The sequence below is a fragment of the Pan troglodytes genome, chromosome 5 (assembly GCF_028858775.2).
Source record: "Pan troglodytes isolate AG18354 chromosome 5, NHGRI_mPanTro3-v2.0_pri, whole genome shotgun sequence".
NCBI classification, from domain to species: Eukaryota; Metazoa; Chordata; class Mammalia; order Primates; family Hominidae; genus Pan; species Pan troglodytes.
In genome coordinates, this window is record NC_072403.2 from 134,264,310 (window position 1) to 134,841,025 (window position 576,716).

The 576,716-nt window shown below is 37.7% G+C and overlaps 5 protein-coding genes, 1 long non-coding RNA gene and 2 pseudogenes across 29 annotated transcripts; 4 read left to right on the forward strand and 4 right to left on the reverse strand.

The window, feature by feature from the left end:
• The first annotated feature begins 13,936 nt into the window (after positions 1-13,936).
• HSF2 (heat shock transcription factor 2) lies at positions 13,937-47,410 on the forward strand. 3 transcript variants are annotated; one of them, XM_016956240.3, is made up of 13 exons: positions 13,937-14,237; positions 26,839-26,947; positions 27,102-27,229; positions 27,994-28,118; positions 30,685-30,760; positions 33,634-33,695; positions 34,598-34,685; positions 36,608-36,756; positions 37,177-37,416; positions 38,044-38,149; positions 42,350-42,403; positions 45,880-45,964; positions 46,375-47,410. In XM_016956240.3, exons 1-13 carry the CDS (start codon positions 14,145-14,147, stop codon positions 46,668-46,670), a joined length of 1,611 nt encoding a protein of 536 aa, XP_016811729.1. In that variant the 5' UTR covers positions 13,937-14,144; the 3' UTR covers positions 46,671-47,410. The 3 variants fall into 3 exon arrangements, with proteins under 3 accessions (XP_016811729.1, XP_016811730.1, XP_016811731.1); XM_016956242.4 differs by having other exon boundaries at positions 13,971-14,237; positions 46,323-47,410; XM_016956241.3 differs by lacking the exon at positions 42,350-42,403 and having other exon boundaries at positions 13,946-14,237.
• A 12,925-nt stretch (positions 47,411-60,335) lies between these two features.
• SERINC1 (serine incorporator 1) lies at positions 60,336-88,905 on the reverse strand. The gene is made up of 10 exons (XM_518719.7): positions 88,717-88,905; positions 75,511-75,672; positions 73,472-73,641; positions 71,144-71,223; positions 70,757-70,894; positions 68,875-69,044; positions 68,655-68,745; positions 64,115-64,259; positions 63,769-63,999; positions 60,336-62,167 (listed from the first exon to the last, which is right to left on the reverse strand). Exons 1-10 carry the CDS (start codon positions 88,753-88,755, stop codon positions 62,032-62,034), a joined length of 1,362 nt encoding a protein of 453 aa, XP_518719.2. The 5' UTR covers positions 88,756-88,905; the 3' UTR covers positions 60,336-62,031.
• Positions 88,906-88,932: 27 nt separating this feature from the next.
• PKIB (cAMP-dependent protein kinase inhibitor beta) lies at positions 88,933-345,108 on the forward strand. Of its 19 annotated transcripts, XM_063813402.1 has the most exons (12): positions 88,933-89,059; positions 94,898-94,986; positions 99,201-99,320; positions 124,346-124,419; positions 201,950-202,010; positions 202,379-202,465; positions 249,724-249,808; positions 291,571-291,637; positions 317,712-317,816; positions 318,090-318,150; positions 337,024-337,200; positions 344,344-345,108. In XM_063813402.1, the coding sequence occupies exons 9-12, from the start codon at positions 317,748-317,750 to the stop codon at positions 344,409-344,411; spliced, it is 375 nt and encodes a 124-aa protein (XP_063669472.1). In that variant the 5' UTR covers positions 88,933-89,059; positions 94,898-94,986; positions 99,201-99,320; positions 124,346-124,419; positions 201,950-202,010; positions 202,379-202,465; positions 249,724-249,808; positions 291,571-291,637; positions 317,712-317,747; the 3' UTR covers positions 344,412-345,108. The 19 variants fall into 19 exon arrangements, with proteins under 19 accessions (XP_063669472.1, XP_063669473.1, XP_016811732.1 ...); XM_063813403.1 differs by lacking the exons at positions 124,346-124,419; positions 317,712-317,816 and adding an exon at positions 98,942-98,999; XM_016956243.4 differs by lacking the exons at positions 99,201-99,320; positions 124,346-124,419 and adding an exon at positions 98,942-98,999.
• Positions 211,052-215,630, reverse strand: LOC134810246 (uncharacterized; annotated as a pseudogene).
• A 53,635-nt stretch (positions 345,109-398,743) lies between the features above and the next one.
• Positions 398,744-403,244, forward strand: FABP7 (fatty acid binding protein 7). Of its 2 annotated transcripts, XM_527495.8 has the most exons (4): positions 398,767-399,049; positions 399,473-399,645; positions 400,266-400,367; positions 402,890-403,244. In XM_527495.8, the coding sequence occupies exons 1-4, from the start codon at positions 398,977-398,979 to the stop codon at positions 402,938-402,940; spliced, it is 399 nt and encodes a 132-aa protein (XP_527495.1). In that variant the 5' UTR covers positions 398,767-398,976; the 3' UTR covers positions 402,941-403,244. The 2 variants fall into 2 exon arrangements, with proteins under 2 accessions (XP_009450199.1, XP_527495.1); XM_009451924.4 differs by lacking the exon at positions 402,890-403,244 and having other exon boundaries at positions 398,744-399,049; positions 400,266-400,535.
• Positions 400,425-408,541, reverse strand: LOC107975287 (uncharacterized). Its single transcript, XR_010158168.1, has 4 exons — positions 408,442-408,541; positions 407,201-407,352; positions 406,133-406,293; positions 400,425-400,510 (listed from the first exon to the last, which is right to left on the reverse strand). It is a non-coding gene; the product is annotated as an uncharacterized LOC107975287 (long non-coding RNA).
• Positions 408,422-428,899, forward strand: SMPDL3A (sphingomyelin phosphodiesterase acid like 3A). Of its 3 annotated transcripts, XM_518720.9 has the most exons (8): positions 408,422-408,622; positions 414,838-415,051; positions 415,987-416,131; positions 420,452-420,548; positions 422,803-422,972; positions 424,046-424,226; positions 425,372-425,496; positions 428,267-428,899. In XM_518720.9, exons 1-8 carry the CDS (start codon positions 408,511-408,513, stop codon positions 428,582-428,584), a joined length of 1,362 nt encoding a protein of 453 aa, XP_518720.3. In that variant the 5' UTR covers positions 408,422-408,510; the 3' UTR covers positions 428,585-428,899. The 3 variants fall into 3 exon arrangements, with proteins under 3 accessions (XP_518720.3, XP_009450197.2, XP_009450198.2); XM_009451923.4 differs by lacking the exon at positions 414,838-415,051 and having other exon boundaries at positions 408,515-408,622; XM_009451922.5 differs by lacking the exons at positions 420,452-420,548; positions 422,803-422,972 and having other exon boundaries at positions 408,506-408,622.
• Positions 428,900-478,158: 49,259 nt separating this feature from the next.
• LOC745768 (ATP synthase subunit g, mitochondrial-like) lies at positions 478,159-478,607 on the reverse strand (annotated as a pseudogene).
• Between the last annotated feature and the right edge of the window lie 98,109 nt (positions 478,608-576,716).

Sequence of the window (576,716 nt, forward strand, 5' to 3'; positions counted from 1 at the left end):
GCTGGAAATTCTGTACATTATTTGTCTTACAGTAAGGATGGTTTCTCTGCAATATTCATAATAGAATCTGCCTTTTGGTAAACCTTTTCAGTCCTTCTATAGACTTGGTGGGAAAGACTGAAAATCACAATTACTAATCAGTACTTTTTCTTGGTTTATTTCTTCCTTTTAAATGGGAATAAAATAGTATCTAATTCCTGGGGGATTGTTCAGAACTAAATTAGTTAATAAATGTAAAGTAGTTATAACTGTTCTTGCAATGTATTAAGGAGTGTAAAGCCGTTTCTTATGCTGTTGTTGTGCTGAGGGTTAATTGGGGCCAATTCAAATGCTCCATATTCATTCCATGAAGATTTTCTAATCTCTTCAACCCACTCTGATCTTTAACTTTGCTGTACACCTAGTCAGTGTTACCTGGTTAATACTTAGTTATTTGCTAATGATTTTGTGTATTTTCATTTTGTGTTTTCGTTAGATCATAAATTCCTCTTGGCAGGGACCACAAGTATTGTACAATTGTCAGTGTAACTAATATGACCGAAGACACCTAATAGACACACAAAAAAAGTAGCTAAACTAATCAATAGCTTTCATATCTTAGAAGTTCAGGAGTAAATAGTATGAAATGTAAGGCTGCACATTCATTAATGGAAAATAAAAATTATAAATAACCTCAAAAGACATCTAAGAAGAACTGCTCAAATAAAGAGTATTTTAGCATTCAGAGTTATTCAACAGTATCAGGGAACATCTATTAGACACCTACTATTATGCGTCTATTTGTCCATAATAAATTCATTATTTAAATATGAGGTTTTGTAAATGAGTGAGGCTCAGAGAGGTCCACAGTCACACTATCATTAATAAGGACAAAGCTTGCCGGGCATGGTGATTCATGCCTGTAATCCCAGTGCTTTGGGAGGTTAAGACCAGAAGATTGCTTGATCCCAGGAGTTCAACACCAGCCTGGGCAACATAGTGAGACCCCATCTCTACATAAATACAAAAATTAGCTGGGCATGGTGGTACACACCTATAGTCCTAGCTATTCAGGAGGCTGAGGGTAGAAGATCACTTAAATCCAGGAGTTGAGGCTACTGTGAGGTATGATCATGTCACTGCACTCCAGCCAGGGTGAAAAAGGGAGATCTTGTCTCAATAATAATAATAATGGCAAAGCTATGTCTGCCAAACTTCTAACTGCTCTTTCTTCTGTAATACCTTCCATTGATATAAGTAAATTTGAGAAATAATTTCCATTTGGGGACTGAATAGACATTTTATATAATTAGCACAATTATAGAGACATAAAGTGAAAATAAGAAAAATCAAAATGTTTATTTCCAGAATTAGCTAAAGAAACAGAGCAGGAGTTATGAAATGTCAAAAACTGATTGATTTAAAAGGTTGAAATTCTGCAAATGTATTTTGAATTCCCAAAATACATTAATATTAACATTTTCCAGTAGTGAAACAAATGCTTTTTTACAGTTAGTATGGAAAATCTTGGACAAGTATTTATTATTGAGAGAATCAAGTTTCATAACAGCAATCAAATCCTTTGATTTTTATTTCATGTTTTTAAGAATCAGCCTACACCCTTTCTTGAACCCCAAGAAGTGGGCCATTTCTTTGCTAACTTGGAGTAGAGTAGAGCTAATGCATCATTAAATAAAGCTTGTCTCTATGCCAAGTCCTTTACTCAGCTCTGGTTATTAACTTAGTTGATAGCATTGCATAAAGATGCCCTCCTCTTATTTCTTCATTTTTCAATAAATATTTAATGAACACTCATAATGTGCCAGGCACACTTCTTGGAATACATCCATGGAAAGAAATGAAGATCCCTGGCCTTGTGGAAAAAATAAAAAGAAATTGGGGTTGTATAGGGGAGAGTAATCAAGAAGGTTACAATTTTAAACAGGCTGGTCAGGACAGGCCTCATAGAAAATATGACATTTGAGCAAAATCTTAGAAGCCAGGAGGAGAATATCTAGAGGAAAGAGCATTCCAGGCAGAGAAAGCTGTTAGTGCAAAGAACCTAAGACAAAGTGCTCCCAACATGTTTGAAGAATAAGGACTCCAATACATCTGTAAAGAAGTAAGAGTATTAAGAGAAGAAATATGTGATCAGTCTTCCCACAATCCCCACAACCCAGGTGCAAAGGTTTTACCAGGGGCCGGGGTTGGGTGAAGACAAATCACACAGGTGCTTGTAAGCATTGAAAGGACTTTGACTTTAATTGGAGTGGAGAGATGGAGATGGAGAGCCTTTGCAAAGTTTTGAGCAGAGGAGTGACATGTGCAGTTGAAAATAAATAGCACTTATTGGTGATGTGAATAACTCTTGGTAAAGTTCTGAACAAAACAAAACTGAATCTTCCCTTTTCTAGAAATTGGATCCCTAGAAAATTAAGTACTGTATATGATAAAATCTTAAAAAAAATACATAAATAAATAGTAAAAATCCATCCAATTACTTGTTCAAGGATAATTTTAAAGCATTAGGCTAGCCAAGGGAAAATGTCATTTGATAACACTTAAAATATACAGTCAATTTTTGCATTCTTAAGTATCAAGTATTGCATATTTATTAAACTTTTTATACTCAATGACAAATTTCACAATGATTATCTTAATTTTAATATGGAGAAATAATTCTCATTTCACCTAGGCTTAAAATAATGCCTTAATGTCTCATAATTAACTTTTTTGGTTATAAAAATAAAAAATATTAATAGCCATTAAAATGTGTTCATGAGTTTATCCAGCCACTATAAATCAGCAAGGTTAGTAAAATGTTTTTATCAAAGTTGTTTAATATCCAGAGTAGTTGGACTTTTTGGTTGTCACAAGGTTTTGGTAGAGTTGAAAGTCCTCCTATAGAGAGTACATTAGCAGTCTCAGTTGCTAAAACAATGGAAAATTATTTTCTCACTGTTCTGGAGGCTAGAAGACCAAGATCAAAGTGTTGGCAGATCTAGTTTCTTCCAAGACCTTTCTTCTTGGCTTGTCAATGGATTCCTTCTCCCTGTGTTCTCACATAATTACCCCTCAGTCTGTAGGTCTGTGTATTGTCTGCATTTGAATCTCCCCTTCTTATAAGGACACCAGTAATACTAGATCAGGCCTACCTGCATGGACTCATTTTATATCAATTATATCCATAAAGGCCCTATCTCAAAAAACAGTCACATTCTGAGGTACTGGGGGATTCAAATTTCAACAAATAAAGCTTGAGGGGACACAAGTCAGCCCATAACACATAGCATCAAGACCCAAATCATTTATCTGATGGAAACAAGACTCAGGATCAAAGCACACAATGACCTCACTAAGCACCAAAGCAGGAGAACCAAAACATGTTTTTGTTCAATTATGTTCATTTGTTTGTTTATTGCAGATTTTTATATCTTAAAAACATTAACATAGTTATCATAAAAAAGCAGAACTTTATTACACATTCTAATTCTTATTAGAATAGAGTCTTGTTAACTGGTGACTATAGGTCTTAGCCAGCCTGTGGAAGATCCTGAGTAAGGGCTAAGGGAGCAGCCCAGCCAAGTAGGTGGGTATTGGCGGCAGGGCTCTACCTCTTATATGGGAATTGGAGTGCAGCCTAGTTATAGGCTAAAGAGAGTCAAATTGGAAGCCTGCCACTTTGAACAGGGGATGTCAAGCACTCACTCTGGGAACATCAGATACAAGAGACTTGGGATACCAGATTTGGTTTGGATTCTTCTAGGGTCATCATAGGGTAAATCATAAAGTGATAGAAAGGCATAGGCTTCAAAGTGGAAAAGTCTGAATCAAAACACATGCACACACACACACACACACATATATATATATAAAACATGCTGATCGTGAACCTATTAGAATGTAATCAAACCTCTCTGGGTCTCAATTTCAATAAACATCTCTAAACACCAGAACACTAGCTCATTTTGTTTACTATCTTCATTCTTCACAGCTGGCTAGGACTAGAAGAGATAGTTACAGACAATTATGAATTAATTCAGTGGAAAATAAACCAGACCTAAATTGGTCCAAAAGCAATACAGAATATATCTTCAGCCACCAGTGCCCCCAAAAATCACATGTAATAAAGTGTATAGTTTCCTGGCTTTGCATTGTGTTATGAAAATAACAAAGAATAAAGGTATCTCCTTTTATTTCCATCCAAAGGTGAAATCACCCCTGAGAACTAAATATTAGATTATTCTCTGTCTTGCTTAAACATTTGCTATTGCCATAGAAGCATGATGTTGACATTTCTTGTTGCTAGGAGCGTCATAGTGTTGGATACGTATACAATAGCATTCTGTTAGCTCAAACGTGGGGCTTTTTAAACAGCAGCATGCTCTTTTTATATCCTGGTACAGTAATCTAAAGTATAGATTTACCATGCAAATTATACATGAAAATCTGAATTTACTACTACACAGAAATAAAAGCACCAATGCTTAATAATTTATGTTTAAGGAATATTTTTGCAGCATCTCAGAGTGGAAAAAAAATAAAAACCTTGAAACAAAGCAGATGCCCATCAGTAGCAGAATGGCTGAATCTATTGTGCTGCATACAAGCCACAGAATATCATGGAATCTTTAAAAGGAATAAATTATAGCTATGCCAATTGACATGAAAGAATTTCTACCATGCGTTATCAACTGAGAAAAGCAAAATGCATAAAATTGTTTATATACACCAATGTTCATAGCAGCATTATTCACAATAGTCAAAAGGTAGAAATAACTTGTGTCCATTGATGAATGAATTAAAAAAAGTGGTGTATGCATACAAACGAATATTATTTAGCTTTTAAAAAGACAGAAAATTATGACACATGTTTACAATATGGATGAACCTTGAAGACATGCTAAGTGAAATAAACCAGTTACAAAAAGACAAAGACTGTATGATCCCAAATATATGAGGTAATAGAGTAGTCAAATTTATAACCACAGAAAGTAAAATGGTGGTTGCCAGGGGCTGAGGGAAGGAGGAAAAGCATAAATGTTATTTAATGGGTATGGAGTTTCAGATTTGCAAGATGAAAGGCATACTAGAGATTGATTGCACAAGAAAGTGAATGTACTTAATGCTATTAAACTGTACACTTAAAAATTGTTAAGATGGTAAATTTTATATTGTGTATATTTTACTGCAATTAAAAGTAAATTTTAAAAATTGGGAAAATGTTTTATATAAAAATAATGCCAATAAACTCTCTTTATACATATAAATACATATATAGCCTACTGTAAATAGAGAAAATTTGGAAGGATGACACCAGGTTGTCAAATGTTACCCTGTATGAATGCAAACTAGAGGGAATAGTAGGTTGTTCAAATAAATCAAGAAAATAAATGATATAATTCCTACATTGGAGGCAATGGGAGTTCTCTACAGAGTGATACTCGGAGGCCTTTATTGGCTGTAGCACTTTTTAGTACGTCTTGAAATATATCTTTAGCCACTAATGCCTACAAAGTCATATCCAACAAAATCTATGACCCCCAGCACTGAAAATTAGCTTCCCAGCTAACTGAACTCATAGTTCAATGTAGGGATCTATTTTGTTGCATCAATTTAGAAAATTTTGCCAGATTTACACTTCTGAGAACTAATCTAAGCCAATTTGATTATCCACAATGACTGTTTTGGTAGCTTCAAAGAGTTAGAGCTAGGTGAAGTTGAGTTGACCAAAACCTTACCACCAGAAAGAAGTTTATATTTTAAAAATATTAAAATAATCGTCATGAAAAAAGCAGAAATTCTGCCACACATACAAAGATATATTAGCAAGAAGGCACAAAAAGTTATTCACCCTGCTATATAAACCTGATGAAGTATGTTGCATAGAATATGTTGCAGTATTCTAACAGTGGGATTCAGCTAACTTTCAAGAAAGTCAGGTGACAAAAATCTACTCTAAGTAGCAGTATTGCCTTTATAATCTAGAGGAGGAATCTCTTTTTGGAGCCCAGCACCTTAAAGAGCCCTGAATATCATAACACACACCAAAAAATTAATTTATTAAGGAACAAACGGTCACTTCTATCATTTGGAATCCAGCACTCCGTGTTGGCATAGTGTAACTCTAAACATCATTCCAGCAACTAAGAGCTCCAGAAAAATTCTTCTCCTACGCCCTTGAGACACAAGGTTTGCAGGTTGTACTACTTTATGCCCATGCCAGCTGCTTCTGAGTGAGAATAGTTTATTTTTTTGAAATGTTTAATACAATCTGATTATAGTTTCAAAATATTAAACTTAAAATGTCAAATTTATATGAATGATTTTGTTTTTAAATTAGAAATTTATTAATCATAATTTAATTTTTAATTTTATGATATTTCTAAATATTTTAAAACAAAATGTACAAAAACTTTAGTTTTCCTATTTTTAACATGTATTTGAAATACATTTTATAAAATATATTCAGATTTGGTTGTTAAATACAGTTGTACTTTGAATACAACTACATTTCAAATACTTTGATCCAATAGAACATAGGTTATGTGACAACCTTGATGGTGACAATCTAACTGAAATATAGGCAAGAAAAAATAATTTTATGGAATAAATATACAATGATCTACAAATTATATATCTCTATTTTATTAATCATCAAAAACATCATTCCTCCATCAACAGAACACCAAACAATAATTACATTTGATCTTCGCGGATCAAAGTTAATTTAAAAATATTTTGCCAACCTAGTGTCTTATGAAAACTATACATACATTGTTTGTTTGTTTGTTTGTTTTTTGAGACAGGGTCTCACTCTGTTACCCAGCCTGCACTGCACTGGTGCAATCACAGCTCACTGCAGCCTTAAACTCCTGGGCTCAGGCAATCCTGCCTTAGCCTCCTGGGTAGCTGGAACTACAGGCATGCACCACCATGCCCGGCTGAAAACTATGATTTGACACATATCTTTTAATTTTATTATTATGAAGATACATTTTTCAAGCTAGGAGACTAGAACATATTTTATTTAAGTTTGTTAGCTTGATTTGCAATCTTTAAAACTTCTGAAATATGGCATGTAAGCCTCTATTTTTACTCTTGCTTCAGGCCACCTAAATCCCCTGAACACTGGATCTATGAGGATCCTAAGGTTAGGGCACCTAGAGAATAGGCTACCAGTTCAAGATAACACCATTCTCAGGTTAGTCAAAAATGGGGAAAGACAATACACTATTTTTAGTCAGTACACATATCCTGAACTTCACTAATTTTACCAAGAAAGAAATCATTTCCACATCCATTGCCCTAGTTAACAAAACTTTGGTATTGATTAAAAAAATAAACATTAAGATTAAATCTTCATAGGAAAAGCATTAGATTAGTCTTTCATATGCTAACTAACCACCCCTGGAGAATGCCTTCCTAATTCGGGTTTTTCAACTGTTAACTTGACTGCCCCTAGGGTGCAGATTACAATTAACTACCACACTATATACTCCTCTTTAAATTGTAGTATTTTAAAGTAAATTATAGCAAATATAACAACTACCATATATAAGGGCTTTATAAATCAAGAGTTCTGCCATTAAGTAGCAAATTTTTTTTTTTTTTTTGAGTCAGAGTCTTGCTTTGTCATCCAGGCTGGAGTGCAGTGGCGCAGTCTCAGCTCACTGTAAACTCCGCCTCCTGGGTTCAAGCAATTCTCCTGCCTCAGCCTCCGGAGTAGCTGAGAGTACAGGCGTGTCCCACACGCCTGGCTAATTTTTTGTATTTTTAGTAGAGATGAGGTTTCACCGTGTTAGCCAGGACGGTCTTGATCTCCTGTCCTTGTGATCCGCCCGCCTTGGCCTCCCCAAAGTGTTAGGATTACAGGCATGAGCCACTGCGCCCGACCGCAAATCTTTAATAGGTCCTAGCAACTACTTGATTCAGACAATGGCAGACTTTTCTCTGAAAGATCAGAATTCATTCAGTTCTATCCTAGGATGCCTTCTCAAGAAAGCAGCAGGTTGAGCCTTTGTTTCATCTCTACTGTACTGCACCACACTGTGAGCACAGAATAGAAAAGTCATCTCTCTTTATGGCTGGTAGGTGGATGCTGCTCATAGTAGATGACTAAACTCTAAAGAGGTTAGAAATGTCCCAGTGGTTACCAACTCTTCACAGACACCTCTCAGATCATGACACACAGCTGTGACAGTGACTACCTCCTCACTGAACCCAATTTCTCCGGTTTAGTATTCAAAGCATGAGTATATTTCTGTATCCAATTCCTATAATTCAGCTCATTTCATCTTTGAGGTCCTCAAAGGTCTTAGTTATCAAATGATTTGAATAAAATGATGACTTAAACCACATTTTCCGAAAGATAAACTCCTAACACATTCCATCTATCTTGGATACCACCTCCTCTTGGAACAAGACAAGTCCCAGTGAAGTAGAAACTTAAACCCTAACATGGTTTTATTCTAGTAGAAATAATGGAAGGCTTATATTGCAGGCCATTTCTCTATTCCACTCCATTTTTCTAATGTTTCCAGTCCTTGACGGTTTTTAGCCTTGAATTTTCTTTCTTATCAACATCTCTCTGTGTGTGTCTGAGCCTTCACAGGGACCTTGAGTTGCAGGGGTACATCAATTCCTTCTATTTATCAGCTAGCTGTTGGAGTGCCTGTGAAAGAGAGCCTCCACACTGCTTCCAGAAAGGCCAAAGCTGCATTAGAGTTTGCAGATCCCGTATCTACATTGTCGCTATACAATATTTTGCTTTGCTTAAAGAGCCTCTGCTTCCTGTCCAACATAAATAACTGGAAGAGGCTGAGTTAGGGTGACCAAACAATCTGGTTTGCCTGGGGCTGAGGGATTTCCTGGGACATAGGACTTTCAGTATTAAAACTGGAAATGTATTGTGCTAACCTGAACTAGTTTGTCACCCTAGTTGGATGACTGATTGGATTCTAGCAAATCTGGCATAGATTGGAGTTTTAATGTAGAGCAGTTCCAGCCCGAGTCTGGTACAAGCAGTACTAACACATTTCCCATGTAAAAAGCTCCTCTGGCTAGTGTCTTTTGCACCCAGGTTGTAGCCTTAGAAGAAGAAAGCTTCTTGAAAAATTTTAAAAATTAAATTTCACAGTCTTCTAGCTCTTCACTTACTCAAAAGCCTATTCAAGAGTCCTTAAGCATTTTGCCACTGTCATTTGTTTTGAAGATATAAGTGACCTCAAACCTGGGCCTCTATAGCATTCTGTTAACATCTGGCATTTCCGGGATTCTAATATTTGTTCAGTTACTAACAGCTCCTCATTCGCATGCTTCTCAGTTGAGCTATCCTTAAGCTCTTCTCTTCATTTTCTTCTCTTGTAAACAAAAAGGTTTCTACTGACTGAGAATAAATTGTAAGGGGTTTCCTTATTATTAGGTAGAGCACATTTTATCCAAAGGATTTCAAAAGCTAAAATTATTAATTCAACAAATATTTATTGAGCAGTTCCTACGTTATTATTAGCACTGTATTGAGTGCTCAGGACACAAGAGTGAACAATGCAAGCACAATCTGCTAGTCTAGTAAGGGTTGCTGAGAAGTAAATGAGCAGCAATAGTGTGGTAAAAACTATGAAGGTCAAGTTCCAGAAGCTATAGGAGCACATGGGAGGAACAACTAACCCAGATTTGGGGGTCATGCAAGAATAAACGGATGATTAGCACTTACCTGTTCATGTATTCATTTATTAATTCAACAAATATGTATTGATATTTTAACATATATCATGCATTGTGAATGTCATTGTAAACAAGTGAATGTACATATGACATAGTATTTATGTTGAAGCAGTTTCATAGTCTAGAATGAAAAATACATGTAAATAAATAATTATAATATGATGTAGTAAGTGCTATAATAAATGTTACCAAGGAAGATTTCACAAAAGAACTTATGTTTGTACGGGATTGTACTTGACCTGGAAGGTTGAAGAAGAATTTAGGGGAAAATGGTGAAGAAGGGCTCTGCAGGCAGAGACAACAGCCTATGGAAATACATAGAGGTGTAAAAGAATATGACCAGTAAGGTAACTACAAGCAATTAGGTGTGGCTAAGGGAAAGGCGTTGTAAACAATGGTAGACAATAACTGAAATGGTAGGCGGCATCAGATCAGAGAAGGCCTTTTATGCCCCTTAAGGGGTTTGAATTTATTCTGGAAATTATGGGAAGTCACTGAATAGTTTTAAGTCAGGAAGTGACCTTTTCAGATTTGTGTTTTAGAAAGAGATCCATAAAGATCGTGAAAGTGGACTGGAGGAAGAGACAATTTCTTTGATCTTCAAAACCACCCTGTGGTTTTGAAAAAAAATAGCAGATATTTTTCACTCACATCTTATATATAAGGAACGAGGACTAGAAAATGTTAGGTGGTTTGCCTAAGGTCCCCTAAGTCATTCCAAAATGGAAGAAAATCAACACTTTGTCCAGATAGCAATATTAGGTGGAAACCTCTATGCAGTTCACCTTCGGATTTAATCATCCTATCCTTGAAAAAAAATCTTTAAAAGCTAATACTGGTTGCACCGTTGATTCTAATTAGTTTTGCAAAATCGATTGGATAGAATTTATGGCATCGTCTGATGATTTGAAGCATCAAATTGCTCCATAATATGCTTTTCTATTTCCTAGACAAAGGTCTGGATCATTCATATTTTTGAATGTTATTCTAAATCTAAGTCTTACATTCTAGGCTGCAAATGAACCATGAAAATAATCCAGCTTTTTAAACTGGAGTTAACAGGAGGCAACTCCTTTAAGAAAGTGACGTTTTTATCTTCTTGTGTTATAAACATGTCAAAATTGTCGACACTGGCGCAAATCTGTTTCTTCTGATATTTTAGGGATATTATAGGTGGCAAATAATTGTGAGATAAAGCTTGATTTTGTTTTCTTCCCCTCTCAGTTTTATAAATAAGTGCAAACAAGCCAACAAGTTATAATTTCCTTTTCCCCCAAAAAAGTCTGCATTCAATACTTAGTTTTTCAGAAAATGTACTAATTATAATAAATATTAACGATTATAAGTTCATAGAAAAACAAAACATAGTCGTTTAAGTTATTCCTGGAACATCTGGATTTTATTAAGAGATGAAGGGTGGCCAGGTGCAGTTGCTCACACCTGTAATCTTATTACTTTGGGAGGCCAAGGTGGCAGATCACTTGAGCTCAGGAGTTCAAGACCAGCCTGGCCAACATTGTGAAACCCCATCTCTTCTAAGAATACAAAAATTAGTGAGGTTTCGTGGTGCAGACCTGTAATCCCAGCTACTCAGGAGGCTGAAGCAGGAGAATTGCTTGAACCCGGGAGGCAGAGTTTGCAGTGAGCCAAGATCACACCACTGCACTCCAGCCTGCCAGCCTGGATGACAGAGTAAGTCTCTGTCAAAAAAAAAAAAAAAGACAGAAGTAAAGCATAACAATAAATCTGTACATCTTAGTAGTAAGGGAAGCTCAGTTTACTAATTTTTCCTCTATAACAGCAGTTCTCAAAATGCGGTCCCAGGGCCAGTAGCATCTGCATCATCTGGGACTTGTTAAAAATAAAAATTCTTAACCTGTACCCCAGACTTACTGAGAGCCATGGAAGCAAAAGCAGCAATTTGTTTTTTAAGGAGCTGTCCAGGTGATTCTGCGCTAAAGTTTGAGACACATTGGTGTAAATTTAAAAAGCATGCTTCAGACTACGAAAGACCTGGTTTCAATTCCAACCTTAACTAGATGATTTTGGATACATCATCTAAGTTTTCTGGTGCCAGGGTTTTCTTATCTGGTTAATAACTTATCCTTGTCACTGCCCTTATAAGTATTACAAATACTACCTGATAAGTGATATTGCTCATTTGCTTACTGGAAGGCTTCCCTCTCCAAGTGATTCAGACGCATGCTTAAGTTTGAGAACCATTTGTTTCAAACTTACGGTCTATAAGATGCCATACATTGGAAACAGAATCAGCTACACAATTTGCAAGATCCATTGCAAAATGAAAATGTACAGTCCCTTGTTCAAAAATTGAGAATTTCAAGAGGATGAGAACAGAGCATTAAACTAAGTATGGCACCCCACTAAGCCCAGCCCTATGAATGCCCAGCCTTTGAATGTCCAAAGACAAGTTTCTGCTTCTATCTAATCACACCTTCTTTTTTTAGAAGAAAATAATATAATGCCATGAAAGTAGGCCACATTTCCTCCTTAGACACTGCCATTCTTACCTCCTGAGCTGTTGCCCTCCATAGACAGACATGATCATTAGCTTCCTGGTTTTTGCTCATTCTGTTGTCTTCCTTTTAGCTATTCAAATATATTTGTACCTCAAGACCCAACTTAAGGTCCCTATCTGCCATGAAATCCTTCCTTACCACCTTAACCTACTAATCTGCCTTTTAAAACTTATCTAGTACTTATTTTATACAAAACATTTAGCTCTTTTTGTATATATTGAGTGCTGATCACTGTGGTCATATTGTTTCTTGAGTTTGAATATAAGCATCTTGAGCTTTGAAACAGTGTCATCATTGTACAATGGAAAGGGCACATACTTTTGAGCTCAATAAAGCTTGGGTGTAAATACTCTCCCATTTACTTGCTGTGACTGAAGAAATTAATCAACTTTTGAGTCTCAGAATCTTCTCTGGGAAAATGGGGTAATAAAACCTAGTTCATTGGGTTGTTGTGAGGATTCAATAATATATGTAAAGCCCTTGGCATATATAAGGGCTCATCAAATATTACTTCCTCTATCACATGTATGCCTCCATATATCTGATTTTGCTTCAGCCAACATCCCAGTGCTGAGCACAAAGGCAGCATTCACTAAATACTTGCTCATTGGAGGAGATATATATATATCTTCCATTAAATGATATATATATATTTAATGTACTATTTTACATTTACCCAAGAAGTAAACCAATCCTATGTTGAAGTTTTGTATGTTATCTCTGACTTGTTTGTAAGTTTTTGCCTTCACATGCTGACTTTTGTAAAAAAAAAAAAGTCGAATTTTGTAGACTTCATATTTTCAAAACATTTGCACAGCCATTATAGTATTAAAGACACTCTTAGTGGGTAAAAAGATAGATCTTATTCCCAGTCAAGAAATGGAAAAAACTGGCACTGGTGGCTAAGGAATTGTTCTAAATGACAGAACCAGTGTATTTTAATATACAGAAAAATGTCCGAGAGGCTTTATCTAAACTGAGATCTACTGACTCCTTTTCCATTGTTTTTTCCACTATACCAATCTCTCAGGCAAAAAAGAATATATCTGTAAAGTATACGCAGGAAAAACTATTTTAATTAACTAAAATAGTACAAATGAGTCTATTTCTTTTTATTCTGGGTACAGAGTAGGCACTTGATGACTGGATTAAAAACAGCACATGATGTATCAATTGCAGTTCCTGGTTTACAGTTTTAAGTAATCGAGAGTGAGTTATTTAAACTGCTCTTTTTGATAAACATATTTTAAAGAGGGCTTTTTCTCCCAATGAAAATGTAAGAACAAGGTTCATTATTTTTAAGACAATTTCGATTTGGGGCCTAGCACATCATGCTTGAGAGCTGGTTTTTTCCTTATGCAAATGGATCCTTTCTCTAAACTGGTGCAAACCACACTTTGCCTGCCAAACTTATGACTCAAAGGCCCTGAAGGGTTTTTGTAGCCTCCCAGCCACAGCCCAGAAACCATAAGCTGTTTCCACGTGAAACATCCAAACACGGTCTCCCAAGCCTAAGGTCTGCTACCATCAAGGCTTCTGTATAAAAGGCAAATGAGCAGGCAGCGCCCCCTTCTGCTCCCACCCCCTTCTGCTCCCACCCCCTTCATGTCAGCAGCAGCCAATCGCCTTTCTCTGTCGTGCAGTCGGCCCCTGGGATTGGCCAGGGACGAGACCGGCGCGGAACCACTGCGCGCACAGGCGGAGCGCGGAGACCTGTCCGTCACGTGCGGCCGCCCGGCCTCTCGGCCTTGCCGCGCGCCTGGCGGGGTTGCGGGGGGCGGGGACCAAGATCTGCTGCGCCTGCGTTGTGGGCGTTCTCGGGGAGCTGCTGCCGTAGCTGCCGCCGCCGCTACCACCGCGTTCGGGTGTAGAATTTGGAATCCCTGCGCCGCGTTAACAATGAAGCAGAGTTCGAACGTGCCGGCTTTCCTCAGCAAGCTGTGGACGCTTGTAGAGGAAACCCACACTAACGAGTTCATCACCTGGAGCCAGGTACGGTCAGGCCACGGCGGCCTCTGAACCCCCTGAATAACCGCCTCCTCACTCGCTCTCCTGCGGGGTGGTCTCTCGCGGCCTTGCGGCTCGACGCTGTCTGCGAGGCCCGCGGTGCGGGGCCTTGGCGTTCAGCCTCGCGGGGGACCCCCTGTATTGTTCGCTCGGGGAGCCGCGGGGGCCCGGCCGGCAGCGCCGCTCGCCTCAGGCCGCGGTGGGGGAGGGGCGGCCCGCGCGGGGCGTAGCGGCCCAGGCAGCCCCTTAACGGTCCGGTCCGCGTTCGGAACCGGCCCGGCGTCGCGAGGGGAATCGGCGAGCCGAGGGCGCGGGAGCCTCTTTACTGCACACTCATCCTCCGTCCTCCCGCCCGGCTCAGGGGTTACAAATCGCGGAGGGGACAGGGAGCCCAGGGCCAGGATCATCAACGTGGGGCTTTATAGGAGGCGATCTTTACCTCAGCGACCGATCACCCCCGGTTCTCCCAACATTGCTTTGCATCTGGCATCTTTATGTGGAGAGCAGTCAGGGCAATAGACATACGTTCAAACGCAGGTTACTGCTTATCAGTTGGTTTTAAAAATATATAGAAATTAACAAATTATTCTTTTGAGATTCTGTGCTATTTGTATAATGGGATTATTAGGATTGTTTTAATAAAGTACTAATAGGTGATAACTTAGTAGTTACTAAATTTCGCTGAACAGTTACCAGCAGAGGGGCATATCGATGTGTTGATTATTGGTTTGATCTCAACTCTGCTTCTAAACAAGGATGACATTAGTCCAGCCCTTTATCTTGTCTGGCCTAAGTTAAATCTTTCATAAGATGGATGGGTTGCCTAGGTGACCCAAGACCTATATCAGTCCCAAATACAAGATTTTAGGCAGAATGATTATTTACATCCACAGTGCATGTGCATTAGAATACACTCCTAGGCTGTTGGAATCATTTTTATGAAGGGAAGTGGTTAACTCTTATTGTAGATGATCTCCTATGGAGGCATATTTTCATATGTGTAGTTCTTGAGAAGAATAAGTGAAAACTACCTGCATAGTGCCTGGCACCTGTTAAGTGCTGAGTAAATGTTATCTCCCGTCCTCCTTTCTTTCCTGTTCTCCTCCTATTATAGGAACTCTCAGTTTTATTTACTTTTGTCTTAACAGGGAGTGAGCACCATATTAAGACCCTGAAGTTTGGACTTCTGTAATACCATAGTTTGCCTTGTGTTATTATTTGTTCTTTTTTCTGACTTCCTTCTAGGATTTAATTTTTGTGTGTTCTTTATGAGCAACTGAGTTATCCTTTTAGCCCCACTCCCTGCTTGGAGTTGAGTAGGGGGGCGTGAGTGTTTCTATTAAGCATTTAATGAATTCTGTACAATTGTACAAAGCTAGGTGAAAATAAGAAAGCCAGCCACTAGCATGTACTTAAAATAAACACATGTCTCATGCTTTTCATCAGTTAGAAGGATTAAAAGTTGACAAGAAGGATCAGTACAGACTGTTACTCAGACATGTATTCGTGTTAGAGATTGGACTGAGATTCTCTCCCCACGAAAGCTGACTTTATCATACCTTTTTGTCTTTTATGGGCCAGAAATAGGGGCTATATATATTGGCAGTAGCTTTTAATCAGAGTATCATGTCAGTGGTAGGCCTATTAAATTCTGATTAGCAACAGTGTTTTAATAACATTCTTATTTTCTGAGCACTGTCAAATGTGGAGAGTTTCGTACTGTTCCGTAAATGCATCATTCTATGCGTTCTAAGCCAAATAAACAAGCCACTTAACCATTTTTTAATCCCATTATTAACTTTAAGCTTATGTGTTAACCAATTTTCTAATATGCCAATGGGACAATCAAAATGTAAGCTCCGTGAGATCACTGTGCCAGAGACACACTAGGTGTTTAATAATTGTTTGATGAATAAATGAGATCCCTCGAAAATGTAATGGAGTGGTAGGAATGATGAAGATAAAATTATATTTGAAATGACTCTTAGAGATCATCTAGGTTAGCCTCATCATTGTATAGATGAGGATTTGAGGCTTGGACAGGTGAGATTATTTATCCGTAATTATACAGCTCGCCAAGATTGGAGATAAGACCCTAACATAAGCTTGTCCAACCCGAGGCTCACATGTGGCCAAGGATGGGTTTGAATGCGGCCCAGCACAAATTCATAAAGTTTCTTAAAGAAACATGAATATTTTTGCAATTTTGCTTTTAAGCTCATCAGCTATCATTAGTGTTAGTGTATTTTATGTGTGGCCCAAGACAATTCTTCTTCCAGTGTGGCCCAGGAAAACCAAAAGATTGGACACCCCTACCCTAATAGATTTCTGAGCTCCCAGATCAGTCTTCCACCAATAGAACTAGACTTAATGCAAGTTGACATCATATTTAGTTTTATACCAAAATGTTGCTTGCCACAAGTCAATGGACAATTCTGAATAAATGTTGTCTAGGGCTAAGCCTAGTTGCTTAGGCAGCTGTCTCATTTGTGCTCTCCATGGATTTTTCTAAAAGCAGTGCTAATACTGAAAAGTAAAACTTTAACAATAATGTTAGGTGGAAAAACCAAAATAAGTTACTTTCATCTTTCTCTTTTCTTTGATGAATAAATGAAACTCTAGAAAATGTAATGAGAGTGGTAGGAATGATGATATAATAGTCCTCAACAGGCTTTGAATTTCCAAGTGGCAGAGACTATATCACACTATATCATATTCGTTTTTTTTTTTTGTGGTAGAGTATCACTCTGTCACCCTGGAGTACGGTGGCACGATCTCGGCTCACTGCAGCCTCTGCCTCCTGGGCTCAAACGATTCTTCTGCCTCAGCGTCTCGAGTAGTTGTGATTACAGATGCGCACCAACATGCCTGGCTAATTTTTGTATTTTTAGTAGAGACAGTGTTTCACCATGTTGGCCAGGCAGTCTCAAACTCCTGACCTCAAGTGATCCACCCGTCTCGGCCTCCCAAAGTGTTGAGATTACAGGTGTGAGCCACCGGCACCCAGGTACTCTCATCTTTTGAAAGTTGCTATTTATGGTGGTTTCTGGTTTCCTTCAAACTTGTGTTGTATTTCTGTTGAGGTAATTTAGCATTTATACTATGAAAATCATTGAGAACTTTTAGAAGAAGCAGTTGTTTTGGGAACCAGACAAGCTTTTGTGCAGTTTTTTTTTTTTCAATGGTGGAAAATAATTTATTTCTCTATCTTGAGTGTAAGGCGAGGGAAAAAAAACTCTTACCAATTGCGTTTTGGAAAACGCAGTTGGTAATATCTCTAGATAATATCTCTGGAGACGTACATAACTTTAATTTTCCTTGAAATTTGCAATATGACAAAATTGAAAAGGGAAATACCTCTCACCATTAAATACAAGAATATAATAATCTGAACAATTGAAATTATACTTAAATATGTTATTGACTCTAAAATAATAGAAATGCCTTAATTCCAGACAGTCTTTTAGAAAGCATAATGTGGGTAGGTGTGGTGGCTCATGCCTGTAATCCCAGCACTTTGGGAGGCCAAGATGGGCAGGTTGCTCGAGCCCAGGAGTTTGAGACCAGCCTGGGCAACATGGTGAAACCCTGTCTCTACAAAAAAATACAGAAAGTAGCCAGGTATGGTGGCGTGCATCTTTAGTCCCAGCTACTCAGGAGGCTGAAGAGGGAAGATGGCTTGAGCCCTTGAGGCAGAGGTTGCAATGAGCTGAGATCACACTACTGCAAGCCAGCCTGAACAACAGAACGAAATCCTGTCTCAAAACAACAACAACAAAAAACAGAAAGAAAAGAAAGTATGTTTTACATATTTCCATTTTCTCCTTACTCTTCTGAAAAACAAAAATGAAAAGTTTTCATTTTTTTTAACATTTCCTTTAAATGTAAAATTTTATATAACTGTTCTTGGCTTTGGTAGTCTGTTGTCAGAATCAAGTACAGAGATTGTACTGTCAGACGACCTAAAACTGTTTTAAATCTTAAGTGTCCTAAAGAGAGGGCACATATTAGCTTGGAAGCAACTGGTGAAACTTGATATTCAGAGACAAGGCCGTAGAGGTTAAATGAAGTTATATAGTAAAAAACAGCCTTTACGAGTTAATGAAATGTTACAACCAACGTATGCTGAAGTGAAGCAGTATAAAAGAAGGAAAGAACTGGAAGGTCATCCTTTTGTCAGTGTTGTTACCTTTGTCTCTGTTCTTCAGATTGTTTGAGAAAATGAAGTGATTTCCACCAAAGACTTCATACCCAGCTTTCCCCCCTTTTTGTGCCCTTTGGCATTCTCTGCTTCTCTATCCCCCTCATGTCAGCAGAGATGAATTAGGAAATAGGTAGGAGGGAGAGAGAGCAAAAACAGAATTTTTCCATTGTTTTCTAGCTGTTTTGGATGAATTTGAGCAGTAGGCCCTTGGACTTCACAAAGTGCTAGTATTGTTTTGAACATCCCAGCAACCATTGCATTATATTAGTATTTCAAAGTGAAAATAAGAAAGACTACAAGTGTGGGAGGATGGGGGTAAAATCCAACTTAGATGGACCTGCAGAAAAGTTGAAAGATTGATTTTCAAGTATTTTTATTTGTATATATAAGAGAAAGAATGAGCTAAAGACTCTAAAAGAGTAGCTGGTGCATATTAAAAATTATAGATTGGCAAGCCACAAATTTCTGTTCCGAAAAATGTTTAAAAGTAATGTGGCTGAAGTATTAGATTATTAGGAATATTTTGAGTGTTCTAACAAGAGTGCCAAAAGGTTAATTTGGAGAGTAACGACTGTTTCTACTCTTTGGACTCTTGCCAACATTTGTGGGTAAGGTTTAAGGAGAAGGTGCCTATCTTTCCCACCTCACTCAGTAGTAGTTTTCTCATCCTTGTAAAATACTTAGGGAGATTCTGTGTTGTATTGCTTGAACCTCACAGGTTTAAAAGACAGGAAGGTGAATTTTTGCACTCAAAGAAGTTATTTACTAATTTTAGAATAGAGACTGAGGGAATACAATAAGCAGAGATAGAGTGATGTGAATGAATAAGGAGTGTATGTGAGAGAGAGTGAGCACAGGTATAGCAAGAGATTATTGTCATCTCCCTATTTTATATAATCAAATAGTTGAAATTCTAAAAATTCAGTTTATTTGGCCAAAGATTAATTTAGTCAGTAACAGGTATTTGTTATGAATCTGTTATGACCTAATATTGTGCTAGGTATTAGGAATTCATTCAGTAGTGAACCAAAGTGCCTACCTTTATGGAGCTTACATTGAGTGGTGGATATCAATAAATAGTAAGCAAATACAAGCTGGGTATGGTGGTGCATGTCGTAGTTCTGGGTACTGGGGAGGCTGAGTTGGGAGGATTGCTTGAGCCCAGGAGTTTGAGGCTAGCTTGGGCAACATACTGAGACCCCTGTCTCTTAAAAAAAAAAAAAAAAAAAAAAAAGTAAAAGCAAGCAAAACACAATCAATATAATTTCAGTTAGTGATAAATGCCTTTAAAAAAAACCAAGATAAACTGTGTGTCGGTTAAGATGCAATCATAAGTCAGAAGCCACAGGTATTTTCAAGAGGGTAAGTTTAATAGAGTTACTGACTATATCAGGGAAATTAAAGAAAATTAAAAGAATACAAGAATAGTTTTAAGAAGCAGCCACTACTGATAGGGCTGAGATAGAGTGCCCAAGTAGAACCCTTTTTGCCAAGGCTAAGATTCTTACCTTATTAGAAGGAATATGGCCATGACTCAGTAGCAGAGAAGTCATTGGTGTTGCTCTGGTGGAACTTACTGGAAATGCATCCTTCAAAACTTGGTGGGAAATATGCCCTCTAGGTCACGGGTTGGCAAACTGTAGTCCTTTTGCCAGCTGTTTTATAAAAAAAGTTTAAATAGAACACAGCTATGCCCAATCTATTTACATATTGTCTATATCTGCTTTCTCACTACAAAGGTAGAGTTATGATGTTATAATCTGCAAGCCTAATTTACTATTTGTCCCTTTAAGAAAAAGTTTATAAATCCCTGTTCTGGAGTACTCTAAAAAACTGTTTATGGGGAGATATCTTGTTAGAGATACTCTGCTTTGAAACCTCCCAAGGGAGAGGGAGCACCACTGAAAGCTGATGGTCTTTGAGTGTTGCTGACCACCATTAATATCAAGAGCTAGGCACTGGAGAACCTGCCTCCACTGCAGAAGCTTGCCAAGGATACATGAGTCAGGAACAAGAACTCCTTTTTCTTGTAATATCTCTCTTTTATCCCCTGCTGACAGAACTTAACATCATGGCACCTAGAAAAAGAAAGATATTTATTTAAGGAACCAAGCTCTATGCTTGTAGAGCAGACAATGAAGAATGAATTTGGAGCAATAAATTGATAACTGGCCCATAAACAGACTAGGATTTGTGGATATTTTAGGTAAGGTGATGAGGAAAGCCTCTCCAAGGAGATGATGTTTGAGGAGAGATCTAAATGATTAGAAAAGATGGGCCAAAGGGGAATGACAAAAGGTAAGGCCTTGAATGTGGCTGTTCAAGGAAGCAGGAAGGCCCATGTGATTAGAATATCTTTAGGGAATTAGGAGAGTGAGGGTAGGGAGGTAGGCAGGAGCAGATGGTATAGGGCCCTAGATCTATAGTAAGAAGATTGGAAATGAGGGGACCAGTTAGAAGACTATCACAGTTTTCCTATATGGTATTGAAAATATTGATGGCTGAGACTAAGGTAGCAGCAGTCAAGGTATTGAGATGTAGCTTTGAAATCTTTGAAGGCAAAGCTGCAGGATTTGCTGATAAATTGATAAATTGGCTATTGTTGGAGGAACGACAATTAAAAATGATTCATAAATTTGGTTTGAACTACAGGATAAATCCATTTGCTGAGGAAAGATGTTAGAGATTCTTTTTGGCATATTAACTTTAAGATTAAAAATGGATCTCTAGTAGTATTTGAAACAACTTGAAAATTGTTTAATTTTTCTTAAATTTGACCATGCCTAGTCATATGGCCACACCTAATTTCAAAAGGGATGAGGAAGTGCAGTGCTAGAAAAAAAAACAGGAGTATTTTTGAACAGCTTGACTGACTTCCACACTCCAAAATGTCCAAGTGGAAATGTTGAATAGGTGGTTGAGTATAAGACTTTGGCATTCAGGGTGGAGTTTGGACCTTGTAACTGGTAAAGCCAGGAGACTTAATGAAATCATCTTCTGTGAAGATAGAAGGAACCAAAAGATGTATTATTCCAACATTTAGAGAGTATGAAGACAAAAGCCAGCAAAGGAGGCTGAGACGGAACAGTGAAAAAGAAGGAAAATCAAGGGAGTGAACCCACAGAAGTTAATGAAAGAAAATGGCTCAGGAAAGAGATCAACTGTGTCACATGCTGTTAGGAATATTCTTGCATATCTCTCCTGGTGTATATAAGCAAGAGTTTCTCTAAGGTCTGTACACTCATATGAATTGCTGGGATATAGGATATGAAATGTCTAACCTCAAGATAGTGTGAATTATCTTCCAAAGAGATCACACCAGCTTATTCCGCTATTAGCCATGTATGAGATTTTCTGTTAATCTGCCTCTTCAAAACTGTGTATTAGTTATTGTTCTTACTTTTTACCAATCTAATTGATGTAAAGCATTGTCTCAATGAGGTTTTGATTTATATTTTCTTGATTATTAATGAGTTCTAAAACCTTTTCACGTTCGTTGGCCATTTGTGTTTCCTGTTCTGTGAAATGTTTGTTTTGCCATTTTTCTGTTTTTTTTTTTTTATTATTTGTGAGAATTCCTATATATTCTACATATTCGAGTTTATGTTTTGGCCATATCTTCCAGTTTGTGGCTTTTTCAATTTTAGTTGTCTAGCACCTTTACTGAGTAGTTCTGCCTTTTCCAATGATCTATATTGCTACTTCTATCTTACGTCACAAGTACGTGTAGATATTGTCTTAATCAGTTGGGCTGCTGTAGCAAGATATCATAGACCACGTGGCTTCAACAACAGGCGTTTATTTTTTACAGTTCTGGAGGCGGAGAAGTCCAAGATGAAGGCACTGGCCATTTCAGTTCCTGCGTTAGAGCTTTCTCTGCTTTGCAGACAGCTGCCTTCTCTCTGTGTCTTCCCAATGGCAGAGAGAGAGAGAGAGAGAGAGAGTGTGTGTGTGTGTGTGTGTGTGTTCTGGTCTCTCTTATCTTATAAGGACACTAACCTAACCTGGGGAGTCCTATCTTCATTACCTCCTCTGAACCTAATTACCTCCCAAAGGCCCTAACTCCAAATACCATCATATCAGGGGCAAGGGTTTCAACATAGAATTTTGGGGGACACAAACATTCAGTGGTTTTGTTTCTGGAGTCTTTATGCCATTCCATTGGACAATTTATCCTGTGCCTGTCTTCTGCTGTCTTAATTACTGTAGCTTCAGAAAAAGTCTTTTGGTAGGGTAATCTATCCTTCAGGAGTGCCTTAAGTATTTTTGGTCTTTAGCTCTTCCACATATGTTTTAAAATCAAGTTCCATAAAAAAAAAAAAAGCCTTTTGGATTTTTGCTGCAATTGGATCAAAACTATATAAATCAGATTAGGGAAAATCGATATCTCTGTGTTGTGTATTCTCATGACAAAGCATATTTCTAAATTCATTTTGTTGATTTATGTTTGCTATTAGGCCTTGTGGATCTTTGTTCATTTTCTTCCTGGATATCTTATATATGTTGTAAATGGTGTTCTTGACTTAAAAATAGATTTCTAGCTGTTGCTGGTAATTAGAAATACAAGTAATTTTTGTATATTGATAATAAATCAGTGAGCAAATCATTTTACTGATTTCAGTTTTCTGAGTACACCCATAGTATCTGTGATTGACATTTATTTTCTTCCTTTCAGACCTTTATGCCTTCCGTTTTTCTTTTGGCAGTAACTAAGAGTGAGTAGAAGCAATTATCATGGCATTCTGGCTTTGTTCTTAATTTTTAAAGGGAATGTTTTAATGTTTCCCCCTTACTAGCTGTTAGAATGAGAGTTTTTAACTTCATTTTTTTTTTTTTTTGACATCAAATGTAGTCGGGTGACTTAGTGAGGAAGGGACTTGGTAGAATGGAAGACACAAGAAAAGATTGACTTCGGGGGAAACAGGAAATGGGTTTAGAACATACTGAGTTAAAGAACATAGTGTAAAAAATGTTAACATTTTAAATTGACGTGTGTAATTTGAGATGATCAGGGACAGAGCTGTAGATGTGTTTATTATAAAATAAAGTCAATAATAAGATACCCTACTGTGGATGAATTCTAAGGAAAGAATATGAATGGTGCCACGATCAAGGATAAAAACCTGGAAAACACAGCTACCTCTTATTTGATAGGTGGAAGAAAATTGAAAGGAAATATGAGAGATAAGAGACTCAACAGTGTTTAGCATCAAAGCCCAGAGAGTCGAACATTTAAGGGGGAGATTGTTAGTTGTACCAAATGAAATGCCACAGAGAGGTGTAGGAAGATCAGGACTGAAAAGAGGGCATTGAATTTGATATTTGACATTTTAGAAATCTGGTTTCAGTCGAGTGAGGGAACCAAAAGCAGTTTTCAGTGAGAGTAAGTGGATGGTCCTGAATTGGAGAAGGGGGGTTTAAAATACCTGCTTGTTAAATTTTGCAGTTAAGGAAAAGACAGATGGGTAGTTTGAAAAAGAAGGTATAAGAGGGAAAGTTCTTTTAAGATAGGAAAAGACGTATGCATTTTAAGCATTTTAATTTTGATAATTACCTAGTTGCCAATACTGGTTATTGTCAAGGGTTGTAAATTTAATCTAATCAGGGAAAATCATTATTTGTTTTGCTCTACATTCTTCATTTATGAGTCTGGGTCTCTTCTAAATTTCACAATGTGTTTTTCATCAAAATTGTGTTTCTGTTAGGAAGAAAGTAGAGGAGAGTAGAGATAGAGTAGGAAGCTAGCAGTCTCCATGGATAAATTTATATTTTATCTATATGTCTTCTGGGTTTATTATGTCATGTCTCCAAAAGCTTGCTTGTAAAGAGTAAGATGACATCGAGCTCTTATTTTTCTTCCCAAATAGAAAATTTCTTAATCCTTTTCTTTCCTTATTATCCCCCCATTTGAATGCCATCTTGACTTACTACCTGGTAAATTCTCAGATAGATTTGCTGGTTCATCTATCCTCTCTAGTCAGTCCATTCATCTGTGTAATCACTTCTTCTTTTGTACTAAATTATTAACACTATAATTTTATAATCTATATTGGGTAGGGTTAAAATACTCCTCTCCATTGTTCTCAATATTTTCTTTCCTGTTGTTATGTAATTATTTTTACAAATGAACTTAAGTACCTAACATTTGGTTATGATAGCATCAATTCATCTTTACTCCACAAATCATTTTTTTAATTAAGAGAGAATTTAATGTATTGGTTAATTTAGAGAGAATTGACACCTTTACAATACTGCATTTGTCTTCCTTTTGTATTTCTATAGTTTTAATATTTTTAAAGTTCCTGTATATTTTTAAATTTTATTTTTAGATACTTAACATTTTTCTATTATTATTGGGATATTTTATTCCATTTTTGTTTCTAATTTTTTTAATTGTGGTAAAATATACATAACATAAAATTAACCATTTTAAGTGCATTAAGTTAGATTCACATTGTTAGGCAACCATTACCACCATCCATCTCCAGAACAATTTTTATCTTTCCACACTGAAACTTTATACCCATTTCACAATAACTTCTAACTCCTTCCTCCCCGCAGCCCCTGACAACCACCATTCTACTTTTTGTCTCTGAAATTGGCTATTATGGAAACTTCATATAAGGGGAATTGTACAGTGTTTGTTCTTTTGTGACTGGCCTATTTCACAGCATAATGTTTTCAAAGTTCTTTTCATGTTGTAGCTTGTGAGAATTTCCTTTTTTAGGTGAAATAATATTTCATTGCATGTATATACCATACTTTATCCATATATATTTCACCATGTGTTGGTGGATACTGAAGTTACTTCTACCTTTTGCCTGTTGTGAAAAATGCTACTGTGAACATGGGGTACAAATATCTGTTCAAGTCGTTGCTTTTATGGTTTTTTTTTTTTTTGGTTTTTTGTTGTTGTTTTTGGGTTTTTTTTTTGTTTTTTTTTTGAGTATATACCTAGGAATGGAATTGCTGGATTATATGTTCTTTGTTTAATTTTTAAAGGAACTATCATAGTGTTTTCCACAGCAACCACACTATTTTAACATTCCCACCAATAATGCACCAATATTCCAATTTCTCCACTTCCTTATGAACACTTGTTTTATGCGTTTTTGATAATAGCCATTCTAATGGGTGTGAAGTGGTATATTGTTTTAGTTTTGATTTTCATTTCCCTAATGATTTGTGTTACTGACCATCTTTTTATTTGCTTATTGGCAGTTTGTATATCTTCTTTGAAGAAATGTCTACTCACATCCTTGCTCGTTTTTTATCGGGTTGTTTGGGTTTTTTTTGTCTTTTGTTCTTTTTGAATTTTAAGAGTTACGTCTATGTTCTGGATATTAACTCCTTATGAGATACATGATTTGCACTTTCTTTTTTCCATTCTGAGGGTTGCCTTTTCAGTCTGTTGGTAGTCTTCTTTTCATAAAAGTTTTTAGATTTGATGTAGTTCCATTTGTCTATTTTTGCTTTTGTTGCCTGTACTTTTAGTGTTACATTTAATAAATCATTGCCAAGTCTAATGTCATGCTCTACTATTGTTAAAAGTTTCTTTAGCTCTTGTGTTTAGGTCTTTGATTGATTTGAAGTTAGTTTTTATATATGTTATCAGGTAAGGGTCTAACTTCATTTTTTTGTATGTAGATATCCAGTTTTCCCAGCACCATTTGTTGAAAAGACTGTCCTTTTTTTATTGAATGGTCTTGACACTGTTGTCAAAAATCCTTTGGCAGGGTTTATTTCTGGGCTGTCTATTTTATTTCATTGATCTATATGTTTGTCAGTATGCCAGTACCATGCTACTTTGATTACTTTATTTTTGTAGTGTTTCCAGGTGTTTGTTTTTTGTAGAGAAAAACACTAGTGACTTTTAATATTAATTTAGTAACCACGTATCTTACTGAATTCTTAAAGGGTTTTTAAATTGATTTTACAAAGATACAATTATGTCTACTATGTCTACTGCAAATAATTATAAAATGGTACTTCCTCTCAAAATCTTTTTTTTTTTTTTTGGTCTTAATTGCACTAGTTTTAAAACAATGTTAATTATGCTGTCTACATAATTGTATTTCATTTTCTCATTGCTGGTTTAATGGAAGTTCTAATATTTCACCATAGAGTGTGATGTGGCATTTGGTTTGAGATATGTTCCTAAACTTTTGAGGTTGACATCAAAAAGTTTAGTTGCAATTTGTTGCTTAATTGCAATTTTGTTTCTTGTTCCTGTTGTCAAGAATAGAATGTTGGTCTGAAGGCATCAAGGAGGGACTGGACTACTCAAGACAGTTGTGGGATGTATAAATATATCACCATGTGTCATAGGAACTTAACTAATTTACTTTTTCTTTTTTTTTTTTTTTTTTTTTCCCCTTGCAGAATGGCCAAAGTTTTCTCGTCTTGGATGAGCAACGATTTGCAAAAGAAATTCTTCCCAAATATTTCAAGCACAATAATATGGCAAGCTTTGTGAGGCAACTGAATATGTGTGAGTATGGACAGCAGTTTATTGGAGTACCATTATCAGCTACTGATGAAGCCATTTTTTTTCCCATTAGGGTGGTAAAGGAAAATTATTCCATACAAGCACCACCAAATTTTGACTTGTTTATTTTAGTCATTTGAATTTTGAATATTTTCAGATGGTTTCCGTAAAGTAGTACATATCGACTCTGGAATTGTAAAGCAAGAAAGAGATGGTCCTGTAGAATTTCAGCATCCTTACTTCAAACAAGGACAGGATGACTTGTTGGAGAACATTAAAAGGAAGGTGAGCTATTGTGAACTTGAGCTAATTAAGGTATTGACCTGGAGTGTGCTTGGCCAAAATTTTTATTTCAGCTGTTGAAAGTACAGAAATGCACAACTGTTCCTTGTTGGGATGAATTAGGATAATAAAGTTTTACTTGTTTCCCTGTATTTTTTTCCTAAGTTAGCTTAAAAAAAAAAAAAAAAAGTTTAAGTTCCTGCTACAATATGAGCTCCCTGGAAGACTTTTTCTATAGTTTGTAATTGTACATCCAGTACCTACAATAAGTCTCTTCTAATAATATAAATATGCCCACATAGTAGGCATTCAGAAATACATTCAGTAATATATTTTTAATGCATAATATCTTTTGGCAAAATAAGATATTTTACTAAATCTGTAAAAGGGGTGGACCATGAAAGAAAATGGCCTAGCATGAACCTTTTACTGCATAAATTTAATTAAATGTGGAATGTGGTAATAAAGAGGCTTGGGGGAAATTGCAAGGAGCTTGGCATAAGGGGAGAATAAAAGACTCTTAAGATATTCCTGCTTGCGGAAACTTTTTCACATTAAAAAAAAATTTTTTTTTAAGTAGATTATTCCTTGTGTTCTCTCCCATTGAGCTCTGAAGTTTATTCTTTCCCTAGCATTTCATCCCGGGCTTTTGGAACCAGATCTCACTTCCTGAACAGGCTACGAAAACCTCTTCTAATAGGGAAGCTTTGAATTACAATCATGGGTATTTACTGTTTCTTTGATTTTCTGAATTTACTTTTTCAAAGGTTTCATCTTCAAAACCAGAAGAAAATAAAATTCGTCAGGAAGATTTAACAAAAATTATAAGTAGTGCGCAGAAGGTTCAGATAAAACAGGAAACTATTGAGTCCAGGCTTTCTGAATTAAAAAGGTAAAGTGTTATTTCCAAATATAATTTTAATCTGGGAATTGGGTATGTGTCTGTGTGTGTTGAGTTTGGAGGTTGTCTGATGTTTTATTGTAAGTACTCAGATCACTTTGTTGAAGCCAAGATCAAAGGTCATTTTTCTGCAAGTATTGGTTCCCTTTACTTTGATTTGTGGCCACTGACTTTACTCTAATATTGTTTTAATTATGATAGTCAGAAGAAGATATAAACCTAAGCGTATCAAAACAGTTTGATGTATAAGTCTTAGCAATAAACAGTAGGTCTTTAAGGTGATGCAGGAAATATGATTCTATTTAGGTTAGCTCATATGGTGCTCATAGACAATGCGGGCATACGACATAAAAACCCTGTATGTTACCCATCCTTTGTTTAATGGCTGTCTCTTAAGATTTCTTTGTGTGGACTCTTAGGAAAAAGTAGGACACAAAAAAATCGGAAAACGATGCAGGAGAGTTGCCATGCTTGATACTTATTTCGTATAGACTTGGAAAAGTGTTATTCAGAGCTTTTATCTACAGAAAGATGCTTCGTTTTATTTTACTACATTTCTTGGTACCATTATTGTAACTTGCCATACTAATAACTTGTGTATAGAGTAGATGGTGTATTATTCTTCTTAGTAAGTAGCTGGAATTTTTCTGTATCCTAATAGGTGCCAAGGGCTTAAGAGTGGTTAGTTTACATATTCTCTCTTCCATATCAGATGTGAGACATTACTTTAGTTAATCATAACTCAAATATCTTCATTAAAAGAGGAACCTATAACTTTGATTTCTTTTTTAAATAAGCTTTAGGCTTTCTCTTCTTGTGTATTTAACAACTTGTTTACTGTATGTATCTCGTGTATACTAGCTGCTCTTTGACCCAGTTCCTTGGGACCACAGTTTCAGCCTTTAAAGAAAGTGATCCCCAAATCATTTTTTGTACCTTAGAGGGAACTTTCTTCTCCTTATCTTTTTGTTTGTTTGTTTTTGTTTTGAGACAGTCTCACTCTGTTACCCAGTCTGGAGTGCAGTGACTTGATCTTACCTCACTGCAATCTCCGCCTCCCGGTTCAAGCGATTCTTGTGCCTCAGCCTCCCTAGTCGCTGGGATTACAGGCATGTGCCAGCTAATTTTTGTATTTTTAGTAGAGATGGGGTTTCACTGTGTTGGCCAGGCTGTTCTCAAACTCCTGACCTCAAGTGATCCGCCCACATCGGCCTTTCAAAGTGCTGGAATTACAGGCACGAGCCACCGCACCCAGCCCTACTTATCTTTATTTAGTAAGCAGATAACAACATTTTTTAATTTGAATCAGAAAAATACAGTAGTTATTCAGTAAATATTAAAATCTCCTTTGGTATACCCTTATATGTAAATCTCCAGTTCCTTTTATATTAGTTTGGATTAAAGAAGATGACTTGTGGAGAATAACAAAAGATGGAAAATTAAAGCATTTAATAGGTATTCAGCATTATCCATGCTGCTAACATTTAACAACATAATGCACTTTCAATTAAAAAAGGTGAACGAAGAAGAAGCTATTCATATTTGGCAAGTTATTAGTTTATTATTGGATATGCTTTTTCAGAATAACATTTTAGTGGTTTACATATGCTGTTGAGATAGATCTTAAGATAGTTTTAGAATCTGACAGACTTTAGTTTGATTTCAACACTTACCAAATTATTCGTATGATCTTGAGCAGTTCCCCTCAATTCTCTGTACCGCAGTGTCCTCATCTATAAAATAGAGATGATGACTTATTTCTTGGTGGTTTTTAGAGAAGTTTTAAATAAGTAATACACATAAAATGTCTAGCATAGTGCTTATAGTATAGTAAGTACTGGGTATATATCACTACCCTTTATTTCCTAAGGTGATTAGGAAGGCCTGAATTCACTTGGTAACCACAGTCGAAAGATTAGCTTATTTTTTTTTAAGCAAAAAATAATGAGCCAGATTGTCAAAAGTAGTAAATTGCCAACTACTATATTGATGTAGGCATATGTCTTAAGTTTCTGTGTATCTATTGTCATGAGTAGCAGATAATACACTTAGGAAGGAATGATTCTGGTGCTGGGTGCGGTGGCTCATGCCTGTAATCGCAGCACTTTGGGAGGCCGAGGTGGGTGGATCACCTGAGGTCAGGAGTTTGAGATCAGCCTGGCCAACATGGCAAAACCCCATTTCTACTAAAAATACAAAAAAAATTAGCTGGTTGTGGTGGCACATGCCTGTAATCCCAGCTACTTAGGAAGCTGAGGCACGAGAATTGCTTGAACCCTGGAGGCGAAGGTTGCAATGAGCCGAGATCGTACCACTGCACTTCAGCCTGGGCGACAGAGCAAAGCTACACCTTTTTTTAAAAAAAAGGAATGATTCAGGAGTTGTGTCAAGGTAGTTGTCATTCCTATGTAATTGAACCAAAGTTTTCTTGGTCTCATAAATACATATAGTAAAAACAAGTGTAGTTAAGTTGTCTGGTATTCTTAATTAAAGATACTATGGTCTGGTTTTTTGATTGATTTTTTTTTGTTTTGTTGCTTAATAAATTATAACATAGTGAGAATGAGTCCCTTTGGAAGGAGGTGTCAGAATTACGAGCAAAGCATGCACAACAGCAACAAGTTATTCGAAAGGTAAGAAACTCTTTTCCCCAGGACCATAATTTGCATTTGTTTAATGAGTACTGTTTGTGACCCAAAAAGGTCTTTATTGAGTGTCTGTGATTGATCTTAGTTTCTTACATATTGGATGCACAGATAGAAGTAAAAAATGAAATGAAATTAAGCGAAGTGTTACACATTTTTAATAAAAAATTTCTCACTAGCTAAAGATGGTTATTCCATACTCGCAGATAATGTCTCAGTAGCTTTTAGTAAATGATCTTTTGCCTAATATAACAATTTTGAAATACTTTATTTTTATGAGCATAATTAATACACTACCAATTTCTTTTAAAATTAGAAAACACAGCCTTACTGGTTTTTTTTGTTGGTTTTTATTATAAAGGGCATACTTAAGGTCTCAGAAGATAAATGACAAATATTTTCAAATCAGTTGACCAAATTATGAGTTCAGAAAATGATTTCTCAATGTATGGTGTTATTAGTCTGTGCAGAAAAGCAGTTAACATAGTGTTGTAAAATGAATTTTAGATTTTAGTATCTGAGCTGAAAATTTAATAGAGGAGTTGGAATCCCTCCGTTTCATTGTGTCCTTGTGATTTAATCTTTGCATATCAGCTTTCATTTGCTAATAAGAGATGAAACATAGTAATTAAGGCAGCTATTTTTTGCTCATGAGTAAACTAGACTCTGAGTTTAAGCAACAGGTTTTTTGAGGGGGAGCTTCTGATTGCTCCTGCTTAGAAGGCCCTTGAACTAAAAATAGGGTTGTGACTGACAGGATCAGGGTCTAATGGAGAAGGCTTTAAAGCAGAGATGAGTAGCAGTTGCAGCCTGTAGCCTATAGTCAACATAGATTTACTGTGTTTTGTTTTTTTTTTTTTTAAAGTGTGCAAGTGAAGGTTGAATGTAGTAGAATTCAGTTCTAAGTGTTTAGTCCAAGTACATGTATTTTTAAAACTTTCATAGGCAACTCTAATGTGCAGCCTGGTTAAGAATAGTTGACTTAAAACAATAGATGTACCTTAACCTGTACTTTATGGAAACAGTCTGTTAATACTTTTCAGAAACAGTGTTTTGGTAATATATTAGCTTGCAACACTCTATAATGTGTAGATTTTTTTTTTCCTGAAAGCAAGAATAGTTGATAAAATAGCTATGTGACATTTCAGTTTTTCATGAATGCTAACATTCTGTCTGCTAAAATTTGAGTTTGAATCTCTGTGCTTTGGTGAGTGGTGTTTATATAATGCATGATGACAACCAATAATTTTTACTCTGCTCCTGGAATTTACTCTCAGCCATGGATTGAGAATAATATGTGTAATGGTCCAGTTATAGGACTTAACAGGTACAGAAGTTACATGCTGTAAGTGTTAGACGCCTTATCTTCTTCAGATAAAAATCCCTGTGTAATGTGATCCAGAAGTGTCAACAGAGAACTGAGATGTAGAATAAATTTAATTTAGCCAGTGATTGATGTTCTTATAAATTCAACCTGAAGTTTTTAGAATATTCCCATAACATTTATTAATTAAAAAAACTGAAGTCGAATTGTATCATAGATATCTTTAAGCTTACATATTGTCTTTTCACTAGCTGTTAACATTTTCTCTTGAATAAGCAATTTAGTGGCTATCCTCCTTTTCATAGACTCTAATACTATGAAACTCTTCAGTTAAAATGTCTATATTTTTGTCCATTGAAAAATTGATATTGATTATAAGGCAGACCATTTAGTAGCCTTTTTTGTAAGGAAATGCTCACTGTTAGAACCTGTACAATAGATATTTTTAATTGATAATACTCTATTTAATCATGTAACTTCACAAAGCTTATAAGCACACTTTCTGCACAGAGTCTAAATAGTGCTCCAATCAATTTTGGCTTTTATTCATAGCTTCTCAGTCATATACTACTTTTTATAGTTTACCATATGATCCTCACCTTTTATAGCACCTTTAGGAAGTTGGCAATGTAATTTCAAGACATACTCTAAGCCAGTAGTTCTTATACTCACATCAGTATCCAGTCTACACTAAAGGGTTTTCTAAACATACTGGATCCCATGATCCGAATTTCAGATTCAGCAGTTCTGTAGTAGGATTGAGAATTTAACATATCCAAAGTTCCTAAGCTAGTGTTCCTGGTATTATGGGCCACACTTTAAGAAACACTACTATAAGATATGAAAGCTTGTTTGTGTGTCTTCACAATTTTCTCTCTAAATTTAATTAAATATTAAAGATTAGCTTCCCTTGTCAGTAGGAAGTTTTGACAGATAGATCTCAACATTAATCTTTATAGAATCAGGCAATAAACTTTTATCTTTTTCTTTTTTTTCTTTGGTTGCAAGCAGAGTTTGTTTGTTTAGAAATGGAGCATCATGATGTTGCCCAGGCTGGTCTCCGACTCCTTGGCTGAAGCAATCCTCCTACCTAGGCTTCCCAAAGTGCTGGGATTACAGGCATGAGCCACCACGCCTGGCCCATCACCTTTTTCTAACTCGAAAATTTCATGATTATTCTGAAGGAACTGACAGTTTATTTTGCCTCTGTTACCTGGTATAAGAAAAATGTTGCCTATCAAACACCAGTTTTCTCTTTTGCACCGTAGTGTAATCTTCAAAGTACTTGAAGTAAAAAAGTTGAGATCTATAGCCAGGCAAGTTTGGTACTTATCACCAAAACAAATAAACTGCCTGGAAGCTGGTATGTTTCTTTAGACGGTGGTTCTAAGGTGCGTCTGGATTTCAAGTGTTAATATGTGAGAAATTATGAGACTTAGAGGACAAATTATTATATGAATTTGTTTTATAAGACTTGGTAATAGAGACAAAAGAATTAACAGTATAATGAAATAATTTTTGTTTATATTTTTTTCAGATTGTCCAGTTTATTGTTACATTGGTTCAAAATAACCAACTTGTGAGTTTAAAACGTAAAAGGTAAGTTTTTATGATAAAGTATTATGTCCTGTATATAGGCAGTCAGACTTTTTAGTGTTTAACCATGAGTAGCCTACACTTGCTGAGTATGTGCTTGTTGTCCAAAAAGAACAATTCTCCTTTGTTAAATTATACTCTTAAAATCTCTAGAGTAGTATTATTTTTTAGTTTTATCATTCTGCTGATGTTTGTGAGAGATAAGGATAGCCTAAATGGTCACTTTATAGACATACATACAGTTAATACAAAATGTTCACTTTTCATTCACATTATTAAAGTAGCATTAGAAGGCCTGAGTGAGGGAAATTTTTAAAAAGAGGCCATAAGTTCAAAAAAAAATGAAAATTTGTTTTACTTGACCTCTCTTAGTTTAAGCCACTCATAGTCTTTTTAAATCTGTATCTCAGCCATGGGTTGTGATACCTGTAAATGTCAGTAGCTACTATTGTCACAGCTAAAACATTAGAAGAATAATGGACAAAAGGAATAGTTGGAAGGAAAAAATGATCTGTAACACTAAGATTTGGGAAAAACTTGATTATGATCAGAGCTTTATGGCCTTAACTACTTCCACTAATTAGTTCTTATGATATTATCTATTTTTTTCTATATAAATACAGTTCATAGAGTTGTGTGGTTTGGTAAGCAATGAAGTATAACTGGAGAGAATAGCTTATTATAACAAAAAGAGTGTAGAAAAGTGGAGAACTGAAAGTCCTAGATATTCTCATCCAGCAGTTTCTGTTCCTAAGATGTAATCATTTTTAAGTTTATTGTTACTGAAATTTTTTATTCATTATTAAAGTGAGTGTGCATGTGTGTGTGTTTGGGTAAGTTAATAGAGGGATTTTAAATTCATTGTATGTTTGCTTCACTGAACTGCATATTCTTCTGGTTTTCAGGCCTCTACTTCTAAACACTAATGGAGCCCAAAAGAAGAACCTGTTTCAGCACATAGTCAAAGAACCAACTGATAATCATCATCATAAAGTAATTTTTTAGTTAGGGTCTATTTTATATTTATTGTCTCAGACTAAATTTTATTATGGCAGTGTTTCATGCATTCAAAGAAGTGTGGTGAATAACAATTCAAGTGTTCATCCCACAGCTTTGTTAAATTGTGACATTTTTTATTATTTGCTTTAGATTATTGTAAGAAATAAATCTTCACAAATCTAGTTGTTCCAGTTGCCTGTTTCCAAGTTTTTCTCTCTCCCCCTTTCTTGTCTCCCCGCTTTACTCTTCCTCGCTTACCCTAGAGGTAATCACTATCTTGAATTAGTATCTATCATTCTCATGGCCATTTTGTATATGTGAATCCAGGAGCAGTACTTGGTATTATTTTGCATATATCTAAACTTCATATAAATAATATCATTTTGTGCATATCATTTTATAGTGTGGCTTTTTTTTTAACTTGATGTTGCTTTTGAGATTTATTAAACATAGCGATTTAGTTTATTCATTTCTTTTTTTTTTTTTTTTTTTTTTTTGAGATGGGGTTTCACTCTGTCACCCAGCCTGGAGTGCAGTGGTATGATCTTGGCTCACTGCAGCCTCCACCTCCTGGGCCCAAGCAATTCTCCTGCCTCAGTCTCCTGAGTAGCTGGGACTACAGGTGTGTGCCACCACACTTGGATAATTTTTGTATTTTTTGTAGTGATGGATTTTCATCATGTCACCTTTGCTGGTCTCGAACTCCCAGACTCAAGCCATCTGCCTGCCTCAGCCTCCCAAAGTTTTGGGATTGCAGGCATGAGCCACTGCACCTGGCTTACTCATTTCAATATTATATATTAATTGAATATTTTGAAAATGTAATTATTATAATTTAATGTGATTATATATTCTTACATTGGTTATTTTATTTTCAACTTTTTTTTATTAATGTGCACCAACTAGAGTGCTTTTTACTCCAGCAATTTAAATTTTTACCTTCATTTTGTCACAGGCTTTCTGGATAATTTGTCAGATTTCTATCCAGTGGCAAATTAGTCCAGTTCAAAGTCCAGATCTTTTTTATTATCTTTTTGTTACTACTTTCAAACTTCAGAATTCAAAATAGTTCTTTAGATTTATTATTAAAGTAATAAGATTTTTGTTCTTGGACAATCAAACTTAACCTCACATCTGATTTCTTTTCCCTCTACTGTTAGAAAATAATCAAGCATACCTATTTTGTTTTTAGGATTGAAGGCTCATGTAAGTGGATGAAGATTTTTATATTTTTAACTGGGTTTATATATTTTAAAGTACTTCACATCCTTTGCCTCTTTATTATCTAGTATTGGAATTTATAGTTTTTTGCATTTTAATAATGACTTTAGTTTGCTTTACAGGATTGAACTTAGTTTGATTATACAGCTGTAGCCTGAATATATCTGTAGCTTAAGTTTAAAAAAAAATCATTGCTAAAAAGCCAAGCTAACATGTAACTGAGAGAGGTGAAGTGTGTTTTTTTCTCTTAGTGAAGGTATTTAATGAATAAGAATAAAACACATTTCAAAACAGAGCATCTTGAACTGAAACAATATCCCTATCAGCACGGTGGCTGTCTGGTTGTGCTTGAAATTTCTAGTGAAGTCCTAAGACTTTTTTACTCTTTAGGCATAAAAAATACTTTAAAATTTGAAGATCTTTCCATAGAAACATTTTTAGGGGTGTCATCTTCAGGGTCCCTTACAGTAAAAGAAGTAGTAAAGTGTAGAATGCAGTTAATATACCTCATACCTCTGTGAATTGGTGCTGCTAGTACCAATTAGTATGTAAGTTCCGTAAGAGCAGAGAACATACCTGTTTTGCATACCCCGAGATTCAGTAAATAGTAGTTGCCCAGTTATTTTGTAGATGATATCTTGTTTGGTAGTCAATGATTTTGATTTTTAGATATATTTTTCTCTCTGAATTTTTAGGTTCCACACAGTAGGACTGAAGGTTTAAAGCCAAGGGAGAGGATTTCAGATGACATCATTATTTATGATGTTACTGATGATAATGCAGATGAAGAAAATATCCCAGTTATTCCAGAAACTAATGAGGATGTTATATCTGATCCCTCCAAGTAAGGAGTTTGTGAGATAAAATGTATGAAAATATTGATTACTTTTCTTATTACAGAGCAAAATTCAAAACTACTTTGTTCTTTGAAAAACTAATAATCTTTCTCACATTTGGATTATTAAACTTGATAATTAAGCTAAATTATTCAACCAGATAAAACCTCACCTCCTCTTCCTCTCAAAGGAGGTATACTGAAAACTAATTGATTTTTAATTTTTATTTTGGAGTTAAGCACTTCTCATTCAATCTTTGTGGTCTTCTATACTATGAAGTACCAATATTGTGATTAAGCTGCTCGCTCAAGAAATTTAAGCCTTTCGGTGTGTGGTACGGGGAGAGAGTTTCCATTTAGAATGAATGGATAGTATGAACTTATTAAATTTGAAAATGTAATAGGTTCCTTCTTTTATTGCTGATTTAGCTGTAGCCAGTACCCTGATATTGTCATCGTTGAAGATGACAATGAAGATGAGTATGCACCTGTCATTCAGAGTGGAGAGCAGAATGAACCAGCCAGAGAATCCCTAAGTTCAGGCAGTGATGGCAGCAGCCCTCTCATGTCTAGTGCTGTCCAGCTAAATGGCTCATCCAGTCTGACCTCAGAAGATCCAGTGACCATGATGGATTCCATTTTGAATGATAACATCAATCTTTTGGGAAAGTGAGTGCTCATCTAGATGTTGTCTAAAATTATTTGCTTTCTTTGTTCACTTCACATGTTCTATTTCTCTTTGAGTAATCCTCCTTTCAGATGATGAACCCACATAGTCCACCTTTCTCTGTTTTGGTCAGTGTTGAGTTCTGTAATGAATGGGATTTAATCATCCCAAGAATAGTCTTGGTATTTTCCTGGTAGTTTCTCAGATTCCTTTGATGATATACTTCCTTTGAGTGTACATACAGTGTTTGTGATTATATATATTTGTGTATCCAAACTACAGAATAATGTAATTTCTAGTAAGGTACTTATAACAAAGAAAACTTAATAGTTAGTAATAATCAGTAATGAGATTAAACATTTTATATAGTATAGAGGAAAAAGGTAAATCAGACTGTTCTGCAGGGTGTGTTTTTCTGTAAATACTATAGTTTTCTGTAAAGACTATGAATTTTCAGTTAACCAGATTTTCAAGAATTCCTACTCTAGAATAAGATCTCTTAAGATTAAGAACCGGTAAGGATGCAGCAGCTGCTAGAAATATCTTGCCTAGCCAAGTTGTAATGGTGATTTTTAAACATAAAAACAAGGATATCTAATATTTGATTAAAAAAATTTTTTTTTCCTTAGGGTTGAGCTGTTGGATTATCTTGACAGTATTGACTGCAGTTTAGAGGACTTCCAGGCCATGCTATCAGGAAGACAATTTAGCATAGACCCAGATCTCCTGGTTGATGTAGGTACTTTGGGTAATCTTTGCTATACTGGTAGTTTGTGTGTTTATGTATATTATTTAAAAACCAGTACATCATTTTGTTTTGTATTCTACAGGTTGTTTTTGCATTTCTTTTTTAAATTAATAATTTTGTTTATCAGAAAGAATGAAAAAATAGGTTTGGGACATTGAAGGAGTGTGATTACCACCTGCCTTGGAGTAGCAATTGAACTAATTTCCCTGTGAGAACATATCAGATCTTTTCAGCAGTACTGTTAAGTTCATGTCTTGTCTGGACTTGTTGCTCTTTTTTGTTTTGCTCTAGAATGAATTGTCAGTAAATAGAAATTTGTGGAAATTAGTAATAGAGGTACTTAGCTAGGAAATAGCATGGAGACACCTTTTAATACTTTGGGGATTAACATTTTTTACTGAAATATGTTTTAATATATTTGCCTTATTTTTTACATTGTTATATTTTGAGTCACAAGGTTCCCCTGCTCCAGTCCCCACCACCATCCCTATGAAGTTGACTTCAGTATTGACTGGACTGAGAATTCTTATCTACCGTTTCTGCCACTAACCACCTTTCTTACTCTATTCTCTCTTGTTCCTGCTATTCCTCCCTTCTTTATCTAAAGCTTCCTACGTGGTCTGGTCGCGCTCAGATGAATCTTGTTCTGTCTCCTATTTCCATTTTCTGTTGTGAACAATTTTCTCTCTTTATCCTGGAAAATTTTGTTGTCTTTTTTCTGTGTTTCTTTCCTTACATTGCAGCTTCTCTTACCCTTTTAAAAGCTTCTCAGGCTAAACAAGAATTAGTTCTTTCTGCTCTTCAATCTTATTTCAAGTTCATTAATTTACTGCATTACTCCTCTGCTTCTCACCAGTCCTTGTCAGTGCCCCAAGGACTTGTTCTTACTAAATCGTTAGCACCTCACAGAGGGGATTTTACTTTCTTTGAAGATTTCTTTTCCATTTTGACCTGTGTTTCTATCTTATGAATATGTGTTAATTTGAATTTTGTATCCATGTTGATAACCTACTTCAACTTAGCGGTAACCTGACAGTGTTTTTTGATCCTATCAGCCTTTCTCCCTTCTTTAGATCCAGAGACCTTTCAAAATATTTTTCCTTTAGATCACCAAGAACGAAATAAAATTCTATAATTCTGGCCATGTTCAAATCCTTACAGTCTTCAGCTAGGTCATTTTAATTCAACTTTAAAACATTTGCCACATTTATTTGCCCTAAAGACCTTATCCAGTCAACAACCCCTTATTCACAGAGGATAATTAACTATACTCTCTCTTTCTCTCATAAGTAATGACTCTTTTTCCAATCTTGTATCCCTTCTTCTTAGAAGTAATTCCTTAAACCAATGTGTACCCCTATCCTTTGCCTCTGTATTTGTCTCCTCTATCCTTGATCTTTCCCGTAGTTAGAGATCTGCTCCATCTTAAAAAACAACCATTTTGACATCTTGCTTTGTTCATCTACCATTCTGCTTCTCTAACTCCTTTACTACAAAACTTTAGAAACGAGCGGCTGTATTTACCTCTTTTTTACTCTATTTTGTCTGAAGCTTTGTATTGTGTTGCTTATTAACTCAAACTCTGCACTGCCTGTGTTGTCTTTGTTTTTTCCATTGTAAGTACGCTGTGTGTGATTTTTCTTTTCTTTTTGCTGTATTAGTCCATTGGGCTAGTGGAAAGTTTGTTTTGAATCAGACAAATTTGGGTTCTGTTATAGGCTCATGTTACTTACTAGCTATGTTACTAACCTTTGAAAAGTTATTCTCTCTCGCCTAGTTTCTCCATTTGTTAAATGTTGCTAATGTCTAACATGAAGGGCTGTTGGCAAGAATTAGAAATAATTAACACTATTATTAACATTATTGGGCATTCTGTACGATAGAACTTTTATTGTTGATTTTAGAGGTGCTGTACTTTTTTGTTCTCTCCCTGTCTCCCTAATCTTCTCTGTTTTATCTAAGAGCTTTTCTTTTTTCTACTATCTTCTACTTAAGGGCATCCCCTAATGCACCCAATCTTTCAGCCTCTTTTACTTTTTCTATCTCTCTTCTTTTTCCGTTCTTACTCTGTGAAGAGATTTTGGCTTGTAAGATTGCTTTCAAATGTGTATATCCAGCTCTTAACATTTTTCTAAAGTAAACTGGACTTGAATTCTAATTCCGTGACTTTGGGATCATCAGTTAGCTCTTACCTCAGATTACTTGATTTAACAATAAACTTCTTTATTCTCTGTATTAGTTACATTTTACAGCTTTCTGATTTTCTGTAGTGGTATTACTTCTATTTACTTAGGAGGATAGTTATCATAGAATCACCTTGAATTCTCTTTCTCTCATCATTCACTAAATCCAGTTTTCTAAAATAGCATTCACAAGCCATCCCTATATTCTGTTTTCACTATTGCTTTTCTCATCCAAGACCCTCATTATTTTATCCTTGAATTATGCTGTATTGTCATAAATAAAAAGTCCACCTATGCTGCTTTGTTCTCTGAGATGACAAAAATGGTAAGAATGTGAATAAGTGTGCTGAAAAGTTTACAGCTTCTCTCTGAAGAGTTCAGTACCAGTACTGGTAACCCAGAATGGGGTCACAGCAGGAGAGGCCTGGCCTTAGAATTCAACCAGCTGTGTCAGCTTATATATGATCTACTTTTTCTACCATTTGTCTCCTGGGAATACATGTAGGATATCCCTGAGTTAGTGGGTAGGGGTTGCTGGGCAAAGAGGAGAATAGAGGAGCTTACAGTGCTGGTCCTCCTCAGATGCCACTCTCTGTAGGGACAAAATTTGGGTTAGGCTTCTTAGGCAGTGATAAGCTAAACTGGCAGAGATTGATTATCATGAGTCACTATCTACTCTCAAGGATCTGAGCTTTCTTCCTTTTCTGAGGTTAGTAGTTGGTAAGAAAGGAGAAGGAAATAAAAAGGCAAAGCCAGGGAATTTTATAGGACTACCATGAATATGGAACTTTAAAGAGAAGAATCAGTGTCTAGAGAGAATGGAGGAAGAATCTGCCTGTGGCTTTTTTGCACCTCATTCTATCCTGTGAACCATTTGGTGTGTTCATTCTCATAAAAGGCTGACTCAGTGAGTGCATTTCATCATTCAGGCCATTCCCAAGGCTCTTATTGCTGACAGGATGTGGCCTCTACTTTTCGAACCTATGTATATAACTTATTCAACTTAGAACTTCTGTGTTATTTCTATTTCTGGAACATATCCTACCTTCTTTGTTGATGCCGCTAGTATTATACCCGTGTGTTCTTCCCCTAGTCTTCTCCTTTCCAAGTTCTAACCTAATATTCTCCAGGTACTGATATATATCACATAGTTTTATCAGCCCTTTTATTTCATTATGTATGTTTCTGTGTGCGCTTTCATCCCTTCCCATTGTCTTAACTCCTTAGTGCTTTTGAGCGCCACCATCTTCTGTTAAAATACTGGATTATATCTGAACATGTGTTGCTATTCGATGTTGGTCTTACCTTGTCCTTTAGATTGTAAGCTCCTAGAGAGCAGGAATGATGTCTTTATGATGTCAGTTATTTGTTAAAGATACTCAGTAAATTTCTATGGAATGAATGACTTTAAAGCTTATGACTTATAGTTACATCTGTGAACTGGCTGGACTGAGGAGTGCAGTAAGCAGTGATCTTAGCACTTAAAATTTTCCTTGCGAGGTGTGGTGAAAAGAACCAACAAGTAGATATGCCATCTGTCAGAGGGCTTCACTTGAGGCATAGTTTAGGAGCCACTGTCATAGAGCAGATTCTGTAAATTTTTTACCTAACCAGGTATTCAGTGAAGGCTCAGTGTCAGGGCAGAGGTCTCAACCCTGCACACCACTTAAGGCCAAAGACATTTAGAGAAAAAAAATAAAGGAAATGAAATTGAATGATAAATAATGAAGAAGGGAGGAGGTGAAAACCACTATTTGTCTCAAGTGATTTACCCCAATGTTTTTTAGAGAAAAACATGAAATTTTATCTAATGCATGGGCTAGCTTGTTCTGCTTTTGTTTGTTTTTCTTTCTGCTTTTCTCTTTCAAACTTGTTTAACTGTGTAGAAGCTTCCTAGTGCAGGGGCTACATCTCTTCACCCAACATGGCTGTATAAAAATTTTGAACACACAATTATTTTAAATTATTTTTTAAACTTATCATCTTTCTTGTTTGGTCTTTCAGCTTTTCACTAGTTCTGTGCAGATGAATCCCACAGATTACATCAATAATACAAAAGTAAGTTTTAATTCATGTTGCTCAGGACCCATAGCTATAAAAATCTACAAAAATGTCCTAATAAGTAGAGAGCAATGTCACTCCCAGCCACAAAAAGCATTTTATATTCTTACCCAGTATGTGTGATCAAGATAATAAAATTCTAGTTGAAAAATTAGCTTTTGGTTATGTGGTGAACTATTACCCACTTTTGGCACTTGTGGGATTAACTACCAGTATGAAATTGACTTCTTTTGGTGCTGGGAGATCACCTGACTAAACTTGGTATATTGAAACCAATAACTAAAATATGATTTCTTCATGTTTTATGGGCAGCATTTTACATTCTTATTTTTCCTATTCTCAACTTTTTTATTAAAAAGTTATAGTACCCATATTTTTTGTGAGTTCTATCATTAGCATACAGTAAAAATTCGGGAATTCTTATTTATTGCAGAAAAGGGAAGTTGAAACGTATGGATATTTGACTTTTTTTAAGTAATAAGGATTTTTTTTTTGACATATAGGAACTGCACTTGGGCTTAGCAAGTGTTGACAAGAGATTCTGTGGAACTTGTTTTTAATGAGTAGTAAGGACAATTTGAAGTTATTAGAGCAGGTGTTTTATATCATTGTATTTTATATAACTTATTGTCATGAATAGGTATACACTCCCTTTATCTTTTATTTGTACCAAATTGTTTAGTAAGCCTTGTTAAAGGTAAATCAAGTCCAGATTCCAGATTAGTGAAGCCAGAATTTTATTTTGATTCTTTTTCTTTATAGTCCAAAAATGAGCACATCTCAAATAAATATAAGTGATTAGGGTGAGGGGTGGAATTTATACGATTATTGTCATGTGTAAGCCTGACCAGACTGTCTATATTTTCAAAGTTACATTGTGGATAACTTAGAGCTTAAAAAATTTGTGGGTTTGTGAACTAGGAAGTTGATTATACATTCAGTATTCAGATAATTTATATTGGAGGTTGGCATACTTTCTCCATAAAGGGGCAGCTAGTAAATACTTTTGATTTTTCAGGCCATATGTTCTCTGTCATAACTATGCAGTTCTGCAGTTGTAATGTGAAAGCAGATACAGACAATATGTAAAAGAATGTATGGTTGTGTTGCAAAAAAACTTCATTTACAGACAGGCAGCATGCTGAATTTGGCATATGGACCATAAGTTTACCTGGATTTATATTACAAGATTTTATGTAACATGCTCTGTGTTTCAGTAAATATATTACTGAATGTTATTCTCATGGACCGTTTAAGTTGAATGGACCCATATCATTTGTTCATGTAGTGAATGTGCTTTGTTGTTTATTTGCGACTGGACATTGAGTCCTTATTTGTGGATCATCATCTTATTCCTGAAACCAAGACCTTGATTATAGTTTTCAAAAACTATAAGCAGTTAAGCAACAAATTGCATTTTGCTCTACAATGCTGTAGAAAAATTACATTTGAGAGTGACTTTTCATTATAGTTCTGAATCTAGATTTTAATGTTTTCAAATAATTGGCACATCAGCTGTCCTTCCCTTGCTCATGACAGGTATTACATAACATGGATTACAACACTTTCCTAATAAATCAGATGCCTTATACTTCTCAGTACAGCAATCTTAATTGGCCACTATGAATGAATAAGAATTTGCATGGGAAATGAAATCTCATTCAGTATGATACTGGCTATGGGTTTGTCATAAATAGCTCTTACTGTTGTGAGATATGTTCCATCAATACCTAGTTTATTGGGTGTTTTTAGCATGAAAGAGTGTTGAGTTTTATTAAAGGCTTTTCTGCATCTGTTGAGATAATCATGTGGTTTTTGTCATTGGTTCTGTTTATGTGATGGATTACGTTTACTGATATGTGTATGTTGAACCAGCCTTACATCCCAGGGATGAAGCCGACTTGATGGTGATGGATAAGCTTTATGATGTGCTGCTGGATTCAGTTTGCCAGTATTTTATTGAGGATTTTCGCATTGATGTTTATCAGGGATATTGGCCTGAAATTTTCTTTTTTTGTTGTGTCTCTGCCAGGTTTTGGTATCAGGATGACGCTGGCCTCATAAAATGAGTTAGGGAGGAGTCCCTCTTTTTCTGTTGTTTGGAATAGTTTCAGAAGGAATGGTACCGCTCCTCTTTGTACCTCTGGTAGAATTCGGCTGTGAATCCGTCTGGTCCTGGCTTTTTTTGGTTGGTAGGCTATTAATTACTGCCTCAATTTCAGAACTTGTTATTGGTCTATTCAGAGATTTGACTTCTTCCTGGTTTAGTCTTGGGAGGGTGTATGTGTCCAGGAATTTATCCATTTCTTCTGGATTTTCTAGTTTATTTGTGTAGAGGTGTTTATAGTATTCTCTGATGGTAGTTTGTATTTCTGTGGGATCAGTGGTGATATCCTCTTTATCATTTTTTATTGTGTCTATTTGAAATCCGTTTGTTATCAGGTTCTCATGTTTTAGAATAACGGTGACATCTTTGGAAAATACCTATTTTAGGAAGCCTAAAAATAAAGATGGTATTATTTCATTAATGTTTATATATTTATTGTGAATGCTAAGTGATGAAATATTTTTATGTACACTTTTGGAAAGGTTTCGTAGTTTTTATTATATCTTGGAGCCCTTATTTTCTCTTAAATCCTAAAACTTACACAGCTTCGTTTTATGTTAAATATCAGGGGAATTACTGGAATTAGTTTACAGTTGGTTACACCATATATATTTAGCCAGCGTGTAGATCTGGGACTTGCAGATGTCTGGGACTTACAGGAAAAATTAAGAACCTCTGCACCTCAGAGTTTGAACATCATTGAAAGGAGCACTGAAGAAATTAACAACGGTAAAGATATAATTTCCCTACCACAGTCAGATGTGAGGAGAGAAGAAAGTGGTTCAAAGAAGCAATTTAAATGACAGAAAAGAACTGACAGAGCTACAGAAAGGACAAGAAGAAACACCACCTCAACTTTGAGGCTTCTAAATAGTGATAAATAGTTTTAAGGATGTCATTATGTCATCCTGAGCTACTCTAAATATGTTCACTTATGCTAAATATTCTGTTTATGAGTGAAATGTATAATACATTTTTTAAATCAAAACTACTTAAAATGAATATAATTGCTTAGTTAATTATCTCTCAATTAACATTTTGAAACCAGTCATCTTTGATTCGTTCTGATCTTTTACTCGTGACAAATTCTATCTGTTCTGCTGCTGAAATCCCCCTTCATTTCATACTTAATATAGAACATCTTAATTCAGGTTCTTTGTTTTATCCCCTCAGTGACAGCAATAGTTCCTTAACCAGTCTTGTTATCTCTGCTCAGATCTCTCTCGGTAGCCCATTTTTCCTGATGTTTCCCCATCTCATATATTTCAGATAATATACCAGTATTTACATATTGTATCAATTTTTCATTTTTTTCAGAAACATAAAATATGAAACAAGTACTTATATATATATTTTTTTCTTTTAGTCTGAGAATAAAGGATTAGAAACTACCAAGAACAATGTAGTTCAGCCAGTTTCGGAAGAGGGAAGAAAATCTAAATCCAAACCAGGTAGGTATAAATATAGTATTCAGTCTCTGTAGGTTTTTTTAATCCTATGCAGAAACAAGTGCAAGCCGAGGGTAGTCTTAATTGAATATGCTGGCTTTAGTTCTGTGAATAGTGTGTCGAGGTTCTAGTATATAGAGAAAGTTGAATTGGTGAGGTAACAATTCTTTAAGTTTTTTTTTTTTTTCCTATTTAACTTTAGGAAACTAAAGACCCCTCATTTCTTAATTGTTGAATAAGAGCTATCGACTTGCACATTTTAAAATTTATTGACATAGTGTATCATGTCATTTCTTGTTTGGCTATATGAGAGTAGTAATTGCCTATGTGTACATCTTTGTTTTCATTTTTTTCCCCTCAGCTTGAACTCAGTATAAGCTGGTGATAAAAGAGTGTTTTTCTGATCTTTATAGATAAGCAGCTTATCCAGTATACTGCCTTTCCACTTCTTGCATTCCTCGATGGGAACCCTGCTTCTTCTGTTGAACAGGCGAGTACAACAGCATCATCAGAAGTTTTGTCCTCTGTAGATAAACCCATAGAAGTTGATGAGCTTCTGGATAGCAGCCTAGACCCAGAACCAACCCAAAGTAAGCTTGTTCGCCTGGAGCCATTGACTGAAGCTGAAGCTAGTGAAGCTACACTGTTTTATTTATGTGAACTTGCTCCTGCACCTCTGGATAGTGATATGCCACTTTTAGATAGCTAAATCCCCAGGAAGTGGACTTTACATGTATATATTCATCAAAATGATGAACTATTTATTTTAAAGTATCATTTGGTACTTTTTTTGTAAATTGCTTTGTTTTGTTTAATCAGATACTGTGGAATAAAAGCACCTTTTGCTTTTCTCACTAACCACACACTCTTGCAGAGCTTTCAGATGTTACTCAGCTGCATAGTTACGCAGATGTAATGCACATTATTGGCGTATCTTTAAGTTGGATTCAAATGGCCATTTTTCTCCAATTTTGGTAAATTGGATATCTTTTTTTTACAAATACGACCATTAACCTCAGTTAAATTTTTGTTTGTTTTCCTGTTTGATGCTGTCTATTTGCATTGAGTGTAAGTCATTTGAACTAATGGTATAACTCCTAAAGCTTTCTCTGCTCCAGTTATTTTTATTAAATATTTTTCACTTGGCTTATTTTTAAAACTGGGAACATAAAGTGCCTGTATCTTGTAAAACTTCATTTGTTTCTTTTGGTTCAGAGAAGTTCATTTATGTTCAGAGACGTTTATTCATGTTCAACAGGAAAGACAAAGTGTACGTGAATGCTCACTGTCTGATAGGGTTCCAGCTCCATATATATAGAAAGATCGGGGGTGGGATGGGATGGAGTGAGCCCCATCCAGTTAGTTGGACTAGTTTTAAATAAAGGTTTTCCGGTTTGTGTTTTTTTGAACCATACTGTTTAGTAAAATAAATACAATGAATGTTGAGTACTAGTGACTGTTATGTGTCTTCTTTAGAGGTGACACTCACATGAAACAATTTTTTCTTCTCATAGGAAGCAGTAGCTTTAAACTGTCTGTGGTTCATTATTCTCAATATGAATCATACCAAGATATTTGTGCCTCATCTCGAAAATATATTGTATATTGCAACAGGGGAGAAATATAATCTCTAAATTTAATGTATTTTCAAGTTCTTTGTTTAAAAATTATACTGGGTTGCTTTCTATGTTTCTAATAAAAAAGTGAGAGAATTATGCCTCTCATTGTCCCAAATAGTGTAAGAATATTATCACTGGATGTCTGGAGAGAAGAAAAGAGAAATAGTCAAATCACCTCTTTCCTTTGAAACAGTTGCCCAAGAGAATTATGGAGACTTAATGCAAGGCCAGGGCACTTTATCATGTGAAGAATTTCACCTTTGGGCAAAGGGCTGGAAGCAGTACCATTAATATTGTATAGGGCTATTTAATGAGGAGTTTCAAGGCAGGTTTTCCTATTGGCCATATTCTGTCAGTGTCTTAGAATTTCTTTTATTATGATGTAAAGATTCAAAGTAAGGGCTAGCACAGAAGAATAGGAAAATTCCCTTAGGAGAGTTTTAGTTAGATCCTAAAATACTTGGCTCTGATGGTGGGATCTTGGTGAATTAATCCAAGACCCTACAACAGTACTCTGCGTGAGCTGAAGAGGTTATGTTTCTAAGGGTGATAAGAAGAGTTTAGAAACTGAGAGGAGAAAACCTTAAAAGACTTTTCTTCATTCCTTTCTCATTGTGAAATACAGTCAAGTTTCTTCTTCTTGGGGGCATTTTGGAACTCTAGAAGCACTTAAAAAATAATTTTGAAAAACTTGATTACGACCCTGGTACTTTTAAAGTTGACATTTAAGATTTTTCATCTTAAGTTTAAATAGTTGGAAGGAATTTAGGATATAGTTAATATTGCTGTTTTAAAACATAATTGTTATATGTTTCTTTAACATTTACCTAAAGGAATTTGAATGCCATAGTGATTTGATCTCTATCATCCACTCTACTTCCTCCAAACAATTTTTTTTTTGAGACAGACTTTCACTCTGTCGCCCAGGGTAGAGAGCAGTGGCGTGATCTTGGCTCACTGCAACCTCTGCCTCCCAGATTCAAGCGATTCTCTTGCCTCAGCCTCTTGAGCAGCTGGGACTACAGTCATGTGCCAACACACCTGGCTAATTTTTTATTTTTAGTAGAGATGGGGTTTCACCATGTTGGCCAGGCCGGTCTTGAACTCCTGACCTCAGGTGATCTGCCTGCCTCGGCCTCCCAAAGTGCCGGGATTACACGCATGAGCCACCGTGCCCAGCTTCCTCCAAAGAATTTTATCCTGCTTTTTTATGTTTGAAAGTTAGACAATGATGATCTTTCGTGACACCTCTTTACATCTAAATTTGAGATTGTTTTCTATAACTGTAAGATTCTAGGCATTAAAAAACTTTCCCTCCAATTTTATACTGTATAACTACACAGTGGATTATATGGTAGAGACTTAACTGATTGCCAAACCGTTTCCTTTTCCTATCATGTGGCTAGATTATTTCCACCACTGCAGATGGGGTAGCCATGTAACTGAGTTTTAATCAGTAAAACAGGAGAAGTGATGTGTAGCACTTCCAGTTCTGGTGGTGTAACTTCCCCCATGCATTCCTCCCATGCCATTTACCCCTCCACTGGCTTGATGCAGAGTTGTATGTAGCTTTCAAATATACAATCAAGAAGGAAAAAAATGGCTTCTTGAATTACTGCTTAGAGGAGGGCCACCTATCAGTCCTGGATAACCATTTTACACTTCAGGTGAGGGGAAACAAACCTTTTTTCTGAGTTTTTGGGGGTTGATCTGTTATAGCTTGTAATGTTTACTACAATTATAGTCTAATTTTGATGATCTGTTAAACAAAAAGTTTTACCAAAAATATATCTTATAGTGGAATAAACAGCTCTTCCTGAGTTTTCATAATAAAAGTTAGTACCAATTTTATTCCTATTTTTGTTTTCACTGATGTTAAAATCCTGAGAATCTTTGTTTATAGTACAAAATGACAAGTAGATGAAAAAGCAGTTTTGTATAGTACTGTTAATTTTTTAATACCTTTAGAATTATGTACCAGAATTCTATCAATTGATGACTCAGTTGGATCATCTTTCAATTTTGTTGAAAGCAAAATATTAGAAACCAGCTAAATCACAAAAAAAGTTTTTTAACTCAGTGTCATCTCTTTCTCACCAATATTTTTAAATGTCCCTTTACCAATTGTCTGGAGATTTTTTTCCAAAGTGCATTGGTAAGATTCAGAATGGATAAGAGATATATCTTTGTTTTGTCAAGTATGAAAAGAATAATTTTTGTTCTGTTTTGTTTGAGATAGAGTTTTGCTCTGTTGCCCAGACAGGGATTACAATGGCGCAATCTCAGCTCACTGCAACCTCTGCCTCCCGGGTTCAAGCGATTCTCCTGCCTCAGCCTCTGGAGTAGCTGGGATTACATGCGTGCACCACTACGCCTGGCTAATTTTTTGTATTTTTAGTAGAGACAGGGTTTCACCATGTTGGCCAGGCTGGTCTCAAACTCCTGACCTCAGGTGATCTGCCCTCCTCGGCCTCCCAAAGTGCGGGGATTACAAGCATGAGCCACCGCACCTGGCCAGAATAATTGTTAAAAAGGATGATGCCGGCCGGGTGCAGTGGCTGACGTCTGTAATCCCAGCACTTTGGGAGGCCGAGGTGGGTGGATCACGAGGTCAGGAGATCAAGACCATCCTGGCTAACACGGTGAAACCCCGTCTCTGCTAAAAAATACAAAAAATTAGCCGGGCATGGTGGCGAGCGCCTGTAGTCCCAGCTACTCCGGAGGCTGAGGCAGGAGAATGGCGTGAACCCGGGAGACGGAGCTTGCTTGCAGTGAGCTGAGATCGCGCCACTGCACTCCAGCCTGGGTGATAGAGCCAGACTCTGTCTCAAAAAAAAAAAAAAAAAAAAAAAGGATGATGCCTTGTCCTGAGGCCTGAGGCACCATTTCAGCCAGATCAGTTTTAGGAAAGAACACACATAGGAATGAAAGATGTGGTTTCTTTAAAAAACAATCTAGCTTGTGTGTACCAGAGGAAGTCTGCCTGTACTATCTGGGAAACTAGTACCACAGTGTGAAGACAGGGTAGGGGGTACCCCTCATTATCCCACTTCCAGCTTTTTTTTTTTTGTCTTAGGGAGATAGAACTAGGACCATAAAAGCTTGCGAATTACAGACAGCTAAATGTTCTTTTAGGTTGTGTCAGTATGTGTTTGATTACAGATGGCATAATCAGGAATCTAGAGCTTGAGATGTGAGAAGAATGGTCTGCAGACTGGAAAAATACCGAAATGACATTCACTATGACTTAACGTATATAAAAGGTCACGTTCAAGACTTAGAGCCTAAACCTTCATTTCAAGCACACATGAAGTATTTTTCGAGAATCAATATAGCATAGTAGGTCATAAAGTAAGTCAACAAACTTCTAAGAATTGGTATCAAACAGACTAACCACAATGCAAATAAGCTAGAAACCAGAAGAACCATTTTGAGCTTCTTTAACATTTCTGGAAATTGGAAAAGAACTGCTAAACTTTGGGGCCAAACAAAAAATGTTGGAAATACTGATGTTAATGATTAAAAAAAAAAAGAAAAGTACATGCCCAGATTTATGAGATGCAGTTTAAGTGATATCTAGAGGGGAAATCTATTCTTAAGTGCCTTTTTAAGAAAGGAATAAAAACAAAATGAGCTGGACAAAAACCAAGTAAAATAAGCCAGAACTTGTTTGTTGAAAAAGCACTAAAACAAAATCTTTTGGTAAGATTGAGCAAGAAGACACAAATAGAGAATGGAAAAATGAAAATTTTATAAATGCAGTTGAAATTTGAAAATGTGAGGAGATTATGAACAATTCATTTGAAAACTGACAAAATAGACAAATTACTACGAGTATTTTACTCAAACTAATTGAAGATAGACATGTAATCCCACAGCTCCTAAATAGTTTCAGTAATTAAAAATTTCCCCCAAAGAAAAGCCTTTTATAGTAAGTTCCACTAACCTGTTCCATATGGTACCAATTCTTAATCTAACAGTTAACAGTTCATTCAAAATAATGGCAACAATGTATTTGATTTTGTACACATATATTTGTGTGTGTGTGTGTGTGTGTGTGTGTGTGTGTGTATAGTCGTCATACTTAGGGGTGCTTATATATAAGTGGAATGACAGCAATGATACATGGGATAGGAAAGAGAAATTAGGATTATTTTGTTACTATAAGGTACACTGCCCAAGAAGCAGTGTATTATTATTTGAAAGAGGGGTTGCATTATTTGTAAATCTATACTGCAAACACAAGGGCAACCACAAGAAAACCACGCTAGAAGAGAGAGAATAATAAAATGCCAAATTAACACCATCAAAGGCACAAAACGAATGGAAGACAAAAATAGGAATAAAGAACAAGGTTAACAAATAGAAAACAGTAACATTATGGTAGATGTTTATCCAAATATATAAATACTTTGAATGTCAAGGGTGTAAATGTACCAATTAAAAGATAGATTATTATATGGAAAAACTGGGCCAGTTTAAAAAAAAATTGTCAAAGCAGGATCAAAGAACAAAACCCAATTATATGTTGGTTACAAGCAACCCACTTGAAATGTAAAGAGACATACAAATTAAAGGGAGAAAAATATGCCAGGCTAACACTAACCAAAATGAAGAAATAGGTATATTATAGAATAGCAGACTATACAGCAAGAATTACTATCAGGGATAATGATGAAAGGGGTCCATTCTCCAAGAAGACATGACTATCCTTAACATGTATGCACCCAAGAACAGAGGATCAGGATACATGAGGCAAAAACTGATAGAACTGCAGGGAGAATGATATAGTTTGGAAGTTGACCCCTCTAACCCTCTTGTTGAATTGTAATTTCCAGTGCTGGAGGTGGAACCTGGTAGGAGGTGACTGCATCATTGGTGCAGATTTCTCATGAATGGTTTAGCCCCATCCACTTGATGCTGTCCTTGTGATGGTGTGTGCTCATGAGGTTTGCCTGTTTACAAGTATATGGCTTCTTCCTTCACTCTGTCTTACTCTTGACTCTCACTATGTGAGGCATCGGGTTCCTTTGCCTTCCACCATGATTGTAAGCTTTCTGAGGCCTCACCAGAAGCTGAGCAGATGCCTGGGACTGTGCTGCTTGTACAGCCTATAGAACCATAAGCCAATTAAGCCTCTTTATATATTACCCAGCCTCAGGTATTTTTTGCAATATAAGGATGGCCTGCCACAGAAAATTGGTACTGAGGAGTGGAGCATTGCTATATAGCTACTTGAAAAGCCAGAGTCTCTTACTTCCTCCAAACCACCACCCTAGTGCCCCAGCAAGGGTTCTTAACCAGGCTGAAATGGCTGAAATGACAGAAGTAGAATTCAGAATATGGATAGGAACAAAAATCATCGAGATTCAGGAGAAAAGTCAAAACCCAATCCAAGAAATCTAAGGATTACAATAAAATGATACAGAAGCTGATAGATGAAATGGGCATTATAAGAAAGAACCAAACTGATCTGATAGAGCTGAAAAAGACGCTACAAGAATTTCATAATGCAATCACGAGTATTACCAGCAGAATAGACCAAGCTGAGAAAAGAATCTCAGAGCTCAAAGATTGGCTCACTGAACTAACTCAAACAAAAAGAATGAACAAAACCTCCAAGAAATAGGGGATTATGTAAAGGAAACCAAAGGGGAAGAAAGCAAGCAACATGGAAAACATATTTCAGGATATTGTTCATGAAATTTCCCCAACCTCACTAGAACGGCCAACATTCAAACTGAGGAAATGCCCTGGGAGATACTTCACAAGAAGACCATACCTGAGGCACATAGGCATAAGATTTTCCAAGGTTGAAATGCAAGAAAAAATGTAAAAGCAGCCATAGAGAAGGGGCTGCCCAGCCTTGGGACACTGCTCAGCTCTAAAGGGCCCAAGTAAGGCATGGGCTGCCACTTGTGCAGGGCACAAGCCATAAGCCTTGGTGGCTAACACGTGTTGTTAAGCCTGCAGGTGTGGAGAGTGCAAGGGTGAAGGAGGTTTGGCAACCTCCACCTAGATTTCAGAGGATGTATGAGAAAGCCTGAGTAACCAGGCAGAGAAGCCTGCTGCAGGGATGGAGCCCTTACAGAGAACCTCTACTAAGCCAGTATGGAGGGGAAATGTGGGGTTGGAGGCCCAACAGAGTCCCCACTGGGGTACTCCTCAGAGAGCTGTGGGAAGGGGGCCACTGTCTTCCAGACCCCAAAATGGTTGATCCTCCAATAGCTTGCACTCTGTGCCTGGAAAAGCTGCAAGCACTAAACTCCAACCCTTTACCCTGCAAAGTCACAGAGGCAGAGCTTCCCAAGGCTTTGGGAGCCCACCCCTTATACCAATGTGCTCTTGTGAGGCACAAGGTAAGACATGGAGTCAAAGAAGGTTATTTGGGATATTTAAAAAGAGACTGCACTGCTGTATTTCAGACTTGGATGGGGCCTGCAGCCTCTTTCTTTTGGCTAATTTCTCTTGTTTGGAATGGTAATATTTATCCAATATCTGCACCCCCATTGTATCTTGGGAGTAAATACCTTGTTTGGATTTTAAAGGCTTATAGGTGGAAGATACCTGCCTTGTCTCAGAAGGCCTTTGTACTTTTGAATGATGCTGGAATTAGTTAAGATTTTTGGGAGAATACTGGCAGAGGATGATTGTATTTTGCAATGTGAGAATATGAGATTTGAGATGCTGGAGCAGAATGATACAGTTTGCATGTGGTCTCCTCTAAAACTCATGTTGAATTATAATCCCCAGTGTTGGAGGTAGGACATGGTGGGAGATAACTGGATCATTGGGGCAGATTTCTCATGAATGTTTTAGTGCCATCCACTTGGTGCTGTCCTTGTGATAGTGAGTTCTCACAATATCTAGATGCTTAAGTGTAGCATCTTGCCCCTCATTCTCTTCTGCTCTTGCTATGTGAGATGCCAGGTCCCCCGTTGGCTTCTGCCATCATTGCAAGTTACCTGAGGCCTCACCAGAAGCTGAGCAGATGCCTTGCACCATGCTTCTTGTACAACTTGCAGAATTGTGAACCAATTAAACCTTTTTACCTTATAAATTATCCAGTCGCAGGTATTTCTTTATAGCAAATTAGAGAATAGGTTAACACAGAAAAAGTTGAATTCACTATTATAGTTGGAGACTTCAACACTCCTCTATCAGAATGAAGAGATCCATCAAGCAGAAAATCAGGAAGTCAACAGAGAAAATTGATGAAACCAAAAGCTGGTTTTTGAAAGATTGATAAAATCAGTAAACCTCTGTCAAGCCAGACTGAAAGAGACAAAAATTAATATCAGAGATGAAAGAGGGGATATCACTGTAAATCCCATGGACGTAACAAAGGTAATAAAGGAGTATCACAAACAATTGTATGCCTACAAATTTGATAACCTACATGACGAAGTCCTTGAAACACACAACCTGCCAAAACTCACACCAGAAGAAATAGATACTCCAAATAACACCTGTATCTATTTTAAAAATTGAATCTATTGCCTTCCCAAACAGAAAATGCTAGACTGAGGTGGGTTCACTGGTGAATTCTAAAAACGATACCAATTCTGTAGAAACTCTTTCAGAAGGTAGAAGCAGAGGGAATTCTTCCCAACTCATTCTATGAGGCCTAAAACCAAAACCAGACAAAAATATCACAAGAAAACTACAAACCAGTGTCTTTAATTAACATAGATGTAAAAATCCTCAATAAAGTATTAGCAAATCCAATTCAACAGTGTATAAGAATTATACACCAGGATCAAGAGGGATTCATCCCAGATACGCAAGGCTGGTTCAAATATTGAAAATGAACTAATAGAATCTATCACATAAAGAAATTCAAGAAAAATCGTATGATCACATCAATAGATCCAGAAAAATATGACAAAATCCAAAACCCATTCATGATAAAAATTTTCCATAAACTAGACCAGGCGCAGTGGCTCATGCTTGTAATCCTAGCACTTCAGGAGGCTGAAGCAAGCAGATCACTTGAGGTCAGGAGTTCAAGACCAGCCTGGCCAACATGGTGAAACCCTGTCTCTACTAAAAATACAAAAAATTAGCTGGGCTTGGTGGCAGGCGCCTATAATCCCAGCTACTCGGGGGGCTGTGGCAGAATTGCTTGAACCCAGGAGGCGGAGGTTGCAGCGAGCCGAGATTGCGCCACTGCACTCCAGCCTGGGTGACAGAGTGAGACCCTGTCTCAAAAAAAAAAAAAAAAAGGCACTCCAGCCTGGGTAACAGAGCCAGACCCTATCTCAAAAAAAACTTCCAAAAACAGAGAAAGACTGTGTGGTAGATAGAGCTCCCTCTCCCCTCTCCCCTCTCCCCTCTCCCCTCTCCCCTCCCCCCTCCCCCCTCCCCCCTCCCCCCTCCCCCCTCTCCCCTCTCCCCTCTCCCCTCTCCCCTCTCCCCTCTCCCCTCTTTCCACGGTCTCCCTCTGATGTCGAGCCGAAGCTGGACGGTACTGCTGCCATCTCAGCTCACTGCAACCTCCCTGCCCGATTCTCCTGCCTCAGCCTGCCGAGTGCCTGCGATTGCAGGCGTGCGCCACCACGCCTGACTGGTTTTCGTATTTTTTTGGTGGAGACGGGGTTTCGATGTGTCGGCTGGGCTGGTCTCCAGCTCCTAACCGCGAGTGATCCGCCAGCCTTGGCCTCCCGAGGTGCCGGGATTGCAGACGGAGTCTCGTTAACTCAGTGCTCAATGGCGCCCAGGCTGGAGTGCAGTGGCGTGATCTCGGCTCGCTACAACCACCTCCCAGCCGCCTGCCTTGGCCTCCCTAAGTGCCGAGATTGCAGCCTCTGCCTGGCAGCCACCCCGTCTGGGAAGTGAGGAGCGTCTCCGCCTGACCGCCCATCGTCTGGGATGTGAGGAGCCCCTCTGCCTGGCTGCCCAGTCTGGAAAGTGAGGAGCATCTCTGCCCGGCCGCCATCCCATCTAGGAAGTGAGGAGCGCCTCTTCCCGGCTGCCATCACATCTGGGAAGTGAGGAGCGTCTCTGCCCGGCCGCCCATCGTCTGAGATGTGGGGAGCACCTCTGCCCTGCCGCCCCGTCCGGGATGTGAGGAGTGTCTCTGCCCGGCCGCCCTGTCTGAGAAGTGAGGAGACCCTCTGCCTGGCAACCGCCCCATCTGAGAAGTGAGGAGCCCCTCCGCCCGGCAGCCACCCCGTCTGAGAAGTGAGGAGCGTCCTCCCTCCTCGTCTGGGAGGGAGGTGGGGGGGTCAGCCCCCCACCCGGCCAGCCGCCCCGTCCGGGAGGTGAGGGGCACCTCTGCCCGGCCGCCCCTACCGGGAAGTGAGGAGCCCCTCTGCCCGGCCAGCCGCCTCGTCCGGGAGGGAGGTGGGGGGGGTCAGCCCCCCGCCTGGCCAGCCGCCCCGTCCGGGAGGCGAGGGGTGCCTCTGCCCGGCCGCCCCTACTGGGAAGTGAGGAGCCCCTCTGCCCGGCCAGCCGCCCCGTCCGGGAGGGAGGTGGGGGGGTCAGCCCCCCTCCCGGCCAGCCGCCCCATCCGGGAGGGAGGTGGGGGGGTCAGCCCCCCGCCCGGCCAGCCGCCCCGTCCGGGAGGGAGGTGGGGGGATCAGCCCCCCGCCCGGCCAGCCGCCCTGTCCGGGAGGTGAGGGGCGCCTCTGCCCGGCCGCCCCTACCGGGAAGTGAGGAGCCCCTCTGCCCGGCCAGTCGCCCCCTCCGGGAGGGAGGTGGGGGGGTCAGCACCCCGCTGGGCCAGCCGCCCCGTCGGGGAAGTGAGGGGCGCCTCTGCCCGGCCACCCCTACCGGGAAGTGAGGAGCCCCTCTGCCCGGCCAGCCGCCCCGTCCGGGAGGGAGGTGGGGGGTCAGCCCCCCGCCCGGCCAGCCGCCCCGTCCGGGAGGGAGGTGGGGGGTCAGCCCCCCGCCCGGCCAGCCGCCCCGTCCGGGAGGGAGGTGGGGGGTCAGCCCCCCGCCCGGCCAGCCGCCCCGCCCGGGAGGGAGGTGGGGGGTCAGCCCCCCGCCCGGCCAGCCGCCCCGTCCGGGAGGGAGGTGGGGGGTCAGCCCCCCGCCCGGCCAGCCGCCCCGTCTGGGAGGGAGGTGGGGGGTCAGCCCCCCGCCTGGCCAGCCACCCCGTCCGGGAGGGAGGTGGGGGGTCAGCCCCCCGCCCGGCCAGCCGCCCCGTCCGGGAGGTGAGGGGCGCTTCTGCCCGGCCGCCCCTACTGGGAAGTGAGGAGCCCCTCTGCCCGGCCACCACCCCATCTGGGAGGTGTACTCAACAGCTCATTGAGAACGGGCCATGAAGACAATGGCGGTTTTGTGGAATAGAAAGGGGGGAAAGGTGGGGAAAAGATTGAGAAATCGGATGGTTGCTGTGTCTGTGTAGAAAGAGGTAGACATGGGAGACTTTTCATTTTGTTCTGTACTAAGAAAAATTCTTCTGCCTTGGGATCCTGTTGATCTGTGACCTTACCCCCAACCCTGTGCTCTCTGAAACATGTGCTGTATCCACTCAGGGTTGAATGGATTAAGGGCGGTGCAAGATGTGCTTTGTTAAACAGATGCTTGAAGGCAGCATGTTCGTTAAGAGTCATCACCACTCCTTAATCTCAAGTACCCAGGGACACAAACACTGCGGAAGGCCGCAGGGTCCTCTGCCTAGGAAAACCAGAGACCTTTGTTCACTTGTTTATCTGCTGACCTTCCCTCCACTATTGTCCTGTGACCCTGCCAAATCCCCCTCTGCGAGAAACACCCAAGAATGATCAATAAAAAAAAAAAAATCTCCAATTCTCCATAAAAAAGGAATGGAGGGTAACTTTCTCAACCTGGTAAGGAATATTTACCAAAGATCCCCAACCAGTAACATCATATTTAATAGTGAGAAATTTAGCAGTTTTCCTACTAAGGAGGAAGGCAAAGATGTTTCTTTTCACTATTTCTTTTCAACATCCTAATGGAAGTCCTGGTTAATGCAATAAAACAAGAAAAGGAAATAAAAAGTACACTACTTGGGAAAGGAGATATAACATTAACATTGTCTCTGCTAGCCGATGACATGATCATTCATGTAGAAAATCCAAAAGAATTGATTACAAATCTCCTGGAACCTATATGCAATTACAGCAAGGTTGCAGGATACAAGGTTATTATATGAAAGTAAACTGCTTTCTTATATAACAGTAATAACTCAAATTTGAAATTAAAACCCAATGCCATTTGTATTAGCACCCCAAAATGAAATATTTAGGTAAAAATTAAGAAAATATACATAAGATCTACATGAGAACTACAGACCTGATTAAAGAAATCAAAGACCCAAATAAATGGAGAGATATTTCATATTCATGGATAGGAAGACTCAATATTGTCAACATGTCAGTTCTTCCCAACCTGATCTATAGATTCAATGTAATCCCAATCATAATCCCAGCAATATTTTGTGGATATTTGATAAACTGATTTTAAAGTTTATATGCAGAGGCAAACAACCTGGAATAGCAAACACAATATTGAAGGAGAAAACCAACACTGAAGGAGGAATGATTGATAGTACTCATCCTCAAGATTTAATATAAAGCTATAATAAGATAGTGTGGTATTGGCAAAAGAATAGACAAATGATCAATGAAACAGAACAGAGTTTAGAAACAGACTCATATTTAGTCAACTGATACCTAGCAAAAGGACAAAGGCAATACAATGTAGTAAAAATAGTCTTTTTGACAAATGATGCTGGAACAACTGGACATCCACATGCAAACAAAAGAATCTAGACACAGACTTTCCACCCTTCACAAAAATTAACTCAAATGGATCACAGAACTGAATGTAAAAGTATACAACTCCTAAAAGAAAACATAGAAGGAAATTTAGATGGTCCTGTGTTTGACAGTGGCATTTTAGATACAACACCAAAGGCATAGTTCATGATCCACAAAGGTCTCTCTCCCCTCCCATCTCTGACCCCAAACAACCATTAATCTGTTCTCCATTTCTATAATTGTATCATTACATGAATGCTATATAAATGGAATTATATGTGATCTTTGGGGACTGGATTTCTTTAAAACCCAGCATTCATGTTGTTGCATGTACTAATGGTTCATTCCTTTTTTAAGTAGTATTCTATGGTATAGGTTTCCTGGTGTGTTTTTTCATTCATCTATTGAAGGACATCTGGGTTTCCAGTTTTGTCTGTTACAAATAAAGCTGTTATGAACATTTATGTACAGGTTTTTATGTGAACATAAGATTTTATCTGGGATAAACGGTCAATACTTTTATGGGCATTGTGCTGCTGATAATGTTGGAGAAAGACCACTTCACAAGAATTATGGAATAAAATATACTAAAGCTTAGTAACTAACATGAGTTGGAGTATTTTATCAGTAAAAGTACATTCTTTTTTAGTAAGGGAAATTTTTATACTATCTGAAGTATCTGTGAAAGAAGACAAGCATCAAAACTGGCAACCAGAAAAAAATAGCTGGAAGACATAGTAGATGTAGAATATCCACTGAAAATATATTAATATTCTCCAAACTAAACTGGTCCATATACTGAAGACTCTTTAGGGGAAGAATGCCTCTTTACCTTTGAGATCCTACTTCTGGGGTCACTTACAGACAACCAAAGGGCAACAATCTCCTTCTAAGCAATTTAATTATCATTACAGAAAACAGGCAGTTACTTTCTAGTGCCAGGTCCTTTTTCACATAGGAAGAAAGGTCTAAATGTTATTATGGCCACCTAAAGTTAAGCTGCTAAATAATCAGTACACTACACACTTTCTCTGAATTCATTTATTTAGAGGTAAAACACAGCCATTCAAAATTGTGGAATACAATGTCTACACACAGAATAAGGTTGGGGAATTAAGCTGAATTGTTATATTCCATTCACATTAATAAATATTTTTAAAGAAGAAATTGTAGATTTTAAAAGCTTCATTAGACACTAGTGACACATACAAATAACTAAACTGTCATACTGCTTGATTTTCAGGTTGAAAGGTTACAATAATCTGTATATTTCAATTACATGGCAGTAAATACAAAAGCATTTTAAACATCTTTTGAACTGTGTAGTATACTATAAGCAGGAGTTTATTCTAAAACATTCCATCATTCTTCTGACCTGTTTATGGGTCATGCTGGACACCAGCAATCCACATCACATAAATTATCCACCAGTAATGAGGTGTAAAATCAATTATGCATGTATTTTGAATAGAAATTATTTTTAAATGTCAGAGAGAATGCTATTATTGGCCAACTTGAAATTTCCTAATTAGCTATCTGAGCTATTTAAGTCTGTACTTCAGTGTCTTCATTTTTTTAAATGAGAGAACTGGACTAGATTTTATGTAAGTACCTACTAAAGCCTAGTGTTTTGCAGTTACTTCCTTCCCTGTCAAAATTTTGCCTCCTTTGATTTTCAATATACATATTTTTTTTGTCTCACTCTGTTGCCCAGGCTGGAGTGCAGTGGCGTGACCTTGGCTCACTGCAACCTCTGCCTCCTGGGCTCAAGCAATCCTCCCACCTCAGCCTCCTCAGTAGCTGGGACCACAGGCATATGCTACAAAGCCCAGATTATTTTTTATAGAAACAGGGTTTCACCATGTTGCCCAGGCTGGTCTTGAATTCCTGGGCTCAAGTAATCTACCCACCTCAGCCTCCCAAAGTGCTGGGATTACAAGGGTGAGCTACCGTGCTGGCCCAAAACTAACTTTCAAAGTGACTTTCAAACACTTCCTTCTAACCCATGATTATCCTTTTCAAAACCTTGTCTAAATCCTTCAGAGTTCCAAACATCTCCACTGAACCCATACTTCATGAGTTTAAAACAACCAAAACAGTTCACTTTGTTGGCAAAGACCATCTCTACCCAAGTAAGATTATTTACTCGTTATTCAATTTAGTACCCACACCTCCATCCATAACCTACACTATTGTCCACTGAACACTCCCTACCTGTGTAAATTCCATATCAAGGGTAAAACCTTATAAGATTTTTCAGACAACTGGCATTTAAGTGACTTGTTTATAAATTTTAAAATAAACCATGTTCTTTGCAGTATCCTGCCAGGCAACACATCAAATATTTCAAAAGGCAGCCATACATTTGCTTTAATGCTTCCTAAAACAGCTTAAGGTCTAATATAATTTTAAAATAGTCAAACAATTTTGTTTTTACTCTTCATTTCACAACTATAGAGCAGAGAATAAGCCCAATAATGGCCACTTTTACTAACTCATCACCATATTCATAAAACTTTCCTCTGCAATTCATTCTACTTCACATATCAATGCACTTGGTAAGAAAATAACAAATAAAATGACAAGCAGTAAAATCTAATTCATGCCAGAACACTGGAGAAGTTACATGGGAAGCAAAAACATACACAACTTTACAAAAGTTGGGAATACTGTTTTCAAATAAGCAATAATCAAAGTGGGACTTTCATGCTAGAAGTCTCACTCAGTCAAAATCACGATTTGTAAGAACAAGTGGTGCCACGAGTGTCCAAACATACAGCACGATGCCAATCCAACTGGAAGAGATTTTCACCCAGACAGCTGTCCATTGACTTTTCATCTCACGAGAGGGTTCATACCTAAAATTTCAGGTAAAATTATTAAAAAGGGGCAAGGGGGTTGAATTATCAGCCACCAAGCTATGAAGCTTCATTAATTCAGAAGCGTGCTTTGTATACAGTTTGTGATTTCAGATATATCATTGCTGCATCTAATCTACTCCCTTTCTTTCCACACTGCTAGTGTGAAGGTAAAAATCTGTTATTTCCTTTAATGGAGTAAAGTATACAGGCCTCTGAAATAGTTATTTTGCATAATCTCTGAAGCACTTTATGCATGTCTGCCATGTTATTAGACAGAAGAGGAACTGAATATGACCTCTGGATAAATGAGAGTCACTATTACATAAGATTGTTCAAGATGTATATGGAACTCCTCACCTGATTTCCACTCCCCCAACCCCCTCCCCCGCCCCTCCCTTCTCAGAATTAAGAGACTGGTATGACTCAGAGATATCTCCTTAAAAAAAGAAAGAATTAAGAGACTGGGAAGGAAATATATCTCAAGTTTAAGTGATTTTTGAGTTAATGAAATATACCAAAATCCTTCTGGTATAAAGCCTTAATATCTACTATTATGTGACAGCCAAGGATCTGAGTTAAGAACCAGCTGGTACTCGGGAGGCTGAGGCAGGAGAATGGCGTGAACCTGGGAGACAGAGCTTGCAGTGAGCTGAGATCAAGCCACTGCACTCCAGCCTGGGTGACAGAGCAAGACTCCATTTCAAAAAAAAAAAAAAAAAAAAAAAAGAACCAGCTGGATTCTTATAGCTTAATACGCTACAGTGTAAGAATTAAAAAATATATATTCTTTTCAATAATAAAAATCAGTAAAGGCTGCACTCAAAGACATACAACAAAGAATAATCTTTTTCCTCCATCTTTTGCTGATACTGAAAGCCGCCTTACAAATTGTTTATTAATATTATTCATTAAAAAGTTATTAAAAACAGAACTTCCCAAACCACATAGTTCAATTTGAATCTTTGACCAAATCTTTCAGTAATCATTTGGACAAAACCAGAACTTTCAAAAATGAAACACTATAAATCACTATCTTCCTCTTAACAGAAAAAGATTTATAGATTAAGTTTGAAGTGATTAAAAAAAAAAGTAGCTTGTAAGAATTCTAAGCTTGTAGAATTTGTAGAAATTGTTGCTTGTAGAAAGAATTCTAAGCTTGTAAAAATTGTGGCTTGTAAGAATTCTAAGAATCTATCTACCTTAATGTATTCATACTTAAATTTAAAAATTTTCAGAGCTTTTAATGACAGTTCAAACAAAAGAGAAAAAAGGATGTATCCTTTACTTCACTATCTTTACAGAATTGAAAAAAAAATGTTAGATCCACTATCAACATGGATTTTTGTAAAAAGTATTAGTTTCATGAAAATTTTTATTTTAATCTCTCCAAGATTTGGAACTATTTCAATGTTTGTGTTACTGTTAAAGCAAGGAAGTAAAGACTGCATTTCTCATGCTGATCTCACTATTCATTTAGCTGTACATTTTGAAACATATCAGAGGATAAAAAGTACTTCATATCACATCATGGTTTCACAAGAGAATCATAAAATGCCATCAGAATTCACACATCCAGAGTTTTCATGAAATATAAATACCTGTACCAGTTGGTAAGGGTCATCATGATATAAAGTGAAGCCAGGAAAAGCATGAAGTGAAAGAAGGAATAACTGTAAGTGACACCATCCCTTTCATTATCTACAGCTCGGTGAACATCGTCACCATCCTCCAGTGATCCATCACTTCTAGCTCCACCATCTTCTATTAATGTAGATTCATCACTTGTTAGAGTCAGTTTATTAACCTGACTATTGTTTGAAGTACGGATGCTGTATGAAAGAGAGTTTAGGAGGAGAGAAAAAAAGAACATTTTTAAAAGAAATGATTCATAAATAAACAGCTAGACTTCTTGTTTAAAGAAAAAAATTCCATAGTTTTTCCTACCTGGAATAAAATACACACAACAAAAAGAGAATTAGTCCTATAATTCCTTGAGCATGCCACCACTGGACTGACTGCCCTTCCTTTGGGACAGTGCTTGTTGTATTGTAGCCAATTATGCTTAGTAGACTTGGGTTGCAATTTGTTTCTGTAATATAAAGCCAAATTAAAATGTTAGAATATATTAAAAAGATGTTTTTCAGAGCAAACAAAAGTTATTTTTAACTCTCTATACCCCTGCAAATTGAGAAACAATTGCTGGAAAAGGCATCAGTATAACAAAAATAATTGAAGAAAACTTGCACTTATTAATAAGACCTTTGAAGTGTTAATAGTTCTGATTTTATAGAAGTACCTGGAAAAGTTAAATCATTTAATTTTCAACAACATGTGATAGCTGAGAGATAATTACCTCTACAATCAGGAAAGAGGTGAAATATAGATGAACTTTCTAAGGTTAGTATAATTCTAGTAGATTTAGAAAGAAAATTCAGAGATTATAAACCACAATGCACTGGCTTTTCTATTATATGTTGAAATTATGATACAGACTTTATGAAGCTTATCAATTTGATATAGCACATTGTTAAAAAAGCAAGACAGCTTACACAAAAACCAGTTATAAGGACTCCAGCAAATGCCTCATGGAAATTACCCAATAAAGTATAATGACCTACTGCTTACTCAAGTTTTATTCTTTTATAAAGAAGAAAGTAGGCCAGGTGCGGTGGCTCATGCCTGTAATCCCAGCACTTTGGGAGGCCGAGGCGGGCAGATCACAAGGTCAAGAGATCGAGATCATCCTGGCCAACATGGTGAAACCGCTTCTCTACTAAAAATACAAAAATCAGCTGGGCGTGGTGGCATGTGCCTGTAGTCCCAGCTACTCGGGAGGCTGAGGCAGAAAGATTCGAACCCAGGAGGCGGTTGCAGTGAGCCGAGATCATGCCACTGCATTCCAGCCTAACGACAGAGCGAGACTCTGTCTCAAAAAAAAAAAAGTAGGATTGCTAAAATATTCACTAAAGTGTCTAAAATACATATTTTTCTCCCGCAAAGCCAGATCTGTCAAACTCCATCTTACTAATGAAAATGATTCTTACCTTAAAGCCAATTAGGTAAGGCTATTTCCTTCTCTAAAGCAAACTACTAGTAATTTTTTTCTAACCACCTACCTGGAAAAAAACAGGAAATCTTTGTGTAATACATCAAAACAAAAAACAAAAAATAAATTGGTCTCCAAGTTATAAAGTACCTATGATAAAATACCTACAGTTTGTAAACTCAATAAGATTCATATAACATCAGATAAATTTTTTAGGAAAAGAGATCATTTTCTTCTTTTTAATAGGTAATAATTTTTGTCTATTCTAATTTGTCTCCTTTCAACATATGTTTCTATTCTCATGGTGTGCAATATAACTAGCCTATAATAAGATGCATTACAAAGCCCAATTATCAAATTCAATTGTAAGGTAGTCACAGGCTAAAAGAGTAATTTAATAATGTGAAAAAATTATACTGTTCACAATTGAATCAACAGGAATTTGAAGAGTTTTTCTTTCTATATACGACGATTATATGCTCTATGCAAATCAGATACCTTTCTTATAATTTCACCCAGTTTCTTACATAGACATACCTTGTTTTACTGTGCTTTGCCTATTTTTTTTTTTTTTTTTTTTTTTTTTTAGCATTTTACAGATAGTGTTCTTTTTACAAATTGAAGGTTTGTGGCAACCCTGCATTAAACAAGTCTATTGGTTCCATTTTTTCTAACAGTATGTACTCACTTTGTTTCACATTTTGGTAATTCTTGTAATATTTCACAATTTGTCATTATTATTAATTACATCTGTTATGGTGATCTCTCATCAGTGACCTATTATGTTACTATTGTAATTTCTTTCGGGCACCACAAATCACACCCATATAAGATGGTGAAATAATCGAAAAACATTGTGTGTGTTCTGACTGCTCCACCAACCACCCATTTCCTTGTCTCTATCCCTCTCCTTGGGCCTATTTCAAGACACAACCATATGGAAATTAGGCCAGTTAATAACCCTGCAATGGCCTCTAACTGTTCAAGTAAAAGAGTCCCCTTTCTCACTTAAATCAAATGCTAGAAATGATTAAGCTTAGTTAAGAAAGCATGCCAAAAGCTGAGACAGGTCAAAAGCTAGGCCTTCTGTTCCAGTTAGCTGAGTTGCGAATGCAAAGAAAAGAAAAAGTTCTTGAAGGATATTAAAAGTGCCACTCCAGTGAACACAAACACACAAATGGTAGATAAGAAAGCAAAGCAGTCTTATTGCTGATATGGAGGAGAAAGTTTTAGTGACCTGGATAGAAGATCAAACCAGCAGAGCATTCCCTTAAGCCAAAGCCTAATCCAGAGAAAGGCCCTCTCTCTCACTTCAAGTCTATTAAGATTGAGAGAGAGAAGGAAGCTGTAGAAGAAAAGTTTGAAACTAGATGGGGTTGGTTGTTGAGGTTTAAGGAAAGAAACTGTCTCCATAACATAAAAGTATAAGGTGAACCAGTAAGTGCTGATGCAGAAGCTACAGCAAGTCATCCTAAAAATCTAGCCAACAAAATTAATGAAAGTAGCTACACTGGTCAGGCATGGTTGCTCACGCCTGTAAGTTCAGCACTTTGGGAGGCTGAGGCGGGTGGATCACCTGAGGTCAGGAGTTCGAGAACAGCCTGGCTAACATGGTGAAACCCAATCTCTACTAAAAATACAAAATTAGCTGGGTGTGGTGGCGCAGGCCTGTAAATCCCAGCTATTCAGGAGGCTGAGGCAGGAGAATGGCTTACCAAGGAGACAGAAGTTGCAGTGAACAGGGATTGTGCCACTGCACTCCAGCCTGTGCAACAAGAGTGAAACTCCATCTCAAAAAAATAAAAATAAGAAAAAAGAAAGCAGCCAAACCAAACAGATTTTCAATAAAGACAACATAGACTTCTATTGTAAGAAGATATAATCTAGGACTTTCACAGCTATAGAGAAGTCAGTCAATGCCTGGCTTCAAAGCTTAAAAGGACAGGCTGATTCTCTTGTTAGGGACTAATGCAGACAATGATTTTAAGAGAAAGCCAATGTTCTTTCCCATTCCAAAAATCCTAGGGCCCTTAAGAATTATATTAAGTCTATTCAGCCTCTCTATGAATAGAAAAAAGCCTAGATGACAGCACATCTGTTGAAAGTATGGGTTACGGAATATTTTAAGCCCATTGTTGGGACTTACTGCTAAAAGATCCTTTCAAAATATTACTACTCAATGACGATGCACCTGGGTCACCCAAAAGCTCTGATAGAGATGTACAGGGAGATTAATATTTTCATGTCTGCTAACACAGTATTTATTCTGCAGCCCATGGAAAAAGGAGTAATTTCAACGTTTAAATCTTATTATTTAAGAAATATATTTTGTAAGGCTATAGCTGCCATAGAGTAATTCCTCTGATAGATCTGGGTGGACAAAGTAAACTGAAAACCTTCTGGAAAAGATTCACCATTCTAGATGCTATTAAGAACATTCATGATTCATGGGAAAAATGTCAAAATATCAACATTAACAGGAGTTTAAAAGAAGTTGATTCTAACCCTCATAGATGACTGAGGATTTCAAGACTTTAGTGGAGGAAGTAGCTACAGATATGGTGGAAAGAACAAGAGAACTAAAAAATGGAACCTGAAGATGTGACTGAATTGCTGCAATTTCATTATCAAGCCTGAATGATGAGGAGTTGCTTCTTATGGATGAACAAAGTAGTTTTTTGAGATGGAATTTACTCCTGATGAAGATGCTATGAATATTATTGAAATGACAGCAAAGGAGTTAGAATATTACATAAACTTACTTAATGAACCAGGAGCAGGTTTAAGAGGATTGACTCCAATTTGGAAGGAAATTCTACTCTGGGTCAAATGCTATCAAACAGCATCATATGCTACAGAGAAATATTTTGTGAAAGGAAGAGTCAATCAATGGGCAAACTTCATTGTGGTCTTAGTTTAAAGATACTAAAACAGCCACGCCAAACTGCAGCAACCAACACCCTGTTCGGTCAGCAGCCGTCAACATTGAGGCAAGACCTCCTACCAGCAAAAAGATTACAACTTGATGAAGGCTCAGATGACTGTTAGCATTTTTTGGAAATAAAGTACTTTCAAATTAAGGAATGTACATTGTTTTTCTAGACATAATGCTATGGCACACAACAGACTAGTGTAAGATAAACAAAAGTTGTATATGCACTGGGAAACCAAAAAATCATGCTTTACTGTGATGCTTGTTTCATTGTGGTGCTCTGAAACTGAACTCACAGTTTCTCTTAGGTATACATGTAACCTTCTTATAATTTTGTTAGTGATGGAAGAAACTAAGTGAAATAAATGATACATCAAAGATAAAAACTTCGTACTTTATTCCTCTAGAAGCCTAATTTTTAAGTAATTTAATCTCACAAAAAGACAATTTCTGGAAAAACAACAACTGCAGAACCTTTAGGAACATGTAATATAAATAAAACACACCTGGTTCATTGGTCATAGCTGACCATGTCAAATACATTGTGTAGACTGTAATTACTGAAGACTGTAACAAACCAGATCTTGGTTGTGATTCCTACAAAAAAAAAAAAAAAATATATATATATATATAGCAACACAGGTAAATAGTCTGACATCATTCTAGATTTTTGAAAACTTAAAAAGGTATAAGCTTCATAAAAAACTAATGCTTTAAAGGGCATACTTGGATTTTTGGCAGTATAGACATTACAGAAGCACCAACGCAGAGGAGCATGTTGACACTGATGAACGCCTTGTTTTCTGAACAACTGGCTGGATGAGTGTAGTAGACAAAGAACAGGACGATAGCAACTAAAGACAGCAGATAATTCAGAGCTGTAGCTGATAACAAAGCTGTGAAAGAAATATAATTGGATAATTAGCTTTTTATCAGAAATTATTAGCAATTAGAAATGGGACCTGTTTTATCAACAATCTGTCATTTTGTCAAAAAATATATTTTAAGCAACTAACATTGTCAGCATTATAAAGGCTATAAAAGCAGGAAAGAAAATTAATTCTGACCTTTATTGCTGAAGAATTCTAGTTTTTACACATAGCTATTATGTATTTGCAAGGATGGCAAGTTAGTAAGAAACTAATAGGATTTAATACTAATATCTATATTAGAGTTTACAAACTATGTTTACATGTTAGCCATTATTTTCAAAATAAAGAAAAATAACTATAAGAGGAATATTACTTAAGGTTTTTCAAGAACCATTATCACTCAGTTGTAAACAAGGGCATTAAGAAAATTATTTTCATTATTAATGTTAAGCCCTCAAAACAATGATGCTTTTCCTCATGAACTAAAATCTTAAAAGATACATATTATGCAAGGGTAAGTCATTATTTAATAAGTCAACCTATGCTTTTTCTATGTAAATTTCAACATACACAAGTTGTTTAGCCTTTATGCTAGTATGTGCCTAATATACAAGTATTTATGTAGATTTGCCTCGCTGACAGGGGATCCATCCAACAAATATTTATTGAATGCCTGCATTCCAGGCCCTGGGGATACAGCAGGGAACAAAAGACACAGAAACCCTTGCATTAGACTTTGCATTTAGAGAACAAGGTATTCAATGTAAGTGAAATTTCCAAATGACTAAAGCTTATTTCTTTGAGCACCAAATTATTTTAACTTGAACCACTGAGATAAAACACCACAAATTAGTTGTGTGAGAAGAATATTAGGCCAGCAGACACACTGGATTTGGCTTGCACTCCAATTTAAAATTTTTTTAGCTGAAACTCAGTCATTTAGCATGAAAATCCAGATTTATGACTTCTTTTGAAAAACATTAGAAAAATCAAGCAATACTAAGTTCACATTCCCACAAGGCAACTAATAAATGGAGCTGAGCAGTAGTAATGCACTTTAGATGGGGCATTCATACTCTCCAATTCATTGTAGTCTATTTGCACAAAGCTTATGCACTTAAACTCTGTCCTCCTGTTCCCTCATTTTTGTTACCTGGTTTGGCCCTGTAAGCATTTGAATTGTGATATCTGTTTTCAAGTATAACCCCAAAGGACTCAACATCATCATTATAAATAATCATTAATTACATTACTATAGGAATTCCTTTAGTTGTTATTGATGCACATAAAAGCATCCTTTGCACTTGAATAAAACGTCCGAGTTGCTTTTTATATTTTTTATTTGCTGCTGTTTATGAATTGTATCACTGTGTGTTTATCTATTCCTAGCAATCCTCTTCCCTTTAATATTTTGCTTTTAACCCATTGTAGGCTAGAAAATTAAGCTATAAAGTGCACATGATTTCAGTAATATGCTTTGGAACATTTATTTTAGCTATTCAGGTTCTTTTGGATTCTTTCCTGGTTCTTGGGTTATGTTCCCAGTTAATCTGCTAAAAGATATGCTCACCAAGTTGCTGATACAATGTGATATTTTGACACTCACAAAGTTTAAATTAAAAACCTCTTCATAGGAAAGTAGACCATAAAAATCCTAAGTGATTTACCTAGTCTACATATCTATTCTTGACTTCAAAGTTCAACTATACTGAAGTTGTTCTGCGACGAAAGCTTACCTGCATACCAACATCTCGAGTTCCCTTCTTCCATTTTTTCAACCCACGATTCATTCCATGAATGTGCGAAATCAATAAGTAAGACTAGTTGTATGAGGATGAAACAAAAGGCACCTGCCATGCCTACATAAAACCACACTGAAAGGGAAAGAAAGCATACATAAGTGATTGGTTAGTTTGATTTTTATCATTTCCTTTCAAAATCACAGTACACAAAAAGGAAAATAAAATTTTATATGAACATCTTGATTTTGCCAACTGGGGAAACACACACACACACCCCCCCAAACAAAAAGACAAACAATTAAAGTTATAGTTCCAGGTGACAATTATTTCAGATTCCTTTATAAAATATCAACGTCAAACAACTTAAAAAGGATTTCTTACCAGTTGTAAAAGTTCCTTCTGGAATGAAGAATGCCCCAATAATAATTGCAATTGCTGCAGCAAATTTAAAGAACCAAAATCTAAAACAAAAAGAAATATAATTTTTTATTAATAGACATTCATCAAATAATTTCATATATGAAATCATTTAACTGCATCTTAACAAATAGCTACACTTTATGTGAATGTTCTACTTCTTTCTGAGGATATTATGATCTGGAGTGTAGCCATATTTGTAACTACAAAACAAGGTTATCATCATATTTAGATAACGTAGTTTGGAGAGAGAGTGAAATTAACCATTACCATGAACCCAAGCTTATATTATAGATCTTTCCAATTGGAAAAAACAAAGCAAAAAAAAATCTGATAAGAAAGGCAAGTCAAAATGTGAAAGGAATGGATTAAAGCCCAGACCACGCTAGAGGAAGCATCAGAGCAAATGGCTGGAAAAGAAAGGGAAATGATAAGACATTTTGGGGACTACTGGACACTGGCTCTGAGCTGACATTGATTCCAGGGGACCCAAAACAACATTGTGGTCCCCCAGTTAAAGTAGGCGCTTATGGAGATCATTGGGTCACTCCACCAGGAAAAAAACCACGACCTGCTGAGTTGCTTGCTGAAGGCAAAGGGAATACACAATGGGTAGCAGAAGGCAGTCATCAATACCAGCTATGACCACATGTCCAGCTGCAGAAACGAGGGCTGTAATTGTTGTGAGTACTTCCTCCTTGTTTTGTCAAAAACATGTTCATGCATGCATATACTTGTACTAAGAAAATATCTTCATTTTATTTCCATTCTCCTTTATCATGTGACATAAGATTTACTGACTTCACATCAGCATTTAAGTATTGTTAACTTTATGTAATTAGTATTTTGGTTGGGGACTGGTGCGTTTTCAGTTGTAAGGTTAGTTATATGACCTTATTATTGTCTTTATTTGCAGATTATGATCTCAGGAGATGTATATGGGTTCAAGTTGACAATGGGTAGACTTCTGATAGTTAATACTGAGTGTCGATTGGATTCAAGGATGCAAAGTACTGACTTGTAATGGTTAATACTGAGTGTCAACTTGATTGGATTGAAGGGTGCAAAGTACTGATGCTGGGTGTGTCTGTGAGGGTGATGCCAAAGGAGATTAACATTTCAGTCAGCGGGCTGGGAAAGGCAGACACACCCTTAATCTGGGTGGGCACCATCTAATCAGCTGCCAGCAGGGCTAGAATATAAAGCAGGCAAAAAAAAAAAGTGAAAAGACTAGACTGGCCTAGCATCCCAGCCTACATCTTTCTCCCGTGCTGGATGCTCCCTGCCCTTGAACATCAGGCTCCAAGTTCTTCAGTTTTGGGACTAGGACTGGCTCTCCTTGCTCCTCAGCTTGCAGGTGGCCTATTGTGGGACCTTGAGATCATGTGAGATAATACTTAATAAACTCCCCTTTATATATATCTATCTATCCTATTAGTTCTGTCCCTCCAGAGAACCCTAATACACTTGATTATCAGAAAAAACAACAATTACATAAACTGCTTTTAAGACCATTTTGAGAAAGATGTATTTCTCACTAATTCATTATGGAAAAATGAGAATGTTAGTTCCATTTCACAGGCTTATTTCACATAAGTGGGATAATGTATCAAAGTATAAGGTGAACTGTATAAATGAATAGTTTTTATAAACACATGATAAATGCCTCCATCTAAAACTCTAATAATTTAATAAAATAATCAATGACCAAAGGAACAAAATAAAGGAAAAGCAACCCGTCACATATTTTCTCATTAATATTTATATTCTACTTGTTTATACCTTTTGTCTTTGGTAGCACATGTAACTAGATAAGCAACAGCAGATATTAAAACAGTCAAATAAGGGTACCAGAAGTAGTGCTCTATATGAAGGAAGATTGATAAAAGAAACCCTGAAGTTTCTTTCTGGGTTGTCCAATACAACCAACCTAGAAAAATCTGCTCTCTGGGTCTAGGGAACTGAGAGTTCTATGTAAGTGGACTGGTCCACCTAAAGTTAACAGTAGAAGGAGAAATAGCTATTCCCTTAGTAGTCACAAATATAATAGAGCCTCTTTTTTAGTATGAAAATACAAAACACTGTGGATCAGAGGTTATCACAGCTATTATTTAATATCCAAAGTCTGACATTCTCCAGTAAAAACAAGATTTTCTTATCCTGTCATTCATGAATAAAGTAATTCTGCAAATTGTATAAGTTTATTTTACCTTAAAGTTTCCTTAGATAAACTGGCAATTATCAAGAAGAGGCTACCCAGGCTTTTATATTGAAGCTTATTTAAAAACTTACCCATTGTGCACTGCAGCTCTAGGATCACTGCTACTCTTCACTTTGATCATTAGTAAAGAGAGAAGAAGATAGAACATAGCCAAACCAAAGCACAAACGATATACAGCTTTATAGCCAACCAAAATGTTACAAGGGACAACACCTTTCTCATTCTCACAAAATCCAGGAATCTAGAAAAACAAAAGAGTTTATGATCCATCATTTTTTTTCATTAAGTAAAAATAAAAATTATATGTAATCAAATAGTTTAAGTAAAGGTTTAGAAAACTGGCATTTGCTTTACAATTTATGATGAATATGTACTCAAGATGAGTCTGATACATTTTAATCACATACAGTGGGGAAAAAAGAGTTAAATCCCCATCTGCGCAAATCATAAACTACAATACCAACTCTATGCTGGTTGCTTATTTTGAGTTATAGATTTATCCTACATTTTAAAAACTTGCATTCTACTTGAATAGCATGATAGACTTGTTTTAGTAGTGTAAGTGCTATTTCTGAGACTACTGTTCAGAACTATTAATACATCTATTATTCATATATATAAGAATAAATTATTTCCTCCCACTCCTTCCAGTCCCAGCACTCTAAAAAAACTGCTTTTCCAGGACACTAGTCATGTACTGGTTTCCAAACCCAAAGGCTACTGCTTAATCACATTCCTTAATCTCATTTTTATATAGACACTATCCCTGTCATTCTTAAAACTTTCTTCCTAGAACCTGTACATTTTCTTTGTTCTTTTCTGTTATCCCTTCCCTCCCAGTTTTCTAGGATCAGAATCAGGTTTTCCTTTCTCCACTAACTCCCTTAAGTAAGAGATTTTGGCAGAGTTCTAGCTCTGCTCACTCTGAATGATCTTCAGCATACGCTGCCATGGTTTCAACATTCAATTTCTATCCTCAAGGCAGTCTCTAGCTCTGATTTCTCTTTTAAATTCCTTCATGTTTTCTACTTACTGCTGTATATTATTATGGACTTCGTGTTTGTGTCTACCCAAAATTAAATGCTGAAACTCTAACCCTCAATGGGAGGATAGTGGGAGATAGGGCCTTTATGTGGTAATTAAATCATGAGGGTAGAGCCCTCAGGATGGGATTAATGCCCTTATAAAAACAGACAGAAGAGAGCTGCTGCTTTCTTTCAAAAATGTAAGATGGCCATGTGTAAACCAGGAATAAGATCCTCACCAGAACTTGACCATGGTGGCACCCTGATCTCGGACTTTCAGCCTCCAAAACTGAGAAATAAATTTTTGTTGTCTTAAGCCACCCAGCCTATGATATTCTTGTTATAGCAGCCTGAACTGAGTAAGACATACATATATATATATATATACACATGTACACGATGCAATACCACCAAGTCAACATGTTAGAAACTAAATTTATTATGTGTTCCCAATCTCCTTCCACAACCTGACTCTCTCTAAAAATTTTCCTTTCTAGGTTAATAGCAATACTTTCCTCCCAGTTTTGTAGGATCAGAACCTGGTTGTTATTTATGATTCCATATCACTGCCAATATTTCAGTGCTAGGCTCAGTCAATTTTACATCCAGAAAATCTTATTTCAGGTCCGCTATTCTCTTCTTGATTATACCACTGCAACAGCCTCCATATTTAACTGCTTGACGTTTATACTTTATTAATTGTAAGATTAATCTTCCTAAAGTATAGATACTTTGCTTGAAAAGCTCTTTTATACTCATTATGCTTTCTATTTTTCAATCTCTGTATATGCAAGTTCTAATCATTCTTAGAACATCCTTTTTTCCATGACCCACTGAGATTCTGACACCTGGTTAGAATTATACTTCTTTCTGTGTATTACCATAGTACATTTCCTGTACCACCATCATAGAACTTAACAAACTAATGTATATTATCTTTTTCCTAAAAGATTATGAACTACAACTAGGATTACATACTGTCTTATTCTATATTATTCTGTTTACAATATCCCCGAATCAGTTTTATACATATACATATATACCCTATAGCCTCAGTTAATCAATAAATAAGAAACGAGACTAACCTTATTCAGTTGTTCTTCCATTCCTGGTATCAACATTACACAAGCTACACATACTCCAACAAGCAAGAAAAGTGCATAGATCAATCTAGTTACAGTGGAGTTGTTTCCACTAGGACAGCATCGGCATAGCAAACACGGGGCACTTCCACACAAACATGGTATCTGGGAAAAAGAATATTATTGAAAATATTATTAAGAATCAGTAAATCACTATATCTTAAAATGATACAATGAAAATTGACATTCTATCTGTTAAAAAAAAAAAGACTAAAAGTAATTACATCAAGGGACATACGGTATTTGGTTCATATAAATTATCTATATACCACAAAACTTAGCAACTTCTAAGAAGGAGTAAAGACAAAAAAAATCCTTGGACTCTATGCCAAGTAAAACGGACAAATCAGCTAAAACAAAAAGGGGAAAAAATCATCAGCAGTAACCAAAGTTTAAAGAGGAAAAGAAATGGAATATTCATGAGTAGCACAGCTGCTAAGCCCACCTCCAGCCCCTGACCTTTAGCCCCCAGATACTAGACTGATGAATACACAAAATTCTCAGGATTCTCAAATACATCCAGGGAGGGAAAAAAAAGTGAATTGATATATTTTCCTTCTTTTGACCTGGCGATAGTGATAATAATGAAAACTACAACTAGAGTGAGGCAAAAAGGATAATAATACAACTGGGGCTAGCTTTTCTCCAGTGACCACCACACTAAACTAGCAGTATGCCCCCAAGGGAACAGAATATCTTCCTGTCTAGGAGAGAGGAACACTGGTACAGAGTATTTAACAGTATCTAAGAAAGCCACAGAGTAAATATTCTCATAATATCATAACCTGGGCTGAGATGTCAGACTTCTAGAAGGTGGATGAACCAGATCTTCCAGCCCTAGAATTACAGCTCTAGGGGAAAAGAGTCTTAGATATCACAGTAAGGGAATGTTGTAGAAGCTAGACCACTACACCAACCAATATAAGGTAAGAATAAAGCTGCTTTATATTAAACGTCCACAAAACGGAAATACGTGTCATGGCAACTATGTAAATATACTTTAGCAAAAGTTAAACATAAACATCTCCCCTCAGAAAAAGGAATGAAGAAAATATAAGGCATATGAAGAATTCAGTCTGAAATAAATATAATCCAGTAAGAAAAGGAAATCCCCTACCAGTATTTCATTTGAGCTATAGAAAAATAAAAAAATTTTTTTTTAAAAAAGGAGACCTCAAAAATGAAGTAAGAACAGAACACAATGGAAAGTGGAAATCAAAGGGCTAAAGAAATGAGAAGGGAAAAAACGGACTTAACTAGTAACTATCAAGAAACAAAACAGACATAGGTAAACATAAAATTACTGATGAAAAAAGGCTTGGGATAATTACTATAAATTCAGGTCAAGATGGAGAAACCATGACCAGACTTATCCTCCTGACTTAAACAATGGAAAAAATAAGTTTTTCAGACAATGAACAACAGGCAATGTAAAGCCAGCAATTTCTAAGAGGAGACAATGTGAGCCCTGACTGGCCCTTATTTTATTGATTAATTGATTGATTTACACAGTCTCCTTCTGTCACCCAGGCTGGAGTGCAGTGGTGCGATCTCAGCTCACTGCAACCTTCCCCCACCCACTCCGGGTTCAAGGGATTCTCCTGCCTCAGCCTCCTGAGTAGCTGGGATTGCAGGCGTGCACCACCACACCCGGCTAATTTTTGTATTTTTTTGTAGTTTTAGTAGACAGGGTTTCACCATGTTGGCCAGGCTGGTCTCCTGACCTCAGGTGATCCGCCTACCTCGGCCTCCCAAAGTGCTGGGATTACAGGCGTGGCCCACCGCGCCCAGCCAACTGGCCCTTATTTCTGCCTAGGGAGAATGTTCACTGCAGGGAGGGTCTGAGAATTTTACCACCCAGAGGTGAAAAACTTTGTAATCCATGAGGCATTGGGTAAAGATATCAGAAGGCAATTAATACTGGAGAAAAATCAGCCATCAAACTAAAGGCTGCACTAGTTGCACTTAACGAAACCTAAAGGCAAATAAAAAGATCACACTGTCTCTAAGTAAAATCACCCAAGTCAAAGATAAAAGCCCAAGAATATTTTTTTGAAAATAAAAGTATATCCAGCGCTGATCAAGGAAAAATTTACACTGGAAAGCTAACAAAAAATTAGCAGGCATGCAAAAAACAGAAAAATACAACCTATAATGAGGATCAATCAGTCAATATCAACCTGGAAATGATATAGATAACTGAGTTCATTTATAAATAGGGCATTGTAGTATTACTGTTAAGTATATATCACATGCTCAAGGAGGCAGAGGAAAACTTGATAATGTTACGGACAGACATGGAAGATAATTTAAAATTAAGACCCATATCATACTTCTCCAGATGATAAAATAAGCCCCCTAAATATTGACAAGACAGAAGAAAAGATTAATAATGAACCTGAAGACATAAGAAAATAAATGATCCAAAATGAAAGAGAGATAAAAATAAGAAAAGGATCAGAACATTGTGAGACAACTTTAAATAGCCTAATATAAGTGAAATTAGAGTCCCTGAAATGAACTGCAATTGGAGAGAAGTGACACAAAGGTGCTTCTGAGGAAGTAATTGCCCAAATTTTTCCAAATTTATGAAAACGATAAACTCACAGATCCAGGAAACTCAACAAAGCCCTAGCAAAATAAACATGAAAACCACACCAAGTCACATCATAATCAAATTACTTAAAAAAGTAATAATCAGAAAAATCTTAAAAGTAGGCAGAAAAATAAAATGTACATTATAAACTGAGGAACAAAGAAATAAATCACACTTCTAGTAAGAAACGGTTCAAGCCTAAAATCAGTATCGAAAGAAAAAAATATGTAAACATAGAATTTTGTACGCATATTCTCACTCATAGGTGGGAATTGAACAGTGAGATCACATGGACACAGGAAGGGGAATATCATACTCTGGGGACTGTGGTGGGGTTGGGGGAGGGGGGAGGGATAGCATTGGGAGATATACCTAATGCTAGATGACGAGTTAGTGGGTGCAGCGCACCAGCATGGCACATGTATACATATGTAACTAACCTGCACAATGTGCACATGTACCCTAAAACTTAAAGTATAATAAAAAAAAAAAGAATTTTGTACTCAGTGAAAATATCTTCCAAAAATTAAGGCAAAATAAAGACATTTTCAGGAATAGAAAAGACAAAATAATCCAAACAAGCAGAATTAAACTACCAGAAATGTTGAAGGAAATCCTCCAAGAAAGAAAATTATACCAGAGAGAAATTTGGATTTGCATACAAAGGAATATGAAAGAGATATATTCTTCTTATTTAAAAAAAATGGGCCAGAATTACAGAGACTAAATCCAAAGACATCATAAGAAAATAATAGACTGATATCCCTCATAAACATACACAAAAAAATTCTTAATGATATTTTAGCAAGTCAAAAGCAGCAATATGAAAGTATATAAAAAGGATAATATATTGCCACCAGGTAGAGTTTAGCCTGGAAAAGCAAGGCTGGTTCCACTTTTAAAAATCAACCAATGACCTCTACTGTATAAACAGACTAAAGAAAAAAAACAAGGTCATCTCAATAGATACAGAAAAACCATTTGACAAAATTCAATACCTATTCATGATATAAACTGTCAGCAAAGAATAGAAGATAACATCCTTAACTTGATAAATGGCATTTACAAATACCTACAGCTCTCACCCATAATTAATGACGAAAGTCTGAATGCTTTCCCTGTAAGACATCAAACAAGGCAAAATACCTCTCTCACCATTTGAATTCAACTTCACACTGGAGGTCCCAGCCAATATAATGAGGCAAGAAAGAAAATAAAACATAAAAATTGGAATGGAAGACACGAAACTGCCCTCTTCACATATAACACAATTGTCTATATAGAAAATCCCAAAGAGGGCCATACACCATGGCTCACACCCGTAATCCCAGCAATTTGGGAAGCTGAGGCAGGAGGACCATTTGAGCCTAGGAGTTCAAGGATATAGTAAGCTATAATAGCGCCACTGCACTCGAGTCTGGATGACAACAAAACAAAACAAATAAAAACAATAAAAATACCCCACAAAGAACCTACAAAAATGCAACTAGAACTAACTCATCAGTTTAATAAGGTCACATGATAAAAAGTCAATATACACAATCATGTTTCTACGTATTAGTAACAACTGAAAACAAAAAGAAAATAGTTATAAATCTAACAAAACATAGACAAGATCTCAAATAATGAAAACTACAAAACATTGGTGAAAGAAATCAAAGACCTAAATGAATGGCAAAATATACAGAGTTCATAATTGGAAGACAATTATTTTCAAGATATCAGGTCTTGCCAAACTTATCTATAGATTCAGCCCAATTCCAATCACAATCCCAACATCAGATTTACAGAAATAAACTAGCTGAACAGGCAAAAAACACCAGAATAGCTCAAACAAGTCTGAAAAAAGAACAAAGTTAAAAGACACACTACCTGATTTCAAGACTAGCATTAAAGTGACAGTAATTAAAACAGAGTGATATAGGGAAAAGGGTGGACACGCTAAGTAGAACACAATAAAGTTCAGAAATAGATTCATGCAAATATAATCAAAGGATTTTTGACAAAGATACCAAAGCAATTCACTATGGAAAGGATAATCTTTTTAACAGATGTTGCTGAAATAACTGGATATTCATACATTTTTTAGAAAGTTAACCTTAAGCCATAATCAAACCATATATGAGAATTAAGATTTCCTAGATAGCATATAAAAAGCAGGACTCACAAAAGAAAAACAAATGAATTGGGCTTCATCAAAATTAAGAACTTTTGCTCTTTGAAACACACTGCTGAGAATGAAAAAGCAAGCCATAAACTTGAAAATACTTGCAAGTCAGGTACATGATAAATCATCGGCATCCAGAATATAAAAAGAACTCTAAAAACTCAGTGATAGGAAAACAAACAACTCAATTAAAAATGGGCAAAATATTTAAACAGATACTTTAATAAAAGGCATATAGACAGCAAATAAGCAAAGAAAAAGTGCTCAATATCATTATTAGGGAAATGTACATTAAAATCAGAGATACTACTGCATGCATATTAGAACGGCTAAAATGAAATAAACTGATGATACCAACTACTGACAAGAATGCAGAGCAACTAGAACTCTCTTACTTTGGTGGCGGGAATGAAAAATGGTACAACCATTTTGGAAACCAGTTTGACTGTTTCTTATTTTTAAATCAAACATGCACTTACTGTATGAATAAGCAAATCCACACTCAGATATTAATTCAAGTGAAATAAGAACTTATAATTACACAAAAAAACCTTGATGGGAATGCTTATAGCTACTTTATTTGTAATCATCAAAACCTAGAAAGGCTCCTCAAATGGTGAATGGATAAATTGTGGTACATCCAAACAAAAACAATATTCAACAATAAAAACATACGGAGAATGAAACTCATTATGTGCTAAGTAAAAGAAGCCAGACTCAAAGACTATATATTGTAGGATTCCATTAATATGACACTCTAGAAAGGCAAAATCCTAAAGACAGAAAATAGGGGTTGCCAAGGACAGGACAGTGCAATTTTTTAGGATGATCAATGTTCCAAAACGGTTACACGACTAGAGATGCATTTGTCAAAACTCATGGAACTGTATATTACAAAGAGTAAATTCTACTGTATGTAAATTATACCTTAACTAAAAAAAGTCCTTAAAATAGAGAATCCTCTAAATAAATGAATCAAAGGATATTCACAGATCTAATATAAGAAAAATTCCTTAGATGGAAAAATAATCTGTGCATCAAAAGAGCACACTACTTTTTGAGAAGGGGAAAAAAAGTGATAAAAGATTTAAACTCAGACTTATCTGGTTATTTAATTTCTAAGATAAACAAAAACTCTTCAGCTACTCAGGCAGAGGAAACAAACCACCTATGCATGTGCAGAGGGACGGTGTGGAAACCAGGCTGATATAAGACAGAATACGAAAGAGAAATAACTACAAAGTTCTGAAGGAAATTCGTATACTATATTATACTAGTCCAAAATGTCTCTCAAGAATTTAGCAGGCACTTTCAAAAACCAAAGAACTTAGAGATTCCGGCACCAATAAATCCTTTTTGAAAAATCTACTGATGACAAAATGTGGTCAATTAGGAGATGACATTAAAATAAAAAATTAGAGCAAAGCAATGGTAAGCCAAGGACTGGTAGAGAGCTTTGCATCCACTTAAGTTTAGAGCACTGGTTCTCAAACTGTAACAACTACCAGAATTACCTGGAGGGCTTATTAAAACATAGAATGCCCCCAGTCAATGTTTCTAGGGTATAAGATAATGGCAACATAAAAATAATAGTACAAAGTGCTTCTAGTTAAAGATGGCAGACTGAATATATTAATTTACCTATGTTCACTCTAGAAATCTCAATAAAATAAAAAATAAAGGTTTGGGTTTTTTTTTCTTTAAAAAAGAAAGAATAAAATGTAAAAGTCAAAAAGAACTAGATCTTTTGTTCTAGTTCTTTTGTTTTGTTCTTCCCAGAACAAATCTAGGAAGTAGAAACTACGAAGTAGTAACAGCCTTAACAGAGAAAGCTGAATTCTAAGTTATCAAAGGAAAAAGTTAATGAGCAACACAATTCATTTGGCAGAATCCCCAAATAGTTCAGGAACTGGTGGCACCAGGAGTCTCTGTAAGTGACACTAAAGGTATAGTAAAAATAGATGATTGGTTGAATGTCTTTCCAAAGAGCAGTTAAGACTCCCAGATTTCATTCCATTTCTTGCACTAGTCAACTGAAAAGAATAAAACATGAGGTTTGACAGGGAAACACCAAGTAGAGTTGACAGAAGGGGTTCCATACTAAAAACATAAAATTAAGTCAAATTTTATGTACTGAATGTGAAGAACCTCATCATTCTTTCCCTCACTTGCCTTCCAGAATGCAGGTATATTCCCCAGGTTGGAGACTGGAAGTGTACCCTGGATCTATCAATAGCCCTAGATAAATATCTGCATTAGGCTTCCACAATAAACTGGTTCAGCCAGATCACTTCACGGTAGTCACAGCTGACAAGTCCTACACCAAGCTCTTGAGTGTCCCACTCCTAAATACGAACAAATAGCTACTGACCACTGAATACTCCGGAAAACACTAAGATCAATGAAAGTGGGAGGAGTTGATAGGAGAAACTTGAAAAGAAATTATAGGCAGACATAAAAGCATAAAAAATTTAGTATTTTTAATATACTTACAGAGTATATTAATAAATTATATAGTACAGGGTATATCATAAAGATAAAAATAAAGATTTTTTTAAAAAGGGAGAAAGCTTGCTTCCATGAAACAAACACAGGATGCTATAAAAATGGAACAGAGGCCAGGAACGGTGGCTCACACCTGTAATCCCAGCACTTTGGGAGGCTGAGGCTGGCAGATCACTTGAGGTCAGGAGTTCAAGACCAGCCTGGCCAACATGGTGAAACAGTCTCTACTAAAAATACAAAAATTACCCAGGGATCGTGTTGTGCACCTATAGTCCCAGCTACTCAGAAGGCTGAGGCATTTGAACTTGGGAGGCGGAATTGCTCGAACTTGGGAGGCGGAATTGCTCGAACTTGGGAGGCAGAAGTTTCAGTGAGCCGAGATCACGCCACTACGCTCCATCCCGGGAAACAAAGCAAGACTAGGTGAAACAGAGAACAAAACAGACTCTTGGTAATTAAAAATGTTACAGCAGAGGTTTTTGTTGTTGTTTGTTTTTTGAGACAGAGTCTCACTCTGTCGTCCAGGCTGGAGTGCAGGCTTTACTAGAGTGCAGTGGCATGATTACAGCTCACTGAAGCCACAACCTCCCTGGGTTTAGGTGATCCCCCCACCTCAGCCTCTACAGAAGCTGAGATCACAGATACGCTGGGTGTAGCTGGGACCACAAGCACGCACCACCACGCCTGGCTAATTTTTTTGTATTTTTTTTATGGACAGTGTTTTGCCATGTTGCCAAGGCTGGTCTCCAACTCCTGAGCTCAAGTGATCTGCCTACCTTGGCCTCCCAAAGTGCTAAGATTATAGGTGTGAGCACACTGCCCCTATAGCAGAGGTTTAAAAATTCAACAGAAGTCCAATCAGTCAATAAAAAAATAAAAAAAAAAAAAATTCAACGGAAGTTCTGAAAACAATCAAGGAAATTTCTCAGAAAGCCGTGCAAAAAGCCAATGAGATGGAAAGCAGAAAGGAAGAAACCTAGAGTTTCAGTCCAGGAAGCATAATATGTGAATAACAGAAAGACAATGTAGAAAATACAGGTGAGAAAATTAAAGAATTCAAGAAATGTAATTAACTGGTGGAGAAGTGAAGGATGGAAAGGTCATACAGAAAAAGTTTCTAAAATGACTTCAGAATACCCAGCAGCAAGACTACAAGTCTACAAAGGAGCATCAAAATTCTGAGGGAAAATGACTTCCAATCTAGACTTCTATGACCAAAGTGTACCTCCTATGTGCTTCTGTCAAGGAGCATTATACCAAAACATGGTCGTCAACCAAATGAATACAAGCAATGAAGAAAAAAAGGGTTTCAACCTAAGAGAGAGGAAATGTATATCCTCATTAGAGGATAAAGTGAGATCCAGGATGAAAACAGTTGACTATAGACTAGAGCAGGTCAGAAGATTCTGGGAGAGATAACCTCCAAGGTTCAATCAATCATGACATGTATCTGAACTTAGAGATGCATACAGCTGGGGAAAAGTCTGAGGTTAAATAATTTAAATACACTGAAAATAGGCTGGGTGCGGTGGCTCACACCTATAATCCCAGCACTTCGGGAGGCCAAGGCAGGTGGATCACTTGAGGCTAGGAGTTCTGAGACCAGCCTGGCCAACATGACAAAACACCATCTCTACTAAAAATATAAAAATTAGCTGGGTGTGGTGGCACATGCCTGTAATCCCAGCTACTCAGGAGGCTGAGGCAAGCGAATCACTTGAACCCGGAAGGTTCAAAGTCGCAGTGAGCTGAGATCGCGCCACTGCACTCCAGCCTGGGCAATGCAGTGAGATTCTGTCAAAAAAAGAAAAGAAAGCAAACCAATGAACAAAAAATGTTGTGCATGAAAGTAAAAGTCATTGTATATTTAGTACAAGGCTGACCTATGAAGAGCATTGCACAAATAAAGAACTAACATGTAAGTGCTTGCTACAGCTTTACATATATAAACTTATTTAAATAGTCACAATAATGTTCATTTACCAAAATTATTTAGTATTATGGAAAGCTATGGGGACATCAATGTGTGTGTGTGATTTTGGTGGGGGTAGGGATGAGGGCCAGTTGAAATCAAGGGATGACTGCTAAATCTTCGTCTTCCATAGTTAGAAGACAATGTCTAAAACAAATAAACAAAATCAAGAATACACTATATGTATGTTAATTAGAAATACGGCAATAAATACCAAAAGAAATACTGTCTCCAAAGGGAGGAAATGGGAGTGGTATACTATTTTTCTTAAGCGCATAGAGAAGTATGTACATACAGAATTATGAATTAAAAAATTTAAAAATGATACAATTAATTAAACCTGGGAACTAGGGGAATGGGTGAATATTGATTTGTTCCACCTTTCAGAGAAGTGAATCTAAAATTAAAATGTCCTTAAAAAGTTACTCCAACTTCAATGTTTTATACAATGTTTTTCTTAAACTTAAACCAGACTTTCTTAACCATGTTGTTATTGCTATTTTGGGCTGAATAATTATTTGTTGTTGGGGGCTATCCTATACATTGTAGATTTAGCAGCATCCTTGTCCTCTACCAACTAACTAGATGCTAGTGGCACCCCTCACCCCAGGTTGTGACAATGAAAAATGTCTGCAGATATTGCCAAATGCCCACTGGGGAGCAAAACTCTGTCCAGTTGAAAATCACTGCTATGGAAACACCTCCTTAGAAGAATCTTTTTAAGAAACTCTCCTGACAAATGTTAACATTTAAGAATTACTTTTTTTTTTTTGTTAAATTCAAGAAACATTAAATTCAATGCTTTGCTTAAAAATATGTTTAAGATGCTGCCATTCCTAAGAATATATTTTTGTCTATTCATCCACCCATGTGTATACAAATACACAATGCACCCATGCATTGGGAGAGAAGGAAGATTTTGGGGGGACATTTTTATTTAATTTCTACTCTGCATTGCTTGACCATTCATAGCAACTATAAATCATTTCTATAAAACAAGTCACTGTATTAACAAAAATTTAGGAGGTTGGCAAAAAATACGCACTCAGTAATCACTAGTTCTTAACGACTTAACTAAACTAAATATCTTGATAGGTATTGTATATAAGGTTCACCCATTCAAAAAAAAAATCAATTCTGTCTACTCACTAATACCAATGTTGAGACTGGGATGGGGAAAAGCATGTAAGTAGGTATTAGTGATTGGTAATGTTATAGTTATAGGATTAGTTGGTATGATGTTTATAATGTTTAAAGTAATTAACAATCAAAAAAAGAGACAACCATGCATGAATAAAAAATTATACTGCCATGAACCAAGGATTATGATCAATCTAATTCTAGGTCTCTTAGCAGCAAACAAAAAGTGAACAATTTAACACTCCAATTTGTGCTCAGTGGTATTACACACAATTTGTCTCTTTATAGTTCAGATATTTTCTACAATTATTTTATAAATAAGGAAAAAACTTTTACTAAATTTGATTAAGCCTGCAGAAACTTGTACTAATTAAGAATGAGGTTGGTTTGTTTTTAATTCTGGCTTACCTGATCTAATTTAATGATTTGAATGTTACTTTTTTTTTGTTCTGTTTTTTGTTTTGTTTTTTTTTTTTGACACAGAGTCTCACTCTGTTGCCCAGGCTGGAGTGCAGTGGCGCCATCTTGGCTCACTGCAGCCTCCGCCTCCTGGGCTTAAGAGACTCTCCTGCCTCAGCCACCCGAGTGGGATTACAGGTGTGCGCCACCACATCCGGCTGATTTTTGTTTTTTTGTTTTGTTTTGTTTTCTTTTCTGAGACGGAGTCTTGTCTGTTGCCCAGGCTGGAGTGCAGTGGCATGATCTCAGCTCACTGCAACCTCCGTCTCCCAGTTCAAGCAATTCTCCTGCCTCAGCCTCCCGAGTAGCTGGGACTACAGGCATGTGCCACCATACCCAGCTATTTTTTTTTGTATTTTTAGTAGAGACGGGGTTTCACCATATTGACCAGGCGGTCTCCCACTCCTGACATCAAGTGATCCATCCACCTCATCCTCCCAAGTGCTGGGATTACAGGCGTGAGCCACTGCAGCAGGCTCTGAGTGTTACTTTTGAAAAGCTGAATAAATTTTAATTTCATCAAAACCTCTAAGTAAATGAGCACATTAACTGTTAAGAATGTGGAAGAGATGGTCCCCTTCAATGACTATTGGCCTGCAGTAAAATCAAACAATTAATGAATAGAGACAGAGGCACAAGGAAGAAAAGGGAAAAAGATTACTGAAACTGCAAACAATAAAATAAATTCCAAACTGGGCACGGTAGCACCTGCCTGTAGTACCAGCTACCTGGGAGGCTGAGGTTACACTTAAGCCCAGCAGTTCCAGGCTGCAGTTCACTACGACCATCCCCTGCACTTCAGCCCAGCCAATACACTTAGACCCCCATCTCTAAAAAACTGCCTCACTGCTTCTACCTTTTTAATGTACTTCGCTATTAACACAGAAACTAAAAGGCAGGGTCAATTTTATCATGGACATTCTTCTAATCAATAAAGGTGGCGATCTATGTTGTAAAAGGGAAAACATGTATCTCATCTTTTAAATCTATATTATATACAAAAAACTACAGCACGCCCACTTCATAACTGGACAAGATACGACATTACAAATTGAATTGCATAACATCTTCCAATAAAAAACCGATGAAAACAATCTTATATGATAATCAATTATCAGTTTTCAAAACTGTTTATCACACTAAATATGCCTCTTTTGTATAAAAGTCAATAATTAAACTCTCTAATATCTTGAGATAAAATATTCCAGGCTTCCGTGCAAGAAGAAATACCATATAATCAAAAGAACAGACTGGCTGGAGTAACAATCCCCACATATTTGATTAAAATTCAACATTTTTAGTTCAAGACATATCAAAACCTTTAAGAGTATATATAACGGAATCATTTGGGAAGTCAGAAAAGCAATTGTTAGAAACAGAATTAACAAATTCCAGACTAAAGAAAAGTGATTTGAGTCCAAATACCTCGCCTAAAATTACAAATATCTTTATTAACTGCACTGCCAATGTTTTGCCTACTGTTTTGGAGGGGGCAGAGATTATCTTAAATAAACTGAAATTTGTGCCACATGGACCAAAGTCTTGCCACTATACTGAAAATAGTTTAACAACTCTTTAATGAAAATGCAATGTACAGCTAATTAAGCACGAAATTTCAGATGACACACGCATGTTTTGTGCCTAAAGACAAAATTGTCATTAGGCACAAGGCATGCGTGTGTCATCTGAAATTTCAATTTTAAGTTGAAATTTGAAATTGACACTTCAAACAGTTATGGCAGAGCTATGACTATTTGTTTCAAAAACAATATTACTACATTAACATTACTGCCAGGCGGTTCCAAATGACGACAGGCACTTTTTAATCATAATCTGCGCCACTGAACAAAGAGGGCGACATGAATCCAGGAACGACAGTGCGGCAGTCTGAGGTCGCCAGGAAAGAGATGACAACAGAGTGGGTACCCCACCGAAGGAAAGGGGCAAAGACCTTTGTAGAGATGGCCTGCGCAGATACAAACAAAACCACGAAAAGGGACCTGAAAGAATGGGAGACAGCGTTCACGAAGCAGGGGTGGGGGAGGGGCCCTATTCTAGTTCTCTTCCTCAATTTGGGTCATCTTCCCATCGCCACTAAACCTTACGGCCAGTGATCAGTTCTTCGCAAGACCCAAAGCTCTGAAGCTGAGTCTGAGTGACGAGAGGAGACGGGAGGAAAACGGGGACACAGAGGGCACTCCCTGTTGGGTGGGGCACCACATTCCCGCCGGGCTCACCCAGCCCCGGCTCGGATAGCCTTCTCTTTGGTCTCTCACACTAGCACCCCAGAGGCCGCAAAAAGCACCTTACCCAGCTCGCCATGGAGCACAGCCCCAGGACGCTCCCCATCTCCACAACGTCACAAGAGCAGCGGATACAGACAAGATGGAGACAGCGTCTTTTTCGCCTTTCCGAGATTATTTACTATCTGCGAGACACTTCCGGACGCACAGCGCAACCCGCCCCTCAGCCTCGCGTCACTTCCTTCCAGGCCTGGGTGGGATAAAACACGGAGCGCGCAGCGCTGAGACTGCGCATGCGCGTCACTAGACGACACGGCTGTCTTCATTCCTGGAGAATTTCTCAAGGACTGCTGGCTGGAAACTTAACGGCTAATGTGGATCTGACCGTAGTTTGCCAAATTAAGAAAACGGTGTGAGCAAAACCCACCTTTACCTACCATTCACTTGCATTTGGGCATTAGTAGAGAACAGAGCTGAGGTGGTGGTTGACGTTTTGCCCTCCTTCATCTGAGGAACCTCTCTGCTTTTTAGGGGATTGCTTCCTCTTTCTCAGTCTTTGTCCGTCCTAACTCCACTTATTTCCCATTTTTCCCACGTTTGCATCCTGTTTTGCTCTTGCGTTTGCAACGTATTCCTGCAGCCCGCTGCCCGGAACAAGTTTTATTGGGATATTTATATTCATCTGTGTGCTTCAGTTTCTCTGTATCATTTCTGTTTGCTATTGACTTATATTTTAATTTCTTGTGCTATTAAGATGTTACAAGAAATTTGCACGTTAAAATTATTTTTAATTAGTTAGATAAGACATTATCATACTCAAACATTGATTTCGAATGTCATGAGCTGTTGAGGCATGTGGAACCCTTGCATATTAGGTGATGATGCACATCTGCAGGGAATGCATTCCTATAAAAGTTCCAGTTATTTTTTTAGAGTTATTTGTTCGTGAAAATATTCTGGGAAACAGCTCAAACTTGAAATAGTCATTCCCATAACTAATAATAAGAAAGTGTTGTAAAATCTACAAAAATTGCATGGGTTGAGGTGGGATAAACACCTAAGAATCTGGAAGAATGTCAGAATCCCTACTCCTAGTTATTGTAACCACTAAGGGGCAATCTTGCTTTATTCTTCTTTGCCTTATCTGTGGTTTTGTAGACCACTCTTAAAGCAAAGTATTATAATAGAGCATCCATAAGGTTTAAAGAATTGTGGAAATGCCTGTAATCCCAGAACTTTGGGAGGCTGAGGCAGGCGGGTCACAAGGCCAGGAGTTCAAGACCAGCCTGGCCAGCATGGTGAAACCCCATCTCTACTAAAAATACAAAAAATTAGCCGGGCATGGTGGCACGCGCATGTAATCCCAGCTACTCGGGAGGCGAGGCAGGAGAACTGCTTGAATCCGGGAGGCAGAGGTTGCAGTGAGCCGAGATTGGGCCACTGCACTCCAGCCTGGGCTGCAGAGCGAGACTCCGTCTCAAAAAAAAAAGAATAGTGGAAATGGAAATTACAAACCTAACAATATTTTTAATTATGCTAAACTTAATACTTTATTTATGGGAGAAGAGAATCCTAGTATCTCAAGTCCTTAAACTTTTCAAAGTACCAGAGAAGGAGACAAAAAACACTTATATGTGAGTAACTTTAAGGTCGTAAAGAATATGTTTATTAGCCAAATGGAGAATGGGTCTCTTAAAATTTAAATTTGCACAGATTCTTGTCTCTTGCTACATTTAAGAGGGTTTCTGAGATATTCATAAGTTCTTGCACTATTCAATAGAGTTTTTTCACCTGAGATATTCAGAGTTAAATACAAAAGTCATATTAATCTTTCTGGCATGTAACACTTGGCCTTGAAATACATTTAAAAAAATTTATTTAACCTGTAGGCTATGCGGAGTGGAATTTGCTCACTTAAGTTATTATATATACAACATTAATTGGACACGACAGTATATAAATTATAGACTATTTTATTCGTTAGAAGAGTCTTCGACACCAGTCTCATTTTTCTCTTTGCCAACTATGAAAGAAAATTGAAATGATGACTTTTTCAAATTTCAACCCAAACACAGCTCAAAGCATAGTTTTCTCAATATATACCAGCTATTAGTAGGAGCACCCATTTCTCCAGGTGACTTCCTGTAGCACACGTATAACTTACAATGCCAAAATACAAATTAGTCTAAGTAAGTACATTAGTAAAAAACATTCTATCTAGCTGAGCATGGTGGCTCACACCCATTATCTTAGCACGTTAGGTGGCTGAGGCGGGCAGATCACCTGAGGTCAGGAGTTCCAGACCAGCCTGGCCAACATGGCGAAAACCTGTCTCTACTAAAAATACAAAAATTAGCAGGGCATGGTGGCACACCTCTGTGATCCCAGCTACTCAGGAGGCTGAGGCTGGAGAATTGCTTGAACCCAGGAGGCAGAGGTTGCAGTGAGCTGGGATCGTGCCACTGCACTCCGGCCTAGGTGATAAGAGCAAAACTCTGTCTCAAAACAAACAAACAAACAAAAAAGCCATGCTATCTAATAACTCAGTTCTCTGACTTGATTAAGGGCTAGTATGCCAAAAAACAAAAAAATTGGAATATTGATTTTTTTGAGAATGTTACTAAGTGGCCATGCTGGAAAAAGTTTTCAGATAAGCTTGGATGGTACTGCCTGTTACATTCTTCTCTTGTGACTGATGTTGCATATTAGCATGTTCAATTCCTTCACTCCTAATGTTTTCTAAACTTGACCTTAAAAAATCTTTTTTTCTTATGAAATGTATTAATATGCACTGTAAGTGTTCCATGAAATATAGTTTAAGAAATACTGATGGAGGGAAGGATGGACTTCATAGCCTTCTGGCAGCCCTCCTAGAATATCTTTTCTCATAATGAAACTTTTGATCCATATGTGGCATCAGAGAGCTGAAGGTTATGTTTGTTGTCAAGAATCAGAGCATGAATGCTCTGTGTTGTCAATTAAGGACAAGACATAGACTTTAACATTCAAATAAATGGTATGTAAAATTAATAGTCTCTTAGGGAAATTCAGGGGAAAGACCAAAATACTTGTCAGAATAGACATGCAGAAATGGGCTGGGAGATCTGTCAAGTACTATAGACAGGCTTAAGGTTTTCCTTAGAAGATAGTCCAGGTTCATTCTCACATATAGGTAAATGAATTCTCCCAGATAAACTATAGTTGTGACTATTGTGCCCTGAGAAAAATGTAAAGCAGGATTACGAAGCTTATCCTAGTCATAGTAAAAATTTCAATAATGGATTCACAAAAATCAATATTAACCAATGTAATTTCAGAATGATTTAGGTACAAAATTTAGGTTTATGTAAGTCACTCTCAAATATAGATTTGTCAGTTATCAGTCATTTTGGTTTGTTGTTGTTCTTGTTATTGTTTTGAGACGTAGGCTTGCTCTGTTGCCCAGGCTGAAGTTCAGTGGCCTGATCTCGGCTCACTGCAAACTCCACCTCCCAAATTCCAGCGATTCTCCTGCAACCGCTGCCTGGAGTGCAGTGGCCTGATCTCAGCTCACTGCAACCTCAGCCTCCTGAGGAGCTGGGATTACAGGCGCGTGCCAAAACTCCTGGCCCATTCAATTTTTGAGAGAATACTAAAAATAATAATTTTATTTTCAGAAACCACATCTTCAGCATAAAGGAAAATAAATGTCTATAACCCTTCGCCACCTCTTGTAATTCCTGTTGAAATCCATAAGGTTATGCTGGGTGCAGTGACTCACATCTTATTTCCAACACTCCAGAGACTGAGGCAGGAGGATAGCTTGATCACAGGAGTTAGAGACCAACCTAGGCAACATAGTGAGACTTCGTCTCTATAAAAGTAAAAATAGGCCGGGTGTGGTGGCTCACGCCTGTAATCCCAGCACTTTGGGAGCCCAAGGTGGGTGGATCACCTGAGGTCAGGAGTTTGAGACCAGCCTGGCCAACATGGTGAAACCCTGTCTCTACTAAAAATACAAAAATTAGCTGGGTGTGGTGGCATGCGTCTGTAGTCCCAGCTACTCAAGAGGCCGAGGCAGGGGAATTGCTCGAACCTGGGAGGCAGAGGTTGCAGTGAGCCGAGATCACGCCACTGCACTCCAGCCTGGGTGACAGAGTGAGACTCTGTCTCAAAAAAAACAAGTAAAAATAAATAATCAATCCATAAGGATGTAAAAATAAATAATCAATCCATAAGGATATGGTTTAGAATCATGTATATCACATTAAAAATTCCCAGTGTAACCTAGAATCAGTGTGTCTCCATCAAGGTTGACTAAAATTAGACTCATCTTTGGTCCCATAATCCTTCCTGCCTTTACACAAATCTCTGTAAAAACTTTAATTTTTATCCTAATAAATGATCTGTATCTCTGAAATATTGTGAGAGTGGAACAGATTTTAAGGAAAATAATCAGGTCATATTTTTCTGGAAATTAGAAATTATACTGCTTAGTTCTCTTGTCCTTAGTACATCAACACTAAATATAATGAGGACTGAAACATCTTGGCCCCCCCACAGTAGTTAAAGGATGAATAAAATTTGTGCATAGTTTGTTATATAATCCAAGGAGAGCAAAAATATAAAAAGTATTTTATGGCTTTTATCCTAAATTAGTTATATCTTAAATGTAAACATGTTTAAGTATTTCACAGATATTCTGAAAGGATAAGCCAAAAATAGATTAGGACACAGTAACCCATAGGGGTCAGTATAAACTTAGAATTGGAAGAGACCATATTCTGATTAAAGACATGCTTTTATCTGTTAAGACAGACATTGATAGTTTTGGAAAATAATTCAAAACTAAGATATAGTGTCAAATGTACAAAAACTCTCTTCAATTATGGTCTTAATGTTAAAACAGCAAATGAACAATATTCTTTCCACACAGATTTTCTTATTTTGCTGAAATCTAAGCCTGTAATTCCATAACAAGCAGATATGTTTATACCAGTGAAATAGATGTCTACAAAAATATGTTTATTTCAGGTAGAACATACATAAATTCAGGAAAAAAGGAAATATTCACTGTGTAAATAATAAAGTGGATAGCAAATTCAAATATGTGTCTAATATTTAATGTACTATTTTATAATCATTGAGAAGGGAGTGACTTCTTGAAAAAGTGTAAATGACATTTCTAAAACATTTCACTTTTCAAGGGCAGATGTATTGACCTTGATAAAATATAATGAAATTATATACTGAAGAAATTCTTCACATTCATTCACCCAAAACGTTATTTATTTGTGCTACAGAAAGGAATCAACTAGTTCGATTTGGCACTCATCAGATTTTTGAATTCTTATTAAACATGTTATTAAGGCAACGTCTAAATCAGCACCTTCCAATAGAAATGAAATGTGAATCACATTTGTAATTTAAAATTTTTTGTAGATGTATTAAAAGAAATGGATGAAATTAATTTTAAAGATGCATTTAATTGAACTCTATATCCAAAATATTTCAATGACATTAATATAAAAATTCTTAATAGAATGTTTTACATTATTTTTCATATAAGTCTTCAGAATCTGGTTGTGTTATATAATTAAGAGCACATCTCCATTTGGACCAGCATATTTCAAATGTCCAGTAGTCCCTATATTGGACAATGCAGGTCTGTAAGCTGAAGGAGAAAGTCAAGGCAATTATCCAGGTGATACAAGCTAAACAAGGAAGCAATCATATTTTTCTTTGTATAAGTTATTTAGATATTTCAGATAAAGTGGTTTTAAGCCTGTGTATTTGCTTTAGGTATTGAACCTAAATTGATTTCTTATATAAAAATCAGATATGAGAGATTTGTAAGAAGGATAAATGTTATATTCTGATAATCATTTAGGCTATCAAAGTACTATACTATATGATACTATATGAAATTTGCCAGATTTGACTTTATTTTCCAGTAATCCATATATTCCATTATGTTATTTTAGCCAATTTATCCTGATTTCTTTTTTATTCACCTGAATTTCTATGGCCTTAGCTGCTTTCTTTCCTCCAGAATTAATTGTAAGAATAGAATGATATCCAGAGGCCCTGACATTTTAAGTGGCCTGATCTCAAGCGACTTCAGACAGTGATTTTTTATTCTTACCCAATTCTCTACACCTCACTCCACTGACTGTATTGTCCATTATTGCGTAAAACACTTTGGCAAATTCATACCTAAAGCTCTTTCTACTGAGTGATTAAGAACTTTGGGTACTTTTTCCTCACAGTTTTTACCCTGTTGAAGATTTGCTTTAACTTCAAAAGCGATGACAAGACAGTATGGACACCCCTTCAGGACCAACCTGATAAGTCACTGGTAAGGTCTTAATTTCTCCATAAAGCTTCCTAATATTTTCTAGTATTAAGGTCTTCATATCCCGTAACCCGCTTTGCATCACCTGCAGAAATCCTAGGCTTAGCTGTTTGGTAGCATCTGGCTGTGTCATTTGTTCTATTATTTTTCGCAGGCTCCCACCTAGAGTCCTGTTACAGTGAAGGCTGGCTTCCACTAGTTTCCATTATTGCTTATGGGTCTGTCCCTTTTCTCCAGAAAAGTCCTATCTTTTTAAAGATGTAATGTCAGATGAAGCTTATGAACCAACCACAGGGCATTTTTTTAATCGACATCTCCTGAAGGAAATTTTCTGCCTCAGCTGGCCTGACTTACTTGTATTTTGTGGCAGAATCCAGTCTTTCTAGGAATCATCCAGTTTTAAAAATCATCTCAGTGGTTGTAGAGCTGAGAGCAGAATTCTCTCTACCTATTTTCTCCGCCATGGAGAAAGCATTCCCAGCATCATTTATACAAATGCTATGCACATTTCCACTTCCCAGCAATACTCATCCAGCAGTTTAGATGCCATGGGAGGGTACTCCATAGTTCAGTTCTATGGTATGCTTTGATATGGGCATGGCTGGACACTGCACATTGTTCAGCAATTCCAAATGGTAGTCTTTAGTAAGAGAAAAAACATAATTAGAGTCACTTAACATATTATGTGGCGGCGGGGGGTGGGGAAATATGCTTTAAGAAGTAGCTTTCACATACAAATGGAGTCCAAAATAGTGAACTTTTCCCATTGGATATTTATATGAATACAACCATGGATTAAATGCCAATAGGAGAAAGTGTTTTAGAGACATGCTTAAAATCTGGAGAAAGAAAACAAAAAACAAAAAAAAACTCCTGCAGCCAGCTCAGTGTCTGCCCAAACAGCCACCCAGTTTTGTGCTTGAAACCCAGGGCCCTGGTGGCGTAGGCACTGGAGGGAATCTCCTGGTCAGTGGGTTGTGAAGACCGTGGGAAAAGCATAGTATCTGGGCTAGAATGCACCATTCTTCATGGCACAGTCCCTCACGGCTTCCCTTGGCTACCAGAGGGAGTTCCTCGACCCCTTGCACTTCCCGGGTGAGGTGATGCCCCACCCTGCTTCTGCTTGCCCTTCGTGGCTGCACCCACTGTCTAATCAGTCCCGATGAAATGAGCTGGGTACCTCAGTTGGAAATGGAGAAATCACCCACCTTCTACATTGAACTTGCTGAATGCTGCAGAGAGCTGTTCCTATTGGGCCATCTTGACTAATTTTAAGAATATTTTTAAGAGCCTTTCCAGGGCTTCTTGCTTTCTCTAGGCAGACTCTCAGAAGCTCTGTCCCAGACACATTAAAGCAGTAATAAGCAACTTAATGTCTTAATCCTGCCCTGAGAAAGGTACTTCATACTTTATAGAGTTTTGAGGCACTAAGAATCAACAAAGGGGAAAAATGTTCCTTATCCTAATTGAGTGGCCTAGGAAACAACATGTAGTATTATGACTATGTGTTTTAATTCTGTCAATTAGAACTCAAAATTTTCTTTTTAGTCAGATCAGTTCTATAGTTTTGATAAATATCACAAAACAGAAATGAGAGTACAATGCATTTACTCATGAGTGCTTAGACATCAGAAGTCTCATTATTTTCTTTGCCCTCTTTCCTAGCTGTTAATATAATGCTAAGATTAAGTTGACACATTGACTAGACTGTGATCTCTCTTTGCCCTCTGCTTTATTTAAAGATTTTCCTTTGGCGAGCAGTTATATATCAGGCACTCCCCAAACCCAACATCAGAGACACTCAAAATTGCCGTGAATATTCTAGTAGCAATCTCAAAAGTTTTAAGTTCTTTTGTATATAGATAGACTTGACACATTCTCTCAAAGCATATACTGTTTCTTGCTTTCCACTGTCTACAATGCCAGTGCCGGTATTGACTGTAAGAGCTTCCCATGGCATGAATAAACAGTGAAAAGGTCCAACAGAGCTTAAAGGTATATAGAAAAAATAATAGAAAGTTAAAAAAAGATTAAAGAAAACAATGAGTATATTTGTAGAAATAAGTGAGGTTAGTTCTATTTGATTTGTAGTGGCAACCATAGTCAATTTTTTTTTTTTTTCTTGAGATGGAGTCTCGCTCTGTCACCCAGGCTGGAGTACAGTGGTGCGATCTTGGCTCACCGCAAGCTCCGCCTCACAAGTTCATGTCATTCTCCTGCCTCAGCCTCCTGAGTAGCTGGGACTACAGGCGCCCGCCACCACGCCCGGCTAGTTTTTTGTATTTTTAGTAGAGACGGGGTTTCACCGTGTTAGCCGGGATGGTCTTGATCTCCTGACCTCATGATACACCCGCCTCGGCCTCCCAAAGTGCTGGGATTACAGGCTTGAGCCACCATGCCCGGCCTATAGTCAAATTTTTTAATAAAAATGCTAACCTACACTTAGTATATCTAATAACAAATGCACTATTTTGATTTTCAATTCTGATTTTATGCATGTTTGAGTAATCGATGCATACATATGTAATATTTTAATGTTAGTAATGATAAAGAACAACTACAATTTATTTAAATAATGTTTCAGGTACTTTTTTCTATTCAAGTTATTTAATCCAAAGGGAAGAAATTTTTTGAAAATGTAGTAATAGTGATCCTGGAAAAATGTCATGTTCTATTTATATGCCTACAGTATTTACTCCATTTCTATCTCTTTCCTTTGATCTGTTTGATGGCTATGCCTGCCTTATATTTCTAAGAATTTTTTTTCAAACAATTTTTAGTGGGTTGTGGTGTTCATCTCCGTTTCTTACTGTACAAATACTTTTCTGTTAAATTTAAAGGTTACTCTCTAAAGCTTAGTAGGTGTGCTTTCATTTTCACACTGATAACTAAAATCCACATCATTACTAATCATAGACATGCATATGTGTTGATTATAAAGTGATATTGTACATACCACAAAATCAGAGATACAAAAATAATCTTTTGTTGTTCTTTTTAAAAAAATGTAGAAATATCATAAAATGAAGTTAAATTGAGTAAATCTTAAGACATCACTTAGTCAAGCTCCTTGCATCAAATCAAGCCCATGATTATATAAGTGTATAGAAAAGCCCACAAAAAATTAAAAAGAAAGCTTTTCAGTGGAAAACCTGACAGACACCTTATCCAAAAGATCAAAGTTTTAACATCACCAGTAATAGAACAAATAGGTTTCATGTGTCTTCTGATGTAATGCACTAAGGAGTGAGCACTATCACTCCTGAGGCATTTTTGCCAAAAACATATAAACGGGAATAAATCATGAAGAAATATCAGACAAACCCAAATTAAGGGACATTATGCAACATAAATGGCCTGTACTCTTCAAAATGTCTAGGTCATGAAAGAAAAGGACTAAGAAACTGCCCAGATTAAAGGAAACCAGAGACTTGACAACTAAATGCCACATGTAATCATGGATTAGATACTGGAGCAGAAATAACAATACTAATAAATAATTACTGTTACTGCTGTAAAGAACATTATTGAGACAATTAGCAAAATTTGAATGGGGCTTGTGAATTACAAAGCAGTATCATATCAAAACTGATTTTCTGTTTTTGATTGTTATAATGTGGTTATGTAGAAAAGTATTATATTTTTGGAAATGTACATTGTAGTATATGGGAGTAAAAAGGATCATGTTGGAAATTTATTCTCAAACGGTTTACAAAACAGTATGTATGTGTGTGTGTGTTTGTGTGTGTATGTACACACACATTGTGTAAAGTAAACAAGATAAAATTTTAATATTTGGTGAATAGAGGTGAAAGATATATAGTAAATTTTGTACAGTGTTTGCAACTTTTCTGAAGTCAGAAATTAGTTCAAATTTTTTTTAAATATTGCTTTGGCTTCCTATTTTACCTGTAGTTAACTGTGTCAAAAATATGCTAATTATGTTATCAACACCCAGGGTTTTTGTAATCTCGCAATATTGAAATCAAGAGACATCACAGAACACAGCAGCAAAGGTAAGTTTTTTTTTTTTTTTTTTTTTTTTTTTTGAGACGGAGTCTCGCGGTAGCCCAGGCTGGAATGCAGTGGCGCGATCTCGGCTCACTGCAGGCTCCGCCCCTCTGGGGTTCACGCCATTCTTCTGCCTCAGCCTCGCGAGTAGCAGGGACTACAGGCGCCCGCCACCTCGCCTGGCTAATTTTTTGTATTTTTGGTAGAGACGGGGTTTCACCGTGTTAGCCAGGATGGTCTTGATCTCCTGACCTCGTGATCCGCCTGCCTCGGCCTCCCAAAGTGCTGGGATTACAGGCGTGAGCCACCGCGCCCCGGCAGCAAAGGTAAGTTTAATTTTATTCCAGCTTGTGCTCAAGGGAGCTAGCACTGAGAAAGGAAAAAGGAGTTGGCTGTTCCCTGAGGGTAGTGTGTGGGTTAATTTAATAGGCTCTTTTCATAGGGAAAGGTTATATTAGGGCATATATAGGACAGCTTTTTCTAGTGCTTGCACAGTAGCTCAACATGCTTCTCCATACATTACATGTAGCATTAGCATTTAAAATCTCCACCCTTGTGTGTGAATTTTAGCATTAAAATGAGGAAGAGATAACTTTAAGTTGGATTTTTTTTTTCTTTTTTCTTTTTTTTAGATGGAGTCTTGCTCTGTCACCCAGGCTGGAGTGCAGTGGTGCGATCTCAGCTCACTGCAGCCTCCGCCTCCCGGGTTCAAGTGATTCTCCTGCCTCATCCTCCTGAGTAGCTGGGATTATAGGCATGCGCCACCACACCCGGCTAATTTTTGTATTTTTATTAGAGACGGGGTTTCACCAAGTTGGTCAGGCTGTTCTCGAACTCCTGACTTCGTGATCTGCCTGCCTTGCTCTCCCAGCGTGCTGGGATTACAGGTGTGAGCCACTGTGCCCGGCCACTTTAGGTTGGATTTTAAGTCCAACTGCACGTGCAAGGCTCTGGGGAAATCCCTACCCCCCTGAAATAGGAGCTTGCTGTTAAGTTTCTTGGGTCTCTTGTCACTGATTGGCTGAAAGTTAAATAAGCTAGTGTTTGAGTGAGGGGCTTTATCGTTTCCTTTAGACCATCTTAAAATAGGGACTCAACCAGCCTGCTTGTCTTAATCATATAAATTTATTTAAAATTATCTTAATAAACCAGAACGTGGAGACTATTTTTTTAAAAGAATTATTTGTCGAAGTATTACATTTTTAGTAAGTTATCTCTTTTTCTTGTGTAGCTTCCTCATTTTTAAATTTAAACCAGACAAAAAGTTTCAATATACAGCATAAAGAACATTTGATGAAAATTTGATGGAAGTAATTTAAACAACTATAAATACATTAATTTATATCAATTTTTGATTATGGGAGAGTAATAATCCTTCATTACAAGTTGAAACATCCCCTGAATACATTAGAATGAATGCTACTGAAAACAGAAATAATTTTTACAATTATCTGCCACATATCATAATGCCTCAGACAAATTTTGTGTATGCATATAGAAGATGAAAAATTATTTCCTAATACACTCCTAGGTTTTCTGGTTAGAGTCCTCTAAATTAAATTGACAAAAGGCAGAAAAATAAGGGGAAAAAAAACCAAAAGTTTATTAACATATGCATTGTGCATGTAACATATACCCAGAGATGAGTAACTCAAAGGTTTGGTTAGAACTTGGACTTATATAGGATTTCAGCAAAGAAACAATTTTTAGAAAAATGACAAGAGTCTCTAGGAGTGGCAGATTGTGCGAAGGCAAATATATGGGAAACTAGGTAAATAAAGGCTAGTTTGCAAAGTTTGTTACATACAGTCCTCTGATTCTGTCTACAGGCTGTAAGGGTCTAAAGCTGTCTCTGGTAATTAAGTTTTGTCCTTCCTTGTAGAAAGCAGGGGACAACTTTGTAAATTTATGTCCTGCTTTTAGATGACAGAAGAACAGAGAGCTTTTCTTGTATCTTTTTCTTCTCAATTGCCTTCAGCACAAAGTAATCCTTGTGCCAAAGTGGAAAAGTTTGCTGTGGCATATTCTGCCACCCTACCATAGCTAGGATAGAATACATCTGTACGTGAAGGTCTTTGAGGGCAGAGGCCAGATTAATTTGTAGAGTTTTACTGCCATCGCCTAACCTAGTGCTTGACATGGAGAAGGGGCTTGGTAAACAATTGAATGAATTAATGCATTTGCTTGTGCCTTCCATATTTTCCGCACAACACTCTTGCAGTAAATAAAGAAAAAAAAAGGAAAAAAGAAAAAAAAAACACTCTTGCAGTAAATATACTCATATACTTTTAAATACTATTCTAAGGTCAAAAACAACACCTTTATCAAATATCTAAAAGCTAATGTGAAGAAAATTACATGAACACCAACCAAATTGTATAAAATAATTTCGTATGCTTGGTTTATGTACTTGTTTTGAAAAGTGGGATTTTGCCTTAGAAATCAGAGGCCACTTTACATCTTAACTGAGAATCATTTTCGTCAACTCTTGGAACAAGGACAATTGCAAGGAATAAATATGACTTAATTTTTGGAAGATGTATTCTGTGAAGAACTGTTATAGTAAGAGGAATTATTTATTCTTATAAAAAGAAGAATCTTGAAATAAAAAGGGGCAGTCCCAAAGTGAAGGGATCATTTTCAGTAGGTTTGCTATTTTCCTTATCAGAAATTCACAGCACATATTACTTTTTTAAGACTTTGACAAATACTGCCATAAATAAAATTATTTAATATTGTTTAATCCAATGTTTCTTAAATGTGTATGATCTCAAACCCTGAAACAAAACAACATATCATATCCCGTGGATCATCATTTAGGAAAACACTATTAAAATGTTAAAGCAAACTAAATATGGTCTGAGAAGGACTCCGTACTTCTATATTTGAGTCCTTGTGGATGAGCTGCAGCCTAACTTGATAGGTAGACAAGATTGAAAACCTAACTTAGGAGTATGCGCCAGAAACAATAGATGAGTTTTGGCCAATCCTAGCAGCAGAAGTTCAACCACTCTTACACTGCCTCGTGTTCAAACTGTGTTCAAATAAGGCAAATGCTGAGCTGTAATCAATCTAGTTGTTTCTGTACCTCACTTCCAATTTCTGTACTTCACTTCCCTTTTTTTGGCCTATAAATCTGCCACCATGTGGCTGCTCTGGAGTCTCTGAATATGCTGTGATTCTGGGGGCTGCCTGATTTGTGAATCGTGCCTTGCTCAATTAAACTCCTTTAAATTTAATTCAGCTGAAGTTTTTCTTTCAACAAAAATATTCTTTTTTTTTTTTCCTGGAATATGGTAGCTAGGTGGTCTGTATTTTTACTGAGAATAAAATGAGACAAAATGGAAAAACTGAATTAATCTATTACATGAGATATAAATAAGAGGCCTAAGTATTTATACATTGAAATTATTTCCCAAAGGAAAATTAGAATCTCACTGAAAATAGAAGAGCTAGTCATCTATAAAGTATTAATTTTGAAGGTTTAGGTTAAAATATTAGAACAAACTAATGTATCAAAGTGGCATCATTCTTTAGGTAAAAGATATGTCAGTGGTAAAAACAACATTAAATTTTCTGGAATAATTAGGCTTCAGGATAGCATCAGTCATGTGTTACTGGAATACAGAAATCAGGATCTAAGGGAAGCACACGTGGTAAAGAAAAATCACATTTAATAACAAAGGAGAGTGGTTAACACATTTCCAATTCAAAACTAGAAGAGAGTAGAATCTAGTAAGGATGGCTAATTTAATAGCAGAGCCATCAAAGGCAGTGTTAAAGCGGGAGGATGGTGGCAGAAATCATTAGCAGTCGAGTGCCTGAGGATTGAATGTTGCATCTGTTGAAGTCTTTATCATGAATTAGCAGTGACTGTGCTTTGGTAGCATGGTTGGATTCACTGTAACTTTTGGATTATTGCTGTATGTCTTGCCTTTTGTCTTTTTGCATGGAAGTAATTGTCACCAAAAATTGTCTCTCTTCTATTTTTTTGTCCCAAATTTACAACATATGTCTTTTCTTAGGAGAAATTTCTGGTGCCAGTTGATTGTTTCTTTCTAGAAATAACATATTCATAGACACATACACAAATGTGGCTAATTCATCACAAAATATACCCATGTAACCTCCACATTACCCCCCTGACTCTAAAATAAAAATAAAAACAAATGTAGCTGATAAATTGAATAGCCAAACTTAAAAATAAACTTTTTTTCTTTTAAATCCATCACTGTACCTATTAAACTTGTGAGCCAGCTGCTTTCTGCAGAAATTGAAAAAGTCTTGAGTCCAGTTTCATCATTTCTGGTTGTTTCAGATGATAAAAAGTCCTCCAGTCATTTTATTCCCCCTAAACCAGTCTCAATTCAATTATTGTTATCTTTCTTTCAGAATAATAAGTATGGCATTTAAAAATATTATGCAATTATTTGTTCTCTTGTTTTGGTTTCTTTTTTGAGGATTCCAACCATAGTTGCTTGATCCACCCTCGTCTTCTATATTTATTATTTCATGTTTAATGCATTTTAAGTTTATTTCTGTTATACATTTTCATTTATAAGTTTCATCCTCTATGTTCCAATAGTATCTAACTTCCATTATGTTCCTTCTAATTTCATTTCTCATATTAGTTTTTTGTGTGTATGATTTTTTTCTTTCTCTCTTGTTTCTTTCTAGTTTTTCTACTAATGTGTATCTCCTTTTATTGTCTTACCATTTCTTCCTCAAGTTCTAACATTTCTGCCTTATGGTATTCTAGTTAGAGCGAATTTTATTAATACATTTTTAATTTTATGGCAGAGTATTTGATCACAGTTTGAATCTGCACCATGACATTTTTCATGTAATTTTACTTTTGCTTTTTAAAAGTACTGTGTTATAAAACATCTTAGTTGAAATAACTCTAAATTTGCAGAAAAGTTATAATAGTATGAAGAATTCCATCTACCCTTTATCCCAATTCCCCAAATGTTAACCTTTTGCCACACTTGCTGTCTGTCTATCTATCTATCTAACTACTATTTTCTGAATCAATTAAAAATAAGTTGTAGACATGATGCTGTATTTCATGTAACTACATAAATATTTATTTCTTCAAATGTAAAAGCATTTTACTGCATAACCACAATGTACCAAAATCAGAAAATTAATAGGTAAAATGCTTCTTTCTACATCGAACATATTCACATTTTGCCAATTGTCCCAGTGATATATTTTATAACAAAAAATAAATAAATAGTTTATCTGGTCCAGGATCCAATAGAGGATTATGTGTTGCATTTAGTTGTCATGTCTCTTGATTATCTGACAATCCAGAACCCATATTCAGTCTTTTCTTTCATGACCTTGTTATTTTTTTGAAGAATGAAAGTTAGTTAAATTGTATCATACCTCTTATGTTTAGATTCATCTGATATTTCTTTGTGATTAGATTCAGCTTGTTATGTTCTGAATATTCATGTTTGTGTTCACCCCCCAAAATTCATACATTGAAACCTAATCACCAGTGTGATGGTATTAGAAGGTGGGGCCTTTTGGGAGGTGATGAGGTTGTTAGGGGACAGCCTTCATGATTGGGATTTATGCTCTTATAAAAGAGACTCCAGAGAGCTAACTAGTGCTTCTACCATGTGAAGACACAGCAAGAAGGTGCTGTTTTGTTGTGTTTTGAGACAGGCCCAACTGTAGCATCAGCTGACTCCATGGGGAAGCTCTGGATGACCCTTTAGTCTTGACTGGAAGCAGACTCTCACCAGACACCAAATCTATTAACACTTTGATCATAGACTTCCCAACCTCCAGAAATGTGAGAAACAAATTTCTGTTGTTTATACGCTACCCAATTTAAGGTTTTTAGTTATAGCAGCCTGAATGAACTAAGTCACAGCTTAGGCATTCAGGACAGGGATATGAGAGAAGCGATGCTGTGTTCTTCTCATTGTATTAATACTGCATCAGTAAACATATGGTGCTGATTTGTCCCATTACTGATGATAACACATTTATCACTCGTTTAAAGTGATATCTTCCAGGTTTCTCAATTGTAAAGTTTCTGTTTCTCTCTTTAGTAAGTATTTTGGAGGGATATGTTTTTAGACTGTAAATATGTTGTTCCTCAGTAATTATTTACCCATTCATTTCAGCATCCATCCAAGGTTCTTATCTCAGTATGTTCTTATTATGGCTACCAAATTGTAATTTTCTCATTTCATCATTCTTTCTACATTTAACTTGCATTTGGCTGGAAGTAATAGCTTTTTCTTTCATATATATATATTCATATATATACACACACACACGCATGTATGTACACACACAAACACATACATCTCCTTATAGATTTCTGTTTATTTAATGAGTTTATAGTCTATTGTTATAATTATTTATCTTGTTGCTCTATTTGCTACGTAGTTGGCAAACGGGGAAACCCCCCACCTAGAAGCTGAATCCTGTCTTTTACTTTTTCCCTTCATATTCTTTTGTTTGAGCTCTTCTTTTCTGGCACAAGATCTTCCAGGGTCTCACTGTGTTGCCCAGGCTGGAGTACAGTGGTACCATCATGGTTCACTGCAGCCACTCCCTCCCTGGACTCAGGTGATTCTCCTGCCTCAGCTTCCAGAGTAGTTGGGACAACAGGCACACCATTATGGCCAACTAATTTTTGTATTTTTTTTTTGTAGAAATGGGGTTTTGCCATGTTGCCCAGGCTGTTCTCAAACCAGTTTATATTATTCTTTCATTTCTCCAAGGAGCTCTTGTTCTACGTTAGAGAAGAATGATACTTAGAAACCAACATTGGAGCACTACGTCTGCTCACTGCTCTTGGGATTAATTGCTTCTAGGCTTTCCCACCAGGCAGAGGTAGAAAATGTCTGTCACTCACATACACAAACATTTGTATCTACTTCTGTATCTATCTGTCTATCTCTGTCTATCTAAGAAATTGTGTGTTCCCAGTGATAATTCCAATTGAAACATAATACCACAGGGATCATTCTGGCCATTGGCTTTTCATATTTGTAACTCATTTATCCAATAGTGAGAAACTTGGTTCTCATTATTCTCAATTTATTCACTTATTTGCTTTTTCCTCCTGTATATAATCAAACTCCTGACCCAGAAAGTTGCCTTCTAGGCCCTGCCCACCTCAATAGCCCCAATAGTTTCCTTGGTCCTAAAGTTTCTACTTGTGTTAGCTGCCTCAAAGGACAGGAAGTAAAAAGAATTAATAGATTTTTTTAAAGAAGGGGGAAAAAGAAGAGACTTTTAAAAATAGTATTTCATTTATTATTATTATTATTATTATTGTTATTATTATTATTTTTGAGAAAAGTCTTGCTCTGTTGCCCAGGCTGGAGTGCAGTGGTACAGTCTCAGCTCACTTCAACCTCTGCCTCCCAGGTTCAATTTATTCTCCTGCCTCAGCCTCCTGAGTAGCTGGGATTACAGGCACCTGCCACCACACCCAGCTAATTTTTGTATTTTTAATAGAAACGGGGTTTTGCCATGCTGGCAAGGCTGGTCTTGAACTCCTCACCTCAAGTAATTCAGCTGCCTCAGCCTCCCAAAGTGCTGTGATTACAGGCATGAGCCTGGCCAAAATAGTAATTTAAAAGTGGATTCTCTCCTTTTAAAATACTACTTATCATTGAATGAGTTAGGCTTTCCTGGACTGGCCATTTGTAAGAGGTTTCTTTTGGGATATGAAGGAAAGATAAAGTTTCTGGCTAAGTAATTTTCATAGAGCAAAAGCTTTCTCCTTTCCTGTTACAGAGTCATGTTACTTCTTATAAATATGATTTTTCTGTATAATTCTTTTTATAGCCCCAGGCCTTCTTAAGAAGAAAGACATGACAACTCAATCCATTCAGTCTTTGTACTAACGGTCACAAAAAAGGAATATTACTTTTTGGCTTCACAGTGTACCCACACTTTCAGGAAGTATATTTTGCTGGTGCTTTTTGAGATCTATTTTTCAGTGGGTCCCTGCTCTTGAGATTTATCACCAGGGATTCTTGTTTTCACTGCCCTTTCTGTGTATACAAAAAAAGTCATGTGCTTTTGATAGTGTTTGATATAAAATGGAGTCTGGGAGTTAAATATGCCTCCAAGTTCTTCAAAAATAGTTTGCAAACTTATGAAAGCTTCTTCTTGTAGCTTTTGAATAATTTCCAAGAAAAAGGGAAAATGCTGATTTATAGAGTCATTCAAATTGTGTCTAAGTCCTCCAAAAATGTTTTTCAAACTTATAAAAGCATCTTCTTGTAGCTTTTGAATAATTTCCAGGAGAAAGAAAAGGTGCTGCTTTATATAGTTATGTTTGTAGTTGTCACATGTTGGCTTCTTCAGGAAGGAGGCTCTGAGATGAAGTTTAGCGTGAGGATGTTTATTAAAGTGTGCCCTTACCAAAGAGATCAATACAACTGGCAGGGAGGGAAAGAAAACAGTAGTAGTATTATGGTTTGGATGTTTACCTCTTCCAAATCTTATGTTGAAATATGATTCCAAATGTTGGAGGTGGGGACTGGCGGGAGGTGATTGGATCGTGGAGAAAGGTCCCTCATGAGTAGTTTAGCACCATCCTCTCGGTGATGAGTGAGTTTCCTTTCAGTTCACACAGAGATCTGGTGGTTTTGAATCTGGGACCTCTCCCTTCTCTCTTTCTTGCTCTCATTCTCATCATGTGGCATATTGGCTACCCTTTGTCTTCCACCATGAGTGTAAGCTTCCTGAGTGCCTCAGCAGAAGATGACAGCACTATGCTTCGTGTACAGCCTGCAGAACCATAAGCCAATTCAACCTCTTTTATTTATAAATTCCTCAGTCTCAGCTATTTCTTTATAGCTAGCAAAAATGGCCTAATACAAGTAGGCAGAGGAAGAAGTTGTGCTGTGATACAGCCCAGCTTTAGCCTCAGCTGAATCCATAGGGAAGCTCTAGAACTAGAATGACCCTTTAGAATTGCCTGAATGGGGCTAAGATCATCCATCAGTGATTATGTTAGTGGCAGTGAATCTATACTGGTCTCCAGCAACCTCAATTCCTGCCTCCTCAGAAGAAAAAATTTGAGGGGCATAAAGGAGAAGAAGAGACTGAGACAAGTTTTAGAGCAGGAGTGAAAGTTTATTAAAAAGCTTTACAGCAGGAAGAAAAGTACACTAGGAAGAGGCCCAAGCAGGCCACTTGAAGGACAAGTGTGGGGTTTGACCTTTTGACTTGGGGTTTTATATCTTGACATACTTCCACGGTCTTGCATCCCTTATCTCTTTATTCTGCACTTGGAGCTGCCTGTTCTCATGCACAGTGTGTTACTGGAGTTATACGCATGCTCACTTGAGGCATTCTTCTCTTTACCAGTGGAATGCTTCTGGAAGGTCATATACCAGTTAAACTCCACCATTTTGCCTCTTAATGTGCATGCTTGAGCTCACTCACCCAATTCCTGAGATCTTTTTGGGAATCATCTATTATTATTTTAGAGAGGCAGTGTGACAACTGCCTGACCATCACCTGATGGTCACCTGACATTCCTGTTGGAGTTGGGGGAGCCCTCTCCTCCCCTGCTCATGCCTGGCTAGCTACCTACTGTAAAAATTAGTCATTAACGTAGGCCTCTAGAAGGGACATGTGGCCTTGGGCAAACCAAGTCTTCCTGAAGAAGTGAACAGCTGAAAGATGTCTGCAGATAGCACTCCTCACTACTGGTGCAACAAGTCATTTCTTGAAAATAGGTTGTGGAAGCACATTTCAGTGTCCTGGTGCATAGCCTTTGAATACACACTCCTCTGAGTTATAGTTTTGATCTGATTTCATAGCCATTTATGACTCAAAAATATCAAGAATCACTGCATTATTGGGAACATTCATTATTTCTGTACCTTGTTTTTATCTAGAAAACTAAGGTTAATCTAGAAAGATTTGAGCTGAATTTCTGAAGCTACTCGGTAAAAATAAATATGTTGTTTTTACAGTCGGCAAATTTTCTTTAGTTATATGTTAGAATTGTGAGTACTGAAAGCCCTTTGTAATTCCACTACATTACTAAAAGCTAAGACTCACCAACTGTGGATTAGTTACGCAGATATTTCAAAAACACTTGGAGGTTTTATTCAGAGGCTTAAGCCACACATCTCAGCGCTTGAGAGGGTAGCCTAGAACCAAGAGGGGGCAGCAGAGGGCCACCAGAACAGTGAGGGAGAGGTATGAGAACATGTCAGTTGAAAGGATACTGATTTTATAGAGAGAAATACATTTATCTATTCATGCTAAACACAGAAGGAGGAGTTATGGCTTAAGAAAAATTGATTGTAAGCATATTGAGAGAATCTCTGGTTGTTCGTGGGTAGTGTTCATGGGACAAAAACTGAGCAGAGGAAAAGCAAGTAGAATTCAGGTTATAGGGAAGTCATGAGCTTCTTAGGGAATGTGTGGCTTTTGGATCTACGACCTATGGTTACTTCGGGCTCTTTATCACTGATAACATTAAGCACTCAGGGAACAATATGGGACCAGCAATAGCCTCAGTAATGTTTCCAGATATATATTTATATTGCTTTTCCACTAATTCCTAGACCAGAGTAATGGACTTAAGAGACATTCTTTCAAAGAAAATTTTTCCCCAAAGAACCAGTTTTTGCTTTTAGTGATCAAACTACATTTTCCTCTCAGTTTCTAGTTTGACTTATTATTTTTATAACTCTAACATTTTATGTTTTATTTTATTGAAGCATTTGTTCTTTTTATATTTTTCTGTAAAGTAATTTAAGCATAAGAGGTTATGAGTTTGCCCCAGTATAGCTTTATCATATCTTATATATATTTTAAGAGAAAGAGTTTTTTTTTTTTTTAAATTTTCTCAATATTCTTTACTGGAAGCTTTGGTTTCCTTTTAACCCAATAATTATTTAAGACATGTTTTCTATTTTCCACAAAGGCAAGCCTTTTTGTTTAAGCCATTGTCATTAAATTACAGTTTTATTACATTTTAGTCAGAAGATATGACTTTTATTACTTCTACTCTGGCATGAGGTTTTGTGTCCCAGTAGATAATTAATTTCTCTTTCACGAATTATTGAAAAGGATATATTTTCTATTACAAGTTATCTATTGTCTATCTAAACTCAACTTCATTAATTAGGTTAATTTTAGACTTTCCAATATTTTCCGAATTTTTAAAAAGAAATCCCTTTGAACTGTCAAAGCATGATGCTATGGTCTGAATATCTGTGTCCCCCCTGCAAATCTACATGTTGAAACTTAATCACCAATGTTACTGTGTTAGGAGTTAGGACCTTTGGGAGGTGAATGAGATCAGTGCTCTTATAAATTGGCTCCAGAGAGCTCCTTCGTCCCTTTCACCATGTGAGGACACAGCTAGAAGACACCATCTGTGAACCAGAAAGTGAGTCCTTATCAGACACTGAATCTGCTGGCACCTTGACTTCTTAGCCTTCAGAAATGTGAGAATTAAATTTCTGTTGTTTATAAGATACACAATTTATGATATGTTGTTATAACAGCCCAAACATATATGATGTATTGAAATCTTCTATGAAAAATTGTGTGATTTTCCTCAATTTCTTCATGTTTCTAACAGATTTTATTTTATTATGCATATCTGAAGCTGTGCTTTTCAGCATATAAATGTTTATTGTTCTATAACTTTGATATAGGTAGTGCCTCATAAGTAGTACCTTTTGTCTGAGAGTCTATTTTGTTTTCTTCCATGACCCTGTGAACTCCAAGGAGTTTTCTAAAATATTTTCTGCTTTGGTAGTATGCAAAATTCCTAGGCCTGAAATTTCTTTAATTATCTTTACATGAGGGGTGGTCTAGCTAGTCCAGTCTTTGCCGACTTAACCTTGGTCTTCCTCTCTGTACCTTCACTCTAGGTATATTGAATTCTGGACCACAGCCAGGGACCACATTGTTCCCACTAATCCTGTTCTTGCAGTCATTTATCTACTGTGGCTCTTCTAGAAAGAAACGGGATCTTCTCCCATCCTCTCTGCTTGCTTTATTGCTTGCTTTAAATATTTAACTATTTTATTAAGTTGTCCTTAAGAGTCATGAGACATATATGCCCATGTTAATATCAAATAAAAATTTTGAAAAACCTATTAGTAATTTAAAATCAATTACTAAATCCCACTTTATATACGGCCAAGTTAATTCCACACAGACCTTGAACTTTCTTATTTGAGAACATGCTTGATTAATTCAAATTAAATCCAAACACCAAAAGTTCAGAAAACTTGAAAGGAATGCTATGGCATTAAAAAACTTTCATTTAATCTTTGGAATAGTAAGAAAAATCTGCTTGCTAGTTTGGAAGTTGCTAGCTCTGAGACCTTAATTGAGCCATCTAACTTTTCTGGACTTCTATTTACCCTCTTCTAAAACAATAGGCATTGGGCCAATGGTACAATATGGAACTTCTTCCTGGCAGGTGTTCAGAAGTATGTAGGGCTGTTTTTGTTGTCACAGTAACTGAAGAGTGCTATGGCACAAGGGTTTAAAACATGAGACAGTTTTATACTAAAGAGAATTGTCTCAACAAAATGCCAAAAATACCCCCTTGGGAAATACTGGAAGATGATCAGCAAGTTTTACTAATTTTGTGGTTCCAGAACAGGTGGTGAAAAATAATGGGAAAAAAAAAATTGCCTTTAAGAAAATCTTGAAGATGGCAGACTTAGCACTCTCACACAGAGAAACAGGGTAGAGAGTAAACACTTGCTCTTCAAGTGGGTCATCAAAGGGATCGTTTCTGGATTCACCAAAGAAGCGACAGGAACCAAAAAGAACAAACAGAAGTGAAGCCAGGCAGCCTCCTACTCAGAACTGGTGTGGAGCCAGCGGAAGCCTCCTAATGTGGAGAAATGATGAGGGAATGAGTGTCCCCAGAGGATCCACACTTCCTCCGTGAACCTTGCAATCCTGGGCATGGGAGAACCTCCCTGACACGTTCACTCCTCCAGGCCAATACAGAGCCACCTGGAGTCTTTGCACAGGCACTGTTTAAGCCCATGTGAAGCCCCAGAGGACTTGGATCCCTTGGTGTCAACAGTTATAGCCCTGCTAGAGGATGCAGCCACAGTGCTGAGGTGTGGCCAGACTGCCCTGCTATTTCCTGCCAGGCAGGATCTACAGCTTGGGCTCCCAGCACAGTGGCCCTGCCCCCAATCCAAACATTTTGGTTGGTGACAGCTCCTCATTCTTCTGAGCCAAAACTCTCAGAGGTAATAGACAAGGTTTAGCACCTCTGCATGCCACCAATAGCAAAGTCCACCCTCTTGGGTGGGAGGGAAGTGCAAGTGTATCACATGCCCTACAGTCTTTACTGCTGCAGCTGAGGGGGTCCTGCCTTCCTCGGTGGAAGGCCCATAGCACAGCTGCCCTGCCCCCACCTGAACATTTCACCTGTGGTCCAGAGCCCTTCTGAAAACCCAACCCCCACAGGCCTGTAATATCCCCTCAGATCCTCTACCACTTAAGTGTTCCATCTGCCCCTGCCTGAGAGTTTGGTTGGTGATCTGGGGACCAGGCCACCCCTCCCCATCACAGCCAGCACTTGACTTCTGGGCTAGCCCAACCCTAGTCCTGGCCCTTCAGGAGTCATATATGCTATCTAGTGGGCCACCTGGGGCCTCGGAACTGGGGAAACTACCTACCCCATTCCAACTCAGCTGGCATCTGGCCGATTCCCCCAGTGTCTGAGGTCAAGCTGACCAAATCAGCCAATACCACAACACAACTCACTTGCATGAGTCCAGATGTGGAGCCACCCCTTTATAAGAAGCGGAAGTACTCTCACATTGGAGAACAGGAGAGCCAGGAAGCTATATGTATCCGGTTGGGTGACAAGATTATACCCTGAAACCACTTCCACAGAGAGTGGTGAAACAGGCGTTTCCCATGGCTTTCAACCATATTGTGGTCCAGAGTGGTCCAGCTGCTGCAGCCTCTCCCCCACATGGAGACTCATTTCCCCAGATGATCCTCCTAGTCACCCTTGTCAGAGCTGGTGTTTACACTTGCCATCTCTGTATTCATAGGCAAGCTTGGGGCTCCAGCTCAACCCAGCTGTGTCCCCCAACCCCCATGAAAAGCTCAGGGCACCAGGTACTTCACTGTCCAGTCCTTCACCTAGGACTTTCAGATCGACCCCATGCTCAGCTATTTTTTAATAAATTTAAAAAATCAAAATAATACCAACCATACTTTTGGGCCACAGTGGAACAAAAATACAAATCACTACCAAGAAATTCTCTCAAAACCACCCAATTACATGGAAATGAAATAACTTGCTCCTGAATGCTGTATTCATCTGTTTTTATGCTGCTGGTAAAGACATAACTGAGACTAGGCAATTTACAAAAGAAAGGTGTATTGGACTTACAGTTCCACGTGGCTTGGGAGGCCTCACAATCATGGTAGAAGGTGTACAGCACACCTCATATGGTGGTGGACAAGGGAAGAGAGCTTGCGCAGGGAAAGTCCCATTTTTAAAACCAGTAGATCTCGTGAGACTCATTCACTATCAGGAGGACAGTGCAGGAAAGACCTGCCCCCATAATTCAATCACCACTCACCAGGTTCCTCCCATGACATGTGGGAATTGTGGGAGTTACCATTCAAGATGAGATCTGGGTGTGGACACAGCCAAACCATATCAAATGACTTTTGGGTAAACAACAAAAATAAGGCAAGAATAAAATACTTTTTTGAAATAAAACAGACACAACATACCAAAATCTCTGGGATGCAGCAAAAGCAATGTTAAGAGGAAAGTTTATAGCATTAAATGCCTACATCAAGACTTTAGAAGGATTTCAAAGTAATGAGCTAACATCACATCTAGACAAACTAGAAAAACAAGAACAAACTACAAAGCCAGTAGAAGAAAATAAATAACTAAAATCAGAGGAGAACTGAATGAAACGAAGAGGCAAAAATCCTTACAAGAGATCAATGAAATATAAAGTGAGTTCTTTAAACGAATAAACAAGATTGATGACCACTAGCTAGATTAACAGAGAAGTGAGAGAAGATTCAACTAAGCTTGATCAGAAATGCCAAAGGCAACATTAGAACTGATCTTATGGAAATACAAAAGATCCTCAGAGACTATTATAAACACCTCTATGTATACAAATTAGAAAATCTAGAGGAAATGAATAAATGCCTGGAAACACACAATCTCCCAAGACTGAATGAGGAACAAATTGAAAGCCTGAACTGACCAATATCAACTTCTAAAACTGAATCAGTAATTTAAAAACCTACCAACCAAAAAGAACCCTGGATCAGATGGATTCACAGCCTAATTCTACCAGACATACAAAGAAGAGTTGGTACCAATCCTACTAAAACTATTCCAAAAAATTGAGGAATAGGGACTCTTCTCTAACACATTGTACAAAGCCAGCATCACTCTGATATTGAAATCTGTCAAAGAAACAACCAAAAACAAACTTCATGTCAATATCCCTAATGAATATAGGCAGAAAAATTCCTAATAAAATACTAGTAAACCAAATCCAGCACCACATCAAAATGTATTCACCACATCAAGTAGGTTTTATTCCTAGCAGTCAGGGTTGGTTGAATGTATGCAAATTAATAAATCTGATTTGCCACATAAACAGAATTAAAAACAAAAACCATATGATTGTCTCAGTAGACACAGAAAAAATCTCTTGATAAAATCCAGCATCCCTTCATGAAAAGAACACTCAACAAACTAGTCATTGAAGAAACATATATCAAAATATTGAGAGCCATTTATGAGAAACCACAGCCAACATCATACTGAATGGACAAAAGCTGGAAGCATTTTCCTTAAGAAATGGAACAAGACAAGGATGCCCACTCTCACCACTCCTATTCAATGTAGTACTGGAAGTCCTAGCCAGAGATATGAGGGAAGAGAATGAAATAAAACGCATCCAAATAGGAAAAGAAGAAGCCAAATTTCATCTCTTTTTGCTGATGATCTAATTCTATACCTAGAAAACCCTAAAAACTTCACCAAAAGCCTCCTAGAACTGAAAAGTGACTTCAGTAAAGTTTCAGGATACAAAATTTATGTACAAAAATCAGTAGCAATAACATTTAAGTGGAGGTCCAACTCAAGAATGCAATTCCATTTACAATAGCCACATAAAAATAAAATAGCTAAGAATACATCTAACAAAGGAGGTGAATGATATCTACAAGGAAAACTATGAAACACTGCTGAAAGAAGTTATAAATGAGACAGACAAATGGAAAAATATTACATGCCCATGGATTGGAAGAATCATATTATTAAAATGGCCATACTTCCCAGAGAAATCTATGGATTCAATGCTATTTCTATGAAACTATTCAGCATAAAATCAGCATCTTTAATCTATTCAGCATTGATGTCATTGGCTAGCCAGTGAGATATTAAGAATAGTGGGAAAAAAAGTCCTCAACAGGGTTTGAATTTCTAAGTGGTAGAGATTATATCACATTCTTTTTTTTTATATTAAGTATCCAGTATATACTAAATGCTCAGTAGATATTAATAAAATAGAATTGTAACACTGAGGAAGGGAAGAGAAGATTGCTTCTACATTCTAACACTTTTCTGTAGATAAATTTTTGTTTGCATTACATTTACACAGTTAGTACAAAAAACAATTTCCTTTGAGTCATTTCCAATAATGCTAAATATAAACCTTTATGCTGTGCAGCTAGGAGTTTACACAAACAATGCTGTCCAAGATTGTCTTTAGAATTTTTCTGACTGCTCCAGAGGATTAAGAACTTACCCCTACTCACAAGCATAGAATCCTAGATATGGCCAATTCCTAGAAAACAAGTAGGCATTGCATTTTCTTAGATATGGAGAAATTTGTTTTGCATGAGTTATATGTTGTATTAGTTTGTTCTACACTGTGATAAGGGCATACCTGAGACTAGGTAATTCATGGAGAAAAGAGGCTTAATTAACTCACAGTTCTACAAGCCACACAGGAGGCATGGCTGGGGAAGACTCAGGAAATTTGCAATCATGGCAGAAGGTGAAGGGGAAGCAGGCACAGTCTTCATATAGTAGAGCAGGAGAGAGAGAGCAAAGGTGGAAGCACTACATACTTTTAAACAACCAGATTTTGTGAGAACTCATTCACTACCACAAGAACAGCAAGAGGAAGTCTGCCCCCATGATTCAATCACCCCCCACCAGGACCCTCTCCCAACACGTGGGGATTACAATTTGACATGAGATTTGAGTGGGGACCAAGAGTCAAACCATATCATTCTGCCCCCAGCTTCTCCCACATCTCATGTCCTTCTCACATTCCAGAACACAATCATGACTTCCCAACAGTCCCCTAAAGTCTTAACTCATTCCAACATTAACTTAAAAGTCCAACTCCAAAGTCTCATTTGAGACAAAGCAAGTCCTTTCTGCCTATGAACCTGTAATATCAAAATCAAGTTAGTTACTTCCAATATACAGTGGGGGTACAGGCATTGGGTAAATGCTCTCATTCCAAAAGGGAGAAATTGGCCACAACAAAGGGGCTACAGGCCCTAGTGGAGGTTCTCTGTGATGGCTCTGCCACTGCAGCGGACTTCTACCTGGACATCCAAGTGTTTCTATACATCCTCTGATATCTAGGAAGAGGCTTCCAAACCTCAACTCTTGCCTTCTGTGCACCCTCAGGCCAACACCACATGGAAACCACCAAGGCTTGCGGCTTACAGTGTTTGAAACAATGGCTCAAGCATTACTTTGGCCCCTTTTAGCGATGGCTGGAGCTGGAATGCCTGGGATGCAGGGTGCCACGTCCTGAGGCTGCATAGAGCAGTGGGGCCCTGAGTCTGGCCCATGAAACCATTTTTCCCTCCTAGACCTCCAGGCCTATGATGGAAGGGGCTACCAGGAACGTCTCTGAAATGCGCTGAAGGCAATTTCCTCATTGTCTTGGCTATTAACATTCAGCTCTTCTGCAGCCTTGAATTCTTCCTCAGAAAATGGATTTTTCTCCTCTACTGCGTAGTCATGCTGCAAATTTTCCAAACTTTTGTGATAAGTTCTAGTTTCAGTTCATTTCTTTGTTTATGCAAATAAGCATAGGCTTTTAGAAGCAGCCAGGCCACTTCTTTTTTTTTTTTTTTTAATCTAATTTTATTTTTTTCGAGATGGAGTTTTGCTCTTGTTTCCCAGGCTGGAGTGCAATGGCACAATCTTGGCTCATTGCAACCTCTGCCTCCCCAGTTCAAGTGATTCTCCTGCCTCAGCCTCCCAAGTAGCTGGGATTACAGGCCTGCACCACCACACCCAGCTAATTTACACCTGGAATGTCTATATCACTATCAGCATTTTGGTCCAAAAAAAATTAACAAGTCTCTAGGAAGTTCCAAACTTTCCCTCATCTTTCTGTCTTCTGAGCTCTCCATACTGTTCCAATTTCTGCCCATTACATAGTTCCAAAGTTGCTTCCACATTTTCAGGTATCTTTATAGCAATGCCTTACTTCTCTGGTACCAATTTTCTGTAGTAGTCTATTTTTATGCCACTATAAAGACATACCTGAGCCTGGGTAGTTTATGGAGAAAAGGGGTTTAATTGACTCACAGTTCTGCAGGCTGTACAGGAGGCATGGCTGGGGAGGACTCAGAAAATTTACAATCAGAAGAAGGCAAAGGGGAAACAGGCACAATCTTCGTTTGGCAGAACAGAAGAGAGAGAGAGTGAAGGGGGAAGTGCTACGCACTTTTAAATAATCAGATCTTGTGAGACTCATTCACTATCACAAGAGCAGAAAGGGGAAAGTCTGCCCCCATGATTCAATCACCTCCCACTAGACCCTTCCTCAACATGTGGGGATTACAATTCCACATGATGTTTGGTTGGGGACAAAGAGCTAAACCACATCATGTGTCAAACATATTTTCTTTATATACATACTGAATGTAGTAAATTCTAGATATTTTGGAGATGAATTCTACAGCTCATGAATTATGTAGATCCTGTTTTTTTTCTTTCAAATCTCAGTAATTTTTCATTGCTAATTACATATTTTCCTTGAAAGAGTCAGTCAAGAGTAGTGTCTTAGTTAGCTTAGGCTGCTATAACTATACACTGCAAACTGGGTGGTTTAAACAACAAGCATTTATTTCTCACAGTTCTGGAGCCTGGGAAGTCCAAGATCAAAGCATGGGCAGATTTAGTGTCTGGTGATGGCCTAATTCCTGCTTCATATGCGGTCTTCTCTCTGTGTCTTCATGTAGTGAAAGAGGGAAGTCTCTTTCAAGATTCTTTTAAGGACACTAATTCTATTCAGGAGGGCTCCACCTTAATGACCTCATCTAATTCTGATTACCCACAAAAGACCCCACTTCCAAATGCCATCACATTAGGAGGTAGGATTTCAGTATATAAATTTGCAGGGGACATGAACATTCAGTACATAACAGGTAGTGGGTCTCTGAAATGTTCATGTAGCAATTCTTGTAGAGATTCAAAAGTCACAGATGAAGTAGAAATTATGCCTAATAATTGGCTTATGGATTGCTTGTAAATTTATCGAAATGCTATTATTGTTATGGAGAGTTGTTATTCAATGTTAAAAATTTATGTAAATATTTCTGTTTATTAAAACTCAATTCAAACTGGCTTAAGAAATTAAGAAGAGTTTATTTTATATTTCAGGGTGACTGAGTCCAGGGATTTAAATGAGCTCTTCAGGATTATCTCTTTCTCTATCACTTATCTTTCTTCTTTTATGATTATAGTGTCATTTTCTTCCATGACCACAAGCTTCCTTCAGGAAGGATTTATCTCAGCCCAGTTAGTATCCCAAAAGAAAGAGAGGGCTAGTTTATTTTGGGGTATTACAAGGCAAAGTGAATACCCTAGCACTGGTCCTATTCATTCCTCTCCTGTTTCCCAGGACCAGAGCAATGGAGGATCCTGGCTGGTGAGACACAGTTGTTTTTAACACCTCACCCCCCAGGCTAGGGTGTAAAACAATTTTCCAAATAAACTGGGGACTCTGACACCAAATAAAATGTAGGAGAGAGGAAAATAATACAGGAGCACCAAAACAAATGAAACCCAAAGTGGTTTCTGTTATATTTAGTCAAACATGTTCAACTACATTCTAGTTTCTGGTAATGATAATGAATTGATTCCAATGCACTTCATGAAAGTTTCCCCAAGGATTTTCTAGGGATTAAAAACAGATAACAATACATATCCTTCAGAAATATGCTAATGAGAGATATATTCATATGCATTTTTTTCATTGCTGGCTCAGTGTTCTGGGCCTATGTTTGTTGCCTTTTGTGGTAGACTTTGCGGTAATGATAAATATTTCTTTTATGAGGCTTTACTACTGTTGTCAAGTCTTTTGATCTTAAGGATTATGGCTGAAAAACTCTAATAATCTGAATTATTTCCTTAAATAAAGTTTTTGCTTCTTTCTCTTTCTGGTTCTTCCTTATTTTAGAATCTTTATAATCAACTAAATGCATTTTCCTTCTGATAAAATAACTCATTTAACTATAAATTTCACCACATCTTAGGGACTATGGGCCTTGACTACTTGGGAAGAATATGCATTTAATGAGGCATGTTTTATTTACTGTGTTCCAAATGGTACTTATACCATTAGGTGATTAGTGTTCATCTGCTGAGTGCAGTTGCTCAGAAAATGCAACCCTTCATTTAAGATTCCTTGGAACTTGATGTCAGTCTCTCTGAATGCATATTTTCTCTGATTTTAGCATGTTTGTTAGAAATCCCTGGATGCTCAGAGATATTTTCCATAGCTTGAACAATGATTTAGCACAAATTGTGTTGCATTTTCTGGCTTTAAACAGTTATTTTAAAAATTAAAATTTTACCCTGTTATGTAATATTTTTCACATTTCTATTGTATTTTGTTATAGACATCCTTATATAGTTTATCTACTGAAGGATAATCATTTTGCATAACTATAGTACATAAAATGTGTTGGTTTAGAAATACATAAAGATTTCAATGCAGACACTTTTCAGGTCATGTCCTGTTGGGGGCCAGCCTCAACACCATCCGTAGGGTATCCGAAGTCCGGTGGTAACAAAGGAATGAGAAGAGACAGGTTAAGAGTTCTTAAAGGTGGGAGTCAGGGGGCCAGTTTTAAAATGGAGGCTGCAAAAGGCCCCGAGCTCTGGTTTCTACTTGATTTATTGAGTACAATCACTTAGATCTAAGAAGCAGATGTTTAGGGCAAAACAGTGACAGGGAGGCAGTACGTCATAGGTGTTATCTATAGTAATAGTGGTTTAAATGAATTTTCTTTGTGTTCAAACAGTGTATCTTTATTGGAGAGTAGTTAGTGGGAGTGGGCTTAACTAGGAGCCTGTACGTCTGTCCACATTTTAATGTTTTAAAGGAGTATCTTTTTTCTTGAACACAGTGTTTACAGATAAGAGAGCAGGTCTCGCTCTGAGCATGGGAACATGATGGCAATTAGGAGGCTTTCCTCCTCAGAGGCCTCTTGTGGCTTTCCACAACTTATTGTCCCATATTTTTATGGCCAGTTTATACAGGCACCCCACAAGCCTTTTCCCAACATGTCCCCCTTTTTTCTTTTTTAAAACTGTCATTGTTATTATGGTTTGTTTGTGGTGTCTGGTCTCTCTCCAGAGGTGTCTTTCGCATCTGTAGACTAAAAGTAAACAGCATAAATAGATACACATTAAAGTAAAATTTGTAATAGTTGATCCTCCAGTGGTCTTAATTTATTTAAGAGGGTTTTCGTTTGAAAGTCCATTAGTAGTTTTGGTGAGAATGTCAGTCTCAGGCAGGAGAGTTGAATGACCCTGAGTCCCTTTAAAAACCTGTTTTATTAATTTGGCTAAATTTAATATTAATTTTTTATCCCTTTTTTTAGATGATATTTAACTTTTTTAAAATGATGTTTAGTAGTATTATATGAATAGGGAGTTATGTAGAAATCAGAAGTATTTTAATCACATTGTATTTGTAATTGATGCTTTAAGCTTATTATATGATCTTTCATTTAAATAACAGTCTATATAAGATTATTTATTTGATTTGTTAATTGTTGGTCTGTTTAGGTCTAAGTTCCTCAATTTTTGAGGAATTTTTTTGTCAATTATTGACATATTTTGTAGTTTGAATAGAGGAGTGTAAAGTAATTCCAGCAGCCACAGCAGTAGCTGTGACTGCAATAAGGCCCATAATGACTGTTATAAGGCTAAAAATAAATCTTTTTGTTTTGGTAAACACTTTTTTTTTAACATTTTTGTGACCATATGAATGGAAGGAGAGGCTTTTTAAGGTCTATTGAGGAAAACTGGTATCCAAACTTTTTTTAAAATCTTTACCAGTAACACAGATGTTTTTTCACCAAATGTGAAATCAATACAGGTGAAAAGGTGACAGTTTTGACAAGTAATAGTTTGATAATTAGGTCGAATATTAATATTTTCAAACATTAACATAAAAGGAGGTTTGACAGAACTTTGGGCACTGTTCGGTGGGAAGAAAACTGATACACAAATTGAAGTCTCTCATCATTTTTTTAAAGATTATATATATTTTTAAACCCGAATATGAGTTTGGGCCATCATTAACTTCCATAATTTGGGAATTATGTTTAGGGCCTATTATTGGTTTAATTATTTTTGGATGTGGGCCAGCCATACTAAAATTGGCCCAAATTATGGGAAACTGGGCATGTTGTTTAGTGTAAGTAGTGTCATCTTTTTGATAGTATAGTTTTTGTTTCAGTCCTGTCATGTATTTATTATTTTGATTGGTACAATTAACTGTAAAGGTCCCCTTAGGAGACCAATTAATGACGATTTTTTAGGAATTATTTTGTAGTACCAGTGTGATTAGAGATGTAATTTTTTAAAATTAATATTTTTAAATTTTTTCACCATTGTTGAGGCTGTTAATCCCTCTTTTTGGGGGGTTTAAATTGTTTTAATTGAACCAAACTTTGTGAATGATCTGGGTTCTATTTAGAAAATAAATGATAGAGTACTGGTTTTTTATTATGACCTGGAATTTTAACAGTCAATGTTGTCAGTAGTCTTTTAGGCAACTGATAGTTGGCCCTATGTAAAGAGGGGGAACTGATAACTCATGGACACATTTATTAACATTTCTTTCTTCTCTGGGTGAGAGGGTTTATAAGTATCTGTAGGCTCAGGCATCTAAACACTATTATTAACATAAACCTCAACCAGGGGTTTTAACCATGTAACAGGCCTAATTAAAGGCAGAAATGGGACATATATCTAATAGGTATAATTTTGGTTTGTTGTAGTTACAGGGAGACTTACCGTCATAGTAATTACCGTAATTACAGTCACCATCAGGTTACTTGAAGTTAGTGGGTTTTGTTTTGTCTTTAGGTGTTTTTTTTGTAAGTTGGGTCCATCATTTGATTTGTTTTCAAGCTGGTGGGCTCATTTGATGGGTTTTGTTGGTCTTTATCTGGTTGGCTGAAATGTGTATTTGAGCCATCAGGCGTGTTGGGGGCGGGGGTGGAAATCTTGGCTTAAAAAATTTTTTTTTTTTTTTGGAATTTTGTTTATGGTAGAGTTTAAGATGTTTTGTAGGTACCCAAACTGGAAGTTGTTTTTTTTCTGGGGAAATACAAACAAACCCTCTTTCCCATGTAATAACTTTTCCTCTTTTTTAGGTCTTTGTTTTCGAGTTTTTTTTACCACACGGGTTTTTCTTTATGAACATTTACCTTTTGTCCTGTTAAGTGTTGTTTAGTTGTTGTAGTAACCTGATTTTGGGAGATGTTTAAAAAAATTTAAGGTAACAAGAGCCAATTGTAACTGTATATGAGGGGTGGAATATTTTTAATTTTTTTAATTTTTTGTTTATGTAATTGTATTTTTAAGATTTGATTGGCTTGTTTCACAATTGTTTGTCCTTGAGAATTATAGGGAATACTTGTGTTGTGTTTAATGTTTTATTGTTTTAAAAATGTTTGGAAAGATCTACTACAGTAGTCTGGTCCGTTGTCTGTTTTTAATTTTTGTGGAATTTCCATGACAGTAAAACAGGAAAGTAAGTGTCTTTTTATATGTGTTGTAGTCTTGCTGGTTTGGCAAGTAGTCCATATAAAATAAGAATATGTATTTATGGTTGCATGGACATAAGAAAGTTTGCCAAATGTAGGAACGTGGGTGACGTCTGTTTGTCAGATTATGTTAGGTGTCAACCCTCAAGGGTTAACACCAGTTTTTTGATGCGGTAGTTGTAGTACCTGGCACTGAGGACAATGTTGTACAATGTCCTTGGCCTGATTTTACATAATTTGATATTTGTTTTTAAGTCCTGTTGTGTTAAGGTGTAAGGTGTGTTATTGAGTGGAAACTTTGGGCATTAGTAAGTGTGGGGGAAACCAACAAGTCAGCTTGTTTATTAGTCTTAGTCAAGGGTCCTGGAAGATTGGTATGTGCTCAGATATGAGTTATATAGAAAGGAAAACCCTGAGTACGCACAGCTGTTTGTAAAGAGTTGAACAATTGATAAAGCTGTTTACCAATAATATATTTAATTAAGGCAGTTTTAATATGTTGAGTAGCTTGTACAACATAAGTTGAATTTGAAACAATATTAACTGGCTGATTAAAATTTTTTTTTTTTAGAGACGGAGTCTTGCTCTGTCGCCCAGGCTGGAATGCAGTGACACCATCTCGACTCACTGCAAGCTCCGCCTCCTGGGTTCACGCCATTCTCCTGCCTCAGCGTCCCGAGTAGCTGGGACTACAGGTGCCCGCCACCATGCCCAGCTAATTTTTGTATTTTTAGTAGAGACGGGGTTTCACCATGTTAGCCAGGATGGTCTTGATCTCCTGACATAGTGATCCGCCCACCTCAGCCTCCCAAAGTGCTGGGATTACAGGCGTGAGCCACCGCGCCCGGCCTAAAATTTTTTAATACTGTAATTACTGTTTGTAATTCAGCTCTTTGGGCTGAGGAAAAGTTAGTGTAGATAACTTTATCACATGGTCCCACATATGTCGCTTTTTCAGTACTAGAGCCATTAGTAAAAACAGTTACAGTTCCTTTTAAAGGGGCATTAGGAGTAATTTTTGGAAGAAACCATGTAGTTAATTTTAAGAACTGGAAAATTTTATTTAGGATAATGATTATTAATACATTTAACAAATTTTGTTAAATTAACTTGTCATGTAACTGAATTAATAAATGCTTGTTTAACCTGGTTTTTATTTATTGGAACTACAATCTTATTGGGCTTAGTGCCATAAAGTTTAACAATTTGTATATGAGCCTGTCCAATTAAAATTGTCTTTTTTTTTTTTAAGATGGAGTCTCACTCTGTTGCCCAGGCTGGAGTCCAGTGGTGCGATCTCGGCTCACTGCAAGCTCTGTCTCCCAGGTTTGCGCCATTCTCCTGCGTTAGCCTCCTGAGTAGCTGGGACCACAGATGCCCGCCACCATACCCAGCTAATTTTTTTGTATTTTTTGTAGAGACAGGGCTTCACCATGTTAGCCAGGATGGTGTCGATCTCCTGACCTCGTGATCTGCCCACCTCGGCCTCCCAAAGTGCTGGGATTACAGGTGTGAGCCACCACACCCAGCTTAAAATTGTCATTTGATCAAATATACTGTAAGCATTTTTATGGTATTATGTGGCAAAAAGGACCACTTAACTAAATCATCATTTTGAATAATAACCCCCATTGGGTAGTGGGAAGTAGGGAACACTGTGAATTGTAAAGGCAAGTCTGAGTCAATCCTACTGATCTGGGCTTGTTGAGTTTTTTTTTTTAATTACTTTTAATTCTTTTATGGCCTTGGGTGTTAGTTTTTTTTTACTGTGCAAGTTGAAATTTTTTTCTCAATATTGAGAAGAGATTAGATATAGTATAAGTAGGGATCTTTAAGTTGGGCTGAATTCAATTAGTATCTTCTAACAATTTTTGAAAATTATTTAAGGTTTTTAAAGAATTTTTTTTAATTTGAACCTTTTGAGGCTTAATGGCTCTATTCTGCACTTGTATTTTCAAATACTGAAAAGGAGTGGTTTTTTGAATTTTTTTCAGGTGTTCTAAGCAATCCAGTGTTTGTAATTGTCTTTTGTAAAGATGAATAACATTGAATAAGTTGGTTTTTATTTTTTGTTGTACACAGTATGTCATCCATATAATGAATGATGTAACAATCTGGAAATTGATTTTTAACAGTCTGGATAGCTCTGTCTTCAAAAGTTTGACAAATTGTGGGACTGTTTAACATACCCTGAGGCAAAACTTTTCAATGATATCTGGCTGTAGGTTTTTTGTTATTAACGGCAGGGATGATAATGGTACATTTTTCAAAACCTGTCTCTGTTAAAGGAATTGTAAAAAAGTAGTCTTTTAAATCTATAATAACAAGTGGCCAGTCTTTAGGGATCATGGTGGGAGATGGGAGCTCGGGTTGTAAGGCTCCCATTGATTGAATTACAGCATTGACTGCTTGCAAGTCAGTCAGCATGTGCCATCTACCAAACTTTTTAAATTACAAATACTGGGGAATTTCAAGGAGAGAAAGTGGGTGAAATATATCCTTTTTTTTAGTAGTTTAACTATTTTATGAAGTGTCCCCAATTTTTCCTTAGGGAGCAGCCACTGTTTGACCCAGATAAGGTGCTGGGTCGGGCCTGAATTGTTCCTTCACTGTAATGAATGGCAGGGTGAGCCTGAATGCCCCCTTTTCATAATGAACTGTGGGTTGGGCAATAATAGGCGCAGCAAGCCGAGTCATGGTGAGCCAAGTCTTGGGCTCCCTCTCCTAGAAGGTGGCCATTTCGGACATTTCTCTGAAGGAGCCATGGGCTGAACAATTTTTTGAGTAGGTTTAGGGAGACTGGGGGGATTGGCAGAAATCACCTCTGGAGTCTCCTTTTTGTTAGTACTTAGTAGAGGTGGTTCAGGGTCCTGATCATTAGACTCCTTTCTCTCCTCCTTTGACTCAACCTCATCATTTGTCTGAAAAGGCACCAGTGCTGCATGCACCAATGACCAAACTGACCAAACAGGCAAAGGAATTTCCTTTCCTTTTCTATTTGTTTTTTAAGGTCCTCTTCAACTCTTTCCCAATTTTTTAATTTCACAGTTCTCTGTTTTCGGAACCAAGCACAAAATTGTTCCACAGCATAAAACAAATCCATAAGATTTTCCGTATCAACTTTTACCCCACCACACTTCAAGAGCTGTCATGGCAAGCTCAAATATGTGGTGTACTTACTTTCAGTTTGTCCCATTTGTGTCCCTAGCTTTCTCCGAGTGCCCTGTTTACCTGCAGAGCTTAAAACTTTTTTGTCCTCAGGAGTCCTTTGTCCATCGGTCCTCCATTTCACACACTTGAGCGTTTCTTCAGTGGATTCTTTTGGGTCCCATGTTGGGTGACAAAATGTTGGGGGCACCACCCGTAGGGTACCCGAACTCTAGTGGTGACAAAGGAATGAGAAGAGACGGATCAAGAGTTCTTTAAAATGGGAGCCAGGGGGCCAGTTGTAAAATGGAGGCTGCAAAAGGCGCCGAGCTCTGGTTTCCACAGTATTTATTGAGTACAGTCACTTAGATCTAAGAAGCAGATGTTCAGGGCAAAACAGTGAAAGGGAGGCAGTACGTCATAGGCGTAATCTACGGTAATAGTGGTTTAAATGAATTTTCTTTGTGTTCAAACAATGTATCTTTAACTTATCAGAGAGTAGTTAGTGGGAGCGGGCTTAACTAGGAGCCTGTACATCTGTCCATATTTTAATGTTTTAAAGGAGTGTCTTTTTTTCTTGAACACTGTGTTTACAGATAAGAGAGCGGATCTCGCTCTGAGCATGGGAACATGATGGCAATTAGGAGGCTTTCCTCCTCAGAGGCCTCTTGTGGCTTTCCACAACTTATTGTCCCATATTTTTAGGGCAAGTTTATACAGGCACCCCACAGTCCTTTGTCCCAACAATGTCCTAACCTATTTAAAATTATAGTGGTATCCTAACACACCAGTACCTCAGAGGACTAAACTTTTAATTCAAGTAATATAAAATGCATTTTATTTTGCACATGTTTAAAAAATAAGAAAATGTCAATACTTAAAATAACTAGGTTAGTTTCTTCTTGAAATAGTCAAGAATATTCTTGGGATCTGTGGCTCCCATTCTCCTTAGTGAACTTCTCTTTCATTGCTCATTCCATAAATGTTCTCAACTTTCTCTCTTTTCCCTCTTCTCATTTTATATCAGATATTGGAAATTGGTGACTATACAGACCAAATCTGGTCTACAGATAGTGTATTATAATAGTAATTATTATTTTTTGGCTCTCGCAATACTTGGAAATAAATGGATTTAACATTTAACAATTTGGAGATTATATATGAGATCTGTTTTCAGCTTTTTTGAAAACCTGGACTCTCTGGACCATCTTGGCTGGCACTTCCACCTGTCCATAGTTAGCTTGAGCTGTGTGCCAGCTGCTCGTTTGGACAATACATGCTCTGTCCCTTCACCTACCACTCCCTTTGGTATCCTTCGAACACTGAGTCCAAGTCTCGGTTATCACTTATCACACTGAGACTGTTGTTTTTCTTATAGTAGAAAAGTATTCCTTGACATTTAAAATTAGAAAACGAAAGACCAAGACAGCTATGTGTTTAAAGGAAAATTAGACATGTCAATGTCCCAATTGCCCAAGAGGGCAAGTCAACCCTCTTCTCCCTGAAAGATTCATTCACTTCCTTAAGATTTAAACTACCATTTTTAATGTTTATAATTCTAAAATATATATCTCCCTTTCATAGTTTTCTCCTAAACTTCTTAGCCATATATTTGTATATATGTATAGGTGTGTATGTATATCCAATTTCTTAGTCAGCATCTCTGTTTGAATGTCTCACAGACACTTTAACCATGACATGCCTGATGTGGACACATCATCTTATTCCCTCGATTTACTCTTCCACCTCTGATCTTTCCTTGTGGTAGACCATATTATCATCCTCAATTGCTCATTCTTCCCTTCCCTGTAAGACCATTAATCTACATCCACTGCCATGTGCATACAGTACTAGCCTTAAGAGGAGCATACTTTCCCACACCATTTAGGCCAGGCTCAGCTACATGACTTGTTTTGACCAGTGAAATGTGAGCAGAATTGACAGTACACCAGTCTGAACAGAAGCTTTCCGTTGTGTAGTTTCACCAGCTCTCTTGCTTTTACTCTCTACCTTGAGAACTATAAATCACAGGTGAGTGATGCTTCTTCCAACTGGATCCTGGAGTGAAAGAACGACTAAATTGCTGGATAAAATATTTACATATATATATTTATATTCAATTTCAACTTTTACTTTAAATACAGGGGGTATATGTGCAGCTTTGCTACAAGAGTATTGTGAGTACATTGTGTGGTGTTGAGGTTTGGGTTGTAGATGTCATCACCCAGGTTGTAGTGAACATAGTACCCAAAGGGTAGTTTTTCACCCCGTGGGCTTCTCCTTCCCTCCCCTGTCTAGTAGTTCACAGTGTTTATTGTCCCGATCTTTAGTTCCATGTGGGCTCAATGTTTAGCTTCCAATTACAAGTGAGTTTGTGCAATATTTGGTTTTCTGTTCTTGTGTTAATTTCCTTGGGATTATGGCCTCCAGCTGTATCTATGTTGCTGCAAAGGACATGACTTCGTTCTTTTTAAATAGCTGCATAGTATTGCATAGTGTATATGCACCACATTTTCTTTATCCGTAGATAAAATATTTTTAAATGTATAATTATAAGGAAAGTGAGGGAACTTCACTAAGACCTGAAGCAATAAGAAACTGTGAATCTCTTTCTAGGTCAGTGCTGAAGTCAGCATTTGCACTAACAGCATCTGCTCATCCTTGGTGATTTAAAGTTTCATATTTTGGTGGACTGATAATCACAGATAGGAACACTTGGGCTCCTGTGCAAGGTGAGAGACTGGAGCAAGACTCAGAGGCAAATCCAGGAATTCTAAAAGGAACAGATTCCAGGGATGAATTCTTTTATTCAGGAAAATGGAGAGAATAAGAATGCTTGCCTTTTTTTGGCTTTGGCCATGAGTACACAGGGAAAAAAAAAAATTCTTTCTTTGAGAATTCTCAGTATGCCTTCCTTTTGGTTTGGGGTCACATTCCCTGTATGCCTGGAAAAAAACCCATGCCACAAATTTATGTAAAAGTGGTCCTGGGCTAGTAGTGTACACACAGGTTCCTGGCATTTTAGCAAACTCAAATTCTCTGTGGTGGTACATGCTTGAAACTCAGGCCACAAAGAAGTCATACTGATAAAGTTTAGAGAAACATGAGTTCACAAAAATATTTGAAAAGCACTTGGAAAAACAAGCTACCGCTGGCAAAATTTAGCAGAACAACAAAATGAAGAATCAGTTTCACAAAGTGGCATATATTTGAATGTTTAAAGACAATACAAAATCAGGGTTTAAAATATTTATCAGAATATAAGAGGCCTTGACCAGTCTCCTTTCCATAGATACCAAGATAGGAAATATTGCTTTAGAGAGTAGTGGGTTTTTTTGTTTTTGTTTTTGTTTCTCAAGTCCTTTTATTATTCATTTTTAACAACAGCCCAGGGATAGGGAACCAGGGGAAGTGGAAAGGGGAGAAGGGAGCCCCTACAACCCCTCCCAACTCACCCCTTCCCCTATTATGTATTTATAATCTATATGTAAGCCCCAGGGGTGAGAGGAAAAGGAAACTGCCTCACTGGAGTGGGGTAACCCATAGAGTGAAGTTATATTTAGGCTTTGAGTGACATTCATTCTATGCTTCTGTGCCTGAGGTCTTTGCAAGAGTAAATGGTACAGTTTGGGTGTGATTTTTTCTCTCTTGGTGTGCTTATAGCGATAAACTAACAGTAAAACTATTTTACTTTTACAGCTGGTATTAGTGTAGTTTCTTATAAATTCATATTTTTGGGGGGAAGAAAGAGTAACGCACTTAAGTGGACATTAACTCATAAAATATTCAACGCTATTATACAATACTAAATAATTTTCCATTTTCTGAACTATAATTTCATGATAAAACTCTGGATTTGAACCGTTTATTCCAGGTATAAATAAACAATAAAATACAAAAATGTCTTTTAAAATTATCTTTCTTCTGTTTCTGGCTTCTTCAAGCTCAATAAATATTAAACATTAAGAGTTGTCACTTGCAAAGAATGAAACATTTTAAATGACCAGCTTAATTTTAAAAAATACTTTATAATTTATAAAACAGAAGCTCATTTTCATTAGAAAAATTTTATTAGTTCAGATTCACACAAGTTTAAGTATAAATAAGAGAAAGTTAGGATTAAATAATACTTGAGAATAAAGGCAAAGTCTTCTCACATTTTTAAATACAACACAAACTTGAAGAACAAAGCATTTATTAAGAGATCCTTGAGAAATTACTTTAAGAACAGATAAGACAGATTAGCAGGTACCCCATGTACATGAGTGCCTCTATAGTTTGTTCATTTAGATAAGTCAAAAATTCTCACTTGAGATCTTGTTTATTAATTAAAATATTAGTAAACTATTTCTTCATGAGTTGTTTGTTTGTTTGTTTGTTTTTGAGATGGAGTCTTACTCTGTCACTAGGCTGGAGTACAGTGTCGCGATCTTGGTTCGCTGCAACCTGTGCCTCCTGGGTTCAAGCTATTCTCCTGCCTTAGCCTCCCGGGTAGCTGGGACTACAGGCTCGCACCACCACGCCCTGCTAATTTTTGTATTTTGGTAGAGACAGGGTTTCACCATGTTCACCAGGATGTTCTCCATCTCTTGACCTCGTGATCTGCCCTCCTCGGCCTCCCAGAATGTTGGGATTACAGGCGTGAACCACCACGCCCGGCCTCTTCATGAGTTTTTAATGATTCCTGGCTCATATTTGAAGTCAATGTCAGCTAAAAAAGCTATAATAACTAATGGGTTTCTCACAGAATCTACTATCATACAATTTAGTGTCCTGCAATAGAAAGTATAAATCTCAAAGAGCACACGCGTAACTACTTGAGCTGAGGAGTGAGCCAGTATCTGGCTTCCTGGAAGACTGTACTGTAAGTATGGAGCTGTCTTCTCTTTTGGTCGTCTGCTTCTCTCATCATTCAGGTGAATCCACTCATCCTCACCTTCAGGCTTCAGATCTGCTTCTTGGGGGACTGGTTTTTGCTTTAATATAACTCCATAGGAGACCTAAAGGTAAATCAAAGAGTTGGCTTTCAGTTCCCTGCGCCTCTTGCATGCTCCTCTTTTATGGTTGTGATCACTAATGCTCAGTCACTTGTTCGAGTTCTTGCCTTCAACTTCCAAGACCTTTGTTGCCTACTGTTAAGATGACTTCTTGGGTAATCAATATGTTCTCCTTGTCCTTGTCAATATTTACTAGGTGACTAATCCTATAGACCTTGCCTGTGTTCCCAGTTCTGATTACTCTGCTGGAGACTTCCAAGTTGGCCTGCTTAGCTGTATCATCTCTCATTCAGATCTGACGTATAGCAGGAGCCAGATTGACTGAAACTGAGGGGTTACATAAAATTCAGCATTAAGTAGGACAGATGAGTATTAGAAAGCAGAAGAGGTCCCACCACATAAGGCAATACTAAAACAAGTATTGAGATTGGGAGCATTCAAGGAATAAATTAGGGAGAAGAGACACGGAGCAATGGAAAAGTGAGAGATTTTGGTTAAATATGGACATATTGGAAGCTTTTGCCTGGTCTTCCAGGGATATTTGAAACGTGGCATTTAAAAGCTGGGGTGAGCAGGTACCCAATTCTAATTCTGTGCTGATAACCTCCTCCCACCCATAGTGTGGGAATGGTGCATGTGCCCTGGCCATGTATGGATCATTTGAGTCACTATTTAGTGGATTATGTCTTAGAATCTCAGCTTTTTAGAGGTTAAATGGTCTTTAAAAATATTCCATCACTTACGGATTATGTTTCTGTTTTTTTGTTGTTGTTCACTTTTTATTGAAAATATGCATTCAGAAAAGCATACAAATAAATGTACAATTTCTGGAATTTTTATGCTGAACACATTCTAATCACCATTCAAGTCAAGTTATAGAATGTTTTCAGTACCCTAGAAGCTTCCCTTGTACTCACCTTCAGGCATTATTCAACCCCACAGGTAACTAATATTTTGACTTCTATTAAAGAGACTTTTAAAAATATTGTTCTTTTATAAGTCTAATGCTTTTAGGAAATGTTTAAATATTAAACAAATATTCCCCTAAGCACTTACTGTGCACTAAACGATAGGGATTTTAAAAAGAATAAAATGTCATCTTTGCCTTCTAAAAAGAGGAGCTGAAAATGTTTTCTGCGAAAGTCCAGAGGGAAAATATTTTAGACTGCTTGGGCCACATGGTCTTTCTCATAATTATTCAGAGACATCAGTCTAAAGTGTTGTTTAACCCTTCTCCTGTTTGCCTTGAGAATACTCACTGGTGGCACTTACAGCTGCAGCATTTGCTCCTGGATAACTTTGCTACGAAATATCTGGCTTTTATTATTATTTTCACTTTGTCTATGTATATTGACTTTGGAAACAAAAGACATAATTCTATTTATGGCATTCTGTTTTTAGTAGTGGCATTTCCATTTACAAAATATAGTAATTCTTGATCACTGAATGTGTCAAATCCTAGAAAACATAGCATTCCTACATGTGATATTAACATCATTCTCAAACAGATATTGGCCCAAGAATCATTTGATGAATCCGATTTTTCCAAAATAGGTGATTCTGATGTTAGTTCTGTTTATAAATAACTCCAAAAATAGTTTTTATATTTTATTTTCACCTTAAAATTAGTCATATTTGCTTCAGCCTCAAAGAGCATGTTCATGTAAAATTAAATGAGTGCTGGCAGTGAGCTGCACTTTTTTTTCTCAACAGGTAAATGGTTAAAAGCAACCCCAGAAATGAATAAATGTGGCTGTGTCCCAATAAAACTTTATTTATGGAAACTGAAATTTGAATTTTATATAATTTTTACATGCTATGAAATGTTCTTCTTTGAGCTTATTTGCCCAACCATTTAAAAATGTAAAAGTTACTCTTAGCTTCTTGGTTGTACAAATGCAGGCAGTGGGCTGTATTTGGACTGTGGGCCTAGATTACCAACCCTGCTTTAAGAGTTCAAGATTTAAGGTAATCTAGAAGGGGATAGAAGAAAATAAGCAGATACTCTAATTTTAAACACTACATTAAGTCTTTTTAGAGTGGTACCTTCACAGTTTTATTGGAGTTCATTAGTGAGAGGGACTGACTCTATCCAAGTGTGTTGGGGAAGATTTCATGAAACAAAATGAGGGAGCAGCGCCCTGCTTTAGCTGTAGGTTGTCAGGACCTCTCTGGAGAGGAACGATTCGAGCTGAGAACTGAAGGGTGAGGCAGAGTGGCAATGGGAGAGCTGGAGGTCACGCCTTCCAAGCAGGAGGTAAAGCACATGAGAAGGTGCTGAGAGGGCCTCTGGCACATGGGAGAGGAGGAGTGCCTAGTGGGTGTCAGGCATTCAATAAATGTACCTATTGTTATAACCATCATGACCCCTTTTAGACCGAGAAACTAAGGAGTGAAGAATTAAGTCCATGAGGCTCACATTCATTAAGACAAATATATTTTATTTATGCATCATATGCTATTCATTTTATTTTTAAAGTATCTGTTAAAATACACTCAAATACAAAGATATTTTAAAAATTGGTCATTCAGACGCAGACTGAGCACCACATGCTGACCACTTTACTGTACTTTTCATTGTAAGATGAAATAGAAAGATGCCTCACTTTGGGGAATGTACCATCTAGAGGAAGAAGAAAATGCTATAATACAAGTGTGAGCACTTATTGGGTTGGAAGAGCCAAATTTGGGGGAGATAAGATGTTTTAGGCTAGGGGTACCAGTCCATGGGCTACTAGGAACCAGACTGCACAGCAGGAGGTGAATGGCTGTGGGTGAGCAAGCGTTACTGCCTGAGCTCTGCCTCCTGTCAGATCAGCAGCTCCTAGAGTCTCATAGGACAGTGAACATTGTGAACTGTGCATGTGAGGGATCTAGCTTGTGCCTTCTTATGAGATTCTAATGCGTGATGATCTGTCACTGTCTCCCATCACCCCCAGATGAGACTGTCTAGTTGCAGGAAAACAAGCTCAGGGCTCCCACTGATCCTATATTATGATGAGTTGTATAATTGTTTCATTATATGTTACAATGTAATAATAATATAAATAAAGTGCACAATAAATGTAATGCACTTGCATCATCCCAAAACCATCCCCCACATCCCCCACCTCCGTCTGTGGAAAAATTTTCTTCCATGAAACTTGTCCCTGGTGTCAAAAAGGTTGGAGACCACTGTTTTAGGTTATACAGCCATACAAAGCAAGCTGTAATGAATTAATAAAAATCTTTTTCTATTCCAAGGCAAGAGGAAAGAATGATGGGTTAAAACATAGCCCTCACTAACTAATAAACAGCAAAATACAATTTCACTAGTAGAGATGCCTTTTTCCTTACTCTGTGAGTTAAAAGAGATACAAGGTTTTATCTTGTTTTATGTTTTCCTGAATCTTTCTATTAAAGACTCACATTCATGGAGTGACAGCATAATAAATGTTGTCCTCAAAAACACTTTTCTCAGAGCCATTGGATAAAGAGACATTTCTAATCCCAATCCTAGATGGAAACAGAGGACATCACATTAGTGGGGCTTTACACCCACTGTGGTCCAGATACAATACCCTAATCTTTTCTTCCTCCAGCTTTTCACTGAACTGTTGGCATTTTTCTCATTTATCATGTAGTTTCCCACCTTCCAAGATTCCCTCTAGGGTGCCATTCATTATTGCCAAATAATCTTAATATTTCCAGTTATGTTATAGTTATCCATTGAGACTGAGTTCAGGCATCAATTCCCAGAAGCATTCCCTAAAAATCCATACTGAGCCTTTTAGCCTGCTTTGTTTGGCACTGTATCTGTACCACATTACTGTACTTGCTATATTATGTTGAAATTATCAGCATATTGGTCAATTTGATATATTTCCTGCAAACTAGATTATAAGCTCCTAGAAGAAAAGAGCCATGCATTTTTGTTAATTGTCATATATCTGGCACTTAGAAGAGTAGGTACACATTAAATATTTACTGATACTCTATAAGTTTGATAAGCCTTTGGAGTAACAAACCTGAGTTACACAAGCTGATTTTGTTGCATTCTGATGATCTGACTTGATAAAGGGATTTAACACAATAAATCATGAATGCGTCTCCTTAGAAGAGGCCTCTTCCATATCAAGAGTGTCTGTTTACCATAGGTCTATTCTGCAGATGGTATAAAATTGAGATAATTGGCACACATCTAAGTTCACATGTTTGTGTTTTTCTCATCTGGCTTATACTCCTGCGGTGATTCTTCTCCTCTAGGGAAAGTCATTATTTCCTCTTCTTAAGCTCTCTCTGTAAATGTGTGGTGTGGGCTGAAAGTTTATGTTCCCACCCCCCCCCACCAAATTTATATTAGTTTGATGCAAACAAATTGTGGTTTCAGACCATGAATTTTAAATTATTATAACTAAGCTCAAACACGTCTTTGTTAATTAAAGTAGGGACCATTACAATCAACACATTTTTTGCCAATGAGAAATAAGTTTATTTAGTCCTGTAGCATAAAAATTCATGCTTTGGGATTTGATGAACTCTTGGAGAGCATTTTCTGCATCCTACTGGTTGTGGAAGCATTTTCCCTGCAAAAAGTTGTTGAAATGCTTGAAGAAGTGATAGTCAGTTGGCAAGACATCAGGTGAGTATGACGGATGAGGCAAAACTTTGTGGCAGAATTTCTTCAACTTTTGAAGCACTGGTTGTGGGATATGCAGTCCGGCATTTTCGTGGAGAAGAATCGGGCCCTATCTGTTGACCAATGCTGGCTTCAGGTGTTGCAGTTTTTGGTGCATCTCATCGATTTGCTGAGCATACCTCTCATATGTAATGGTTTTGCTGGGATTCGGAAAACTTAGTGGATCGGACTGACCGCAGGCCACCAAAGAGTGACCATGACTTTTTTTGGTGCAAGTTTGGCTTTGGGAAGTGATTTGGAGCTTCTTCTTGGTCCAACCACTGAGCTTGTCATTGCCAGTTGTTGTATAAAATTCACTTTTTGTCACACGACACAATCTGATTGAGAAATGGTTCACTGTTGTTGTGTAGAATAAGAAGATGACATTTCAGGCCAGGTGTGGTGGCTCACACCTGTAATCCTAGCACTTTGGGAGGCTGAGGCAGGCAGATCACGAGGTCAGGAGATCGAGACCATCCTGGCTAACACGGTGAAACACTGTCTTTACTAAAAATACAAAAAATTAGCTGGGCGTGGTGGTGGGCGCCTGTAGTCCCAGCTACTCAGGAGGCTGAGGCAGGAGAATGGCATGAACACAGGAGGCGGAGCTTGCAGTGAGCTGAGATTAGGCCACTGCACTCCAGCCTGGGTGACAGAGTGAGACTCCACCTCAATAAAAATAATAATAATAATAAAAGAAGATGACATTTCAAAATGACGATATGTTTGATTTTCCATCAGCTCCTGAGGCACCCACTTATCTAGCTTTTTCACTTTTTTTATTTGCTTCAAATGCCAAATGACCATAGAATGGTCGACATTGAGTTCTTTGGCAACTTCTTGTGCAGTTGTAAGAGGATCCGCTTTGATGATTGCTCTTAGTCCTTGTCAATTTCCGATGGCTGGCCACTATGGTCCTCATCTTCAAGGCTCTCGTCTCCTTTGCAAAACTTGAACTGCCACTGCACTGAACATTCATTAGCAGTTCCTGGGCCAAATGCATTGTTGATGTTGTGAGTTGTCTCTGCTGCTTTATGACCCATTTCAAACTCAAACAAAAAAATCACTTGAATTTGCTTTTTGTCTAACATCATTTCCATATTCTAAAATAAACATGAACAGCAAGTAATAAGTCATTAGCAAAAAAAAAAAACATAAAGCGAGAAATGCACATTAAAATGATGTACAAATAAGCACATTTATTTAAGAATGTATTCTAATATCAAACGGCAAATTTAAACAGTGCAAAAACTGTAATTACTTTTGCACTGGCAGTGAGAATTTCAAGCCAGTGGATCTTAGCTTGTTGGGCTCTGTCGGGGTGGGATCCACTGAGCAAGACCACTCAGCCCCCTGGCTTCAGCCCCCTTTCCAGGGGAGTGAATGGTTTTGTCTCACAGGCATTCCAGGCACCACTGGGGTACAAGAAAACCAAAACAAACAACAACAACAAAAAACTCCTGCAGCTAACTCAGTGTCTCAGTGTCTGCCCAAACAGCCATCCAGCTTTGTGCTTGAAGCTCAGGGCCCTGGTGGTGTAGGCACCAGAGGGAATCTCCTGGTCTGTGGGTTGCAAAGACAGTGGGAAAAGTGTAGTATCTGGGCTGGATAGCTCTGTCCCTCATGGCTTCCCTTGACTAGTGGAGGGAGTTTCCCCAACCCCTTTTGCTTCCCGGGTGAGGCAATGCCCCACCCTGCTTCTGCTCACCCTCCGTGGGCTGCACCCACTGTCTAAGCAGTTCCAGTGAGATGAGCCAGGTATCTCAGTTGGAAATGCAGAAATCCCTTGCCTTCTGCGTTGATCTCGCTGGGAGCTGCAGACTGGAGCTGTTCCTGTTTGGACATCTTGCCTGGAGATAGCATTTTTATATTATAGAATCATGTCATCTGAGGACAGAGAACTTCATTAATTGAATACATTTAATAATTTACTTTTTCCCCCAATTTGGATATCTTTCATTGTTTGTTTTGACTAAGGGCTCTGGCTAGGACATCCAATACTATGTTGTATAAAACAGTGAGACTGGGCATCCTTGTCTTTTTGTTCTAATCTTAAATGAAAAACTTCAGTTTTCACTATTAAGTATAATGTTAGCTATGGGCTTCTCATAAATGGCCTTTATTATGTTGAGGCAGTTTCTTTGTTCCTGTGTTGCTAAGTGTTTTTTTAAATTATTATCATTATGAGAGTTTGTTGAATCTTGTCAGATGCTTTTTCTGCAATTGAGATAATCATGTTGTTTTATCCTTCATTCTGTTAATGAAGTGTATTACATTAATCTATTTCTGTGTGTTAAATTATCCTTGCATTCCAGGAATAAATCCTACTTGTTCATGGTTGATATGGTTTGGCTGTGTCCCCACGCAAATCTTGTCTTGAATTCTAGTTCCCATAATCCCCACACGTTGTGGGAGGGACCCAGTGGGAAGTACTTGAATCACAGAGGTGGGATTTTTTTTGTGCTGTTCTCATGATAGTTAATAAGTCTCATGAGATCTGATGGGTTTAAAAAGGGAAGTTCTTGGGAGGCTGAGGCAGGTGGATCACCTGAGGTCAGGAATTCAAGACCAGCCTGGTCAACATGGTGAAAACCCATCTCTACTAAAAATACAAAAATTAGTAGGGCATGGTGGTGGGTGCCTGTAACTCTAGCTACTTGGGAGGCTGAGGTAGGAGAATTGCTTGAACTTGGGAGATGAAGGTTGCGGTGAGCTGAGATCAAGCCACTGCACTCCAGCATGGGCAACACAGTGAAACTCGGTATCAAGAAAAAAAAAAAAGGATGTTCCTCTGCACAAGCTCTCTTTCCTGCCGCCATGTAAGATGTGCCTTTGCTTCTCCTTCGCCTTCTGCCACAATTGTGAGGCCTCCCCAGCCATGTGAAACTGTGAGTCCATTAAACCTCTTTTTCTTTATAAATTACCCAGTCTCAAGTGTTTCTTCATAGCAGTATGAAAATTGACCAGTACAATGGTGTATACCCCTTTTAATGTGCTGTTAAACTTGGTTTGCTAATATTAATATTTTGTTGATTTTTGAATCAATATTCATCAGGGATATTGATCTATAGATTTCTTCTTCTTTCTTCTCTCTTCTTCCTTCTTCCTTCTCCTCCTCCTTCCTCCTCCTCCCCCTCCTCCTCTTGCCCTTCCTCCTCCTCCTCTTCATCCTCCTCTTTCTTCTTCTTTCTTCTTCCTCCTCCTCCCCCTCCTCCTCTTCCTCATCCTCCTTCTTTTTCTTTTCCTCTTCCTCCTCCTCCTTCTTGTTCTTCCTTCTCCTCCTCATCCTCTTTCTTTTTCTTTTCCTCTTCCTCCTCCTTCTTCTTCTTCCTTCTCCTCCTTCTCCTCTTTTTCTTCTCCTCCTCCTCCTTCCTTTTCTTCTCCTTCCTCTTCTGCTTTTGCTGCTTCTTCTTCATTGTCATCATCATCATAGTTGTCTCTAGTGCCTTTGTCTGGCTTTGGTATCAGGTAATGCCTCATAGAAGAATCTTGGAAGAGTTCCCTCCTCTTCAATTTTTTGGAAAAGTTTTAAAAGAATTGATGTTACATCTTTAAATGTTTTGTAGAATTCTCCAGTGAAGCCATCTTTTCCTGGGCTTCTCTTTGTTAGGAGGTTTTTGGTTACTGATTCAATCTCTTTACTTTTTATTGGCCTGTTCAGATTTTCTATTTCTTCATGAGTCAGTCTTAGTAGTTTTTATATGCTAGGAATTTATCCATTTCTTTTAGGATATTCAATTTTTTGGTGTGTACTTGCTTATGTTATTCTTTTACAATTTTAAATATGTGTGGCATCAGTTGTAATATCCCCTCTTTGTTTCCAATTTTAGTTGTCTTCTTTCTTTTTTTTAACATAATCTGCTTAAGAGGCTTTCCATTTTTTTGATCTTTTGTAAAACATTTTTTCGTTTTGTTGATTTTTTTCCTTTTGTTTGCCTATTCTTGCTTTATTTATCTCTGCTCTAATTTTTATTATTTTTTTCCTTCTGCTAATTTTGGGCTCAGTTTTTTTTCCCCTAGTTTCCTTAGGTGCAGTGTTAGGTTGTTAATTTTTTTTAAAAATGTATGCATTTACAGATATAATCTTCTCTCTTAGCACTGCTTTCACTGCATTACATAAATTTTGGTATGTTGTATTTTTATTTTCCTCTGTTACAAGGTATTATATAATTTCCTTTGTTACTTCTTCTTTGACCCATAGGTTATTTAAGAGTCCACTGTTTAGCTTTCACATATTTGTAGATTTTTTAGTTTACCTTGTGCTTTTTATTTACAGTTTCATTCTATTGTGATTGAAAAAATACTTTGTATGATTTAAGTAAACTTGAAATTGTTGAAGATTTGTTTTATGGCCCATTAAAGCTTCATTTTCTGCCTTAATATGTAGTCTATCTGGGGGAATGTTCTATGTGCACTTGAGAAGAATGTATATTCTGCTGCTGTTGGGTGGAATGTTCTGTATATGTCTGTTAGGTCCAATTGGTATATACAGACATACCTTGGAGATATTGTGGGTTCAATCACAGACCACAAGATCACAACGAAGCAAGTCACAAATGTTTTGGTTTCACAGCACATATGTTATGTTAACACTATACTATAGTCAAATGTGCAATAATATTATTTCTAAAAAGATGTACATACTTTAATTAAAAAATACTCTACGGCTAAAAAATGCTAATGATTATCTGAGCCTTTAGTGATTTATAATATTTTTGCTTGTGGAGGGTCTTGCCTTTATGTTGATGGTTGCTGACTGATCAGGGTGGTGGTTGCTGAAGGTTGAAATGGCTGTGGCAATTTGTTAAACTAAGACAACAGTAAAATTTGCTATCTCAATTGACTCTTTCTTTCATAAAATATTTCCCTGTAGCATGCAATGCTTCTTGATAGCATTTTACCCTATAGTAGAATTCTCTTAAAATTGAAGTCAAATCTCTGCAATGTTGCTACTGATTTATCAACTATGTTTATGTAATTTTCTAAGTTCTTTGTTGTCATTTCAGTAATGTTCATAGCATCTGCACCAGGAATAGACTCCATCTCAGGGAACTACTTTTTATGCTCATTCCTTAAAAGCAACTCTTCATCATTCAAGTTTGATAATGAAATTTTAGCAATTCTGCCACCTCTTTTGATTCCACTTCTAATTTTGTTCTCTTGCTATTTTTACCACTTTTTTAGTTATTTCCTCTGCTGAAGTCTTGAACCTTTCAAAGTTATCCATAAGAGCTGGAATGAACTTTTGAAAATTTCTTTTAATGTTGACATCTTGACCTCTTCCCGTGAATTACAAACGTTCTTAATAGCATCTAGACTGGTGAATTCTTTCCAGAAGGGTTTAAATTTACTTTGCCCAGATCCATCAAATGAATCATTCTTTATGGCAGCTATAGCCTTATAAATGTATTTTTTAAATAATAAGATTTAAATGTTGAAATTACCCCTTGATCTATGAGTTGCAGAATGGATGTTGTGTTAGTAGGCACAAAAACAACATTAATTTCCCTGGATATCCCCATAAAAGCTCTTAGATGACTAGGAGTATTGTCAATGAACAGTAATATTTTAAAACAAAATCTTTTTCTTTGATCAGTGGGTCTCAACAATGGACTTAAAATATTCAATAAGCCATGCTGTCAGTGAATGTGCTGTTATCTAGGCTTTGTTGTTTCATTTATAGAGCACAAGCAGAGTAGATTTGGCATAATTCTTAAGGTTCTAGGATTTTTCAGAATGGTAATAATTTTGCAAAATGGATTTTCAAGTGGTAAATGAGCATTTGTTTCTAGCTAAAGTTACCAGCTGTGTTAACACCTAATTAGAGAGTCATCCTCATTGTAAGAGTCAGTGATTTTCTCCTTAGCTCTGAAAGTGGTAGATGACATCTTCTTCCAATATAAGGTTGTTTTGTCTACATTAAAAATCTGTTGTTAAGTGTAACCACCTGAATTAATGATCTTGGCTACGTCTTCTGGATAACTTGCTACAGTTACTACAAAAGTAATTGCTGCTCCATCTTGCACTTTTATGTTATGGAGTTAATTTCTTTCCTTCAACCTCATGAACCAAACTCTACTAGCTCCCAGCTTTTCTTCTGCAGTTTCCTCACCTCTCTTAGCCTTCGTAAAATTGAAGAGAGTGAGGATCTTGCTCTTGATTAGCTTTGGTTTAAGGGAGTGTTCTGGCTTGTTTGAACTATTCAGAGCACTCAAACTGTTTTCCTTTCAGTAAGAAGGCTGTTTTCCTTTCTTATTATTCATGTGTTCAGTAGAGTAGCACTTTTCATTTTTTATAAGAATTTTTTGTTTTTGTTTTTGCATTCACAACTTGCTAACTGGTACAAGAGGACCAGCTTTTGGCCTGTCTCAGCTTTGGACGTGCTTTTCCATTAAGCTTAATCATTTGTAGGTTTTGATTTCAAAGCAGATATGTGCAAATTTTTCTTTATTTGAACACTTAGATGCCATGGCAGGATTTCTATTGACCTAATTTCGTTATTTTTGTGTCTCTGAGAATATGGAGATCCAAGCGGATGAAGAGAGATGAGGGATTAACTGATCAGCAGAGCAGTCAGAACATATACAACATTTATCAATCAGTTTCACTGTTTTATATGGGAATGGTTTGTGGCGCCTCAAATAAATTATAATAGTAACATCAAAGATCACTGACCACAGATCACCCTACAGATATAATAATAGTGATGATAAAGGTTGAAATATTGTGAGAATTACTAAAATGTGACATGAGGCACAAGGTGAGCACATACTGTAAGAAAAATGGTTTCAATAGGTTTGCTTGATGCGGGGTTGCCACAAACCTTCAGTTTGTAAGAAACACAATATTTGTGAAGCAAAATAAAGCAAACTGTAATAAAATGAAGTACATCTGTGTTATTTAAATCCCCTGTTTTCTTATTGATATTCTGTCTGGTTATTCTATTCACTATTGAAAGTATTGAAGTCTCCTACTACTATTTTGCTGTTATTTCTCACTCCAATTGTGTCAAAGTTTGCTTCGTATATTTTTATTTGGAAACTTGGATATTTGGTGCATAAATACTTATGATTATTATATCTTTCTGGCAAAGTTACTCTTTTATCATTCTAAATGCCCTTCTTAGTCTCTTATAACAGTTTTTGATTTGAAGGCTGTTTTGTCTACTATACCAATATTAGGCACTAGTATAGCCACTCCTGCTGTTTTTGATTGCCATTTGCATGGAGTATCTTTTCCTATCTTTTCACTTTCATCTTACATGTGTTCTTAGATGTAAAGTGAGTATCTTTTAGAAAGCAGATAGCTGGGTCCTGTGTTTTTTATCCATTCAGTCAATCTCTGTTCTTTGATTGGACAGTGTCTTAGTAAGCTCAGGCTGATAAAACAAAATACCATAGACTGGATGGCTTAAGCAATACAAACTCATTTCTCACAGTTCTGGAGGCTGGGAAGTCAGAGATCAAGGTCCCTGCATGGTTAGCTGATGAAGGCCCTTTTTCTGGCTTGCAGACAGCTGCCATCTTGCTGTATCCTCACATGATAGAGAAAGAAGGAGCTCTAATATTTTCCTCTTCTTCTAAGAACGTTAATCTGTGGGCCAACTGTGGTGGCTCATGCCTATAATCCTAGCACTTTGGGAAGCCAAGGTGGGAGGATCAGTTGAGATCAGGAGTTCAAGATTAACTTGGGCAACATAGCAAGACCTCATCTCTACAAAAAATAAAATAACTAGCTGGGCATGGTGGCACATGCTTGTAGTCCTAGCTACTTGGGAGACCAAACTTAGGATTTTGAGGCTGCAGTGAGCCATGGTCATACCGATTGCAGTCTAACCTGGGTGACAGAGTAAGACCTTATTTCTTTAAAAAAGAGAAAAGAGAAAAAATGGAAAAAAAGACACTTAATTCTCATGACCTCATCTAAACCTAATTACCTCAAATGATCACACCGCTAACTACTGTCACATTTGGGACTAGGGCTTCATGTGAATTTTAGGGTAACACAAACATTCTGTGTATAACAGACAGTTGATCCTATTTACATTTAAAGTAATTACTGATGATAAAAGAATTACAATTGCCATTTTGTTAACTGTTGTTTGTATATCTTACAGCTTCTCTGCTTCTCCTTTCTCTCTGCTTTTGTGTTTTGTTGATCTTCTGTAATGATGTGCTTTGATTTACTTCTTATTTCCTTTTGGATATATTACATAGATATTTTCTTTGTGGTTTTCATTGCAATTACATAAAACATCTTAAGTTATAGCATTTTATTTTAAACAGATAACAAGTACGTTTAACACACACAACAACCCTACTTCTTAACAGTTCCACCTCCCCTACTTTATGTTGTTGAGGTTACAATTTACATTTTCATTTTCATATATTGTATTCTCACTAATATGACTTTATAGCTTTTGAATTTTTGTCATTTAAGTTTTATGCATCAAAATTACAATAATACAAGTCACGATATTTGTCTATAAATTTACCTTTACGAGAGTACCTTATATTTTCACATCGTGTCAAATGGCTGTCAACTATCCTTTTGTTTCAACTTGAAGGGCACCTGTTAGTTAACCTTTCTTGTAGAGCAGGTCGAGTGGTAATGAACTCCCTCACCTTTTGCTTGGTCTGGGAAAATCTTAATTTCTCATTCATTTTTGAAGGATGGGATGTTTTTGCTGGATACAGTATTTATTGATGATAGTTTTGTTTTCCTTTCTACACTTTGAATGAATTATTCTACTTCCTTCTAGCCTGCAAAGTTTCTGCTGAGAAATCCCCTGATAATCTTATGGAAACTCCTTTATATGTGATGAATCTCTTTTTTCCTTTCTGTGTTCAAGATTCTTTGTCTTTGGCTTTAAACAGTTTGATTATAAGATACATCTGTGTTGTTCTCTTGGGATTTATATTGGTTGGAGTTTTTTCAGCTTCTTGAATCCACATGTCCATTTCTTTCTTCAGATCTGGGCTATTTTCAGCCATTATTTTTTCAAATAAGCTCTCTCCCCCTTCTTTCTCTCCTCTCCTCCTAGTATTCTCATATGTATATATTGGTCCACTTAATAGTGTCCCATAGGCTCTTTTCACTTTTCGTTACTCTTTTTTTATGTTTGATTCTCTGATTCAATCATCTCAACTGACTTGTCTTCAAGTTTGCTCATTATTTCATCTTAGTGATAAAATTTGCTGTTTCATTCTTTAAAATACATTTTTAGTTTAATTGTTGAAATTTTCAGCTCCAGAATTTCTGTGTTTAAAAAAAATAGTTTCCATTGACTTGTCTATATTCTAATTTTGGTCACAGATTGTTTTTGGTTTTGTTTAGTCATTTATCTGTGTTCTCTTTTAGCTCATTGAGTATTTTTATGATAGTTATTTTAAATTCATTTTTAGACAGCTCACAGATTTATGTTTCTTTAGGATTAGTTTCTGGAGTTTGTTCCTTTGATTGTGCCATGTTTTTTCTTTGTATGCCTTGTAATTTGTTTGTTTGTTTGCTGGGATTTGGGAATTTGAAAAAACAACCACCCTCTCCCAGTTATGTACTGCCTTCAAGCAGGGAAGACTTTGCCTATGAGCCTAGCTGGAAGTGAAAGAGCTTCAAACCTTTTATGATCTCTGGCTCTCTCTGGTGTTTTTCTGAGGAACTGCAGCCTAACATGCTACTAGCCTCTGTTTTCAGCAGCTTCTAAACTCTCCCAGTCAGGTGAGAAAGAGATCAGTCCCCAAGACAGCTCTCAGATAAACCAGAACATTGGAAACGTGGTCAACTCTCCTGTTTTTGGCAAAAGCCCCAATATGGGAGAGGAGTTCTTTCTAATTGTTCTGCAATATGCCATTTAGTGGGAGACACATGAACAGACACATCAAATGCTGCAAATTTCCTTTCTTTGAAATCCTGTCTTGGTTTTACAATGGCTTACTTAAGTGATGTATCTACTCAATTTGCCTCTGTGGTTCTCACAGGATATTCTGTTATTGTCAACTCAGTGTCTATGAGGGAAGGAGAACTTTTAGCTTTCCAGTCTGCCATCTTGCTGAAATGACCTTAAGAGTGGGTGACTTTAAAATATCATACGTGTATAGGAAAAAGGCTGAACATTGTAAGGGAGCTATACAAAAATTGAATTATTGCCTCTTTAATGTCACAAAAGAAAATATGTATGTGAAATTTTTTGAAAACATGGGAATTCTCTGTAAATACAAAATTAGTTTCTGCTGCCCCGTCATGTCCACATGTGCAGATGAACCCTTTAGAGATTGAAAAATATGCTATCACTATTGCTGGATTGTTCTATGACAAGAGAAAAGTTTGGAAGTTCAGGCACACAAAGAGTAACAGAAAGAGGGCATTAACTAGATGATTTCATCATTGTAGTTACCTATAAATCTACTTCATTATACAGGGAAGAAAGCTTCATATATCCTAAACTGATTTATCAAATCCAGACTCAATTTTCCTGTTTTTATCTGAAAACCACTACTTGTGGTTGAAAACTTGAACTTGTTGGTTCTTTAAATGTTCTTTATCCTTCTGCCTGGGATACAGCATAATTGCTTCAATTTCCTATGCCGCCTTCTCCTGGTTAATTCCTACTCAGCTTTTGAGACCCATCCCAGGTGTCTCCACCTCCTTCCACTCCCCACCTTTCACTTCTGGTAAGGGTTTCCTAACTATGAGCTAGATGCACCTTCTATTTTCCCAGGGATAGCACATTGTTCTCTAATTGTCTATATTCTTATTTCTTTCAAATACTAGATTGTGAATTGCTTAAGGCTTGGAATTTATCCCGTTAATCTTTGTGGCTTTAGCACTCAGCATTGTGCTTGGCACAAAGTAGCTTAATAATTGTTGAATGAATGTAGGCAAAAAGACAGATCTGAGTTTAAATCCTGGCTGTTCCACTTGCCAGCTCTATGATGCAATGTTACTTGACTTTTGTGTAGCTCTATGATACAGACTTACCACATTTTCAGTCCTTTAGTTTTCTCATCTCTAAAATTAGCTTGACGCCTCCATAAATGTTTGCTGTGAGGATCAAATGAGAGCTTCAGTGTAGAACATTTATGCAGCCTCATAGATAATAAACAGGCAGTAAATGGTAGCTATAATGTAGCTTGTTATCCTTAAATTGCAGATAACAATTAACTAAGGTGAAATGAGAAAAATAAAGTATCTACATGCTTCCACCTAGTTTAATCAACATACTCCAAGATGGGGAACTAAGTAAGTAATTCCAAATGTGTATCTTTCAGCAAATTAGTTCTCTATCACTCTTTTGTTTATTTAATACTTTATTAAATGGTTACATTTTTAGCAGCTTCCTTTTTTATAACAACCTTTTTATTATGGTAAAATACACAAAACAAAAATTGCCTTTTTAAACATTTTTTTAAGCAGACAAGTCATTAGCATTAGGTGCATTAACATTGTTGTGTAATCATCACCACTATCCATCTCCAGAATGAAATTCTGTACTCATTAAAGAGTAACTCCTCATTTTCCCATTCTCCTCCAGCTCCTGGCAACCACTATTCTACCTTCTTTATCTGTGAATTTGACTATCCTATATATCCCATATAGATGGATTCAAATAGTATTTGTTTGTGAGTAGTTTATTTTGCCTACCATAATGTTTTAAAGGTTTATCCATGCTGTAGCATGTGTTAATCCCTTCCTTTTTCATGGCTGGATAATATCCCATTGTATTTACATACCACATTTTGTTTATCCACCCATCCTTTGACAGACATTTGGGTTATTTCTATTCTTTTGGCTACTATGAATAATGTTGGGTGCACGAATATCTCTTCAAGACCCTGCTATAAATTCTTTTGAGTATATACCCAGAAATAATGGGATCACCGAGTCACATGTTCATCCTGTTTTGATTTGCATATCTCTAATGACTAGTGATCTTGAACATCTTTTCATATGTTTGTTGGACATTTGTGTATTTTCTTTGGGGAAATATCTATTCAAGTCCTTTGCCCAGTTTTTAGTTGCTTTTTTTGAGTTGTAGCAGTTCTTTATATATTTGGGTATTAACACTGTAGCAAATATATGATCTCCTGTAGGCTGCCTTTTCACTCTCCTGATAGTGTCCTTTGATGCACAAAACTTTTTATTTATTTATTTATTTATTTATGAGACAGAGTCTTGGTCTGTCGCCCAGACTGGAGTGCAGTGGCATGATCTTGGCTCATTGCAACCTCTGCTTCTGGGTCTTAAGGAATCCTTCCACCTCAGCCTCCCAATTAGCTGGGACTATAGGTGTATACCACCGTGCGTAGCTAATTTGTGTATTTTTTGTAGAAATGGGGTCTTGCTATGTTGCCCAGGCTTGTGTCAAACTCCTGGGCTCAAGTCCACCTTGGCCTTCCACTTGGCCGACCACTGTGGCCAGCCCTTATTTAATTTTTAAATGTACACCATCAATACCAATTTCTGATCTAAATAATGTATATAAAATAAGTACTTGGCAAAGAAAAGAAATGATTTTCTCTATTGTCTCACACTATAATGCATTTTCTTTTTCAGAGTGTAGGAGACTTCATGTACTGTTTTATTTGTAGAATTTTCTTGCTTATGTTTTAAAATCAATGCGAGAACAACTTTATTTTGAGATGAGTTTATTTTGAATTGGATTACTCAAGAAACAAGAACAATTTACAACTCTAAAGCTAACTCGTGAGAACATTGCCTGATTATATTCAGATAATGTTTAAATTTTGCTTCCTTTCTCATGGGTCTGCCTTTTCCTCTTATTACTGTTTTTCAACTGGTCTGTGCCTAAAATCTTATGTCTATATTGTATGGTCCTCAGATCTTCTAGTGCTTACTTCTTATCTTCTGTACATCTTATTTAGGCTTCCTACTTCCTGTCCCTTCTATCAACCATCCTCTCTGTCTTTCTTTTATGCTTATCACATCTTGTATTTTGGAAACTTCTACCCACTTACCTCCTCTCTCCCCCACCTGCCAATATATATAAACTTCATCTGTGACCTGATTACTTCTCAGATAATCTATTTTTTAAATAATGACAGCAATAATAATATTAACTGATGAACTAATCTATGCCCAGGTTCTGGTATATTATATTTTTTATATATAATATATATAATACTAATATATATAATATATTATATACAATTGAGGCCAACCTTACAATCACCCCAGTTATTGGCCTAGAGGACTTTTCTACACCACAGCACAGGGAGATGGACCCATATATAGCATGATAATCTCTCTGGTTGTGGGGACATAGATTGGAATTTTGGTTGGCTAAGGCAGATGTGCTAAATGTAGTTATGCATGAATAAGGTGAAATTTTATGAGGTAAAGAAGAATTGGTCATCTTTAGGTTGAGCATTTCCCTGAGTTCACATAGAGCCAAGAGATTTCAAGTTCTGAGTATCCAGCGTAAAAAGATCTCGTTGTACGCAGGGAATACAGTAAAGACCCTGGAAACATGGCACTGTGGTAGAAGGGCTAAACTAGCACTAGCACGGAGGCTACTCAAGCCCCACCATACCAATGCATAAAAGCAAGTCTCAAAAGATTTACACTGGTTCATAAATAACTACCAGCCAAATACAATACTTTCATTGGAAAAATATATAATATAATATAATATAATATAATATAATATAATATATAAAATTATCTTGCTATTTTGCCCTGGCTGGACTTGAGCCGCTGAGCTCAAGTGATCCTCCCACTTCAGCCTCCAGAGTAACTAGAACTACAGACAGGGACCGCTGTGCCAGGCCCCTCATTTTTGGATGAGAAAAGATTCAGGAAGGGTAACTTTGAATTAAAAGTGAAGGCTAAGGAAAGAGTTTCAGCGAATATTCATTTACATTTTCTTCAGATTTGTGATATCCTCTCCCTTCAACACACATGTATTACCTCATACATATATTTCATAGTTGCTATAATGCATTCATAATGGTCAGTTCTGCTCTTAGTGAAAATAGATGCATTTTTAGTGTTGGGGTAATTTATAGAATACCCTCAGCCTGTCCTCTCTCTTCTCTCTCTCTTCTTTACATCTAACTGTGGAGATCTGTTTTTAATCAATCTATGTCTGCAGAACAAGTTTGGTCTTTGTAAAATTAATTAATTAATTTGTGTTTATCTTCAGAGACTTTACAATTTTGGTAGGAGTTTTACTCATCAGAACAATAATTTTTCAAGCAGTTTGACTTTAGGTTCCCAATTTAAAATTTAGGTTTTTAAACATAATTTGTAAATCACTGGCTGCTCTCTTTTTCTTTCTTCCCTAAAAAACGTTCAATTATGAGTTCCTTTTATATAATCACTATTCATTCAAACAATATTACAATAGTTCTTTACTATTTTATTAGTAAAATATGACACATTTGTCTGGTTATGTAGTTAATTACTAAAATGACAGCTATTACATTTTGATTCTGTTGTCCTATGCTGCCATGGATTCCAACCACAGTCTGTCCAGTAAAAAATCTAAAAACCTTCCAGCATGATGCCTTCTTCCTCTTTTGAGGCTCTTCTCTTAGTCCTGCTTGCACTTGCTGACTGTTGTTCTTTTCAAGAAACCTGGACAGAGGAGAAGTAAACTGGTGAAAAGTTAGGCACACAGGCTTGAGAATTAAACATGTTTAAGTTTAAGCCCTAGCTCTACCCCTTGTTAGTAGTATGACTCTGAGAAAGTTTCTTAAATGGTCTAAGCTGTGGTTTCCTCATCTTCAAAATAAGAATCATGACATCAGTCGGGTTTGTAATCTAATGAATTAATATCTATAAAGCACAAGTACTATACTTGGCACTTTGAGTCAATTGATAAGCTTCAGAAGGTCTGTGAACATCATGACACTCTAATGTTTTCAGTTGCAATTTTCTTTTTCTTTTAGACAGAATCTGACAGAGTAAGACTCTGTCACCCAAGTTGAAGCGCAGTGGCGATCTCGCCTCACTGCAGCCTCCACCTCCAGGATTCAATTGATCCTCCTGCCTCAGCCTCCCAAGTAGCTGGGATTACAAGCATGTGCCACCATGCCCAGCTAATTTTCGTATTTTCAGTAGAGACGGAGTTTCACCATGGTAGCCAGGCTGGTCCCAAACTCGTGACCTCAAGTGATCCACCTGCCTTGGCCTCCCAAAGTGTTAAGATTACAGGCGTGAGCACTGTGCCCAGCTGCAATTTCCTTTTTATAGCCTTGAAAATGGTCTTTGTGAAAAAAAGACAGTAGAAAAATTGTTATTAAGGTATTGCATCACTTCAAAAATATGTAGACTGCTTCTCCTTTAATTATCAAATATAATTGGTAATCAGCTCTAATATGAGTTCTAGCAAATATTCCCAATAATAGTAATTATAAGAAATGCACCCTAGCATTTTGCATAGGGACATCTCTGACTATATTTGGCCTAGTTTAGATTGAAGGATGCCAAGGAAAATAAGGTACAAAGAAACTTGCCTATTCTTTGGGTTTCTGACCAGCAGTGAATGTGATAAACATAAAAATTCCTAAATCTTTTGAACAAGTTTCTTTTTTAATGAGTGCATTGATTCCTAAAGATCCTTTATGTCCACTTTGAAATATGTTGGAAAGAATAGATTTTATTTATGAAAAAACTTTTGATTTGAATGGAGATTTTCCAAAACTTAAAAACTATGTACCAGATGACATAAAGACTAACATTAATAATAATAATATTAAAACAATGACAGTAAAATTAAAAAATAAAAGAGAAAAACAAAGCAATAATAAATATTAAACAAATGAAAATAAAGGCATCAAAGAAATATAGCAGGCATAAAAGACAGTATTTTTGTCTACCCAATATCCTGTCTTTTTTTTTTTTTTTAAACAACAGAACCTCAAATTTTGCTTGGGATGCCACATTGCCTACTAGAAAAAAAAATCCATATTTCTAACTTTTCTTGCATAGAGGGGGCCATATAAGATCTCCATCTGTTGGGACATAATCAGAAATCTGCTGTGGATGCTGGTAAATTTTTTTTCTTTATACTGGTGCTGCCTTTCCTCCTAGTTGCTTCTTTATTCCTCCTAGTTGCTTCTTTATTCTTCTTTCTGACAGAATCAACTTTATTTTATTTTATTTTATGATTATTATACTTTAAGTTTTAGGGTACGTGTGCACAATGTGCAGGTTTGTTACATATGTATACACGTGCCATGTTGGTGTGCTGCACCCATTAACTCGTCATTTAGCATTAGGTATATCTCCTAATGCTATCCCTCCCCCTCCCCCCACCCCACAACAGACCCCAGTGTGTGATGTTCCCCTTCCTGTGTCCATGTGTTCTCCTTGTTCAATTCCCACCTATGAGTGAGAACATGCGGTGTTTGGTTTTTTGTCCTTGTGATAGTTTGCTGAGAATGGTGGTTTCCAGTTTCATCCATGTCCCTACAAAGGACATGAACTCTTCATTTTTTATGGCTGCATAGTATTCCATGGTGTATATGTGCCACATTTTCTTCATCCAGTCTATCGTTGTTGGACATTAGGGTTGGTTCCAAGTCTTTGCTATTGTGAATAGTGCCACAATAAACATACGTGTGCATGTGTCTTTATAGCAGCATGATTTATAGTCCTTTGGGTATATACCCAGTAAGGGGATGGCTGGGTCAAAGGGTATTTCTAGTTCTAGATCCCTGAGGAATCGCCACACTGACTTCCACAATGGTTGAACTAGTTTACAGTCCCACCAACAGTGTAAAAGTGTTCCTATTTCTCCACATCCTCTCCAGCACCTGTTGTTTCCTGACTTTTTAATGATCGCCATTCTAACTGGTGTGAGATGGTATCTCATTGTGGTTTTGATTTGCATTTCTGTGATGGCCAGTGATGATGAGCATTTTTTCATGTGTTTTTTGGCTGCATAAATGTCTTCTTTTGAGAAGTGTCTATTCATATCCTTCGCCCACTTTTTGATGGGGTTGTTTTTTTCTTGTAAATTTGTTTGAGTTCATTGTAGATTCTGGATATTAGCCCTTTGTCAGATGAGTAGGTTGTGAAAATTTTCTTCCATTCTGTAGGTTACCTGTTCACTCTGATGGTAGTTTCTTTTGCTGTGCAGAAGGTCTTTAGTTTAATTAGATCCCATTTGTCAATTTTGGCTTTTGTTGCCATTGCTTTTGGTGTTTTAGACATGAAGTCCTTGCCCATGCCTATGTCCTGAATGGTATTGCCTAGGTTTTCTTCTAGGGTTTTTATGATTTTAGATCTAACATGTAAGTCTATAATCCATCTTCAATTAATTTTTGTATAAGGTGTAAGGAAGGGATCCAGTTTCAGCTTTCTACATATGGCTAGCCAATTTTCCCAGCACCATTTATTAAATAGGGAATCCTTTCCCCATTTCTTGTTTTTGTCAGCTTTGTCAAAGATCAGATGGTTGTAGATACGTGGCATTATTTCTGAGGGCTCTGTTCTGTTCCATTGATCTATATCTCTGTTTTGGTACCAGTACCATGCTGTTTTGGTTACTGTAGCCTTGTAGTATAGTTTGAAGTCAGGTAGCATGATGCCTCCGGCTTTGTTCTTTTGGCTTAGGATTGACTTGGCAATGCAGGCTCTTTTTTGGTTCCATATGAACTTTAAAGTAGTTTTTTCCAATTCTGTGAAGAAAGTCATTGGTAGCTTGATGGGGATGGCATTGAATCTATAAATTACCTTGGGCAATATGGCCATTTTCACAATATTGATTCTTCCTACCCATGAGCATGGAATGTTCTTCCATTTGTTTGTATCCTCTTTTATTTCATTGAGCAGTGTGGTTTGTAGTTCTCCTTGAAGAGGTCCTTCACATCCCTTGTAAGTTGGATTCCTAGGTATTTTATTCTCTTTGAAGCAATTGTGAATGGGACTTCACTCATGATTTGGCTCTCTGTCTGTTATTGGTGTATAAGAATGCTTGTGATTTTTGTACATTGATTTTGTATCCTGAGACTTTGCTGAAGTTGCTTATCAGCTTAAGGAGATTTGGGGCTGAGACAATGGGGTTTTCTAGATATACAATCAATTCATCTGCAAACAGGTACAATTTGACTGCCTATTTTCCTAACTGAATACCCTTTATTTCCTTCTCCTGCCTAATTGCCCTGGCCAGAACTTCCAACACTATGTTGAATAGGAGTGGTGAGAGAGGGCATCACTGTCTTGTGCCAGTTTTCAAAGGGAATGCTTCCAGTTTTTGCCCATTCAGTATGATATTGGCTGTGGGTTTGTCATAGATAGCTCTTATTATTTTGAGATACGTCCCATCAATACCTAATTCATTGATAGGTTTTAGCATGAAGCATTGTTGCATTTTGTCAAAGGCCTTTTCTGCATGTATTGAGATAATCATGTGGTTTTTGTCTTTGGTTCTGTTTATATGCTGGATTATGTTTATTGATTTGCATATGTGGAACCAGCCTTGCATCCCAGGGATGAAGCCTACTTGATCATGATCATGGTGGATAAGCTTTTTGATGTGCTGCTGGATTTGGTTTGCCAGTATTTTATTGAGATTGTTGCATCAATGTTCATCAAGGATATTGGTCTAAAATTCTCTTTTTTGGCTGTGTCTCTGCCAGGCTTTGGTATCAGGATGATGCTGGCCTCATAAAATGAGTTAGGGAGGATTCCCTCTTTTTCTATTGATTGGAATAGTTTCAGAAGGAATGGTACCAGCTCCTCCTTGTACCTCTGGTAGAATTCGGCTGTGAATCCATCTGGTCCTGGACTTTTTTTGGTTCGTAAGCTATTGATTATTGCCACAATTTCAGATCCTGTTATTGGTCTATTCAGAGATTCAACTTCTTCCTGGTTTAGTCTTGGGAGGGTGTATGTGTTAAGGAATTTATCCATTTCTTCTAGATTTTCTAGTTTATTTGCGTAGAGGTGTTTGTAGTATTCTCTGATGGTAGTTTGTATTTCTATGGGATCGGTGGTGATATCCCCTTTATCATTTTTTATTGCGTCTATTTGATTCTTCTCTCTTTTATTCTTTATTAGTCTTGCTAGCGATCTATTGATTTTGTTGATCTTTTCAAAAAACCAGCTCCAGGATTCATTAATTTTTTGAAGGTTTTTTTGTGTCTCTATTTCCTTCAGTTCTGCTCTGATTTTACTTATTTCTTGCCTTCTGCTAGCTTTTGAATGTGTTTACTCTTGCTTTTCTAGTTCTTTTAATTGTGATGTTAGGGTGTCAATTTTGGATCTTTCCTGCTTTCTCTTGTGGGCATTTAGTGCTATAAATTTCCCTCTACACACTGCTTTGAATGTGTCCCAGAGATTCTGGTATGTTGTGTCTTTGTTCTCGTTGGTTTCAAAGAACATCTTTATTTCTGCCTTCATTTCATTATGTACCCAGTAGTCATTCAGGAGCAGGTTGTTCAGTTTCCATGTAGTTGAGCGGTTTTGAGTGAGTTTCTTAGTCCTGAGTTCTAGTTTGATTGCACTGTGGTCTGAGAGACAGTTTGTTATAATTTCTGTTCTTTTACATTTGCTGAGGAGTGCTTTACTTCCAACTATGTGGTCAATTTTGGAATAGGTGTGGTGTGGTGCTGAAAAAAATGTATATTCTGTTGATTTGGGGTGGAGAGCTCTGTAGATGTCAATTAGGTCTGCTTGGTGCAGAGCTGAGTTCAATTCCTGGGTAGTCCTTGTTTACTTTTGTCTCACTGATCTATCTAATGTTGACAGTGGGGTGTTAAAGTCTCCCATTATTATTGTGTGGGAGTCTAAGTCTCTTTGTAGGTCACTCAGGACTTGCTTTATGAATCTGGGTGCTCCTGTATTGGGTGCATATATATTTAGGATAGTTAGCTCTTCTTGTTGAATTGATCCCTTTACCATTATGTAATGGCCTTCTTTGTCTCTTTTGATCTTTGTTGGTTTAAAGTCTGTTTTATCAGAGACTAGGATTGCAACCCCTGCCTTTTTTTTTTGTTTTCCATTTGCTTGGTAGATCTTCCTCCATCCTTTTATTTTGAGCCTATGTGTGTCTCTGCACGTGAGATGGGTTTCCTGAATACAGCACACTGATGGGTCTTGACTCTTTATCCAATTTGCCAGTCTGTGTCTTTTAATTGGAGCATTTAGCCCATTTACATTTAAAGTTAATACTGTTATGTGTGAATTTGGTCCTGTCATTATGATGTTAGCTGGTTATTTTGCTCATTAGTTGATGCAGTTTCTTCCTAGCTTTGATGGTCTTTACATTTTGGCATGTTTTTGCAGTGGGTGGTACCGGTTGTTCCTTTCCATGTTTAGTGCTTCCTTCAGGAGCTCTTTTAGGGCAGGCCTGGTGGTGACAAAATCGGTCAGCATTTGCTTGTCTGTAAAGTATTTTATTTCTCCTTCACTTATGAAGCTTAGTTTGGCTGGATATGAAATTCTGGGTTGAAAATTCTTTTCTTTAAGAATGTTGAATATTGGCCCCCACTCTCTTCTGGCTTGTAGAGTTTCTGCCGAGAGATCCGCTGTTAGTCTGATGGGCTTCCCTTTGTGGGTAACCTGACCTTTCTCTCTGGCTGCCCTTAATATTTTTTCCTTCATTTCAACTTTGGTGAATCTGACAATTACGTGTCTTGGAGTTGCTCTTCTCGAGGAGTATCTTTGTGGCGTTCTCTGTATTTCCTGAATCTGAATGTTGGCCTGCCTTGCTAGATTGGGGACGTTCTCCTGGATAATATCCTGCAGAGTGTTTTCCAACTTGGTTCCATTCTCCCCGTCATTTTCAGGTACACCAATCAGACATAGATTTGGTCTTTTCACATAGTCCCATATTTCTCGGAGGCTTTGTTCATTTCTTTTTATTCTTTTTTCTTTAAACTTCCCTTCTTGCTTCATTTCATTCATTTCGTCTTCTATCACTGAGACCCTTTCTTCCAGTTGATCGCATCGGCTCCTGAGGCTTCTGCATTCTTCACTTAATTCTCGAGCCTTGGCTTTCAGCTCCATCAGCTCCTTTAAGGACTTCTCTGCGTTGGTTATTCTAGTTATCCATTCGTCTAATTTTTTTTCAAAGTTTTTAACTTCTTTGCCATTGGTTTGAATTTCCTCCTGTAGCTCAGAGTAGTTTGATTGTCTGAAGCCTTCTTCTCTCAACTCATCAAAGTCATTGTCTGTCCAGCTTTGTTCTGTTGCTGGTGAGGAGCTGCGTTCCTTTGGAGGATGAGAGGCACTCTGCTTTTTAGAGTTTCCAGTTTTTCTGCTCTGTTTTTTCCCCATCTTTGTGGTTTTATCTACTTTTGGTCTTTGATGATGGTGACACACAGAAGGGTTTTTGGTGTGGATGTCCTTTCTGTTTGTTAGTTTTCCTTCTAACAGACAGGACCCTCAGCTGCAGGTCTGTTGGAGTTTGCTAGAGGTCCACTCCAGACTCTGTTTGCCTGGGTATCAGCAGCGGTGGCTGCAGAACAGCGGTGGCTATAGAACTGCGGTGACTATAGAACAGTTGATCTTGGTGAACCACAAATGCTGCTGCCTGATCATTCCTCTGGAAGTTTTGTCTCAGAGGAGTACCCGGCCATGTGAGGTGTCAGTCTGCCCCTACTGGGGGGTGCCTCCCAGTTAGGCTGCTCGGGGGTCAAGGACCCACTTGAGTAGGCAGTCTGCCTTTTCTCAGATCTCCAGCTATGTGCTTGGAGAACCACTACTCTCTTCAAAACTGTCAGACAGGGACATTTAAGTCTGTAGAGGTTACTGCTGTCTTTTCTTTGTCTGTGCCCTGCCCCCAGAGGTGGAGCCTGCAGAGACAGGCAGGCCTCCTTCAGCTGTGGTGGGCTCCACCCAATTCGAGCTTCCCGGCTGCTTTGTTTACCTAATCAAGCCTGGGCAATGGCAGGCGCCCCTCCCCCAGCCTCGCTGCTGCCTTGCAGTTTGATCTCAGACTGCTGTGCTAGCAATCAGCGAGACTCCGTGGGCGTACGACCCTCTGAGCCAGGTGCGGGATATAATCTCTTGGTGTGCCGTTTTTTAAGCCCATTGGAAAAGCGCAGTATTAGGGTGGGAGTGACCCGATTTTCCAGGTGCCGTCTGTCACCCCTTTCTTTGACTAGGAAAAGGAACTCCCTCACCCCTTGCGTGTCCCGAGCGAGGCAATGCCTCGCCCTGCTTCGGCTCGTGCATGGTGTGCTGCACCCACTGTCCTGCACCCACTGTCTGGAGCTCCCTAGTGAGATGAACCCAGTACCTCAGATGGAAATGCAGAAATCACCCATCTTCTGCATCACTCACACTGGGAACTGTAGACAGGAGCTGTTCCTATTCGGCCATCTTGGCCCCACCCCCTCCTTTTTTTTTTGTTTGTTTGTTTTTAGACAGAGTTTCACTCTTGTTTCCTGGAGTGCACTCTTGTAGACTGGAGTGCAATGGCATGATCTCAGCTCACTGCAACCTCCGCCTCCCAGGTTCAAGTGATTCTCCTGCCTCAGCCTCCCAAGTAGCTGGGATTACAGGTGCCTGCAACCATGCCCAGCTAATTTCCGTATTTTTAATAGAGGCAGTGTTTCATCATGTTGGCCAGACTGGTCTTGAACTCCTGACCTCACATAATCCACCCACCTCAGTCTCCCAAAGTGCTGGGATTACAGGCATGAGCCACTGCACCTGGCTAGAATAACTTTTTAGAAGTAAGAGATTGGGGTGACCATGGATATGACAGCTGCTGCTAAGGATACCAGAGCAGAAAGAGAGAAAGTGTGGTCGATCTGCTCTATATGAACTGAAAGTAATACTTTCAACTCATTATGTGGGATAAACTAGTGAACTTTCAACTCATTATGTGGGATAAAATAAACTCATATATGGTTAATCCACTCTAGTTGAATATCTGTTACAGGCCTCTGAAAATGATCCCAAACTGATATGAAATATCATTTTATATTGATAATATATGTATATTTCACACAACATCTCATTTCCTTTTTGTTTCTGTTAAAATAACCACAGCAATAATATTCATTGAGAACTAACTCTATGACAAAACTCTATTAAATGTTTTATAAATACCATAATCAAATCAATACTGAAAACAGTATAATAATACACTGATACCTATTAAAAAACACAAAAGCAAACGCTTTAAAATACAAAGAAAATTTAAAAGTATATAATCATAAGGTAACTTTTAACAGAGCAGTAATCATCAATAATAGATTAAACATTGAAATTTAAACTAGATATTAAAGCATTCAAACTAATAAACTTACACAAACTTTTGTATGATATATACATTTGTCTCACTTTCTTATAAAATGTCTAAAGAAAGTGAAAAGTCATATACTTAACCCTAAATAAAATATTAATAGATTTTTAAAAATTAAAAAAAAAATTCTAGCTAAATTGTCTGAGCATAACCTGTAAAATAAACCCCACAATCATTTGAAAATATGCAAATTATCTCCCAAATAGCCAGTGTCTGAAGTACCCACCTCCCCCTTGCCTGCACATGATGCTACCCTGGGGTTCCAACCTGGAGGGGTGTTTTGAGATCTGGGCATGGATATTAGAATGGAGAATGATGGAATATGTAGTGTGCATGCTAGAACTTGGGTGGAGATTTCCCATATAAAAAATTATCTGAATGGACTACCAGCTTCAGAAAAGCCAAGTAGAAGAAAAATTATCAACAGAGTGAACAGACAACCTAAAGAATGGGAGAAAATATTTGCAAACTATGTATCTGTCAATGGTCTAATATCCAGAATCTGTAAAGAGCTTAAAGAAATCAATAACCAAAAAACAAATAACCCCATCAAAAAATAGGCGAGGGACATGAACAGACACTTCTTAAAAGAAGACATACATGTGGCAAACAAGCATTTGAAAAATATTCAATATCACTAATAATTAGGGAAATGCAAATCAAAACCACAATGAGATATCATCTTGCACTGGTCAGAATGGCTATTACTAAAACATAAAAAAATAACAGATGCTAGCAAGGTTGCAGAGAAAACAGAATACTTATATACTGCTCGTGGGAATGTAAATTTGTCCAGCCACTGTTGAAAACAGTCTGGAGATTTCTCAAGGAACTTAAAATAGAATTAACATTTAACCCAAGAATCTCATTACTGGGTATATACCCAAAGGAATACAAATTATTCCACCAAAAAGACACATGCACATATGTTCATCACAGTACTATTCACAATAGCAAAGATATGGAATCAACCTAGATGCCCATCAGTGGTGGACTGGATGAAAAAAAATGTAGTATATATACATCATGGAATACCATGTAGCCATAAAGAAGAATGAGATCATGTCTTTTGCAACAACATGGATGGAGCTGGAGGTCATTATCTTACATGTATTAATGCAGCAACAGACAACCAAATACTGCATGTTCTCACTTACAAGTGGGAGCTAAACATTGAGTACACATGGACACAAAGGTTCAAGGGGTACATGTATAGGTTTGTTATGTGGGTAAATTGCGTGATGCAGGGGTTTGGTGTACAGATTATTTTGTCACCAAGGTAATCAGCATAATACCCGATAGGTAGTTTTCCAGTCTTCATCATTCTCCCACCCTTCACCCACAAATAGGGCCTGGTGTCTGTTGTTCCCTTCTTTGTGGAGGGTGGCAGGAGGGTGTGGATTGAAAAACTACCTATCAGGTATTATGCTGATTACCTGGGTGACAAAATAATCTGTACACCAAACCCCTGCAACATGCAATTTACCCATGTAACAAACCTGCACCTGTATCCCTTGAACCTAAAATAAAAGTTGGAAAGAAAATAAATGAATAAATAAAGGCTTTCCATCACGTGAAAAAAAAAGTCAAGCAGAGAGGTGAATATATGGTAGAAAGCAATATGGCTGGTATTTAGGACAGTGGAGTGGTTAATGTGGTTAAGTGTGTAGGGAAGAGGCAGAACCTAGAGAGATCTCCCTGGGTGCCCAGGTATAGCATTAAGGGGTTTCTAGTATGAGAAAAGTCCCAGGAGCGGGGGTTTTCTCTTAAAGGCTCATTTCCCTTTAAGCGTCCTGATTAACAGTGTAAATAGAGGGTGTCTTAGTGCCAACTAGAAATAAGCGGAGGCAAATCAGGTCTTCAGCTGTTTTAAGCTGCACAGTTCTTCCGTTTCTTGAGAAGAGAAGTTTTTTTGGGTGGTCAAGATAGAAAAGTTGTGGAACAAACTGCCAATAACATCTAATGAACCCTAGGGTCTTGCTCTTCAGAGCATGCATAGCATGAGGGACTCTTGGTTGGACCCAATACATCCTAAAACCTATACCTGGAGCCGTGCTCATCACCAGATTACTCACTACCCTTCTATTCTCAAAATGACTATAGCATTCCAAAACACATGGGATGGGGTGGGGGCAGGTTGGGGGGTGGAGGTGCGGTTTGGAGCCACGGCTTAGTTTGCAACAACTTTTCTGCCTCAAAGCAAAATAATATTCTAATAATCACTAAATGAAACATTATGGAGCTATTTAACTGTTTACCATGATTTTAAAATTACATGTAGACTTTTCATGTTGTAATGTCTAACTATATATACAAACTATGTGGACATCATGCTTTAACTGTATATAAAAGCCATAGAAAAAGGTAAATGAGGGGAAATATTTTCAAACATTATTTCTGGTATATTCAGATGAAGAACCTGTGGTTCATTTTATTTATTTATTTTTTACTTTACTGTTTTTCAAATATTCTTGAGTAGACAAATATTATTTTTTAAAAAACTTATGAAATTAATGAATTGAATGCTAAATATGCAAAATCAGAGATAGGTACTATGGGGACAAAAGGATACATAAGAGTAAGAGAAAGGATGTTTTCCTTAAAGACCTTTATCACAGTAGAAGAGATGAGACTTTCACACATAACGTAATATATAGTAGAAAGTAGCAAATGCTATAGCACAGAGATACAGGGGAAGAAGAGATTATGACCACTACCATTAGTCATTTGTAATTTACTTTTGACCCATACAGGTCAGCTTTAGACTAGTGAATAACAAAGTCAAGTTTATATAATGGATCTGTGTGTACCTGTAGGCTATTTTATTTACCATTTATATTTTGGAGAACGGGAACCTCATTGCTAGTATTTCATAGGATCTCTTTCCTCTCAGATTTGGAAAGGTGTTCTGAAAGAAGAAACAAGGTGTCACGCCCAGTGTTAGGTTCCAGCCCATGCTGAGGTCTGAAGGGAGTGGGTGGATGGGTGGGAGATAGCTGAAAGAATACTTGGGGTGGTGGGGGTGGAGGCGTAGGCAGATAAAGTATGGTTTTATTCAGCAGCTTTCTTTTTCTTCTTTTTTCTTTTCGAGACGGAGTTTCACTCTTGTTGCCCAGGCTGGAGTGCAATGGCACGATCTCAGCTCACTGCAACCTCCGCCTCCTGGGTTCAAGCGATTCTCCTGCCTCAGCCTCCCTGGTAGCTGGAATTACAGGCGCCAGCCACCAAGCCCAGCTAATTTTTTTGTATTTTTAGTAGAGACGGGATTTCACCGTGTTGGCCAGGCTGGTCTCGAACTCCTGACCTCAGGTGATCCACCCACCTCAGCCTCTCAAAGTGCTGGGATTACAGGCGTGAGCCACCGCGCCCGGCCTATTCAGCAGCTTTCTTATACTGTCTGTCTTGGCTGCCTGGTCCGGCTCTGCAGCTCCAGCCACTCCCACGCACAGCTGCATGGCCGGCTCTCCCTACAGGGTCAGCAGCTTCACTCTCTCTCTCTGGACACGAACCATATGCACAGCATCAGCAGGACAGTTATACCTTTTACAAACAATAGTGGCTCCAAGCCAGGTGATGAGCCTTCCCATATTATGGCTACACAGCTGTGGTTATGTAACAAGTGGAGTTATGCGTCTTTGCTCCAAACTCACTGAGTCACTTTGGCCTGGATGTCTCCTTTGGCCTGTCCTTGACTAAAGCACATCCATATACCTTACACTCCAAACGCTAGGCCTAGGGAGACATAGGCCTTGGATACACAGGTTATACACATAAGCTTTGGGTACATAGGCTCGATCTACACACACCGGCTTTATACATAAGTTTTGGGCATACAGATTTGATTCACCGGTTTGGCACACAGGCCTTACACAAGGGTAATTTAATTTTAACAGACCTGTTTTGACATGACTTGAATTGATTTGAAATACACCTGAGAATTACAGTAGCTTAAAGATGACCCTTGACTCATCTTCTGGTCAAAAAATACATTCCAGAGAATTTTAAATATGAAAATAACCTTTGTGAGACTTCTACAGTGAGGATTTTAAAAGCTTCTATAATTTAAGCAAGTGTATAGACTATCAGCAGCTGAACTCCTAATTTCCTGAGCCTTTCTAAAGCATTAAAAAAAATAAATCTCTTAGCAAATATTAAATCTGATCCTACTGTTTTCAAAGTGGTCATCTGACACCGAAATGGAAAGCATACATAGAGAATGATAGGGAGAAAGGACATCAAATATTTATTCTAGCTATCATTTCATTTCAATTTAAAATACAGTGTTGTGAAAGTTATACAGATCACATGTAGATACTATTCAAAGTGCTTCAATAATAGGAATACAAAATAGAGTTAAGCATTTGATTTTATTATTCAGTTTCCATTCTTTAGGTTATAAAGAGACAAATACAGCAAGCACACAATGACTAAATGGGCAGAAAAATGGAGTTAAGTATCTAAAATTTAAATTACATTGTTCAGAATATATTGAGTACAATTAATAATAGCATTTTGGGAATTACAAAAGAAGAGAACACAAGCATATTTTGATTGTGTTTTTATTCCATTCACATGGAAATTTTAATTTTATTTAAAGAAAAAGAAGAAATACTTTCTTTGATAACTATGTATACCTGTATAAAATAAATAGTTATAATCCAATGTTTAAAGGAATGTTTGGCATAACAAAGACATCATGTTCTAGCACACATCCATTTCAAAAGCACTGTGGGGTTCTGATAACCCACAACAGTAACTTCCTTACTTTCCTTGACTACAACCCATGGAAAGAAATAAACTGTCAAATCATAGCCAAAAAGATAATCTAGTTTACTTTCCCCCTTTGAGGCTGAATCATGTGTCAGCCCTGGGTACTACTGTGAAGTTCTTCTATTCTTAAAACTACTATTATTCAGTTCATCTGTAAAATGAGTCTAATACAGTTAGGAGGACTAAGTCAAAGAATGTGAATAAAACACTCAGTATGGGTATCATACATATGAGGCAATAAAAAAGCATCTACTACTATTATTATTAAGAAGATAATATGGTAACCTGCTTGAGCAACCTCTTTTAAACTGTAAAAACATTTTTTTCCAAGAAATTTTTCCTCTTATATTTCTTTTAGACAATTGAATTTCCCATGCTACAATTTATACTGTATATCTAGCATTGGCAATGTCCTCTAATTATTTGTTTCACGTTTTTCTCCACATTCCTCTGCCATTCTTTAACCTTGTGAGTTCCTTGAAGTTAGGATCCCAGTCTTATTCCAATTTTATGCCCAGTGCATAGCTTGAAGCTGGGTATTCAGTCAATTCTTAACATACATCAGTTCAGTGAGTGTGAGTAGAAAAATAACATTTTTGACTAATATATTCTCTTGCTCTTTTAAAATTAAATTTACTTTTGAAAAAGTAATATTTGCACATAGTTTATAAGCCAAATAGAACAGAATGATATGTAACAAAATACAGTAATTTCCTCCGACTTTTCCAATTCTCTTCGCTAGAGGCAATCACTTTTGATTTCTTTAGAGGTTTCTTCCTTTTATGTTACCATATTTCTAAATAGTATATATATACAAAATATATATGTATATACACACATATGTATATGTATATAAAAATATATAATTTTATACACACACACACACACACATATATATATATATATATATACACACACATTTTTTGAGACAGAGTCTTGCTCTGTCACCCAGGCTGGAATGCAGTGGCACCATCTCAGCTCACTGCAACCTCTGCCTCCTGGGTTCAAGTCATTCTTCTGCCTCAGCCTCCCGAGAAGCTGGGATTACAGGTGTGTGCTGCCATGCCCGGCTAATTTCTGTATTTTTAGTAGAGATGGGGTTTCACCATGTTGCCCAGACTGGTCTCTAACTCCTGACCTCAGGTGATCCACCTGCCTCAGTCTCCCAGAGTGCTAGGATTACAGACGTGAGCCACTGCACCTGGACTCTATTGACTTTCTAATAAAAAGTCTAGCTAATATGAAATATGTCTAATATGAAAGTCTAGTCTAATATGAAAGAACTAGCTCCCTGAAACTTCTATCACTTCTGCTTCCCTTCCCTATTTCCTACAATAGAGTTATATCAGAAGATTTTGTTTACATCTATATTTATTGCTTAAATTATTATGAATATGTGAGTAATATTTATAACTGAGCATTTTAGAAATTTATTAAAATTACATTTTCTTTTGTATTTTTAATGTTTTAACATCAATGATAGCCTTGCTTTTTCATAAATGAAAAAGAATTCATTTAAAACTTTTGCTAATTTTTCATATTTTCCAACAGTCTTTTGATACCATTTTCACCAATATCATTCTTATCAGGTAATCTACTAATTATTTTATGGAGTCATACGTCTGGAGCTCTCCATCCCTTTTCTATTTGAATGAACTGCTCTTTAGAAATGCTTCGAAGCACCTGTCCAGGAACTTCCCTTTGTTGCCATGCAAAAAATTTCATTGATTTTCTCCTGATTTGGGTGTCCTATTTTCTTCATCCTGTCTTTTCTTCTTTCTAGTTTATTTCCTTGTTTTGTTGGAGTATATCCTTTATTTCTTGAGAAAGAGTGCATGAGAAATACAATATTTGAGAGTTTGCATACTTGAAAATGTCTTTATTTTACCGTATCACTGCTAGTGTGGGCATTGATTTCAATGATGCAAAAATTTTTTAGTCACAGTCGTGAAGGTGTTTCTTCATCCTTTTCTAGAGAGCAGTGGTGTTGAGATGCCTGAAATTAATTTGATTCCTCATTTTTGCATGGCATTCTATCTTTTATCTCTTTTTGAGGTTATCTCTGTTATCCTAAAATTTCACTTATATGCTTGAGTGTGGATCTATTTTTCATCTCTCTTGTTAGCACTTAGTATGCCCTTTTAATCTGGAAATCATGACTTTCAGTGCTGGGAAATTTTCTTTAATTATTTTCTTGATGATTCCCTGGTTACTCTTTAATTTCTCTTTCTGAAAGATCTATAATTCAAATATTGCACCTTCGGGACCATCTTATTTTCTCATATTTTCTCTCATTTCCTATCTCTTTGTCTTTGCACTTTAATTACTAGATGATTTCTTTGACATTATCTTTCATCAGTACTATTGAGTTTTTCCTCTCTGCCATCATGCTTTTAATCATGTTCTTTTTTTGTTTTCTAAACATCTCTTTTTATCTAGCATCTTGTTTTGGTTTCATAGATGCAGTATTTTCTCTTATTTCTCTGAGAACATTTGAACTTTCTTCTCCCACTAAGGTCTTTGTTTCTATTATTGTTTTTCTCTCTATTGTTCATGTTAGAGCTTTCCTTTGATGTCCCCTTATCCTTGTCATTTCCTCATTTTAAGTGTGGGGAACAAAAAAGTCATCAACATTGAGCCAGCATTCTGGAAGCCATGAGGAAAGAATGGAGGGGTCTCAGCTTTCAGTATTCAATATGTTTATGTTCACTTTTCCACCCAGTTTTCACACTGTGCTTGGCATTTCCCAGTCCAAAGACCTCCTGTTTTGTCTTTAAATAATAAAACTCCAGTATTTCTACTGGGTTAAATGAGAGTAATCACCCAGCTATAGAAAGTGATGGAAGGAATCTTTGACTTAGTACATCTGTTTTTTTTTTTTTTTTACAACAAATTATCAGTATGTTTATTAAAGCAACTTCCTCCAGTCCTCCGTTTTTAGTCTTGGGCCATTCTAGAGATGGTGCCAGTTCCTGAGCCTTCTGTGCATTCTTGATGTCATGTTGGTTCTCTGCTCTCTCCACTGCTACTTCTCAGTTCTAAATTTACCCTTTTTACTTGCTCTGTGTAAATGGAGATGGGCCAATTAAATATTTCTCTTTGCAGCTGCCATGATGTTAAGCTTTGTTACTAGGTGGTGTTAGAGATACACCGTAGAAGGAAGAGGCTTTCTTTCTTGGTTCCAATGTGTTCCTTTCGTCAGGCTCCTACAGTATGAGTAGCTTCTGCAGCATGAGTCTCTTTCTAGTGCAGGTAACTTCTCCAGGGCCTGGCTTTACAGTTCACGCCAGGTAGCATAACCCAGCGGCCAGCAGCTTCCTCAGCATCTCCACATCTCAGGCAGTTTTGTTGTTGTTTTGTTTTGTTTTGTTTTGAGACAGTGTCTTGCTCTGTCACCCATTACCCAGGCTAGAGTGCAGTGGCACAATCTTGGCTCACTACAACCTCCACCCCCTGGGTTCCAGTGATTCTCCTGCCTCAGCCTCCCTAGTAGCTGGGATTACAGGTGTGTGCCACCATGCCCAGCTACTTTTTTGTATTTTTAGTAGAGATGGGGTTTTGCTATGTTTGCCAGGCTGGTCTCAAACTCCAGGCCTCAAGTGATCTGCCCGCCTTGGCCTCCCAAAGTGCTGGGATTACAGGCACGAGCCACCACGCCCAACCCATCTCAGGCAGTTTTAAAACAGAGTGCCTCCAGTCTGCTGTCTCCCTAGAAATAGTTTTCTCTGCACCCTAGATGGTGTTTTTATTTCCAGCAAGTCCACCAGTGCAGCATCAAGGCATCCTCTTTGCATCCAGGGAGCCATTTCTATTCCTTTTCCAACAAGGTCTGGATCTCAGTCTTTAGGGCTAGTGGTGGGGTTGGGTGGAGAGTGGACAGAAATAGGTTCATCTTTGGGCTCTAGCTCATTGTAAAGAGTAGTGGCTATTCCTTATATCTGCTATTCCTAAATTCACTGGATTTTTTTTTATTTCTTACTAACTAATCTTCGTTTATCCCTATCTCCTGTTATAGTTAGTAATTCTTTATGATAAACTCTCCCTGTTCAAATTACTGCATTCAATTTGTTCTTAGCAGATACAGTTACTTAAAGCCTACCCAAAGCTCTCTGTCACCCGCAAGGTAATAGCATGGTCTACTCTGCTCTTCTTAATCTGCCCCTGACCTTCTCTCCATTTATCCCCTGGCTACCCTGACCACCTGTATTCTGCTCCTAACCTCTAAATACTCATTTTCTTTTCAAGAGTGTAAACTATTAGGTTGGTACAAAAGTAATTGCAGTTTTTGCCATTAAAAGTAATGACCAAAACCGCAAATTACTTTTGCACCAACCGAATACTCAGTTTTCAGGGTCCACAAAGCCGATTGATATCCTGGCCCTTAAATCCATGCAGTTTCCTCACTCTAGAAATATCTGAACTCATCACCTTGTTGCACTCATCTCTCAAGATTGCTCAAATATCTTCTTTTTTTTTTTTTTTTTTTTTTTCTGAAAAAGGCTTCCCTGACTCTTCGCTCTCATGAAATGAGTTGCTTTTAGTTCTTTCTCCTCTTAGGACACAAGCCATCCACAGGTCTGTCTCCCTGAGTTTACAGTGAACCATTTATCCTTCTTTATATTACCAGATCTTTCATGCTGACCTTTTGTTATATATTAAGAACTCAGTAAAATTGTGAAATAAATGAACATGTTTAATTTTTAAGGAATCTAATTTACAGTTTCCTCCATAGAGAATTGAACAATGAATAAGCAAGAGAAAGGTGAGATTTCAGGAAAGGGAAAAAGATTAAACAGTAGGATGACTCTTCCTTAATGTGCAGCTATATTTTCACTCCTGTCACCACAAATACGACTGCACCACCCTGCTATTTCAAAGCAGCTGTCAGGCCAGCTGGAGCTTGGAGCTCTTAATAAATCATGCGAATGGAGCAAAGTGACACAGATGCTTCTAGTTTAGGGAAAAATTAATCATCAGTGTATTCCAGTATTCTGGTGGACATTTGCATTTATAGGTCAACAGGTACAGCTGAGAATTTATAGTTCGCAAAAGCAATCAGAAATCAGCATTTCTTAGATTCCTTAAATTTGTCAATTAAAAATTTTGTACTACAGAGTTGGCATTTCCCTGAGCTGGGATTTTGCTTATACACAAGGACTACTAGACTGCATTACTGTGACTTCAAACTATTTGTTTCTTTCTGATGAAGATAACACATTAGCCTACAATAATGACAGAAAAAGTAATTAATTCCACCTATAAAGCAAAGATTCTTGAATTTTCCAGGCATTGTCTCAATGATCTGCTTTGAAATGTAGATATTTAAATATGTGTTAATTAGCTTTCTATTTGGTTTAGACATTATGCAGTTCAATAGAAATATAATGTTAAATAAATCCTAGGGCACAGAGATTGTCCATGCAATGCCTCTCTAAATGTTCTGATACGTTTATAAGGCACATGATACTCATAATGCTTGCATTTGAATAGTGCTTGTACTCACTTCAAAAACTCACATTTATAAAGTTATAAGATGGCCAGGAATTATTATCTTCATTTTACAGTGGAAAGATAACTGAGCAGTAGTGGGGCTGTCTATCAAAGGTCACACAGCCAGTATGTTGGAAAACAAGGACTTTAATCAAGGGCTCTATTATTCAGGGGTAAGTATATAACCTGAACAGAGTAAACTTTAAAGAGATCAACATTTTAATAAACAGGTCAATTCTTTTCTTATATAGAGATTCATGCAAGGCTGGGGCACCAAAAAATCAATGAATTGAACACGAAATACTAGACTTTTCTAAGTGACCTCTAAAAAATCAATTCAAAGGAACACTCTATTAGTAACTTCAGATAATTGCCTGCACAGCTATTTGGGGAAAAATAAGTTTCCTCTTAAAGATTTTCAATAAAACCAAGAGCAAATTAAGGGGGGACAGATAGGGAGATACCGTGAAGGAGATGGGCAAAGCAGAAGGTAATACATTCATCAATTTATTTCTAGATCACATGTTTATGATGCTTCTTTTCTTTGTTCCAGTCACTGAGATAAACACATATAAATAGAGAAATAACAACCTCTGTGAAAAGCGCTCTATTAGTTATGAACTATGTGCTGGGGGTAACCTAGAGATGGGACTGATCCACTGGTTTGGGGGAATAAGAAAATCAGAAAATAAAGGATATTTGAGTTGAGTCTCAAGGATTAATTGAGTAATCCACGAAAAGCAGAGGAGCAAAGTCATTTTCAGCAGAAGGACCAAGATGTACAAAGACTGGAAATTAAGAAAACACACAATGTATTCTAGGAAACGTGAGGAATCCATCCTGACTTGACAATAAGCTGCAGGTGTTAGAGCCAAGGCCATAAAAACAGTTGGAAGTAATATTTGAAGGAGGTTTTTGGCTATGAGTTGTTTGCATTTTATCTTGTAGACAGCAGAGAGACATTGGAATTTCATATATTGTGGCAAGGACAATTGAGAAAACTCAACATTTAAATTGACTTTAGACAAGACACAAAGTGCTAAAATCAAGGAAAAAAATAGAAGATAAAAGCCACACAGAGTTGGCCTGAATGCAGCATTCTCTCTTTGATGTGGAGGGGATAATCTCATATCCTAATTTTGTAGTTTCCTATCCTGCAGGCCTTTTTTTCTTTTCAAATTGCCATTAGGACTTTAGCCTTTGGTTCTATTTCTTATCTTAGTGTTCTGCTTTCTTTCAAAACATTACTTGATGGCTGGTTTGAAGATCCTGTTCACTGTCATTTAGCTCTTGTTTATAAGTGTTGATACTTGTGAAAAGGCTAATCTCATTATAACATGTAAGAGAAAAACACCAACTTGGAATTGAAAAGATGTGTATAATACAGAAATATCACACAAAAGTTCAGGGGCTTGTCACCTTGGTGAAACTTATTGTGGTCTAGTGGTTTGGGGCATTTAGATCTAAGCTTTTAAAGAAGAAGGATGATATGGTCTGGTTCTGTGTGCCCACCCAAATCTCATCTTGAATTGTAATCTGAATTTTAATCCCCACGTGTTGGGGAAGGCACCTTGTGGGAGGTGATTAGATGATGGGGCAGTTCCTCCATGCTCTTCTCATGATAGTGAATGAGTTCTCATGAGATCTGATGGCTTTATAAAGGGCTTTTCCTGCCTTTGCTCAGCACTTCTTCCTGCTGCTATGTGAAGAAGGACGTGTTTTCTTCCCCTTCCACCATAATTGTAAGTTTTCTGAGGCCTCCAAAGCCATGCTGAACTGTGAGTCAATTAAACCTCTTTCCTTTATAAATTACCCAGTCTTTGGTATGTCTTTATTAGCAGCATGAGAACATACTAATACACAGGACAAGTTACTGCATCTGGCCCCTTCTAACACAAAAAGGGGGCACAACAACTTGTCAACCTCCTTGAATTTTTAGAAACAACAAACTTCTTACTTGGACATGCTATTCTGATCTATGTACCTAGTGTCTCTAAAGACTGCCAATTTTGAGTAGGACCAGAACAAAAGAAGGCTCTGTATAAGGTCCACGCTCCCATACAAGCTGCTCTACAACTTGGGCCATATGAATGAGCAGATCTGCGGGTGCCTGAAGTGTCAAAGGTAGACAGAGATGCTGTATGGAACCTCTGGCAGGTCCCTACAAGTGAATCCTAGCACAGAGCTTTAATAATTTTGGAGCAAAACTTTGTCTCCTCTGCAAAAAACTCTCCTCCTTTTGAAAACCAGCTTCAGGCTTGCTACTGGACAAGCCACAAGTAACTGAAAGCTTGACAATTATCTACTAAGTTACCAAGCCACATGTGCTACCTATCACAAACTAAGTGTTTTGCACCAAGCCAAAACACTGGATATGTATAATAACACTTGATTGTCAAATGAAAGTAATATATACAAGACCAGGCTCAGCCGGGCGTGGTGGCTTACGCCTGTAATCCCAGCACTTTGGGAGGCTGAAGTGGGTGGATTACTTGAGGTCAGAGGTCTGAGACCAGCCTGGCCAACATGGTAAAATCCTGTCTCTACTAAAAATACAAAAGAAATAGCCAGGTGTGGTGGCGGGCACCTGTAGTCTCAGCTACTCAGAAGGCTGAGGCACGAGAATCACTTGAATCCAGGAGGCAGAGCTTGCAGTGAGCTGAGATGGCTGCACTACAGCCTGGGCAAAAGAGAAAAACTTCATTTAAGAAAAACAAAAAAACAGGCTCAAGCAGATCTTCAAGGTAACAAATTAGTGCATGAGCAAATGTCACAGATGTTCATGGCCCATATTTCTGCCTCATTGCTTCTTTCAACTCAACCGATACCTGTGTTCTCATGGGGAGCTCCCTATAATCAACCAAGGAAGAACAAAATTTGGGGTCTGCTTTATATGACCAGGAGAGGATTGTTTTGGATTGTTCTGTGTCAACTTGGTTAAGCTGAGAACCGTATTTCCCAGAATCTTTTTCCCTGTAAGATTGTAAGTTAAAGCTGACCAAAAGAGAACTTGTGTAAGATTTGGAAGGCACACATGTGAAACAGCAGCCTTTACTTTCTGGAAGTCTTTGTGGCTAGACAAAGTGACAAAACCAAGGAGCTCTTCTTCCCAACTCTTGGCCCTGGCAATTAAGAGCAGTCCAGGTTCAACGACAGATGCTTGTCTGTAAATCGACAGAAGCCATAGATAACTTCCCATAGACCTCTCATTAGCTTACCTCTAACAGAATCACTTGATGGGTAGTTGTGCTGTCCTCAGATTTACCTGCAATCATTGACTTTTTTACTTGCACCATTGCTTAGGGAGGATCCTACTCCTTATTTGATCTTCCTACTCTCCCTTTGGATTTGCAGTTACCTAGCTCCTCCCACAATTGGGTAAGGTCTGATTCTTACAATGTATCCCTTACCCCGTTGCACTTATAGTAACCCTACTTCCATGACTGGACTATCACATACCCTCCAAGCTCCCGATTTTTTTTGGAAATCATCATGTTAACACAAGAGGTGAACAACTAAGTGAATTTTAAGAAATTAGGAAGTCCTATTTGTTAGGACTCCACGTTTCAAAAACACATACTAAACTTACTGAAGCAGAAAGGTGAATTTATTGGCTCAAATTGCTGAGAAGTGCAGGTTGTATTTGTAGGGTTTAGTCATGGCTGAATTTAGATACACACACAATGCTATCAAGCCTCTTTTTTCATGCTTCTCAGCTCTGATTTCTTGGCTGGTTTCATTCTCAGAAGCTCTGTAAGTGGTAACAAAGACAAATATTGACAGTTCCAGGCTTATATTCTACCAGCTTAGTAATGCCAGTGGATTAAGAATATTCTTTCCTCAATAGGTTTAGCAAGTTTTCAAGCTGATTTGGTTCATGTACCTTGAGTCATATGTTCACCTCTTTTTATTTATTTATTTATTTATTTATTTATTTTTTTATTATACTTTAAGTTTTAGGGTACATGTGCACATTGTGCAGGTTAGTTACATATGTATACATGTGCCATGCTGGTGCGCTGCACCCACTAACTCGTCATCTAGCATTAGGTATATCTCCCAATGCTATCCCTCCCCCCTCCCCCATCCCCACCACAGTCCCCAGAGTATGATATTCCCCTTCCTGTGTCCATGTGATCTCATTGTTCAATTCCCACCTATGAGTGAGAATATGCGGTGTTTGGTTTTTTGTTCTTGCGATAGTTTACTGAGAATGATGGTTTCCAATTTCATCCATGTCCCTACAAAGGATATGAACTCATCATTTTTTATGGCTGCATAGTATTCCATGGTGTATATGTGCCACATTTTCTTAATCCAGTCTATCATTGTTGGACATTTGGGTTGGTTCCAAGTCTTTGCTATTGTGAATAATGCCGCAATAAACATACGTGTGCATGTGTCTTTATAGCAGCATGATTTATAGTCATTTGGGTATATACCCAGTAATGGGATGGCTGGGTCAAATGGTATTTCTAGTTCTAGATCCCTGAGGAATCGCCACACTGACTTCCACAATGGTTGAACTAGTTTACAGTCCCACCAACAGTGTAAAAGTGTTCCTATTTCTCCACATCCTCTCCAGCACCTGTTGTTTCCTGACTTTTGAATGATTGCCATTCTAACTGGTGTGAGATGATGTCTCATAGTGGTTTTGATTTGCATTTCTCTGATGGCCAGTGATGATGAGCATTTTTTCATGTGTTTTTTGGCTGCATAAATGTCATCTTTTGAGAAGTGCCTGTTCATGTCCTTCGCCCACTTTTTGATGGGGTTGTTTGTTTTTTTCTTGTAAATTTGTTTGAGTTCACTGTAGATTCTGGATATTAGCCCTTTGTCAGATGAGTAGGTTGCGAAAATTTTCTCCCATGTTGTAGGTTGCCTATTCACTCTGATGGTAGTTTCTTTTGCTGTGCAGAAGCTCTTTAGTTTAATTAGATCCCATTTGTCAATTTTGGCTTTTGTTGCCATTGCTTTTGGTGTTTTGGACATGAAGTCCTTGCCCACGCCTATGTCCTGAATGGTAATGCCTAGGTTTTCTTCTAGGGTTTTTATGGTTTTAGGTCTAACGTTTAAATCTTTAATCCATCTTGAATTGATTTTTGTATAAGGTGTAAGGAAGGGATCCAGTTTCAGCTTTCTACATATGGCTAGCCAGTTTTCCCAGCACCATTTATTAAATAGGGAATCCTTTCCCCATTGCTTGTTTTTCTCAGCTTTGTCAAAGATCAGATAGTTGTAGGTAAGCGGCGTTATTTCTGAGGGCTCTGTTCTGTTCCATTGATCTATATTTCTGTTTTGGTACCAGTACCATGCTGTTTTGGTTACTGTAGCCTTGTAGTATAGTTTGAAGTCAGGTAGTGTGATGCCTCCAGCTTTGTTCTTTTGGCTTAGGGTTGACTTGGCGATGCGGGCTCTCTTTTGGTTCCATATGAACTTTAAAGTAGTTTTTTCCAATTCTGTGAAGAAAGTCATTGGTAGCTTGATGGGGATGGCATTGAATCTGTAAATTACCTTGGGCAGTATGGCCATTTTCACGATATTGATTCTTCCTACCCATGAGCAAGGAATGTTCTTCCATTTGTTTGTATCCTCTTTTATTTCCTTGAGCAGTGGTTTGTAGTTCTCCTTGAAGAGGTGCTTCACATCCCTTGTAAGTTGGATTCCTAGGTATTTTATTCTCTTTGAAGCAATTGTGAATGGGAGTTCACTCATGATTTGGCTCTCTGTTTGTCTGTTGTTGGTGTATAAGAATGCTTGTGATTTTTGTACCTTGATTTTGTATCCTGAGACTTTGCTGAAGTTGCTTATCAGCTTAAGGAGATTTTGGGCTGAGACGATGGGGTTTTCTAGATAAACAATCATGTCGTCTGCAAACAGGGACAATTTGACTTCCTCTTTTCCTAATTGAATACCTTTTATTTCCTTCTCCTGCCTGATTGCCCTGGCCAGAACTTCCAACACTATGTTGAATAGGAGTGGTGAGAGAGGGCATCCCTGTCTTGTGCCAGTTTTCAAAGGGAATGCTTCCAGTTTTTGCCCATTCAGTATGATATTGGCTGTGGGTTTGTCATAGATAGCTCTTATTATTTTGAAATATGTCCCATCAATACCTAATTTATTGAGAGTTTTTAGCATGAAGGGTTGTTGAATTTTGTCAAAGGCTTTTTCTGCATCTATTGAGATAATCATGTGGTTTTTGTCTTTGGCTCTGTTTATATGCTGGATTACATTTATTGATTTGCGTATGTTGAACCAGCCTTGCATCCCAGGGATGAAGCCCACTTGATCATGGTGGATAAGCTTTTTGATGTGCTGCTGGATTCGGTTTGCCAGTATTTTATTGAGGATTTTTGCACCAATGTTCATCAGGGATATTGATCTAAAATTCTCTTTTTTTGTTGGACTGATATCCAGAATCAACAATGAACTCAAACAAATCAGTAAGAAAAAAACAAACAGTCCCCAAAAAGTGGGCTAAGGACATGAATAGACAATTCTCAAAAGAAGATATACAAATGGCCAACATATATATATATATATAAAGTAGATGCATAATTATATATATAATATATATATGCCACTTTCCCCACTTTATGTTTTTGTCTGCTTTGTCAAAGATCAGTTGGCTGTATTTGGTTTATTTCTGGCTTCCGTATTGTGTTCCATTGGTCTGTGTGCCTATTTCTATCCCAGTATCATGCTGTTTTGGTGACTATGGCCTTATAGTATAGTTTGAAATCAGGTAGTGTGATGCCTTCAGATTTGGTCTTTTTGCTTAGTCTTGCTTTGGTTGTGTGGGCTCTTTTTTATTCCCTATGAATTTTAGAATTGTTTTTTTTCTAATTCTGTGAAGAATGATGGTGGTATTTTGATGGGGATTGCATTGAATTTGTAGATTGCTTTTGGTACTATGGTCATTTTCACAATATTGATTCTACCCATCCATGAGCATGAGATGTGTTTCCATTTGTGTCATCTATGATTTCTTTCAACAGAGTTTTGTAGTTTTCCTTGTAGAGGTCTTTGACTCCTTGGTTAGGTATATTCCTAAGAATTTTATTTTTTGGCAGCTATTGTAAAAGGGGTTGAGTTCTTGATTTGATTCTCCATTTGGTTGCTGTTCATATACAGAAGAGCTACTAATTTGTGTACATTAATCTTGTATCCGGAAACTTTGCTGAATTCTTTTATCAGTTCTAGGAGCTTTCTGGAGGAATCCTTAGGGTTTTCAAGGTAAACAATCATATCATCAGCAAACAGTGACAGTTTGACTTTCTCTTTACTGAATCAGATGCCCTTTATTTCTTTCTCTTGTTTGATTGCTCTGGCTAGGACTTCCAGTACTATGTTGAAGAGGAGTGGCGAGAGTGGGCATCCTTGTCTTGTTCCAGTTCTCAGAGAGAATGCTTTCAATTTTTCCCCATTCAGTATTATGTTGGCTGTGGGTTTGTCGTAGATGGCTTTTATTACACTAAGGTATGTCCCTTGTATGCTGATTTTGCTGAGAATTTCAGTCACAAGAGATGTTGGATTTTGTTGAATGCTTTTTTTTGCATCTATTGAGATGATCATGTGACTTTTGTTTTCAATTCTGTTTATGTGGTATATCACACTTATTGACTTGCATATGCTAAACCATCCCTGCATCCCTGACATGAAACCCACTTGATCATGGTGGATTATCTTTTTGATATGTTGTTGGTTAGCTAATATTTTGTTAAGGATTTTAGCATCAGTGTTCATCAAAGATATCAGTCTGTAGTTTTCTTTTTTGGTTATGTCCTTTCCTGATTTTGGTATTAGGGTGATGCTGGCTTCATGAAATGAATTAGGGAGGGTTCCTTCTTTCTCTATCTTGTGGAATAGTGTCAAAAGGATTGATACCAATTCTTCTCTGAATGTTTGGTAGAATTCTGCTGTGAATCCATCTGGTCCTGGACTTTTTTTTGTTGGTGGTAATTTTTAAATTACCATTTTAATCTCGCTGCTTGTTATTGGTCTGTTCAGGGTATCTAATTCGTCCTGATTTAAGCTAAGAGGGTTGTATTTTTCCAGGAATTTATTTATCTCTTCTAGGTTTTCTAGTTTATGTTCATAAAGGTGTTCATAGTAGCCTTCAATAATCTTTTGTATTTCAGTGGTGTCAGTTGTAATGTCTTCTGTTTGATTTCTCAGTGAGGTTATTTGGATTTTCTCTCTCTTTTTCTTGGTTAGTCTTGCTAATGGTCTATCAATTTTATTTATCTTTTCAAAGAACCAGCTTTTTGTTTCATTTATCTTTTTTATTTTTATTTTTTCTATTTCATTTAGTTCTGCTCTGATCTTGGTAATTTCCTTTCTTCTGCTGGGCCTGGGTTTAGTTTGTTCTTGTTTCTCTAGTTCCTTGAGGTATGACCTTAGAATGTCTTTTTGATGTAGGCGCTTAGGGCTATGTACTTTCCTCTTAGCACTGCCTTTGCTGTATCCCAGAGGTTTTGATAGGTCGTGTCATTATTGCCGTTCAGTTTGAAGAATTTTTAAATTTCCATCTTGATTTCGTTTTTGACCCAATGCTCATTCAGGAGCAGGTTATTTAATTTCCATGTATTTGCATGGTTCTGAAGGTTCCTTTTGGAGTTGATTTTCAGTTTTATTCCACTGTGGTCTGAGAGAGTGCTTGATATAATTTTAATTTTATTAAATTTTTAAAATTTATTGAGGCTCATTTTTGGCCTGTCGTATGATCTATCTTGGAGAAAGTTCCATGTGCAATTGAGTAGAATGTGTATTCTGAGGTTGTGTTGCTGTCTATCTCATTTCTTAGGTCTATTAGTAATTTTTTTTTTTAATAAATTTGGGAGCTCCAGTGTATGGTGCATATATGTTTAGGATTGTAATATTTTCCTGTTGGGCAAGGCCTTTTACCTTTATATATTGTCCGTCTTTGACTCTTTTAACTGCTGTTGCTTTAAAGTTTGTTTTGTCTGATATAAGAAGAGCTACCCCTGCTCGCTTTTGGTGTCCATTTGCATGAAATGCCTTTTTCCATCCCTGTACTTTAAGTTCATGTGAGTCCTTATGTATTAGGTGAGCCTCCTGAAGTCAGCAGGTAGTTGGTTGGTGAGTTCTTACCCATTCCATGGTTCTATATCTTTTAAATGGAGATTTTGGCCAATTACATTCAATGTTAGTATTGAAATGTGAGGTACCCTTGTGTTCATCATGCTCTTTGTTGCCTGCATAGTTTTTTTTTGTTTGTTTGTTTGTTTTGTTTTGTTTTGTTTTTTTTTTTGCTTTTTAACTTGTATTTTTGCTGTATAGTTTCTGTGTGATTTATGCTTTAAAGAGGTTCTGTTTTGATGTGTTCCCAGGATTAGTTTCAAGATTTAGAGCTCTTTTAGCAGTTCTTGTCGTGGTGGCTTGGTAACAGCAAATTCTCTCAGCATTTGTTTGTCTGAAAATGACTGTATCTTTCCTTCATATATGAAGCTTAGTTTTGCTGGATACAAAATTCTTGGCTGATAATTGTTTTGTTTGAGGAGGCTGAAGATAGGGCCCCAATCCCTTCTAGCTTGGAGGGTTTCTGCTGAGAAATCTGCTGTTAATCTGATAGGTTTTCCTTTATAGGTTGCTTGGTGCTTCGTCTCATAGCTGTTAAGATTTTTTCCTTCGTCTTAACTTTGGATAATCTGATGACAAAGTGCCTATGCAAAGATCTTTTTGTGATGAATTTTCCAGGTGTTCCTTGTGCTTTTCGTATTTGGATGTCTAGGTCTCTAGCAAGGCTGGAGAAGTCTTCCTCAATTATTCCCCCAAATATGTTTTCCAAGCTTTTGGAATTCTCTTCTTCCACAGGAATGCCAATTATCCTTAAGTTTGGTCATTTAACATAATCCCAGACTTCTTGGAGACTTTGTTCATATTTTCTTATTCTTTGTCTTTATTGGATTGGGTTAATTAGAAGGCTTTGTCTTCAAGCTCTGAATTTCTTTATTCAACTTGTTCAATTCTATTGCTGAGACTTTCTAGAGCATTTCACATTTCTAAAAGTGTGTCCAAAGTTTTCTGAATTTTTGATTGTTTTTTTCTTTAAGCTATCTATTTCTTTGAATATTTCTCCCTTCACTTCTTGTATCATTTTTTTTTATTTCCTTGCATTGGGCTTCACCTTTCTCTGGTCCTTCCCTGATTAGCTTAATAACTAACCTCCTGGATTCTTTTTCAGGTAAATCAAGGATTTCTTCTTGGTTTGGATCCATTGCTGGTGCACTACTGTGATTTTTCATGGGTGTTGAAGAGCTTTTTTTTGTCATATTACCAGGGTTGGTTTTCTGGTTCCTTCTCATTTAGGTAGGCTCTGTCACAGGGAAGGTCTAGGGCTGAAGGCTGTTGTTCAGATTCTTTTGTCCCATGGGGTGTTCCCTTGATGTAGTACTCTCATCCTTTTCCTGTGGATGTGGCTTCCTGTGAGTCAAACCGCAGTGATTGTTGTCCCTCTTCTGGGTCTAGCCACCCAGTAAGTCTACCTGGCTCTGGGCTAGTACTGGGGGTTGTCTGCACGTAGTCCTGTGATGTGAACTGCCCTTGGATCTCTCAGCTGTGTGTCTCAGTGCCTGTTCTGGTGGAGGTGGCAGGGGGTGCAATGGACTCCATGAGAGTTCTTAGCTTTAGTGGTTTAATGCTCTATTTTTGTGCTGGTTGGCCTACTGCCAGGTGGTGGCGCTTTCCAGAAAGCATCATCTGTAGGAGTATAGAGAGGGACTGGTGGTGGGTGGGGCCCTAGATCTCCCAAGATTAATACCCTTTGTCTTCTGCTACCAGGGAGGGTAGGGAAGGAACATCAGGCGGGGGCAGGACTAGGCATGTCTGAGCTCAGGCTCTCCTTGGGTGGGTCTTGCTGCGGCTGCTGTAGGGGATAGGAGTGAGATTCCCAGGTCACTGGAGTTGTGTACCTAGGAAGATTATGCCTGCCTCTGCTGAGCCATGCAGGTTGTCAGGGAAGTGGGGGAAAGCCAGCAGTCACAGGCCTCACCCAGCTCCCACGCAAACCGAAGGGTCAGTCTCACTCCCACTGTTTCCCCCGACAACAGCCCCAAGTCTGTTTCCAGGCAGAGGGGAAGACAGGCTTGAAATCTCCCGCCTCCCAGCTGTGAGAGAAGAAGGCTTGGTTCTTCCCCTGCTGGTGGAGTCTGCACAGCAGATTTGCACACCTTCCCCCAAGTTCTGGCAAGGAGGCTTCTCATCGGGTTCATATTATTACAAAGTTCTGCTAGGGATTTCTTTCTCCCTATGTAGTTTTACCCTCACTTGGCTCTCTAAATTGGCTCAGCTCCAGGTAAGGTCGGAAACTTCTCCCGCAAACAGACCTTCAACTTTTCCAGTGGATATGTGTGTTCGGGAGAGGAAGGTTTCCCTTTCCCACTTCTGCAGTTGGGGCACTCACAGTTTTTGGGGTATCTCCAGGGTCCTGCAGGAGCAGTCCACTTCCTTTAGAGGGTCTGTGGGTCCTCTCGGGATTGCTGGTTTGTTCTTGCACTCGATCTGGAGCTAAAATTCACAATGCAAGCTTCTGCAAGCTGCTCTGTCCGGAGCTGCACTCTAGTCCTGCCTCCCGTCTGTCATGGTGATCCTAGAATTCCATCTCCTCTCTAAAAAGTACAAAGCACACACATTTACTCTATGTACCTCTAGTAAGAGCTTTGCTTTGTGCTTGTCTGTCAGTCTTAAAGGTAGCTTCTCATGCTTGAGCAGTCTATGACTAAGTGGTTTATTTGTTTAACCACCTACAATATAACATAATAGATAAAATAAAGTAAATAAAATATAAAATTTAATAAAATTTTCACACAGAAATGAGAAAAGCGGGAAATTAATAAACAGTGGTTTTACTCATCAGAGTTTGCAAATTCTTTCTGCATGGAAGGGTAGTGAGCTCCTTGGTCAGCCAATCTGCATCATGGAGGATTTTATTTAACAGTTTCATATTCTTAAGTAAATTACTTGACATTTGCTATTGACATTGGGAAGGACCCTTTTTTGGTGGCTGCTGTAGGTTAGGGACCTACTTCCCATTGGTGAAATTTTGGTGGTGTAGGAAACGCTTAGGAATTGGGTATTTCCAAGCATTTGCTGCCAGTGTTAGGGTTTCTCTGGAAGAAAAAATTTCTTACAGCTTTGGGAGGTATGCAGCTAATCTGTATTTAGTTAATGATATAGACTAGTTACTGGAAACTGAGACCATGTTGAGCATAGTCTCAAGAGAAGTGTGAGTTTGTGATTTCTGTTTCTTAGTATTAGACCTCAATGGCTTACCCATATTTTAACTTTTAGCTTAATGGTTTGTAAGTGGCACCGAATAATTAGTTGGGATTGGAAGTGATAACTAATTCTCCTCATATCTCTAGGTAGCAGGACAGGGAATTTTTTTACTGCCTTTTAATTAAGATAATTAAATTGGAGTTACTGTCATTTTTACCTACAATATCATAGCTAACACCTTCTTCTGGCAGAAAATACCACTCAAAGTTCTTGGGAAGGTCCTGGAGATCATATCATAGCTCCCCCTAGATTCTATTCTTATTTTCAATGTTCTTGTCAGCCTCTCTGAGTTTCCTTTGCACTAACTTTTTCTTGGGGTAAAGATTTTGCCTTTTTTGATTTTCAAAGCTCATGGTTATTTGAATCTCAGCTGTCTCAGATTGTTAGATGCAGATATAAATCAAGATTGTATTTTCTTTTGTCTTTGCTTTTAAACAGGTAAGCTTGAGAGAACTGGCTAAGATATTCCAGTATCCTGACATTTTTCTACCAAGTTCCTTAAAGTTATAGTCTCAGTAGACACATGAGTCTAAGAGTATGACAGGTAACAGTTTAACCAGTTTAACTGTCTACTTTTCTACTGTATAGCATGGATGGACTACTCTATAGCTACTGTAAAAAACACTAACTTCCCTGTTGTCCACCTCAACTTGGCCAATTCAACTTTTTAAGATTTTCCAGTAACAACAACTGTCTTCCATATTAGCCAAGATATTTTTAGGTGAAAGTGACAGCAACCCAATTTTAATTTAAAGAAAAAGGTATGAATTGGTTCACAAATCTGAAAAGGCCAAGGGTAGCCTGAGGCATGGCCAGATCTGAATTTGTGAGTGCTTTAATGACATCATCACAAATCTGTCTCTTACCACTTTTACCTCTGTTTTCCTTTGACTTTTCTTCACTCTTAGGCAACATCTTTTACGAGCTGACAAACTATGGCTATAAGTGACTTCAGGCTTTTCATCTTCTAACAGTTTACTACCCCCAATGGAAGAAGCTATCTTTTTTTTCAAGTACTGAGCTGACTTTGATTTGCCTAACTTGGGTCACATGCCCAATCCTGTGCTAATCATTGGGTGTTGGACTTTTAGTAGACAGGCTTGGGTCACCCTTGAAGATGAGGGACGAGGAAAAGAAATAAAAAAAGAAGTTCACTTATTATAAAAGGGGTATTGAAGAAGCAAACACAACCAGTGTTCATCACTGTCATGAGGAACACTGGGCCAGGAGTCAGAAGAAATATAGTCTGACCACAGTTCCATTACTTTCTAGCCATTTGGCCCTTTCTGAGCCTAGTTTTGTTATCTGTAAAATAAGGACATTAATACTGAACTCAATTATTTCACAAGATTTTTGTAATAACAGGTGAGGTTTTATATATAGCCTCAAAACTCATATGTAGATAACAGATATTGTTAAAATATTTTTGAATGATCTTCATACTAATGCTTATGTTCCTTTAAAATACATTATTTTATACTAAAAATATTATAACCAAAAATAATAAAATAATATAGGCCTACTCCCAGAAAATCGTATTATCATTTTGAAATAATTCCTCCCTTCCTCCCTTCCTTCCTGCCTTCCTTCCTTCCTTCCTTCTCTTTATCCCCCTGCACAAACATCTTCTCATATAGCAATATAATATTCATAATTCTCAACTTTAATAGCAAAACTTCATCCAGCAGGCATACATAACTTTCCTAACCATTCTTATATGGTTGGATATTTAGAATATTTATTATTTTTAACATTATAAATAACACTTCAATGAGTGTACACATAATTGTTTTCATGGATTTTCCCTTAGTAGGAACATTTCTTTTTTTAAATTGGAGACAAGGTCTCACTTTGTCACCCAGGCTGCAGTGCAATTGCAAGATCCTAGCTCACTGCAGCCTTGAACTCCTGGCTCGATATACAGTGTCAAATGTCTTTCCAAAATAATTGTGGCAATTTACAATGTCCTTAGAAATATATAGAGGTAAAAATTTCAATAGGCTCTCACCAGCTGTGGTAGATGCTGCCCTTGTCCTGCTCATATTTCTCAGACTATACCATTCTAGTCTACTCAGGTGACTTCCAATTGCTGATGCCTGTTACCTCTATGCTTGGAGTTTTTCTGAGATGCAGAAGGCATTTCTCTCCAAGTGTGTGCTGCAAGTCAGAAATGCTAGGAAATTAACATGCCTTGGGAGCAGTCCTCAAATAGTGGCTGATGAGAGTTGGTGAAAAGATACCCTTTGAAGTGTGTGCTTTATACTGATCCACAGAATTAAGCTCTATTCACTCACAGTGGTAGCTGGTTTCATAATGCACTCTTGATTGGCTGTTTTCTGTTCCTTGTTTCTATTCCCCAGTCCTTTGCCATGGTTCCCTGTATTGTGCAGATAAACTATCTATACTTGAAGCTTCATCTCAGAGTCAGCTTCTGGAGCAACCCAAAATAAAACACCAGCATTAGTTATCTTCACTCAATTTTTAAATTAGCTAATTTAATAGAAAATGAGTTATCAATTATTTGTAGCAACATAGATAAATCTGAAATACTATTAAATGAAAAAAGCAACCTTCAATGAATTTATAAGTAGAGTAGTATTCATAAAAGAACTCTTATAAAGCAACATAGGCAAAATAATGTATACATGCAAAGCAATGAGATACATGCAAAAATTTTCATAAGTGTAAAGTGATATAAAATATGTAACAAAACACACCAATTGAGCATGCTTGAAAATAATAAAGCCAAATTCAGAATTACAATAACCTCTAGAGAGAAGGAGGTTACTGTAGTTAGGAATGTCATTGGGAGGGTTATATAAGGAGGCTTCAAGTGTATTAGTAATGTTTTACTGTTTAAAGTTGCATTACAGTTCTGTATAGCTATATCACTCTATGTCCTTTTTTTGTGTGCCTGCAATATGCTATTATTAACATTATTAATTAAAATATAGACAGAATTAATTATAAAAGTTGTACATTTTCATACGTCAAAAAATGAATGACTCTTTTTCTTCTTTATGTTTTTGGTATTTTCCAAGTCTTTTATCACAAACAACATTGCATTTATAATAAAAAAAAAAGTTTCAAAGGTAATATGATGAAAAGAAGCAAATTTAATTTAAAGTAAAAAAATTACTGACAATGTTTACTTGTTTAAAAAGATACATTCTGGACAGAATAGTGTGTAGAGATTCACACCATAAATTTTTTCCAAGAACCAGTGCAGGAATTTACCATAAAATCTGAAAGAATCCACAGAGCCTTTGAAATAAGTGACAGGCTGAAGCCTACTCCATGAGACAGGTGAAAAACTGTTAAGTCCCCAGAGTGTGATAGAGGAGAGTCTGCCTCCAGAGGACATATCCCCACCAGGGAATCTGAAAATCCAGGTCTTGGGAGAAGACCTTAACCTTACCCAGAGCTGGAACAAATTGAGGGAGTGGTGTGCAATATAAAAGTAGAAGCAGTAGCAGGAAGTGCCTTGCAAGCAATCCCAGTCTTCAGTGTGAACCCAAGAAAGCCATTACTGACTATATCTCACAGGGGCCCTCAAAGAAGTCAGCCAGTGAGCTCAGGAAGCAGGTTGCAGGTGAAAGAAGCTCCCCACTGAATTTTGTAATATAATCTTGAGTAGGAACAAACTCCCTTGACCAGAACCCAGGGTTGGAGGTGGGGAGCACAAATGGGAATTGCACTGCAGACATGAGCACAGGAGCTGGGTGCCCAGCCTTGTAGAGAGACAGGGATAGGTGTGGCCAGAAAGTGGAGGTTGCTATCTCTGTGGAAAGCTTATGGCCTCGGGCAGGTCTGAGTTCTGTGTGCAGACTGCCTGGATCTTAACCCAGTGCTGTTAGTGGAGCACTGTGGGAGTGAGATTGGCCTCACCAACTGCATGGGAGCTGGGTGAGGCTTACTGCTGCCTGATACTCTCCACTCCCTTTGCAAACTCTTCTGTGCACCAAAGGCAGTTATACTCCCCTCTGGAACTTTATCCCAGTAGCCTGAAACCCTCTCCTTGACCCTCATAGGGCCTGTGGCTAGCCCCACCCAAGGAGAGTCAGAGCACAGACCCGCCTAACCCTATCCCCAACTGGCTGTGCCCCTCCACCCAGGCTGATAGCTTAACACAAAGAACATAAACGTTAAGGAGCTTTATAGCTCCACCTATTGCCTGAGAAACCAGAATACTTCCCCTGGGTAACTTAGGGCAAACTCAAATCCTGCTGCTACTACCACAGCTGGTGCTCTTTTAAAGTGCCATCTCTTGGCTGGAGGCCAACCAAAACAGTCCATTACAGCACCTCTAGGTAGAATAATACTGTGTCCAGAATGGAGAAAACGGCTGCATGACCTCAGCTGTACTCATCACCACTGCGTACAACACCCTGGCTAACCAAAGGTTCTAAGTGGGTCCACGTGACAAGTTCACAATAATTATGACCAGCACTTGAGAAAGCCAGCACACTAAGCCTATCAACCAAGGAATCTCACAGAGTCTACGTCACTCCTCTACCACCTTCGTCAGAAATGGTGCTGGTATCCACTGCTGGGAGACTTGAAGACAGGTCACATCACTGAATCCCTTGCAGACATTCCTCAGCACCAGTCTGGAGTCTGGTAACTCCACTCGGTGGCTATACCCAGAAGAGCAATAACAGTTACTGTAGTCTGGCTCTCAGGAATTCCCATTCTTAGGGGAAGGGAGAGAGAACCACATCAAGGGAACACCCCGTGGGACAAAAGAATCTGAACGGCAGTTCTTGAGTCCCAGATCTTTCCACTAATGGGAAGTTTCTTACAGCAGAGACACAATTACAGTGCTGCTCTGAACCTCTATCCCAACAGGGAGGCAACCTCTCTGATCATTAAGGGTCTTGGAGACGGTGTCCTTATTCCCATGAGTACACCACTGCAGACACAGCTGGGGCTTCTCCCACAGGAATGCAACATGGATGCACCTACAGACAGCTTTCCTAGAACAAGTCAGGGTGATTGCATCCCCACAGGAAGAGCACTTTCCAGGTCAGGCTTTCATGAGAGGCAGAGTCACAACTCCTCTTTACTTAGAATATCAACATTCTTACAGATGAAAAGAGGAGCCTGTCTAACCTGAATAGCCAGAACACTGGGATAGAAATGAAGCTGGGAAGTAGATGCCTTCCCTGCTGGCCTGGCAGGGTAGCTGAGGTGCTCCCACCTTTCAACCTGATAAAACCTCTGTACATCTAATTGAGGGCTTCCCAGCCACCTTCAACAAGGCTGGGACGTCTGCCCACCACTGGGTATTACATCTACCCACCTGCTTTAGCTACAACCAGTGCCTACCCAGGGATAACTCCCCTACTAACCTGAAGCCTGGATCATCAAATCAGTAAATAAAACACTGGAGAAAAATTAAGTAAATAAAAAAGTATACACCATGGGAGAATGAGATAAGCTTCAAAAATCCTTGCCATTCCAACCCCATATGAGACAGTGAACTTGCCCACACACCATGAACATAACTACTACAACAAGCATCTGGAAAAGCCAGTGCACAAAGACCCTCTATAACTAAGGAAGTCATACAGAGTCTTTCCTGCTAAAAGCACCAAGAATTAAATTAGCCTGCAATAAACTATAAACGTTAAAGTCAGATTCCTAAGAGGGAAAAAAAGAAATTAAAAACCACAGTCAAATAAAAATAAATTCAAGAAAATTTTGAAGAAAAGTCTATCCAAATGAAAAGGAACCAGAAAAGTAATTCTGGTAATATGACAAAAGAGAGTTCTGTAACACCCCCAAAAGATCAAACTAGCTCCCCAAAAATTGCTTCAAACCAAGTTGAAATCTTTGAAATACCAGACAAGTCAGAAGGTTGATTATTAAGCTACTCTAGGAAATAACCAGAGAAAGGTGAAAACCAACATAAAAAATGTTTTAAAATTCAGGATATGAATGAAAAAATTTTCAGAGAGATGGATATCATAAAAAAAAACAATCAGAACTTCTGGAAATAAAAGACATACTTAGGGAAATACAAAATTTAGTGAAAATTTCAATATTAGACAAGAACATGTAGAATAAATAATTTCAGAGCTTGAAGACAAGGCTTTTGAATTAACCCAATCAGACAAAGATAAAGAAAAAAGAAGCAAAAGAAATGAACCAAGTTTCCAAGAAATATGGGATTATGTAAAATGGCCAAACCTAAGAATAATTGATGTTCCTGAGGGGGAAGAGAAGTCTAAGAGTATGGAGAACTTATTTTAAGGAATAATTGAGGAAAACTTCCCTTGCCTTGCTAGATATACAGATATCAAAATACAAGAAGCTTAGATTCCTGGGAAATTCCATTGCAAAAAGATCATCACCAAAGCACGTAGTCATTAAGCTATCTAAAGCCAACATGAAGAAAAGGATTTTGGTAGCTGTGAGACAAAAGCATCAGGTAACCTATAAAAGAAAAACTATCAGACTAACAGCAGATTTCTCAGCAGAAACCTTACAAGCCAGAAGGGATTGGGGTCCTATCTTTACCCTCCTTAAACAAAATAATTGTCAGCCAAGAATTTTGCATTCTGCAAAACTAAGCTTCATAAATGGAGAGATAAAGTATTTTTCAACAAATGCTGAGGAAATTTTCCACTACCAAACCAGCACTACAATAAATGCTAAATGGAGTTCCATATCTTGAAACAAAACCTTGATCTATATCAAAATGGAACCTCCTTAAAGCATAAATCTCACAGGGCCTATCAAACATTAACATAATGAAGAAAAACAAAGTATCTAGGTAAAAACTAATATGATGAATAGAACAGTACTTCACATCTTAATATTCAGGTTGAATGTAAATAGCCTAAATGCTTCACTTGAAAAGGTACAGAATGGCAGAATGGATTAAAAAACCGCTAACCAAATGTCTACTGTCTTCAAGAGGCCCATCTAACACAAAAGGACTCACATAAACTCATGGTTAAGGGGTGGAAGAAGGTATTCCACGCAAATGGAAACTGACACATAAACTCATGGTAAAGGGGTGGAAGAAGGTATTCCACGCAAATGGAAACTGAAAGCAAGCAGGAGTCACTATTCTTACATCAGACAAACCAGACTTTGAAACAATACAATAAAAAAAGACAAAGAAGGATATTATATAATAACAAAATGATTAGTTCAACAAGAAGATATTACAATCCTAAATTTATATGCACCTAACACAGGAGCTCCAAGATTTATAAAACAATTACTGCTAGATCTAAAAGCAACTCACCCTCCAAACTATACAAATACATGGAAATTAAATAATCTGCATTTGAATAATTTTGGGGTTAATAATGAAATTAAGATGGAAATTGAAAATTATTGGAAATGAATGATAAAGTGACACAACTTATCAAAACCTCCGGGATACAGCAAAAGTAGTACCAAAAGGAAAGCTAATAGTATTAAATGCCTACATCAAAAAGTCTGAAACAGCAAAAATAGACAACCTAATGTCACACCTCAAGGAAATAGAGAAACAATAACAAAGCAAATCCAAATGTAGCAGAAGGAAAAAAAAAACAAAGATCAGAGCAGAACTAAATGAAATTGAAACAAAAAAATGATAAATGAAACAAAAAGCTGGTTCTTTGAAAAGATAAACAAAATTGATAAACTATTAGTGAGATTAACCAAGAAAAGAAGAGAGAACATTCAAATAAGCTGAATTAGAAATGAAACTGGCAATATTACAACAGATACTACAGAAATAAAAAAATAACATTCAAGGCTAGTATGAACACCTTTATACACACAAACTAGAAAATCTAGAGGAAATGGATAACTTCCTGGAAACATGTAATTCTCCTAGATCAAATCAGGAAGAACTAGAAACCCTGAACAGACCAGTAACAAGCAGCAAGATTAAATCAGTAATGAAAAAATTGCCAACACAGAAAATTTCAGGACCAGATAGATTCATAGCTGAATTCAAAGAATATTCAAAGAAGAGTTGGCATCAATTCTACTGAAACTATTCGAAAAGATAAAGAAAGAGGGAATCCTCCCTAAGTTATTCTGAAGCCAGTATAACACTAATACCAAAACCAGGAAAGGACACAAGAGAAAAAGAAAACTGCAAACCAATATCTCTGATAAAAACAGATGCAAAATCCTCAACAAAATACTAGCTAACTGAATCCAAAAGCACATCCAAAAGATAATACATCATGATTGGCTGGGCGCAGTGGCTCATGCCTGTGATCTTATCACTTAAACCCAGAAGGTTAAAACCAGCCTGGACAACATGGCAAGACCCCATCTCTACAAAAAATACAAAAATTCGCTGGTAGTACACACATGTTCTCCCAGGTACTCGCGAGGCTGAGGTGGAAGGATCGCTTGAGCCCATGAAGCAGAGGTTGCAGTAAGCTGAGATTGTGCCACTGTCCTCCAGCCGAGGCAACAGAGTTAGACTCTGTCTCAAAAAAAAAAAAAAAAAAAAGAAAAGAAAAGAAAAAGAAAAAAAAAGAAGAAAAAAGAGATAATACATCATGATCAAGTGGGTTTTATCTCAGGGATGCAGGGATGATTCAACATATGCAAGTCAATATATGTGATACATCACATAAACAGGATTAAAAACAAAAATATAATTATCTCAATAGATGCAGAAAAAGCATTTGACAAAATGCAGCATCCCTTTGTGATAAAACCCTCAGCAAAAATAGGCATAGAAAGGATTTACCTCAAGGTAATAAAAGTAACATATGACAAATCCACAGCCAACATCATACTGAATGGGAAAAAGTTGAAAGGATTCCCCCTGAGAACTGGAACAAGACAAGGATGCACACTTTCACCACTTCTATGCAACATAGTACTGGAAGTTTTAGCCAGAGCAATCAGACAAAAGAAATAAATAAAGGGCATCCAAACTGGAAAAGAAGAAGTCAAACTATCTCTGTTCACCCATGATATGATCGTATACCTAGAAAACCCCAAAGACTCATCCAAAAAGCTCCTGCATTTGATAAACTCAGTAAAGTCTCAGGTTACAAAATTAATGTACACAAATCAGTAGCACTGCTATACACCAACAACAGTCAGGCTGAGAATCAAATCAAGAACTGAATCCCTTTTGCAACAGCTGCAAAAATAAAAATAAAAACACAAAAATCTAGGAATATACTTAACCAAGTAGGTGAAAGATCACCTACACTGCTGAAGGAAATCATAGATGAGACAAACAAATGGAAACACATCTCCTGCTCATGGATGGGAAGAATCAGTGTTGTGAAAATATCCAAATTCACAAATAAATCTACAGATTCAATGCAATTCCCATCAAAATATCCATCATCGTTCTCCACAGAACTAGAAAAAACAATCCTAGAATTAATATGGAATCACAAAAGAGCCCATAGCCAAAGCAATACTAAGCAAAAAGAACAAATCTAGAAGCATCACATTACCCAACTTTAAATTATACTACAGGGCTATAATTAGCAAAACAACATGGCACTGGTATAAAAATAGGCATATAGACCAATGGAACTGCGTAGAGAACCCAGAAGTAAAGCCAAATACTTACAGCTAACTGATCTTCAACAAAGCATACAAAAACATAAAGTGTATATTCAATAAATGGTGATGGGAAAACTAGCAAGCCACATGTGGAAGAATGAAACTAGATCCTCATCTCTCACCTTCTACAAAAATCAACTCAAGATCAATCAAAGACTTAAATCTAAGACCTAAAATCATAACAATTCTGGAAGATAACATCAGAAAACTCTTCTGGACTTTGGCTTAGGCAAAGAATTCATTATTAATATCCCAAAAACAAATGCAACCAAGTGAAAAATAAGTAAGTGTGACCTACTTAAACTAAAAAGCTTCTGCACAGCAAAAGAAATAATCAGTAGAGTAACAGACAACCCACAGAGTAGGAGAAAATATTTGCAAACTATGCATCTGACAAAGAACTAGTATCCAGAATCTACAAGGAACTCAAACAAATCAGCAATAATAATAATAATAAAACCTGTCAAAAAGTGGGCAAAGGACATGAGTAAACATTTTTCAAACGAAGATACACAAACAGCCAACAAACGTATGAAAAAATGCTCACCATTGCTAATCATCAGGGAAATGTAAATTAAAACCACAGTAAGATATTACCTTACTCTTGCAAGAATGGCCGTTTAAGTAAAAAGTCAAAAAACAATAGATGTTGGCATGGATGTGGTGAAAAGGAAACACTTTTGTATTGCTGGTGGGAATGTAAATTAGTACAACCACAATGGAAAACAGTATGGAGATTCCTTAAATAACTAAAAGTAGAACTATCTTGCAGCAATATGTGGTAGATCCAGCAGTTCCACTACTGGGTATCTACTCAAAGGAAAATAAGTCATTATATGGAAAAAAAAAACATGCACACTCATGTTTAAAGCAGCACAATTTGCAATTGCAGAGATATTAAACCAACCTAAGTGCCCATTGACCAATGAGTGGATAAAGAAAATGTGATATATATACCCCATGGAATACTACTCAGCCATAAAAAAGGAATGAAATAATGACTTTTGCAGCAGCTTGGATAGAGTGAGAGGCCATTATTCTAAGTGAAGTAATGCTGGAATGGGAAACCAAATATTGTATGCTCTTACTTATAAGTGGGAGCTAAGCTACAAGGATGCAAAGGCATAACAGTACTATAATGGACTTTGTGGACTCAGAGGGAATAGTTGTGGGGGTAAAAGGCTATATATTGGGTACAATGTGTACTGCTTGGGTGACAAGTGCACTAAAATCTCAGAATTTACCATTAAAGAACTTATCCGTGTAAGCAAAAACCACCTGTACCCCCAAAACTACTGAAATTTTAAAAAAGAAACTACTGATACAACAACATGAATGAATCTCAAAAGCATTACTGTAAGTGCAAGAAGCCAGACACACAACAGTACACACTACACAATGTCACTTATATGAAACTCTAGGAAAGACAAATCTAATCAATAATGATACAAGACCAGTTATTGCCTGGAACCAGGGACAGCAGTGAGGGAAGAAGTAAAAGAAACATTTTGAGATTATGGAAATGTCCTATAACTTGATGGTGATGATGATTACATGGTTCTTTTAATTTGTCAAAACACATTAAGCCTTACACTTAAAATATGTATTTTGGCTGGGCGCGGTGGCTCACGCCTGTAATCCCAAAACTTTGGGAGGCCGAGGCAGGCGGATCACGAGGTCAGGAGATCAAGACCATCCTGGCTAATATGGTGAAACCCCGTCTCTACTAAAAATTCAAAAAATTAGCCGGGCGTGGTGGCAGGCGCCTGTAGTCCCAGCTAATCGGGAGGCTGAGGCAGGAGAATGGCGTGAACCTGGGAGGAGGTGCTTGCAGTGAAGCCCAGATGGCGCCACTGCACTCCAGCCTGGGCGACAGAGCGAGACTCCATCTCAAAAAAAAAAAAAAAAAAAAATATATATATATATATATATATTTTTTTTTGTATAATTATACCTCAGTAAAGTTAATTTTAAAAAGAAAAAAGTAAAAGGAACTATTTAACATAGCACATCTTGATTTTGTTAGGCATATGTATATTATCGCATGTGTTTTTAAATTAAGTATAACTTGCCTGGCTTTGTGAGTAATTAAACAAATTGAAAACTGTCAGAAGGAGAGAAAGTAAAGGAAATAAATATGACATTTTAACATGGTGGATCTAAAGAATTCCTAGACAGCCACCAGGTCTATCTCTAGCATTCATACATTTCTTCATATATTAATTCATTAAACATTGGAACACTTACCATGTGTCAGGGACTGCGCCATACATGATGACTCTGTCTTTAAGATTTTACAATACACTGGAAAGACAAACAATAATTACACTATAACATTATATATGGGGCTATATAAAAAATGCTGTGGGTACATAAATGTTGGGGCCACTGGTGGCTTGATTTCAGCATTTAGCCAAATAGTATCATACGCAGATTTCAAATCAGAAGTTCTAGAGAATAAAATGAGATTAAAACCTGACCTACATTACTTTTAAGTTTAAAAAAAGTATGTGGAATAATTTTTCCTGGGATGAGGGACGCAGGGTTGGAGAAATGCAAAGAAAAAGCAATTTATGGCCCTTGAATTTGGATTCATTTTGTTTGTATATTTTTTTCTTAGAAGTTTATAGTAATTCATTACACTGCTTTTCAAACAGATTTGATGAACATTTGTGATAAAGACACAAAAAGATGTCAGATTTGTGAGTTGTCAAATCAAGTCCAAATTAATCTTGAAAAAACAGTACCCATTTCTTCTCAATATCCATGAAAAAAAGAAATACAGATACCAGCACTGAGGGGAAATAAAATGGTTTTATCTCATTTTATATGGGGAAGAAATAACATTTATTGGGCCGGGCGCTGTGGCTCATGCCTGTAATCCTAGCACTTTGGGAGGCCAAGGTGGGCAGATCACGAGATCAGGAGATCGAGACCATCCTGGCTAACACAGTGAAACCCTGTCTCTACTAAAAATACAAAAAATTAGCCGGGCGTGGTGGTGGCCGCCTGTAGTCCCAGATACTCAGGAGGCTGAGGCAGGAGAATGGCGTGAACCTGGGAGGCAGAGCTTGCAGTGAGCTGAGATCACGCCACTGCACTCCAGTCTGGGTGACAGAGCAAGACTCCGTCTCAAAAAAAAAAAAAAAGAAAAGAAAAGAAAAAAGAAATACATTTATTTAGAACACATTAACTGGGATAAACGGACAAAAGCATAGTTAGAGGAGTTTTTTTTTGTAAAATTTAAGATAAAGGGGTAAAACTTAGTGGGCAGGAATTATTACAGGATAGTTTTAAAGAGAGAAACAATCTGATTTATGAGAAGTTAAGAAATACTGTCTAAATTAGAAGGAAATGTAGATAGAAATGTCCAGGAAGATGGATTCTACTTTAAATGTGAGTAAAATGAGGCTGGGAACCATGGCTAAAAATTAAATCAGGGTTCAACGAAAACATTTTCACAGGATTTGGAAAATAAGTTAGCATCATGTATGATGCTTCTGCTTCAAAGTGGTAAGTTTGCTACTTACATGAACAAAAAGGTGATATAGTTGTTTTTTATTTTGTATTTTTATCTTATTTTATTTAACCTTTCCTTTTCGGTATCTTTCAAGCATTTTGAATTCTACGTGTTCAAAATGGAGCTCATCAATTTCCCATGCAAAACTAATTTTCCTCTGGACTTATCTATTGTGATGAATTATAACACTATCTAGTCATCTAGATGCCAAAATGTTCTTTTGTCTTTTCAATTCCCTATATTAAATTATTTGCCTAGTTGTGCAGGTTCTCTTTGTCTAAGCCATCTTTCCTTCCTTCCCATTTCCGCAGTCACTACCCTGATCTTGGTCTCTGTTGCTCCTTGCCTGGGCCCACAGAGCCTGTCTCACATTGTGCATGGTTAATAATGTTACTCTTGATAGCCAGGCCTAATTATATCACTTCCTGATATGGCTTGGCTGTGTCCCCACCCAAATCTCATCTTGAATTGTAGTTCCCATAATCTCCATGTGTCGTGGGAGGGACCTGGTGGAAGGTAAACGAATCATGGGGTCAGTTACCCTCATGCTGTTGTTCTCATGATAGTAAGTGAGTTCTCACAAGAACTGATGGTTTCATAAGAGGCTTTTCCCTCTTTTGCTCCTTTTTCTCCTTCCTGCCACCATGTAAAGAAGAACATGTTAGCTTTCCATTCTGCCATGATTGCAAGTTTCCTGAGGCCTCCCCAGCCATGCTGAACTGTGAGTCAATTAAACTTCTTTCCTTTATAAATTACCCAGTCTTGGGTATGTGTTCATCAGTAGCTTGAGAATGGACTAGTACACTTCCCCTGCTCCAACCATTTTCATGACTTCTCATGACTTCAGAATCTACTCAGGAGTTCAAGGTTGCCATAATTTACCTACCACCTACTTTTCAAAGTTTATTTTCAATGACTTCCTTATAGTCTTCTTACATTCTAATAAAACTGGCCTTTCCACTGATGCCCTGACACAACACCTGCTTTTCCATCTTCATATCTTTGCAATTGTGTTTGCGGTGCATGGAATATCCTCCCTTTCCTCCTCTATCCCATATGCCCTAACCTATCTTCATCCCTCTGTAAAGATCTCTGGTACATCAAATTCTTAGGGCCTTTTCTCTTGTTTAAACTTTTACGATACTTTTGTATTTTTGTGCTGCATCCTTTCTGTTACAAGAACATATAATTTTAATTTTCTGTACTACATTACAGCACTTTCCAGAGCAGGAATTTGTATATTACTCATATTTATGGCTCTTTAATCAATAATTAGTAAAAAAGCAAAGTATTATTTTTTAAAATATCATGTATTTTATGATTTATTCAAATTTTAAAATTTGAGATGTATCAGTTCCTAATGAAAAGTACTATACAACAAAATGAAAATTACTCTCTAGTATTTTCTCTAGGCCCCATGTATCAAGATCAGGTTGTAAATAAAGAATATTTTTACTGCAAATAAAGCAGCAACCTCTTCAGGTTCAGCTTGGAGAAATCTGAATTATTCTCACACAAGTAGCCACATAAATAAATCTTATCTGCACCTTGACACAATGTGTTTAACAAACGTCAATTAAACACAGCTGGTTTCTTCTCAGTCAGAGAAATAAGGTGCAAATAAAAGAAGACATCGTATATAGATACATATTGTAGTTAGCCTTGTTCTAAGATTATTAAAAATAGGTCTTAAGGTGCTTTCTATTCAGTAAAATTAATACCTCTCATTTAATTTTTAAAGTAAAAAATTATGTTCAGTGAATTTTTACTGAAATTATGTAATCACTATTTTTATATTTGACCTGTGTTGCTAGTTTGATATATAAAAGCATTTAAAATTTGTTTTTCTATCTTCAAAAAAACTAGAAAGTTCTATGTGAATGTAGTCAAATTCAAACATATTTGCTTGAGGATTCTTCTTTAGGCAGAAATGTTTCACGTGGAGTCTAAGCATGCAAACATTTTCTACTATCTTAAATTATAAATTACAGAAAACAAAGCTCTAGAAATTGGAACTTGGTTGATTTTGATGGGAAACCGGGAGCTCTGGAAAATGATGTTGGCATCTAATGATGTTATTTGTTTTTATCTATTATATTAAATAAAGGTAATTGCTAAGCTTATTGCCCATTAGTATGTTATTCATTAAGTGAACTATTAAAATACATTTCACCTATGTTATGCTTTTTCTCATTCTCTTCTTCTTCTGTAAAGATTAACTGGCTTTTTCCTTAGCATAATATTAAAGTGAATTGTTTGCCTACATAGGGTTTGCCCCATCTCAGATTGTAAAGCCTCCCTGAACACTAGGCTTTTCAGGCTGCTGAAACTTGGGGACTGGTTTTATCCTGTATCATATCTATATGCACTATACACTACAAGCAGCAGAAAATATATTATTTTGTCTTGTATCTTCTTAGTTCCCAGCATACCACCTTCCCCCCATCAACTTTTAAAAAAGATTGAATCTGTTTTAGTGAGCCTCCAGAATGAAATGTTAATGGATAAACGAAACAGGAAGGATTGTTTGTTTTTACCGAATTGCACTGAATACCTTGTCTGACATAACTTGTGGTCAGTCTTTTCTTTTACACCCTCTAGAAAACATGTGAGTCATAGTTGATGGGGAAACAGTCATTATCATCAATTCTTGTCTGTGCTACCACTAGGTGGATGGTGCAGATTCTGTATTACAGACTGTAGCCTGCCAAATACCCAGGATCTTCCATCAATCACAGGCTGGAGATATACCTCGAGTCTCACCAGAGCCAGGGACTTTTAGTTATTGCACAGGCGGAATATCAACTCACTCTTCAAATAGCTCTAGTAATTTTGTGGAAATAAAAATTTAACTACTGCGTCACACTGTGATTTGGAAGAATTTAACCATTATAATACCATCATCATTTTTCTACATAGAGGACAGAATAGATGTTTCAGGTCTGAAGCAATTTCTTGGTATTGCAATGTAAGATTTCCTGGGAAATGTTGGTTTCAATGTAGAGAATTTCTTCCTACTTTATCAGTCATCTCGAAGTTGTTTTTGTTATAACATTTCTTTTACAATATAAGACTATCCTTTCCATCTTGACTTGTGATTGTTAGTTATTATTAAAACTAGGCATTGTTAAGCATGAAAAGCTGAAAAGAAAATAAGAATTAATGCAAATTACTTGGTCAGAGAGCCTCACAAAGGACTTAAATAGATTTGGAATGAAAAATAGCAAGACTAGGTTAATTTAAATAACTTGCCATATAAATGTTGGAAAGCAATTACCAAAATCCCTAAAATTTTAAGCATCAAGATTAAAAGTTTAAAATTAATTCATTTTCTCTTACACAAACATAATCCTCCTTTTAACGTGCTTTGTTCTTTTAATTCTGTGATTTACCTAGGTGCATTTGCATTTATTGTATTTTTTTTTTCTGTTTTTCTTCCTTATGATGTCTTAATCTCCTTTGTGGGCAGGGACCATTAAAAATCTTTAATTGTGCCAGATGTCTCTGACTACCGAGTCAACATTCACTGATTGAGCCATGAAGATTGAGCTATGATGATATTGCCATCTTTCTATCCATTACAAATGTAAAGTTTTTTTCTAGCTTTCTATCTCTATGGGCAAGTGTGGTCTGAATGGAAGGTGAGCAATGAGTGTAGGTGTGGGATATGACATCATTTTAATTTTTTAAGTGTTTATGTTCTCTTACAAATTTATACTGCAGAGATGGTCTTTTACCACTATGAGCCATATAACGTGATGTACATAGCAGTTGCTTGAAAAACATTTGCACTTCTTGATGATAGATGAGGACTTTGTAGTTGCTTATTTTTTGTCATCTTTATGGAGCTAACATGGTAACAGTTATATCCTAATAGAAAAAAGTTGAAGTCCTAAAATCATCCAGGTCATTCTTAAGCAGGGCTGGAATGTCTCAGAATTTAGTAGCTATTCTTCACCAAGCAGAACTTAGTCATACCACTGTGGACTTCCCTTATTTTCTCCTATTTGCCACCAAAAAAGCAAGTGAAAGAATGTAAGAGAGGGATAAGGAGATGTGGCTACTGTTTAACAACCCATCCAGTTGTTGGCTCGTGGCTTTCATCCAGATGAGAATGATTAGGAATGACTCCAAAGGCCAAAAAATGTTTATATTCCATAATGTGACATTAAACATTTCTGAATCCAAAGTCTGAATTTTATTTTTCTCAAAAGCCATTTGCACTAATGTTTGTATTATAAATATGTCCCTCAAAGAGGTTGAGCTAGAAATGGTATTATCTGATGGAGGGGCTAGACATATAGATATGTAACCAGTTATCTTTTCTATCCTATGTTCTTATGACAGAAGCTACCTTCTTTGAAGCTATGAGAGGTGTTGATAGAAAGTGCATTTCTTTTGTACTGCTTGTGATAAAGGAACTCATGGCCAGGTTAATATTACATATAAACATGTTTAAGTACAGACTGTAATAGAGGCTCCACGAGGTCAGGGATTTTTGTGTTTTTTTGTTCTCTTATGTATCCCAAGACCTAAAACAGTACCTAACACATAGTAATTACTAAGGAAATAGTTACTGAATGAAAGACTAGAATATGGTCACATTATTCTTGCATTTTGTTTTCTTTGGCTATGCAAGTTGTATCGTATTTTCCTGTTTTCATAATCATCTTCTGAATATTGATTAATACTTAGTCATATGAAGAAATATTAATATAAGATATAGAATAGTCTTAACAATCAAGATAGAAAAAACATTTATATCCCAAGTGTTTTCTTTCTTTTCCTTTTTTCTATTTATCTTAAATAGGTTGATTATGTTTTGATTTCATTGTATAATACACTGTTGAGGTCAAACAAACTAAGTTTTAGTGAAGATTATTTTGAAAGAAACAATAGAGCATTTAATAATTTTATTTGCAAAATATATTTCAGAAACATTTTATTTCTAGCCTTAAACAGAAATCTTAATAATATCTTCTACATTATGCAGGCAGCAAACTGTGAGACAGGCATGCCCAAGCATTTCTAGGGAAGGACTTACACATTCTTAATAGCAATTTTAATTGTTCCCAGAATTGAGAATTTTTATTCTAATAATGACATGGGTAATATGCCAATAAGATACATATTAAAGGTGAGACCTAAAATTCATCTTGCAAAATACAATTATTCACAAATGACTCTCTGAAATACCTCTTTAGGATTCTTCTTTGCTTTCCAGACTGTTCCACGAAATTTTTGCTGCTATTACTTTAGTATGCTACTACACCCCTTTCCACTGCTTACTTTAAGAAAATTCCCTCACACTGAATACGCACATATACATTTTGTAATGTTAATTCTAGTCTGTCTTTTCAGTTATCTTCTTGGCACAAATATCACCTCTAATAAACACCATTAATCATAATGATGGTATTAATATCAATAACAATGATTACCCATTCTGGATTAGTTTATTCATTTTCATTGACTTAAAATGATTACTTCTTGACTTGAGAGGTAAGCAGTTCCTTAGAGACCTCTGAGACTAGTGAGAATAGAGCAAAGAGGCCAACTGTTAGGCTTGTCAGACTTCCTTTTTTATGCTGGGCTATGCCCCTTTTCGCAGTTTCACTTGGATGAAGAACTGGAGATTTAGTAGTTAGTGTCTTTGCAGTGTGGGAGTGTCTAACTTGGGAAGTCATAGAAGAATGAGGGAAGGTCTTATCTATTTATTTCTCTGGTATTTTTCTGGTAGCTGAATTGATTTAATTTTACCCGTGAGAGATTACACATCATTAAGGATTGTGAGTGAGGCAAATGGCTATTTAAAGGTTGACAGTGTGAAAAAACTAATTAAAACATGCACAGTCTAATCAGAAAGAAAATATATGAGAAAAGGGGAGAATGTAAAAATGGTTAAGTTATTAAGCATGCACAAGATCTCAGGATAGTATCTCTACCTTATTGCTACATATTTCACCAAATAAGGATTATTTTTTTCTTATCTCATGGTAACATCAAATGAATAAGTTCAAATTTACATCTACAAACCAGAGATTAAATATGTCAATAAAAAAGTGAAATATCTGTTGGAAATGATAATCATAAATTAAGTAAGCCATAAATAGAATTTCAATGAGGTGTTTTGATTTGTGTGAATGAATTCATTAAATAAATATTATAGCAGCAAGTTAGAGGCCTGTAATATACTGACTAACTACCTAGTGGGATTCTTTTCCACTGCATTCCAAATTTATAAGAAATATGCAAAAATTAAGTAAAGAAATAGGTCTCAGAGATTATTAACTTTTATGTCATGTAGACTTAAATACAGTTTTAATGAACAGAACTGAAGAAAAATTGAATTATATTTACCATTTTTTATGCTTAGAAAAGTGGCTTCAATTTATTAAGAAAGAATCTTGAAATGGAAGATTGAACCTAAGTATGAATTGTCTGTTTAATTTACTGTTATCTCAAAATATTAAATTTATTAAATACTGTATTCACAAAGTGTTACTGAGATAGGACGTGGGATGCAACTGTGGAGGGGCTCAGACACTGGGACACAATGGGGACTAGGTAAAACAGGGATGGGGCAGAAACATCTCTCCATAAGACAAGCCCACCAATGTGCCATGTCAGTTTACCATTGCCATGGCAACATCTGTAAGTTACTGCCCCTTTCCATGTCAATAACCTAACAGCATGAAAGTTACCACTCTTTTTCTAGAAATTTCTGCATAATCTGTCCCTTAATTTGCATATAATTAAAAGTGGGTATACATATGACTGCAGGACTGCCTCTGAGCTGCTATTCTGGGCACACTGCATATAGGATAGCCGTACTCTCCAAGAAACAGCACCTCCGCTGCTGCTGTATGCTGTCACTTCAATAAAAGTTGGTGTCTAACACCACCAGCTCACCCTTGAATGTTTTCCTTAGCAAAGCCAAGAACCCTCCTGGGCTAAGCCCCAATTTTAAGACTTGTCTGCCCTGCATCTTTATGATCAATGCAAGAGTCTTCTGTACAATAAGGTATACAAATAGCAGCAGATGGTCTACTGAATAATTGAACATCTTTCAACTTCACTTGGCCTGTTAGGACTACCCTTCACCTGGTACTTTTCTAATAGTTGACTTAGTTGTTGGGCTAAAGCCAAAAGGGGCCAGAGATAATTTTAATTTCTTTTCTCTCTCACTGGAATAGAGGTCTCACAAGGTCAAGGCTCCACAAGGCTCAGTGCTAAAGGAGAGGAATCTTAAAAATGGTAAAAATTGTTATAGTTTTCTTTTTCATCTTTAATAAGATTAAATTCAACAGTCTAAAGCTAAAGAAACATTAAGTCTATAGAAGTGAAATTAATTATGTAAGTGAATACTGCAAATTATTGAAAAAACAATAGTTAAAACCTAATTTCTTTACTTCTGGTCCAATGTTCTTTCCATGCCACTATCCTGCTTCCTCCAAGCATTTTGTTACAAAAATTTTTTAAAATGTGCAACAATATATTTTCTTGAATTATCCAGAACGGTTATTCCTAATGTGTTTGGGGTGTTATTACTTACATGTTATGTTAATTATGCTGAACCTTTGTAAAATGTATGTATAACTTGTTTTTCTCTTTCTCTCTCTTAGGTTTTTCTTTCGTTTAAAGATGACACACTCTGAAATTAATTTGATTTTGAGATTTGAGAACTTGGACATACATACTTCCTATGGAAGGTAACATCTCTTTGGTAGTGATCACGTTTTGTCATGTTTATGTGCCTAGCAGCTAATAGAATGCCTGGTGCATAATAAACATTCCCATAACTGAATTAAACAAGTTGATACAATTGACATGTTTTGTGAAATCTTGCTTTAAAAATGATCTACTCAAGAGAGTGCTTCAAGTTTCCAGTTTGTGTGGGTAGACACTGTCTAAATTGAAAGTAAACTGTGATCTGTTGAACCAAGGATGGCATTATCAAACTTATTTATGGTTCTGTCCTGGTTAGGTGTCTCATTATTTGTGTTGTGATTGTTAAGTGCAGTCTTGATACCATCATATGATTTTTCTCATTTTAATGTAACTATATTTTCTATAATTTATTCCCATCTGTCCTTTCAGCTGACTGATAATTCCACATTACAGATTATGTTGTCTTTATTTTGATTCATGTTTTTGTCCTCATATAGTCCTTTTGCCTTTGATGCTACTACAACTTCAAAGAGAGTTTAAATAAATGAAGAGAATGTATAGGCTCAGTGCTAAAGGGCAGAAATCTTGAAAAATGTGGATTAAAAAATGGTTATATTTTTCTCTTCAGTCTTTACTGAGTATTAAATTCACCAAAGTCTCTTTTTGAGAAAGTCTTTTCCCTGTACTTCCCCTCTACTGACCCCTTCTTTATTTCGCATGTGTGTGTACTCCTTATAATTGATGATATAGCCGAGGGAAGGGCTTATGTTTAGGCAGACAATGGAGCAGATGGGTCTTAAACAGATTTGGGAAGCTAGAATCTGGAGAACATGAGAAACAACTCCAAGAACTCTCTCAGTACTGGGCACTGCATTTCCAGGAAATTACAGCTTTAGGGCCACAGAAAATATATTAAGCACCTGTTATAACAAATTTCCCTCTGCCTCCACCTGGGTGGGGTGGTAGGAGTGAGCGATAACTTCACTCCAGTATATAGTGTTTGCAGAGAAGGGTACCAAGCAGCCTCTTTATTAAATAAAACAAACTAAATAAGCAATGTGGTTTTTTTTGTAGTTTTTTTTTATTATACTTTAAGTTTTAGGGTACATGTGCACAATGTGCAGGTTTGTTACATATGTGTACATGTGCCATATTGGTGTGCTGCACCCATGAACTCTTCATTTAGCATTAGGTATATCTCCTAATGCTATCCCTCCCCCCTCCTCCCACCCCACAATAGGCCCCGGTATGTGATGTTCCCCTTCCTGTGTCCATGTGTTCTCATTGTTCAATTCCCACCTATGAGTGAGAACATGCGGTGTTTGGTTTTTTGTCCTTGCGATAGTTTGCTGAGAATGATGGTTTCCAGCTTCATCCATGTCCCTACAAAGGACATGAACTCATCCTTTTTTATGGCTGCATAGTATTCCATGGTGTATATATGCCACATTTTCTTAATCCAGTCTATCATTGTTGGACGTTAGGGTTGGTTCTAAGTCTTTGCTATTGTGAATAGTGCTGCAATAAACATACGTGTGCATGTGTCTTTATAGCAGCACGATTTATAATCCTTTGGGTATATACCCAGTAATGGGATGGCTGGGTCGAATGGTATTTCTAGTTCTAGATCCCTGAGGAATTGTCACACTGACTTCCACAATGGTTGAACTAGTTTACAGTCCCACCAACAGTGTAAAAGTGTTCCTATTTCTCCACATCCTCTCCAGCACCTATTGTTTCCTGACTTTTTAATGATCGCCATTCTAACTGGTGTGAGATGTTACCTCATTGTGGTTTTGATTTGCATTTCTCTGATGGCCAGTGATGATGAGCATTTTTTCATGTGTCTTTTGGCTGCATAAATGTCTTCTTTTGAGAAGTGTCTGTTCATGTCCTTCGTCTACTTGTTGATGGGGTTGTTTTTTTCTTGTAAATTTGTTTGAGTTCATTGTAGATTCTGGATATTAGCCCTTTGTCAGATGAGTAGATTGCAAAAATTTTCTCCCATTCTGTAAGTTACCTGTTCACTCTGATGGTAGTTTCTTTTGCTGTGCAGAAGCTCTTTAGTTTAATTAGATCCCATTTGTCAGTTTTGGCTTTTGTTGCCATTGCTTTTGGTGTTTTAGACATGAAGTCCTTGCCCATGCCTATGTCCTGAATGGTATTGCCTAGGTTTTCTTCTATGGTTTTTATGGTTTTAGGGCTGATATTTAAGTCTTTAATCCATCTTGAATTAATTTTTGTGTAAGGTGTAAGGAAGGGATCGAGTTTCAGCTTTCTACATATGGCTAGCCAGTTTTCCCAGCACCATTTATTAAATAGGGAATCCTTTTTGTCAGGTTTGTCAAAGATCAGATAGTTGTAGATATGCAGCATTATTTCTGAGGTCTCTGTTCTGTTCCATTGGTCTAGATTCAATGCCATCCCCATCAAGCTACCAATGACTTTCTTCACAGAATTGGAAAAAACTACTTTAAAGTTCATATGGAACCAATAAAGAGCCTGCATTGCCAAGTCAATCCTAAGCCAAAAGAACAAAGCTGGAGGCATCACACTACCTGACTTCAAACTATACTACAAGGCTACAGTAACCAAAACAGCATGGTACTGGTACCAAAACAGAGATGTAGACCAATGGAACAGAATTTTTTGTAGTTTTTTAAAAAATCACACATTTTGCAGCCTTCGTGTATTTGTATAAATATCTGTTTACACATTGCTTTGTTTTCTGGTGTTATTTCTTGTTAATTCCTTAAGGAAACATTGTAGACTCTTATATATGCCTTGTATATTCTTGTACAGTGAATGAATAACTTAAGAACAGAAATATGTCATGTAGATATATAAATTTCTGAGAAATAATCTAGTCCGATCTCCAAACTACTGCAGACAAAGAAACAGAAACTTGGAGAGGCTGCACAACTTCTAATCAGCAGCAGAAAGGGTTAGTCTTGGTTTCTTTTGATTCCCACTGCAATGTGTTTTCCATCAGAAAAATACAACTGCTGCCAAACTGATAGACTTCCTATAACTCTAGACTACAGGATTGAAGAGGTTGTTATTTTAGTGCTGAGCCTTTATGACCTAATATAACTTCCTAGCACAGGAATATCTCTTCAACTAAGATGTATGCCACAACCTAGAAATTGTACTTCTCAATATCTACCCTAGAGTAATGCATGTTTATAAGGATTCGTAAAAAAGGATGTTGCAGCAATGTTTGTAATAATAAAGTTGTGGAGAGAACTTAAATGTTTTTGCGTAGGGGAATGGTTAAATAAATGTTAATATTTTTATTCCATGAAATACTATGCAACAATTTAAAAGAATGAGTCATACCTATGTTTGGCAAAAACAGCTGAATTCTAGGATGTTGTATTGCAGTGTGTACAACACATAGCCATGTAAAAAGCAATATTATATAATATATCTAGATCCATGTGATGTGTGTGTAAAAGCATTAACAAAGGGTGGGAATTAAATATGTTAAACTGTGATAGAGATAGTCACCTATGGGGATGGTGGGACTAAAAGTTGAAGGTGGCTGTCAAAGGTGATTTGATTTCATCTCCATGTCTTAAATTTGTAAAAAAATAAAATGTATTTATAAATGTATCAGTGTAATGTAAAAACAAGTTGGTTAAAGCACATTATCCAATAAAAGCTTAATATGTCCCTGTTTGACATGATCTTAGACTAGGGGCAAGGAGAGAATATGCAGATGTGGGAAAAGAGGTTGTCATTCTAGGCCGGCTCATGTTTCACAAAGCAGATAACATAAATAAGTTATTTATATTTCATTATTACAGGAAAAAGAAAATAACAAAGAATAAGGGGGCAGCAATGAAAGAAGACAGTTAAGGTAGTCACGTTTTTACCAACAGAGCCAATTTAGTTAATAACAGGAAACCAATTTTCTTCAAGTTCAAATAAGTGATCCTCAAATATTTACAATGCATAGTCTCTGTTAAAGTTCACAATTTTCAGTCTTTGGTTATTCTGAAATATATTATCTTTTGATGCTTCTGTGCATAATCATAATATATATGTTTTGACATTAATAGAAATCAGAAAAAAATGAGTAAAAATCAGGACAGAACAAAAGGGGGATTTTAAATATACACTTTTGGGAAAACGGTAAAGTATTCAGAAATGCCAAATTATTGGTAAGGATGAGTGGTATCTGATTAAAATATTATCTTTCTAAGCTCTGAGCCTGCTGCAGGCAAACATGTCATTTTGAAATGATGCCTTATTTATAGGAAGAAGAGCTTCATGAATGGCTATTTTACATAAAAAATCATTCACAGTGAAACTTTGTGAGGTTTATTTATGGGAAGCTATATAGTGTGGAGGTTAAGATCACAGGCTCAGATGTATCTAAATTTTGAAACCTGGTTGCACCATTTACAGATTTAAAGATCTTGGGTAAGTTATTTACTCTATCTGTACCTCAGTTTACTCTTTTTTTGAAGACAATAATACTGCATACCTCACAGATTGCTCTAAAGAGGTAATAAATGAAGTAATAAAAGAAAAGCAATTAGCTCTGCAAGTGCTCAGTAAGCTACAGAAGAGTTACTTTTTTCTCCCTCCAGTGGAAGTGTATAAATGTAGGCAGACTGCAAAATGATAGCCTTTTATTAGTGTTCTGCAAAACAAGGTGTAGATTATTTAGCTCTTTAGTTAACTTGGTGAATATAGACACCAAAGATATGAGAATTTTATCTCCATAGTGCATTTTTCAAGTTTAGAGAAGGGCAGAACGATCAGATATTTCTCTTGGTCTAGCATGCCCAAGAAAAAAGGGAGAGTTGGAGCAAAGCCAGGGAGAGGCTGGAGATAAAGGTGATGGTGGGGAGATGATGCATGCTTAGCGTGTGGTCCACAGGGCTGCCCTCTGCCCACAAAGGGTAATGACTTCTGTTGGCAAAGATTTGGGAGAAAAGGGATTGAGATAAAAGTGTAGAAGGTGTCTGCCAATGCTAAATCACTCCACAGTTGTGTGGTTTCTTTGGAATTGCCCTTGCTTATCATGGAGTATCTTTCACGAGTTTTGCCTTTTTTTTAAAAAAAAAAACAGACAAACAAAAAAACAAACCCTGATTTCAGACATCTGACAGATTATAGTTTATCCACCTATTAAAGTTATCTCTAAGTTAGGAAATTCCACAGGCTCCAGCTTCTCATTAAAAATTGTATAGCAAGGAAGGTCCCCCCCCCCACATCTAATTCCTATCTCTCGACACACACACACACACACACACACACACCCCACATACACACACGTTTTCCCAGATTACACAAACGTTTTCTAACTATATGCCTTTCCTATGAATAACTGAAGGGCTACTGGAAGTTACTGATTTTCAGTTTTTTTGCATTGACATACTGATTTCCTCTTCTTCCTTTACTAAAATGGATAATATCTATTCACCATTCTTTGCATAACACCCCATAGATTTGAACGTCTAAGTCAATTGTCAAGGTGTTAGTTGAAGTCCAAGTCAATAATCCAGTATTTTGTTTTGTCCTTTTAAAAAAAGTTAAATTATATCTTTGCTCTTATCATTTTCATTCATTTAGCCAATGAGATTATTTTTGTATATTAGACTTCATTCAGTAGAATAGTATTATTCTAATTCAATACATTAGTATGATGCTGAGCCAAATCTAAGCATCTTTCATTTTGTAGAAATGTAACCCTTCAGATAAAAATCTGGTTCAAATTGATCATTTATATGTGGTTTGTATGTATTTATTTATTATTTTTATTTTTCTGAGACAAAATCTCACTCTGTTGCCCAGGCTGGAGTGCAGTGGCATGATCATGGCTCACTGCAGCCTCAACTTGCTGGGCTTAAGCAATCGTCCCACTTCAGCCACCTAGTAGCTGGAATTACAGGAATTACATGAGTGTGTCACTGTGCCTGGCTAGTTTTTTTTTTTTTTAATCAACCATATATAAGGTTTTAAAAAACAAAGTGAACTATTTGGTTATTAATATCCTCAACTGGGATTCAACACATGGTATTGAAAATGCTAACTTGCTATGTAGTCTCTTTTCCCTTTTTTTTTTTAACCTTAGTTTCCTTTTCCTGAACTTAATGAAGATTCTAACTTAATGGTCAATTTCAGTAAACACAGCTGAGGTGGTTGGTACACCTATTTGATTCCCCTTTACATTAAAAAATAAATCTAATTAAATAATTGTATTTCATATATGTAATCTTTTAGAATAATAAATTTATTTTGGAAGCTGGCAGGGCATCATTTACATAGAGGATAAATAATGAATTCTAAAAATTTTTGCAAATTACTTCCTGTAAAATGCAAAGGAGATGGATGGACTGACTAGCATACTTTCTGGATCTAAATTTCTATTATTATGACTGGTTTTGAACAACTGTATGCAACCTTTCCATCAGAAAAATGAAAACTGGTTTATCTTAAGTTAGGGTTTGAGTAAATTCTGAAAAATTTTGGTCTTTAAAAGAATCATGAAGAAGTTGCATTTTAAATATCGTCTAGCCATATAGTGTCTGATAATTTTCAGTCAAGAGATCAGGAACACATTTTCAGGAAAGAAAAATCCCTGCTTTCTTGAATGGTGTCCCACATCACTTCTCTCACCCACCTGAAACTTTGCCTATAAATTACATTTGTCATCACAGAAATCAGAAAAACGTAATCACTAAGATTATTGTGCAAAGATGAAAGCCATTGCCTTTTTTAGAGTAAAAGAAGCTTTGTTAACCTAGAGTAAAAGAAGCACAGTTTATCTAGAGTAAAATCTCAAGGGATTAGCCACTGAGTTAAGGATGCAAGTACAGCAGTGCTTTTCAAACTTTAATGGGTTTACAAATCAAATAGTGATCTTGTGAAATGCAGATTGTGATTTAGTAGTTCTGAGATGGGGTCTGAGATCTTATATTTCTAACAAACTCCCAGTACTACCAATTCTACTGGTTCGGGGTCTCAGGTAACAATAATGTACATAACTCTAATATTTGGGATCAAGTAACGTTAACATTTTTGATATTAAATTTACAAATGTTTAGAGGTCACTGGCTTTCCTAAACATTCACAGACTAAAGTTTTGATGGTTAAGGTGTGTGGTGTCAAGCTACTATTTTCAGCCATAAATTGTCCCTTTACTGAGAGAATTTGTTTACTGGAATGAAACTAAATCTAATACACCAGGCCAACTGTGTCTACAGATTTGTGCACATAGGTTTTGGAGAAAATAGAGAATTTCTTTATGTACCTGTGCTTTTTAACTTTCTTTATTTTGGATGCTCCAGATGACCCGATATAATCCAGGGGCAGCGGTAGAAAAAAGTTGGCTGCAGCAAGTTTATATGCTTTTTATTTTTTTGAAACAAATTTATATAGACTGTTTATAGATAAATATTGTAGAAATATTTAGTGGGGAAATGGAGACTTTCATTAATAAGGAACCATTTAGTCATTAAGTTAATGTAAAAGCTGAGAAGACTATCACCGTAGAACTGAAAAATATTTTTTATTTGTCCCTCTCCTTGAGATGTAGCCTCAGCATTGCTATTGATAGTGACTTTATTACATGAATTCCAGAGCACAGCTCAAAATCTGCTCCCTTGTTGATAATGAATAATTTGTAAACATAATATTCACAATTCTTAAAGCTTTTCAAAGGCAATATAGATGGTATTTCAATACAATCCTAGTTAAGACTGATTTCATTCAAATCTAATGTAAAAGCCTTACTTAATTTTATAGAGGAATGATAATATTAATTACAATTTTATATGAAAATTTAGACATAAAAAGTTAAGAACACAAAAGTTGTCAGGAACAGAGTTGAGAATAGGCTGGTTATCTCAGAATAGTGTCCTGCAGATTAAGGATGGATCTGCCTTCCCAAGCCCACTGACTCAAATGTTAGTCTCTTTTGGCAACACCCTCACAGACACACCCAGGATCAATGCTTTGTATCCTTCAATCCAATCAAGTTGACACTCAGTATTAACCAACACAAGTCCACCCTTTGTCAACCTGAACCCATACACATCTCCTGAGATCATACATAATCTTCAAATGAAGACAATAATGAGATCGTAATTATGCCTAACATAATACAACTATCCTTTGTACAACCAGAAATGCACCAATCCCCAACCCAAAAGCTATTACATAAAGTTAACAATACTTAAATGCTGATGTGAAGTCAATAAATCTTATGTTACATAATAAAGGAGAAAGGAAATAAAATAAAGACTTTTTTTTTTTTTTTTAAGATGGAGTCTTGCTCTGTCACCAGGCTGGAGTGCAGTGGTGCGATCTCTGCTCACTGCAACCTCTGCCTCCCGGGTTCAAGCGATTCTCCTGCCTCAGCCTCCCGAAAGCTGGGATTACAGGCGTGCGCCACCATGCCCAGCTAATTTTTGTATTTTTAGTAGAGACGGGGTTTCACCATGTTGGCCAGGATTGTCTCGATCTCCTGACCTCATGATCTGCCCGCCTCAGCCTCCCAAAGTGCTGGGATTACAGGCATGAACCACCGTGCATGGCCAAGACATTTTCTTAGTACAAGTGTATACATGCACAAACATGTTTTTAACAAAAGAAGGAAACGCTCATGACAATTACAGTTCTCGTTTCTGCAGCTGGTCATGTGGTCATAACTGGTATTGATGACTACCTTCTTCTACTACCCATTCTGTATTCCCTTTACCTTCAGCAAGTATCTCAACAGGTCGTGGTTTTTTTCCTGATGGAGAGACCTAAACCTTCATTCCTGAAGGGTCTGGACCATTTGTAGTCCTGCCTGGATTGGGCTGTTGTAGTTTCCCATTGACCTTAATAGCAGGGCATGGTAATACTGAGTCACCCTAATGGATCTCCTGTATTCCATGCGTACATTTCTTTACCTTGGTTATGGAGTAGTAGACTGATTTCATCTATAGTCTGAGGCAATCACAGCAGCCAACACTGTAGCTCCCTTCTTAGCCTGTTTACTTAAAGGTAGAAGGACCCCAAAGTGTCCAGGTGGCAATCTTAACTTCCAGTTTAATGGGATCATTGTTGCATCTCCTGGTGGCAGCTTTCCTCCCTCTGGAACTGAGGTCTCTAGGCCAGCAGAATGTAATGTTGCGGGAACAGGAAGCAAAAATTTTGCTAGTGGATCACTAGGGGTGATGGTGAGTGGTGCCACTTCCACTTCCACCTCTTGATTGCTGAATCCGTGAACTCTGGCTATGGGAGGAAACAATACCATATATTGGATGCTGATTCAGAGCATACATGGCTTTCTGGAGAACTTTTCCCTAGCCCTGCAAAATATTGTCACGTAGTTGGCATTGTAATTGTGACTTCAAAAGACCATTCCCCTGTTCTATCAATGCAGCTGCTTCAGGATGATGGCAAACATGGTAAGACTAGTGAATTCCATGAGCATGAACCCACTGCCGCACTTCTTTAGCCATAAGGTGAGTGCCTTTGTCAGAGGCAATGCTGTGTGGAATATCATGACAGTGGATAAGGCATTCTAGGAGTCCACAGATGGTAGTCTTGGCAGAAGCATTGTGTGCAGGAGAGGCAAACCCATATCCAGAGTAAGTGTCTATTCCAGTGAGGACAAACCTCTGCCCTTTCCATGATGGAAGAGGTCCAATATAACCAACTTGCCACTAGGTTGCTGGCTGATCACCCTGAGGAATGGTGCCATATCGAGGGCTCAGTATTGGTCTCTGCTGCTGGCAATTGGGCACTCAGCAGTGGCTGTAACCAGGTCAGTCTTGGTGAGTGAAAGTCCATGTTGCTGAGTCCATGTGTAACCTCCATCCCTGCCACTATGGCCACTTTGTTCGTGGGCCTATTGGACGATGACAGGGGTGGCTGGGGAAAAAGGCTGAGTGGTGTCCACAGAACCGGTCATCCTATCCATTTGATTATTAAACTCCTCCTCTGCTGAGGTCACCCGTTGGTGAGCACTCACATGGGAAACAAATATCTTCACAGTTTTTGACCACTCAGAGAGGTCCATCCACATACGTCTTCCCCAAATTTCTTTGTTACCAATTTTCCAATCACGCTTCTTTCAAGTCCCTGACCGTCCAGCCAAACCATTGGCTATAGCTCCTGAATCAGCATATAAACACACATCTGGCCATTTCTCCTTCCATGCAAAGTGCACAACCAGGTGCACTGCTCGAAGTTCTGCCCACTGGGAAGATTGCCCTTCACCACTGTCCTTCAGGGATGTCCTAGAAAGGGGCTCTAATGCTGCAGCTGTCCACTTACGGGTGGTGCCAGCCTGTCAGGCAGAACCATCTGGGAACCAGGCCCTAGTCTTCTCTTCCTCTGTCAACTGATCATAGGGAACTCCCCATGAGGCCATCGGTGCAGGCTTGGGGAGAGAAGGCAGGGTGACAGGAGTGGAGACCATGGGCATTTGAGCCACTTCCTCATGTAACTTACTTGTGCCTTCAGGACCTGCCCAAGCCCGATCACGTATATACCACTTCCATTTGATGATGGAATGCTGCTGTGCATGACCCACTTTATGGCTAGATGGGTCAGAAAGCACCCAGGTCAGAAAGCACCCAGTTCATGATAGGCAGTTCAGGTCACGTGGTGACTTCATGACCCATAGTCAAACGTTCAGTTTCTACCAAAGCCCAGTAATAGGCCAAGAGCTCTCTCTCAAAAGGAGACTAGTTATCTAGTTATCTGCAGAAGATGGCAGGGCCTTGCTCCAAAATCCTGGAGGCCTTCACTGTGATTCACCTATGAGAGCCTGCCAAAGGCTCCAAACAGCATCCCTATTTGCCACTGACACCTCAAGCACCATTGGATCTGTCGGGTCATATGGCCCAAGTGGCAAAGCAGATTGCACAGCAGCCTGGACCTGTTGCAGAGCCTTCTCCTGTTCTGGACCCCACTCAAAATTGGCAGCCTTTTGGGTCACTTGATAAATGGGCTGGAGTAATACACCCAAATGAGGAATGTGTTACTTTCAAAATCCAAATAGACCCACCAGGTGTTGTACATCTTTCTTGGTTTTGGGAGGGGCCAAATGCAGCAACTTATTCTTCACTTTAGAAGGAATATCTTGACAGGCCCCACACCACTGGACCCCTAGAAATTTTACTGAGGTAGAAAGTCCCTGAATTTTAGTAAGATTTATTTCTCATCCTCTGGCATGGAAATGTCTCACCAACAAGTCCAGTGCATTTGCTACTTCTGGCTCACTGGATCCAATGAGCACAATATAATCAATGTAATGGCCCAGCACGATATCTTGTAGAAGCAAAAAGTGATCAAAGTCTCTCTGAATAAGATTATGACATAAAGCCGGAGAGTTGATATAGCCCTAAGGTGGGACAGTAAAGATATATTGCTGGCCTTGCCAGCTGAAGGCAAATCACTTCTGTTGGACCTTATGGACAGGAATGGAGAAAAAGGGATTTACCAAGTCAATGGCTGCATACAAGGCACCAGGAGATGTGTTAATCTGCTTAACTAATGAAACCATATCTGGTACAGCAGCTGCAATTGGGGTCACCACTTGGTCAAGCTTACAATAATCCACTGTCATTCTCCAAGATCCATCTGTCTTCTGCACAGGCCAAATGGAAGAGTTGAATGGGGATGTGGTGGGAATCACCACACCTGTGTCTTTCAAGTCCCTGATGGTGGTACTAATCTCTGCAATCTCCCCAGGGATGCAATATTGCTTTTGATTTACTATTTTTCTAGGTAAAGGCAACTCTAATGGTTTCCATTTGGCCTTTCCCACCATGTAGCCTTCCCTCACCCTACCAGTCAGGGAGCCAATGTGGGAGTTCTGCCAGCTGCAATTATGCATTCTGGCACTGGGGAAATGACCACAGGATGAGTCTGGGGACCAACTGGACCCACTGTAAGCTGGACCTGAGCTAAAACTCCATTAATTACCTGACCTCTGTAAGCCCCTACTTTAACTGGAGGAACACAGTGACATTTTGGGTCCCCTGGAATCAACATCAGCTCAGAGCCAGTGTCCAGTAGTCCCCAAAATGTCTAATCATTTCCTTTTCCCCAATGCACAGTTACCCTGGTAAAAGGCTGGAGGTCTCCTTGGGGAAGGATGGGAGAAAGATGCACTGCATAAATTGTTGGCAATGTAGTGGAGTCCTTCCTCAAGGGCACCCAGCCTCCCCTTCACTCAAGGGGTTCTGGATCTGTAAACTGACTCAAGTATGGAAATTGATTGAAAGGCTGTGATTCTCTGTTTTATAATTCAAATTAGTCTTCTGTCCATTCGACCTAGAAGTTTTCTGTTTGTAAAATTTAAGTAGGAATGCAGTAGGCTTCCTATCAATTTAACTTCTGGGAACACTGTGATTAATTAGCCAATGCCAGAGCTCTACACAAGTCAGACTATTCTGATTGCTGCTTTGCCTCTGCTGACCAGAGTAGCTACACCCACCTTGCCTTTCACAGTTGAGTGCTGCCACTTGGCTCCTCCCACCTCGGGATTCAATTATTCCCATTGTATTTAAATTTTGTAGTTGAGTGACTGTGGTTCCCACCATTAGAACTGACATACAGAGAAGAGCAATTACAGGGCTCTTCAAAGATGCAGGTGCTGCCCTCACAAATTTATTTTGCAAGAGATTGGTGAAGGGTATATCTTCTGTCTGAACCCTCCCAGCTGGGATGAGTAGGTCTAAAGTGACTAATCCACTCCACCATCCCAATCTCCCTAAGCCTTTCGATCCCTTCCTCTACATTAAACCAAGGGAGATCAGGCATTTCCAGCTCGCTCACAATGGGCCATCATTTAATCCATATTTCAGCTAACCAAACAAATAAACTATTATAATCTTTTTTTTAACTCCCTGAGCTGCAACATTAAATGCAATGCAGAGTCCCTACTTAGTGGGCCCAAATCAATAAATTCAGCCTGATCCAATTCTATGTTCCTTCCACCATTATCCCATACCCCTAATATCCATTCCCGTGCCTGTTCTCCAGATTTGTGTTTATATGAATTAAAGAACTCAAACAGTTCTTTTCAAGTGTAGTGCACCTCCTCATGGGTCACATTCTCAACCTCACCTCTAGGGTCCACTGGTAGCTTAGTCTCGTTATATGTCTGGAAGCAAACAGAGGTGTTGGGGGTGGCTTCTGAGGAGAATCAACATTATCTTGTCTGGCAATTGACTCAGGGGAGGCCATCGCTGTTGCCTCAAGCAGCACAGGGTTTGTCTCCTCAGACAGAGGTGGAAAGGCTGATGGCAGCATGGGTCAGGAAGGGGATGTTGCCACTACTGGGGATGGGGAAGCTGTTTCTTCTGGCAAAAAAGGTTCATCAGAATTTACAAATTCAGTATCCCCAGCTTTATCAGGGTCTTCCCACACATCCCCATTCCAAGTTGCAGGGTCCCATTCTTTTCCAATCAATGCCCTCACTTTAACAGTAGACACCTGGTGAGGCTGTGCATGCATTTTTCATTGCAGGTCAGCCACTTGCACGATAAGAGCTTATATCTGTTTTTCCACAATTTCAGCTTTTTCTCTACAGGAGATAAGACTCACTCAGGGCAATCTTAGCAGATTTGAGGCTCAGTATCTGCTTTTGAAGCCAGGAGACAGAATCCCTTCATTCATCATTTTCTTTCATCACTTTGTCCACTGAACTTAGGAGCAACCAACCAGCTTCATTATGTTCCTTGGTTCTCCACATATGGTCAAAAGTATTATGTATAGGGTCACCTCACTCTGCCTGTCATGAGCAGTGAATCAGGAGTGTCAAATGGATTTATTTTGTATAACTCTCTAAACAGTTGCCGCTAAGCACTATCAGTGTTCTCTATACTATTAGAAGTAGAGTCCTTAGCATTTTTGGGTCTAATCATATTAAGCAGCCAACTCCAGAAACCCCAAAACCAATGAAAGAACTCCATCCTTAATATTCTGTTCCTCTAGAACCACTGCTGCTACCAAAATCTGTATTAGTCAGGGTTCTTTTACAGGGACAGAACTAATAGGATATATCTATATCTATATCTATATCTATATCTATATCTATAGCTATAGCTATATCTATCTATACAAAGGGGAGTTTATTAAGTATTAGCTTACATGATCACAAGGTCCCACAATAGGCTGCCTGCAAGCTGAGGATCAAGGTAAGCCAGTATGAGTCCCAAAACTGAAGAACTTGGAGTCTGATGTTCAAGGACAGGAAGCATCCAGCATGGGAGAAAGATGTAGGCTGGGAGGCTAGGCCTGTCTCTCCTTTTCACATTTTTCTGCCTGCTTTATATTTGCTGGCAGCTGATTAGATTGTGGCCACCAGATTAAGGGTGGATCTGCCTTTCCCAGCCCACTGACTCAACTGTTAATCTCTTTTGGCAACACCCTCACAGACACACCCAGGATCAATAGTTTGTATCCATCAATCCAATTAAGTTGACACTCAGTATTAACTATCACAGACTGAGAAGAAACCACCTGAGGAAGCATAGGGAACAACAAGAAAAGGGCACAAAGAGCTGGGATTAGTTCTTGTTCCTTGCAGCAAAAGTGGAAAACCTCGTATTTCAAGAGACATCAGATAGAGTATTCAAAAAGTCATTACCTCAGAAGAGGGGCAAAATAAGCCCTAGATAAATTACTTCTTTCTAATACTACCTCACAAAACTTAATAGACAGACTCAGACAGATAAAGTCATTTCAGGTAACATAACTATGACCAAGACCAACATTAAGGAATACTAATAGAAAAACAAAAATATCTATCACCCACCATAAATGATAAAATCATGATGTCTGGAATCTAATAAAAAATGAGTAGGCATGCAGGGAAGCAGGAAATATGACCCATAATGAAGAGAAAAAAAGCAATCAATAGTAACAAATTCCAAATTGACACAGATAATAGAATTAATAGATGAGGACATTATGAAAGTTATAGTAACTATATCTCATATGCTCATGAAAATTGAGGAAAGATTGAGCATGTTAAATAGAGATACGGAAGATATGGAAAAAAAACAGATCATCAAATTTCTTTAGATAATGAATGCATTGTATAAACTAACAGCAGTTTAAATATGACAGAGTAAAAAAAAAATCAGTGAACTGTAAGGCATAGCAATAGAACTATGAAAAATAAAACACAGAAAGAAAAAGGGCCCCAAATAATGAACAGGACATTAATGATCTGTGGGACAACTTCAGGCAGCCCAAGCACATGTGGAATTAGAGTCACCAAAGGAGATGGGTTGAAGGAATAATTATATGAAGAAATGAGCGAAATGTTTCCAACCCAAGAAAGTCAATAGGCCTCAAGTTTGTCAAGAAAATTATATCAAGGATATAATAATAAAATGACTTAAAATTATTAATAAAGAAAAAAACCTTAAAAGAAATTAGAGAAAAAGAGTTTGTACATGGCACAAAGTTAAGCAACTTTTTTAAAGTATTGGAAAAATAACCTCTCACCCTAGAATTCTGTATCAGTATCTTCCTTACTACTCAAGAAAAGGGATCTCCATCAAGTACTACTGACACTTGAACAACACAGATTTGAACTGCGTGGGTCCACTTATCTGTAGAGTTTCTTCCACCTCTACCACCTCTGAGATGTCAAGACCAACCCCTCCTCTTCCTCTTCCTCCTACTCAGCCTAATCAACATGAAGATGATGAGGATGAAGACCTTTATAATGATGGATTTCCACTTAATATATAGTATATATATTGTCTCTTCCTTATGACTTTCTTACTAACATTTTCTTTTGTCTGGCTTACTTTATCAGTATATAGTACATATAACATACAAAACTGTGTTAATCAACTGTTTGTGTTATCAATAAGGCTTCTGGACAACAGTAGCTATTAGTAGTTGTGTTCTGGGGGAGTCAAAAGTTATATGAGGATTTTCAACAGGCGAGGGTTCAGTGCCCTTAACCCAGTGTTGTTTAAGGGTCACCTGTAGTTTGGAATCAATTAGGAAAGCATGGAGTCCTCCCTTTTCTTTCCTTCCAAGCTCTTCCCTTCCGTTCCATTCATTTTTTTTTTTTATAAATACAAGGTTGGGAAAAAGATTTATCTTATGCATATCTATTAACTGGTAGTCCTGAAGTCTGGTTGTAAAGGAAGATATTTACTCCTAGGAATCATAGCGGTGCTTCAACTCAAACCACTGGAAATTATTCTCAGACATTATTATCTCCCTAAGATTCTTTTCTGTGATGTAAATTACTGTGCTTCACCTTCCTACGGCTGAACCCAAATAGTGTTTCACAAGAAGCTACTAATAGGGCCAGTGTGGACTTAAAACCACTTAGGACTCATAGAAGAAGCTCAAGTGGTTGGGAATGGGAAGATGAAAAAGGTACAGAAAGGGGACAGGCTTTGTTTTCTCTAACATTTTGTCTATAGAGCTGTAGCTAATGAAAATCATAAGATGCATCTTAGCCTCAATGTTCTGAGAAATGTTGATGCCAGAGATTGTATTTCAACAGTTAAGATGCTTTAAGGAATACAACTTTTGTTGTTATTTACTTTGGATTAATGAGCTAATATTAATTTTTATAGCTTTTCTAATTCCAGTAGAGTATAAGGGTAATTCCTTACAAAAAAAGACAAAAAACAAACTAACAAAAAATCCTGTATCAATAGGGTAAGTTGGCCAGGCGTGGTGGCACACACTTGTAATCTCAGCACTTTGAGAGGCTGAGGCAGGCGGATTGTTTGAGGCCAGGAGTTCGAGACCAGCCTGGCCAATGTGGCAAAATGCCGTCTCCCCTAAAAATACAAAAAACAAGCAAAAAACAAATGAACAAACAAAAAAACCAAAAAAATTAGCCGGGTGTGGTGGTGCACACCTGTAGTCCCAGCTACCTGAGAGGCTGAGACAGGAGAATTGCTTGAACCCAGGAGGCAGAAGTTGCAGCGAGCCGAGATCGCACCACGGCACTCCAGCCTGGGTGACAGGGCAAGACTGCGTCTCAAAAAAAAAAAAAAAAAAAAAAAAAAAAGGAGTACGTTTACATTTTAGGTTCCTAAGCAAATTTTTAAAAGAGGCTAATTTTTAAGTCCAATTCCCCAGGAACATCTCAAAAGCTTCTCTTTTTTAAAAGACTCCATCCACCCCACCTCTGAACAGTGATATAGGAGCTATGGTTAAATTAGAGTTTATCTAAATTAAAAAGACCTAATTCATTTTATAAGACAACTTAACATTCATTATATTTATCTATAGTTATTGAGTAATTTGGGATCATAATAAATAATATCTAATACGAATAACATAAATGTCATAAAGGTGCTACTTACTGGAGTTCTGATAAAATGTATATTTTCCAATTTAATAAGATAAGGCATGAGAGACATCAGGATTTCCCATGTTAGAAGTTGTGAATTCATTTTTGAATTATGAGCATCTAATCTTAGATCTAACCCAATCTTAGATTTTATGTATCCGTGCACAGAAGAAATTCACATAAAAGTATATTGAAAAAATTTGAAAGACATTTCTTTTTTTCTTTTTTTTTGAGACAGAGTCTTACTCTGTTGCTTAGGCTAGAGTACAGTGATGCTATCTCAACTCACTGCAACCTCCACCTCCTGAGTTCAAGCGATTCTCCTGCCTCAGACTCTCCGGAGTAGCTGCAATTATAGGTATGTGCTACCACGCCCGGCTAATTTATGGATTTTCAGTAGAGATGGGGTTTTGCCACGTTTGCCAGGCAGGTCTTGAACTCGTGGCCTCAAGTGTTCCGCCCACCTTGGCCTCCCAAAGTGCTGGGATTACAGGCATGAACGACCACTCCTGGCTTTCAACTACATTTTTTACAGGTATTAGTACAAATAAAGCTTATTTGGGCAAATAACTTACCACATACTTATTAGTCACAAAAATATCTTTGGTAAGTTGTGATTTCTTTAATTATTTTTGGTGTTTTGTTATGTGTTAAGGTCATCCTGTTGAATGGAGAAGAGAGGTGGGAGAATGGTTAGTGTGTGTGTGTACTTATGGTCAAATAAAAAGGTGCACATTAGCTTACTTACGTATTTATACAAAAATATTTATTAGATACCAACTCTGTGCCAAACACAGATGCTGCACCATTAAATGGTTAGTTGGTTAGGGTTAGCAATTCATGTACTGGTCCTGAAACATTCAGAGTTGTCTCATTTACTTGAAGAAGTTAGAAAATACCAATTTTGGAATAGAAGAATCTCATGCTGACAGTGATAGTAGAGTTAGACAATACACATGAAAAGTTTTAAGGGCATGTCAAAAACTTAAGAGAATAATATTTTTCTTTTAAAATTGCCATACTCCCCAAACACATGGAGGAAAGTCTGTAAGATTGGATGGCAACTTGGCACATTTGAATGAATTGATCAGAAATGGAGAAAAATTCCTCAATAAGTTTCCCAAAGTAGAAGATTTGTGCACAGGAATTTGAAGAAATTAAGTGACACTGCTTAAGAACAGAAGGTAATGAAAATAAATACATCCCCTTGCACCAATTATGAAAATTAGAGAAAAAGAGGTCACATGGAGTGTCAAGTTGATGAGTTTATTTGGAAAGCAGGATTTGTGCTGGGAAGTGGTAAGAATTAGTTAGTTGGAGGTGGATGGGTAAAGTGTTCTAAATGTTGGGCTTAATTTCGATTTAATAAGGAGGCCAATTCAGAGACTTAAAGAAATTTAGAGCAGGATAATCCCTTAGTTCTTCATCTTCCCTTCAGTCATAAGAAAACTAATTTTACTCAGATTACACAGCCTTGAGTGGGATTGCCAGTTGGGATCAGAACCCAACATTTTCTGTTTTCCGTGTTCTTTTCATATGCCCTGCTACTCTGCAAAACAATGCCCTATTGATCAGGAGTGGGGAGAGACACATGACTACAATGGTAATGAAGGAATACTTTGTTAGGAAATTTCTATTTTAAATACTGAAAAGAAATCAGTCTCTTTCCCATCCTTCTGCTTCTTACTTTATAGACTCTGATCTTCTAAAGGACAGTTGTGCCCCCAACTGTTTCATTGTCCAGCTTCTCCCTTGGTGAATGTGGGTCTGTAGCACCCTTTCTGCTATACAAAAGGAGCAGGGTCACTAACTAGTAGCACAGTCTGTGCCCCTTGTGCCCTAGGCCACTCTGTCACCCAAGCTTGGTTGCAGGGCAACATACTTAGTGGCCTTTCAAAGATGGATGCTCCTGTAATCTGTTCCAAACCTCGGCTTAGTTATGCTGCTGCCCCTGCCACAATTTGGAATTCTCTCACATCATCACTCTGCAAATAATGGATGGAAGCTTTGGTGGAACTTATAGTTTCTGGTCTTTGATGGAATTTATGGTTCCTGTCCTGGAGCAGAAAGAAGAAAAAGCCAGAGAGTTATGCTTTTTAAAGAGAGTTCCATTTGTTTCTGGCAGCTACTTGAATATTTCTCAGAGTGTCTGTCAGCTGGAGGAAAAGGTAGCACTGATTTCGACATTTCCTTCTTCCCTCTCTAAGGATTTAAAAAATTTTCCTTTACAAGGTACGGCTTGAGAAACTAGCCCAGCCTCTCCCACAGGTGAACAAGGTCACTACTCTAGCCCTTCTGAATCTTATATTTTTAGGAAAGGGTGAGATATGGTCATCCTGTAGACTCTCCCTTAATACCAAGGAACCACACATGTCCTCTGGAATGGAGAGTGGGCGAATCCTCCCCTCCCCTCCAAGAGGAGGAGTGGAGAAGCCAACTTCCTCAGTTCTTTGTAACCACACTTCTCACTGTCCCAGGTACATGACTTCTCAGTGGTTTTTGTCCCCAAGGCAGATAGCTACTCTCAGGGGTGTAAAGACTCTGGGCAGCTCTAATCTTCTGATTTTCATATGTATTAAATATCACAGTTTGAAAGCTTTAGAAACACTGATAAGGTTCATATTATTGTAGTTATCTTTGCCAAATAGACCTGAAGAGCTATCATGCCAGTGTCATCCAGCCTTGCTATTCCTCTGGCCTCCATAGACTTGGCTACAGTGGACTGAATGGTGGTCTCTAAAAAGATATGTCCATGACCTAACCTCTGGTACCTGTGAATTTGACTTTACTTGGAAAAAGGATCTTCGAAGATGCAATTAAAGTAAGGATCTCCAGGGGAGATCATCCTGGATGAACTGGGTGGATGCAAAATCCAATGACAAATGTCCTTATAAGAAGAGGGGAATACCAATGCCAACAGTAGAGAAGAAACATAGGGAAGATGTGAAAATGGATGCAGAGATTGGAGTTATGTAGCTATAAGCTAAAGACAATCAAGGATTGCCTGTGGCCATTAAAAGCTAGAAGAGGGCTGGGCATGGTGGCCCACACCTGTAATCCCAGCACTTTGGGAGGCTGAGGCAGGCGGATCACCTGAGGTCAGGAGTCCAAGACGAGCCTGGCTAACATGGTGAAACCCCGTCTCTGCAAAAATGCAAAAATTAGCAGGGTGTGGTGGCATGCTACTTGGGAGGCTGAGGCAGGAGAATCGCTCGAACCCAGGAGGCAGAGGTTGCAATGAGCAGAGATCGCGCCATTGCACTCCAGCCTGGGTGACAGAGCGAGACTCTGTCTCAAAAAAAAAAAAAAAAAAAAAAAAAAAAAAGCTAGAAGAGACAAAAGAGGGTTCTCCCCTGAGTCTTTACAGGAAGTGATACCCTGCCAACACTTTGACTTCAGACTTCTGGCTTCCAGAATTGTGAGAGAATAAATTCCTTCTGGTGTAGGTCACCAAATTTGTGGTAATTTTTAATGGCAACCCTAAAAAAACTAACCCATCAGCATATAAAAACATGGAGTGTGATGATGGTAACTACTGTCCACTTCTTCTGCCCAGGTGTCAGCCAGCCTGGCCCTAAAGAGATGTGAAAACTAGATCTCACTTGAAACCTTGCAGCCACATCCTTCTCCCTGCATCTCTTGGTCTTCCCTCAAAATACAAACTTCTGCATTTAGTCTTTCCCAAACTTTAATCCCTAGAAGGTAAATACTGATTCTTGCTTCACCCATGCAAGAATTTCTACTTTCTTCCACACAGCATTGGTTACATAATTTGCTGGGCTCAATGAAAGATGAAAATGCAAGTCCCCTTGGTAAAAAAAAATAATAATAAATAAATAAATAAATAAAATAAAATAAAATAAAATATTTCAAGGCAGGGACAGGAGAGCATTAAACATTGCACAGGGCCTTCTTAAAAGTAGATCCTGAGCAAGGCATGTGGCTTATGCCTGAAATCCAAACACTGTGGAAGGCCAAGACGGGTGGATCGCTTGAGCCAAGGAGTTCGAGGCCAGCCTGGCCAACATAGCAAAACCCCGTCTCTACAAAAAAAAAAAAAAAAAAAAACCCACAAAAGTTAGCCAGGTGTGGTGATGTGTGCCCGTAGTCTCAGCTACTCTGGAGGCTAAGGTGGGAAGATTGCTTGAGCCTGGGGGGCCAAGTCTGGAGTGAGCCGAGATTGGGCCACTGCACTCCAGCCTGGGTGAGAGAGTCAGACTCTGTCTCAAAAACAAACAACACGTAGATCCCTGCTCAACTGAACAGGTCATAGACCCATGAAGCCAGCCCTACCTCCCACCTCTTAACTACTCTGACCTTGGAGAATCCTCATTTAATATTGAAAAATACCACCAACCTCATAAACTATTGACACAATGCTTTCTCCATTTTCTGGCCTTAAGTGGAAATAAGCTTTCTTCTAAGAATTATTTCCCCTAGATGTCCCTTTGATATAGAGTGTTCATTATTTCACATTCTAGGGTCACAGGGGCAGTGTTGGGATCCTTGTAGCTCCCCAGTATTACTTCTGAAGTCTTAATTGTCTCTTTTACCAGTCCTTGATCCACTTACGTTTTTCCTCCCTGGATATGCACCTTCTGCCCCAACTTTGCATAGTCATCCTCTCAGTTCTGGATCAGTCCACTACATTCACGGAAGTGTTTGTTATCAAACTCACTCCTTTTTTTATTCTGGTATTACTGTTGGTGGCTTCAATGTCCATATAGTTTCTTCAATACCTTAGTCCCTAATGTCTTGATCTTCGTTCTACGTCAGCCAACCCCACCCTTAGCTCTTCCATAAACTGCCTATCTTTGTACTTCTAAAACTTCAAAGAAAATGATCCCATTTCCTGACTACAACTTATCTCTCTCATTTGATGTGGATTTGTAGTTCTTGGACTCTTCCTTCTTCTCCCCTCTTTGTCCTCACTTATTTTCCTATTTATTCTTGTTAACCTTAAAACCCTGTCTTAAAAATAGTATCCAAGCTTGCTCCTTGTCTTTTCATCACGTCACTTGGCACAATCCCAAAGTTGGATTAAACTTTCTGCATTTAAAGGCATATATTTGACACAAATTCACAATTCACATGATTGTGTGGAATTACTGCTACCACCAATTCTTGGACTCAAAAACTCCTCCTTGCACTTATGGTCAGGTCGTGTCTAGCATTTGCAAAAGCAGCTACTGCAAACCTTTCCGCATCTTCTCCTTACTTTCCTAGTAGAAATGAGAGGCCATCAAAAATCTTAAATCTAAATAGACAAAAGCATTCTATAAATAGTGTTCTTATAAGTCATTATTTGGTCTTAAGTGTGGAAACAAGGTTAATACTTATTCATTTCAAAACGGCCTGTAGAGTACCTACTTTGTGAAGGTACTATTCTAGGTGTTGAGGATATGGCCTTCATGGGCCATACATTCCAGTGGTTCTGATGATTTCATATGTAGGTTAAAAGCTTAGCAGTGAGGTCTAGTGGTTTTCTCACATTGATCCCAAAATACAGATTTTACAAAGCAAAATTTTCAAGTATAGGAAATACACTTGCAGGATCATAAAAATCCAATCATGATACCATAATTCATAAGTTCAAACATTTTAGTATCACTCTGTGTCATAGTACCTCTAAAATAAATAAACCTTAGAATAATTTGCCCTAGATAATAAAAATATATGTTATTATATAATAGAATAATAACAGGCCTTAGCAGTATGCCAGATAATAAGTTTTAAAGTTACACTAATGATATAAATAACTCTCAGTCTCTTTGATTAATGCTTGTGTAACCACACAAGTAACTATATTTTTATTAGGCGGGTGCAGAAGCTACTGCAGTTTTTGCCAGTACTTTTTTGCAATTACTTTTGCACTAACCTAATACAAAACAAAATGTGCCTACATCACAATTCAGAAAAATCACAAGCTTTATTAGCAGAGTATAATTTAAGGAAGTCAATCAATCCTGAAGGCAGAAAGACCTAAGTTCAAAACTGATTTGGAATCTTCTCAGCTATTTAGCCTTGTTCAAAGTATCTAACCTTGCTGAACCTCAGTTTACTATCTGAAAATAGAGAAAATTATTACTATATTGTGGAGGTATGAATATTGAATAATTTAAAGAACTTGATTGTACTACCATTAGCACACACGGAATAAAATATTAGTCTGATTATATTTTCATATTTCCATATTTAGGCTTTTGCCTAAAAAGGGAATTTGGAAGTGGTCATTGGCAGGTGTCATAGGCTTTGGGTGGCAAGTCAGAGCATAGTATGAATGAGCAAATTAGTAAAGACTAGAGATAAGAGAAGACTTTGAGTACTAATTAAGAGTTTCAGGAGACCAGAGGAAATTTTAAGACTTCAGTGAGAAACCACTTTCTCAGGAAGCAGATAAATTAATTTTATCAGCAGTATCGTCGTCCATGTAATATGGCTTTTAAAAAGCACAGTGAGACCTTAGTAGTAACAACTTTATTTTTCTTAGTGAGAACCTGAAAGTGAAACTTGATATACATTATTTTCTGCTTTTATTGCACAAAAAGTTGTTTCCATTGCATATTGCTTCCTAATCTGTTAAAATAATCTGTTAACAAACTCGAAGACCCAGATTCGGGGCGTAGATAAGCCTGTGTACCTTCCTACCTTCTCCAAACAGCCAACATTAGATCAAAGGGCAACCTTAATGACACCTGGAGCACAAACCCTGCTCAGGGCGCGTACAACCGGAGGGACAGAAAACACGATGCGACGTCGGAAAGCAGGAAGGGAATTGAAATTCCCGCAGTCACGTCACAGAAATCTTAGCAGAACCTCATCATCGCCCAAGGGAACTGGGAGTGGCGGGCGGGGAGGACGCGGGTTGTGTGACGATCACCGATAATTAGTTGGTGGTTAACGCACAAGTAGGATAAAAGAGCTCGCCCCAGGCTGCCAGCAGAAAAAAGCTACCGTGGCACGTGCCCCGGGGAGTGCTGCGGTGGCCCGGTTTGCACGGAGAGCGGGACACCGCCTGGGGAGCCGCGCTCGTAGCCTGGGGGCGGGACGCGGCGGCCGCTCCCTCCGCCCCCGAGTAGCTGCCACCGCCTGGCTGCGCCCCAGCCCAGTAGCTCAGACGCGGCCGCATCCCGGTGGACTGTAGAGGCGGCAGCGAGCTAGAGCCGGAGTCGCAGCTCCGGGCCGCAGAGCGCTGGGCGAGCGCGAGCGCCAGGGCACCGGCAGGGCAGGCAGCTGCGCGCGGCTGGTACGTACCTGGTGGAGCGGGCGCGTGAGTGGGTGTCCCTATGCGAGGAGGGAGGAGTGGGACTTGGGAAGTCGGGGAAGACTGACCCAGGGAAGATGTGGTAAGTGCAACTTTCCTATTTTCTGCCCTGCTGGCACAAATATGGGGGGAGTTCGAAGCAGATGCCTCTTTCGCTTGGGCGACCCGACCCATCGTTTAACTCACAAGTCAGGGTACTTAGAGAGTGAAAAGGACGCTCACGCCAACAGGCGTGACGTAGGAGGTCTGTCACCTGCCTTTTGCCCACTCTGCCCTGCAGGTGGCCATTGATGACCTCCTGTCACAAGTCGCTGAGTCCTTCGGCTCTCGCGCCAGCAATGCCAAGTCTTTCCCCTGGGCGGTGCTTACCAAGCCCCGGGTAGTCACGAGCGGCCGCGGGGTTAGCAGAGACCCGAGTACTAACCCGCTCGGCCAGCGTCCGGCTGTATGGCTTTAGCCAAGTCACCTCACCTCAGTGGCCTCCGTCCATTCTTTGGATAAAATATGGAGGTGGGTAGACCGAGTAAACTCAAGGGTCGCCCGTAGCTATTGGATTTTCCGTGCTCCTAGGACCCCGGCAGGCCGCGGGGAGGGACACGAGTGCCAGGTGGTCGCGGGGCTGAGGGAGCGGAGGGCCTGTGTTCCGGTTGGTGCTGATGCTAGCCCCTTGGGGAAATTCCTGAAGGTGCATTCCGGAGCCAAATGACCCTGCCTTGCAGCAGGTCCCTTCCAAGGGAGCTGAGAGGGCCAGGTCAGACCGGTCTTCGTAGAGCTCCCCGGGGAACGCAGCCAACGGAACTCGGGTCCTTTAGAAAAGTGCATGCGTGAACTAGGCATGTGGGAAGCACTAAAACAAACAACAAACAAAACAAAACACCCTGCAGGTGGTAGTGTTGTTAGCTGGAGTCTGTGCAGGACTGGAAAGTGGAGATTTGAGGCGAATGACCACTTAAACGTTCATCTAGAAAAAAAATTAAAAAAAAACTCTTTTATCAGTGGTTTGCATACTGAAAGGTATTGAATTAGAAATATTGCGAGTATTGCATTTCTCTTCGTGTACAGATAGATTTCAAAATTCATCCGTCCACTTTATCTCTTCACAAGATGCCTTCCTTCTTACTGACATTGCCACACATTCAAAAAAAAATCCTCCTGGGATTTAATATTTAGAAAGCTCAGCATTTGGATTATTAAAATGAGAACTGATGACCATAATGCTCACGGAAAATGCGGTAGGTTATGGATCAAGGTTGGTTAAATCAGCAGTTTATAAACCTTGTTTCCTGTTAGTGTGCCGGGTGCTGGTCAATGCCCCCCTAGTGACACTATCTCAAGAGATCATTTGCTAAAAAGGTGTTTTGGAAGTTCAAAAGATTCGATTTTGAAGGAAAGTATAGCTTTGGAAAGGAAATCTTTTGGAAAACGTTTTTAGTAATGGACTTCTCAATCTTATCTTTACCGCAACTTTCTTCAATAAAATATCAAAAACTAATGGACCACATTATGCAGAATATTTTAAAATGTGTCAAATTTCATTTTTGTTAAAGAGTTTTTCCTCCTTTTTACTCGATTGCAAACATATTGTTTAGATCAATGATAGATCAATTTAATTTTCCTCACAGTTCTTACAATTATTTAAATTCTTATGCAGTTTGCATTACAGCATTTTTTTTACAACTTTATCGAGATATAATTTATATATTATAAAGTTCACCCTTTAAGGGTGAATAATATTTAAAAATTATATTTCAGTGAGTTTTAGAAAATTTGTTAATTTTCTAAAAGTTGTAAAACCATTACCATATCTGGTTTTAGAACAGTTTACTCACTTGGTAAGATTCCTTATGTCCATTATGTCTTTGTTCCCACTCCCATTCCCAGGCAACCATTAATCTACTTTCAGTCTCTATAGATTTGCCTTTTCTGAACATTTTATATAAATGGAATGATATACTATATGGTCTTTTGTTTATGGCTTCTCTTACTTAGCATAATGTTTTTGGGGTTCAGCTATGTTGTGGCATGTATCAGTATTTCATTTCTTATTGCTGAATAGTTTTCCATTGTATGGATATACCACATTTTGTCAGTTTACTAGTGGATGGATATTTGGGTTGTTTCCAATATGGGAATATTATGAATCATGCTGCTGAGAACATTTGCATTCAAGTGTTTGTGAGTACCCGTTTTCATTTCTCTTGGGTAGATGCTTAACAGTGAAATTGGTGGGTTGTATGACAAACTTGTGTCTAACTTTTAAAGAACACTATAGAGTAATTTTTGTAGAAGTTATATATATAAAAATTTAAAAAATTCTGGAAAAATAAATGTTTCTTACTGGATCATATATGATGTTATATGTATATAGAGAGAGGCTTGGGAGAGGAACCATTGCTTCTCTTCAAATTTAGAGCTGAGGTACAGCAAACACTTTTGAAAAAAATGTCGCAATATTTCTCAGAAATGAGATATTTCTTGCCTAATGTTTTTTAATGCTAAATGAGCATGAATCAGGCTTAATCAAGACTAAATTTTCATTAATGTCAATTGAAAATGAGAAAGCATGCAGTTTGAAAATTGTATTTTAAGTGTTGAGACTTAGCCAGCTCTGAATGGCTGGACAATAAATTCGGTGGTTTTCCATTTCTTCAATGCAAAATTTTAATTGTTAGAAAAAACAAAATTATTCTTTCCTCAACATCAAAAATAAACTATACGTCTTGTGAACTATACGTCTTGTGGTAAGCATTGTTAATCATGATTCCATATAATTATTTTAAATAATAATTAAGCATATTCTATTAGTAGATTTAGGGATCTAAGGCCCAAGAGTAAGTGATTTACATATACAAAAATCACATATTAGGCCAGGGCTCTGGTTTTCCTGTTTTAAAACTTCCCCCATTAGTACATGTTCCTCTAAATCCTGTTAGTTTCAGACATTTTCATATGTTATATGTACTTTTAAAAAGTCATTACCAGGTAGTGACATTACCTGGAAATAATCTAGGTTAAGCACTTGAACATCCCCATAAAATCAAAGACGGTTACTATTTTTTATTTTTATTAGAAGTACAACTGGTTTTGGCCCTGCATGGTGGCTCATGCCTGTAATCCCAGCACTTTGGGAGGCTGAGGTGGGCGGATCACAAGGTCAAGAGGTAGAGACCATCCTGGCCAACATGGTGAAACCCTGTCTCTCTAAAAATACAAAAATTAGCTGGGTGTGGTGGTGCACACCTGTAGTCCCAGCTATTTGGGAGGCTGAGGTAGGAGAATTGCTTGAACCCAGGAGGTGGAGGTTGCAGTGAGCTGAGATCGCGCCACTGCACTCCAGCCTGGTGACAGAGTGAGACTCCATCAAAAAAAAAAAAAAAGAATTACAGTTGATTTTGAGAAATCAAATGGATATGCTACTTTTTACTGAACTGAGGTACACTTTTTATTCTAGCTGTCAAGTGGCAAATAGCAGTATTATGTGCCCAGAGCAGAGTGGATTTGTGTTCTTCAGTCACTCCTAGTTGTAAAAATGTGACATTGCCCAAGAGTTGGGTGCTTGGTTGGAGAAGAGAGTTCAGAGATGTTTAGATAAAAATAAAACAATCTAGATTTGCATAATTTCCTGAACGGGAAGAGGTATTCTCACCTAGAATCCTGGATCTGTTAGAAGTAGGATTTCTCAGATTGGAAAGAGGGCCAAGGAAATGGAGATTCTTTAAGACAATGTGGTCTGCAGCCAAGATAGTTTTAATGTAATTGAAGAAGCAGCAACAGAAGCATCTACAGACAATATGAATGGAGCTGGTTGCCTTCCTGTACCTCCCAGACTCTCCCTTCCTGCAGTCTCTGCTTTCTTCTAAGCACTCTTATTGGCTATGCTGTTGAAAGTATTCTTATCCCTGTGGGGGTGTGGGAGTAAGTAAACTGTAGGCTTTCTTTTTTTTTTTGGATAAAGTAAAGGGAGAACTGAAGTCCAGTGTGATAGCTTCAGGAATAAAACCATGGAAGACAGGAAATAATTAGGTAGTCTTCTCAAGTATGCTTATATTTTAATGGTCACAAAATAATTTATATCTAGATTAAATTTTATGGATTGAGCTAATACATCTCAGAAGAAGAAAACACCATTCTTAAAATTCTTAAAATCATAAAATCTTAAAATCAGTGTGTGTGTGTGTGTATGTGCCTGTGTGTGTAAAGAGGGCTTACAACTCATGCAATTACATTAGTGTATTACATTAGTTTATTTTATATTTTAAAATGAAAATAAATACCTCTACCATGGAGCTTCTGGAGCCAGGTATAATATTAAATTTTAAAATGCTGAAATAAGCCCTACTTTTCTCACTTTTCCCAAAAAGGCCTTGAAATCTAATGAAAAGCCAGATTATAGGTATGGTGGATTTTGTTACACTCCAAGGGTTTGCAAAAAGTCTATCAAGCCAAAATTTATAAACGCCAGGACTTCACAGAAACCACTCTTCTTTTCAGTTCCATCATCCTTGAAGAAGGGTGTCTATAATAATTCTGTGTATTGTAGTGAAGTAGCAGAACTTTTCACAGTAGTGAAAAGAAAAAAAAATTTTAAATATGTCTTTCTAACATGCCATGAAGCTGTGCATATGTATATACTGTTGTAATCCTGAGGAGGTTTCATCTGAAGGCTGCTGGAAGGACTGCTGTAGTAGGCCAAGCAAGAGATGCTGAATGAGTCAGGGCAGCAGAATTAGGGATGAGGAAAAGTATTCAGATTCTAGAAATATTAGGAGATGAAAATAATTGAGTTTGATGGTAGTTGTGATATGAAGTTAAGAAGACACGAGAATGAAGAGTGCCTCTCAGATTCTTGGCTTGAAGTGAGAGCTGGCACAATTTACAAACATGCAGATTTAAGAATGGGGCGACTTCATGGGTGTACTGAGTTGGATAGTGTCTCCCCAAAATTCACATCCTTCCTAGAATCTCAGAATGTGACCTTATTTGGAAGTAGGATCACTACATATGCAATTAGTTAGGATGAGGTCATACTTGAGTAAGGTGGGCTCTTAACCCAATATGACTGATTTCCTTATAAGAAGAGGCAAGAGACACAAAGAGAAAGACACACAGAGGGTAGATAACATGACAATGCTGGGGGAGATTGAAGTTATGAAACTGTAAACCAAGGGATGCCAAGGTTTGCTGGCAACCACTAGAAGCTAAGAGAGAGGCATAAAACAGATTTCCCCTCTGATTCCACAAAAATGAACCAACTCTACTGACAGTTGATTGGATTGCTGCCATTCTGAACTGTGTGAAAATAAATTTCTGTTGTGTTAAGTCACTCAGTTTGTGGTAATCTGTTAGAGCAGCTCTATCAAACTAATACAGTGGGTGTGAGTAAAAGATACATTGGGGTGAAGATATCCAAGAAGCTGTTGTATAACAAGCTCAGAAGATGCAGATTGAGTTGACATTGGCATGCAGTAGGTAAATATAATGATGAGATCTCCTATGGGAAGCACGTGGAATCAGAAGGAAAATGGGAGAAAAATGAATCCTGGGAAATGAGTTCCAGTCAGAGACCAAGAGGAGAAGCTGGAAAGGGCATTGTCATAGCGACAAAGGTATGTAGAGCTTCAAAATGTGTGGCATGATCAACAAGTCATAGACATAAGAGCACATAATAGGAGAAGGGTTGAAGGGACTTTTGTTTTGACAAGTAGAAAGCAAGAGTAATGGCTTTATGATTGGAAGGTTGAAGCCAGATTGTGCTGCTTGAGAAGGAAATGGAAAGTAAGGAGATAGGATCAGCTAGTGTCCAGTAGTCCTCCCAGGATTATAGGTGAAAGATGGAGGAGAAAGTTGGGTATGCAGGGAATCACGACACAGTGTCCAATTAATTTTTGTTTAGTATTTAAAGGAAAGCCTTTGTCCTGTCTTTAGGAGTCGTTAGTGTGGGAGAGGCTGTTAAGTAAAGAAAAGATAATTTATGGAGCTGCTTTCCAATAAAGGGGATTGGGCTAAGGACAAAAGTGGAGGCCTTGAACATACAATGTTTTCAATCTGTAGTAGAAGCTTGAGATGTTTTTAAGGGTGAGTAGTTATTTTTTCTTTCTATGGAAATAACTGTTATGCTAAGAGAAAGGAAACTACTGTTTATTGAGCAATCTGCCAGACCCCTAGGGTTGGAGTCTGGTGGATTGATCAATAAATAGTAATTTGTAGCACATTTTCACTAATTTCATTTATTCTCCAATCTGTGAAGTCAGTGTTACTGCTCTATTTTTTAAGACGAGTAGGCAAAGAGAGTATCTATTCAAAGTCATTTAATAGAAGGTGGCAGAGCTGAGATTAAAAGCCAAGTTTGATTGATGCTTATTTCTTAAATCTACAGCCTTTCTACCCTTCTAATTTGAGCTCAGTAAAAATGCCCAGCTAACTCACTTATATTGGACCTTCTTAGCCACTGGCTGAGCACACACTCAGGTCTCATTCTCAATATCACTTGTAAATATGGCTGCAAAGAGGCAACAGGTTAATGGGTATTGCATCTACCGTATGCACTACCTAATGTGGTCAAAGTTCTACACCTCTGAAATCAAACAGGTCATTTCAGGTTTTTCATTTATTTATCCCTTATGGATTCAACCATGTGGGAATAGGGGGTTGAGGGGAGCCATTTTTATTTATTTCCCTCAGGGAGTGGTGGAGAAAGTTTTTAGGGGAAGTGAGGAATACTTTTCTGGCGCGGTAGATCTGGGTGAGCTCCCTGAGATGCTTGTGGACTTTTGCCAAAGAATATTAAGCTTCAAGTAAAACCCAGCATAGTTTGTTTCAACTCTGAGAAATTCATATTTTGGGTTCTAGGTTTGAATGCTTTGAAAGGAAAAATAAACCTTTCAGTATTCAATGAGACACTGGAGGAAACAAAGCATTGTTTTTACTCATAGATATTTATTTTTACCAACTCTTTAAAAAAGTATTTTAATTTATCCCAACTTGATGAAAACTTTTCATATTTTCTTTCAATAACATTATTGGTCTTAATTGTCAGTTGATTTGTTTTCTTTTTGTAGGTTTTTGTTTTAATATGACTCATCTGAAATACAAATTAAGTTTGATGACAACAGTTTAGGTTATGTCTAAGTATATCTAGAATTATTTTACATAAGGACTGTTAAAAAGATTTACTTTATTAAGTACATCAAGATTTTTTTATTTTAATTCTCACATGCATCCATAATTGTTTTAATATGGGGTATCTTCCAGTTTTTGTACATTTGTAAGGATGTTTTTTACATTAATGTAACAATGGTGTACAGTTTGTATCCTACATTTCTTCCTCTTAAAATTACTATTGCCAGTGTAAAAATGAGTAGAAACAGAAAATTAAAGAAAATAACATTTCTTAAAAGAATGTATAGTATCCTATGAAACAGTTTTTTGGTTAGATAAAATTTCAGATCATAAGGATAGGAAACACTTTCTAGTTTGCTGAAAGGCTACATTCTAATTTCACTGCACCCTGTGGTAATAATTGATTTAACTCAGAAATGAGAAAACAAAATAAAAGAGAAACATGCCCAAATGATTAAAATTCATTACTTTAGCTATTAGCAGTATTTAAATGTAGAATTCAACTTTTTCAAGGGCAGTATGTGCTTACTGTTATAAATTCTTCACCAAGAATCACAGACATGAAAATACCCTCAAACATCTTTTTCTTTCTTTCAGTCTCATCTCTTTGTCAACCCTTTATCATTACATAATAATGAATTATTCCACATGTTACTTTCTGGGCAAGTAATGTTTTCCACTTAAAATACTACCAAGTCCTAACCTTTAACATTTTTAAATAATGTTTTAGAGATAATATACGTTGCAATGAAAATCAGAAATTTCAGAATAGTTTTAAGAAAAAAAAGGTCTATTTATATTTGATTTGTCCACTAACTAGAAGTAATCACTATAAAATTATTCTTTGTATATACATAACTTTTTTAAAAAACAAAAAATTATCATATCATATTCCCTGTTTCCCACTTAATAAATCATCTTAGTATAAATTACAGTTTTTTAATGGCTCCATTAACTAATTTTCTGGTGACTCTACAGAAAGTTACCAAATTCAGTTTTATAAACAATAGCATAGTAGATAACTCTGTTCATAATTTTGATACATCATATACACCTATTTGATTAATTCCTTTGAATAAATTTCTAGACATAGAATTGCTGCATCAGAGGATGTTAATTTTTAAAGAGTTTTGATATATTTTACAAAATATCTTCAGAAAGCCTGTGCAGTTTACATTCAAAATAATACTTTTACTAACATACTAATACAGTTTCAAAAATTTGAAATTTAGAAATCAGTGGGAAAATATAGCTACATTTGTATTTCTTTGATTGGTAGTGAGGCAGAATATTTTTAGTTAGTTATTTTTATGAATTGTTATTTTATATTCTTTGCCTATTTTTTCAATCTGTTTGCAAGAGCTTTTTATTGATAAATATATCAACCTTTTGTATGTCTGTTTTACAAATTTTAAATGTTTTCTTTTTACCATTAATGATTTAGGGTGCACTGCTTTGTAGGATACTTAATTTTTTAAGGATGTCAAAGTTATCAATCTATTCTCACATAGTTTGTGAAGTTTAAGATGGCCTTTCCCACTTGTAAAAGTATTCACCTACATTTGCTTTTAGTACTTTTTACATCTTTTGTTTCTATTTAAAATTTTAATCCATTGGCAGTTATTTTAGTAAGAAATAAAGTGGGGATCTTACCTTATTTTATTATTATTTAATGGCTAGCCTTTTTTTTTTATAGCTATTTGTCCTATAATGGATTCCCTCCCCATTGATTTGAATAGCATCCTGTGCCTTCTCACCCCCGCACCTGCCTTGGAACCTACCTTTCTCATAGCTGTCCCACCGTTAGAATGCGTTAGAATGCAGACATGACTGCAGGCTCTTTGACTGCTCCCCCTTCATCCACATCTGCCACTCACAACCTGAGCCCTAGAAGGAAAAAAATTTCTATAACCCTTATCATAGCATCCAGCTTTCCTAAATTACCACATTACCAGTTTTGGAACATATAATTTTGTTGGTCCTGAAAAACAGCTAATTTTCAAATGCTTCAAGTCTCTGATTTTATCATTCACCTGCTCATTTTTTTCTCTTTGTGTTGAAACTTTGTTATATGTTTTGCTACCTCCCCCTTGACTCAATGTCTCCTTTGTATTCTTCCTTCAAAACCATTCCATCATGCTACCTGGAACAACTGTTCAATAAAAATAAATTAATCTATATTATTAACTTCCACCTTTTCCCTTAGCCCTGAAGCTTGACTCTCCCCTGGGTATCTTACTTCTCCTTAAGCCCTTTCTATTGGAGACTGTTTATTATTTTCAATTTTATAATCTCAGAGTAGTAGAGGGGGGCACATTCCCTTCATGCCCCCATATGCCACCTGTACAATATTTGTCCACCCTCTTATACTCACTCCCGCTCCTTTGAGCACTCTGGCTATACCATCCTCTACCATTTCTCATTTCTATCATCAATGCTGAGGGTTTAGCACCTGAACAAACTCCTCCTGTTCCGAACACTCTAGTAATTGGCGTACAGTCATCTTCTCCCATCCTTCTTCTGTCCTAAATCTGGTGCCTTCCTATGTACATCCAATATCCTGACCTCTCACTTACCATGTGGTCGTGTGTGTTTTTTGGAATTCCCAAATGTATTCAGAAGAGAACCTAGTTAAAGAAGCACAGACTCAGAAGTATATAGAGCTGAAAAGCTCATTATAGACTAAGAATTCACTCTTGGTTTCTTAACACAGATAGGCTAATAATTCAGCTTTCCATTGATCAGAATTTGTGTTGCTTGGTTCAACTTAGACAATCGTTTACTGCTAGTATCAAAGTATTTGAGAATATTGTTGCATAAGCATCTGTGTAGAATCAAGAAGTTCCACACAAGGCATGAAAGTGGTTATACATGTCTAGCTCCTGAGGTGGTGAGGTAAGAGGTTGAGTGGCTTTGTGACACTATGCCTGGCTGCTGCATTCATGGATTTTTGTGCCTTGTTTGCTCGTGTTCCTATTTAATTTTTTAATTAGTATGTTGAGGGAGGCAGATGTTGAGTAAATGATGTTTTGTAAATTTTTAATTAGGATTTTTAAAAATTGAAATACCTTTTTTTGATTTTTGTTTAGCTCTAAATGTTTCGTTTTATATTATTTTCCCTATTTTAGTTGCACCAAAGATTTCTGCATAAACTACTTCAAGATTTGCTTATCTGAATGAAAAGTTATCTTCCCTGAGACCAGATCCAGACCACCTTTTGGTGATTTACTTACCTGACCATGTCGTTCCCTTGAGTTTCTTGTTATTATGATTATAATAAAAGGAGTACAAGCAATCTGGTCATTTTAACCTACTACCAGATGGATTAGATCACTGCGGGATATTGGCTTATTTACCCTACAATGACTCATCACAGTTTAGGAGGAAGAAGACCAGCTTAGAGGTCAGGAGATTTACTTTTTTAGTTTTTGGTTAATTACTTTACTACCTGTCTCTGATATTATAGGTTAATGGCTTCTGGGGGGATTAATGAGATTAAAAAGAGAGATGCCCAATCCTTATTTATTTTACAATTTTGCCTAGGAGTACCGTTCCCTAATCTTAATAAATTATAGTATAAATACCTCCTTGATGCTAAGTAATATGCCAGGTCTGAGGAGATCAGGTTGAACCGAACAAGGTTCTAGCCCTTCAAGAGCACAGGATTAGTGTTGGATAGGTAAATAACTGCAAACACGATGTGATAAAAGCCACCATAGGAGTATGAATCAAGTATAGACATGTCCAGAGGTGGTTATAAGTAATCTAATATCAGGAATGGTTTCTCTGTAGAGGTGATGCTATTGTTAGATCTTGAAAGATAACCACTAGTTTGCCAGGTAAAGGGGAAAGTGTTCTAGGAAGAGCAAAGAGACTCAAAGTGCAGCATATGTTTAGAGAACTAGAGTTAATTCAACATAATAGAATGTGCACACTAAGGGACAGTGACAGGAGATGTAGCTGGAAATTTGATAGGAAATAGATTTACAAGTGTTTTGCCTATTATGCTAAATAGCTTGGACTTGATTGAACGTTTCAAATTACAGGAAAAATGGAATCTTATTTGTACAGTGGTGTACTGGCTGAAAGCCCATGTCCCTCAGAGCACATGTCTCTTCCTCCATTACAGAGAAGTAAAGGATATTAGAGGAAATACGGGGAGGGCTGGACTCAAGTTCTGAGTGGGTAAATTTTTAGATGGATTGACTCGGTGGTTGCCTTCTAAGAAGTAAGTCACATATGGATTAAAGAAGCATGACTAATTTAGATTTGTTGAATTTGAGTTAGGGTGTGTGGAACTAAGGAGAAGTCAAGACTAAAGATATAAAGTGTGGGTTTAACTGTAGATAATTGAAGGCCCTTCCTAGAAATTGCTGTACTTAAACACGAGTTATGTGTTAAAATATTTTAGGAATAAGTTTGCCATAAGAATCATGTGATTTAACTCTTAAATTATGTTTTTCCCCATTTTTTTGTGTTAGCACAAACTCGGTAAATAGCAAAATTCTATAAAATTATGGAAACTTTCAAAGTCATAATTTAAAAGGAACAGCCTTCTTCATTTTTTTTTGTAAATACTTAGACTATTTTTGCCAAAGATTTTAGTTCTGATGCTTTAGTTTTTCTGACAGCTACTCCAAAGATTCAAGGATAGAGTTTAAATGAAGGATACATTCAAGGGTATCCTTTAGGTAGGAACTAGCTCTGCTCTGATTTTTATTTAGCTATCATTGGAGAACATTCCGAAAAGTGTGTGTATAGATTATGTAACCAGTCACTTAGGGCCCCTGACCCCTTGTTAACCTGGCCCTCTTGAGAGACAGTGAGCTGGGGGTGCACTGGGAACAGCTAGGTCAGACGCAGCCCTGTTGCTTAGCAGTCCCCATGGATCAGTCATAAGGGGTTGTTGCTGAGCAACCAATGCTCTAGTGGTGCTTCATCCCCCATGGCATTTTGCAGTAGTGGGGGCTCACCCCCACCGGAGAAGTAGTACAGTCTGGCAGGGTGCCAAACATCCCCACAGGCATGAGGGTTCTTAGTAAGTATTTGACCTTAGAATCAGAGAAGATAACTTATGTTCTCTGAACGTGCAAGTGATTTATGGAATTATTGATCATGAACTTGGGGCAAGGCAGGTAGTTCTGGCAGCTAGAGTTCTCATTTCAAATACTTTGATTTTAGTTTCTTTCTTCTTGAGGCTTATTTGCAAGGTGAGTTTTCTGGGTCAATGCAAAGTAATTTTTTATGCTGCATGGAATACGTAACTTTCCAATTAGCATTATTAAGCCAGAGCAAACATTTATGTTTGAGAAAACCCGCCAAGCAAATTCTCACTTTGGTCATGTGGGCCTGAATGTCAGAGTATTTGATTTAATATCGATAAAAGAATTTGCCACTAATATTTGAGATATTCTTTGAATGTTCTTTCTGTGTAGAAAGGTCAGAAAATAACAATTCACGAGGACCACATCTTATTTTATTTTTAATAGTTAACACAGCATATAAATTACTCTTTAGGAGAGTTGACAAAAAGTTGAAACTAATTAGCTCTTGTAAGGAAGGCTGAGTTCTGCCAGTGTTGAGCAATGGGTTCTTCTTAAGATCCAGGCACATATTTTAAAGATCAAGACATAACATCATCAGTATGTTGAAGTAATGCACAGTTGCATCAAAGGCTAAAATGTGGAGTAGAGAAATGTGCCTTGTCAGATGTGAGAAATAATGTTGCCAGCTCTTTCCCTCCCACCACTTTTTTATTCAGTACTTCTGGCCTTGGGCTGTAACTGTTTGCCGACTGATTCAAAGGGTGAGGAGGCATGGCTCTGTTCTGTATACAAAAGGGAAGCCTCTTTGTTGGCTTTGAGATCTGTACTCTCTGTAGGATCTACATTATTAAAAAAATACTTTAAAACTTGAAAATTTCCCTCAAGCCTTGCACCCAGACACTTTACACGCATACATATACAGACACTTTACACGCATACATATACACAAATATGTTGAAGATCATTCAATTCAAGTTATTTCTAAGGTATTACCTAAATAGTAATAGAACAATTAAGTTTTTTTCTAAGATATACTTAAAGCTACTTTTAAGGGTGATTTTTTTTTTTACTGTTTCTATCATATATTTCATTGGCAGGAGCAATCTGTTTATCTTTCTTGTGTAAGAGTATTAATAAATCTAAAACATATTAAACACAATATGTGCCAGGCATTATTCTTTGTGACAAGAATTCAGTATGTCATTTAAACCTCCTAACAACTCTATGTGGTAAATACTATTATTATAGATATTTTTACTTATAGGGAAGTCTGGACTGTTCCAGAAAGTTTAAGTAACTTGGCCAAGTGTACACAGTAAAGATTTATAATCATTAAGTCTGTCTTCAGAATCCATGTTCTCAAACATGACAATATATTGTAAGTACCAAATTATTTCAGGAGGGCAACTTAATCAAAATCCAAAGCAAACATGTTTGTAAGTTATAATGGTATGATGAAAGAATGCAAGAGATTGAATATTACAAAATCATTTAGGTAACAAGTTTTGCTTATTTTATTCTTTGGGCCATAGTCCATCGCAGGAAACCTTTTTGATCAAGCTTCTTTATATCCATCACATCTTATGAACATGAAACATAAATTCAGGGGGCATATTAGCACTCTTGTTTCTCTCCAGTATAAGATGTGAAGATATATTGTCTTTGATATAAGATATAAAGGAAGAGGAAATCCTTAAAACTTAAAAGAAAACTTAGAGGTAATGAACACGTCTAAGAACTGCTTTTGAGTCAATTCTCCAAAAACATTCATATTTCTTAGAGCTTTGAGATATAAAGCAAAATATTAAGTATCAAGGAATGGTCATTTAATCATAAGAGAAAAATCATATAGAGGAGAAAATATATATAAAATCCAGGTCAAAAGTCCAAGAATATTGTGAGGCACCATGATGTGTAGTGGATTAATTGTGGGCTTTAGAGTTGAACAGAGCTGAATTTGAATCCCAGCTCTGGGACTTATTAGCTATGTGATCTTAGGGATGCATCTCACTATCTTTAAGCTTTGCAAAAGGTCCACTCTGTGATAGACTAATTGCAATGATTAAGTGGACTAAAATGCAAGGTGTCTACTAAGGTTCATGATACAGAACAGGTGTTTATTAAATGTCAAAATCCCTTTATCTCCTTTTCCTCCTGACAGTAGCAAAGTAAAAAGAGGTTTATCCTGGGGACCTGAAGTGTGAAAGGAGTTTCACAGTGGAATTAGTGGGTTAAAGTTTGTCAACATTTTTAAGACTTTGAGTCAACTTTACCAAACTACTATGTAAAAGCAGTTGCACAATGCAGATATTACCTTTTTAATTAAGAAAACCTGATTTTACCTTGCCTATTAAAAATGTTTATGGTTTTGACTTGAATCTAAGACAATCAGAGGAGATGTTTAACTACTTGTATAAACTGATACCTGAAAGATGAATATATCTCTAATTCTTAGTCATTTTTATCAGTTCCTTTTTATTCATTCTTCACCTGCTGAGGCTTTTAGTACTTGAATAAAAAATTTCAGATAAATTGGATTTTGGTCATTTCTGTATATTTTTAAATCAACTAGTCTAGTTCTAACCCTTCTTTCCACAAAAGTGGGTCTGTGTTTCCTCCATTGTATCTACCACATGGTAGATAAAAAGATTTGCCCATGAATGTATAAAGCAGGTTATTTGCAATTTTATGTAAATTAAAAAGCTATGGGGCCTGGCTTGGTGGCTCACGCCTTTAATCCCAGGACTTTGGTAAACCAAGTCAGGAGAATCGATTGAACCTCAGAGGCGGAGGTTGCAGTGAGCTGAGATTGCCCCACTGCACTCCAGCCTGGGCAACAGAAAGACTCTGTCTCCAAAAATAATAATAATAATTAATTAATTAATTAACTTTTTTTAAAAAGCTATGAAAATGTAGCAGTTGCCAAGGTTAGTTTAAAAACTGTCACAGTTGTAGAAATCAAGCATATATAATAGGGAAAGAAATAGACTACAGATTAGATTGGCCAGCTTCAGTGGCTCATAACTGTAATCCCAGCACTTTGGGAGGCCTAGGCAGGTGCTTAGCTTGAGCCCAGGAGTTTGAGACCAGCCTGGGCAACATGGACAAATTCCATCTCTACAAAAAATACAACAATTAGTCAGGTGTTGTGGCATGGACCTGAAATTCCAGCTACTCAGGAGGCTGAGATGGGAGGATCACTTGAGCCCAGAAGGTCAAGCCTGCAGTGAGCCAGGATTGCATCACTGCACTTCAGCCTGGGTGACAGAGAGAGATCCAATTTCAAAATATAGATAGATAGATAGATAGATAGATAGATAGATAGATAGATAGATAGAGATAGATTAGAAGTCAATGAAATGAAAAATTAATAGTAGGTAAATAAGTTGAATACAATAATGCTAATTTTGTTGTGAACACTTACTAATCAATATACTTTAGTGGTTCATATTTTCACAACTGTATAAATTCATCCTTTTTGAACTTTATGGAGCAAAAGTGAGTGTAAAACACATTTGCAAATATTCTTTAAAGTTATTATTTACCTTTTGCTAATACGAGTAAAGATTTATGAATTTCCATTCAATGATCACTTATTGAATACCTACAGTATATTGTCCTAAGTCCTGCAGATAGTTGAATAAAACATTGCCATTCAAGATGTTCACACGCTCTGGGGAAGACTATCAAACACAGCTGTAACAGAAAGCATCAGAGAGTCATAAGAAGAATGATTTTGGGGCAGAGATTATGATTAATAACAATCTGGAACAATTCCTAAAGCTTCACAGAAGAGGCGGCATTTGAGTTGGGCCATTAAGGATGGCCCACAGCCTTCCAGGAAGAGCAAAAGGAAATGTGCATTCTGGACAGATGAAGCAGAATGTTTTTTGTGTGGTCTATTTGTGTTAATCTTTTGCTATTTATTGCTAGCCCTATGTGGCCAAGGGATCCAAACAACCACATTTTATCACCACTTGTACAAGTTCTCATACAAAGGAAGCACTCAGTAAATATTGTTTTTTAATATATGAATGAATGAATGAATGAACACACAGATCCTTCTTAATATGAGATGATAACTTTCAAATAAAAATTATACCACATTGAGAGTTGTTTTTCTTTACCTGATAACAGCTATGCAATTCAAAGGACAATTTAAATTTTCTAAACTCTGAGTAACAATCATCTCGGCCGGGCGCGGTGGCTCACGCCTGTAATCCCAGCACTTTGGGAGGCCGAGGTGGGTGGATCACGAGGTCAGGAGATTGAGACCATCCTGGTTAACACGGTGAAACCCCGTCTCTACTAAAAAAAAAAAAAAAAAAAAAATTAGCCGGGCGTGCTGGCGGGTGCCTGTAGTCCCAGCTACTCAGGAAACTGAGGCAGGAAAACGGCGTGAACCCGGGAGGCGGAGCTTGCAGTGAGCCGAGATTGTGCCTACTGCACTCCAGCCTGGGCGACAGAGTTAGACTCCGTCTCCAAAAAAAAGAAAAAGAAAAAAAAATCATCTCACCAAATTTTAACTCCTGTGGGTTTTAGTCCTAGCACTCTGCTCTTCTCTTTCTATAATTAATTTCTACACTTTTGTTGGCTTGTTTAAATGCATGAGTTCAAATGTATCACTTCATAAGTTACTCCCTGATTTACTCCCCTGGATTTGATCAATTGATTGTATTTACTGTTAATATTGTTTCCCATCTGCCTATTGGATAAGCCCTTCTTGGTTGAATCACACTCACTGAATACCTGAATGTCTTAATTTGAACTCATCATGTTCCTTCCAACTTTTCTTGCCAATTCTTCCTTTTCTGGCTAATTCCTGGGGTATATCTGACTCTTTTTTCTCCCTACCCAAATCAACAATCAACCCTGGCATAAATTCTTTTGACATGTTTCACATTTGTCAGCTTTTAGTCACAAACTAAAACACTTGGCTTATTACCCCAAATGGCCTTCATTCATTTTTCTTCAGTCTCACAGACAGTTAATTGTTCTACATCCTTTCTTGATGTAACATAGACACTTTCATGGTCATCCCTCATTTACTGATAAAGAAAACTTCTTTTTATAAAATATCATTAATTTATTTCTGATTAGAAAAGAACATGATTTAATTTATAAAATATATAAAATAAGGAAAATAAATAAGTAAACTCATACAAGATTTTAACTGTATATCATCTTACAGAAAACATTCATATTTTGTTATGTATGGGATTAACATATATACTTTTAAAGAACAAAATTGTGATTCTATTGTATATCGAGTGTATCCAGTTCTTTTTTTTTTTTTTTTTTTTTTTTTTTGAGACAGAGTTTTGCTCTTGCCCAGGCTGGAGTGCAATGGCACAATCTTGGCTCACCGCAACCTCCACCTCCCAGGTTCAAGCGATTCTCCTGCCTCAGCCTTCCCAAGTAGCTGGGATTACAGGCATGCGCCACCAAGTCCGGCTAATTTTGTGTTTTTAGTAGAGATGGGGTTTCTCCATGTGGGTCAGGCTGGTCTCAAACTCCTGACCTCAGGTGATCCGCCTACCTCGGCCTCCCAAAGTGCTGGGATTACAGGCGTGAGCCACTGCGCCCGGCCTCCAGTTCTTTCATTTAACATTTATGAAACATTTGCCATGTCTTATGATTACATATTCTTTAAGACTTGCTGAGTTGAATAGCATTACTTTAAGAGTAATACAGAGCAAAGTCTGAATCTCTTCAGTGGGCTTCTTAGCTATGTGATCTTGGGTAAGTTACTGAATATTTTTGAGCTTCAGTTTTGTCATTTGCAAAATTGAGATCTTAATAGTTGTAATGAAGATTTAATGACATAGTGGATACAAAGTATGCCCTGTGCATTAATAGCTAGTATAAATGTTAGCTACAATTTCTGGTTTCTTATATCTAGATACTATTTCTTCCTATGGCTACATCATACTTTATTGGACTGCACCCCCAGTTAGACTTATTGCCTACTAATTCAATCTTAAGCCTTTTGCCTGGCTTTCAGGATTCCTTATAACCTAGCCTGACCTGACTCACAACATTTTTCACAATTTAAATTCTCTCCTCTCTGTAACCAATTTCTTTCCATTTGCATGTGTTCAGTATGCTGACTTTCACCTTATCTCCCTTACTAGAGGTTACCTAGTGTTGTTTGTGTATACAGGAAACATTCCTGGGTAGAGGGGAAAGCTGATTCCATGGGGAACTCAGCAGCTGGGATGTGCCCTCAGAATCAGTCCAAATGAGGGCTCAGTGCAGGTTCTTTATGCCCTGCAGTAACTCGTAATTGGAAGGTTTCAGTTGAGGGCCATCAACCACCAATAATCAGCTGGGGAAATGAAAGGTTCAGTCCTGAAGGGGGCAGCTGGTGGCACACCACAATGTCCATTACAACTGCTTCATAATACTCTCTGTCTTTCATTGTACTTGAATAAGGCTTTTCTCAGTTGTGTTACCCAGATAGAGCTATATGCTAGATGTCAAGGCTGAAATATTGAGTGGTGATAGATAATGCAATATGTATTGCATTAACAGGAAAAGTACTACAGGCGCCAACTGAAAGAGCTAATGATGACCCAATCTGGAACAATTTGCAGAACATAATAAAGTACTATTGGATTATAATCCAAAGTATAAAATATAATATCTACCATGAGTTCATATCATTATGAATAAATAATTGAATACATAAATAAATGAGAAGAAGAGATAAATCTCTTGTGCAGAAAAATTCCAAATAATTTAAGTAGATACAACATCCTCAAGGAGGTAGAAAATAACTCCTTTCTTCTTAATTGTGGGCTACACATAGTGACTTCTTTCCCAAAAATACAGAGGAAAGCAGCAGGAGACAGACTAACTTTTCAGTGGAGAAACCTGACAAACACTGTCTCATCAAGGTCAACATCGGTAGTGATGCCATACTGATATTATAGACCCTTGATATGATGTGATGAAAATGGCACTTTTCCTCTGTGGTCTTCCTCCCAAAATCTCATAGCCACAGTCTAATCATGAGAAAAACACCAGGCAAATCCCAATTGAAAGGCATTCTACAAAATATCTGTCAAACTATTAAGGTCATTAAAAACAAGGAAAGTCTAAGAAAATGTCACAGTAAAAAGGAAACATTATGACTACACGTAATGCGGTACCTAAATGACACTCTGAAATACCGTGAGGGCATCAGATAAAAACTAAAGAGATATGAAGTATGGGATTTAGTTGACAATAGCATATCAATGTTAGTTCATTAGTTGTAATAAATGTACCATACTAATGTAAGATACAAATAATAGGGGAAACTGGGTATGGAACAGTATAAGAACTTTCTGTACTATCTTCAAATTTTTTTTTGTAAATCAAAACTATTGTAAAAAAATATGTTAAAAAGAAATACTATTATCATAGGACCTAGCAATTCCACTTCTGTGTATATATCCAGAAGATTTGAAAGCAGGGTGTTGAGGGGATATTTGTACACTCATGTTCATAGTAGCATTATTTATAATATTCAAAAGGTGAAAGTAACTCAAGTGTCCATTGATGGATGAATACATAAACAAAATACAATATATACATCAGAGTATTTTTATTTAAGGCTTTATTCAGCCTAAAAAAGGAAGGAAATTCTGGCACTTGCTGCCACATAGATAAACTTTGAGAACATTATGCTAAGTGAAATGAGCTAGTCACAAAAAGACAAATACTATATGATTCCACTTATAAAACTAGATAGTAAAATTTATAGAAACAGTAAAATGATGGTTGTCAGGGGTTTTGAAAAGAGAAATGGAGGTGGTAGTTTAATGGGTATGAAGTTTCAGTTTTGCAAGACAAAAAAGTTGTGGAGATTGGTTGTATAACAATATGAATATAATGAAGAATACTGAACTGTATGCTTAAAAATGATTATGATACATTTTGTATGATTTTAACTATAATTTTTAAAAAGCACTATTAAAATTACCATTTTCAATCCATCAGCCTGATAAAATCGGTACTGCATGGATATGCTATATCTGTTTCTTTTCAGTTTATGATCCTCAGTATACTGTTTGGCTAATTACCCAGTGATCTAAAACAGTAAAGAGGTTAAGTAGGATAATCAGTATCATCCAAAAGTATTTGCAATGAATGCTCATCCAAAAGCCCATATAAAAGTTACCTGGAAACCAGCAGATGGGATGCTCATGAGAACTCAGGGGTTGAAGGAGAGGAAAGCATGGATTAGCAGCATTTTTTGTCATTTTTATGTCTAAAATAAAGACTTCCTTGAGCTGAGGCCACAGTGCTAATTATATATTAAGGAATATTTGGTTGATATCTTTTATTTCCTCTTTGGAAACAGAACAAACAAACATCCTATTTCTACATTTCTTTCATTTAAAACACTACATTTAAAACACTCTACATTTCTTTCATTTAAAACTCTACAACACAATGACAGAGAATAGGGACATATTTTCTATTAGTGTCCAGTAATGTCTGGAGATATTAGCAGAGTTTGAAAAAGATGGCATTAATATCTGTGCCACATATGGCAGTTGAGTTATTTTAATTAAATGGCAGGTTCAGCCAATTGAGATTTGTCACTGTTTTGAGCTCCCTTTCCTTTTTCTCACTTTTTTAGATTCAGAGTGTCTTTGACATCCAAATATATTACAGTGTAATTCCTTTGGTGCTCTTTTTTTTGGGAAGCCAAAACAAACTCTTTAGAACATCACATTTCCAAAAGAAAGCTGTAAGACTTAAGAGTGTGATCACAGATACCTCTTGGGTCTCAATCTGAATTTAGTGTTAAACAAAGGAAGCAAGTTTATACTTTTGCAGATCTTCAGGGAGCGTAATAACCATATATTTGGAATTTCATTGTATGTGATCTTCTTTAAATGTCAGAACAACCTGGAGAGACAGGCAGGATTAATATTATTATGCCATTTGATGAACAAAGGTCTGTCATTCACCTCCAGGAAAGGACATGACTCCTCAAAATCACCAGCTGATAAATAGATGAGTTGAAACTAGAACTGAGTTCAGTGCTTCTGCCTATATGTTGCAATGCCCTTAGGACATTCTTTTACCAGTGCATTTGTAAGCTATGTGAGAAGCAAAGGAGAGAGTAATCAAACTATTTGAAAACTAACTTAGAGTGGCTAACATAATGATGTTGACATTTGGGGAAAAAGATACTTTATTTGAGAATCATAGTGAAATATCTCCACCATGTATAGTTCTTGGGTTTTATACAAATTGGAAGTTCAGTTACTGTCCCAGTGTGAAAGGTGTGTGGAGGATGGATTCGAAGGGGAATGACTCAGGCAGGGATACTGGTGAGAAATGTCATAACCCCTGGAAGAATGGGTGGAATGGAAGAAGCTATGGCTGGGGAGAGTTGAACTAGATTTGCCCATGCAAATGGAATTGGAATGAAGAGTGAATTGAAGAACATTAAGAGCCTGTAATAGATAGAATTTGATGGTTTATTAGAAAGGAATAGGGAAGAGAAGACAGCAGACAACGTTGATCCTTGAATGCATAATATAAAACTAGACTCTTCCCTGCTCTGAATAACCCTAGTATACAAGCAGAGGAATGTTGACATTACTGGCCTCACATCTAGAAAAAGAAACAGATGATCTTCATAAAATGAAAGAAACATGGCTCATTCATTTTTAACATCTAAGCATTTACTATGTGTCTGCTCAAATATGTAGACTGCCTGAGTGAAAGGGCATCTGGTTAACCCAGTGATCAGCTGTGGCCACCTCCACAGAAGTATATACATAAATGAAAATAACTAGGTTGTTTTCCAGCTATTTAAAGCTAATAACTGGTTTTTAAATGGGGACTTTTTTACATATAAATACCTAAAAGAATATGATCTGCAAAAAATATGCAAGTTGATTGGCTACCTATTCATAGCAAAATGTTAGATTACCTCTAGATGGTGAGGCATTATGCGTAGACTGGATTTTACTGGATTCATTTCTCTCCAAAAATTCCAATCACTAGATCTTGTGATTGAGGAAAACAATGTCCTTGCTCCTTGGTATTTAAATTCAAAGATGAACGGTTGCAGGGATATATTGCTTTTTAAAGCACACATTTGAGAAAGGCTATCATTCACCTAGTGAATCTATTTTCAATGGAAATTTGAAAATCTAAAAAAAAATCTTGCTTTCTTGTTTATTTTACTATTTAGTAAGAATGTCTCTGACTGTTCATGTTACACAGTTTTAGAGCAAAACATGAGAAAGACTGCTCAGAATACAATTGATGTGTTTGAATGGTGAACAAAATAATACAAAGAAATACATTCCTTATTTATCTGGGTGTATGGAGCTGCTTACTCAAGAAAATTTGTCCTGCTCTTGCTATCAGAGAAACTGAATAAAACAATTTGGGAAAAGGAATAAAAAAGACAATGAATGTTGTTTTAACAACATGTGACATTTGGTCACTAAGTTAGACTTTTTTGTCTAAGGAACAACTTGTTCTTTTTTGCAAGAGACAAGCAACTAGAGATGTTTATCTTAATAAATCTTTTCCTGCCTTTGTTTCCTTCAGGAGTCATGCTATACTGAAAAGACACTTGATCAAGAGAACTCTGGGAGAAGCAGAAAACCCTGTGCCAGGGACAGGAAAGATAGGAGTAAGTATATTTTTGTTCCATTGATCTAGGAACATATGGAATAATATATTGAAGATGTTCCTAAAAATATATTTGTTGCTATAAAGCCAGATGACAGCAAAGAAAATGTAAGGTGGGATATCTTCATTTTAGAAAACAATGTAGTTTAATATAAGATTGATAGAATATACTGTTAATTTCTAATTAATAGCAAACAATACATACTGGGACCTTGAGATACACATTTTCAACTCGTATCTGCCAGGGATAAGTGAGCTTGGTTTGATATTTCCACTCTTAGCTGTGCCTACTTAAATGGTTCTTATAGAGGCAGCTAGCCCATCAGAATAGTATTTTGAAATTTATAGCCTTTAAAATAGAAGAGAAATTCATACTGCCTATCAGGTCTTATAAACTGACTGCTTTTCTTATTACTACTCTCCTCAGAGACCATAGTAATAGAATTATAATCAGTACCTACAATTAAATATTCTCGATGACACTAATAGGTGAACATAAACCTCAAGTTAATACTTGTTTGAGAGACAGGTTTTTGTGTGCTGGTATCTCACAGATATCTGTCCTATCTATCTATCTATCTATCTATCTATCTATCTATCTATCTATCTATCTATCCATCTATCTATGACAGATATCTGTATATATTCGTACTTGCCTACACAGTAGTGCATCCTTTGAAAATTGAGGCCACATTCATATTGCAGTCTTATTAGTATTTCATAAAAATATTATCAGTTTGTAACAAGGAACAGAAAACCAAACACCGCATGTTCTCACTCATAAGTAGGGATTAAACAATGAGAACACATGGACACAGGGAGGGGAACATCACACACCGGGGCCTGTCAGGGAGTGTGGGGCAAGGGGAGGGATAACATTAGGAGAAATACCTAATGTAGATGACGGGTTGATGGGTGCAGCAAACCACCATGGCACGTGTATACCTATGCAACAAACCTGCACATTCTGCACATGTATCCCAGAACTTAAAGTATAATAAAAATAAATAAATAATAAATAAATAAATGTTATCAGCTTGGTAAAACTTGTATTTGAGGGCACCTGGACCCCTTAGTGCTACATTCTCCTACCCAGAGTGAGAACCTTGCTTCTCCACTGCAGCTTAGATGACAGAGCAAGAGAACCCAAGGTCAGCTGCAGCCTGAGGGAAGGCTCCAAAGTTCTTCTCCCCCTCTCAGATTCCTACTAGAACACAACTCCAGGGAAGCAGGAAGGGGTGGAAGACATTACATTTGGTTTAGGCTCATTGCCTGGTCTTCTTAAAACCAGTGTACAACTTTCCTATTAACCCTCTGTGATTTCATTTAACATTGGCAATAGGTTCATTCCCATGGCTCATCAGAGCATTTTTACTTTGATGTGAAAATTTAAATTTATGTCAACATGTCTAAAAATAAAAAAATACAAAAAAATTAGCCGGGTGTGGTGGCGGGCGCCTGTATTCCCAGCTACTCAGGAGGCTGAGGAAGGAGAATGGCGTGAACCCGGGAGGCGGAGCTTGCAGTGAGCCGAGAGCACACCACTGCACTCCAGCCTGGGTGACAGAGCGAGACTCCACTCAAAGAAAAAAAAAAAAAAAAAAGAATAGCATGTCTTAATTGAAATCTACTTTTATTATAAAATAATTTCACACAAATAATTTTACCCAAACCATTTATATTTCTACATAAACCACTAGAATCTCCATACTACAACAAAATAAGTAGAATTATAATACGAATTAATTTTGTACTTAAGGAAAATTAAAACTAACATATAAAATAATTTATTGGGTCTATATTGTGGGCTGAGTATACAGTGATTTATTAGCATAATCTTCTTTAATTCTTACAGTAACTCTATGAGGAAGGTAAGGAAGGCATGGTTATTTCCTGTGATACAAGCACACCTTGCCAAATGCACACATTTAGCAAGTGGGTGGTGAGTTAGGACTTGAGCCTAATTTTGTCGGAAGCATAAGCCTATGTCCTTGACCAGCTTGAATAGAAATGTTTGATGGGAGCTAAAACACTACGTTTAAGTGACTATAGTATCTTATTTTCATCAGCTATTTATAATCAATTACTAGAAATATACACTCTTAAGGAACAAATTATCCCTATATTCTATGAATTCTTTGAAAGAGAAAACATTTTTCTGATTTATTTAATAAGCACAATACCAAAAAAGTAAAAAAAAAAAAAACTAAAAAAAGTATCACAAAAAAGAAAATCATAAAAATTCATTGAAATACTAGCTAAATAATGTATATATCAATAAAATAGAATAATACAACACATGGTGTTTATTCTAGGAATGTTAAAGTGGTTTAGTATCAGGAAACTTATTAAAGTGATTTCATAGTCTTAGACTGAGGAATAAAACCCCTATTTTAACTTCCAAATAGATTTCAAATGACATTTGATAAAATGCAACTATATTACTTTTAAGAAAGCACACATACATGTAGCATAGTAATTTAGGAATAGAGAGATGTCATTAAAATATAAAACTTCTGCTTTCTGATTTCAAGAAAGCAGAAAAACCCTAGTGGCTTACTACATGACCAATTTCATCACTTATAATTAATATCATTTAACAAATTTTAACCAACGCAATAAATGTTTTAAAAGACTAATATTTTTTGCATTTTTCTTATATATGCTAGGAACTGTTCTAAATGCTTTACAAATATTAACTCATTTAATCCTCACAACAACCCTAGGAGATATGGACTACTATCATTCTATTTTACAAATTAGGAAGCTGAGGCCAAGAGATGCTAAGTAACAAGGCCAAGGTCATGAAGCTAATAAGTAGCAGAGCTGAATTAAAACTCATGTGGTTTGATCTGTGAGTCTTTAATCATAAATACCATGTTATGCTGCCTCTCAAAGGTTATAATTATTAGAAAAAAGGTTATATTTTTGCTAAAAATATATATTTTACTAAAAATCCCAAGAGAATTAACTGAAGAACCATTAGGGTAATGAACTTTGTTAAGTAACTATACAAAAGATAAATGTGTAAAAATCAGTTGATTTTTCTATGACAGCAACAAATAAAAAACATTTAAAAATCTCATCATAACAATTAAATATTATATAGCTATGAATAAACTATTAAAGAAATGTACAAGACTTAAGAAAATAACATCTATTGAGAAACATAAGATAAACAATTGGCTGGTAAGTATGTTATGCAGAAAGAAAAAATAGCAGTAATGAAGGTTTATATTGTATTCTTGGATGAGAATAATAGATGTTGTACACGTTAGCTTCCTCAAATTAATTTATAAAGTTAGTACAATTTCATTTAAAATCCAAAAAAGGATTTGGGAGAGATCTTGGCAAAATGATTATTAAAATTCATTTGGAAGTATGGACAGTCTGCAAAAGGCATATTTTTGAAAAAAGAAGAAAGTTGAAACTTGCTATTTCCCAGTATTAAAGCATATTGAAAAGTTACAATTATTAAAATTGTGTGGTACTATTTACTAATATAGAAACTTAGAGAAGCCAAATCAGTTTGAGAATTCCCCAAACAGATCAAAGCACATGTAAAAGTAATGCATAAGAAAGACCACATTTCATGTTGATGGAGAAAGTAATGACTATTCAAAAAGCACAACAACAATAATTAGTTAATGTTAGGAAAACATGTAAATTTGGATATTTTATTTATACAATATACAAATACTTGTCAGATTGATAAAAGCAGAACAATGACAGAGACATAACTGGAGGAAAATAGATTGGCAAATAATTTCATAATCTTGTCTAACATGACATCAAAGGCAAAAATCATAATTGGAGATTGATAGACTTGATTGTAGATATATTAAAACTTCTATACATATAAAACAGAGAAGAGACTCAAATAGCATGAACCTAATAAATGTTTGAAAATTGCTTTTTCTTGATTTTTTGAGGGGAAATGGAATTAATGAATCAGTAAGTTCTGACTAACATTCCAATATATTACTGTTTGATGGCTTAGTAAAGCAGAAATTTTTCTGGGATAGTACTAATTTGCTATTTTATCTCCTGAAGGCACACAGCATCACAGAAATTTTTGTGTGAAGAATACATAATATATCTTAGTTAAAAATAAAGATGAAGGCCAGGTGCGGTGGCTCACGCCTGTAATCCCAACACTTTGGGAGGCCGAGGCAGGTGGATCATGAGGTCAGGAGATTGAGACCATCCTGACTAACACACTGAAACCCTATCTCTACTAAAAATACAAAAAATTAGCTGGGCGTGGTGGCGGGTGCCTGTAGTCCCACATACTTGGGAGGCTGAGGCAGGAGAATGGCCTGAACCCAGGAGACGGAGCTTGCAGTGAGCAGAGATCACGTCACTGCACTCCAGCCTGGGTGACAGAGCAAGACTCCGTCTCAAAAAAAAAAAAAAAATCATAATAATTAATAAATAAATAAAGATGAAGTTCTAGTAAAGACCAGTGATAATATGGAAAGATGAATTGTTCCACCTAAAAAGATCAATTAAATTTGGCTTAAAGTATCCAAGAGAGTAGAGGATTTCAACAAGACAGTTTTATAATTCTTACACGTGCCAAGGCATTTTATCTCAGTAGAAATTATTTGCAACCTCCTTGAGTAATCTCTGAATTAAAATAACATGTTAAAATAAGTTATCACTAATAAAAATGAAATAATTCAATTTCTGTCTCGAATAATGCAGTAGATAATCGCAGAGGAGTGACACAATGACAAAATTTGGAGAGAAATGTTTCCTGTTTTATTGAAGTTGATGATACAAGAAAGTTTGTTTGCTTCCTTCCAGAGTACTGCTGCTCCTTCAATGCTGGGGACTCAGAGGAAGTATGAAAGGAAAATGTATTATAATTAATGACCAATAATTTTTTTAAAGTTTTAATTTAGGTAAAATATTCAAGGTTGTACCAGCCTGTACTATAACAATCAACTAACACTAACAAAATAGCAATTTTCTGTCCCAGGCCATATTAGCATAATTACTAGACTCTGAGGACCAAATATCTCATGGGAAAGAGTAACCAGTGTACCCGTGAACTTTCTAGTCTTTCTGTTCACATCCAGCCCCTATCCATGATTCTGGCCAATGCGTTGACTCCTGTTCACTGCTATTCCTCCAGAGAGCACTCACTCTGCTTCATGTCCTCCCACTAGCAGTCTCTCAGCTGACAGGGAATCTGCTCCCCAACCTGTGTTGCCCTTTTGTTTCAGGGCTCAAATTGCCCCAAGTTCTGCCTTCAGCCATTCATCTCTTGCCTTCTAACCCCGATCATTTTCTCAGTATTCCGTTTAGCACTTCAACTCTTTTTATCCATCCACCTTAAAGAGTTTTTTCCCTTACTTACACAAGGACTGGGACTGTTAAGAAGTGGATTTTTGCCAGGCAGGTCTTGGTCCTGGGGTTTGGTTAACAGCCATCATCATTGTCCTTCCTATAAGAACTTTTAGACATTCATGAAGTTATATCCCTGGCAGATTCATCCTGCTGGCTCAGGAGACGTGCCTAAAAGTGCCTGAAACTAAAAAAAGACTACAGAATAGACCTTAGCTCTAATACCCTTGCTAAATAAACATTGATTTTTAAACATATATCTTTATTTGTTCATAAATCTACACTTAGTACATATATTCTTTTACCACCACCAGAAAAAAGTCTGGAAGTAGTCAAAAGAACTGTGTAAAATGTTTTCTTCTCTTGGCTAATAAAGGCAAAAGAGAAACTTAGCCATTTTGTTTTAAGCACGACTAACCAAATCAAACAAGCATAACCCTAAACTTAAAGAATAAATCTTGTTAATGTTCATGCTAGCCAGACTGTCACTTTTTGAAGACTGTGCAAACACTGTAAGCAGTGAATTCTCGAGGGGAAAATGGAAAACAAAACAAAACAACCAACAAACAAAGGAGCAGAACACACAGATACCCTTGTCAAGGAGAGTAAAGGGAATATATACAAAGAATGAAGGTGATCATTAACAGATTAGCACTAATTCTTAGTGATCAAAGTCATTGTCAATTAATGTTTGCAGTGTGGCAAACTCATTTTCTCAATTCTTCATTCCGTAAGTGTTCTTTGAGTGCTTATTCCATTTACCCTGTGCCCTGCACTGTTGTGAGCTGTGGGGATCAGAGCTAAAGACACTGCAATTCTCCAGAGTCTGTGAATCACTAGCATGGAAATTTTGAACTAGAGAAAAATTGACTAGAGGAGTGTGAGGAGACCCAAAAGGTGTTATATCAGGAGTGGCTGATGTTTTCTTTGTGGAGGTCCTAGAGAAGATGCGCTAACTTTCTTCAATTACATGAGAAATATCATGTCAAAAAAATCTGTGTGATTGAGAAGGGAAAACTAGATTTGAATGGATGGAATTAGAGGAGAAAACATTTTTGCTTAATCAAGGGAAAGGCTTCCTGAAATTATAACAAGCTACCTCTGATAACTGAGTTGATTGGTCATAAGTGGGAGGGTGACGGGTTGGTTTTGGAGGTGGGTAATTAATTCATCTCCAAAGACAAAAGTTCCAGGGTCTGTTGTTGAAACCATTGATGTGGGAAGGGTTCGCCTGAAGACAATACAATAAGGGACTACAAGGCTGCTTTTGAGTTAGATCTACCAGCTTTGTCACTTACACTTAGGCTTTGACCAAATCTCTCATCTCTGATCCTTAGTGCCTACATCAGAGAAAAGGAGATAGTACGTGTCACGGGGCTGTGGTGAGAAGAGAAAAAAATAATGAGTGTAAATGAACTAATTCAAAATGGTTGCTATATAGTGGACACTCAATAGATGGTACTCAATTCATGGGAACTAGAATGTCATCTTGGGAAACATTTGGACTCCCTTAAACAACCCAGAAAGTTAAAATGACACCCACTAACTTAAAAAGATCCTCTCTTCTTATTTGGGATTCATAAAAACAAAATGTTTCTAAAATGTACAGTGAGAAATGCTAAACATATACAACATTAGAAAAGCTGCCAAGACAATTGTTCTACTTCATTACCATTTCCTTATTATTTACCTATTCTTAGTTGCTGGAAAGATTTTTTTTAGCTCAATTTCTACTTTGTAGTATTCTAAGAGACCTGTACTGTCAACTTCAGTTTATCATATCAAAGAAGATCTTGGACAACACGTTGTGACATGTTCAAAGAGAGCCTGCTCATGCAAGTTGGATGAGTTTGAAAGTTGCTAGGGTTTAGTTCTAAGTATCTGTGTTGTAATCAATTCCTATTTTTCAATCATGTCGTTGGTATCAACTGTTGCATAATTTGAACTAGCCAGTAAAAAGTCCAGAAGGACTCAGGTGGTGAACTAGAGCAAGATTATGCCAACATGAGACACATAAAGCAATTAGTGATTGCCGGTAAGAACGTTAACTCAACGAACTGTGGTTCACTTCTCACATGCCTACCAGCTGCAATAATGAATATTTAAATAAATAAATATTTCAATACTGTGGGCTCACTTTTCCAGGCCTATCTTAGGTTAGTTTCACCTTCTCTTTGTTTTCATAGTCTGTGTTCTGTTTTTTTATTCGTGTAATTCATATTATACGAATATGAATTTCAATAATGAGACATTTAAATAATGAAGAGAACAAAGAATAAAATCAATTTCCCACCTCCCAAAATTGACTCATTTTATTTTATAATGTCTGCTTAAAGTCTCCTTTATAAAGAAATAAAATGCAACAGTTAAGTCTCCTCTCAGAGCTCCTATGAATTAGTACGCATTGTTCCAGTCTATTTTGTATTTTCACTCGTGTATTTATACAACCATTCCAATATTTAGTCTTGATTTGTGTTTTTTAACTTACAAAAATAATATCACACTTCTTTTCAAAAGATTGTTTTTGAAATATATGTAGATATATATAGTTCTAGCTCTGTTCTCCCTGTGAAATTTGTATTTCACTTGGTAAATGAAACACTTCATTTGCTATTCACATCTAGTGGCCTTCCCTACTCCTAAATTGGGCCCATGGATAGCAGAACGTTATTGCTAGAAAAGTTGGAAGAAAACATCATTCTAATTTATGGCTTTATATATTACCAGTGCTGGGAACTTTTGAAAATGGCAAAAGCTAAACTGGATGGGAAGTCAGGAAAATATGAATAAAACTAGAATTTTCCCAGGCAAACCACAATGAAGGATCAGACTGCATATGAAGAAAACAAAGCTTCCAGAGGTGATGTGACTTTCTGGTGTTAAAGCCAAATAATCAGGAGGCCATTCATCTAGGGTTGTTTCTGTTTCCAGAACCCTTATACAAGCCACACCAAAAGTTAACTTAGAGGCATTCCTTGTTACTGCTTATTATTATTATTATTATTATTATTATTATTATTATTATTTTTTGAGATGGAGTCTTACTCTGTCACTCAGGCCAGAGTGCAACCACATGATCTCCGCTCACTGCAACCTCTGCCTCCTGGGTTCAAGTGATTCTCCTGCCTCAGCCTCCCGAGTAGCTGGGACTGCAGGCACATGCCATCACACCTGGCTCATTTTTTATTTTTAGTAGAGACCAGGTTTCACCATATTGGCCAGGCTGGTCTCAAACTACAGACCTCAGATGATCCGCCCAACTCGGCCTCCCAAAGTGCTGGGATTGCAGGCGTGAGCCACAGCTCCCGGCTGTTACTGATTAATTTTGAATTGAGCTTCAGCCAATCACAGACACCCATCTAGCTGGTTGGTTATATAACAAGAGACCTGTTATATATTGAACTGTACGGAAATACATAGCTATAGTTAATCAAGTAATTTTTTTTACTTTGTTTCCATGTTCAGACTATAAAAGCCCACTGCTTAGGCTGCTAGAGCAGAGCTCTTTGAACCTCTTTCAGTTTTGATTATTCATTCTTTTCTTAAATAAACTCTTAAATTTATTTTGTCTAAAGTTGTTCTTTTAACACTGGGTTACATAGCTAGTTAATGACAGTGCTTGAAATATCCAGCCCAAATCTCAAAATCAAAATATTGCATGGGGCAAGAGATAGAAAGCTTTTCTAGTTCATTGTTCTGTTTGTTATTCTGCTGCTTATGTTTAAAAAACATGCAGAGAGCTAAGATGAGGCATTCTTAGAGACACCTCATTAGAAAAATGAAGTCTGATACCTTGCTTTCACAATGGCTGGTAAGAGTATAGTTTTAATCTATCATTGTTTCCTTATGCTTGCTATCTCACATGCCAGGTAAAGCTATTTGCTCCCTCTTCTCACTCTATCCCATTTGTCCCTCTAGGTAGGAGAATGTGGTCTGGAAAATAAGGTGTCACTGGTGATCAGACATCATCACTTTTCTAGTGACTATCAGCTTAGTTTTGTCCTACAGTTGTCTTGATTTCCGGCTAGTTAATGAGTGTGACATATCTTTAAGGTTTGGGTGTGCCAATGTACTGGAGACAGAAAATTGACTCACTAATTAAACCATAGCCTGAAACTTGCATGTTCAATACAGGCCTGCAATTTCCTTTACCTAGGCTTGGTCTCAGGTATTCTTCATAGTCAAGGTGATATTACTATTGTATCACTATGATTCATGGTGTTAGGACACCAAATTCCTCATTACATCTTTATTTTAAACTTCTAAACTAGTATAGCTCCTAGGATTAAAAGGATTGCAGATTTTTAATTTTTTTTTTAAAAAAGAGGCAGTATTTAGGTGTACCTGGTAGGGGAGAGAACAAGCATAAGGAAAAAGGAATAAATTAAAGCTATATTGTTACCAGCCATTTTGAAGACAAGGTAAAGCTTTTTCATTTTTCTAATGAGGCAGCTCTAAGAATGCATTATCTTAGTTCCCTACATGTTTTCTAAACATAAGAAGCAGCATAACAAACAGAACAAAGGAGTAGAAAGCTTTCTATTTCTTACCCCATGCAATTGTTTGATTTTGAGATTTGAGCTAGGTATTTCAAGGACTGCCATTAACCAGCTATGTAACCTGGTGTTAACTATTAAGTTTTACTCACTTCAAATTTGATTTTGTTTCTCCAAAACGTTTTGCACATTTATAAGATAAATAAAAATCAGCATTTTTAGAAGGCAGCTATGATCACCACTCTATCACCAATGTCACTGAAATCAGTATTCTTGATTACCTGCTGGAAATAAAAATGTAATTGCTAAAATACTCAGTATAAGTTAAGTGATACATTACAAGTAAAGATCTATCATGTGTTAAGTTTCAAGTTTCACTTAATGTTCTTAATAAAATAATGGTAATTTGAATTCTCTACAAATATGTTCAGCCTGTAGTATTCTAATTTACAGATGCTTGAGAACACCTAATATTTTTGATTAACTTAATGTCAAACTATTATCCTACCTTGTAAATAGCATAGAAATTTTAACTATAGTCTTTAAAAAATCAAATTTCATTGGTAGGGAAGTGTAAATGTATGGTTTTTTTAAAACACAACATTAAAAGGTTGAGGTTATAACTTTCATAAAGATGAAATCACTATTTAAAAGCTGCACATACACTGATTATTATTGTTTGTTTGTCTTAGAAGATGTATCTTTAAATTGCTGGAAGACATCATGAATATTTTCATTGCTAATTATTGGTAAAGTCTTTAGTATATGTCAGTTCTGTTTGTGTGGGTATGGTTGCTGTAGTGCGGCTTAAAAAAAAACAGTGCTTCATATCAGTGAAAGCTCTTCTTTGGTTTAATCTGGGTTGTGGTTATATTGTTTTTTCATATCGTGTGAGCTGATTGCAAGGGGTTAACCCAAAATGAGCCACTTCACTTAAAATTATATGTTAGTTTGTGAATTCTGTTGTTGGTATTTAAACGTACATCATAGTTTAATCATATCACATAAAGTTGTGATTTCAGGAATACTTTATATTTCTTTTGCTGTTTTTGCTTGTGACAATTGACTAGTCCACCACATAGAATTTCTTAGTCTTTCTAACACTAGGTGAACATTTGAACTGACCAGATGATTTTATGGAAACAGCATGAGACAATGGAAGTCAAATCTCTATTCTGTACCTTGCTTTGCCCCTTTCTGGCTACAGGAGCCTCAGAAGTCATTCAGAGATGCAGCAAAGTGCAGGGGATCAAACCATTGATCGCTGAATTTGAGTCTTACTTTTGTCATTTATTATTAGCTGTGTGACAGCTAGTAAATTAACTTAATCTCTCTGTCTCTGTGTTTTCATTTGTAAATGGTATTAATATTAGTGCCTCTCCCCCAGGGTTCTTAAGAAGATTAAAGCGGTTGATATTTGTAAAGTACTTAGAATATTGCCTGTACAGCTAATTATTTAATAACATTTTAATGTGATGTGACCTCATTAGATCTGATGTCTACAAACAGTACTTTGAGTTTGAGAATTGTTATCATTTTAAGTGTTTCTTGCCTTTGTTTTCAATACATCTTGAAATTATTAAACTTAGACTGGTGAAAACATTGTTTCTATGTGGAGTATTAATGATTATACAGCTAACACTGATAATTTCTTTGTCATTTGTTTTAAATCAAGGCACATTTGCAGAAATAAAGGACTGCTTTAAAAACTAGCAAAATATTCATATATCTTAGAGTTGTATGGACTGTGACAACTCCTGTAACTGGGTTTGGAACTTGTTTCTGCATTAGGTACACATTTTGTTTATCTCCTAAAGGGTTAATGTCATTTATTTTATTTTTCAATTTTTGTCTTTATAACTGTGCTATTAGATGGCAGACTGTTTGGAAAGCTGAATTTGATTATTGCTTTTCAGTTCTTTATTGCCAGTGAAAATATTCTGCTGTTTATCACTTTTCTTTAGTACAGGTTGGTACATGACTTCTATCTTTTAGGGTTATCATACACACATAACTCTTTCTTAAATAATCCACAATCTGTTTTAATTATTCTTAAAACCTGTTAAGTTGGCATATTTTATAGGACAAAGAGTAGTGTAACTTGTCAGTATAAGAGCTGGTGGTAGAGGATGGGGTTAGTTTGTTTTTTAATGACAGGGCATGGTCTCCAGTGTGAAAGAGGCCATTGGAATTGGAACTTGTTTCCGCTGATGGGAGAAAGTCCAACCGAGCTAGTAGGCTGATTATCTGGAGAGAATAATGATGTCAACAGGAGGTTGTCCTGGCAGATAGGGGGTCGGAGTCCACTAGGACCAGCAAGGTGCAGCAGATGGTATCCCAGCAGGTGGGTGGGTTGTGGTGACACAGAGTCTGGAAGCAGACAATATCCAGGCAGATAAACAGATAGATATGTTCACAGATTGTGGGTCCCAGGGATTGGGGCTGAGACTGGGGCCTGAAATACAGGCCCTGGGAAACCTGGATAGACTAGCACAGAGGCCAATCTTGGAGGGAGTAGTGAACTACATAGGGCATTAAGGCAGAGACTCTGTTAGGTGGGGCCACGGGTTAAAGGATACTTGTGACATCCTCAGGTTTGGGGGTTATGTGGATTGGAAGGATACTGGAGCTGGGAGCCAGGAAGGTCTTTAAAGATGCTGACTTCCATATTCCTTAGTGCAGACTCATGTGACGGTCACCTTTTGAAAACTGAAAAACTCAAGTGTGTTAATTACAAAATTGTGCTTTACTTTATTACTGATGAGGAGATTAAAAGACAACTTTGATACAATCGGCCTTGCCTTTTTTTTTTTTGCAAAGGTCGTAGTAACCTTCAGATCAGACTTAACTTCCTGCGGTTGAAACTGCTCACATGGGGCCTAGGCGAAGTGAAGCACGCAATATGGAGGTGTTATTATTCCTTATTCTGCTTAGATTTATCCTTAGGAAGAGGTTATCTATCTAAGAAGAAAGTATAAAATGAAAGAATTAGGAAGTAGGTCTTTGTTTTTGACTGAAGCTTGCTTGTAATAGAAGAGAAAATTATGTGGAAGTTGCTGAAATTAATTTCCTTACAATAATATGAGTGTTAACTGGCATTTTCCCTGACAGTCATTATTTGGGGGAATATCAGCCCCAGTTACATTATTTGGGAATGCCCTACATCAAACCGGGGCCTTCACTTCTAAGGACTAAGAAAAAAATCGAACATTGACTCTTTTGCTTGAGTCTTAGCATTTAACAGCCTTCTATTATTGATCTTAGACTTTATGTGTACCTATATATTTGAAATCAAAGAAAAATGAAACCCTCAAAACAAAATCCAAGCATTCTCATGCTTTACATTTTGAAATTAAATCTCTAGTTGATGTTCACTTTTAAAAAATCTAAGTTACTATGAAGTTTCAAAGTGCTATCATTGTTTTTCCAAGTACTACTTTCGATAGAGGAAAAAATCCGTGTTTCTTTTTATTAGATTCTTTACAATGGTGAACCTTGTCTAGAGAAACAATGCATTCATTTATTAAATAGAAGTTAATTTATGTAATTAAAATAAAATGTTTCTGTCATAAAATATAGCTTCAAATTATCACCTCTGTGACTTTGGGGCAAGTAGTTTATTATATTGGGTTTTAGTTTCGTATCTCAATTTACACCTTCTTCATAGAAATACTGTATTTCTAGTACACCCTTGGGAATCATGATGGATGACAAAGCTTTCCTTTTTTAATGGAATTTTTCTTACTGGAAGTCATTTTAATATTTTCCACTTTTACATGCCCTCACAATCTATATGCAATTTTATCAGTCAGGCTTCCACCAGAGAAACAGATGAAAAACAGAGAAACAGAACCAGTAGGAGAGATACATTAAGAAACTTATTGTGAGGAATGGGCTTAAGGAATCCACACACTCGCAGAAGGGTAGGGTGGAAACTCTGGGGCAAGAGTTCGAGCTTCAGTCCACAGGTAGAATTTCTTTTTCCTCAGGAAAACCTCAGTTCTGCTGTTAAGCCCTTTCAGATGATTGAATCTGGACCACTAAGATATTGAGGATAATCTTCTTCACTTAAAGTCAATTGATTGCAGATATTAGTCACATTAATAAAATTCCTTCACACAAACACCTAGGTGAGTGTCCGATTGATTAACTGGGGACTATAGACTAGTCAGGTTGACGCATGAAGCTGATCACCACATCACAGTCCACACTTTGCAACTTTAGACTCATGCACATTTCCTGAAACCATATTTAATCTCAAAATAAAGAACATAGCAAAGTCATTCTTCCACCTAATGCAATACAGCTATCTTGAAGCATGTTTTCCAACCCAAAACATGGTAACCCTTTCCCTAGAAGAGGAGGCAATGTCATTCACTGTTCTCCTTGACATTCTGTAGCTTAAACACTGTGATGTAAAGTTAGCTATTATGAATATATCTTACGTTAGATAATAATGACAAAAGAGGAAAGAAAGCAAAAATCTTAAATACATGTGCACACACATTTCTAACAAAATAAGGGATGCTTAAAATTTACAGAATTGCTTCTAGAACTGGCCATGTGGTCAATGCTGGTATTTATGATTCCCTTCTTCCATTACCCATTTCATAATTCTCTGCTCTTAAGCAGGCACCTCAGCTGGTCATGGTTCTTAGCCTGGCGGCGTGACCCAAACCTTCATTCCTGAAGGGGCTGGGCCATTAGCAGTCCTGTCTGAATTGAATTATTGTGGTTTTCTTCACAGAATGTGGTAGTAATAAGAGATGCCCTCAGGGATCTCCTGTGTTTCAGACAGGCTCATCCTTACCTCCACTGCGCGGTATAGCCCAATTTCCCCTTGGTAATCAGGATTCACCACCCCAACCAATATAGTAACTTCCTTCTTTGCCTGTTGATTCAGAGGTCTGGGGAGCCCAAAGTGACTGGTGGCAGCCTTAACTCCTAGTTCAGTGGAATCCTTTCGTCTCCTAGTGGAAGAACACCTCCCTTTGAAACTAAGACCTCTCCACCAGCACAGCATAAGGTTGTGGGGACATGAAGCAAAATTTCTCTGGTGGATTGCTAAGTGTAATAATTAGTGATGCCACTCTCATTTTCACCCCTTGATTGTTGGATTCACGAATTCTGGCAATAGGAGATCAAGCACCACATATTGAGCACATACATATTTAGATTTAGAACATATACAGTCTCCTAGAGGTTATTTCTAGAGCCCAGCAAAATACTGCCACCTACTAGGTGCTATAACTGAGTTTTCAAAGGCCATTCCACTGTTTTCTATTATGCCATCTAACTCAGGATGATGGAGAACATGGTAAGATCAGTGAATTAGAGTTTCTTTGCTTCATTTGCTGTGAAGTAAGCTCCTTGATCAGAAGCAATGCTGTGTGGATTACTGTAAGCATGGATGAATTATTCTGTAAATTTGAGGAGGTAGTTATGACAGAAACTTTACATGAGGGAGAGTAAATTTATATCCATAGTAAGTATATAATTCCAGTAATAACAAAGCAGCACTTTTTCCAAGATAGAAGAAGTCTCATATAATCAACCTGTGACCAGGTAGCTTGGTTAATCACCCAGGGAATGATACCATATTGGGGACTCAGTGTTGGTCTCTGCTGCTGGTAGATTGGGCACTCAGCAGTGGCTGAAGTCAGGTTGGCCCATCTCCAACTTCCTTGTTGAGTGGAAGTCCATGTTGCTGAGCCCACGCATAACCTTCATGCCTCCCCATGGCCACTGTTCACAAGCCCTCTGGTCAAAGACAGCAGTGGCTGGGGAAAGAAGTGCAGTATCCACAGAATGGGTCATTCTACCCACTTGATTATTAAAATTCTCCTCTGCTGAGGTCATCTTTTGGTGAACATTTACATGGGACATGAATGTTATGTTCTATGTCCATTTAGAGAGGTCTGTCTGCATACCTCTTCTCAGCTATCCTTGTCACCAATTTTTCAGTCACGTTCCTTTTAAGTTGATGGCCATCTCCAAACTGTTGACCACAGCCCATCAGTCAATATAGTCTTGTACGTCTGGCCATTTCTCCTTCCAAGTAAAATGAACACCCAGCTTCACTGCTCAAAGTTGTGTCCACTAGGAAGACTTCTCTTTAGCACTGTCCTTCAGATATGTACTAGAAAGGGGTTGTAGTGCAATCACTCTCTACATTCAGTAGAGCATTGGCATTGGCATATCATGCAAGACCATCTGTAAACCACTCTGAAATCTTGTTTCCTCAGTCAATTGGTTGCTGGGAACTCCCCAGGAGACCCTAGGTACTGACTGGTAGAGAGAAGATAAAGGCAGGAGTGGGGACCATGGGATTTGGGCCACTTCTTATGTAGATTACTTGAGCCTGTTTCAGCTCAATCTTATATATACCACTTCCATTTGATATTGGGGTGTGGCTGTACATACCCAACGTTAAAATGCTTGGTGGGTCAGACAACAACCATTTAATGATGGGCAGCTTAGATTTCATAGTAACTTGGTGGCCCATGGTGAGGTGTTCAGTTTCTATATAGGCCCAGTAGCAGGCAAAAAGCTGTTTCTCAAAAGAAGAGTAGCTGTCTTCAGAAGATGGTAGGGTTTTGGAACAAAGCCTCAGAGTTTGCACTGTGATTCACCTTCAGGGATCTGCCAAAGGCTGCAATCAACATCTCTATCTGCTACTGGCACTTCAAGCACCATCACCGGATCTGATGAATCATATGTTCCAAATGACAAAGAAGCTTACATGCCAGCTTGGACTTGTTATAGAGCCTTCTCTTATTTGGGTACTCACCTAAAACTAGCAGCTTTTTGGGTCACTCGATAAATTGGCCAAAGTAGTACACCGAAATAAAGAATAAGTTGCTTCTAAAATCCAAAGAGGCCCACTTGGCATTGTGCTTCATTTTTGGTTGTATGAGAAGCCAAATGCAACAACTTAATGTTTACTTTAGAAAGGATATGTCTAACATGCCCCATACCACTAGATCCCTGGGAATTTCATCGAGGTGGCAGGCCCTACACAGACCAAGTAGACGAGTAAATGAGATGTGATGGGAATCATCACCCCTGCATCCTTCAAGCCCTTAATGGTGGCATTGAGCTCGGCAATCCCTCTAGGAATATAGATTTGCTTATGATTTACACTTTTTCTAAGTGGAGACAGCTCTGGTGATTTCTACTTGGCCTCACTCCATAGTTCAGTAGTGTTATAACCCTTGTTTATATACAGATTAAGAATTTAGTAGATTACCTATTTCTTTTCTAGAAACACCATGATCAGCTAGCCAATTCCAAAGGTCTCCACAAGTTAGACTATTCTGATTACTGCATTGTCTTTGCTGTTCACTGTGTAACCACATCAATCTTGTCTTTGATGATTAAGGCTGCCACAAGGGAGCCAATTATCCTTATTGCATTTAGGTATCCCACCCAGTTCAGTGGCAGCAATTCCCACTGTAATGTCTGACCTGTAAGAAGGATGACCACAGAGCTCTTTAAGGGTGCTGGGGCCCCCCTCACAAATTTATTTCTCACCATCATGATGAAATGTGTGTCCTAAGGACTCTCCTGGGGTATGTGAGCAGGTCTTACATGATAAATTTATTCTACTGTTTCGATCTCCCTCTCTAGCCTTTGGATAACTTCCTCTTCAGTGTAGCAAGGCAGTTAATTCTGGCATTTGATTTCATTTAATGTAGACCGCCTTGTAGTCCATGTTTCAGCCAACGAACCAAACTGTTAGAGCCTTTTCTAACCCTTTGAGCTAAAATACTGAATCCAGAATCTCTGCTTAGTGGGATGATATCAATAAATTCATCCTAATTCAACTTTATGGGAATTTTACTATGGTGGAAGGCCCTACACAAGCCAAATAGACGAGTGAAACAAGATGTGGTGGGAATCATTACCCCTGCATCCTTCAAGTCCTTGATGGTGGCACTAATCCCTATAATCCCTCTAGGAATGCACTTGATAGGAAATGATTTATGTGATTCAACTTTATGTTCCTTCCACAATTATCCCACATACTTAATATTCATTTACGTATTCCCCAGATTGTATAAATTGGAAAACTCATGCAATTCGTTTGGTATGTAGCACACTTCCTTGTGGACTACACTTTGTACCTTAATCTTTAGGGCCTGCTGGTACTTGAGTCTTGTTATAAGTCTAGAAGCAAAGAGGGGTGTCAGGGATAAGTTCTGAGGAGAATCAACAGGGTCTTGCAAGACACCTACCTCAGGAGCAGCCATTACTGGTTCTTTAGGCAACGCAGAGTTAACCTCAGACAGGGGTGAAAAGATTTTTCTATTGGCAAATAAACTCATCAGAATTTAGAGATTTGATGTCACAAGTTTGAGTGGGATTTCCCATATGTCCCCATTCTAATTTTCAAGATCCCATTTGTTCTCAATCAATCCTCCTACTTTAACAGGAGAAATTCATTTTGTGTTGTAATTCAGCAACACACAGTGTGAGAGTCTGGTTTTGAAATCTTAGCCCTGTGGTTATAGGAGATAAGGATTTGCTTTTGGGCAGACACAGAAGTATTCAGGTTATTTATACAGAGCTTGAACAGGAAATTTCAAGCCCTGAGTTTATCTTTTTCTTTCCATTTTCCATAGTACAGTTGGCAGCAACCTGCCAATTTCATCATACTCTTTAGTTTGGCTAAAATGCTCTAAGGCATGAAATATATGGTCACCTAAAACCTTGCCTTTTACAAATATTTGATTATGAGTACTCAGTGGTGATATTTGTGTTTCTCCATTGCCACATCATGCCATAGACTACCAGTACCCTCTTCACAACTGAGAATTGTCTTTAATACCTTTAAATTTAATCACATTAGAGAACATATTCCAAGAATAACAGAACCAAACCAATTCATAAAGCTTATCCTTAAAAATTCTATTCCTATGGAACCACTCTTAGGGCAGAAATCTGTATGGGTCAGTCAGGGCTCCACCAGAAAAACAGAAATTGCTCTGACATAACTTTAGGTGCAATTTATGGAGAATGTACATGTATGTATATACATACCTATATATATATGTTGTGTGCATATGTGTTGGTTTGTGTGTGTGTGTGTGTGTGTGTGTGTGTGGAGAGAGAGAGATTTATTGAAAAGAATTGATTTATGTGATTATGGAGGCTGGCTGGGCAAGTCCAAAATCTTTAGGGCAATCTGCAAGCTGGGAATTCCTTGGAGGAAACTTAAGCTGCATAGTCCATAGGTAGAATGTTTTCTTCATCAGGGAAAGCACTCATCTGTTCTTTTGATGATTGAGTCAAACCCACCCAGATTATTGATGATAATCTCCTTTACTTAAATCAACTGATTATAGATGTTACATATATCTACAAAATTCCTTTACCACACCACCTAGATTAATGTTTGATTGAACAACTGGGGCCTATGGCCTAACTAAACAGTAGTTTAACTTTGCTCTGGATGACTCAGAGTCATCCCACATGTAGGCAGTTGTAGGTGCTGTGTCCACAAAGATTGAAGCTAATTATCCGCACAGGCTCTAGAACTTGGTTTCTTGAAGAAGTTGTAGGTAATAGTTTCTTTTTCTTTAAAACATAGAATGAAATCTTGCGGCCACAAAATGCTCCTTGGTAGCATGATTTGGCTCTTCCCCCGGTTCCCCATCCCCCACTAAGATTTAATTGAGGTGGTCTTTTCTCAACAGATTTTTGTTCATTCTTCAGAAAATTGCCTGTGGTCTATTGTTATTAACGTCTTTGAATTGACACATCCATAACAGAGTGGGGTCATCCTGATCTTTGGCTCCAGGACCCTTTTCAATTGTACTCATGTATTGCTGCCTGTGCAGGGGCTAATTCTGCTAATAGGTTTGGAGTTTGGTTTTGTTTGGCTAGTCAGGAAGAATTCTAGGATTGGAAAGTTCCAGAAAACAGGTCCCTGGATAGCTGAGCTTTCTCAGTCTATTACTTAAAATGTTTAAAATGTACTAAAAAGAAAATAATGAGGTTGATACATGACTAGAGTGATCTCTTGGCTGAGTGAAAGGAGCACATTCCTGGGTGAACATTTGATTAGTCATCATCAAGCAAGGTGAAAGGGCTTCCTGGATTGTTTTTCCAGGTGACTAGCATCTGCACCCAAGCTCTTGTGATTTGCTTATGTGGAATAATGGTGTGTGTTGGGCTGTTCTCCTCTCTTGCATGTGTTCTGGCGACCAAGAGGAAAGACATAAATTGCTCCGACAGGATTGCAAGTGCCAATCTAGAGCTGTGAGAGAGATTTTTATGAAGAACCTCTAGAGCAGGTTTTCTGATGTTTTATCATTCAAACCTGGTGGGACGGGGATGAGGTAGGGGGAATTTGACTCCGAAACATGTACTTTATTCTCTCTGTTAAACTCAATGCATTTTCTTTAATGTAACTTGAAGGGATTATTTGAAAAAAAAAAAAAAAATTGGAGTTAAGGGGCTTCCTGGCCAGGCGCAGTGGCTCCCGCCTGTAATCCCAGCACTTTGGGAGGTCGAGGCGGGCGGATCATTTGAGGTCAGGAGTTCCAGACCAGCCTGGCCAACATGGTGAAACCCTGTCTCTACTAAAAGTACAAAAATCAGCTGGGCATGGTGACGCACTGTAGTCCCAACTACTCGGAAGGCTGAGGCAGGAGAATGGCTTGAACCTGAGAGGCGGAGGTTGCAGTGAGCGGAGATCGCGCCATTACACTCCAGCCTGAGCAACAGAGAGAGACTCTGTCTCAAAACGAACAAACAAAAAAGGCGGGGTGGGGGCATCCTAACAATTAACAGTTCCCTCTTTCACTGGCTGCCTTTCCCCGTCTCCAATTATGGTCAGCAAGATATGCACCTCTATTTTATTTTAGGCCAGATAATGTTAGTGCTTGAAGCCAACCTGATAGTTTCCATTGCCTCCTCTAGTCTTTCTCAAGCCCTAATCTTTATGTTCTGCTCTGTCAATAAGATGAAGTGTGAAGAATTTAGGGTTTGGTGTCAGACCAGGGTTTGGATTCTTCTTAGGAGGTTAGCTGATTTCCTCATAAAGAAAATGTAGATAATTCAGAGCATTCTGTTGGAATAAGATCATGTTTGTGTAAAGTGCATAGTACAGGATAGATGCAAAGTGTATTTTCCTTGCTGCCAACCCTCCATTTCCTGAACACAAAAATATGGGAACAAATAGGATTTTGAGTGGAGATGAGAGTTGTCCTTCCTGCCATTTCTTCCAGTCCTTTAACTGTGACTCCATATCTTACATGCTAAAGGTAAACTCACACAAGTTGCTATTTACCTCTAGAATATTGTTTGTATTAATAATGGGCATTTATTGAAGGTCTGCTATGTACAGGGTTCTTAACCAAGGCTAAGTAGGACCATAAATATCGGTCAATATTATTATGCGATTGCAGATTTTAAGAATGTAAACCTACATTTTGGTGTTCTATCCTCAACTTTCAAAAACAGAGGTAAGCCTTATTCCCAGTCATCAGTTGTTATATTTTTCTGTACTGATTTACTCATAACCTGTCTGAATATATTACACTAGATTTCTGTTTTTTTAACTTCATACTATTTCACAATTTTAGTGTTAGAAAGAGAAATGTATCTTAATACTTCAGATTTTTTTCTTGTAGGAGAAAAATATGACTCAGGTCACTTTTTGGTTCATTCTCCTAATATAATTAGAAACTTAAATTACTTTTGGCCTTCGTGTTTTCTCTCCTGCATTTCAGTTAATATTCAGGGATTTTTTGTTTGTTTGTTCATTTGTTTTTGAGACAGAATTTAACTCTTTTGCCCAGGCTTTGCCCAGGCTGGAGTGAAGTGGCATGATCTCAGCCCATTGCAACCTCCACCCCCAGGGTTCAAAAGATTCTCCTGCCACAGCCTCCCAAGTAGATTAGATCCAGGGACTTTTAATTCTTATGTATAAGTACCATATAGTCTGCTTATCATTATAAAAATTCATTGTTTCAATAAAAACATATTGAGGGCCTAAAAATGTGGAACAAAAAATGGAAATGGTACCTGACTGCTAGAGACAGAATATTTGTGTTCTCCTCTCCACCTAAAAATGTTTATATGTTGAAATCATAAATACCAAGGTGATGGTTTTAGGAGGTGTGGAACCTTTGTTAGGTGACTAGGCCATGCAAGTGGAGCCCTCATGAATGGAATTAGTGCCTTTTGAAAAGAGATCCAGGAGAACTCCCTCTCTTTTCCTCATGTGAGGTTACAGCAAGAATGTAGCCATTTATGAACCAGAAAGCAGGCCCTCACCAGAGACTGAATCTGCTGGTGCCTCCATCTTGGACTTCTCAGCCTCCAGAACTGTGAGAAATAAATTTTTGTTGTTTATAAGCTGCCCACTCTATGGGATTCTGTTGTAGCAGCCCAGACAGATGAAGACACTGCCTTCATGGAGGTAACAGTCTAGTAGAGAAGACAGACATAAATAAATAAAAGTACACATATATAGCTACTAATAGTGGTGAAAATTATGGGAAAAATATATATTTCTAAAGAGAATAACCTTAATATTGATAATGCTAATAAAAACAACTTACTTTTTAAAAAATTGGATAGCCTTTATAAGGCTCTCTAATTATTGACTATTATACTAGCCTATATAAGGAAAAAAAGTCATTTTAGGTTTATTCTTCTATGTATAAAATACTGAGAAAGAAGTAGCTATTTATGTTCTGTCCAGCTCTAGAGCTTTGAAACAAAAACTTAAAAAGGTGCTTGAAATTGTAAAAATTGAGCTCAATGGTAACCATATTATATTTTTGTATTTTTTTCTCCCCTTGATAATAATTTATCTTTTATGGTATTGTGAGTTTTGTTTGGGTGTGATATAATATTCTTAAGGGATTCTTTTTCTTTCTTTCTAGGAAATCTTCAGGCTTAGCACTTACAAATATTTATATATAAAAACAATTGACTATGCAACTATTGTATGCACCAGTATAATCTGACCAGATGACTTTTTGTCTCCATTAAATAAAAGATCTGATAAGTCTGATACATAAAAGAATAGTGTGTTGTAGACATATCGTGAAAGTTCAAATCCTCTTTCAGAGAATAGTAACAATTCTATAAATCTCATTTTTTATTTTAGGTAAACTGCACACTAAGACTTTAAGCATATTGCTATACAGTTGAAAAGAATCAGTTCATGGAGAATTAAATAAATTTTTTTACTTAAGTATATTTTAAATATAGTATTTGAATTTGAGAGAAATTAAATTTGCCTATTGTGCTAAGAAATTGTTCCCATAACATCAAGCAAAGCTTTTTAGCCAAACTGATGTATCACTACTGAGATTTGTCCCCATTCATGCCACATATCTGGCTGTCACTGCCCCTGACCCACAGTGAGGCAGGACCATGGAGTTGCAGCTTTAGCTCTTCAGCCAGAAACCCAGGCGGGAGAAGTGAGGGGCAAGAAAGTTGATGGGGGTGTCAGGTGTCCAGGGAGTGGAACATGAGAGAAACAAGGGAATTCTGAAATTATAGATGTAGTACTGAGGATGTTAAAGCAGAACTGGCTTATGGATAAAAGCCAGTAAAGGCAAGACCACCCATGATCCATATGTTTGCTCTATGCACACTAGCTATATTTGCCACGTACATCTCCAGGTTGTTCACCTCCTCAAAGAGGCTGTCTCTGTCTCCTCATCTAATTTAAATACTCCTTAAGTTCTCATTGTTATCTAATGACTTATTTTTCCCTTTCAGAATTGTAACTTGTAAATTATATATTTGATTACTTATATATGTTCTATATTCTCTTTTAGTCTTCAATTAAAATAAATTTTATTGTGCATATTTGAGGTTTATAACATGATGCTATGGAATATATACAGAGAGTAAAATAGTTAAAGTAGTGAAGCAGATTAACATATCTATCATCTCACGTAGCTACTTCTTATTTTGTCTTTAAGGCTTTTTTACACCAACTATCTTCCAGTTGTTCAATAAACATTTGTTAAACGAATGAATGATGACCAAAGCTTTCAACCGGTTGCTGTTGGTGTTTCCCTTTATCCAATAGGACTTGAGTCTAAAATTGCTACTCATGGCTACATATTCATTAGGGGCACACATGAACATCACCAAAATGCTTGGAAATGTGCACATTTTTTCAAAATGGTTATTCCGTTGGCTTGCAATAGATGTTAGTGATCACCTACCCCCAAAATGCAGCTATTTATCCCAACATAATATCACAATTATGTTAGTGTAATTAATTGTTTTTTATTGGTGTCAATGATAGATGTAGATGATATTTTGGAGCTAACTTGGCTTTCATTTTTAGTGAAGTATGTAGAATTTCATACTGAGGGGAATTTATGAGTGAATGATTGCAGAAGTATTGGGATTGTCTCTAGTTTTGGGCATATCTGCAATGCTACTTCCTTTTTCATCATGGTTTAGCAGGAATTGCTTGGAATCTTTCTTACATTGATATTTCCAGAAAACTCTGTTGATATTTGTTGCTCTTTTTTCAGCTGTATGTTTCTAATCTTTGAAAGATATGGAAGCAATCCAATTTAAACACTGGCTTTCAGCCACATCTCAATATACTCATAAAACCAATAAAAATTCTTTCAGTCCAGCTTCACAGATACAGGAATCATGCAGCTCTTTCTTGAGCCATTAAGGGACATAACTAAAGATAAGGGTTTTGTCATATATCAGATATGTGTGGTGTGTACGCTAGCCTTAAAGATAAACTCACAAATTCTAATTTTCTGCTATTGTCCTGAATCACTGGATTAAGCTCTTTATATCATGTTGATTAAGATATACACTAAAATTAAATTTACTAATCTTTTATGCAAATTCAAAGAAAAAGCTTCCTGAAACCTTAGCTTATTAATTTAAAATAATTTAAAATATTATGTACTTTTAATCTGGGAGTCTAAAATATTTTTGTAATAGATTGGTTTTGTGCTGGTTCTGGAATAATTAATTGAAAATATTAGACATAACTTATATTTGCAGAACTAGTTTGGGCCAAGTCATGTATATTATTCCTTGACAACATCAGGCACACACGACCACTAAATTAGTTACTGTATAATTATAATAATTAAATGATTTTTACTAATGAATCAGATTTGATTTACAAATTCATAAAAGTAATGATACAATTTTTGGCTACATCTTACTCTACCACAGAGTAGGAAATGTATTGGCTTAGTTTGCTGAGTGCTTTAAGATTATAATCTAAATACTGTCCCTTGAGATGTTAATAAATCCAATTCCTTGATATTTCACTTTCACTAATTGCCTTCATTCATTTATACTCTTATTTTTTCTATTCTCAAGCTTGAAATTGTTGTTTTCATAATGATGTGATGCACAGATCACTATGGAAGTGTAACATAAACTTGGAGTTCAAGCTTGATTTTTCCTTATTAGTGGGGACCCTCTCTGGGCAGAGGTCTTTCTGAATTAAGGCCAGGGGAAAGCCTTCTTTGTTGGCAAAAGCAGACCTATCTCAGGACCACTACTGGCTGCAACATCCTCTTACCTTAAATCTGAACCAGGAATCACTGAAGATAAGGGATCTTGGTAATGTTAAATGTTTATGTTAACAGTAGCATTTATTCATTTGTTAAGCATTCATTTGACAAATTTTTTATTGAGTACCTACTTACCATCTGCCAGGCACTCCTCTAGATACTGGGAATATAGGGTTGAACAAAAAAGAATCATAGCCTAATGGAACACCCATTTTTAAAATAATATTAAACAGTAAGCTTGAATTATATAATATTATTAATCAAAGCAACTTTCCATAAGGAATGAAAACTACACTTTACCAAATAGAAGTCATATGAACTTTTAAAATTAATAGACATTTCTATTTGCATATTATTTACATGGAAATGAATGCTTCTAAACACTTTAAAATAATTTGTTTCCTGACAAAGTTTAAAGATCTCTAGCTCTCATTAGAATTTCATTTAGTCTGTAATTGACTTAGCAAGTTAATGAGGCTTTATATACATATAAAATAAACTTGAATGTATTTTTAAATGTCTACATATAGAGTTCTACGTACATGTGGATACTCTTTAGAAAGATATTTTCAAAATTGTTAACATCTGAAAGATTCATTCCTTACTGTGCTGTTTCCCTCAGAGATTATGCAAAATTTAATTGTGCTTTTAAAGACATTGTGCATAATCGATCTATGGATAAATCAAACTGAATATGAAATCATTTTGTAAGACCGTTTGGTTCTTATATGATCTAGTTATAGGTACTTGATTGTTTTCCCCACAAAAGTACTGAGTAAACTTAACTTAGTGAAAGGAATATGATTTTCCTTTCAAACAGTGAAACGGCAAGAGTGAAACATGGTGAGAGTTCCACTGTTTGAAAGGAAAGACATCTTCTTAACTAGTATTTATTTTTATTTTTAACTATTATTTTAATTTCAGGGGTACAAGTGCAGGTTGAAACTATAATTTAATAACTCTCAGTCTTGAGCTATTTTTTGGTAAAGTTGCCTATGTGTATCACTAGCATTGATTTAATGAAGTAGTGAGAGGAGAATCTGTAAATGCAGAAGTGAAGTAATTGAAAATCTATTAGCTGAGAGGTTCCTGCTCATGCTATATTTAGAGAACACAATTAAAAGAAAAAAATGGAAAAAAAAACAAGGAACTTTTATGTGAAAAGACACAGAGAATGACAGTGCACAATAGAAAGAGCTGCATTAAATAAAAATAAAAATGGAAACATTTATCCAGTGCAGCATGATATTAAAATATTCTGAAACAGCACGAAAATTAATTATCTACTTTAGTTTTCCTTTACAAATGAGTTAGAAATGTCAAACAAATTTCTGGATAAATGAGAAGGCTAAGCACTGAATCATTTGCAGGTGTTTTCTGAACACAGCAGAGCCTGGTGGATTCTGACATACATGAGAAAAGCCCCCACCAATTAAGGTGGGTTTCTCATAGTCATATGCACTTCCACTATTGTGGACAATATGGTCAAGAGTAAAGAAGCCCATGTTGCCCTTTGCTTTGAAAGACAAGATGATATGTTGGAAGAAACACTAGGCTGAATCCAGAGACCTAATTACACTTTCACTCTTCATCTCAGCAACTCAGAGACCAAGGCATGTAGGATTTCAGCTATGGAACTAGAGGACTGAGATGAAAGAGTTAAACATATTCTCCTCTAAGGTCCCTTCCAAATTGATCATGCTGTAGCCTTGGGATATGTTGTTCTCTTACAGACTAAACCACAGATACGGTCACGTTCTCCATGCTTGGATCTCAGGGCTGAGAAGGCTTTGTATATGTTTACAATTCTAATCACTGGAAAGTTTACAGGGCATGGATATCTTGGAATTAAATAAGCACATGGCTACTTACACTAAAAAGTTTCTGTTTCATTAAGTACAAATTTTTGATTAGAATACAAGGAGGTAGTTCCCCCCACCTTTGCAATTCTATAGGCTAAAGGATTAAGCTAAAATGATCATGTTTATTATTAAGCAACCAAAGGAAAATGTTCCTATATGGAAATGTGTGATTTCTTCAAGATAACATACTTGCAACAGGATTGTAAATGAGAGAGAAAACCCACTGATTGATATATTTCTGCAATAAATATTACCATTCATCTCAAGACCCACTCATTTAATAAACCTTTTATGTATAAGACACTTACATTTATAGATTAAATATTTATACTTAGACTTTTTTAGTGTTTTAGAAGAATAATCAAAAGGTAGAAAATATACATGATTTGTTAAATATAACAAGCTGGCATCCTAGTTCTACATTTGAAAAAATAAAATAACCTCAATTTGGGATCTGTAATCAATGTGTTCATCAAAATGCTACAAGAATAAATTATATGGATAAAGATGATTGGCATATCGCACACCGTAATCCTCCCTCAGAGATTCACACCCAGCACTAACATCCTCTGAGTCAATTTATTTAACTTAAAAAAAACTTTATTGACATAATTTGCTACCATAAAAACCACCCATTTAAATAGTTTCTAGTATATTCACGCACTGTCATGTCACCACAATCCATTTTAGGTCATTTTCATCACCCCAGAGAGAAACCCTATAAACATTAGTTGTGACTCCCTATTTCCCCCAAAGCCTAGGGACTCCCTCTCCATCCTTAGGCCACCACAAATTTTTCTTGTTTTGTAAATTTGCAGATTTTGGCCATTTTATATAAATTGAATCATACAACATGTGGTTCCTCTCATTTAGCATAATGTTTTCCAGGATCATCAATGTTGTGGCATGTATCAATCCTTCATTCCTTTTTATTGCCAAGTAATATTACATTTGTAAGAATATACTACATTTTATTTATACATTTATCAGTGATGATGGACATTTGTGTTTTTTCCACTTTTTGGCTATTATGAGTAACATTGCTATGAATATTCCTGTAGAAGTTCTCTGTGGACATATGCTTTCATTACTTTTGGTTATATATCTAGGAGTGGAATGGCTGGATCATATGGTAACTCTGTGTTTAACAGTTTGAGGAAATGCTAAGCTATTTTCCAAAGAGACTGCACCATTTTACATTTCAGCCAGCAATGAATGAAGCCTTCCATTTCTTTATATCCTTCTCAACACTTGTCATTGTCTTTTTTTATTATAGTCATCATAGTGAGTGTAAAGTGGTATTTCAACATGGTTTTAACTTGCAGTTCCCTAATAGGGGATAATGATGCTCTGTATCATTTAATGTGCTTATTGGCCATTTACATACCTTCTTTGTAGAAATGTCTATTCATGTTCACTGCCCATATTCTAAATTGGGTTATTTATCTTGTTATTATTTAGTTGTAGTTCCATATATACTTAACGTACAAGTCTCTTATCAGACATATGATTGGCAAGTGTTTTTTTCCAATTCTTTAGGTAGTCTTTCACTTTTGATGGTGTCATTTGGTGCACAAAGGCTTTTTATTTTGATGAAGTTCAATTTATCAATTTTTTTTGTCACTTGTGCTTTGGTGTCATATCTAAGAAATGATTGCCTAAACCAAGGTCTCTCTCTCTCTCTCCTTCTTTTTTTCCTTCCTTCTCTCTTCTTTCCTTGTCTCCTTTTTTTTTTTTTTTTTTTGGAGTTTCATTCTTGTTGTCCAGGCTGGAGTGCAATGGTACAATCTCGGCTCACTGCAACCTCCGCCTCCCGGGTTCAAGCAATTCTTCTGTCTCAGCCTCCCGAGTAGCTGAGATTATAGGCATGCACCACTGTGCCCAGCTATTTTTTTTTTTTTTTTGTATTTTTAGTAGAGACAGGGTTTCCCCGTGTTGGACAGGCTGGTCTCGAACTCCTGACATCAGGCGATCCACTTGCTTTGGCCTCCCAAAGTGCTGGGATTACAGGCATCAGCCACCGTGCTTGGCCTCTTTCTGATTTAAAAACATAAAGCTGAGGCATGGAGTAATATCTTTTCCATGAGTGAGGTTGCAACTTAAGCTAACATTGAATTTAGTAATAACATTGCTAACAACTAATGAAAGCTTTCCTTATGAAGTTGGTAAAATTATTACTGTCACTTTACTAATGAGTAAACTGAAGTTTAGAGAGGGTATATAACTTGTCCAAAGACACAGAGCTAGTCAGGAGCGGAGCTAGCAAGACTCAGGGGTGTCTGATTCTAGCTGCTGTTTGTCTGCCTTCCAAGACAGAAGCTTGAGCAATAAATTATGTAGGTTTAGTTTAGTGGCTCAATTCCTTAGGTCTATTTCTGTTGTTTCCCTTATCCTGATTGTATTATTTCTTCTTCATTTCCTTGCTTTGAAAAACTTCATGGAAATTAGACTCTGGTGATTCTGTTACATCTCTGTTCTTTTCAGTGTGTTGAAACTTCTGGGCATGGGTAATTGTGGTGATAGCTTGATATCTGTTAATACCCACAGATCATGAGATGACACCTAAAAGCACTAGAAACACAAGCTATTCTAGAATACCTGGCTCATTTCAAACCATTTTAATGTATTCTTTAATCTAAGATCTATTAGTCTGATCCTGGTTTTGCTTATCTTAGGAATTGGCTACACATTTAGGGATGCTCTAATTTAAAAAAGATGAATCTGAGAAAATGTAACCTGAAAGAAGAGCCTGTTAAATTACTATGTTTCCTGGATTAACATAGTTTATACCTGTGCCCTCCAGGAGCTGCTGAGAGTCTACCATCATCCCCATGTGGATGTCCCAAAATGGCTGCCACAAGAAAGTACCACAAACTGGGTGGCTTAAAACAAAGGAAATGTATTTGCTCATAGTTCTGGAGGCCAGAAGCCTAAACTCAAAGTGTTTCCAGGGCCATGCTCCCTCTGATGCCTAGAGGGGAGGATCCTTCTTGCCTCTTTCAGTTCTGGTAGCTCCAGGTATCCCTCAGCTGGTAGATGTGTCCCTCCTATTTCTTCACAGGACATTCTCTGTGTGTCTGTCTTTACATTGTCTTCCCTCCTTTTATAAGGACACCAGTCATATTGGATCAAGGGACTGCCCTACTCCAGTGTGACCTCATCTTAACTTGGTTACATTTGCCAAGACCTTATTTCCAAATAACATCATATTCACATGTACTGGGGGTTAGGAGTTTAATATATTTTCAGGGAAAACGATGCAACCCATAACACCATATCTGTATTTGTTTTGGGGCTGAAGTGTGATTGTTTCAGACCAATGCCTCAGAGAAATATGGAGGTGGGTGGAATCATTCTACTGAAAATTAGTATTTTAGCATTTAGAACATATGTTCTTTGTACCACTTCCTTCAAAAAATTTATTTACATATTCATGAGGATGTGGATATTCTCATATTGAAGGTCTCTCTACAAGATGATGTTATGTCAACTAGTGCAGTATGATATGACAACAGTAATACTGCAATGTGGTGAAAGTACCAACAACTGACAAAATCCACAGACTAGCTGCAACAGTCAGAGATTGATTGATGTTTGAAGCCCAGCTTTCAGCAGCAGCTGCTTCACTGAGAATTGGTTTTAGTGACCCAGCACTGCAGCTGCCATTTTTCTCTGAGCCAGACAAATCCTGACATGGACAATGTACTGTTATAGGAAGTATAAATTCAGCTAGTTATGAATGTCATTGGCCTAAATATGAGACTTGTAGTCATTCTCAGATTAAAGGAAGGAGATAATTTTGACACTTAATGTAAATATTAAATTTACTTCTTTATTTATTTTAGAGTCGGGTTTTTCTCTATCACCAGGCTGGAGAGAAGTGATGCGTGATCATAGCTCACTGTAACCTCAAACTCCTGGGCTCAAGCAATGCTTCTGCTTCATCCTCCCAAGTAGCTGGGACTACAGGTGTGTGCCACCATGTCCAGCTAATTTTTCTATTTTTTGTAGAGGTAAAGTCTCACTGTGTTGCAGGATGGGCTCAAGCAATCCTCCTACCTCGGCCTCCCAAGTGCTGGGATTACGGATATGAGCCACTGTTCCTGGTCTGACATTAAATATATTTTTGTCAAGTTTTTTTTGTTGTTGTTTATTTTTGTTTTGTTTATAGCCTTCTTGCCTTTAAATTTAATTTAATGTAATGCCTTAAAGTGAAGCATATCTAAATAATTCATCTTCTAAAGGCAAATATATAATATATAATTGTAATGTTTAGAATTTAGAATGCCTAGTAAACACCCCTTTAGGGAAAAATAAACCTTTGTAAAAAGAATATTAATACATTTTTAAATTCAAATTTGGACTTTAGTGACATCAACAGTGTTTACATTTAGCTATTAGTCTTCCTTGGACTAGAGTGAATGGCAGCCGTGAAGTATACAGTCTGTACAGCCTAATACAGTGAACTTACATAAATGCTTCTCCAGTTCTAGAAAGATCATGAATTAGTAAAATTAAGCTTGTTTTTGTTCTTGTTGACTCATATACCTGGGTTAAAAAAAAGTTTCAAAATGACAGCAATGACAAAAAAAATAAGGTTAGGCTGCATTGCTTAGTAAAGATAAGTCGGAAAACCAGAAGTGAACATTTCAACCTTTGTCTATTGTTGAGCAAAATACGAAACCTTAATTTGGCCAGTTTATTTTGAGAGATTGTTCTTGCAGATAATGCTTAAGGGTCACTCTTCAAAGGGCCCTTTAAAATGGATTTATTGCAAAATTTTATTTCAAATTATTTTCTTAGTCTAAAATTCAAAACTAACAATCTGCATCTTATTTAGATAAAAGCATCTAAATCTGCAACATGTTAAATAGTTAGCAAAGAAATATTCTTCTGAATAAGATCCTTCTAATGCATTTCTCTGCTGTGTGTGCTTTTTCTAGGATATAGAAGAATGAAATAGCAATGACAATGTTAGGACAAAGTAGACTCGGGAGAGAGACCTTCAGCTCAAAAAATAATGAGATCAAAATCACACAGGAATTCACACAGTGTTAGTTTTGAAAGGAAACAGACGTCAGGGAAAGGAAAAAAGAAAGTTGGTTGTAAAGTCAGTTTTTAATGAAAAAAACTGAAAATGCATTTGAAATTTTCATAGATATTTTCTGGTCCTATGCATATAATTGGTTATTTAGAGGTAATTTGTTTTTTGATGAAGCTGAGTTTATCCTCCACCCCCTAACCTGACACCTCAGTAAAGGAATGGCCTGTGACCTTGTGCTAGTAGTCATTTAACCTTCTAAAGCACAGTTTTTCCTTCGGTACAAAGAATAGTCATAATAGCAACTTCTGTTTATTAAGCACTTACTATGTGTTAGGAATTTCACTAAGTACTTTTCGGACATTGTCTCATTTAATCTTCACAACATCCTGTGAGGTGGAAGTTTTATTTCCACAGTACAAATAAGGAAATGTGAGCCGAGTTTTCCCAAGTCATATAGCTATTATGTTCTAGAGCCAGTCTGTCTCCAAAGCTCGTGTGCATAGCATTATACTGTCTTTAATGTTAGTCTTTTCCAGCCTTAGCCTTCCATGACCAAACCTTTATGACCATCTGACTTCCTTTGCCCAGTGCACTCACCATCGACACTGCCTCTCAGCCAGATTCAAACAGGTTAACCTTGCAAAAGCCCTTAAATTTCCAACAGGTTACCTATGCAGAAGAAGAAACTGAAGTTCAAAGGGCTTATTGCTTTGTAAGGGGTCATTTAGCTAACCAAAATCATGTCCGTTTAATAGCAGTATCTTGACTGACTCAAAAGGGCACAAAAATATAATATCTACTTCAAAAACATTTTTTAAAACTGGGGATATGTGCTAGTTGTTTTTTGTTGTTGTTGTTGTTTTTGTTTTTGTTTTTGTTTTTTTTTACTTCTCTTCCACCTCTAGGAGTCTATCAAGTCACTTTCTGGTGGATACGCAATATGACAACACATCTCTTAGTAGTCTTGAGCTGCCCTCATGGGCGCATTTCTATGTGCTTTTTGAAACAGACCAGACTCCTTTGAGCAGGTTACTGATCTTATCAAGGTAGGGAGTGAACATCTGGTATTAATCTATAATGCTAAGAGGGTATCTTATAGAAACCATTTTGAAAAAACATGGGATATATCAAAAGTGACCTCTAAAGTATAATTCATCAACTTTACTTTCAGACAAAGTCTGAAAAGTATATTTCTTTTTGTTGCTCCTGTGAATCGACTTAGTCAACCACTACTACTAGTATTAAGTCAGTATGGCGGGCAGACCTGGATTCATGACTTGACCTTGCTTGGCACTGGTTCAATTATAACCTCAAGCTTCCTTAGGCATCCAATGGTACTAATACTGTTTTTTTTTTGATGGCTTTTGAAAGGATTCAGTGAGAGAATGTTTAATGCATCTAGAAAGTCATGGGCACTCCACAATTGTTTGCTCCCTTTCCTCCCAGTGAGTTGGTATGTTCCTTTTTATATTTAACATAGTTTTCACTGGCCTTCTTCTGTGAGCACAAATGTTTATAGATGCCAGATGGAAATAATGCGTCTGTGTATGTAACAATACTGGGGTTAGACTTAACTTTTTTCAATTTATTTTATAATTAACATCAAAATTAACTGTGATGCCTAACAATTTCCTCTTTAACCTCAGATATACCTATTAAAATGTTGTAAGTCGGCCAGGCGCCGTGGCTCACGCCTGTAATCCCAGCACTTTGGGAGGCCAAGGAGATCGAGACCATCCTGGCTAACACGGTGAAACCCCATCTCTACCAAAAATACAAAAAATTAGCCGGGCGTGGTGGCCGGCGCCTGTAGTCCCAGCTACTCGGGAGGCTGAGGCAGGAGGATGGCGTGAACCCGGGAGGCAGAGCTTGCAGTGAGCCGAGATGACGCCACTGCACTCCAGCCTGGGTGACAAAGGAAGACTCTGTCTCAAAAAAAATAAAAATAAAAATAAAAGTTGTAAGTGAGATGAAAGACAACGTAAAGCTTATGAACTTTTTTGTTGGTGTTTGAGGATTATAATATAGGTAAGAAAGTAATATAAGCTAAGAAGTTTAATAGTTACGGAAAAAAATTAAAAGTTACTTCTTTTATTGAGGCTTTGCAAGCAAACATTAAGAAGCACTGAATAGTTTACAAAAAAAATGTGAATCTGCTGTTTCGGTGCTGTGGTTTTTATGTGGCACATGGTAAAAAAGTAAAGAGAAGCTCTTTCCAAATTGATCTGAGTGGCTTTCAGGTTATATTTAAATGCCAGGAATTCTAGAACCACACAGGCCACACCTGAAAAGATATACAGACAGACAGGAGTGAAGCAATGGCAATTTTGTGTGTTGAATGCCGTGTCATGAAATGCAACCCCCACCCTCTACCCTGCTCCCACTTAACATATACACACTCCTCTCTTACTCCAACTCAAAATAAGAAAAGAAGGTTTCTTTCCCCTCAAGCTAATTTCTTGGTGTACAGCAATCTTTGTTCAGGTATTCTGCAACCATATGTAAAGGAAAGGTCATTTTAGAGCAGGTTTTCACACTCTGATCTACTTGGAGAAGTGAAAAGTATTGTCTGGTCATTAAGTAAAAAAAATGACAGGGTTTAGAATCCCAAAATGTGTACCAGTATTAAGAATTTAAAAGAATACTGTATATAGGATTCAAGGATAACACTAAAAACAACAGTGAAAACTGTCTTCCAAGCAATTGGAAAGACCGTGGATAATGCAGTCACTATGTGAAGAGAAAAAGGAGATCCCTAAGCGATTTCTCTTCAAAGGAAGAGAGAGGGATATCAATTTCTCATACTAAGTGAATTAGTATGATCGACTTTTATGAAAATGTTCTGGTAAAGAAAAATGGAGTCTTTCCTGATGTCCCTTAAGCAGCTATACTACACATTCTGCAGACTAAAACTAGAGAGAAAACAATCTTCAAAGAAAAAGCTAAAATGGTGTGTTTTGTCAATATGAAGTGGACAGTGGAATACAAAACAGAAATCTTCGGTCTGACTTCTCCCTAAAAAATGTCCTCCTGGTTGGATCAACCAGGCCAGGTGGGGAAGAAGAACTGTTGGAGGGCCTAGTATAACGTTGCCTGAATGTTCTGGAATGCTGATGACTTTCCAGGAATATTAGCACATCTCACAAGTGATACAGACTCCCAAACTCTTTCTTTTTATATATAACAGTTGGCTTCTATGTTGCCAACTTTATTAACTTCAAAGCTTAATGTGAAATTTAAATCACTATATCTTCCAATGAAACAATAAAAATTGAGGAGGAGAATTTGTTTCAATTTGCCATTTCTACTTACAGACATCAGCCCCTGGCTGGGTGCGTTGGCTCACTCCTGTTATCCCAAAACTTTAGGAGACTAAGGTGGGAGGATTGCTTAAGGCCAAGAGTTTGAGACCAGCCTGGAAAATATATTGAGACCCCATCCCTATTAAAAAAACAAAACAAAACAAAAACAATCAGCCTCCTAGAAAGGATGTGTGAGTAGCAAGGCACTTATGCTTCATTTTCCCTTCATTCTTGTCACCTCTTTTCTTCCTCTATTGTGAGAATTTAAAAAGGACAGAATGTCATAGGTATCTGTTGGGTGTTTTTTTTTCTCTTGGAATTCTGGAAATTTAAACTAAAGAAATTATTGAGATCTGGCTTGTTCAGAACTGTAATTAATGCCTTTCTATTTCAAGAAATGATTGCTTCAGTTTTTCTTGGGAGCTTTAAATGGATTTAAGACATTTAGCCCACATTAGATTCCCTTTAAATTTGTTTGTCAGCTTGAATCAAGGTTAATTCTATTATTCCATGGTTTTAATCATTAACCCTTTCCTATGTAGGATAATAACATTCTTTTTTTTTTTTAACCTTTGCTGATTACTGCTGCTCTCTTCTGCCTTCTGTGAGAATACCCCATCATTCAGCTTTTGGCATTCTCTGATCTTAGTCTTAGATTCTATTAATTTTCACATTTTCATCTGTGTATACTATACAAAATTGCTGACATTTCTATTTTCAAATTTTTCCTTTTGTCTGAGTTCCAGACCCATACTTTCAGCTCCCGCCTTGGCTATTTTCCACCATCTGAACTCCACCCATCTCCCTCTCACCTGTTATTTTGTTGGTGGTTCCACTATTGTCCTAGTTCCCTGGGCATAAAACCATGGAATTGTTTGAGTTCATCATTCTCCCTCATTCGGTGTAGCCTATCACCACATTCCATGGATTTTTCCATTTTGTAAATTCTTTTTATGTCCATATATATTAGTTTCTGACATCAGTTTGGCAGTTATTGCAAAATCCAAAAATGACAGTGGATGAAACACAATGTAAGTTTAGTTCTATCTTATGTGCAATCCAGGCAGGTGCTATAGGGCTGGTATAGTGGCTTAACCAGTTAAGGGATGCAGGCCCCTTCTATCTAGTTGCTTTGTCATCTCCAAGGTATTGTGTTTGTCCACCTCATAAAGCATGACTCGCAACAGCAGATGCAGTCCAGTTTTCAGAAAGGGCAAAAGAGGAATGAGAGACCACATTCCCTTCTCTTTCAGTATGTAACCTGGAAGTGGAGTATATCACTTCTGCACCTAGCCATAGTTAATGAAGAAATCCAGTTGCATGACCTAGCAGCATGGAAGGCTTGGTAATACTATCTGTGGCTGTGTACCCAGCTAAACTTTCTATTTCTATGGAAAGGGGGAGAAGAGCAAATAGCAGCCAGCCAGCAGTATTCCCTACACTCGTCTTCCTCCAGTTTTATAGTCCGCACCCTTTGGTGGGTCCTTATTGCCCATTGCCAAGGCTATTTCTAAAACTTTTGCTGGATTTGCTATTTGCTCACAACCAATCCACCCATCACCCATTCTTTCTTATAAGGAATCACATGTTTTGTTGTTGTTGTTGTTAAACCTCATCAGACTTTTGCTCAGTGGCCCACAGCATGAAGTCTCTGTTTCAATATTCTTTATAATCTGGTCCTAGTATACCTGTTGCTAGCCATCTTTCAACTTTTATTATTTCATTAATTTATTCATTTAGTATATGTATGTTGAGTACTTACTATATGTCAGGCAGAGTCATTCATTCTCCTAAGCTAGTTCATTTGAGTTGGTGGACAGAAAACATCCTCATGAATGCACATCATTTTCAATGTCACCATGATTCATCTCTGTGATGATTGTGTTCACCATTGTAATGCTTGAGAGGTTAAATGCATCCTCTTAAGAGTAGACTTTTAAAACTAGGTCTTACAGTTGAAGTGGTTAACTTGCTTCACATAGTCAGATGATGTTCACTGGATACATTTTAACTTTCAGGTTTTTATGTATTTTAGAACTATGCCTTGCTTTTAAAAACAAAACAAAAATTTAAAAGAATACTTATTGAAGGGGCCAGGCGCAGTGGCTCACGCCTGTAATCCCAGCACTTTGGGAGGCCAAGGTGGGCGGATCACGAGGTCAGGAGATCGAGACCATTCTGGCCAACATGGTGAAACCCTGTCTCTACTAAAAATACAAAAATTAGCTGGGTGTGGTGGTAGGCACCTGTAATCCCAGCTACTCGGGAGGCTGAGGCAGGAGAATGGCTTGAACCCCGGAGGCGGAGGTTGCAGTGAGCCAAAATTGCGCCACTGCACTCCAGCCTGGTGACAGAGAAAGACTCTGTCTCAAAAAAACAAACAAAAAAAATACTTATTGAAGTAGCTATAACTAGATTTAGTAGCTCATTGACATTGTAAAATAGTTCAAATGAAAGCATAGGTTAGGTCTTATCTCATGTGTTACAGTTGTCTAGTTGCTTATTTGTTCCCAAGCAGCCTCACCTGATCCCCAGTCTTACAGACTGAAGTGTAAAAGCCTTTACCGGAACATGCCTTTGACTGGACTTTGTCCTCCAAACTACATTTCCTTCTCCTTCTACAGTCCTTGGTGTTTTGAGGCAGAAATTTGCATAATGTAACTAACCTGACATGATTTTTATGTTTACAATTCATTTTTCAGAGAAGTCACTGAACCAGGTGAGATACATGAGGCTGACTTATACAAGTTCAGGGTTAAATCTGTATTTAAAACTTTGATATTTTGTTCATCATAGATCTTTGCTTAAATTTCTATTTTTACAGTGTATGGCATTTACATGTTATTTGTCTTGATTTCTGAGCTTTTGGGCACCCCCTGAAATTTTGTGCTTCAGACCTGATAGATTCTTCTCCTTTATGCATGTTATTTGCATGTTAACATGGCTGGCTGCTTGAGTAATTAAAACTCAAGTTAGAAAATATATATTTGGAAGAAAAAATAAGTATTTATTGGTTTACCAAACCCTAGTACCAAAAATTACCTTAATTCCTGTTAGTTAATGGTTTAAGTGTTTATATTTACAACTGAGGTCAGCTTGGGACATGCAGAGAAATCAGTTCCTGCAAGCAAGTACTGATTGTCCATCAAAAAGGAGGATGGACAAGCACCAAGATTAATATTTTTAGCTACGTTATTATATCTTTCTTGAAAAGGCTGCTCTTGTTCCATCTCCAGCCTGGTAGCCTCATCTCTAAAGTGGCAGTGTAGACATGTAGTTTTCCCTGAGAAGGAGGAGAAGAGTAGGGAAGTGAGTGAGTAGAGCATCAGACCTTGAAGCCCGAGGTACCCAGAGCAGTTCTTCTTGCATCGATCTTTAATGTAGGCCTTCTGCTAAGGGGTTCATTTAAAAAGAAAATATTCCTCATCAAAAAACAATAGTTTGAAAATGATTGAACTAAATGACATTCAAGATCTCTGCTAATTCTGAATGTGCATGTGTTTCTACTGTGATAAATTTCTGCTAATTCACCCATACTTTGATCTGCTCCCTTTGTAAAGGGTATCAATACACCTTGATGAGTCCACTGGCTTTTTGGCTGTTGGTATGTCTTAGCTTCCATGTATATCACCAAGTTTTCTCTTGATTTAGTTGTAGTTTCAGGAGAGAGAATGGAGAAAGAATCAGACCTCGTGTGGTAGAAACATCATGCAAATTCTGCATCGTACACTGAGGATCATGAAAAACATATTAGAACATCTAATTATATCTATTTATATTTTATTTTTAATGTCTGTTAATGTATTTAACATATATAATAATATAGCAAATAAGTTATATTAGACTATTAAGATAGTAATACTTATAATTTATAGTATAAATATTCATATATAGGAGATATGTACACACAAAAATTATTTTTGTATTTGTTAGGGGCGTGCTACTGTTCTTGAAATCTTCCCAAGAATTACCACACTTTCATTAGTAAAATATTTGATAAGTGATATTTTAAAGGATGAGTAGAGACTCTCACAGTCTCAACCTTTAGTATTTTTGTGTTAAGCATATCTTCATTAAATCTGAATTTTTATGTACATTAGTAATAAAAAATATGGATGAAATGTTTTCAAAGTCCACCACATAGGTATATTTGTATGTAAAATAAACTGGAAAGAAGTGGAGAGGGAAAAACATAACTATTTCACTCATTTTTTTTAAATTTTGGTTGTGTTGCAATAGACAGGGATAGGTGGATTTCTGTAAAAAAAATTAATCATGGAAAGGTTATAAAATTACAGGGATACTTTAAACATGCATTTTTAAAATGCAAATAGCAATGTTTACTTTTATCTAACAGACTTTAAACTAGATTCTCATTTATAGTTTCTACTAGATCTTTGCCAAGAGCTGCGTCCAAATGGTTGAAAATATTAAGACTACAAAATTTTGTTTTCTTAATCATGTCTTTTAGGGGTGTATATTTACATTACGTTATATAAGTTTTGAAGTTTACAAATTTTTATCTTTTTGCTACTTACTGTATCATCATTTCTTCATTTATTTCTCACTTCCTCTTCTCAGTTCCTTTTATTTGGTCTGGACATATAGGACTCACTGAAGGAAAAAGTCCCAGACAAAGAGTGAGAGGAAGAGCAAAGATCATTTGAGAAACTGAGTATGGGAACAAGGTTAAAATGATGTCTGCTTTTAATTTTAAAATTCTTCCAAGGTGGTAAAATACGCATTCAGGCAGCTCCAAGTCTGAAAAACACCTAATGCACCTTGATATTCAACAGGTATTTATTGCACTCCTCCTACCATCTGTGAAACACTGTGCTGGGAACAAGACAAATGAGTCACAGTCCATGCCCTCAAAAGGCTTAAAAAAATATGTTTGCAGCAGGAAGGCAGACACTAAACCGAAATGTGTAATGCCTGTGATAAGCACAAAGACAGATATATACCAGAGTGCTTTAGAGCACATAGGAAGGAACCTGCCTAGACTAAGGAAGGCATAGAAGGCTCTGGAAAGGGTTGCCCAAGTTGACCCAGAAGAGATGAAGAAGATATACTAGCAAGGGGATGGGGAAGAGATGGAGGGCAAAGAAACTCAGCCACAGGTGTGACAGAAATAAAGCACAGGATTCTACTGGTGGAGTGTGACTGCGGAATTTTAGGATTGGTGCAGGTTGGGCATGGGTGAAAAGGAAGGAAAAGTGGAGTGGGGCTAGTTCTTGGAGGGCACCATGTACCACGTGAAGGGATTTGGGCTTGATATTGTAGGTGATAGGCAGACTAATAAGGTTTAATTGTAGAATGATCATGACTATATTTACTTTGAAATAATTCTACCTGACACCTGTGTAAAGAATGGATTTGCAGGAAGCAAGAATGCATACAAGAAAATCATTAGGACGTTGTTGCCACAGTCCAGGAAGAGTGAATGGTAGGTTGAACTAAGGCAGTGAGAGTGTGGTGAAGGGAATTTGCAAAGTGCCTTATTGCTATGAGTGGCTAATGTGCATACCGATGGTTCATACTCCCATTATTTTTCACCCTTCTTATGCCAGATGCTAAGTCCTGAAATATAAGGCCCATTCTGTGAATAGGAATAATATATAGGTAGTTTACTTTGATTTCCAAGAGCAAGATGGTTCGATTCCTTTGACATGATCCTAATGTGGGTACTGGGAATATTGGTACAATGCCTTAGAATACTTATGGAGGGTGCAGAAGATTCTCTAAAATTATATTCTCAAAGTCTGGTGTGTTTCTACAAACTTCCAAAGGTGGTATCATGCCAAATATTGTCCTACAATCATTTTTATGTGGCTACAAATATTTCCTGTAATGATCAGTTGTTTTTACACGAAGATTTCTCAACCTGGCAATGATCCTTAACAGCATCAATGCAGCAATCATCCACTGGATTTTGTAGCTGATAATCTTGGGAACTAATAACTGTTATTTGAAATAAGATCCTTTTGACTTTTAATAGAAAATTTTATGTTTGAATTAGAGGTTCGGCTTTTCCCAAGAAAGTCAGGCAAGTCGTGATGTTTACCAGTTTTAACTAAATATTTTAAAAAGCCAAAAGTAATTAAAATTTGATTAACTGAATTGCCACCTTTTCTGGTTCTTCACAGTTTTTTTTTTTTTAATTTGCAGGAAAGAAAGTTTATCAGAATTTTTTTAACCTGTCTCAGAAATAACAGCATATTTTAATCAGAGATTTGTAAGTATCCTTTTCTTCTTTATTTAGGAAATTATATATTGATTTTGTGAAAGAAATGGTTCCTACCATAAAACACTTGACAGGAAATGGATATTTAGTCTGAAGTGGCATGCAAAATTTGAATGAGAGTAATACATATGCAAAAATCTACCACTCCTCAAACAACAAAATAAATAAACCAAAGCCTCAATTAGAAAACCTTCACCAAGTCTGTCTATAGCTCACAAATATTTGGTTTATTCTTTGGACATTTCTCTTTGATGATGTCTTTTTCATTATCATTTTTCCTTTTGTGAAGATACATGTGTGTCTACATATTTTAGAGAGTTTGTCACATCAATGAGAAGGAAGAGAAAAAGGTCCACAGGAAAGGAAAGAAATAGTATTATGTTAAAAGTTAATATGGCTTTTCTATGACCACTTTTGGTGAATTTTTTTTAAAAATCAAAACTAGGTCTCATAATACTAAGGTCCATGCAGTTTCATCATAGTTCTGAAAGGCCTATTATTGTCCTATACCCAAAACTGATCAACTCACGAATGAGGAATCTAGGAGACTTTTTCTATTTTAATTTACCAGAGTTCAAGACAAGCACACATTTTCACAAACGAATATTTTATTAGATAAATTTAGAAGAAACTCTAAGTGAAAAAAAATTATGTTTTATTCCCTGAAAAAAAATCATGTCTAATGAAGTTTTATTATAGCACTAAAGCAAATAATCAGCATATTGAATTTAAGAACACAGAGTTGATGGTGTAAAGCAGCAGTCCCTGACCATTTTTGGCACCAGGGACTGGTTTCATAGAAGACAATTTTTCCACAGACTTGGGGTTGGAGGGGATAGGGACGGTTTTGGGATGATTCAATCACATTACATTTATTGCACACTTTATTTATATTATTATTACATTGTAATATATAATGAAATAATTATACAATTCATCACAATGTAGAATCAATGGGAGCGCTGAGCTTGTTTTCCTGCAACTAGATGGTCCTATCTGGGGTGATGGGAAACAGTGACAGATCATCAGGCATTAGATTCTCATAAGGAGCATACAACCTAGATCCCTCACATACACAGTTCACAGTAGGGCTCATGCGCCTATGAGAATCTAATGCTGCCACTGATCTGACAGGAGGCAGAGCTCAAGTGGTAATGTGAGCGATGTGGAGTGGCTGTAAATACAGATGAAGCTTTGCTTGCTCACCTGTTGCTCACCTCCCGCTGTGTGGCCCAGTTCCTAACAGGCCATGGATTGGTACCCAGCCCATGGCCCAAGTGTAAAGAAGATCAGTAAAGCAAAGTCATGCAACTAAAGTCTGGAGCTGAGTGGGCTCTTCGATAGCTGTGTGAGACCTTGGACAGCATAATTCTGGGGTTCTCAACTATAAATATTTGTGTTTGAGGGTTGACTAAAATGATGACTACCCTAGATCATTTTATGATTCCAGGATATCACTGAAACATTGCTGCTTAGTAGTTAACAGTCACTTTATCTTGGTTAACTATTATTATTATATGACATTAACATTTGTGTAGTAGCTAATAAAACTGACCAACAGGAACTGAGATATATTTCTATCTTGCTTCATCAGATAAGACCTCAGCAATTGTTTAATGAAAAGGTGCATTAAATGTTTAATTACACATTTTGCAGCAATATAGGCTGTTTCATAGCTTTGTGGCATTAGTTTTCAGTTTCATTGCATACATTTATTAATCTTGTGATTCCGGGTAAGTTGCCTGAACTTCCTAACACTTCAGTTTGTAAATATTAACAATGACATTAAGCTATACTGTACCCGTGATTTCCTGTCTTTACTACATTGTTTTATAGATCTTGAAGTTTTGTCCTTGTAAAGATTTCATTTGTAAGCATATATATGCTATGTTATGGATGATATTGGTATTTGTAAAGTCACTGGAAGAATTGCTATAATGCAGATTCTTGGCCACACTTCCAACTATTAACAAGTATCTTAGGTAACTCTTATGAAAGTAATTCATAAGCTAATCTTTGAGAAATACAAATTTTCCTTTAAAAATGATCCCCAAATCAAAATCGAAGGGGAGCTTTGTAAAAAATACACATTTCTAGGGCTCTATCTTGGAGCTCTTGATTTAGCAGCAGGGCTGAAGCAAGGCCTTGGAACTTGTTGTTTTTTGTTTTGTTTTGTTTTAAACTGCCTCATTGATTGTAATACTTTGAAAATTCCTGCTTTACAGCCTCACTGCATCGCTAACTTTTGGTTGAAGAAAGTTTTGGCTGTGCTGCTTACCATATATGGATGAGGGGTTGTAGTCAGGCTTGTGTGCTTCTGCTAGTACAGATCAAGTAAAGAATGAAAATGATGAGTTTGGATTGTCTGCAGTGCATACATTGAGATTGACTGTCTTCTCACCCTTGGCTATGTAGCTGCTTTAAGTAAATCCATATGTCAAGCCCATAAATTTCAGATTTCCTGAACCAGAAAAGACTGTTGGAGATCATCTAGTTCAAACCCCTTATTTTGCAGAGGAGGGAATTAAACTCAGAGATTTGCCCCAAGGCCCCCGGAGAAGACCAGGACTAACACTTGGATTCTTGCCCCAAGCTTAGTTTCATTTCTGTCACAATTGAATGACTCTAATTCTGCCATTTTAGGAACCTATGCTACTTGTGAAACCAGCTTTCTTTTCTTCCTTCCTTCCTTCCTTCCTTCCTTTCTTTCTTTCTTTCCTCTTTCTTTTTTTGTTTGAAATGGAGTCTCGCTCTGTCGCCCAGGCTGGAGTGCAGTGGCGAGATCTCGGCTCACTGCAAGCTCTGCCTCTTGGGTTCATGCCATTCTCCTGCCTCAGCCTCCCTAGTAGCTGGGACTACAGGCACCCACCACCATGCCCAGCTAATTTTTTGTAGAGACGGGGTTTCACCGTGTTAGCCAGGGTGGTCTCGATCTACTGACCTCATAATCTGCCCACCTCGGCCTCCCAAAGTGCTGGGATTACAGGCATGAGCAAAACCAGCTTTTCTAGTGCTGACTTCAGGCTTCCAGAGCAGGCATAGAAAGTGCTCTTAACTGTCCAGCTCTATGAAAGTGAGAGCATCTTCCTTCCCAATTCCAGTTCTCTGTCCTGAATGAAAAGAGGCAGGAGGGCCACTGAGGGATTGCTCATACTCACCTGGACAGGACTTCTGTTCCTATAGTTGCACCATTTTCTCTATTGCCTTCTTGGTCTTTATGTTAGCCAGAGCCAGGCCTTTTCTTAAATTCTGTATCTCCAGAAGGCAGAGCCATCATCTTAGTTTGTTTCTTTTTTTTAATACTTGCATCTTTCTGTTTTGTTTTGTTTTGTTTTGTTGTGGCACATCTTTACTTGCCCTAATTTGGACATTTTTCAGCTCTGGAGTGCAATTAAGTTCAACAAATACTCAGTGCTTCTCTGTCCGAAGAGCAGTCCTGGGTACCAGAGATGTAAAATGAATCCAGTATAGTCCTAGTTTCAAAAGCATTCACAACATCATGAGAAATGAGATAAGTATGAAAATTGTTGCAGGAATGTTTGCAAGTGCCACAGGAGCACAGAAGCCATGACTTCCACTTACTAGGAGAGTCAAAGAAGTCTTTGGAGAGGAGGTGACATTGGTCTGTTTTAGGTGCAAAACCATAACCCACAATATAAATGTACAACATTTTGAAACCACATGAAAATAGTGTATCTAAGTCTTAATAAAGAGAGCAAATGCAATGCAGATAAATAAGGCTGGTGTCAGCATGATGGAGGAAGAGGGACACTGCAACACGTGGCGGGAGGCCTGTGTCTTCTCACACCACTGCCTCCAACTTGTGTGACTCTCAGCGATCCAGTCAGACTTCTGTGGCTACAGGCAATCCTACATACTTGGGATACCATCAAGTGAAAAAAAAGTACATCCCAAACAAGGTGTTATGTGTGCCAAAACTTCAGTTTTGAGTAGTTGTTGCCCAAGTGAAGAGAAGCCTTGGAGGAAGAGCACTTCAGCCAGGAGGAAGCACAAATGTGCAGTGACCTGTGTTTGGAGGTGAAAGGGAGTATGTCTGAGAGTTATAAGTCCTGAATGGAGGGTAGTTTATTTCAACTGCTGGACTGGAGGGGAGCAGAGGAGCAGCAAGAGAGAAGCCTGGGAAGTAAGCAGAGTGTATTTTGTGAAGTGTGTTAAAGGTCATGTTAAGAAATTGGGTGAGCTTTTCCTGATGTAAGGGGATGGCTGAAGAGCTGAGATGGTAAGATTTGCTGGGCTGTTGTCAAGAATGGATGAGAGGGCAAAAACCGAGGCAGGAAACTCAGTGAAGAGGACTATCTAAGCTAGAGAGGCTGGTGATCTTGTGTAGTGAAAGTGGATGAGAAAAGCAGTCCATCCACAGATTTAAAACCTATTTAGAGACTAGAGTTTATATGACTTGATCATGGAGGGTGAGGGAAAAGGATGCCTCCTGGGTTTCTGGGGTGGATGTACAGTGGTGTTCACTTGCAGGAAAATCCAGGAGGAGGAACAGGTTTCAAAAGGAAGGTGATATTTCTAAGCCACGGTGATGAGATCAGCTGATTTGTCCTGGGGCTCTTCAATATTAACTGGCCTTCCACATGCTGAGAGAATCACATACATTGTCACACATCATCATCTCAGTTGTGAGAGGTATTCTTTTGTGAACTCCAAAGAGGTGGAAGCTGAGGCTTCGAGAGCTTAAGTGCCTTGTATAAGGTCCCTTAGATAATAGGTAGAGGAGCCAAAAGTTCAGAACAGATTCTAAACCAAACCACATGTACCTTCTATTATAGCATTCTGCTTTCTTTTTTCCTTTGACACATATAATTCTGTAAAAATAGGTCAATTGTAGAACACAAATAACTTGGGACTTTATGGATTGTTAAATAGAACACATAAACTCTACTTTCTATAGAAGGTTTGCTGAAAAATCAATTCACAAAGGCTGATTAATTGGAGAAAAGGCATACAAATCTATTTAACATGAATACATAGGAGCCTTCAGAATGAAGACCCCAAAATACAGGGGCTATTTTCCATTTTTACACTTAGGTTCAAAAAAGTATGGATTGCCATATAGAAATATGATTAGACAAAATTGATATTATCTCATGCTAATAGTCTGACTGGGGAAACCCAGCAAGGTCTGTTGGTCTAGATTCTTCTGGGCTGCTCTAAGCATGCATTCTTTCCTTCTGGATTTGGGGGAGGACCCTCTCTGAAATGGAGGGGTTCTTCAGACCTATGGTTGAATGAGTTAGATAATTTCTTTATGGCCAGTTTTTAGACAGAAAGGGAGAGGGAAGATTAGAGTCATATTTTTAGGTTTCATGGCTGGCTTTGGAAAAAAAGGGATTCTGATTTCTGCGACCTGCCTTGGGGAAGAGGGATTCTAGTTTTTATGACAAGCCTCAGGGGAGAATGGGACTGCCAGACAGGAAGGCAGGCCAAGATCAAAGAAAAACTTTTGCTTCTGAGGCTGCTTCTGAAGTTTTCACTTTGAGGTGTTGCTTACTGAGCTCCAACATGTCTGAGTTACCACCATCCCTCAGTTGAAATACTGCAATTGCCTCCTAACTCATCTCTTGAACCAACTTTTCCTCTTTTCCAATCTATTCCGTTTGCTGTAGCCAAAACGAACTTTTTAAAATTCAGTTTTGATTGTCATACTATCACTTAAAATCCTTCAATGACCTCCTGTTACTATTAGGATAGAATAAATTCTTAATATGTCTAAATGTTGTGGCCCCTACTAACTGACCGACTTCATCTTGTGTCTATCTTTCCCTTCTTCCCTTTGCTGTGGCCACACTGACCTTCCTTCAGTTCCTAAAATGTGCTCGTCTCTCCTGCATGAAATACTCTTTTCCTACCTCAATACCAGTTAACTACATTTCTTCCTTTATATCTCAGTTTATACTATCAATGAGCCAGGTCCTGATACATTCACATAAAACCTTGTAATTTTTTTTTTATCTAAGACTTACCACATTTTGGAATTATATATGGATTTGTGTTAATAGTTTTTATAATGTTTTTTCTCATCCATTGGAGTTCTTTAAAACAATTATAAAACTGTTTGGGCAGGCATATAATTGGCACTCAACAGATATTTTTCAAATGAATTAATACATTCATAAGTGAATAAAAATGACTTTGGATTAGCTAATTTATATTTGATCATTTGGTAAATTACTTTTTAGAATTCAGAAAAAGGACATTTCTTTTACACCTATAAAATAAACTGAGTTTTGCTCATATACAATATTGTTTTATTATACTCCAATGATATAACATTTCCCCTGGTATTATATTGTAATTGCATTTCTCCTTCTGAAGTCAATTTTCTTTTGCTCAATAAATGAAGATGATTCAAACAGCAGAGGGGTAATTACCTAATTGACATTTTTTGGATTAACCAATTAAGAAAAAACAATTAAAACTTGGAAATGGCAACTATAAAGATCAATATGTCACCATTCAGTGTACCAAGGAAAGAGAAAAATACGTCATAATTTACTTTAAATGTCACAGCTTTATTGCGCTTGCTAATTAAATGATGCTTTTCCATCCCAGCCACATTGAAAATTATTTAGAATTTTAGGAGTGATATTTAATTGTTCCCTCAAGAATGATTTTCTACCATGTGACTGTGCACCATGTAACTAATGAGGCTTGGATATGGCTTAAGAAAGGATGCACTAATGTCTCAGCCTACAGCCCTCAAGTGGTGATGTGCTATCAGTGCTCAATATTCATTGCAGAACTCAGGACTGAACAACTGATTGAACTGTGGGATGGAGTCTAGCGTGAGAAATTTCTACATCCTATTTTCCAGATATACTGCTGAGGCCCTCTGGGATTGTCTACTGCATGTAGACAATCACAGTTATCTAGTCTTTCAATATCTATGAACCACCTCAGAGAAATAGATTAGATAAACACTAACTTTTTTTTTTTTTTAGCTCGAATAGTCTATAATTCTAAATGGAAGAAGTGGGGAGTTACAGATAGGTGGAGGAAGGCTTATGAGTTAGAGAGTAAAATTATACTTGTTACAAGACACAGTTTTGTCAGGCGACTGGCCAGTAGGGCCATGATTTATGATACAATTGAATGTTTGCCAACATGGGGTCCTGGTCTCCTAGGATTCTATAGAATTATTAGAGGAGTCCACAAAGCCATGTGTCTGTGTCTAAATAAATACTGTCACATTAATGCTACCATTATCTAAATGTACATAGATTATTTTATAAAAAATAATTTATTTAAAGTATTTAATTCACAAAAATGCTTTTTTGTTACATATATTCTGAATCAACGGATTATCTAAAAACTGTAGGTTTTTTCAACTTGAGGGGTTATTTTGGCATAAAACCTCAATAAACATAGTTGTAACTTTTATACCTCAGGATGTGCCATATTTTTTATTATTACCCATACAGAGTGTTTCTGACAACCCTCAGATTCTATTAATCTATCCTGGGTGCTGCCCATCACCTCTCGTCTGCTGCTCTGGTCTCTCTGCTCTCTTCCAAAGAGAGACTTCTGCTGTCTTCCAAAGCTTCTTGAGCCTGCTACAGTTCTCTCTGGTCCACATCCTCCTGGGATTGTTCTCAGCAATTTTACTTTACTGTCCAAAGCAAAGACATCACTAGGATGATTATGGTGCATAGTAAACTTTACCAAGCCTTGAGGATAACATGAGAGAATTATAATGCAGAAATGGGAAACCTGGAATTGGTTATTCAACATCATTACTAGAGTTCATTAGTTGGGCCCATTCACAAGGGTCCCCGGTTGATTGGCTCTTTCCTTACTTTGTAACCTGTTTCAGGTGTCTGCTCATCTCCCACAGGCAAGGTTGATTTAATTATGTGCTGCCTCCCTGGAATCGAGTCAATAATTCTCTCTGCACATAAATCAGTACACATTATGATTATTAAAATTTGGCAGTTATGGAATTCAGAGCCTGTATTGGGCTGTTCTTACATTGCTATAAATACCTGAGAATGGATAATTTATTAAAAAGATTTAATTGGCTCATGGTTCTACAGACTGTACAGGAAGCATGGTGCTGGCATCTACTTGGCTTCTAAAGAGGCCTCAGGAATCTTCCAATCATGGTAGAAGGCAAAGGGGGAACAGTCATGTCACATGGCAAAAGGAGGAGCAAGTAAGAGAGTTGGAGGGGTAGGTGCCACACTCCTAAATTACCAGATCTTGAGGGAATTCACTATTAGGAAGAGAGTACCAAGCCATAAGGAATTCACCCCCCATGATCCAAACACCTTCCACCAGGCCCTGCTTCTAGCATTGAGGATTACAATTCAGCAGAGATTTGGGTGGGGACAAATATCCAAATTACATCAGACCTCAATGAGTACAACTTTGAAATCACATCAATAAGGAACTTTTATCATTCCGAATATTATTGTTCCAAAGTGGAGTTCTCATTTAACCAAGTCTCCTCTACCCCAACAATCTACTCCCAAGCAAGATGGCTTTACCAATGTAGTAAATCAGTTTTTTCGTAAAGCCTTAAAAGAACACAGACTGACTTCTAAGCAAGACTCAAGGGCAAGAAATGTACATGTCATTCCCTAATAGAGCTTACAATCAGAAACTTTCCCCTAAACTAACAATAAGACTATGATATGATCCAGCCATCACACTTCTGGATATTTATTCCAAAGAATTTAAATCAGGATATTCAAGAGATATTAGCACTCCCATGTTCATTACAGCACTATTCACAGCAGTCAAAATGTGAAAACACTTAATTGTTCACCAATAGGTGATTGGAGAAAGAAAATGTGGTATATTTATACCTTCAAAAAGAAGACAATTCTATTAAGTATGACAACGTGGATAAACCTTGAGGTGAAATAAGCCAGTCACAGAAAGACAAATGCTGCATGAGCTCACTTACATGAAGCACTTTAAATAATCAGATTTGTAGAAGCCAAGAGTGGAATGATGGTGGTTGCCAGGAGATGGCAGAACAAGGAAATGGGGAGTTACTAATCAATAGGCATAAAGTTTCAGTAAACCAAAATGAGTAAGCTCTACAGATCTGCTGTACAACATTGTACCTTAGTCAACAATACAGTATTCTACACTTAAAAATTTGTTAAGCACCTAGATCTCATGTTAAGTGTTATTTTTATCACAATAAAATAAAAATTGGGAGGAAAAAAACACTTTCCCCTAAGCACAATAAAGACCTAGCCCTCAATCTACCTTTCTCTTTCACATCTACCTTTCTCTTTCACATCTCCCCCAAACAGAGGCTGGGCCTTTTACCTTTACAAATCACACCACCATGTCCACTAGTAATCTGATGTTAGAAACTGATGTTTATTCTTGAAAAAAATTATAGGAACCACCGTTATCTTATAAGTTTGCCCTAGAAGTCCAGTGACATGAGCTTTAGACTGGATTTTCAAATTAATCAGATGATTAGTCATACCAGCAATCTGGTCTCCTATATACATCTTTGAAAATAGACCTGCTTTTTTGTTTTTAGTTTTGTTTTGTTTATTAATGAGCTGATGATTAAAATTCCTTCTAGCTCCAAAATTCTCAGATATCTACAAATTACACATTGATTGTCACTTGTTTTGTTTTCCTCTTGACTGCCTTTAATAGCATTGATTAATTTGGCTTTGCATCAATTCTCTTAAGTTGTAAATAAGAAAAATAAACTGGATAAGGTATGCTTTGGTCAAGGTCAGATACACATGTGAGTCTCTTATGTAAAATGTACATTGCAATCTTAAAAATTAGTCTATTGAAACATTTCTATAAATTTTTTAAATTGAGAAAACACATTTATTAATTTTCTTCCAGCTGCTAAACTTCTCAGATTATTGAAAATGTGTTATGAAAAGTTAATCACTTGCCCCCAGTCATAGACAGTGATAGAATTAGGAACTGGATCCTATCACAATCTTTAATTTAAGAAATGAGATCATCATGAATTAAAGGGGGAGATTGTGCCAAAGTGTAGGTAATACCAAAAAGCTGCAGTTTTAAAAAGACTAAAAATTCTATTGGCATTTATAATTACTACAGTGTATATAAGCAATAGAGATAAGAATGACCCAATTTGTATTTCCCAGATAAATCTCAAGGCAAGTTTTAAAAAGGATTAAAAGAAAGAGAAGAATCTTAGGTTCAAATGAGTTTACATCATGCATAAACACAGCAGCAAAATGCCCATTCTATTTGGCCTCAGTAGGACAACTGCCTATGAAAAAAAGAAATACTCAAGGAAAATTTCTGCTGTAACTGGGCTAGCTTTTTAAAATTAATTAATTAATTAGTTTTTATTGGCTTTTTATTTTTAATTTTTGTGGGTACATAGTAGTTGTATATATTTATGGAGAACATGAGATATTTTGATACAGGCATGCATCAGGGTAAATGGGGCATCCATTACCTCAAACATTTATCCTTTGTGTTAAAAACAATCTGATTACACTCTTTTAGTTTAGAATATAAAATTAAATTATTATTGACTATAGTCATCCTGTTGTGCTATCAAATACTAGGTCTTATTCTTTCTATATTTTTTTGTACCCATTAACCATCCTTTACTACCATCCCACCACTAACCCATGATCCCCTTCCCAGCCTCTGGTAACCATCCATCTGCTCTCTGTCTCCGTGAATTCAATTGTTTTAATTTTAGCTCCCATAAATAACTGAGAACATGCAAAGTTTGTCTTTCTGTGCCTGGCTTATTTCAATTAACATAATGTCTTCCAGTTCCATCCATGTTGTTGCAAATGACAGTATCTCATTCTTTTTATGGCTGAATAGTACTCCATTGTGTATATGTATCACATTTTCTTTATCCATTCATCTTCTGATGAACACTTAAGTTGTTCCAAATCCTAGCTATTGTGAATAATGCTGCAGTCAACATGGAAGTGCAGACCTCTTTGATATATTGATTTCCTTTCTTTGAAGTATGTACATTGCAGTAGGATTGCTAGATCATATGGTAGCTCTGTTTTAATTTTTTGAGGAAACTTCAAAGTGTTCTCCTCAGTGATTGTACAAATTTACATTCCCACCAACAGTTCATGAGGGTTCCCTTTTCTCCTCATCCTCACCAGCATTTGTTATTGCCTCTCTTTTTAATAATAGCTATTTTAACTGGAGTAGGATGGTATCTCATTGGTTTCTATTTGCATTTCTCTGATAGACAAATGATATGGAGCACCATTTCTTATACCTGTTTGCCATTTGTATGTCTTCTTTTGAGAAATATTTTTTTCAAATCTTTTGCCCATTTTTATATATATATATTTTTTTATTTTTTGAGAAAGGATCTCACTCTTTCATCCAGGCCTGAGTGCAGTGGCATGATCATGGCTCGCTGCAGCCTTAACTTCCTAGGCTCAAGCAATCCCCCCACCTTGCCTCCCAAAGAGCTGGGGCAACAGGCAGGTGTCACCATGTCCAGATAACTTTTTTAATTTCTGTAAAGATGGAGTCCCAGTAGATTGTCTTTTGAACTCCTGTGCAGAAGTGATTCTCCTGCCTCAGCCTCCCAAAGTGCTGGGATTACAGGTGTGAGCCACCACATCCAGCCTTTTTTGCCCATTTTTAATCTAATTATTAATTTTTTCCTATAAAGTTGTTTGAGATCCTTATATATTTTAATTATTAATCTCTTGTCACATTGGTACTTTGTAAATATTTTATCCCTTTCCATGAGTTATCGCTTCACCTTGTTGATTGTTTCCTTTCCTGTGAAGAAGCTTTTTAACCTGATGTGATCCCACCTGTCCATTTTTGCTTTGGGTGCCTGTGCTTGTGAGTCATTACTCAAGAAATCTTTGCCCATTTCAGTATCCTGGAGAGTTTTCTCAATGTTTTCCTTTAGTAGTTTCATAGTTTGAAGTCTTAAATTTAAGTCTTTAATTCATTTTGGTTTGATTTTTGTGTATGGCAAGAGACAGGGGTCTAGTTTCACTCTTCTGCATATGGATATCCAGTTTTCCTAGTACCATTTATTGAAGAGACTATCTTTTCCTTAGTATATGTTCTTGGCACCTTTGTTGAAAATGAGTTTACTGTAGATGTATAGATTTGTTTCTGGGTACTTTATTCTGCTCCATTGGTCTGTATGTCTGTTTTTATGCTAGTAGCCTGCTGTTTTGCTTACTGTAGCTCTGTAGTATAATTTGAAGTCAGGTCATGTGATTCCTCTTGTTTTGCTATTTTTGCTCAGGATAGCTTTGGCTATTATTCTGGTCTTTTGTGGTTCCATATAAATTTTAGGATAGTTTTTTCTATTTCTGTGAAGAATGTCATTGATATTTTCATAGGGACTGTATTTAATCTGTAGATTGCTTTGGGTAATATGGACGTTTTAACATTATTGATTCTTCCAATCCATGAACATGGAATATCTTATCATTTTTTGTGTACTCTTTAATTTCTTGTGTCAGGGTTTTAGTTTTTATTGTAGAGATATTTCACTTCTTTGGTTAATTCCTAGATATTTTAATTTTAGCTATGGTAAATGAAATTACTTTTTTGATTTCTTTTTCAGATTATTAAATCTTGGCATAAAGAAATGCTACTGATTTTTGAGTGTTGATTTTGTATCCTGATATTCTACTGAGTTTATCAGTTCTAATACTTTTTGGTGGAGTCTTTAGATTTTTCTAAATATAAGATCATATCATCTGCACCCAAGAGTGATTTGACTTCTTTCTTTCCAATTTGGATGTCCTTTTTTTTAAAATTTAATGGCTCTAGCTAGGACTTCCAGTACTATGTTGAATAACAGTAGTGAAAGTTGATATCCTTATTATATTCCAGATCTTAGAGGAAAGGCTTTCAGTTTTCCCCCATTCAGTGTAATACTAGCTGTGGGTGTGTTACATATGGCTTTTCTTATGTTGAGGTATGTTTCTTTTGTATCTGTTTTTCGAGGGTTTTTATCATGAAAGGATGTTGAATTTTATCAAATGCTTTTTCAGCATCAATTGAAATGATCATATGTTTTTTTGTCTTTCATTCTGTTAATATAATGTATCACACTGATTGATTTGTGTATGTTGAACCATACTCTCATCCCAGGGATGAATCCCAGTTGGTCATGATGAATGAAACTTTTAGTGAAGAGTTGAATTGGTTTGTTAGTGTTTTGTTGAAGATTTTTGGATTGATATTCTTCAGGGATATTGGTGTGTATTTTTCTCTTTCGGATGTGTCTTTGTCTGGTTTTGGAATCAGGGTAATATTGGCATTATGGGATGAATTTGACAGTATTCTTTTCTTTTGTTTTTTTTTGGAATACTTTGAGTAGGACTGGTATTAGTTCTTCTTTAAATGTTTGGTAGAATTTAGCAGTGAAGCCATTGGGTCTCAGGCTTTACTTTACTGGGAGACTTTTTATTATGGCTTCAGTCTTGTTACTTGTTATTGGTCTGTTCAGGTTTTGTATTTCTTCATGGTTCAATCTTGATAGATTGTATGATAGATTGCATGTCTAGAAATTTATCCATTTCTTCTAGATTTTCCAATTTATTCCATGTAGTTACTTATAGTAGCCACTAATGAGCCTTTCTTTTTTTTTTTTTTTTTGAGACAGAGTTTCGCTCTTGTTGCCCAGGATGGAGTGCAATGGCGTGATCTCGGCTCACTGCAACCTCCGCCTCCCAGGTTCAAGCAATTCTCCTGCCTCAGCCTCCCCAGTAGCTGGGATTACAGGCCTGCACCACCACGCCTGGCTAATTTTGTATTTTTAGTAGAGAATTTTTTTTTTTTTTTGAGACAGAGTCTTGCTCTGTCACCCAGGCTGGAGTGCAGTGGCGCAATCTCGGCTCACTGCAAGCTCCGCCTCCCGGGTTCACGCCATTCTCCTGCCTCAGCCTCCTGAGTGGCTGGGACTACAGACGCCCGCCACCACGCCTGGCTAATTTTTTTTTATTTTTAGTAGAGACGGGGTTTCACCATGTTAGCCAGGATGGTCTTGATCTCCTGACCTCGTGACCCGCCCGCCTCGGCCTCCCAAAGTGCTGGGATTACAGGCGTGAGCCACCACACCTGGCCGATCCTTTCAATTTCTCTGGTATTGGTTGTAACGTCTGCTTTTTCATCTCTAATTCTATTTATTTGGGTCTTCTCTCTTTTTTTCTTAGTCTGGCTAAAGGTTTGTCAATTTTGGTTATTTTTCTAAAAACTGAATTTTCGTTTTATTGATCCTTTGTGTTATTTCTTCATTTCAATTCCATTTACTTCTGCTCTGATGTTTATTTCTTTTCTTCTACTAATTTTGGGTTCAGTTTTCTCTTGCTTTTCTAGTTCTTTAATATGCATCATTGAGTTGATCACTTGAAATTTTATTCTTTTTTGATGTAGGTGCTTATTGCTATTAACTTCCCTCTTAGTACTGTTTTTGTGAATTCCACAGGTTTTGGTATGTTGTGTTTCCATTATCATTTGTTTCAAGAAATTTTTCAATTTCCTTCTTAATTTCTCCATTGATCTACTGATCATTTAGGAGCATATTGTTTAATTTCCATGTGTTTGTATAGGTTCCAAAATTCCTCCTGATTTCTAGTTTTATTCCATGGTAGTCAGAGAAGATGCTTGATATTATTTCAATTTTTAAAATGTTTTAAGACTTGTTCTGTGGTCTAACATATGGTCTATTCTTGAGAATGTGCAGTATGTTGAGGAGAAGAATGTGTATTCTGCAGCTGTTGGATAAAATGTTCTGTAAATATTTATCAGGTTCACTTGGTCTATAATGCAGATTAAGTCCAATGTTTCTTTGTTGATTTTCTGTCTAGCAGATCTGTCCAATGCTGCAAGTGGGATGTTGAAGTCTCCAGCTATTATTATGTTGGGAGTCTATCTCTCTCTCCAGCTCTAATAATATTTGCTTTATATATCTAGACGCTCTAGTGTTGGATGCATATATATTTAAAATTGTTATATCCTCTTGCTTAATAGACCGCTTTATCATTATATGACCTTTGTTTCTTCCTATAGTTTTTGTCTTGAAGTACATTTTGTTTGATATAAGTATAGTTACTCCTGCTCTTTTTTGACTTCCATTAGCATGGAATATCTTTCTCCATCCTTTATTTTCTGTCTATGTGTGTCTTTATAGGCGAAGTGTGTTTCTTATAGGCAACAGATCATTGGGTCTTTCTTTTCTTTTTTTTTTTTTAATCCATTCAACCACTCTGTGTCTTTTTATTGGAGAATTTAGTCCATTTACATTCAATGTTACTATTGATAGGTAAGGACTACTCTTGCCATTTAGTTGTTTTCTAGTTGTTTTGTGGTCTTTTCTCCTTTCCCGTGTTCCTTTTAGTGAAGATGATTTTCTCTGGTGGCATAGTTTAATTTCTTACTTTTTATTTTTTTGTGTATTTGTTGTATGTTTTTTGATTTCAGGTTACCATGAGGATTGCAAATACTATCTCATAACCCATTATGTTAAACTGATGACAGCCTAACACTAATTGCATAAACAAACAAACAAGCAAAAAGAAATCTAATAAAAACTCTATACTTTAACTTCCTCTCCCTGCTTTTTAAGTTTTTGATGTTTCTATTTATATCTTACTATACTGTCTATGTCTTGAAAGTTTGTCTCAGTTATTATTTTTGATTGGTTCACCTTTTAGTCTTCCTACTTAATATAACAGTAATTTACACACCACAATTTCAGTGTTATAATATGCTGTATTTTTCTGCGTGCTTATTAGTAACAGTGAGTTTTGTACCTTCAGGTGATTTCTTCTTGCTTATTAACATTTCTTTTTCTTTCTGATTGAAGAACTCCCTTTAGTATTTCTTGTAAGACAGGTCTGGTGTTGATGAAATCCTTCAGCTTTTGTTTGTCTGGAAATGTCCTTATTTCTCCTTCATGCTTGAAGGACATTTTTTTTTTTTTTTTTTTTTTTTTTTTTGCCAAATATACTATTCTAGGGTAAAAGGTTTTTTTCCTTTAGCACTTTAAATATGGCATGCCACTATCTCCCAGCCCTAAATTTTCCACTGAAAACCCTGCTGCCAGACATATTGGTGCTCCATTATATGTTATTTGTTTCTTTTCTCTTACTGCTTTTAGGGTTCTTTCTTTATCCTTGACCTTTGGGAGTTTGATTATTAAATGCCTTAAGGTAGTCTTCTTTCAGTTAAATATTCTTGATATTCTATAACCTTCCTGTACTTAGATATTGATATTTTTGTCTAGGTTTGAGAAATTTTCTGTTATTATCGTTTTGAATAAACTTTCTACCCCTGTATCTTTCTCTACCTACTCTTTAAGGCCAATAACTCTTAGATTTGCCTTTTTGAGGGTATTTTCTAGATCTCGTATGAGTGCTTTATTCCTTTTTATTCTTTTTTCTTTTGTCTGCTCTGACTGTATTTTCAGGTAACCTGTCTTCAAGGTCACTAATTCTTTCTCTGCTTTATCAGTTCTGCTATTAAGAGACTCTGATGCCTTCTTCAATATGTCAATTTTATTTTTCACCTCCAGAATTTCTGCTTGATTCTTCTTAATTATTTCAATCTCTTTGTTACATTTAACCAATAGAATTCTGAATTGCTTCCCTGTGTTATCTTGATTTTTTTTTTAACTTTCCTCAAAACAGCTAATTTGAATTCTCTGTCTGAAAGGTCACATATCTCTTTTTCCCCAGGATTGGTCCCTGGTGGCTTATTTAGTTCATTTGGTGAGGCCATGTTTTCCTGAATGTTTTTGGTGCTTGTGGATGTTCATTGGTGTTTGGCCCTTGAAGAGTTAGGTATTTACTGTAGTCGTCTCAGTCTGGGCTTGTTTTTACTCATCCTTCTTGGGAAGCCTTTTCAGGTATTTGAAAGGATTTGGGTATTGTGATCTAAGGCATATCTGCATTACAGGGTACCCCAAGCCCAGTAACACTGTGGTTCTTGTAGGCTTGTAGAGGTACCACATTAGTGATGTTCAATAAGATCCAGAATACTCTGGATTACCAGGCAGAGACTCTTCCTCTCTTGCTTTACTTTCTCCCAAACAAACAGAGTCTCCCTGTCTGTGCTGAGCTGCCTGGAGCTGGAAGAAGGGTGACACAAGCACCCCTGTGACCACTAGTGCTGGGACTGCTCTGGGTCAGATCTGAAGCCAGCATTGCATTGGGTCTTGCCCAAGGCCCGCTGTAACCACCCCCTGTCTATAGCCTATGTTTGCTCAAGGCCCTAGGGCTCTACGATCAGCGAGTAGCAAAGCCGGTCAGACCTGTGTACTCCCTTCAGGGCAGTGAATTCCCTGGCACATTGAGTGAATTCAGAGATGTCAAATGGGAGCCAGGAACTGGAGTCAAAACCTCAGGAATCTATCTGTTGCTCTATTCTACTACAGCTAAGCTGGCACTCAGACCATGAGACAAAGTCCTTCCCACCTTTCCACAGCCAGAGGAATCTCTCTCTGTGGCCACCACCACAGCCCCATGGGGAGTACTTCCAGGCCATTGCTTATTTTCACTACTTGCCTAAAGCTCTTCAGTCAGCTTGTGGTGAATGCTTCCAGGCTTGGGACTCACCCTTCAGGGCAGTGAGCTCCCATCTGGCCCATGGCAGGTCCAGAAATGCCATCCAAGAGCCAAGGCCTAGAATTGGGGACCTCACAAGGCTGGTTGGTGCTCTACCCCACTGTGGTTGAGCTAGTACCTGATTTTTGGTTCTTATAAAGGTGTAGATAGTTGTTAAATTAAATTGTTGTTTCTGTCAGGGGGACAATAGGTAGAGGCTTCTATTCAGCCATCAAGATCTATCCCTTATCTGGGCTACCTTATTTTAGATTAAAAATACATCAAAGAAACATTGTGTTTCAGACTACATAAAGCCTTCTGATTTATAAGTTACTAGGAAACAAGTTTTGAATTTTAATCTTGGCAATTAGCAATACTTTAAATTATAAAGACTATTCAAGTTAAGAGAAGGTAGGCACCTCTGCTTTCTCTCCACGTTCCATAGAGGATTTGCTGAGGATAAAGGACTTGCATTTACATGCAAGTACATAAAAACAAGACAAGAACCAATGCATATCTGCATTGTTTTTTAAGTTTTCTACAACTGTAATTGGGGCTTCTGAAAATGTAGAACATTCTATCCTCTGTACCCTGTGACGTATAATTAATTTCAGGGTCCAGCAGACCCCAGAACACAAGGCTTCAAGGTTTTCTGAAACTTCAGTACTCTCGGGTGTAGTACGTAGCTTGGAAGTTAGAGTCAACTAACTGTTGACTTTCAATGTTTCCATACTTCCTTTACTCCCCACCGCCCCCTGCTAGTGAGAATATTTAAAATTATCTTTAATTATACTAATTTGCAAATTATGACAAGCTGAGTCAGCTTTTTAGTATTTTCTTCAGCTACTTGAATTATGATAGATTTGTGGGAATTTTCTCATACTAAAATTCTTCAGCATCCTTAATCAAATGTCAAAGGACAATATTTGAAAGATCTGATGTGGAATGAACAAACTGGCAGGATGACTTGAAAGGTTTTTCTTGGTTCAGACATGCTGCCTAAGATATAAATGTGACAATACTTAAAATGCCAACAGAACACTTTTATGAAGTTTGATAACATACACTTTCTCTCCCCATAGACAGGATCTGCAAATGATGTGGACTACACAGTGTCAGATCAATGTTAAGTTCACTTGGAAAGCACTCAATGAATATTTTCTATCTACTTTCCACCCTTAGAATCTGTTCTTGCCTCTCGGGAGATTTTAGTCTTCTGGGGAAAAACCATTACCCACAGAGAATGTTTAGTGAACATCATATTAAACTGATTTAGTGGTGAACTTCAGGGTTGATTATCAGAGTGAAAAGTAAAAAACTCTAGGAGATGACTGATCTAGACAAGGCCATCAGCATATATCCTGACAGGGCAGATATTGAGAAAGTTAATTTTGAGATTTAAATTTTTAATTTACTACAAGGCAATTTTAAATAAGGTCTGAAATTGGATGAGTAGGCTTCCAAGGTCGTGCGTATGCATTTCTACACTTTGTTAAAACCACAGTAAATAGTCCATTCATTTGGGTATATATGCAGTTAGATCCTGAAGATACTTAATCAATGGATTTATGTGGCTTACCCTCACCCCCAAGAGTATTACTGGAGAAGGATGGAGGAGAATGTTGCCTAACCTTTACTCCAATTCATTATTCTCAAACTGTGTGACCACAGTTACCTAGGGTGCTTGTAATGCATATGATGTCAGACATACTGAATCAAAAATTCTAGGGAAGGTACCTGGAATCTGTATTGCTAACAGACTTCCCAGCTGAGTCTTATGAACAGAAGTTGGGGAAACACTGTCCTGGTTTAAATGGCATAAGATTAATTTTCAGTAAATAGGTGTTTTATTCAAACTTGCTTTATCTCTCTTGTATTTCTCCCCATCTCCCACGTTAAGATTTGTAAAAAAATCTTAGGAAGAGCTAATTTGCTTTAAATTCACTTTTTCAGTCTCCAAGCTGGCACAGGTGAGATAAAGTTTTCTCAATTTTTTTTTCTTCTCCTTTCCACAATTTAATCAAGTGTTAAAGTGAAAAATCTGGTTCTTTGTGGAGTGGTGCATAAGAAAAAAGGGGAATTAATTTACACTGCCTGGTGTCAGGATGTAATATGATTATGTTGGCAAAGCTATAAAAAGAAAATATCCAAAGCTCATAAAAAAATTCAAAGGAGGTCACTGTTAGAGCAGATGGATGGAGCAGAGTCCCTGATCATTGAACGGCTACTGAGCTAAAAGGATATTCAGGTCGAGGTGTACATAGCTGGGAGAAGGTCACAAATCTTAATTAAAGCTTTCAAGGGGAAAGTCCTGGATTTGACAGTAGACGCATATTGATTTGCCTTACTGTATAGAAATGACTAAAAGGACTGGTAAATAGAGTGTAGTCAGCTGTCAATTTCAATTACCCTGAGGGAATCTAATACAGTAGAGGGTTCCTACGCTGCATTCTTTGGAGGCTTCTCTCCTTTGTAACCAGAAAATACCCTCTCATGAAATGCAAACTTATTTTCAAATTTTAACAAAAAAGCTACAAAGATCAAGTGCATTAAAAAATCTAAAATTAAGCCAAAAAACAGGATTATTAAACAAAAATTTATATTGACCTCAATATTTTTAATGAATTCTGCCAATTGTTGAGACATGAAAGATAAGCTAGGAGGCAAAACTAACACACCTTAAAAACAACAAAATATTTAAATTATATTAGATAGGATTATACCACCAATGAGAGAAGTATTTGTTTCTGTTTTATTCTGTGAAAGAATTTTATGTCATCTAAATGTGTGTGTGTTCATGGATTACACATATGATATACATTATTGTATTGTATGTGTATTACATAATAATAGGTATAGAGAACAAAAAATAATTTTTTCAAAATTATGCACATTATTCAATTGTATGATCTTTAAGATTCAAAAATGAATTAAAGTTTTCATATCAGATGAATTACTGAAACAATATTTTGGGTTTGCTGAAACACTATGGTGAATATGCGGTTCAAAGAAGAAAAATATTCTTGTTGAAATGATTCAGGCATATTGTAGATGGCTGTACTAGGTGACTTTTAGGTGACTTCTTTATAACTTTATAAAGTTATTTTAGTCTAATCTCTTCTAAATTTATAAGGGCCTATGACTCTAGAAAAGGCAATATAATGAAATTTTTTAAAATCCATGTTTTGGAATCCTATGTGACAGGGCTTAAATCCTAGCTTAGGGCAAGTTTCTTAATATCTAAAAGACTCTATTTCAGTTGTTTCTTTTGAATTGTAGGGAATCTGTCTCTCCTCTCTCTTCTCTCCCTCCCTCTCTGACATCTGTGGTAAAGATTAAATAAAATATTGCATATAAAGCCATGTACAATATATATTAATAAAAGCCACTGCCTAGCTAAGGGCCCAATTAAGAGTAGCTGTTCTACCTGTGTATGGCTGATAACATTTTTAGTTATCAACTGATATTTCTTTACTCCTTTATACTTGCTTTAATACTCTATAAAGGCGGTTCACTGAGGGATGATGCACTTAATCTAGAACAAACGATCACTTAAGTTTCTGTTTTTTAAAATCTAAACAAAGAGCCATAGTCTTGAAAGTCAGCATTATTTATGACAATAGCCTGACTTTTTGAAAGAAAAGATTTCTTGAGCTATCTGAAACTGAAGAACTGAGAACAAACCGTAGAGTGGGAATTACTATATGATGATGTAAAAGTTTTGATGTTTCTGGGAAGGGAAATGAGTCATTGACTAGCTAGTGGGAGAAGAATTCAGGATGTAATGAGACCCCAGTCATTATTCAAGTCTCTGTGAAGGTGGCCAGGACTCCAGCTCACTGGGTTGAACAGAAGGGAGATTGAATAATAAAAATTCTAATGAACATCCAAATGTAAAGAGGACTATCCCTCACTTCCCAGGGAAAATTTGGGTATCAAAAAGAAGCTCTCTTTGTATGTTCTTCGACCCTAGAAAGGTAGACAAGCAATGGTCAAGAGAAGTGCCCAGGCAGATGGGCCTGACTGCCACCTCACAGAGTTCTCAGCCCCTCAGAGGAGTGAAACTCTGAAGTGATTTCATGGACCTCATGGAGGGCATAGAATGATTTAAATAGACCGTCAACCTTAAAGTCCAGAGATGGAACAAAGAGGATGCAGATGCACATATCTCTACCTGAGGTAATAGTTATACCTGAGACAATAGCAGTGGATCCCTGTGCACATTGATGTAACTGGACACATTGCAGCTCAGTGAGGGTCAGCGTGGACACAGGATATGTGTGAACCTGATGCCTTTTCTCTACACTTCAGTCTCCCTTTCATGAGAGAAAGGAACATGCTATTAGTGGTAGGGTGTCTTAGTCACCTCCTATTTACCCTGCGGGTGAGGGAGAGCTAAACACCATCTGACCCTGAAGAGATGAGACCAACAGCAGGTTATTAGTCATGTCTACTGATGGCCTGGGGGAGGAGGACATGGCACACCTTGCAGGGCCACACAGGAGTTGCACTCAAGAGCAGAGTGAACAACCAGGTCTGTAGGAGGTAGGCTTTGGAGAATTAAGAGGGTAGGGTGCTCCCAGTTCTTGTGGAATGATGTGATTCACTTGTTTGATTTGGCAGGCAAACAGAGAACAAAACCTGCTACTCAAGGATAAATAGAAACTGTGCCTGGTCCCCTTCATAAGGATGGTGGTCTGTCTAGGATACCTGATCTATGGGAGGAGAACTTGTAGTTAGGCCATTAGAGACCTGTTTTATCAGATATCAAGCCTAAATTTTTGGCTTTATGCTACAATTGATCACTTGATGCTTTGACATCAGTTTAAATCTTGATGATAACTGAGACTTTTAGGGATTAGGAGACGTGCCTTCCTAGGAAGCAAAGTAGGCACCTGACCAAGCAGAGAGGGCCACATTTTGAGGTGGTTGCCAAAAACATGAACTTCGGGCATGTCTCCATATATAACCAGTAAAAGCAATTGAGAGACCTGTGTGACATTGATGTAGAGAGTGGATGCTCCCAGGGGGTGTGAATTGAGACTAACCAATGCTTGTGGCAGTGGTGACATCAAGGGGGTAGAGGGACATTTGTCTCATTGTGACTTAAATAGTTCTTTGAAAACCCATTAGGCTTATCAATTAAAGTAGCTGCCTGGGGCTAACTACCTGAGGCCTATGGGAAGGCTGCATTTCAATGGAAAGCTTTCTTCAAGATTCCATTGTGTATTCTGAGACATAAAATGAGTGCCTTGGTAACAATCTAGTGTCTAAAACTGCAAATGAGATAAGGAATATCCTGTTGAGGCCTTGTATTGTGGCCTTAGGATATGTAGAGAAACCTGTTGATTTGGTTTATATATTTATATTTGGGTACCTGTGAAACAAGAGATTCACAGAGTTCTTTAAAGTGAGACTCTTAGGCAATGGTCTAAGAGTTGTAAAAATATACATATGAGGTGAAATGGCCAGGGCATCCATTGCCAAGATAAATGTCTAGAGTGTGCCAATTGTGCTGACCCTTGGGTTCTATTCTTTATCAGGGACATCTTGGTTAAGGAATTCAGAGCAACAACTCTCTACTGAGCTCTATCATGTATAATTGTGGCAACATCATTGGTAAAATGTATGGCCTTCTATTGCCATTCATTCAGTTGATCCCAGGGGGCTCTCCAGGTAGCCAAGGACTCTAGGAAAGGGATGACTTCCCCTAGCACCATGGTTTTGGCAAAGGACTGATGGTAGAGGAGGCCACCACCTTCTACAGATAGAATATGCCAGAAGGCCCAAGCTTGACTCCATCCTGTCGCAAAGAGGTCTCATAGCTAGGCCAAATTCATGGGGGTGCTGCTCCAATGCATTACAAGGCATTGCAGTAGGTGGGTACAGAGGGTCACAGGCTCAAAGTCTGTGAGACCCTCTATTTCCAGAAAAGCCCAGAGTGTGGCCAGTAATTGCCACTATAACGGTGTATAGTACAAGGCCAGGAGAGGCAGTTTCTTGCATCAGAAGCCCATGAGCAACTTATGACCATCACAGGTGGCCTAGAGACTCCAGGAGGCATGAGATGAGGTCGCTGAAGCCTCTGAGGGCACTAACTGGAGTGCCTGTTGATTTCATTTTGGACAGCTTCTACAGCCTTTTGTTGAGGAGGTTCCCCTTTAAGATGGGCAATCTGTAAGTAACAGCACTAGTGAAATTAAAGAAAATTTGCAAAAGAATATGTTGTCTCCAGAACCCAAAAAAGACTAAAAGATGTTGGACTTGTATTAACCTTGTGGGTACTGAGAGGGTTAATACCTGTTTTTTGACAGTATCAGGGATGGAGCAGCTTTTGGTTTACCAAATAACTTTCAGGAATTTAACAGAAGTCACAGGACTTTGTACTATGTGTGAAATATCCACCCTTTTTGTGTGAGTTCCTTTGTATTTGTATATTCTTAATGAATACGTCAAACAAATCTTCCTGGAGAAGGATGTCATCAGTGTAATATACCTGTGCTCCTGGAGAAAGGTGGATGTCATTAAGATCCTGCCTGCAAAGACTGTGTGCAGTGGCAAGGCTGCTGAGGTAGCCCTTGAGTAGCCTGGTAAAAATATATTGTGTAGCAGCGCACCAGCATGGCACATGTATACATATGTAACTAACCTGCACAATGTGCACATGTACCCTAAAACTTAAAGTATAATAATAAAAAAAAAAGAATTGCGTTTGTTACCTAAAAATATATATATATATATATTGTGTCTCGTGGGAGGTAAAAGCAAACTGTGACTGCTAAACTGCTGACATTGGCACCAAATGGATCATATTAGCCTAATTCATAGTAGCAAAATATTTATCAGTTGCTGATTGGATGGAGTCAGAAGTTTCAATACTCAGTTTGTTGGAAATAGGGGCCTGAACTGTATGGGACCATGGCATTAAGGTTGCAGCAGTCTACTGTGCTGCACCATTTATTTGTTCCAGGTTTAAGAACAGGCCAAACAGGCCAGATTGGGTTGTTAAATGGAGAAGCAGTGGGGATAATAACCCCTGCACTCTATAGCTGTCATATAACAAATTTTAATCCTCAAAAGCCCTGTTTTAAATTACTTTGAGCCATGTTAATAATTATTTTAATTTGGGCTGGAGGCAGAAGAGTCAGGAGTTTCCATCCTGTCAAGCCAATTTATAAGTGTCAAGATTTAATCTAATTTCCATTTATTTTTCATTGGGTCAGAGCGTCCATGTCCATTATGGGATATTTTAGGGCAATGATTGCTATGACCATGATAAGAAATTTAGGCAAGACAGTAATTATGATGGTTAAGAAGAGGCATATCTCTTTGTCCTCTATTTTATATGCCAGAACTCCCCTAATGTTATGGGGGATACCATGTTTAAATTTAGGAAGATCCTAGTCATAACTGTAATCTGAGCCCTAATGCCAGTTAAAACCATGAAGGTTTGCCAATTGGTGCATTTCAGCAGGTATTAAAGTTAATTAAGAACCTATACTGTAGAGGCACAAAAGCCAATCAGTGCCCCTTTATCTTGGCTATATAAATGCCTTTAATATATTTTGAATTTCCAATTGGGTCAAATTGTAGATCTTTGTTTTAGGGTTCTTTTGTTGTTGTTGTTGTTGTTGTTGTTGTTGGTTCCTCCCCGTATCCAGGATATTTTTTTCTTTGCTTTTTAAAATTTCTTTTCTTTCTTTTTTTTTTTTTTTTTAGTGGTGGTCACTGGACATATTTGGTGGTGGTGGGGTGGTGGTGAGGGATCCTCTTTACCCTGATGATACTTATAAGTCTTTTCTCTCAGAGAGCTTCAAATTAGTATCATCAGGGTTAGGGGTTTCCCCCACAGCAATGGTTGCTTTATATGCTTTAAAGACCCTGGGCTTAAGTTGAGTTTGAATTAATGGTGCCATGGGGTACCACAGTGCCACAAAGGTAACATAGGTATTTCTCTATGACCTCAAGGATTAGGATCTTTATTGCAACAGAGACATAGTAAGCAGAGTGGTACAGGGAAAGAAAGCTAGGTTTATAACCCAGACTCAATAGACCAAAATTATCTCCTGCTGCCACTGCCCTACCGTTTCTGTCGTGTGGACTTTTTCCCTCTTTCTTTGTTTCTTTCTCTGCACAAATTCCCTGAGAATATTTTGAGTTTTTAGCTAGGTGAAATTGGAGCTTTCTGTAAAATCACCTGTGGTGCAGACTTTCTGGGTACTTATGGGAAAACATTAGCGAGCTTAGTGGCCTTTCTCAGAAGTGGCTGCCTCTTCCTCTAGGAAGTGCGAGTCCATCTCTCTAGAGTTGAGGTCCATATCCAGTAAAGTCATTAGTCTATGGCTTGGATAGGGCCAGCAAGCCCATGATTGCAAGATTGGCCATTTGGTGTGCTAGTAGGCAGCAGTGCTGAGCCCAGGCATACTGGCTATGGGTTTTGCATTGGCAAATCATTTGAGTACCAAATGCTCCTTCCTCTCCCCACCCTTTTCTTTTTTCATTAGCACCTGTGCCACAGGCCACCATGGATCTGCACCTCGATGCCCTTCGGAGTCATGAGAGTGCAAGCAATAGCAGCTCAGGAAGCAGCAGCAGAGGAGACCAGAAAGGTCACTACCTTTGCATGAACAGCAATGGCAACCAGGATACCATGCTTGGTTCTCCATGGTGTGGCCACCTTGCTTCCCACAAACCTCACACAGGGCTGCCTCTGCACCTGTTCCATAGGTGTACCATTACAAGCAATGTCTGTATTGCTGCTCCAAGCAGCCAGTGACAGTCACCAGGCTAGACATGGTGATCAGAGAGCTCTAGCCTGAGCTCTGGTAAGCAGGACTGAAGTACTGACTGGTTAAGGCACTGTTTTCTCATTGCATTTACAGGCTGAAGCTTCAGAGATCACCTGCCAAACACAGGCTGAACCTGACAGCATGTCACACCAGGGTATAGTTAACAACCATTTTCTTCTTGGGGACAAGAGCATTGCAGAGTTAAAAGAGATGGCATAACAGTGCCACATAGGCCATAGCTCAAGCCCATCAGCAGTTAGCAGTTCTGTCTCAGGTACCCTTGCCAAATAACTCAGAACCAAATAACCAAGGAACAGTTAATTTTAACTGACTAGGTGTCTTCTGAAATGGTTGGGCATGTCATATGTTTCATAACACCAGTGGATTTTATTGCTTTCTATTCACCCCATTGGTGAACGAAAGATTCCTGCCCTGGAGATTCGGAGATGCCTAGACAACCAACACCCAACACTGGACAGATGAAATCCACAGCAGTTTACTGGTCATACATACTCACCACCAAAGGAGAAGAACATTGCAGGGCATGCAGGAGCATGTGAGGGTTGTAACCAGGAATAGTATGAACAACCAGGGGCTGTGGGAGTAATAGTAACAAGAGTTACTATTAGTTACATTAGGTAACCAGAATAAGACTTGGATTTCTAAGAGTGACATGCTCAATAAAAGGGTAATATGACAAAACCCTAACCTCCAAGGAAGACAGTAAGGAGACTTGCCAGTCTTGACTTTGCCTTGGATGGAAATGGGGGAAAGACTCTCTTAATAACTTATGAACGAAAATGAAACCTCACATTGAGTGTGCAAATTTCCAACTGTGTAGTCTATGTAATCCGAACAAAAGTCATGCTGAGAATATAAGGCTACCAATCTGGTATTGCCCCAGCAGAGGCAAATTCAGAGCTAGGTAGAGGAAAATACCTTAACCCCATTTAACCCAGGTCTCAGGTAATTTTTTAAAAAAACTTTTTTTTTTTTTTTTTTTTTTTTGAGATGGAGTCTCACTCTGTTGTCCAAGCTGGAGTGCAGTGGCGTGACCTTGGCTCACTGCAACCTCCACCTCCTGGGTTCAAGTGATTCTCCTGCCTCACGCTCCTTAGTGTCTGGGATACAGGCACACACCACCACACCCAGCTAATTCTTATATTTTTAGTAGAGACAAGTTTTCGCCATGTTGGTCTCAAACTCCTGACCTCAGGTGATCTGCCCACCTTGGCCTCCCAAAGTGATGGGATTACAGGCATGAGTCACTGCACCTGGCCTTAAGGGAAATGTTTTTAAAAATATGATCTCAGAACCCCAAATCACAAAGCAACCAAAGAAATAAGTCTCCATGAGAAAGATTCGACAAAAATGGTAAACAATGGGATCAGAGTATAAAGAATTTAAATATTGGAATTTTTCGTAGAGAATTTTTTTCACTATTTGAGAAGAATATATTTTAGTACTGTGGCATAATGTATAACTTTTTATAATAATAACTATGATATAGTATAGGTCTTAACTGTACCATTCATCATACAGTTATATGTTAAAATAGTTAATATTTATATGCCATAACATGAAGCATGATGTCGTGTACTTTCTCCTCCATTTTTCATTTGGAATACATTCTACAACATGACCCAAAATGTAAGAACTTGTGACTTGTAACTTTTGTTTAAAGCCATAATTGTGCAATAATGTGCTACAGAAAGATTCAATTGACTTCTCTTATGAAACAAGCTTCAATGTATCAGCTCTATTCTGTGAAATGCCCTTTAAGTAAAAGATAATATAACATTTTAATGCATCGTGTATAATGTACACATGCATATTGTCTATGTACTGAACACACATTGTATATGGTATTGTTATTACTATTTGTAAAAAATTTTTATAGCCTTAATATATTTGAAAAGAATAATTGAGGGTTTTTTATTTTTTATTTCTTTTAAACTTACAGAATTTTAATGGGAAAATGCTTATGTCGTATGTTAAGCAAACACAGCAGGAAACAGTACAGTATTTTGAAAACTATTTAAAACCCCACAGAAAAAAGACTGAAAGCAAACAGTTGCTCTTGTGTGATAAGACTATTGTTTTTATTTCAATTATTAAAACATTCCTTTATTATTTTTACTATGAGAAAACATATGTAAGTATAAATGACTAAGTAATAAGATACTGTAATACAATGAACTAAACTTGAAAAAGAGCAAAGTAGATTGCCTAGAAATAAAAATATGATAATTGGAAATAAAAACAGTGTGTGGATTATGCAGCTGATTAGACACAGCTGAAGAGAGAATAGTGAACTATATACATTTATGATGCAATTCTCTGAAGAATCTAATACACTTATGATGCAGGTGCCGTTCTTATGTAGAGCGTTTTTGCCATTCTTATGTAGAGCTTTTACGTATATACATACACACACATATACACATATATGTATATATGTATATATGTAAAAGCTATATATACACACATATATATGTATATATATGTAAAAGCTCTACGTAAGAACAGCAAAAATGCTCGCTCTTTATATAAAAAACGCTATATATATATGTGTGTGTGTATATATATATATAGAGAGAGAGAGAGAGAGAAATTGGTTCATGCAATTATGAAGGCTGAGAAGTCCTAAGGCTTTGGCAAGCTAGAGACTCAGGAGAGCTAATGATATGGTTCCAGTTTGTGTTCAAGTCTGATAACCGGGAGACCCACTATTGTCGGTTCCAGGCCAAGTCTGAGTTTAAGGCAAAAGATTGAAGACTGAAGACAGCTTGAAGACAGGCAGAGAAAGAAATTCTCCTTCTCTCTATCTTTTTATTCCATTCAGGACTTCAATGCATGGGATGTGGCCCGCCCATATTGAGAAGGGCAATGTGTTTTATGCAGTCCACTGATTCAGATGTTAATCTTTTCTGGAAACACCCTCACAGACACACCCCGAGAAATGGTTCACCAAGTATCTGAGCACTTTGTAGCCCAGTCAAGTTGGCATATAAAATTAGCCATCACAATTAGCAAACTTCTTAACAGCAAAAATAGAATAATGTGGAATAATATTGTTAGGTGCTTTCATCCTAAAATAGTGTATTTGTAAGAATGAAGATAAAAATAGATCTTTTCAGTCATCAAAAAACTATAGTTCCCAAAAGAATTTCAAAGGCTAAACTCCAGGAGAAAAGGTGAATTATCTCAGGAATTGGAACATGAAAAAAATAACATTGTGGAAATATAACGGTATGATGGATATACACAGAAGACCAATTCTTAAATACTTAGATATATGCTAAGGTATTTAGATATGCAGTGTCATGTTATTGGCAGCTTGCTTTCAGTTGGTGAAATAATAACTGTGTGTGTGTGTGTGTGTGTGTGTGTGTTTATGTTTAGAGAGATTAAATATAGCAAAGTGTTGATCATTGAATCAGGTGGAGGCTCCTGCTTGAAACCCCAGTACTTTTGGAGGCCAAGGAGGGAGGATCACTTGAGGCCAGAAGTTTAAGACCATCCTTCAACTCTACAAAAAGTTTTAAAATTAGGCAAGTGTGGTGCTGCCCACCTGTAGCTCTAACTATTCGGGAGGCAGACAGGACGTTGCTTTTAGCTCAAACAATTGAGGCTGCAGTGATTTGTGATCATGTCACTGCACTCCAGTCTGGGAAACAGAGGGAGACCCTGTCTAAAAATAAAATATACCAGAAAAACACTATAGCTGAAAGCCATCTATTTAATAATCCTTAGAATTTTTGTCACAAATTATTATAAACAAGATCTATTGTTTCCATGATCAAAAATTTCTCCACCAATATCTAATTTTGTGGTGCCTTTGTGAGTCCTCCAAGATCATCATGGTTCAATGACCACATTAATAATCAAAGCCTTTTTCAGAAATCAATGGACAATAAGAGTGTATTTGTCTATTTCTAGAGTGTCTATTTTATTTTGTATTCTATTTGTCTACCCTTGAGGAATACCACACAGAATTAATAGCCATCAAGTCTGATAGTGTAAGTCCTTTACTTTTTCTTTTCTTTTTGAAATAAGAAGTTATTCTCAGTCTGTAGCATTTTCATATAAATTTTTGGAATCAGCTTATTACTCCTATTGTGGTAGATTTGATTTAAAAACTTCACGTTTTAATATGCTTTAATGGTTCTCCTTGACATCTGTCTCTATTTTCAGAAAGTGCATCTTTTTTTTTTTTTTTTTTTTTTGAGACGGAGTCTTGCTCTGTGGCTACACTGGAGTGTAGTGGCGCAATTTCAACTCACTGCAACCTCCAGCTCCCTGGTTCAAGTGATTCTCCTGCCTTGGCCTCCTAAGTAGCTGGGATTACAGGCACATGCCACCACGCCCAGCTAATTTTTTGTATTTTTAGTAGACATGGGGTTTCACCATGTTGGCCAGGATGGTCTCGATCTCCTGACCTTGTAATCTGCCTGCCTTGGCCTCCCAAAGTGCTGGGATTACGGCATAAGCCACTGCGCCTGGCCAGAAAATGCATCTCATACACACCTTTACTATGTGATTTAGAAGTTTCATGATTCCCTGGTGCTTACAGGATACGTTCACATATTGTTCATGGCATTCATTTTCTTTGCCACTATGTTATGACTATGCTCCAACTCATTTTTCCAACTCCACGTGGGCATAACACTCCATGGCAGCGAAATGTTTCCTTTTCTCTTATTTAGAACTTGCTTTTTACACTCCCCTCTTTTAGCTTACAGATATTTCTCTGGCTTAGTAAGCCTTTCATTCCCTTTCTACCTGTGTGGATTCCTCCCAAATTTTGAGGCTCTGTGTGTGTTCTACAGCCTTTGTGAAATATTCCTTAATCACCCCAAAATTCAGTAACCATTTATCTTTTAAATTTCTATAGTAGTTTTATTTATAACACTTATTTGAATATATCATATATTTACTTCTATTTTTACATTTCCTTTAATATGCAACATATTCCATCTGTATGATGAGTTCACAACTCTTTCAGGGTGGGGACCATACATTAAGCATCTTCATGTGTCCCCGCTGTTTCTATCACAATGCTTAGTCTTATTTGCCACTGTTTCCCCAGAGTCTTGCACTGAACGGAAGATATAGTAGATGCTTAACAATAATTGATTGAATGAGGACTGAGTCTGTGCTCAATAAATGTTTGCTGAGGTGTAATTTAAGGAGAAAATAATGAGTTGTGAGATGAAATGGGTTCCAGTCTTGTCTCTGTTACTTGCTAGCTAGGTTTAGCCAAACCCTTTTATTTCTATGATTGTCAGTTTCCTCACCCTTAAAATGAAGACAGTAGTGACTAATCCACAGTATAGAATCACATGAACAAATTCTCATTAAAGTGCTTTAAAACAATGCATGCTTAACACATGCATATGCCATTTTTCATGTCATAAAAATCTTCATTATAGGAAATTTGGAAAAAAGTAAAATTCAAAGAAGAAAATAGAAATCAATAATAACATACACAAAGGGAATAACTATTATAATTTCAGTATATTTCCCTTAAAATGTTTTTCCGTGAATGTATTTTAAAACTAATATATGCATAGTGGTTTTAAAATTTTGAAAATTTATGTTTTTAAATATTTTAGATATTTTCATGGCCTCATTTTTCTGTTTAACTTATATAGTACTAAAGGACTATAGTAACATAATTTTGTACAAAATGTTTTTATAAAAGTTAAATGTATCAATTTAAATAATGCTACTTCTATTAACTTAATTGCAGGTTAATATAAACATGCATAATTTGATGAAAAAATATTTCAATGAGATGATTTTTCTTTCTAAAGTTGTTTGCCCTTTGGTTGGGATTTTTTTTCCTCTATGACCCAGAAAAATTCTCAAAACTACTCTTAATTTTTGTTCCCATAATTTTGATTGAATTTTTTGCTTGCTGCAACGTTATAATGATTTCTTCTGTAAAGTACCGAAGATAACTTAGAAAACAAATCAGAGCTCAAAAAGGCTTAATCATTTCTCTCCTTTTCTTTGTTGGAAGAAAAAAATGAATATTATATTCATTTAAATATGGGCTAAGAGACATCCTAAGAGTTTTTCTTTAAATTGATGAAATAGAAGAAAAAGACACTACCGAAACTGTGGGTGCATTTAAAAAAGCATTATACCTATCTATTTTATACCCATTTTATTTATCCGATTAAAGAAAAATTTATCAGTAATTTCAGTACTCAGCCATGTTCCTTGCTTTTTGGCTATGCGTATTTTACATAGTTGGTATATGCTCTGTAATGTTAACATTCAAGAAAATTTTATTTTTTCAAAACTGTCATTAGAAATTTTGAATTATGTTGATTTGAGAAAGATTGCATTTTTAAGATATAATAAAATGACATCAAATAAATATAATCTAGCTTCAAACTAAATGGTGTGTAAAATATGTTGTGATATTCTTGTGTATGTGCCGCTGAAAAAATTCTGGCAGGTTATGCACCAGAATTACAACAGCACTGTTACTGGATAGCGGGATGGCAATCTCTTTTTCCTTCTTTATGTCTTTTGGAATTGTCCTTTTCCCAACAACAAGCATATATTAATGTCATATGCAAAAAGAAAAAAAATTCATGTTAAAAAGAAAAGTGGAAAGACAATTATTTTATTTATTGAGTGCTTGCTGAATAAGAATCAGGCATGGCTTTTGGTCCTATGAATATATCAATGAAACAACCTACAAAAACAAAAGCTCTGCTTTGTGGAGCTTACCTTCTAGTGAAGGGAGACAGACAATAAGCAACAACTGCAATCATAAGTAAATGCGAATACATTTTCAAAGCTAGTAAGTGCTAAGAGAAAGTAAGAGGAATCAGAAGCTGGAGGGATGAGATGCAATTTTAAACAAGGTGGTTAAAGCAAGCCCCACTGAGAAAGCAGGACTCTGTCAATATTATCTTTTGTGACCCTTTTTCCTATGCCATATTATCTCATTTTAATATTACTCAGATTAAGAATGCTTTTTTAGGCATCATGAAGAAATCAAGAATTTCAATCCCATTTTAACCATTGGAGAGAACACTGAAACATGGTTTGTTTCTGAAAGTATGTGAACATTTCACCTTTAGGGAGAAATCTTCCTATGGGCAGTGTAGGGGAGATATGGTTTTCTGTGACTGGTGACTTGTATGGTTCAGATGTTGCAGAAACGTAGACAAGTTTGAGGGTGTGCTGGGAAGCAGATTGTAAATGATTTTTTGAATGCCTTTTTAAACAATATCAACTTTCTGGAAATGTCTCAGAGTTAATCCCTTTTTCTTGACATGGAGTCTTGCTCTGTTGCCCAGGCTGGAGTGTAGTAGCGTGATCTCAGGTCACTGCAACCTCCTCCTCCCGGGTTCAAGTGATTCTCCTGCCTCAGCCTCCTGAGTAACTGGGATTACAGGCATGCGTCACCACGCCTGGCTAATTTTTGTATTTTTAGTAGATACTGGCCAGTAGATATTGGCCAGGCTGGTCTCAAACTCCTGACCTCAGGTGATCTGCCTGCCTCAGCCTCCCAAAACCCTGAGATTACAGGCATGAGCCATCACGCCCAGCTGCGTTAATCTCTTTCTGCCTACAGTCCAACATCAGAGGCTGTCTCTAGAGCCACGTCAACACTGTTGCTTAAAAGAATAATTGATATTCATAATGATACTCTGTCATAGTGCCTATAAATTTATATGACTGATATCTAAATAAATTCCATTTGTGTAGTTGTTAACCAAGCACATTTATAGCATTAGTTCATTTGAGTCCAGGGTAGTAAAATAGATAATATAAATCCTACTTTTTAAAAATGTAGAATGCTAATCAACAAAGAAGTTAGATGTCTTTCTAGAAGTTGGAAGTCCAGGATTCAACTTCAGAAGTGTTCACTTTTAGGTGACCAAACTTCCCATTGCTCCATGTAGACCGTGTAACAAACAAGAGGACTAAGGGCAGTCACTTTGAGACTGTGTTAATGCAGTTAAGTAGTGCCCAAAGCTCTGCTTTCAAATCATCATTTAAAATAGTTTTATTTTGAATATGTGCAAATCTAAATTACCTAAGGAGGTTTTGAAAAGTAGCTGAAGTCATTCTTAGTACAAAGAGATGGGATCAAGTGGGAGTTTTTTTTAAAATTAAAAACAGTTTACTATAAAATACGTTATATTTTAAATAGAACATGTTACCACTATTTGATGTATGAGTATAAAATGAGTTGCAATGATGGAGTCACAAAAACAGTTTCAGAAGTGGAATAAATATGTGGCTACTTAAAGTAATTGCTTTGATAGATGATACTCATTTCCATCTATAAATTTTGGTGTGTTAGTAAAAATAGTTCTATTATTTGGTATCACACTGCATTTTCCCTTTGAAAGATAAATAAGTATATATTAATTATAAATGCTTTCTGAAATGAAAGTGTAAAATTTAAAGTGTCCATGTGTATAACCATCAGATGTCCTAGATGAGGGTCGTACTGTATGAGTTTTTGCAGCAACTACTGCTCTGGCTCTACCAATCCAGGTTTACTACCCACATCTAAAAACCATTGTATTTGCCATTAGTCTACAGCCTGACTCCTATCTATTTTGATGTTAACAAAACAAAATCTATTTTAATACTGAATAACTGAACTTTCAGTCTTATTATTTATTTACTTTTGGTCTTTATTATGAATATTAATAATGTAAAGGACCTTCATTTTCAGCTCATAATCGATAGGTATCAGCTATTAATTCAACATTGATTTATTGATTGTATTAAGCTGATATGTTCCAGTCTCTCTACTAGGCAGAGGGATATGAAGCCATTTCTATTGTGACCACATTGGTAAGCATTAACTTCCCCTTCTTTTCTTCCTACTGATGTCATAAACCGTCATTTGACATTTTAAAACCATATATCTCATTGAAAAGGGAACTGACTTTTTAGGCCTTGCATGTAAACCCCCAACACAGACTGGCCGTGTTCCCTCTTTGTAGGGAAGAGTATAAGCAGACCACAAGAACTTCAAAATCACATTGTACACAAGAACTTCAAAATCACATTATTTTCCCACTAGGGAAAATTCAGTGCTGGGGATTTTGTGTACTTGGAGTGTATTTGTGCCCCCTTTGAAATCTAAGAATACTTTGTGTACAATAGTAGTTGGAAAAGCAACTAAATGAGAAATGGGTGGTCTGAGGGCGGCCCTTCTCTGAAATTTGCTTACTTATTTTCTGGGGTTCCATTAAATGCTATGTTCCTGTGAAGCCTGGCCTCATTTTCTATCCTGGAATTAAGTGCTGCCTCCACTGCTCACGTGGTAAAGGTGCTAGCACGCAGCCTTCACAGACTGCCAGTTAAGGCATGGGAAGACCTTACTTACTGTGCCAAATTTCACAGTATCTAGCGTGGGGCTTTGCAGAGTTAGTGTTACATAAATGCTTTTTGAATTGAACCCTAACTTCTTTAAGCAGGCTCCAGTACCTCAATAAAATAAGAACCAACAATATTTGAGTCACTGGTTAGAAAGAATAATGTGAAACAAATGAAAGTGAAGGAGTATAAATAGGGTTTGAGGTAAGGTGGGAAAAAAAGAATGAGAAGGGTTTCTTCAAATCCGTGCTAAATCCTCTCAATTCTGAATACTCTGACGCTAGAAATAAAAGCTAAACTATATAAAATGTAGACAGTAGGGATGCTTTGCTATGGTTATAACCACTTATATTCATCTAAAGGAGAAGTGAAAATATCACTGTATTCTGGATAACACCCAATATACATAGCACACACACACACACAAACACACACACCACACAGGGACACACACACCCCACTCAAGCTAATGTATTAAAAAGGAAACCTGTTTAATTTTTAGAAAGACTTTTCCATATACAGTGAATTTTCTTTTTTATTTTTATCCCTGTAGATAGCTGGGTTTGTTTTCGTTTTTTGTTATGGAAAGCAGCAGGAGGAATCATGGTAATGGAAGAAAGAGTACCGCCTAAACTTAGGAAAGACTTTGACACAAATTAAGCTATGTTATATTGATGCATCACTTAAGTGTCTGGATCTGGAAGTCTGGACTATATCATCTTTTCAAATGTAATATCCTGCAATCATGTGAGAAATTTATTAGTCCTTTTGGGAATCTGCAAGTGGTTGGGAGAAGCCCAACTAACTCCCTGCAAACCTTTATGGAGGATACATTTTGAATAAGTCTTTCTAGTATGAAACTAAAAAGAATAAGATGACCAGTTAAATCTGACTCCCCCAAACACAGACACATACTCAAGGGGGCTACATAGTTTATTGCAGTCCATCTTTTTTATCATTAACAACATTCATGTATATTAGTATTGTAAGTGGCCTTATGTTAGTATAAGAAGTAACATTGTGCTGGAAAGGTATTCAGCTTTGTGCATTAATTTATCTGGAAAATTATGAAAAAATTAATTTGACTTTGCGTTTTGAATTTTATATGTTTAAGCTGTCAAAAATTCTCTGTGGTAAAAATAACTTCCATGTGCCTACCAATGTATATTGAAGGATCTGTCTATGCAATTAGCAAGCAAGAACATAAACATTAAAAAATGTGCGTGTCAACAAACCAAAGGTAGAGTTCCCTTTGACTTACACTAGAGACAGAGAAATACCATCTTTCGAAAAATTTTGAAGACAGGAAAGTTTCTAAGTTGAAAAAATTATGCAGGTCTACATTTCATGTAAGTTCTGTTTAGCTTAAAATGATCTTGATACTTAAGTGAATAGGAGATATGTAAAGCATTTACATTTTAGGAGTGGGTAATTTTACTTTATTTCCAAATAATAGGATTTGAAGTCAGGAAAGGTAACTAGAAAGATCAAACTGTGTCTCATCTCACCAGACTCTGGGTTCCTCTTTGTAACTTGTGGGCCAGCAACAAGGCTTTGCACTTAATAATTTAGTAGGAGCTCAAGAGATGACTGGATGAATAAATAATGATCTGTTTTTGTTGGCACATAAAGAAGTAATTCTAGTTCTTTCACCTTTTTTGGAAGAGGTTCGTATGTTTCAAAACAGAAAATTATATGAAATAAATAATTCGTAGGCAGAGAACTGAAAACATGTAGCATAAGGGATTAGGATACTGAGAGCTGGAGAGAGGCAGATAAGACATTTGGTTATCAGGGGAGACCAGTGTCAGTCTGTCCATTTGTCAGTCTCTCCTTCTCTCTTAGTCTTTGGTCAGGAAAAGCACTGACATTTTTTCCAAAATGCATGTTTTTACTTCTTTGTTATTTTGTGTTTTTTCAGAAAGTCTGACTCATACCTCCAGGGAACTAATTTAGTGGGCAAGAAGTTTATTTGAAGTCTTAGGTATAAAATGAGCAATGGTTTCACTGTGGAAGATAGGGTGAGTGATATGCATCTGGAGATGAGAAAAGAATGGATCTACCATTTTGCAATCTTGGCTTCAAGTAAGGAAGCTTGAGAAAATAATGTGTTTGAGTTAAGAAAATGGACCTGTTGTGGGTAGGAAACAGTTTGCAAAACTTCTGTTTGTTTATAATTATGCTTCTAACATACTAACATCCTCTTTTTCTTAGCAGGCTCTTCGGGGCCCACTGGGTTCTGACTGGTGATTTTTTAATATGCCTTTAGTGCTCCATTTATCTTGAACATCTCGTCCTCTTGAGTAGTGCTGGTGTTGCATTCTCAATATTTCAGAGACTGTAAAGATGCTGGCATGTGTGTATATACATATATAAATATATATATGACTGTGTAATAGTTTTTTCTCAAGCAGCCTGAAAATTGTATATTTTCAATAGAGATAGAAGTGTGTCTCAGGCAACATAAATTGCGTTACCTTGCTGTGGGATTGCAAGGACTTTTGTGAAATCTCCAAATGTCTAAATGGTTCCAGCTCCTGTAAGCAGCCACAGTTGACAAAGCAGCACTCATCTAGAGTCCTTTGTTAATTCTATAGAAGAGAAAGAGGAAGAGTTGCTAGTGAGTCAGCTGCCTTGGTTAGCAAACATAACATAATTAGCTATTGAAGCCCAGAAAATGAAAAGACCCTCAAGTTAATCTGTCATTTTTCTCTGCAGTATTTCCTCATCTTTCTGTGGGCTATATATTATAATTATCACAAGCCATTTGAAGAGAGCAATTGTCTCTTTTCTATATGTATATCGCCCCTTTTAAAAAAACCAAGCATGTGCAATCGGTGTTGTATAGAAAACTAACAACAGACAAATGAGAGATGGCTACTGGGGGAAGGAGAAGCTTTCACTTAACGATATGCTATCATTTGGTTAAATTTTCAAAATGTTACTTTTAGAGCCTTTCTGTGCTAGAATATCTGTTTATAATTTTTCCAGGTGGATGTTTCAATTCTTTTAAATTACAAAGGTAATATATATGCTCATTAGTAAAAGTCAAAATATGTAAAGAGGTAGAGAAAAAGGTTAATATTTTCCTTGTCCTACCTTCCATTCCCAGCTAGAATTTTTATTATTTGTATAAAGTTGAGGTTACATTGCATTCATAATGCTCTCCCCTTTTCCCCCTATAAATATTAAGTTTTAAACTTGCTTTATTTCACAGTGTGTCAGTGGATCTAATACATTCTTTAACATTGTGGTATAACATTCCATAACATAATTACATAGCTTATTCAGATACTTTTTTTCTTTTTGGGCTTTCAGGTTGTCTCCAGTGGTACAATAAATCTCTTTGCTTTGGAGTTTAAAGAGCCCAACTAAGAGTCACCTTGTGGATTCAAATATTCCTGCCACCAATTTCTAGGCCATTGACACATTTGGTCAGGAAAATAGCTTTTCTCTGTAGAAAGTGCCATCTTCCTACATCGCTGTGAGGCTGGGTGGGGTTAGCTATTCGGTCTGCCTGTGGTGAAGCATGACATCTTGGTCAGTCAATATCAGTGGCAGACTGAAAGGAAGATTGTGCCAAATGTGAGTTTGCCACAGCCAAGTACAGCCCCGAAGTAAAACAGTTTTGTTACTTAGCCTCCCTATATGGCCACTTCTGTTTTCGATCTTAAAATAGTAGTTAATGAATATAACTTTAACAAACTTTTAGATAGTTTTGTGATTCTTTTATTTTCCAGCATCGATCTACAAAAAGGACTAATTAGAAAGCCTCTATCTGAAATAATAATATAAAGGCAAAAGGAAAAACTTCCAAAATAGCAGTCAGCTAGCAGCAAAATAATCTTGAAATAAACGTGAAACCCAGAATTTCTTTTTCCATGCTGACGGCCCACTCCAAGGGCCACTTTTTAGAAGTTCTTTTTTAACAACAGACATTGGGGTTCACTTGAGGGTGGAGGGTGGGAGGTGGGAGAGCTGCAGAAAAGATAACTATTGGGTATTGGGCTTAATATCTGGGTGATGAAATAATCTGTACAACAAATCCCCATGACACAAGTTTACCTACGTAACAAACTTTCTTTTTTTTTTTTTTTTAATTTAATTTTATTTTTATTGATCATTCTTGGGTGTTTCTCACAGAGGGGGATTTGGCAGGGTCATAGGACACTAGTGGAGGGAAGGTCAGCAGACAAACAAGTGAACAAAGGTCTCTGGTTTTCCTAGGCAGAGTGTTTGTGTCCCTGGGTACTTGAGATTAGGGAGTGGTGATGACTCTTAACGAGCATGCTGCCTTCAAGCATCTGTTTAACAAAGCACGTCTTGCACCGCCCTTAATCCTTTTAACCCTGAGTGGACACAGCACATGTTTCAGAGAGCACAGGGTTGGGGGTAAGGTCATAGATCAACAGGATCCCAAGGCAGAAGAATTTTTCTTAGTACAGAACAAAATGAAAAGTCTCCCATGTCTACTTCTTTCTACACAGACACGGCAACCATCCGATTTCTCAATCTTCTCCCCACCTTGCCCCCCTTTCTAGTCCGGAAAACCACCATCGTCATCATGGCCCATTCTCAATGAGCTGTTGGGTACACCTCCCAGATGGGGTGGTGGCCGGGCAGCTGGGCTCCTCACTTCCCAGTAGGGGCGGCCGGGCAGAGGCGCCCCTCAGCTCCCGGACCGGGTGGCTGGCCAGGTGGGGGGCTGACCCCCCCATCTCCCTCCCGGATGGGGCGGCTGGCCGGGCGTGGGGCTGAGCCCCCCACCTCCCTCCCGGATGGGGCGGCTGGCCGGGCGGGGGGCTGACCCCCCCACCTCCCTCCCGGACGGGGCGGCTGGCCGGGAGGGGGCGCTGACCCCCCCCACCTCCCTCCCGGACGGAGCGGCTGGCCAGGCAGAGGGGCTCCTCACTTCCCAGTAGGGGCGGCCGGGCAGAGGCGCCCCTCACCTCCCGGACGGGGCGGCTGGCCGGGCGGGGGGCTGAGCCCCCCACCTCCCTCCTGGATGGGGCGGCTGGCCGGGCGGGGGGCTGACCCCCCCACCTCCCTCCCGGACGGAGCGGCTGGCCGGGTGGGGGGCTGACCCCCCCACCTCCCTCCCGGACGGGGCGGCTGGCTGGGCAGAGGGGCTCCTGGCTGGGCAGAGGGGCTCCTCACTTCCCAGTAGGGGCGGCCGGGCAGAGGCGCCCCTCAGCTCCCGGACCGGGTGGCTGGCCAGGCGGGGGGCTGACCCCCCATCTCCCTCCCGGACGGGGTGGCTGGCCGGGCGGGGGGCTGACCCCCCCACCTCCCTCCCGGATGGGGCGGCTGGCCGGGCGGGGGGCTGACCCCCCCACCTCCCTCCCGGACGGGGCGGCTGGCTGGGAGGGGGCGCTGACCCCCCCACCTCCCTCCCGGACGGAGCGGCTGGCCGGGCGGGGGGCTGAGCCCCCCACCTCCCTCCCAGACGGGGCGGCTGGCCGGGCAGAGGGGCTCCTCACTTCCCAGTAGGGGTGGCCGGGCAGAGGCGCCCCTCACCTCCCGGATGGGGCAGCTGGCTGGACGGGGGGCTGAGCCCCCCACCTCCCTCCCGGACGGGTCGGCTGGCCGGGCGGGGGGCTGACCCCCACCTCCCTCCCGGACGGGGTGGCTGCCGGGCGGAGACGCTCCTCACTTCCCAGATGGGGTGGCAGCCAGGCGGAGGGGCTCCTCACTTCTCAGACGGGGCGGTTGCCAGGCGGAGGGTCTCCTCACTTCTCAGACGGGGCAGCCGGGCAGAGACGCTCCTCACCTCCCAGACGGGGTCACGGCCGGGCCGAGGCGCTCCTCACATCCCAGACGGGGCGGCGGGGCAGAGGCGCTCCCCACATCTCAGACGATGGGCTGCCGGGCAGAGACGCTCCTCACTTCCTAGATGGGATGGCGGCCGGGACAAGGCGCTCCTCACTTCCCAGGTGGGATGGCGGCTGGGCAGAGACGCTCCTCACTTTCCAGACTGGGCAGCCAGGCAGAGGGGCTCCTCACATTCCAGACGATGGGCAGCCAGGCAGAGACGCTCCTCACTTCCCAGACGGGGTGGCGGCCGGGCAGAGGCTGCAATCTCCGCACTTTGGGGGGCCAAGGCAGGCGGCTGGGAGGTGGAGGCCATAGCGAGCCGAGATCACGCCACTGCACTCCAGCCTGGGCACCATTGAGCACTGAGTGAATGAGACTCCGTCTGCAATCCCGGCACCTCGGGAGGCCGAGGCTGGCGGATCACTCGCGGCTAGGAGCTGGAGACCATTCCGGCCAACACAGCGAAACCCCGTCCCCACCAAAAAAACACGAAAACCAGTCAGGCGTGGCAACTCGCACCTGCAATCGCAGGCACTCGGCAGGCTGAGGCAGGAGAATCAGGCAGGGAGGCTGCAGCGAGCCGAGATGGCAGCAGTACAGTCCACCTTTGGCCCGGCATGAGAGGGAGACCGTGGAAAGGAGAGGGAGAGGGAGACGGGAGAGGGAGACGGGAGAGGGAGAGGGAGAGGGAGACGGGAGAGGGAGAGGGAGACGGGAGAGGGAGAGGGAGACGGGAGAGGGAGAGGGAGACGGGAGAGGGAGACGGGAGAGGGAGAGGGAGATGGGAGAGGGAGAGGGAGAGGGAGACGGGAGAGGGAGAGGGAGACGGGAGAGGGAGACGGGAGAGGGAGAGGGAGCCATAACAAACTTTCACATGTCTTGCTCTATCACCCAGGCTGGAGTGCAGTGGTGCAATCTTGGCCCACTGCAGCCTCTGCTCCTGGGTTCAAATGATCCTCCTGCCTTAGCCTCCTGAGTAGCTGGGATCACAGGTGTGAGCCACCATGCCTGACTATTATTTTATTTTTTAGTAGAGACAGGGTTTCACCATCTTGGCCAGGCTGGTCTCAAACTTCTGGCCTCATGATCTGCTCACCTTGGCCTCCCAAAGTGCTGGGATTACAGGCATGAGCCACCACGCTGAGCCAAAAAAAAAATATTTAAAAAAAAAGGAATTTCTCTTTCAATATACAAATTTCAACTCAATATTCGTTTAAAATGTCCCATCTTGCTGAAGAAGTTTACCTATTTTATTTTATATAAAATATATAGCATTTATTTAAATATTTAAGATCGCATATCTTAACATTTTAAAAGCTATTATTACATTTAATTTTAAGGTTTTAGACTATCAGGCAAGTAAGAATTCAGTTATTCATGGAGCTGTTACTTTAAGACCAGCAGAGTTAACTTCTTTGCAGTTACACAGGAAGAGATACTTGCAGCCATAGTGGTTTCTGATGTGAAGTGAATTGGTGGAGGACAGAGTGGAGGCCAGAAAATGGGGTCTACTTCCAAACTAGCCACTTCTCACAAGCTGTTGAGAAGAGATCTAACTGAAATTAAGGTACCATGGGAGGGCTCACAAGATAACCAAACATTCAAACTAGAGAAGAACACTGTGAAAAGACAGGGAACCAATTATGTGCATCAGTTGTATATATATATATATGAAGAGAGAGAGAGATTATTTCATCACTCAGGTATTTTATATATATATATACATACACATATATATGAACTTTAACAAACTTTTAGATATATATGTATATACACACATTTTTCCCCCTGTTTTCTCTATATAAAAATAATAAAGGCAGAATCTAAAGTAGCTTTAGATGGTTAACTATGTGCATTATGGGGATTTGAAGAGATAATTTTGTGATAATACATTTCGTGTTGCTTTCAGAATGAACTGAAATTGATTTGCATGCCTGAGTGCTGACTTAGCAGCTGTGCAACTTTAAATGAGTTGCTTAACCTCTCTGACCCCCAGTTTCCACCTCCACAAAGCAAGGGTCATACTTCAGTACCTCATGGGATTATTGGGAGGTTTAACTAATGTAATATAAAAATGTTCATGTAGTATTGAATAAAAATGCTGGTTTTCCTCTTGGAAAATGCAAGAGGTCTTCCCAATAGGAAAATACTTTTTGTTAGGATTAAATGGGATACATAAGAAGGTGGTAGAATAAAGAACATTTAGTGAGATATGAACAATGATGCCAACAATCAGACATATACCTTATAGTTACGAAGAGTTCATTTATTCTTTATCTCATTATTGCTTCACAAGCATCCTGTGAATCCATAGGCTAATTGCTATGCCCGTTATATAGGGGAGGAACTGTGACTCAGAGAAATTAAATGGATTGAACAATATCACCTTCCAAGTCTATAATGGAGCATATTCTTTTTGACCAATAGTCTAGTGCTCTTTACAGTACTCTAAGATATCTATACATTCTCCACAGTTGCCAAATACCAAGCAGTTAAGAGTCTAATGGATTCCAAAATTGTATCTCAAAACATAGCTCTGTTCTCAAATTTCCCATGATTCCTGGAAAGACAATAATATCTATGGAATTAATAGAATGACTCTTTTTTGGGCAATTCCAAACTATTCCTGGACTCCTAAGGACCATGCTAAGCTCAATTTGCATTTCTTGCATTCTATGAACCAAAAATATTGTGTTTCTAATGTCAAATGCACCATGTTTTGTGACTATGCCATTTAGTGTTTAGCATTTCCTGAATTGAAGTTACTCCCTCCAACTACCATGAAAAGTTGAATTTGTTCTGTGTAGCCCAAGGTTTACATATTTCTGCCCTTTTTAGGTATCACAGATGAGCATCTCCATCCTTCGGTCGATACTTAGTGCATTCTGTGTTAGGGTGTCTATCTTTGCAGGCATATATTTTCTCTCCCTTTTGAGAGTGCAAGTTCCCTAAAGATGGAAAGTATACCATACGTCTGTACTCTCAGGCCTAGCTGAGAGGCTAGCATTAGATAGCTTTTCAATACAATGCTTCTGCTTTCGAGATGCTATTCAGAGTTGACTTCTCAGGAGAGATTCATTCCAAAACATAATAAAAAGGTCAGTTTTAGAGTAAGCAATAACTGTTACCTTCCTCCCTTTATAGTGAATGATCTCTTGAGAATTCTTTCTTAGAGAGAGACAATTGCTAGGGAGATAAAGGGTGCTTAGGAAAGAACTAGTAATTACCATGTCAACCTGAAGGTAAAAAAACCTAAAATAGGTCCTACTCTTCCAACCATTACCATGAGTCTATCGAAAATTAGGTCTCAGACTAGAACAGATCAAAATATTTAGTGCTCTCTAGGGAAAAAGCTTTTGAGATAAAGTGGAATTTCTTATTTCTAAGAAGTAGGAAAAGAGTGTTTTGTTTGGTCTCTACAAATTATAGTTATTTGGTTTCAGCCTGAACAACCACCACAAGCAAATACTGGCAGGCAGAGTCTCTACAGGAGTGGTCAAAAAAGTCAGTTTTCATTTCCTTCCAAGCCCTAGTTTGGCTGATCCATCCACAGAAAAGCAGAACAAAAGGCAAGGGATTACTGCACCCTTAAGCATCCAAGTGGCTCATTCGGCTCAGGGGTTATTTTTAGCAATCTGGCTCACACTGAGGGCTTCCTGCTCTATTCAGCAAATGTGCAAATGGATGCTGCAGGACCGTAACAGTAGACATTGATGAAGGTTGTGATCAATGATTAGATTCTCAAGCCTGTTGTGTTTTTGATCTAGCCATGCCTTTCAACCACTGTGGTGAACATTTAGCTCTGAATAGGTTCATCTTCTTCATATGCACATTCTATTTGTAGATGTTGCTATGAGGACAGATTCATCAAAAATGACTGATGTGGAGTCTGGGGTCGCCAATTTTGCATCTTCAGCAAGGGCAGGCCGCCGGAATGCCTTACCAGACATCCAGAGTTCAGCTGCCACAGACGGAACCTCAGATTTGCCCCTCAAACTGGAGGCTCTCTCCGTGAAGGAAGGTAATACTCAAAATCCTCTTACAATTAACAGCACTTGTCCCTTCTTAACCAAGCCTTTTCTCTGGACAGTCTTTCTTTTATCTAGTTAAAAGTGCTCAGTTTCCTTATTTGTTTACTTAAACCTCTCAGCTTTTGTTTAAGGCTTAGTAGATGTTCAGCCTTTTCCAAAGTAGAATATTTCATCTTTTTGTCTTATGCTGTGTATGTGGAAACTGAAGTTTTATTTATTCATTGCATGTGTATAGTCATGCACAAAGCTAGTAATTGGGAATACAAAGGTGGACAAATATGATCTTTCTCTCAATGAGCTTTCAATTTTATTAAGAAGTATTCATAAATAAAATAATTTTTCTTCTGCCATCCATTGACAAATCACTTTGGAAGCTTCTGCTTCACTGTAGTGTGCTATAAGCCCTTTAATTTTCAAATCTAGGAAGAAGTTTACTATCAAGTAGAGATGAGATTCTTTCAACAGAATTTTTGTATAAAAGGTGATACTTTATATGAAAGTATAAGGATACTTTAAATAAAGTGTTAAAAGGTGCCTTTCATTTAAAAACCCTCATGGAGACTTAAAAAAACAAAACAAAACCCTGAATCAAAGTTAAAAAATACACTCAGAGAGATAAAGATCATTTTAGTTCCAAGCCATTAGCAAAATACTCACGTTTTGTGCCCCATTTTAGACTCTCAGGTGGACTCTAGTGTATGTTTGGGAATTTATTCTTGGTGACAATGAAGCAAGTGAGAACCAGAAGCCGCTTGCATCTAACCCATTCCCGGGAGCCCAAGAAGAAGGCTCTTGGTTCTTTGCTTCAGGAGATTATTTACTACCTGGTAAAGTTGCAAATGTTCCTGGTTCATTCTCTATGAAATAGTTATATCCTTGTAGGCCAGGAGCTGTGACCAGATCCTGCAGTTCCATGATTACCTCATCTTTTTCCAAAGGCCACTATTTCTCATATGCAACACTATAGGTGAGAGTAAAAAAGCATACACATCAACGTAAAATATTATAAGAAGAATGAAAAGAAGGAAAAGATAAGGGAAGAAAGAAATAAACATATATGTAATGTTTTTGGCCTTTTAAGTTTGAAAATGTAATATGACCATAGGAACATGACGTTGCTGTTCAAGAGTCCATTCTAAACTAGTGAAGTAGAGAAGGCAATTACTTGTTCGTGTAAAAACTGTAATTAAATTTTATACACCTTCAACACACACAAAACCTTAATGTTTACTGACATTACTTAATCAAGCAAAAGAGAGCAAATACACTGTGGGAGAGTCAGCAGTGTTCTCCATTTTATTTTGGTCACTAGAGAGACTAGGATCTGAAAGAATATGTTCCTGTTTTTATATTTTTCTTCATATCATTTTGAAATAAAGTCAAAGGCATCAATTAAGAAACTGAAAATGTTAAAAATGAATTTACAAATAACACCAGATGCTAAAGATTACACAAAAGGGTGAAGGCAAGTTGTAAAGTGAAATAGGCCAGGCACAGAAAGGTAAATACCACATGATCTTATTCATGGAATCTGAAAGAGACAAACTGCTAGAATCAGAGAGTAGAATGGTAGCTACCAGGAAAATTAGGAAAATGATGGTCAAAAGAGATAAAATTACAATTAGACAGGAGAAGTAAGTTCAGGGGATCTATTGTAGCAACATGATGACTATAGTTAATAACAATGTATTGTATACATGAAGATTGCCAAGTGAGTAGATTTTGAGTGTTCCCACCACACATACACACACACACACACACACACACACACACAAAGTATGTGAGGTAATGGATATGTTAATTAGCTTGATTTAGCCACTCCACAATGTATGCATGTATCAAAACATCATGTTGCACAACAACATAAATATATATAATTTTTATTTTTCAATGAAAAATTAAAGAGTAGAAAAAATACACAAAAGGATATAGGCTTACATAGGTAGATGACATAGATAATATTTTATTAACAAAGTCACAAGTAAGCAGTTTGAAGGCTTATTTTTTTCTCATTAGCTAAGCATAGATGTTATTATGAATTTTAAAATGAATGGTTTCCAGTTGCTAATGAAAACTGAAAGCGGGAGTCTGTCTCAGATGTTATGGTTTCAATAATTTATTCACTTAAACATACAAATTTTGAGGTGAGGAAGATCTGCAGATTTCCCTCAGATCTATCCTCTTTTGTTTTTATTTTTAATTTTTTTAATAAATATGCCTAAGTGGCAGGAAATCTAGGATTTCAAGTGTCTTGCATGCTGCATGAAATTAACCTGAGATTTGCCCAGTTCATAATCTGTCTTAATCTATCCCTTATAAATTGATAACCATGATAAAAAGGTCAATGATACTTGATGACATATGAACAGGAGGTGACAGAGGGTGGCATCCTGGGATGGAGAAAGATCAGTGGATTTGGGATATGTTTTATAGGCAGAATCAATAGGACTTGCTGATGAATTGGATGTGGCAGAGATGAGGAAGAGAATTGGAGGATAACTCCTAGAGCAGTCAGGCAGGTGCTGATGCCATACACCGAGAAGGGTTAGCCTAGAGGATGGGCAATTTTAAGAGTTGGAGGAGTGAAAATTTTTGTCTTCAGGATGCCTACGAGACATCTAAATGGACAAGTCAATGAAGTGATTTGATATATAGGTCTGGTGGATCAGACGGAAAAAGATTCTGAGATATACATTTTTGAATATTTGAGTGTATTTTTTTTTTTTTTGAGACGGAGTTTCACTCTTGTCTCCCAGGATGGAGTGCAATGGCGTCATCTTGGTTCACTTCAACCTCTGCCTCCTGGTTTCAAGCGATTCTCCTGTCTCAGCCTCCTGAGTAGCTGGGATTACAGGTGCCCACCACCACACGCCGCTAATATTTGTATTTTTAGTAGAAACGGGGTTTCACCACGTTGGGCAGGCTGGTCTCAAACTCCTGACTTCAGGTGATCCACCTGCCTTGGCCTCCCAAAGTGCTGGGGTTACAGGCATGAGCCACTGCGCCTGGCCTTGAGTGTATATTTTCAAAACATATTTTATATGATTGAGGAGAAAACAGTGCAAATGAAATTATCCCATACCTGACAAGCCACATGAGTAGATTACCTTTTCAGTACAAATGGAACCACAGAATATGAGAAGGAAAGACGGAGCCTTAGAAGTCCTCCACTCTTTTGATATATAGATGTTACCATAACTAACCCCAAACAGGTTAAGTGACTTGCCCAAGCTCACAAAAATTAAGTGATAATAGAATGTCTGGTTCCAAAGCCTTCATCTTTCCCATTATGCCAATTTTTCTCTATAAATGTTTCACAGAAATTATTTTGGGTGTTAATGTGTCACCCAGAAAAAAAGGGTGCTGTAGTCAAATAAGTTTGGAATTGCTGGTTTCAACATAATTGGCTTTTTACACTTCTCGGAATGTTTCCTTTTTAGACAAGGACTTCTCAGAGCCTTTGTTACAGAGACTTTAAAGTAATAGTGTGTCTACACCCTTCGAAAAATAGAACATGCAACATTTTTTTCTCTCATTTATTTGGCCATCTCTGAAGAAGCATCTCGCAGAATTATTGTTCTGGGAGGCACTCTAAAAATGTGACAAGGAGTAGAAAAGGCAGTTGATACAAAGAAGAGCAGAACACAAGGATGGAAATAGGAAATGTAAAAAAATAGACTATCATATCTGATTTATATTAAACGTATATTAATGAAAAGCCTAATTTAGTAAACAGTTAAAGTGGTATGTTACCTAAAAGATATATAATAAGGATCTCAACGTAATATTTATATAAAGTAACATGTTACTACCTATATAGATATATGAGAAATGTTTTTCCAAGCTAGGCTTCTAGAGAACAGAAGAACCAAGCCAGATAATCTAGAACTCAACATTTTCTTGCTTTCCCAAGAGTTCTTATTATGATCAAAAAAGTGAGATAAGTAACAGTTCAAAATAGCTTATTCACATTTGAAATGACAGTAACAGGCTTGAAAGGGAAGTTTGATGTTGCACTCTCAGAGAAATTATGTTGGAAGAATATATTGAAAATATATTCGATTACATTGAAAGCACTTGACATATGCAGAAGGTTGAAGAATAACAGCAATGTTAACTAGGAAGCACATAATATATGAAAAATCATTTTCCTTTCATTAACATCACAATACAAAATGTTTTCCTTTCATTAACATCACAATACAAAGTTGACAGCAATCATAACCTCTTGAGCAGATTATTGTTTCTTTTTATCTGCAATCATCTTTGAATGTATTTCTAAACACTTTCACATTACAAAGCAAAAAATGAGACTATAAGAGGTATTTGGAATCATGTTTTATATTTTAGTTAATAATCCTGAGCAAGATACTAGATTGACAACAAATGATATCCTGTTAGTTTTCATCTAATTATTATCTTGAGTTCCTAGTTCATTTCACAGAAAGATAACAACTTAAGGGGACTTCATATCATCTTCTGCTCATTAGACCAACTTAGAGATAGCAGATATAACAACTCTTCTCTGAAAGCTATAAAGCTTTGTGTGTAGCTTGCTTAGAATCAGTGGTGGCAAGTGCAGCTTCAATTACTGTGCAAATAATTTAGTGTTTTGTATTTCATATGGTTATAGAGTACCATTTTCTACCAAGCTTATTTTTCTAAGGGATTTCTTTCAATAAACACTTATTAAGCACCTGCCATGTTAATTAGAAGGCAACCAATTATGATTATTAGGGTGCAAATTCTCCCTTGATCCCAATTCTCCTCCAGCTACTGTCCTAGTTCTCCATTTCTGTTTTGTAACAAAACTCCTTGACAGAGTTATCTGCTTCTGTGGCTCCAAATCTTCTGCGTACCATTCTTTCTCTCACCCTAATAAGATTTTCACCTCACCACATCACCCCACTGCTATTTCAAGATCACAAATGACATCATTTCTGCTAACACCAGTGGTTCATTCTTAGCCATCCTCTTGCACGATCTCTTAGTCACAGATGATTGTCACTCTTTCCTGTAACGTTTCTCTTCCCTTGGCTTTCCGGACACTCCACTCATCTGGTTTTCTTCCTGCTTCCCTGGCTGCTCCTCCTTCAGCTTTTCTTTCCTCATCTCCCCTGACTCTAAATAAATTGGAGGTTATCAGAATTCAGTCTTTGGACATCATCTCTATCAACACTCCCTCACTTGTGATGTAATCTGATTTCGTTGGGATAATGATTGTGCTTTTGGTGACTTACAAATTTTTGTCTCCAAGCTGGAGCTCCCCTGAACTGCACACTCATATACTAATTGCCTAATTGGCGTCTCCGCTTGGATATCTAATGGGAATCTCAAACTTAATGGGTATAAAAGCGAACTCCAGATAGTCTCCTGACAACAGCTCTTTCTGCATTTTCCCATCTCTGAGTGGCAATTCATACTTCCAGTTAACAAAATCATTGCTAAACATATTGGAATCATCCTTTTCTCCCCTCTTTTTCTTGTATTCTCCATCCCATCTATCAGTGAATACTGTCAGCTCTACTTTCAAAATTGGTCCATAAATCTGCCATTTTTCACTCACAGGATCTAGTTTTTTTGGTACCTCTATGACTCCATTTTCTATTCCAATTTTCTCTACCACTGTCCCGCTTGCAAATCCTTCCTGCATATTATTGTCTTTGGCTTTGCTTTTCTCTGTGCTTGGAATGCTCTTCTCCCCACTATCTATATAGAATTCTTCTTCACCTTTTCAGGCCTTTACTCAAATGTCCCCTTCTCAGTGAGGCATTCCCAGCTAACTCTGTCTAGAATTGCATCCTTCAGGCCACAAGACTTCTTGAAATTTTCTATTTTCCACTCCTGTTTTAATGTCTTCATTAGCCCTTTTTACTTCTTATTGACCACACATTTCATTTATTTTGTTTATTGTCCATATTTCTCATCAGATTTTCCTTGAGAGCCGGGATTCATGTTTTGTTCATTGCCTTGTACGTAGTACATGCTTAATAAATATTTGATGAATGAGAGTTGAAGAACTGAATAGAGTCCATCAGATTTCAAAGATACCATTGATGACTTGGTAGGAGCAGTTTTGCAGGAGTAGTAGACCTAAATAGTTTCACTTAAAAATGGAGACAACAAAAGAGGGATATCTTTTAAAGGATGAAAGAGAAGATAGTATGTGGAAGACTTACAGTTGAAAGAGGGTCTTTGTTAGTTTAAAGACAGTAGTGACTTGCGGGAACAAAGGAGCCAGGAGAAAGGGAAAGTCAGGTAAAATGAAGAGCGCAGATGATTATTAGAGTCAGCCTCTTGATGAAGCAAAAATGAATAGGATGGGGGATCATGAAGGTATTAAACTGCATAGCAGGAGTAACACCAGGAGCCAGCTCCAAAATTGTGCAACCAGGGTGGTTGCATAGGGCTCCTTGATTAGAAGAGACTTGCATTTGGTTTAATGTTCTATTCTTGCTGTCTTGAAATTTTTCATTATTTTTGAACAAGCGTACTGCATTTTCATTTTGCACTGGGCACCAACAAATTACATAGCCAGTGCTCACAAGTGCATCTTCCATTGTAAAAAGAGGGAAGGCAGAAAGAATAAGCACAGATCACAGGCAGTTTTAGATATTTAATGGCAGGAAGTTGAGGGAACTCCTGTCTGATAACTTTGATTATTTTTTTTTCCTATGAAGTAGAAAGTGAGGTTGTCTCCTAAGAAAGAGCAAAGGGAGTAGAAAGTGTGAAGAAGCTGGGGAGAGTGCAATCCTGCATAGGGAATTGGCTAAGGACATACACCACGGAGTCAGTTGGCCCAAGCTCAAGTTGTGACTGTCACTCACTAGTCTCTGACTTTGGACAAGTCACTTTACCTGCTTGTGTTTCATTTTAGTAATCTGTAAATGGAGGCTCTGAGAATACCCTAGAAGACTGTCTGGCACTTAATAACTCTGTAGAATAGGAGAAAGTTGATCAGGAGAAGGTAGATTCCCAAACCTACTCATATCGCTCTTCTTTGTATAGTTTCCATATCTGAATTGAGGGCAAAATATGGACAGTGGACAAAGGAAAAACCAATGGTTTTATTCTAACATAATACAAAATAAATTTCAATATATTCCACATATGAATGGAAATTTTTTTTTCAGATGCAAAAGAGAAAGATGAAAAAACCACACAAGACCAATTGGAAAAGCCTCAAAATGAAGAAAAATGAAGGCTTATAATCTATCAAGAGTGCTGAATTTCCGCATGTTGAAAGACTTAGTGGTTCTGTTTTCCTGAGACATTTAATCTGGTGGTAACTGTGGTAACATTGCAGCCCTAAGCAGCATGTGTATATTAGATAATTGTGTTGTGATGCTACTCACTTTGATTGCAATGATGATGTCCAATGTAAGCTATTAAAAGGCAGGTTACTTCCAAATCGCACTGAAGGAAAAGGTTAAGAATAATACATGATCACGGAAATGCATACCACTGTCTGTAAACCCAAAAAAATTCACTGTTCTCTTTTGGATTTATTTAGCCTGATGTATTTTTAATTCAATTTTTATGGTGATGGGCAAATCATTCTTGGTAAATGTAAATCAAACATGATTGATTTAAAACTTCATGAAATTTGTAGAAAATTGTGGACATTTTTGGTGAGAAAGAACAATAGTCAAAACTCACATGGATAGAGTGTGTTTGTTTTTTGCCAAAAATGCCCCAGACTTTTTCCCAAACCTCAAAAACGTCTTGGAAAAATTGTAAAAGTTTGATAACAGAAACATCTTTAGGATATTTTTGTCTGACATATTTTGCTTCTAGTATGTGCCTACTGTGATTTTTTTCATGTGGAAAATGCAAAATTTGTAACAAAATGGTTATATGGAACATGCCTATTAAATGAATTTTACTATCTTCCCTAACTTTGGTATGTGTATGTGTGTGTGTTTTACTTTAATATGAATTATACAAAATACCAGTTGTTTTACACTCTCTTTTCTTATTCTTAGGGCTTTTGTGTATGTCTGAGTTGTTTTTAAATAACTTCCTCAGCAATGCAGACCTTAATTTTTATATTTTTTTTAAGTAGCTAACATAGCAGTAGGCACTTAAGCATTTAGTCAATGATATTGGTAGAAATAGTAAAAATACATCCTTTAAGTATATATCTAAGCATATATTTTAAAAGGAGCAAAAATAAAACCAAAGTGTTAGTAAATTTTGATTTATTAGATATTTTAGAAAAATAATAGAATTCTGAAGTTTTAAAAATGTCAGTAATTAATTTATTTTCATTTTCAGAAATATATGCATGCAGTTATGTTTTATTTGATTGTTGACTTAGGCTATGTCTGTATACAGTAACCAAATAAACTCTTTCACTATTAAAGAGATTTCTTACTGACACAAGTCTCCTTCATTTTATCTTCAGAAGTAGGCTGAGTAAAAAATGGTGACACATTTTATAGAATGAAGTTAACAGTCTTTGCAATATAAATCACCTCTGGCTTATTATTTTATTGACAGAGCTTACCTTTATATCTTATATACACCAAAGGGGTAGATCTCAAAGAACCTGATTGCTTTAAGTTTTCAAATATAATTTTTTCTTTATTAAATAATCAAAAGTAATATTTTAAGTGTAGCACTAATTTAATATTCAATAACATTTATCACAGCCATTAAAATTATATTTCTAAAAGTTATTTAATGACATGAGGTTTTATAATCAGATAAAGAGAGGTTAGAGTGGAACAGTGGTTTTCAGCATGGATGGGGAAGAAATTTTGCCCCCTAGAGGGCATTTGACAATGTCTGGAGACTTTTTGGCTGCCACAACTGGAGGTGGAAAGCAAGGGAGAAAAGGTGCTACTGTAATGTAGTGGGCAGAGGCCGGGGATACCGCTAAGCTGCTAAGCATCTTACCATTCCACAGGGCAGCCCTGACAGCAAGGATTACCCGGTCATGTGTGTCAACAATGCTGAGGTTGAGACACTCTGGAGTAGAGTTAAACTGTTAAGCATATGGATTTTAAATTCAGATTATCTGGGTTTGAATTCTAGCTCTGCTACTCAGTAGTTGCGTGATCCTGGGCAACTTACATCATGTCTCTAAGTCTCAGTTTTATCCTCTGTGGAATGGTTTTAATAATAGCGCATACTTTATAGGGTGGGTGGAGGCAGTAAATGAGATAGTATATGCAAAACAATTGAATAATGCCTGGCAAAGAATAATTATTCAATAAATATTAGCTATCATCATCATCGTTGTCATATTTATTCAAGATGCTCTTGCCAATACTGTGGTAGTGGAGGTGGTAGGAAGCTCAATTTGTTTATTTGTCTGTCTTCTGCCTTTCTCTGTGACTTCACAAAATCTCTGTGATATCCCCAATGCTTGGTGCTGGGAGAAAACAGGATGGTAGAAATAGACAATTCATGGTAATTATCACATGAATGCTAATTCAATCATGCTAATGGGTGACTGACAGGCCATGAGTATTACCATTTAACAATGAGTCTGCTCACTAGTATTTTATGACAGTTACTGCAAAAAAATAGAATCTTGAGTCAGTATTTAAATGAGTAATTTGTTCCATGAAAATGTAGAAGAAATAAAGTAACATCGTTCTTGGATCATAGTTTTCTACAATATTTTTCTCATTTAGAAGACCAAAAGTAAAGCCATGTCCCTCCTCATTATTGCTAACAGTTACATATATTCTGAATGATATATATTCTAAATCAATTATTCACTACAATGCACACACAAACGTTCCATTATTTTGTATTACCCAAGGTATCAGGCTTGTTCACTGAGAATATGTGCTAACGAAAATGGTTTATTTTCCCTGAGGAGTCCAGACAAAGGAGAATGAGAGGTCAGTAGCAGTTTAAAGACAACGCTGAATTTGCCTACCAACTTTTTAAAAAATCAAGCTATTTTGAGGAACCTATGGTATTTTGTCATAGCAAGTAGACACTTTTACCAAAGCTATTTATTTGGGACTTATTAAAGAAAGTCTCCTTGCCCATTTTGCCATTGTCTTTGTACAAGGCACTTGCTTTAGTCAATAGCTATGAAGTCTAAATTAACACTGTCAGATAATCAGGCTAAAAGGTGACAATAAAGCTATAAAGCAGCTGTCTGAAAACTTAACTCTGTATAAAGGAGAAAGAACAAAAAGAATCTATTCTGTGTCATGTACCCAGAGATATTTTGTGATCTGGGTAGAAAAGATTTGAACTTTCTTAAAACGTTAGTGAGTATAAGGGGAGGTGCCCTACTTAGAAAATAAACCACTAGTTTTCCTCAGGTGGCTTGACAACTTGGGCAGATGTTTGGCAAGGGACAGGGGGATAGAGAGGAGCCAGAGGAAAATGAAAATTCTGGTGTTCTATGCCACTGTAGAATGACTATACTTAGTAATAATATATAATTTAAAATAGCTGGAAGGGGCCCTGTACAGTGGCTCACACCTGTAATCCAGCTCTTTGGGAGAGCAAGGTGGGTGGATCACTTGAAGTCAATAATTCAAGACCAGCCTGGCCAACATGGTGAAACCCCGTCTCTACTAAAAATACAAAAATTAGCTGGGTGTAAAAAAATAAAAATTAGCTTGATGTGGTGGCATTGTCCCAGCTACTCGGGAGGCTGAGGCAGGAGAATCACTTGAACCCAGGAGACAGAGTTTGCAGTGGGCCGAGATTGTGCCACTGCACTCCAGCCTGGGCAATAGAGCAAGACTCTGTCTCAGAAAACAAAAACAAATTAAAATAAAATAGCTAGAAGGAGGATGTTGAGCATTCTCAACACAAAGAAATGACAAATGCTTGAGATGATGAATATGCAAATACCATGATCTGACCACTCTAAATTGTATGTATCAAAACATCACTATGTACCCCATGAATATGTATAATTATTATTTGTTAATTAAAAAGTAAAATAAAAAAAAAGATATAACCAAAGCTCACTAATCTGTTACCCTGTCTGTGGAGCCTGGCCCCTCAAGTTCAAAGTACAGCTCTGCCATTTGCTCTTATGATTTTGTTCATTTTATTCCTTGTGCTTCCATTTATTCAACATGTAAAATGATAAATTATTATGAGGATTAAGTGAGTGAATATTAGTCATTGATAAGGGCAATGCCTGGCATACTAGCAAAAACTCATATTATTATTATTTGCCAGAACATAAAGGATGATAAAGACTTTAAGTTGAATGTTCTAGATCTGTTGATTTTTTCCTATGTTGTTTGCCAGAATAGATTTCCTTCTATTCTTCTGCTCTTTTCTTTCCGCTAGCAACACCTCCGTGGCTAAAAACAGGACTGATTAATCAGACTGAGTCCCTTTTTTTTTTTTTTTAGAGTTACTGATGACAACTCTCAGAACATTAAAAATCTGCAGCCAGTTAAAAACTGGAAGCATTGGCTCAAACAAAGAGCTGGGGCAATGTTGTTGTTACTTGTTAAAATCCTAGAATGGATTTCTCAGTGGGCACACATCAACAGAAGTCATCATCATAGGCCGGGCACAGTGGCTCATGCCTGTAATCCCAGCACTTTGGGAGGCCAAGGCAGGCGGTTCATGAGGTCAGGAGATCGAGATCATCCTGGCTAACACGGTGAAACCCTGTCTCTACTAAAAATACAAAAAAAAATAGCTAGGCATGGTGGCGGGTGCCTGCAGTCCCAGCTACTTGGGAGGCTGAGGCAGAAGAATGGCATGAACCCAGGAGGCAGAGGTTGCAGTGAGCTGAGATCGTGCCACTGCACTCCAGCCGGGGCAACAGAGCGAGACTCCGTCTCAAAAAAAAAAAAAAAATCATCATCATAGCCAAATTTCTTGTGACTGGTGATTACTTAGCACATAGTAGATCCTTTTGAATCTTCATAAAAAATCATATAAAATAGTTGTTAATGTTTCTCATTTTTACAGATGAAGAAAATGGATTCAGAGAGTATCTTTGAGAGTTCACACAAGGAAGTGCAACAGTGACTTAGGACAGGGCTCTCAGAGTTTGGATGTGCACAGCCTCTCTTGTACCAAAAGTCCCCTCTTCCCCAAACCAGCTCATTCATGAGCATATTAGATTTGTCTGAATTTACTCAAAATTCTTAGGGAAATTTAAAAGTTGTATAAGAAGAATAACATATGAGCCAAAATGAGCACTGATATCTCAAAACAGCAATTTTATTTATTTATTTGGCTTTATTCTTTCATTAACTCATATTTTACCTCATTCCAGAAATGATTTTATATGGCAAGCTGTTGGTATTGTTGTCATTTAATTTCCCATTAACTTGTAGAGCCCTGAAGGAGTGCAGAGTTGGTGAGAAGACTGGGATTCTTTGGGGTGGGAAGTAGTAGCTGGAAGAGAGGCAGAGAAGAAAGGCTCCCCATCCTTGGCTCGGCTCACACTCAGCTTGGGGCTAACCATGGTTGTGAAGAGGGCACACGGACATTCTGAGACACAAACTGCATCTGGCATGAAGTAACTATGAACATTTTTAGAGAAGGGCCACATAGGTAAGTGAAATCATCTCATTTGTTCCTCAGTGATAAATTTCAGAGGCTGAATTATTTTTGGCAATGTTGATGGCAGAGAAGCATCCGAAGTGCCAGATGGGTCGCTACAGAGACCTCAGGGAACCATAAGAAAGCCAGAAATCTGAAGAAAAAAAAAAAGTCTCACCTTAGAGTCTGTGGAATTGAGCTCTCATAGTGCTTTAGGCATACCGGATATTCAAATAGTCCTGGTTTATAACGCATTTGTCAACTAAATTGAATTTCCATTAGTGGAAGGGATTTGCTTTTTACATATTGCCTTTCTTTGATGTAAAATTGTGGAGAATAATAGGAGAAAAAGCATGGGGCTGTCGTCAATAAATGCGGATTTGGTTCCAGGATGTTGACCTAAATTTAACCTATATTGACTACGTGCCTTTGGGTAAATTATTTTCACCCTGGGCAGTTTTTCTTATTTGAGAGAATTATTCAAAACTGACACTAGGTGGTGCTCTGCTCCCACTGGCTCTACAAAAAATTTAATCGAGGCATGCCTGAGGTTTCCAGTTTGTTTTACCAATTCTGCTACATATGTTGGTCAGGATTACTGCAAAAACAAAACAGCAACCAAAACTACAGTATTTCAAACACAATTTTTTCAAGAGACACAAGAAAAATAAAATTATAACAGTGTGCTATTCTGTGGCTACCAATTTTTTAGGATACCCTATGTTCTTAGGTACCAAAAGAAGGTGTTCTAATACAGCTTAAAAATATACTTCTCCCAAAGGAAAAATAAACCATTATGTTAAAAAGATACCTACACCAGTATATTTATCATAACACTATTCATATTAGCAAAAATGCGGAATCAACCTGTGTCTATCAACAGTTGACTGAATAAAGCAAATGTGGTAGAATACAACGGAATACTGCTTAGCCCTAAAAAGAATAAAATCATATCTTTTGCAGCAACATGAATGGAACTGGAGGCCATCAGAAAGTTTCTGAGTTATTTTACTTAAGTACAACATGTTCTCACTCATAAGTGGGTACTAAATAATGCATACATACAGACATAGAAAGTGGAATTGTAGACATTGGAGACTTGGAAGGGGGTGGGAGTGAGATGAGAAATTACCTATTGGGTACAATGTACACTATTCAGGCGATGGATACACTGAGAGCCCAGACTTCACCACTAGGCAATATATTCATGTAACAAGATGATACATAAGCCCTAAATCTATAAAAATAAAAAAATACACTTCTTAAGAATATATGGGGAGCAAGGGGAGGAATAGCTTTAGGACAAATACCTAATGCATGCGGGACTTAAAGCCTAGATGATGGGTTGATGGGTGCAGCAAACCATCATGGCACATGTATACCTATGTAACAAACCTTCATGTTCTGCACATGTATCCCAGAACTGAAAGTATAATAAAATAAAAGCTAAAAATAAATAAATAAAAAGAATATAAAGTCTATCACTTTTTCTGATGTGTAACAAAGAGTTCCTTTTTCTGTGTAACAGGGTCATCTGGATCTTTTTAAAAAAAATTTAAAATAGCAATACACAAATGTTTTATTCATTAAAATCAAATTACAAACAATCCTGAGTTCTCTACAAGCTTCAATTCAAAATAGACCTTTGATGTCTTTCAAGTTTAAAGCACTGTTTTCAATTGTGACTTTTAGACTTGGAAGAGCCCCTGGCAGTTTGAACTCAAGTAAATGTGTAAATGCTATGTGAATATGTGGTTTTGTTCTTGATTTAATTCAAAATATCATCTTATTGCTTAATAGTTCCCCTTCCAATTAGAAGAAAGATTGGTGTCTCCTAAGTGGAGGAATTGGGGTTAACAAGATGATTATTCCTGTTTTTCCAAGAGCAGGAAGGAAAATAGGGAGAACGTTTTCCACAAATCCCACTGTGTGTTATGTGGGAAAGTTGAATGCACAAAGGGGAAGCTGGCCAGGTAGTCTTGGTGAGGTTCTATTGGGGTGAGAGATTCTGAGCACAGCTTCTGAAATCTCTGGAGTGCTTTCGCTCTACAAGAAGATGTGCATTCAGTGACAGGCCCACATATGGGTAGTTAACAAGGGGAAGGAACAGATAGTATATAACTAACCCTTAGTATGTATTAAAACTGTTCTCAGTGCTTTATGAGATTATTTAATTCTCACAATAGGCCAACATATGAGAAAATAGGCCCAGAGACGTACTGTCCAAGCTCACATGAGTAAATGGTAAAGCCAAGCTTCAAACCAAAGCAAATTTGTTCCAGAATCCATACTTTTAATCACTAATCTACATCATCTCCCCAAATGAGAGCAAACACACAGTGATACTGTTCTAAGTGCTTTATCCACATTAACTGTTTTAATTTTCACAACAACCTCAAGACACAGAATTTATTCTTGGTCTCTTTTCACAGCTGAGGAAACTGAAGCACAGATTAGTTAAAAGGTTAAGATGATAATTAACGTTGAGGGTGTGCTTAAAGGCAAGACTGCCTCTTCTTAAAGTCTGTTTGAAGGGCACTCAGCAGGTGCAGAATTGAGCTCTGATCCCCATCACCTTCTTTTTTCCCTGGGGTTCTTCTTACTTGGGTAGATCCATGCTGCACAGCCTCCGAAGGCTTTGGTCTAAGCCTACGGATAATTTTGGTTCCTGGTGCCTCTTGTCATAGTTGGGATTAAAAAAAAGACACTAAGTATGGAGGAAGAACAGGATACACTTCCTCTGCACTGAGCTCTACACTTTGAAAGAGCGCTGCTTTAGCAACAAAGTTCTGAGGCAATTTCACAGACACCTCCTGCTCCCTAGCACCAGCCGGCTCTCCAGGGCACCCTTTTAACACCACAGTCAAGAAGGGCTTGGGTCTCCTCCCCAGGTGCTTGTCGCCTACTGGTAATTAACGAAATGAATCATTTCACTCTTCTGATGAAACATCTGCTTCCCTATAGCAACGGATGTTTAGGCGGTTGGCCAGGAGGCGGAATGTGTAGACCCAAGGAGATACCTTATTAGTTACTTTACCTATTAGCAGAAAATGAGGTCCGGTGGCTGGATAATTGTGTCACCAAGAATGACAGAAAATCCAAAAGAAAAAGAAAGAGTGGTTCTCTCCCATTCACAGGTTCTTTTCAATACAAGTGTTCCTTTATTTCTTGGAACTTCAGTTTTCTTATATGCAAAATGAATTTATTGAAAAGCCCTGTAAATTCTAGCTAATTCTGATAGTCCCTGAATTTTGGACTCATTTTAAGAGAAATTTTGAGACAATAAAATGGATTATCAGTAATAATATATGTATTTTAACTTGCAACTAAATTAATATTTCCTTTTTTAATTTGTTTTCTATTTTTTCTGTGTTTAGTTTTCAAGCTGAAAGAAAACAGGCTGTATTATGCATACAGTATCTACAGTTGCACATTCAACAACTGAGTTATATCATTTCTCAATATTAATTGAAGAAATGATTAGAATCCCTATAGAAAGTAATGCTGTGTTCATTTACTCAGTTACTTTGATGAATGCCTTCCTGAAGCTGTCCTCACTCCCCCTCATTGCTTCTCCAAGGTATGGAAATAGGCAGCCCCATACTGCCACATGTCTATGTTACATATGTGTTATACCATGTTATCCTGGGTAATGAGTCATCCTATCTGACTGGCTGGGAACCATAAGGTGTTCTCCTTCTCTTAAGATTTTTGCCCCTTGAAATAATCTTCCTGTTTCTTCTCACACCAAAGAGTCCCTATTCTTATATGCTTCTGGAGTTTCCATATTTGAGTTCTTCTGGCAATGACGGCCAGAGAGAAAGGAGAGGAAAGGAACCCACCAGTAGCTGTCTTTCTGCTGCCTGTCTGAGTACAGGTATATACAACGATGACGGGGGACATGGTGCGTGGAAACACATGATGAGCGTGAGCCATGCCAAGCGGGGACCTGAGTGAGGACCACTTACAGGTGTGGTGACAGAGGGAAGATGGACTTGGGTCCAGAAAGACGGGACAGAGAGATGGGCAGGAAAAGGGAGAGTACTTCACATGAGGAGAAGCTGAGAGACGGCAGAAGTGCACATGGGTATTTTGAGAGAAGCAGGCTGGGGTGGTTGGCACTGAGGCGCAGAGAGAAAGTGGTGGGAGACAAGAAAAACAGGGTTGGAAATGAGGCTCACAGTAGATTCTAGAGATCCAGGAACGTCAGGCTAAAGCACCTGGCCTTTATCTTGCAGGCAACAGGGAATCTTAAAAGGCTGTGTGTGTGTGTGTGTGTGTGTGTGTGTGTGTGTGTGGTAAACGAACGGGATGAGTGCTATCAAACCTTGGTATTTTTCTTAAGTTATATAAAATAAATTATTTTCTATTTTATTCTTAGCCAATAAATGGGATCGAGTGGCAACTAACAAAAACTAGCCAACTCTGTCAAAAAGATCTCCACATCAGAAACCAAGACCTGGAAGCTGTAAGAAGCCTGGATCCACACAAACGGCTGCTTAGCATTCAAATACTCCCCTCCCAGAACACTTGATGTGTTTCTTGCATATCTGACTTACTCTGCTGGCCATCTACTGACAAAAGCAATCTCTTCCCAGATGAAAATTTCTCTGGCCCTTTCTCTTTCTTTGTTTTTGGTGTTGTTTAAAAAACAGCATTTCAAATTCCTTCAGCCTTCCAGGAAAGCAGACAGATGTGTCAATTAGATTCCAAAGCACTAAGACTTCTGCATCTTAATAAGCTGGGACACAATCATGCCCTGGAAGCAAAAGTGAATAGAATTTCCTCATTCACGAAGGGTCTACTGTTGATTTTCTAAAAAGAAACAAAACAGTAACCAGATGGTAGTTGACAGGGCAACTTTAAAGACAAGTATTTGTTTTGATCTCATTCCTAAGGGAAAGAAAGTTAGATAATTAATAGCAGGAAAGAACAGGAGAGAAAGGCTAGAGGAGAAGAAATATCAAAGATAATGTATAAAGAGAAATGTGAGGAGAAATGGATATTGGAAAATAAGGGGAAAAAATAGCCAGTTCTAGAAAAATAGAAAATGGGATGAAATGAAATATAACTGCACATTTTTCACTAAATCGTTGCCTAGGAAACAACTAGGAGTGTTTCTCCCTGTACTGAATAATCGTTGAGAAACACACTGGACTTAGGGTCTCTTGGCTTTATTGTATCAACTGGGAAACTTACGTGTCAGTCATAGTAGTTATGAGCACCATGCTTTCTATATCATGCTTCTAACAACAGAAGTAGCCAGTTTCAACAATTTTGGAGGGTAATAGCAGAGGAATTGTAAGTTTGAAACCTACAAACACAGGCAGGTTGAGACTTGAAAATCTGATTAGTCTAGGATGACACATTAGTATGTGTAACACTAAGCAACAAACCGTGGAAAAGTCAATTAGAAAAGCAGCTGAAGGCCCATTTGGCAATGTGAGATCATCTTTACAGTTTGCCTGGTATCTGTTGAAAACCAGTTTTCCATATAAAGAGCCTGGTGCACTTAAAGTCATATAGTGTGGAGGCAAAGTTTCACGTTACAAAGCAGTTCTTTATCCTCCATTAGCGTACAGCCCCTATGGATCTTATTATCACTGTTTTCCTTTTAATCTAATAATTATAAAGAACAAAAAGCATTAAAAAATGCTTTACTGCTCCCATTTGAATTTGTCTTTCCTATAGTTTAGTGAATTTTGCAGAAAATATTTATATACATGGTCTTAAATAAGCCCATCTCTATAAAGTTGTCCCTCCTCTATTTATTGGGCTGAATTCTCAGCGTGTGCATGCAGGCAGGCATGCATATGTGTGTGTGTGTTTGTGTACACATGCGCATACATGTGCACTTAGAGAATTGTGACAGGGGTAGGGAAAACAGGTGTGGGAGGGATTGTTTTTCATAATGACTCATACTATCCTTTTCCTAAACAAAAGCAGGAGTTAAGAGTTCGAGAACGTTTGCTGTTGGTTGGAAATAGACCATGGTTATTTCATCTTATTTTTTTCGTCACATTAACACAGAGAAGTTTTCTATAAATTTGTAAGGTCATACATATCCTATCCTGTGAGATAGAGTGAATCCTAAATTGTAAATATTTTTATTTAGAGACAAATTGGAAAGGCATAACAAAACAAATAAGAAATTATCTTGGGCTCCTGACAAATGTTTGAATTGTATCCTTGGAATTGATTTTGTCAAACATTTACTCATCCTTGTATTGGTATTGCCTTGTCACTTTCATTTATTATAGAAAAAAATAAAATCTCAGTTCATAACAGGACCAGCAGCAAAGCAAACATGACATTCAACCCTCGGCCATCTGTCTGGATTTAGGTCAAGATTGTTTCCAAAACTGGAATGAGGCAGAGAAAGCCAATAAAATCTTGATGGGTTTTTATTTTGGTTGTATTTATGTGTTTTCCTGGTTTTAAAAAAAATACTGGGGAAAAAACGGTCAGTTATAATATGTACCATATCTCTGCATATTTCACAACATTTAGACATAATTTATGTATGTATATATTCTTTCTTCTAGATCTTATGTTTTAGTGAGGAAGACAGCTACATATCTTAATTCTAAGTAAATCTCACAAATAAGCAAAAAAATTTAATTCAAGAATACTGATTATCATAAAACAAATAATTGCAGAAGTTCCAATAAAAATTTGATATTACAATGTTAGTATAGTATATATCTTACCTACTGCCTCTCAGGCTATACTCAGAGATTTGCAATTAGCTGAGTGTATGTCCCTAACTCTCCTCAAATATATGAAAAAATTGGCCCAGAGATTTTTAAAAATTCTGTTCTGAAAAAAGTCTATAGATTTTTCTATTTAAAAATTCCTTATATAAAAATTAAGAAAAGATAAAACTTGGGAACATATTTATAATTACATAGATAATATAAGTGAATACAAATAAAACAATAAGAAAAGTATTAGTATTCTAATTTTAAAATAAAATTCCAGAAAGAAGTTCACAAAGGAGAAAAAACATGTGTTTAAAAAAATAATAAAAGTGCAAACATATACAAGTTGTTTCTGTTTTGTTTTTTAAACTATTGCATTAGCCAAAATGAACCAACAGTGCAGTGGTTAAGAAGATGAACTCTGGAGACAGACAAACCTGACTGGCATTGCTGTTCAACTTTTATAGGTTGTGGGGCCTAGGGCAAGTCTCCATTTTCCTACTAAAAATTGGAAATAGCAATAGCACCTATCTCATAGTGTGATGAATGAAGATTTAAATGAGATGACTGTTATGTGCTTAGCACAGTGCCTACCATATATTAAGAGACTGATTTTAATGAATTATTGTCATTCAAGCAAGTGGAAATGTAAAATGGTACAGATATTTTAATAAGGATCTGGAAAATGTATTGATGAAATATTAAGCTGTCTTTAACATGCTTCAAATAGTTTTTAAAAACAGAAAAATGGACGTAGCAATCACAGTTTGGGAAGCACAATGAATTAAATGTTCTTATATTTTCCCTTAGCCAAGGCTGTCAACTGTTTTTTTTTTTTTTTAGATGGAGTCTTGCTCTGTTGCCAGGCTAGAGTGCAGTGGTGCAATCGCGGCTCACTGCAACCTCTGCCTCCCAGGTTCAAGCAATTCTCCTGCCTCAGCCTCCCAGGTAGCTAGGACTACAGGTGTGCGCCACCACCCCCAGCTAATTTTTTGTATTTTTAGTACAGACGGGGTTCCACCATGTTGGCCAGGATGGTATGAATCTCTTGACCTCGTGATCTGCCCGCTTTGGCCTCCCAAAGTGCTGGGATTACAGGCGTGAGCCACCCAGCCGGCTGTCAATGTTTAAGCTGTTTTGACTCAATACCTTATTCTATAAGAATATGTGTATGTATAAGCAAAACAGCAACAACAAAAAAACACTAAACAATTAAAACTCATGAATGTCTGGCAAAGGAGATGTTTTATTACTATTGTAGGGTAAATTCTGTATCTAACTTTAAAAGTTTGAAAATGAGATTCTGTATATGGAAGTTAAGAAATTTATTTCACATATATTCTCTGGAGGTATATTAATTTTTAAACAACTTTTGGTAATGCCCACAGGTCTCCAAAATTTCAAGTTTATATTTTTAAAAACTCAGTATCTGCAAGTTTATACTTAAATTCAGTAAACTTCTTGATTTGTAAATATACTGACATTTTCTACTAGTCAGATAACTGAATGATTCAACCATATTGTTCACTTTTTATGTGTTATGATATTATAGAACTATGAAGTTATCACCAGTTTAGATTACAAGATTCTTGAAAGATTCTTATAGTTTGTTTAATATATTTACAATACATCTATAGCTACTGATAGTTAGGCTACTTAATCTCTAAGAAATACAGAAATATTAGGCATAAAACATATTTTAAACTAAGAAAACATCTTTTCCATTTGATGAATTATGCACAGCAAAACAAACCTGTTAGGTAACAATAAATATTCATATAAGTAATATTTATATAGATATCATCTATCATTTTTCTATATATATTATATAGCACCTTGTAGAATATTTTGACATATATTCTGAATAAAAGACTTCCAGTATATAAGATTTACAAAGGCTAAGTTAGATAGTAAGTTTTTAATTTTCCGCGAGGATAACAGAGTTTTTTTTTTTTTTTAAACTGGCTATCATAGGTCAGGCATAGTGGCTCATGCCTGTAATCCCAGAACTTTGAAAGGCAGAGGTGGATGGATCACCTGAGGTAAGGAGTTTGAGACCAGCCTGGCCAAGGTGATGAAATCCCATCACTACTAAAAATACAAAAAATTAGCTAGGTGTGGTGGCAGGCACCTGTAATCCCAGCTACTTGGGACGCTGAAGCAGGAGAATTGCTTGAACCCAGGAGGCAGAGGTTGCAGTCAGCCGACGTTGTGCCATTTCACTTCAACCTGGGCACAAGAGTGAAACTCTTTCTCAAAAAAAGATAAATAAATAAAAAATAAAAAATAAAAATAAAAAACTGGCTATCATAATATGAAACTTGTCATATGTGAAACCTTTTCCTTATGATAGTTCTTAATTTCTATTAAAACAGTGAAAGGATTTAAATCTTGATTTCCAATGTATTGTAAGAAAACACTTTAATTTATTAAATTGGTATTTTTCTGTGGCTGTTTGGCAATGGAATAATTCAACTTTATTTTTGGTATGGTCTCTTAGGCAAATGATTATCAGGATTTTTAAATTTAATGATTTGTTATTCAAAATTTGCTGTTTGTAGCCAAGTAAATTTCAAAACAAAACATAAAAACAGAGAAATCTTAACTATATTTTACTTTTTTTTTTTTTTTTTTTTTGAGATGGAGTCTCGCTCTGTCGCCAGGCTGGAGTGCAGTGGTGCGATCTTGGCTCACCGCAACCTCCGCCTCCCATGTTTAAGAGATTCTCCTGCCTCAGCCTCCAAAGTAGCTGGGACTACAGGTGCATGTCACCACACCCAGCTAAATTATATATATTTAGTAGAGACGGGGTTTCGCCATGTTGGCCAGGGTGGTATGGAACTCCTGACCGCAGGTGATCCACCAGTCTGGGCCTCCCAAAATGCTGAGATAACAGGCATGAGCCACCACACCTGGCCTATTTTACTATTTCTTACATATGAGCTAATGCTTAAGAGATTGCTAAATTAAATTGGGTATTTTTTCTTAAAAATTTGCTAAAAGGGCAGATTTTGTGTTAAGTGCTCTTATCACACAAAACAGTAACAATAAATAAAAGGGTGGGAGGAAGCTTTTGGAGGGAACGCGTATATGTATGGTATAGATTGTGGTGCTGGTTTCACAGTGTATACTTATCTTCTAATTCCTCCAGTAGCATACATTAAATATGGACAGCTTTTTATATATAGATCATACCTCAATAAAGTGGTTCAAAAAAATAAAATAGATTTTCCCAAGTACTCCATATTTCTATTATTTTTCATAAAGATTGTTAATTGCCTTAATATTCTTGATGCAATTTTTAAAAATACCCATCTCTCAAAACAAAATAATTGAAATAGTGCAGTTTATCCTGCAAATCCAAGATTTCAGATTTGCTCCACAGAACCCATGTGGTGTGAACCAGTAAGGAAGTGCAGGCAGCAGAGATGGAAGTACTGATGATAACTTTATTCTTAGTGTCATGCAATGTCATTCACATCCTGTGTACTTTTACTTTCAACACTCCAATGACAACTTAAAACTCTATTATGTAGGGACACTAGACCAACACACCTTTGCTTCACTCTGTACTATACTATAGTATACCATACTACAGTATCACTCATATCAGCACTAGAAATATAAGCAAAGCTCCTTTTCCATCTTCCTCCATCCCACTTGCCATATCTAGATAGTGCCTGTTTTATATATATATATATATATATCCATACTTAATCATCTATTATAAATGACCTTAAAGTATTCATCAGTGCTTTTTTTTTTACTGCAAGAAGAAGATAGTCAATTGAATTTAAGCAAAAAGAGAGGACTTATTGACTCATGTAACTAAGTACAGAGGTGTAGCCAACCTCAGAAAAAGGGAATTTAGGGGCTTCAATAATGCTGTTGTGCTCTGCCTATATTTCTTATCTCTCAGTATCTGTGTGGCCTTATCTGTGGCTATTTCTGGGAGCTCAGGCTTTGTCGACAGGGTTCATACTCTTTTCTTTTGTCCAGCTTGTCTTTGCTTGGCTTGATTTGTCACATTAGAACCAGGTATGTGATAGGCAAGATGGCCACCAGTAACCCCAGACTTCTTACTCCTAGCTTCAACATTCCATCCCACAGGGGAAGGAGACTGTTGCCCCCCAACAGTCCCAGCAAATAATTTTTGGGATAATTTGGTCTTTCTGACTTGAGACGTGCTCCTGCCACTGAACCATCTAGCTGTGGAAAGAAGACACATTGATTTGCCATGACTGAGAGCTGTTCTCCCCACTGTGGCAAGGAATGGAGAATTGGCCCCATCTGAACCTGCAGCAGGATAAGCCCCAGACAAAAACCCCTCAGACACCGAGTTAAAGAAGGAAGTGGTATATTCAGCCGGGAGCATCAGCAAGACTCCTGTCTTAAGGGCCGAGCTCCCTGAGTGAGCAATTCCTGTCCCTTTTAAGGGCTCACAACTCTAAGCAGGTCCTCTTGAGATTGTCGTGATTGATTGAGCAAGCAGAGGGTACGTGACTGGGGGGTGCTGCATGCACCAGTAATTAGAATGGAACAGAATAGGACAGGGATTTTCACAGTGCTTTTCTATAAGATGTCTGTAATTACAGATAACCAATTAGGTCAGGGGTCCATCTTTAACTACCAGGCCCAGGGTGTGGTGCTGGGTTGTCTGCTTGTGGATTTCATTTCTGCCTTTTAGTTTTTACTTCTTCTTTCTTTGGAGGCAGAAATTGGGCATAGGACAATATGAGGGGTGGTCTCCTTCCTTATTCCCCCTGCTTTGAGAATCTCACTCAATAGTGGGAGTCCTCACTTTCATTCTCACTACGCATGTCTTCTCGCAAGACAGATCAATAGTGATTTATATAGTACACCTGTGCTGAAGGATTTTGGTGAACTAAGGTAGCGATGAAGCTTTTTATCATTTGAAGAAGTACAGGTAGCAAGCAAGGGAGCAGTAAGCAGGTTCCTATTACTATTATAACTCCTATTATAAGAGTTTTAAATCCTCCTAGCCCTGGGAACCATTTTCCAAACATGGCCCCAGGATCAAATCCATGCCACACTTTCACAGGCACATGTGCCAGTTTTGTCATATCTCTAACTATGTCTTCAATTACTTGCCCTTGATCATCTATGTGTAGACAGCAATTAGTAAGGTTAAATTTTCTACAGACCCCTCCTTCAGCTGCTAGCAAGTAGTCAAGAGCCAATCTATTTTGATAGATAGCATTTCTCATCTGAGTTTCTTGCTGGGCTAGAATAGTCAAGGCTCTGCCGGTTTTATTAGTGATTATTTCTAAGACAGCTTGTAACCGTATGATTCGGTTGATCATGTAAATGGGGGTCCGGTATCTCCATGAGCCGTCTTGTGCCCAAGTAGCATGCCATAATATTGTATGATTCTCTCAGGGGGCCATTCATCATCTTTCCAATTTCCTATAGCTATGCTTCTCTTTTTGCGGGAAGCATAGACAGGGAAGCCCAGGAGTCTGCCTGTTTTTATGGGCAGTAGGAAGAAAGATGGTTTAATAGTGCCAATAACACAACTACCTGCCCACTGGTCAGGTAATTTGGCATAAGCTCTATGCCCACATATCCAGTATAATCCAGTGGGGCTGTCCAGTCCCGGTGGGACTCCAGGTGGGTCCACATGGTTTGCAACTTTGGGAATATGCTAAATGGATTCCTCTCTGTGTGATTTGAACTCCACCAAGTGACTGTTTTTGTGGTACCATTATACAGTTTCTGTCCCAGACAACTAAGTCATCCTACGGGGTGAGTGAATTCTTTTCCTTCTCTAGCTATGCAATATTGTCCAATAATTGAGGATTTTAGGACCCAGAAATTATCAGAGTGATTCTTTTGAGCTGGGAATTCATCAGGAACTGGGTCTGTAGGTATTAATTCTCGGGCTTCCCATGGCCATTGATTTCCCATTACAGTTCCTCCACATGCAAAACATGAAGTGACATTGAGAGACTGGGCTACATGCTCGGCTAATTGCAAAAACAAACTGCTTGTTTTTCCTGGAGTTTCTGGTACTGGCACATTTAGTTCATCATAGAAAGTTTGAAACACTGGCTCAGGAAAGCGTTTGTAAACTTCTCCTCAAACCAAGATATTTACTGGAGGATCCAGTCCAGCCCCGTCGATTCCTAAGGTCACACACTCCCCTTTTTTCCAGCGAGGATGAAGGGGATTGGTTATTACTAGCTCTAAGGGGTTACATTGTCCCTTAGTATAGGAAGGGCCGTTTTTTCCTTTCTGAAGGTGGACTGGATCCTTTTCATTTTTTATCCAAGTGGCCCAAATGACACAAGACCAGTATCCACATACATTTCCACGCAGTCCTAATTCATGACAAATGTACTTATTTTCGGTCATATAGCCTTTTTCCTAACTGAAGAGCCACATCCCCTTCCTAACTTATTGCTATTAATGACAGTACAGGCATCAAATTTCAAGATTATGCATTTGGGAATCCCTTTTTCTTCTGTTCTGGCTAATACTTGTATCATTTATGAGTCCTCACCAGTCTTCAGTCATTAATCTTATTTCAAAAACTGTGGACATGGGAGGCTCAGAGGGGTCATAACACACATCTGGTTGGTCGTTTCCTGGTTACATACCTTGTACTGAGTGTCATTATATAAATATGTTCCTTTTAAAGTTCCTAGGCATTCATAGTAACTATAGAACAGAAAGATTGTTTTAACTTGTTGCCCTACCTCGGTAACCTGATGTATACACTGAGAGCAGTCCTCCATGCAGGGAAAATCAGTGGAAGTTTTTACTATACAAGTCCAAATTATAAGGAAAATGAGTCTCATGATGATTCTCCTCATGCTTCGGCTGTGCGTGGACCAGTCAGCTTCCGGGTGTGACTGGAGCAGGGCTTGTCGTCCTCCTCAGAGTCACTTTGCAGGGGTTGTCCAGGCTCTGTTTTGCCTCCCAGGTTTCAGTGGCTGAAAGGTTTCACATGGCTGTGGTGGATCCAGGCTTGGATTCCTTCTACCTTTACAGCCGTGGGGGTGGTCAGGATGACGGTCTGAGGTCCTTTCCACCGTGGCTGCAAAGGGGCTACGTTCCAGTCCTTGATCCACACGCCATCACCTGGAGAGTAAGGGTGAACTGGGGAGAATAAGCTGATGGGACACCTCTCATTTACCCAAGTTGAGATTGTTTGTGTAATTTTTCCTAAAGCCTGTAGCTGTCACTGTAATTCAATTTCACCTAACTCTTGGGGAGTGCCTGGAAGCTCCTGTAGTATTGGAGGAGGCCTATGATACAGCATTTCATAAGGGGAGTATTCTATTTTCTTAGAAGGAGTGTATCTAATTTTAAACAATACCATAGGAAGGGCCTGTATCCGCTTTAATCCTGTTTCATGACATACTTTCCTTAAACTATTTTTGATAGTCTGATGCATTCGCTCCACCTTTCCGGAACTCTGAGGTCGGTAGGCGGCATGTAGCTTCCAAGTGATTCCTAATGCCTTTGCTGTCTTCTGTACCAAGTCAGCCACAAATGCTGGCCTGTTATCTGAACCTATTCATAAGGGCAGTCCAAACCTAGGAATAAGATCTCGGAGAAGCACACGGGTTACCTCGTAGGCCTTTTCAGTTCGTGTTGGATAAGCCTCTACCCACCCAGAGTAAGTACACACAAGAACCAGCAAATACTTGTTACCTCCACATTTCAGCATTTCTGTGAAATCCACCTGAAGATCCTCAAAAGGAGCCGCTCCATAAGCTTGTATGCCAGGTGGAACAGTGGGGCCTTGCCTCTTATTGTGCTGTCGGCAAGTAATGCACTGTTGTGCTACTGCTTTGGCAAGGGCTGGCAAGAGTGAGATGTAGAAGTACCGGCCTAACAATTTTTCAAGTGACTCTTGTCCTAGATGAGTGGTTTTGTGCATGGCCAATATGATTATGGCTCCTAGCAACTGCAGCACAGCTACTCTTCCACCTGGCAGTCTGATCCATCCTCCTTTTATTACTTGCCCCTCTTCTGTGTGGAAGAAGTCTTTTTCTTCCTTAGAATAGGTAGGTACCAGGTCAGGTGTTTGAGGGAGTAAGGGGGCTGCTACTGATGCCCAGTAAGGGGTAGATGCTGCTTTTCCAGCTTCTGAATCAGCTGTAGTGCGCTATGCCAATTGGGTGTCCACACTAAGTTCAGCATCAATATGGTGACCTCCCGGAAGCGGGGGAACAGTAGGTTGCCTAAGGAGGGGTGAACCGGCCCAGGTCGGAAATTGAGCAGGTCAAAACTCCCGTGCTGATCAGTAGTGGGATCGTGCCTGTGCTGTCTGCAGATCTGAGCTTTCTTCTTGGACACCTTATACCCACAGTCCTCCAGGTGCCAAAGCAGGGCATCCGTCCCTTTAGCACACCTGACTGCTGTGGAGTGTCCCAGCAGAAGGTTGTCCACGTACAGGAGCAAGATGCAGCCTAGGTCTTTAGCAGGAAGCTTTTGCAGGTCTCGAGCCAGGGCCTCCCCAAAGATAGTAGGGGAGTTCTTGAACCTTTGGGGAAGCCGGGTCCAAGTGTACTGAGTAGTGACACCTGACTCCGGATCTTCCCACTGAAAGGCAAACAGCTTCTGGCTCTCAGGAGCTAGTCTGATGCAAAAGAAGGCATATTTTAAGTCCAGACAGGTAAACCAGCTGTCCTCAGCTAGCAGCAGCCCTAATAATGTGTAAGGGTTAGGAACTGTTGGGTGCAGAGTCACTGTAGCTTGGTTGACCAAGCATAAGTCCTGTACTGGCTGGTAGTCCTTGGTCCCTGGCTTAGGCACAGGCAGGAGGGGGGTGTGCCGTGGAGACTAGCAAAGAACTATAATTCCATAGGCTTTGAAGTGCCTGAGATGAACCTGGATTCCTTTAAAAGCTTCTCTGGGAACTGGATACTGCGTTTGTCTAATTGGTTGTGCCCCAGGCTTAACTTCTATGAGTATGGGGGCTTGGTTGACCACCAGTCCTGGAGGATTATCCTCTGCCCATACTCGGGGCCATTGCTTAGCTAGAGCTGATTTTATCTCTTGGCCTGACTTGGTTAGAAAAAGTCTCCATTCTTCTTCCCGGGGGACCGTAAGGGCCTTGATAACTCCTGTTCCCGGTAACTTTAGCTGTAAAGAGCCCTGTTTTGTAAAGCAGATGGTGGCTCTCAGCTTGCTAAGCAAGACTCTTCCCAGCAATAGCAAAGGACAGTCAGGCATGTACAAGAACTGGTGAACTATCTTATGTCCCCACACCAAGCAGGTCCGTGGTAGACAGAAAGCCTGCTTAGTGGAAACTCCTGTTGCTCTGATTATATCAATGGTTTTCTTGGATAAGGGGGCGACCAGGGTTGTCACTACTGAATGTTCAGCACCAGTATTGACCAAAAATTTAATGTCCTTGCCCCTAATTGTAATCCTGACCATGGGCTCCTTGGGGGTGCTTGAGCCCGGTCCCCTTCAGTCCAGTAGCCCTTCAGCCAGATTGAACAAAGCTCCCTCGTCTTTATCTGAGGTCTTTTGTTCTGAATCACCTTGCTTTTCCTTCAGCTGGGGACACTTATCTTTCCAATGTCTTATTTCCTTACAGTAGGTGCATTGGTTATGTTGCAAGTGTGGGGGACTAGACTGAGTATTCTTCCCAGAACCCCCCCCTTTCCCTCTCCTTTCAGAGGAATTCCCCTAATGGCCATGGCTGGTAAGTTGGCGTTTCGCCTAGCCTGGCATTCACCTTCCTTACAGCTTTCTCTGCGGCTTGTTGCATCTCTATTCACAAACACTTGATTGGCTATTTCCAGTAACTGTGAGGTATTCACACCTGCAAACCCAGCCTTGTTTCTGCAATTTTCTCCTGATATCTTCCACGCTTTGACTAACTAAGACCATGTTAATCATGCGCTGATTTTCAGGGCTATCTGGATCAAAAGGAGTGTACATACGGTAAGCCTCACACAGTCTTTCATAGAATTGTGCCGGACTCCTCTTTTCCTTGGATGATCTCAGAGACCTTATTTACATTTGTAGCCTTTTGAGCCCCTTTCTTTAGACCTTCTATTAATGCCTCATGGTACCATCTTAGCCTCTCCACGTCTGGTCCCTCATTCGGGTCCCGTTGGGGGTCTGTTCCTGGCAGCTGAATTCTTATATATTCTTGGGGGTTTTGGTAATCGGCTGGGATGTGCTCTTCTAGCCATTTAGTTGCTGCCTGGAGCACCCTTCGCCTTTCATCTGTATTAAAGAGGTACATAAGCAGCTGAGGCCACCAGCCCAAGTAGGATTATGAGTCCGTATAATAGTTTGGAGCAAGTCAATTAAAGCTTGAGGCTTTTCAGTGTAAGATGGAGTATTATTTTTCCAATTGAGGAGGTCAGCAGAGGTGAAAGGTTGATACACAAAGGCACACCTTTCCACCATGTGTCCATCCTCATCTACCCCAGTATATCGCTGCTGTCTCAGGGGCATTTGGATTCCAGTCTTGGGCAGTAAGTGAGCTGCCAAGGGAGGAGTTTCTCCTGCGGCTTCACTTCCTCTTTTGTCTACTCTGGGCGGTCTAGGGGTGTGGTTATCTGGTGGAGGTGGAGGTGCTGTGGGCTCAGGGCTGGGGAGCCCTTCCTCTCGATAAGGAGCGGGTACTGCTGGTACCAATTCCTGCCATGATTCTTCTGGTGTTGGGTTGGACAGACTTTTGGTGCCGACTTCCCTCTGCGGGTGGAGCGAGAACCTTCCTTAACAAACTGTTCCTTTGCTACTAGTACTGCTGCTGCCTGTCCTCTTAACCACTGTGGGGGGTCCAAAACTAGCTGTAACCAAGAACCTATATATGGGAAGTGATCTGGGTGTCCTGGCTTACAGGTTACCCTGTGCCGTACTTTCGAGACAAGGGACTTGTCCAGGCTTCCTTCTGATGGCCAACCCACCTCTATGGCCAGTCTATCTCACACAAAGTTCTAAGTTTTCCTGGTATCATGATGCCTCTATAGTCTCCCTTAAATCCCTTTTTGAAATTTTTCAATATAGTTCCTAGTGGGGTGGGCTTACTTTGTGCCTGACCCATGTTTCCTCGAGACAAAACACCACACTCACACCACACGCACACCACAAAATGAAGAACGGGTAAAAAGGGCACACGCACACTTTTACAGTTTACACCAAACCAGAATCAAAACCCAAATCAGAGTATCAAGAAATCCAAGCCAGGTCAAAACCAAAACCAAAGTATCAAGCAATTCAAGTCAAGTCAAAAACAAAAACCAAAGTGCCAGTACAGGCATGCTGTGGGTGATCAGGCCATGCTTCCACTCAAATGGAGTGGGCAAGTTCCAAAGACTAGTCTTACCAAGTTTCAGATGTCCGGACTCCAAGTGCCAGTTCCTTCCCGGTGTTCAGCCACTGTGTTTATCCTCCACGGGGGCCTGCCATGTGCTGCTCTGGCGAGGCATTCCACTGGGGCAATTGCCTACCCGGGAGCGCTCTCAGGATCCACGTCGCTCAAGCTGGCCAGAGTCCCCTGCGGGGATGCTCCACAGGGCAGGCCTAAGCCGCCTAAGGGGCGGCCTCGACTGTCCGTTAATCACCACGTTTCCTGGTCAGGGAACCAAGAAATGTAGCAGGACAAGCCGCAGACAAAACCCCTCAGACACTGAGTTAAAGAAGGAAGTGGTTTATTCCGCCAGGAGCATCAGCAAGACTCCTGTCTTAAGAGCTGAGCTCCCTGAGTGAGCAATTCCTGTCCCTTTTAAGGGCTCACAACTCTAAGGGGGTCGCTTGAGAGGGTCGTGATTGATTGAGCAAGCAGAGGGTACGTGACTGGGGGCTGCATGCACCGGTAATTAGAACGGAACAGAATAGGACAGGCATTTTCACAGTGCTTTTCTATACAATGTCTGTAATCTATAGATAACATAACCAATTAGGTCAGGGGATGATCTTTAACTACCAGGCCCAGGGTGTGGCACTGGGTTGTCTGCTTGTGGATTTCATTTCTGCCTTTTAGTTTTTACTTCTTTCTTTGGAGGCAAAAATTGTGTATAAGACAATATGAGGGGTGGTCTCCTCCCTTAAACCCGGTGGAATGCAACTGAAGGAGAAGGATTGGAGATCTGCACTTATCAAAACAGCAAATCAACAAAAAGGTAAACAGCTTATTTTTCTGAATTTTGAAAACATTTTATGATGCTGCCTACATTTATTAAAGAACACATGACCATAATGATAATAGTGAAAATTAAGTGATGATTAATAGTCTCTCTCTCTGTTTTTATGTGTGAACATTTCCATATTAGGAAAAAGAAGTGTCTTTGTTTCTTAAGGTCCGATGCTCCAAAATGGAATAACGTGACTTATAACCCTAAATATCTACTCTCATGACTGACACCACCCAAGACCCAGGGAATCACTTCATATATATCCTTTCCAGTATCCTATATCCTTGAAAGAGAAGGCAGCTGTATTTAAATGCCACAAATGTTTGTGGGCAGTTTCCTCGCCAGTCTGCAAAACAAATAATGCTTTGAGTGGAGGGAAGATTTGAACAGGGGAATCATTTAGCTAAGATAAAAGACAAATTAACTTGTCAAATGATTTCTCACAGACAAGAAGAAGACAGTAGATTCTTGTATTATAAAAGATCATTTCCCGTAATACCAAGCATACTGTTTCTTGCTTCATTTCATGTTGCAGTTTATGGTTCCAGTATTAACCACAAATCATGATGACATTCACAACAGTTGCACCTGGTGGCTGAGGGACATTTTATAGAATTAAGTTATTTATGTTACTTCTAGACATAACATGAATTGTGATACCAGCTCAACTAGCTGAAAATTGAACACGGGAATTATGAGTAGTTTGAATTGTATTAACATATACAATAAGATTTATGTAAATTTTAAAAAATTAAATAAAAACCTTAAATATTCCATTTTAAATTTTTATGTGTTTTATAATTTTGATGACTAATGTTGAATATTTCATGAGATAATTTTTTGAAAACGTAAAATATAATTTTAATTTTTGAATTAGTTTACATTAATTTTAATTTGCTTTTTTGATGAAATAGTATTCAAGCTTTGCATACACTGAATATGATGACATATTGTCTTTTCATCTTTTAGAATAATTGCTACCAATAGATCTTAAAATAGGTGAAAATATTAATAATTATTATAAAATAATCATTTTGCTAAAATGAAAGCAAGAAAAACACATTTTATGTAATAAATAATAGATCAAAAATTAAACTTGTCTTTATTACTGATTTATACATTAATCATGCATCAACAGTACAACCAGACATGTGCAATAATAACTAAATTCATTTGTCTTTGATATCTTGCTAGTTTTCAGCCTTATGAAACCATAGTGTTTGTTACCCATGTCTTTGGATTTTTTCATTAGGAAAGTGTATTTGTCAAGGTAGGGAGATAAGACATATGTTTAATGGTATGTGAGCCTTATTTTTACCCTCCCCTGGGCCCCACTGCTGTTAAAGGAAGAACTAAACAAAGAAGACAAGAAACTTGGTCTAAACCGGAATGTTGTGTGATAATTTAAGGTGTTGATAAAAGCAGACTTTAGTCTCAGGCAAAGCCAGTGAAGAGAGAAAACTGAAGTCAGGAGTTAGCTGATGAGTGGAAGAATAAGGGAAAGTTGAGAGACTATGCTGAAAAGTTCGGATTTTGAAGCTTTGCCTGTTCTTTTGGACTGCTTGAGTTACTCTGACTTTTTCTGTGTTTTCATGCCAATTATGCTGTTATTTTCAGTCTTTATTAGCTGGTTTATATATCACCTCATAATTCCCAATAGGTATCTTTAGTGGGTTCACATGTCTGTGTGAAAATTTAGGTATGCAATAAATTCATATGTATTATGAATAAATAAATATGTGTGCTTAAATTTTTTTCTTTGAGTTCTCTAGTCTAGAAGGTATCATAAAATTGTGGTCAATTCGTTCCACTTACTCTAAATTAATTCAGAATTTTTATTCTTAACCTCTGCATGCCTGTTTTCTCATCCATAAAGTGAGTACTATAGTGGTATTTACGTCATAGGGTGGTTGTGAGAATTAAGTGTGTTAATATACGTAAACTACACAGAATATGTAAACTACATGCCTGGTCCCTACATAAATGTGTGCTTCTATTCTTACTGCCTCATCCTTCCTGTTGTCCCTATATTGCAGTGATGGTGATGGGCTGTGAGGAAGCCAGGTACTGTGGGTGCATCTTGTCCTCGATTTTCACCATCTATGCATGCAGGCATCTATGCTGAGAAGTCTTCCTTTAAAGTTTCCACATAGTTACTACCACATCCTGTCTAAAAGACCCTTCTGGTTTCACTTTACACTTAGTTATTTTCACCTTTTTTGAGCACATAAGAAACATTCAGCTCGGAAATTCTGTGTCAGAGACATCTATTTAAATAATGCAAATGGCACATTCTATTATTATGCTCTGCTATGCTGCAGAACTCAGCAAAGCTTTCCACCTTCCACTCCACCTGGGAACTGAGGTACGAACGCTTCAACCCTCATATCCTTCCAAATTTAAGAAGGATTTCTACCTTGTACACCTATTTCAGCACTCGGCCTGAGGAAGGGAAGCCGGCAAAGGAATCTGGGGCTCCTCAGGGCCTTGCTAGCTCCCAGGCTCTCTTGCTTCCTCCCCATCTCCCTCCTTGCTTTCCTCTCATCCCTCTGCCCCAACCCAGGTCATCTTTATTTCCTACAGATCTTATAAAACCTGAGCTGGAGGACTGGCTCTTATGTCAGCAGACATTCTTTCAGGCCCATTGTTTATATCCCTGGGTCCCCAAACCCAAATGCTTTGACTTCTGTAACTGAAAAACCACCACCCACCCCAGCTTTCCACCCCTAACCCCACCACCATCTCCCAATTTTCTTTGTTAGCAAACCTCCCCTGGCAACTTTTCTAATGTACTAATTTGATTGAGGAAAAGGCAAAGGAGCAAATATAAAAAAATCAATGATTTATATTTCAAAATGTTATTTTGTTCTAGTAACTCTGTGTTCTGAGGAAGAAAATTGACTTCTCATTTAGATGTGTTCATCCTTGCCTGCAATCTTTAAAAGGGTGAGAATTAGTTTTCTGTACAGAATCTATTTCACAAAAATAGTAAGTCCCTCAATCATGCATGCATGCACTCTGTGGTTCTATGGGTAATATTTCCTAACCCCTCTGCAGGGTTAAACCTAAATAGTGGGTTACATCTGCAATCTCTTTGGCTAGAATTGTCAACATTTTATATATAGGGGATTTCTTTCCTCTAAATGTTGGCCTAAGCCATTCCCACCCCCAACCTTACCCTCCTGGAGATATTGGCATGATGCTGGCTGAATTTCTCCTTTATGAATAAGCTCTGAGGAAACTTCTTGCATAAGGGGTGAAGAGTTGGTTTTTCTATAGATAGAATCTCTTGGACCTTTGTCTAAGCTAGTACACTTCTGAAAGTGAAAGGGGACACTTAATAATTATGCCAGGACACCATGCGTGAATTTGGATAGTCTCCAGCGAAGTAAGCCTTGTGGCTCTATTTAGAGTTTACAGACAGTGTAGTCTGTTTCCCAACCCAAAATTTTAGCCATCTCTACCCCCTCTACATTGTTCTTGCCTAGTCTTTTGCCATCACCTGCTTAGTTCAAGAAAGTTATTAGTCAAGCTGAGGCTTGCATAGGGTTAGTGGTCTCTCTCTGGTTTGTTGAGTCCACTAACTAAGCCTGTGTTGTTTCCATTGTTTTTTGCTGTGGTTTCTTTAAGAGTCCCAGCTAAAGACAAAATGCCATTTTCATAAAGGCAAAGCAAAACAAAGATGCTTACTCTAGACAAAATGCTTAGCAGCTCTCTGAAAAAAATTCTGTCTGCGAGACTAACTGATTCTCTCTGGCTTTATAATGAAATTCCAATTCCTCTTCAAAAACAAGATCTGTCTCCCAGCAGGTGCCCAGGCCACTGCTTTCTGGCAGCCCTGCAGGGTAACTTGGGCTATCTGTATTGCTGTGCTTTTGTAGATATCTGTTTCGGAAATTCAGAACTTCAAGAATGGGCTCTAAAGATAATTTTCTTCCCTCCCTAAGTGTTCTCCACTGATTTAGCAAATTGAATCTTGGCAATTTACAAGGCTCTGCTGCCTCTTGTTTCTTTCTTTACATAGACTTCTGTGCATCTACTCAGAAAATTGAAAGCATTCAGTAATTCGCTCACACTCAGTCTCATCACTGTCCACTGGTTTATCTAGAACCATATTGACCTTGGAGTCTGCCTCCTCCCCAAGTTCTCTCCCATCTGTCACCTCAAGATGACTTGCTGTGGTGCACATATTTGTCATGGATGAGCTCCTACACACAGTGGGTACTGTCACCGATAGAGGGTCATGACTGCAGGTTGTCCAGGTTCTTGGCATTTTGAACAAAGAATTGGATAAAACGCCCAGCAAAACGAAGGAATGAAGCAACAAAAGAACGAAAGCAGGGATTTATTGAAAATGAAAGTACACTCCACAGTGTGGAAGTGGACTCCAGCAGCAGCTTAAGGGCCTGGATACAGAATCTTCTTGGGTCCAAATCCCGCCCCCAACCCCCCACAGAAGTTTTCCATTGGCCACTTCATGCTCACCTCATGTAACTGAAGTGGTAGCTGGCAATCAGTCTGATTGGTTGCAGACAGCTACCATTCAGAGGCTGGAGTGAAGTTACAAAGTTGCAAACAAAGACCAGACGGGCACTCAGGATAATTTGTTGCCAGTCTTCCATCTGCCACGCAGAAAAGGTCAAAGGGAGAAGCCTCTGGTCCTTTTATTACTTAGGCATGGAAAGTTAGGGTTTTCCTTTCAATTTAGTTATAGGAAGTCAGCATGAAACAGCCTTAGGTTCCCTGCCTTCAGACCCTATTCTCCTGCCTCAGGTACCATTATCAGCTCACAACACTTAGCTGTATAAGAAATATAATTTTATTTTTCTAAATTTAAACTTAGTTTTAAATAGGAGTTCCACAAAGTGGTTTCTGCCTAATCTTTTTCAATCCTAGATAAGCTCAGTTCACTTAAGGATGGTCTTCAGTTGATGAATGTGTTATATTTCATAGAGAAAATCAAACAAATATTTCCTCATCTTCTTCCACCAAACCACCAGCTTCCTGCTTCAGTGTCCACGTGCTCTGCCTTCCTCCTCCCTATTTCAATGGAAGAAATGTCTCCATGCCTGAGGCAAGTCCTCCACTGTGCTGCAGCTCTCAGACGCTTCCAACTTCTGGACGACTTTTCTGAAATGATCCACCTTTTCTTCATTTGCCCCAAGACCTTCAAGATCTCAACGTTTGTCAAAGGTTCAGGCTTCTTAAACTGAAAAACATTCGCTTTAAAACTCCTTCCTCCCATGCTCCCCATCCCCCCACCCCCCTCCCACTTTTCAGTGGTAACAATGGGTGTTTTGTCCAATTCATTCAGATCATTGTTTCCTTCTGTCTCTGTGTAGCCTCCTTTGAAGTACATGTGCTAAGACTATCCTCTTTTCTGTCCCCACTTGTTAGCCTAAGAACTTCCCCTCACACCTCTTGATTTCATGAAAATTAAATTACCTGGCTCACCACCTATCTCTTAAACTCAGCATCATTTTCATAGCCCTCGTACCCACACAGAAGATCTATCCAACTCCCAGGACTTGCAGTTCCCTGGTGTCCCTTTCAATTACAATGTTCTCCACCTAAACTCACCAACCTTTCTACTGGTTATTTCCCAGGTATTGACATCACCAATAACTGTACCACTCCCAGATTCTCATTCTCTAACAATCACTTTTTTTTTTTCCAGTTCACTACTTCCAATAGTGCTACTCCAAAAGGCTTTAACACCAGGGATTTCTAATCAATTTACTCTACCATTTCTTCCCTGTGTCCTCTCTCTCTCACTTACTCACCTTGCCAATACTTGGCTTATATGCCATGATCTATTGCTGTACTTCCTTGCATATATCATAAAGTCACTTGACCCTTTCTCTCTCCATTGTCTTCACCAAGTGAAACTCAACCCTAGCAAAATTCATCTCTCTTCCTACTCTGGGCTGCATTTGAACACTAAAAAACATGTACTTCTTTTTATTATTAATTTATATTTACGTTACATCTCATTATAATATAGTATGAACTATTATATTATAAAATATATTATAAAGTGTGAATTTTTACTTATAACCGTGATTCTTAAGTGAGAATTCAACATTTTCTACTCCTCCCAGTATGTTTTGTTTTTTTTTTTTTTGTTTTTTTTTTTTGAGACGGAGTCTCTCTCTGTAGCCCAGGCTGGAGTGATGCAATCTCAGCTCACTGCAAGCTCTGCCTCCCGGGTTCACGCCATTCTCCTGCCTCAGCCTCCCGAGTAGCTGGGACTACAGGCACCTGCCACCACGCCCGGCTAATTTTTTTTTTTTTTAATTTTTAGTAGATATGGGGTTTCACCGTGTTAGCCAGGATGGCCTTGATCTCCTGACCTTGTGATCTGCCCACCTCAGCCTCCCAAAGTGCTGGGATTACAAGCATGAGCCACCGTGCGCGGCCTCCTCCCAGTATGTTTCTTGAATGAATACCTTCCCAATTTCTATGAGGTGCTGGGTCTGACCAGCAGACCCTAGCCAAACGACAGATGAAAAAATTCACACAGACACAGGTATCCATTGAAAGAGTGGGTTAGGGGACCAGGCCACTTAAAGACATCAAGGAGGATGCTGTAAAGAGTCACAGCGGCTGCAGTCCCAACAAGCCAGTGCTGCGGGCGTTTATACAGTACAGATTTAATGACAAAGGCTTTGAGTCAACACACTTGTGGGTAATTAACATGGCCGCCCCTCCTCCGGGGATAGAGCAGTTCTGCGCTCCCCCCTTTCCCCTCCTCCCCCCAACGGGAGAGAGCAGATGATTACAGGCCAGGTTCCTGGAGACATGAGTAAACAAGCTATTCAGATAAACTCCCCTGCATTCTTTTGTACCTACTTCTCGCCCTTTGCCCTGGGGTAAGAACCACCGCCTTTGGCTCATTCTTCCCCCAAGCTTTGCAAAACCTCCTGGCCTTCCAAGAAGGTTTGCATCTTTCTATAATTTTTATAATTTTTCCCACCACCCTGATTGAACTCCTACAGTGAGGTAACTATTTCATATTTTCCTTAACTGCTGAAATACCTTCCCCTCTTCATTCTATTAATGAAGTTGCTTCTAATTTCAATGAGAAAATAGACCCAATTAAAAAGGACTTCCTGTCGGCACCACCATGCTCACCAACATATACGCATCTGTAGCAATATAATCTGCATTCTACTCTCATCTAACCTCAAACTTCTACTTATATCCCATGTCCTCTATTCTCTTGCTCACTGAAATGCTTTGTTCCTTCAATCCTCTCTATCTAACTACTGCCCCAATTTCTGAGTCCTTCTTTATGAAAAATTCTTTGAAGGACTTGTCGATAATACATCCCGTTTGTCTCTTCTTAGTTTCTCTTAAAGCCACTCTCCTCCAGTCTATGGAAATCACTCATCAAAATCATCAATGACTACTACATTACCCAGTCTGAAGATCAACTCTATCTTTGTCTTTCCCAACTTCTCATCAGCACTTGACAGGTGACCACTCACTCCTTAGAGCGCTTCTTCCTTTGGCTTCTGATATATGACACTATCCTTGTTTTCCTCTCACTTCACTGGCCTCTCTTTCTCAGTTTCCTTGTCTGGATCCTTCTGTTCTTCCTGATTTATGAAAGCTGGAGAGTTCCTAAGGCTCAGGCTTTGAATCACTTCTTTGCACTGTCCACATTCACTCGTGGGAAACTAAGGGTTAAGTGATCTATTAATAATTTGGTCCCATGGCTTTAAAGATCAATCATATCTTCTGGTTTCTCCTAAGTGTATATCTTAACCATAAACCTCTCTTATGAACTCCAGACTGCTATATTCAAAAGTCTACCATCTGATATCTGCCTTGAGTGTATAATAGACATCTCAAACTTATTTCCAAGAGAGAGATACTGATTTACCCCTTCCAATCCAATTTTTTCTCTTGGTCTCCACAGTATGCTAAGTGGAATTACAATTCAATCAGTTCTCCAGCCAAAAGTCTTGTACTCTTTCTTGACACCTCGCTTTTTATATGTGGGACAGCATCAGATGCACTGGGGCTGAGTAGGAATCACCGAGAAGATGACTGAAGACTAAATGTCGTGATACTACTATAAAGACCATAAATTCCTTTCTGGCCCTAGGCCCCTGTCCCTGTCATGTCACGCCCTGTCCTCAGATATTAGATGCAATGTCGTAGAAGAGGAGGAGGGAGTCCTTGAATTGATTTAGCAAAACATTCAAATCCCTCAATAATCACAAATTAAACGGAGTTTGCAGAAAAGTGACTGAATAGAGCTTTCTGCTACTAGATACACATGAGAAGTTGAGTCAGTAATGAAGTTCAGATAAAAACAAGACAAAGAAATATGTTACTATATGTAGGTCTGCGCTGAAAATTTATACCCGCTATCCTTGAGGCTTCTCTCCTACTTGTGTGGATTGCAGGCTTTCTTTCATGATTGGCTGGTTCCTTTAGGGGAGGTGCATGCGTTCCAAGGAGTCTGTTAAGGTGCCGGAATAAAATATTAAGGTACTAGAAGAAGAAAATATTAGTATTCCCGTTACTATTTAATTTTATATAAAATGAGATAGAATTTGATCTTTACTAAGATTTATATGTGGATTGACACTGGTCCTTTACTTAGACATGTGTCAGTCACTTTTCATAGTATCCTGAGGACAGAGTGAACAATGGACAGGGGCAGTCTCACTTTTCATCCATTTTACCTTACTGGGCTTTACTTCATTGCAATGCAATAAAGCAAATTAAGTAAATTTGTAAATTATATTATCTAGCTTTTTTTTTTTTTTTAACAGAGTCTTGCTTTGTTCCCAGGCTGGAATGCTGTAGCACAATCTTGGCTCACTGCAAACTCTGCCTCCTGGGTTCAAGCAATTCTTCTGTCTCAGCCTCCCGAGTAGCTGGGATTACAGGCTTGTATCACCACATCTGGTTAATTTTTGTATTTTTAGTAGAGACAAAGTTTTGCCATGTCGGCCAGGCTGCTCTTAAACTCCTGACCTCAGATGATCCGCCCACCTTGGCCTCCCAGTGTTATCTAGTTTTAATTAAAATGAGACTAAAAGACTGGGAGAATGTCTGTAAAACAACTGAGGATATAAGACAATGCTAATGTTATGTGTACAGTCTAACAACAAAAGATGAGTGCTGATAGGTGTTCTATTCCTAGTGCAAGTTCTTGTCAATCAAATTCTAAGGTATAAATTTGGGCCATATAAATAGTTTAAACAAAAAAAATCGCTAAGAAAGTTCATAATTATAGGATGACTTGAAATGTGAATTTATGTCCATTGTTCCTGAAGATAATCCTTACCCTAAGTGTATGCTGGGCTTTGAAATTGTAGCCAACAGTATTATGAAGCCATCTACAATTAGGAAGACAATATATAAAAATATTACTTATGTCATCTTCATCTCATTGTCTCCACATTATATTTTATATGTTTTATAATGTTCACACTATGTTAATATGGTAATATGTGTGTATAAGTTATGAATAAATAAATATACATATATCAGGTTGTCAAACTTTTTTGATGGGGTAAAACATAAAAATTATTTAGGGACCACTGCTCAATAGGACAGCAATTAGCATGACTGCTTCTAAATCTTATAGTGGAAAATGGTAGAGCTACACAATGCTCTAAAGAGTTACTTAAAGAAACAAGCTCCCTTGGGACCAACATAATATTCTGTTCTCTTCTTGAGTTTTTCCTTTATGAAGTTATAAAGCAGGGCCACTAGGTTTCACATACTTAGAATGAATTCCATGCTCTCCCATTCATTAATTTATTCAAACATACTTATGAAGCCTTTCCTTTTTGTAGAGTATGACAGTACAGAGCCTAGATGTTCCTCATGGGGGTTTCCAGATCAAGTAGCAAGAATTCTTGCCAACAATTCTAAACTGTTCTCGGTATTTGGCCACAAACTTCCCCCATAGGGTGTGTGTCAGCTATGCAAATTCAATTACAGAAAGAGGTCTGTCATTGCTCAAGCTAAAAATCTAGACATCCAAATAAATTCTAGTTAATTTGGTTAAAAACTGATTTCCAACAAAGGGCTATTTTTCTTCCTTCTTCTTTTCTTCCTATTTTTCTCCTTTTGATGCATTAAAATAATGCTACAAATCATTACAAGCATCCAATCTTAATCAGGCTTAATCAGAGGATACAGAATTTAATAATAGCTAACATGGATTGAGTACTTGCTATGACATTCTTCTAAGCACTTTATTTGTAGTAACTCATTTAGTCCTTACAACTACTGTTTAACTGTGACAATAATGCTTATTTTAAAATTAAATTGAGGCACAGAGAAGTTAAATTAGTTAATTTTATATATGGTGAGGAATATAAGGAGGCAGGATTTAGCCCCTGGCAGTCTGGCCAAGCATACATGCTCTAAATAACTATGCTACAATACTACTCTAGCCCACTTATGATTCATTTGGAAATGCCATTTTTTCTTTTTTTTTAACTTTATTAAGATGTAATTTACAGGCCGGGCACAGTGGCTCATGCCTGTAATCCCAGCACTTTGGGAGGCCAGGGGGTCAGATCACAAGGTCAGGAGTTTGAGACCAGCCTGGCCAATATGATGAAACCCCATCTCTACTAAAAATACAAAAATTAGCCGGGTGTGGTGGCGGGCGCCTGCAGTCCTAGCTACTCAGGAGGCTGAGGCAGGAGAATTACTTGAACCCAGGAGGCGGAGGTTGCCACTGCACTCCAGTCTGGGCGACAGAGCGAGACTCTGATTCAAAAAAAAAAAAAGATATAATTTACATACCATAATTGTACCCATTTAAAGTGTACAGTTTAATAGTTTTGACCAAGGTACACACCCAAGTATTCAAAGAGTCAGTCGAGATGGAGAACATTTCCATCACTGTTAAGAAGTTCCCTCATGCCCCTTTCAAGAAATAATTGAATAATTGATACTTTAATCCTGTAAAATGTTCCTCTTTGTCCCCAGTGAGGTTCATTGTCCTGAAGTCTACTTTATCTCATAATATAACCATTCCAGCTTCCTTATCATTAGCATTTGCATGATACATTTTCTTCATCCTTTTAACATATGTGACTTTATATTTATAGTAAATTTCTTGTAGACAGCATAATTTGGGGCCTGTTGTTGTTTTTTTAAGTTCTACCATCTTGCTCTTTGATTTCTCTTAGTCCTATCCATCTGCTCTTTGTTTTTTTTTTCCTTCTGTTCCTGCCTTCTTTTAGATTAATTGAATTTTCTTTAGCATAGTAATTTATAGCAACTTTTGGCTTATTAGCTATACTTCTTTTCACTTTATTTTGACTATGAAAAATATGACTGGGGAGTGATTTACATTGTAAAACTAATCTTTTATAAGTGGTTCTTTTTTACAAACAGCAAATATGTTAATTTGCCGTAACATTATATTGAATTTAAATGATATTTAAATCAAACAATGTTGATATATAATAGTGGCCAAAATTGATATAATAAAAACTGCAAAATGCTAGAAATGAGAAAATGAATATATAATAGTGATATATCACTATTATAACTTAAATGAATGCTTTGCAGCTTTGTAAAAGATTAGTACATGGTTCCTCATTAACTAATCAGATTTTTATTAAAATTCATGTCAAAGCAAGATTTATGAGACTTCCAGGTTAAAGTTAGCTTTATTTATCTGTGAACTCAAACATAACTATTTAGTTCTGTCCCTCTTCCCCAATTCTGTCTTTTAAAAGTTTAAAAATATTTTCTATCTCAAAGTTTTATTTTGGTAGAATTGTTTCATTTGCTTTGAACTTGAATCGTGAGAGCATCTAGATAACTGCTTCCTGAGGTATGAGATAATGTTTTCCTACAAGGTAACTGTTAACATACACAGCGGAAGACCTCTTAACTTGTCTGATAGGGTTTCTATGAGGTTAAATTTGAAAATGAGCCAAATACTGTAGAAATACCAAAGAACTCTAGGACATTAGACAAAGAAGAAACCTAAGAGATGATCCAGAGTAACACTGTGATTTTCAGACCATTACTTATATGCTAAAGAAGTTAGGTTATCTAAAGATATACCCTGTGTTTTGAAACTGGCCAGACTATATCATTTATGTAAAGATGCACCCTGTATTTTGAACCTGGCCGGTAATCTTTCAGAGTCAAAACAAGAAAATCTTCTCATAATAGGATTTCAATATAGGGCAGTCAAAGATTATTATATTAATTGATCTAAGTACTAGATCCAAACAGACTTATGATTAAAAATGCTAATCCCTGGGTTGTAGAGTTTGCTTCATTTTGGTTTTGTTTTAATTATTTTGAAACCCACGGCTATCTTAAGGAGAGCAAAAGAATTGATAACACATACTTAAATGTAGAAAATAAATATGTTACCCAAAGAAGTATCAAATTTTGGAATAAATGAAGTCAAAACCTCATGGCCTCTAAATGAGAAGACTTCATATAATAATAATTTAATCCTTTCTGAAAAAGAAATCAATTTTAACTCAATTCTTTTCTGTTTTTCAAGTTTTGAAAAGAAGATGTTCAAATTGAGGCAACAATTAATAGTCTACCAACCAAAAATGGTCCAGGACCAGACGGATTCACAGCCAAATTCTACCAGAGGTACAAAGAAGAGCTGTTACCATTCCTTCTGAAACTATTCCAATCAATAGAAAAAGAGGGAATCCTCCCTAACTCATTTTATGAGGCCAGCGTCATCCTGATACCGAAGCTTGGCAGAGACACAACAAAAAAAAGAGAATTTTAGACCAATATCCCTGATGAACATTGATGCAAAAATCCTCAATAAAATACTGGCAAACTGAATCCAGCAGCACATCAAAAAGCTTATCCACCATGATCAAGTGGGCTTCCCTGGGATGCAAGGCTGGTTCAACATACACAAATCAATAAACATAATCCATCATATAAAGAGAACCAATGGCAAAAACTACATGATTATCTCAATAGATGCAGAAAAGGCCTTTGACAAAATTCAACAGCCCATCATGCTAAAAACTCTCAATGAACTAGATATTGATGGGACATATCTCAAAATAATAAGAGCTATTTATGACAAACCCACAGCCAATATCATACTGAATGGGCAAAAACTGGAAGCATTCCCTTTGAAAACTGGCACAAGACAGAGATGCCCTCTCTCACCACTCCTATTCAACATCGTGTTGGAAGTTCTTGCCAGGGCAATCAGGCAGGAGAAAGAAATAAAGGGTATTCAATTAGGAAAAGAGGAAGTCAAATTGTCCCTGTTTGCAGATGACATGATTGTATATTTAGAAAACCCCATCGTCTCAGCCCAAAATCTCCTTAAGCTGATAAGCAACTTTAGCAAAGTCTCAGGATACAAAATCAATGTGCAAAAATCACAAGCATTTCTATACACAAATAACAGACAAACAGAGAGCCAAATCATGAGTGAACTCCCATTCACAATTGCTTCGAAGACAATAAAATACCTAGGAATCCAACTTACAAGGGATGTGAAGGACTTCTTCAAGGGGAACTACAAACCACTGCTCAATGAAATAAAAGAGGACAAAAATGGAAGAACATTCCATGCTCATGGGTAGGAAGACGCTATATAGTGAAAATGGCCATACTGCCCAAGGTAATTTACAGATTCATTGCCATCCCCATCAAGCTACCGATGACTTTCTTCACAGAATTGGAAAAAAACTACTTTGAAGTTCATATGGAACCAAAAAAGAGACCACATTGCCAAGACAATCCTTAGGAAAAAGAACAAAGCTGGAGATACCATGCTACCTGACTTCAAACTATACTATAAGGGTACAGTAACCAAAACAGCATGGTACTGGTACCGAAACAGATATATAGACCAATGGAACAGAACAGAGCCCTCAGAAGTAATTCCACACATCTACAACCATCTGATCTTTGACAAACCTGACAAAAACAAGAAATGGGGGAAGGATTCCCTATTTAATAAATGGTGCTAGGAAAACTGGCTAGCCATATGTAGAAAGCTGAAACTGGATCCCTTCCTTACACCTTATACAAAAATTAATTCAAGATGGATTAAAGACTTAAATGTTAGACCTAAAACCATAAAAACCCTAGAAGAAAACCTAGGCAACACCATTCAGGACATAGGCATGGGCAAGGACTTCATGACTAAAATACCAAAAGCAATGGCAACAAAAGCCAAAATAGACAAATGGGATCTAATTAAACTAAAGAGCTTCTGCACGGCAAAAGAAACTACCATCAGAGTGAACAGCCAACCTACAGAATGGGAGAAAATTTTTGCAATCTACCCATCTGACAAAGGGCTAATATCCAGAATCTACAAAGAATGTAAACAAATTTACAAGAAAAAAATCAAACAACCCCATCAACAAGTGGGCGAAGGATATGAACAGACACTTCTCAAAAGAAGACATTTATGCAGCCAACAGACAAATGAAAAAATGCTCATCATCACTGGTCATCAGAGAAATGCAAATCAAAACCACAATGAGGTACCATCTCACACCAGTTAGAATGGCAATCATTAAAAAGTCAGGAAACAACAGGTGCTGGAGAGGATGTGGAGAAATAGGAACACTTTTACCCTGTTAGTGGTAGTGTAAACTAGTTCAACCATTGTGGAAGACAGGAAGGCGATTCCTCAAAGATCTAAACCTAGAAATACCATTTGACCCAGTGATCCCATTACTGGGTATATACCCAAAGGATTATAAATCATGCTACAAAGACACATGCACACGTATGTTTATTGCGGCACTATTCACAATAGCGAAGACTTGGAACTAACCCAAATGTCCATCAATGATAGACTGGATTCAGAAGATGTGGCATGTATACACCATGGAGTACTATGCAGCTATAGAAAAGGATGAGTTCATGTCCTTTGTAGGGACATGGATGAAGCTGGAAGCCATCATTCTGAGCAAATTATCGCAAGGACAGAAAACCAAACACCACATGTTCTCACTTATAGGTGGGAATTGAACAATGAGAACACTTGGACACAGGAAGGGGAACATCACACACCAGGGCCTGTCGTGGGGTTGGGGGAGTGGGGAGGGATGGCATTAGGAGAAATACATAATGTAAATGACGAGTTAATGGGTGCAGCACACCAACATGGCACATGTATACATATGTAACAAACCTGTGCATTTTGCACATGTACCCTAGAACTTAAAGTATAATAAAAAAAAGAGAAAACAAACAAGACAAAAAAAAGATGTTCAAAGGAAATCATGAACTGTTTCATTTATGACCCATCCCCTTTTTGTTAAAAACTGCATATCTTCCCTTGATATTGTAAGTCAAAACGATGGCAATTTTGAACATGGCTTATGAAACTGAATACATCTTCCCTGCCCACATGCAAGACCCTTCCCTTTGGAAAGGGATGTATGTATGTTTGTCTTTTCTACAAGTTGATGATCATTGCCTTAAAGTGTTTGCCATTGTTCAGAATCTAGACTTAATCCTGAGGATTTTGAAACATGATTTGACAGCAAAACTTGATCTTGTCTCAAACAGCAGACTCAAGTCAACTAGGCTGTTGTATGCCATCAGACTTTACTAATTGGCAAGGGAAATATAATTGCAGAGTAAATGGTGTTACCAAGTCCACTGCCTAATGTAGTTTCTTCCTGCAGATAAGTAACATGAAAACATTATAATGAGAATGCCAGTTGATTGATTTTCAAAGAGAAAAATCTTTTTTTACAGGCACATGTAATGGGAAAAAAATGAGTCTCAGCTTTTTCAAAACATTTGTAACATTGCGGTGTGTTCATTTGGTATCTCAATTCTACAATGAAAAAGACTATGGGCAATCATACTTCTTATGACATTACAGGCATCTTTTTCTCTGATTGAATGTTTATTGGATTTTTTCACTTATGTTTTATATTTATTGATCTGAATTATATTTGATTCAAAATACTGCTAGAATTAGAAAGTTTAGGTCCTTTTTTCATTAACCAAATCAGCTGGCATGGCATTTTGACCTCTATCTATCTTATATAGAGAGTTTAGATAAAGATAGATCGATTTAGATATGTATCTATATATATATAGCCTATTTTCAGCAAATGAAAGTTTTCCTCAATAATGCTTTTGTTTATTGCATATATTTTATATTCCAGTTCTTTTGATGTCATTCTTGGTAATCTGTGCCTCTTAGGCTATCTAGTCTGTCTTGTCTAATATTTTTATTTTCACTATTCAAAATGTCTCTGCATTCTGAAAGTTCTCTTCAAACAATGGCATTCTATTCATTACTGTCTCCTATGTTGATCTGATTCCTTCTATTTAATTATTAATTTTCTTGAATTTTTTCATTACCTCACCTTATTTTTTAATTTTAGCCTCCCCGCCTCCCTTTCATCTGGCTCATTTTTAAAATTTCAATCTGTTCTCTTCTTAGGAATCCTTGCTCCTGTGTCATAGAAGCCACTTCTACCTACTGATATGCCAAAGAGACTTTTTTTTCTTCTTTTTGCTTTGATCATTTTCTGAGAATATACTCTTATTCTCTGTCTTCAAGATAATGTGGCCTCTACTACTTTATTGTTTTTATAGCTCTGCCCACAGATTTCATGCTGGATTTGATTATATTTTGCTTCTCTTATTCAAGCAAAGAGAAATATTTATCAAGACCTGAAATTTTGTTACAAACAACAGGAAAGGATCTTTTTTTTTCTTTCCCTCAACATGCTGTCATATGGTAACTGATAGAGTTCTGCTCTCAAATATGTAGCTAGAGAATAGGTTTAGAGGATCAGCTACCAGTTTAGAAACTGCTGTGAAATGAGTTGGGATATTTTCTACACCTATTGCCTACTTCCCTGAGGCTTTTTAACATATTGTATGCATATTCATTAGTTGCTGCTTCAAGTGGTTTTTAAGTATTTGTTCAAGATGACAGCAACTTTTATGTAGGTACTACACTTCTTATGGTACAATATGCTACATGCAGTCCTCTAACTTTGAGTGGTTGAAGAAAGAAGAAAGACTGTGCAGGAAAGAAGGAACACAGCTGTAATCACCTAGAATGTAGTGTTTCTGTTTGTAATATCCAAGGAAAGATATATTGCCAGATTTCTGGTTGGCACAGACCTAGCATCCCACATCCTGGAGGCAGATGGTAGAGTAGATCAAAGACTTGCTTGTTTTATTTTAGGTCTTAAAGTCCATACAGTATTAGATGATAAAGAGCATATAACCCACCAGCATACACATTCATAATAAAAATGATTAGGGAATCAGGAATTTTAGGGAAAGGTTTTACTACTAAAAGTGATTTTCTATAGAAAATTAACATCTAGAAGTGATATAAATAGGTGAACATTAGAAGCATTCCTGGAAAAATCAAGAATGAGACAACAATACACAGTATGGTAGCTTATATTTAAACTGAATTGAAGTCCTCAGTGCAATAATATTGTAAGAAATATTAAACTGGAAAGAAGGAAATTAAAATACCATTAATTGCACGTTTTATGATCATTTACATTGAAAAATATTCTACAAATTGTTACAAATAATAGAATAGTGTAGCAAGCAGACTAGATATAATATGTTTGCTAAAGTCAGTTGTATTTCTATATAACAGTAACAAACTAATAGAAAATTAAAGGGAAGACAACATTTTCAGTAGTCTCAGGGAACCTCAATTATCTAAGAATAAATCTTAAAAAGTATGCAGAAAAGCCCTGCAGGGGAAATTATAAAACATTATTATGCAATATTAATGACTACATATGTAAAAAAGTATATCATTTTCATGACTAGGAAGTCAATATCATAGAAGTATCAATTCTTCCAGATCAATATATGAAATAGATATGATTCCAATGTAAAAACAATTTTTTATGGATGATAATAAAATGATAGTACCATATATACATATATTAAGGGCCATAAATAGGATATTTCTGAAGAAGAGTAACAAATTGGGAGACTTGCTTTTCTGGTTATTAGGACTGTCATGAGGCTATAAAAATTGACAGCTTAGCAATGTTAGAAGGTTACAAACCTAATTGATTAGTGGAATTAAAGAGGGTTCAGAGAAATATATTAAAATACATAGAGGACTTCGGTAAATCACAGAGATGGTATTCCATTTAGGTGGTGAAATGTTCAATAAGTGGAGTGGAAAAAATTATTATCTACATATTCAAAAGTGAATTTAAAACCCTACTTCTTATGATATACAAAAATCTACTCCAGCAAGTTAAGGGTTCAAATGTTAAAACTTTAAATCACTTGGTGGCCAGGCACAGTGGCTAATGCCTGTAATTCCCCCACTTAGGGAGACAGAGGTGGGGGGATAGCTTGAGCCCAGGAGTTTGGGACCTGCCTGGGCAACATAGCAAGACCCTGTTCTCCACTAAAAGGAAAAAAAAAAAAAAAAGAAGAGAGAGAGAGAAAAAAAGGGCTTGGTAGAAAATATAAGTGAATATCTTTTGGACCTTGGGTAGGTGGTTTCCTTAAATAAGACATGAAACATATTGACAATGACATAAAATACTAATAAATTTGGCAATATTAAAAATAAGAACTTTTGGTCATAAGAAGCTACTTTAAAGAAAGTGAAAGTAAGTTACAAACTGGAAGAATATATTCATGACTCCCATACTACAAAAATTAGGATCAATAATACAAAATAAGAAAAACACAACTAACCTATAGGCAAATGGGCAGGAGAACAGACATTTCACAGAGGTAGAAATCATAGACCATTAAACATATGAAAATATGTTCACTTCATTCATGATTAGGAAAATACAAGTCAAGAAAAAATTAGATGTCATTGTATATGCATCTGATTGGTCACCATTGAAACTCTGTCAATATTAAGCGTTGGGGAATATGTTGATCCACTGGTGAGAGTATAAATTGGTGAGTCCACTTTAGAAAACAATTTGGCATAACCTTCTAAAACTGAAGATTAACCTATGACCAATCAATGACCCATCAATTTCAATTCAAACTATGTGCCCAAAATAAACTATTGCACATGTAAAAAAGTTAATTCCTAGCATATTACATAACAATGTAAAACATTTTATGAAGATTACATTAGTATATATGTTTTAAGAAAATATGTAGATGCACTGAACTAAATAAAAGCAAAAAAGCAAGTGATGAGCATGAGATTCAGGAAGATGTTTACCTTGAGTTGGAGAAAGTAAGGAAATGGATGCAGGAATGTTTTCAAAGTCCTAGGCTTTGTCTTGAAAGGAGGATTCACATGTGGGTGTTTATTACATTAGTGAAAATAATTATGTAATTAGCCAAATAAATGAAAATTGCACCAGCATGGACAAGTGATAAGATTGTGACACTAACCAAGGGGTATGATTAATTTAACTTTGTGCCCCAGATAATCAGGATTTTCTCTTAGAGAAGGAGCTGTATTATATTAGAAAATACTTTAATAAGCAATTAGTACTGAGGTCATGGATTAACAGGTGTCAAAGAAATAAAAGAGATGGCTACATTACTCTAGATTAGAAATGAATAGGGATTTCTTCCTTGTTGGAAACAAGGAGAAAGGAATGAGGATATCACCATTCGAACAGGTTTTGTATTTTTGCAATATTAACTGTGCCTTCCTAAAACTTCAGGAAAAAGCACCAGACTCAAAAATGCCTCCTGTCTGGTGGTTTCTCTGTAGAAACAAAGGAATGACATAGAGTTCCACATCTACCTGTCATAGTTCAAAACAGCTTGAGCACTTGAGGGTAGAAAAGCAAACCATACCCTGACATTCTCCATTGGTAGCAGCAGCAGGAATCTGGAAGTGACCCATGAAAACTCACCTCAGGGTTTTAAAGATATCATGATGATGACATGGACTTTCAAGGGAAATTCAAGGTTTCCCCAATAATGTTTTCTATCAACTACTAATTTCCTTTTATATATTACAGATTACACAATGTATAAAAGCAGCACTCCTCAAGACTCAAAGGTCTTCAAAAATTGCTGCTCACTATAATTTATACATGATATATTTGTAACATAATTCATAACATAATTTATAAAATTAAATCCTATTGTAAGCTCTGTTTCTAAAAGTACATAAATATACAAAATTTATTATTATATGTTTACGTAGCATCATTTTACTTGCCTTCAATGATTAGCACTTTCTTGTACGTACTGGAGAGGCAGAAATAAATGCATTCAGAAAAATGTATTTGGTTTCAGAAACACCTTAACTTACACAGAATCTCTCATATTTATTTATGTCTACAAATGTTATTTTTAGGATATTAAATATTTCCAAAAGGATAGAAAATTAATAGGCCGAGTAGAAAACTTACGAAATGCTGGCATTTTCTTGAGTCCCAAATGGAGACTTCTCTGTTAACAAATTGTGGAGTACAAACGTTTGTAATGTCATTCCCATATTTTTAAAAACAACAGCAAAAATAGTGTAATCCTAATGGTTTCAACCGATCTGGTCAGTTAAAAAAGTTGCTTTGCGGTGAAAGAAAAAGTAAAATAATGCCGCAATTTTATTTTATTTTAATTTTATGCTGCTAAAATTCAAACAAAGGCTCATAATACTGTGTTTCCAATCAGCTATTGAATGAGAAATATTGCAGATTTCAATGGCCCGCTTGTAATTTACAATGATGTTATTTATCAAACCATATTGATAGCTTCTTCAACAAATTCTCTTGCAAATAATGTGTTGCAAAGACTTAAATTTCAGTTAGAAAATATTTACATGAGAATTATCTTTTTTTTAATGAGAATAAATATATTTCACTCATCTGGAGGCCCAAATGAAACAGTGGCTCTCTTGGAAGAGGAATTTTTAATGTCCTCAGGCATGTTCCCATAAAAGTTAATGGAGAGTTGATTAAACTTTGCGGATCTTGGAAATTTATATTTAGATTGGGGATAGTTTTAATTGTAACAGCTTTTCATGTTAACATTGGTTTAGCATATTTCATCTTTAGGGTAGTTATAGGTCATATTTCTTCCTTGCTGCATAACACAAGACACTTTTATCTGATATGGAGGCAGTCTTGGCATAAGTCACACACCATTTCCACAATCATCAGTAGGGTCAAGGAATTAGTAGTAGCATCAGTGGTCTTGTAGTCCTACTTAGTACTTAGCACTGAAGAAATATTAGAATCTAAATTTACTAATATGATTCTGACAGACTGGAATGTACTAGTTTACAAGTTAATAAGGCATTAAATGTATTACATACATAGGATTTCAACTTAAGATTTTGTTTTTCAATACAAAGTTCAGCCTTACCCCCAGACTGCCTATGTCAAAATCTTGATAAACTTGAAATCTCTATAAATATAAATCTTCCCAGATGATTCTAATGATCTTCCAGTTTTAGATACTACTACTATAGAATATTTTCAGACCTATACGATCTCTGTCTTTACTTTATTCTCCCCTTTTAACAAACACATTTAAAAAATGTTCATTTATTTGTGTGATGGAGGGGGTGTGGTAGATTGACTTATCTGATTCATGCTCTGCAGAAGCAGCAGAGGGTAAAACAGTATTTCCAAACTTCCCTATACCTACACTTGATTTAGGTTTTGCCTATTGCGTAACTTGTGCAATATACTTGTGTAAGACTAGATTTCAAAATGTAAGTAAGTGGTGAGACAGAATGCACACAAGTCATACATTTGCTGTTGAGATTCAGCCCATATGGTGTGGTTTTGGAATCAGTACTTCTGAGAAAAGCTCTCATTTCTAGGCAACAACTAGCAGGATATTTGGGAGCCAGCAGGTGGCAAAGCAGGTTCCTGATTCCCAGCTTCCCAATTATGTAGAGATAACTGTTGCCTTAGCAGGTCAGTTTATGCGGTGGTGTTCTGGGAGTATTCCTGAAAGCTTAGCTCAACCTAAAACCTGCTATTTCAACTATTCCAAGTGTTTTGTAAGCATCTAATTCCCTATATGTTGTCCTGTTTCTGTTAAAAATAGCTAGGGTGGTTTCTGTAATCTTCAACTGATCCCAGATTAGTAACTTCCTTTTATAGCTACCTACCTGTTAATCATTGCTCAATGTACACAGTAATCAACAGAGATCAGTAAACAAAAAGGATCTTCAAGGAATATAAGAACAAAAAAATTCTTGATTGATTTACAAGTGATAATAACCCATAGTAAACAGATCAGAGGATCTATAGAAAGGACAATTACCATGCATACTCATTGGCATCAGGCTTCCACATATGGCATGGCACAAAACTCTCCTACTCTTGCATTATTAAATCCATCATGCATTTGAACGCTTATTAAAACTATTCTGTGTGCTTTCATTTTAAAGAAAAAACCTAAAAACAGCGAGCCTTAATTTCCTCTTAAACATTAACATGATAGGATTAAAGAAGAGGCTTAGATACCTTTCTCTGGGGATCATATATGTTGCAAAGAGAAGAAAGGTTTGGCTGAAAACTTAGAAAAGATCATATGAACTATAGTCTAAATTCTTATTTTTTGACCCTTTCTGGTTTTCTGTATATTTCTATATTTGTTCATATGTTTGACATTTGTGGAGCACATATCAAGTGGACTTGATACTATGCTAGACGATGGTCGTAGAGCACAATGCATAATAAAATAGATGTTTCAAGGAACTTGTGTTCTTAAGGTAGGAGAAAGATACTAAATGACTGATTACAAAAGTAATTGAAATTATTATATATGTGTAATACATAAATGAAACCATAGGATGACATAACCATGGGGTTTTGACCCAGTTTTCCTTGAGGAAATATTAATTGAACTAAACCCTAAAAGTGAAATTAACCAGGAGGCTGGAGAGAAGAGTTTTCTTGGCCAAGTTGTTGCATATGAATGACCCGAGCAGAAGGAAGGTCCTGGGACTTTTTAATAATAAACCCAAAATATGCAAAAAGTTCTCTCCTCAGTCACTATGTCAGATCTAGAAGCAGGCTAAGAATGGAATATTTAAATAATGGGAGGTAAAAGGAGAAAAAACTGCAGAAAATAGTAGAGAAATGAGAAGGACATTTCTCCAAAATGCTTCTTTTCAAGGGCATGCCATACCTGGAGATTTATCTCCCTTTGACCTAGTCTATATTGCTCAGGCTGGACTGCAGTGGCACAATCAGCTCACTGCAACTTCCACCTCCTGGGTTCAAGCAATTCTCATGCCTCAGCCACCTGAGTAATTAGGACTACAGGCATGTGCCACCACATCCCAGCTAATTTTTGTACTTCAGTAGAGAAGGGATTTCATCATGTTGCCCAGGCTGGTCTTGAACTCCTGAGCTCAACTGATCTGCCCACCTCTGCCTCTCAAAGTGCTGGGATTACGGGCATGAGCCACCATGCCCGGCCAAGTCTATACTTTCTAAAATGCAATAAGATAAAAGTCACATATCACCAATAGACAGATAATTCACTCATTTTTTCCTACCCCCACACCTCTTCACACCATCAAATTCCATTACTGATATTGCATTTAGCCCTTGCTTGAAGATTGGAATCCTCATCCTTCCTGGGCAGGAGCTGGCTTAGCTGGTTTATTGGTGAGGGTAGGCATGATAAAATGTGTACACATGAACAGACAGGTAAGCCCCTAGGGAATGTCTGTACCATTGCTTCAGCAAAAACAGTTTGTCTGATCTTCCTGAGGAGAGCAAAGATCACCTGGTGGCCATCAAGCAGATCATCCAGAGGCAAAACTCTTTATCAGAGGAATTCAGAAGTAATTAGATTTCCGTATTATCTAAGGCAGGCATCTGGTTGCAGGTTTCTTTCCCCAAAATTTGTAAGTAACTAGAATTTCTATATATCTCCAGAATACATGCGAATCAAAACTCATTATGCAACCCTTGCTGAAATTAAGGCGCCAAAATGTCTGCAAATGTAATCATTTATCATGACCTAAGTGGCTGATATGATCTAAATTACCCTTAAGTTCCTCCTTTAAGGACCATAAATACTCCTAAGGAAAAATCCACTGCTGCGCACTCAGTCCTCTTTTAGTGAGGTGCCCACTGCCCTCTTCTGGAGCATTCTTTCTATCTAATAAAACTTTCTTTTTTAAATCTATACTGTCACCTGTAAATTCTTTTTGCCAACCCTTGAGTTGACCACTTTCTGATGCCAGGGCTCTGACACCTTGCCCAGCATTACCTATTATGGGAGAGACTGTGGGCCAGTGGTGCTTTTATTGTGTAATTACATTTCATTTCCAGCTACAGAGATATTCAATTATTATTTTATTCTTTGTAATTTGGTAAGAAAGAGAACCTCAAGCAGCAAGTACTTTGTTATTTAATTTTTGTTGCTGCATAACCTTGGATATCTTACAAGAAATAATGTCATAACCTTGGTTAGCTTACTTTGCTCAAAACAATGTTAAAGCTTTATTAACACCTTCTATTTTGTTAAAAAGGAAAAACTGTTGTAAAGCAAGGCCAGGAGATTCAGCGTCATGTGAAGATTCTGCCAGGATCTCCTAAAGCAACTTATCTTTGTTTCTTTTATTTCACTACTTTAAAAAAAAACAAACAAACAGGTCTTTATAATGAATTCTTTACCATTAGTGCCACTAGTTAATAAATAAAGGTAACAACTCTGAGTGAGGAGTCAATCTGTCATAATCTTTCCCTTATGAGACTGTAGATGCGTTTGTATGATAAAAGCCACAGCAAAATCATAAATTGCTCCCAGGTTTAGAAAGCTCGGAAAAAGCCAGGAGCAGTGGCTCACACCTATAATCTCAGCACTTTGGGAGGCCCAGGAGGGTGGATCACGTGAGGTCAGGGGTTCGAGACCAGCCTAGCCAATATGGTAAAACACCATCTCTACTAAAAATACAAAAATTAGCTGGGCGTGGTGGTGCATGCCTGTAATTCCAGCTACTCTGGTGTCTGAGGCAGGAGAATTGCTTGAACTTGAAAGGTGGAGATTGCAGTGAGCCCAGATCACGCCACTGCACTCCAGCCTGGGTGACAGAGATAGACTCTGTCAAAAAAAAAAAAAAAAAAAAAGACAGAGAGAGAAAGGAAAAGAAAGCTTGTAAAAAGATTTGTTAAACGTTAAATCCTTAGCACAACACAATCTCTGCTTTTTCACTTTATCTTCTATTAAATTCTTCAATAATCAGAGCAAATAAGCTACTATTTGAAAGCAACCATTCTTAGGTATACAGCCATTATATTCTGAATAATGTAAAATAAGTCAAAAATGTCAGTATATGGAGTTATAGAACAGTCGAGTGGCTTTTGTTCAACATGGTATTGGAAGTCCTAGCCAGAGCAATTAGACAAGAGAAAGAAATAAAGGGCATCCACACTGCAAAGGAAGAAGTCAAATTGTTATTGTTTGCTGATGACATGATCTCATATTTAGAAAAACCTAAAGACTCTTCCAAAAAAAAAAAAAAGGTTAGAATTGATAAATTCAGCAAAGTTGTAGGATACTAAATCAACGTACAAAAATCAGTAGCATTTCTATATGCCAACAATGAACAATCTGAAAAAGATATCAAGAAGGCAATCCCATCTATAATAGCTACGATAAACAAATACCTAGGAATACACTTAACCAAAAAAGTGAAGGATCTCTACAATGAAAACTATAAAATACTAATGAAATAAAATGAAAAAAAAAACACACAAAAAGGAAAGATATTGCATGTTCATGAATTAGAAAAATAATATTGTTAAATTGTTCATATTACCCAAAATGATCTACAGATTTAGTGCACTCTCTATTAAAATACCAATGACATTCTTCACAGAAAAATAAATCCTAAAATTCATATAGAATTACAAAAGACTCCAAATAGCCAAAGTTATCCTAAGTAAAAAGAACAAAGCAAAAAGAACACATGGAAGCATCACATTACCTGACTTCAAAAGATACTAAAAAGCTATAGTAACAAAAAGTGCATAGTACTGGCATAAAAACAGACACATAGACCAATAGAACTGAATAGAGTACACAGAAAAAAGTTTTTATATTTACAGACAACTTATTTTCAACAAAGATGCCAAGAATATACACTGTGGAAAGGACGGTCACTTCAACAAATGGTGTTGGAAAAACTGGATAACCACATGCAGAATAATGAAACTAGACCCCTATCTCTCACTGTGTATGAAAATCCAATTAAAATGAATCATAGACTTATATATAAGACCTGAAACTATGAAACTACTACCAGAAAACATTGGTGAAATACTTCAGGACATTGGTTTGATACAGATTTTTTAGTAAGACCTCAAATGCACAGGCAACCAAAGCAAAAATGGACAAATAGGACTATATCAAGTTGAAAAGCTCTTCACAACAACAACAACAACAACAAAAAAAAAAACAAAAAAATACTAAACAAAGTGGTGAGAAAACCTACAGAATGGAAGAAAATATTTGGAAGCTATCCATCCAGCAAGGGAAGACGTAAGAGATTCAAATGATTGAATAGCAAAAACAAACAAACAAACAAACAAACAAAAACCAAATTATCTGATTGAAAATTAGCAAAGATCTGAATAGACATTTCTCAAAGAAGAGATAAGAATGGACAATAGGCATATGAAAAATACTCAACACCACTAATTATTAGGGAAATACAAACCAAAACCACAATGAGATATCACCTCATCCCAGTTAAAATGGCTATTATCAAAAAGACAGTAAGAATGTTGATAAAGGGGCAATGCTTATACACTGTTGTTGGGAATGTAGATCAGCCACTATGGAAAACAGTATGGAGATTCCTCAAAAAACTTAAAATAGAACTACCATACAATGCAATAATCCCATTGCAGTGTATATATCCAAAAGAAAGAAAATCAGTATATCAAAGAGTTATCTGTGCTTCCATGTTTATTACAGCACTAGTTACAATAGACAAGATTTGGAATCAACCTGTGTTCATCAATGGATGAATGGATAAAGAAAATGTGGTATGTATACATAATGAAATATTATTCAGCCATAAAAAAGGAAGGAAATCTTATCATTTGCCACAACATGGATGGAGCTGGAGGATATTAAATGAAATAAGCCATGCAGAGAAAGAGAAATATCACTTTTTAACTCATACGTGGGAGCCAAAAAAAATCAATCTCATGAAAGTAGTGAATAGAATGGTGGTTACAAGAGGCTGGGAAGTGTAGTCAGGAACATGGGATGAAGAGGGAATGGTTAATGGGTAGAAAAACACAGTTAGGTGGAATGAATGAATTCTAGCCTTTGATACCATAACAGGTTTACTATAGTTAACAATAATTCATAGCATTTTTCAAAATAGCTAGAAAAGAATATTTAGAATGTTCCCAACAAAAAGAAATGACCAATGAGGTGATAAATATCATAATTACCCAGATTCAATCATTACTCATGTAATGTTTGCATCCAAATATCATATGTACCTGATAAATATGCACAACTATTATGTATCCACACATGATTAATTAAAAAATAGTCACTTGACTTTTTCTAAAATTTCTGTTACACATATCTGTATGGCAACATGTACTCTTTTCTGCCTATTACAAGATTAATATGCAACCAAAAAAACCTGCCTCTAAATTGTGGGGCTTTCATGTTTTTGATAAGGTTTAAAGGAATCAGAATTAATGGAATATATGCTCTACGAATAAATATGTCACCATCTCATATTCTTTATCTAGAAAGTGGAAGAAATAAATGGGTATGCACAAATATTTCAGCACTTGTGATCTATAAAGGGCTAAGATGAAGATATCTAATACATGGTTCCTGCTCTCAACAATTTTATGTTCTTAGAATACAAAAAGGAAATGATTTATTATATTTTAGAACAATACTTACACATTCTACCACTTTAAACGTGTTTTATTAGATGAAACATATAGCAATAATTTGTAACAAAACAACTGTTTGAGAACATTTACTAGAGAAATAGTTTGCATAAATGAAACAGTCGTTGGAATTTTAGCTGTAAACTGGAAATAAAATCCTAAGCACTCCCACATACTGAGCAGACCCCCTTTTGGCCAAGGGATGCCCACCTCAAGAAAACCCTTAAAACCTGAATTCCTGGCCATAAAAGGAAGGGAAGTCGGACATACTTCTGACTTTTTGGAGTTTAGACACAACTGACAGGCATTCATGTTAAAATAGAGACTATAAAACTGACAAAACAGACTCTTTGTGTCAATAAGACACCAAACTATAAACAAGATCTAAGGTAATGCAAGGCAAGAATTAGGCCATTCATCTTGCCACAGAGCATCCTTTTGTTAATATAAAACATTTATGTCCAGCCTGGGCAACATGGCAAGACCTTGACTCTACTAAAAGTACAAAAAAATTGCCAGGCATAATGGTACATGTCTGTTGTCCCAACTACTCAGAGGGCTGATGTGGGAGGATCACTTGAGTCGTGGAGGTTGCAGTGGGCTGAGATCGCGCCACTGCACTCCAGCCTGGGTGAGAGAGCAAGACCCTGTCTCCAAAAATAAATAAATAAATAAATAAATAAATAAATAAATAAATAAAATTTTTTATGTGGACTCCAAGTTTTAGAGCCTTATTCCTTTAACTAAGTGCAAATTAAAGAATCTCTGAATTCATCTATAAGCTGTAAGCCCTCAGCTTCAAGATATCCCAGCTTTTTGAGCTGAACCAATGTATTCCTTCCATGTATTGATTTATGTTTTTGACTGTACTTCTTGGCTCCCTAAAATGTATAAAACCAAACTGTAATCTGACCACCTTGGGACCACTTTCCCAAGGCTTCTTGGGTTTGTGTTTTCCCTGGGCCTCAGTTGCTTATATTGGTTCAGAGTAAACTTCTGTAAAACATTTTACAGAGTTTGGTTTTTCTGTTAGCAAAGCAAAAGAGATAGGCCTTGACATTAGGTTTGATTTTAGTGGTAAAGTATTAGAAATGATTCAGAGGTTTCTGGCTTGTACAGTTGGGTGCATGGTGGTATCAGTCACAAATAAAGTGAAAATTGGAAGAAAAGCAGTTGTGAAGGAAGACTACAGTTTTTGTTAAACAAGCGCACTTGAGACACCAAAGAAGAATCATGTAGCCGCCACCTAGCGTAGGAGGCCTTCTGAGCCTTCTCTGTTGGATCTGGTGTGGATTGGGTAGAAATGTGCTGGGCTGCAGTTTAATTGGGAGGGGAGAGAGAAGGGCAGGGAATATCAAGTCGGATTCTCCTGCTCTGTCCCCAGGAGAGGCAGGTAAGCTGCTTTCATTGCTGGTCAGCACTAGTAAGTCAGGAAGGAATCTCTTTGGGTGAAGGGGAATTTCAGAGACTTCCTTTAAATACTCTACTTAGAACCCTCAAGGTATTTGCCATTCTTGGGGAACCCTGAGCCAGGGCAAACTGAAACCAAAGCCCTTCTGATTCCTACCGCTCCTCCAGTTCCTGCCCTTCCCCATCACTAACTCCCAACAAATGTACACAGATTGTATTTGTGTAGATGTGGCCTCAGGAAATCAAAAGGTCCTAGAATGCAGGTAATTTAAAGTCTTACTAAATAATCTTCTGTCCAGTTTTTCCACATGGATTCTATAATCTATTCACGGAGGTCGGGGGGAAAAGCATTCTTTTATTTATTTTTGTACCTCATTAGTAAGTCCTAACCATACTCTTCCTTAGGTCCCTTTTCCAACTCAGTCTCGTTCTCACATTTTTAGAAAGGACAACGGGATCTTTAAATTCTCTCGGTTTGTGTTGGGAAAGGACCCAAATTAGTGTGCTTCCTCATTGACAGTCAGAGTAGTAGCCTTCAACCAGTATATCCAGGGAAGGCATTCACACCTCCTCCCCGCCCTCTTTTTCAGTTTGGCCTACTCTAGCCTGCATTTCGCTCTCCCTGTAACTATGAGAGAAAATAACACACACTATTCACTCTCCTTTGTCTGCAAAGTCTGGCATTTCAGTGGTTTTCTTTAAGGGGGTCCTCATTTGTGACCAGCTTTGTCATTAACGGAAATCAATCTGAATGCCCCATTGTGCATCTTTTTTCTTTCCTTGCACTCTGAGATTGCCTTTGCCAAGTTTTTTCTCACCGAACCTGAAAGCCCTTCTCTCATTTTCCCGTTCCCTGCCTCCAGCCCCATTGAATCCCTGCCGAGCTTTCTCAGGCATAAGGGCTGTAGTGTGAGGATTGGGAAGAACTCGACCTACTCCGCTAACCCAGTGGCCTGAGCCAATCACAAAGAGGATTGGAGCCTCACTCGAGCGCTCCTTCCCTTCTCCTCTCTCTGTGACAGCCTCTTGGAGAGAGGGACACTGGAGGGGTGTGTTTGCAATTTAAATCACTGGATTTTTGCCCACCCTCTTTCCAAATAAGAAGCCAGGAGCTGCTTGCTGATGTGTAAAGGGTCTTCTGAGCTGCAGTGGCAATTAGACCAGAAGATCCCTGCTCCTGTCTCTAAAGAGGGGAAAGGGCAAGGATGGTGGAGGCTTTCTGTGCTACCTGGAAGCTGACCGACAGTCAGAACTTTGATGAGTACATGAAGGCTCTAGGTAGGTAACAATAAGACCGGCTGTTCTCTTCTCAACGTGCAGCTTTAGATATTTGCAGATTCCATTTTTCACTCATCAGGTCAGCAAGAGGCAAAGACAGATCACATTGTCCTGATCAGATGCTAGGCTATGCATTTTCCACTGAATGGATTTTTAATGTGGCACTTGCTTGCCTTCTTACCCAGGGCCAATAAAAACAGGACATTTGCTATTCCGTGGAGAATATGAAGCTTCTCTGACTTTTTTGGTTTTCTTCTGCATCCACTTATTATCACAGTAGTGTTTTACATGATTAATGGGCTAATCATGTTCTAATGAAACTTACACTTTAGAACCTGGATTCCAGAATCAGAAAGCAGATTCTTGCTTTGTGAGTTATTTTGGAAGTTGCTGCAGACTGTACTGTTCCCTTTGCTATTTTAGGCGTGGGCTTTGCCACTAGGCAGGTGGGAAATGTGACCAAACCAACGGTAATTATCAGTCAAGAAGGAGACAAAGTGGTCATCAGGACTCTCAGCACATTCAAGAACACGGAGATTAGTTTCCAGCTGGGAGAAGAGTTTGATGAAACCACTGCAGATGATAGAAACTGTAAGGTGAGAAACTGCTTCTTCTCCAGAGTGGGGATGGGGAGGGGGGAATAAAGATAAAGATTTCCAATGCATGTTTTTTTTAAGATGTTGGAAAGTGTAGAATATTTTCAGTATTTCAATCCAAGGAGAAATACACCAAAGTTAGTTTAGTGTGCATATGTTATATTTTGAACAATGGGTACTTGCTATAGCATAAATCTCAGTTGTATTTGTCTCTTACCATATACTGTTCACATTTTATATCAAACTTGTATTTCAGAAAATATTTAATAAGGTTTGTTTGAAAGAGAGATTGCATTTTGTTTAATTCCCCAGGTTGCCTCAGATTGACTAAATAGACAGTTTGCCCCATTCTAAGGCTTTCTTTAGAGGGACGACTAGCTGCAAAGCACTAGTTTAGGATTTTTGTTTTTAATATATTAAATTTTTGTATTTAGATGTATACTTTTTAATCAAATTTACATAATAGAAAATCTAGAAGTAATAGAAATAATGATAGGATAATTAATTGATCATGATTTATTCAATTACACAACTCTTTCAAAAATCACATCATTTGTCTTCCGTATCAGAAATCTGAATTGTATTTATTGCTATGTTCTGCATTTTGTTGTTGGTCTCAGTCTGTTGTTAGCCTGGATGGAGACAAACTTGTTCACATACAGAAATGGGATGGCAAAGAAACAAATTTTGTAAGAGAAATTAAGGATGGCAAAATGGTTATGGTAAGTAATGACAATTCTCCATTCTTCCTTGTTTTTTTCTCCTCTCCGCACACCTCTCACCTCCTTCCTTCTTCTTCCCTCCCCCTTCCATTCTTCCTCCTTCCTTCCTTCTTTAATAATACATCACTGGCAAGGTTCTTTAACTATATGTAAAACAGGGGAAACAAAAAGATCCCAGTTAATTTTCTTCTTCAGCTCAACTTCTTTGATTGTAGAAAAAGAGAAAAATTCATGTGTAGTTAAAAAAATAAAAGTTGCCATTGATTTGCCTAAAACTGTGTCAAAAGATTTTTTGTAGGATAACTATGGATGTCTCTCAAATAAAATGTAATATAAAGCCCATAATCACTGAAATATATAAAGATAATTGCTATTATAAGAGAATCTCAGACAGATGACTTTATAGCTCCTGTAATAAGAGATCTTTAAACAGTTTATATTTTAATTTATAAAGTTACACAAGTTCTGGGCAGATAATTTAGAATATAACAGAAAAGTATAACAAAAAAATTAAAATCCCCTCTGATTTCTTATCAGTGATAACCCTTTTTTTTTTTTTTTTTGAGATAAAGTCTTGCTGTGTCACCCAGACTGGAGTGCAGGGGGGTGCATTCTTGGCTCACTGCAACCTCTGCTTCATGGGCTCAAGCGATTCTACAACCTCAGCCTCCTGAGTAGCTGGGACCACAGGTGCAAGCCACCAACGCCGGGCTAATTTTTTTGTATTTTTGTAGAGATGGGGTTTCGCCATGTTGCCCAGGCTGGCCTACAGCTCTTGAGCTCAAAGTGATGCTCCTGCCTGCTGCCTCGGCCTCCCAGAGTGCTGGGATTACAGGCCTGAGCCAAGGCTCCCAGCCCCCAAAGAGAACCATTTTGATGTTACTTCTTTCCAGTTTTTTTCTCGAACGCATAATATGCCTTTTAAACATATATATTCAATACTAGGTAGACATGAAAAATATTTTTTTCAATCAGCCTCTTCTTACTTACTAGGAATTATCTGTAAAAGAGGATTTATTAGTGTCCTAAGGCTGCCACAACAAAGTACCACAAACTTGGTGGCTTAAAACAACAGAAATGAATTTTCTCAGTTCTGAAAGCTAGACGCCTGAGATCAAGGCGACCCTAGTGTTGCCGTCCTTCTGCGGGCCCCCTCCCTTGCTTCTTCCTACTTCCCGGATGGCTCCTGGCAATCATTGAGGTTGTTGGGCTTACAGTTGTTATTACTCTGATCCATTTCTGACTCCATCTTTACAAGACTTTTTCCCCTGTTTTTGTCCTAAATTGATCAAATATAAAATAATTAACAAATAATTTATCTAATGATGGAGTAGTATCACAAACTAGGAGAAATATTATGCCTTCACCAAGCCTTCCTCAGACGCTTTTTGTGTGACCTGCAATGGTATATTGATGATACTGACATAGGTGGGTAGGCTCATTCAATTTTGGAGGAGGGTGTGAGAATGCTTTACATAGTCCTTGTACGATGACAGCAGAGAAAGTTTTGTTGTTTAAGAATGGGGACTCATGTTTCCTTCTCCCCTTGACTACTGCAATCAGCACTGTTCTGCAGAGAGATATTCATGTTTCTGTGGAGATGGAGGTGGGGAGCAGAGGGACAGTTTTCCTTTCATGTTAAAGGATATTTGCTCACATTTTTTTGGCAACAATCAATAAAAGAAAGGACTCATTTCTAAAAGATTCCCTCTGAAGTTCTCCTTTATGCTTTTACCTCCATTTTTTTCCAGAACACAGAAAAGTAGATAGCTCAACCGTGGCATGCATGACTATGATCAGGCAAGATTGAGTTCAAAAAGGAAGACTAAAGCAATAGACTACAAGGATATACTATACTCCTGAACATCACATCAATACATGAAAACCATGAGCACCAAAACCCCCTAAGTTCTGTAAAGTGGTTTTATAATAACTCTTCAAGTTAGATTTGACATTAGAGTAATAGAGCTGATGTTCCGCATCCTATCCACCTACCTACCTGCGTTCACATAGGCTAAACCGTGACAACCAAAACAAGGAGAATATTTGTACCTTTACATGTTCCTCTTGATTTTGGAACAAGTCATTCCAAATACCATCAGCTCAAATGATTGGATTTTCTAATGGCTATTCAAAATTTATCTAGGTTAAGAATTGAAAACTGTTATGTAAACCTATTATAAAACTCATTCACTTTTAAAGCAGATAGCTGAGAAAACAACGTAGACACTCCATTTCTCACACCTGATCTGCTCAATTACCCTGATAATTTAAGGCTAAAGAAATTCTTTTGACTTGAATCTAAAGTGCTAATCCCAGTGTTTGCTTCATTCTCATTTCAGAGACATAAACTGTATATCAATATAGGGTCTCTTTTCAAGATGTGAAATGCTTATGCAGCATTTAATGTTTGTAAATGTCATTCTTTTGCATAATACTTAGATCACATATATGATGATCTTTAAAATTCGGTGACTGAAGTTCCTGTATAAAAAGATTTGATTATCTTTTGAACCTTGCAGACCCTTACTTTTGGTGATGTGGTTGCTGTTCGCCACTATGAGAAGGCATAAAAATGTTCCTGGTCGGGGCTTGGAAGAGCTCTTCAGTTTTTCTGTTTCCTCAAGTCTCAGTGCTATCCTATTACAACATGGCTGATCATTAATTAGAAGGTTATCCTTGGTGTGGAGGTGGAAAATGGTGATTTAAAAACTTGTTACTCCAAGCAACTTGGCCAATTTTAATCTGAAAATTTATCATGTTTTATAATTTGAATTAAAGTTTTGTCCCCCCCCCTTTTTTTATAAACAAGTGAATACATTTTATAATTTCTTTTGGAATGTAAATCAAATTTGAATAAAAATCTTACATGTGAAATTTTGTTGTTGTTTCTAATATCATTAATCTGGCTAAGAATTCTATATTAGACAATTTTAAGTAAAATAGTCACTCTTATAGCATAAAGTAAGGCTGAAAAAATTAGCACTTTGTTTAAAATACTAATTTAAAAAATAAGCAAAAGCCTTAGAAAATACAGAAATGCCACAGTTTTGGTCGAGCCTTCCATGAAGAATCTGTGATGGTAAAATTCATTTGGCCAGGACCCAGAGAAGCCTTGTATAGTGGGTTGGGCTACGGAAGTGGTGTCGTTTTTTCCTTTTTTTGAGACAAAGTTTCAGTCTTGTTGCCCAGGCTGGAGTGCAGTCATGCGAACTCTGTTTCCCGGGTTCAAGCAATTCTCCTGCCTCAGCCTCCTGAGTAGCTGGGATTACAGGCGCCCACCACCATGCCTGGCTAATTTTTGTATTTTTTAGAGACGGGGTTTCACCGTGTTGACCAGGCTGGTCTTGAACTTCTGACTTCAGGTGATCCACCTGCCTCGGCCTCCCAAAGTGCTGGGATTACAGGCATGAGCCACTGCACCCGGTGGAAGTAGTGTCTTTAGAAGAAACGGTTTGAAGAAACAAAATGATGTATATCAAAATGTCTTATTAAAAGGTAAATATAATCAAAATATCATGTAATCAAAATTTCTTATTGAAAGGCAATAGAGAAAGGGAGTGAATTTTATCCTGGATTATAAAAAATGTTTCTCCAGACAACTAAACTGAGTTGGATAAAGTCAATGAGAGTGCAAATGGAGTGCTGTGCATAAAGACACTCAAAATTTCGGGGTGGTGGAGCGGGGCGGGGAGAAGAAAGGGAAGGTGATTGAGTTGACCAAACCAAATTAAATACCTGTTTGTATCTGGCTGGGGTCTGAATTTGTGAAATACAAACAAACAAATATTTTACATATTTCATCATTTACAAAATGCTTTTTATACATTTTCTCAACCATACAATGTTTAGCAAGAAGGCAGGTATTATTTATTTTTACTTTACCAATAAGGAAATTGAAGGTTAGATTTGCATGTCCAAGTTCTCATGTGTAGTAAATAATATTGAGAGCTGGAAATCTTGCAATATTTCTCTTTATTTCCTCTCCAAAATTAATATTTCAGCTAACTTTTCTTCTGAAACAAAAACACAAGATTTTATTCTCCCCGATCATTCCTTTTCTTTGTTAGCCTCTTGGGAGGCTAGGGAGGTAAATATATTTCAGCACTTATATGTAATACTGTATTCATTTTTAATCAGCCCTGTGTTTTAGTAAGTTTTTATAAATTAATTCAAAGTTCAATTAACTGGCCAGGCACAGCAGCTCACACCTGTAATCCCAGCACCCGCACTTTGGGAAGCTGAGGCAGGTGGATCACGTGAGGCCAAGAGTTCAAGACCAGCCTGGCCAACATGGCGAAACCCTGTCTCTACTAAAAATACAAAAATTAGCCAGGTGTGATGGTGCATTTCTGTAATCCCGGCTACTCAGGAGGCTGAGTTAGAAGAATTGCTTGAGCCGGGAGGTGGAGGTTAAAGTGAGGCAAGACTGTGTCATTGCACTACAGCCTGGGTGACAGAGAGAGACTCTGTCTCAAAAGAAAAAAAATGTTCAATTAACTTACAGCTATAAGTATGAGAAATTTTTCTTTTTTTTTTTTCCTAAGAGATGGGGTCTTGCTTAGCTGCCCAATCTAGTCTCAAACTCCTGTGCTCAAGCAATCCTCCTACTTCAGCCTCCTGAATAGCTGGGACTACTGGCACATACCACTGCACTCAGTTTACCCGTCTTTAAAAGCATGAAACACAACATGAACAGGTTGTTGGCTCCAACTGTTCTGACAGCCACCATCTCTGCTTCTGGTGGAGGGCTGTTTAACAACTGGATTTCAGCCTACACTCTACCAGAAGCCCAGATTCTGGCCTCTCTCTTATTAAAGATACAAAGCCAAAGATAGAGATTTATCTTTAGCTCATTAAAATGAAGCCAAATAACACTGGCACCAGTTTCCATAACAACTGTCTCCCAGAGTGAAGAATGAAAAGGTTTTTGGGCGGCCTAAATGGGAAACAAAGATGCAATGGTCTGAAAGATCAAGGGTTGCAGTGGTAGAACAAATGATTTTAAGAGGGAAGATAATTAACATGTTTGCTTCCTAAATTTTTCTGGGTAGTCGCAAATCATTTTTCTTCAAACCAAATTCTATTTCACACTGTCAATCTGTCAATGCACTAACTTTTCTGGTTTGCCATCTTTGTTTTGTTTCTTAACATAGTTAAGAAACATAATTAAAGGAAAGGAAAAATGACCAAGACCAAAGGCAATTTGACCAACAGGCCCTGGAAGAACATTTCTGAAATGATACGAAGGTCTCAATGATACAAACTAAGCTAAGGCTGTTTTGTGAAGCTTCTGCTCTTCTTTCATGTGATTTCCCTCACCCAGATATACACACTCACGATGACATATTTGTACACCTGGCACATGGAGACCTACAAATATATGCCCATGGTTGAGATATGCCTGTAGAGATGTTGGGGCACTGTAGTTTTTTGCTTCTTAGTGAGTATTAAGAAAAAAAAAAGAAAGTGGAGTGAGTAGAAAGAAGGATGGTGTTTCTACCCACTAATTTTAATATACTGTACTTTTTAGGATTTCAAACATTTCTTAAGTTTCAAAATGTGTATGCCTTGTTTTATGCTTACTGAAAAACTATTTTGCAACCAGTTACTTCCAGTAAAGTATATTGAAATTGGAAAAAAAAAAAAAAGGAGTGAAAAGAGCTATTTTTATAATTTATCCTTTTCCTAGCTTTAAATGTTTGGACTAAAAACTCCTAAGTTGTTTCGTTAATCCTTACAGTTGTTTTCTCTCACCAGCTCACCATTTTTTTCTGGCTCCATTTTCTCCCATATTCTAGAGGTTGTGAACTGAGAAACTCCAAGGACCATCTTGTCCACCACTGGAATGCACTTTGGTTCTTGAAAGCTTTTGAATCATCCAAAAGCTGAAGCAGGACTTCGGCTGCCCTGGCAGGACTTGAAACTGTAACACAAAAGTACCTGAGACAGGTCTCAATCAATTTAGAAAGTTTATTTTGCCAAGGTTAAGGATGGGCCAGTGACACAGCCTCAGGAGGTCTTGACATGTGCCCAAGGTGGTCAGGATACAGCTTGCTTTTATACATTTTAGGGAGACATAATACAGCAATCAATACATGTAAGATTTTACATTGGTTCGATCTAGACGGGCAGGACAACTTGAAGCTGGGCGGGGGGTGGGTGTTTCCAGATCATAGGAAGATTTAAACATGTCCTGATTGGCAATTGGTTGATTGAAAAAGTTATTATCAATAGAAAGGATGTCTGGGTTATGATAAGGGGTTGTTAGACCCAGATTTTGTCACACAGACGAAGCCTCCACGTAGCAGGCTTTAGAGAAAACAGATCTTAAATGTTCCTTATCAGATTTAAGGTCTGTGTTGATGTTAATTACCCATGTCCAAGCCCCCCATCCCCTTTTTCATGGCCTGAACCAGTCTTTCAGGTTAAATTTTAGAGTGCCCTGACTGGGGAAAGAGTCCATACAGATGGTCGTCCATTCAGATGGTTGTGGGGGGCCTTCAAATTTTATTTTTGGTTTACAAAACAGAAAATGGAAGCACCTTGCTTCCCATTTCAAAGCCCGTTTCATGACACACACTCCCATTAAATTACATGGGATACAAAACAAAGCTTTCTATGCTGGGAAAGAAATACACTCTACAACATCTTTTTTGAGGTTAGTAATTACGGAAAGCATTTTCTTCTGCAAAGGAATTCCACGCCCTATAAATTTAAATTATTAGCTTGTCATCTCCAAGAGATCAGCATCCTCATAAACGGTGAGAGAAGGAACACAGAATACAGGATCCAGCACAGTTTCGGGATTCTGGCTTCTTTGCCAGACTTACCTTTGCTTACTTCTTTGTGTAGACTTACTTCTTTGCCAGACTTATCTTTGCTTACTTCTTTGTATAGACTTACTTCTTTGCCAGAAGTATATTCAAAAAAGTTCCGTGGAAGCATCAAATCAACCACCTCTATTTATGATTTCCATGCATCTCTGGAATGCATAAAGCATGATTTCAGAACATGTTCTAATTCTAAGACCCTTCTCTTCCCGGCAGTTTAAAAAAAACAAAAAACAAAACGTGATATCTTTGAGCATTGGTTTTCAAACATCACAATCACTTTAACATGACCTGAAATGCTTGTGAAAACACAAACTGCTGGGCTCCAGCAGGTTTCTGACTCAACAGGTCTAGGGTGGTGCCTGGGAATTTGCATTTCTAACTAGAGTTCCCAGGTGGTGCTAATGTTCCCAGTCCAGAGACTTCAATTCGAGATCCACTGCAGTATCCAGAACTTTTGCTGATTTCCTTCAAATCATGATACTTCAGGGCTCTCTGCATCACCTCTACTGAGGCGCCCTACCCATTAAAGCTGGGGTAGGTTGGCCCAAGAATGGAACCGGGATCGTTGAGATTTCAGCACCCCAGCATTTTTTAGTGACTGAAATAATAAAAATTCTGATCAGGCTCCTGCTTGCTTGCACATTTTAACCACTCGCTTTTTGCCCAATATTCTCCTTGTTTCCACAATATAATTATAAACTGCTGATGTACTGCTTCCTCGTCAAGAACAAAGAGGTAACTTCAGGGTCACAAAAATGTTTGTAGAAGGGGTGAATACCTCCAAGGGCTTTGCAACCAGCTGCGGATGCCTGGACGTCTAATTGCTCAAAGGTGTTATCTGAGACTGAAGAAACAGACTTTTCCCCTGGATTCTTTGAAAATCCCCCTCTCTTATTCTCTAGCAGAATAAAATCTCCCTGTTTTTTCCTTTTTACACACGGATTTGAGAGATCTTGTTCTCCCTCCTTCTGGCTTTTACTAAATGGAATGTCTTTCTCTATCCCCAAGCACCAGTATGTCAGTGTTTGACATCAACTGCACCACTGATACACGAGTCGGAATTTGAGCTTCTACAAGTACATTCCTTCCTAGGCCAAACACTGACGCTAAGAAATACGAGAACAGATCATCGCTAAACAGCAGCTGAAGGTCAGGCGAACTGACTCGCTGCGGAATCTGCCTTTGCACGTGATCAGTCGGGCGTCTACACCCGCAGCCGTCTTCTGCCTCCGCCTCACCCTCAGGCCTGACGGTCCGAGTGGAGCTGCGGGACAGCCCGAACCTCCAGGTCAGCCCCGCGGCCCTCCATGGCGCTGGTGCGCGCACTCGTCTGCTGCCTGCTGACTGCCTGGCACTGCCGCTCCGGCCTCGGGCTGCCCGTGGCGCCCGCAGGCGGCAGGAATCCTCCTCCGGCGATAGGTGAGTTGTCCGCGACCCTTCTCTTCCCAGGCGGCAAAGAGCGCGGAGCGGCGGCGCCTGCGCACAGCAGGAGAAAGTGCGTGGGGGCAGCTGCCCCCGGCAGAGGCTCGGGCTAGCCGGGCCCCTGACGCGTCCGGCGTTGACCACGGCTGGTGGGCGCGGGGAGGGCGACCAAGGGACTACAGCGTTAGGGCGTCCAGCCGGGAGGCCGGGGCTGGGCGGGGGAAATGCCCTCGCCGGTGGGGGCGCTCCAAGGGCGCGTCGGCCGGATTTCGCCAGCCTGGCTTTTGTTTACATCCTGCATCTCAGTTGTTTTGCTCCTTGGGGAAGGAAGGAAAAGCTGCGGGACTCAAGGGAAGAGGAAGCTGGGAGTCCGATGTGCAGCACAGCAAGAGGCCCCTAATCGGTCCTGAATGGAGGGGGACTGCAGTTTCCCCACCAGCTCAGGGAAGTAAATTTCAGCGTGACTCACACTATCTTCTGTCTTGCTCGACCGAGATCAGTGGCTTTTTCTGCCACTCACCCAGCCAGAGCGCGAAAGCACCCTCGGGTAGACTCACCCCTTAGTCTACCGTGGAACTCACGGGGACTTCATTTCACCTGGATGTCCACTAGGTTTCCTGCGGGCGGGACCCATTTTATTCACTCCCAGCACTTAACACAGTGCCCGTTACAGTAGTGATTCTCTTAAGTGTGCCCTGGACCGGTGGCAGCAGCCGCCGCACTTAAAATTGTTAGCATTGCAAATTTCCAGCCCATCCCAGACCTACTGAATCTGAAACGCTGGCGTTGGGGTTCCACAGTATGCTGTTTAACCCACCCTCCGCATGATTCCTTTCGGCTAAGTTTGAGACTCACTGGTCCAGAATAGATACATTTTGGTGGGAGATTGTACAATGCCATCCGAGCCTCCAGTTTCAAAAATCAAGGTGCCCCCACCTCCTCAACTCCCTTTAAAAATAATTGCACTGTTAAGAGGAAAAACCAAATTAGAGAAGTGGGGTTCTGTTTTCTTTTAGGGGAGAGTTGTCCCTGAGACTCGGTAGCAGCACCTAGTGCTGAAACCTCTTTCGCTCCCTCTGTGCTTTCTCAGGACTTGGGAGCGCTCTAGGGCAAATATCTTCTCTTTGAAGGCCAAGTCCTCACGACTCAGCTGTCAGATCTGAAGCAAAAACTGTAAATCTGGTTTCCGAACTGTGGCAAATGTCAGTCATTACAAGAAATTTCCCCAAAATGTTTATGTATACTGGTTTCTGCTTTTATTACGGCTTAGCTTGTGTTCCTTTAATTATGTGACCGGTTAGGGTTTTGAAATAAAATGTCTCACGTTGCTTGAGGCCACACAATGGCAAATTCACCTGTGTTTTAAAGAGGCCTGAATGAGCGCTTTCTGGGGACTCCGTGAGTCTTCACACCTCCTGTTTGGGAAACTGCAAGGTTGAATCCCCTCCTACTAAAGGGGAAGGAAGAGGGGTTACTGGAGTTCAGTGGTCTGAAGTGTTACTGGAGTCACTGGAGTTCGAAAGTCTGAAGTGTTACTGGAGTTCAAAGGTCTGAAGTGTTCACTCAGCAGTTTCACAATTCTCCTTGTTTGTAATATTTTGCGTATTTTCCACTTGATGTGACAACTCCCCTGCCTCCTCTCAGCCCCAAATGCTTGGACTTCCTTTCAGCATCCACCCTGCCTGGCTACTGCTTTCTTGTTTTGTGTTTTTGCGTTTAAATTCCCAGTCTTAGTTTTCTGCCCTGTCAAGTCCTGGTGGTCGGACGACAGAAGTTCTAGGAAGCTTCACCTGTGTGTTTTTGGCTACAGTTCTTTAGATTGAGTAGGCTGGGACTGGCTTGTGTATTGGTACTGTTAAAGCAAACTAAATACGGCCTGAGAAGGACTCCTTACTTCTATATTTGAATCCTTGTGAATGAACTGTAACCTAGCTTAACAGTCAGATGAGACTGAAAACCTAACTTAAGAGTATGCACTGGTAACAATAGCTAAGTTTGGCCAATCCCAGCAGCCATACTTCAACCATTCATATACTGCTGAGTGTTCAAACTATGTTAAAATAAGGCATAAGGCGAGCTGAATTATGTCTGAACTATGGTTCATTGGATTCTTGAGAAGTTATAAAATATTTTGGATTAAAAGATTTTGTGGTATAATTTTGAGAGTTTTTCTAGATTTGCTGAACACACACACATATTTTTGGAAGTCTTTTTTAAAATTTATTTTATTATTTTATTTTATTTTTTATTTTGAGACAGTCTCGCCCTGTCACTCAGGCTGGAGTGCAGTGGCGCTGTCTCGGCTCATTGCAAACTCCACCTCCCAGGTTCACGCCATTCTCCTGCCTCAGCCTCCCGAGTAGCTGGGACTACCGGCACCCGCCACCATGCCCGGCTAATTTTTTGCACTTTTAGTAGAGACGGGGTTTCACCGTGTTAGCCAGGATGGTCTCAATTTCCTGACCTCGTGATCTGCCAATCTCAGCCTCCCAAAGTGCTGGGATTACAGGCATGAGCCACCGCGCCCGACTTGGAAATCTTTTTAAAGATAGTCTGCAGAACAGGAAAACGTGCTGTGGTAAACAGAACTTTGGACTTTGAACTAGGAAACATGGATTGGAGTGTGGGCTCTGCCACAGGCCAGGCCGTGGAAACACACATAGGCACACAGTTTCGTTAGGAGAGGGACATGAGGCTTCCAGATGTTCATTATTCATGAGTCCCAGGTTAAGAAGCTGTCAGAGCTCTGTTCTTGGCTTCTGTTTAAAGACATCTTTCAGTGAATTTAAATGATTATCCCCTAATTTATCTGTCTGGAATGCCATGCAGTAGAAAGATCACTAGACTGGAAGTCTGGAGAGACTGGTTCCAGTTAAGCTTTCATTACTGAGTCATCTGTGATCTTGAGGATATCATGAAATTTGCCTTTGCCTAAATGTCATCATATATAAATTAAAGAATGTTTGTTGAAGGGCTACTATAAGTCATGCATATTCTAGATGCTGGCGATATAAATCTAGGTACTAAATTATATCAGAGGGGTGTACTCTTAATGCATTTCAGGTTTGGGTTTACTGAAACAGATGCTGAATATGTTTATAGTCTCTTTTCCCCTAATCTTCACAGTATCTCGAGTGTAGATATTGTCGTTATCTGTTTTCTTTCTTCTTCTTCCCTTTTTTTTTTTTTTTTAGAGACAGGGTCTCTGTCACCCAGGGTGGAGTGCCTTGGCCCAATCTTGGCTCACTGCAGCCTCAAGCTCCCTGGCTCAAGAGATCCTTCCTAAGTTTTGTATTTTTTGTAGGCATGGGGTTTCACCATGTTGCCCAGGCTGGTCTCAAAATCCTGAGCTCAAGCGATCTTCCTGCCTCAGCCTCCCAAAGTGCTGAGATTACAGGCATGAGTACCCGTTTTCATTATCTGTTTTCATGTGAGGCAGGTGAGATTGGAGATATTTGAATGTGAAAACACAGAGAGGAATTGTATGTGGATAAGGGCAATGTGGACTCTGGAGTCAGATTTCCTGAATTCATAGTTTAGCCCTGTTGCAGATGATAGTTTAGATCTGTTGCAGATGATGCATGTAACTTGAATTTAATCTCTGTGTGCTTCAGTTTCTTATCTGTAAAATGGAGTATACATAATAATGAGCTCATACATGTGAAGCATAAAAAATAGTACTAAACATGTAATAAGTACTTGAATTTTAAGTATTACTTGGAAATGGGGTTTGAAGTTAAAAAAATAACAGTAAAACTAACATTGAGCTTACTTGGTTCCATACACCTTCTAAGGGCTTTACTTCTACTAAGTCACTTAACTCTCACAGTAGGCACTATTATTATTCCCATTTCATCAATGAAATAGGCCAAGATCACATAGCAAGATTAGTGGGTGGTGGAGCTTGGGTTGGAAGTCAAACAGTCTGACTCTGGCCTCCATTCTTAACCACGACACTGTATTGTTTCATGTTCATTTACTATACCCTTACATTCTCGAAATAATACAAATACATGTTCACGTTAAAATGATTCTCTGGGATGACTCTGAGCTATTTGCCATCTTTACTTTTTGTGCTGGGTAAAGTATATCTAAGATGGAAATAAAGATTGGGGTATTTTCTGCATTATGGAATAAAATAAAATTGCTTTTGTCAGATGTTTTCAAATAGTGACTAAGTGCCAAGTAATTGACCATACTACTACTTTCTTCTGGATCTTTTGTCTACCATTTCTTAGTTGTGAACATAAATATGTTATGGAATTATAATGACAACTATGTTGGGAAGAAACAACCACCAAAAGATAACTCACCCCTTTCACCTTAACGTATCAACTGTTTCACCTTATTATCCCAGCTTTGGGTTTTATTCAGTTGTAACATATTGGTAGAGTTTAAAGTTTGCATCCTACCTGTTTGCTCTGTGCTTCTGGTGTAGTACTTGCTACTTTGTCACTTCTGATGTGTTTCTAGTCATAATCAGAGTAAACTCAAAAACTCAAAAGTGTGGAAAAAAATCTCTGTATTAAAACAATTTGAACATGGTCTATAAGGATCATTGAATATATATATATAAATGATGTATAAACAAACTTGGAAGCCCTTCAGTATGGGAGTTCAGATTTATTAGCTGTGTATACTTTAACAAATTTTCCATTTGACCCAGCACTGGTTTTTCAATTCTAAAATGAGAACCATAATTCCCAGTTCGGAGAGTAGTTTTGAGAATCAAATGACATAGTATATTTAAATTGCTTATCACAGTGCCTGGCACATAGCAAATACTTAATAAAGAGAGATACCACTGTGATTATTTGTTCTAGTATTACCTTCAATAAAGGAAACTTTCTTGGCCGGGTGTGGTGGCTCACGCCTGTAATCCCAGCACTTTAGGAGGCTGGGGCGGGCAAATCACGAGGTCAGGAAATCGAGACCATCCTGGCTAACATGGTGAAACCCCGTCTCTACTAAAAATACAAAAAATTAGCTGGGTGTGGTGGCGTGCACCTGTAATCCCAGCTACTCAGAAGGCTGAGGCAGAAGAATCGCTTGAACCCGGGAGGTGGAGGTGGCAGTGAGCCAAGATCACGCCATTGCACTCCAGCACTGGAGACAGTGCGAGATTCCATCTCAAAAACACACACACACAAAAAAAACTTTCTTAAGATGATTTCCAAGTAAGGGTGCTATCAAATGGGCTTGGCTGCTTCCTAAAAACCCAATGGAAGCATCCTTTTTAACAACTACTTCCCTTAATTTTATTAACATTTTATACGAGTATATGATAGAAGATGTACCTCTATTAAATAGCTTTTAAGAAGCTTTGAGAATTCCTATTTTTGGCTTAAAGCTTGTATTAGAGATTTATGTTCTTTGAATTAATGTTGAGAGGCAAGGTTTATAAGAAAGTAAGAGTGATATATAGTTCCTGGTTCTGCAGTCTACCTACTCACTGTGTAACCCTAACAAACGACATCATATTTATACGTCAATTTTTCTACAAGAAGAATGTAAATAATTTGTAAAATCTTAAACTCTTACAGGAGACATGCTATTAAGACACAAGATGATGTCATCATTGGCCTCTCCGAAGGGTATTTTCATACATTTTATTATGGAAACATAGCTTTGCTAAATATTCTTTGTTAGGTTATCATGCTGATACTAATACTGAGCTCATGGGTTCTTTTTTTTTGAGACGGAGTCTTGCTCTGTCGCCCAGGCTGGAGTACAGTGGCACGATCTCAGCTTACCACAACCTCCACCTCCCAGGTTTAAGTGATTCTCCTGAGTCAGCTTCCCAAGTAGCTGGGATTACAGGCATGTGCCACCACACTCGGCTAATTTTTTATATTTTTGGTAGAGATGGGGTTTCACCATGTTGGCCAGGTTGGTCTCAAACTCCTGACCTCAAGTAATCCACCTGCTTCAGCCTCCCAAATTGCTGGGATTACAGGCATGAGCCACCGCGCCCGGCCTGAGCTCATCAGTTCTGAAACACTTAAGTAGTAAATTGTTCCTACAGTTCCTTGAAGCTCATCTTCTCACAGAGAAGGACTGTATTTAACTTCAAGGCTTATGAACATTTAAATTACCAAGGCTTTCCTCCATCACAAGGAGGAACAACCGTCTCTAGTCTTAATATAAATATTTTTATGAGAATTCCAAAGGAGAACGAGTAGATTTATCTGCATTTTTTGTGTAATCAACAGGACAGTTTTGGCATGTGACTGACTTACACTTAGACCCTACTTACCACATCACAGATGACCACACAAAAGTGTGTGCTTCATCTAAAGGTGCAAATGCCTCCAACCCTGGCACTTTTGGAGATGTTCTGTGTGATTCTCCATATCAACTTATTTTGTCAGCATTTGATTTTATTAAAAATTCTGGACAAGAAGCATCTTTCATGATATGGACAGGGTAAGTGATTATACAAGTACCATTAATTACTCAATATTTATTTACAGTGTCCTAAGCTTCATAAGAGTGCTGAATTCCGTAACAAGATTAGTTACATTTTAAGAGTTATTTGAGTTAAAAAAACACTAGGTCAAACTAATCAACATTATTAGAGGTAAGAACAATTTTAGAAGTTTTTTTTTTTTTTGAATACAGATTTCAGAAATATGTCAGTGTTAACTACGAGATGAATCCATAAACAGCACAGTTGCATCAATATCTTGAGGTGTTGATATTAGGTCTTCATGAAATTATCAAAGACAAAAGGCAATAATGGAAGTTTACCTGTCATGACAATTTTGTAAAGCATCATCTTCTGGCTGTATAACTAACTGGTTCCCTTCATCATTATAGGGTGAAGAGGCCCATATTTCTTTACCTGGAATAATGACCATGGCTAATACTTGTAGAGTATTTACTTGGGGCTTGGCACTGTTTTAATTAACTTATACATTGTAACTTATTTAATTTTTACAATGGGTATTATTATTCCCATTTTACAGATGAGGAAATGAAGGCACTGAACATCTAAGTAACTTATGAGTATACACAACTAGTAATTGGCAAAGCTGGGATTTGAAATAGGCATTTGGGCTCTGGTTCAATTGGCATCTGCTTTTAATTATTGCAGTTTTTAGCCTCTTATAAATCTTCAGTCAGGTAGTGAAATAGGCTGGGATTTCCAGCTTATTTTTTGTATTATATTTTGTTAATTTTCTTTTATAGGATTATCTGTAGGGTAGAGGTAGGTGAAGAGTAGTCTATCAACTCTTTAGCTGTAATCTGCTGTTTTAAAATGGAAGTCTGCAATGATAGGTATAGCAACGCATCATGCATAAGTCTAGTAACTCTTTATGAAACTGATTTTGTTCTTTACAATCTCTCTCTTTTTTCAGGGATAGCCCACCTCATGTTCCTGTACCTGAACTCTCAACAGACACTGTTATAAATGTGATCACTAATATGACAACCACCATCCAGAGTCTCTTTCCAAATCTCCAGGTTTTCCCTGCACTGGGTAATCATGACTATTGGCCACAGGTAAATTTGATAGACTTTCAGAAATGCTTAAAGAATTTTTCCTATTAGTAGTGTCAAAATTGTGACAATAACTAGCTAGTGATAGGGCATGGGAATGGGTCTTATAGAGGGAGAATATGGTCTTAATCCTAACCATCAAGAAAGGCAAAGACAAGTACTTTGGGGACTGTAAAAGTAATCTTTTAATACTTCATGAGAAGTTGTATCAATAGTGAGTTTTCAGAATAAAATTATCCAGTTTGTGGATTATTAATTTATGTTTTCCTTCATAATCTTCTTCAATTTCTCTTTTCTTTTGAGTAATGTTCTGGTTCATTTGCATGTCCATGACAAGGTGAGCAAGTAAGGTTAATATTGATAAATATTTACTTTTTCCAGAATTCTTATTAGACCTACAAGGATGTGCATACCCTGATGTAAGCTAGACTGTAAATAAAAACAAAAACATTACAAATTGCCATAAGAAGCAAAGAGGAAGGAGGTCCATGTTCAAGTCATAGTTTATCTAATTAAGACATGATTCAAGGCAGAAACCATGTTCAGAGCATTTAATGCCTGAGATACCCCGGCTCAACAGGTTTTTATTTGAGAACCAACCTGTGCATAACAGCAAGATGGCCGTCCTGTTTACAGCATCCTATTGTAGTAGTGTAAAATCTTAGATTTGTACCCAGAGATTTTTGTTTAAGTCCAGGGCTGGGCAATTGTCTCCTGTGGTACAAATTCAGCCTGTTGCTTGTTTTTGTAAATAAAGTTTTATTGGAACACAGCTATGTTTCCATTCATTCTACATTGCTTTTGATTGTTTCATGTTTCAGAATAGAGCAGTTGAAATGGATAGAAAAAGTTTGCTGACCCCTGGTCTAGACCTACCCTTCATTTTGTAGGTGAGAAAATGAAGGCTCAGAAATGTGAATTACTTGTCCAAGTGCTCCAAATCCCTTGGGAGCAGAGCCCATACGCTAGATCTTTTTACCTCAGATCTGTGTTCGCTTAAACCAACATCCTTTTGCACATCCCTTGCCTTGCCTGATTAACATACTCAATATTTCCCAAACATATCTACTTTCATGCCTCTCTGTGTCCACATTTTTCTCTTTGCTTAGAATATCTTCCATCTCATGTCAAATGAATGCTGAATGGGGGTTTTGATTATTTTTAGTTAATCGAACCTGAATACAGTAATTTTGATGAGTTGTATTCTAGAATAAGCTTAAGTTTCCAGTGACTTCTTGTCCCTGGCCTACTATCTTGAGATGAGTAATATGTGAGTCCTTTTGAGTCAGCCTGTCAACGAGCATTTGTTCCTGTTGATATGTTAGACCACACAGTGAAGAGGCTTGGGAACAAATGAGCTCCAGCAGCCCAAGGTCACACACATTGTGTTTATATGCCTTAGGTGGCGGGAAGACTGGAATATTGGAAAACACAGGTGTTCATAGTCACTAGAATGTAAATCTTTAACCAGCCCTGCTTTCCACTCCCTCCCTCTCCGCCACCACACCTCCCTCCCAGCCCTGCTTTTAATAGCTTGGCCAACTCGGTGATTCACTTAACCTCGCTGATGCAGAGATCACTCATTTGTACATAGAAGCTAGAAGTACCTACCTTGCAAAGCTTTTGTGAGCATTGGTGACATGAAAAAGGCATAGCTTACTATCTGGCACAGCATCAGCCCTCAGTAAGTGGGCTGGTGGTGATTGTCACATTAAGTGGTGACAGGGGATACATGTTTGTAACTCCTTTGAGGATTTGTTTGATTTTATTTTTATCTCTGTCCTCTTTTTGTCAAGTCAGATCTTACAATTCAAAGACAGAAGTGCTGCCTAACTTCTATAACATATCCTATTATATTAATATATACAGCTAGGGTAAATTGGGCAGCCTACATACCTTTAACAGTTAATTTTTTTTCTCTTTCTAGCTTATGATCTTATATCTAAAAATGTTCTTTCTGTTATTCTACTACCATCTTTCCACCTCACAGTTTCGGAAATGTCAAATGTAACATGAAAGCTCCACAACAAAATTTCTTAGAGGCTGATGTCTGAGTTCTAACTCTGGAGAATGTTAGAAACAAATAAATTTCATAAGTGCTATTTTTCCACTGAAATTCTATGTTCATGCAGCATAGCTACATAAATATACATATACAGATGCATGTCCCCACCCATGACATCAGAAGTAGGTATCAGTGTGGACATCCTGGAGGATTCTTCCTGTTGCCACCCAAGGAAGGGTCCCCATTTACTCCTACACTGGCAAGACTGGTGCCACCGAATTTGTGGGTAGGTCACTTTCCATTAGGCTTCATTTCTCAGCAGTGGTTATGTCACAGCCAAAAAGGACTGGGAAGGAAACATGGTGCAATAGACAATTGACTGTGAGAGTAATCATGGGATTTAGACCAGCCCTGAGACTGACACCTATCCCTGGATAAGCCATCTAACTTCTCTGGTGCTTGTGTTTCTCATGTTTAAAATAGAGAAGAAAGTCTAAGTGATTTTTACATAATTCTAAGCTTCTCCATCACCACACCATACTTGGCATCCATCCCAAAGTAAATAAATGGCCAAGACTTTATGGCTTTTTATTATATGATGATAACGATGCGTACCAATTTTCAATCAGAATCTAGATTGGCCTAAGCTGTTGTGTAATTCTCAGACAGGCGACCCTGATCTTGGACACAAACTGAAAATACATGTTTAGTCCAATTAAAACAAGTCATTTGGTTATTACTTGCCCTATATGTATCTATATGTTCATCATGTATTAGACGCATGTATCAAGAACTACTAGGACTTGGGCATCTTCTTGAAAAATAACTTCTGATAAACTCCTCTCAGAAATAGGTCTATTTTACCAATGTACAGAAGTAAATGAAGAGAGTGAAGAAGGGGTTTCAGTCATTTAACATAATTTTTTAAAACAAAATTAAAAACAATTATCCAATTCACAAATGATGTATGGGTTTTTATTCAGTATTTACTTTTTTTTTTTTTTTTTGGAAACAGGGTCTTTTTCTGTTGCCCAGGCTGGAGTGCAGTGCAGTGGCACAATCATAGATAAATGCAGCCTCGACCTCTGGGGCTCAAGCTGTCCTCCTGGCTTAGCCTTTCAAAGTGCTGAGATTACAGGCATGAATCACCATGCCCTGCTTCAGTATTTAACTTTCTTAAAGTTTTGTTTGTTTGTTTTCCTCCAGGCGAGGCTCCCCATTTACTTCTACACTAGAGCTTATGTCATCCTGAAGATACTTTATGATAATAAAAATGTTTTGTACTTAAAATGTGTTATTTAAAAAATCAAAATATTTTGATATAATTTATGCTGCCCTAAAGAGACTTCTCCAAATCAAAAGCATGTGGTTGTAAATCTTTATTCAAAGAGTTAAGAAGCTTATAATAGTTTGAACAGTTGAGAAGACTTTGTTAAATTCTAAAACATGATGTTTTCCCGTTCCCTCGGCATGCTGCATCGGGCAGTGCACGTGCAGGCTCAAACCTGCCTTTGGCATCTCTTTAATGAGCACACTCCCACATCCTTCCCATATCCTAGCCATGCTAAAACATGAGCTTTTCTCTGTACATGGTACACACCTATGGAACTCTGTGCTTGTGCCTGTGCCTATGCTTGTGTTTGTATCTGGGCCATTGCATTTGCTTTGATGCCCTTTTGTTAAGTTGATAAAGTCCTTATTTAAGGCCTGGCTTAAATAGTCTCTTCACTCTCTAATTCCCTGGGCTACACCTTTTTTTTTTTTTTTTTTTTTTTTTGAGCCAGAGCCTCACTCAGTTGCCCAGGCTGAAGTGCAGTGGTGCGATCTTGGCTCACTGCAACCTTCGCCTCACGGATTCCAGTGATTTTCCTGCCTCAGCCTCCCAAGTAGCTATGATTATGGGTGCTCACCACCATGCCTGGGTAATTTTTGTGTTTGTAGTAGAGATGGGGTTTCACCATATTGGCCAGACACTTCTTGAACTTCTGACCTCAAGTGATCCGCCTGCCTTGGCCTCCCAAAGTGCTGGGATTATAGGCATGAGCCACTGCACCTGGCCCTTGGCTACACTTGATTGTTCTTGCTTCTAGGCTCCCCCGACCTCTGGGTAGTGCCCAGCACATTGTCTTATAGTTAATTGGTTACATTTTATCCCCCAGTCTCCAACTAAGTTATAATTCCTTGAAGATGAAGTCTATCTAATAATCATCCTTGCATCTCTAGATGCCTAACGTAGTAGTCAGTGCTCAAGTAGTGTTTACATTAATTCAGCTGTGTATCTTTAAATTTCAATGGTGGATTATATTGTTTGTGGCCAGGATCAACTGCCTGTAGTCACCAGTAAAGTGTACAATGCAGTAGCAAACCTCTGGAAACCATGGCTAGATGAAGAAGCTATTAGTACTTTAAGGAAAGGTAAGTGAAAGACTTAGTTATTCCTATTTTGCCTCAATTTTTATTCATGTTATTTAGACTTAAATTTTTAATGTTTGCTTGAGTGTGCCACTTCTGGAGCACAGCCCGCAGTTTTTGTGGAGGACAGTGAGTAGTAATGCTGCCTGTGACACAGGTCGTGAACCTGTTTATCTTGCAGGGAGCTCTTCCTGTTCTTCTTCTATTCTTTTTTCTTCTTCTACTCTTAATTAGGTAGGTATGTTCCCCATGGAGCAAAAGCTGAACTTTGGATTTGAATGTAAATAAAAGTGTGTGTTTCTAATTGGAAAATTGATTGAGAAGAGAGAATAGACACTAACTTCTAACCAAGCAGCACAATTTTATAAAACAAAGAGCTGGTAAGGTGAGGATAACTAAGCTTTTAACATGGACTTTGAGGTGCTTGGGAAAGTAATGCATAATTAGTGCATAGTAAGGCCTTCCCTGGGTCATGTCTAAAGGCCCTCTGCTCCAGTGGCTCTTGACACATCATTATGTAAATCCCTGACATTTTGTGAGCTTAACTGAGGTGTCCAGCTGTTAAACTAAGACTTTGGTGTTTTCAGAATGTTGAGACAAATATTAAGTTAATGGCTAGACTTCTCTCAGTTAAAATACTTCTTTCGGTATTTTTGTTAACCCTTTGGCTTTTGCCACTATTTTGTTATTGTTTTTGCTAGCATGCAGCAAATCATAGTATATATGAATTTGAGACATGATAGCTTAGAATTAGACTATGGTTCTGATTAATCTAGGGAACTATATCTAGTCTTTTTTTTTTTTTTTTTATTAAGATGGAGTTCCACTCTTGTTGCCCAGGCTGGAGTGCAATGGCATGGTCTTGGCTCACAGCAACCTCTGCCTCCTGGTTTCAAGCGATTCTCCTGCTGCAGCCTCCTGAGTAGCTGGGATTACAGGCACCTGCCACCACACCTGGCTAATTTTTGTATTTTTAGTAGAGATAGGGTTTCACTATGTTGGTCAGGCTGGTCTCGGGCTTCTGACCTCAGGAGATCCACCTGCCTCAGCCTCCCAAAGTGCTGGGATTACAGGCATGAGCCACCGTGCCCGGCCTATGTCTAGTCTTACACTTCACATCCTACAAGACACGTGGAGAGCTTATGCAGGTTGAAGGGAGAGCCATAAAGAATGATCAAGATCCCTAAAGAAATGCTCTGCCTTCTAAGGAGACTCAGCATAAAGCAGGGGAGGCAGAAAAAAGCTGAGAAGTGGAATGCAGGCCCTAAGAAAAAGCCATATGAGTTTCATAATGATATCCATTCCAATGATAGCCCTCAAAGATCCAGTTAAACACTGGAGTATAATATTAAGTTAAAAGTCATAGAAGCCATCCTGAGAAAGTCTTAAAGGCAAAAGTGATTTGGGGCAGAGATGTCTTGCATGAGGGGCCTCAAACTTTGTCATCCCAGAGGCCCTAGTGAGACCTGTTGTCATTTTCTACTACTAGGACATGAAAGGCAGCTTCTCAAAAATAACTTCTGACAAATTCAAACCCAACTGACCTGCTAGTACCATAATAAAAATAATAAGGTGTTATGACTACAAGAAAGAATAGAGAAAATTAAAGGGGCAGTGATCCATCCTGATTGAAAGCTAGGGAAAGCCGTGCATGGTGAGTAGACTGAGGGCAAAGAAAGCTGGGCCAGATCTTAGTGCCCAGCTCTGAAAGTGCCATTGCAACAGACCCTTGGGTGTCCCATCACAGGGGTTCAGAGGCGCGGGTGGAATGATGCCTTTAAACCTCCTCTCCCCTGAGATTGTAGCAGCTGTGGTTTGTCTGACCTTTTTTTCCGAGTAGTCTCTAGCAAGATCCATATGTGTTACCATTTTTTGGATTTTATATTTCACAATGTCTCTCATCTTAAGCCCCTAATCATAAAAGTAGAAGTTGATGTGTAAATCTTTCTTTCATAAAACTCAATCTCATTGCTTACTGCCGAAACACTTATTTATCTTTTCATGTGAATATTGGATACAGCTGTTGTTATCTCAATATGTTGGAAGCGATAGCACGGGGCCTGGCACCATAGCAGGTTTGCAGTAAATGCTTGCTAAATCTGATTCTTATCTAATGACAGCCTATCTATGTGCAAACTAAACAATGAGAAATAAGCACCAACCTCCTGACTGGATTGTAAACCTCAGGAATTTGCTTTCACAATGTTTGTGTGTATGTGTATGTTTTCCTAAATGTGTTTTGAAATTGTTTTTATAGGTGGTTTTTATTCACAGAAAGTTACAACTAATCCAAACCTTAGGATCATCAGTCTAAACACAAACTTGTACTACGGCCCAAATATAATGACACTGAACAAGACTGACCCAGCCAACCAGTTTGAATGGCTAGAAAGTACATTGAACAGCTCTCAGCAGAATAAGGAGAAGGTAGATCCCATAGACCAAAACCATCTGGGGATAAACGGAAGGCAAAATTTGTATGTTTATTAAACTCGGGGTAGACTCCAGTATCAATAAAAGTATTAGAATTTGAAGATTTTTTTTGCATAAACACTTTACAACTCATGGATTTTCTTTTTTTTTTTTTTTTTTAAATTTCGAGACGGAGTCTCACTCTGTTGCCCAGGCTGGAGTGCAATGGCGTGGTCTCGGCTCACTGCAACCTCTACCTCCCAGGCTGAAGTGATTCTCCTGCCTCCGCCTCCCCAGTTGCTGGGATTACAGGCACCCGCCACCACGCCTGGCTAATTTTTGTATTTTTAGCAGAGACGGGGTTTTACCATGTTGGCCAGGTTGGTCTCGAACTACTGACCTAGGTGATCCACCCGCCTCGGCCTTCCAAAGTGCTGGGATTACAGGCGTGAGCCACTATGCCTGGCCAACTCATTTTAGTTTTAATTTTTTTTTTTTTTTTCAGAGACAGGGGTCTCTGTTGCCCAGGCTAGAGTGCAGTGGTGTGATCATGGCTCACTGCAGCTTCAGCCTCCTGGGCTCAAGTGATTCTCCCACCTCAGACTCCTAAGTAAGTGGGACTACAGGTGTGCGCCACCACTCCTGGCTAATTTTTTTTTCTATTATTTTTTGTAGAGACAGGATTTCACCATGATGCCCAGGTTGGTCTCGAACTCTGCGGGGCTCGAACTCTGCTTTGGCATCCCAAAGTGCTGGGATTACAGGCCTGAGCCACCTTGCATAGCAAGTTTTATTTTGTTTTGCTTTTACTGCTTTTAGGATTAGTGGACATCTATTGGTATAAAAAGAGGCCAATTCAAAAAATTGTGACTGAAGTCACAGTTGCCTTATATCATCAACAGTGTGCAAATATAGTGACCCTAATAGTTTTATAATTTCATCTCTTTTTCTTATAAATAGAAGAGATGATATATTTGCTTTCTAAATTTTAATTAATATACTTTCAATCTTGGGTATCCAAATGTCATTTAATTATGATGAATGTGCAGAAAGATTCTCATGAGGCCTTTTTGTGTTTCTTTTTCCAGGTGTATATCATAGCACATGTTCCAGTGGGGTATCTGCCATCTTCACAGAACATCACAGCAATGAGAGAATACTATAATGAGAAATTGATAGATATTTTTCGAAAATACAGTGATATCATTGCAGGACAATTTTATGGACACACTCACAGAGACAGCATTATGGTTCTTTCAGATAAAAAAGGTAATGTAATGCTGTGTTTGCATCTCCCCAGTCTAAGAGTCTAAAGCAAAGCGGTGAATATCCAGTAAATTTGCTGATTTAGTAAATTAAACGTTTTATTTAAAAATCTGCCAGCATTAGCCTTTTCTGAATTATCCTCAATGGTTGTATGATGAGTGTCCAAATCACAACATTAGGCCTGCAGCTGGATTTCTTCAACGTAAGCTCCTATTAGCTCCACAGGGCCAGCGTTACTTATTTGCTGTCAACACAAAAGCCTCAGAAACCCTCAGCTCACTCAAATGTTCTTTTAAATCTTCGAGTTTAAAGAAATATCACTCTATTTTAACTGCTACACTCAAGTTTCTTTTGATGCTACTTGTTTTATTTCTCAGAATTTAGAAAGCAAAGCACAATTTACACAACGGCTTAAAATAAAATATATTAAGCTCTTACTTGCAAATTCTTATTGATACATATATAAGCAGAGAGAATGATACAAACAAACCTCCTATGTACTCATCACTCACATTCAACATCTATCAAGATTTTTCACTTTTTTTGTTTTGTTGTTGAGACAGAGCCTCGCTCTGTTACCAGGCTGGAGTGCACCCTGTGATCTCGGCTCACTGCAACCTCTGCTTCCCTGGTTCAAGCGATTATCCTGCCTCAGTCTCCCAAGTAGCTGGGACTACATGTGTGTCACCACGCCCAGCTAATTTCACCATGTTGGCCAGGAAGGTCTCGATCTCTTGACCTAGTGATCTGCCTGCCTCGGCCTCCCAAAGTGCTGGGATTACAGGCATGAGCCACCACACCTGGCCTTATATTCTTTTAATTTTTTGCTGGAGTATTTGAAAGTGAATCTCAAACACCGGATCCATTTCAGCACTACATATTCTATATTCATTGCTAAAATATATGGATAATTTACATAACCACAAACTTAGTTAACAAAATCAACAATAATTATCCGGTATCAATAACAAAAATGCCCCTATTTTCTCAAAATTGTCTCTTTACAGTTGTTTCAAGTCAGTATCCATCAGTGATCACATATCACTTGGTTATGTCTATTAATCTCTTAATCTGGAAACTGTTTATATTTTTAATATAGTTAAACTCTTATTTAAAAATGTATGTTTATGTGCATACGTTTTGTTCAGGAAGTCCAGTAAATTCTTTGTTTGTGGCTCCTGCTGTTACACCAGTGAAGAGTGTTTTAGAAAAACAGACCAACAATCCTGGTATCAGACTGTTTCAGTATGATCCTCGTGATTATAAATTATTGGTAAGTTGGCAGATTTCAGAGCTGACCCCATATTTATGCATATCTTTGCAGTTTTCATTAGTTTAGTTGAATTTTCCTCAGGACAGTCATGTGAGATGTATTTTATGTTGAAATCTCCTGGCATCCTTCTTCTTTTTTATACTTGCAGTGTTATCAGGACTTACTAAGTGTGAGCTGATGAAGTTAGTCTTTGGAAGGCTGTTTCTGTTCTGTTCTTCTAAGGACTTCACATTTATTTAGATGCTTTCATTGGTTAGTGCCATGTTTGTGGACTTGTATATGTACTGAAATGTTTCACTAAGCCATGTTCATTCTTCTTCTCCAGAATATAAGTATCAAGAAGAGTGTAGGCTCTGTTACCATTCCCTCTCATGAGCCATTATTTCTAAACTTTTCTGTGTCCCAGTCTATTTCTCCATGAAATGGGAATTAAAATATTATTTAATTCACTGAGTTGCTATGAGGATTGCATGAAGAAATCTATGTAAAGCACTTAGAAAAATGCTTGGCTCATACTAAATGCTTAATAAATGTTAACAAACAAGATTTTCTTTTCAAGTTCTTGTTCTGTTACTCAGGCTGGAGTGTAGTGGTGCGATCATAGCTTACAGCAGCCTCAAACTCCTGGGCTCAAGTGATCCTCCCACCTCAGCTTCCCATGTAGGCGGGACTACAGGCATGTACCACCAAGCCCAGCTAATTTTTATAATCCTATTGTAGAGATGGGGGGTCTCCCTATGTTGCCCAGGCTGGTCTTGAACTCTTGGGCTCAAGTGATCCTCCCACATTGGCCTTCCAAATTGCTGGTATTACAGATGTGAGCCACTGGGCACACCCAAAAAAATTTTTTAAAGGAAAAAAATGGTAGCTCACGCCTGTAATCCCAGCACTTTGGGAGGCCGAGTTGGGTGAATCACAAGGTCAGGAAATCGAGACCATCCTGGCTGACACGGTGAAATCCCGTCTCCACTAAAAATACAAAAAAGTTAGCTCGGCGTGGCGGCGGGCGCCTGTAGTCCCAGCTACTCGGGAGGCTGAGGCAGGAGAATGGCGTGAACCTGGGAGGCAGAGCTTGCAGTGAGCTGAGATTGCGCCACTGCACTCCAGCCTGGGCGACAGAGCGAGAATCCGTCTCAAAATAAAATAAAATAAAGGGAAATAAATTGAATTGGATATTTGGGACAAAAGTTCTTTGGAGCAGCTTCATGGCTCCTTGCTTTAGAACAATTTAGCACAAAAGACTGACCATTTAGCTTATGGGTACTTCAGTTTGGGTAACTTCCCCTTTCTACAAACATAATTTGAAAATAATTCAATTCAAGCCATTATTGGTATAACTGCTTTTTTTTTTCTGGATGAATTTAAATAGGAGATGGTTCTGTTATTCCCCAGAATAACAGGGAGGAGGTATGGTGGCAGAAATCTGGTTTTATTCATAAATATTTGATTAAATGGGAAAATGAAACAATTGTGTGATAAATTAGTCCAAAAGAATTTTTTCTACAACTTTCAGTTGCCTAATTTTGGATCTGAACCTCAGATATATACATCCACACACAAATGTATATATCCATCTATGTATGTGTTTATGTATCTAATACACAGCATCTGAGGTTCAGACCCCAATGTATATTTACGTGTGTACATATGTACTGATGTAGGAAGATTCTCCTGATATAGCACTAAATAATTTCTAAAAATATAAAAACAATTTCTTATATAATTTCTAAATAATTTCTTAAAATACAACAACATATATAGTAAGACTCCATTTTTTTGAAAAAGCCAAAAATGTAAATAAGTATGCACATTCCAAATATTTATCTTTGTTTTGATCTAAAGCCTAGATCACCACGCATACACTGGAGTACTGACAAATGTTTAACAACTATTCACTGAGGGGAAATGTGCCTTAATTGGTAGTGTTTGCCAATTTCCATGACAGAAATACTCACATCATGGACAATTTCAAGCTACCAAAGTGCCACAGATTGACTAGCAACATTCTTAAAAATTTGACAATCGGCTTTTGTGAGCTGGTACGAGCTGCCTTCAGCACACCACTGATACATTAGTACCACAACCATTAGTGATGGTTACCTCTGAGGATGTGTGAATTGAAGGTTTTTTATTTTGTTCACCTCTCTTTATAGTTTGGATTACATGCTATTATGTTCTTTCATCCTTTTTAAAATTGAAAAAGTGATACAGGTTTTTTATTGAGCCTCCCTTCCTCCCTTCCTCCCTTCCTCCCTTCCTCCCTTCCTCCCTTCCTCCCTTCCTTCCTTCCTTCCTTCCTTCCTTCCTTCCTTCCTTCCTTCCTTCCCCCCTCCCCCCCCCCGTCCCTCTCCTTCTTTCTTATTTATTTATTGAGACAAAGTCTTGCTCTGTCACCCAGGCTGGAGTGCAGTGGCGCAATCTCACAATCTCGGCTCACCGCAACCTCCGCCTCCCGGGTTCAAGCGATTCTTCTGCCCCAGCCTCCTGAGTAGCTGGGATTACAGGCACCCGCCATTATGCCCGGCTAATTTTTTTTTTCTTTTTTGTATTTTTGGTAGAGATGGGGTTTCACCATGTTGGTCAGGCTGGTCTCAAACTCCTGACCTCAGGTAACCCACCTGCCTCAGCCTCTCAAAGTGCTAGGATTACAGGCGTGAGCCACAGCGCCAAGCCTAAATTGTCACAGAAATTTAAACATGAATGCTTCTTGTTGTACAATGCCTTATGTGCCAAAAAGTGAACCAGGTTTTGTTACTGTTCTTAACTGCAGGATATGTTGCAGTATTACTTGAATCTGACAGAGGCGAATCTAAAGGGAGAGTCCATCTGGAAGCTGGAGTATATCCTGACCCAGACCTACAACATTGAAGATTTGCAGCCGGAAAGTTTATATGGATTAGCTAAACAATTTACAATCCTAGACAGTAAGCAGTTTATAAAATACTACAATTACTTCTTTGTGAGTTATGACAGCAGTGTAACATGTGATAAGACATGTAAGGCCTTTCAGATTTGTGCAATTATGAATCTTGATAATATTTCCTATGCAGATTGCCTCAAACAGCTTTATATAAAGCACAATTACTAGTATTTCACAGTTTTTGCTAATAGAAAATGCTGATTCTGATTCTGAGATCAATTTGTGGGAATTTTACATAAATCTTTGTTAATTACTGAGTGGGCAAGTAGACTTCCTGTCTTTGCTTTCTTTTTTTTTTTTTTCTTTTTGATGCCTTAATGTAGATATCTTTATCATTCTGAATTGTATTATATATTTAAACTGCTCATTAATAGAATGATGGATGTAAATTGGATGTAAATATTCAGTTTATATAATTATGTCTAATTTGTACCCTTGTTGAAATTGTCATTTATACAATAAAGCGAATTCTTTATCTCTAAATATGATGAAGTTTTCTTAACATGATAATTTTTAGTTAAAATCTATGTATTAACTGAGGTCCAAATTGTTTACCTCTCATATGTAAACAGATGTTACCACTGTTTACATGCACTATCTACTCTTGGGAAAATACCATGGTCATTAGGAGCATGCTGAAACATCACAGGGCATGTATTGCCTAGCTTTCTTCATTCTGAGTCTTTGGCATTGCTAACTTTTAAGGATGAGAATGTCACACATACTTATTGCATCTGCAGTACTAGCACAAGGCCTGGGTCCTAGTCCAGTGCCTGGCACCTAGTAAATAACTGTTGAAATGAATTGAAAGCTGTGAATATTTTTCAAAGAAACATCCTAGATTACAGTGGTGGCATTTTCTTTGTCACAGTATTCCAAGATAGGATAAAAATGAGCCTTTTATTTAATGGGATTGTTTTTAGGACTCTCCAATGGCTCAAGCTGTTTTCTGCTTTCAGGTTAAGTAGGAGAATTAAAGTAGAAATGGAAGGGAGAGTGGGAGGGACTGGGGGATTTAAAGAAAGAGAAGATTGTATATCCCAATACTGGCATAGTGGAGAAGACTGTTAAAGAAAAAAAGCTCATCATGACACTTGTTAAAGATGTTAAGGGCCGGGCGCGGTGGCTCACGCCTGTAATCCCAGCACTTTGGGAGGACGAGTTGGGTGGATCACGAGGTCACGAGATCGAGACTATCCTGGCTAACACGGTGAAACCCCGTCTCTACTAAAAATACAAAAAAATTAGCCGGGCGTAGTGGCTGGCGCCTGTAGTCCCAGCTACTCGGGAGGCTGAGGCAGGAGAATGGCGTGAACCCGGGAGGCGGAGCTTGCAGTGAGCTGAGATCGCGCCACTGCACTCCAGCCTGGGCGACAGAGCGAGACTCCGTCTCAAAAAAAAAAAAAAAAAAAAAAAAAATAAGGCAGACGTTATCCAAGGTAGGCCCTAGTGGTAGGTATAGGGACCACCGCAATGGAATCCTGCAGTGAGGGAGAGAGAGTGGACTCAGTTCTGACTTCAACAAGGCTGAGTGGGGATTTATAACCAAGGAGCAGAGTGGGGATCAGTGAATGGAAAATTACCAGGAGGAAAAACATCAAAGGTAAGAGGTTTCTGGCTATTACCAGGAGGAAAAACATCAAAGGTAAGAGGTTTCTGGCTATACCAACTTGATAGGGTTATTGCCGAAGGCAGGCCAGTGTGATAGGATATCAAGGGCGGTCAGATACCAAGGGTGGGGCATTCTCCCTAAGCCAACTTAACAGGATTCTTGCTCAAACTGGATCCTGCAAGAACAAAGAAGGAAGCCCAATGTTGGCCTAGTCAAGCAGAGGAATCGGAGGAGCCTGACTAAAGTTTTGGTCAAAAGAGAGAGTCTTTGTCAAGACATAAAATGAGCAACCTTAGATTGAGGAGAATGGAACTCATCATCCTTGTGACTGGCTTGACTTCATGTATTAAAATGACTTTTAGATGTAACATTGCATAATAATGAAACCAAATTATCCTGATTTCCAGAGAGCTAATAAAATAAGTATTACAAAACAAAGATATCATATCTAGGAAACAATCATGATTCATTACGTAAACTTTCTTTTAAAATTTTTACTTTTTAGTTTTCAACAAACAAATTAGTATGTTTTAAAAGTGAGAATGCTGAAACAAAGCAAAATTTTGTTATAAAATAGTCACATCATTTAGAAAACTTCATGCCTGCAATTATATTTAAAGTTGGTATTTTCAAATGACTAGATTGTATATTCATACTTTTTTTAATTTTTAATTTTTGTGAGTACATAGTAGGTGTATATATTTATGGGGTACATGAGATATTTTGATACAGGCATGCAATGCGTAATAATCACATGAAAAATGGGGTATCTATACCCTCAAGCATTTATCCTTTGTGTTACAAACAATCCAATTATACTATTTTAGTTAGAAATATACAATCTTCATCTATTCTTATACTTATGGACAGAGGTTCTAAGAAAACAAATTTGCAACATGTAGGAAAATTTAGAAACAGTGAAAAGCAAATATGGTTTTAGCTGACTTGGAAAATGAGTCCGAGCACTGGAAATGCTTGCAGCGTTATTGTGGAGAAAATTTCTGCATCTGTTGGGGGTTTGGGGCAGTGAATATTTAGGGTCTATCCTACTTTATTCTAGAGTTTTTACATTTTTAATTACACATTTTTGTATTCAGTTTACTTTCCTCTTGAAATATAAATGATTTTAAAATCTGAGTGACATTTAGGGACATTATCAACAGTTAAATTGATGTTTCCATTGTAAAACCAGAGCATGTTACAATTATTTATTGTGGTTTATTTCAGATTACGTTCAAATAAATTATGAATTTTATTACGTCCACAGTAAAACTTATCTTAATTTGCCTCTGTTTATTGGTGGTGCTTTGGCGAATTCATAAACTGTATCCTGTTTAGATATAGACACTGCTACTTTGAAAATGGTTTTGAATGAACATTAACCATATATTGGTAGGAAAAAAGGGGGCTGGGAGAGGTGGCTCACAACTGTAAGCCCAGCACTTTGGGAGGCCGAGGCGGGCAGATCACGAGGTCAGGAGATCGAGACCATCCTGGCTAACAGGGTGAAACCTCGTCTCTACTAAAAACACAAAAAATTAGCCGGGCATGGTGGTGGGTGCCTGTAGTCCCAGCTACTCGGGAGGCTGAGGCAGGAGAATGGCATGAACCCGGCAGGCGGAGTTTGCAGTGAGCCAAGATCCTGCCACTGCACTCCAGCCTGGGCAACAGAGGGAGACTCCCTCTCGAAAAAAAAAAAAAAAAAAAAAAAAAGGGAGGCGGGGGAGTTGGGGGAGTAAAAGTGAAGAGAATAGGAAAGAGTCTTTAAATGACAGGCACTGTTTTAGGTGAGTAGAAAGATTTAAGGGCAAACTATACCTTATTTATACACTCACACACACACACACAGAAATATCTATTTGAATAAATTTTTTCCATTCATAATGGCTATACTCTCCCATAGTATGAATGGATTGGTTAAATTGAGCAGGCACCCCCCCTTCTTAATATGCAGTAGAGGAATCTGCTTAATAAACTCAGCTGCTCTTCTGGTGGTGCCTAGCTTAGGACACAACTTGAACTTGTGTACAGACCTCTAACAGAGCATTCTGTTTCTCTGTATTCTTGGAAGATGAGCTGAATCCTTGTCACATCTGTCTTGAGTGACACTTTTAGGCAATGAGCTTTATGCCAAAAGGAGAAAGCTGGAACTCCATTAGGCTAATAGTATAGGTAATTTGACTATTTCTGGACCTACTTGCTGAATAAAATCTTTGAGACTTGCTTTCATTGTTAAACTCATCAGATAACAAAATTATAAGGGAAGAAGGGAATAACCTTCACTTTCCTCTTGCTATTGGAGCTACCTATAAATTTCAAAATAACCACATAAGTGCAAATAGCTACATTAGGTCAGTTCTACAATGTTGAGTTGAGGATTAAACTTGCTATTGCTTAGCAATTTCATGCTAGGGATATACTAAAGTGTAAGCTTTCAAAAATATGTAGTAATAATCATGTACAAAATACCTGGGTTAGCATTGTTTGTAATAACAATAATAACAACAGCAAAACATATAAACCTACATCAACAGGAAAATGGCTCAGTGAAGTATTGTTTATTCAGAACGTGGAATATTATACAGAAGCAAAAATGAACGAGAATAAATGTCACAAGCATAATGATGAGATAAAAACAAATTGCCAAAGAATAAATACAATATCATTTACACCAAACTTTAAAAATGCAAAAATAATATATATTGCTTAGAGATAGATTTAGACAATCAAAAGAAGTATGTTAGTAAAATAAATATCAAGTACAGGATAGTTGGAAGATGATGAACAGCATAGTTAATTGGGAAGAGATACATAAGGAGATTTAAATGTGTAGTAGCTATATAGATGTCTGCTCTATTTTTCTTAAATATATGTATTCAGTGTTATATAATCATTTGTTTTAAGGGGAAACAGAGGTCCAGCCTTTAAAAATGATTAATTTCACTCTTGTAGGGAGAACGATTTGTTGGGAAAGCTTGGAGACATTGGAGAGTTTAACGAAATCTAGCTGAGAGCAGATTGTAGTTGGGCTGAGGAGGTGGCAGTGGAGACAGTTCGGTTTATGATATATTTTGGAATTAGAAGCAGTAGGATCTGTTGCTGACATAGATGTACAAAATGAAATACAGAGAGAAATAAAGTTTGACTGTTGGATTTTTCGCTGGAGCAACTGGTAGATGGTGGTACCGTGAGGGAGTTAAGATTACTAGAAGGATTCCTGGGGAGAGTGTGAAGGGCAGAGTGAAAGACTGAGGGTCTTATTGTGTGTTACAGCTAACCCAGACTACCCAAGAATCTCTCTAGTTCTTTAAATGCTTTGCTATTCTAATTATCTCTAAGTGGGAGGCTTTATTTTAAAAGTTTCTTTTAAAAAATAAATCACTATCTTATGAAAGAAGCCTAACCAACCCAGCCTCAGTCTACTATGATTGTTTCTACAATATTTAAAATTTGTGCCAAGCATGATGGCTCACACCTGTAATCCCAGCACTTTGGGAGGCCGAGGTGGGTGGATCACCTGAGGTCAGGAGTTTGAGACTAGCCTGTCCTATGTGGTGAAATCCTGTCTCTACTAAAAATACAAGAATTAGCTGGGCATGGTGGCGGGCATCTGTAATAACAGCTACTCAGGAGGCTGAGGCAGGAGAATTGCTTGAACCCGGGAGGAGGAGGCTGCAGTGAGCCGAGATTTCGCCACTCCACTCCAGCCTGGGTGACAAGAGAGAGACTCCCTCTCAAAAAAGCAGAAAAAAAAAATTGTTACAGATAAACATGACTTACTTTATAGAAGTGTACTGTCTGCCCCATCCCTTCTGGTACTGCCTAAACCACGCTAGACAAATGCTGAAGAGATAAAGGAAAGGACAGATAAGATGTTTGTGTTTTTAAAATTTGTTTTAATTTTAATTATTATGGATACATAACAGTTATAGAGTACATGTGATATTGTAATGCAAGCAGACAATGTGTAATGATCAGATCAGGGTAACTGGGATACCCATCACCTTAAGCAGGTATTATTTCTTTGTGTTAGGAACATTCCAATTCTACTCTTTTAGTTATTCGGAAATACACAACAAACTATTATCAACTATAGTTGCCCTATTTTGCTACCAAACACTAGATCTCATTTCTTCTATCCAACTGTATTTTTGTACCCATAAACAAAATGGGTACAAAATTTTGTACCCTCTTCATTCTGTCCCACCCCACCAACTACACTTCCCAGCCTCTGGTAACCATCATTCTACTCCCCACCTCCACGAATTCCAATTTTTTTAGCTCTCACATATGAGTGGGAACATGCTGTATTTGTCTTTCTCTGCCTGACTTGTTTCACTTAACATAATGTCCTCCACTTTCATCTATGTTGTTGCGAATCACAAGATTTCATATTTTTCTGTTTGAATAATATTCCATTGTTTATATGTACCACGTTTTCTTTATCCATTCATCCATTGAGAAACAGTTTGATTTCATATCTTGGCTACCGTGAATAGTGCTGTAATAAACATGGGAGTACAGATATCTCTTTGATGCATCAATTTGCTTTCTTTTGGGTAAATACCCAGCAGTGGGATTGCTGGATCATATGGTAGTTCTATTTGTAGGTTTTTTTTTTTTTTTTTTTTTTAGAAACCTCGATACTGTTCTCCATAGTGGCTGTACTAATTTACATTCCCATCAACAGTGTACAAGGGTTTTATATATATGAATGAAACCTCTCTCTGTGTGTGTGGGTGTGTGTATATATATATATATATAGAGAGAGAGAGAGAGAGAGATAGCTAGATATGCAAAGGACCTGAAATTATACATAAAATACGTATTATATATTTATTATAAATGTAAATAGAATATATTATATATTTATATAAAATATGCATGTTATATATATCATATATTATATAAATAGATATCATATATTATATATAACTAGATATCATATATTATATATTATATAAATATATCTTATATTACATATTATATAAATAGATATCATGTTATATGATATAATTATTATTTATTTATATAGAGCCTCTCTATAGATGTTTATATTATAATTATATATATTTATATATTATATTGATATATAAATATATATTATATTGATATATACATATTTACATAGCTATATATTATATTGATATATACATATTTACATCTTATATATAAATATATATTTATATATTATATAAAAATATATTTATGTATTTATATATAAATATTTATATATTTATATATAAATATTTATATTTTTATATATAAATGTTTACATATTTTATATATATCTTTATACCTTTATATTTTTATATATAATATTTATATAATATTTATATATTAATAGAAATATATATTTATATATTTATATATTAATAGAAATATATATTTATATATTAATAGAAATATATATTTATATATTAATAGAAATATATATTTATATATTTATATATTAATAGAAATATATATTTATATATTTATATATTAATAGAAATATATATTTATATATTTATATATTAATAGAAATATATATTTATATATATTTATATATTAATAGAAATACATATTTATATATTTATATATTAATACAAATATATATTTATATAAATATATTAATACAAATATATATTTATATAAATATATTAATACAAATATATATTTATATAAATATATATATTAATAGAAATATATATTTATATAAATATTTATATATTAATATAAATATATATATTAATATAAATATATATTCATATATAATATTGATATGTTAATATAAATATATATTCATATATAGATATGTTAATATAAATATATATTCATATATAATATTGATATGTTAATATAAATATATATTCATATATAATATTGATATGTTAATATAATATATATTCATATATAATATTGATATGTTAATATAAATATATATTCATGTACAATATTGATATGTTAATATAAATATATATTCATATATAATATTGATATGTTAATATAAATATTTATATACAATATTGATATGTTAATATAAATATATATTTATATATAATATTGATATGTTAATATAAATATATAGTTATATATAATATTGATGTGTTAATATAAATATATATTTATATATAATATTGATGTGTTAATATAAATATATATTTATATATAATATTGATGTGTTAATATAAATATATATTTATATATAATATTGATGTGTTAATATAAATATATATTTATATATATTGATATGTTAATATAAATATATATTTATATATTGATATGTTAATATAAATATATATTTATATATAGATATGTTAATATAAATATATATTCATATATTGATATGTTAATATAAATATATATTTATATATTGATATGTTAATATACATATATATAGATATGTTAATATAAATATATATTTATATATTGATATGTTAATATAAATATATATTTATATATTGATATGTTAATATAAATGTATATATTGATATGTTAATATAAATATATATACTGATATGTTAATATAAATGTATATATTGATATGTTAATATAAATGTATATATTGATATGTTAACATATAAATATATATAACATTTGTATATTAATATAATACATATTTATATATAATATTGTATATTAATATTATATATTTATATATAAATATATATAAAATATTAATATATAAATATATAAAATATAATTTATATATATATTTATATATATTTACATATTTATATATTATATTTATATATACATATTTATATATTATTTAGAGGCTCTCTGTGTATAAATATATGTGTATATGTAGAGAGAAGTTTTATATATATAAATTATATATAGTGAAAGGTTTTATATATATAAACATATATATTTTATAGATATAACTCCCCTTTTTCTCTCTATATATGTGTATGTGTGTGTATATATGTATATTTATATATGGAACCTTTCTCTCTCTCTACATATATATAATGTATATTATCTATTGATATATCTCTGCATATACAAATGTATTTATATATTTTTCTATATATAAAATATATATTTATATATGGGGGAGTTTTATATATATAAAATATATAAGGGGGTTTATATGTATTAATGTATGTATTATTTTATATTATACTAATAATATATAATTATATGTTATTAAATTTTATATATAGTGAGAAAGAGATGGGGTTCTCTTGAACTCCTGGACTCAAGTGATCCTCCCACCTCAGCCTGCTGAGTAGCTGGGACTACAGGTGCATATCACCACACCTTGCTAGAAATAGTTTTAATTAAATTATTGATGAGCTATCTAATTTTGTTGGTGGAAAATGGGTTCCCCTCTCATTTAGAGTCCCCTACTTCGATTAGTTCTCCTTGGAGCAATTATATCGATTAGCATAATGTGGGTAATCACTCCATGGAACACTGGACAAAATAATGAAAAGATAAGGATCATATCTATTCTATGACTTCGATTTTCTAAGATATACCTAAAGTTTCTATTATACAAAATTATCCTTATTAAAAGTCAGCATGATTCAGCATCCTTACTCATTAATAGAATGAATTTCTTTCTATAATATGTATTAGTTCTTTAATTTAAAAAATTTAAATCAGTATAAACTTTTTATCTTTTATTGTAAAACTCCAGATCCTTTGCATGCTGTTCTATATATAATGCATTTCCTTTTGAAAGCTTGGGGTCCTCAAACTTTTAAGAACTAATGATTCAGGAAGATGGCTGTGAATATCCCCTGACCATTGCCTTGTAGGCCTGGAGGACTCCTTTTCATACAAGACCAGGGAATGATATGGCTCTATTGGTTTCTGTAGCTTTTTTTTTTTTCTTTTTCAATGCAGATTCCTTCATCTCCCATCACCACCCATATTCTAATTAATTGAAACAGATTGTCAGTTTCTACACAAATGCAATACCCATATCTTTACCTTTTCTCATATTATGCCTTTTCCCAGTCTAAACTACCTTATTTCTTCCTCTCCCAAACTACTATTTTTTCTAGAAGACCCAACATAAAATTTACCTCTATTGTTAAGACTTATCTAACGTTTTTAGGTAGAATTAATCTTTTCTTCTCGAGGCCATCGTAGCACTTTACTTACAATCAGTAGTGCCACTGATCACCCCTCCTCTTCTCTATCTTCCTCACCGCCATTAATTCTGAGCAAATAAGGGCTCTGCTTTACTCGACTTTGTATCCCTACTGTCTAACACAGTGCTTGACAAATAGGTAAGGAAGTGTATTAGTCTGCCTGGCACCACAATAAAATGCCATGGACTGGGTGGTTTAAACAAGACAAATTTCTCACAGTTCTGGACATGCCAAGATCTAGGTGCCAGCAGGGTCAGTTTCTGGTGGGGCCTCTCCTCTTGGATTGCAGACAGCTGCCTTCTCTTGGTGTCCCCACATGGCCTTTCCTCTGTGTGTTCTCAGAGAGAGAGCACGTAAGCCCAGAAGTGAGTGAGCTCTTGTCTTTTTCTCTTCTTATAAGGACACCAGCCCTATCAAATTAGGGGCTCGCTGTTATAGCCTCATTTAACCTTAATTACTTCTTTAAAGACCCTATCTGTAAATGGAGTCACATTGCGGGTCAGGGCCTCAGCATATGAATTTTCAAGGGGGCAAATTTCATTCCATAACAGTAAACTTTATAATAAAATGTGTTGAATGAATGACATTATTCTTATTTTCAGAAATGTTTTCCTCAACTACTTGCAGATGTCTAAATTCCTTTAGAAACAGATTAAACTTTGAGCAGCAGAGATGAATGGTTTAAGATAGAAATGTTTGGATGAGGCAATTTATTGAAAATCATTTACTCTAAAGTGTAATGAGTTGATTAGTCACCATCCTACATGACTGAGTGCACCTCGTTCCAGTTCAGACAGAGAGGATGGATTCTGGCATTGGAGGGTTGGGGAAAGTGAACTGTAACGAGAAAGATGGGGTAGTGAGTTATTAGAAAAGAAAATACAAAATATTATCTCATGTTCTGATAGTGATGAAGACTTAGTGACTAGGAGGTCATTTGGAGGTGATATAATAAAGCTATCATGGCCAGAACTTCTAGTTAGAGGCATATGAGACTGATCCCAGCTCCTCCAATTTTTTCAATTGCAGCCAAGTTATTTACCTATCTGTAATTCAATCTGTCTCATCAAATAAATGAGGATTATAATATCACCTAATTTACAACTTTGCAGTGGTGGTTAAATAAAAATATATAGTGCACATTCCAGTTTCTGGACACAGTTAGCATTATGAGAAGTTAGAAATATTAAGACTATTTTTAATATTGTTAGATGCTCAAAGGAGGTGTTAGTGTTACAGCACTGAGCATAATAGACAAAGATTCCTGCTCAGGTAGAGCTTGCTCTAGTGCAACATCTGTGTGTGTGTGTGTGTGTCTGTGTGTCTGCTTGTGTACAGCTTTGAAATAACACTGATTGTCTTTGAACCACACCACACATAATAAAAATGATTTAATAATTAATGTCTTCTTACAGGGTCACCTTCAGTGTAATGGACTTCATTCCCAGAGCACTAATTAATAGGGGCTGTGATTGTCAAGGCACAAAACAAAAATGCTGGAAATACTGTCAACTGTATTACAAAGATGTCCACTTGAGTTTTAAATATTTGGGAAGAATGATGAAAAGTTACTAAAATAACTACTTTGTCTAAAACCATGTAATTATATAAACATGGAAATGATTATCATAATATAGAAGAAAAATCTATTTTCTGATTACTTTCATTGGCAGATTTTATTATTTCGCTGATCAGTGTTGAGGTGCCTGTCTGATACTTACAAAATCCCTTTTTATGGATGTGCCTTCAAAGCATTTATTCTCAGATCACTCAGACTGCAAATGGAATTGTGCTTAGAACAATGACTAGTGTTATGTGGAGCATTTTGCTATAGTGTTCATTTGTCTTCTTTCCTGTTAAGCCCTTAAATCGCTGCCAAGTGGTGTCAAAGAACCATAGCAACAATAGGAGTTAGTTTCTATTCACCTGAAAATTCATTAATCACAATTTCCCTTCAAATCTAGCTAGAATCTTTAGCTGAAATTTATGTAGTTTTTTATAATCTTTTGTTTGGGAAGGGTTGGTAGTAATTATCTTAGAATATATAAATATTAAATCCTTTGAATATAAAAAATGACTTTAAAAATTCAAAATACCATTTACTAATTATTTATATTTTAATCAATATGTTTGTTTCACCAGAAAGAAACAAAATCTTTCATTTGAAATCTTTGTGCTTTGGAAGCAAAACAAGATTACTTCAATAAGTGCACATTTAAGATTCCTATTTATATTCTTCAATGGGTGTCTGTAAGCCACAGATAATTAAATTGGTGGTTCCTTTGTTTAGAGGCTACAAATGTGTTTATTTAAGTTACTCATATGTTCAATAACTGTTTTTGTAAAAAGGAGGAGTGGGCTCATACATTTATTCATCAAGCATTTTCTTGGAGCCTGTTATGTGCAGGGCCTGAGCTAGGTAGGGAGTACAAAGATAATTAAAATATGAAACAAAAGGGAAGATAAATACATATGTAGACAAATAAAAAGAATATATAGTAGAGAAATTATGTTGATTGAGCTGGCATATTTTGCTCAGTTCTTTGTAGTTGTGGTGTTTTGTAGTTTTGATTTGCAGTTTTCTGCATTCAATTGAGGATTTTAATAAGTTTCTTTAATTTAGTTTTGGTTTTCATGATGAATTATTTTAGAAATATAGTACCCCTGTGAGTCTTAAGGCAGTGTTTTCTTTCCTTTTGTTGTTAGTTTTCTATAATATTCATGGTGGACCTTTTCTGTCAGCCAGCTTCAAATGATGTACGCCTATTTCTGTATTTTACCAAGAGAAACAAAAGAGTGTTTTCCATTTGTGAAGTAGAAATAGTAATAGTACTTCACATAGAGTGGTGTTGTGATGATTAAATTGTTTAAAAGCATAACAATGTCTGGCACATAGTAAGTGCTACAAAATGTAGTTAAATAAAATAAATAAAATAAAATATACCTTATTCCCCATTCCAGTCATTGTCTACCTGGTGGTTGTGGTTGACATAAGTCAACTTACTCTTTCTTTTTGGTAGAAATGGTAGCCATCCCAAAATTCTTGGGTTTCAAGTAAAAGTGAAAGCAAACTTCAGCTGAATTATACCACATATACAGACATTTATTAACTAAATATTGATTAGTAAGAGATCATATAAAACAAAAATTGAAACAAATATTTTGTACAACTCATTTTATAGTTTCTAGATAGCTCCAGTTCTCCAGCCATGAAGTGCTTTGAGCACTAACCTGAATGAAAGATTTGCTAGAACCAAATGGCAAAATTCTAGAGACAAGACATTTCAGCTTTGTAGACTCTCAGATGCTCAGAATCAGGGTAGTGAGGCACATATCACAGGTGCAAAATTTAAGGAAGTGCCAAAAACTCAGTAATCAGGAGTAATAATATTTCTAAAAATAATTCTTTTTTAAAAAAGAATTTATTTATTTAGAGACCGGGTTATGAGACTGGCTAATTTTTGTATTTTTGGTAGAGACAGGGTTTCACCATATTGCCAAGACTGGTCTCAAACTCCTGGCCTCAAGTGATCCACCTGCCTCAGCCTCCCAAAGTTCTGGGATTACAGGCATGAGCCACTGCACCCCACCAGGAGTGTATTTTAAGGCAGGATTGAAAAAAAAATACAAAACAAAAATCATAAAGAAAATATCAAAATGTTACATAATGGGAGGCTGTTGTTTGTTTTATGTCTCTGGGTTACTGTGCAACAAGAAAAGTTATATCCAAGTAACCAATGGTTCTGGGGCTGCCAGATGGCTTTATAGGGGTTGACAATGGCATGCAATCCCCTTGGGCAACACAGAGGATAATGTGGAGCTTTATATATAGCCATGTTCTTTCATTGTAGAGATGTTATTAACTTTTTTCACTTAGTTCAAAATATGGGAGAATATTTTTGTAAATATATATAGGGGCACACTTCTTTTCTTTGCTAAACTCAGATTCCAGTATGTCTTGATGGGGCACTGCTTAGATCCCTCAAGAGTTCACTTCTGGAGGTAGGAGGGAGTAGAGATTTAGTCCAAGGCATTATCCCTAAAGGCAAGACTTCTGGCCTTTCAGCGTTCTTCCACTTTGTCATGCATATTAGGAGGAGTCAGTGTCTCTGTAAAACAAACAAACAAACAACCCAAAAAACCCAAAACTACATACTTCAGGTATTTTAAATTTCATCATTGAGAGTTTCATCATGCTACATGCTAATCCACAGGCCATTATTTCCACCAATAAAAACCCATTTCTGAGATCCAATATGCTAATTAGCAAAGAGTAACAGTTCCTGATTAGAGCTCTCACTGACTGACTGTGGGCCCTGCATTCTTGATGGTAAATTATGTGACCACTCCCAAATGTGAAATTTGGATTACAGTGAAACTGACCCTAGATTTGAGTTGGTATCTTCTTTTGTCTCTACTGTTTGGTTGTCTGAGATGCTAAAACATCAGAATTACGGGAAAATCCGTAGTTTCCCACATGGAGTAGTATTGGGCTCATCTTGACTCCATACATACATGTAATTTTATTTAAGGAGACTACATCTCCCAGAGTTCTACAAACATTTCTACTCTATAATTCTTGCCCAGTTCTTTTCTAGGAATTATAGTCACTAATTTTACATAGAAAGAGATAGACTTACTGAGGATGCAGGGAGACCAACACATAGGTTTCTGCACTCTGTCTGGTGAGAGTTATATGCCTTGATTTCTGGCTGGTATTATAAATGCCTTGTATTTCTGTGCCAGTGGCAGATAGAGGGGTAAAGACAAAGCATTTTCTTTTTCTTTCAAGGCAGCAGATTTTCATTGCTTGAGTGTATATTGTGCAGGGGTCAGTAATTGTCTCCCCACCCAACTGCCAGTTGTAATTCTTTTCAGATTCTGGCAACAATATGACTCTTAGTCCTGGTCAGTTAACTTATTCTTTCATCAAATGTTTATGGAATTTTTCCTACATACTAGGTGCTATTTTAGGCACTGGGAACACAGATAAAATAAGCCTGCCTTTATAAAGCTTAAATTCTTGTTTTGCCTCTTCATCTCATTCTGTGAATTCATGGATAGGAATAAGAAGAGCTGCTAGATAGATATCATTTGACACTGAAGCCCAACCTAAAACACTTTGGCATATCTAGTGAATTTCAAATATTAGGGTAATCAGTTTGATCTTTTCTCATATCCATAAATTACTCATTAAGGAAATTTAAATTGTTAAATAAAGTTGCACAGCATTTTATATATCTTCTACATGGACTTTTAACATAATTCATTTAGTATTTTAATGTTTCAGAAGCATTTCAGTCCATCTACCACATTATTTATGGGCAGAGTTGGCTCAGAAAGATTAAATTAACTGCTTAAGGGATATTCCTAATTAAGTAAAGAAGCTGAAACTCAAACCCAAGACTTCTGACTTCAAGTTCAGTGATAATTCCATTATACTAGTCAAATATGCAGTTTCCAGCACTTTCCATGTTGATGAATAATTCATTAAATTCACAGGGCAATAGATAATAAACACTTCTACTAAAACAATTTCAGTTTTTTTTCTTTCTTTCTTTCTTTTTTTTTTTGAGATGGAGTCTCGCTCTGTTGCCCAGGCTGGAGTGCAGTGGCGCGATCTCGGCTCACAGCAAGCTCCGCCTCCTGGGTTCACGCCATTCCCCTGCCTCAGTCTCCCGAGTAGCTGGGACTACAGGCGCCCGCCACCATGCCCGGCAAATTTTTTTTTTATTTTTAGTAGAGATGGGGTTTCACCGTGTTAGCCAGGATGGTCTTGATCTCTTGACCTCGTGATCCGCCCGCCTTGGCCCCTGAAAGTGCTGGGATTACCACGCCCGGCCAGTTGTTTTTTTCACAATTGAATTAAGCCATGGATTTTTTCCAAGATTGCCTGTCAGCAGTTCAAAATGCTGTGTGTATTCAGTAAGCCTCTTGCTTCTTTGACCTGTTAGAGTCTGCTTGTTCTGAGTGCTCAGTATCAAACACTCTTCTGATGCTACAGGCCTCCTTATGAGGACATACTCATTTCGTTGTTATCAGTGAGTTGAAAACACAACTGACACTAAGGCCACATGATGTTTCTTGGTCAGCTTCTATTGCATTAAAGCTCCCATTTTATATTTTGGTTTCCTTTTTCTTCTGATCAAGATATAATTTAGGAACCATACAAGAAAGAGCCCATCTTTTTTCCATTACCTCAGAGAAGGTAAAATATATCTTTTCAAGTTTTAGATTTTTTTCAATCTTGATTTTCATATAGTAAATGCATAATGACTCTCAAGTATGTTGCTAGAAAGCTTTATCTTCTAACAGCCCATTACATATTTAATGAGGCTCAGTCAGTTGCACATTTAACATGGTCTAGTAAGCATCCATTTTAAGGAAGGCGCACAGTTAGTTCCTACAGGCTAGATTGCTCCAGTTTATGGAATAGTTTTCAAGTTTCTGCATTGGTACTAGATTATCAAGGTCCCCAGAGCATCTGATATTAAAAGACGCCTTGGACACCCATCCACCAATCCCTTCGTTAAGAAAAGAAAAAAAAATCCTACAATTGCATGTCAAGAACAATAATTATATTAGGAAAAACACACTGATACATGGTTTATATCATGCCCCAGAACCTTCTCTGAATAGAAGAAATATGAATAATAACTGCTGCACACACACACACACACACACACACACATATACTTAGACACACATTAAGGTACTCTTACAAGAGGAAAGGCTTTTCACTCAAAGATACATGAATGGGAAAGAAATATTTCTCTATTTCTCAAAAAGTCAATTAAATTTTATGTTTGATCAAATTGCCCAAGTATCTCTTAATACATATCTAAAGGCATAAAAGTGAGAAATGACACAACCCAAAACTCTTTTCTTAGTTTCTACTAATATAGTTTTTTCAAAAGATATTAAAATGATTTTTTAACCTACAGAGTAATAATTATTTCAAGCAAGTATCATCAATGTTTGCTAAAACTATAGAATGAAAATCTGAATAAGAACAGTATATTGTATTATCCCAAAGTCTCTTTCTACAGCTCACAAACCAATTACAAAAATTGAAACAGTGATTTTCCAGTAGAGAAACATGGCAGATGCCACCTTAACCAAGTATTCATAGTTAACATAGCTAATAATGGGACAAACAGCTGATCCTCCTGTTGTGACGCACGAATGATATACCATTCCTGCCTAAAATACGTAAAATGAACATACAGTTAAGGAAACATCAGACAAATTCACATTGAGGGACATTCTACAAAACAACTGGCCTGTAATCTTCATAAGGGTCAATGTCATGAAAGAAAAAGAAAGAAAGATGGAGGAATCATTTCGGGTCAAGAGAGACTAAAGAGACCTGACAAGTAAATGCAAAGCATGATCTTGGATTGACACAAAAAATTTCATAAAGGATGTTATCGGGATAATTGGTGAAAACTGAAAATCAGCTGTGTGTAGTATAATATTACATTAATGTTAAGTCTCCTGAATTTGATAAAACTAGTGTATGAATACACAAATACATGTTTGCATATACATGTATATATACATATACAAATATATATGCATTAAAATAAAAAGTTGAAATGTAAAATATGAAAAAGTTAATTCAAGAAAAACATTGTACCTAAAAAATAAAACAAAGCAAAGCAAAAGGGAACAAAAATTATTGAGACTACAATTGTTGTTATTCCTTCTGTCTGTGTCTTGGAAATAATGAAATAATTTAACCAAGTTATAAAGATGAGGAACAAAATTTGTGAGACTTGTTTTATTTACAGTCCTTTTGCTATGGCAAGCTCTCTGAAATACCTTTTTGTTTTTGTTTGAGTGTCATAAACTACTTCTTAATTGTTTTAGGTAGCTTATAAAATTTCATATAGAGTGCAGCTTAATTATGTTTTCTTGAAGCTTTTTTCTCTCTCTTGCTATATTCACCATTGAAGCAAACTTTTGTTGCTCTAAAACAAGGAACCACTGGATTTTATACAGCCGTATCCCTGGTGCCTTTATGTAATCTACATTCACACTCTGCATATTTAGCATCGCTTGTAATGAGGCTTCCTGAACCATGGTAACCCTTGTAACTCAGTAAATAATGGAAATTAGATGGATCATTCTTTCTAGTGGCATGTTGTGAGGTAATCGGCTTTCATTACAGGCTTTCTTGCAGAGGTGATTGGGATTAGATGCTGTAAACACAGAGCAGAATATATTCGTTTTCCCAAAAAGCCAAGTTCAAGATTTGTATGAATCACTGTTGCTACTTTCCCACAGCCATTTTCAGCTTCTTCTTGAGCCTGTAAATGGACAACCTTGCTTAACATGTCTGCTTTCCATTTTCTTTTTCTTTTTTTTGAAACGGAGTTTCACTCTTGTTGCCCAGGCTGGAGTGCAATGGCATGATCTCAGCTCACTGCAACTTCTGCCTCTGGGTTCAAGCAATTTTCCTCCCTCAGCCTCCCGAGTAGCTGGGATTACAGGTGTGTGGCACCACACCCGGCTAATTTTGTATTTTTAGTAGAGATGGGGTTTCTCCATATTGGCCAGGCTGGTCTCGAACTCCCGACCTCAGGTGATCTGCCCGCCTCGGCCTCCCAAAGTGCTGGGATTACAGGCATGAGACACCGCGCCCTGCGTCCATTTTCAACATCTCTTTAAGGGATTCTGGTCCCTCTGTAGAAATCATCCGGAAGAAAATATTTCTTTCTTTCGTATATTAATTTTGCAATGAGTAGTCTCTATAACGGTAAGCCACATTTTCCTGCAGAAAAGGGACTGCTTCTCTTAGCTTACCTTGGAAGCTTAGAAGAGAAAAATATAAAGCTTTATTTTGTGTATGTGGTTGTGATGACCTACTGTCTTATGCAAAATCAATTAAATATATTCATTTATACTTTCAAAATTTTCAAAGTTACAAAATGGCAGGTTACAATGAAGGAGCTTACCCAGCACTTGTATAGAGCACAGCTGCCCCTTGATATCTGTGAACAACATGGGTTTGAACTTTATGGGTTTATTTTTTAATTTTATTTATTTATTTATTTTGAGATGGAGTTCCGCTCTTGTTGCCCAGGCTGGAGTGCAGTGGCGCGATCTCGGCTCACTGCAACCCCTGCCTCCCGGGTTCAAGCGATTCTCCTGCCTCAGCCTCCTGAGTAGCTGGGGCTACCTGCTCCCGTCACCACACCTGGTTAATTTTTTTTGTATTTTTAGTATAGACAGGGTTTCACCATGTTGGCCAGGCTGGTCTTGAACTCCTGATCTCAGGTGATCCACCAGCCTTGGCTTCCCAAAGTGCTGGGATTACAGGTGTGAGCTACCATGTCCGGACATATAGGTCCGTGTATACACAGGTTTTCTTCTGCCTCTGCCACTCCTAAGACAGCAAGACCATCCCTCCTCAGGCTACTCAGCATGAAGATGATGAGGATGAAGCTCTTATGACAATCCATCTGCACTTAATGAATAGTAAATATGTTTTCCTTATAATTTTCTTAATAGCATTTTATTTTCTCTAACTTACTTTATTGTAAAAATAGAACATATACTACATATAACATACAAAATATGTGATAATCAACTGTTTATGTTATCAGTAAGGCTTCCAGTCAACACTAAGCTATTAGTACGTAAGTTTTGGGGGAGTCAAAAGCTGTACACAGATTTTCAACTGTCCGGGGATCGGTGACCTCTGTGTTGTTTGAGTCAACTGTATTTTCATAATATCAGTGACCTGGGATTGTCATCAGTTTCTGGTGCTTCTTCCTGCTATTAAGTCATCATTAAGTGAAACGTGCTTTTCAGTATCAGGGGATTTTGTTGTAAGGCACACTTTGTCCTACTGTGTCTCTTTTACTATTAAAGTTACTACAAGCATGTTTCTCTTTGACTGTATTTCTCTTTGAAGCATTTTGAATTGATAATTAAATAATGTAGTCCTCCCTTATCCATGGGGATAAGTTCCAAGACCCTCGAGTGGATACCTGAAACCACAGATACCGAACCCTATATATATTATGTTTTTCCTAAGTGAGCATATCTATGATAAAGTTTAATTTATAAATTAGAAACAGTAAGAGACTAACAACTTCTCTTTGACATATGTTTGGGTTTCTTTCGGTATATCCAAGTTGTCAGCATCACTACTCTTGCACTTTATTAATTAAAATAAGGGTTACTTGAACACAGCACTGCCATAGCAAGACAATCAATCTGATAACCAAGATGGCTATTGAGTGACTAATGGATGAATAGTGCATATCGTGTGAATCTGCTGGACAAAGGGATAATCTACCTCCCAGGCAGGACGGCATGAGATATCTTCACTTTACTCAGAATGGTGCATAATTTAAAACTTATGAATTATTTATTTTTGGAATTTTGCATTTAATATTTTTGAACTGCAGTTGGGTAATTGAAATCACAGAAAGCAAAACTGCAGATAAGTGGGGGCTGCTATAGTGGTTTGCACTATTATATTTGGAAGAGGAAAGGTCTAAACATTTGGCTTTTGTTGCAAATGAAGAAATTTTTTTGGGTAGGAATAATCACCTAAAAACCTTAATAAGTTGTGACCTTGCTCGAAAACCCAAGAAGTGTTTCTTTTTTTGTTTTTGTTTTGCATATGTAGCATTATTTGTGTTTGTTTGCCTGATTATAGATGAAAGTGCTTGATGAAATTCCCAATATTTATTTTATCTCTAGGATAATGTGAACATAGCAATTAAAGCTTATAAACAGTGGAGTTTCATGCCCAGATAATTATGGCAAGAATTTTTCAGGTGCACGCTTTCTAAAATTTATATGCCTAAGGAAGCACTTATGATTGAAAGCACGAGGACGATTCTTTTTCACTGCCCCATTCATAACCATTTTTTTCTCCCATTTTACATAGAAAGGCTTTCTGCTTATCTATTTAGGATCTTTATATGATTGATGATCTCACCATGTAAAAATTTCTCAGATTCAAAATAAAGGGACACTAGAAATATTACAGTGTTGAGAAGGTGAATACTCTAATGACTGTTAGGCAAATCCTTTTGAAAGCCAGGTGACTTCTAATTCTTTGCTATCAATATATAGAGATAGATTATTTAAAATAATTTTGATGATTGATCACTATAGGAGTTTGCAGTTAACTTGGAAACAATTCAAATAATGGATTGGCTGCATGCTCATGCCTATATCCCAACATTTTGGAGAGGCTGAGGCAGGCAGATTGCTTGAGCCCAGGAGTTTAAGACCAGCCGGGGCAATATGAGGAGACCTCATGTCTACAGATAATTTAAAAATTAGCCAGATGTGGTGGCACGTGCCTGTAGTCCCAGCTACTCAGGAGGCTGAGGTGGGAGGATTACCTGAGCTAGGGTGACAGAGCAGGACGCTGTCTCAAAAAACAAGAAAAAGAAAGAATAGATGGATATTTCAATACTAATATTACGTTCGCCCCAACTATTATTTATGTAAATGTTTCTCAGTACATATGTCCACGAAAAAAAAATTTTAAGGGAGAAAATAAATTCTCACATCTGTCTTATTCTAGCAATATGACATATCTACAATATGTAAGCTAATTGGAAAGAAAAAAATCCCACAGTACCATCAATACCCTTAACAGATGCCATGGTAAACTAACTATGTTATTGGCCTCGATTCTTTACTTTTTCCATTCTTTGCCTTGAAACTTTGCAGTTCTCCTCACAAAAGTAGCAGATTACGTTTCTGAGTAGGAAAATCTCCTTTTATACTCTCATAACACTCTCAATACATCATCTCTGACACCAGATGTGTGGATTTTTTTCTACACAGACCAATTTTTGATACCAGCAGAGTGTTCTTTAATTTAATTAAATGTTGACACTGTCTACCTGGAGACAGCATTAGATCCACAGGTTAGGTCCCACAAGAAAGGCCCCTTGTCTGACGTCAGTCGTCAAGTCCAGGTTGTCACTTCTGAGTAACCCACTGTAGAGATTCCCATTGTCCCTTCCTCGGGTTAGGTCATTTGCTAGAAGAGCTCACAGAACTCAAGAAAACAGTTTACTTGGTAGATTAGAATTTATTGTAGAAGGATGCAACTCTAGAATAGCCAAACGGAAGAGATGGATAGGGCAAAGTCAACGGGAAGGGGCACAGCTTCCACAGCCTCTCCAGGCTTGCCACCCTGTTGTACCTCAATGTGTTCACCAGCCTGAAAGCTCTCTAAACCGCATTCTTTTAGGTTTTTATGGAGGCTTCATTACATAGGTATAATTGATTAAGCCATCAGCCATTGATGATCAAGTGAATCTCTAGTCCTTTTTCCCTCCCTGGAGGAAGGTGTAGGAGAGCGAGGCTGAGATTTCTAGCCCTCTAATCACCTGGATGGTTCCCCTAGCAACCAGTCCCCACCCTTAGGGACTTTCCAAAAGTCACTTCATTAACATAAACTCAGGTGTGGTTGAAGGGGCTTGCTATGAATAACAAAAAATGGTCCTTTCACCTTTATCACTTGGAAAATTCCAAGGGTTTTAGAAGCCTGTGCCAGGAACTGGGATGAAGACTAAGTATATGCCTCTTATTATAAATTACCATATCACAATTTCCCAATCCCTCGCTTCTGGGTTTGACTTTGAGACTTGCTTTAGCTAATAGAATTGGCTGGAAGAGACAGTGTGCCAGTTCTGGGTATAGTCCTCAATAGACCTTACATGTTTCTGCTTTCTTTCTCCTGCATCTGCCAGAGCTGTGGCAAAGAAGTGACCAGGCTAGGCAGCTTGTGGAAAGAGAGGATGAGAGACATGTGAAGTAGAGTTATCCCAGATGATCTGCCCCAGCCGAAACCAGCCAGAAGAGCGCTGACTCCCCTCTGCCCCACAGACACATAAATTAGAATAACTAGTAAACTGAATCTACTGAGTTTTGGATAGCAGCAATTGCTAACCCACATAGATATTTAATAGTTAACAATGTATTATTCTTGTAATTTTGATCACTTGCTTACTATTAATACTAAAAATAAGAAGAACATCCGTAAGACATATTTTAATACATGTCTTAGAGCATTATGGCCACAGACAATTAAAAAATTATTTTAGATACCTATTTTTGTTGAAGAGAAGTATTAATGGGTGGTCACATTTGGGTAAAATAAAAATGTAATTCATTTGAATGAAAATGCAATAAGCATGTGAATACAAGAAATGAAAGAGAATGAAAAAAAAAGATGATTTTTTTTTTTTTTTTTTGAGACAGAGTCTTGCTTTGTTGCCCAGGCTGGAGTGCAGTGGTGCAATCTCGGCTTACTGCAATTTCCGTCTCCTGTGTTTTTTAAGTGATTCTCCGGGCTCAGCCTCCTGAGTAGCTTGGATTACAGGCGCTCATCACCATGCCCAGCTAATTTTTTTATTTTTAGTAGAGACGGGGTTTTGCCATGTTGGCCAGGCTGGTCTTGAACTCCTGACCTCAAGTGATCTGCCTGCCTCAGCCTCCCAAAGTGCTGGGATTACAAGCATAAGCCAACATGCCTGGCCTAGATGGTGTATTTTTAAGATCGGTAATGGTGGGTATCAATTCGCTATGGTGCTTAGGTTTCAATCAGAGATGCAAAACCATTAGGGAGGTCTCTATCTATCCACCTATCTATCTATCTATCTATCTATCTATCTATCTATCAATTGATTAGTTGGTTAATCAATGTATCTATTTTTGTAAAAGAAAGGATTTGTTGCAAAGATTTGATTTTATGCCATTTTGGGATCTGGTTAAAAAGTCTCTGTAAGGTGGTAGCTTCTGCATCTGATGCTGAAACTTCAAGTCCACAAGGCAGACAGTCTGGAAGGGGAACTAAATGTAAAGTCAGAGTTAGAACAAGCTGGTTCCCTTAAGCATGAGCTTAATCAAGAACAGACTGAGATCCACATTAGTTCTCACTGCCCCCAACCATAATGATGTGGAGATGCTGTAGGAGAGGCTGGTGCTCTTCATCAAAGAGCTATACACACATTCGTTCCAGGAATTAGGGAACTTGAAGGAAGATCCAGGGACAGGTAGAGCAGTTGCAGATCAGGCAGCTGATCCATGCCAACAAGGTGAGCAGGCAGAGAAGCAACAAAATATATGAGCTACAAAGTGGCCACCACTTCTATCCTGCAATTTCCCACAAGGTTCTCTTGTGTGGCCACCCTTACCAGAAGCATACGGTAAGGAGAATTCTAGAAAAAATAGTTTGGCCTAATCTCATGGACACATTAGAGTGATAATACTTTTAAAGAGTTTTTCACAGATTTATTTTAAAATGCTGATGGGGTTCACAACATGTTACCCCCAAAATATGGCACCTTGGCATTTGAGAAAATGGTGGAAGCCAGAAGGTCACTCTCCCCTTCCTCTTGCCCTTCTCTGAAGCAAGTCATAAAATCTAGAAAGGTCAATCTCTGACCTTTTTCCACCTTTCTACCCTGAAGCAGGTCATAGGACCTTCGTTCCAGAAGGGCCCTGCCCATGCCCAGAAGAACTTCCTTATCTCTGAAGGCACAGGGACACAGAGAAGAATCTGAGCAAACAAGTCTCACTAGGTTTTCCCCAGGTGTTAACCATTAGATTATACCTACTTTGTCTGATCATACTTCTCAACCTTCCACTTCATTATAGCTAGCATAAGAAACACACAGTTTTACCTGTTTTATTAAGCCTTCACTTCAGAAGGCCCTAGATCATAGAAAAGTATTAAATAAATGTATATGTAATCTGTCTTTGTTATAGGAGCCTTTTAATTAAAAAAAAAAAAACCCTCAGCAGTTAAAACATCTTGAAAGGGACTGATAGAAAATCTTAAATATACTTTAATACAAAATGGCATAATACATTGTCTGACATAGAGATTAACTCAACTTCTAGATTTAGACAGCTACAGTTTAAATCTCATCTTTACTACTAGTTAGTCATAGGAATTTGGCAGTTTTCTGGGCTACAGTTTCCTTACCCATAAAATTGTTACCTGACAAAAAGTGAGGACTACCTAACTGTAAATTATATTATTAAATAAATGAGGTGAACTCCGCGCAAGTGTGAACTAATTTCTTACCTTTTTAAATTCTAAGTGTCATTCTAAAACCCTGTATATCTCACATTCAAATTATAGTAGGCTCAATGTTTTCATTATTCTGTTTACTCAGTTAGAAGGAAATTGACATTTGCGTGCTATCAACTTGGAGTTCAGCAGCTTCCATATATGGATCTACCAAAAGTGTCCTTTTGAAAAAGTATCACAAAAGGATGTGACTTGGTATTGTTGAAGTCTTTTAAGAAGAGGGAGGTGATGACAGAGGTAAATACAATGAAGAAATTAGTGAGCTCCTTGGTGAGAGCTGAATGGGTAGAAAGATGCATACGTAGGGATGGGGAGCAAGTGTAGAGACGAGGTTAATAGATAAGTAAAGAGAAAAGGCTCAGATCTCAGGGCCACGTTAAGTCAGAGCTGGTATATTTCTTCTTGTACAATCCATTTGTGAGATCTCCAATGATGTCATTGTAATTAATTTATAAAGGATTAAATAACCGTCTGCCCAGGGAGAACAGATGTATTATAGTTAATCCATATTTTAGATATCATTTGATGATCTTTAGTCACTGTTACCATTTTTAAAGTGTTTCCAAACAAAAGTCATTTGTACTTTCAAGAAATGACTCTTCCTACTGCTTACATTAAAAAATAAATGACATGCAAACTATATGTAAACTATAAATTCACAAAAATTCTGCTTGGAAATAATTAATTGAGTTCACCAGAAGCCTAATATGCAACAGACATCACCAGTCCCTGGTGTTACCACACTGACACTGCATTTCCTTCTTATTTTTATATCTCTGTCTTTTTATTTGTTTATTTTGTATCTTACACTTTCCTCCCACTCCTGATGTTAAACATGCAGCTTCGCCCAAGTGTGAACTTCAGAGAGTATTCCATCAGTTACTCTCCCTCTGTGGTCTGCACAATGCCCCAACAGACTGGTATGAATGTTGAAAGCCTTCTCCGGGCAGCGGCCTCAGGGGCTTCTTTTCTTTCCTGCTTTAGGGATACTTTGTCAGCCTGTGAATGTTGCCTCTTTGGTTGGCTTTGTGGAGACAGCTTGTGCTCAGATGTGATTTAGTTGTAAGCTGATTACTGCTCCATACGCGAAAAGAAAGAGAGAGTGACCAGTTCTGAGGCAGCCAGTCAGTGTGCCCCAGACCATTACGTCAGTATCGCATGATGGTGAACCGGGCAGTGCCAAACGATCTCTTCTTGGTGCCCTTTCTTTCTTTCTTTTTTCTTTTCTTTTTTTTTTTGGTCTTTCAAAGAAAGGTAAGAAAGCCTGGGAAAAGAGCAAGAGATACAAGATACGCTTGCCTTTCCTTGAGAATTTCTAAATGCTATTTATTATCAAATACATTTTTCTTTTAAATTGAGATTCTGTAATGGAGGAGGGGAGTAAAGAAGGATAGAATCTTGAGGAAGAAATAATTTATAGTATATTGAAACTCGGGTGCGGTATATCAGTTTTATCTGTTTTGGTACTTTATTGATTTCCCCCTGCCCCCAACTTGCTCCTAGGTTTTTGTAGTGGTTATATTAATTTTTATCTAGAAATATGTATGTACATTAACAGAGCAGTGGCAGAAAATAATACTTCTTTCAGTTGGGAGGAAGGTTAATCAACATAATTAGAATGTTTCTTCTGTTATCTTAATGTTCTGGTTATTCTCCCTCAGACTTCATTGCTTAAAAGAGACTGTATGCTTTAAAACTATAGTAGGCTAGTACCCATATGTCTCATCAATATCACATATTGTTCAGGGGAGGCTTATTTGAAAGTAATGTGGCACATTGGTTTTACCAGTGTTGTTTCTGAGGACTGTACCATGGAGATTCCATATGCCTTGCGGAAGCAATTTTAGTTGGTGTTGATAACCCATTTTCACAATAGGTTTCATGGCAATCAACAGTGTTTTGACCCTCAGTTTGAACATCTGATCAAGAAGGTTTTTAAAATAAGAGCCTCATTCCACTGAGGTCCACTAACTTCTCCGTAACATGTGAACCAAACCCCAAAAGCATTTCTTGCTGCTTATCTACAATAGAATTGCAGATTATTTGTTTGATTACATGGGGCTAACAATGGTACCCCTCCTGATACTACTTTTTTTCACAAATTAAAGGAAAGAGGAATTTGTGTTAAAAATAAAGGAAGGAGGAATTTGTGTTAAAAATAATAAAGTATGTTTTCTTATTCTTCTGGGAAGAGAGATAACTTTCTGAGAAAATTTATTCTAGTTATGAAGCAGAGGCACCGAATCACACACTTCAAATCTTTCTGTCACTTTTAACAAAGCTGATTGATTATGTGAGTTTATGCCTGTCACCTTTCCTTTGGTAAAGGAAGCCTTAGCTTTGTCTTTAATGTCTGAAATGTTAACAAGAATATCTTTATGTATTATTTAATAAATTTTTTATTTGATAAGTAAAGTAGCATTGTCACTGTAAAAAAATTAGAAAATGCAGAAAACATGAAGGAGAAAAATCATTCCATTATTCTATTACATAAAGGGAACCTCTCTTATTATTAAGTGATTGATAGGCTGACAGGTTATTTGCTAAAAGGAAAGCATCCAAATATCCAAGTTAGTTTTGGCACTTTTCTTTTTTAGTACTTGTTGCAGCTGAAATGATCTAATCCAGGGGTGTTCAATCTTTTGGCTTCTCTGGGCCACCTTGGAAAAAGAAGAATTGTCTTGGGCCACACATCAAATACAGTAACACTAATGATAGCTGATAAGCTTAAAAAAATTGCAAAAGAGATCTCATAATGTTTTAACAAAGTTTATGAATTTGTGTTCAGCCACATTCAAAGCCATCCTGGGCTGCATGCAGCCCATGGGCCATGGGTTGGACAAGCTTGATCTAGTCCTTTGTGAAATTTTTATTTTTATTTTTGGCTATCTCTCCACAACAAATATATAAGCTCCATGAGGACAGGTGTTGTTTTCTATGTTGTTCACTGTCGTGTCCCCAATACTATTAAGAACAATGTCTGACACTAGAAGCCATTCAGTATTTGTTAAATATTGCATTAATGAACAAGCATGAGTTACCTTTCAAGAGTCCTTGCCCAGTTGAACCTATCCTGTCTAAGCAATTTTTTCTCTTGATACTTAAATTAGCATTACAGAAAGAATCTTTCCCTAAGCTTTACATAATGTTGCAAAATCAGAAGCTAAGACTGTTGAACACTATGGGTTTGCACGGTTAGGGCAGGTTCCTTTATGTTTGTTATTAAATGATTGTTCTATTACTGGACTTCTTGGGTTGTTCTTTTCAAGCTACTTTTCTTTCGTTTTCACTGAACGGAATGGCATGGATGGATGGCCATGCCTTCCTTCAATTCCTTCTGGCCTTACTGGCCTTTTGAACCTGCCAAACTCTTGTGCAAGACCTTCGCATGAGCTGTTCCCGTGCCTAGAAATCTCTTCTGTGCTCTTCAGGGGACAGTTCTTTCAACTCTGTACTTGGCTGTCAGTTTCCCAGAGCAGACCCCTGACATTGTAGAGGTGTCCATGTACACACACTTATCACTGTCTGATATGATATCACAATTGCTTAACTATTCATACATATGGCATTTGTATCTATTACCTCTGTTCCCCCATCTTGCACTAGAATGTTTTCATGAGAGCATGAAATGTTTTTTGTTTACTGCAGTATCCTATAGACAGACTAAAGTAGCCAAAGCTTTATCCAAGAAACCTTACATTTACATGATATGTGCTAAGTACTAGGAATTTTAAGATGACTATGAGACTATCCCGGAGCCTCTGCTATGAACAGGCATTGTGAGCATTGCCAGGGATACAACCTTGAAGGAAGTGAGGTGAGGCAGGGTGATGCAGATAGATAATTAGAAAAATACAAATCGTTAAATAATTACAGTTTTGATAAGTGCTGCAAAGGAAGTCCCAGGTACTAGAATATAGCTGGGATCTGGCTTGCATGATTTTGTTACAGTAGGTGGCTAGTCAGGCATGAATGGGGCAAGAGAGGGCTCCCCCAACACCCCATCAGAAAAGTCGGGTGATCATCAGGTGATGGTCAGACAGTTGTCACACTGCCTCTAAAATAATAATTGGTTGCAGCCAGTGCCAGGGAAAGGCAGTTTCCCTATAGATAGGAAAAAACTGAAACTGGTGATCAGCAGCTTCCTGATGAGATCTTAGGAGCTGGGCAAGTGGGCTCACACATGTGCACTAAGAGGCAAAACGGTGGAATTTAACTGGTATATGACCTTCCGCGCCCATTCCACGGCAAAAGGGAAGAATGCCTCAGGTGAGCATGCGTACAACTCCAGTAAACACACCGTGCATGCTCCCCTCCCAAGCACTAGCAGGCCATTGTGTATGTGGACAACCCACACCAAGAGAAGAATCAGGGGAGAAGGAACGCAAGACCCAGAATCACGCCAACATATAAAACCCCAAGTCGGGCCGGGTGCAGTGGCTCACGCCTGTAATCCAGGCACTTTGGCAGGCCGAGGCGGATGGATCACGAGGTTAGGAGTTCAAGACCTGCCTGGCCAACATGACGAAACCTTGTCTCTACTAAAAATACAAAAATTAGCCGGGCGTGGTGGCGGGCACCTGTAATCCCAGTTACTCAGGAGGCTGAGACAGATAATTGCTTGAACCCGGGAGGCGGAGGTTGCAGTAAGCCCAGATCGCACCACTGCACTCAAGCCTGGGTGACAGAGCAAGACTCTGTCACCAAAACAAAAACAAAAAACAAACAAAACAAAAACAAAAACACAAAACCCAAGTCAAAAAGTCAAACCCTGCACTTGTCCTTCAAGTCGCTTGCTTGCACCTCTTCCAAATGTACTTTTTTTTCTTTTGTTCCTGCTCCAAAGCTTTTTTTTTCCTTTCCTTTTCTTTCTTCCTTTCTTTCTTTTTTCTTTTTCTTTTCTTTTCTTTTTTTTTTTAAGACAGGGTCTCACTTTGTCACCCAGGCTGGAGTGTAATAGCGTGATCTTGGCTCACTGCACCATCCACCTCCCAGGCTCAAGCAATCCTCCCACCTCAGCCTCCTAAGTAGTTTTTAAAAAAATTTTTTTGTAGAGATGAGGTTTCACTATGTTGCCCAGGCTGAGCTCAGATGATCCACCTGCCTCAGCCTCCCAAAGTGCTGAGATTACAGGCATAAGCCACTGAGCCGTGCCCCTGCTCTCAAATTTTTAAGTCAACTTTCACTCATGCTCTAAAACTTGCCTCAATCTGTTCTTCTGCATTATGCCCCTCAGTCGAATTTTTTCTTCTTTGAAGACAATAATTGAGGTGGCTGCAGACCCGTATGGACTCGCTGCTTGTAACTCAGATACTCACCACTGCTAACAGTTTGATTCATTCCAGGTACCCTATCTAATATTGCTCAGAACATTAGACAGAAAGACAGAGGAGTTTACTTAGTGCTCTTCAGATGCACGGTGTGGATGCTTTCTTTCTCCATTTCTCTAGCAGCCCTGTACATTTCCAACCAGAGACACCCACACATACCTATAGAGTTAGGACAAAGACACAAGACTCCTAGGTTGGTTTTTACTTTAAGTAAAATTCTGTGAAACAGGGATGTGAATTAGATATTCTGAAATAAGTCAAATATTTGGATTAAGAATTGCCCTAAAATAGAAATCACCAACCCCATACCAGACATGGATTTAATTAAAGTCGCTTAAATACCTGATCCTGATAAAATCATTATGATTTTCTCTGGTTGCGGGCTTCATATGCAATGGTAAAATGCAATTTGGGGAGTATTTATTTTGAGATGCCATGTTAAGTCAATGCTAATCTCCACAAACCCTTTGATGACACTTTAATTCAAGCCAACAAAATGGTGTGTGAATTTTATTAGGGGCAATACAATATAAAAATAAATTAGTTTAAACTATAATTTTTCTCTGTCATACAAATACTTTATTGACCAGAGAGCAACTCTTTACTGCCCTCCCCTGATCTGTTGTGGAAATACTGCTTCTACTGGAGAAAACTAAATTATTCTATGATAGTACTAAGAAAAGAAAATTTAGTCTTTTAATCCCATGGATAAAGTTAAATGGCTTCTTTTCTAGGATGCAGTATTGCCTGGGTTTCAAATTGCTGTACATTAGCTTCTCCCCAAAAGTAATAAGAAACTATAGCATTTAGTTGATGCTATCTTAGAGCCCCAGGATCTCTTAAGTGGTGCTAACTTTTCTTCTCTTTCCGGAAATATTACTCATTCTTATTAAAAAAATAGATGTGGGAATAACTAAATTGAGTCAAGCTCACTCACTGATATAGCTTTACTTCACACAAAAGGGCCTTTCTATTGAACCTGTGGGTATTTAACTGAATTCCAGTAGCTCAAATACAATTTTATGGGAAATTCGTTGCCCCTTTCTTTCAGCCTGAATATGAAATTAAAATAGGCAGGAGAAGTTGAGAGGGTGTCCTGTTTAAGCAGGGCGGTTAGACCATTTACATTCAAGTTTAATATTGATACATGAGGTTTCGATCCTATCACGATATTGTTAGCTGTTTGCTTTGTAGTTTCTGCTGTGTTTTTGCTTTCTGGGGTCTGGGGGCTTTGTACTTCAGTGTGATTTCTGTTTGTTTTAGAATCATGGAATGTTAGAACCAGAAGTAAATGAGAGTCAACAAATCAGGTGCTAGCCCTTTGTGATAGTTAATACTGAGTGTCAACTTGATTGGATTGGAGAATACAAAATATTGATTCCAGGTGTGTCTGTGAGGGTGTTGCCCAAGGAGATTAACATTTGAGTCAGTGAGCTGGGAAAGGCAGGCCCACCCTTCATCTGGGTGGGCACAATCTAATCAGCTGTCAGCATGGCTAGAATATAAGCAGGCAAAAAAATGTGAAAAGAGACTAGCTTAGCCTTCCCAGCGTGTATCTTTCTCCCCTGCTGGATGCTTCCTGCCCCCGAACATTGGACTCCAAATTCTTCAGTTTTGGAACTCTGACTGGCTCTCCTTCCTCCTCAGCTTGCAGACAGCCCATTGTGGGACCTTGTGATCGTGAGTGTTAATATTTAATAAACTCCCCTTTATATATATATATATATATGTATTTTTATATATTTATATATTTATATATATAAATATATATTTATATATGTATTTATATATATATAAATATATATTTATATATGTATTTATATATATATAAATATATATTTATATATGTATTTATATATATTTATATATATTTATATATATATATATTCCATTAGTTCTGTCCCTCTAGAGAAACTTGACTAATACGCCCTTGAATTAAAATATGCTGAAACCAAGGTCCAGAGAGTGAAGTGATGTTCAAGGTCACATAGCAAAACAGAGGTTGATTCTGCTACCCCTGATATCCTCTTCCACGTAGGCTCTTCATGGTCTGAGTTTGGAAAACTCATCTTGTCTGTGTGCACCTGGGTTGTAATAGCTTCCCCAGCTTTCATCAAACCCTTAATTCTGTTGTGCTGCCCCCTGGTGACAAGGATTATCTACTACAGCTACAGAATTTGGCCCAAGCATGCTCCTCCCTCTGTATTCATTCAGTTGACAAATATTTATTGAGATCTACACTATGCCAGTCACCTTCTAGACACTGGAGCTTCAGTAGTAAAAAAGCAACGCACTATCTCTGTCAAACACATTAAATAACACACAAGGCTATGGAGATGATAAATCAGAGAAGGGACAGGCATAAGTGGCTGGAGAATTCCAAGTTTAAATCATGTGTTCCTAGGTTGGCCTCTCTGGAAATAAGACGTTTGAGAAAAGATTTGAAGGAAGTGAGGGCATAAGCCGTGCTGGGGCCAGGGGAAGCATGGCCTGGGCAGCAGAAATGTGAAGATGCCAAGGATCAAGAGGGCATCTGCTGGTTCTGAGGAATGGTAAAGAGGCCATTGTGCTCTGAGCTGAGTGAGATGCAGAGAATAGAGACAAGCACAGTGCCATGCAAAGGCAGAGAAGGGAAGGACCAGTGGGGCCTGCAGGCTGGAGCAAGAGTTTGGTTTTTCTCTGGATATGGGGACTGTTGGTGCCGTGACTCAGATCGGGGGACCTCCCTTGGGAGATCAATCCCCTGTCCTCCTGTTCTTTGCTCCGTGAGAAAGATCCACCTACGACCTCAGGTCCTCAGACTGACCAGCCCAAGGAACATCTCACCAATTTTAAATCAGGTAAGTGGCCTCTTCTTACTCTTCTCCAACCTCTCTCACTGTCCCTCAACCACTTTCTCCTTTCCACTCTTCAATCTCTCCCTTCTCTTAATTTCAATTCCTTTCATTTTCTGGGAGAGACAAAGGAGACACGTTTTATCAGTGGACCCAAAACTCCGGCGCCAGTCACGGACTGGGAAGGCAGCTTTCCCTTGGTGTTTAATCATTGCAGGGATGCCTCTCTGATTATACACCCACGTTTCAAGGGTGTCAGACCACGCAGGGACACCTGCCTTGGTCCTTCACCCTTAGCGGCAAGTCCCGCTTTCTGGGGAAGGGGCAAGTACCTCAACCCCTTCTCTCCTTGTCTCTACCCCTTCTCTGCTTTTCCGGGGACAGGGCAAGTACCCCAACCCCTTCTCTCCTTGTCTCTACCCCTTCTCTGTTTTTCTGGGAGAGGGGCAAGTACCCCTCAACCCCTTCTCCTTCACTCTTAGCGGCAAGTCCCGCTTTTCTAGAGGAGGGGCAAGTACCCCAACCTCGTACCTCTGTGCCCCAATCCTTTATTTCTGCACCCCGACCTCTTATCTCTGTGCCCCAATCCCTTATTTCTGTGTCCCAACCCCTTATTTCTGCACTCCATCCCTTATTTCCGTGCCCCGACCTCTTATCTCTGTGCCCCAACCCATTTTCCCACTTTTCTGGAAGGTAAGAACCCCCGAACCCCTTCCCTCCATTTCTCTACTCTCTCTTTATGGGCAACCTTCCACCCTCCATTCCTCCTTCTACTCCCTTGGCCTGTGTTCTCAAAAACTTAAAACCTCTTTAACACCTGACCTAAAACCTAAATGCCTTATTTTCTTCTGCAATGCCGCTTGACCCCAATACAAACATGACAGTAGTTCCAAATAGCCAGAAAATGGCACTTTGAATTTTTCCATCCTGCAAGATCTAAATAATTCTTGTCCTAAAATAGGCAAACGGTCTGAGGTGCCTGACGTCCAGGCATTCTTTCACACATCAGTCCCTTCCTAGTCTCTGTGTCCAGTGCAGATCGTCCCAAATCTTCCTTCTTTCCCTCCCGCCTGTCCCCTAAGTCCCAAACCCAAACGTCGATGAGTCTTTCTAATCTTCCTTTTCTACAGACCCATCTGACCTCTCCCCTCCTCGCCAGGCCAAGCTAGGTCCCAATTCTTCCTCAGCCTCTGCTCCTCCACCCTATAATCTTTTTATCACCTCCCCTCCTCACACCTGGTCCGGCTTACAGTTTTGTTCTGTGACTAGCCCTCCCCCACCTGCCCAGCAATTTACTCTTAAAAAGGTGGCTGGAGCCAAAGGCATAGTCAAGGTTAATGCTCCTTTTTCTTTATCCCAAATCAGATAGCGTTTAGGCTCTTTTTCATCAAATATAAAAATCCAGCCCAGTTCATGACTTGTTTGGCAGCAACCCTGAGACACTTTACAGCCCTAGACCCTAAAGGTCAAAAGGCCATCTTATTCTCAAAATACATTTTATTACCCAATCTGCTCCCGACATTAAATAAAACTCCAAAAATTAAATTCCGGCCCTCAAACCCCACAACAGGATTTAATTAACCTCGCCTTCAAGGTGTACAATAATAGAAAAAAGTTGCAATTCCTTGCCTCCACTGTGAGACAAACCCCAGCCACATCTCCAGCACACAAGAACTTCCAAATGCCTGAACCACAGCGGCCAGGTGTTCCTCCAGAACCTCCTCCCCCAGGAGCTTGCTACACATGCTGGAAATCTGGCCACTGGGCCAAGGAATGCCCGCAGCCCAGGATTCCTCCTAAGCCGCGTCCCATCTGTGTGGGACCCCACTGAAAATCGGACTGTTCAACTCACCTGGCAGCCACTCCCACAGCCCATGGAACTCTGGCCCAAGGCTCTCTGACTGACTCCTTCCCAGATCTTCTCGGCTTAGCAGCTGAAGACTGACACTGCCCGATCGCCTTGGAAGCTCCCTAGACCCTCACGGACGCCGAGCTTCGGGTAACTCTCACAGTGGAAGGTAAGTCCATCCCCTTCTTAATCAATATGGAGGCTACCCACTCCACATTACCTTCTTTTCAAGGGCCTGTTTCCCTTGCCTCCATAACTGTTGTGGGTATTGATGGCCAGGCTTCTAAACCTCTTAAAACTCCCCAACTCTGGTGCCAACTTAGACAATACTCTTTTAAGCACTCCTTTTTAGTTATCCCCACCTGCCCAGTTCCCTTATTAGGCTGAGACACTTTAACTAAATTATCTGCTTCCCTGACTATTCCTGGACTACAGCTATATCTCATTGCCGCCCTTCTTCCCAATCCAAAGCCTCCTTTGCGTCCTCCTTTTGTATCCCCCCACCTTAACCCACAAGTATAAGATACCTCTACTCCCTCCTTGGCGACCGATCATGCACCCCTTACCATCTCATTAAAACCTAATCACCTTTACCCTACTCAACGCCAATATTCCATCCCGCAGCACACTTTAAAAAGATTAAAGCCTGTTATCACTCGCCTGCTACAGCATGGCCTTTTAAAGCCTATAAACTCTCCTTACAATTCCCCCATTTTACCTGTCCTAAAACCAGACAAGCCTTACAAGTTAGTTCAGGATGTGCGCCTTATCAACCAAATTGTTTGCCTATCCACCCCGTGGTGCCAAACCCATACACTCTCCTATCCTCAATACCTGCCTCTACAACCCATTATTCTGTTCTAGATCTCAAACATGCTTTCTTTACTATTCCTTTGCACCCTCAATCCCAGCCTCTCTTCGCTTTCACTTGGACTGACCCTGACACCCATCAAGCGCAGCAAATTACCTAGGCTGTACTGCCGCAAAGCTTCACAGACAGCCCCCATTACTTCAATCAAGCCCAAATTTCTTCCTCATCTGTTACCTATCTCGGCATAATTCTCATAAAAACACACGTGCTCTTCCTGCCAATCGTGTCCGACTGATCTCTCAAACCCCAGCACCTTCTACAAAACAACAACTTCTTTCCTTCCTAGGCATGGTTAGCGCGGTCAGAATTCTTACACAAGAGCCAGGACCACACCCTGTAGCCTTTCTGTCCAAACAACTTGACCTTACTGTTTTAGCCTAGCCCTCACGTCTGCATGCAGTGGCTGCCGCTGCTTTAATACTTTTAGAGGCCCTCAAAATCACAAACTATGCTCAACTCACTCTCTACAGTTCTCATAACTTCCAAAATCTATTTTCTTCCTCATACCTGACGCATATACTTTCTGCTCCCCGGCTCCTTCAGCTGTACTCACTCTTTAAGTCCCACAGTTACCATTGTTCCTGGCCTCGACTTCAATCTGGCCTCCCATGTTATTCCTGATACCACACCTGACCCCCATGACTGTATCTCTCTGATCCACCTGATATTCACCCCATTTCCCCTTATTTCCTTCTTTCCTGTTCCTCACCCTGATCACGCTTGATTTATTGATGGCGGTTCCACCAGGCCTAATCGCCACACACCAGCAAAGGCAGGTTATGCTATAGTACAAGCCACTAGCCCGCCTCTTAGAACCTCTCATTTCCTTTCCATCGTGGAAATCTATCCTCAAGGAAATAACTTCTCAGTGTTCCATCTGCTATTCTACTGCTCCTCAGGGATTATTCAGGTCCCCTCCCTTCCCTACACATCAAGCTCCAGGATTTGCCCCACCCAGGACTGGCAAATTAGCTTTACTCAACATGCCCTGAGTCGGATAACTAAAATACCTCTTAGTCTAGGTAGATACTTTCACTGGATAGGTGGAGGCCTTTCCTACAGGGTCTGAGAAGGCCACCGCAGTCATTTCTTCCGTTCTGTCAGACATAATTCCTCAGTTTAGCCTTCCCACCTCAATACAGTCTGATAACAGATGAGCCTTTATTAGTCAAATCAGCCAAGCAGTTTTTCAGGCCCTTGGTATTCAGTGAAACCTTTATATCCCTTACGGTCCTCCGTCTTCAAGAAAAGTAGAATGGACTAAAGGTCTTTTAAAAACACACCTCACCAAGCTCAGCCACCAAAAAGGACTGGACAATACTTTTACCACTTTCCCTTCTCAGAATTCAGGCCTGTCCTCGGAATGCTATAGGGTACAGCCCATTTAAGCTCCTGTATAGACGCTCCTTTTTATTAGGCCCCAGTCTCATTCCAGACACCAGACCAACTTAGACTGTGCCCCCAAAAAACTTGTCGTCCCTACTATCTTCTGTCTAGTCATACTCCTATTCACCGTTCTCAACTACTCATACATGCCCTGCTCTTGTTTACACTGCCGGTTTACACTGTTTCTCCAAGCCATCACAGCTGATATCTCCTGGTGCTATCCCCAAACTGCCACTCCTAACTCTTGAAGTAAATAAATAATCTTTGCTGGCAGGACTATGCTGAATCTCCTTAGGCACTCTCTAATCAGATATCCTGAGTCGTCCCAATTCTTAGACCTTTTATACCTGTTTTTCTTCTTCTGTTATTGCATTTAGTTTCTCAATTCATCCAATACCGTATCCAGGCCATCACCAATCATTCTATACTACAAATGTTTCTTCTAACATCCCCACAATATCACCCCTTACCACAAGACCTCCCTTCAGCTTAATCTCTCCCACTGTAGGTTCCCATGCTGCCCCAATCCCGCTTGAAGCAGCCCTGAGAAACATCGCCCATTCTCTCTCCATACCACCCCCCAAAAATTTTCGCTGCCCGAACACTTCAACACTATTTTGTTTTATTTTTCTTATTAATATAAGAGGGCAGGAATGTCAGGCCTCTGAGCCCAAGCCAAGCCATCGCATCCCCTGTGACTTGCACATATATGCCCAGATGGCCTGAAGTAACTGAAGAATCACAAAAGAATTGAATATGCCCTGCCCCACCTTAACTGATGACATTCCACCACAAAAGAAGTGTAAATGGCTGGTCCTTGCCTTAAGTGATGACATTACCTTGTGAAAGTCCTTTTCCTGGCTCATCCTGGCTCAAAAACACCCCCACTGAGCACCTTGCGACCCCCACTCCTGCCCGCCAGAGAACAAACCCCCTTTCACTGTAATTTTCCTTTACCTGCCCAAATCCTATAAAACGGACCCACCCTTATCTCCCTTCGCTGACTCTCTTTTCGGACTCAGCCCGCCTGCACCCAGGTGAAATAAATAGCCATGTTGCTCACACAAAGCCTGTTTGGTGGTCTCTTCACACGGACGCGCATGAAAGGGACCACTGGCCTTTCGTGAGTAGAGGTATGACGTGAACCTTCGGAAGCCTTTGGAGTCAGTCCTCTGACTGCTGCATTGCGAATACACAGGAGTGGGGGCCACAGTGGAAGTAGAGAGGCCTAGCATGAGGCCATTGCAATAACCGAGACAAAACAATGGCAGTGAGTAGTGGGGAGACAGCTGTGAGGCAAGACCCTGTACATGTCCTGAAGTTAGAGCCATTAGCCTTTGCTGATGATGTGATGTAGGAGGTGTGGGAAAGAGACACATCAATGTTGACCCCCAAATGTTCTACCAAACATGAAAGAATGGAGTGGCCATTAAATGTGATAAGAAAAGGCTGAGTGAGAAGCAGATTCTCAGAAGAAGATGAGGAGCTCAGTTTAGAACGTGTTAATGTTTCTATTTATTTACATATTGATTACTTACAGTGCTCTTCCTTCCCTCATGTAGATCCAAATTAGCATCTGGTATAATTTTCCTTCTATCAGAAGAACTTCCTTTAACATTTCTTTTAGTCCACATCTGCTGGTGACTAATCCCCTCAGCATTTTCTGAAAACATCTTCATTTTACTTTCAATTTTGAAAGATATTTTCACTGGATATGGAATTCTGGGTCAGCAGTTCCTGCCTCCCCCCACCTCCTACCCCTACCCCAATCAATAACTTTGGTTGCTTCAATGTCTTCTGACTTTTATAGTTTCTGACAAGAATTCTTTTGTCATACTGATCTTTGTCCTTTGAATTTAATATACTTTTCTTTCCTGGTTGAGCTGAAACTGTTTGCTTTGTCATGTGTTTTCAGCAATTTGATTATGGTGTGCCTTGGTGTGGTGCCCTGTATGTAAGTCCTAATAAACTCATCTAGTTGTCAAGCTGGACTTGTCTGAGTCATTCTCTGGTCTCTCAGCACTTTCCTTGTTTGTGGGGGGAGAATGTTATAGTCCTAAGTTTTTCTCATAACGGTAGTTTCACTTGATATGCTGGAGGGTATTGCCAATAGGCAAAGAAAATCTTTTTTCTCTCCTTTCCATTTTATAGGGCTTATCACTGGAACCCAGTATTTTCTTTCTTTTAAAATTATATACATACATATACATAAATTATGCACATACATATGTGTGTGTGTGTGTGTGTGTGTATATATATATATATGTGTGTGTGTGTGTAGTCTGTGACAAAGCTTCAGGAGGTCCTGAGAACATGTGCCCCTGGTGTGGTTTTCTTTGTGTTTCTTCTGTTTGGGGTTCTTAGAGGTTCTGGGATATGCGGGTTTATGTTTTCATCAAATTAAGAACATTTTTTATCATTTTTTTAAGGGTTTTTTTTTCTGTCAATTCCCTTTACTGAGTCTTCAACTACGTGCTGTTAGATTGCTTGATAGTGTCAAACAGTATCATTGATAAGGTCATGATGCTTTGTTCATTTTTTAAAAAGTCTTTTTTTCTCTGAGCTTTATCTAGGACATTTTCTATTGCTTTAAGTTTACTTTAATATTTTTAAGTTCACTGATCTTCAATTTTGTAGGGTTTAATCTGTTGTTAATCTTTTCCATTATATTTTTAATTTCTGATATTGTATTTTTATCTCTGCAAACTATGTGTAATTCTTTTTATAATATTTCTACCACTTCTTCCCTCATAATGTTAATATTTTCTTCCACTTTCCTGATTGTATGGAGTTTAATTATAGTAGAATTTGAAATTTTCTGTCTGCTAATTTCATCATCTCTGTAAATCTGGTTCTGTTGCTATTGAGTGACTTTCCTTTTGGTTATGGGTTATATATCCTCCTTCTTTGATGTCTGTTATTATTATTGTTTTTAAAATTATTATTTTTTTTGAGACAGAGTCTCACCCAGGCTGTCACCCAGGCTGGAGTGCAATGGCATGATCTTGGCTCACTGCAACCTCTGCCTCCCAGGTTCAATCCATTCTCCTGTCTCAGCCTCCCAAGTAGCTGGGACTACAGGCATGTACCACCACACCTGGCTAATTTTTGTATTTTTAGTAGAAATGGGGTTTCACCATGTTGGCCAGGCTGGTCTTGAACTCCTGACCTCAAGTGATACGACCGCCTTGGCCTCCCAAAGTGCTGGGATTGCAGGCATGAGCCACTGCATCTGGCTTGATGTCTGTTATTTTTTATTTGAAGACAGACATTATACATTTTGTGTTGTCAGGGGCTATATTTTGTTTTATTCTTTTAAATAGTGCTGAACATTGTTCTGGCATGCAGTTAGTTAAGTTGCTTGGATTCAGTTTGATCCTTCTGAGGCCTGCCTTAAGCTTTGTTAGGGTGAATCCAGGGTACCTTTTGGTTCAAATTTAACTTATGCCCAATACTAAGCGGACACTCTTCTGAGGATTTTACCCAATGCTCTATGTATTTCAAGGTCTTTCTCCTTTGGTTGGTGGAAACATTGAGTATTTTCCATCCTGTGTGAGTGTTTAGAATTTTTCTGCCTGCTGTTTTTTAAAGGGGTTTTCTCCAGTCTCAGATAGTTTTCTGTCACGTATGCTCACATCAGTACTCAGACAATGACTGAGGTGCTCCTCTGCAGTTCTTGAATCCTCTCTGTGTAGCTCCCTCCTCTCTGCCTCACAGATTCTAGCTGTTTTGGCCTTTCTCAACTCAGATCTCTTCTTCTCTACTCTGTGAGATACCTTGGCTCTGGGTTTCTTCTGTCTCCTCTACAGCCTGGAAACTGTCCAAGCAGTAAGCTGATAGTAAGGATAGAGCTCATCTAGCTCATTTTTTTTCTTCTCTTGGGGAATCACTGTGCACACTACCAATGTCCAATGGCTGAAAATTATTGTTTCATATATGTTGTCTGATTCGGTAGATGTAAAAGCCTAGGATGCTGCTGGTGGTGGTTAAATCCTATTTCTGTTATTCCAAATTGGTAGAAAGCAGAAACTCTTAGGGCATTTTAATTTGGGGATATGTCTGTTGAACATGCAAGTACTGTTGTCATGTAGGCATTTAGATATATGTGTTTGGAGATCCGGAAAGAGTTCCAGATTAGAGATACACATTTGTTATATACATTTAATCACATATTGCCTTGGAAAATTTCTTTCCAATGGCCCCATCCCTCTTATCAGAACTAAACTGTTACACATTCTATCTTATCAGGTGTCACTAAGGAGATAGACTAAATAAAATAAGGTAATAGTGTCATTGAGTCACTCTTTCCAGGTACATATTTATCCGTTAATAGGGCCTACCCAAGTCAATATTCTTGCCAACCAAACACAAATAAATTTTACCTGAATTGCCAATTCTTTTCCATTAATAGTGGCTCCCTGAAGTGCTATGTACAGAAGAAATCTGAGGCCATGTCCAGGCAAAGAGTGCCATGGCTGATTACTTACTTCTGTTGTGGAAGCGGGGAGGAGAATAGGGATAACTGTACCATGTGTTATGCTGCCTGTTTTGACATAGAACAATAAATGGATATATTTGGGGCAAGTGATATACAAACAACACAATATAGACTATCAACTATTTTGCTTTTATTGAGAAAGATATTACTAGTTATTTCTGTAGAATAACTCATAAGCATATATTCCCAGCCCCAAATTAGTTAATAACACAAATTCATGTTGGATTTTTTTCTAGCACAATGTGGTTGGAAAATAGAACCTCTCCTTATGCAACTCATAGGTGGTTGTAGTGTGACAGGTCCCTCACCAGGATACCTAAGGGCATATGTCTGCCACCTGAACCCTGAAGACTGGGCGGTGAGCCAAGGCCATAGCACCCAACCCAGGTGTCCGTGAGAAACCAAACATCCTGGAGAATATCTGAGAACATACCAAGAAAAACAGTCTCATTGTTCAAACACAGTCAGCAAAGAGCCAAAAAATTAGCTTAATAGCATGCCGCCATCCAGGAATGCCCTGTATGTAAGTCAAAATATATCACCTACTCATCAATCTGGACTTGTCTGAACCATTCTTTGGTCTCTTGGCACCTTCCCAGTTTGAAAGGGGGGAACGTTACAGCCCCAAGTTTTTCTCTTAACAGTGGCTTCATTCAATATATTGGAGGGTGTTGGCAACAGGCAAAGGAAATCTCTTCTCTCTCTTTTTCATGTCATAGGGCTTATCACTGGAGCCCAGCTGTCTTTCCTATATAAGGGGAAATCTAGAGGAAAAAAAAAATCGTATTTTTTAAACTAGAAGTTAAGAAAAGCTCTACCTGGAACATCAGAGCTAAACCTTCTTTAGATTATATTGAATTGTATTTTCAAGTTTATTTGAATGGTATTTGGAATATAGTAGGCTTTCAATAAACAATTTGTGAATGCATTAAGTGACTTTTCTATTTTCAACCTTGAATGGATATTGTATTAGTCCATTCTTACACTGCTATAAAGAAATACCTGAGACGGGGTAATTTATAAAGAAAAGAGGTTTAATTGACTCACACTTCCACAGGCTGTACAGGAAGCATGACTGAAGCAGGGGGACCCAGGAAATGTACAATCATGGCAGAAGATGAAGAGAAAGGAGGAACGTTTTACATGGCCAGAGAAGGAGGAAGAGAGCGAAGCGGGAGGTGCTACACAGTTTTAAACAACCAGATCTCTTGAGAACTCACTCACTATCATGAGAAAAGCAAGGGGGTAATCTGCACCCATGATCCAGTTACCTCCCACCAGTTTCCTTCTCCAACACTGGGGTTATAATTCGACATGAGATTTGGGCGAGGACACAAATCCAAACCATATCAAATACCTAGGCTTATTGCTGAGACCTTTCCTTGTAGCCAAATGTTGACACTCTGGGATCACAAAACACCTCAGGCAAGTCTTGAAAGACCTCAGCCACATAAAAGATACTAATTGTGGCTGATCCATACCTTCAAAAGTGTGAATTTAATCCAGATAACAGGGTCATGATACTTAATTTTATGTGTCAACCTGACTGGGTTAAGGAATGCCCAGATAGCTGGTAAAACATTGTTTTTAAGTTTTTATAGGGGTGTTTGTGGGTGTGTTTCTGGAAGACATTAGTATTTGAATCAGTGAATTGAGTAAAGAAGATCCTCTCTACTAATGTGGGCAGGCATCATTCAATCCATTGAATGCCAAGACAATAAAAAAGTGGAGGAAAGGCAAATTCTCTCTTTCCCATTGAATTGGGACACCCATCTTTGCCTGCTCTTGGATGGCAGAGTTCTTGGACTCTGGGACTTACACCACCACCCTCATCTCTGCTTCCCTGGTTTTCAGACTGGGAGTTTTGCCACTCAGTTTCCTGGTGTTATTAGTCAGCCTTCTCCCAACGGACAGAATCAATAGGATATATGTATATATAAAAGGAAGTTTATTACAGAGATTTGGCTCACACATTTACGTGGTGAAGTCCCATATTAGGCTGTCTGCAGGCTGGGGAAAGAGAGAAGCCGGTAGAGGCTCAGTCTAAGTCTGAAAGCCTCAAAACTAAGGAAGCTGACAATGCAGCCTTCAGTCTGTGGCCAAAGGCCCAAAAGTCCCCAGGAAGCTGCGGGTGCAAGTCTTAGAGTTCAAAGACCAAAGAACCCGGAGCCTGATCTCAAAGGACAGGGGAAGTGAAAGCACGCATCTGGCACAGGAAGAACAAAGAGAGCCAGGAGACTTGGTAGGCAAACTTATTCCACCTTCTTCCACCTGCTTTGTTCTAGCAGTGCTGGTAGCCAATTGGATGGATGGTGCCCACCCACACTGAAAGCAGGTCTTCCTTTCCCAGACCACTGACTCAAATGTCAGTCTCCTCTGACAACACCCTCACAGACACACCCAGGAATAATACTTTACCAGCCATCTAGGCATCCCTCAATCCAATCAAGTGACACCTAATATTAACCATCATGCCGGGGTCTCCAGTTGCAGATGTCAGACTGTGGGACTTCTGGACCTTCATAATTGCTGAGTCAATTCCCATAACATATCTCCTCTAATATAGAATTTATATCCATCCTATTGGTTCTGTCTTTCTGGAGATCCCTGACTAATACAAGGGCCCAACGTGAGGTGCAGTTTCCATCTTTCCACACCAGTTACCCATCATGATTTCTCTTCAGTTGACTCAAGCAGAGTTAGTTGCACCTGGGAAGTTTGTTTGCACTTCTCATTTAATTCAATTTGACAAGCATTTAACAAGACCTTACTCTGTAGCAAGGTTTCTCAACCTTGCCACTCTTGACATTTTGCCTTGACATTTTGTTGTCTAATTCTATGCTGTGCTATGCTGTCCTGCACATTGTAGGATGTTTAGCAATATTCCTGGCATTCACTCACTAGATGCCAGGGGTACGCTCAACCCCCCTTAGTCTTGATAATGTCTCCAGACATCAACAGATGTCCCAAGAGTAAAACCACTGTTACTTGAGAAGCACTGCCCTAAACTCTCACCTTTGTAAATAAACCTTCCTTGAATTATCGTATTTTAAGTATGACATCTGTATCCTGTTGGAATTAGTGACTGATACAGAGTGTGTGCAAAGCTAAATGAATTTGAAGTTCATTTTGAAGTGCACAAGGAGAAATAACATGTTTGGTCTTAGACTATTTGGTTATCTTATACAGTAATTAAAAGTAAATAACTTTGGCTAGTGGAAAGAGTGAAGTGTTTGATCTAGAATTGGTAGAATGCCTAGACAGGTGATGATGAGGGCCTAAGTCAAGGCTTCCCTACTGAATGAATGGAGAATAGCTGTACAGGAACATGGACCCCCTCACCCCTCGGGATGGTTGAAGGATTGAGTCTTGTTTCCAGTAACTTACACAATCAGATTTTTGTCCAGGCACAGTGGCTCACACCTGTAACCCCAGCACTTCGGGGGGCTGAGGCAGGTGGATCACCTGAGGTCAGGAATTCGAGAGCAGCCTGACCAACATGGCAAAACCCCATCTCTACTAAAATACAAAAAATAGCCAGGTGCGGTGGCAGGTGCCTGTAATCCCAGCTACTCAGGAGGCTGATGCAGGAAAATAGCTTGAACCCTGGAGGCGGAGGTTGCAGTGAGCCGAGATCATGCCACTGCACTCCAGCCTGGGCAACACAGTGAGACTCTGTCTCGGAAAAAAAAAATAAAAAGAAAGAAAGAAAAAAGATCTTTTACCCCTATGGCCTGTACTTATAGAATATAATTATTTTCTAATGTGAAAATAATTTCACTTTTATGTGGAAAGTGTGAAAACCCTTGCCTAAACTAATTCATGGGCAATGAGGACAGTAAAGAGGAATTATATTTCCAAGATGCTGATAAGGCAAACTTGATTAGACTTGGTGATTGATTAATATGGGGGTGAGAGATAGTGAGGAGTCAAGCATGACCCAAGTATTTGCTTAGGTGCCTAGATAGGTAGCGGTGGTTTTGCCAACTAAGATTGGGAACACAGAAGGAAGAGAAGAGCATGTTTTGGAGCAGTGGTTGTCAAAGTGTGGTTCTTGGACTAGCATCATCGGCATCACCTGGGGACTTGTTGGACATGCAATTCTCAGACTGCACCCTCGTCTACTCTGGGGGTGGGGCCCAGTGATCTAAGAACCTGTCCAGGTAATTCTGATCTATGTTGGAATTTGAGAGCTTCTGTTTGGATGTAAGGTAATACTTTCCACCTGAGGCTTGTTGAATGTTCCAGCAGGACATTCAGCGAAGTTTGTGGTCTCGAACTTCCTTGGCTTCCTTGTGCTTAGTCTTATAGGTTTTTGTTGTTGTTATTGTTTTGTTTGCTTGTTTTTTTTTAGTGAAGGAAGAGCTGTCAAGCTCCTTTTTACCCACTTGTTCCTTGAGGCCAAACAGAATCACAGAGAACATTTCTTTTAGAAAAATGATACACACGAAACTTGGATAAACGATGGTTATGATGTTGATATTTCAGTCTGAAGTCTACTTTTTTTCAGAGGAGCTCTGGAATTCTGGGAACTGATGGGAGGATTTAGGTTCATCTCTCTCTATTTTCCTTTCTGTGCCTTATTCTTAATTAGTAAATGGCTTGAGTACTCTGTGCACAATTCTCAAGTGGAAGCATAAAAGTGCATGTACATTGGGAGGTACGTTGATACCATCTGGGCTCATCAGTAGGTGTCAGGACCAATGAAAGTGAAAAGGTGAGGAAGGAGAAGTAGTGAGCAAACCTGCTGCCTCTTCTTCCTCCCACCCATTTGTTTTCTGTATCAGGGATCAGCAATGGCCCATGGGCCAAATCTAGTCTCTGACCTGTTTTTGTAAACAAAATTTTATTGGAACATCACCATGCCCATTTGTTAACATATTATCTATGACTTCTTTTGCACTACCCAGCAGAGTTTGGTTGTGACAGAGAATGTATGAAGTGCAACATCTAAAACTTTTCCTCTCTGGCCTTTTAGAGAAAAAGTCTACTGACCTCTCCTTGAGACCAGCGGTTCTCAAAGTTCAGCATTCATCAGAATCCCTGGGGTGGGGAGAGGGGTTTGAAACACAGGTCACCAGGCTTCCCCTCCAGTGTTTCTGATTCAGTAGGTCTTGAATGCAGCCTGGGAATTTACATTTCTAACAAGTTCCCAGGTGATGCTGATGTTGCTGGTCTGGGTGCAACACTTTGAGAATGTATTAGTCCACTCTTGCATCTCTCTAAAGAAATACCTGAAACTGGGTAATTTATAATGAAAAGAGGTTTAATTGGCTCATGGTTCTGCAGGCTGTACAGGAGACATAATGCTGGCATCTGCTTGACCTCTGGGGATGCTTCAGGAAACTTACAATCATGGTGGAAGGTGAGCGGGGAGCAGGCACTTCACATGGCCACAGCAGGAGCAAGGTGGTGGGGGTGGTGCCACACACTTTTAAACAACCAGATCTTGTGAGAACTCACTCTCATGAGGACAGTACCAAGGGAATGGTGCTAAAGCACTCAAGAAATCCACTCTCATGATCCAGTCACCTCCCACCAGGCCCCACCCCCAGCACTGGGGATTATGGTTTAACATAAAGTTTTGGTGGGGACACAAATCCAAACTATATCAGAAAACTACTGCTTTCAACAGTGTCTTTGTACCCTCAGAACTCACCCTTGCCTAGATCAAGGAAAAAACTGCCTATACAAGCTCAATCAGGCTCTGCTGCTACCTCAGCATGGACTGTCGCTCTTATGGAACTCCATTTTCATCCTACTGGTTCCCTCTATGTGTGAGTCCTCTCTGCACAAGTCTTTAAGATAAGCTATTTGCTTACATTAAAAAAAAAGCCTTCCTTTCTCCTTATTTTTCTGAGGTACAATATATTAGAATGTTGACACCTAGATCTTTTTAAGAATTAGCAACTATTCTCATTGATTATGCTTATGATCATCTTTTTCTGTTTATTCTTATCTATTTACCTTGTTCCTGTACCAAATCAAATAAATAATTTGAAGACACAATTTTTGTTTTCCTTATTTGAGTGAAAGCTTTTAAAGAGAGGGAAACTGTTTTTCACAAGTTGGAGAAATTTGTGAAATTCACAAATTTCTCCAACAAACACAGTATCAGCCTGAAATAGGATTAGGAAGTTGAGATAGAATCAAATAGAGGTGTTGACTACTTTCTCCATTTTCACGAGCTAGGCTTCTACAAGGTTGTTTCATTACTTTGTTAGAAGTGCTGTGGCTTAATCACCAGAACACCAGACAGGGCCGTATGTGAATGTAGGTGAGAGTACATTCAATAATAAAAGCTTTTGTAATATTCAGGACTTTTCGTATGGTTGCTTTCTTCCCTTCCTACAGAAAATATAAAGGTGACTGTCTCTGTGTTTACAATGTAATATAAGGTTGATATAATTTAATTTTGAACTGTAAGTTCATAGAAAGTAGGACTATATGTGCCTTATTAGTTGACCAACTATGAGTAAAGTACTATATCTACCCAATAGCTTAATAGATTCATGCAATAACATTTCTCTTCCCCTTCTTCTCATACTGTATTTATCAGAGTCTATGGTTGAGGAAAAAAACTACCAAGGAATAGTGAAGGTTTATAAGTCAGTTTGTTTCTCCCCATTTCTGCCCTGAAAAAAAAAATTGGCAGTAGGAAAATCAAAGTCTGATAAACTTATCATCCAACTTTTAAAAAACATAAAAATTGATGAATTGTTGGGATAAAGAACCAGGAAAATAGCTACCCAATCTATAAATTGCTCAGCCAGAATGACGTATTAGCAGCCACTCTTTAAATATGAAATGTACTAGTACTGGTTCTATCCATTTATCATAGATTTTTTGCCTCAAATATATTCATAATGTATTACAGTGCTGAAGTTCATTTATCACACATTTATATATTTAATATTTTCCCCCCAGAAGATTTGAATGTGGTTAAAGGCAAAGTTGTATTTCTTCTTGATAATAATAAAATAATAAAGTGTTGCTCATAAAAGAAGTTTAGTATGAATTTATGGCTGGAGCCAGGCTGTATTTTATGCTGCAGTAGTAATGCTCTTGCTCACCTGACAGTGGCTTCTTTCAACATCATTACTCTTCTGGTTTAGGACTTTGTGATAAAAAGTCATCTTTTTAAAACTGGCACTTTCAGTTCTTGATAATTCAAGATGATGGGCTTTCAGAAAAGCACATGCCCTGAAGAATACCCTAAGGAAACCAAGTGTCTCTAATTACTGTGTCTTTGATTTAACACCAGATGGTAATAATATGACTATTACAAAATGGCAGAGTTGTTTCTACTTAGGAATACATTAGTAAAACTATTCTGTGGTATTAGAAGGAAGGATGGTTATACCAGTTACATCTGGAAGGGTCATTACTTACTGGAAAAGAGCATGAGGGGTCTTTTGAGGTGCTGGAACAGTGCATTCTGTTTCTCCGTCTCAGTGCTCATTTCACAAGTGTGGTCATTTTGTGTAAATACATTGACTTAGGATTTGGGTCCTTGATATGTGTTAAGCTTCAGTAAAAATGTCTATTGAATAAGAAAAGGTACAATCTATTAGGGTGACTTGGAAAATCAGCCCTATCTTTTTCTGAAGTTGTCAACTCCATATAAATTACTCTATATAAATTGTTGACTCTATATAAAGACCAATTATTTTCTACTTTGGAAAATCTGCTTAATTGTTTTTCTTTTTGTATTGTACAAGCAACATGATGTATGGTGCTTAGGCATCCCCTTCTTCTATTTTCTCTGGGATCCTCCCCCTTGCTGCTGACACTGCTTCTTTTGTGGCATACACATTTAGGGGAGGCCTCCATGACAACATGGCAAGAGGTTTTATTTTTTGTTTTATTTTACATAATTTATTACAATTGGAAGGTTCTCGGAATGACCCTGGAAAGATGCTGATGGTATCTATTCTTCCAGTTTACTTCTACAAATTGAAATAACACTTTAGGGACAAAATGTTATATATATACATACATATACAAGTGTGTGTTATATTTTCATTCCATAACAATGGATATGCATATATCCATTTGAACATCCCTACTCCAAAAATTCAAAATCCCAAATTCTCCAAAATCCAGAACTTTTTGGTTACTGACATGATGCCACAAGTGGAAATTTTTTTTTTTTGAATTTTGACAAATCTTATTTAATTTAGATAGCAGTCTGATCACACATGGTCCAACAACATTCAAATAATAAATCAAATATAATCAGATGTTAAAGACTGGTCTTCAAACATCATAGCCAATGATGCCACGCTTGCCTATGATCTCTCCGACATAAAACCACATAACACCTCAGTGGCCACCAAACCATTCAGCACAGCTTCCTTAACTGTGAGTTGTTTGAAGCTACCAGTCTGAGCACTATTGACTATTTTTTTCAGACTCTGAATAGCTCTAGGGATCTCAGCAGGGGTGGGAGGAACCAGCCCAAACTTGGCGTAGTACCAAAATGTGGCCAATCAAGGCTTTGAGTAAGTCACAGCAACGTTCACCAGCACCAGGGTCTTCTCCACAAAGTTACGGACAAATTGGGCCAATGGTTCTGGGATGGAAAGTCCGTTGCCCTGAACGCCACAAGTGGAAAATTCTACACTTGACCTCATGTGATGGCTCACAGTCAAAAGGCAGTCAAAACTTTGTTTCATGTAATTAAAACATAAGGAAATTTTGTGTTTAGAGAAAATCCGAAATCTGAAAAACTGGTCCCAAGCATTTTGGATAGAGATAGTCCACCTGTAAGTAACTTCTGCAGTGAGCTGCCATCAGCTGAACAGGAGCTGATAAACTCTTTCACACAGAACTGCCAATAGATAACACTTATTATCCTTTCCAGACCTATATGCTTTATTGTGGAATGACAACATTACACACACATATAATATATATGTGTATACTATATATTATATATAATATGACATATGTATAAATATATGTAACATTATATATCATGTATGTATATTTTATACATATATTATATATTATACATAAAATATATAAAAAACACATTATATATATATACACACACACACATATATGTAATGTAATACATTATCCAAAATGCATGGGACCAAAAGTGTTTGAGATTTTGGGTTATTTTGGATTTCAGAATATTTACATGTATGTAGTGAGATATTTTAGGAATGAGACCCAAAGTCTAAACATGAAATTCATTTATGTTTCATATACACCTTATACACATAGCTTGAAGGTAATTTTGTAGAATATTTTAAATAATTTTGTCCATGAAACAAAGTTTTGACTGCATTTTGACCGCAACCTATCACGTGAAGTCAAGTGTGGAAGTGGAATTTTTCACTTGTTATATCATGTCAGTCCTCAACAAGCTTTAGATTTTGGAGCATTTTGGATTTTGGATTTTCAGATTAGGGATGCTCAACCTCGATATTATGTTGTTTGGACTGGAGATAGGAAAGCTTTGGGAGGAAAGAAGTCATTTAGTATTTGGGTGGGGGACATGCTTTCCATTCTGACTGAGCACCACAGAACCACTCCCCAAAACCGGTCGTCTATGACCATATTTTGGCAAATCCCTTTGCAAGGGGTTTCCTTCAGACATGGGTAACATAAATGGGTGTAGTGGTGAGGATGCACCACTGGATTTGGCTCTTGCAGGTGCTTTGTCAGGACTCATGTATGACTGGCATTAACAGATTTTGAACATGCACAATTGGCTACTCCAGATGCCCTGGCCTGCTGGATAGACAACGAAATACTTCAAGCCATCAAGTTAATAAAAGCATCTGATAGTAAATTACATCTACTCCTCTAGATTAGATTTCTACAGATGAGTGTATCTGTTTGCATTAAAGGCACTTATGCATGCATTCAGATCATTATGCTCACAACGCTAAGAGAAACATTTTCACAATTTTCGATATATACATCTAGTAGCCAAAGTATACATATAAAAACATTATGTTAGCATAATATATTTATATGGCAAGATGGAACATTTTAAATATCATAATTAGAGTTCAGGATAGGTCCTCCTGTCTCTTCATAATCCCTATCCTAAAAATTCTTGAGTGAAAATAATCATCTTCAGAAAATTTCTTATAGTCTTTCCTCAGGAAATAATTTATTTATCAATAATATGGCAGAGAGTGGCTCAGAAAAAGAAAAATATATAACCTATAGATTATATTTTTAAAATTCCTAGAAGCTAAAGAGAATTAGAAAATGAAACCCAAGGGATCAATAAATCTTCCAGAATGTTGCTGGATTGTGCAGAGATCACACTGGCTATCTCTTTGTGAAGGGTACTTCTCATTTACAGTTTACCCATGCACTTTGCAAATGCAAAGCACAGCCCAGAATATCCTCATTTAAATGAAGGACACAATTAATAGCCCACCTGCTGGGCTAAGGAGGGAATAGAGTGATAGCAAAGCTGAGCTAATTCTTTGATGCTAGGTTAAAAGTCTTGGTCCTTAACCTCATTTCAAATAAACAGATCAGAAGTCTCTACAAATAAAAAGAACAAGAGAGCCCTGGTTATATTAGGGGAAGAAAAGATGAGGAATCTGAATGTTTGAGTCCAGACTCTGCCATTTACTCCTTTTATGACTAAGCTTAAAACCAATCTCAATACCAGCTTTTCCATCTGTAAAATTAGCATAACGTTGCTTTACTGAGATAAGACATGGAGATGCAGCAAAAAAATAAAAAGCCTGTAAAAACAACTATGATTATGATTGATACAGAAATGTCAAGCACCTGCTATGCTTTGTGCCTTAGGACAGTCCTATGAAGCAGGCTGGGAGAAAAGCCTTGGAAAAATTTGCTAAATTCTTCCTTCATTTGAGAATGAATGGGCTTGAGAAACTGTTTTTAAGGAAACATGTACAGCAAAGCTGGGGTTATTCCATAAGCTTCAATATTGGGGGGGGGGTGGGAAAGAAAGGATGAGGCATTCTTCAGCCCTTCCAACTTGCTCTGCATCTTGTTTGCTAATTTGTCTTTATTAGAAAATAGAAGATGTCTGCCACTCAGTGCTTCAAACGAGAATGGAAAAGTACAACTGGGTGTCATCAGTGTCAGTCACGTTGGGTGTAAATGAGGCAATCTAGCAGGGAGGAGAAGCAGAGGAAATAACTTGATTATGGATAGTTGTGGGTTAGGGATGGCTGTTTCCCTGATGCTCTACCTTTAAAAGAGGTCCAGGAGAGAGGCTACACCAGCAGAGGGCTGAGGAACAGTGTGCGTGATTCTAGTTATTGCTTAATGTTATCTTGAGTGGAAAATAAAGGAATATTGTTACAAAACTCTTCATAGTACTATCTGTTTGTGGGGGTCCTGAAACTCTTGTTCCTGATGCATAGATGCATTACTTTGGGACTTGTTAAAAAAGAGTGGTTTTCCCTAACATTTGTCAGAAATTCCCCTAAAACATTATTTCTTGCATATTGCAAGTGACATCTTTGATTGCTCAAGCTCCTCTCTCTTTTCCTTAACTTTTATTCACAAATTGCTACTTGTCTGCATTCCCCTTTTCCATCAGCATGGCCACAGCCATGAACTCTGATGGCTACCAGTGTTGGTTATTGTTTGCATTCTCTTTCTTGATCTCTCTCTCCTACCTCTCCATTCGATTCCATCCTATAAATCATAGCCTAATATTCCTGAAGCACATCTAAGAACATTTCATAGCTCCCCAGTACTTACCAAACTGGATACACACTCTTCAATCCTCATTCACTGCCTTCTGTAGTTTAATCCCAACATTTTTTTTTTCTTTGAGACGGAGTCTCACTCTGTCGCCCAGGCTGGAGTGCAGCAGCACAATCTCGGCTCACTGCAAGCTCCACCTCCCGGGTTCACGCCATTCTCCTGCCTCAGCCTGCCGAGTAGCTGGGACTACAGGCGCCCGCCACCACGCCCGGCTAATTTTTTGTATTTTTAGTAGAGACGGGGTTTCACCGTGTTAGCCAGGATGGTCTCGATCTCCTGACCTCGTGATCCGCCCGCCTCGGCCTCCTAAAATGCTCGGAAGTTTTAATTCCCCACTGCTCTCATGCATTTGCCAGTCTTGCTGAAATACTCGCACTGGCCAAACATACCTTGTGTTCCTCCACTCAGGCCTTGATCTTCCCATTAAGATCTCTACCAGTAATGTTTCTCATCTTTCTCCTAACAGGAGCAGGTCAGGTGCCAGATCTTTTTGAATGTGCGGTTCATAAAGAGAGGAAGGAACTTGGGTTGTCTGAATATCTGCTTCCAGGGCAAAGTGAGGAAGGGAGGAAGAAACCTTGACTGCAGAGAAGGAAACCAGGCAGCTCTGGCACATTACCGTCACAACAGTGTCTATTCTACTTATGAGAGTATTGAACCTGATGCCAATACTTCATCCCATTGTATCTCCCACTAGTTGCTTGTATCTATTCTAATGCCTTTCATCTACAATGGGCTAATTCATGGTTCTCTCTCTCCTTTTCTTTTTTTTTTTTTTTTGAGACAGAGTCTTGCTCTGTCATTCAGACCGGAGGGCAGTGGCTTGATCGCAGCTCACTGCAACCTCTGCCTTCCGGGTTCAAGCGATTCTCCTGCCTCAGCCTCCTGAGTAGCTGGGACTACAGACATGCACCTCCATGCCCGGCTAATTTTTTTGTATTTTTAGTAGAGATGGGGTTTCACTGTGTTGGCCAGGCTGGTCTTGAACTCCTGACCTCAGGTGATCGACTTGCCTCGGCCTCCCAAAGTGCTGGGATTACAGATGTGAGGCACTGCCCCCGGCCTCTCTCTTCTTTTCTTATCTATTTATCTATTTATTTATTTATTTAGAGACAGACTCTTGCTCTGTCACCCAGGCTAGAGTGCAGTGTGTGATCATGGCTCATTGCAGCCTCAACCTCCCTGGGCTCAAGCGATCCTCCCACCTCAGCCTCCAAAGTAGCTGGGACTACAGGCATGCACCACTGTACCTTGCTAATTTCTTGTTTATTTTTTGTAGAAACTAAGTCTCACTATGTTGCCCTGGTTGGTCTGGAACTCTTGAACTCAAGTGATGCACCCACCTCTGCCTCCCAAAGTGCTGGGATTACCGGCATGAGCCACTGCCCAGCCTGTAACTTTACTTTAAAAATAGGCTTCTTTGGTGTACAGTTCTATGAATTTTAACATATATATAGACAGATGCATATAATCACACCACAATCCGAATATAAAGACGTTTCATCACCCCTCAAATACCTTCATGGTATCCCTATAACATCACACCCTCACTTTATCCATAACCTCTGGCAAGCTAATTTATTTTCTGTAACTACAGTTTAAAGAAAATTAAATATTTTAAATAATTTATTTTATTTTAAGTTACAGGATACATGTGCAGGATGTGCAGGCTTCTTACACAGGTAAACGTGTGCCATGGTGGTTTGCTGCACCTATCAACCAGTCACCTAGGTATTAAGCCCAGCATGCATTAGCTATTTATCCTGATGCTCTCTCTCCCCTGCTGCCCCCTCCACAGACCCCAGTGTGTGTTGTTCCCCTCCCTGTGTCCATGTGTTCTCACTGTATTTTCTGTAACTATAGTTTTATCCCTTAAAAATATTTAATACGATTTGAGAATATCACGTAAATGGAATCAGATAAATACATAGATAGACTAAATAGAATGTTACCTTTTGAGTATGGCTTTCTTTACTAAGCATAAGGCTTTTGACAAAATAGACATTTTATTTATTTATTTAGAGATGAGTCTTGCTCTGTCCCCCAGGCTGGAGTGCAGTGGTGCCATCTTGGCTCACTGCATCCTCCATCTCCCAGGTTCAAGTATTTCTTGTGCCTCAGCCTCCCAAGCAGCTGGAGTTACAGGTGAGTGCTACCATGCCTAGCTAATTTTTGTATTTTTAGTAGAGACGGGGTTTTGCTGTGTTGGCCAGGCTGGTCTTGAATTCCTGGCTTCAAGTGATCCAACTGCCTCAGCCTCCCAAACTGCTGGGATTACAGGCATGAGTCACCACACCTGGTAACATTTTTTATTTTGATGAATTCCAATTTATCAAGTTTTTTCTTTCATGGATCATGTTTTTGGTGTCATGTCTAAGAATTCTTTGTCTAACTACAGTTTATGAAGATTTTCTCATATGTTTTCTTCTAAAAAGTTTTATAGTTTTATATTTTACATTTTGAAGGTAAGATGTGAGGTTTAGGTCAACATTTTATTTTTTATTGCACTTTTATCAGTGATTAGCACTGAAAAATAGAAATGACTCAAAAGTCCGCCAGCAGGTAACTAGTATTGTAGTATATCCATTCAACTGAATACCACTCAGTAATAAAAAGAATAAACTATTGATACAAGCAGCAGAATAGATGAATCTCAGAATAATTGTACTGAGTGAAAGAACCAGATACAAATGAATATATGCAGTATGATTCCATCCTGTTAAATTCTAGAAACAACAAACAAATCCATAGTAACAGAACATAGATTAGTGGTTGCCTGGGGCTAGATAGGGCAGAAGTGAGAATCAACAAGGGGAACAAGGAAATTTTTGGGGTTGATGGCCGGGTTCACTATCTTAATGGTGGTGATCAATTCTTAGGTATATAAATATGTCAATACCTATCAAATTGTATACAGGTATGTGGCACTTATTATATGGCAATTATATCTCAATAAAGCTGTTATAATGTTTTTATTATAACTGCTCATATAGTTATATATGAGCAGTATTTCACCACAGCTCATCTTAAAGATATTTTATAATTTATCCTCTATTTTTACAGCAAAATGGTCACATTTTTGTCAGTTGATAATAATTTTTTTTTGTTTGTTTGCTTTGTTTTGTAGAGTTGGGGTTTTGCTATGTTGGCCAGGCTGGTCTCAAACTCCCGGCTTCAAGTGATCCACCTGGCTTAGCCTCTCAAAATGCTGGGATTACAGATGTGAGCCACCATGCCTGGGAGATAATAAATTCTTGAAAGATTCCCAATACTTTACCAACTTACACATTAAATTAATCTTCCCATTTTCTTTGTCAATTAAGTTTTAGAGCAAAATAATAAAAATATTTGTAGACCCAAATTGTACACATTTCAGTTTTGAAGAACAATATAAAGTAAATATAATATGGAATTACAATTAGAACACCAAGTTTGCACTGATACTTTTAAAACTTCTGTGGGGAAATGAGTTTTTCAAGTTAAGAACACAATGTATTAAATTAGAAGGTATTTCCCTTCACTAATGAAAATTTTTGTTTTTTAATTATCTGTTTTCTTTCAAATTTTGGGTTTAATGGTGACCAATTAATATTGCTTAAAGTTACAACATAGACAAACAATTCAAATATCTTAGCAAATTGTAGTTCTGGTTATTCTCATATCATAATACGTAATTTAGAGGGTGATGACTAGAGATTTAAAAAATTAAATAATATGGCCATACAATTTTCTCTAAAATGTTCCCTTCAGATTTTAGGTCAACATTTTATTTGTTTTTTCCTTCTGCATATTGATGTCAATCGTTCCATCACTATTTGCACTATTTGTTGAAAAGATATGCTCCCTCCATTGAATTGCTTTTGCACTTTTGTCAAAAATCTATGGGCCAAATCTATTTGGGTCAATTTCTGGGTTCTCTATTCTGTTCCACTGATCTTTGTCTACACATCTGCTAATATCATGCTCTCTTGATTACTCTAAAGTCTTAAAATATAGGAGAGTGATTTCTCCAAATTTATTCCTTTTTTCAAAATTATTTTAGCTATTCTAGTTACTTTGTCTTTCCATAGAAATTTTAGAATTAACTCTTCTATAGCTACAGAAAATCATGCTGGAATTTTTATTGACATTGTATTAAATCTATAGATCAATTTGGGGATAATTGACATCTCTACTATGTTGAGTCTTCAGACCTTTATCATTGTATGTCTCTCCATTTAGTTAGATTTTCTTTAATGTCTTTCATTAGCATTCTGTAGTTTTCAGCATACAGATCTAGAAAATGTTCTGTTAGATGTATACTCATTTCACTTTTGAGGAACCTATTATACATGGTAGCGCTTTTAAAACCAGCTTACAAATATATGTTGCTAAAATATAGAAATACCATGGATATTTGTGTCTTCACTTAGTTTCTTGTGATTATGTTAAACTCACTTTTAAGTTCTAGGAGTATTTTTGCAGGACTGTTTCATTTTCCCCCAGATTGGCCTTTGAAGTCTTGACCTTTCTTCCAGCCCTTTCTTAAATACAATTCTTTCTCTGAGGCCTTTCTAGTTCCCTTTACCAGATGTGATTTCTTCATCCATTAAATATACAAATAATTTTGTCCCTACATATCACTTGTCTTTTTTCTCTATATTATGGTGAACTGAATACTTCACTCATTCCTCAGTACAATATGGGATTATCATAGTGTTAAATACTTTTAATCACAATTCTGTCTTTTCTCACCCTGGAATATTGGGCAAATTCTTAAATCTTTTTGGCGTTCAGTTTTCTTTTCATTTGTAATGAGTGAAATAATAGTTATTTTGTAGATTTATTGTGAGAATAATGCATGTTAGGTGCTCACTAAATATTAGGGTTTTTTTCCCCTTTAGAGTTATACATTCTTGAGAACTTATTGCTACATACTTGCTTGAGTTCTCTGCAGTATCTGGGATGAAGTACAGATATATATTTAATTGTATCAACAGAACTTAGCACAGGACAAAGAACACTATCTATGTTTAGTAAACTCTGGTCTTACAACTCTTTATTGTATCTTTAACAAATTTTAATATTATGTGATTGTGAGGATCATTAGGAAATTAGCCAACTTGCAGCATTAACATAAGCAAAGCATGCAGAGAAACTAAATTATACCAGATTCTCTAGGCAGCTATTAAACTAAATTGAGGTCATTATTAGCTGACTAACGGAAATGGTTAGAGGAGGGCAAGACAATGGTACCCTTTAGTGAGCTACCAGAAGAGCAGATTTTACAGCAACTGAAGAATGGATGATGTTATGGTTTGAATGTGTGCCCTAGAATTTATATGTTGGAAACTTAATTCCCAATGCAACAGTATTGGGAGGTGGGGCTTAATGGAAGTTGTTTAGGTCACAAGGGTTCTGCGCTCATGAATAGATTAATGCTGTTATAAAAAGGGCTTGTGGGAGTGGATTCCCTCTTTTGTACTCTTGCCCTTCCACCTTCCACCATTTTGATAATACAGCAAGAAGGCCCTCACCAGATGTTGGCACTTTGATCTCAAATGTTCCAGCCTCCAGAAGTGTGAACCAATACATTTCTGATCATGATAAATTAACTAATCTTAGGAATTTTTTTATAGCAGCACAAAATGGACTAAGACAAATGAGGGTATGAGGAGGACTACCAGTTTAAAAGAGATTACTTTGGGATTTCAGGTAGCAAGGCAAGCAGGGGAGCATTATGCTCTTTGTATTAGAGAAGAGGAAGAGTAGTATCTTCACCATCACTGGTGACCAGGAAGTTTACTGGCAGGGTTAGAATTCTTGTTGCTATCACAGTGCCACTAGGCTATCTGACAGACTGAGTCTAGAAGCATCTGTTTGTGCTCTACATAACAAATAGAAATGACTTTAGCTTTCAGAAACTTGAAGTTAACTGGGATCTTAGTCCGTTGGGGCTGCTATAACAAAAATGCCATGGACTAGGTGGCTTAAACAGCAAACTTTTATTTCTTAACAGTTCCACAGGCTGGGAAGTCCAAGATTAAGGAGCTAGCAGATCTAGTGTCTGGTGACAGCCCACTCCTTAGCTTGTAGACAGCTGCCTTCTCTCTACATCCTTATATGACTGAGAGCTCTTTTCTTTTAAGGACACTAAACACACTCATAAGGGCTTTACTCTCATGACCTAATCACCTCCCAGAGGCCTTACCTCCAAATACCATCATATGGGGGATCACATTTCAATATACAGATTTTGGGGGAACACAAACCTTCAGTTCATAGCACTAAGAAAGCACAATCATTTGCAGAAATTGCTGACATCTAAATATTAGCTGGGTCAGTCTGTGGATCAAGAAAGAGAAGGAAAATATCTGTGGGATCTTAGCATTAGAGACTATGATGCATCTGTTAATTGTGTGTGTCATTTAGAGCATATAAATGAAGCTTGTTCTCATGTGGCAGTCTAAGAGCAGGTGGTGTTCCTGAGGAAGTCCAGCAGGGTGCACTAAGAGGCCAGGGGAAGAGAACACACTGGGAAATTGTGCAACCTCATAGGAGCTGAGCATAATATTAAGTCTATCATGACCTTCAATGTAGAATTACCTAGGTGAGGGTGGGAGGGTATTGCAACAGAAAAAGATAAAAGGTAGCAGTCAAACATCACAAAGTATTTCTGGAATACTATTTAAAAATACCACTTAAGCATTTAATCTTTGTATCTAGATTAAAAAGTTCTCCTGCAAATATTCACATGCTTTGCCACTAAAACAAGCTATAGAAATTTTATTTAATAATTTTATTCTTTACAATATGAGCCTGGTGCATACTTGGTAAGATGTTTTTCATAGCTCTTGGAAATAGTTATGCCTTTATCATGTGTATGAAAGAAGAAGGGATAGTAGATGCTATGGTTTGAATGTTCCCTCCAAAACTTGTTAAATTTAATTGTCATTGTGATAGAATTAAGAGAGGCAACTGTTAACAGGTGGTTAGGTCACAAGTCTCTGTCCTCCTCATAAATTGATTAATGTAATAATCACAGGAGCACATTATTATTGTGGGAATGGGTTAGTTATTGTGACAGTAGACTTGTGAGGCAACTGTTAATAGCTGATTAGGTCAAAGGTTTCTGTGCTCCTCATAAATTTATTTATGTCATAATCACAGGAGCACATTATTATTGAGAGTAGACGTTATAAAAGTGAGGTTGCACCCCTCTTGCTGTCTCTCTCATGTTCTCTTGCTCTTCTGCCTTCTGCCATGGGATGACACAGCAGGAAGGCCCTCATCAGATGCAGGCACCTCAACTTAGGCTTCTCAGCCACCAGAACTGTAAGAAATAAATATCTGTTCTTTGTAAATTGCCCAGTTTCATGTACCATGCTATATCAGCAGAAAATGGACTAAGACACAAAATTGGTACCATGAAGTGGGGCCATTGCTATTAAAAATGTTGAAGTGACTTTGAAAGTAAGTAATGGATAGATGCTAGAAGAATTTTGAGGAGCAGGCTAGAAAAAGCCTAGATTGCTATAAAAAGAGCAGTAAGAGTGATTCTGGTGAGAGTTGAGAATAAATGTAAAGAAGCCTGGAACTTCTTAGATATTACTTAATTGGTCATGATTAGAATGTTGGTAGAAACATGAATGGTAAAGGCCTTTCTGATGAAGTCTCAATGGAAATGAGGAACAAAATATTGTAAAATGACATAAAAGTTATTTTTGTGACACAGTTGTAAGGAACTTAGCAGAATTGTGTCCATGTCCTAGGACTCTATGGAAGACAAATTTAAGAGTACTGAATTAGAATGTGTGGCAGAAGAAATTTCTAAGCAAAACATTGAAGGAGCTGCATGGCTACTTTTAACTGCATACAGTACGATGTGAGAGGAGAGATATTCGAGACAGAATTTATAATAAAAGGGAAGCAGAGCAGAAAAATTTGAAAAATTTGGAGCTTAGCCATTGTATTAGTCAGGGTACTCTGGAGGGACAGAACTAATAGGATAGAGGTATATGTAAAGGGGAGTTTATCAAGGAGTATTGACTCACATGATCACAATGGGAGGTCCCACAATAGGCCGTCTGCAAGCTAAGGAGAAAGGAAGCCAGTCCAGTACCAGCTGAAAAATTTGGAGTCTGACGTTTGAGGGCAGAAGCATCCAGCATGGGAGAAAGATGTAGGCTGCGAGGCTAAGCCAGTTTAGTCTTTTAACATTCTTCTGCCTGCTTTTATTCTGGCTGGGTTGGCAGCTGAATAGATTGTATCCACCCGGATTGAGGGTGGGCCTGCCTTTCCCATTCCGCTGACTCAAATGTAAATCTTTTTTGGCAACACCATCACAGACACACCCAGGAAGGCCAAATCTTTCAATCCAACCAAGTTGATGCTCAGTATTAACTATCACAGCCATGTAAACAGTGAAAAGGATTTTTACATTTGCTTTAGAAGAGCAAACCAAGGGTCTAGCCAAGCAACTATTTGCTAAATTGGTACTGATAGAGGAGAGCCAGGGGCTAGTTTTCAAGACAATGGGAGAATGACCCAGAAGGCATTTCAGAGATCCTCCAGGCAAGCTGTGACCTTGAGGGCAAAGTTTCCAGAGAGGCACCCAAGGGAGCTCAGGATTTGCTGCCCAGGGTTATCCCAAACTTTGGTCCCTAAATTCTGGTGCAGCACACCTTAGCTGCCCCATTATTTTTTGGCTCAAGTGGGCCCAGTACAGCTCAATCAACCACTCTGGAAGTTACAAGACATAAACCTTGGCAATGTCTATGTGGTACTAATTCTGCAGACAGGTGGAATACAAGAGCTGTAACTTTTTCCACTTAGATTTCAAAGGATGTCATAGACAGCCTGGGCACAGGCAGAAATGTCTCAGGGGTGGAGCCACCACAGACAGCCACCACCAAGGCAATGCCCAGCAGAACTGTGGGGTTGGGGTCACTGCAGAGTCCCCACTTGGGCAACACTTACTGGGAGCTATGGCAGCTGTCAAGACCCCAGGACTGTAGAGCTACCAGCATGCCAACTCTAGCTGGGGAAAGCCACAGGCATGAGACTCTAATCCATGATAGCTGCTGGGTAGACTGAGCCTAGCACAACCTCATGGTGGGGCTGCCTGGGGCCTTGGGGGCCCAACCCCAGCTCAGGGTGCCCAGAATAGGGGACATGGAATCAAATAAGATTATTCTTCAGATTTACAACTTAATGTTTTCCTTGTTGGATTTTGGACTTACTTGTTACAGCTACCCTTTTTTCTTGCCTACTTCTCCCTTTTGGAATGAGAATGGTTATCCTATGTCTTGGCTATTTTGGAAGCACGTAACTTGTTAATTTCACAGGCTTACAGCTGGAGAGAAATTTGTTTAAAGATGAATCATGCCTTGAGTATCACTCACATTTGATTCAGATGAGACGCTGGACTTTGGACTTTTGAGTTGGTGCTGAAATGAGTAAGACTTTTGGGGCTATTGGCATAAAATGAATGTATTTTGTATATGAAAAGGACGTAAGTTGTGAGGTGCCAGGGATGGAATTCTATGATTTAAATGTTCCCTCTAAAATTTATGTTGAAATGTAATTGCTATTATAGCAGTATTATAAAGCAGGACCATTAAGAACTGATTATGCCATGAGGGTTCCACCCTCATGAAAGGATTAATGTCATTATCTCAGGAGTGGGTTAGTTATTGCAAGACTGGGCTTTTTATATAAGTGAGTTCAGCTCCCTCTTGCTCTCTCTCTCATCCTCTCATTCCTTTCTGCCGTGGTATGACATAACAAGAAAGCCTTAGCAGATGGGGGACCCCTGACTTTGGACTTCCAGCCTCTAGAACTCTAAGAAATAAATGTATTTTTTTGATAAATTATATCTAGACATTATTCAGTTATATCAGTGCTTGAGAGGGAGTGAGGTCAATCTGAATTCAGTGTCTTTTTTCGCAGCTTTAGTTCATCAAGAAATGGGAAGAAAAATCGGAGGGGAGCAGTTGACACCACTCATTAAATATGCCATTCTTTTCTCACTGAGGTGAAATGTGAGCTTCATCATATGCCGAATGATTACATATCCCCAAGTCTGTTGTTAGATATGAATTTATTTTGTTGATTTATTTGCCTAGTTCTCTTCCAACACTATGTTATTTTAATGTTTTGATACTTATTTTATTTATTTTTATTTAATAAACATTTACTTAACACTACATGCTGAACATTATTTTTAGTGATTTATAACTTTGAAATCATTTCATCTTTAAATAAACTTCTGAAGTGGGTCCCATTGATTGAATCCATTTTACAGATTAGGAAACCGAAGCACTGGGAGGAGTGACATAAATTCTAGATCCCCCAACCTATGTTCAGTAAAAACGCCAGTGCCCTCCTAAGAGTCCCAGGAATTCCAAAGTACTTGTTTTCTCATGGTAACTGATCCAATTTTTTTTCCCCTAGGAGTTATTAACATCAATTGAGTCTCACTACACAGAACTGTTTTGTGCTCTCTGCCTTGTACTTCCCAAGCTAAGAAAAATCACCATTTCTCTTGTTCCTAAAACACTCCTTTTCCCACGAGGTTTTTTTTTTTTTTACTGAAGGTTTGACAATTGGACAACTGTTATTACATCTCAGGACTTAAAAGTCCTTTAGTTCACTATCAGGGATATGTCACTGGCTAGTATCTCTCATTTCCAGTATCTAGATACCTAATCAATCTATCTATCACCTATCTGTATGTAGTTTTTTTCTCTTCTTCCTCCTCCTTCCCCTCCCCCTCCACTTCCTCCCCTCCCCTTCTTCCTCCCCCTCCCTTTCCTTTTCCCTCTCTCCCTCAATCCTCCTCTTCCTTCTTCTCCTTCTCCTCCTCCTCCTCTTTCTCCTTCTTCTTCTTCCCTGTTCCCCCACCACGCTCTTTCCCCTTTTATTTTGTATTCCCTTGCCTCAAAATCATACATAAAAGATGAGCTTTTATATCCAAAGTTGCTAAAAGAATGAAATGGGCATGTCCTCTGGATTGAATTTATTCCAACTCACTTAGGGACAGAAACAGCTGCAGGAAATGGTAGACTTAAATAGTAATTTACCCCTTCCTTCTCATCATCATTAAAATATTGCTTGTGAATTTATAGTTGTGTTTATAGTCCCAGCTATTCAGGCAGCTTAGGTGAGAGGACTGCTTGAGGCTAAGAGTTTGAAGCTGCAGTTAATAGCCTGTACCTGTTAATAGCCACTGCTCTATAGCCCTGAGCAACATAGGGAGACCCTGTCTAATAATATTAATATTTGTGTTTAGTAAACATAAACTCATAGACTGTTAGAACTGGCAGTCTAAGTCTTCTTTTATAGACCAGTAATTCTGAAACTTGGTTGTGCATTAGAATCTCCTGGGACCTTTACAAAATACTGATGTCTGGGAACAGTGCTTGCTATTCTGATTAAATTAGTTTGGAGTGTTGTCTGGCCATCAGGAATTTTTGTGAAGCTCCAAGGTGATTCTAAGGTACAGTCAAGTTGAGAATGACTGTTATTGATCCAGAGAAAGAAATCTACACAAGATCAACACAATTGGGAACAGAGCTAGAGTTAAATTCAGCATGGTATTTAAGTCCAAGTTTTATCATTTACTGTTATCTTGGGTAAGTTTCTTTCTTTTTTTCTTTTTTCTGGAGATGGAGTCTTGCTCTATCACCCAGGCTGGAGTGCAGTGGCGCGATCTCAGCTCACTGCAACCTCCGCCTCCCGGGTTCAAGCAATTCTCCTGCTTCAGCCTCCAGAGTAGCTGGGATTACAGGCGCCCGCCACCATGCCGGGCCAATTTTTGTATTTTTGATAGAGACGGGGTTTCACCATGTTGGTCAGGTTGGTCTCAAACTCCTGACCTCAGGTGATCTGCCTGCCTCAGCCTCCCAAAGTGCTGGGATTACAGGCGTGAGCCACTGCGCCCGGCTACCTTGGGTAAGTTTCTTTATGGTTCTCCGAGTCACTCTGCACACCACTTGTACTCTGTCTGGGTTTGAAGTTGGACACGGTGAGAGCTGGCATGGTAGAGAACAAGGACATATGTGCATGCACACGGGAGTGCTACTGCTTTTTTAGGAGTCACTCCTGGCATATTTAAAATAATTATTTACTTTCAATTAAAATAATAAAAACAAGGGCTCTTTTAGCCAGGTAGATAAAGGAAAGAGAAGGTTAAGGAAAGGATAATAGAGAACAGCTGTTTTCAATGTATTGCAAAGCCCCTTGTATTGAATTACCCTGTGTAATGAATTACCACAAACTTAGCCGCATAAAAGAATACCCATATTAGCTCACAGTTTTGTAGGTCAGAAGTCTGGCATGGCATGGCTGGGTTCTCTGCTCAGGGTTTCATGAGGCTGAAACCCAGATGTTGGCCACATGAGGTTCTTTTCAAAAGGCTCAGAGGAAAAATCCTCTTCCAAGCTCATTCTTACCATTGGCAAAAATTCATTCCTTTTGGCTCTAAAACTGAGATCCTGGCTGACTGGGAGCTGGGAGCTCCTCTGAACTCCTACTGATCACTTGCATTCCTTGCTAAGCTATCCCCTCCATCTTCAAGCCAGGGATGTGTGTCGATCAAATCTTTGTTATGCTCTGAATCTTTGACTTCCTCCTCTGCCATTTGCTAGAGATTTGTTTTTAAAGAGCTCATGTGACTAGGTCATGTCCATCAGATAATCTCCTTATGTTAAGGTTGACTGATCTGGAATCTTGACTCTCTTTGCAAAACTCTAGGTACAGCAGTTCCTAGATTAGTGTTGGATTGAATAACTCAGAGAAGGTATATGTACACAAGGCACCAGGAATCTTGGGGCCACCTTAAAATTCTGCCTACCACATTCTATTCAAGATTCATACATGGTTTGGAAGCTTCTTATTTCCTATACCATCCTCAATTCTGAGAGTAGTGTTTTTTTTTTTTTTTTTTTTTTTTTTTTTTTTTGTATTTTTAGTAGAGACGGGGTTTCGCCATGTTGGTCAGGCTAGTCTGGAACTCCTGACCTCCTGATCTGCCCGCCTCGGCCTCCCAAAGTGCTGGGATTATAGGCGTGAGCCACTGCGCCCGGCCTGAGAGTAGTGTTGAAGTATTATCGAAAGGCTTTCATGATACACTGGCTAAATAGCAAATTTGTTTAATAAAATAAACCAATCAAACAGCCAATCAACTTAATCCCTGAAATATAGAAAGTAATCAACCTTCATTCCCCACAAGTGTTAAAGTGAGGAACTATTTTCTCTTCACCAAAAATTTTTTCATGAGCAAGAGTAGGAAGAACATTCTGGGGCAGAAACAGTACAAAAACGGGCATACAGAGTGAAAATTTGCCTTGCTTTCCAGAAACTGGAAGTAAAGAGCTTAAGCTATGGAGTAGCTTGGTCAGGTTTATGCTTTAGAAATATCAGCTTCTCATCAGAGGACAGATGGGGGATGGTGGTGGTGGTGAAGCTGCTACATTTTCTGGGATACTCAGGGTTCATTGCCTTGCGCCAAGAAAATTTAGGACATAGACACACACATGAGGAGTTTAGGAGCGGAGGTTAATAAGCACAAGAAAGAGAAAGAAAAATAGCTCTCTCTCTAGTGAGAGGGAGGGGACTTCCAAGAGGAAAAGGCGAGACAGCAGTGGATGTGCTGGATTTTATAGTCAGGTATAAGGAGGCGGTGTCTGATTTACATAGAGCTCACAGATTGGTTCGATCAGGTATGATGTTTACATATCAAATATCATGTAATTATTAAAATAGTTCTTATCCTTAGATACATATTGGAAACACCCAAAGAGCTTTATAATCTACTCATGCTTGGTTGCCATCTCAGAAATTCATACTTAATTGGCGTGAGGGCCAATGAAAAGATCTCCGGATGCTTCATCTATGCAACCAAGGTAGACCCCCTAGACGTTGTGGGTATGGAGAAGTTCAGGAGTCAACAGAGATCTCCAGAAAGTCTAGTATTTCCTATACCCCTTAGATTTCTTAGATTTCACCAAATATTCGTGTTTTGGATCTAACTAAGTGTAAAAACTAGTAATGAAAAATGAAAATCTCTGTGTGTAGAGATATTGGCAAAGTTATGCTAAGAAACAGTATAGTAAAAGATCGTAAGCCATAATTCCTCTGCGACAAAGAAATTATGGCTAATTTTTACTATTTGTAAGGCACTTTAAGGGCAATATCTATTTTATCTCATTTTACCTTTACAGTAAAGCTCTGAGGGTGATATTATTAATCCTTATTTTACAAATGATGAAACAGGCACAACTATTAAAATGCAGAGTCATGATTTAAGCCTTGACTGTCAGTCTGTTGAATTTCAAAGCTGATGCTCTTAGCCAAACAGTTGTACTTACTGATAACTTTGAAAAATATAATGCACCTTCAACAAGTTGAGACATTTATTTTGTCTCACCTATTAAAGAACAGAAAATATACACAACATATACACTTGTGCACTTAAGATTTCCATATACACACATGAACGGATCCAGTAACAGGAAGACCTATGTACCATATTTATTAATATGGCAAGTTAAATGATATCTCTGGAAAGCTAAGTTTAACATAGCTAACCTATAGAATAAGGATTATAAAGGGGATTAGTGTCATGGAGTAGAAATGAACTAGAGATTAGGAAACTTGAGTCAGTGACCTCTCCCAACCTGCCTCTCCTAACCTAGAAGAGTTCCAGGACCCTGAGTTAGCTACTGTCCTTCTTTGCTTCTGGGTGTCCAAAGTTGTACAATGTAGCATAAGCATTGAATTATCTTTTAGAGCCTTTCTATTTAAAAGGCAATTTTTTAAATGATTTGAAGCTATTGTGTATCTGTTTTCTTTTCTTTGGCACTTATTCATCTGTTTATTAGTCTTCAATTATTTTACTGTTGAAATTCAATTTTATATCAGAGAAATAATTTAATAATGGTAAAATAAATGATTATTATGATAATAGCATAGGTTTATCAAACACTAAATTCTAGACGCATTTATGAATTATGCATGTTAACTCATTTGATCCTCATGACAGTCCAAAGAAATAGGAACTACTATTATTACCCCCATTTTAGAACTGATGAAGCAAAGAAGTCACAGTACTGATGGTAGGCAGCCTTCCTGAGGTTGCAAAGCCAGCATATGGCAGAAGAATGAGGTAGTTCAGTCTAGAATATTTTCTTTAAACTGTTTTACACTCTACCTTCCAATGTTTTTGGTGCCATAAATGGGAGATTTACATGCTTATTTAATGGAGTTTATTTAATGACACATTACAATTTGAGGAACCCCCAAATGATAAAACTGTTATCTACATTTCAATGGTATTTGACTTAACGAAATTCTTTCTCTCTACCACCCTCCCCGACACATACTGACACACATATATGCACATACTATCTCTTGAAACCCATTCTTTGTTTTATATATGGTACACGTGACAGATAATCTCTGGGATATTCCTCTCTGAGAACAATATAAATATCATATTTAGAAAAGATAAGAGCATCTGTTTTTATGTTCAGGACATGATATCTTCTCACTTTTCTCTGCTTTCTGGGAATTTAATTAAAACAATAAAATAGAGCTACAAGAGTTTGTCACCTAATGATAGCAAAAGGCAACAGCACATAGTTAATCCCTTCTATGCAAAATGTTGCCTTATATGCACATTCATCCAAAAATTAATGATGCCAGTCATATCAATAAAGGGCAACGAGCTGACTGCACAGTCTGAGGGACTGGCTGATTATACAGCAGTGTTTTAAGTCTCAGCTGTAAAGATCTAGAAAATACACAGTGGCACAGGAAGTTGCCTTTGCTGTGGCGGTTAGTTACCATGGTTTCTGGGTCTAAAGGTAGAAATGTTGCAGCAGAGAGGCTTCTGAGTAGAAACCCTTAATCCTAAGGCAAAATATGGAATTGGAGCAATAGTCTAGATAATTCTCACAATGTGGAGCAAAAGCACCTTTTTTTTTTTTTCTTTTTCTTCCAGGGATGATCTGTCTGGATGGTAACTTTAAATCATTTCCCATTGTCAGCATAACATACTGCCTACCCCTCCTGGAACATGTGGCTTAGCGAGATAGACAGCACTGTGCTTTATTTATTTATTTAAAATTATACTTAAGTTCTGAGATATATGTGCAGAACATGCAGATTTGCTACATAGGTGTACATGTGCCATGGTGTTTTGCTGCACTCATCAATCCATCATCTACATTAGGTATTTCTCCTAATGCTATCCCTCCCCCTTCCTCCCATCACTGACAGGCCCCAGTGTGTGATGTTCCCATCTCTGTGCCCATATGTTTTCATTGTTCAACTCCCACTTATGAGTGAGAACATGCGGTGTTTGGTTTTCTGTTCCTGTGTTAGTTTGCTGAGAATGATGGTTTCCAGCTTCATCCATGTCCCTGCAAAGGACATGAACTCATTCTTTTTTTATGGCTGCATAGCATTCCATGGTGTATATGTGCCACATTTTCTTTAGTCTATCATTGATGGGGATTTTGATTGGTTCCAAGTCTTTGCTATTGTGAATAACGCTGTAATAAACATACGTGTGCATGTACCTTTATAGTAGAGTGATTTATAATCCTTTGGGTATATATATCCCATAATGGGATTGGTAGGTCACATGGTATTTCTAGTTCTAGATCCTTGAGGAATCACCACACTGTCTTCTACAATGATTGACTAATTTACACTCCCATCAACAGTGTAAAAGTGTTCCTATTTCTCCACATCCTCTCCAGCATGTGTTGTTTCCTGACTTTTAATGATCGCCATTCTAACTGGCGTGAGATGGTATCTCACTGGGATTTTGATTTTCATTTCTCTAATGTCCTGAGATGATGAGCTTTTTTTCATGTTTGTTGGCTGCATAAATGTCTTCTTGTGAAAAGTGTCTGTTCATATCCTTCACCCACTTTTTGATGGGGTTGTTAGTTTTTTTCTTGTAAATTTGTGTGAGTTCCTTGTAGATTCTGGATATTAGACCTTTGTCTGATGGATAGATTGCAAAAATTTTCTCCCATTCTGTAGGTTGCCTGTTCACTCTGATTATAGTTTCTTTTGCTGTGCAGAAGCTTTTTAGTTTAATTAGACCTGACTTGTCAATTTTGGCTTTCCTTGCCATTGCTTTTGGTGCTTTAGTCATGAAGTCTTTCCCCATGCCTATGTCCTAAATGGTTTTGCCTAGGTTTCCTTCTAGGGTTTTATGGTTTTAGGTCTTCATTTAAATCTTTAATCCATCCTGAGTTAATTTTGTATAAGGTATAAGGAAGGGGTCCAGTTTCTGTTTTCTGCATATGGATAGTCAGTTTTCCCAACACCATTTATTAAATAGGGAATCCTTTCCCCATTGCTTGTTTTTGTCAGGGTTGTCAAAGATCAGATGGTTGTAGATGTGTAGTGTTATTTCTGAGGGCTCTGTTCTGTTCCATTGATCTATATCTCTGTTTTGGTACCAGTACCAAGCTGTTTTGGTTACTGTAGCCTTGTATTATAGTTTGAAGTCAGGTAGTATGATGCCTCCAGCTTTGTTCTTTTTGCTCAGGATTGTCTTGGCTATACAGGCTCTGTTCTGGTTCCCTATGAAATTTAAAGTAGTTTTTTCTAATTCTATGCAGAAAGTCAATGGTAGTTTGATGGTGATAACATTGAATCTATAAATTACTTGGGGCAGTATGGCCATTTTCACAATATTGATTCTTCCTATTCATGAGCCTGGAATGTTTTTCCATTTGTTTGTGTCTTCTCTTATTTCCTTGAGTAGTGTTTTGTAGTTTTCCTTGAAGAGTTCCTTCACATCCCTTGTAAGTTGTATTCCTAGGTATTTTATTCTCTTTGTAGCAATTGTGAATGGCAGTTCGCTCATGATTTGGCTCTCTGTTTGTCTCTTATTGGTGTATAGGAATGCTTGTGATTTTTGCACATTGATTTTGTATCCTGAGACTTTGCTGAAGTTGCTTATCAGCTTAAGGAGTTTTTGGGCTGAGATGATGGGGTTTTCTAAATATACAATCATGTCATCTGCAAATAGAGATAATTTGACTTCCTCTCTTCCTATTTGAATACCATTTATTTCTTTCTCTTTCCTGACCTGGCCAGAACTTCCAATACTATGTTGAATAGCAGTGGTGTGAGAGGGCATCCTTGTCTTGTGCCAGTTTTCAAAGGGAATGCTTCTAGCTTTTGCCCATTCAGTATGATATTGGCTAGGATTTGTCATAAATAGCTCTTATTATTTTGAGGTATGTTCTATCAATACCTAGTTTATTGAGTGTTTTTAGCATGAAGGGGTGTTTAATTTTATTGAAGGCCTTTCTGTATCTATTGTGGTGATCATGTGGTTTTCGGCATTGGTTCTGTTTATGTAATGGATTATGTTTGTTAATTTGCATATGTTGAACCTGCCTTGCATCCCAGGGATGAAGCCGACTTGATCACGGTGGATAAACTTTTTAATGTGCTGCTGGATTTGGTTTGCCAGTATTTTATTGAGGATTTTTGTATCAATGTTCATCAGGGATATTGGCCTGAAATTATCTTTTTTATTTTTTATTGTGTCTCTGCCAGGTTTTGGTATCAGGATGACGCTGGCCTCATAAAATGAGTTAGGGAGGAGTCCCTCTTTTTCTATTGTTTGGAATAGTTGCAGAAGGAATGGTACCAGCTCCTCTTTGTACCTCTGGTAGAATTCGGCTGTGAATTCATCTGGTCCTGAGCTTTTTTTGGTTGGTAGGCTATTAATTAATGCCTCTATTTCAGAACTTGTTATTGGTCTATTCAGGGATTCAACTTCTTCCTGGTTTAGTCTTGGGAGGGTGTATGTGTCCAGGAATTTATCCATTTCTTCTAGATTTTCTAGTTTATTCGTGTAGAGGTGTTTATGGTATTCTCTGATGGTAGTTTGTATTTCTGTGGGGTTAGTGGTGATATCCTCTTTATCACATTTTATTGTGTGTATTTGATTCTTCTTTTTTTTTTTTTTCTTTATTAGTCTGGTTAGCGGTCTATCTACTTTGTTAATCTTTAAAAAAAAAAACCAGCTTCTGGATTCATTGATTTTTTGAAGAGTTTTTCATGTCTCTATCTCCTTCATTTCTGCTCTTATCTTAGTTATTTCTTGTCTTCTGCTAGCTTTTGAATTTGTTTGCTCTTGCTTCTCTAGTTCTTTTAATTGTGAGGTTAGGGGGTCGATTTTAGATCTTTCCCACTTTCTACTGTGGGCTTTTAGTGCTTTAAATTTCCCTCTAAACACCGCTTTAGCTGTATCCCAGAGATCCTGGTACATTTTGTCTTTGTTCTCATTGGTTTCAAACAACATATTTATTCCTGCCTTAATTTTGTTATTTACCCAGTAGTCATTCAGGAGCAGGTTGTTCAGTTTCCATGTAGTTGTGCCATTTTGAGTGAGTCTCTTAATCCTGAGTTCTAATTTGATTGCACTGTGGTCTGAGAGACTGTTTGTTATGATTGCCATTCTTTTGCATTTGCTGTGGAGTGTTTTACTTCCAATTATGTGGTCAGTTTTAGAATAAGTGCTATGTGGTGTTGAGAAGAATGTATATTCTGTTGATTTGTGGTGAAGAGTTCCGTAGATGTCTATTAGGTTCGCTTGGTCCTGAGCTGCGTTCAAGACCTGAATATCCTTGTTTTCTGTCTTGTTGATCTGTCTAATATTGACAGTGATGTGTTAAAGTCTCTCACCATTATTGTGTGGGAGTTTAAGTCTCTTTGTAGGTCTCTAAGAACTTGCTTTATGAAGCTGGGTGCTCCTGTATTGGGTACATAAATATTTGGGATAGTTAGCTCTTCTTGTTGCATTAATACCATTCCCATTATGTAATGCCCTTCTTTGTCTTTTTATATCTTTGTTGGTTTAAAGTCTGTTTTATCAGAGGCTAGGATTGCAACCCCTGATTTTTTTTTGCTTTCCATTTGCTTAGTAAATCTTCCTCCATCCCTTTACTTTGAGCCTACGTGTGTCTTTGCATGTGAAATGCATGTGAATATAGCACACCAATGGGTCTTGAATCTTTATTCAATTTGTCAGTCTGTGTCTTTTAATTGGGGCATTTAGCCTGTTTACATTTAACGTTAATATTGTTATGTGTGAATTTTATCCTGTCATTATGTTGCTAGCTGGTTATTTTGCCCATTAGTTGATGCACTTTCTTTATAGTGTCAATGGTCTTTACATTTTTGTATGTTTTTGCAGTGGCTGGTACTGGTTTTTCCTTTCCATATTTAGTGCTTTCTTTAGGAGCTCTTTTAAGGCAGACCTGGTGGTGACAAAATCCCTCAGCATTTGCTTGTCTGTGAAGGATTTTATCTCTCCTTCATTTATGAAGCTTAGTTTGGCTGGATATGAAATTCTGGGTTGAAAATTATTTTTTTTTTAGAATGTTTTACGTTGGCCCCAACTGTCTTCTGGCTTGTAGGGTTTCTGCAGAGAGATCCACTGTTAGTCTGATGGGCTTTCCTTTGTGGGTAACCTGACCTTTTTCTCTGGCTGCCCTTAACATTTTTTTCTTTATTTCAACCTTGGTGAATCTGATGATTATGTGTCTTGGGGTTCCTCTTCTCAAGTAGTATCTTTGTGGTGTTCTCTGTATTTCCTGAACTTGAATATTGGCCTGTCTTGCTAGGTTGGGAAAGTTCTCCTGGATAATATCCTGAAATGTGTTTTCCAACTTGGTTCCATTCTCCCCATCACTTTTGGGCACACCAATCAAATTTAGGTTTGGTCTCTTCACATAGTTCCATATTTCTTGGAGGCTTTGTTCATTCCTCTTCATTCTTTTTTCTCTAATCTTGTCTTCATGCCTTATTTAATTCAGCTGATCTTCAATCTCTGATATCCTTTCTTCCACTGGATCAGTTTGGCTATTGATATTTGTATATGCTTCACGAAGTTCTCAGGCTGTGTTTTTCAGCTCCATCAGGTCATTTATGTTCTTTTCTAATTCAGCTATTCTAGTTAGGGTTGACAGACACCTCATACAAGAGAGCTCTGGCTGGCATCTGTCAGGTGACCCTCTCAGACGAAGCTTCCAGAGGAAGGACCAAGCAGCAATGTTTGCTGTTCTGTAGCCTCCACTGGTGATACCTAGGCAAACAGGGTCTGGAGTGTACCTCCAGCAAACTACAGCAGACCTGCAGAAGAGAGGCCTGACTGTTAGAAGGAAAACTAACAAACAGGAAGCAATAGCATCAACATCAACAAAAAGGATGACCAGTCAAAAACCCCATTCGAAGGTCACCAACATCAAAGACCAAAGGTAGAAAAATCCACGACGATGAGGAAAAACCATTGCAAAAAGGCTGAAAATTCCAAAAACCAGAATACCTTTTCTCCTCCAAAGGATCACAAACTCCTTGCCAGCAAGGGAACAAAACTGGACGGTGAACGAATTTGATTGATTGTCAGAAGTAGGCTTCAGAAGGTGGGCAATAATGAACTCCTCCAAGCTAAAGGAGCACGTTCTAATCCAATGCAAGGAAGCTAAGAACCTTGATAAAAGGTTATAGCACAGTGTTTTAATGTGAAAACTAACTCGCAGCAATTTTTGAGTATTTTTGTCTTTCTAATGAAATCGATAGGGTTGTACATATTATATGTTTATAACATATTACATAACAAACATATGTACAACACAATGTAAACATATGTGTTTTAGATATAAGATTGCTGAAACATATAAGGACAAAAATATAACATTGTAGGTAGTGTCCAACTCACCAATATATCACTTTCCCAATTGATGTATAAATTAGTTGTTTAGAAACCCATTGAGTGTTTCCCTACACAAAATAAGTAAACAAGTATGCTTTATTTCTTTTTTTCACTCACACTTTGTGAAGAGATATTTAGTGTTACATGTGTTTTGAAGTATACTGTGATTTTTCTTCCAGTTCTTGTAATCAGGAGTCTTTTGTTGTTACAAGAGAAGGAATCAGAAGAAACCGGAAACATTAGAGATGGGCGTATGGGAAATTCCGAGTTGCTTAGTACTTTCTCCTGCGTCCTATTCAATTGGGCCCCTGGGCCCTGCTCAGGGCTATGAGCTGTCCCGAATCTCTTTCCAGGGCACCACACTGAGGCGAGCCCCACAATGTCTTCACAAACATTATGTTCTTTAACTTACTTGTGTATTATTCTCTGGATTCTCTGCGCTTACCAATCAAAAGCAATCTGAAGTAAATAATTAATATCAATAACAAATCCAAATTCCTTACACAAAAGGAATACACAGATTTTTTTAAAGTAGATCTTTACCATGTTTACTTTGCAATTATCACAACATTGCTTAAAAACTTATAGGCCTATTACAGGGATATATTTCTTACACTTTTTGCTTTTACCACAAAACATTTTTAAAGCAAATACAAAAAATACCAGAAAACTCAAATAACATTAATGTTATATAATGGGCCAGGTGCGGTAGCTCATGCCTGTAATCTCAGCACTTTGGGAGGCCGAGGCAGGGTGAATCGCTTGAGCCCAGGAGTTTGAGACCAGCCTGTGCAACATGATGAAACTCTGTCTCTACAAAACATACAAAAATCAGCTGGCTGGGTGTGGTGGTGCACACCTGTAGTCCCATCTACTTGGAAGGCTAGGTGAGAGGCTTGCTTGAGCCTAGGAGATTGAGGCTGCAGTGAGCCAAGATTGCACCACTGCACTTCAGCCTGGGCCACGGAGAGAGACCCTGTCTCCAAAATAAATAAATAAATAAAAATAAATAAATAAATAAATAAATAAACAAAAAATATATATATACAATGAATTATCTTAGGCTGAAACTAAATAATTGATGTTGACTTTAATAGTAGGAAGATGTATTGAGGTATTTTTTTATATTTTACTTGTTAGATTGACTCTTAATTTTTGAATGTGAGACACATAAATTGGGTCACATATTATTGTTTTTATTATTTTTTCCTGTTGAACTATAACCTTTTTAAAATCATCAATGATTATTTTTATTGAAGAGCCAATCAATTTAATGGTATATATAAAAATAAAACTGAAAGGTGTTTTTTATTTATTAGTGGCAATCAGCTGTCATTAGCTGGAACATATATAGTGATCTGCTAATGAGCTATTGTAAGTTAGTATCAGAAGAAATAGAATCTGCAAGTTGTGTCTGTTCTTATTGAGAGTGAGGAAAGGGCTGCTATAATGAGAGTTCTTTTGAGTTTGGCAATTCTATACCACCATGTTCAGATAATAACTCAGCTCTGTTTTCAACATTAACAAAAAACGTTTATTCTAGGTTTGGGGGTACGTGTACAGTTTGTTACATAGGTAAACATGTGTCATGGTGGTTTGTTGTACATATTATTCATCCTCAACGTTTTTCTACTTGACCAATTTAGGAAAGTTTGCTAAAATCTCTAGCAACGCTCTCTCCTTCACTGCCCGGTACTTACAAATGTCTACTAAGCCATTCAAGATTTGCAACCCCTGCTGGGTTACCACACTGACTTAGAATCCCAGCTTCCCTTAACTGCTTCCACTTTTCCTTTTCTTCCCCATAGAATTTTATTGTCATTCTTTTCCTGCTAAAATGTAAACTGCATAAGGCCATTCTTTGTTTTGTTCACTGATCTATTACAACAGAATAGTACCTGTAACATGCAGATGCTCAATGACTATTTGTCAAGTGAATAAAAATAATAGACAAAGTTTATTAACACATACGATGTTCCCCCATTGCTAAAGAGAATTTATATTTACTAAACTGTTTACTTTTCCCCAAACCTAAGAATTTTCTCTTTTTCCAGTCTTGTGTTTGAGGTAGTGTGATTCAGAATTAGGAATATGGACTGGAATTTAGAAAAGAGGACTGAAGAAACAAAGGAATTTGAGAGGAGGACAAAGAAAAAGATCCAAAGCTAACTGGATGTGGTAGAGCTTCATGAAAGTTAGCAGGCAGGGGGTTGGAGTAAGAGTTTAAAGAAAGAGAAATTCTGGAGGATTAGAGAACGAGAGAGGCAGTGAGGGATTGTTTTAAGAGGTGTTGCTATGCATTAAAAAATTGACCTCCTTTAAATTACTTCTACTTAACTTGAGTTTTTAAAGGGAGTTTATCTGCATTATGCACTATTCCCTTGAGGTCCTCTGCCTCATATTCAGAGCACATGTACATTTGTCTTTTTCTTGGACCAAACTGATTATTGACACAAATGACAGACAATAGTACTGTATTTAGTTATAAATTATTGAAAATCAGTACTAACTAATAAGATAGATATTTGAATGACTATCTCAACTGTAAAAAGTTATCAAGGAAACCAGAAAAATTAGAAAAATACCTACAGATTTTAAAAACATATATAACTCCAAGAATATAATCTTTGCTGAATATGATAGATGGCCTTTAACTTTACCAGAGGGGATTTTCAAAGAGCAGAGGGTTACTATGCAGATGCCTTGCCAGTCAGAGAGAGCTCTCTGCATTTCTCCAGAGGGATCACAGAAGACCACCCATTCTCCAGAGACCTAATTTTATTCTGTTCTTAAAGTAGGCTTTTTAAATTGAGTTTAGATCCCAGGGCACTCTAAGCTCTCTCTAACTCCTGTGAAGACCAAATCCTAAACCTTATAACAGGGCCAATTGGAACACATATGCATTCTGGGAAAATTAATAATTCATTTACTGAAACTCTTCTCTATTATACATGGCTCCAAAAGTTCCCTAATCTTAATTTTCTTAAGTTAAATTCAGGCATATTTGGTAGAATAGCATTCCAAGTAAAATGGAGGATGGTAGAACTAGATCCATTATAATGAGATATTATAACCTTAAGAATTATCCCTACCTAATGAAGGTTGATGGCATGCCTTTCTGTGTGGCATTAATGGTGGCATCACTGGCAGAAGACTTGCCATCACAGAAATTGTTGCTAACCTCATTGCCTCTTCTGTCCATCTGTTCTTTTGGCTTCTTCACCTTCCAATTCCCTGTTTGCATTTGGCTGTCTCTGATAAGGTTTCAATTTGCTGTACCTCACATTTTCTTTTGGGCAATCTTGTTAATACCCAAGCACCATGCATATATTGTTATTTATGTCCCTGGTAGTAGATGTATTGTCTCAAGATAATTGCTGATTTAAAAATCATAAACAGCACACATTGAACGTACACTCATGATCCTTTTTATTCATGCAAATTTAATAGCATCCCAATAGAAAACCTTACACTGAATGGAAACTATGATACCTCTTTCTGCCTTCTTGTCTTTTGATTTTCATATCAAATGTATACTTTCATTTTCACACTTATATTTACTTTCACACACAACAAGAATAAACCAACAACCTTAACAAGGTATTATAAATATGAAAAAAGTATCAAATGCAGGCAAAAATACTCTTTTAATCCATGTACCATATGACCCTAGCTACTGGGAATAACAGAATTCAGAGATGAAAAGGTCTTGAGGAATTGTCTGATCCAGCTATTTATTTAGTGATAGAATTCCCTCTACTTAGAACACTATTTCTGATGAATGACTACCTGGTCTCTTCATGAATGCTTTTAACATATTACTCACTCCTAAGCAAGCTCATTCTACCTCTAAAGAGCACTGTTTGAAAAATCTTTGTTAACATAATCCTAAGTCATTTTGTTATAATTTCTTTTAATTTTTATTATTTTTTATTATTTATTTATTTATTTATTTATTATTATACTTTAAGTTTTAGGGTACATGTGCACAATGTGCAGGCTAGTTACATATGCATACATGTGCCATGCTGGTGTGCTGCACCCACTAACTTGTCATCTAGCATAAGGTATATCTCCCAATGCTATCCCTCCCCACTCCCCCCACCCCACAACAGTCCCCAGAGTGTGATGTTCCCCTTCCTGTGTCCATGTGATCTCATTGTTCAATTCCCACCTATGAGTGAGAATATGCGGTGTTTGGTTTTTTGTTCTTGCAATAGTTTACTGAGAATGATGATTTCCAATTTCATCCATGTCCCTACAAAGGACATGAACTCATCATTTTTTATGGCTGCATAGCATTCCATGGTGTATATGTGCCACATTTTCTTAATCCAGTCTATCATTGTTGGACATTTGGGTTGGTTCCAAGTCTTTGCTATTGTGAATAATGCCACAATAAACATACATGTGCATGTGTCTTTATAGCAGCATGATTTATAGTCCTTTGGGTATATACCCAGTAATGGGATGGCTGGGTCAAATGGTATTTCTAGTTCTAGATCCCTGAGGAATCGCCACACTGACTTCCACAATGGTTGAACTAGTTTACAGTCCCACCAACAGTGTAAAAGTGTTCCTGTTTCTCCACATCCTCTCCAGCACCTGTTGTTTCCTGACTTTTTAATGACTGCCATTCTAACGTGTGAGATGGTATCTCATTGTGGTTTTGATTTGCATTTCTCTGATGGCCAGTGATGGTGAACATTTTTTCATGTGTCTTTTGGCTGCATAAATGTCTTCTTTTGAGAAGTGTCTGCTCATGTCCTTTGCCCACTTTTTGATGGGGTTGTTTGTTTTTTTCTTGTAAATTTGTTTGAGTTCATTGTAGATTCTGGATATTAGCCCTTTGTCAGATGAGTAGGTTGCGAAAATTTTCTCCCATTCTGTAAGTTGCCTGTTCACTCTGATGGTAGTTTCTTTTGCTGTGCAGAAGCTCTTTAGTTTAATTAGATCCCATTTTTTGTTATAATTTCTAACAGCTGTTTCTGTAAATTCTTCCCATAGAGCTATTTTATAATTTGAATTTTTCTATCACATGACTACCCTTCAAATATTTGGAGACAGCTCACATTTATAGATAAAGCAAAGGAAATACCATAAAATGAAAAGGGAAGTTTGTGTTATTGACAAAGGGGAAGGAAACAAAGGTATTAATTGATAGAACCAAAAGTAAAGAAAGAAATGAGACTTGGCACAAGAATAAAGCAGACAGTTCACTGATTCACTGAAACCAAAGAATGTGTGAAAGTCCCTAAATTCACAGAATGACGCTTGATCCTCATGAGGAAAAGCTGTGTAGAATTCTGAAAAACTAAGTGGGATGTGCAAGGGAAAGCAAAATTAATCAGGTGATCGCCAACTAGAGTAGAGTGACCATAGAGAAGGTGAGCTGCTATTCTGGCCATGCAACGTGGAGTTCACTAACAAGAAGGGATATTCTGTGATTGTAATGGATCCCAGTATGTACAGGCAATGACATCATCACTCAAAGAGATCATCAAGAAGTATTTCTTCTTTTTCTTAATGTGTGAAATGGGATGAAAAAGTGTTCCTACATGTAAAACAAAGATAATACACCTGATTAAGACTATGTCATCCTATACCGATAATCACAGTTGTCAAATTGTGATTTGAGTCATGACCGAGATAGGCAGGCAGTAAGACAGGCTATACAACTCTATAGTGGTATAGTGTGTGACTGTTTTCTCTATGAGATCTCTTCTCAAGAACATCTTCTCGGTTTCTCTGAATTTGGCAGTCAGTAGCTTTACACAACTTGAGTTTTCTCAACCCCTAGTAAGTGGCTAAGGACTGGAGGTTACTGAAGACTTCTAATATAAAGAAAGTCAGAGATTTCTGGAAGAGATGAGATTACTTATGTTCAGCTGCACTTAGTAGTGGTTAGTTTATGTATTTGTGGTAGAGTGAATAATGGTCTCTTACAGATATCCTCATCCTAATCCCTGAAATCTGTACATGTTATCTAATGTAGCAAAGAGATATTTTTAGATATGATTAAGTTGAGAATCTTGAGATGGGGAGATTATTCTATATTATCCTGAGAGCCCTAAACGTAATCAGAAGTGTCCTTATATGAGGGATGCAAGAGATCAAAGTTAGTAGTAGAGATATGAGGACAGAAGCAAGAGACCCAATAGTGCGGTCATAAGATAAGGAATGCAGGCAGCATCTAGAAGTGGGAAGAAGCAAGAGAAGCAAGAGATGGATTCTTCCCTGGAGCATCCAGAAGAAACTGACTCTTTAGAAACCTTGATGTCAGCCTTGTAAAATTCATCTTGGATTTCTGACTTCCAGAATTGTAAGAGGATAAATGTGTGTTGTTTTAAGCCATTAAGTTTGTGGTAATTTATTACAGCAGAAATAAGAAACTAATACAATATTATGTATATTTTCTATTAATTTAACATCTTCCTATCAATCCAGTATAAAAACATTTTTCTTTTTTTTAAAATATACTTTAAGTTTTGGGATACATGTGCAGGACATGCAGGTTTGTTACATAGATATACATGTGCCATGCTGGTTTGCTGCACCCATCAACCCATCATCTAGGTCTTAAGCCCTGCATGCATTAGATATTTGTCCTAATGTTATCCCTCCCCTTGCCCCTCATCCCTCTGACAGGCCCAGGTGTGTGTGATGTTCCCCTCGCAGTGTCTGTGTATTCTCATTGTTCAACTCCCACTTATGAGTGAGAACATGTGGTGTTTGGTTTTCTGTTCCTGTGTTAGTTTGCTGAGAATGATGGTTTCCAGCTTCATCCATGTCCTTGCAAAGGACATGAACTCATTCTTTTTTATGGCTGAATAGTATTCCATGGTGTATATGTGCCATATTTTCTTTATCCAGTCTATCATTGATGGGCATTTGGTTTAGTTTCAAGTCTTTGCTATTGTGAATAGTGCTGCAATAAACATACATGTGCATGTGTCTTCATAGTAGAATGACTTACAATCCTTTGGGCATACACCCAGTAATGGGATTACTGGGTCATCTGGTATTTCTGGTTCTAGATCCTTGAGGAATCACCACACTGTCTTCAATAATGGTTGAACTAATTTACACTCCCACAAACAGTGTAAAAGCGTTCCTATTTCTCCACATCCTCTCCAGCATCTGTTGTTTCCTGACTTTTTGATGATCGCCATTCTAACTGGTATGAGACGGTATCTCATTGTGGCTTTGATTTGCATTTCTGTAATAACTAGAGAGATGAACTAGTGATGATGAGCTTTTTTCATGCTTGTTGGCCGCATAAATGCCTTCTTTTGAAAAGTGTCTCAAAAGTTCATATTCTTTGCCCACTTTTTGATGGGGTTGTTAGTTTTCTTTTTCTTTTAAATTTGTTTAAGTTCCTTATAGATTCTGGATATTAAACCTTTGTCAGATGGATAGATTGCAAAAAGTTTTCTCCCATTCTGTAGGTTGCCTGTTCACTCTGATGATAGTTTCTTTTGCTGTGCAGAAGCTCTTTAGTTTAATTAGATCCGATTTGTCAATTTTGGCTTTTGTTGCAATTGCTTTTGGTGTCTTAGTCATGAAGTCTTTGCTCATGCCTATGTCCTGAATGGTTTTTCCTAGGTTTTCTTTTTGGGTTTTTATGGTTTTAGGTCTTACATTTACATCCTTAATCCATCTTGAGTTAATATTTGTATAAAGTGTAAAGAAGGGGTTCAGTTTCTGTTTTCTGCATATAGCTAGCCAGTTTTCCCAACACCATTTATTAAATAGGGAATCCTTTCCCCATTGCTTGTTTTTGTCAGGTTTGTGGAAGATCAGATGGTTGTAGATGTGTGGTTTCATTTCTGAGGCCTCTGTTCTGTTCCATTGGTCTATATATCTGTTTTGATACCAGTACCATGCTGTTTTGGTTACTGTAGCCTTGTGGTATAGTTTGAAGTCAGGTAGTGTGATGCCTCCACCTTTGCTCCTTTTGCTTAGGATTCTCTTGGCTATATGGGCTCTTTTTTGGTTCCATATAAATTTAAAGTCGTTTTTTTCTAATGCTATGAAGAAAGTCAATGGTAGCTTCATGGTGATAACATTGCATCTATAAATTACTTTGGGCGGTATGGCTATTTTCACAGTATTGATTCTTTCTATCCAGCAGCATGGTATTTTTTTTTCCATTTGTTTTTGTCCTCTCTAATTTCCTTGAGCAGTGGTTTGTAGTTCTCCTTGAAGAGGTCCTTCATGTCTCTTGTAAGTTGTATTCCTAGGTATTTTATTCTTTTTGTAGAAATTGTGAATGGGTGTTCACTCACAATCTGGCTCTCTGTTTGTCTATTATTGGTGAATGGGAATGCTTGTGATTTTTGCACATTGATTTTGTATCTTGAGACTTTGCTGATGTTGCTTATCAGCTTAAAAAGCTTTCAGGCTGAGACGATGAGGTTTTCTAAATATACGATGAGTTATATGCAAACAGAGACTATTTGACTTTCTCTCTTCCTATTTGAATACCCTTATTTCTTTCTCTTGCCTGATTGACCTGGGCAGAACTTCCAATACTATGTTGAATAGGAGTGGTGAATTAGGGCATCCTTGTCTTGTGCAGGTTTTCAAAGGGAATGCTTCCAGCTTTTGCTCATGCAGTATGATATTCGCTATGCATTTGTCATAAATAGAAAAGCATTTATTTCTATACAGACATTCCCAGGGTGCTGTGAGAAGAAGGCATCTGGGGGAGTGAACACTAATCTATGCAATGCTACACAAAAATAAATTCTATTGGTTAATGTCTATTAGTTGCAAGGATCAGAAAACAACTCAGATAACAGAAAATGAATTTACTGACAGGATATTAGGAATATCACATTAGGAATTAGAATGAGAAAAATAAATAAGAACAAGGGAGCTAGGTATCAGCTAAGACCAGGCTAACAGCACTCTCCAGATGAAACCTGTGAAGACACTGCTGCCGCTGCCACTGCCACTCACCACCATGGCTCACTTGGTAGTCCATCATGGTACCAGAAACCAAGCACCACCCTGCTCAGCTGACCCTGACATCTCTGGAAACCTAATGTTTTTGCTGGTGTTGCTATCCCGTGCCACTAGAATAGACTTTTTGTGGACCTTGTGTCTTTGAATCTTTAACTCCTGTTCATAGCCTCAATTGGGTAAATCTGATTGATCAAGGCTGGGTCACATAAGGCACACCTTAACTATTATATAAGGGAAGCTGGGAAAATGTGCATCTGGTGCTTTAAGCTTCAGAGAGATTGCTCTATTTCTCACTAGGACTAATAAGGTATGAATTTCCCCAATATAGGAAAGAATTTCAAATGATGAGTGGCTTTAAAATGCACAAATGTTAAAAACCTAAATGTTAAGGAAAATTGGTATAAAATGCACTGATACACAAGCAGGAAAATGAACATAAGAATATGGTATAGCACATATAATACAGTAAACAAGATATTTTGAGATTTGGGAGAAAAGAGCTCAAAACTTAAAAAAAAAAAACCCACAAATGAAAAACTATCCCTATTCAAAAGAAAGTATACACTTAATATTCATCAAATGCTTGTTATATACCAAGCACCCTTCTAAGTATTTAACACATGTTAACTTTGTTCATCTTTGTAGGAAAGCACTATTATTTTCATTTGCAGGTAAATAAATAAGACATCAGATGTTTAAAAAAACATGCTCAAGGTCACACATGTGAAAGTAGCAGACACAGAGTATAAATACAGGCAGTGTGATCCAGAGCTGTAATCACTAGAGTTTACTGATGGCTGAGAAAAAAAAACAGCGTCTTAAAAAAAACAAATAAACAGTACTTTGGTGTCTCTTTAATTTAAAATCAGGCATGCTTAGTGTAGGAAGAGCTAGTAATACAAGAGTTTATTTGAGTAGAAAGTAACAGTGTTCTTTTTTCCCATAAATCTCACCCCACCCAGATGGACATTCACTGGTGTAGTGCACTTTCTTTTATGGTCTCTAAGGTTAGGCTGGCACTGTGTTCAGGTGACTATGTGTCTATAAAATCTCATGAAACTGAAATCTGATAACCTCAGGAGACTGTCTCAATGAAGATTTAAAAAAAGAGAGAAACCTGATATTTCTGATGTGGTAAGGTTCTGTTAGGCTTTTGTTCTATCCATTTTCTTCCTGACCCCCATCTTTCATACTTGGGTTTTGGAGAGACTTAATGAGAAATTTGAGCTCAGGTAATGAGCCAATAACAATGATACAGTGAAATTAACTTACACTTGCACAATTTCTTTTTTGTTATTGTTTGGTTGGTTGATTAGTTTCAAGATGGCAGAGTGAATTTGGTGTCTCTGGCCTAATGAATTAAATTATAATAGAAGACTATACTATTTAAGAACATTTGTCATTTGTATTAGGGTGGGGTGTATAAAGTCCCCACCATCATAAAAAAACTCTTTCAGTCCAAAACTCTCTCAATCAGTAGCCTAAAAACTCTTCTAATCAAATATTCCCACTCTTTCCATCAATGGTCCTTCTCCATTGATTTTTGTCATAAGCACTTCTGTTTGAGATTGTAATTTGCAGGTGTTAATCACTGAATTACCTCACAGGATAAAATGCCTTTTGATTTGGGGCAATTACATCTCAGGATGAAGTGGAAATTTGTAAGAAATGCGCATTTTGCCCACTCCTCAAACTTCCAACTCTCTCAGCCAAATTTTTTCTCCCAGCTAATTGCTCCTGCTTTCTTACACATGTGTGCAAATATTGAAACTATCAGAAGAGAACTTCAGTAAACTGCCACACATTCTCACACATCTTCCCAACTATCAGCTTCTGCCTTCTTGTACGGTGTCGCCTGCCACATTACAATAGAACTGTCTGTGCTGCACCTGAGGCCCGCCCCGCATTCTGTGCTAGAGCCCACTCCTTCTCTCAGACTCAAGGTCACTGCTCCAGTGATTCTCCCTTCAGTGGAATGGCAGTGGAGAAAACATTGCCATGTTGACTGCTGTCACTTTAATATATTTTTCCCTTGGAAAGTTATTTAATTATTTACTAAAGAGTTTTTTAATGGAACATTACACAGACTGACACAGCAGAATATCCACTCATCTTTCCCCAAATGTCTACCATAAGTCAGCTGCCTCGACCTTTGAGTTTCCTTCTTTCTTCCATATTTTCTATCAAAGCCCCAAATTGGGCTAGTTTTCTTATTTTTTTCAACTCCATTTCACTATTTCCACCCCCTGACCCGCCCCTCGTCACTTGCCTTTGAAACTTTTTCTGATCTGTCTGTGTGTATGTTGGGTTGTGGGGCTGGAGCGGGGAAGGGGATCCAGTGAGTTTTGAGCAGGGAGGAGAGATCCTTGATGTTTCTTCTTCTTCTTTTTTTTTTTTTTTAAATAAAAACAACAACTTGTTAATTGAAAAATACAGCATGCATCAACAAAACATGTAAAAGGTAAATGTTCAGTTAATGAATAATTATAAAGCAAACATCATTTAACAATCACACAGGTAAAAAAAAAATGAGTGTTAACAGTTCCCTCATGTGTCCCTTTCCAAACATAATTATTTTCCTCCTTGGTCTTAAGTAATTACTATTTAGAATTATTTTAAATCATTTCATTGGACATTTTAAAATGATCTAAGTATGCATTTGTAAAAAATATTGGCTAGGTTAATCTGTTTTTGCATTCATTGATATAATTCTAATGTATGTATAATATATGTATAATTTTGTGTCTTCCTTATTTTGTACAATGTTTTAAGATTCATCTATGATGCTGTATGTACATGTAGATTGGGCATGTTTGTTGCTGTATAGTTTTCCATTGTATAATTATACCATCACCATCAATTATGTAACTGTTTTACATAATTGTTACAGTTGTTGCAAAAGCAACAAGAAACAAATACAATATTAGAGAATAAATTATAAAACAAATTTATAATTATTGGGCCTGCTGTTGACGATCCTGATACGATCATCCTTTGATATATCTTTGATGTACATATGTTGAATACTTACAGTTGAAATAGATGGGTCATAGGCTATGCATATATTTAACTCTAGCAGGTACTACAAGTCTTAGCAATTTATACTTTCACCAGCTGTGTTTGAGAGGTGCAGTCCTCCACATTTTTGCTATAACTTCACATTATCAGCTTTTATTTTTTAAATGTCAGCCATCCTTCTGGGTAGTACTGGCCTTTCACTGGTCCATAAACACCTCTGTCATAAAACCAGTATTAGTGTAGACATGTCCCCTGCTTGAGCTCTTTGTTTCTCACCTTCTGTTTCTGACATTTACTTCAATCAGGCCTGTAGTCCTGCTACATTCCTCTAGTGGCTCCTTCTCACACTGTCATAGATGACTACTTAATTAGCCTCTTTTCTTATAGTGATATACCTGTCCAACTTTTTCCTGACTCCATACTTTCATATCTAACTGCCTAGTTGACATCCCACTCAGAGGCTCTAACACTTAAACTAACACTTAAAAGGTCCAAAATTAAATTCCTGGCCCCTGACCCCAAACCTGATCCATGTCCACAGCTTGGGTGATGGCAACTCCATCCTTACACTTCCTCATGATCCATACCTTCAACTCAATGAAGATATACATTTCAGTGTGATTGTTCTTTAACTCCCCATTTGAAATTGTGCCTCTCCATCTTAGTAGTATCATTTTTCATGTCTTGTTTTTACAGCTTCACTAATTATCTAACATAATACAGACATATGTTTACCTTATTTGTTTTTAGTGACCCTCAGGTGGAAGGTAAGCTTCAAAAGAAGAGGTTTTGGATTGTTCTGATTTTTCTTGTATCCCTAGCACCTAGAAAAGTTCCAAGTGTACAGAGATTGCTACATAAATATTTGTCAAATGAAAGAATAAATATAAGGCCCTGTTCTTTTGGTCTATTACATGAATAAACATGCACACTGTCTCATTTACCATTAGGAACATTTGTAAAAAAGACTTGGAAATCTCAACTGATACCAAACTATAGGAATTGGCAGTGGGCCATAATTGCCTAAAAGCTATTCTTATCTTAGGTTACATTATACATTTAGAATCATGGACAAAGGAGGTAAAATAAAACATGAATATTTTATTCAGTTCCCTTGAAAAGAAACACAGTCAAACTGGGAGTCAGTAACAAAGGAATTTGGTTGTGAAATAGTATAGGAAAATGGAATACAAACATTTAAGAAATGTGACTCTGGGAAGACAAGACAGTTTTCTTCACATATGTGTAATGACTCCTGTTTTAAAGAAGTTGTAAGGTAGCTTTTGCAAGACCCCAAAGGATGGAACTACTAATAGCTTCAGTAACCATGAAACATAGTTTTATCAAATATAAGTATGAGGTTTCATACTGTCATAATCTGATAGGTGGAAGGACCTTTCTCATGCTTTACCTCCAGCCATGCCTCCATAGATGCTGTAGGATCTTCATCCACCCCCAGGAGCTCCCAGACTGCAAGCCCTTCTGTCACAACAAAGTCTATAATCAAGCCCAGAGGCCAGGGTGCCAGCAGCCTTGAGCCTTTAGTCTCTCTTCTTCTCTCCTCTTTTCTTGAATTCAGACACTTTCCAAGGATTTTGGAGATGCCTTTATTTTCCAGAGACCCAAGTTCAGTACATATGCCTGCACAGTATTTTACAGTGTAAGTGTGCACAACTTTAGACAGTTACCCTTCTGAATGGTCATCTGTTTAGACTTCAGTTGTATTCCATGAGAGCTAAGGATAATCATCTCATATATCAAAAGATGACAGAAGGGAAAATTAATTATCATGCATACTTATGGTCACCTAAATACACATCACTCTCAACCACTTTGTCGTTGGTCACTGCCTGAAATGAAAGTCCCTATGGTTCTGGATCACATGCCGTTTTTATTCTCTCAACTGAATTCTCCTTTTTATTTTCTTTCTCCAGACTCAACTTTAACTTTTCTTTCCTCTTCACACCTTTTTGTTATGCACTGTTAAACACAGTTCTGTTGTTAACAAATCCTTTACATCCTTGATTTCTTTACCGACATTTCCTCAACCTCCTGTTCTTCCTGGAAAGCTAATTATCCCTGAGGACATCAAGACCCTGCATCCCTCCCAGATTAAGGCTATAAAATCTTATTCCCAAATCTTAAGGTAATGGAATGTGTTTGGTGGGTTCTCTGCCCATGCCACCATGTCAGGACCATTAATCACTCTCCTTCATGTAACTCTTCTTCTCTTTTGAGGCTCATGTAATCAGCTGTACTTCTTGTGTTGTTTGTAGATACTGTCATCATTCATTTATTTCATCCACTGCTCGGTCATTCCAGAGATATTCATCCACATCTCTGGATAAATATCTTGCATCCTGGCTCCCCCTTTCCTTGGGAGCCTCATCTCTAATGACATCTTTAACTTCTCAGTCACACATTTTCATGTCCATGTTCTGGACCGAATCATCACTCAGAACTGTTCCACTCTTGCACTCCAACTTTTAATCTTTCCACCTACTTCACTTAATATTAGGCAGGATTCTTTGTTGCAAAAAATACATCTGATTTGGACAGCTTAAGTAGAAAATCAATTAATTAAAATATACTAGATAGCTTGAGGAAGTCAGAGAGCCATGTCTAACTGCCAGAAGCCAGGAGTGGTGTTTGACTGACTCCCTTGGGGACTGCTCTAGTAAAAACATCCTTGCTGCCACTACTTAGCACCACCATTGTTGGTGGTACCAGTGATGCCAAAGGTTTCACTGGTTGCTGAAAGCTCCCTGCTAATTCTCCTGAGGATCCAAGTGTCTTTGTTAATATGGTTGCTAGAAAGTGAATTCCTCTAGCCAGCATCCTTACTTTGCTCACTCTCTGTAGTGATGTTCTGAGAGGATGCATCTGATTGTTGTTCACATGCCTACACTCCAGTCAAAAAGGTTTCCAGGGAAATTTCTTGGTCCCTAATGTGGGTAGGCAGGATTCATAAGGCAGAAAATATGCAAATATTTCACAGATAATCAACAGGTTTCTAAAACTCAGAACATATTACAAATAACCACCATAATAATTATTCCTTTCTTCCTTGGTTTTGCCTTACCAGGAATTTTAGCATAGATCCTTCTAATTCAATCTCATTTTATCTGTTTTCCATCTTTGTGTCCTCTCACAGGTAGCTTAGATTTCATGGTACACAGTTCCAGTCACTCCCTTACATGTATACCAAGCTTCCTTGCTCTATTATTTTGTCACATGGATAGACCCCAGTGCTGAACAAATCCTACTATTTAACATTTTATTTGTCTGTGTAGGAGTTGTGCAGTACTGTTGGAAACAATCACACAAGCCGATAATTGATGCTCTAAATGAATGGTTCTGAGGATCATACTCCCCCTGTCCTCAAGATTTGTCCAATAGTACTTGCTGTTTGCCTTGTCAGTTCTCTCTCTATGTGTGTTATTTCAAATGTTCTATAATCTTCTCAAAATAATCATTCTACTATTCCACTGATTCCCTTCATATTTGGGGACATTATCTTATCTCTACTTCAGAAAGAAAATGGGGCCATCAAACATAACATTTTTAAAATGTTGCCCACAAACCTATAAACCTAGTTATATCAACATCAATACTCTCTTCTTTTGCACCTAATATCAAAGATAGAACTCTTTGGCGTGTGTTTCCTTCCCTGAGAGACGTCACTTTTAAAATTCTTTGCACTCTATCCTTTCTTTTGTTTCTATTGTCTCCTCTGTCAGCGTTTAAGCACACTCATATTGCTCCATATTAAATTAATTTAAAACATCAAAAGCCAAGCAACAAAGTAGCTGATGGTACAAAAGCAAACATTTATACAAACAACCCACCTACAATGCGCCAGCTACTATGTTATTACTTTCATCCTTTAAATAAAAACTTCTTGATTTCTGCTTCAGCTTTTCCACTCAAACAACTCATGAGGTTATTCATAATCTACTTTCCCTTCCTTCCTTCCTTCTTTCCCTCTCTCCTTCCTTCTCTCTCTCCCTCCTTCTTTCCTTCCTCCCTCCCTCACTTCCTTCCTTCCTTCTCTCCTTCCTTCCCTCTCTCCCTCCCTCCTTCTTTCCTTCCTCCCTCCCTCGCTTCCTTCCTTCTCTCTTCCTTCTTCTTCTTTCTTCTTTCCTCCTCCTCCACCACCTCCTCCTCCTCCTCCTTCTTCTTCTTTTCCTCCTTCTCCCTTCCTCCTCCTCCTTCTTCCTTTTCCTCTTCCTCTTCTTCTTCTTCCTCTTCTTCTTTCTTCCTTCTTTCCTCCTCCTCCTCCTTCTTCTGCTTCCTCTTCTTTTTTCTTCTTTGTAATGTCACTGTCAGCTTTTCTGACTTTATCTTACTTGGCCTCTCTAGATCCCTCAGGATATGGCCTCTGCTTCCTTCTTAGCCTAATTACGTGGAGCAATGGGATATGATATTTACCCTAGTTTTGTTCTGGAAAAATTACATCCGATGGATCCATGATTAAAACTCAGGGTGTCTGAATTTAAAAATGTGTTAAAATCTTTGCTAAGGTTGCACTCCATGAGACTTTTTGTCATAGGGGAGACATATTATGAAGAAGAGAAACACATTAAGAGTAACTAAAAATGAGAAAAAATTGGAAGGCTTCAGAGTTGCTTTGTTGTGTTTACCAGCTGGAAGTGCAGGTGGGCCACAGGAGGGCCTGGAGCCAGAGCTGGACAGCAACGGCCTGGCTCTCCTTGCTCCATCTCTTGGTGCTATGAGGTCTCCCTTGGTGTCTTCTCAAGCAGATCAGCATTTTTCTTGCTCTCTGTAGACTATCCTTTGCTTCTGAGTGCACATAGACAAATGAATTTGGTTTTATATTCTCCTCAATGCAATACCGGAAATTTTTCTCAGAGATTCCTTAGTCACTGAGGAAGAAGGGTTTTTGTCCTGCCTGCACCCCAGGGTTGTTCCTTAATCCTAGTAAGAACTGTTTTTCAATTATCTGAGCTCTAAAATCAATGATTTTCTTACATTTTATTCTGGATTCAGACATCTTCCTGACTTGGCCCCTCTTTTTCTTCCTGCTCTAAAACTTGTGCACAATATTCTGGCTGATGAATGTACTCAGGTGTTTTCGTGACCTTTAACATATTATCTTATTTCTCTTCCAATTTCTTCATGCCTTCTCCTCCCATTTCTCTAAAACACCCTTTTTTACCCATCACATGTTAGTCTTCTCTTATTTTTTCAACAATTCACAAATTGTTCTTCCTTAAGTCTACCTATAGTCCTCTTAATAAAATGTAGAAGGTCTTAATCCGGTAACCATAGCCTTAAAAATAAAACCATTATTTATATAGCCAATAAATATGTATTGAATGTATACTGTGTATTGTATGCTGTGTCAGGCTCTGAGTAAACAGAATGCCTGAAACTTATTTTTCATCCTCCATCTTCTGGCTCAGAGATTAGGGGCATTGTGGTTATTATTTCATAGATGAGAAATTTAGACTTGAAGAGTTTATGCAATACTTGTCCAAAGTCTTATGATTATAAAAAACGAGTCAGGATTCAAGCTCAAATTTGAGTTCAAAGTACTTGCCTCATAATCTGCATAAAATTCTTACGGAAATTTCAGTGGGGACGTATCTCCATTCCATTTGTTTGGTGAGGAATTAGGTTGAATGGAGGCTTCCAAAAGTTATTTGTGATTAGTTAGAAGTGATAAGAATGAAAGATATTTGATTAGATTGATACGTATGCCAATGAAAATGTAAATGTAAAGTTGTAATTTGTGTGTGTGTGTCTAAGAACTTATTCAAGGGCATTGTAAAAGAAGTTCCCCAAATATTTTGATTACTGTTAACCTCCCTGGAATAAATGTGTATTGTAATCTTTCAAGGCGAAGGATACTCTGAAGGATAGCCTTTAAGTGTGTGTACACGTATTTTGTTTGGCATTTAAAAAGACATCTCATTATTTTAACATTTGTTCTTAAAGACTTTGAGGAGAAATATCTTACTACATTATCCATCATTACCACCTTAGAACAGTAAGTTTATCATGTTAATTTCTGTTACTTAAGCTGCCCAGGGAGAATGAGATGACAAAAAATTTTTATGTACTAAGCCAAAAACATTTTAAAATATAAAAGGGTCTACCATAAGTTTGACTTAAGTGTCTGCTTATGCAGTTGGGTTAGTTGATTGAGACTTATACAGCATCTCAAAGCATGTATTTCCTACATTTTTATTTCGGCTTTGAGTCAATGTTCTTTAGCATGTAGTGTTTATAATTGAGAGAAAATATGTTATCTCCTGTTGTAGAACATAAAATATACTTCTCTTTACTGTTTGCTCACTATGTCCTTCTTAAGGTGATTTTTCTGTCCCTCTATAGCTCTCTGAACCATCATTTAAAATTAAATAAGTAAACATCTCTTTATTTTGTTAGAAAATCTAGACAAATACCATCTGTTCTTTGAATTGTTCCAGGTACAGCGACCACCTATCGTTCCCCATCTGTCAAATGTACATTTATTCATGTCATCTGTGATGCCAGATGATTTTATGCTTTAAAACAGTGGCTGGTTTTCTGTATCTCTTTTCATATTAAGTATAATGTGGAATGCTGATTTACAAATAAGATATGAAACTATAAAGCAGTGAATACAGTTTCCTAAATTGACTTGGAAGGGCATTTTAAAGGAGGATTTCCAAAAATGGTTGCAGCATCACTGGCATGTATTCAGCCTTTCAAGGTGAATTGTTTGTGTGATGGCATTCATTTGAATGTTTACTTTTCAGTAAGTTAAACTTTAAAAGTTAAGCCTATTTGACTGTCACAATTCATACAAGTAAGTAGTAGGAACTACATCGATAAATTTAGAAAAAGGTAGGCACTTCAGTGACAAAAAATTAGCCTTTTCCCTTAAAATTATTAGTAGCTTTTATTGGAAATTTAAAATTTTAATTTAAGCAATATTCTTATTGAAAAGTAATATCTTAATATGTATGTTAAATGAAACTCAAGTGCAGAACTCTACAAATCACATGGCATTTGGCCACAATTACTAGGCTTTTAACAACATATAAAAATAATTCTATCTATCTTTATAGTTAAGAAGTTAGCTAGGGATTTACAAAATATTATAAAATTTATATTCATTTATAAAAAAGTATATTTACAATACAAAGAAGAAGAATAAAATTAAGAAGTATGACCATGCAAGCTAATAAATAGAACGTTGCCAACATTCAGAAGCCCTTATGTAATGTACCAAATCATATATCTTTTCATTGTCCAGCAGCTAACTACTAATCTGAATTTTGTGTAACCATTTGCTTGCTCATTGTTATAGGTTTATGATATGGTTTAACTGTGTGCCCACTCAAATCTCACCTTGAATTGCGGCTCCCATAATTCCCATGTGTTGTGGGAGGAACTCAGTGGGAGGTAATTGAATCATGGGGGTGGGTCTTTCCTGTGTTGTTCTCATAATAGTGAATAAACCTCATGAGATCTGATGATTTTATAAAGGGGCGTTCCCCTGCACAAGCCCTTTTGCCTGCTGCCACATAAGACATCCCTTTGCTCTTCCTTTGTCTTCCGTCATGATTATGAGGCCTCCCTAGCCATGTGAAACTGTGAGTCCGTTAAACCTCTTTCCTTTATAAATTACCCAGTCTTCGGTAAGTCTTTCTTTGCAGTATGAGAACAGACTAAAATACCATCCATGATAAATCCATAAACAATGTACTGTTCAATTATACCAGCTTTTAAACTTAATTAAATATATTCAATGTTATATATAAGTTTCTGTGCTTTGCTTCTTTTGATTAATATTATGTTTCTGAGGTTCATATATGTGGGTGGACATTTGTACTTCTCCACTGTTCAACAGTATCACACTATTGTGACTATACATTCTAGGACTGGTAGGCATTTGACTTGTATCCAGGTTTTGGCCATCATAAATAAGGGTGCTATAAATATCCCTATAAAAGTCGTTTTGGGAGCATATGTTTTCATTTCTTTTGAGTAAATTTGAAGGAGTGAAATTACTGGGTTATAAGGTTTAAATGTACAAGAAACTGCCATATAGTTTTCCAAAGTGGCTGAGACATTTTATTTTATTTTTATAATTTCAGCTTTTATTTTAGACTCATGGGGTAAATGTGCAAGTTTGTTTCGTGGGTATATTGGGTGATCCTGAGGTTTGGGTTATGAATGGTCCCATCACCCAGATAACGGGCATAGTACTCAATAGGTAGTTTTCCAGCCCTTGCCCCCTTCCCTTTCTCTATCCTCTGGTAGTCCCCAGTGTGTATTGTTTGGCTGTGACATTTTTAATTCACAACAGCAATTTTAAAAGTCTCAGTTGCTCTGTATTCTCACCAAAATTTGGTATTGTCAGGTTTTGAAATTGTAACCAATCTAATGGAGTTATAGTGGTATATCATTGTGAGTTTATTTTGCATTTTCTTGGTGAATAATTTGAACATTTTTCTATGCTGATTGGCCATTCACAAATCATTTTTTGTTTGTTTAAATCTTTTGGCCATTTAAAGATTGGGTTGTCTTTTTATTTATTATTGGTTTAGTAGCAATGCTTAATATTTTGTGGGCACAAGTCTTTTTCTAGAAATGTGTATTGCAAACATTTTCTTCCATACAGTAGCATCTCTCTTACTTTTATTTATGGTGCCTTCGATGGACAGAATGTTTATTTTGATGAAATCCAATGTCTCTTTCTTCATATTTCCTTTTTTGTCTTTTTGCTTTAGGGTTGGTGTTTTTGTATCCTCTCTAAGAAATGTTTATCTTACCCACGTTCTGAAGATACTGTTCAAAGTTTCGCGTTAGAAACTTCATAGCTTTGCTTGTAGTTTTAATTATAAAATTGATCTTGAATTAATTTTCTTTCTCTTTCTTTCTTTCTTTCTTTCTTTCCCTCTCTCTCTCTCTTTCTCTTTCTCTCTCTCTCTCTCCTTCTCTCCCTCTCTCTCTCTCTCTTTTTGAGACAGACTCTCACTCTGTTGGACAGGCTGGAGTGCAGTGGCACGATCTCGGCTCACTACAACCTCCACCTCCCTGATTCAAGTTATTCTTCTGCCTCAGCCTCCCGAGTAGCTGGGACTACAGGCATGTGCCACCACTCCCAGCTAATTTTTTTGTAATTTTAGTAGAGATGGGGTTTCACCATGTTAGCCAGGCTGGTCTCGAACTCCTAACCCCTCAGGTGATCCACCTGTCTCGGCCTCCCAAAGTGCTGGGATCACAGGTGTGAGCCACTGCACCCGCCATGATCTTGAATTAATTTTTGCATATGTTATAAAGAATTGGTAATATTCATTTCACTTTTTTTTTTTTTGAGACGGAGTTTCACTCTTGTTGCCCAAGCTGGAGTGCAGTGGTGCAATCTCAGCTCATTGCAACCTCCGCCTCCTGGGTTCAAGAGATTCTCCTGCCTCAGCCTCCTGAATAGCTGGAATTACAGGCGTGCACCACCACACCTGGCTAATTTTTTGTATTTTTAGTAGAAACGGGTTTTCATTATGTTAGCCAGGCTGGTCTTGAACTCCTGACCTCAGGGGATCCACCCACCTCAGCCTCCTAAAGTGCTGGGATTACAGGCGTGAGCCACCGTGCCCAGCCAATATTCATTTCTTTATATGTTTTCCAATTGTCCCATCACTACTTGTTGAAGATTTTTCATTTTCCATTGAACAATCTTGGTACTTGGATCAAAAATCAATTAACTATATATATTTTGGGGTTGGTTTTTAATTTTCTTCTGCATGTTGATATATTTATCTATTCTTTTTCCAATACTAAATTTTATTTATTACTATAGGTTTAGAGTAAATATTGAAATCGAGTAGTGTAAATACGCCAGCTTTGTTTTCCCTTCTCAATATTGTTTAGTTAGTGGGCCTTTGTATTTTCGTATAAAATTTGTCAGTAATCATAAAATACTTGTCCAAGTCATAAAAAAGCCTTTGGGATTTTGATTATGAATGCAATGAAGTTATATATATCAATTAATGGAAAATGAAGATATTAATGATATTAAGTCAACTAATCTGTAAACATGGAATATTTTTCCATTTTATTTAAGTCTTTGTTATTTTGTTATTTTTTGTTTTATTTTTCTTATAGAGATTGGATCTCAATCTGTCACCTGCTGGAGTACATTGACTTTCTTAGCTCACTGCAGCCTCAAACTCATGGGCTCATGTGATCCTCCTGACTCACACTCCCAAAGAGCTAGGACTACAAGGTGTGCACCACCATACCTGGCTGAATTTTTAATATTTTTGTAGAAACAGGGTCTTGCTATGTTGCGTAGGCTGGCCTCAAACTAATGGCCTCAAGCTATCCTCCTGCCTTGCCCTCACACAATACAGTTATCTTTAACTCAGTTGTGGTTTCATTTGCAAAAAAATGTACATTTTTGTTTAAATTTTCTAAGTGTGTTATATATGGAGGATGTTCTATTCAATGGTAGTTAAACATTTTATTTTCCATTTGTTTGCTGCTAATATATACAGAAATACCACTGATTTCTGTTTATTGATGGTTTACACTGCAACCTTATTGCTTTTACTTAGTAGATCTGATATATTTTCTGGTAGATTCCTTAGGTTTTATACCTACACAATTATTCACTTATATTTCATTTTCTTTACTTAGATTGATATGATTTGGCTGTGTCCCCACCCAAAATCTCATCTTGAATTGCAACCCCCATAATCCCTACAATTCTCATGTGTCAAGGGTGGGACCAGGTGAAGGTAATTGGATCGTGGGGGCAGTTTCCCCAATGCTGTTCTTGTGATAGTGAGTGAGTCTTATGAGATCTGATGGTTTTATAAGCATTTGGCCTTTCCCCTGCTTGCACTCACTACATCTTGCCGCCCTGAGAAGAAGGTGCCTGCTTCTCCTTTGCCTTCCACCATGATTGTAAGTTTCCTGAGGCCTCCCCAGCACTGCAGAACTGTGAGTCAATGAAAACTTTTTTGTCTATAAGTTACCCAGTCTTGGGTATTTCTTCATAGCAGTGTGAGAACAGACTAATACATACATTGTATAGGCATTTTATTACAATGATGAATAGAAGACATGAGACAACATGCTTACTTCCTTCTCAGTCTTAGGGGGAAGTAGATTAGACATGGTATTACCAGCATGTTCTTTGTAAAGATTTCCTTTATCAGACTGAAGTCCTATTTCCACTTCCAAGATTTTGAAAAAAATTATAAATTGATATTAGATGTCCTCAAATGTGTTTTCTACATTGGTCAAAATAATTATGTTTACTTTCTTTCATCTATCTATTTTTATCTTTTTTTTTTTTTTAAGACGGAGTCTCGCTCTGTCGCCCAGGCTGGAGTGCAGTGGCGCAATCTTGGCTCACTGCAAGCTACGCCTCCCGGGTTCACGCCATTCTCCTGCCTCAGCCTCCCGAGTAGCTGGGACTACAGGCGCCCGCCACCATGTCCGGCTAATTTTTTGTATTTTTAGTAGAGACGGGGTTTCACTGTGTTAGCCAGGATGGTCTCGATCTCCTGACCTCGTGATCCGCCAGCCTCTGCCTCCCAAAGTGCTGGGATTACAGGCGTAAGCCACCGCGCCCGGCTATTTTTATCTTTTTAATGTGTTGAATATACATTGATTTTCAAATGTTAAACAATTCCTGGAATACAGTATAAATTACATCCCTGATTTCTAAATCAGGGTCATAAAAAGTCCTGCAGCCTCCATCCAGGACTCTTACAACATTCTCTCACTGCAAAATCTGAGCTGTCATAAAAAATAGATCAGGTTCTTTGAAACCATTGTGCTGCAGAAGCCATGTGTAGGAGCTGTGGTCAACAGATCCAGCTGAGCCTAGTTTCTTAGGCATCTCCACTAAAGTGCTAGACATGTGAGTAAAATGACCTCAGACTCTTTAAGCCATTCAAACCACCAGCTGAATACCACCTAGTGACTTTTGTTATAAGCCTTCACATGGTAGAAAAAATTCAGCTAGCTGGGACCCACCCGAATTTCTGATCCAGGAGTAATGAGATACAATGTGGCTGTTTGAAGCCACTGAGTTTTGGGGTAGTTTATAACACAGTAATACGTGTTTTGGAATATGCAGTAAATAAGAAAGTGTCGTACTAGGTTTAAGAATAGATTAGTCATCAGAGTAGAATAAAGAACCGAGAAACAGACTCATATATATATGTTGACATGTAATTTAAAATAAAGGTGACATTAAAGCGCAATGGAGGAAATGTCAATCTTTTCAATAATTAGCATGGGGGCAATTAAGTACTCATATGGAATGCAAAAATGAAACCAGATCCCTACCTCACTTCATAAACAAAAATTAAGTGTAGTTATTTTATTTATTTCTTTTTAAAATGCTGGTTGACTCAGCCACTGTGAAAAGACTGAGATCCTGCCTTCTTTTTTTTTTTTTTCTTTATAGATGGGATCTTGCTATGTTGCCCAAGCTGGTCTCAAATGCCTGGCCTCAGCAATCTTTCTGCCTTAGCCTTCCAATGCATTGGGATTACAGGCATGAACCATTGCATTTGGCCTATAGTTGTTTTATAATTGAATTCAGAAAGCAAAACAGTAACTTTTTAAAAAGATAATTATATCTTTTTAATAACTCTTGGTATGTAAAAAGACAGGTCCTCTGATCTTAGAAATTTTCCTTATTTTACATAATTTTAGAATAATTATCAATTATTATTTACGAAATAATTATCAAGTTTTATAGAAATCATGTTAGGATTCTGATTGGAAGTGCATCAGAAGTAAATTAACTTGGGAAAACATGGATATTTTAAAAATATCAAGACTTTAAGCCATAAAAATAGTAAACTACATTTTAAAAAAGCCTTTGTCAATGTCTATCAATTAAGTTTACTATTATTTTTATAAGGAAATTTCATTTATTTTGTTAAATTAATCTTAGGTACTTTTCAAGGATATATGTATTTATTTAGTTTTACTTATGTATTTAGTTTTCTTGCTCTGTTACCCAGATTGGAGTGCAGTGGCACAATTATGGCGCACTGCGGCCTCGACCTCCTGGTCTAAAGTGATCCTCCTTCCACAGCCTCCCGAGTAGTTAGGGCTACAGGCATACACCATGATGTCTGGCTAATTTTCAAATGTTTTCTGTAGAATGGGGTCTTGCTATATTGCCTAGGTTAGTCTTAAACGCCTGGACTCAAGTGATTCCCCTGTATTGGCCTCTCAAAGTGTTGGGATTACAGGCACGAGCCAAGGCACTTGGCCAAGTTTTATCTTTTTTTTTTTTTTTTTTTTTTGAGACGGAGTCTCGCTCTGTCACCCAGGCTGGAGTGCAGTGGCACGATCTCTGCTCACTGCAAGCTCCACCTCCCAGCTTCACGCCGTTCTACTGCCTCAGCCTCCCGAGTAGCTGGGACTAGAGGCGCCCACCACCACGCCCGGCTAATTTCTTTGTATTTTTAGTGGAGACAGGGTTTCACCATGTTAGCCAGCATGGTCTCGATCTCCTGACTTCGTGATCCATCCGCCTCGGCCTCCCAAAGTGCTGGGATTACAGGCGTGAGCCACCGCGCTGGGCCAGTTTTATCTTATTTTTAATTGACAAATAATAGCACATATTTGTGGGTAAAATGTGATGTTTTCATACATATATACATTATGGAGTGATCAAACGGGCTAATTGACATATTTATCACCTCAAATACTTATTTCTTTGTGAAATTCACTCTTTTAGGTATTTTGAAATATATTATTTACTATAGTCACCATGCTGTGCAAAGGATCACTAGAGCCTATTCCTTGTATTCTACTGAAACTTTGTACCCTTTGACCAACATCTCCTCCTTCCCCGTCCATTCCCCTCAACTATGGTAATTACCTTTCTACTCTCTATTTTCATGGGTTTGACTTTTTAAGATTACACATGCAAGTTAGAGCAGATTGTTTTTATCTCTCTGTGCCTGGTTTATTTCACTTAGCATAAAATATCTTCTAGGTTCATCCATGTTGTTGCAAATGAGGGAATTTTCTGCTTTTTAAAGGCTGAATAGTATTCCATTGTGCATCTTTACTAAACTTGTTTATCAGTTATAACTTTTTTTTAAAATGAAGTCTTTAGGTTTTCCTATATATAAGATCATGTCACCAGCAAACACAGACAATTTCATTTTATTTTTCCTATTTGGATACTTTTTATTTCTTTTTCTTGCCTAATTGCTCTAAGACTTCTGGCTACTCCACGTTGAACAGAACTGGTGAGAATAGGCAACCTTCTCTTGTTCCTAATCTTAGAATAAAAACCTTCAACTTTTTATCCTTGAGTATTATGCTACCTATGGGATTATTATATATGGCCTTAATTTTGTTGAAGAACATTTCTTCTATACCTAACTTGTGAGATTTTATTATGAAAGGATGTTAAATTTTTTTCAAATTTTGCTTTTTCTGTATCTGTTGAGATAATCATCTAGTTTTCATCCTTAATTCTGTTAATATGGTGAATGAAATTTATTGATTTACATATATGGAACCATCCTTACATCCCAGGGATAAATTCCACTTGATCATGATGAATGATCCTTTTGACATAATGTTGAATATAGTTTGCTAGTATTTTGTTGAGGCTTTTTGCATTGATGTTTATCAGGGATATTGGCTTTAGTATCATGGTAATGCTGGACACATAAAATGAATTTGTAAGTACTCCCTCCTCTTCAAGTTTTTGGAAGAGTTAGAGAAGGACTGGTATTAGTTTTAAAAATCTTCACTAGAATTCAGCAGTGAAGCCATCTGGTCCTGGGCTTTTCTTTTAATAAAAGCACACTCTTATTTCCTGAATTAATCTTCTTACTCATTATTGGTCTGTTCATATTTCTAATTTCTTCATGATTTAGTCTTAATACATTACATAGTTCTAGGAATTTATTCATTTCTTGTAGGTTTTCCAATTTGTTGGAATGTAGTTGTTCATAGTATTCTCATAATCCTTTGTATTTCTGTGTTATCAGTTGTGAGACCTCTTTTATTCCTGTTTCATTTTTTGATATTCCTTTTTTTAAGTCCAGCTAAGAGCTTGTTGATTTTGTTTAGATTGTCAAAATAACAACTCTTTGGTTTTTGTTGTTGTTGTTTTTGTTAGTCTCTGTTTCATTTATTTCTGCTCTTAACGTTTGTTACTTACTTCCTCCTATTAACTTTGGGCTTAATTTGTTATCCTTTTTTCTAGTTCTATGAGATGTAACATTATGTTGTTTATTTGAGATCTTTTTTCTTTTTTGATGTAGGCATTTGGTTCTATGAATTTCCCTCTTAGAAGCACTTTTCCTGTATCAGGTATGTTTTGATATGATATGTTACCATTTTCATTTGTCTCAAGGTATTTTTAAATTTCTCTTTCAATTTTTCCTTTGACCAAATAGCTGTTCAGGACTATATTGCTTAATTTTCATATATTTGTTGATTTTTATAATTGTACCTTTCATTGTTTTCTGGTTCCATACAGATGAGGTTGGAAAAGATAATATGATTTTAATCTTCTTAAATTATTAAGATTTGTTTTGTGGCCTAACATAGGATCTATCCTGGAGAATGTTCTCTGAACATTTGAAAAGAATGTGCATTTTTTTGCTGTTGGATGGAATGTTCTGTTATATGCCTGTTAGGTCTATTTGGTCTTTAGTGGAGTTCATGTCCAGTGTTTCCTTATTAATTTTCTATTTGGATAATCTGTCTGTGTTCCCACCCACGTCTCACCTTGAATTGTAGTTCCTGTAATCCCCACATGTCATGGGAGGGACCCAGTGGGGAGTAGATTGTGGGGGTTGTTCTCCAATGCTGTTCTCATGATGGTGAGTGAGTTCTTACGAGATCTGATAGTTTTATAAGGGGCTTCCCTGCCTTCATTCGGGAGTTCTCCCTGCTGGCATGTAAAGAAGGAAGTGTTTGCTTCCCCTTCTGCCACAGATGTAAGTTTCCTGAGGCCTCCCTAGCCATGCAGAACTGTGGGTCAATTAAACCTCTTTCCTTTATAAATTACCCAGTCTTGGGTATGTCTTCACAGCAGCATTAAAACAGACTAATACAGTAAATTGGTACTGCATAGAAAGGAGTGCTGCTGTAAAGATATCCAAAAATGTGGAAGCAACTTTGGAACTGGGTAACAGGCAGAGGTTGGAACAGTTTGGAGTGCTCAGAAGAAGACAGGAAAATATGGGAAAGTTTGGAACTTCCTACAGACTTGGAGGGATCAGAAGACAGGAAAATGTGAGAAAGTTTGGAACTTCCTAGGGACTTGTTGAATGGCTTTGACCCAAATGCTGATAGTGATATGGACAATGAAATCCAGGTTGAGGTGGTTGCAGATGGAGATGAGGAACTTCTTGGGAACTGGAGTAAAGGTCACTCTTGCTATGCTTTAGCAAAGACTGGTGACATTTTGCCCCTGCCCTAGAGATATGTGGAACTCTGAACTTGAGAGGGATGATTTAGGGTACCTGGTGGAAGAAATTTCTAAGTAGCAAAGTGTTCAAGAAGTGATAGAGCATAACATTTTGGAAAATGTGCAGCCTGATGATATGGTAGAAAAGAAAAACCCATTTTTAGTGGACAAAAATCAAGCCAGCTACACAAATTTGCAGAAGTAACAGGGAGTCAAATGTTAATGACCAAAATAGTGGGGAAAATGTCTCCAAGCCATGTCAGAGACCTTCACAGCAGCCCCTCCCATCACAGGCCTGGAGGCCTAGGAAGGAAAAATGGTTTCTTGAGCCAGGCCCAGGGCCCCCCTGCTCTGTGCAGCCTCAGGACATGGTGGCCTGTGTCCCAGCTGCTTTAGCTTCAGCCATGGCTAAAATGGGCCAAGGTACAGCCTGGGCCATTGCTTCAGAGGGTGCAAGCCCCAAGCCTTGGCAGCTTCCACATGGTGTTGGCCCTGTGGGTACACAGAAGTCAAGAATTGAGTTTTGGGAACCTCTGCCTAGATTGCAGAGGATGTATGGAAACATCTAGATGTTCAGGCAGAGGTGTGCTGCAGGGGTGAAGCCGTCATGGAGAGCCTCTGCTAGGGCAGTACAGAAGGGAAATGTGTGATTGGATCCCCTATACAGAGCCCCAGCTGGGGCACTGCCTAGTGGAACTGTGTGAAGAGGACCACATTCTCCAGACCCCAGAATAGTAGATCCACTGACAGCTTGCACCGCGCATCTGGAAAAGCCACAGACACTCAATGTCAGCCTGAGAAAGCAGCTAGGAGGGGGGCTGTACTCTGCAAAGCCAAAGGGACAGAGCTGCCTGAGGCTGTGGGAGCCTATGTCTTGCATCAGCATAACCGGGATGTGAGACATGGAGTCAAAGGAGATCATCTTGGAACTTTAATGTTTTAGTGACTGCCCTATTGGATTTCAGACTTGCATAGCCCCTTGTTTTGGCCAATTTCTCCCACTTTGAATGCGTGTATTTACCAAGTGCCTGTACCTCCTTCTATCTAGGAAGTACCTAACTTGCTTATGATTTTACAGACTCACAGGTAGAAAGGACTTGCCTGGTCTCAGGTGAGACTTTGAACTTGGACTTTTGGGTTAATGATGGAATGAGTTAAGACTCTGGGGGACTATTGGAAAGGCATGATTGTATTTTGAAATTTGAGAAAGAGGAGATTTGGGAGGGCCCAGGGGCTGAATAATATGATTTGGCTGTATCCCCACCCAAATCTCATCTTGAATTGTAGTTCCCATAATCCCCATGTGTCCTCGGAGGGACCTGGTAGGAAGTGATTAGATCATGGAAGTGGTTCCCTCATGCTGTTCTTGTGATAGTGGGTGAGTTCTCATGAGATCTGATGGTTTTATAAGGGGAATTTTCTCCCCTTCCCTTGGTACTTCCTCTCCCTGCACTCAGGTGAATAAGGATGTGTTTGCTTCCCCTTTGGCCATGATTATAAGTTTCCTGAGGCCTCCTCAGCCATGTGGAACTGTGAGTCAATTAAACCTCTTTCTTTATAAATTACCCAGTCTGAGGTATGTCTTCATAGCAGTGTGAAAATTGACTGATGCACTGTCTATTGTTTAAAATAAAATATTAAAATCTCATACTATTGTTGTGTTGCAGTCTATGTCTCTCTTTAGATCTCTTAATATTTGCTTTATATATTTATGTGTTCTGATTTTGATGCATATTTATAATTTACATATCCTCTTAGCAATTGACCCTTTCATCACTGCATCAATAATCTTCTTTGTCTCTTTTTACAGTCTTGAACTAAAGTCAATTTTCTTCTGAAATAGGAATAGCTATCCCTGTCTCTTTTGGTTTCCATTTGCATGGAATAATCTTTTTAATCCCTTAACTTTCAGCCTGTGAGGATCATTTAAGGTGAATTAGTGAGTCTTTTATAAGAATAGGCAGCATGTAGTTGAGTCTTTTTTTCTTAAGCCATTCAGCCACTCTCTTTTTATTGAAAAGTTTAATTTATTTACATTCAAAATAATTATTGATAGGTAAATGACTTACTAGTATCTTTTTGTCAATTGTTTCTGGTTGTTTGTAGATTCTTTGTTTCTTTCTTCCTCTCTTGTTTCCTTCTTTTGCAGTTTGATGGCTTTCTTTCGTAGTATGCTTTGAATCACTCTTTTTGTCTTTTGTGTATACATTATAGACTTTTGTGATTACCCCGGGATAAAGCATCTTATCCTTATAACAGATTAATTTCACTTGATATCAACTTAATTTTAATCACATACACAAAGTCTATGCTTATACACCACGTCCTCCCATGTTTTATTTCTTATGTCAAAACTTACATCTTTTTATATTTTGTATCTCTTAACAAATAATTGTAGCTTTCACTGTTTTTAATATTTTTGCCTTTTAACATTTATACTAGAGATATAATCGATTTGTCTGCCACCATTACAGTATTAGAGTGTTTTGGATTTGACAATGTACTCACCAGTGAGTTTCGTGGTTTTATATGTTTTTATGTTACTAATTAGCATCCATTTTCTTTACCTTAAAAAATTCCATTCAGCATTTCTTGTAATGTAGACATAGTGGTGATAAACTCTCAGCTTTTGTCTGAGAAAGTCTTTATCATCCCTTCATTTTTGAAAGACATGATTGCTGAGTATAGTTTTCTTGATTGGCAGTATTTTTCTTTCAGGATATTGAATATATCATCCCACTCTCTTCTGACCTGCAAGATTTCTGCTGAAAAATCTGCTAGTAGTCCTATAAATGTTCTCTTATATGTTACAATTCACTTTTCCCTTCCTGCTTTCAAAACTCTGTCTTGAACTTTTGATAATTTAATTATGATGTGTCTCAGTGTGCCTATGGATTCATCTTATTTGGTGTCTGTCGAGCTTTCTGCATCTGGATTTCTATTTCCTTCCCCAGTCTTGGAAAGTTTTCTACCATTACTTCTTTGAAAATATTTCTGTCCCTTTCTCTGTTTCTTCTCTTTCTGGAATGCCAATAATGCATAAGTTGTTCTTGATAGTGTCCTATAATCTCTTAAGCTATCTTCAATCTTTTTCATTCTTTTTCTTTTTACTCCTCAGATTGGATGATTTCCAGTGACCTGTCTTTGAGTTCACTGATTTTGTCTTCTGCTTGATCTATTGACATCCTCAGCTTTATGATTTTTGTTTGGTATTTTTAAATTTTTTGTATCTCTTTGTTGAAATTCTCAGTTTGCTTTTACCTTGCTCCCCTAGCTTAATGAGCATCTTTATGACAAGTATCATGAATTCCCTGTTGGGTAAATCATACATCTCCATTTCACTTGAGTTTGTTTCCAGAGATTTATCTTGTTCTTTTATTGGGAATACATCGCTCTGCTTCTTTATTTTCCTTGATTCTCTGGATTGGCTTCTGCATACTAGATAAGACAACTGCCTCTCTCAGTCCTGTTAGACTTGGCTTGTATAGGAGAAGGATCTCACAAATCTATCCACTGAGAGATTTTAAGGTTTCTCTCAAATCTTTGTGTTTGTTCAAACTGCACTCTCTCTTTCTGATGACCTCCAACAAACGGTTATCTTTGTTTTTGATTAGGATGTGCCATGTCCTGTTAATACCCTGAGATCAGTAAGGTAAAAGCCAGGTTCTTTAGATATAGCTGGAAATGTTAATGCCTTGAATGTGTATTCCAGTTGCTTTTATCCTCACAGTGAAGTTGAGTGTGGGTGTTTACCTCCCACTCTTTCTGCACTAAGCTGAGGAGAGGATCTTTGGCAAATGCCCTGTATTCACATTTAGGTTACACCCTCTGACCTTGCAAAGATAGCTGCTGGAAGCACGTCTTTCGCATGCTCACCTCTTTGCTTTCTTTGGTCCAGGGACACTCAGGATTGCTATAACTTCCAGAGCTGGTTCATTTTGGAGACAGCCCGTTGGTGAGAGCTCTATAATTTGTGGACTCAGTGTGTGGACAAACTTCCTCCAGAAAGAATGGATAGACCTGGATTTATCACTGAGGCAACTGAGAGGAAAGGCTTGGGAAGTGCCAGGCTCCTGCTCAGGTTACCGGAGGGCCACTGTTTGTTCCATTAATGACCCAATGCAAGCAGTTAGAGGCTGGGCCATAAAAACCACTGGAAGAGTGTGTAGTAAGCCCCTTTAGAAAGAAAGTGAGAGTTGTGCCTTTCAGCCAATTTTCTACACTGCTGTCAGGGTGAGTGGTCCCTGGAAGTGTTTGCATACCTGGTAAAAAATCACCTTTTTATTCTGTGACCTATGGAGACTTGCATATGCCTAGTCCTTTCTGCTCCCAAAGCTAGGAGATTTGTGGTCCAGTGCCTTGGGTGTGTAGCTATAATAATTGGGTCAATTGAATAAACAAACTCCTTCCGGGAGCAATTTGTAGACCTTGAGTTACTACTGGGTCAGGCTGAGGGAGAAAAACACAAGCAGTGCTGAACTGCAGCTCAGGCCACTGCAGGGCTATTGTTTGTTTAGCCATTTAACTTCTGGATAAAAGTTAGTTAGAAGCCAGGTAATCAAGTACACACTGGAAGAGTGTGCCAAAAACCCTTTCCTGGGAGAAAGAGAGCTTCGCTTTTTTAGCTCCTACTCCATACTGCTCCTGGGAGGTGTAGCCCCTGACAGTAGTTGCACATCTGTTTTAAACCAGCTCTTTTTTCTGTGATCTAGAGGGACTCACACATGTCCAGTTCTCTCTCTCCAGAGCAAGGAGGTTAGAATGAAGTCCCTTGGGTAGGAACTGTAAAATTTGGGGCACTTGATGAGTGGACAAACTTTCAGAGGAAATTGGTAGACCTGAAGTTATCTCTAGTGTGAGCTGGGGGAGAAAAATCAGGAAGATGCTGCTTCTCAGTCTGCCAGCAAGTTACTGTTTTTGTGTGCCTCTTCAACTCCTCCATGAAAGTTAATTAGAATACCTGTCCTTAAGTAGTTAAGGAAAGAGTGTGTTACAAACTCCTCCCAGAAGAAATAGAAAGCTTCATTTTTGAGATCTTCCTCTGTATTTCTCCAAGGAAATGAAGCCCTCGAAATGCTTGTGCCGACATATAAAACCACCAATTTTTCCTGTGGTCTAGAGAGACTCATATATGCCTAGTCCCCTCTCCTCCCAGACTTAATGACTTAAAAGACTATGGGGAACCTTAGAGTTGGGGTGCTATATGTGAGATCAAAGCCCTCCTCTCCACAGGGAGGTAATGGGTGTTGGTGATTCCTTTCCCAACTGTATAGCACAGTGCCCAGGGTGGGGTCTGTGCCCAAGTGCGCCTCAGCTTTTCCTACTTGTTTGATGTGGATGTTTTCTCAGTTGCCTGGTGGGTAGAGGTTTTTTAAACTGCTTTTTAAAAAAGTTTTGTTTTATTTTGGAATGACACATCATAATAATTGTACATATTTATGAGGTACAACTGGTTTCTGTTTTTCTCTCAGAGGGGAGTGATCCATGAAGATGTTAAGTCAGTACATCATGAATGGAGAGAGTCAGAAGCCTCCTATTCCTCCATGTTGCTGATGTCATTCCCCCATGATTTATTTTTAAATGCATTTCTCCTTTTACCAAAATGTTTGTTTGCCCTATACTGTTTTGAATCCAACAATATTTCCAAACTCTCTTATTTTCTATAATAATTCATCCAAAACTATTTTGTATTTTTTTACAGTCAAGTTACTTTTGGAGAGTGACTTTTTTTTGCAATTATCTTATACAGTATTTTCTTGGATAGAAGAGAGCCACAATCCAAGGAATTCAGACAGCCTCTAGAAGCTGGAAAAGATTATAAGAAAGTGGATTCTTCCCTAGAGCCTCTGGAAGCAGTATAGCTCTGCCAATACCTTGATGTTAGCTCAGTGAGGCCCACATCAGACTTTTGACCTCCAGGACTGTAATACATTTGTTTTTCTTAAACCTGTGGTAATTTGTGGTAATTTGTTATAGCAGCAGTAAAACTAATGCAGGATATATTAAAATATTTTCTTTCTTTTAATTTTATCATTAGATTCTGATGTTCATTGTTTCTGCTGATTTGATATTAATTAAGGCTTTTCACCAGTATCCCAGATCTCTTATCTTTCTGGGCAAATGATATGATTTGACTTCTCTGTCCTTTTGAAAGTTTGATGTGTTCTACTGAGATCCTGACCAGTAATATGGGAAGATAAATGATGAGTGTACCTTCCTGTTTGAAGCTTTTAAGCACCAGTACACAGTTTGCTACATTGTCTTCTATTTCTGTTGTAGTCATGGAAACATATAATTGAGCTGCTATCAGCCTGAGTTCCTGAGTATAATACCAGAAGTATGACTGTTGATCAACATTAGATATGTCTAAGTATAAAATAAGTTTTTGTTGTATTTTTCTCTGAGATTTGGGTTTTTGTTATGAGAATATAAACTATAGTATCCTGACTTATATAGAAATTGGTAGAGGGAATGGGTTCTGCTATAATTTTTTTAAAAATTTCAAATGTGTGGCATTGGCTTAATGACCATTGGCCAACAGTGAAAAATATGAGAGGCGAAAAGAATTGCTATTTTTGTAATGCATGTAACCATGAATGCATGGCAAATTGTTGTCTGAAATAATTTTCAAGGCAGAAAATATACCTAATGATCATGTGTCTCTAAAGGATAATGTTGGGAAATAATATATAAGTAATGTCTGTTAGTTACATTTGATATTATAATAAATAGAAAAGCTTAAAGAAAGAATTGGTCTTAGAGCAGTTCATTTCATCTTGTTCTTTTCCCTAAGTGTGTCTTGGTTTTATTGCCCTTTGATTTCCCATATTTCAGTGCCAAATTTCAAGACAGGCATTTTTTTCTTGCTGAACCATTGAGGGCATTTAAACAAATTTATTGTTGTTGTTATTATTAAACATTTTTAATTTTTAACTTTTGTAGCTACATAGTAGGTGTATATATTTATGGGGTACATGAGATGTTTTAATATAGGTAGACAGAGGGCATTTATTTATAATTAATCCTTATACTGTGGCTGGAGTCCTTTGAGGTCCCAATTTTATGAGAGTCTCCTATTAGACTTCCCATGTTACATATACCCTTAGCTTTGTCCTCTGCTTTCCAGTCTTAATGAAGAAAGGAAATCAATGTATAAATTAGTCCTCACATGTCAACTCACAGATACAGTTGAGAAGATGTTATTCATAAGAAGGATGAAATATGTATCTGGTTCATCATGTTGCTGGAAATGAGAGTCCCTAAAAACAATGTTTTGGAAGGAATTAACTAATCATTTAAGAATAACTAATAATAACTAATCATTTAAGAAACTGCCATTTCTTAAATGATTGAAATGACTTCATCCCTATTTCCCCTTTGTTTATTGTCATATTTTACATGCCCTCCATGTAAGCTCTTTTAGTCTCATATAGAAAGGTCATTTCTCACTGTTTTTGTAAATGTAAGATAATGTTAATATCTTAATGATATTAAGATACATGTAAGATATTAAGATACATTAAGATATTAATGTTACTTAATGTTATTAAGATACATTACATTAAGATAATGTAAGATAAATGTAAATAAATGTTATTAAGTATGTAAAATCTGTATCTACACAGTTCATCAAGGACTTTAACTCCATGAGTCATTTACTCTATTCAAACTCATACCAGAACATTTATGCCAAACCCTTCAATGTTAGGGCATAGATTATCCAATTTGATAGGAAACTCTATTGGCTTCACAACACCAGAGGTTGCAATATAAGAGACATTGGGAGTAAATGGACAGTAAATGACATACTGAGAAATGTCTTAAGTCTGCCTCTGTTATGGAATCAAAGGGAAATTCCTTCTGTAATATTTCCTTTAGGCCTAGGATAATATTAAAACCCCAAGGAAATTTAATTTGGTTTCAGTATCCTTTGAAATTATTCTTTTAATTAAAAGTATATATTTTCCTTCAGGCCTTATTTTAAAACACTAAGTGAATCCTTGTTGCTTCTCCCAGAAATATAAAATGAAAATGAAAATGAAAATGTTATCCTTTTATTATGACATCTGCAAAATTAATTCTTTCTCTATGGATAGGTAAGGGGCACTGGTATGCTTATAAATAAAAGTCTTTTTCTTTAAATTTCCTGTTTTCTATAATAAGTTTAAAGTCAAATTTGAGCTCTTACTTGGCAGTGGAAGAGTAAGCCAACATTCCAGTAGATCAGTCAATTTCAGACTTCTGTTCTTGAGCCCTAGGAAAAAGTTTTAAAGGCATGAAATAGTAGTGAGGGCATTGCCTCCAGATAATGATTTATGCAAATGTTATATTCATTTGTATAAGAAATGGAATTGTTGTACCATCTTCCTCAATTTATGATCTTCAGCCTCAGCATGAGAGGACTAGGAAGACAAATATAAGTGGTTAAAATAATGAATGGAGGATATTGAATGTCATCATAGAAAAAACAGAAAAAGAATATTATACCTATAGCTTGCAACACTGTAGAAAGCCCATATTTGACTGCTGATAATGCTTCCCAAGTGGCAACTTAGTCACTTTTAAATCTTTTAACTGTTTCTTCCCTGACTGTCTTTACATCTCTAAATAATATGCTCATATAGTTAGCTTAAACTTTATTAATTTTGTGCCCTCTAAATGGATTTCTTACTATGCTGGCTTATTTATATCATCTCACCCCCACTCCCGCATTTATTCATTCAAGAAATATTTACTGAGTGCACACAATGAGTGAGGTCATGGGGTTACAAAAATTAATGAGACAAAGTCCCTGCTCTCAAAGAGCATATGGCCCACTGATGGGAGAGATCAGCATGCAAATGAATTAATGAGAAAATTCAAATGTTGATGAATGAAATGAAGACAGTAAAGCATGGTAATGTTAAAGAAAAAATGGAGTTTTCCACAAAAAAGTAATTGCTTTCCATCTTTCTGTCCTACTATCCTCAGCATACTGTCTTTGTCCAGCTGTGTTTCTGTTGACAGTGTGGAAAAATAGCCTTCGCGATTCTAGGCTCACACACTTACAGGAATATCTAGAGTTTTATTTTTATTTCTCTGTTTTTGTACTAAAAATTTTTTCCCTGGAAGCCATTTTGCAGACTTCCTGTTCTTTGTCTTCCTCCTAAACCAATTATTAGCAAGAGCAATGGAATTACTATGATTGGTTTCAATAATCAAAATTTACCTTCAAAGTAGGAAATAAGATAACCATTCCTAGATCATCTATGAGAGAGGTAAAAACTTAAATAGAAAAAGCAGGTTGGCTTTTAAAAAGGTGTCAGCTGCAGTTTTTTCTTTTGTTTGTCTGGAGCACATTGCCATAAGTAGTGTCTTAAAAAGAATTGTGTGAGGGTAAATTTTCTGGGCTTCTGCATGTGTGAACATGTCTCGATTTTACTTTCCAAAGTCTTGATAATTGTCTAGTTAATGGACCTCTAGGATGAAAAAGTGTTTCTTCAGAACTTGAAGCAATTGCTCTATGTCTACAGGTTGCAGTGGTAAACATTTTCTTCTGCATTTTTAAGTGATCATTTAATTCTGGACACTTTTGCATCTAGGTTCTTATGACCTTCTTCCACTCTGAGATATTTTTTTGTTGTTCTGCTTAAATAATAACTTCCTCTCATCTCTTTCTTGGCTCTTTCTTTCTAGAATTTATATTAATTGCACGTTTGATGTCCTGAATTGGTCTTCTAACGTTTGTATTGTTTATCTTTTCTCTTGCATTTTTACCTCTTTTTAATTGTTTAGGTTTGGGGGATACAATTTTCATGTTATCATTAAATTCTGAGTTGAATTTTTATTTCAGTAATCATGTTATTTATTTCCATGACCTCTTTTATTTACTTTATTTATTTCTCATTACAGATTATTCTTTTCCAGTTATGGACACAATATCTCCTCTACTTTAAACTACATTTATACTAAAGTCAATTCTCTCACTATTTACTGCTGATAGATAATGTAGTCCTTACCTTTCTGAATTGACTAAAGGATTGTAGGAAACTTTAGTGGCTCTATTTCTATACACAGATATTATCTTGGAAAAACTATTTCTGTTAGGCTGCCATACAAATTTAGGAACATTGGAGAATGATATATGCAATGGCCAACAACATATGATAGCCCAGACGATTTCAGTTGTGTGGTTGTGGGGACACCACCAAGATTTACCATTGTCAAAACTGCTAAAAAGCTGGATATATGTTGAATGTTTTCCCAGCTCTTTTTCTCTTCCCTATTCTGTACTGACATTTCCTCAATCTTTCCCATCCCCAGATTGATCACTGCCCTCATATTGCACACTCTGAGACCCTACTAAGGCCTTTCTGTCCTCAAAATTCAGCTAGAATACTTATACCATACTTCGTCTATCAAATCTGCTAATACATAGCAAGAAACAAATCAAAATTAACTGATTAATTCATGTCGAAGTGTGAATGATTGATGGCCCAAAGAGAGGTCTTGAAAACTCAATAATCTTTAATTGGCATAATTGAGAGGGAAGAATATTTCTAAGAGCCTTTTTAGGGCTTCTTGCTTCCTCTAGGCAGACTCTCAGAAGCTCTGTCCCAGACACATTAAAGCAGTAATCAGCAACTTAATGTCTTGATTCTGAAAGAGCCTTATTATACCAAAAGTGATATGTAAATGTATTCATTTGCTATAAATCTACATATGTGTTATAGAGATAATTATAAACATCCACTGTTTTCAGACAGAAGAATATATCTGTCTTTCCATGTTTTTCAGAATCCTAGTAAAAATGACTAATCTCTACACAATAAAATCTATGGGAGAGAAAGAAGTATACCTGATACCTGATTTCTTCCTCAAAAACATCTGGTGTCATTTTTAGTCCAACCTGAAGTCCTTGCAAATGTTAACTAAATGAATTTATTAGCTAGAAGACACATGAAGGTCTTGCATGCATTTTTAAACACCTGACCAATGACCTAGATATGCATTAGGAGTATGGATTTCTGGTTGTTCAATCTGTTTACGTAAACAAACTTGCAAAATATGACCACAGGTACACTGAAGAATGAAGGTTAGTTATGTAATCCGAATGGAGCTTGATGACTAGCACAACACACAAAGTGTACAGACCCCCAAATTAAAGAGTGTCCTTTAGTTGAACTTGCCCTCTGTTGACTCATCATAATGGAACCACCACATATTCCAGTGTAGGAAATAGACTCAAGAATGTGATAGTTCAAGGCCTCTGCTACACGCTGCTGCAAGTGTTGCATCTTTTGCTAGCCAGCAATGAAGGCTGGTGCTGGGTAAAACTTGTGTTTTGGGAGAAATTATTTGATGATCTCTGTTTTTGTGATTATGCAGTCTGTGTTTTTGAAAACACTTACTATTAAAAATGTCTTTTTAAAAATGTATTCAGGCAAATACACACATCCCATACTGTATTTTAATATAAACACAAGACAGCAATTAGTGCATAAGTGAAAGAATAAGGATTTTGGAGTTGGACATGGACTTGAATCTGATTTTTATCATTAATGCATGTATACATTTTAACAAGTTACTTACCTCTCTGAATTTCAGTTTTCTCATTAGCAAGAGGAGGACATATTAGTCATCTTAATAAACTATGGCAATTAAATAAGATAATTTTTTGATGGTACCTTTAGTCTTATCAAATAGTAGATTCTTAAATACATAATTTCCTCCTCTTTATTTCTCATACTTGTAAACCAGTCTTTTCTAGCACAGATGTTATACTCTTACATCCCTGTATAAATAAACATACCCAATTATGCACATTCTGACATAAATATGTGTTTTGGTGAGTATAAATAACAATAAAAATAGGAAGACAGAAAAAGTAAGACTTATTTAAAATGTAAAAATCAATGGTAAACAGTAAAACCAAGTGCCAAAGCCTGCATATTAAATAAAGATTCAAGCTTTTCTATTACCATACAGATGCCACTGCCACTACACATGTACATTTTTTTTTTTTTGAGACTTTGCCCAGGCTGGAGTGCAATGGTGTGACCTTGGCGAACTGCAACCTCTGCTTCCCAGGTTTAAGCAATTCTCCTGCCTCAGCCTCCTCAGTAACCGGGATTACAGGCACGCGCCACCACTCCCAGATAATTTTTGTATTTTTTAGTAAAGACAGAGTTTCACCACGTTGGCAGGCTGGTCTCAAACTCCTGACTTTGGATGATCCACCTGCCTCAGCCTCCCAAAGTTCTGGGATTACTGGCATGAGCCACTGTGCCCGGCTTTCGGCAGGTACTTTGAAAAGATAGATCTAGGTTTTCATACTAGAATTACTTTTAATCATGTACTCTATGCATTTCCATATACAACCCACTTGTAGTTAATATGCTAATCTCATGCCTCTATTCGTCTCTGTGTAACCTAGGATGTTCCATTTCCTATAATGACCTTTTAATGTCTGCCATACAACCATAGAATGTGAAGATTTAAAATGAAGAAATCCGTTGGTTGCTATTTACAAGAACAGGGAAATGGAAAGTATTTGTTGTTGGTATTATTGAAAGAACATTGGTGTTATTGATGTTTTTTGAAAGAATGTTATTGACATAATTCCCAGGAAGATATGTCTAACAATCATAATTGCATATGGTATACCATCTAGTGGTATGAGATATTTATAATTCTACATATGTATATATATTCACATGCTTAATTATCTCCAATTATAATTTTAGCCATATTGGGCACATTGAACTATTTTCAGGTAACTCCTTTCCTTTTTTAAAAAATTTACGTGTTTACTTTTTTTTCCTTCAACTTTTAAGTTTTGGGGTACATGTGCAGGATGTGCAGGTTTGCTATGTAGGTAAACACAGGACATGGTGGTTTGCTGCACAGATCAACCCATCACCTAAGTTTTAGGCCCAGCTTCCATTAGCTATTCTTCCTGATGCTCTCTCTCATCCCAAACCCCCTCCAGCTGGCTCTCCAGGGTGTGTTGCTCCCCACTATGTGTCCATAGATTCTCATCATTCGGCTCCCACTTATAAGTGAGAACATGTGGTGTTTGGATGGCTACCGGCTCCATCTATGTCCCTAAAGAAGAACATGATCTTGTTCCTTTTCTTGGCTGCATAGTATTCCATGGCGAATATGTACCACATTTTTTTTATCTAGTCTATCACTGATAGGCATTAGGTTGATTCCATGTCTTTGTTATTGTGAATAGTGCTGCAATGAACATATATGTGACTGTATCTTTATAATGGAATGATTTATATTCCTTTGGGTATATACCTAGTAATGAGATTTCTCATTGGCTGTGAGTTTGTCATCCATGGCTCTTATTATTTTGAGCTATGTTCCTTCAATACCTAGTTTATTGAGAGTTTTTAACATGACCTTTTCTGCATCTAGTGAGATAATTGTGTGGTTTTTGTCTTTAGTTTTGCTTGTGTGATGAATTACATTTATTGATTTGTGAATGTTGAACCAACCTTGCATCATGAGGATAAAGCCAATGCGATCATGGTGGATAAGCTTTTTGGTGTGCTGCTGAATTCAATTTGCCAGTATTTTATTGAGGATTTTTGCATCGATGTTCATCAGGGATATTAACCTGAATTTTGTTGTTGTTGTTGTTGTTGTTATTGTTGTTGTTGTATCTCTGCCACGTTTTGGTGTCAGAATGATGCTGGCCTCATAAAATGAGTTAGGGAGGAGTCCCTCCTTTTTAATTTTTTGGAATGGTTTCAGTAGAAATGGTATCAGCTATTCTTTGTACCTCTGGTAGAATTCTGCTGTAAATTTATCTGGTTGTAGGCTATTTATTACTGCATCAATTTCGGAACTGGTTATTGGTCTTTTCAGGGATTCCATTTCTTCCTGGTTCAGACTTGGGAGGGTGTATGTGTCCAGGAATTTATCAATTTCTTCTGGATTTTCTAGTTTGTATACATAGAGGTGTTTATAGCATTCTCTGATAGTTGTTTGTATTTCTGTGGGGTCAGTGTTCATATCCCCATTATCATTTCTAATTGTGTCTATTTGATTCTTTTCTCTCTCTTCTTTATTAGTCTAGCTAGAAGTCTATCTATTTCATGAATTTTTTTCAAAAACCAGCTACTGGATTCTTGGATTTTTTGAAGGGTTTTCAGTGCCTTTATCTACTTCAGTTTTGCTCTGATCTTGGTTATTTCTTGTCCTCTGCTAGCTTTGGGGTTTGTTTGTTCTTTATTCTTTAGTTATTTTAGTTGTGATGTTAGGTTGTCAATTTGAGATCTTTCTAGCTTTTTGATGTGGAAATTTAGTGCTATAAATTTCCCTCTAACACTTTTTTAGCTGCATCCCAGAGATTCTGGTACATTGTCTTTTTATTCTCATTAGTTTCAAAGAACTTCTTGATTTCTGCCTTAATTTAATTATTTCCCCAGGAGTCATTCAGGAGAAGATTGTTCAATTACCATGTAGTTGTGTGATTTTGAAGGAGTTTCTTAATCTTGAGTACTAATTTGAGTGCACTGTGATCTGAGGGACTTATGATTTCAGTTCCTTTGCATTTGCTGAGGAGTGTTTTACCTCTAATTATGTGATCAATTTTAGAGTAAGTGCTATGTGGCAATGAGAAGAATGTATATTCTGTTGTTTTTGGATGGAGAGTTCTGTAGATATCTATTAGGTCCACTTGATCCAGAGCTGATTTCAGGTTTTGAATATCTTTGTTAATTTTCTGTTTTGATGATCTGTCTAAGATTGTCAGTGGAGTGTTAAAGTCTCCCACTATTATTGTGTGGGAGTCTAAATCTCTTTGTAGGTCTCTGAGAACTTGCTTTATGAATTTGCGTTCCCCTGTATTGGGTGCATATATATTTAGGATAGTTAGCTCTTCTTGTTGAATTGAACCCTTTTCCATTATGTAATGCCCTTTGTCTTTTTTGATCTTTGTTGGTTTAAAGTCTGTTTTTTTTCACAAACTAGAATTGCAACCCCTGCTTTTTTCTGTTTTCCATTTGCTTGGTAAAATTTCCTCTACTGCTTTATTTTGAGCCTGTGTGTGTCTTTGCATGTGAGATGGGTCTTTTGAACACAGCATACCAATGAGTCTTGACTCTATACAGCTTGCCAAATTATGTCTTTTAATTGGGACATTTAGCCCCTTTACATTTAAGGTTAATATTTTTCTGTGTGAAGTTGATACTGTCATTATAATGCTAGTTGGCTATTTTGCAGACTTGTTTATGTGGTTGCTTCATGTGGTCACTGGTCTGTGTCCTTCAGTGTGGTTTTGTAGTGGCTGGTGATGATTTTTCCATTCCATATTTAGTGCTTCCTTCAGGAGCTCTTGCATGGCAGCCATGCTGGTGATGAATTCCTTCAGCATTTGCTTGTCTGAAAAGGATCTTATTTCTCCTTCACTTATGAAACTTAGTTTGGTCAGATATGAAATTCTGGGTTGAAAATTCTTTTCTTTAAGAATGTTGAATATTGGCCCCCAATCTTTTCTGGCTTGTAGGGGTCCACTGTTAGTCTGATGGGCTTCCCTTTGTAGGTGATCTGGCCTTTCTCTCTGGCTGCCCTTAACATTTTTTCCCTTTATTTCGACCTTGAAGAATCTCGTAGTTATGTGTCTTGCATTTGATCTTCTTGTAGAGTATCTTACTGGGGTTCTCTGGATTTCCCGAATTTGAATGGTGGCCTGTCTTGCTATGTTGGGGAAGTTCTTCTGGATGATAGAAGAATGTTTTCTGACCCGCTTTTGTTCTCCCCATCTCTTTCAGGTACCCCAATCATTTGTAACTTTGGTCTTTTTTTACATAATCTCACATTTCTTGGAGGTTTGTTTGTTCCTTTTTATTCATTTTTGTCATTTTGTCTGCCTCTCTCATTTCAGAAAGATAATCTTCACATTCTGAGATTGTTTTCTCTGCTTGTTTTATTCTGGTGTTGATACTTGTAATTGCATTGTGAAGTTCTCATGCTGTTTTCCAGCTCCATAAAATCAGTTATGCTGCTCTCTAAACTGACTATTCTGATTATCAGCTCTTAGCTTGTTTGCATTGGGTTACAACATACTCCTTTACCTCAGTAAAGTTTGTTATTACTCACCTTCTGAAGCCTACTTCTGTCAGTGCAGCCATCTTAGCATCAGTCCATTTCTGTGTCCTTGCTGGATAGATGTTGTGGTCATTTGGAGAAGAAGAGGCCCTCTGTCTGTTTGACTTTTCAGTGATTTTGTGTGTTGATTCTTTCTAATATTTGTGGGCTTATCTACCTTTGATCTTTGAGGTTGCTAACCTTTGAACTGGATTTGAGGTGTCGTTTTTGTTGATGTTGTTGTTGCTTTCTGTTTGTTTGTTTTCCTTTTAATTGTCAGGCCATTCTTCCATAGAGCTGCTTGGTTTCCTGGGGGATTGCTTCAGACCCTAGTTGCCTGGGTTTTTCCCTTACCTGGAGTATCACCAATGAAGGCCACAAAACAGCAAAGATGGCAGCCTGCTCCTTCCTCTGGGAGCTCCATCCCAGGGGTGTACTGACCTGTTGCCGGCCTGGACACTCCTGTAGGAGGTGTCTGGAGATCCCTATTGGGAGGTCTTACCCAGTCAGGAGAGACAGGATCAGAAACCTGCTTAAAGAAGCAGTCTGGTTGCTTTTTGGTAGAGCAGGTGTGCTGCATTGAGGGGAACCCTTCCTTGTTCAGAACACCTGGACTCTCCAGAGCCAGCAGGCTGGAAAGCCAGAGTTGACTGAACCACAGAGACATTGGCCCCTCTCCTTCACCCCCCAACCCCCTGCAACACTTGGGGCTCCATCCCAGGGAGAGATCAGAGTTCTGTCGTATAACCCTGGCTGGAGTTGCTGAAATTCCCACAGGGGGGACCTGTCCAGTGAGGAGGGATGCATTGGGGTCCCACTTAAAGAAGCAGTCTGCCCATGATCTGGCACAGCAGCTCTTGTTGGGGACTCCTCCTTATTCAGACCACCTAGACTCCCCAGAGCCAGCAGGCTAAAATAGCCGAGTTGACCTAACCACAGAAATAGTGGCCACCCCTACCCACAGAAACTCGTCTATCTCAGGCAGTCTCCAACCTCTTGCACTAGTTGGCTGGAATTTCAAGCCAGTGGGTCTTAACTTGTGAGGTGCCATAGAAGTGGGGCCCACAGAACAATGCTGCTTGGATCCCTGCTTTCAGCCCGCTTCCTAGGGGAATATACAGACGGATCTCCTGATTTGCCAGGATTCCCAAGGTGGGAGTCTAAAACTCCTGGGTTTTCTCTATGTGAACATGAGTGACTGCTCTGCTGAGACTCTGCACAGCTCTGTGTATCAGACCCAAGGCCCTGGTGGTATGGGCTCACAAGAGGATCTCCTGATTCACAGGTTGCAAAGATCCCTGGGAGAAGTGTGGCTTCCCGGGTAGGTTCACACCATCACTCACCACTTCCCTTGGCTGGGGGTAGGGGTTCCTTTGGCTCCATTGTCACTTCCTGGCAGGTCTTTGCCCCACCTGCTTTTCTTTGTTCTCTGTGGGTCTAGTTGTTTGCCTAGTCAGTCCCAATGTGAGAACCTGAATATTTCAGTTGAAGGTACTGAATTCACTCACCACTTTCATTTCTCTCCATGATAACTGTGGACTGCACCTGCTTCTAATCTGTCATCTTGCCCCCTTCTATCATTCCTTTCTTTTAAAAAATGTAGTTTAAGTAACTTAGTGCAGTATTGATTTTGAATAATATAGTAGAAATTCCAGTCTCAGCCTAAGCTGTATTCACATCTAGAAATAAGCATATACGGGCATTTCTGAAGAATTGGGAGGGAAGTCCAATCTTATGGAAGTCCATTTTCATGTGTGGTAATTCATCCTGAGAGCTAAAGGAATAATGCATGAGAAAAAAACTGACTTAGTAAGAAAACCTAAAGGAAGGATGAATTTTTCCCTATTTAACATCAGATTACTATGGAAATTTGGCATTTTAAAGATGCAGATTCCTCCTTTGGTGGAGACAGCTAACCCTTGAGAAATACGGTGGTTTTCCATGCATACTGTATGGGAGAAAGTTGATGCTAGTGGGAACATGTGAGACACACAGGAAACTTGGATAGGTGGGGCTTGGGAACATTTTATAAGGGAGCTGAAATGCTCCATGATCAGGTGTGGGTAAATGCTTTGGGCCATTACTATTAATGAAACCTACATTATATGTATGATTATGTACCGAAGTATCTAATCTCAATAAGCACAACTGGTAACCTAGTAAGTGCTGAGTGCTCCTTAATGCTAGCCTTCCCTGGGGAGGGCAGCCTGCCCACACTGTGTGGGCTCCTGTAGCACACCATATACACTTAGAACTCGGTTCAATTTGTATTCTTCGATCAAAGTCAAGAGGTTTATAAAGAGCACTTAACACTTACATGTTAATCAATTTTGTAATATTTATTCAAAGTGCAAAGTTTGAGGAAAAGTGAACCCCCTTCCTTTGTTGACATGTGTGAAATGATAAATTATTTTCATTCATTACAGATAAAGTTTGTTGAAAATAATACTAAAATGATTTTCTGGAATGTAGAACTAACTTTTATTCTGGAAAAATAATGTGTCTGTCCCATAAAAACTAATTTTACATTGTAAATATATTTAATCTCATTAATCATGCTAAATTGTGTGTATGTGTGTGTGTGTTGTGGTGAGAGGGCTGAGGTTTCTAACTTATGTATTTCAAAAGTCATCTTTTTTGAGGTTACATAATTCTTAGGGTTTCCTACATGACTCACAGGAGGTAGAATAAGCTAATATGCAATTTGTATAGCTTGGCATTATATTTTCATTCTTCAGCACATTTTTTTCTCTGTATAAAAACATTAGATTGACTTTCCCTCAGGAGATCTGTCTCAGTATACTTCCAGGAACTATTATTATAACCTCTTTACTTGGCTTATAGTAACCCAGGCCTTTTGCTCTGAGCATTGTTACTAACCATTGTTCTTAACTATTCTAAAATGCTGGTTATTTCTAGAACTCTATGCCTGAGTCAATCTTGTCAGCTGATTTGCTTCCTTCTTAGATTTGACATTCACCCCTGAGACTCTCCGTCCTCAAAGTCTGTAATACTTTTCACTGTTCTCGGCACACCCCCTATTCCTCTGTCGTGAAAAAACACCTGGCATAACAGGAAAAGTTGTGGGTGGAGATTGAACAGACTTGGGAAGTCCAGGGGTGAAACAGTAATGCCAGGACAGGTAAAGGTGGCATGACTTGGGCAGGCAAAAGAAACTGAGGTTGAGAAATGGAAAGTCACCTAATTAAGGTCAATTAACTAGCAAGTGGTAGACAGCCCTGGGTACCAAGCCTGTGAGAGTGCTCTGTAATCTCCTCTCGACTTATCTGGGTCTCTCTTGTACTACAGCTCAGTAAAGAGAAGCAATAGCATCATGCTTACAACTGTATCCCAGGTCATAGGTCTGGAACTGGGTAAGACTTGATAAATACTGTGAAATTCATTAATGAGTAAAGAATAATATGCTTGCATTAGAAACCCACTATCTTTCTCAATGTTATGCCCTTCTTAAAAGTCATACACAGAAAGTGCTCCTTCTCTTGTTTCAGTGGAAGTGGTAGTGGGGAAGTTCTGAGACAAGGAAGATATGAAAAATAACAGACATACGTGCAAAATGGAAATGTAACTTACTTGCCTCTGATTATGAAGGCAGAAATGAACAAATGCATGTAATTTGAGATGACTTCACCTTTGGGCAGATGACTTCATCTATTCTTTTCTATTGGAAAAATTACCCCACTGACACAAATATACAGCAAAGACTCTCTTCATTTAGAAAAGATTGAGGTTTTGATGGCTAGTAGGCACTAAACTGCTCCTCACAATAAGAAAAGTTACCCATGACACAGAGTTCATCTCTCAGAGTCTTTTACCCAGAGACAAATGGTCCTTTCCATGGCTGGATTTAGGCTACCCTGTTTTGTATAAACTTACAGATGGCTCTTGTCCCCTGTGAGTTTGTAAAGCAGTAGACCACAGAGAATACGGGTTAGATTCCTTAAGACTGCAGGAGAGATCTTTAGGCCTCGTGTCAACCTGAAAGCCCTCATGAAACAAAGACCTCATAAGGCACAGTGAACAAGACCTGGACAGGGCTGTTGATGAATAATTCAGAGTTCAGGAATAAATTTAAATTGATTTCTTACATGGATTGAACTCAGCAGGGTACCACCAAGAAACAAGGTTTTTCAATCTTAACACCACCAATTAATTAAATATTGTAGAATCAATCTTTCCTACCCTGTCTCAGCATTTTGAGAAGATTACATAGCTTTTCAGTTATTTGCAGATATTGAAACCTAACATCTAGTCTAATTCAAAATTCTAATTTTACTTGCAATTTAGTGCTTCTCTCTTTCCTTTAGTGCAAGACTAGCCCAAGGTCTGAGAACAAGGGTGGGAAAGAGAAGGAGATACACACACACACCACAGAGACAGGAAGACAGAATCTAAGAGATAGAATGTGAGACAGAGCTAGAGAACCTATGCAAACACCTGAAGTTACTAAGAAAGTACCACTCATGAGTGTAGAATATCTCCCTTTAGTGCGACAATAACAGAATGGCATTTAAAAAAAAGATTAAAAAAATCAGGCAGACATTTCTGTTTAGATCTTTAAAATGTAACAACGGAAATCCTTTATTTATTTATAAAATAATTTAAATAATAATTTATATAATATAAATTTAATATAAAAATATTTGTTTTATTCCTTTTCAAACCATTACTCCTGTGGCATTGTGTGAAATGTTTTGAGTGATAATGACAGCAGGGGGTTTTCATATTATTTCAAATATATAGAATATATGTATGAAAGCATAAATAACATGCCTGCATCACTGCAAAGTTGGAGTGTAGAAGCTGAGAGCTTGGAATTGGTGAGTAGTGATATAGACTGAAGTTATCCTGAAGGGTTAAATAAGACATACTAATGAATATTTATGTTCTCAACAAATATGTGAAGAATTTCTACTATTTGTTTATAGCTAAAATTGCTGTACCTGACTAAGGTTAGAGACATCAAGAAACAGAAACATTTGAATGTGTCCAAAATTCAATTGACAATAGTAGTTTTATAAGCACTCTAATAAGCAGTGCTCCCACTAAACAAAAGTTAATATTGATGTCACGATGCATATATATGAGGCGTATATACACATCATGATATATATATATATATATATATACATATATATATATGATAGATGAGAATAAATTTCCATGGTTTGCTGGTAAACCTTTAAATTAAAAATTATTTATTTTCCTACTTAAAAAATTATATGTGATGTCCAGTATATAAAGTTAGGAAAGATAAATTTTAAAAAAGGAACATAAGAACTAAAATCACCTGGTATTCTACCATTTAGAAATAGCAAATGTTCAATGTCTGATGAATTCTATCTAGTTTCTTTTTCTTTGCAAATATAAGTCTATCTACATATTTTACAAATGTGGCATATAAAGTTATATTTTTAAAATTTGAATTTGTTTCTTACCTCATGGTTTTTAAATAAACAAATAAATCATATTTTTGCTATTATAAATAGTGCTACGATAAAAATTTTTGCATATGTCTCTTAGGTACATACAAGATCATCATTGTTATATCTTTTTAGTGGAATTATACTTTTATGTATATGTATTTATCTCTTTTAATGAATTTTGCCATAACTTGTATCTTATCTACAATTAACATTCTACCTGAACTTTCTCTTGGTTGGTTTATGTATATAATTTCAATAGCTTTGTAGGTACAGGTGGTTTTTGGTCACATGGATGAATTTTATCGTGGTGAAGTCTGAGATTTTAGTGCACCTGTCATCCAAGTAGTGTAGATTGTATTCAGTATGTTGCTTTTCATCCCTCACCTCCTTCTCTCTTGCCCCTCTTCTTGGTCTCTAAAGTTCTTGGCTAGTTTTTGCAAGACATAGTCTCTCCCTTCATTTTATGTTCAATCTCTGTGATTTATGTATGCATGTGTGTGAGTTTTCTAAGCATGTCTCTTGTCAGCATGATACTGCTGGGTTTTTTTTTTTTTAAATTGAACCATGAAATCTGTTTTTTTTTTAAATAGATTTAATTCGTTTTCGTATATTGAAGCTAATGACTGTAATTAATGTTTAATGATTGGAATTATTTCTGCAACCTATTTTCTGTTTCTCATATATTTTTTTCTTTTGTTACTTGTCTACTTCTCTGCCTTGCTTCTCTGCCTTGTGTTGGATTTTTTTTTAGATTTCTCTATCGTTTTAGAAATTTCATTCAGTTCAATAATAATTTGGCACTTACTCTGTAACAGTCACTGCTCTAGATACTAAGAAGACAATGGTGACCAGAGAAGATGCATATCTCTTCATGGAGTTTATATTCTAGCAAAGGGTAGTAATAGTAGCTAACCATCCTATGAGAATAAGTGCCAGACACTGCGCTAAGCATTTTATATATATATATATATATATATTTTATATATTTATATATATTAACTAATTACCTCAGAACAGCCCTATGAGATATATATTATTGGTATGTCCACATTATAAAGAAAAAATAAGCCACAGAGAGATAAAATAATTGGCCTAAAGTCATATAGCCAGCAAATGAAAAGAACTAGAATTCAACCCAGACATTCTTGATCCAGTGTTTGTGTTTTTCCTCACCCCTGGCTAAATCAGGGCCATGTATTATAAAGTATTGGACAAGACTGTTGGGAGGTTTCAGTGTGACATATTATGGTATTAGATAACATGGTCAGAAAGAACTCACTCAGAAGGTGATATATGAAAGAAACAAGTCATGCAGATATCTGGCGGAGGGAGGATTGCAGGTGGAAACAAGTACTAAGGCCTGTTGTGGTGGTTGCCAACAAGAAGTCCCTGTGCCTACGGACAGCAAAGATTCAATGATAAAGGCAAACAAAAGGCTGGGTCACACAGACCCTTACAGTCACAGAAAGAATTTCTGTTTTATTGGATCACAGCCACACCCTTCATTTATATTGTACATCTGGACAGTAGAATGGTTCCAATAGAGGCTATGTGGCCGGCAAAACCTAAAATATATACTGTTTGACTCTTTACAGAAAGTGTGCCAAGCTTTGTTCCACACCCAGAATGTTTGTTGACTGAATGAATAAAATAACTCAATTTTGATACTTTGTCATATACATAGTGATATCATTATATACAACATAATGTATATTATATAATATTCATTGTATATTTGTTTTATATACATTAAACATATATATGTAATACATATGTATACATATCCATATATATGTAAACATAAGATGTATTACATGTATTTAAAAGTGTTATATAATATAAAAATAATATATATTTGTATAACTGTGTATGATATATAACTATATATTATAGCACTATATAATACATGTATGTGTGTGCATGTCCATAACTTTTATTATTATTATTTTTAGAAACAGGGTCTCTCTCTGTCACCCAGGCTGGAGTGCAGTGGCATGATCATTCCTCATTGCAGCCTTAACTCCTAGGCTGACACGATCCTCCAACCTTAGCCTCCCTGGTAGCTGGGACTACAGGTGCAAGCCACTGTGCCTGACTCACAACTTTTATTTTTTTTCTCAATTAAACCCTAGAAAAAACTGTGCCTTTTAATTTTTATTCTTTTTCCAAGTTAGCCTTGTGCTAAAGTATTCAATAAATATTCTAGTTGATAGAAATTATTTAAGTTATGTTAATTGTTAATCCATCTATTATAGCCTTTTGCTCCTGAACTGGATGCTTATATAAAATATCTAGAAGATAAGTTTGATAGGGAGTAAAATAAGTAAAACAAATGTAAATTAATAACTTATTGCAGGAGCAGCTATTCACATGCAAGATAAGCATACAGTCTTTTGTGGATTGCAATTAGACAGTCTCAAAGAGTTAATGAACTTCTTACAGTGTCTTATTAGCAGAAAACAGTTACATATAGGGAGCAGTCAGCTCAATGTACTATTGAATCAGAACTTTTTGCTTTGGATTTGTATGCTTTTTTTTCCCACAGGGTTTTTGGTACACTGTAAAAGCTATGGACGTTGATGGATTAAAAAGCAATATAACCAATATTGCTTGAAACTATGTAGTCCCAAACTGCTTTCATTGATGCCACTTTAAATAGTGTAACTCTTATGTTCAATACTTTAAAATTTGCTCCATGGTGCTGATTTAGCCCAGTGGTTAGGAAAAACACAGATACTTGAGCAAGTAGAAAGAAAATATAGGCAGGGGAAGTAAAAATAAATTGAAGGAAGCTAAATCCACATGTGAAGGGCAGTGATGTGTGTTAAGTTGGTAAAAATGGCTTTGATAATGTGTTCTGAAGAGCAAAAATCTATAGTAGAGTTATATTAGAGCTAGCTGTCTCTCCAATTATAATTTGTCACCAGCTGTGTGGAAATTTTAAAGTACCATAAACACTGCCTGACAACACACAAAATTAGAAATCTGCTATATGTTACACAATGAACCCTATTTGTATTGGTGTCATTTATCCAATGACTTCACAAGTCACATAAATGATATAGTTCATAAATGCACAAATCTTTCACAAGTGGACATGAAATACTCAATTTTTGTTTTATCAGCTTAAATCTGCTCTAGCTTATTACATGGCACAGTGTTCATCTGATTCATACACCAAGGTCTCTTGAGAAAAAAGATGAAAGTTTAAATCACAATTTGCAGGGTGAAAGTTGCTAAACCAATTGCTTTTTTGAACTATAAATGATGATCTGCAGACCTCAAGTCTGCCACTACTTTTGCATATGCATACATGTATTTTTGGCTGACTTAGACCCAGTGGTCTGGTCCAGTATCTACCATGGTAGCACATTTTTACCTTTGCTTTTTTTTTTTTTTTTTAAATACTTTAAGTTTTAGGGTACATGTGCACAACATGCAGGTTTGTTACATATGTATGCATGTGCCATGTTGGTGTGCTGCACCCATTAACTCGTCATTTAACATTAGGTATGTCTCCTAATGCTATCCCTCCCCCCACCCCACAACAAGTGCCGGTGTGTGATGTTCCCCTTCCTGTGTCCATGTGTTCTCATCATTCAATTCCCACCTATGAGTGAGAACATGCAGTGTTTGGTGTTTTGTCCTTGCAATAGTTTGCTGAGAATGATGGTTTGCAGCTTCATCCATGTCCCTACAAAGGACATGAACTCATCATTTTTTATGGCTGCATAGTATTCCATGGTGTATATGTGCCACATTTTCTTAATCCAGTCTATCATTGTTGGACATTTGGGTTGGTTCCAAGTCTTTGCTATTGTGAGTAGTGCTGCAATAAATATACATGTGCATGTGTCTTTATAGCAGCATGATTTATAATCCTTTGGGTATATACCCAGTAATGGGATGGCTGGGTCAAATGGTATTTCTAGTTCTAGATCCTTGAGGAATTGCCACACTGACTTCCACAATGGTTGAACTAGTTTACAGTCCCACCAACAGTGTAAAAGTGTTCCTATTTCTCCACGTCCTCTCCAGCACCTGTTGTTTCCTGACTTTTTAGTGATTGCCATTCTAACTGGTGTGAGATGGTATCTCATTGTGGTTTTGATTTGCTTTTCTCTGATGGCCAGTGATGATGAGCATTTTTTCATGTGTCTTTTGGCTGCATAAATGTCTTCTTTTTAGAAGTGTCTGTTCATATCATTTGCCCACTTGTTGATGGGGTTGTTTGTTTTTCTCTTGTAAATTTGTTTGAGTTCATTGCAGATTCTGGATATTAGCCCTTTGTCCGATGAGTAGATTGAAAATTTTTCTCCCATTCTGTAGGTTGCCTGTTCACTCTGATGGTAGTTTCTTTTGCTGTGCAGAAGCTCCTTAGTTTAATTAGATCCCATTTGTCAATTTTGGCTTCTGTTGCCATTGCTTTTGGTGTTTTAGACATGAAGTCCTTGCCCATGCCAGTGTCCTGAATGGTGTGGCCTAGGTTTTCTTCTAGGGTTTTTATGGTTTTAGGTCTAACATTTAAGTCTTTAATCCATCTTGAATTAATTTTTGTATAAGGTGTATGGAAGGGATCGAGTTTCAACTTTCTACATATGGCTAGCCAGTTTTCCCAGCACCATTTATTAAATAAGGAATCCCTTCCCCATTTATAGTTTTTGTCAGGTTTGTCAAAGATCAGATGGTTGTAGATATGTGGCATTATTTCTGAGGGCTCTGTTCTGTTCCATTGGTCTATATATCTGTTTTGATACCAGTCCCATGCTGTTTTGGTTACTGTAGCCTTGTATAGTTTGAAGTCAGGTGGCGTGATGCTTCCAGCTTTGTTCTTGTGGCTTAGGATTGACTTGGCGATGCGGGCTCTTTTTTGGTTCCATATGAATTTTAAAGTAGTTTTTTCCAATTCTGTGAAGAAAGTCATTGGTAGCTTGATGGGGATGGCATTGAATCTATAAATTACCTTGGGCAGTATGGCCATTTTCATGATATTGAGTCTTCCTACTCATGAGCATGGAATGTTCTTCCATTTGTTTGTGTCCTCTTTTATTTCATTGAGCAGTGGTTTGTAGTTCTCCTTGAAGAGGTCCTTCACGTCCCTTGCAAGTTGGATTCCTAGATACTTTATTCTCTTTGAAGCAATTGTGAATGGGAGTTCACTCATGATTTGGCTCTCTGTTTGTCTGTTATTTGCGTATAGAAATGCTTGTGATTTTTGCACGTTGATTTTGTATCCTGAGACTTTGCTGAAGTTGCTTATCAGCTTAAGGAGATTTTGGGCTAAGACGATGGGGTTTTCTAGATATACAATCATGTCATCTGCAAACAGGGACAATTTGACTTCCTCGTTTCCTGATTGAATACCCTTTATTTCCTTCTCCTGCCTGATTGCCCTGGCCAGAACTTCCAACACTATGTTGAATATGAGTGGTAAGAGAGGGCATCCCTGTCTTGTGCCAGTTTTCAAAGGGAATGCTTCCAGTTTTTTCCCATTCAGTATGATATTGGCTGTGGGTTTGTCATAGATAGCTCTTATTATTTTGAGATACGTCCCATCAGTACCTAATTTATTGAGAGTTTTTAGCATGAAGGGTTGTTGAATTTTGTCAAAGGCCTTTTCTTCATCTATGGAGATAATCATGTGTTTTTTGTCATTGGTTCTGTTTATATACTGATTATGTTTATATACGGATTATGTTTATATATGGATTATGTTTATGGATTTGATATGTTGAACCAGCCTTGCATCCCAGGGATGAAGCCCACTTGATCATGGTGGATGAGCTTTTTGATGTGCTACTGGATTCGGTTTGCCAGTATTTTATTGAGGATTTTTGCATCGATGTTCATCAGGGATATTGGTCTAAAATTCTCTTTTTTTGTTGTGCCTCTGCCAGCCTTTGGTATCAGGATGATGCTGGTGTCATAAAATGAGTTAGGGAGGATTCTCTCTTTTTCTATTGATTGGAATAGTTTCAGAAGGCATGGTACCAGCTCCTCCTTGTACCTCTGGTAGAATTCGGCTGTGAATCCGTCTGGTCCGGGACTGTTTTTGGTTGGTAGGCTATTAATTATTTCCTCAATTTCAGAGCCTGTTATTGGTCTATTCAGAGAGTCAACTTCTTCCTGGTTTAGTCTTGGGAGGGTGTATGTGTTGAGGAATTTATCCATTTCTTCTAGATTTTCTAGTTTATTTTCATAGAGGTGTTTATAGTATTCTCTGATGGTAGTTTGTATTTCTGTGGGATCGGTGGTGATATCCCCTTTATCATTTTTTTATTGCGTCTATTTGATTCTTCTCTCTTTTCTTCTTTATTAGTCTTGCTAGCGGTCTATCAATTTTGTTGATCTTTTCAAAAAACCATCTCCTGGATTCATTGATTTTTTGAAGGGTTTTGTGTCTCTATTTCCTTCAGTTTTGCTCTGATCTTAGTTATTTCTTGCCTTCTGCTAGCTTTTGAATGTGTTTGCTCTTGCTTCTCTAGTTCTTTTAATTGTGATGTTAGGGTGTCAATTTTGGATCTTTCCTGCTTTCTTTTGTGGGCATTTAGTGCTATAAATTTCCCTCTACACACTGCTTTGAATGTGTCCCAGAGATGCTGGTATGTTGTGTCTTTGTTCTCATTGATTTCAAAGAAGATCTTTATGTCTGCCTTCATTTCGTTATGTATCCAATAGTCATTCAGGAGCAGGTTGTCAAGTTTCCATGTAGTTGAGTGGTTTTGAGTGAGTTTCTTAATCCTGAGTTCTAGTTTGATTGCACTGTGGTCTGAGAGACAGTTTGTTGTAATTTTTGTCCTTTTACATTTGCTGAGGAGAGCTTTACTTCCAACTATGTGGTCAATTTTGGAGTAGGTGTGGTGTGGTGCTGAAAAGAATGTATATTCTGTTGATTTGGGGTGGAGAGTTCTGTAGATGTCTATTAGGTCTGCTTGGTGCAGAGCTGAGTTCAATTCCTGGGTATCCTTGTTAATTTTCTGTCTCATTGATCTGTCTAATGTTGACAGTGGGGTGTTAAAGTCTCCCATTATTATTGTGTGGGAGTCTAAGTCTCTTTGTAAGTCACTAAGAACTTGCTTTATGAATCTGGGTGCTCCTGTATTGGGTGCATATATATTTAGGATAGTTAGTTCTTCTTGTTGAGTTGATCCTTTTACCATTATGTAATGGCCTTCTTTGTCTCTTTTGATCTTTGTTGGTGTAAAGTCTGTTTCATCAGAGACTAGGATTGCAACCCCTGCCTTTTTTTGTTTTCCGTTTGCTTGGTAGATCTTCCTCCATCCCTTTATTTTGAGCCTATGTGTGTCTCTGCACGTGAGATGGGTCTCCTGAATACAGCACACTGATGGGTCTTGACTTTATCCAATTTGCCAGTCTGCGTCTTTTAATTGGGGCACTTAGCTTATTTACATTTAAGGTTAATATTGTTATGTGTGAATTTGATCCTGTCCTTATGATGTTAGCTGGTTATTTTGCTCGTTAGTTGATGCAGTTTCTTCCTAGCCTCGATGGTCTTTACAATTTGGCATGTTTTTGCAGTGGGTGGTACCGGTTGTTCCTTTCCATGTTTAGTGCTTCCTTCAGGAGCTCTTTTAGGGCAGGCCTGGTGGTGACAAAATCTCTCAGCATTTGCTTGTCTGTAAAGTATTTTATTTCTCCTTCACTTATGAAGCTTAGTTTGGCTGGATATGAAATTCTGGTTTGAAAATTCTTTTCTTTAAGAATGTTGAATATTGGCCCCCACTCTCTTCTGGCTTGTAGAATTTCTGCTGAGAGTTCTGCTGTTAATCTGATGGGCTTCCCTTTGTGGGTAACCCGACCTTTCTCTCTGGCTGCCCTTAACATTTTTTCCTTCATTTCAACTTTGGTGAATGTGTCAATTATGTGTCTTGGAGTTGCTCTTCTCGAGGAGTATCTTTGTGGTGTTCTCTGTATTTCCTGAATTTGAATGTTTGCCTGCCTTGCTAGATTGGGGAAGTTCTCCTGGATAATATCCTGCAGAGTGTTTTCCAACTTGGTTCCATTCTCCCCATCACTTTCAGGTACACCAATCAGACATAGATTTGGTCTTTTCACATAGTCCCATATTTCTTGGAGGCTTTGTTTATTTCTTTTTGTTCTTTTTTCTCTAAACTTCTCTTCTCGCTTCATTTCATTCATTTGATCTTCCATCACTGATACCCTTTCTTCCAGTTGATCAAATCAACTACTGAAGCTTGTGCATTCGTCACGTAGTTCTCATGCTGTGGTTTGCACCTCCATCAGGTCCTTTAAGGACTTCTTTGCATTGGTTATTCTAGTTAGCCATTCGTCTAATCTTTTTCCAAGGTTTTTAACTTCTTTGCCATGGTTTCGAACTTCCTCCTTTAGCTCGGAGTAGTTTGGTCGTCTGAAGCCTTCTTCTCTCAACTCGTCAAAGTCATTCTCCGTCCAGCTTTGTTCCGTTGCTGGTGAGGAGCTATGTTCCTTTGGAGGAGGAGAGGTGCTCTGATTTTTAGAATTTTCAGTTTTTCTGCTCTGTTTTTTCCCCATCTTTGTGGTTTTATCTACCTTTGGTCTTTGATGATGATGACGTACAGATGGCGTTTTGGTGTGGATGTCCTTTCTGTTTGTTAGTTTTCCTTCTAACAGTCAGGTCTCTCAGCTGCAGGTCTGTTGGAGTTTGCTGGAGGTCCACTCCAGACCCTGTTTGCCTGGGTATCGGCAGCGGAGGCTGCAGAACAGTGGATATTGGTGAACAGCAAATATTGCTGCCTGATCATTCCTCCGGAAGTTTTGTCTCAGACGAGTACCCGGCTGTGTAAGGTGTCAGTCTGCCCCTACTGGGGGGTGCCTCCCAGTGAGGCTACTCGGGGGTCAGAGACCCACTTGAGGAGGCAGTCTGTCCGTTCTCAGATCTCAAGCTGCAGGCTGGGAAAACCACTGCTCTCTTCAAAGCTGTCAGACAGGGACATTTAAGTCTGCAGAGGTTTCTGCTGCCTTTTGTTTGGCTATGCTCTGCCCCCAAAGGTGGAGTTTATAGAGGTAGCAGGCCTCCTTGAGCTGAGGTGGGCTCCACCCAGTTCAAGCTTCCCAGCTGCTTTGTTTACCTACTCAAGCCTCGGCCATGGCCAGCGCCCTTCCCCAAGCCTTGCTGCCACCTTGCAGTTTGATCTCAGACTGCTATGCTAGCAATGAGTGAGGCTCCATGGACGTAGGACCCTCCAAACCAGGTGCGGGATACAATCTCCTGGTGTGCCGTTTGCTAAGACTGTTGGAAAAGCACAGTATTAAGGTGGGAGTGACCCGATTTTCCAGGTGCGGTCTGTCACCCCTTTCCAAGGAAAGGGAATTCCCTGACCCCTTGTGCTTCCCCGGTGAGGTGATGCCTTGCCCTGCTTCAGCTCACACTCAGTGGGTGGCACCCACTGTCCTGCATCCACTGTCCAACAATCCCCAGTGAGATGAACCTGGTACCTCAGTTGGAAATGCAGAAATCATTTGTCTTCTGCATCACCCAGGCTGGGAGCTGTAGACTGGCGCTGTTCCTATTCGGCCACCTTGGCTCCACTCTCAGAAGTCCCCTTTGCTTTTATGTAAATACTACTGATCAAATATAGCTTGTGGAGTTTGGGGGAACATTGTTTCTGGTCTTAGACTTGCAACAAAAACTGTCAGTTCTCGATCATATGTTCCCGTACTCCAACTGTTATAACATAATAAACAACAGTTATTTCAAGCATATCCACTTAAAATTTCATAGAAAATTGGGGCTGGAGTAAGGGGGTGAACATTGAAAAGAAATTTGGACTAATCTTATTATTGGGAACAAAAGAGATAAAAACATTTTTCTGCTAAAGGAATAGTACTCTTTCCTTTTGAGAGCTATGTGAAATTTATTTGCTTTTACCTTAGAAAATGAAAAAGAAGAAGTTTGCCCCTTGATAAATCTAAGGGTGTGTGCATAAAGAAATGCTGAGTCTCTGTATTCAAAGAAGGAAAAGAAACTAATACCTATTGAGAACTGAATGTCTGTGACACTGTGGATAGAGGCTTTATAAACATTATCACATTAAATCATAGCCGAGTCCCTACAAATCAGAGAACTAAGCTTCAGAGATGTTAATGATATTCTCTAGTTCATCCCATATGCTTTTGTTAGTAAGTATCAGAATATGTGATTCAAATTTGTTCAATAAGGATTCACATTCCAAGAAATCCAAAGCTAATAGTGGGCTTCAGCTTTGATTATTTCAGGAAACAAAACATGTTATCAAGAACTCAGTTTCTTTTGGTCTCTCTATGATGCCATTTACAGTTTTGTCTTCATCATAAGACCAGTTTCTTCATGACCCTACAATACCTTCCAATCGCTTCATGCTTCTTTTTTCACATGGGGGAGAACATTGCTTCTGGAGGCTTTCTCAGAAGAGCAAGGCAGACTTTTCCAGAATGCTATAGGCATAGTAACACTTTCCTTGAATTAAGTTGGCCTAAGCACAATTTCATTGCTGGCAAAAAGGATGAAATGATCCTTTGAACAGTCAGATCTATCCTTGGAGCTGGTGGTGGAGTCAATTCCCTTGAGAATCAGAGGATGAAAGGGGTGGATGGATATATGAATAAAGCTCAGTTCTGCTAGAGTAAGATGGGAGTATACGATGTCCTAAAACCTCATTCGCCCCATTGAGACTGACTCAACAATATACATGAACTAATTCCCATTGTGAGAAATTCAGAAATCAATTAAGAGGCTCCTGCACACCAGATGATCATGACACCAGCTACATTGAAGCTGGTAGGAAAAGTGCATCACGCTTTCAATATAGTCTCCTATCCCCACCCTCAGGACAGCACAGTCCAGTTGGGAGGAAAGTTCCACCTTCCAGATATTTTTTCTGGGGAAGGAAAGAGAAAACTAGAACTAGAACATAGTCTAAAGTGTAGACATTTTGGTGATCTTCCAGAGGGATGATTTCTATCTTGCCTGAATCTAAGCACGGACAGGAAAGGACATCAGTTTTGGGGCTACTGAGAATAAAGGCAATGGTTTGGGTTAGCTTGCATTAACTTGCAATAGTCTCTCTCCCAGGCTCATCATGAAATGTGTAAAAGAAAACTGCCAACTCCTGGCTTCTCCCTTGGGAATGAAAGAGTTGGAGCATGTATCCAATATTCCATTTTTTTGATGGACCGCCTCGGGTACTGGTTTCTGTGTCACTTGTCTTGAAGCACTGAGGGGACCATCTGGCATATTTTAAATGCCTTGGGGCCACTGAAAACAGGAGAGTTTGGGTGGCATGCTCCTCCTCCAGATGACCTGTGTTACAGCAGACAGAGAGAGAGATACAGCTTGGTTCCCTCTCCCTCAAGGAGGTAAAGGGGGAAGAGAAGAGTGGAGTGTGCATCCAAAGTTCTGGTTTTACAGGAAACTTCCCAGAGGACTGACTTCTGTCTTGCCCTACTAAAAGCACTGATTACACATGGCATAGTCTAGAAGAATAGAGGCTGCTGAGAACAAAGGAGAAACTGGGTGGCTTGTGGAAACCCCAGAGACTCTGCAGTACTGCAGACACCAGGGGGAGCAAGAGATTATGAGCTCCTGAAAAAATAATCCAGTAAAATCCCTTCATTGACAGTTTACATGCACAGGTTCAGAGAGTAAGTATCCACAGAAAAGGTCTGAGAGGCCCCCAGAATCTTCAACCTGGTTGATTGGTAAAGGTCTTTCCCTGTACAGTCAGGTCATAAAGACTGAGAGAGGTGGCTGCATTTCCAAATGTGTTGATCTCAGCACAAAGTTAAAAAGCACATTAAACAAAACAAAACAAAACAAAACAAAAACAGGGAAAACTGGCCCAATCAGGAAACAAAATAAATCTCTGGAAATGGACTCTGAAGATGCAAGGTGTATTATTCTATTTTCACACTGCTATAAAGAATTACCTGAGAATGAGTAATTTATAAAAAATGAGTTTTAATTGACTCACAGTTCCTCATGGCTGGGGAGGCCTCAGAGAATTTACAAGCATGGCAGATGGCACAGGAGAAGCCAGCACTTTCTTCACAAGGTTTCAGGAGTCAGGGCAGGGGATGGAACCACTGCACACTTTTAAACCATCAGATCTTGTGAGAACTCAGTCATTATGATGAGAACAGCATGGGGGAAATCACCCCCATGATCCAATCACCAGGTACCTCCCTCTACACATGGAGATTACAATTCAAGATAAGATTTGGGTGGTGCTAACCATATCTCAAAGGGGTATAAATTACCTCACAAAGAATTCAAATAGCTTTCATAAAGATATTCAACAAGCTCAGAGAAATCATTTATGAACAAAATGAGAATATTAAAAAGAGATAAGAAATATAAAAAAGAATCAAAGAAATTTTGGAGCTGAGGAATATAATAACTGAATTAAAAAAATCGGAAAAGTCAGCAAACTCAAGGAGAGATAATTTGAAATTATCTAGTCTGAAAACTATGGGACACCATCAAATTAACCAATACATGTGTTACGGAAGTTCTAAAAAAAAAAAAAAGGAAGAGGAGAAAAAGAGTAAGAAAACTTACTTAAAGAAATAATAGCTGAAAAAATCCCAAATATGGGGAAAGAAATAGACTTCCAGGTTTAAGAAGCCCAACAGCCTCCAACTAAGATGAATGCAAAGAATTCCACACCAAGACACATGATAATCAAATTGTCAAAAGTCAAAGACAAAGAACAAGAGAATTTTAAAAGCAGCAAGAGAGCAAAGAATGAGAGAATTTTAAAAGCAGCAAGAGAAAAGCAATTTGTCACATATGAGGAAACTCCCATAAGCCAGTTTGTTAGCAGAAACCACGTAGGACAGAAGGGGGTGGGATGACATATTCAAGGTGCTGAAATTTAAAAATAAATTGCCAACAAAGAATACTATATCTGGCAAAAGTTTCCTTCAAAGATACAGAAAAAATACTTTCCTAGATAAATAAAAGCTGAGGAAGTTCATCATCGCTAGACTTGCCTTGCAAGAAATTCTAAACAAAGTCTTTCAAGTTGAAATGAAAGGAGGCTAGACAACAACATAAAACATAAAAGTATAAAGCTTTCTGGCAAATATATAGACAAACACAGAATACTATAATACCATAATGATGGTACATAAGTCACTTTTAATTCTAGAATAAAAGTTAAAGGGCAAAAATATAAAAAATAAGTACAACTATATAAATATGTTAATGGACACACAATATTAAAATGTAATTTGTGACATCAATAACATAAAATGTAAAGAGGATAAATAAAAGTAGAGTTTTGTATAAAATTAAAGTTGTTTTTATCAGCTTAAAATAAATTGTTACAATATATGGTATTCCTAAAGAACATGCCTATAAAAGATATACAAAAGAAAATGAGAGAAAAGTCAAAGTATATCACTATAAAACATCCATGAAACACACAATAAAAAGAGTAAAAGAGGAAAAGAGGCACTAAAGAGCTACAAGATAAACAAAAGAAAATTAACAAAATGGCAATTGTGAGTTCTTTATCAGTAATAACTTTAAAAGTAAATGGATTAAAGTGCCCAGTGAAAAGACATAGGGTGGCCGAGTAGATTAAAACAACAAGATCCAAACATATGCTGTCTATAAGAAACTCACTTTAGATTTAAGGCAGGTATAGGCCGAAAGTTAAACAATGGAAAAACGTATTTAATTCAAATGGCAACCAACTGAGGGCAGTAGTGGCCATACTGATATCCAACAAAATAGACTTTAAATCAAAAACTGTCACAAGAGACAAAGAAGGACTGTATATAGTAATTAAAGGGTTAATTCACCAGGAATGTATAACTGTTATGATTATGTATCCATCCAACATCAGAGTCCCCAAATATATGAAGTAAACATTGACAATTGTAGGGAAAAATAATAGTAGTAAAAGATTTCAATACTTCAGTTTCAATAGTGGGTAGAACATCTATACAGAAGATCAATAAAAAATAAATAGAACTTTAACAATGTTACAGGCCAAATGGACATTTAACATTTAACATTTAACAATGTTACAGGTCATATACAGAATGTTTCACCCAATGGTAGTAGAATACACATTATTCTCAAGCACACATGAAACATTCTTCCATATAGCTCACATTAGGTTATAAAACATGTCTTAAATTAAGAACATTGACATCATATCAAGTATCTTTTCTGACCACAGTGAAATAAAACTGGAAATCAGTAACAGAAGAAAAACTAGAAAATTTATAATTACATGAAAATTGAACAACACACTCTTGAACAATCAATAAGTCAAACACAAAATCAAAAGGCAAAGTAGAAAATATCTTGAGACAAAAAACCAAAACAAAACATATAAAATACTGTGGGATTCGCAAAAGCATTTCTAAAAGGAGAGCTTATACTAGTAAGTGCCTACATTTACAAAGTTTAAAGATCTTGAATAAACAACCTAACTTTACATTTTGAGGAACAAGAAAAACAAACTAAGCCCAAAGTTAACAAAAGCAAAGAAATAAATAATAAAGTTTAGATCAGTATAAATGAAAAAAGAAAAACAACAAAACATCAGCAAAACTAAAAGTTCATTTTTTGAAAATATCAACGAATTGAAAAAGCTTTAGTTTGATTAAGAGAAAAAGAAAACACAAATGAAATAAGAAATGAAACAGGGTAACTTGTTAGCTTGAAAGTAGGAAAAAAATTTAAAAAAAGAAACGAAAGAGGAGACAATACAACAGAAATAAAAAGGACTACAATAAATTATGATGAACAATTATTTGTGATTGAATTAGATAATCTAGAAGTGAACAAATTCCTCAAACATACAGCTTACTAGAACTGAACACTGAAAAAATAGAAGATCTTAACAGACCTATAACTAGTAAGGAGATTGATCAGGAATCAAAAATATCACAACAAAGAAAAGCCCAGGCCAGATGTATTTACAGACAAATTCTACTAAACATTTAAAAAATAACTATTGCCAATCCTCACACCATTAAAAAACATTTAAGAAGAGGGAAACCTTCATAATTTCTTTTATGTGGCTGGCATTAGCCAGATACCAAAGCTAGACAAAGACACTGCAAGAAAAGAAAACTATAGGAAATCAATAATTCAGTCAATCAGTCAATCAATTAATCAATCAAACTATTCATTCCTGATGAATGTAGATGCAGAAATTCTCAATAAAATAATACAAGTTGAATTCAACAGTACATCAGAAGGATTATGCACCATGACCTTGTGAGATTTATCCCTGGGATGCAAGGATAATTCACCATATGAAAATCAATCAGTGTGATATACCACATTAACAGAAAGAAGGAGAAAAATTATTTGATCATCTCAATAGATGCAGATAAAGCATTTGACAAAATTCAATATTCTTTCATGATAAAAAAAACACTTAACAAATAAGGAATAGAAGAAAATCAGATCAGCATAATATAGACTTTATATGAAAAGCCCACAGCTAACATTACACTAAATGGAGCAAAACTGAAAGCTTTTTCTCTAAGATCTGGAACAAGACAAGGATACCCACTCTCATCACTTCTATTCAACATAGTACTGGAAGTCCTACTCAGGACAATTAGGCCAGAAAAAGAAATAAATGGCATCTAAATTAGAAAGAAAGACTTACAGTTATGTCTGTTCTCAAAAGGCATGATAATATGTGTAGAAAACTCAAAGATCCTCCAAAAATTTTTAAAACTAATAAATACATTCAGCAAATTTTCAGGATACAAAATCAACACACAAAAATCTGTTGTGTTTCTATACACTAAAAACAAGCCAAAAAGGAAATTAAGAAATATTCCCATTTACAATAGCATCAGAAGGAATATTTCAACTTATACTTACGAATAAAGTTAACCAGTGGGCAAAAGATATATACACTGAACTATAAAACATTGCTGAAAAAAACTAAAGAAGTCTCAAATAAATGGAAATACATCTCATATTGATGGGTTGAAGGAATTAATATTGTTAGAATGTCCACACTATGCAAAGTGATCTACAGATTTAATGCAATCTCTATCTCGTATTCATATGAAACCACAAACAATCAAATAATTAAAACAATCTTGAGAAAGAAAAACAAAACTGGAGGCCTCAAACTTCCTGACTTTAAAACATATTATAAATCTATTCAATGCAATCTCTGTCAAAATTCCAATGAAATTTTTTTCCAAAAGAGAAAAAATTATCATATTCATATGAAACAACAAAGGATATTTGTTGAAAAACCAATCTTGAGAAAGAACAAAACTGGAGACCTCACCACTTCTGGCTTCAAAACACATTATAAATCCATAGTATTATAAACAGTATGACCCTAGCGTAAATACAGATATATAGGCAAATGAAACAAAATAGAGGGATCAGAAAGAAACCCACATATATATAATCAAATGACCTTTGAGAAGCATGCCAAAACTACACAATGAAAAAAATGTGTAGGACTCAATACTTCAATAAATTGTTCTGGGAAAATTGGACATCCACATGAAACAGAACAAAATTGAACCCTTATCTTACACCATACACAAAATCAACTCGAATTGGATTAAAAACCTAAGCTTCATTACATTGGTGTTGGGAATGCTTTCTTGGTTATGACAGCAAAGGCACAGGCAGCAAAAGCACAGGCAACAAAAGCAAAAATAGACAACTGAGACTACTTTAAACTAAAAGCTTCTGCACAGCAAAGGAAAGATGGGTTAATATTCAAAATATATGAGAAACTTCCACAACTCAATATAAAAAAGCCTTTAAATGTTCAAAGGACTTTTTTTTTCAAAATAGACTTACAAGTGGTCAACAGGTATATAAAAAGATGCTCAGCACTCATCATAGGTGAAATGCAAATCAAAACCACAATGGGATATGGCTTTACACCTGTTAGGATAGCAATTATTCAAAAACAAGAAGAACAGAAACAACAAACAGAAAATAGCAAGTGTTGGTAAGGATGTGGAGAAATTGGAATACTTGTGCACTGTTGGTGGGAATACAAAATGGGGCCGCTTCTATGGAAAACAGTATAAAAGTTCCTCAAAAAGTTAAAAATAAAACTACCACATGATCCAGCAACCCTACTTCTGGATACTTATACAAAAAGTTGAAAACAGGATCTCAAAGCGGCATTTGTCCTCCTATGTTTATTCTGCATTATTCGCAAAGGCAAAATGGTAAAAACAACCTAAGTGTCAATGGATGAATAGTTAAAGACAACGTGGTATATACATATAAGAGAATATTATTCAGCCTTGAAAAAGAATGTTCTATCATATGCTACAACATAAATGAACCTTGAAGACATTATGATAAGTGAAATGAGAAAGTCATAAAAGTACAAACACTGTATGTTTCCACTTATATGAAGTATCTAAAATCATCACACTCATAAAAGCAGAAAGTAGAGTGGTGAGTTAGTATCTTAAAAAGATATCTGCCTCTCATGTTCAATGCAGCATTATTCACAATAGCCAAAATATGGAAACAACCTAAGTGTCCATTGATGGATGACTGAATGAAGAAATTGTGGTATGTATATACAATGGAATATTCAGCCTTAAAAAAGAAGGATTTCCTGTCACTTGTGAAAACATGGATGAACACAGAAGACATTACACTAAGTGAAATAAGTCAGACACAGAAAGATAAATACTGCATGATCTAATATGCGGAATCTAAAAAGTTTAACTCATAGAAACAGAGTAGAGATTCTGGCCAAGACAGCCAACTAGAAGTAGCTAGCGTGTGCTGCTCTCATAGAGAGAAGAGAGTGGTGAGTAAACACTTGCTCTTCAACTGGATCATCCAGGGGAACACATTGGGATTCATCAAGGAAGCAAAGCAACCCACAGAGAATGGGAGAAGAGCAAGACTGGACAACTAACCAACCAGGAGTGGTGTGGAGCTAGGGGAGGCCTCCGACTGTGAGGAAACAATGAGTGAGAGTCCCTGGGGATTCACACTTCTTCCATGGATCTTTGCAATCTAGGCTCAGGAGATCCCCCATGAGTCACCCTACCTCCACTAGGGCCTCAGCTCATCCAGAAAAGAAGTCAATTGACTGTAATCAAATTACACCACTGTTAAAGAAACATCAGCCCACACAGATGAGAAAGAACCAGCACAAGAACATTGGCAGTTCAGTAAGCCAGAGTGTTTTCTTTCCTCCAAATGACCATACCATTTCCATAACAAGGGCTCTTAACCAGGATGAAATGGCTGAAATGATAGATATAAAATTCAGAATATGTATAGGAAGATCATTGACTTTCGGAAGAAAGTAGAAATCCAATACAAAGAAACTAAGGATTACAATAAAATAATACAAGAGCTGAAAGACAAAATGGCCATTATAAAAAATAACCAAACTGATCTGATAGAGCTGAAAAACACACAACAAGGATTTCATAATACAGTCACAAGTTTTAACAGCAGAATAGACTAAGCTGAGGAAAATCTCAGATTCTGAAGATTGGTTCTTTGAACTAACTCAGTCCGACAAAAATAAAGAAAAAAATTAAAAAGAATAAAAAAATTCCAAGAAATATGGGATTATGTAAAAAGACCAAATATATGATTCATTGACATCCCCAAATGAGAGGGAGAGTAAACAAGCATCTTAGAAAACATATTTGAGGTTATGGTCCATGAAAATTTCTCTAGCCTCACCGGAGAGGCCAACATTCAAATTCAGAAAATGCAGAGAACCCCTGTGAAATACTATGTAAGATGACTATCCCCAAGACACAATCATTAGATTCTCCAAGGTCAATATGAAAGAAAAATATTAAAGGCAGCTAGAGAAAAGGGGCAGGTCACCTACAGAGGGAAATCCATCAGGCTAATAGCAGAACTTTCAGCAGAAATCTAAAATGCTGGAAGAGAGTGGGGGTCTATATTAGGCATTTTTAAAGAAAAGAAATTCCAACCAAGGATTTCATATCCAGCCAAACTAGCTTCATAAGTAAAGGAGAAATAAGATCCTTTTCAGACAAGCAGATGCTAAGGAAATTTGTTACCATCAGACCTGCCTTACAAGAAGTACTTAAGGAGGTGCTAAATATGGAAATGAAAGACCATTACCAGCTACCACAAAAACATATTTAAGTATATAGACCATTGACACTATAAAGCAACCACACTATCAAATCCACATAATAAGCTAACAACATGATGACAAGATCAAATTTGCATATATCAATATTAACCTTAAATATAAATGGGCTAAATGCCCTCAAATAAAAGGCATGGAATGGCAAGTTAGATAAAGAAGAAAGACCCAACTGTATGCTGTCTTCTAGAGACCCATCTCACATGCAATGACACCCATAGATTCAAAGTAAAGGGATGAAGAAAAATATACCAAGCAAATGGAAAAGAGAAAAAAGGAGAGGTTGCTATTCTATTTCCAGACAAAACAGACTTTAAATCAACAACCATCAAAAAAGACAAGGAAGGGCATTACATGATGGTAAAGGGTTAAATTCAGCACAAAGACTTGACCATCCTTCATATTTATGCACCCAACACAGAGGCATCCAAATTCATGAAGCAAGTTCTTAGAGACCTATGGAGAGACTTAGATAACTACACAATAATAGTAAGAGACCTCAATACCCTACTGACAGTATTAGAAACATCATCGATGCAGAAAATTAACAAAGATATTTAGGACCTGAACTGAACACTTGACTAGATGGGCCTAACATATATCTACAGAACTCTACAACAAAGAATAACAAAATCCTACATTCTTCTCATTTGCACCTGGAACATACTCTAAAATCAACCACAAAATTGGTCATAAAAGAAACATCAGCAAATAAAAAAAAGAAAGAAAAGATACCAGACACGATTTCAGGCCACAATATAGTAAAAATAAAAATTAATACTAAGAAAATTGCTAAGAGAGGAAAAAAAAATGGTGGCTAAGAGGAAGGACTAACTTGCAACTCCCTTTTGGAAGGACAGAGTAGTGTGTGGAGGCTCACATCATGAACTTTTGCTCCTGGAATTACTGCAGGAATATACCAGGAAAGCAGAGGGAATCCACAGACCCTTCGAAGGAGGTGAAATGCTGCTGCAGGCACCATAGGATAGTCAAAGAACTGTGAATTGGCTTGCTTTCTCAGCTGGGAGGCTGTAACCTGGGGCACGTTCCTCACCTCTGCTCACTGACTGCCTGGAAATAAACTCAGTGCTGTTGGGGGTGTACAATGGGAGTGAGACTGGTCTTTTGGGCTGTGGGCTGCCTGGGACATGGGTGAGGCCGGTGGCTGCCAGCTTTCCCCCACTTCACTGGTGATCTGTGTGACAGAGCAGAGGCAGCCATAATTTCACTGGGAACATAACTCCTTTGACCTGGGAACCACCTGCCCATCCCCCACAGCAGCTGCATCAAGCCCTGCCCAAGAAGAATCTGAGCTTAGACACACCTACCTTGCCCCTGCCTGATGGTCTTTCTCTACCCACCCTGGTGGCCAAAGACAATGGACATAATTTCTTCAGAGCTCTATGGCGCCACTCACCACCTGATCCTCTCTACACTACCACAGCTGATGCACCCTTGGAAGCGCCACCACCTGGCTGGAGTCCAGCCAACACAAAACCAGTGTACTTAACAAAAATACAACAAAGGACCCTCACAGAATCCACTTCACTCCCCTGCTACCTCCACCAAATCAGGGATTGGTATCCACAGCTGAGAGACCTGAAGATGGATCACGTTACACATTGTAGGACTCTTTGCAGACAACCATCTCTACCAGCCCAGAGCCTGGTAGCACTGCTTGGTGGCTAGATCCAGAAGAGAAATAAAAATTAGTGCATTTCGGCTCTCAGGAAGCCCCATTCCTAGGGGAAAAAGGAGAGCACCATATTAAGGGAACACCCCGTGGGAGAAATGAATCTGAATAGCAGGCCTTGAGTCCCAGATCTTCACTCTGACATGGTCTATCCAAATGAGAAGGAACCAGGAAAACAATTCTGGTAATATGACAAAACAAGGTTTTTTTAACCTCCCCCCAAAATCACACTAGCTCGACAACAATGGATCCAAACCAAGACAAAATCTCTGAATTGTCAGAAAAAGAACTGAGAAGGTTGATTATTAAGCCAAACAAGGAGGCACCAGAGAAAGGTGAAGTCCAACTTAAAGGAAAAAAAAAAAAAAAATAGATCAGGATATGAATGGAAAAATCTTCAGTAAAATAGATAGAATAAGCAAAAAACAATCACAACTTCTGGAAATGAAAGACACACTTAGAGAAATGCAAAATGCACTGGAAAGTCTCAGCAATAGAATCAACAAACAAAAAAAGAAACTCAGTGCTTGAAAACAACGCTTTTGAATTAACCCAGTCTTACAAAGAAAAAGACAAAAGAATAAAAAAATAAATAAACAAAGCCTCCAAGAAGTTTGGGATTATGTTAAATGACCAAACCTAAGAATAATTGATGTTCCCAAGGAAGAAGAGAAATCTAAAAGTTTGGAAAATATATTTGAGGGAATAGTTGAGGAAAACTTTCCCAGCCTTGTTAGAGATCTAGACATCCAAATACAAGAATGTCAAAGAATGCATGTAAAATTCATCACAAAAAGATAATCACCTAGGCACATAGTCATCAGGTTATCTAAAATCAAGACAAAAATAGTCTTAAGAGATGTGAGGCAAAAGCATCAGGTAACTTCTAAAGGAAAACCTATCAGATTAACAGCAGATTTCTCAGCAGAAACCCTACAAGCTACAAGGAATTGGGGTTCCATCTTTAACCTCCTTAAACAAAACAATTATCAGCCAATAATTTTGTATCCAGTGAAACTAAACTTCATAAATGAAGGAAAGATAGAGTCTTTTTCAGACAAACAAATGCTCAGAGAATTTGCCGCTACAAAGCCAACACAATAAGAACTGCTAAAAGGAGCTCTGAATCTTGAAACAAATCTTCAAAATACACCAAAGTAGAATCCCCTTAAAGCATAAATCCCATAGGACCTATAAAACAACACCACAATGAAAAAAAAAACCCAAACTAACAAGGCACTCAGACAACAAAAAGCACAATGAATAGATTAGTACCTCACATCTCAATACTAACATTGAATATAAATGGACTAAATACTCCAATTAAAAGATACAGAATGGCAGAATGGATAAGAATTTACCAACAAAGTATCTACTATCTTTAAGAGATTCACCTGAAGCATAAGAACTCACATAAACTTAAGGTAAAGGGATAGAAAAAGATATTCCATGCAATTGGACAAAAAAAGTGAGCAGGTGTAGCTATTCTTATATCAGATGAAACAACCTTTAAAGCAACAGCGGTTAAAAAAGACAAACAGGGACATTATATAATGATAAAAGGACTAGTCCAACGGAAAATATCACAATCCTAAATATATATTCATCTAACACTGGAGCTCCCAAATTTACAATTAGATGAAAGAAAAGAGGTAGATAGCAACACAATAATAGTGGGGGACTTTAATACTCCACTGACAGCACTAGACGGGTCATCAAGGTAGAAACTCAACAAAGAAACAATAGACTTAAACTATACCCTAGAACAAATGGACTTCACAGATATTTACAGAGCATTCTATCCAACAACTGCAGAATATACATTCTATTTATCAGCACATGAAATATTCTGCAAAATAGACCATATGATAGGCCACAAAACAAGTCTTAACAAATTTAAGAAAATCAAAATTGTAGCAAGTACTCTCTCAGACCACAGTGGAATAAAAGTGTAAATCAACTCCAAAAGGAACTTCAAAACTGTGCAAATACATGGAAATTAAATAACCTACTCCTGAATGATCATTGGGTCAATAATTAAATGAAGATGGAAATTTAAAAATTATTTGAACTGAATAATAGTGACAAAAACTATCAAAACCTCTGGGATACAGCAAAGGCAGTTCTAAGAGGAAAGTTCACAGCACTAAATGTCTGTATCAAAAAGTCTGAAAGAGCACAAATAGACAATCTAAAGACACATGTCACAGAACTGGAGAAGCAAGAACAATCCAAACCCAAGCCCAAGAGAAGAAAATAAATAACAAAGATCAGAGCACAATTAAATGAAATTGAAACAAAAAATACAAAAGATAAATAGAACAAAAAGCTGTTTTTTTGAAAGTATAAATAAAATTGATAGACCATTAGTGAGATTAACCAAGAAAAGAAGAGAGAAGATCCAAATAAGCTCAATTAGAAATGAAATAGGAGAAGTTACAACTGATATCACAGAATTACAAAAAATCATTCAAGGCTACTATGAACATCTTTAGAAAAATAAACTAGAAAACCT

What these genes read in the sequence shown, in the direction of transcription:
- HSF2 (XM_016956240.3), top strand. Translation starts at nt 14,145, where the DNA reads ATGAAGCAGAGTTCGAACGTGCCGGCTTTCCTCAGCAAGCTGTGGACG. An exon ending in AGCAACAAGTTATTCGAAAG is followed by an intron (nt 30,761 to 33,633) that starts GTAAGAAACTCT and finishes TATTTTTTTCAG; the next exon opens with ATTGTCCAGTTTATTGTTAC. An exon ending in ATTACATCAATAATACAAAA is followed by an intron (nt 42,404 to 45,879) that starts GTAAGTTTTAAT and finishes TTTTTCTTTTAG; the next exon opens with TCTGAGAATAAAGGATTAGA.
- PKIB (XM_016956243.4), top strand. Translation starts at nt 317,748, where the DNA reads ATGCCCTTCGGAGTCATGAGAGTGCAAGCAATAGCAGCTCAGGAAGCA. An exon ending in CAGCAGAGGAGACCAGAAAG is followed by an intron (nt 317,817 to 318,089) that starts GTCACTACCTTT and finishes TTGCATTTACAG; the next exon opens with GCTGAAGCTTCAGAGATCAC. An exon ending in TGACAGCATGTCACACCAGG is followed by an intron (nt 318,151 to 337,023) that starts GTATAGTTAACA and finishes TTCTATTTGTAG; the next exon opens with ATGTTGCTATGAGGACAGAT.
- SMPDL3A (XM_518720.9), top strand. Translation starts at nt 408,511, where the DNA reads ATGGCGCTGGTGCGCGCACTCGTCTGCTGCCTGCTGACTGCCTGGCAC. An exon ending in ATCATGACTATTGGCCACAG is followed by an intron (nt 416,132 to 420,451) that starts GTAAATTTGATA and finishes GTTTGTGGCCAG; the next exon opens with GATCAACTGCCTGTAGTCAC. An exon ending in TATTAGTACTTTAAGGAAAG is followed by an intron (nt 420,549 to 422,802) that starts GTAAGTGAAAGA and finishes TTGTTTTTATAG; the next exon opens with GTGGTTTTTATTCACAGAAA.
- FABP7 (XM_009451924.4), top strand. Translation starts at nt 398,977, where the DNA reads ATGGTGGAGGCTTTCTGTGCTACCTGGAAGCTGACCGACAGTCAGAAC. An exon ending in TGAGTACATGAAGGCTCTAG is followed by an intron (nt 399,050 to 399,472) that starts GTAGGTAACAAT and finishes TTGCTATTTTAG; the next exon opens with GCGTGGGCTTTGCCACTAGG. An exon ending in CAGATGATAGAAACTGTAAG is followed by an intron (nt 399,646 to 400,265) that starts GTGAGAAACTGC and finishes TGTTGGTCTCAG; the next exon opens with TCTGTTGTTAGCCTGGATGG.
- SERINC1 (XM_518719.7), bottom strand. Translation starts at nt 88,755, where the DNA reads ATGGGGAGCGTCCTGGGGCTGTGCTCCATGGCGAGCTGG. An exon ending in CTCGAGATGTTGGTATGCAG is followed by an intron (nt 69,045 to 70,756) that starts GTAAGCTTTCGT and finishes TTTCTTTCACAG; the next exon opens with CTTTGTTATCAGCTACAGCT. An exon ending in AGCTATGACCAATGAACCAG is followed by an intron (nt 64,260 to 68,654) that starts GTGTGTTTTATT and finishes TTTATATTACAG; the next exon opens with AAACAAATTGCAACCCAAGT.